This window comes from Crinia signifera, chromosome 7, assembly GCF_055691185.1.
Source record: "Crinia signifera chromosome 7, ASM5569118v1, whole genome shotgun sequence".
NCBI classification, from domain to species: Eukaryota; Metazoa; Chordata; class Amphibia; order Anura; family Myobatrachidae; genus Crinia; species Crinia signifera.
This window is the reverse complement of record NC_139223.1, coordinates 156801055-157350720: the sequence shown is the minus strand read 5'-3', so window position 1 is coordinate 157350720 and position 549666 is coordinate 156801055. Positions and strand designations below refer to the sequence as shown.

General features: G+C 44.0%; 1 protein-coding gene across 5 annotated transcripts; it reads right to left on the bottom strand.

The window, feature by feature from the left end:
- Positions 1-146966: 146966 nt before the first annotated feature.
- Positions 146967-438965, bottom strand: GALNT13 (polypeptide N-acetylgalactosaminyltransferase 13). 5 transcript variants are annotated; one of them, XM_083154067.1, is made up of 13 exons: positions 438296-438965; positions 301918-302086; positions 259932-260098; positions 257530-257737; positions 251132-251302; positions 250485-250602; positions 248828-249008; positions 213962-214101; positions 204484-204582; positions 180976-181110; positions 163183-163212; positions 153044-153241; positions 147621-147756 (listed from the first exon to the last, which is right to left on the bottom strand). In XM_083154067.1, the coding sequence occupies exons 1-12, from the start codon at positions 438435-438437 to the stop codon at positions 153056-153058; spliced, it is 1746 nt and encodes a 581-aa protein (XP_083010193.1). In that variant the 5' UTR covers positions 438438-438965; the 3' UTR covers positions 147621-147756; positions 153044-153055. The 5 variants fall into 5 exon arrangements, with proteins under 5 accessions (XP_083010195.1, XP_083010197.1, XP_083010196.1 ...); XM_083154069.1 differs by lacking the exon at positions 153044-153241 and having other exon boundaries at positions 146967-147756; positions 438296-438964; XM_083154068.1 differs by lacking the exon at positions 163183-163212.
- Between the last annotated feature and the right edge of the window lie 110701 nt (positions 438966-549666).

The following is a 549666-nucleotide window of genomic DNA, read 5'->3' as shown; positions in this document are numbered from 1 at the left end:
GGATCGGGGTTGGAGGTCGGACCTGCCTGCAAGTCCAATCTCCGACTCGGACCCCCTCCCAGAGACAGTAAGCAGATCACACGCAGGGGTGCCAACTGCTAAAATGAACAGGCATGGCTATCATGAGGTGCGTGGCTACCCAAAGGGGGTGTGGTCATGCCCATGAGAAAAAATTCTAATTTGTGTGGGCGGGCACAGTGGGGGTGAGGGTGTGACTGCTGCTTCTCTCTCCCCAGCTCAGTGCTGAGCAGCATCTGCTTGGCTAAGGAGGGAGGCTGTGCAGCCTGTCATCCCTCTCCCCACTGCCTGGCTCCCTGGAAGGGTGAATGGGGGAGTGGTGCCTGGGCCCATCGTTCTGACCCGGGCCCGGTTAAAAAGTACCCTGCCCCCTCGTTTTGGCGCCACTGGTCACATGCGATACATCACATGCAGAAGGAACACATGCAATGTGTCGCATGCAATCCTGCCACCTGGGAAGGTCCCCGGCAGCTTAAGGGGGATCGGATGGCCATACACTGCTGCGAGAAATAGCTTTTAAATCAGTTATGTGGTGAGGACCAAGATTGGCGGAACCATCTATGAATTTGCTTGAACTTTGAGCCCTCCGCTGTGGTATCAGTTCCAGACTTCAGGGATAACACACATTTACAGTCTTCTATACAGTAGTTCTTATGTAGGCCGTTAGGTAGAACGCACGCTGTGATTGCAATTGCGTTGTCAAATAGATTTATGATATTTAGGCAATTTGAGTTTACATTTTGATTTCTTTTCTGGATTTGATTGCAGAAATAAGAAGTATCACATTTATCACTGGGGATCTCATTAATTTGTTCCTTGGAATTCTTGCAAGTCAAAGTATTGTCCCAAAAATGTACTTTACTCTGGTATATTAGAATATGTTTAACCTGTTACTGTATCTCATATGCAGATTGTATCAGCTATTCGCACACAGACACAATGGATACAGTATGTAGTTGTACATACATATTTTCATGGTAACATTAGAAATCATTATTCATATAACACAGAATATCTGAAGACTTTGCAAAAAATTATATATTAAATTAATAAATGATAGACAGATAGTGCGCAAATGTCAGCTGATAATACACAAATCTCTTGTGGAACTACAAGTCCCAAATTAGTGAAATCTCAGGAGGCTGATTTGCACTCCGGACCCGGTGGCTGCCTTCCAAACCCACAGGTTCCTGTATCCACCAGCCAAATATTTCTAGAAATCAGAAACCGAGCACTCAATAATGCTTGTAACCGGTAAAAAACAATTTATTCAGACAATCACAGTAAAAGTGTGGTAAGAGGTCACATACAGCAAGAGGCGGTTTTAACACACAGCAATAAGACACCATATATTAAGGTGTGTCACACCACCACCTACAGTATGAGCCAGTTAACCACTTCTCCCATCTCAATCTGCAAGTTTCACATTAGGACACTCCCCTAGGAGTTTCGGCACCTGGACTTCCGGGTGGGGAAACGCCTAGGGGTGTGGCCGAGGGTAAAACTTGCAGACTGTGCTGTCCAACAGTAACTTACGACACACTGTAGCGGCTGAAGCTAGGGGCAGGGTGGTGAAGGGCCCTGGAGGCAGGCGGGGAAGGTCTATGGGGAGAGAGGCGGTGGCCCAGCTTGGAAAGGGTATTATCTGCTGAACCACTCCCTTGACCCCCCGTTCCAACGCTTATCAAGCACTACACTGTAACAGTTCACCTTAGAGTTCTAGCACCACTATAGCAGAGCGCTGTCTGGTCCTCTGATATCAGTAAAGATGGCAGAGCTGTAATGTACTTCTTATTGTGATTACAGTCAGGGCAGCCGAGAGGTATGCTGGGCCCCGGTAAAAGTTTGGGGGGTGTTGCTTAATCACGGGAGGCGTAGCCACTTTGTGCAATTAGGACACACCCACAAAACGTTTATGGGGTGAAAACACACTTTAAAGTCGAGGGAGGAGTATTGCTGTCGCCACCCCCCTCAGCATCAGCACATACCTACAGCATGTGCTGTGCCGACAGCAGGCTCAGCATGAGCTCTCACGCTGTCAGTGAGACACTCATGCTGAGCCTGGTGTCAGAACAGCACATGCTGTAGGCGTGTGCTGCCCGGGAGGGATGGAGGGGGAAGGGGGGGGGGGTCGGACCAGCAAGCCTGGGCCCGGGTAATTAGTACCCGCTCCCCCCCCTCTCGGCAGCCCTGATTACAGTAGGGTTTGTCTAACATTATTACTGTATTCATACAAGTCTGCTGTAGATTGGTGCTCACAGTGGCTATGACTGGGAGACACTGCGATAACACTTTATCAGTTTCATGTGACTTTTTAAGTAGATAAATGTATTTTGATGGTTATACTATCACTGTTTGGAAAAGATCAGTTTTCTGTGTCTTTTAGGCAAATAATTGCGTTAGCATTCATTAGGATGTCAGGTTTTATTACATGGGTAATTTCTTTTTTTATCTTGATGGGGTTGGAAATCCTAGGACATAATGCAATATTAATGCATTGCATTTAGCTGTGGATCTCCATAGCAGTGCAGTGTTCATGGATGAGAAACACTTCTCAGGGTAGGATGCAAACAGGACATGGGATACATCTGTTTCAGAGATTTAAAGCCCCGCTGCAGAGCTGAACCAAAATCTATGCACTTGCTTACTCTGTGTGTGTGTGTGTGTGTGTATGTGTGTGTGTGTGTGGAGACAAATACACATACTCACTCATGGGTGCCGGATGACGACCTGACAGTTGGGACTCTGACATCGGAATCCCGGCTGTTCAAATGCCTGACAGTCGGGATCCCAACTGGGTCGGGATCCCATAGAGGGAGAATAGAACCTGTACTGAGTGCAGCAAGCCAACAAGCCTGCACCGTGGGCTTCATTGTGCTTGCCCCCCTGTCTGAGTACCAGTGGCCGGTATACTGACCATCGGAATCCCGACTGTCGTCCTACACCACTTATCCATATGCTATAATTTCTGCACTTTGCCTCTTTATGGTTGATTTGCTACCAGTCTTTATCATCAGTAGGCAATTGCTTGTACCAAGCTATTCTAAATGTAAAATATCACATTAATCTCTGTATGGTCCGCAGTTCTATATGTTGGAACATGTGGTGAGTATATAGGCTTAAGATGGAGCAAAGTAAAGTAATACACCTGCTTCTATCCAATACTGTATGTCTCTGCCGACACCACTCTTTTTAAGCAGCAGCCTGCAAATGGACACTATCCCCCAGAGATATAACGAGACATATTGGTTCCCTTCGCCACAAAGAGAATAGATGCCCTAGCGAGGACAAGATGTGGTCATAGTGTTGATATGTATTTAGATGGATGTACAGTAAACTGACTTCAAGACAGATTGAATGTGGGCAACAAAGGACAGTTCAGAGACAATGATGACACCTAGGAAATGAGCTTGTAGGGCAGGATTGATTATCAATTTCTCAACAGTGATAGAGATATAAGGTTGGTCACTCCTATTGGTTAGTGTAAATATTACAGGGCCCATTTACTAATGATCATATTTACAATGTGATCTGGGCGGAATATTACCGCTCAGGATCGCATTGTAAAATGCGATCCTAACGGCAGGATGTATCATTCCCCACTGGCAAGGACAGGGCTCCGAAAGGAGCCCATGCCTGCAATGTGCTGAGCCGGACGCCGGGTAGTCTGTGCATGGGGGGTTAGCACTGACCCCCCGCCAACCCCGCTGACCGCACTGCCCCAACAGCTGTGCAGTGTGTAGCCCATAGGCTACAATGGGCTAACATGGAGAATGGCGGTAGCCCCGGGATGCGATGCTCTGCCTGTTGCCCAAATTTGAGCCCATATTGAAGCGGCCGGCGGTGGTGCGGGAGGGATCGCAGCAGTGCTGTGGTCCCTCCTGATAAATTCAGGGGATACTTAATATTTGTGGCAAACCCCCGAAAACTGGTGTTTAGAATAGAATAATAAATGGGCCCCTTAGTTTGAAGTGCTGAGATGACAACCAAGATGAAATGTCAGAAAGGGATTCAGTGACACAACCCAATAAATCTAGGCAGAATAGGTAGATCTGAGTATCATCCATGACCAGATAATACTGAAATCCAAAAGAGCTGATTAGTTTTCCAAGAGAAGTGGTATAGATTATGAAAAAGCAGAGGAGCCACGACTGAGTCTTGCAGTACACCAACTGACAGAGGTAGCGAAAAGGGTTGGATTCAAAACAATGTACACAGAAAGACCAATTAGATAGATAGATAGGATGAGAACCAAGAAAGGGCTGTGTCCTGAAGACCTAGGGATTGTAGTGTTTGTATGAGAAGAGCATGGTCAACAGTGTCAAAGGCAGCAGAGAGATCTAGAAGAATTAGAAGTGTGTACTGGCCTTTAGACTTCGCAGAGACCAGATCTTCACTACTTTTGTCAGTGCTCTTTTTTGTGGAGTGTTGGGAATGAAAGTCTAAAAAAGTTGGTTCAATAAGTTGTGTGAGTTAAGAAAGTGTGTGAGGCGAGTGTAGGAAAGTCTCTCTAGTAGCTTAGAGGGGCATGGGAGCTGACAGATGGGATGTAATTTGAAGAGAGTTAGGGTCGGAATTGTGTTTTTTCAGAATGGGAGAAATCGCTGCATACTGGAACAGTTAAGAAAAGATACCAGTAGAGAGAGAGATGAAAGTTTTTAGTTAAGGTTAGGATGAGCACAGGAGACAAAGCTTTAATTACTTGTGAGGATATTAGAAATATGTTTGTTTGGCAGTGTCCAGAGCATTATATAATAGGAGTGGTAGATTGTCCTATACATGAGGAAGTCTAGTGGTGTATTTATTTTTATACTTATCCTCCAGCGACGGACGCAGCAATGCTGTAGAAATCACTGGAGAAATTTCCAGAGGAGGATTCTGCACACAGGCCTTCTCCTCTCTTAGAACGCCCCCTGAGGAAGTCACTGAGTAAGACATACTTTATGTTTTTATGTATTTGACTGGTCTAATAGAACATGTACTACTAGTTATTTTTCTCACTCCTCTTTATGCTATTTTGTTTATTGGTTGACCCCAGTATATACCAAGTGGAGCGGCTGTTATTTCATTCAATCTCAGGTCATTTTAATAGTGTGCTGTACTCTTTGTTACGTGTGATTTCATGATATTCAAAATGCAGACTTTAAAAATACAGACAAGCATTGACAGACAGTCAAAATACCAGCATATTCAAAATGCCAAAATGGTCAAAATGCCAACACGGTCGAAATGCCGACATTTAAAATGTTGACATTGCAAAAAGTCAACAAAGGTTATTGCACCTGTTTTTTTTCTTTTGTTTTGTTTTTTTCACCGGAGAAGTTGTTTGCTATGAAATGATTTATAATACATGAAAAAAATGTCAGTGACGGATGGGGGAGCAGTAAACTGATGAAAGAGTAATTACAGCATTTTCTTAACCCTTTGAGTGCCAAGTGAATGTGTCAAAATTGGTGTGAAAATTGGCAAGCAAACATTTGTGCGCATCATGTTATATTAATATAAACTTACAATAAATGGTTGTGCCGGGGGAATCGGAAAGCTGTAGGCAAATGAGGAAGCTTTGGCATAACTGTACATGGGGCAGATGTATGAACGGTCGGTATGGGGGAGAAGGGGTATTAGCGCACGTTATGTGCACTGATACCGCTTCTCCCCCATGTATGAAGCAGGTGAGATGCGGTAAAGGACAGGGGCGCTATGCGCCCCTGTCCATATCGGCGCTGCTATCAAAATGATAGCAGGCCGAATGTATGAACGGTCAGCATCGCTGACCGTTCCGCACGAAGCCTGCTTTGGCTTCGCCAGCATCAGGCTGGCGAAGCCCTATCTAAACAGCAGGGACAGCGCTGTCCCTGCTGTCAGCTGTGGGCTGCGCTGGGGATCTCGCGTGAACAGCGAGATCCCGCGCATGCCCAGTGCGGCCGGCTGGGGGACAGGAGATAGCGCATCAGTATTAACTGATGCGCTATCTCCAGAAAGGGACATCGCCGGAGGGGGGAGTTAACGCTCCCCCGCTTCGGCAGACAAGATGTTAATACATCTTGTCGATGTCCCTTCCTGCTTCGCCTCGCTATTGAGGCGAAGCAGGAAGTATCATAGCGGCGCGATAAGCGCTGCTATGATACATCTGCCCCCATGTTTGTTATAATATTACATCTCACAAAAGACCCCTTTGCCATGTTATGTGCCAACTTTGTGAATTGGGACTTGCATTGTCAGAAAACAGAATTGTTGCTCTTTCCTACAATAGCCGAGAAGATCACATTGCTGTATGTGACTGCATAGTCTCCACAGCACCTTCTCTTCAAGCAGTTAAACATATAATACTACAACTCATTTATTTTGACGGACAGGCAACTACAGTACATTGAGAATGGTATGGTCTGCTTTTATGCTAAATGGGATCAGGGCTGCTGAGAGGGGGGGCAGGTACTAATTACCCGGGCCCAGGCTTGCTGGAGGGGCCCGTCAGGGGCCCAGGTACGACACCCCCCCCCCATACCTTCCACCTCTGTCTCTCCCAGGCAGCAGCACACACCTACAGCATGTGCTGTGCAGCATCAGTGTCTCACTGACAGCTTATGCTGAGCCTGCTGGGGGGGGGGGGGGGGGGGATGACTTAAGAGTGCACCCACCTTAAACATTTTGGGGGCGTGACCTAATCGTGGGAGGTGGCCACACCTCAGTTAATTAAGCCACGCCCCAAAATGTTACCGGGGCCCGGCATTCCTCTCGGCTGCCCTGAATGGGATATATACAGTATATTGACATCCTAGATATTGACGTCAAGATCCATATATTGAAGCTGTTTGGAATTACAAATTGGTTTCTCTATCAGAATATGGAGTGACTTATTTAGAATATTTATGCTGTATATTTGCATTCACATACAGTATCAATGTACAGGTGGAGCCGGGCTGGTCTTTGCAGGGGATGGCGGCAGAATTGCCAGCCGCCATCCCCCGCCAGCCGCCATCTGTATCTGCAAAAGGGGATGCGCGTGCGTCCCCTACCGACGGCGCTTCCCCTGGGTCCCCGCCGCTTCCCCCGGGTCCCCGCCGGCTTGTCGGCGGTCAACCGGGGTCCCCACCGCCTCCCCGCACCCCCCCCCCCCCCTAACCCTATCCATCTCCCTGAAGCGGAGACGGACAGGTTCCCGTTGCCCCGCCGCCCGGACACTTAGATGCGCATGCGTGTGAGACGCACGCGCGTCTCAGTCAGATGGATCGTCTCGCTGCTGGCAGATCGCCAGTGGGGACAGTCTGGCGATTTGCCAGCAAGAGGGAGCCCTGCTCCGTCTGTATGTCCTTATGTATTTTTTGAGGCAATACTGACATATCTCCATCATAAGGATGTCTGGGACTTTGGAACGGTCCTGCTGTGCAGAGATTTTTTTTTTTACTGCTTTGCATTTATTTTTTGTCTCTTCTTTTTCACTTTTCTTATTTTTGTTATAATTACTGTACTTCTTTGTCTGCATTATATTAATAGATACAAGAAATGTGATATTGTACAACTGTATTCTTTTCTAAGTTTGAATAAATTGTTTTGGAAAACAGGATCAAATAAAAGTGTTTTTTTGCTGTAATTTTTTGTGATGAATCCTCTTTGTGGAGTACCTAATAAACGTTAAGTAATTGTAGCAATAACTGTCATTTTTTATTTTGTATTTTTGTATCAAATGCATATACTGTACCAATGAATGTTTTATCTCCTGAATTATTATTAAAGCCCTTATTCTGGTTCACTCGCAAAGGCAAATTCCTTCTCAAATGGACAAAACCATGTGCACTGCAGGTGGGTCAGATGTAACGTGAGCAGAGAGATTTAGATTTGGGTGAGTTATTTTGTTTCTGTGCAGGGTAGATACTGATGACTTTATTTTTACACTGCAATATAGATCTCACTTTGAAGTAAAACCCAAATCTAATTCTCTCTGCACAAGTTACATCTGCCCCACCTGCAGTGTACATGGTTTTGTCCATTTGAGAAGGAATGTTCCTTTGCAAGTGAACCAGAATAAGGGCCTAAATCCATTCAATTGGAAGAAGTAGTATCTTGAAGCCTACAGCAGCAGTTTGTCCTCTATTCCCGCTGCCTGGCTCCAAGTAGTGGGGGAGGGGGACGTAGGACCCATCAGACCCGGGCCGGGGGGAAAAGTACCTGCTCCCCCCTCTTGACGGCCCTGGCAATGAGCATTAACCCATGGCAATGAGCATTAACCCTTGACAATGAGCATTAACCCTTGGCAATGTGTATTAACCCTTGACAATGAGTATTAACCCTCAGCAATGAGCACTGACCGCTTGGCTGTATGCAACAGTTGGGTTGTATGACGGATTGTGTGCACATTGTGAGCACATTGTGTGTTCAAAAACCACCAATTCTGCCGGGGAGTTGAAAGGAAATCTGAACACAATCATTATTGTCAGCAGGTCTTTCTGCTGTATGGCCAGCTTGAGACTACTTGTCATTTCACTAGGAAACATTGGAATCACTATAATTATAGGCCACCAGCTTGCTATTTCTTTCTCTATAGGAGGTATCCTATTAGCTGCGGTCATGTACCACAGCTAGTGGATCACTGAGCGGCTATCTTCTGAAACTGGTGATCACTGAGGCTTCAGGGAGACAAAACTCAATCCCTGATAGGTGTGCCTAGAGGCGGATTTAGATCTCATGGGGCTCTAGGCAAGATACCCGGTTTGGGGCCTTTGTCCCTTCAACAATCAGTAGCACTGGATTTTTGCTGCTGATTGCAGATGGCATCAATAGAGTACCTTGGCACATGCACAGTCTACCGATAAATGCTCAGATGCCTGAACAACGGCATTGCATACAAATCTGTATTGGCTGGTAATCAGGGCCAGATTAAGGTGTGTGGGGGCCCTGGACAAAAAGGTCTGTGCCCCCCCAGTAGGGTTAACACCCCCCCCCCACACACACACACGTGCAGCCGGTACCTCTGGGATGCTAGAGGAGGCCGCCGCCTCTAGCATCCTCAAAAACTGTCCTTCGTATGGGGGCAGCCATTTTCGGAATGTCACTTTTTTTTATAAGCAGCAGGAGCCGGGAGAGCCGGGACCCACAAGACAGTCGGGATTCGCAAGGCAGGAGGTACCGGCCGCAGTGGGTGTTAACCCTACTGGGGGGGGCGCATACTTATTAGTTACGCCACTGTCCCTGTGGCGTATGTGAAGTGAGCGGCGTAGTCCCTGCAGCAGATGGGAACTAGTAACTAGTTCCCATCTGCTGCAGGGACCCCACCCACCACTCACTTCACATATGCCGCAGGGATCCCCTGCCCGCCAGCGCTACCCACCCTGCGCTGCCAGCCCACGCTGCCTGCCGCCCGTGACCTGCCACCACAGCAGTGGGGTGGCGGGTGTGGGGGCCCCCAGATGTGTGGGGGCCCCCTGGCTAATCCATTTTGTGTGTTGAAACATTTTTTTGTATCCTATTCATGGGGACTTTTAGAGTATGGGGATGTCTATGTGATGTCATAACATCACGCTGTAGATGTTTTGGATGTCCAGGATATCTTTATGGTGCCTCTTGGGACATGCTGGCTCCATAAATAGCATATACTGTATGTGTACATGTCTACTTTGGCCTCTGACAGTGATTGACAATCGAGACATTTGCAAAAAATGTATAAATAAGAAAAGCTTGCAAGTAAAAAACGATGACACTGGTGGATAAAAGTGGTGGGTTAAAGAATGCAAGCTTTCTTGAAGCAAAATTCTATTTATATTGCTTTATCTTTCTAATCGTCAATAAGAATTACACAGAGCTCCCGGTAGGACAAAAAGAAAACAATTAGCAAAAAATAGAAAATGCTTCTTAATGAAAACCTAAAAATATTCTTAGAGAAAATCTAATCAGAATTCTTCACTTCTGACACATTTGTTCAATTGTATCATTAACTGATTCCAAAATATATTCCCAGTTAATTATGGCAAATATAGTACAATGATGCTCACGGAAAAAAAAAAAAAAAAATTAAGAAAGAAAAAAGTAACACATAGCGACAATAATAATACACAACGTTGCTATAAAACATGTGGACAAACAGAACCACATCGTGTTCCTCACTACATAACTGACCTTAAAGGTGCCCATACACTGAGCTGATTTGGGGCGATTCTGATGAATCGGGCCATGAAATCGGCAAATATTGGCTCAGTTTGATGTCCCCTCAGGTCCCATGTGCGGTCCCATGCGCATCGGACCTAAGCCATCTGACCACCCGACCTGGGACCTCCCTCCCCGTGCGGGGGGGGGGGCAGCTTTGTCCATGGGGTGGGCAGCTCCTAGTGGCGGGGGGGGGGGGGTGGGCAGCTCATAGTGGCAGGCAGTGGGGTCCGTCCGAGGAGTGGCCAGGGCGGCTTTGAGCTTGAAGCGCCATTTTTCCAGGTGGCGGGGTGCGGCTGCTGAATATTTTTAAATGACTGGCCGGAATCAGTGTCCGGCAAGAAGTTTCAAAATATTCAGCAGCTGCATCCTACCCCTCTGCCCGGCAAAATGCAGCTACAGTACAAGCTCCCAGCCACCGCCGCTGCTCGGGCGGACCCTGTTGTCCACAACTAGGATCTGCCTACCCCCCGCCACCACCAGCAGCCCAGGGTTAGAGCTGGGCTGCAGTAGGGTAGGTTTGGGTTAGGCACAGACGAGAGGGTTAGGGCTAGGCTGCGGGTGGGTAGGTTTTGGTTAGGCACTGAGGAGAGGGTTAGGGCTATGCCGTGAGAGAGGAGGTTTGGGTTAGGCACTGGTGACAGGGTAAGGGCTAGGCTGTGGGAGGGTAGTTTTGGCTGAGGCACTGGGGAGAGGGTTAAACTAGGCTCAGGCCCGGCAACAGGGGCAGGCAGTGGGGTCCGTCCGAGCTGTGGCCACGGCGACTGGGAGCTTAAAGCAGCATTTTGCCAGGTGGCAGGGCAGGATGAGGCTGCTGAATATTTTAAATGACTGGCCAGAAGTTGATTGGCTGAGAATTCTCTCAGCCAATCAGTGTCCGGCAAGTAGTTTCAAAATATTCAGCAGCCACCTCCTCCTGGCAAAATGCATCTACAAGCTCTCACAGTTGAAGTGTACCTATGATGGAAATTACAGACCTCTCTCGTCTTTTTAATTGGGTCAACTTGCACAATCGGTGGCTGTCCAACTTTTTTTGCCCCACTGTAGCTCATGTCGCTGTGTAGTAGCTGGCACTGCAGACATTCAGTCTCTGGAGGCAGCCCAGTGATGGGGTTGAGCTGCTAAACCCTTCCTGTGAAGCCATGTCTATTCCTTTGATACCATGCCTTTAAGCAGCTTGCATCAGGGGTGATTTAAGTTTCCAGCTCTGCGCTGCAGAGTATGAGCACTAGAGTGCCCAGGCCCTACTGCTCATGTGCAGATCTCTGGGGAAAAGTAATGGTGGCCATTTTCCTGGTGATTTCCACAGTATTGCTGCCATTGGCGAGGGCCCTGAAAGGGTAAGAATTAAGAAAAAGGGAGCATCATGTATGGTGTGGGCCCCCCTGGGACTCAGGGGCGCGTGTGGATTGCATAAACTGCACCTATTATAAATACGCCACTGGCTTTCATGGATTCTTCCACGCGCACCTGGTGTCACCAATGCTAGAGATACCCCTGCTCATAATTCCAGTAGGTAACCCTACAGAATATCAATAGATTACAGGAAATGCCAGCACTGTAAACATTGCACTGTACTTGTTTATACTTCTGTTTTCAGAATAATTCCCGGAAAGAACCATGAAAAACAAGTCTTATACACAGTATGGTCTGTCTCATTAAATAAAATGAAATAAGATGATCCCTCATTTCTTCTTGTTTATTTCATGCTTTGATGTACAAGAATATTTTAGATTCATTTTAGTGAAATTCTGTGTACAAAATGATGATACAATTTCACAAAAACCCTTCCCGTCTGGCGATCACTGCCGGCCTCATTTGAATTTCTAAGAAATTGTATTTTCTCACAAATCCCTTTATTTTCAATTAAATATAATGTGTCCCTGAGATTCTTTTAGCTTGCACTACAGTACTATAATTATCTCACCGAAAAGAGCCGTTCTTTATCTTTTCTCCCAATAATCTTTGCTGTTTAATACGGCTTTCATCTTTGCTAATTCCACTCCGCGCGCCTTTCATCAGTTCCTGCGATCTTTGATCTTCACTTTACATGCCCCGTCTCGGCTACATTCCTCGTACTAATGTCACGCTGATTCCTGCTCATAAGAACATGTGTCCTACTGACATTTTTGTGTCATGGACATATGGTTCGCTCCGTCAGAATTCAGATCTTTGTTACATCATGTAACAATACATAATGCAATACAATTTAACGAGGTAGATCGCAGAGTACAAAGAAAGAGGCATAAGGCAACAGACCATCGTGTCACAATCAAGGGGCAAGAGTTTAAAGCACACCCGCTTTAAATGCATAGTGGAGGCATAGTCAGATTAAGGGGGGGGGGGGGGTGCAGGGGATACTGTAACCCGGGACCCCCCTGTCAGAGGGGCGCGCTGGTCAGAGCACAGTGAGTAGAGCTATAAATAGTACCCAGACATTATTAAATTATTTTTTAAATGTAATATATACAATCCATACCTCCCAACATGCCCCATTCCATGAGGGACAAAATGCTCTCTATTTGGACTTCCCTCATAATTTATGATCACCTTTATTATAAATAGAATATTTCAACCCAGGTGACACCAATCATATAAAGAGGGAAGAACAGCACGAGAGCATTTTATCCCTTTTGAAATGGGTCATGTTGGGAGTTGTGCCCTATCTAATATACACACTTCCCCCTTTACCTAGGCCCCCCCCCCCAACGTGCCCTGGGTCTCCCTAACTCTTAATCTGTCCCTGAGTGGAGGCAGCCATTTTGTGGGTGGAACCAATGGAAAAAGATGCTGACTGTCTTTACTGAATTATAATTTATGGGGTAATTTCATCTATTTCCTACAGTGAAGTGGCTGGGAATCAATTAATTGTTTGTCTACCTCCAACTGCAAAGTTCTATGAATTGTGAATCTCTTTACAGCTTGAACTGAAAAGTGGTGTTAAGGAAATTGTGTTGTTGTCCATAACTATCCGTCAGATGTCGGCTTCATTTTATGGTCTACTGCAGTGAAACGCGATGGACATCATGTGGACAGTGATGCAATGTTGACATGTTAGAATGGACCAGTGGTACCTTCTCCTAGCAGCTGCAGAGGCTCCAATGGCATCTTCTGGGTTCCAGTGGTCAAGTGACATCCCTTCTGGGTCGGTCCTTCAGTCCTCCAGCAGGTAAATATTATTTAATATCTAAACTTTCATCTAGTGAACATTCCATGGATGGGTGAATATATGTTGCATGTCGCAATTTTTTAAAACGTCAACATAACTGCCGACATTGCCATGTTGATAATTCGAATGTGAACATTGTCTACAGTATGTCAACTTTTTGACCAAATTCCATGTAGAATTAATGCTATTGTACCATTTCTCTATGACAGAGAAATTTGCATTATCACCTAAAATTAAAAAATAAAATTGATATGCTTTGCCCTTTTTCTGCCAACTTATGGTATATAGCAGCACTATAGGGCCAATATAAACCATTCGTTAGGGTCTGAGTTCAGCCCCATCACCGATGTTCATGGTTTGCGCATTCGCTATTATGCACATGCGCAGATCCCGGGGGTTACAAGTTTCACACTGACGGAGCTGTTCACTCCAGGAAGGGAGGGCTAGGGGCGGGCAGGGGGTGGTCCCAGAGGCACACCCAGTGTTTCATGGGTGAGCCCACAAAAATGGTGGGTACGCCCATGAAAACTATGGTCGTACCCCTGAGAACGCAGGCGTGTCGATGCCTAGTCGGGGCGAGCACCTGATGTCACATGATGTCAGTGCCTCAAATTCAGCAGATAGTGGTCAGAATAAAAGTCAGTCTAGACTAACTTTTATTACCGAAGGGGAGAAAAATGATTCAATGGTGTGTAACCAGCGAACGATTTCTCTCCCGCTCGGCCACATGTGACCGGATGGGTATGCGAACGCATCCGCTCGGAAGCTAGGGAACGGATGCGGTCGGTGGATGGGGGGGCCACATTCTGTAGGCTGGTTGTGTTTTCATTTCATTGTGTCTGCTTAGACCAGTGATTTTCAACCTTTTTTACCTTGCGGCACACTAAATAAGATTTTAAAATTGCCAAGGCACACCATGAGATCCCCACAGGGCAAAACACATTGGCCCCAACGTGAAAAAAAAAGAAGAAACCTATTGGTCCCCAAATAAAAATAAATCACACTGGTCCCCACAGGTTACAGAAATAAAATACATTGGCTCTTTACATGAAGAGACCAGTAAATAACAGTTGAACTGGTGGTGGCTTTAAACTGGTTTGGGCATCTCTAGATCTGGGGGCACACTTGAGAACAGCTCAAGGCACTAGTTTGCCAGGGCACATTGGTTGAACAACACTGGCTTAGACTGCTGCTCTCTATAAAGAAACAGCTACGACTGAAGGAATTGATAAAGAAGTGTATCTGCTGTCACAGAAAGATTTTCCAGATAGAGGAAAGAAAATCATTTCTTTACTATTTATTTTATATTTAAGGGAATGTAATGATCTGTTTTAACCTCAGTCGCCGGAATAAGAAATCCATGCGGCACAAGATTTCCGTAATACTGCTTAGCCTAAATTATGTATATCTGTGCCACTTAGGTTCATGTTATTTACATTTTAGAACTAGATCTTGGGAATTATAATGGCAATTAACATATTTCCAATTTAACTTCATACTGCTGCCTGGTGTCAGATGGAGTTTTACCTCTGCACCCAGACAAGCCGTGAGATTTAACTCACGTCTGACTATTAGAAAGCCTCGCTGTGAAATCTAAACTTCCAATTTAGTTTTTGCTGCATTACCTAATGAAGTGTGAGCAGATGTTTTTTATGTAACGAGAACCTTTCACGTTTTAGCTAGCAGTGGTCTTACATTGCAGTTTTTCTCTGTTCGGGAGAGAGCATGATAAAGTGTTCCCTGGATGCTTTAATTGTGACAGTCGGTCTGATTTCCGCACTGTGCGTACTCCCAGTAGGCCATCTACGTATTTCACTGCTCCTGTGTTTCACTTGTGCAGGGAAGCTGAATAAAAGGCACCTGGAAGAAAGTATAGATCGAATGCAGGCTGTGTCTACCCAATGCCACCAAGGCAAGGGGCCACAGTTATCATGTTGTGAAAAGCCCTATCCCTGGCGAAAATGACTGTTTTAATTGGAGATAAGATATCTACATCTGTTAGAGGCTATCTCTTAGTATTTTCAGTCATACAGCATACCTCCCAACTAGGGTGGCCAATCCCGGGATCGGCGGGATCCCGGGATTTGGCCTCAAAAAGTCAGGGATTTCAATCCAGGGATTGGAGTATCAGACGCTGCCCGGCTGTTCCCGAATCTCTACCCCGGCGTGCGGCCTGCGTAGCGGGACAGTAGAGGTCACGCTGTGCAGGCCACACCATCATCACTCGCCGCCCACTCTTCTCTTCCGCCCGCCCACCTCTTCTCCTCCGTCCATCCGCCCGCCTGCTTCCGCCTGCTGTCTGCTGAGGAGGTGCACTTGCCGGGAGGCACCGTGCACCTCCAAACCCACTCCCGGCTGCCCGCTCGCTAATGTAAGTAATTGTGACCGGTGTGGGGATGTCTATGGGATTATGATCCCAGGTAGGGATGCCAATCCCAGGATCCCGGGAATCCCGGGATTGAGCATTTTTCAATTCCGGATCCCGGGATTGAAAAAATGCCCCGGGATTGGCATCCCTACTCCCAACATTGGTGGCAGAGGAGGTGGGACCCTTGTGAGCGCCAAAGGTGCGGGGATAAGCCCCATTTTCACCACTGTTGGGGGCATGGACATTGCTGTGATAGCTGTTGGCCATGCCCCCTGTCCCTCTCTTCAGTGAATATATGCTGTGCGCATGCGCACAGAATCAAATCCCTGCTGCTATGCTTAGCTGGGGGGCTCCTAACTGCTCCCCCATCGTGGGACACTGCCGGCCCCAGGTGAGAATGGGACAGTCCTGCGAAAACAGGACAGTTTGGAGGTATGCATACAGTAGCCATTATTGGAACAATAGCTGTGGTGGTACAAATAGATTGGGTGTAATTCAAACCTGATCGCAGGTGGTTTTTACAGGGGGCAAAACCATGTGCAGTGCAGGTGGGGCAAATGTAAAATGTGCAGAGAGAGTTAGATTTGCTTGAGTTTTGTTTCTGCGCAGGGTAAATATTGGCTGCTCTATTTTACACTGCACATTTCAGTTTCAACGCACCCCACTCAAATCTAACTCTAATTTTTGGAACAAATTTGCCCTGCGATCAAGAAAGAATTATGCCCATTGGGTACTTATGTATTATCTGGGCTGCCGATTTTTTGATTGTATGCCTTAACTTAAGGCATACAATCAGATGTGATGCGATATCGCATAGCATCGCATCGCATACGACCATATTGCATGCGATGCGATGCAATAACCCGATTTTTCCATAGGATTCAATGTTAAAATGGACTGAGTCCATTTTAACATGGAATTCAATGGGAAAAAGGGGTCCTTTTCATACCCCTACTATCCAAGTGGGCATGGAGTTGGATATAAACCTGTGGCGAGCGTAGCGAGCCACCGAGCCCGAAGCGTGGCGAGCGAAGCGAGCCCCGCGAGGGGACAGTATCCTGTGTCCCCTCGCGGGGCTCGCTACGCTCGCCACAGGTTTATATCCAACTCCATGCCCACTTGGATAGTAGGGGTATGAAAAGGACTCCTTTTCCCATTGAATTCCATGTTAAAATGGACTCAGTCCATTTTAACATTGAATCCTATGGAAAAATCGGGTCCATCGCATCGCATCGCATGCGATATGGTCGGATGCGATGCGATTCGATGGACCCGATTTCAAAATTGGCAGCCCAGTTAGTACATAAGTACCCAAACTTTAGCAAAAAAGCAATCAGTCGCAAAATAAATAAAGAACGCTCCAATAATTAGTTAATTGTACCAATAAGATCGATAAAATCATAATAAACCAATATGGATTTAAAAGACTATTATAGGCTGCTCCCAACAACAATCTGGCAATTGTATAAGACTACTGTATATACACAATTGAATTTATTATCAATAGTGTATATAAAACAGAGCGCCACATGATTAGATAGTTAATAATACAAAATTCGTCAATTTATTTGTATATGATATTTAAAAAAACATAAAAAACTTTTTTTAAACGAATAATATAAACAGTAATTAGTAAATAAACACACTCTTGTTAAATGAATATATTAATAATTATTCAGCATAATTGGTTTCAAAATTATAATTAATTAATAAATATTCATAAAAGAATTAACTTCAATTTTAGTGTCCTGTGTTAGGCTCTGGTAGAAGTCAATAAAGTCGGTAGCACTCTTGGTAGAAATTTGTGCTTAATGTGGATGGGACGGAGGACACAAAAAAGGGTATTTTATTGTATAAGACCCTAGGGTCTACTCCGGAGGACTTTTATATTTGTCCAGCAATAGTAGGAATTGAGTAGAATCCTCACTAGAAAGTTATCCGGCAGCAGTGGTAGTATAGAGCTCAAGCTTTGTCCACCCGGCAGCCGTCGCCTGTTGACGGACTTGCCGTGAATGTGTCTGGTGGTGAGCGAGCCGCCTCTCACCTGCTCAACAAGATAATCAGCCGGCAGCAGTGGTGGCAGAGAGGCAAGATGATATTCAAGCGGCTCAAGCTCTGCCCGCCCGGCAACTGTTGCCTGATGACAGATTTACCGTAGATGTGTCCAGCAGTGAGCGAGCCGCCTCTCTCCTGCTTAGCCAAGTATTCAGCCGGGATTGAGCTTTTTACCTGCTCAAAGGTAGCCGGGCAGGTGCATGTACTACAGTTGTGGATAGATAGCACTACGGCTATGATACCGCAATTCCCCAACAAAAGAAAATGTTCAGAGATCAAACAGGGGTGACGAATCCGATAAGCTGAATAAGGGGGGGAGGGGGGTATGAAAGTGGAACCCAAGAGCCCTTAACGCGTTTCTCCCCCTGTCTCTGCCTGTCACCCTCTGCTATGGTGCATATTGTGAACTTGGGTTGGGGTGGAGGAGGGGGGCTCAAATTATATTTTTGCTGGTTTCACCACCCACAAGGTCTGCCACTGATTGGGCCCATAGCAGAAGTGCCTAAGGTTGGTGGTCTAGGACCAATTAAAATAATTAATTATGGTCAATGTAATTGGCAAAACCAGTGCTGGTGGCAGCCGCCAATCATAACATATGTGGACAAACAGAACTAAACAATCAAAACCTTTTGGCCTAGGGGTGCGTGAATAAAATTATAGTGTGCCTTGATTCAAAAAAGTTTGGGAACCACTGGATTAGGGTGTATATAAAAAAAATAATTGTATTTTGTTTTTTAAGATTTGATAAGATTTTTTGGTTTGGGTTTGAATCTGTCCCTGCTGAATGGATGAATTTAAGGGGCATGAATGGCTCCACAAATAGTTTTATGGTGTCTCTGTATAATAAGTTCTTGGGGCTGCCAGATTTTAAGAAAGAGAAAAAAAATTCACAGAACTTTCTGCTGCTAGAACTATTTAATAATAACCCTTCCTGTTCTCCCGTTCCCTGTTTCGGTCCTAATACAGTAACTCCTCATTTTTTGTGTTTGGGTCTTATCATTTTTTCCATCCCTATCTTCCTTCTATTATTACTCTGGTATATAAAATTTGGGTACTTGTTTCCTAGCACGGCGCCCGTCGGGTCCCATCGCATACCATTACTTAAGGTATGCGATGGGACCAGATCTGACCCGATATAAGGGTTTTTACAGTTCATATACAATTTTAAAATCGCGTTGCATTGCATGCCATTACAATGGCATGCGATGCAACGCGATTTCCCATTGATTCCTATGGTAAATGCACCCCCAGACCCGATTTTTAATTGTACACCCACCCTGATGGGTAATTACTATGTGAAATGCCCCCCCATAGTTAACGCCACCCCAGTATCAACGCCAACCCAAAGCGTGGCGAACGCAGTGAGCCCGCGAGGGGCGGCGCTACACGTCCTCCGACCTTTTCATACCCCCACTATCCACGTCGGCGTGGAGTTGATTTTAAATAGTGTGGGGAGCGCAGCGAGCCACCGAGCCCGAAGCGTGGCGAGCGCAGTGAGCCCCGCGAGGGGACGCAGAATACGTGTGAAGTAAGTCGCGTCTTCTCGCGGGGCTCGCTGCGCTCACCTCGGTTCGGACTCGGTTGTTCGCTGCGCTCGCCACACTATATGAAATTGTGGACCCCCACGAGGGAGAATAGCCGTGGCTGTCAGGAACTAGGCTGTCAGTGTTTTAACAGTCGAGATCTCGACGTCGGGTAAATGACTGTCGGGATCCCGACTGTCGGGACCCCGTCCGGCACCCCTCTGGGAACATGGCGCCTTCTGTTTTTCAGTTATCATGAATACTCCCTCCCATTGTTACTGTCCAAAAGTACTTCCTATTATTATAAAGTTCAATATGTGTATAACACAGGGTTGCCTACTTTTAGGCTACCCTCTTATGTGAGCCTCCCGGCCTTTCAGGGAAGGTAGGCAAGAATGGTATAACATCATTAATGATCATATTACTGAAATAGAAAAAGATATTCTTAATAACAATCATTGTGAATCCACAATCTTTTTTTTATTTTTTTATTAAATCAAGTGATTTTTATTAAGTTTTTGCCATTTCCTTTTGTCAAAACAAGACAACATTACCATAAAACAAAATGAAAGCGATGCATCTTCTGGACATTGTTATAAATGTAATATTCAAGTTCACCGTTACAAATATCATTCAATTTTCAGTGGTAGGCCAGCACCTGGGGGCAGGGAGGTACCAGTGGCGTAACTATAAATTTTGCTCCCCCCTGCCAAAAAGTGTGTGGTCACCCCCCCCCCCCTCCAGTCTCCTCTCCAGCATGTTTCCCCAGCGTGTGATGTAATGACATCACACGCATAATGGAGAAGCTGAAGCAGGAGAGAGGAAGATGGAAGAGGGACCAGAAGACACTGCTGCTTCCCTCGGCTCTGATGCATCGCAGGCCGCACTAGCACGCCCATCCACCCACCCATTCTATGCAGATTAGCCTATAGCCGGCTCTGTGTACAGTCAATTGAATCAGTGGGAGAATCTGTCATCTCTGCCATGGCCCCACCCGTGCTGTGGCTGACTCGCCGCCGCTCAGTCAGTGGGCAGTGGCAAGCAGCAGCATGTCAGTGGGTTGAGCGGGTGCCGGCGCCCACACAGACCCCACTGTGGCTTGCTCCCCCAAGCGGCTGCTGGAGCTGCCTTACAGTAGTTACGCCACTGGAAGGTACCCAGTCGGGGCACCAATACACAATAAATATGCAAGGTCAGTCATCTTGCATATAAAACCGAGAATCCTGCCAGAAGCCCCAAAATTTGACATATTTACTTTCACAGCCACGACTCCACAATCTTTTATGCCAGATAATCTGTCCTTGTATTTTCTTCAGTGGAGAGAGGAGCAGTCAATCATCCTCACTTTTATTTGAGTAACATCATTTCGGGGAGATATTTTTAACTGGTCATTTCAGTGGACTCTCATGGCCTAAGTCTCATTAAACATATAAACCTTAGAGACACATTCACTGTCCTCTCCCTGTCAATCACGAGTCCTGCCACCTCAGTACAAGTTATAGCCTGCTACCTAATTGTAGAGTACAACTAAAATAATTCCTTTTCCCCTACTGAATATTGATACATCTAGTAAAAGTATATATGTATAATATAAAAGTACATTTTGACATTGACTACGTAATGCATCTATAATTCATATTCCTTAGTGTCAAATAAAGATTGGGATTTTAATGAATTCCTAAATTGCCCACGTACACTATAAAGCACAGGGGGTTGTAAACATACAGGGGCAAATCATAGTTAGCGGGGCCCCTGGTTAGCTAACTTGTGAAGCTCTTACCAATACAATTGTCGACATGGTACACTGACAATATTATTTAAAACAAGAGTGTAAAAAATGACAGTACACAAATAGGTTTAACACACTGATTATGGTATAAAGCATAGACTGACTCATGATAGACAGTCATACGGTCGAACACTAATGGTCAACAGTCACAAGGTGGACAGGGTCTAAGGTCGATAGTTAAAAGGTCAACAGGGTTTTTAATGTTTTTAGGGTGTCTATGTCGACATGCTTTGGGCTCGGTGCCTCACTGTGCTTGGCACACTATTTTATTCTCCCTCCAAGCCCTTGGGGATGGTAGGGCATGAAATACCGCCTGTCGGCACATGTCGACTCAAAATTATGAAGAAAAAAATTTATGTCTACCTTTTTCATGTCGACCTTTTCTATGTCGACCTTTAGACCCTGTTGACCTATTGTGTGTCGGCACATGTCGACTCAAAATTATGAAGAAAAAAATTTATGTCTACCTTTAAACCCTGTCAACCTTTTGACTGTCTACCTTTTGACCCTGTCGTCCTTTTGACTGTCGACCATTAGCAGTCGACCATATGACTGTCTAACATGAGTCAGTCTATACCTAACACACTACATATACAGTCTCCAGGTCACAGTATGAGACTAATAATCGCATCGTCTATTGATGTTAGCATAGTGCGCATGCTCAAAGAATGTACAGTACAAAGTATTGAAGAAAAAACTGAGGCCCTTTGGGTGACCATAGAAACAGGGGAGAAGGCGATTCTTCGTATAGGGGTGATCTACAGACCACCAGGTCAGGAAGAGGAGCTTGACAAGAGCCTATTGCAGGACATCAATAAAATGGCATTAAAAGGAGAGGTGATAATCATGGGAGACTTTAATCTACCTGATGTAAACTGGGAGCTGCCTGTTGCAAGTTCCACCAGAAGTAGGGACATGCTGAATTCCTTGCAAGGAGCGTCCCTCCAGCAATTGGTGAGGGAGCCCACTCGTAAGGACACAATATTAGACTTAATACGTACAAATGGTGACCGAATATCTAATGTAAATGTGGGTGAAAACCTGGGATCCAGTGACCATCAAGCAGTTCAAAATAAAGACAGAGACTGACTCATCGCACACAAAAAGATGCCGCGCCGCCCGCCGCCCTCCTTGCCACCATCGCCGGTCCCCACCGCCGCCCCAACCCCCCCTAACCCTGCCCGTCTCCGCCCAGTCGCCGAGAGACTGGGACGCACGTGCACTTGAGACGCACGCGTGTCCCAGTCTGATGGAGTCCCTCTCCATTGGTTCTCACCAGCGGGGAAGTTCTGCCGAGAGCCGAGCAAGAATGAGAGGGGCTTCATGTGTATATGTGCTCAGAAATGGACTTATAAGATTGTGTTTGTAAAATATCGTGTTCATTTTGTGAATTAATAAATGTTTCACATTAAAATACAGTACAATTTAATGTTGCTACAATTATAAAGTGTTAACTAATAACTTTTAAAAGACCTCATCTGCTTAATTGAATCTCCTCAGCCGATAAGTATTTTTTAATCCATGCTAAAGTTTAAAAAAAAGATTTTTGTAAGTTAATTTATTGCATTCATCTCACATTCCCAATTATTTACACATACAGTATAGGTAATGATTTTACTATCTTCATTTTTGTATAGGCAATGTTCATTTATGAACTCATTGTGAACCCATTCTGAATATAAAGTATGTGCAGGTGTAGCATGGAACCATGGTACCCCCCCCCCCCCCCCACATACACACACACACACACACACCTTTGAGTCATTTAAGCCCTGTCCCCACTCTATGGATCAGCGAATCGTTGTGTTTGTGGGACATGAGGGCAGGGCTTGGTGACACTACACCCCCCCCCCCCTCCCTCCATCCTAACCTGTTGCCTCTCTGGGCTTCTCCCAAAGAGGCAACAATAAAAGTAGGCAAGTATGACATGCTCTATCACACCCTAATGCGTGTGCTACTTAAACGTAGTAGATGGACACGGTATCAACCTGTGAAAAGTGCGGAGAAGTGGATCAGTGCAAATAGCAACCAACCCGCTTCTACCTAGCATTTTATAGACTGTATCTGTAGATGAATAATGCTATCTCAAAGCTTATTGGTTGCTTCTGTAAGTGAAACCGTTTCACTGCTCCATTTCACTGCTTGATACATCATCCTTACAATCATTATAACACAAAAAAGGAAGAAACAAATGAATTGGAAAACACAGGTACTGCGAATGATGTGGATGTTTATGCAAAACATCCATTTGCAGCCAGTGTGAACGTACGCGCCTTGCGAATGGTGGGCCGGTTGACTGGCAAGGATGCAAGTTCGCATTCAAGCGAATCCACCGGAATAACCCCCCTGGTTATATAATGATATTGCTACTACTAGTCAGCTGTCTATCACTCTATCCCCGTCATGCAGGCTGTAAATATTTTACAAGCTACATTTTTATTTAGAAGCATAACGTAGGCAATCGCTAAAAATCTGAGAACCTGGAGAATGATGCAGTTTTGAGGTCAAGGGTATAGAAAGCTGAAAAGTACCTGCATTAAGTGCTTTACAATAAATTTACTCCTAAAATCTAATTTAAAAACCATAAGGATAGGCGCCACTACTAAAGCAATTTTCACTCAGCTGTAAATTCCCTGACTCTATGAAGGCCTGGAAATATTCCATAAGCCAATGTTTCAGGCCAAATGCCGGGCCCATTATCACAACAGTTCCAAGATATTGAGACTGGCACAGACGCAAAACCTTTTCTGTAAAGGTCCTCATACACAAGGGCTATTCACATGCAATTTTGGCTCTTTTCATGTGTACATTGGTAAATTCTTAGATAAGTCAGTAAAATACATAAACTTTTATATGACCCTAGATCAGTGGTTACCAACCCTGGTCCTCAAGTACCCCCGAACAGTGCATATTTTCCAGGTCACCCGACAGGTGCACAGGTGCACTCATTATTCAGACACATTTTAAAAGATCCCGAGATGGAACTAATTATTTAACTTGTGACTCTGTGGAGACCAGGAAAATGTGCACTGTTGGAGGTATTCGAGGATCAGGACCGCCCTAGATGATCCTCACCAAAGTATTGTTTTATGTTTTGGTCATTGGAGCCATGATGTCTTTCAAGTGCAATTATAATTAAGATCTCGGAGCGCTCTATGATAGGACTTTTGGTAAGAAAAAAGTGGAAATAAAAACAAAAATAAATAAAAATAAAAATAAATAAAACAATAAAATAAGAAAAGTAAATAAATATGAAGGTAAAGAAAATAAAATTGAATAACGAGTGGACACCTGTGGAGAAATAAATGGGTTAAGAATTGGGTATCCCAATGTTTACACTCTTTAGTGGAAATGTGTGGATTTGCCCGTGAACCTAGCTCACCCTATCTAATCAGCCGGCGGTGCAGCACGGAGGCTGCGATGTATTGCCGCGGCTGAGTGTACCTTCTCCCGTATGGCAGCGGGGATGCAGCTGTCGGGTCCCGTTCTTCGCCGGCGTCCCGGCACGGCTTCCGATGTTCTTCTTGCTGGCTGCTAGGTGCTTCAGAAGGGGTGAGGCAGGTGGGCTCCAAGTCTGCTCCAACGCGTTTCATGCCGCAAGGGCACTTTGTCAAGGATGCAGTCTGTTAAAAAGTTCAGCTTTTTATTCTAAAACTTTATTGATAAAACAGGAAGTTGCTGGACAGGATGTCCTCATATTTTTGGTGGGAACCTCATGGGTTCTTGATCTTCGTGGTGCCACTCATATATTCATAGGGAAAAAATGGGCAAAAATTATGTGGGAAAAAAATTATAATAATGAAATAAAATAAGAGTGAAAATTATATGGGGAAAAAATAAAATAAAATAAGAGTAAAAATAAATAAAAATAAAAATAAATATAAAATGAAAAAATGCTGATGTGAAGTATCTGGAAATTGGTAATGTATATGGCAAAAATTGGAAAAGGGTGATTTTTGATCCAGAAAAAACTTTAATCCAGGAGAAAAGACTGTTTTAATATTTTGTTAGTCCAGAAAGGCATTTAATTCTATATCTATATTTAACCCTCGAGGGTGGAGGGTTTTTAGTTCGAAGATCCACCGCATTTCATTTTTTAATAGATCTTTAACGATGTCTCCTCCTCTCCAGTTTTTATGGATTTTTTGTATAACAGTGAATTTTAATTCTGTCGGGTCTTTATTGTGGTTCTCAAGGAAATGATTGGACACACTATGCGTGGTTAGACCTCTTTTTATATTATAGATATGCTCCAACCCTCCACCCTCGAGGGTTAAATATAGATATAGAATTAAATGCCTTTCTGGACTAACAAAATATTAAAACAGTCTTTTCTCCTGGATTAAAGTTTTTTCTGGATCAAAAATCACCCTTTTCCAATTTTTGCCATATACATTACCAATTTCCAGATACTTCACATCAGCATTTTTTCATTTTATATTTATTTTTATTTTTATTTTTATTTATTTTTACTCTTATTTTATTTTATTTTTTCCCCATATAATTTTCACTCTTATTTTATTTCATTATTATAATTTTTTTCCCACATAATTTTTGCCCATTTTTTCCCTATGAATATATGAGTGGCACCACGAAGATCAAGAACCCATGAGGTTCCCACCAAAAATATGAGGACATCCTGTCCAGCAACTTCCTGTTTTATCAATAAAGTTTTAGAATAAAAAGCTGAACTTTTTAACAGACTGCATCCTTGACAAAGTGCCCTTGCGGCATGAAACGCGTTGGAGCAGACTTGGAGCCCACCTGCCTCACCCCTTCTGAAGCACCTAGCAGCCAGCAAGAAGAACATCGGAAGCCGTGCCGGGACGCCGGCGAAGAACGGGACCCGACAGCTGCATCCCCGCTGCCATACGGGAGAAGGTACACTCAGCCGCGGCAATACATCGCAGCCTCCGTGCTGCACCGCCGGCTGATTAGATAGGGTGAGCTAGGTTCACGGGCAAATCCACACATTTCCACTAAAGAGTGTAAACATTGGGATACCCAATTCTTAACCCATTTATTTCTCCACAGGTGTCCACTCGTTGTTCAATTTTATTTTCTTTACCTTCATATTTATTTACTTTTCTTATTTTATTGTTTTATTTATTTTTATTTTTATTTTTATTTATTTTTGTTTTTATTTCCACTTTTTTCTTACCAAAAGTCCTATCATAGAGCGCTCCAATACCCCCATTTTCTTATACTAGTACTAAAACGGAGCTGCCACAAACAAACTGAGCGCGGTCCATACCATATCTATATAATTAAGATCTCATTCCAATCTGCATGTGTTGGAAGTGTAAGCCACTGTTGAGATCATGGGTGACATTCTATGGAATGAGAGTTGTGTTTTTTGGCGATTTTTACTCCAAAAAACGGCTAATTCGCATTTTTCCATGAATTCGCATATTTAATGTGATTCGAAAAGGTCCCTAAATCGCATATTTTTTGCGATAAGTCATGCGTACTGAAAGTGCGGTAAAAATTCGCACTTTTATCGCATCCAGATGTTTTCCAATAGAAAAGTATACAATTCGCTTATTTAACGGAATGGGATTTCGCAAATCGCACTTTTAAGGTGTCTAATAATCGCCATTTTTTCAGCCCAGGTTCTGTTGGGCGATTTGGGCCAGAACTCAATTTGGTCAAGTGCACACATGGTTAATGTCATCACAGGTGTCCTTAATTTTACTCACAAACACTCCTACATATACCCCCACATCATTAAGGACACCTGTGAGGGTTTGAAACATGGAGATTGTGCAGAGTGGATTTGAGTTGCTCATTTTGGATTTGGGCCATTTGGAGGAGCTGGGCAGGAGGGAGGAAGCTGCGCACCAGAACCAGGTACCACCCCAAATAGTGCATAACCCTCGTATGTATCGTGCTAGGCTGTACCTGGACTGAACAGGTTGTGGGGATGTTTAGGCTAAACCGCAATAACTTGTTGAACTTATATGAGCAGGTGAGAGATGATTTGGACCCTTTGGGGGGGGGGGGGGGGCGCAATTATGCAGTGTCTGGGCTGCAGAAATTAATGTGTACCCTCTACTATTTGGCCACTGGCTCCACTCAGTCCATGACCTCATGGTCCTTGGGGGTATCACAAGCCACTTTCTCAAAGCATTTTACTCAAGTGTTACTTGCTTTTAAGAAGTTGTGTCGGACATACATCAGATTCCCCAGTTCTGAGTCAGAGTGGCAGGACCACAAGGTTGCTTTCTATAGACTCTCCGCATTCCCTCATGTGCTGGGAGCTATAGACTGCACACACATTGGGATTAGGGCACCGCACGTGCGGGGCCATGTCTATGTCAATAGGCATGGGCGGCACTCCCTGAACGTGCAGGTTGTATGTGATGCTCATCTAAAAATCCTAAGTGTGGTTGCAGGCTTCCCTGGGAACTGCCATGACGCCTATATTCTGAGACACTCCGGCCTCTGGAACCGATTTACCCAACAACAAATGCTAGAGGGCTGTCTACTTGGTAAGTACATTTTTACATATTACCCCCCTCCATTCGTCTTTGTACCTGCTGAAATGTGTGTGTGTGTTTCAATTTTCACCAGCCTACTACTCTTGTCCAAGTAAATACTATTTGCCCACTGCACATACCTTACCATATAAGGCAATAACTTCCTTTCTTTGGTTTAGGTGACTCAGGATATGGGTGTCTTTCCTGGCTCATGACACCTTTGCGCACCTCCGATGGCCCTGCACAGCACCGGTATAATGAAGCCCATATTGCAACCCGCAATGTGGTGGAGCGTACGTTTGGAGTGTTGAAAAGTAGATTCCGATGTTTGGACCAGTCATCTGGTTTGCTGCTTTACCACCCTGCAAAAGTAGTGATGATCGTCCAGGCTTGCTGCATGTTACACAACATAGCCCTATACCAACCAGCCTATGTGGAGGAGGATCATGCAGCAGTCGTGCAGGAAGCCCAACCTACCACACCTCGGGTAGTGAGGGGTACGCAGAGGGGGAATCTGGTGTGTACAGACATCATCAGGCACTACTTTTCTGGTAAGCACATGTGCCCTCTATTCCTACATGTACCTTTGCTGGAAGTGAACTCACCTACATTACATTTATCACTAACATCTTTTTGCCCCCACATTTAGCCCAATAGACACAGTCCAAGGGTACAGTTGGTGGTGCAGACCTATCCCTTGCTGTAAAAAACCTTGGAAGTATATTCACAACATGTATGTGATTTTTGTGCAATCAACTATGGCTCACCTGTTGTTGTGGAACTACATGTCCCAGCATGCCCTGACACACTGTAAGCATGACACCTCAAAACATGACTGCCACAGCTTGCTGAAATATGTAGTTCCACAACCTCGGACGGGCCAGATTTGAGACAACAGCATCTTCCACCAATACCTTGCCCATATATCATTACATTATGGAACAGATCACACAACAAATGTTTGAAGAATAACACACGGACAAAATGGTATGCGTTGTGACATTTTTACTACAGTATATTATGTCATACATAACCTGCATTTGGCAGTCGCAAACAATAGAAATGTGTATTAATGTCACAAAAATGCAAGCATAGTACATGCATTATCAATTTATTTTATGTAAAATAATAATTTTTTCCCTCCATCAGGCCGTGCACTACCACCTCTTGACCCTGCGCACACGCCACCCCGGGTCCTAATACTCCGACGGGGTGGGGAAGTTGGTGAGACACTTACTGGTGTGCTAGATACACTACTAATTGTAGATGTAGTTGCACCTATGACACCTGACACCTCCATTTGATGGATTTGTGCCTGCATAGCGATCAACGCATTGGTCTGCGCAGTACACGATTGGCTAATTGAATGAATACTTTATGCAAGGCTGCCAATATGGATATTCTGCTCCCTTACAGCAGAACTAAGTTCAGCAAGACGGGTGTCTATGCTATTTGCCATACGCACCTGAGTGCCTACACCAACCCGTACACTCCTAGACAATTTTCTCAACTGTAGAAAGGTGTCACGCATGTACCCTTTAATGTTGCCCATTTCCAGACTTTGGGAGGCCATAAATTCTAGTTGTTTGTCCTTGAAATGTACCAAGAAGGTAGCTACTTGGGCAGCAGAAGCAGCTGTAGGGGGAGTATTTCTGGGTGGAGGTGGGTTAGGAGTCACCCCACTTGGTGGAAGATCACTCTGTGATGATGTGTTTATTTCCTCCTCAGCCGCAAACGTGTCCACTGGTTCCAGAATTATCTCTAGGTCATCCTCCGGCATATCAGAGGATTCTGTGGATTGTTGTCCTAGTTGTACAGTACCTGTGGATACAGAGGAAGAGGTAAGTACAGATGCATATATTGTCCTTTCTGTCATCAGTACTGTTTTGGAAAGGGTCTGAGATGGTAGACGCCCATACCTAGGGGTACTATGTACTTACAAATGGACCCCGATCCTGCATGAAACATTGACAATAATCTTCATTGACATGGCTAGGCCACATTACATTCATGTCCGTTGCAATGTAGCAGCTGGAGATGACTGTAATGTGATTTATTATTTGATGTGACATGGGTGTGTGTACTGTATGTGTAATGGCCTGCGGTTTGAACATTTACCTGCTTCCACAGATGCGGCACCATGGGAGCTTCTTCTCTTGGATGCTTGATCACTTCGGGATGGACAATCTGTGAAAGGAAAGATCGGCAGACTTTATGTACCGAGCAATGGAGATGCTTTTGTGCAAAATCATCAAATAAATTACAATAATGGACAAATTTACCTTTGGTTTAGGGCTATATTATTTACTATTCATATTTTTACATTGATGTTTTGCACCTGTAGTCAGGCAAAAAAAATAAAACACTGCTTGACACATTACAACTGTTGGCAAATCTGTGGTATGTAGTCGTGACTGCTAAACCACCAGTACACCAATGTTTTTGGGCCACATACATATGAAGCTGGTAGAAAAAATGTTACAGTGTGGAACAATAGATGTGCAGTTGTGGAACTACAAGGCCCAGCATTCTGATAATTTTTAAAGTAGGTGTAAACTATTGCCATTGACAGACCTTGCTGGGCTATGTAGTTCCACAGCACCACATTAATTAGTATAACAATACAAAATAACATTGCAGCTTAAATACATTGGCATGTATGTTTCATATTGCATGTGGTGACACTTACCAGCTCGGGGTGGGCTTGCCGGCCTATCGGTATCCGCAATGTGCATCCCAGGCAGGACCTCAGGGGGGATAATTCTTTGGAGCTTCACCTCATATGATGTGTAGGTTATTGTGGTGGGGCTTCCTCCGCCAGTCTTGGTGGCCTCCTCCATCTCCATGGCCATTTTCTTTTTCAGCTGCCGCTTGATGTCGTTAAAACGCTTTTTAACGTTTTTGCTTAGTCTCTTGCGGTGACTGACAGCGTTGACCGCCTGGGTGATGTCCTTCCACATACCACGTTTACGATGTGAGGTGGTCTTGTGCTGGTTTTTCCCCAGTAAGCGGTCATACAGGGGTATGATGGCCCGGACAAGCGCCACATTCTCCTCATAGCTGAATCAGACCTTTCTCCCACTTTTGGTGCGGCCAGCTTCACCCTCCTCCTCATCCTCTATATCTTCCACATGCATGTCAAAATCCTCCTCCATGCCAGTGTCTTCCTCCTCCTCCTCACCTCCATCTTCCTCCATCTCGTACATGTGGCCCTCCTGCAGCTGCTGTGGGGTATGGGCAAGGTCCTGGCTACAGGATAGGGATGCCAGTGGATCCACCACCTCCTCCTGCTGGGCCTGGTCCGCCAGGGCCTGGTCTGGGGCTGCCCTTGCAGTGGCCATTGTGGCTGCCACACTGCTGCCACTCCCTGTAATGGAGGTCGACCTCACCAGTCCTCTGCTGCCTCTCCCACTGGCTCCTCTTGCCTGGCTGCTGCCACTGCTCCCTCTGCCACTGGCCCCTCTTCCTCTGGTCACACTGCCACTGCTCCCTCTGCCACTGGCCCCTCTGCCACTCCTCACTCTGCCACCAACACCTCTTCCTCTTCTCACACTGCCACTGCTCCTCTCCATGCTCCTTACTTCCTATCAAAGAGTGAAATGGCGCCAATGCCCCTTTATATAGGGGGTGTGATGCATAATGGAGGGGACCTAGGTGGCCCAATAGGTTAGGGGGTTATTTGTCATGTGGAGACAGTCTTGTAAATCGCACTCCGGTTGGTCTAAAATGCGCACATGACTGGCGGAAGAAATCGCACTTTTTAGTGACATAATTTTGCATCAATTCGCCGCAAATCGCACTACATTGCACTTTTTATCCTCTAATGCGCATCCCATTAAATATGCGAATTATGACTAAAAAATGCGATTTCAGAAAGTGCGAAGAGCGGCGATGTGGAGTGCGAAAAATATATGCGCTTTTCACTCAGCCCATAGAATGTCACCCCTTGATTCTAATGTAATATGATCAAATACTGTATTATTTTATTACCAGTTATTTATATATCGCACACATATTCCGCAGCGCTGTACAGGGAATAGTTGAACATTCACATCTATGCCTGCCCTAGTGGAGCTTACAATCTATATTCCCTACCACATGTACACGCACACACATTATTTCTAGGGCTAATTTTATTGGCAGACACTTAACCTACCAGTATAATTTTGGATTGTGGGAGGAAACCGGAGTACCCGGAGGAAACCCACGCAAGCAAGGAGATAATATACAAACTCCGTACAGTTAGGCCCATGGTGGGAATGGAACCCATACCCTCATTGACGTGAAGCAGTTGTACTAACCGTTACACCATACATGTTGCCCCATTACACCACTTGTTTGGAGCCATTAATGAAAGCAGACCTCCCAGACAATTCTGTTAAATATTGTGTTGGGTAAAAAAAAAACTACGTACCTTGGCTACACTAGTAGAGGGGCAATTATGGCCAAGATAATATGGGGGTAACAGAATGGTACATTTCTTCCACTTCCAGTACAGCAAAATTTACAGTGCATCACATTTTAATGTCGCTGCATTGTTGGCAGTTTCGGACACTGGATATATATTTGCTACAAAATGCACCTAGTTTTGCATTTGATATAATTACCCCTTTAATCTCAGCAGCCAGAGCTGCAGCAGCTTTTAAAAAGTTCAACATAGTAAATTAAGCCCACAGATGAAGGAAATTAGAAAATCTAGCAGGTCCCCACGTTGATCAACCTTCAAATCCATTAGATACAATCAGTGGTTAAAGTGAGGGGGGACGAGGTGGAACTGAGTTCCACCAACTGTCATGGTAGGTGGAACTAATTTTACATCTACTATGGTCCTACACAGTAATTCCAACAGAAAAACAACACCCACGTCAATAGATAATGCAGCCATATACGAAATCCCCCTTCCTAAGTTTCTGGTGGCTCCATGGTTCTCTTCCACCTGCGGCCCAACCCTCTTGGTACACACATGAGTTCCACCACCTCTCCTGGACCACTTTAAACTCTGGATACAATCATGGCAGCTGGCTCATACTCCTGGCTTTCCAGAGGTGGGAGAGGCCGGAACTGTTCCGAGGTGCAATTGCTGTCTGGAATACAGTCACTGATTATTGTTTGGGTTACTGAGGACTAGAGCTGTCCAAGGTGCTGAACCAAACATATTTATGCTAAGTCTGCCTACTAACTCTGAAGTTGGTTTTACAGTATATGTTGGAAACAAACCAAATAAAACTGAGTTTTTAAATATATCAACTTTATTCCTAGCTTCTTTAGCACATGTCTACTAAAATGTATATAAAATATATTTATTGTTTGTTAGTAAGAAGACACTCAATAATTCAACACCAAAAGATCAACATGTACAATGCTGACATTGACGAAAGGGCAACACAACCAAAAAGTCAAGATAAAAAAGACCGACACATGAAAAGGTAAACATGAGCTATAACACACCTGCCATCTGTATAAATATACAATTCCAGATATATTCTCTTCTACAAAGAAAAAAATATATTAAAATGTTAATGGGTTAAACAGTTTATTCTAAGAATAATATATTATATTTGAATACTTCAGTATCTCCGTGATATTTATTACATTTTGTGGACATTTTCTTGTGTTGGGCAGAACACAAATGAGCCCGATCAATGGTTAAACACCCATTTTAGCCGGCAATTTGGTCTCTCATAAATCTACCTGTACGTTTTTACAGGCTTTTAATTACGCTTTGTCATCACATTCACCCCATCTACTGGCTAGCAGAGTCAGAATTATACTGTGCAACATGTACAAATGAAAACCGTCAATCAATTATTTTAAATGTGGTTTTACATTCTGTTGACCTTTATTGCAACTGTTTTGAATTATAAATAACTATTGACCGGACAGTTTCTTACGTTCTTTGACCACTAAGAATTTCATAAGAAGCCATATATCTCCCAGGGCTTTATAGATTTGTCTGTAAACCCCAGTGTAAATACGCTTAGAGGTATTCTAATATCCCACGGTTGATAAGTAAGTTAGCAAATCCCTTGAGATTGTCTTTACTGTGTGTACAAGTAGAGCTAAGATATGCCGGCTGCTATTGGTTTGATTTGTTGGCTGGGGAAAACACATACTGAGCTTATCCGCAGCAATAACAATATTTGATTACAAATTTTTATTAAAAAATATCAGTTGATGTTTTGTCTACTGTATATACATACACATACGGTATTTAATCCCGGACGATATTTCCACCGGGGGGAACACCGGCTATCGCCTATTCAATGCTGCTCTTTCTGACAGCATTGAAGGCAGTTTACGACAAAACAGATCCAACTTTGGTACTTGTTTCCTAGCCCCGCGAGGAGCCGTGGAATACATATAAACTAATACGCGTCCCCTCGCGGGGATTGCTGCACTCACCACGCTACGGGCTCGGTGGCTCACTGCGCTCGCCACACTATATAAAGTCAACTCCACGCCGACGTGGATAGTGGGGGTATGAAAAGGTCGGGAGACGCGTACCACCACCCCTTGCGGGCTCGCTGCGCTCGCCACGCTTCGGGTTGCCGTTGATAGTGGGGGGTGCATTTAACATTGTAAGCACCCATTAGGGTGCTTATACAATAAAAAATCGTATAGGGGGGCCATTTAACATTGAAAAAAACCATTAGGGTGCTTATACAATTTAAAATCGCATCACATCGCATGCGGGTATATGGCATGCGATGCGATACAATGCATAAGATGCCATACGACTGAATATCGTGGGCGCCGTGCTAGGAAACAAGTACCCCAACTTTAAAACAAGTCGGATCTGTTTTTTCGGAAACAGCCGTGGATTGTGACATTTTCGCCGACGCGCCCACTTTCTGACATTTTACAGCTGGTGCGTTGCAGTCAAGCTGAGCGAAAACAGCCCCAGATCCCGACTGTCGGGACGGTCCGACAGTCTGTATCATGGTTTGAATACAGCCCTATGTGGTGTATTACAAAAATAAAAAGTAACAGCGCTGATCACCGGATTCAAATGGTTAATACATTTTAATTTCAATAATGCAATTGCATAAATAAGATAGGATAAAAATGTGTAGCTACCACCCCTGGGATCCACTATTGCTGCTCTATTGTATCATCAGAGTCCAAACTGCATCCATTCTGTCAGTCCTCCACCAAACGAAGGATCACCATATACCCTCCCAGGGTTTAATCCTTTGAAGCAGCCACTTCCACAGCCAGAAATCCTCCATACAGACGTCGTCAGAGGTAGGGTCCACACAATGATACTGAGCGCTGATTGTATATTCGGTACTGCTGCTGAACCTGTAGGGGAATTACCAAAACCCCTTTTATGCACAGGACCAGAGAAAAAAAGAGATAGGAACAGCGCTGTACTGAATATAGGAAATATTTAATAAAATGTACACATTTAAAATACAATAATTTGGCCAATATAGACAAACAAGACACACAAACATATAACAAGAACTCCCCCCTTGGTGTTAGAACTGGTTAGTTTTGTTATGCATGCAGTTGCAGACTTTCATTGCTCATTAGCAGAGCCAGTTAGTAGGTTTAGACAGGTCAGAGTTCAAGTCCCCACAAAATGTGCACATTAGTATTGTGGTAATACTTATTGTAATCCAGGGGTATCAGTGGCTTGTGACTTCAGCGACGAATTTCTCTGACTGCCCACACTGCGGTCATATCCGAGACCAATCCGGTTGCTGGATAGAATATCAGCCTGAAAGTCCCCTCTCAACGCGTTTCTCCGCCTACGTCCCTCAGCGGCTTCTCCTGAGGAACCCGCTGAGGAACTTAGGCGGAGAACGTCAAAGAGACAATTTCTATCTGCTGTAGAATATAAAGGGCCTGATTTCAAAGGGGTGACAACTTCAATGGTGTAGCAACTGAGTGATTATTGGCAGACTGCATGCTTGGCGGCTGCAGCACTCATGCGCACAGGTACCTTTGCAATGAACCTTGCGTGTTGGAATCAGTCACAGAGTGAGTGAAGCAGTCAGAGAAGCCATTTGGGGAAGGTGTCTCCAATGTGACTGCGATTTTGTATGCATAAAACATGGCACAAGTGTCGCAGCTCTTGCGTCTGTTCACAGGTACTCAATGTTCCTTGCATCTGTGTTGCGATTGCGATGGAGTACCCAGTTGCTGCGCAAGTTGTGATGGCTTCTGTGGGTGCTACCGTTTACTTGCGGCTTCTACACTTGCGTTGCCTTGCAATTCCATTACTAAACAAGAATGCATCAGCATTGCAAACTCATTTGCAGGGGCGCCGATAGGTCGGCCGGGACCTGGAAAAATAGAGGGGTTATGGCCACTGGGCAGGGCCACTGGGAGGGAGGCGGGGCCATGTCCTTGTGAAAAAAAAACTATAAATGAGAGGGGGAGAGAGAGGACAGACTGGCGCTGCAGCATGTGCTGAGGGGATACAGTCACTAGGTCTACAAGCATTAGGTCGACACCACTGAAGGTCGACATGCAGGAAGGTCAACATAGGGTTAGGTCAATGGGGTCATTAGGTCGACATAGTCAAAATGTCAACATGGGGTCTTTCACTTTTTTGAGCTGACGCACAGGTGGTATATCATGCCCTACCATCCACTAGGGCGTGGTGGGAGAATAAAATAGTGTGCCGAGCAAGCCATGCGAGGGGATTCAGTGCTACTTTCAGTGTCCATGTTGACTGTGTCAACATTTGGGACAAAAAAAGTGAAAAACCCCATGTAGACCCTTTGACTGTTGACCTTTCTAATGACCTTCCTAATTGTCAACCTAATGACCCTGTTTACCTAACCCATGTTGAAATTCAGTCATGTCGACCCTCATGCATGTCGACATTCAGTCATGTCGACTTTCATGCATGTTGACCTAGTGGTGACGACCTAATGCTTGTTGACCTAGTTGGTGTCTATCTAATGATCCATACTCGTGCTGAGCTGTGGAGAGAGGCTGTGCAGTGGCGGCAGCCTGTCATCTCTCTCCCCACTGCCCGGCTCCCTGCAACGGGGGAGGGGGTTGGATCCAGGCCTCTCCAACAGATCCAGCCCCACCCCTCTCAATGCCAATCTTCATCTGCATCATGCCCTGATAGCGCTTCAATGTAATATTTTATTCATTCTGTGAGGCGGGATTTCTCTATCCATTCTGATCTTCTAGGGTTCTACATACACACATCATTACCATTGAGTCCTGTATTATCTACTTAATTCTGCATACATACTGTAGCATTATGGGTCTGAAGAAATGGAGCTGCATATAATGTGGGCACAACATACACATACGTCCCTGGTGGGATTGGGGACTGATCTATATAATTAATTATGGGCTGTGGTTGTTAATGGGGGAAGAAACAGAAAGTAATTCTTTAGCTTTAGGGACCCTTTAAATGATTAAATCTAAAGTGGAAGCTACATGTTTATCTCACACCTTGAGGGCAATTTAAAGCCACTCAAATATACATTAATTCATTTATTTAGATTATACTTCAACATACAAGCATCCTTTATGGGCTATGTATGCGTAAGTGAAAAGTGTATTTATTACAAGTAAGGAGAAAGTGACTGGTTGGGTTTTTCCCTTCAGAACTGTTACCTAGCAACATTACATGGGAAATGTTCGGCTTCTGAGAATCTTTGCCATATATTTAGTACCCCTGTAGATAGATGCTATTTCTTCTGATTATTATCTTCTTTTTAATACCCTTTGTGTGGGGCACATAAAACACTTAAAGGGCCACATCCATGTTACCTAATACTGGTCTGTAACACAAATAGTACACGTAGAATCATTGGGCATACCCCTGTGAACAAAGTCGTGCCCATGCCTCCTTGGAGCGGGCGGGGTCCGTCCCCAATTCAGCGGAAAGTGGTCCCCTGAAAAGTATGTATAGTTTTATTTAAGATTGAAGGCTCGAAAAACCAATCAATGCTGAGCAGCCATCAGTTTTATTTATTTATTAGCGCACACGTATTACAGAGAATATTTGAACAGTCACATCAGTCCCTGCCCCAGTGGAGCTTACAATCTATATTCCCTACCACATGTACATGCACACAGACATTATGGGGTTAATTTGTTGTGAGCCAATTAACCTACCAGTATATTTTTGGATCGTGGGAGGAAACCGGAGTACCCGGAGGGAACCCATGCAAGTACGGGGAGAATATACAAACTCCGCACAGTTAGTGCCATGGTGGGAATAGAACCCATGACCTCAGTGCTGTGAGGCAGTAATGCTAACCATTACACCATCCTTACTGCCTCAATTGATTTTTACCGCCATGCATCTACATGTTAGCGGATGTAAGTATACACGTCGCTCGCACGGTAGCATGAGGATTCGCTCGGCGGGGGGGGGGGGGGGGGGCATGCTTTTGGTGGGGTAGTAGCGTTTACTTGCTTATTTAAATACTGGGAGACTCTTGATAGGAGTATCAGTGGGCAAGGGCTGTTGGTGTGATGCTTTGATAGAGCATCACATCCCCATCATTGCTGTGCAGTGCATCAAGGGCAGGAGTGCAGCAATGACGTGCGGTGAGGCAGATTCTTTCCTGTCATGCAGTGTCTCTGACAGGTAAGTCATTGCCTCAACTGCCCACCTTGTCTGCAGTATATACAGTACTGCTGCACCTTTGTATAATGCCCACATGAACCCTTGGGCTTATATATTCTGTGCAAATCAGGTACTAGCCAGAGCTTCCTGAGCCACTTACCTCAGGAGATTGCAGGTGGGTCCATGATGATGCAAGTCCCATCCTTGCTGCTTGATCATGCACATCACGTTGTTGTGCAGAAGAGATGGGTCTGTAACTACCTATGGGCAAGCAGTGTGCCGCAGAGTTTTTGTGGGCGCACCTTCGCTTCTCCATTGCCAGTGCTTATGGCTTGCAGGGTGCATGGAACGGCATTCTGCAACCAGAAGTGCGGCAGTAGTTCCCAGGAATCATCCCTCAGTTGAAAGGTGGAAAAGATTGATGAAAATGGGGGAGCACTGTAAGGTCACGCCCCTTTACCATTAGGACACTCCCCTTCCTGGGAGCATTATAAGGGAGGTGGAGGTGTTACTATAATACAAGGGGTGTTTTTTACATATACACTAAGGGGGAAATTTACTAAGATGGGAATAAGACTTCACATACAGTATGAATGTGCAACCAATCAGAATCTACTTCTAATTTATTTAGCACCCTCTAGAACCTTGATGACTAACCTTGACACTATAGATGTTTTTAAACTACACATACCAGCATGCTCTGCTTCAGTTTTAATATTTTGGCCATGCTAAATCTGATGTAGAGCATGCTGGGATGTGTAGTTCAACAACAGCTGGAGTGTCACGGTTAGCCATCAAGGCTCTAGAAGATAGTAGACAGGATCTGATTGGTTGACCATAGCAACATCACATGTGAAGTTTTATTCTGATCCTTGTAAACTTTGCCCTAAATGTGTAGTGGAGTATAAGAGTACAGAAACTAGCTTTTTCTTATATGCCTTTTTGCCTGCATAGAATTTACATATAGGTTGTGGATAGAAAAAAAATAGATAAAAAAAAAGATGAAAAAAAAAAGGCACAATATATAAGCGAGGGTCTCATGTGTAACCATAATCAACACACACAATGTTGTCTAACAGTGTGCAAAATGTTGAAACTTGCAGCTTATATCAATTATTATAAAACATAATTTTATTTTTAAATAAATCATTTATTTTTACTGCATTACATATACTTCTTGCAGAACTATGCGCAGTTAGCAGGAGGGGTATATATTACTGGGGATCATATATGATATCACTGATCGCTGGTAGAGAGGGAGAGAATGGTTGCAGTGAGCCCATGCTGGTAAGCAATCCTGTAAAAGCCCCCATATACTTTGCTGATTTGTCCCAAGGTCAAGTTGGACCAGCTTGCCCAGAGCTCCCCCGGCAGCTCCCCGGGAGGCTCACATCCGATCTGGCACTTGATGTGCCATTTTTACATGCGATAAATCGCATGCGATTTATTGCATATAATACTCCTGGAGAGCTGCTGCGGTGGCGGGGGGCAGGTAGTGGGGTCCGACCAGCTGGTGGTGGTGGTGGCAGGGAGTGGGAAGCGGGGACCATCCGAGCGGCAGCGGTTGGGAGGCTGGAGCTTATAGCAGCATTTTGCCAGTCGGTGGGATGTGGCTGCTGAATATTTTGTAATGACTGGCCGGACGTTAATTTCCTGAGACTCTCAGCCAATTGACATCTGGTCAGCCATTCAAAATATTCAGCATCTGCATCCCACTGCCCGTCAAAATGCCGGTACAAGCTCCAGCCTCCCAGCCGCCGCTCGGATGCACCCCGCTGCCCCTCCCCCCCCCCCCACCACCAGCTGACCGGACCCCGCTGCCCAGCCCCTGGGGAAGGAGGTCCCAGGTTGGGTGATCGGACAGCCAGCAGGTCTGACCACGGCTCGGGTCTGATGCGCACTGGACCGCGCATCGGACCTAAGGGGACATCAAACTGAGCTGATTTAGGCCAACTTCAGCTCAGTGTATGGACACCTTTAGGATCAAACAACTGTCCTGGTGAGAAGGAAACTGGGTTGAGCCACTTGAGGAGGTAGAAGAGTCGGCCGCGTGGGCTGGGCCCAGCAGCTGTAGGAAGATTTCCTGCCATCCAGGGCCTGATTAAGGGTTCCATCCCCCATCCCCTTCCTCACCATCAATTTTTCACAGATAAAAATATGTTCGGGCCTCAGATCCATTTGGTTTGCCACTTACCGCCCTCATGAGACCTCGAGTGGCACCAACTCCAGCGATCTATTGTGCCGGAGCTGCGCCCCATCAGGCTCTATTGCTCCAGGTGGCAGCCTAATTAGCCTATTGGTTAATCAGGCCCTGCTTACATCAGCTTCTGGTGGAAGCCTGGACACGGCTGCATCAGATGCGACTGTACAAGAGAAAGCTCAGCTGGGTGTGGTTGCATCTAATGCCACATGTGAAGGGAAGTGATTAAGATTATAGCAAAAAAGAAAATTAACTTTGGAAACTAGTCTCAAAGAAATGACAGGTTTCACTGCCAAAACCAAGAAAAAACCTGCAAATATTGCAAAGATAAATGATGCAGGGACAATAGGCCGTTGCCTAATCTGTCTTTTTTGTAATCCGGTACTACCCTTAAATTTTACACAGTGTAATTTTAGAAGATCTGCGTTATCTTCTTAGAGTGTAATAGGTAGCCGGGACCGGGCGCATGTGCACAAGCAGCGACTTAGGTATCCATGCATAAACACCTGGCATCAAAGGGCTGCATCGGCTGCTGACCATAGAAGCCGGGGTACTCTTTACCTAGAAGGGCGCCAGCGATGTGAATCGCGGGCGTCGGGGGTAAAAATCGCGGTCATCGCGGGCATCGCGGGTAAATCGCGAGTACATAAAAATCTGCTGCCCGCGATGACCGCGATTTTCCCATAGGGAACAATGTTAAAAAGGCTGATTGACCGCGATTTTCATGTAAAATGCCTCAATGCCCGCGATTTGGCCATAGGAATCAATGTTAAATGGGCTACAGAGCCCAAATAGGCACAATTAACCCTTAAATGTCCCCCCAAATTTTTAACGCCACCCCACGATCCACGCCAACCCGAAGCGTGGCGAGCGCAGCGAGCCCGCGAGGGGCGGCGGTACGCGTCCTCCGACCTTTTCATGCCCTACTATCCACGTCGGCGTGGAGTTGAGAATAGAATAGTGTGGCGAGCGCAGCGAGCCACCGAGCCCGAAGCGTGGCGAGCGCAGCGAGCCCCGCGAGGGGACGCGGATACCTTCACAGGTAAACGCGTCCCTTCGCGGACTTCACAGGTGTCCGCGTGGCCACGGACACCTGTGAAGCCCGCGAGGGGACGCGTTTACCTGTGAAGGTATCCGCGTCCGCTCGCCACGCTTCGGGCTCGGTGGCTCGCTGCGCTCGCCACACTATTCTATTCTCAACTCCACGCCGACGTGGATAGTAGGGCATGAAAAGGTCGGAGGACGTGTACCGCCGCCCCTCGCGGGCTCGCTGCGCTCGCCACGCTTCGGGTTGACGTTGATCGTGGGGTGGCGGTAACAATTGGGGGGGCCATTTCCCAGTCAAGGTTGCCTATTTGGCCTCTGTGGCCCATTTAACATTGTTTCCTATGCCCACATCGGGTCCATTGAGGCATTTAACAGTAATTCCTATGGGAAATCGGGTGCATCGCGTCGCGGGCATCGCGGGTACATTTATGGCCGGCCGCGACGCGACCGACGCGATTTCCATGTTTAACATGGGTTTCAATGGGAAATCGCGGGCATCGCGTCGGTCGCGTCGCGGCCAGACATAAATGTATCCGCGATCACCACGACGGGCGCCCTTCTAGGTAAAGAGTACCCAAGCCGGTTATGGCTGTTGACCAAGCAGTGAGTGGCATTCCACAGAAAACCAGCTCCCTTCTTATTGCAGGAAAGCCTGGAAGTCCCGATGGAAGGGAACACCTCCCAATAGTACTGCCTGTCATACATGTGACTGGCAGGTCAGACTTCCAATAGCCAGTGCAGTTATGCTGACTCACTGAAGTGGCGGAATTTACTGGAGAGGGGGGGGGGGGGCATATGGAAAATCCGCCACTAGTTAGCATTACTTCCTTATAGCACCTAGGTCTTGGGTAATTCTCCCCATGGCCCTAACTGTGTTTATATTCTCCTTGATAAAGATCATAGTAATGATCGAAAACACGTTCGGAGGACATTGGTGTTCATTTGTGCAATCCTGAATTGGATCTGGACTTCTTTTACCGATTGCAGAGGACCTTGAATGACGGATCCGGACCATCATCCTTTGTATCTCAAGCTCTAGTGAGAACTGATTTATTTCAGATTCTCCATTCCATCCGGTAATTAGCCATTTTCTCTTCCAGTATTGTCACATCATTTGCTTGTTGTGTATCAATAAAAGTGGTATTGCACCATATATTTTTTTCTATATTTTTTGGGGGGTCTCATCTGGATTGAGATAAATTATTCATGGTTGTGTAGATTGGTGTTCCACTATCCAAATAAGCAGTCGACTTAGGAGAAGAGGAGACGCTATTGGGACAGGAGGAATGTATGGTTATATATATTTGTGTATGCTAGCCAGTACTCGGAGAAGAATTCACAAGGGCGCCGGTGGAGGGAACATCCTATTTTTTGTCACTTTTTCCACTGTTTCCTGGGGGTCAGGGTTACCCCTGTTGGATGTACTCACTATAGGCTGCCCAGGCGCACAGAACTTATTCTCTATTTTTTCTTTGTCTATGTTTATATTCCCCCTGTTCTTACGCAGGTATTCGCCCGGTTCTTCAGTTTGCTCCCATGCTCCAAATATGTAGTTTAATTGGCACCTGACAAACAATAACCCAAGTCAGGGCTAAAAGTGGTTTTGGAGAGGTGGGAGGAACTCATTTTCCCTGCCACCAACCCTCCATTAGGCACCCCTTGCAAACTACAAATTGTGCCCTACCACACATACTTTATAAAGGGACAGTAGTCTCACAAAAGAAGGGGTGAGGTCACACAATAGTATTTAGTAAATTATATCACACAGTAGCACAATCTTACACTACACATTAGTACCTCTTACATATGTTATGCCAGACAATAGTGTCATTAGCGGTATCTAGTTCCTCCTACCATTACAACCCATGACCCTGGTGTGTATGTATATACTGTATGGTAGGGAATATACTATAGATTGTAAGCTTGAATGGAACAGACACTAAACTGAATGGCCAAAAAGTCTCTGTACAGAGCTGCGGAATGTGTGTGTGCTATATATAAATAATCAGTGCAACAATAATTATTATACACAGACTCATGACAAAAGAAATATTAGCTGGAGGCATCTCTTTGTTCTGTAGACCACTAAGTCAAAAACAATGATTTATTCAGTGTAAATAATTTATTAGAGTTCTGCCATCTCATTGTTTTATATGTCCCAACAGGAGAACATTTTAATGAACAACACTATTGCAAAAAAAAGGAAAATAATTGCTAGATGGAGTCGGTAATTGCATGAAGGTCATATCTCGAAATGCCAAGGTGTACGGAAACAGTGAACAATAGAAAGAAACCTAGTGCGTACAATAATTGTGCATTCTAAATGACCAAATAAAGAGGAAAATGAATAAAAGGCTTATTAGTGTTATGTATTATAACCTAATCTTTGTGAAGGGAGGCCGGTGATTCCACCCAGGCAGAATAAACTTCTCTTAGTGAAACTATTAATGACTGTTGTTTGAAAGTTTGATCTGTGAGGACAACATGACGTAAAATAACAAAGGCAAAAAGTTGCTTGTATAACGCTGAATTGAGTGCCGATCTGTCTGATGACACCGTGTCGATGCCATAGGATCTATACTGACCAGGAGTAGATGCTTTGTTGCTGAAGTCTACACATAACAGAAGGTGCAAGTTTGTGGGCTCACGTTAGTTAGCTTATTAATAATAGTTTTTTAGGGAATTTATAGGCTCCAGGTACAAACTACACCCAATGACTTTTTCTTTGTCCTCTCTCCGGGAATGGCTTTGCATACTCATCGTACTGGCTCCAGCCCCTAGTCGGAGGCTCCTGAAAATTGGGTCTGTCTCCCAGCCCCTGAAATGGTGGGCAACTACATGCAATGCCTGCAGTCTACTGCAACTCCACCTCAGCGGAGGATCAATGTGTCCCCATCCCCTGCTGTGTAATGCCTGTAATACCAGCATTATGCAGCAGCGGGCATGGCCACGATGATGCAAAAGAAATGACCATTTCCCCAATGCACCTTCATTTGGGAAGCCCCATACCTGTCATGCCCCTTATAGTGTCATACACATTAGCCTAAAAGTTGGCAACCATGTGTAGCACTGCGAAATGATGCAGTGAAGCTGAGACTAGATGTCATCATGACCACATAGACTGGTGTTCAAAGTTGTAATTCACTACATTTTAAAACAGAAAAGGAGGATGGGAAGGGGATTGGGGTTGTTAGGGTTGTGCGATTCAATGCAAATTGTGTCTTCAAATAGCCCAATATTTCCAATATCCAAGGAAACTGAAACCACCCAAACTTCCAGGTTATGAGTAGAAATACTAAGCCGAGTCCCAACTTAGAAAATCCAACCAGACCTGGATCTGAAAATTAAGTAAAATGTCATCCTCCTGGTGTAGGATCTTGAATTTTATAAAGGTCCCTCCCTCGGGGTTCAAATGCCATTTTACACAAAGGGTAGTCACATACACACTGGGCTACAGTGTGTATGTGACTGTGACTAACAGCTTTAGGCTACTGTGCCAGATCCAGTGTTGTCATCATCATCATCATCATCATCATCATCATCATCATCATCATCATCATCATCATCATCATCAGTGTACTAGGCTGTTGACTGCAGAACAAATTGTAACTGTTTTAGTGTAAATGTCAGTAGGGGTGTAAGTTTGTCCCAGTTGCCCAGAGGCATGATAAATATTGGTGCCCCCTAAATAGCTCAATCAATAATGTGTCTGTCTACAGATAGACAGGTCATGGGTTCTAATACCGGGTATGACACTGGCAAAAATTATGTTAGGAGGAGGAGCCACAAAACCGATATTGACGGCTTTCAATTAACTGTTTCAAACTTGCACGGAAGGAGATGTGCCCCCTTGGGAGCAAGAGACCGGAGGCAGATGACTCCATTGCCTCCAAGGGTTACACCTCTGGCTGTCAGGAAAGATTAAGGGCTGTGGGATACTGTGTCAGTGTCATTGGTGAAGTGCAGTTTGACTGTTAGTGAAGATAAAGAGCTGTGGGCTACGGTGTTAGTGGCATCAGTGAAGGGCTGTGGGTTGCAGCACTGTACTGTCAGGCATATCATCAGAAAAATAAATAAAATGGGTGTGTTGTACAGGCACAGTTCTTAACAAATAACATTCAGTAAGTGCCACCATTTCTTACTGCAGTGTTAAAAAAAGACCTTTGTGTTGTTCAAGCACTGTACTTAAAAAATTACATTCAGTAAATGTCACTGTTGCTATCACAGATTGTGATTTTAATTTATTCTGAATTAATCAACTAAGATAATCAATAAATAAATCAGTTTCAAACTTTATAAGGAATCATTGGCTGTTAATATTGTCATTTTATTTAATTCTAAATTAATCAACTAAAATGAATCTATAAATTAATCCATTTCAACCCTTTTTCAGGAATCCTTGACTAATAAAATGGTACTCTTTTGTGGCCTTTTCTCTTCTCAGTGGCTGCAAAAACAGATTGTGATTTTATTTTATTCTAAATTAATCAAATAAATAAATAAATCAGTTTCAACCTTTGTCAGGAATCTTTTCTGTATTTTATAAAGTGCTGCCATATAAATAAAGGCTATTATTATTATTATTATTATTATTATTATTATTATTATTATTATTATTATTATTGTTATTTTTATTCCCCTTAGAGTAATACTGTATCTACAGGTTTGTGAAGGGACACACATTTTAACAAAAGTGTGATATGGTATTCTTTTGTGACCCTTGATTTTATTTATTCCATAGTTGTTGTTATTTTTTTTTGTGTACAAAAGAAAGTTATTGTAACATTATAATGTTTGACAGATCGGGTTACAACAATGATGACAGTAATTGACAGGATATACATTCAGTTTGCATGACGGTTTAGGGTGTTACATCACAATCACATATTAATCTTAAAGCTAACACTAGAACGGAGGATCATTAGACAATGATGAGAGGAGAAGCAGCGCAGTGATCTATATATTTTTCCTTGTATATCCTGTTTTTTTAGCATTTGTAGTTGCTATCATATAGATCTTTGCAGCAGCTTTGAAGTGAAGCGCCGGTTGGTTTACTACTTCTTTTTAATGTTTCGGTTAAATACCAGGTGGTGTCAGAGAAAGAGTTTCTTAGGGCTGTTTTCAGGGGTGGGGACAGGGTTTGTATATAGGGTAACCAAGTATTAAAGAACTTCATTGAGCGTTTTCCTTTTTGGATGGAAGTCTCTGTCCAGTCCATCATGAACAGATACATCATTCTAGGAAAGGCTAAGGACAAACAGGAGGGAGTTGGGGAAATCCACTCCGACAATATTGTTTTTTTAACTGTCGCAGCTAATTTCACCAGTAGTAACCTGACACCTGGTAAAAGGTTTACGGTCAGTGGCTGAGTATTGACCCCAAAAAACCCAGGCTTTCGAAATGACAAAATCAATGTTAAGTTTTGTTTTGATGTAGTCTTGAAATTTGGCCCAAATGGACTGTACCACGTCACATGCCCATATGCAAAGTCCAGACTACCACATTTGTAGCAGTTGGCGTTAGGGGCTCCCCCGGTGAGAAATTTAAGTTTCGGGGTAAAATATGATCTATGTAAAAGTTTCTGATGCATTTCCAGGGGTTGGAGTACTGGAGGCCTACGTTTTATTGCAAATTTTTTGAAAATAGACTCTTTGGTCTTCATGTCATACACAGACTTGAAAGACAAATACCCACGCCTGCAGATCTCACATTTCACATACATCCAGGTGAAATGCTATGCTCAGTCGGTATTACCACTATCCGACCTACCTTCCAAACTTTGCACTTTTGACAAACTAATCCACACACGGTTGGAGAAACCCCTACCTACATCGCATATTTATGACCTCTGTCGGAAATGTATTTCACTAGAACAACCCCCCGAGAGGTCTTTTGAAATGGCAAAATGATTTCCCTGAACTAACCATGAAGACAATGCTGACAGCATACCATAGTTGTTATTTTAAATTAAATATTTAACCCATCCTGTTTGGGTTATTTATTTTTTAAGCAAAAGTGTCCTATTGTATTATTTTATTTGGTGAGGAAGGGATCATAGTTAACCACCTCGTTACCTTAGGAGTTACAAAGATCGGAGCGGGCTGGCAACATCTGCAGTTGTCATATTTAGGTAGAGCTATTTTAATTAAATTAATCACTTTTCCAAAGCTCCTACATCCGCTCCAGGTTCTCCCACTTACTCTTACTCTATCTGACGGAAAAAAAATGACAGATCTTTTTAGAAATTTCATATGGTCCAAAAAAAGGCAGAGAACTAGCCTAAAAATACTACAAAGAACCAGAATATAGGGAGGGATTAACTTCCCTAACATTAAACTATATAATCAAGCAGCCATATGTAGATACATTAAAGATTGGATTCACCAGAAAGATCAATATGCTAATTATACAATGGAACAACAGCTCCTCCCTGCCCTCAATGAAGCATGCATTTTACACTTACCTAAGTATGAATTACCCACGCAAGTATTGGAAAATCCTCTCCTTATGTCTACATGGTCTACATAGCACACGATATGTAATAAAGCTAAATTACACACTCTATATTCTTTACATTTCCCTTTTTTGGGTAATAATCCTTTCCAACATGGATTGGCAACACAACCTTTTTAGTCATGGTGTTCCCATGACCGGCAACTTGCAAACCAAGTAACAAAAAAACCATCAACCTATGTGCAGGCAAAATCCTGTTATGACTTCCTAACACCTTGTAATCTAGCTTTTCTCCAGGCCCAACATTATACCAATAAGGTGATGACTTTTTTAAGTAATACTGATTGGGATAACCAACTTGATAAAGCTCTTTTGAATGTAAGCTACTCCAGAGCCATAACTTACTTTTATCAAATACTGAGGGAACCTTATTATACTGGTCAATTCCAAACAGGTATCACTAGGTGGCGGACACACTTCCCCAACCTAGAAGAAAAGACTATTTTAAAAACTCTGTTGTACTCTACTAAAACAATACAGATGTAGCGGGATTCATCTTTGCAGGTGATGGTGATGGCGTCGCCATCGCCATCCCCTGCCCCGCCGCCATCTGTATGCCGGAAGGGGACGCGCGCCCACGAGGTGCGTGCATGTCCCCTTCCGACGGTGCTGCCCTCGGTCGCCAGGTGCCCACACCGGGCGACCGCACCCCCCCCCCCGCAGTGCCTCGGGTCCCCCCCAGCACCCTCGAGCGGGAGGCGGACAGTATTGCGTCCGCCTCGCCGCCCCGCCGCCCGGATACTGAGACGCGCGTGCATGGGGGACGCACGTGCGTCTCAGTCAGATAGAGGCGCTGTGTTGCTGGCGGATCGCCAGCAGCATGCTGCTGTCGTTTCGCCAGCAACAACGAGGCAAGATTCATCTGTATGAGCCACGTCTTATAAAGATATGCTTTTTAAAACATTTTACAGAGGATATTTATCTCCCCATCGTTCTAGTTTAATGGGTTTCACCAATTCTTCAACATGTCCTAAATTTAATCATTCTGACGCAAACCTATACCATTGTTTATTGGAATGTACAATTATTCAAAGATTCTGGATAACAGTGAGACAATTTGCAGTGGATCACTTGGCAAATTATTTACTGCTAACACCAGAATGGGCTGTTTTGGGATTTTTGCCAGTTCTCCAAAAATATCAGTCGGTTGTAGAAAATTGTTGTTGTATATATCTTCAGTAGCAAGGAAGTGTATATTGCAGCAATGGATATCTGCCACACCTCCTTCATTTTCCATGTTTAGGGAGAAATTGTTTCAGATTTTACAACTCGAATGGACTGAAACAACTCTCCATAAGGGAGAAAGGGAAAGTTACATAGACACACTATCAACAGAAACTAAGCAACAAATACATAGGGCCTTATTCTAGTTCACTCTTAGAGGCAAATTCTTCTCTAATGGACAAAACCATGTGCGCTGCAGGTGGGGCAGATATAACATGCAGAGAGTTAGATATGGGTGAGGTTTTTCTTCAAAGTGAGATCTATATTACAGTGTATAACTCACTGAAATCTAATTCTATCTGCACCTGTTACATCTGCCCCCCTGCAGTGCACATGGTTTTGTCCATCTGAGAAGGAATTTGCTCTAAGAATGAACTAGAATAAGGCCCATAATTCCGCACAACCCTCTGGTATGAGACCAGAATACTTTAACAGGATCCACCAATTACTCATTAATGGCTTGAGGTGGATGGCTCTGACCCCTTTTTAAGTTTTACTTTATTTCATTTTTTGTTTTGTATTTATTTTATTTCCCTTTCATTTTCATGAAGAATGACATTGTATATACATTGACAAAAGATTACATTACTCTTATCTTCATAAAAAGCAAAAATAAACTATGGTTTCAATTGTTCTTTTTTATTGATGATTGTATATACAAAACTAACATTTACAAGAATTGGTCAATTTACTGTATAAATGACGAATTAACTCCTCATATGTCCAAAACTATAAATCTATTGTTAGTTGAAGTTCAGATTCATTCTAAATCTTCATTGTATAATCCTCAAATTCATAAATGTAATCGCTACAAAATGTAAAGAAAAATAAAATTGAAAATATTTGCAATACTGTTTAACGATGCTTTAGTGTTGCATTTCACATTTTGCAATAAAAACAACTTTGAAAGGAGTTACACGAGTCAACACTTGGTGGACTACCCTTCAATCAAGAAAGAAGACTTGGGTGTGGGACCCACTAAAAGACAACAGCACCGGTAACTAAAAACTTCCGCTTCCACCCTGCTCTCCTGGGCATTTCTGAGTACCTGTGGGTGTGGCCAATGTGTAGGAGGGTCAATATGAGGGTCGTTAAAGCGCAACCACAGACAATTTTACATGGTAATAGATTTATTTTGTAGGATTCTCAGAAATTCTCAAGCTTTAATTAAATATACCTTTCGATAATCTTTGCAGAACTATATCAAATATATTCCTAGATAAATGCAGTCCCTGGCACTAACTGTTTCAAGATGTTCTTTCACCATTTAACAAGTTAAGAATATTAATTTCCTTGCAAATCCTTGTGGATTTTTGGAACACAATTCAAAGGACTTTGATATTTTCATTACAAGTTTGTACACTGCTCTGCATAGCTTACTAAAGCTGTCACAATTAGATCCTAAGCAATTGGGGTTTTCTTGAGCGCTAGGGGCACGTGTGCTGTGTGGTACAGAATGCTGCCCTCTGGTATAGGGATGCCGCCCTAACAAGAGTGCTTACAAAGAAAAGAGAGCCAGTGGGCACCTTCTGTACACTAAAAAGATTTAATCGATATACACATAGATACAATACACAAAACACAGATTACATATGACGAATAGTATGCATGCATGCAAACAGAATAAAAATGTATATTCCGTATAGACATATTCTAAAAATTGAAAAAATAATAAAAATGAAAAAATGGAAAAAATGGATATAAAAAAGGTTTTATATCCATTTTTTCATTTTTATTATTTTTTCAATTTTTAGAATATCTCTATACGGAATATACATTTTTATTCTGTTTGCATGCATGCATACTATTCGTCATATGTAATCTGTGTTTTGTGTATTGTATCTATGTGTATATCGATTAAATCTTTTTAGTGTACAGAAGGCGCCCACTGGCTCTCTTTTCTTTGTAAGCACAATTAGATCCTAGCTAGGTAGTACTATATACCACATACTGTAAGTATGATTGATGTCTGTGGGGTGGGGGTGAGGACTTTATCCTGCAGCCAATCATCTGAAGTCATCCCAGGCAGAATGGCTCATGATTTTCAGCATTGATTCAAACCAGTGCTAAGAAATCAGGGTCAATGAAGGCTAATATGAAGATCTCGTGGAATATGTAATAAGAAGTACATATTTTATTTGCTGTCACTCACACCAACCAATTAAATATTAATTGGCCCATATACCAATGGCGTGTAGCTATTGAAAACGCATTGAATATGATAAATGGTGCTCCAGCCAATCAGCTTTCAAATACATGACAGCAAGGAGCTGATTGGCTGGAACATCATTTATCATACACAACGAGTTTTTAAATAGCTAAAGCTCATTGCTAAATGGCCTAAATTTATTTAGTATCCCTACCCACTTTTTACAGAAGGCAGGGTCATTCCTACTGACTACTATTACCACTGTCTGACTCTTAGCGATTATTATCGCAGCAAAAAGATCCCACGCGGATTGCGGGTGAGGAAGTCACCAACTATTGGCAGGAACGACCCTGCCTTCTGTAAAAAGTGGGTAGGGATACTAAATAAATGTTCGCTAGATCTCATTATATTAATTATAGAACAATCAACTAAAGAGATGAATGCCATTAAAAGCAAGATTGTGGAACTGGAATTAACCTGCAAGCCGCTGCTTGAGAATGACACCTCTGTGGACTGGTATGGAAAACTCACAAACCAAATCCAGACATATAAAAGAGAGCTAATTAAATTTAAAGCTGATAAAAAAGCTAAAGTGGACAGTGACTATACCAATTACACGGTGTATAGATGGACAGAACCGCAACATCAAGGAGATCGGAGAAAGCCATTCTTTAGACGCCGCAAGTATGTACCATGGAGATTGGACTCTTCCAATGAAAATACACCTAATACAAGTGACTCTGAACCGATACCATCTTCCAGCACACAGAGCGGCCCTTTAGGGACCGCGATCAGAGGCAGGATCCGAGGCAAAGGCAGAGGCGTCAACGCAGATTCACCGGCCGTAGCGGACAATGGCAAAGGAAGGGGCCGGTTGGGCAGACCACCGAAAAATTACAAGATTTAGTAATTAATCTATCTGATTATGAATTGAATGATACTGAACATAGGGTCTTACAAAAAAGGACTATCGTTTGTACCTTCTTACAAACAGGATGGCCTATTGTGGCAAGTAGAAAAACATCGATTGCATCGCCAGCTCAAATTGAATGAGTTCTTTTCCAAAACTCCGATACCTACCATCACTGAAAATATATTGCCACCCAAGGTCGCTAAAATAGCACCTAGGTCTACATTTGACCCTCTAACATCGAATGCATCGATAAAAACATTCACCCGGATGCTCAACCAACAGACCCGTGAAAGTATCAATCAATCTCCAGTACCACGTAATAACATGTCTAAAGATGAAACCATGGCCCTCAAAAACTTGTCTGGAAACAAAAATCTTATTTTCCGCCCAGCAGATAAGGGGGGAGCTCTGGTTATCCAGAACCTCCAAGATTATAAAGAAGAAATTTCCAAACAGCTGGATGACAAGGACACATACCGAAAACTGCCACAAGACCCCACAGCGAAGTTCAGCAAAGAACTAGCATCCCTGCTAAAATATGGCCTGGACAATGGATATATATCGGAGAAACTATCTAAAGTGCTACTACCAAAACATCCGGTTGTGCCGATATTATATACAACCCCAAAGGTCCATAAGTCCCTAATAAAACCTCCGGGAAGGCCGATCATTGCAGCTGTTAAATCTCTAATGCAACCAGTGGCCTTGTACTTGGACTCTATCCTGCAGCCACTTATTCAAGTTCACCCCCGATTCTTGCTGGACACTAACACTCTTTTGAAAAGACTGGCAGATCTCTCTCTGACTAGTGATGATATTACGTTATGTAGTATAGATGTCCAGAGTTTATACACTGTCATCCCCCAGGAGGGTGGGTTGGCAGCAGTGCGGAGACTCTTGACATCTTCAGGTACGTTCTCTGGTGACAAGCTTGATTTTCATATGCAACTGTTGGAGTTTCTCCTTGTTAATAATTACTTTCTTTATGACAAAGGGTTTTACCTCCAATGCCGTGGGTGTGCCATGGGATCTGCCATGGCACCAGCCTACTCGAATGTGTATATGTTCAATATTGAAAAAGTGATATTCTTTGATAACCCCGATATTGCATCCGATATTTTATACTACTGTCGATATATCGACAATCTGTTGTTGTTTTGGAAAGGACCAGCTGCTAAACTTGACCTGATTATCAATGAGCATAACTCTAGGGATCACCCCATCAAATTAACTCATTCCACTAGCTCAAATTCCACACAGTACTTAGATGTTAACATCTCTTTGAAAGAGGGTCTAATTAGCACATCATTATATACAAAAAGTACTGACAGGAATAACTTGTTGAGAAACGACAGCTTCCATCCAAGGCCACTGAAACGTGGCCTGCCCTACTCGCAACTATTGCGTATTAGGAGAGTTACATCTGACCCTATCCTTGCCAACAAAGAGATGGATGACATGATTGCAAAATTCACACATAGAGGTTATCATTGGAATGATCTACAGCTAGCCAAGGACAAAGTCCTTAGACTAGATAGAGATAAATTAATCAGGGAACCCACAAAACAGAAGGAAAAGGGAGATATGATGCCTTGGGTGTGTCAATATAACCCTAACAGTGAGAATATCAATAAAATATCTAAAGGTCTGTGGCCTATGGTACAGAGCGATGGGGATTTAGGTCTCCATAACACTAGGTTATTGTCATGGTACACCAGGGGAAAAAACCTCAGAGATATTCTAGTGAGAGCAGATATCTCTGAATTAAGTGGAAACACTAACCCTTATGCCAACACCCGTAAGGGGTGTATCAGATGTACCTGCACCACTTGTCAGTATATGATTGCTGGTGATACATTCTCACATCCATTATCAGGAAAATTGATGTTCATCAACCACCGTTTAAATTGTATGTCCACATATGTCATATATCAAATTCTGTGTCCCCGTGGGTTGTCATACATAGGAAAAACTGAATGTCAGTTCAAAGTGCGTATGACAGCCCACAGGTCAGCAATCAGGAATGCCATTGCAAAGGGGCATAGTGAACAGCCGGTAGCCCGGCACTTTTGTAACCACCCCCACCCTCTGACATCATTGAGATACCGGATGATAGATCACCTCCCCCCTTCTGTCAGGGGGGGTGATAGATCAAGGAAATTGCTTCAACTAGAGTCTAGGTGGATATTCCGCCTAGGCACCCTAGCCCCTAGGGGGTTAAATGAACATCTTGGGCTAGGTTCGTTCATTTAACTTGGCTGCAATGCAGTCTGCATTTGCCCTAATTGCATGACCGTTCTCGATTGCTGTACAAGTATGTTATCTCTAAATGACAGTTATCCTAAGCGGTGAGTACACTCATTCCTCTGCTTACTAATAGATGTATTATTGATGTCTATTTGAATGCCATTTTTTCTGTTTCCAGTGTTTATGTATTGTTTCCATGGTGATGGGTGCACGTTGGTCTCTTGCTGTGAGATCATCATTCTGCGCTGTTAGCCGGAGGCCGGTTACAGCCCCCAGGCTTGGCGTGCTCACTTGGTGTTTTTTCTATTTAAGGTAAAAGTGTTTATCCTATGCTTTTATACCTGATGAAAATGCCGCTATAATAAAGGCAATGAAACGTTGTAAATTACCCACGTTTGTGGTCTGAATTATTCTACTGAAAGCAAGCCGCCAGGAGTGCTATATCATCCTATGCTGCTATATATATATATATATATATATATATATATATATATATATATATATATATATATATATATATATATATATATATATATATACACACACACGTCTGAAGCGGCCTGGCACTCTCCTACCTTCTCAACTGCCCTGGTGCCTTCTGGAGGCGAAATGTAGTGTAGAATAGAACAAACAGCGGCACTCTCAGGGAACTTTTCAAATGTGTATTAAGTGAGAAAACCAATTCCAACGTTTTGGGGCATAAGTAGCCCCTTTGTCAAGGTGTGGGTAACAAGGTGCTGGTACCCACACCTTGACAAAGGGGCTACTTACTCCCAGAAACGTTGGAATTGGTTTTCTCGCTTTAATACACGTTTGAAAAGTTCCCTGAAAGTGCCGCTGTTTGTTCTATTCTACAATATATATATATGCACCATCTTATGCAAATTTGGTGATGGCTATGTGGGAGGAGTAGCTTATTTACCAGTCCGAATTTTACCCAAAAATAGGATTTTATCAGCGTTACATTGACGACCTACTATTGATCTGGCAGGGTGATCCATCAGAAATCGACAGCTTCATGGCTCACTTACACAACAACTTGTTTGGCTTTAAATTCACATTTAAGCTGAATAAAGAAACCATGGACTTCCTCGACTTGGTATTAATGGGCATACCAGGACAAAAAATCACCACAAAAACTTATTTCAAAGAGGTCGACGCGAACAGCTTTATTCCACAAACAAGCTGCCACCTACAAAGATGGAAGGAAGATGTTCCATACACCCAATTTCTTCGACTGAGAAAAAACTGCAGTAGTGACGCTGATTTTTGGAGTCAGTCTGAAACCCTTGAGAAAAGGTTCCTCGAAAGAGGATATAATCCTTTGAAACTGAAAGAAGCACAATGTAAAGCCTACAATCGGGAGAGAGAAGATCTGATAAGTAACACACGAGGCAAGAAAAACCCCTTTGACAACAAGGTCAGACCCTTTGTTACACAATTTAACAGAGAAAACATCCAAGTTAAAAAAGTGTTGGAAAAACATTGGGATATCCTATTAAAGGACCCAATACTGGGACCCACCCTCCCTAAGAAACCGCTGGTGACCTTCCGAAGAGCTACTAACCTAAAAAGCATTTTGGCTCCGAGCAAACTCAGAGATATAGCTCCAAAACCTCCAGAGAATCAGATCTTTTTAAGTACACTCAATCGCTGCATACCTTGCAATAAATGCATCTGCTGTAGATACATGGACAAAAAATCGTTTAGTCAGAAAACTAGCATGCATAAAAACTACAAATTGAATGCCAGCTGTACGTGCATAACCACCTATGTAGTTTACAAAATTGTCTGTGGATGTGGCCTTGTGTATATAGGCAAAACTAAAAGGCCATTAAAAATTCGCATACAGGAGCATATGCGGAATATTAAAAACAAATTCATGTTGCATAATCTATCAAGACACTTCCTTGATAAGCATGACTCCAAAATAGAAAAAGATAATTTCAGTTTCACAATAATTGAACATATCAAAATAGATCCAAGAGGTGGAGACCGAGAACTGAAACTAGCTAAACAGGAAAGTTATTGGATTTATGTGTTAGATTCGTTGATCCCAAAAGGACTCAACGAGAACATAGATATAGTCTCATTTTTGTAAAATATTGTGATAACACTTTTTAAAAAAATAAATAGGCCCTAAAAATTGTCCCACAATATTTAGAAATTAGAAATTAATAACATTATATCATACAGAGGGGTTATTTAGCCCACCCCCTTTTTATTTATTGTCAGTTCGATCTTTTTTTCTTTTTCTTTTCTTTTTTACATTTATATTGAAGGATTATGAATAATACATCCTGAGTTATCTATACAGTGTGTAATGTTATAATATTGTGTATTGAAATATTGTACAGTGGTAACACTGTGCCTTTAATTGTACATTCCAAAGATATGGCTCAACCGGTGTATTCACACTTAATTATTAATTCCCATCAAGTAAACTCACGGGAATATTAGAATAATATACCTCACCACACATTCACATTATAGCACCCTATATCAGGGGACCATTTAATCCCTATAAAACTAATAAAAGCACCCACTCTTAATCTTATATCATTATAAGACACATAATAATTTATATCTAAAATATAGACATAGTTAGGAACACTTATTATTCACTCACCCCTATAGCTGAGAATTGCGGGGTAGCATTTCACTGACACACACATTAACCATGCATAAAATATAAAAAAATAAAAATATATAGCGCTATTTTAATATATTTAGCTTAATTACTAACTTAACATATGGTGCACGCATTCTATATAATTATGAACGTGGTTATAGTGGTCCGCATTAGGAACTATAAAACAGGGAGTTGCGGGGAAGTAATTAATTATACACATATATTCACTCACATTCCACTAAGGGAACTTTATATTATAGTATAACGGGGAAGTATTTAAACCATGCACACATAAGTAAACCCTTTGAACACAGGGAACTTTATATTATAGTATAACGGGGAAGTATTTAAACCATGCACACATAGTAAACCCTTTGAACACATAGAAGCCTATTATCTATATTATTAATTATCAGTAGATCAGCTACTGATAGCGATCTAAGCACACAAACTGTTATGCGGATATCGCGTTATTACAGTGAACAAAAAACGAAAAAACGGGGACAGAGCTGTGAGCTGCGCCCGACCACATCCGCCTGAACAGGAAACAGACAGGTGGAACGCACGTGAGCTGGCGTGCGTTCCACCATCTTAAAGACAGTATTATGGATTATATTACATGTTTATACTATTTATTTACCGATCGGACATCATAATTAGAATTGATCTATTAACCTATAATCATTATCCCTTGAAAAAAAACCGACTATTAGCCGCTAAATGGTACTAATTAATACCGGAAGTCTATCTGGGTGTATTTCCCTATATATAGACATCAGTGTTCACTAGGCAAGTACTACCAGCCAGTGAAGGAGCTCTTGAAAATTGCTACATTGTGGTGAGTCTGTATCTTTGGAATCTTTGTGGTTACTTTGTTTAGTAACACCCTGTAACATTTTTATGATCTTATGTGCACATTCAAAGTGATGTAGTAGTGCAAACAAATGCATTGACTGATTTAAATCTGTTTTATGTAAATATTCACAAGAAATTGGCAATTTTTGATTGTACTGCCCCTCTGTTGTTTAGGAGCATATTTCAAATAATGTAAAAGTGCAAGCAAATGCATTGAAAAATTAACTATGAAAAAACATTGTCCTCCCCCTAATAAAATCCCATGGTTTAAGGTGAATTACCAATATGACCCATCCATTTCCTTAGTAGATTTTTTGCGAAATCAAGTGTTTCCATCTATCTGATTTCCCACTGGTGGTGAAATATTAATTCTACGTTGACACGGTATGTTATATTATGAATTTGCCCATTTTACTTGGAATAGTGGCTTATATTCGCATGGTAATCAATACATTCAAAATTCATTTATTTTTAGATTGAGTTTTTATCCCTGACAATCGTTGTATTTTATTCATATAAGGCTGGTGGAGCCTGTACCCATCTTATCCACCTTACTGGTACGTAATTATTTACATACCCCCCCCCCTCCCACCACCCCCCCCCCCCCTCTTTTTCTTCATTGAAATTCATTTATAAATTGTATCTAATTGTTATATAGGTATGGAGCAATCCCACCATTAAGGGCCATATTCACCGATACTCGACCAAAAAGAACTCTGCACGTTAATGCACCTTATATTGGGTATGATTCACATAATTGGTTGGTACATCTTTTAAACCGACCCATTAAATATAACTAATTGATATTATTTGTTTATACAGAACGACCTCCAAAACCACAAAAATTCTAAACCATCTACTGAATATATCCTGTATATATATATAACAGTCACCTACTACTGGTAGGTAAATTATGAACCATAGGACAATGTGTCCCTATTCTAATTCCATTATGTAATATTCCAAATTGATTAATTTACATATGTCATCTAGGATCACTTCTGGTGCCTTTAGCATCTACGGACCTGATTTCTACTAACTTTACGGAATTTTTTCCCCCTGAACAACCATAATAGGGGTATGTTAAAAATTAATTCATTTAAAAAAAAAAAATTAATTCATTTGAAGACCAATAATGGAGAAAATGAGTAAATGAATCTAATTAAATATTTTCAGACTTAACCATCCTTTATTATCCTTGGATCTACACCCACATCTTGATTACTAAACCAGATCTGGCCTAAACCCCACATAAGGGTATGTAGTCTGGCCTAAACGCCAGCCCCTCCTTTATTTTCCTCCTTTTTCCATCCTCTTGCTTGCTCTTCATGTTGTCTTGCCATCAATTGTAATTTGTGGTTATTTTAATGATTTTAGATTTTACCTTGTACGAGTACTAAAAGTTGATCAAACCACACACTTGAAAATCATTTTGGTATGTATCTTAAATTAAAAGATGTATCTGCCATGTGGCTATCGAGATGATGAATTTCATTATTGATTAGTACACCCTTTTTCCTTTCTGTACCACTTCTAGTTTTTTACCCCTGATGAAGTCATTCTGACGAAACGCGTTGGGTTTCGGATTTTAATAAAGAACTTTTATACCTTGAACAGATTGGCACTTCTCATTCGGGAAAGGGACATATATCAACTGTCACTACAAAAATTGTATCAGTGTCGTATATTGCATATAACTAAGTGGTACATCATTCAGCGCTCTCCGATAACCCCCCCCCTTTATATATATATATATATATATATATATATATATATATATATATATATATATATATATATATATATATATATATATCTACAACAAAGATAATATATTTTCAAAGTGTATATTTCAACTATAAGCCTATAATTAATATATAATATTTACCAATAAGGTACACAGATTGCTAGGCATAGCGCTAGCCAATCCAATCACATTCTCCCCACTATGTGTCTGTGGGTGGCAGCTCAGTTCCTAGAAATTCTGATAGGTGAATCAGCAAGCCAATCTATGAATATCAATATCAATATGAATATCAAAGCTAGAATAATTGTTACAATAATTTCCGACCCTTGTGGATATCAATAAAATAAAGTATTCTGCGTACCAGATATATCAGTATTTTTAGCATCAACGAGATTTAATTCCTCTCATGAGAAACCGTATGATCGCTGGTGGAAGGGAGCGGGATCACATGCTAAACATCGCATGCCGAAGAACTGGGAGGGTTCCGGGCGGCTCAATGGTAGCTGCCTATTCCAGGACATTGTATAGTCCAGGAGCACCATCCCTCTGGACTCCGGTCTTAATTACCAGACTGTCCGGAGTAATCCTGGACAGGTGGTAACCCTAACTGTGTGAAACTTGTGGTCTGGTCAATAAAATTCTGTCTCCTGTAATGATATGCTCATTAGTCATTAGAGAATATCACAGAATTGTTACTGCTATCAAATGACCCATTACCTCCAGCATTTGTCAGCAATAAAAAAAAGAAAGAAATAAAAAGAAAAAGTATTTTGTGTATTTCCACTGGTAATATTTGCATTGATCCTAAAAACAGCCAGACTATACTGTACCATTTGAAGTGATTAGGAAGACATTGACCATGTTTTTTTTTGTTTATAATAATAATTAAAGATGGGTGAACGGATTTAAATGAATTTTATCCATCAGTGATTTACAGTTAAGTCACTTTTATAAATGTACTGAGATGGGAATTAGCTCAACATCCTTCTCTAGCTGCGGTTCCCCCAATAGCCAGTCCCTCTGGGTTCTCTCTCTGTACCACAGAATCCTCCTGAGGTGTGTTTCAGGCTCTCAGTGAACAGCTGTCTGTGCCTCCTGCACGCCACACCACAGACCCTCTCTCAACAACAGCTCATCTTTGTGCTGTTTTCTCTGACCTCCTGAATTTTAAAGATACACAGTGGCTTCACATTGGGCCCCCTATTCAGCTACTTGGCCAGATGCACTAAGCTTCAAAAGTGATAAAATGGAGAGTGATAAACAGCCAGCCGATCAGCTCCTACCTGCTTTGTTACAGGCTGTGTTTGAAAAATGTCAGGCAGGAGCTGATCGGCTGGCTGTTTGTCACTCTCCATTTTGTCACTTTTGAAGCTTAGTGCATCTGGTGTGATGATCACACGGACCCTGTTCGTGATCACACCACAGAAAAACCTGGGTTTGAAAAGCTTTAACCCGGTAATTTGCGGGTGGTGTGAATTGGAGTCAGGCTGCACCCAGCAAAATGACCCGGCACTCAAAAATGCCAGGCTATTGCCAGGTGGCCGGTGTGAAAGGGGTATAACTGAGCTTTTTGAGATCTACAGAGAGGCAGCAAATTGGTATTTATTATGTAACTTTTAATACTGTTCAAGAAGATTCCAAAATCCTTGAATTGAGCAGGTGACAAACTAACTATAGGTTACCTTGTAACACTTTATTATGGGTAGTTTTGGTTGGGTAATAGTAAATGATCAAAACAAACACCTGCTTAGGACAGTTAAATAATGTGAATGAGGCATATTAAGCCGAGAGGCCTGGAGATTTGTGATTTATGACATTTGAAGTTGAATGGGTTAAAAACATTTTCATAATAGTTTATAGTGATGTTGTTGGCTAGGGAAGGTTAATTTATGGTGGGGCCAGTGGCAGATTGGTCCCCTGGGAGAATGGGACAGTTCCTGCTGGGCAGTGTTTCATACTCCCCTAAACTGCTTTCCACAACCACGTATCCATCCCCCACACTCTGCTGATTCACAGGTCCAGCAATACGGGCATTTACTGTGTCTGGTAAGCCCTGTAATTTGGTTTTCCCACATCTGCCACCAGAGACCGGTACCATAAAGTTTTTACAGTTTATTGCAATGCAATACACATGATGTCATGATGTCAAGTTGTACTGCACCGCTAAGAGGCAGAGGAACAGCAAGAAGACATGGAGGGGTAGATGTATTGTTAAAGTCGAGTTGCACACACGCCATATTAGGATAGTATGGCCGCCATTTTGGTTCACAGAGTTGCGCAAATAAAGTATACATACCCGAGTCTGTGTGACAAAGTGGACCAGAAGCGCAGCCATACTATTACACATAAATTCATAATGCCACTAACACTAAATAAAATATAGTTAATTAAAGGATTAGTGCACTACACATAGTTTAATTAGAAATACACGATTGTTTCTGTACATGTTTGGTATCATTATGTTCAGTGTCCCGTACGCAGCATTCCGGTCGCAGCCAAATATTCGCAAGTCCCATGGTCTGATAATTACGGACAAAATACCTATTATATGTACTTTTATCATGTGTCCTGTGTGAGACAAAGGAATGCAGTTGTAACTAGTTTGTGTTGCTGTTTACGACCCCCGACGACGATGCCAGCAAACAAAAGGACACCAAAGTACCCTTCCCCCCCTGCACTTCTCCAAGCCAGATGTAATACCTTGCCCAATCACTGAGGACTGGACATTCGAACCCTGACCAATAGGAATGGCCTTTGACCTCCCCCTTCTGACTCTATAAGATAGCCATCCCTGAGCTGGCTCTTTATTTTATTTGGAACTGCTGATTATCCCCTCACCATTAACTCGGGCTATAGTTCAATCTGAATATAGCGAGCTCCGACTGGACTGCGCTGTGCATATTTGAGACGGTAAACGGTTGCATTCCCTGTACTTTCTTTTATTGTATTGTTGGCTGATTGTATCCTGTGCCTGTTTTCTTTCCCTAGTAGAGTTTGAATTGTATATCTATTGTTAGACAATTGTATCAAGTGTTACCCTGTGTTTTCTTATTTCTGTAATCCCCTTTTGTCCATTAGGGACTAAATACACTATTTACGGAGAATCTATCTCCTCACTGTTATACTGTGGTCTCGTCTATTATTCACATCTAGCGATAAAGTGTATTACGGACATTGTCCTTAAGTGTATTCGCAGATTAGAGACAAAGTACTGCGAAGGGATCTCCTATTACTGCATTGATTCATCCGTGTATAATACACGGTAAAGGTACGCTACGCTTTGTTCGCATGTAGCTAGGAATAAAGGGTACGCAAGTTACGTAAGAAATACGTAACCTACGCAATTTCACTTATTGTTCTTTGGTCATATAAATATCGGTATTGATAGTATGAAGCAGTGATAAGGGAGCAGAAGTGAGCCAGAGGAGAAGTAGCCCATGGCAACCAATCAGCACTGACGTAATATCTATAATTTGCATAATATAAAATTATACAGAGCAGCTGATTGGTTGCCATGGGCCACTTCTCTGGCTCACTTCTCCTCCCTTATCACTGCTTCATACATCTATCCCAGAGTACGGTAATGGACTGTGGGATGAAGCCAGAGGATGTAAGGAACTGCAGAGACACTGGAGGGCTGACGAGACAAAAGGAGGCTCGTGGTTTGAATAGACAGAAGTGGGCTGGCCATACAACGAGTGAGCTGGAAAGACAGAAAGAGGCTGGAGATGGAAATACACAGGGGGAGGCAAAGGGCTGGAAAGACACTTAGGGGTTGGAGCTAGAGGTTACTGGAAAGACAGAAGGGGACTGGAGGCAGAAGAAAATGGGGAGTAGGTGAGACAGAAGGGGACTGGAGAATCACTGGCGTTAGATGTCTAGGGTACTGTATGTGATGGATGGAGTTTGTAGATATACTGTAGTTTCCCCAAGGTCGTCGCCATCCATATGGGTCAGAATATTTGAGAAAAAAGGACATTGCTGAATCTGAGGATATCCATTAAAAGACTTGACCATAACTAGTCAATTGTGGCCTTTCTATAAAATTGTATGGTTGGTAGTTATACCCAAGGTTTGTAGATTGGACTAGGTGTAAACAGATGGTGGTAACCTTGTCTAGCCATATGGATATGGCTAGGTATAAAGGGAATGCCTTTGTGGCAAGAGCAGTGAGATCAGTTGTGGGTGCAGTGGTTGCCTATCCCCTTATTAACCACTTTCATCTGACTTACAAAGACAGTTTTCTTAGAAGCCTTGTTTAGGCCATTGTGTTCGGTATGAAGGACATGTTATTATTTAGGGTATGATGGTATCATCTTCAGCTATAAGGTAGCAGTACTGTGGCCGTGTGGTTTGGCTGATGTTAATTTCAATGCTTTTAAAAGGTTTCGGGTGTGTCCTCCATTAGTTTGGTGATGTTATTGGCCCAGGATGGGCACAGTGACATTGTCCTATTGGCCATGTATGCCATAGATACTTCAAAGGAAAGATGGCTCACTAATGTTGTGTGTTTGGATTATTTTGTGGCCATCCTCACCGGTTGCCACCATGTCTTCTTATCCTCTCCCAATATTTTCCTGATTTTCGACAAAATAAATTGGATTTATTTTTATGTAAAATCTTTGTGTTGTTATTTAAGGCATTTATATATTTATGTTAAGTGTACAAGGTTAACCCTCAAGAGCTTCGGCTTGTTACTACTTACTGTCCCATTCTGCACATGTGATTGCACCTATTCAGAGGAACAGTGGCGTAAGTTCGCCCCAGTTGCCCAGAGGCAAGATAAATATTAGTGCGCCCCCCCCCCACACACACACAGCCCCTTATATAAATATATGTATGCATGTGTGTAAGTATGTATGTATGTTATGTTTAAAATAAAGAGAGTGTGATGTCTATGGTCCTACTAGGATGGGAAGTCAGCCACAGAAGTGATATTGAAGGCTTTCACTGAACTGATTTAAATTTGCAGGGAAGGAGAGGTGCCCCCTTGGGAGCAGGAGCCCGGCGGCAGATGACTCCATTGCCTCACAGAGTTTAGCCTCTGCAGAGGAAACCTTTGTACAAAATTTACACTTACACTGAAACAGGCCTTTGGTTTGGATTATAAGTATGAATGTAATATGTTTGTAACAGAGTGTTTATTAACCCTTTGACTGCCAACATTGCTGTGAGAGATCCTCAAAATATTTGCTAAAAATGCCAGCGACACTCACAGCGACTGTTCTGTTTTTGGGTGCAATATTTAACTAAACCTTAATTACTGTATTTCTATTAATCTATACTAATAGAACAGTCGCTGTGAGCGACACTGTCATTGTTTAGTGGATATTTTGAGGATCTCTCACAGCAACATTGGTACTCAAAGGGTCAAGATCAGTGGGCGCTCTCTGTGCCTGGCAGTGAAGCCTATTGGAAGTCTGACTTGCCAGTCATCCAAGGCCATCCCATTGGTAGGTGTTTCATTCCTCTTGGCTGACTCTGTCTGCTATAGGCTGCAACCGAAGCAGCCCATAGAACATGGGGTATGTGCATGCGCATCACCTAGGCCAATATTGAGAATGCGCCTGTCATGTTGCCTGTCATCTACATTGTACAGGTGCTAGGACCACGGAAGATTATAGGGCAAATGTACAGATGGAGCGCCTGTCCGCCTGGCGGACAGGAGCACCATCTGACGGGTTCGCGCGAGCGTCTCACAGGCTTGCGTGTACCAGTGATCATGGCGGTGGGGAGAGGATTCCCTGCTAATCTATGCTTCAGGAAGAGGGGCAGGGCAAGTGGGGGCTGGGGGGGGGCTATAGGGGAGATGGAGGAGCAGCGGGGAGCCGGCGGCGGGCTCTAACAGAACGGGGCACGCACCCTCCTATGAGACTATGTGGTATGTCATTCTTTTCAGCAATAATGTAAAACCTAATTACTGTACACATGTTAGAAGTGAACCCCTTTGCTGTTGTATATTCAAATGTTCTGTGCATTTTTTTTATTTATTTTTTATAAATGTTACTGTGTTGGTCCCAGTTATATTTTAATTAATCTGCTCATTTAAAAAAAAAAAAAAAATTGCTTTTATAGTTTAAACTTAGGATACAGCAAGTTTGTATGAAGTTGCTCCCATTTATACCTGTACCGTTCTTTATGCAGATATCAGTCTAGTATCGCTCTATGGCCTTTATAACTGACAAACCTTTCAAATCTATCTGCTTAATCGCAAGCTTACTGCACGTACAGTGTGCTTATATGTTTTACACTTAATCATCTCCCTGTGCCCAGTCATGTTTCTGATCCTCCAGTATCTATATACTATATTTCATATGGCTGTTCTTGTGGCATTTAGTTTGTAAACACTGTCAGGATATAGGGATAACCCCTGGTGGATATATTTACTGAAATGAATATGAATCAATCATACTGACTGCATCTCCCATAATTAGCTCATCTGCGGCACGGGAAGGAAGCTTTGGCCTATTGAGGTTTTCCTTGGGATTGGCTTGAGAATAATTTGTGAGTTGCTGATCCAAAAACAGGATTGCTACATAACCAGTAATGAACGTCTCTTGTGATGTCAGTGCTAGCAGTATCACCAATAATGTACGTCTCTTGTGATGTCAGTGCTAGCAGCGGGGATGTGCTCAGAAACTTACAGTACATAAAACACAGTAGTCCCATACATTTCTTGAGATCAGGGTGAGCCTGTTCAGCTAGCAGGAAATCCATACGTTGTCATAGTAATCTACAGAATTCGTTATTTTTATCGGAGGGTAAAGTGTGGCTGCGGGAAATTCAGTATGAAAGGACAATGGTTACATTCTATTTATATACCACAGTACATACATACCTCCCCACTTTCTCCATTCTCGTGGTGGGACATCTCCGCGTGCCTGAAATTTGTGGGTGTGGCCTGCCGGAAAGGGGCATGGTCTACCATTTGCTTCATTCCGCAAGGCCATTCCCCCATTTTGCCGCTGTGGGTGCATGGCCCAGGGGCTCTGTGAGCTTCTAGCCCTGCCCTCAGCTCCTCTGGCTGCGGGAATAGATGCTGTGTGCATGCATCTATTCACTGCTGCTCACCGGGTGACAGGGGTGTACTTCTTACTGCCCTCTCCCGCCCCAAGCCACAGGACAATGCCGGCCCTGTGTGGGTCACGGGAACGTCCCCAAGAAACAGGTGATATTCAATAGTTTTTCACCAGCATTTTAGCTTGCTATCCCCAGGGGGTGGTGAGCTGAAATTCCTCAATGCGCGGCTAAACATGACCATAATCAGCGCAATATTCCCAAAAACATATCGACCTATGATCTCCCATCACGTTAGATGGGAGATTGGGAGTGATATACTGTAACAATTGAATAGCACCCATAGAATGTATCTATACTAAAAGACAGGTCCCTGCCACTGCAAATATCACGTCGTGGGGATTGGATAATGTGTATGGGGCTGATCTGTGCAGATCCCAAACTTGGTCAAATTCACCCAGACCACAGGGGATACGGTCATTAGGTCTACACCAACTAGGTCGACAAGCATTGGGTCGACACCACTAGGTTGACAGGCAGCAAGGTCGACATGGGTCAAGGGCGACATGGATCTAGGTTGACATGTATCTAGGTCAACAGGTCAGACAAGCATTAGGTTGACACTAGCTAGGTCGACAGTCAAAAGGTTGACATGGGTTTTTCACTGTTTTTGAGCCAACATGTGCCGACAGGCGGTATTTCATGCCCTACCATCCACTAGGGTGTGGTGGGAGAATAAAATAGTGTGCCAAGCGTAGCGAGGGACCGTGCCCGAAGCACCGTGAGCGAAGCAAGCGATGCGAGGGGATGCGGTGCATTTCAAACTGTGTCCATGTCGACTATATTGACATTCGGGTCAAAAAACAGTGAAAAACCCCATTTCGACCTTTTGACTGTCGACCTTGCCGATGTCAACCTAATGCTTGTGTAGACCTAATGTCCTGTCGACCTAGACCCATGTCGACCTAGACACATGTTGACCTTGCTGCCTGTCGACCTAGTGGTGTCGACCCAATGCTTGTTGAACTACTTGGTGTAGACCTAACAACCCACACCCGACCACAGTCCCCATTGAGAATAATAGGGACTGTGGCCTCCATATCAGTTTGCATAACTGCATTAGCCATTTCCTAAATAACGCTGATACCTATACTGTGCCATTACCGTTACCCATAAGTTTAACTTTCAGAAATAGACCCCAGTTCTTTAAGTTAAATTATTAATAATAATGTACAATATTAATTAATTAGTTGTTGTAATGTGATTTTCTTTATTTCCCAATTTAGTACATATCTCAACCTAGTTGATGGTACAGGGTAAGAAGAATTGTCTAATTAAAAAATCATCATAAGAAATACTTAGCAGTAACTGAATTCCAAAAGGAATTTACAGTCTTTTTAGAAGAATAACTATTCATTTGAGATGCTGTCCAAAATATGAGATATGAAATTGTAAAAGAGTAGGTACAGTCCTGTATATTAGGGCAATGTCCTGCAGATCCCCAGAGAGCTTTGAGCGCTGATTAAACTGTATACAAGCTGTGATACAAGATTAGGGTGACATCCTGCATAAGAATTATGTTCCGGTAAACAAAAAATAATATCCTGTAGAGCAGTTTAGTGTATTGAAAACACACATTTCAGTCCTACGGCCAGAAAGAGATAACATTACTTCATTATTTATGGGACGCTGAATTTCTGTGTCTTCTAATCATTTACATTTATTGTATTAGATGGATACCCAAAATGCTTCCCATAAGGAACAATAAACCCTGCTTCCTTGAGGCTGGCAAACCAGGGAACGAAGAAGCAGATAGATACGAACCAGACCCCCACCACTCATGGCTATCTCTGTGTACAGATAAGGGAAAGCAGTGGGGGGGGGGGATAAGATAACGCTTCCTTCATATCTGGAACGGGCCTATTTATCGGGAAGTATTTGCCTGAAATCATGTGGACGCAGCTGTCTCTACATGAATAAGGCAAATATTAATTTCAGAGATAAGTTGCTAACTAACAATGGGGCAGATGTATTAAGCCTGGTGAAGAGATAAAGTGGAAGGTGACAACGTACCAATCAACTCCTAACTGACATTTTTCAAACATAGCTGATTGGCTAGTGTGTTATCACCTTCCACTTTACCTCCCCTTTATCTCTTCCCCTGGGTTAATACATCTGCCCCAATAAATTAAAAAGAGAGATAGCACAGATAGCAAATTACAGTTACTTACCTTCCAGATGAAAAGCAAATCCCCCAAATGAACACCATTTTATCTCATTGCTTCCCAGCAGCCTATAGCATATTGCATTTTATACTGCAGTCGGTATTATGCCACGAGAATAAATGTATTTACACCCATACTTATTAAAAAATAAAAAAACATAATAGAAATATAGAAACCATAAAAACAATCTACTATTATCATCTATATATAGGTCTAGTGTCCATTTGTGTGTCTTCAAAACACTGCCATCTGTTGGCAGCGAGTAAAACTACATCATTCAAGCTCTCATACATGCACAAACACAGAGGCAATCACAAGGTAGCAGACTAGCTTTCGAAGCATTTGCTCCGAGCGGGCTTACTAGCGCTATATATGGCTGTACATGGCCTTGTATGTGTGGCTAGGTTCCCAGTGCTGTCCTGGTAACATTATACTGCCAATATATGGAGTGTGATCCAGTTACTTTAAGGATTCACTCGGTATAACTCTACATGGTAATTTGTGAGTGCTCGGCGTTACCTGGACTTTATACAGCAAACATCACAGGTTATTATCTGTCATGTTTTCCTGCGTGGTGTATATAATCACTCCACAATGTTTCATTTTCACTCTATTTATTTTGCTTTGTACTTGTTCAATTGATTTAATGCAAGGACCAGCAATCTTGTATTTACTGATTATGCAGAGAATACACATGGTAATAGGCATTGAAACATTTAATTATTGTCAACTCTTGATTCAAGCTTGTTATGATCAAATGCAGATTAATTTGACAACGATCTCTGATGCAAAAAGCTTTCGCACCTGCTCCCAGTTGCATAGGTCACATCCAAATACAAAGAGAAGAGAAAAACGTTTTGAACCCTAATAACCTTGCCCCTGTAAGTATATGGCTACACTACTATAATGCTGTAACATTGGGGTACGTACAGTATACTTATCAGACAATGGGGCTGAAGTATTAAGCCTTAACAAGAGATAAATGCCCAGCCAATCACATCCTAACAACCATGTTACAGGCTGTGTTTGAAAAAAGTCAGTAAGGAGCTGATTGGCTGGACGTTTATCTCTCTTTATTACCCTGGCATTTATCTCTTGTTAAGGCTTAATACATCTGCCCCAGTATTTCATGATTTTGCCCTGTTAACATCTCTAATAACTGCTGTTTGTAGCAATAACAGATACTAATTCAGAGCAATTATCCAGAAATTCTTGCTGGGACATTGATAATACGGGGTTGTCTTGGAAATTTCATGCAAGTAGATGCTAATATTGACCAGGAAACTTTCCTGGGACCTGACGTGCCGAGAGAGGCCCTTTTTGGTGCGACTGATGTATGAGGACACATCGATAACTTGCAAATCTACTTCACAAAACATTCTGAACTTCCGCTCCTTTAAGCATGCCTCCATGGTGTTCCACATCAATGGTTCCCAATGGCTTAAATGAAGTGTCATCAGTCATTGCTTATGAGACAATTCAAGCCTCTACTGTATGTAGTAAAAGCATAATTTTCACAATCTTCCAAATGACAGAATTTCTCTACCAATTTCATACTTTGACAATTTTAAAATGTTTGAGTCTGATTTCCTGTATGTTTGCCTGACACGTTTTTTGGACCTTTGTGACACACAGATCTCTGTATTGTTGTGTTTTCTTACCTACCTACTTGTACCTGTTTTGTCTTCCCTTTCCAACAATAATAAAATTTTAAAACAATATTTTTGCCTGGCAACTCTTTTTTACTAAGCGATATTATAGGGAGATTTGTCTAACCTGGACAGAGATCTTTATTAACCTTCTAAGCAATTATGACTATGTAGTCAAAATCGCTCAGACGGATCGCTCCGTGTGTACACCCCTTTAGTATACTGTAACTTGCACTGACTATTTGAGAAGAATTTGCATAACTGTATGGAATGTTAGTACACAAAGATGTCTCCTCATTTACGTGATGCATTGTGTGTCATGGAAAGAGCCAGAGTGGCCATCTGGCACTTATGGCAAATGCCAGAAGGGCCGATGGTCTCATGGGTTAGTCTAGCTTAAAAGCCTGGCTGAACACCTCTGCTCATCTACCTGGCATACAGAGACATTGCCTGTAACCAAGCCTCCTTGTCTTGCAACATGCAGCGGCATGCACGGTCACTAGAATGCCCCAGGACTGTACTAGAGCCTCAGTCTTTCCTGGGTTATGGATGCTCCACAAAAACACATCATAAAGCGCTATGGCATTTTGAGACACCATATAATGTAAAAACAGCAGGTGGCGTATTTCTGAGACTATACCAGCTGGCAGTTCAGAATTGACCAATGCATTGTACATATTTTGATAAAAGAAAAATATTCTTGCCACGTAGAATATATTTAATAATAACATACCCATAGTAAATTGTATTATTTCTTCAACACGTGTTCTCACCTCACAGCATGTGCCCACATTCCCCAATCCCACCTGGCCGCTAGCTTCTCAGAATAGGCTGTAGTAGCGCTGACACCCGTGTTTTGGATTTGGATCCGGATTCACCTTCATGTTTTTGGATTTGGTTTTGATTTTACAATACCACCATTAAGCTTGGTTCGGGATTCAAATTTAAAATCTGTATCCTTGGTTCTGTATTTTGTAAGTGCATAAAAACATCTAAAATGAATTATGTTTTACAATCCATAACCCCAAATTTGGATTTAAAAATCCGAATTTCGATCTGATCCGGGACTCGGTTTAGTTCAGATTTCCTCAGGATATTAGAATCATGCACCTGTCATTATCAATGCACCTGTCTACAAGACAGCACAACAATATGGGGGGGGGTTGTATGAATGGTCAATAGCAATGAATGTTCCGACACCTGCAGAGATCGGTTTCAACAGCTGCAGGCCCATACACTGAAGCAGGGATAACGATGCTTAAGAGATCTCGCATGAGTAGAACCACACTGAACATCTTTAGTAGTCACATGACATATTAATGTCACAAGGAAAAATAGATAACAGTGGAGGAGAGGGCCATGATGCACCTGAAATTTGTGGCAATAAGCTGTAAAATGTTGTTCCGATGCCTAGCCCATCCTACCATAGTTCCTTCTCTGTGAAGAATCAGAACACTATGTAGGGATGAAGAAGGTGGGGTATAGAACTGAGGGGGAACACAGCGAAATGAAAATCATACTACATTCTCAGAGAATCTGTCTGGGCAAGAGCCTGGCAAACAGCAGGCATCCAGGATGGCAGAAAAATAAATATTCAATCAAGAATATTTTCAGATGCCTATGATGTGAGCTTGTTTCCAATAAGCTGCTGCTAGTAGGTAGGGGTAGTCAGTCTCTACAAAGAATACAAAATCACAGAATAGCAGCGCTGGTGATCCAATGACAAGCAAGTGGTGAATACAGTATATAAAAACTTTTTACTCATTTGTACACAATACATTAAATACAATTAAATGAAAATAAAAATAAAGGAGGGGGTAAATAGAATACAATAAATTGCCACAATCTCAGGACTGGATATGGTGGAGCATCCAGGAATGAAACAATGTTCAAATCACATGGACATTAAGGTAAGTGCACTTTACCTTACATGGCTTTAGATTGCTTCATCGCTGTAGGGGATGTTGTTCTCCAATAATAATTAGCCCAGTCCTCACTAGATGTACAGATTCCAAATGGTCCTCAGGAGGGATGGTTTGGATGCCTGACCTGCAGAACTGGAACCAAGCATCCTCTCATAAGGATGGCTGCAGATGAAATAGGCCACCGGAGGATAGCCAGGCTGGGGATCCCAATACTGGGCCAGGGGTTCGTAAAGAAGGCAGATAAATCCTTTTTGTAAATTGCGCAAAGATAGGTCGGCTCCACAAGGTAATCAATGGTTATGTCCTGACATTGAGGCAGTTGTAGCATACCAACACGTTTCACTACCTGCTTTAGCTTTCTCCAGGATGGCAGAACACCATGGGAATTTTGCAATAGGGTGTGAAAACCAGAAAGTGAGAGATTTTTGGAGAGTCTTCCCTTTTATTTTTTTATTTAAAGCGCCAATCATTTACAATGCAAAACCAGGTTGATTTTGCCATGTAATTGATTGCTGCTTTAAAAAAAATGGAAAAACTCTCCCAAAATCTCTCACTTTCTGGTTTTCACACTGTATTACATTTGACCCCACATTTCCCCTAGTTTGGGAACAGCAAGTTTAACTCTATAGTTAAAGGTCAAATTGAATTCTTCTATAACATCCAATTAGCCAACAGGAATGGACGTGCTCTCAGCAAGCATGTCACACTACAGACACGATAAACTCTTTTTTATGCTTTACTATCATTTAATTTTGTCATTTTAGCTCTGTTTAGTTGTAATGATAATGTAATGCAAAGACAAAACCTTAGGAAAAATTACCATGACATTAAATGAACAATTAAGAGGAAACAAAAAAAACAAGAAAATGCACTCTGATTACATCAATATGTAAGATGCAACAAATTAATCAATTAAAACACTTTGCAGTAACTAAATATGTTTGCAAAATGAAAGCTTTTCCCTAAGGTACTTAATTTGCTGTTTTCCTTCATCGGAATCGTTTCCGGGGCCTTATAGTCAATAGGAGGAGAAAATAAGATTCAGCTGTTTTTGTCTAATTAATTCCTGATAACTAATTGTACTGAGATTTAATGCGCATTATGGCTTCTTTATGAAATAGCTGTATGCCAGATTGAAAAAATGTCTTAAGCAAATATTTAACATTATAATAAAATTTGGAATGTTGTTTCATGTTTACAAGTTGTGTTTCCAGTCTTTCAGTGCCAATACATATAGGGGGTTATTCTGATTGATACAGTCCCCCATGTGTTCGCAGCAGGGGGCACAGCGCATGGCGTTACCATGAAAATGCTGGGCATTCACAGGGAAATCCGGCGATGACACAGGTGGGGGAGGGGGGGATAGCTGATGTCAGCAGATGCCAGCTGCCCGCCGGCTTCCCGCACAGGGTGCTTGTAGATCAGAAACACCATAGACGTGTCTCAGATCTGCGTGCGCTGGAGAAATCATTCAGTGGTCGCCAACCATCGACTGACCAGAATAAGGTCTATACTGTGAGCTTCTGCTGAGACTTGTAATGAGCAGTGTTGCGAGAGGACCAGAATAAGGTCTATACTGTGAGCTTCTGCTGAGACTTGTAATGAGCAGCGTTGCGAGAGGACCAGAATAAGGTCTATACTGTGAGCTTCTGCTGAGACTTGTAGTGAGCAGTGTTTGCGAGAGGACCAGAATAAGATCTATACTGTGAGCTTCTGCTGAGACTTCTAATGAGCAGCGTTGCGAGAGGACCAGAATAAGGTCTATACTGTGAGCTTCTGCTGAGACTTGTGATGAGCAGTGTTGTGTGAGGACCAGAATAAGGTCTATACTGTGAGCTTCTGCTGAGACTTGTAGTGAGCAGCGTTGCGAGAGGACCAGAATAAGGTCTATACTGTGAGCTTCTGCTGAGACTTGTAATGAGCAGCGTTGCGAGCGGACCAGAATAAGGTCTATAGTGTGAGCTTCTGCTGAGACTTGTAGTGAGCAGCGTTGCGAGAGGACCAGAATAAGGTCTATACTGTGAGCTTCTGCTGAGACTTGTAGTGAGCAGCGTTGCGAGAGGACCAGAATAAGGTCTATACTGTGAGCTTCTGCTGAGACTTGTAATGAGCAGCGTTGCGAGAGGACCAGAATAAGGTCTATACTGTGAGATTCTGCTGAGACTTGTAGTGAGCAGAGTTGCGAGAGGACCAGAATAAGGTCTATACTGTGAGCTTCTGCTGAGACTTGTAATGAGAAGTGTTGCTCTTTTTGGCTTATAGATTGTAATGTAGGTCATTTATGAAGGGCAGAAGGTCCCTGCAGCAGCACATTAACAGCTTTTGCTAGGACATATATAGTAGGTTTGTGGGGCTTAACGGTCTCACATACTCAGGGGCGGATTGGGGTCTGAAAGTGGCCCTGGAAATTTTCTGGAAGTGGCCTCATGTGGGCGGCAGCAAGTCATTAATGGGTGGAGCCAGCATAACAGTAGGCGGAGCCGCATCCAGCAGCACTGGAATTTATATTTACTGCAGGGTATGGGGAGAAAGAGGACACTGTGCAGTGTTGCCGCCGCTATACATGGCCTGGCAAGGGCGGATCCAGAACCAAATGACAGGGGCACCATAACATGGATTGGGGGGGCGGGGGGGTTGGGGTTGTGCATGTTCCCAAAACAGTTGACATGCCTCAAAACCAAAGCATATTCTCAAAGGGAATGACGAGGAGAGTCAGTGGGTAACAGTGAACAGGTGATAGGGTGATGTCTTGGAAAGCCTGAGTGACAGGAGAGAGAGAAAAATGGGGAGATAGTGCCACAGGGGAGAGGTAGATGGTGAAGCAGGGGGTGATTGGGAGAGACAGAGGTAGCTAGGGAAGGTGGACAGAGGGACGGGAGAGAGAGTAGGTGGGTGAGAGGTAGGGGAGTGAGTCAGTGAAGCACAGAGAGCGAGGGGAGAGTGAGATAGAGGGAGGTGACAGTGGAAGAGACAGGGGGATAGAGATGGGAAGAGTGATGGGCAGGGAGAGAGGGGACAGGGAGAGTGAGTAAGAGACAAAGAGAGGGGGCGAGAGTAAGAGACATGAAAATAATGGGGAGAGAGAGGGAAGACAGAGAATGTAGAAAGTGAGAGGGGGGGTGCATGAGATGGGTGAGTAAGTGAGCAGGGGTGAGAGAGAGGTAGCAAGAGAAAGAGAGGGTGGGGATAGTAGGGGAGGGGAAAGAGTGAGAAAGGAAAGAGAGAGAGGGAGAGTGTGTGAGAGGGAGAGGATGGTGAGTGACGGGGTAGGAAATTGGGGGGAAGAGATACTGGGTGATGGACACCGAAAGAGTGGAAGAGTGAGAGGGAAGGGAGATAGAGAGGGGGAGTGAAAGAGATGGAAGGGGGAGCAAGGGGATGAGAGTGGGGGTGAACGGGGGGAGAGTGAGTGAGTGTGAGAAATAGGTGGGGGACAGAGAGCATTGGTAAAGTGTGCATGGGAGCAGCATCAAGATCCACATTCACTGTCTTACCGGTAAGCAAGGGCATCCTACTTTGTGTCCCCGGTTCCTTGTAAAGATGGGTGTGCTCATGAGCGAGAGGGGTGAACTTGTTGTTAAGGGCTAGACTACCCAATGTCCCATGGAGGTACTGCGGCTCCTGGTGTGTCATTCAGCGGTGGAACTAGCAGGTTCAAACATATGCTTTGGACCCTCACCAACCGGCGTTCCCACTACCCCCACTAAAGAAAACAAGACTGTTAGTACGTTATTGCAATAAGTGCCCAGCATTTCTCCACATGCTGCCCAAATGTCTCACTAACATGCTCCCTTCACAGCAGCACGTTCCCCAATATACAGCCTCACTGCACTACGTCCCCCATTATATGCTGTATTACATTACATACTACGCCACTGCACTACAGTCCCCTTATACATTGCACTACATTACTACACTACATCCCTCTATACCCTGCACTAAGGGCCTTATTCTGGTTCACTCCTTCTGGCAAATTCCTTCTTAGATGGACAAAACCATGTGCACTGCAGGGGGGCAGATGTAACATGTGCAGAGAGAATTAGATATGGGTGAGTTATTTTGTTTCTGTGCAGGGTAAATACTGACTGGTTTATTTTTACACTGCAATATAGATCTCACTTTGAAGTAAAACCCCACCCAAATCGAATTCTCTCTGCACATGTTACATCTGCCTCACCTGCAGTGCACATGGTGGGCGTGCCCAACAAAATGCTGGGAGTGTCCAGGAAAATTCAGGAGAGCTTATGCCTGCTAGTGGTGGGCGAATGACGTTGTTGTCCGACCAGAAGCGGCTATTTTGCTCACAGCCGCTGAGTAAGTCCTGGGCTACATGGCGGCTGCGATGACCAGGGACCAGAAAAAAAAATCATCCAAAGGAGAGTGAAAAATCAAATGATTTTTCCTCTAGACGGCCACATGCGAATGGATGTGTACCTGTACACATCCATTCACAGACCCTGCAAACAGATTCGTAAGGTGGGCTTTCATGGGGCAGGGGGCGGCAGTTACCTGCTCGCATGGCGCCAAATACTCCAGCGATCAGGACTGACTCTCTCTAATCTCTCCACTGGTCATGCCCAAAGCACCATTCTGCCTGGTGGGGGTTCCACAGACTTCAGTGGGGTAGGGGCACCACCACTGGGTGCGTTAAGAGGGGAAGGATTGGGGCTGTTAGAGGGGAAGTCAGGGATGGGTCTAGTCCTTGGAATGGGAGGAGTCAAGCACATTAGGTGGGAAGGTGAGCTGCATTGTGGCAGAGTGAATGAAGACGGCAGGCTATTGTGCATGACCACTCACAAAGCATTGTGCATAGTTATACAGCACAGGGCTTATACTGTACACACGGCATAGGGAGCACTCATTAGCACAGTACAGTACAGTGTATGGAGGCAGAGCATTGGTGGCACAGCAAAGTGATCATGACCATTAGGCAGCAGCCCAGGATGTCACTGACTGGTGTTAGCTGTATGGTACTGGCCGCAGGTGCATCATGTAGCTCAAGTCTAGGTGCAGGGTGTCCAGCTTGGAGTCGGGGAGCACCCAGGGCATGCTGGAATGCCTAGCTCACCATCTGCATTCAGGCTCTCCCGGGCACCCTGTCCTCCTTCCTATGGTGCTGCTTGCTGTGCTTGCTCTCCTTGGAGGAGCAGGGCGCCTGCTTTCTGTCACCGCTGCTGGCTGTGGCTGCCCCGTTTCCTCCTGCAGCCCACCGCAGCCAGAGCCAGCCCTAGCCAATTTCATGCCCTTAGGCAAAATTTTGCCTGGTGCCCCCTAGCACTGCCGCTAGTTCCACCTCTGACCCAGCATCCATCACCCAGCAAGGCACCCATAACCCAGCAGCACAGATCCCAGCAGCAGCCAGCGACACTCACCATCCACTGGCGTATCTACATATAATACCTGTAGGTGCAAGGTGTGCAGTGCACATGGGCCCCTGGGTCCAGGGGGCCCCACACACACTGTACACCCTGCACCCATTTCATTCTACTCACCTCTCCCCCGGTCCAGCATCACAGCTGTAAAGATCACTGGGAATATGTCCGCTGTGGCCGCTTTGTGGTGATTCATGCATGCACAATAGAGGTGTCCTCAAGCAGTGTGGGCACCATGATCCTGGAGACAGGAATTCCAGGAGAATGAAATATGAATATGGGTCCCTATGTGCTGTTTAATGTAAATAAAGGTGACTACGTGCTGTGTAATACCATTATGGGTCACTACACGCTGTGACCCATATTAATTTTATTATTTATTAGCGCACACATATTCCGCAGCGCTTTACAGAGAATATTTGAACATTCACACCAGTCCCTGCCCCAGCGGAGCTTACAATCTATATTCCCTACGACATGTACATACATACAGACATTCTAGGGTTAATTTGTTGGGAACCAAAGTATTTTTTTGGATTGTGGGAGGAAACCGGAGTACCCAGTGGAACCCATGCAAGTACTGGGAGAATATACAAACGCCACGCAGTTAGGGCCATGGTGGAAAATGAATCCATGACCTCAGCGCTGTGAGGCAGTAATGCTAACCATTACACCATCCGTACTACCCAATATTCACATTACATAGCACGTAGTGGCCCATACTCGCATTACACAGAGCATAGTGTCCTGCAGTCACATGACACAGCGCATAGTGACCCATAGTCACATTACACAGTGCCTAGTTACCCATACTCACATTACACAGTGCGTAGTTACCCATATTGACATTACACAGCGCATGGTGTACCACAGTCACATGACACAGCGCATAGTGTCCCATATTCACATGTCACAGCGCATAGTGACCCATAGTCACATTACACAGCACGTACTGACCTATAGTCACATTACACAGCGTGTACTGACATATGGGCCCTTATTCTGGTCGGTGCGGATATATCCGCGTGCGTTCGGGCCGCCGATGTTTTGTATCTGCGCATGTGCAGAGGCGTCTCTGCGCATGTGCGAGCGGGGCGTACGGCCAAATCCCGCATGATATGTTAACACTCCGAACAGGGGGTGGAGAGGGGCGTGAAGGGCTATTTGGGCTCATTGCCATATGCATACGCCCCGCGTTTCATGGGCGTTCCCATGAAAACGCTGGGTGTACGTATGGTAATGCGGCCGTGACGCACGTGTAGGGGGCGGACATATGACATCGCCGGATGTCAGCTGCCCGCCCAGATCCCTGCTTTTGCACGGAAAAATGTCCCGTGTGGTCTGAGGTTGCGGGAGCTGGTGGAGCACTCGGCCTTGCATTCGATGGTCTGGGACCATCGAATGATGGGGGAGGTTCCCTTAGATGGAGGAGGCGTATTCCGTAAAAAATACACGTGCGGTCCGTTCGGCCAGCTTCTTACCGCGTACGGACGGAGTTGGCGATCCGTATGGAAGGCGGGGTTTCGCACGCACGGTCCTGGCCGCATAATCGGATCCGGCCGCACCGATCAGAATAAGGGCCATAGTCACATTACACAGCGCGTAGTGACCCATAGTCACATTACACAGTGCATAGTGACACATAGTCACATTACACAGCATGTAGTGACCCATAGTCACATTACACCGTCACAGTGTCCCACAGTCACATTACACAGCACATACTGACCCATATTAATATTACACAGCATGTGGTGTCCCATGTTTACATTACACAACGCTTAGTGGGGTGCCAGACAGGGTCCCGACAGGCATTTACCTGACGTCGGGATCCCGACTGTCAAAACACTGACAGCCGGGTTCCCGACGGCCGGCGGCTATTTTCCCTCGTGGGGGTCCACGACCCCCATAGAGGAAGAATAGAATAGGTGGCGAGCATAGCGAGCCACCGTGCCCACAGTGTGGCAAGCGCACCGAGCCCGCAAGGGGCTTAGTTGCGCTCACCATGCTGTCTGGGTCCGGCCAGTCGGGATCCCGACGTCGGGCTAATGACTGTCGGGATCCCAACTGTTGGACCCCTGTACCACACCCGCTTAGTGACCCATATTTAAACACACACACACACACACACTGTAAAACACAGACAACCAGTAAACATTACTGACATCCCCAGCAAAGCATTAATGACAACCCCCCTCAGCAAACATCATGTACTGACAACCCCCCTCCCATGAAACATTATTGACACCCCAGCAAATCATTAATGACAACCCCCCCTCAGCAAACATGTACTGACAACCCCCCTTCCATGAAACATTACTGACACCCCAGCAAAGCATTAATGACAACCCCCCAGCAAACATCATTTACTGAAGCCCCCCATAAAACATTACTGACACCCTACCCCCCAGTAAACATTGCTGCCACCCCCAGCAAAGCATTAATGACAACCCAACCCAACACCCCCCCCCCCCCAACAAACATTACTGGTATCCTCACCAGGACTTGCCTGAGCCCCTGTTGCCCGAGTGTGTGCTTCTGTAGTGTGGCTGCTGCTCTGAGTCTGCTGGGCTCCTCCATTGCACACGTGTGACTTCCTGTTCAGGAAGCCAGAGAGGTAGGGATGGACATCGATGGTCGATGTTTCAGAAACATCGATGTTTTTCTTTCGATAGTAGTGTTTTTACCATTTAATGGTGACCTTCCGATGTTTGTCACCATCGAATGCTAATCATTCGATGGTGTACCGATGGTGGCTTATTTTTTGTAATTCCCAAAAGCTATGCCTCCCCTGGCTGCTGTGTCTGTGTCAGGGAAACTTCCTAGGTTCGTTGGAGGCTGTCTGACTTTCTCTCTGCTTCCCTCCCTCTCCCTCTCTATGGTTGCTGTAGCTGCTAGGCAACAGGGCCCACTGCTAGTTCTGATTGGCTCTCACTGACTCAGAGAGCCAATCAGAGCACAAACCTCACCCTGCAGCATAAGTCACTCAAACAGCAGCAAATTTCACAGACACACTGAGCTCTGGAGGATTCAGAGAGGAGGAGAAGTCACTGAATGTTATACCAGCTCAGGCAAGCTACAATAATAATAAGTACACAATACAACTAGCTACAGACAGTTGTGAATGTCAGTCACATACAACACTCATTAATAAACTGCATTAGTATTACCAGGCAGCAACCACTATATGATCATCAGTGAAGTGTTGGTCAGAGATTGTCTGTTTCTGTCAATATAGTGAGATAGTGAGGAACAATATACACAGTCCTGGGGTACCAGTGGAATGAACCAAGATAAAGGTGCCCATACACTGCTGCGACGCCTCGCAGCAGTGTACGGACACAGGACAGCCTGCAGGCTGCAGGGACCTTCCCGGCGGCAGGAACGCATGCGATCCGTTGTGATAGATTGCATGCATCCCTGCTTCCCACCCGCCTCACCGCCAGGAGGAACGGGTGGCTGCCTGCCGGTCTGAGCACCTGGTCGGGTCCGATGCGCACGGGACCCAACAGCATGTCAGGGAGAGGCGATTTGGTCCGATTTAAGGGGTCGATTGGTCGCAATTGGCCACAATTGGACCAAATCGCCTCAGTGTAGGGGCACCTTAACTGTTTTTATATATAGTGAACTATTTTTTATATTACGTGACCTTGTCGCTAGCGATTGGTCGCTCAGTGACCGAATTGCTGGTTATCAGTATTTTACTGGGGACCAGTGATTCTAGCAAGTTCCTGCGACCAGCGACCGTCGCTGGGCTGTGGTGGGAGCGCACACACGGCGAAGGTCGCTAGGTATCACCGGCAATATGGTCACTGAGCGACCATATAGCTGACGATGGAAGCTAGAATCGCCTAGTGTGTAGCATTATAGTGGTGCCCCCACAGATCCTAGCACCCTAGGCAGCTGCCTAATGGTAGAGCCAGCCCTGCTCATTGCAATATTTATCTCACCATATAAATGATGTGATGACCACTGTACCATCATCTCCCTTATTTGTGTGTGTGTGTGGTTACACTTGCCTTAATAAATAGACATTTTCCTATCTGGAAAAATAGTGAAACCTAAAACGAGTTAGTTTACAATTTATCTAATTTTATTACATTTTGATTACTTGCTGTAAAAGTGTTAATAATGTGTACAAAATTATTATACTACTTCATCATTGGGCATTGTGTGAATATTATATATGTATATTATACACACAATGTCCAATGATAAAGTAATATGTTGCTCAGAGCCTGGGCCCTGCCACCAAACTCAATTACTACCTTACAAATGGCAATACAGGCTTTTGCGCATGCACTAGTCATATAACTAGTTTTCACCATCGAATACTTTTGATTCGATGGTTAGTTACCATCGCATCGAAAGTTTCAATGGTGGAAGCACTGCCATCATTTGATGGTTGGCTTCCGATGTCCATCCCTACAGAGAGGTCAGGTGGCATTGTGTTTTCACTGATGGGAGGGAGGAGGGGGAACCCGGAGACGCTGTCTCAGTAATATCTAGCTGTTAGCATGACAACAGGGCAGCGCGGAGGAGAGGGAAGGGGGAGCCTCCTTACACAGGAGATAACGCTGCCAGGCAGCGCTGCTGCTGCCTGTCATACAGTATGACAGGCTGGAGGCTGCAGCAGCAACACTTCCTCCACATCCCCGCTTCCTTCTTCCGACATGTCCTGCTTCCTCCTGCCTCCGGCGCCCACCACAGCGCAGCCCCACTTCCTCCTACCGACCTCTGCAGCGTAAAGCAGTCCTGCTTCCTCCTCCCCGGAGCTCTCGGCAGAGCGTGGCTACAGCAGCAGGGCTTATTATATGGAGAGCGGGTGGAAGGATTTGAGGCCACATCCAACAGCGGGGCACTGTGCAGCGCTGCTGCTGAATGAAACACGGGGGGAGGGCTGGCCAGGGAGGAGTCACTTTATCTTTTACTGTTATTCGGCCTCACTGATGTCGGCCTCCCGGGAAACTTCCCGGTAAATATAATGGCCAATCCGCCCCTGCACATACTGTACGAGGAACAGGCCTAAGGGGAGGAATTAGACCAGTCCTGGCCAACCTGTGGCTCTCCAGCTGTTGTTTAACTACAAATCTCAGCATGCCTTTCCACAGCTTTGTTGTTAGGGAATGCTAAAACTATTGCATGGTATTCTGGGATATGTAGTTTCACAACATCTGGAGAGGTGCAGGTTGACCATGCCTATTCTAGACAAAGAGAAGGCATCCCTATGGTAGTACTCAAGAAAATCACTAGTACACATGACTGTGCATCATAGTACAGAAAAGAGATTTACAGTAAATTGAGATTACTGCTACGAGATAGCTGGGCGGTCCCTTTCATGAATGCAAAGGACTTCACTTTTGCACCGGCTTAGATCTGTCAGAGATCAAATTTGTCTTATACAGTACATATATGCCTACCCCCCTGCATTCTGCAGAAGACTCCCTGAAATATTAGCAATCTCCCGGACTCCCTGGAGAGTCTATAAATCTTCCTGATTTTATCTAATTATTATTATGCAGCTGTCACTTTAAAAAAAGAAAGAAATAATCAGATATATATATATTCAAATGAAATCATCAGTGACATTTCCCTGCATTGGTTATAAGGTACCCCTTTATAATTATCCCTAAGGCTACATGCATTTTAAATAAGGTTTCTCACAGCCACTTATATAGAACCAGATGTAAAATACAATACATGAACAACCCTTACACGTATCAGTATATATATCAAATAATTTTCCACTATAACTAGGAGACCATAAATATCGGGTCCCCATACCGTGGTAAAAACTTGTCCCAGGCATGTCAGAAACATACCTTGTAAGTGATTGCCCCTTTAAATAAAGGTCCAAGTCTGGCCACCAACCTGCACTGCCGCCGAACTCAGGAGTCCTTACTTCCCACCAAAAATGCACATAAATTACTAAAATGAAATAAGTGGTCATGAGAATGTTAAACTTTACATTATTACATTACATACCATAGCGTTCTCAGGGAATCATTAGTGCGGCGGCTGAAAACGGAGATTCTTGGGGGATCTTTGCAGTCTATCTAAGTGGGATATGTCCTGGACTCATCACTGGGGGCCTTTCACACCTCCAGTGGTTTCCTACCACTCACTCAGATCATCTGCTCCTGAGACTCAAACCTCTCCTGTCACACTGCTAGTGTGCCCCATGAAGGTGGTGCTCCTCTTTGTTTCTTCCACTAATTACTCCTGCTGTTGCTGCTCTCACACTGCTCTCCCGGCAAGGGGCTGTGGAATATCATTGTTCCTGTTCTCCACAGCTCTAGCATTGGCTCTCATCCCTGCTACTAGCCTGTGCCTTACATTTTCACTCCTCAGCTCACACTGCACTACTCCTGTTCTGTGTCCTTTGTTCCCAAACTCCCCTCACTTCCTGCACTACCCCTCTACATGTGGCGGGATCTGGAAAAACTGGTCTGCAGCTCAACTAAAAGGATGCCACAGTATGCTATTGTCATTATTGGCCAAGAGGAGGTGGTTTCCGGGCCACTGGAAACCCTGCTGCATTTACCTGTAAAGGCTTCCACTATGAGTGTTACTCCTGCTGCATTCTGTTATACTCCATCTGCGACTTGGTAATTGTGTTATACCAATTCCTGTGCTCGAAACGTCACAGCCTGGTATCTCTAGTGCAAAGAGAGCAGATTTGTAGCGGTGATACATAAATATACTAGCTAGGTGACCTGCAATAAAGCACCTTAGTTCTGACAAACATGTCATACTGCATAGCTATAAGGCACTAGTTATAAGAGGTCATATCTTGGAATAACACTATACTTCATCGTTATATAAAAAAATACTTTACTACTAATACTGCCAAGGCAATTTATATCTCTAGAATATAAAATAGAGATATGAATTTAAGGGCTTGTTAAGGAACAGTTCATCCTATGTAGCAAGCTAAAGATCATTGCAATTAAACAGCGCCTCCTCATGTGTCTTATCTTTGCTTAGAGGACCTTATTTCCAGCTCACTGCATGGGACGAACTGTTCCTCATCAAGCAATGTACATTAGACTGCTGGAAAACACAGTACTGTAGCTAGGAATGTAACCTGTTGCCGGGTCATATAACAGAAGGTGCTTATGCTTGATCCAGACCATCTGTATTACTGTACACTTTGGTGCCGGAGCCCGCTTTTCTATCATATGAGCTGCACTTGTCTCTGATAAAAGTCCTTTCTATTTGACCTCAACATCTGGTTGTGATTGGGGAGCAGTTACAGCTCTAATACAGTCTATACATATATTTTGCTTTCTTTACTCTGTCCAGTGGCGTAAGAATAGCGCCGCAGTGGTGGGGAGGTGCTGAGTAAGTGTAGGCGCCTGGGGTCTGCGGGGGCTATTGTTATGCTGCCGCCTGCCGGGACCTGCTTTATCCAGCCAAAATCTACTAGTCTGCATCCTGACGCTCCTCTCCTGGCTCCTTATCAAATATGTTCCTCACAAAATGGCCGCCCCATTTTAGTGGTTAGTGTATAGGCTGTGGGGTGTGTGTATGGTTAGTGTATAGGCTGTGGGATGTGTGTGTATGGTTAGGCTTATAGGTACGGGATGTGTGTATGGTTAGTGTAATAGGCTCTGGGTCACCGCCGAGTCCCGGGGGGGGTGATGCGGCCACCGCCATCGCCAAGTCCGAGGGGGGGGGGGGGAGGGAATGCGGCCTCCACTGCCGAGTCCGAGGGGGGGGGGGGCGCTTACCTGCATCCAAGGGAGCTGCTCCAGAATGCCGCCCCCAGTGGCCGGCGCCCTAGGCACATGCCCTGAATGTACCATACATTTAAATGAACGGGCAATAAAATATTACATGCCACAAAAAAGGCATACAAATCAGACATTTCACATCATTTGTAGTGTCATATCTATAAATGAATAAACGAAAGGTGAATCTCTTAAATATACAAGTAACTTTCACCGATAGCGTGTTATGGTAAACGTAAGGGATAGCTTGTATTATGGTAATTAGTATATTGTATATTGTCTATCCTGGTGCTGCCTGCAGTTAACAACTTGCTGGTTGTATCCGTGGCGTAACTATAAATTTTGCTCCCCTCAGCCAAAATATTTTCTGGTGCCCCGCCACGTACTGCCCCTTATACATTATGCAATACATTTTAATGTCACTTACACTATACGATACACACTGTAATACCACTCACACTATACACCATTCCGTACCTTACACTATACAACATAATATACCTTAAACTATACATCCCACACCATAATGTACCTTACACTATGCACCACACACCAAAATGTACCCGACACTATGCACCACACAGTGCCACAGTGTGTGTGTGTGTGTGTGTGTATGGTTAGGATTATAGGTTTTGGGGTGTGTGTATGGTTAGGGTTAGGGGGGGTGTATAAATAGGGTTTAAGGCAGCAGTGGGATGTGTGTGTGATTAGGGTTATAGGCTGCGGGTTGTGTGTATGGTTAGGGTTATAGGCTGTGGTGTGTGTGTTGTGTGGTTAGTGTATAGGCTGCGGGGTGTGTGTATGGTTTGTGTATAGGCTGTGGGATGTGTGTGTATGGTTGGGGTTATAGGCTGTGGGGTGTGTGTGCCTGTGTATGATTAGGGTTATAGGCTGTGGGGTGTGTGTATGGTTAGGGTTATAGGCTGCAGGGTGTGTGTATGGTTAGGGTTATAGGCTGTGGGGTGTGTGTGGTTAAGGTTATAGGCTGCGAGGGGGGTGTATGGTTAGTGTTATAGGCTGCGAGGTATGTGTGTGTGTGTGTGTGTGTGTGTGTGTGTGGTTAGGGTTATAGGCTGCAGGGTGTGTGTGTATGGTTAGGGTTATAGGCTGCGAGGTATGTGTGTGTGTGGTTAGGGTTATAGGCTGCGGGGTGTGTATGGTTAGGGTTACAGGCTGCGGGGTGTGTGTGTGTATGGTTAGGGTTATAGGCTGCGAGGTATGTGTGTGTGGTTAGGGTTATAGGCTGTGGGGTGTGTGTATGGTTAGGGTTATAGGTTGTAGGGGGATGTATGGTTAGGGTTATAGGCTTTGGGGTGTGTGTATGGCTAGGGTTATAAGTTGTGGGTGTGTGTGTGTGTGTGTGTGTGGTTAGGGTTATAGGTTGCGAGGTATGTGTGTGTGTGTGTGTGTGTGTGTGTGTGGTTAGGGTTATAGGCTGTGGGATGTGTGTGGTTAGGCTGCAAGTGGGTGGTGAATGGTTGGGATGTGGGGGGATGTATAGTTAGGGTTAGGCTACAGGGAGTGTATAATTAAGGTTAGGCTATGGGGGTGTATAGTTAGAGTTAGGATTTTAAGCAGTACTCCAAATGCCAGGGGCGGAGGGCTATGGGCTCAATAGGGCCAGGTAGCAGAAGTGTCCTCAAAATGGTAGAGAAATCTGCCACCGCATCCCAGACCGCTTCCTCGGTTGTATGTAGTCCTGTGACGGGTCATGCAGAAGAGGGTGGACAGACAGGACCCATGTAAACATCTGCAAAAAAGCGGGCCAGCCTAGAGCAGGGTGGGGAAGGTTTCATACACAGGGGGGCTGCAGAGCCCTAGTTACGCCACTGGGTGATATTGATCAGTGTGTCTGCATTGCCTATAGATGCTTTGCGGTCTCCCTTCTCTCAATTTTCATATATAGAAAGACAGAGCCGACCCTAGGCATAGGCATACTAAGCAATTGCCTAGGGCATCAGCCTATGTCTAGTGGCGGCAGCCTCCTATGCCATTAGTGATCAGTGGGGGCCAGGGCTGCCGATAGTCAGTGCCGCCGCTGAAATGAAATTGCTCACACGGCAAATAGGAGAGGTGCTGTGTGCTGTATCAGTCCTGGGGTGCCCTGTCTGCTGTATCAGTCCTGGGGGGCTGCTAAGTCTGCTATATCAGTCCAGGGGTGCTAAGTCTGTCATATCAGTGCAAGAGTACTGTTAAGTTTGCCGTTAAAGTCCAGGGGTGCTAAGTGCGCTGTATCATTCCAGGGGTGCTGCAAAGTTTGCTGTATCAATCCAGGGGTGTTGCTAAGTACGACATATCAGTCCAAGGGTGCTGTTAATTGTGCTGTATCATTTCAGAGGTGCTGTAAAGTTTGACGTATCAGTCCAGGGGTGCCGCAAAGTTTGCCCTATCATTCCAAGGGTGCCGCATAGTTTGCCGTGTCAGTCCAGGGGTGCTGCGGAGTCTTGTGACTGAAATTATTGGTTTGTTAAAGTCATACTTGCTTACCCTCCCCCCGGGAATGGGGGCAAGTCTCCCGCATTTTCCCCACAGCCCCTGCTCCCCCCCTTCCACGCGGTATAAAACTACAAATTTTGCGGGTCCGCGGGGAGGGGGCGAGGCTAAAATGATGTGATTCGCTTCATTTGGCATCATTTTAGTCCCTCCCCCATCCAAGGACCCGAAAATTGATGCGGCGGTCTGTCATGGAGGCGGGGCTTGGTGACATCAGCCTCACCCCGCCCCCAAAACAAAGCCTCTTCCCGCCCCCCTTTCACTCCTCTCCGGGCTTCTCCTGGAGTGGAGTTTGCAAAAGTCAGCAGGTATGGTTAAAGTGTGCATGTCCTGTTTAATATATACAACATTAGGGTGGGTGGGAGGTCCTAAGGACATTATATAATGTATGTCACTGCAGTGCCACTCCTAGATGTGCCACGTGTTTGTGGCACCTACTACATAGCTTAGTCATCCTTGGAGCAACCTTTCAACCTAAACTGGATAAAAATAATATTGGCCCTTATTCTGATCGGTGCGTACTTTCCCGAATTCTTATGGTGCGGTCCGCACGCCACGCTGTGCGGTGGCGTACGGGCAACGTCCGTAGAAACGCCCACGTGTCCTCCGCATTCGGACGGACTCACTCTTTAAGAACAGGGCGTGTGTACGTACGACATACAAACCGTGCGTGTGCGGTGGACATGTACAGATTCTGCACGGTCTTCCCGCGTAAGCACGGTCTTACCGCGTTAAAACGGACGGGAAGCTGTCCGTACGCACCGATGCAGAGTCTTTACGCTAAATACCACACTTTTTTACTGAGTACACACAGCGATCACATGACCCACTTAGGCAATTAGGCAACCTCATTAAAAAGGGATTGTTATCTATTTCAATCAATTAAATCCTAATCTATACTGAACCACATTCCTACTATATTCATTACACACATTAACCCTTACAGCATGTGACCCTAACATACATCTATATACTGTACACTATTTACATTTGACTTATTTAAAAGATTGTAAACAAGTTACACATATACTTTTGCATGTTATAAAAAAACAAGGGCAACTTTGAACTGTCATTAAATATTTATTAATATAAACAAAAACTTTCAAAAAAATTATTAAACAAATAAATTAATTAGCCCCATCCAGGAGCCGGTAGAATTCGGCCATCATCTGGCGCATGTGGCCTCTCATTCGGAGGAGGGCCCCACGGAGACCCTCTTCTGCTTGGGCTGGCTCATCTGTGGACCAAATACAAATAGAAAAATTAATAATAATATTCATGCATACATTTAACATAGTCATACCTAAATTTTAAACATGCACAATGACAGGTGTGTGTGTATATGTATATATATATATATATATATATATATATATATATATATATATATATATATATATAGAGAGAGAGAGAGAGAGAGAGAGACATATATAACTATATATATGACACATACACCTATACATACATGCATACATACTACATGGAAAGCCTGATTTTTGCCCTATACCCTTTACTCTGTAGAACACCTCACAGTCATACTGCTCCTTCTCAATCCAAACCCACCCATGACTAAGCTCTGAGAAGCATGTCACACGCTGCACCAATCACAATTCTGCTAACAAAGTTCAGTGTCTGTTATATGATGGAGCCTGGCAGAGGAGTTACACAACTCTCAGGAATGCTCAGTACATTTGTGCAATCAAGCATGGCTTGCCTGCTGATGGTCTGCTCCAGAAATCATTGTCATAATGCCAGTTAGGGGAAGCTGCAGCACTAACCCACTCCCATGCTCAAAATCATTACTAAGACCAAATCAACACACAATTATGGTGCAAAACATACATGCAGACCGCAGGGGGTGGTTAGCTAGAGGAGGGCCCAGGGCCACTGACCACTTGTTACTCCAGTCTAAGCCACGCCTGTCCATACTCCATTTATGCCATACTTAATCTAGTTTGGAAAGATCAATCACCAGTAAACTCTACTCACCTATATGAGGCTACAGATTGTATGCTTGCAGCAGGGACATGTAACCCTTACATGAGCAAGTCATCCCTTTCTTCCAGGATACAGATTAACTACACAGGTTCAGTGGCACTTAAAATCGACATGAAAGCCATTATCACAACCTGTGTCATTAATATGTGTCCAGGATGAAAGGGATGGTTTGGCCACCCTATCTAACCTCAAAGTGTGTCTGTTGCTATTCCGTTTGTTTTATCACTTTATAGTATTGTAAAAATCTATTGAATCACCAGTGCTACATAGCAAATAGTATATGCCAAAAGGATAAATTAATCCTTATGTATACATACCAATTCCGGCCGCCTGGACGACCTCACAGGCCTCCACCTCCTCCTCAGGGGCCTCAAATTGTCCCACCTCGTCCTCTGCTTGGACGACCTCCTCCTCGGGTGGCAGCGCCTCCACAGCCCACCCCTCCTCATCCTCCACTTCTTGGGGCACCTCCTCCGGCCTCCCTTCCTGCGGAAGCTCCTCCAGGGCCACCTCTGCCTCCTCCTCTGCTTCTTCGGCCCCCTCCTCCGGCCTCCCTTCCTGAGGAAGGTCCTCCTGGCCCACCTCTGCCTCCTCCCGGGCCTGTCTTGCTCGATCACGTGCTGTGTATGGGGAAATTAAAAAAAGTGCCAATTAGTGGTAATTACTATTAAGCCTTATCAAGCTATAAATGCAAAGGTTATAAGTACAGATAATTGTACAGGCAAACAGCTCCTTAGTGGCCTTTACAAAACACAGCCTGTAACATGCCAGGTATGCTGTGACATTTGGGCCATTGTAAGCATCACAAGCATTAATCCTCCCCAATAACATATTGTATGACCATTACAGGGTGTCAAACAGGAAGTAGCACACATATAGTGTATGCCATGTTTAACTCATGATCAGGCTGGTGACCTTAGTGGCTTAAATAATGTCAGTTAAGCAATCATGTACAAATGGACATTTCATGTGGAAACACTCACATCTAGCAATACTGCCCCTGATTTGCTGGAGCAAATCCGGCTGCCGACGCCTCAGATCAGACCACCGCCGCTCCAGGTGAGCGATGGTCCGCCGCACCTGTGTGCGTGCGAATATGCGGCGGCGGGCCACCGCATACGCATTGCGCTTTTGGCGGTTGGTTATGAATGGGCCCGCCCGCCCCAGCCTGGTCTCCATAATGGAGACCAGTGTCCTGAGCTCCGCAGCTGAGATTGGTGCTGCTCTTCCATAAGCCGCCATCTTAGCAATGGCACAAATCAAGCAATCATGTGCTGTCATTGGTTGATCAGAGTGATATTTGGTATTAACTTTATTGTTCATTTTTACACTAACAGCATGTATGCGCCCTAACAGACGGCTAACCCATTGCATCGCACACCATCCTAAACAGACAGTGTCAAATAAGATGGGAACCCATTATGTAGAATCTATAACAATCACCAAACATGGGTATAAGCAACAGGTGAAATAGTCTGCATCACTAGACACTTACACCTAACTCAACAAGGTACTAAACAGCTATTTTATAATGAAAGCTATGCAGCAGAAACATAGCAAATAGTGCCAGACCTTTTCCCAAAATTAGGCCATGCTGCCATGTGTACACTTACCTTCTACTGGCCCATACTAGAGAGGTGGAATGAAAAGTAGCTAGCATCCAGGCTGAATTTGGAGTGCTTTCACATGTGATTTGGATGCTAGCACTGATTACTTGTGCCTAAGTGGTGGACTGGATTTACATATGGAATGGGTAGTGTCAGTTGTACTACATACCAAACAAGTGCACATTACAGATGTACATTCAAATATACATTTCATGTGTGACCTCAGTTTTATTTGGTCATTGGTGTTCACATCTGCATTTACCTACTAAATCAGACTTACTCAGTTTGCCAGGTTTTTTTAAAATATTTTTCCACAGCAAGGGGCGTGGCGTATGCGCCGCACGGTTGACGCTGCCGTAAGGAACGCGGCCGTACGGGACGCAGGTTGTAGCTGATTAACGCCAATTACAGAAATAGTATTTAAAGTTGTGCTAGAAAGGCAAACAGTTGTTGCAAACATGGCTGGCTCAGAGTCAGAGTAAGAACAGATGGTGCAGAACCTCTTGGCCCGCATGGAGTCCAACACCACCTATGTCCCCCTCAACCCAGAGCAGCCAGATGGGCCATCAACATCACGACAATCGGCAGCTGGCCCATCCTCAGCATCAGCAGAATCATTGGGAACACAGCAGGTGGCTTCCCAACAGAGTAGCCTGGCCAGCACTTCAAGTACAGCAACCGGTGTCCGTGGCCGTGGCGGTGCCAGTGGCAGTGGCGGTGCCAGTGGTCGTGCCCGTGGCCGCAATCGGGCAACAGAGGAACCAACCACCAGAAACATGGCATATGAACCGCAGGAGCTTGCCATCCTGGTGACCCGGGCACGGGATTTGATCGAGTGCCCACCGGTAAAGTTGACACACACAAGGAGATGGAAGATCTGGGAGGAGATAACGGCGGAGATTAATGCAGTGGCTCCACAAGTTCGTGAGGCGGAGCACGTTAAGAAGAGGCAAGTTCATGTGTGTTACATTTGAGCAGTACAAGTCCAGTAATGTTTACATTCGATATTAGATGGAGTTGGTCAATGGGTGGTCACGTTGCTTGGAGGCACAGACATGTTTGCCATGTCATTGAATTGATAGTTATTGTAGGGTGAGTGTGATTGGATCTTCGAAGGGTTGTGTTTCAAAATGAATATAATCTAAGTTTGGTGTCAGGAGGCACATGTTGTATTATGTTTCAGATTGCAATGGGTGCTACAGCAAACATGAGGAGTGACATGTATTAATATGTACACTTTGATTGCAGGTGGCACGACTTCAAAGGGAACCTCAAAAAGAAATTGACCCAGCGATGGGAACACAGCCACACCTCTGGGGCTGGCCCCATGCCATCAAAGCTGCAGCTCACCCCCCTGGAAGAGATGGCAGAGTGCTGCATTGCAGTGGAGGAGGTCCGGGGGGTGAGCACCATAGACAGCGAGTCCCCAGCGGAAGTGATGGCTTCTATGCTTGAAGGTAATTATTTGCCAGGCCATAAGTAGCTGGTTCTAATTTTGCATGGAATGTGTGGTAATTGGTATTTTCTCTTTCAACAGCATCCCCACCGCTTGGTCAACAATCTCTTGAGGAGGTTGTGGAGTCTGTGCCACCTGGCCCCAGTAGCAGGCCCGTGCAGCAGCAGGCGGCAATGTCCGCGGCTGAATTGGCCACGTGGGGGCATGTGCTTGAAAATATTGTGCAGCAGGGAGAGTCGGCATCAGAGCGGGTGCATAGGGCCGAGGAGGTGCTGCAGGGTTTGACCACCAGCCAGCAGAGTATTGCTGCGAGCCTGCAGGCTATTGCTGCTAGCCTGCAGGTGCTGTCTGATCAAGCCCTGCGGCAAAATGAACTCCTCCTCCGCCATAATGAACTTATGGTGGAGCTAGTTACCACCAATAGGGTCCTAATGTCACCCGTTTCTGGTGCATTACCACCATCATCACTCCCTGCTGCCAGAGGGGGAAGAACATCCACCCCCTCCCCAGCATGTGCTCCACGTGACCCACCATCTGACTGTTGCCGTGGCCGAGGCCGAAGAGCTGCTGCACGAGGCAAGGAGCCTGCCAGGGGCAAACGTGGCCGCAAATGAACTTGTGTCCCCATTAATCTCCACCCTTATGTCTTCCCAAATCTTCCATTGAGCTGTGTGTGTCAGCATCCTGTGTCAAATTCCGTGCCGAGATTTACCACATTTGCCCTCGGTTCAAATGTCATGTTTGGTTCCCCTGGTGCCCTGTTTCGGCTAGCATTACTGTGTGCTGTACTTGAAGTGCTGGTGCTCTACTTTTGTTGTGAAGCCACCTGATGTGTTCCTAATGATTCTGCTGTGGCTATGTATGTGTATAATACATGTATTTATTATATATTATTTACTTTTAGTCCTGCTATGGTACCATTTATTTTGTGATGGTTTCGAAATTAATTTCTAAGTTCATTTAATAAATGTTATTTTTGTCCCCCAAATGTCTGGATTAATTGATACATGCAGAAGTGACATGTGTATTTGTATTATTAATATTCAGTTGTGTTCATTATTTGCAGTGTAAAAGTGTGTGAAAACTGCAGCATATATGTGTGTGTTAAGTAATGGTCCATTTAAGGTGCAATGGTTTCAATTGAAGCAGTGAGAAGCGTGTAATTAACAAGTAATGAGTAAAGTAGGTGATTGTATTGTATTCAGCTGACATTGGTTGAGGTGCGTCCGTCCTGATTAGGCGTTCCGATTGCCTAGCGCATGACCGAGTGGTGTCCGCAAAGCAATACTTGCCTTTTGGACACCGCACATTTCTTCCCTTTTTGTTCGCGTGCATTCGGCGTGCTATCCGAATGCACGCCTACCAAAATAAGTGCACTCCCCCGTGTCCGCCCATGTTTCCGCCCAGTTTAGCCCACTTTGAAACTACGCCCCTGTGTCATTCCGAATGACGCCCATATCACGCCCATATTTCCCGAGTGATTGCGGTGCACATTTCTGTACGGTATTAGTGAGAACAAGTACGGAGACAATGCGTGGCACATGCGCACGGCGTTCCCCACGCATGCGCAGACGGCTAAAAAACGCTATCCAAAAGAATTCGGGAAAGTACGCACCGATCAGAATAAGGGCTATTGTGAGGTGTTCAGAATACACTGCATATACAGTAAGTGGAAATTAAAGGTATTGAGGTCAATAATATCAAAAACACCCCCAAATTCTGTTATTTTAGCAGTTTGTATGATTTAAAAAAAAAAACTAGATCCAAAACCAACACCTTCAAGTGTTTTTTTTGGCAAAACCAATCCAGATTCAAAACAGTACAAGTACAGTAGATCCAAAACCAAAACACAAAACTCGAAAAATGGCCCTGTGCTCACCCCTAATTATTGTTATATGTTACTAATTACCCTGTTTTAAACAGAAATGGCTGCTGTGTGTCTTGAATCGGGGTGTTAGAAACACTTTCCTACCTCTCAGGTGTCTCTCCAGGCTTGCTTTGCATTGTGCACCCAGGAGGGTGAATCCAGGTATACATGCTGCAGACAATCTGTTATCTCTTCAGCACATCTGCACTCCATAGCACTCTCTGCAATACTTTGGCGCTCTCTCCTGTCTCATCTGCGGCTGTCTCTCCCTGTGTTCTAGAGTACACTCATGTCTCCGCCATTACTGCAGGACGCAGCCACGCTGCATACAAACCAGAGTTCCCTCCATTCTCCAGGTATGGGCGCAACCATCTTGGCTTCAGTAACATGATTACTTTCAGCCAATCCTGTAACCACTGTTACTGACATCACAGGGTCTAGCCTATCACTTTGCAGCAGGCCCTATAAGTATATTGGGCTGAGACCTGGGAAATTGCCAGTTCAATGAAGTCTACAACCTAGCTGCTTCCTGTGCTACTTTGTGTGATTACCTCCTGCTGCACAGTCTGGCTCCTACCAGAGTTGTTGGTATTAACCCGTTGAGCTCCAGCTGATTCCAAGCAGTGTGTTTTATTTATTAACAGTTTCTTATATAGTGCACACATATTGCGCAGCGCTTTACAGAGAGAATATTTGAACATTCACATTAGTCCCTGCCCCAGTGGAGCTTACAATCTATATTCCCTACCACATGTACACGCACACACATATTCTAGGGTTAATTTTGTTGGAAGCAAATTGACCTACCAGTATGTTTTTGGATTGTGAGAGGAAACCGGAGTACCCGGAGTAAACCCACGCAAACACAGGAAGAATATACAAACTCCGCACAGTTAGGGCAATGGTGGGAATCGAACCTTAGCAGTAATGCTAATCATTACACCATCCGTGATGCCCATACCGTGTGGCTGGTTAACCCATTCATTTCCAGCAACTGATTCCAAATTCTTCTGACACCTGTGTGATGTCTTCAGTATAGCTGTGTGTCTCCACAGCTCCTGCAATATCCTGCTGTCTCTGTGAACTTCCATCATTCTCCCAGGAGTTTACACTGAGTTCCTACTGACTCTACTCGAGCAAACCAGAGTCCAAAGACTACTGTGTCTTTTTGATAAGTCTAAGACTTCCTTGCAGTAATTGTCTAAGTTACTCTTAATAACTAAAGAACAACTTGATTTTATTCATGTTTCCTCCATCATTGGTCATGCCTTCGGGTGGTAGGCTCTTAGCCTTCACCTGAGGTTTCTCAGGCGTATGTTCTAAGTTCCTAAGGGAATCCAGCTTCCATTGCATTCTGACTGACAAAGCGAACACAAACCTCAGGCGTGACACTGTGTGTTTGTGCCACTGCTCTGAAATAAATCATTGATTCAAAACCGCCGAGGGCAAATGTTGAAAAACCAAAACCATACATGAATTTAATACAAATCAAACAGCGCACGTCTCTAACTAGTACTAGTAACAAAGATACAAATGGGTGGTTTTTGTGTAGATGGATGGACCTTAGCTCATTGGTGTAATTAACTTAATATAGTGTGACAATGAAACTAATGGTTCTGGTACTGAGTAATTGTCCACATATTTATAAACATAACTACCTTTTATCAATGATAGAACCGCCACCTAGATGAGGAGCACTACATGACTTTTCACTATGCTGTAGACAGGGCTTAAAGTGGTGATGGAGAGGTGGGGAAACTCATTCACCTCTGCCACCTAATCACCCCCCCCCCCCCCCTTTTATCTCCCCCTATTAGGCAGTTCCAGGGAAAGTGGTAGGGTTTTTTAGCACGCACCTGCAAACTACAATGTTTTTATGAATTACTGTGCAGGTCCAAGGTGGATGTTGAATTAGTTTCTTCTCAGGATTAGAAGTGGCGGAATTCAGTTCCACCCCGTTCCCCCCACTTTAATCCTTGGTTATAGAACAGATATAATGATACACACTTAAGGGTTTGATGAGGGAATAGTGATCACAACATGGTAACATTTAATTGAAGATTAAATAAAATGTGATGTTAGATAGTCATAAAATCTGCTTTTAGAAGGGCAAAGTTTACACAGTTTAGAGACGTACTGACATCTGTAGGTCTCATTTGCGCCCACTTGCCCATATTTACTGGCATATTTATAATGGGTGCCGTGTGTGGGTTACACATGGATCCCTGAGTCCCAGAAGAGGCCACACCGCACAAACTGCATCCATTTTTTTAATACTCACCCCTCCCAGTCCCACAGTGGAGGCAGCAGCACAGCCAAAATCGCCAGCTAGATGGGCTACCGGTGGTGTGAGAGCGGCTTACCATTGCTTCAAACAACAAACGTCAGCCGCCTAGGCTTGGCTAATCATGCTAGCACTCCATATCTTGGTATTATTCTAGAATTTAGTAGCTCTCTCTCAGCCTGGCTTTCTACACTCTGCATCAAGAGTTAATTGGTCTCCAGTTATTGCTACTGTGTTGTGAGTCAGTGAATTATAGAATTATTGTGGTAATTCCAGAAACATTTGTCTGATTTCATTAGACTTGAATAACTATTAATCTTGTACTCTTTCTCCAGTGACCCAATATTATTCCACTTGACCTGCTCATGCAAGTTATTTCAAGAGCTGACTTCTTAGAAGAGATGAGCTCCGTTCTGTGTGGCAGGACATGCTGTTCTCATCATTGCCTGGATGTTAAAATTGTTGGATTACCTCCCTGTGTAAATTAGATAGGAGCTGGGCATCATTTAAAAAGTCGTTGTTGCCCTACATATGTACAAACTCCGAACAGTTCAGACCTCATTTACTATAGTTACTGATTTCATCATAGGATTACTTACAGCATGTGAAATACATTTACTCAGGAGGAAATAACAGACTAATATGAAGAGAATACAAACAAGGGCGTAACTACCATAGGTGCAAGGGGTGCAACTGCTATGGGGCCCAGAGCTGAAGGGGGCCCATTTTTGCTGTGTAAGTAATGTTTTACATACATTTATCACCATCAGTTGCTAAATAGGGGGCCCTTACAAACTTTTGCTATGGGGCCCACGAATGTCTAGTTACGCCTCTGAATACAAACCATCATGCACTGCTGTCATGTGGTACCAATATATGGAGAAGTAATATATGGAAGTAATAGCTCTACAAATACAGGTGGTAATTCAGACCCGAGCACTGTTGTGCGAATTCTTAAGCCTATCGATTATCGAAAGACTGCACGTGCGTCTGGATCGTAACTCGCTTGCAAGATACCAAACACAGACAAAAAAAAGTACTTTTTTCACAAACTGACCGCAGTTTGAGTGACAGGGAGTAGCTGTTAGGGGGTGGTAACCAGGCGTTAGCTGGGAGTGTCAAGAAAAACACAGGTGTGCCCAGGCGTTGTCAGGGAGGGTGTGTGACGACAGCTTTGGCCTTTATCAGCCTGTATCTGTCGCAGAGTTGGGGAAGGGTCAGAGTTTTACACTTGCATGACTGGGAAAATCCTTCCATGGGGCATGGGCAGATTAAAATGGGGTAGATGGAGATGCAGCTCCAGGCCACCTATTTAAAACAGGCCCATGATCATGGCAGCAGACAGACACCAACCTTCCAACTTGTAGTAAACTTAGATTCTATGACATTGCTGGGGGGTTTTTGTGAAAAGATTGGACATTTCATAAAATTCTGGCAATCGTGTTGTGTTGGGAATATCATTGACCTTTTTAGAAGTACACTGAATGGGAAGTAGTAATGCATTAGTGAGGGCATTTCTGCACCTTCTTAGGAGCATAGGAGGTCATTCTGATTGATTCGCAAAGCTGCAAAATTCGCAGCTTTGCAAGTCAACCAAACGTCACCCTAATGACCGCCCCCCCCCCCCCCTGCACGCTGAGTTTCCCCGCACGCATGCAAATGGCTGTTTTGCATAAACATCCATTCGCAGCTTGCATCAAATGATCTCTACAGCGCTTTTTCTACACCTCTCTGTTGTCTTACAACTGCGAGTGCCCTGTGCGGGAAGCGGACGGGCAGCTGACATCCGCTGACGTCAGCTGCCCACCCCTCCGCACACGCGTCATCGGCAAATCACCATAGGAACGCCCAGAATTTTCATGGGAATGCCCATGAAACGCTGGGCATTCCCATGGGCGCGATGATGGCACGCCACTCCACGCCTCACGTGATGTGTGCAAGTAGCCGGCGAATAAGCCATTCTCAGTGCCCGCTCGGATATAAATGTTTATTTGAAGGTGCAGTCGCAAAACATCACTCACAGTTGCAAATTTGCAATGGTGAGTAAGCACCAGAATGACCTCCATAAACGCATAGAAAGGTTCTTTATACACGATCCCTCTCCCCTATCTTAGCCACTGTCCATCACTGCACTATTACAATCTAGCTGGTACCATCTCCTTATTGTATTCATACTGTGCTGTTTGAAAACAATTTTTGTTCTTGAAAACAACATTCAGCATCAGAAATATGTGCACTACAAAAAGTCTAGTAATTGTTCTATAATAGAAAATGATTTACCTCTGCAGCACAGACAGCAGCACAGCTGAATTTATTATGGTCTAACAAAATAATGAAAACTGCCTGAAATTCTGCACTTGGCTGCAAGAAAACAAGAGCCGTGTCTGTATTAAGTATTGCTGAAGAATGAATAAAGTTGAATACAGTACCTCACTATTAGTATTACAAGCCATAATGAATGCAATATACTGTATGTCAGTATATGCCATGTAAGATATTGTGCAATTATTCACTTTCATTCTTATGTGCATCCTTTTCCTGGCTTATACAGTATCCTAATTACAGTATGTCTTAGTTTAAAAAAGCAGCTTACACCAGGGTTTGGCCATTCATATTATGCAGCAGATCACCTGATGTCTCGGGCTGGGCATGGTGACCTCTGATTCAACCACTTTGGCATGATACTGCTGCAATGAGCTATCACCAGGGCTGGATTTACCACTAGGCAACCTAGGTGCTCGTGTAGGACCCAGCGAGTCCGAATGGGTGCGTGGATGGGCCCCTGAAATCCATCCCTGATCGCGGTTGCTAGCGGCAAAGTTGAAATGTCGGGTTCCCGGGCTGCTGCACAAAAATATAGCAGCATGGTTGGGCTCAGGGGAGGAGTCTCCAAACAGCAGCGCCTGCAGGGGTTTTCCCCAGGTTCCTGCGATTTTCACAGTCTCTATGAGTGAGTGCGAGTGTGTGTGTGTGTGTTGTGAGTGTGTGTAAAGGTGCACATACACTGTACAATTATTGTATGCAATTTGGACTAGATCACATCGCATTAGATCTATGATATGTTTTGCAATGCGATGCAATGCAATCTAGTCCAAATTGCATACAATAAATACCGTTTCTGGGCACCTTAAGTAATATACGCAGTACCTGTGTGTGTGTGTGTGTGTGTGTGTGTGTCCATCTGGGATGGGGGGACGGTTGGAAAGTTTACCATTTGCCTGAAGAAATCGAAGAGCTACAGTACTGTATCTATTTTTAACTGGTCTCACAGATTAGGATCTTGATTTAGAAGAGGCATAAGGATATCCTTTCAAAAAACTAATGAGTATTGGTAGATAAGTAGGTACTCTTTACCTAGCACGGCGCCCACGATTTTGATCGTGGGCATCGCAGGTAAAAAAATCGCGGGCATCGCGGGCATTGAATGCACTAAAAATCGGGTGCGACGCGACCGACGCGATGCCCGCGATTTCCCATAGGGAACAATGTTAAATGTCTCAATTGACCCGATTTTCCTGTTCAATGCCTCAATTGACCCGATTTTTCCATAGGAAACAATGTTAAATGGCCCACAGAGGCCAAATAGCCACCCTGAAGTGTGAAATGGCCCCCACAATTGTTAACGCCACCCCACGATCAACGTGAACCCGAAGTGTGGCGAGCGCAGCGGTACGCGTCCTACGACCTTTTCATACCCCCACTATCCACGTCGGCGTGGAGTTGAGAATAGAATAGTGTGGCGAGCGCAGCGAGCCACCGAGCCCGAAGCATGGCGAGCGCACGCGGATACCTTCACAGGTAAACGCGTCTCTTCGCGGGCTTCACAGGTGTCTGCGTCCCCTCGCGGGGCACGCTGCGCTCGCCACGCTTCGGGCTCGGTGGCTCGCTGCGCTTGCCACACTATTCTATTCTCAACTCCACACCGATGTGGATAGTGGGGGTATGAAAAGGTCGTAGGACGCGTACCGCCGCCCCTCACGGGCTCGCTGCGCTCGCCACGCTTCGGGTTCACGTTGATCGTGGGGAAGCGTTAACAATTGGGGTGGCCATTTCACACTTCAGGGTGCCTATTTGGCCTCTGTGGGCCATTTAACATTGTTTCCTATGGAAAAATTGGGTCAATTGAGGCATTGAACAGGAAAATCGGGTCAATTGAGACATTTAACATTCTTCCCTATGGGAAATCGCGGGCATCGCGTTGGTCGCGTCGCACCCGATTTTTTAGTGCATTCAATGCCCGCGATGGCCGCGATGGGCGCCGTGCTAAGTAAAGAGTACCGATAAGTACTACTACAGTTATCTACCATGATGGAGTGTGAGTTTAGTATATTTACGGTAAAAAGAGACTGAAATAAGCAACTGAGGACCATCAGAACTTTTACCAAACAAAAATATGCCAAGCTACTTAGGGTATACACATAATGGGGCACTCAGACAGTGATTCCTCTAAGTACAACCCATACTACTGCCCTTGTACAGAACACCCAGCAATATGCCAAACAAGTCAATGAGCTCAAAGCTTTGCGTTTGTGCAGTGGTTGGATTGGGGCGTGATATTGCACTTACTCTATTGTACAGATGGAGCCATCCTCATCTAGCCCTTTAATAGTATTAAGTGAGACAGAGCTGTCGGACTTAATTCTATGCTAATCCCCTACTGTATTGTTCTATGGATCGTATTGCAGCTGAGAACAATAGACCTTGGCTCACCGTGGCTCACCATGGCTATCCAGAGAAGGCTGGCTGGGGACGGCACCATCTGTATATACAGTACATTTAAGCAGAAAGAAGCACCTGACTCCATGTATACAATGACATTTTCAAAAGTATTCCTAAAATTGAGGTCACTTGTCTTTCTGCAGCAAGACAAGCAACTTCAGCCATTGTTATTATTCACCTACCGTGGACTTCAGTCGTTCCCTTTGAGATAATGCCATATTTTATGACTGTGACAAATTTCTAATTCATCTCTTCCAGCACTTTTGGGAACATTTACCAACTCTCACACATGCCTTCTGAGCAGACAGACAAGCGCAGTTATTATGCTTCAGAATACGGACGTCTATTTCTATGGCTGCTGCCTGAAGGCAGTGTGGAAATTCAGAGCGGTTTGCTGTCAGAATCAACCTTGGAAATGCTATTCTTTTTACTTGTTGATCTTTAGTGTTCAGTAGGATACAATTGACAGCACCCTGCTCTTTGCTCTTCATCCAGGCATGCGGCATTAATATTTATCACATATTATGTTTATATCTTGTTTCAAAAAAGTACATAATATCAAGGCTAGGTGATTACTATTCCGGAAGCGTTCATGCATGACAGCAATATCTGTATCCTAAATTATACATAGTTGGCTTCAATCCTTTCAATGCGACCAACCAAATTTCCATATATGTTAAATGACTTGATGTGGAAGAGAATATTCTTGCTCTGCAGTTGTGAATTTTCATCTTGCACCATGATAGAATACGTTTTAATTTCTGGTTCACAGTTGGGAGTCAATACCGAAAACAGCGAGCTAATCAAGTCTTCCTGGAGAGTTATAAAGTGGACAAATTGGAAGAGTCTCCTGCATTCTGTGGAATGTCTACCCAAGTGCTTCTCTCAGATAGATTAAAGGGTTCATCAGGCCTAAATGTGACAAAGGTATTAGGCCTACTTCCAAAAGACCTAGAGCCTGATTTGGATTTGTACACAATGTCTTTGTTAATGCAGCTGAGCATTTATCAGTAGTCTGTGCAACGCCAAGGTACTCTATCGATGCCGCCTGCAACTTACCAGAAATAAATAGTGCTATGGCTTGTTTGAGGAGGGCCCCAAAGTGGTATCTTGCCTGAGGCCCCATGAGGTCTCAATCCACCTGTGGTGCCTCCCAGAGTGTCTTCCAGGCATGAATACTGCAGCCTTTACAGCCAATCAGAGCAGCCGTAGTGCTGCACTTCCTGGTGCTGGCAGCCATGTCCCCTCCGCATTATGTTATGTGTTCAGGGGCGGGACCGACACAGAATGCACTGTCGCCCTGTTATGGCACTGGCCAGATTTACTTACTTGGACTAGGGATTGCCTTTGGTGAGTTAAGCATATATGGATAACCTTGTTGGAGTAAAGCAGGGAAACCATCAAGAGTTTCAATCATCGATGGTCATCCCTGTTTTTCTGGACTTAAGAATACTGAGAGCCTGGGGGCAAAGCTTTGCAGGTGGTGGGCAGCAGAGGTATTCTCTGTGTTCCAGCAACTTGTAGGAAAAAATAAAACATTGGGTAGGTTTATATCACACATTAATGATATAGGAAGTGACAGTGAGTAAAATTGCAATATTTGCGGATGACATGAAATTGAGTAATGAAATTAACTCAAGAGACGATGTGGATATACTACAAAGTGACTTAAGTAAACTAGAAAAGTGGGCAGAAAGGTGGAAAAAGCAGTTTAATGTTGATAAATGTAAAGTAATTCATTATGGGAACAAAAATGCTAAATGAGCTAAATGGAGTTATTAAAGGGAATTCTGCTGTAGAGAAGGACTTGGGGGTCATCATAGATGATAAATTGGGTAAAAGTGCACACTGCTCAAGTGCAGCAGCAAAAGCAAACCGGACACTGGCATGCATTAAAAGGGGAATGGATTCAAGGGAGGCCAATGTGATAGTGCCTCATTACAAGGCATTGGTGAGACCACACTTGGGATACTGTGTTCAGTTCTGGGCACCGTACAGAGAAGGGCGGCGAATTTAGTAAAAGGTTTCAAATGACTAAATTACAAAGATAGGTTAACCAGACTGAATATGTTTTCACTGGAGAAACAGAGGTTGGGAGGTGATATGATTTGTATGTTCGAATACAGGATTGGCAATCATATGAAACTGGGAGATGATTTGTTCACTAACAGGCCTATACTTAGGACACGCGGGCATGTACTGAGGCTCGAGGAAAGGGAATTCCGTACTGAATTAAGAAGAGGATTCTTCACCAGCAGCAGCAGTAAAATTCTGGAACTCATTGCCGGTGGGCGTGATTATAGCAACTACTGTAAATTAAATCAAATCAAAACTGGATACATGTTTGGCCACTAAGGGAATCCTATAGCTATGACTAATAGGGCCTACACACATCCCGATTTTGGCCAGAGATATAGCATGCCAGATTTAGCATAGCAGATTTCCTTTGAGCACAAAATCATCTATATTGCTTAGAACGTGCAAAATGTGTCAGCGATATGCCTCAGCGATTCTGCTTAGCGATTTAAGCATGCCAGATTCTTCTCAAGCATGGGAAAAAGAAAAAAAAACTCATTTAAATAAAAATGGGCAGTTCAAAGGGCTGGGGGAGTTCTTGGGGAGTTTTAAGGGGAGAGAAGTTAGGAGAAGTGTTGCAAAGAGTACCTGTACATAATAGCACCTTACCAGAGTGTTTGCAGTACTTTCTCTTCACTCCTCACCCCTTGAAAAAGATTATTTTTCAAAGGGAGAGAAGTCAGGAGAAGTGTTGCAAAGAGTACCTGTACATAATAGCACCTTACCAGAGTGTTTGCAGTACTTTCTCTTCACTCCTCACCCCTTGAAAAAGATTATTTTTCAAGGGGAGAGAAGTCAGGAGAAGTGTTGCAAAGAGGAACCATACCTGTACATAATTGAACTTAAAATTAACAATAAATAACATTTTTAAATGAAATGACACCATACCGTGTTTTTTATAATTTATTGAAAATACTATTTTAAATATATTAAAAGTATAAAAGTGAACACCACTGGGTTCATCAACAATATCAGGCCGAGAAATGCCTCTGGCCCAAAGACTTTTCAAACAAACAAAGGGATCAGGCCAACAAACTCACAACAGTATACTAGAGCCAACAGAAGTGATGACTCACAAAATGTGCAAAGAAGAGATAGCAAAGGTAAGGACAGTCTTCAGTGAAGGACACACAACAGTGACTGATAACGCATCATTCTGGAGTCAGGGCCAAATGACGTATACAAGCAGACATTATAGTCTACACGGAATCGAAAAGGCATGGAAGAGCAATTTTTTCAACTTTTAAAATTTGGAATTTTTTTGGTTTTGAAAATTATAATGGATAATAAACAGCATCGTCCTGTCCTTGTGTACTCGAGAACGCTGAGTACATTCCACTGGACAGACTGCTGGTGGTGGCTGATGTGGGCGGGTTGGGTGAAGGGGCTCCCGTCGTGTTAGCTGGGGCAAGCTGCGGAGGATTTGCCGCCGGATTAATATAGGGTTGGTGGTAGGGATACTGTGGTGAGGGTCCGCCAGATGCGTAATGCATCGGGTCGCGCATTAATTTGAGGTCATCAGGAATGTTTTTATCCTGTGCCCGAATTATTGCGTCGTTCACGATGCATTTGAATTTCCGACGGGTGTCGTCATCCATAGAACGCATCTCCGAGTCTACAGTGTTTGAAAATTGCCTAATTGAATCAATAGGCTCATTAAGCCTTGCCTCCGCAAATTGAAAAAATTGCTCAGAGCTGCCGGCTACAGATCTTTTGGCTGTCTTCTTCCTCTGCCTGGGTGGTGGCGTTGGCAGGGGGGTAGAGGTCGAGGGTTCCACTTCCTCACACTCTAGATCTGTAGCCGCTGTAGTCTCGGACGTCTCCGCAAACAGCTCCGGAGTAGCATCCTGTAAAATAAAATACTTTAGGACCATGAATAATGATGACATGTCGCATAACTATATGTGTTCACACTTACCAGATCATGGCTCTCCTCCTCTTGCCTAATTGGAGGCACAGGATCCATGCTATTCTGTCCATGCGTCTTCGATTCTTTCTCCAGCAGGAAGTGCATCTGGTCGTAGTACCATAACGTTGGCTTGTATACGTCATCGGCACCGGCTCCAGAACTCTGCAACTCAGTCACTTTTGCGTGCTCCTTCACAAAGACGGTCCTCAAATTCGCTATCTTCTTCTTCACACATTCCATGGTGGCATCACTTCTGTTGGCTTTAGCATAGGCCAGCAAAGCATTGTAGGCCTGATCCCTTTTCTGTTTGTTTGAAAAGTCTTTGCTTGTAATTTGCCACAGGCATTCGTGGGCTCGATATATGTCGATGAACCCAGTGGTGAATTTCTTGGAACTATTCTGTTTTGCCATTTCTGTGTGAATAATATGGTATAAAATGTAAATACATAATTAACAAATATGCATCCACCATTATGTACATAAACAGTCCAAACTAGGTCAGCTTACAATCTATTGTCCCTACCACATGTACATGCGCACACATTCACTGTTTTTTTAGGGGGTCTGGTAAGACAATTTACCCCATCATAGACATGCAAGTAAACAACACATGACTAGCTTTTGCAATGTGCCAACACCCCAGAGCATGCATGTTAAAACCACATGACTAGCTTTTACAATGTGCCATCACCCCAGAGCATGCAAGCAAACACCACATGACTAGCTTTTACAATGTGCCATCACCCCAGAGCATGCAAGCAAACACCACATGACTAGCTTTTACAATGTGCCATCACCCCAGAGCATGCAAGCAAACACCACATGACTAGCTTTTACAATGTGCCATCACCCCAGAGCATGCAAGCAAACACCACATGGCTAGCTTTTACAATGTGCCAACACCCCAGAGCATGCAAGCAAAAACCACATGGCTAGCTTAGCAATGTGCCATCACCCCTCTCCAAACTTGCGCTGGGGGCAGCGGGCATCACATGACACCCTCACCCAGAAGCATGCTTTATTTTATAACATTGGTGGCACAGTGGGCGCCTCTCATCCCCCCAAACATCATTGTGCCCATATTCTTGCGCTGGGGGGGCAGCGCGCAGCGGGTGCAGCGCGCATCACGTGACACCCTCACCCATGCTTTATTTTATAACATTGGTGGCACAGTGGGCGCCTCTCATCCCCCCCAAACATCATTGTACCCATATTCTTGCGCTGGGGGGGCAGCGCGCAGCGGGTGCAGCGCGCATCACGTGACACCCTCACCCATGAAGTTTACATTGGTGGCAAAGTGGACCCCTCTCATTACCACCCCACCCCACCTGTGATCAGTGCGTTGGTGGTGCATAGTGGAGAGCATAGTACTTACCAGCTCCGGAGGGTTCACAGCGCGTGGTGTCTGACAGCAGCAGCATGTGCAGAATGGAGAGGAGGGCTCAGGGAGTGTCCAGATGAGCAAAATCGGTGGTCACTTGAGCACAAAAAAAAGACACCACACAGAAGGCGCCCGATATGCAGGGTCTTGCTAAACGATTTTGCTAGATTGATGGGACATGCTCATTCTTCATCTTAATGCGATTTAGACGCGCGGGGCCGCGCATCTATATAGGTTTAGCCCCCCCACACACACCGATGTATGCTTAGTTTCTAAGCGACCTTGCTAAATCGCTTAGAAAATGGCACAAAATCGGCATGTGTGTAGGCCCCATTACTCTTAGTAGTTACAAATCAGATAGGTTGAACTCGATGGACTAATGTCTTTTTCAGCCTTAATTACTATATTACTATGTTACTATGTAACTGGCCCATACCCTGTTGGAAATATGTGTCTACACACAGTGTTATAGCAGAGGTATTTACACACCCGTAGAAACTGTCTTGGCATGGTAACGGTCCTGTGGTTTAATAATACATATTCCTCGACTACGGCCCTGGCATTTTTAACTGATCTTTTTCACATTTCTCACAGCAATATTGGCCCTTCAAGGGTTGACTTTGTATATAACTTTTTTTTCACGTGTTTACGTAAAATGAACTTGCTTAAAAAATGCTCAATGTGTAATTCCACCGTGATGGGTATGTAGCCTAATACACAATCATAAGTGGTGCTGAGGAATTTTTAGTGTGTACCAAATACAAAGACTAAACAAAAACAAAACAGCCGCAGATGTGAAACAAAACTGATTGAATAAAAGACAGAAAACATTCATTAAATCTCTTCTTCAAGGTTTTCGCCCATTGCACAGATACAGAAAAATGCAGTAATTATGTTGGTTATAATAAAGAGTGTTGTTCTCTAGCTCTAGAACGCTACAGGTGGGACTGTGCTGTACACGCTAGCTGTGCTGTATTACAAGTTTAGAAGAAACCACGTAATAAACCAAGGACAATGCAGATATTTCATTTAAAAAAAGAGATTTAGGGTGGGCTGTAATGGCATCCAAGTTCGGCAGCCGTACAGGATGCCGGCCAAAATCGGACATATTGTTAAATCACTTACAAGGCATGCCCTGCAAGTTATTGCCTCTTTAAAAAACAGTCCATACTGTTTTTCTTTACCTTGGATTGCAGGTTGTGTAGGACATACAGTTGTACAAGAGTTCGGGAGCTATATTGTAACTAGAGGTGCTCAACACTTCTTGATCGTCAGATCGGCTTCAAGATTTCAGTTCTAAAATGATCAAGAAGAATTTCCTTAATATTAATATCACAATAGAATTTAATATCCCAGTTCTCTACCATTCTCTACTCTAGTCCCAATCTATAGATACTGTACATATCCAGAATGGCCTGCATTGTGCTATGGTGTGAACTGGGATTACATGATGTGTACAGCTCCTCTGAAGTACAAATATATTTTCTGTGCATGCAGTTTACTGTTTCAGAGCCACATATGATCGATTTCAATTCATCTCTGTGCTTGGATTGTGATGGGAATAGAATACATTAAGAAGTGTTCACCTGTGGTCTAGTGGAGATATGGGAGGCAGCCAAGTGTCTGAATGCTTTACTTCCTGTCCAGTGGCATTGCATAGGGGGATGAGATAGGGCATGATGTGGCAGAAGAGACTTTGAGTGAGGGTGTGGTCGGATGCTCACATCGGAGTAGCCAGGCCCCCTGCTGTACTATGCCGATGTGACTGGTATTGTAAAGTGAGGTCTGTGACTATGATGATGCAATTCATTGAGGATTGCGTATTAAGCCACCCAGTCCATCAATTTTCCTTGATAAGTGGGCAGGTGCCCAAGGAGACTAGCCCACTGTTCTGGGAGCCAGAAGTGCCACGTGATACTCAGGAGCCTCCCAGCAGTTCCGGGAGAGTTGGCAAGATTGTTACAGGTTTGGGCACCACTTTGAGAGAAGGAGATAGGATAACTAGAGAGGATATAAAGTTGTGTAACCCCAATAAAAAAAAGGAATGAAATGAAATACTTAAATGATATAAAAAAAATGTTTACAAAACATAGGGACAGATATGCCAGGTGTCATCTAGTGTGAAATACTACACAGTGGCCTATTTTTTTTTTCCTTTCATGCTTTGTTTTTATGCCTTCTTTTAACTCATGATACTGGTTTTTTTTTAAATGATTTCTATTTTACATTTTTATCATAAAACTATTTTTTTTTGTCCCTGAAAATTGTAGATGTATTGAACAGCTGTCTGTCAGGATTTCCAGGTTTTAGCCCCAGGAACCCTTCTCTGCATGCACAGAGCACCTTGGTGGCCACAGGGGTGCTGAGAGGGATCCCTCTCAGTAAGAAATGTAGAAAGATGCCCATAGACTTTAATAGAGTGACTCACAGCATCCAAAGTCTGCAAAGCAGGACATGAGCGTGTTTGGTACCAGTGGCGTAGCCACCGTGCAGCAAACCCCGCGGTGGTGGGGAGGCGCTGAGTGATGTGGGCGCCGGGATCTGCAGGAGATATGCCGCATTTGGGGCCGGGAGCCGGGACCTACTTTGTCTGCTCCTAGTCTCCTCCTAGCTCCTTATGACAAAATGTCCCTCAAAAAGTGTCCGCCCCCTTACAGCAGACAGTATTTAGAATGCTAGAGAGGGCAGCAGCGGCCTCCTCTAGCATCCTTCAAAATGGTCTGCCGTAAAGGGCGGACATTTTTTGAGGGACATTTTGTCATAAGGACTTAGACCCCGGAGGAGGCTAGGAGTGCAAAGTAGATCTGCGGTCCCAACTACCGGCCAGGAACGCAGACAGGTAAGACAGAGGTGACAGAGGTGAGAGAGGGGGGAGGGGGAGAGGGGGGGAAGGAGATGGACACGGATGGACGGATAAGGGGAGGACGCCAAAATTTGGCGCCACTGTTTGGTACATATGGTAAATTAATCCAAAGGACCAGATTCAACTTTGTTAGCAAAGCAAAAAAGCATTCAATGGACAAAACCATGCTGCACTGCAGGTGGAGCAGATGTAACATGTGCAGAGAGATTTAGATTAGGGTAGGGTGTGCTCAAGCTGAAATATAAATTGCAGTGTAAAAAATTAAGCTGTGGGCCACATGCAAAAGCAGAAAGTATTTACTCTAGAGAACCGATATAAATATATTTGCTCCCCTTGCAGTGAAACATGGTTTGTTCCAGACACAAAATAATTTGCTAATCTGGACCAAAATGTGAAAGATGATGGTTTCTAGTTTTTGTCCACATTTTTCCTTTAGTACATCCTACCCTTACTCACCCAGCATTGACACTACAGTAACGTATACAGTCCTACACTGCTTGGCTCCCTTATGTGGAGGATAAGGAACTAGTTCTGCATAGCTGAAGTACCGTAAATATCTTCAGATAGACAAGTACCCTCCTCTCCTGTTTCAGTGTTATCCTCTTTGGGTTTACTGCATACCCTCCAACTGTATAGATTTTGCCAGTACAGTACAGTTTTTTAACGGTCTGTAGCGGCCCAAAAAAAATAGTACCGATTGTACCAGTTTTTTTCGGGGTTCTCCTTCTTCTTGGCTTGACCGGCGATCTGGCCCTGGCGGGTACATAGACAACGCACCCATTCTCAGTGTTGCATTGCTTGTAACGGTCCCAGCCAGCATGTGTCATGTTATGATTTAATGCGGGTCTGGCACGGAAGCTCCTGTACCCAGGGGCTGCCAGTGTCTGTGCAAAGCCTTCTTGAGCGGCGACGCATACGCAGTTGACGTTTCAGTACCTGTGGAGCAGCGGCAGTAGCGGCGGGAGGTGATATATATATATCCAAAACTGGCCCTCCACGGCATGCGCTAGCAGGCCTAAATATCAAAAATATCAGCAGCGGCACTCGGTAACAAAAGTCGACACAACGCCATGTAGGCGTCTAAATGGCGTTGTGTCGACTTTTGTTACCGAGTGCCGCTGCTGATATTTCTGATATATATATATATATATATATATATATATATATATATACGGTTGAATCCTCACCTAACCCTGTTTGTGCAGGGGTACTTGAACCGTATATTTATTGCTGTAGAAGGCACCGCGGTCTATTGCTGTTATTATCCTGAGTGCCAATCACCTGTTGGACTATATATATATATATATATATATATATAGAATTTGTACAGAAGGACAGCACTCCACACTCTGGTTTACTGCGCCCCGGTGCCCTCAGATATGGACACAATGGTCCAGTCAATACAGCAGAAATAAGCGGCACTCAGAGTCTTGAAAAAACAGTCAGACGCAGGTAAGGCTGTGATCAAATGTTTTCGATGTAATTCAGAACATCGTCATCAGGACAGATGATGACAATGTTCTGAATTACATTGAAAACGTTTGATCACAGCCTTACCTGCGTCTGACTGTTTTTTCAAGACTCTGAGTGCCGCTTATTTCTGCTATATATATATATATATATATATATATATATATATATATATATATATATGTAGTAGATGCGGGCACTCCAAATGACCTCCGATGTACAGGGTAAATAACTAGTTAATAACGGTGCCCGCCAGTATGCAGTACTGAGACTGCTAGATATAGTGTCCAGGGGGATGGCGGCACTCGCATATAAATAAGACTCCACACTCGAGCAGGTAGTCACCAACGTTTCTGGGCAGTTATGCCCCTTTATCAAGGTGCAGGAAGAAAATTAGAACAATACAAACAACAAGCATAAATACCTTTACCAGTCGTTCACGCCGTCCGCCGTCTCCCGCTCCGGCGTCTGAAGAGATGACGTCACCACGCTGGTCGACGCTACGGGGAGCGTGAAGGACACACCAGTGCACAGAGATTGCTAAGCAACCAGCATCAACAATATGGCCGCCGGATCCCCGGAGACCAGACACTGTGAAAAAAGATAAACTCCATTAAGAAACAACATTAAAAATGTGAAAAGAATAGCGTTTAAAAAGACATTGAAAAAACGTCTAGTATATAGCAAATATAATGCAAATACCACATCCCGTGTAAGGGCTCAGAACAATCTTGATGTCGACATGCATGTCTTTCCAATAATGTCGACTATTGTGTATCTGCTATTAAAACAAGGCACCTTATTATTAGACTATAATAGTAAACTGACTAAGGTAGAAAAGGCTGTAAAACACAGCCGAAATCACCTATGATAAATATATTACAAGAAACAGGATAATCCTAAATGTTCGTTGAGCCCCTTAGGACTCAACGTATCTAGGGTAAAGATCCACCGGCTCTCCAATTGGAGAAGCCGGAGAGATCTGTCCCCTCCTCTTTTAAGGGGGGGAACATGATCAATGATCCTATACCGGAGCGTCGTGATGTTATGTCTAGCCTCTGCAAAGTGACGGGCCACAGGCTGTTCACTGTGGCCCGAAGCAATGGCTGCTTTAATTGCGGAACGGTGGGCAGCCGCTCTTTCTTTAAATGACCTTTCGGTCTTGCCCACATAATGACGTCCACATGGACAACTAATCATGTATACCACGAATTTTGTGTTGCAGCTGACTCTATGATGGATTTTAAACTTTTTACCGGAGAAGGGGTGGAAGAAATTTTCTCCTGGAATCATATAAGAACACGTAATGCACCCACAGCATCGGAAACAGCCAGTTTTGGCCTTACCCCAAAATGGTGTACTAGATTTGGGGGGAGGAAAAGAAACTTCACTCTTGACTACAAAGTCTCTGATGCTTTTACCTTTTTTATATGAGTGCATAAGCGACTTATTTTTCAGGGAATGCAGCATCGGGTCTGATGTGAGCAAGGGCCAATGTTTTTTGGCTATCTTGCTTAGTGCAGGGCTGGCAGGATGGTAAGTATTAACCCAAATAAGTTTATCTGCTGCTGACTTGGATGCTGACTTTGATTTTAAAGCTTCCTCTCTGGGAAGTCTAGACACCCTTTCTCTGGTATCTGTGAGGAGTTCTTGATCGTAACCCCTGTCACTAAACTTGGTTGCCATGGATGTTAGACTGTTTTCCAATTCTGCAGGTTGACTAATTATTCTCCGTGCCCGGAGCATTTGGGAAAAGGGGAGCCCCTTCTTGAGGGGAACTGGATGGAAGCTAGAACTTAACAAAATATTGTTCCTATCCGTGGGCTTACTGTATAGAGCTGTTTCAATCTGCCCCTCCACAATTTTGATGTTCACATCCAAATAATGAACAGAATATGTATCCATGACATAAGTAAACTTGACAGGGGAACAGGTGGAATTGTGCTCATCAATCAAGCGTTTTAGGCGATTGTTGTCGCCCACCCAGATCACCAGGAGATCGTCTATGTACCGTGTGTACAATAGCAACGACCCCCTGGTGACCGGGTTGTTGGTAAACAAAGCCCGTTCAACAATAATCATGTAAGAATTCGCAAACGACGGGGCCACTGAGGACCCCATCGCACATCCTCTGAGCTGGAGAAAGAACATGTTGTTAAGCATAAAATAATCCACAAAAATCCAGTGAAACCCCCGGGTAGACCAATTATATCTGCCCGGGGTTCACTTTATCAGACCATTTCTGTTTATTTGGATTTTTTCCTTCAACCCTGTGTACAAGGAGATATAAGTTATTTGCAGGACACTACAAGTCTACTGTCAAAATTAAAAGCCATTAGTACTGTTCCTCCCGACTGTACTTTGTGTACAGTAGATGTAACAAGCCTGTACACGTGTATTCCTCATGGTGCAGGCTTGGGAGCAGTAAGATCTCTGATTGTGGGAAATCCCTTGTACACGGGTCCAGATGTGGGGTTATTCTTACAACTGTTGGAATTGACGCTCAAGCGCAATTATTTTATGTTTAACAACATGTTCTTTCTCCAGCTCAGAGGATGTGCGATGGGGTCCTCAGTGGCCCCGTCGTTTGCGAATTCTTACATGATTATTGTTGAACGGGCTTTGTTTACCAACAACCCGGTCACCAGGGGGTCGTTGCTATTGTACACACGGTACATAGACGATCTCCTGGTGATCTGGGTGGGCGACAACAATCGCCTAAAACGCTTGATTAATGAGCACAATTCCACCTGTTCCCCTGTCAAGTTTACTTATGTCATGGATACATATTCTGTTCATTATTTGGATGTGAACATCAAAATTGTGGAGGGGCAGATTGAAACAGCTCTATACAGTAAGCCCACGGATAGGAACAATATTTTGTTAAGTTCTAGCTTCCATCCAGTTCCCCTCAAGAAGGGGCTCCCCTTTTCCCAAATGCTCCGGGCACGGAGAATAATTAGTCAACCTGCAGAATTGGAAAACAGTCTAACATCCATGGCAACCAAGTTTAGTGACAGGGGTTACGATCAAGAACTCCTCACAGATACCAGAGAAAGGGTGTCTAGACTTCCCAGAGAGGAAGCTTTAAAATCAAAGTCAGCATCCAAGTCAGCAGCAGATAAACTTATTTGGGTTAATACTTACCATCCTGCCAGCCCTGCACTAAGCAAGATAGCCAAAAAACATTGGCCCTTGCTCACATCAGACCCGATGCTGCATTCCCTGAAAAATAAGTCGCTTATGCACTCATATAAAAAAGGTAAAAGCATCAGAGACTTTGTAGTCAAGAGTGAAGTTTCTTTTCCTCCCCCCAAATCTAGTACACCATTTTGGGGTAAGGCCAAAACTGGCTGTTTCCGATGCTGTGGGTGCATTACGTGTTCTTATATGATTCCAGGAGAAAATTTCTTCCACCCCTTCTCCGGTAAAAAGTTTAAAATCCATCATAGAGTCAGCTGCAACACAAAATTCGTGGTATACATGATTAGTTGTCCATGTGGACGTCATTATGTGGGCAAGACCGAAAGGTCATTTAAAGAAAGAGCGGCTGCCCACCGTTCCGCAATTAAAGCAGCCATTGCTTCGGGCCACAGTGAACAGCCTGTGGCCCGTCACTTTGCAGAGGCTAGACATAACATCACGACGCTCCGGTATAGGATCATTGATCATGTTCCCCCCCTTAAAAGAGGAGGGGACAGATCTCTCCGGCTTCTCCAATTGGAGAGCCGGTGGATCTTTACCCTAGATACGTTGAGTCCTAAGGGGCTCAACGAACATTTAGGATTATCCTGTTTCTTGTAATATATTTATCATAGGTGATTTCGGCTGTGTTTTACAGCCTTTTCTACCTTAGTCAGTTTACTATTATAGTCTAATAATAAGGTGCCTTGTTTTAATAGCAGATACACAATAGTCGACATTATTGGGAAGACATGCATGTCGACATCAAGATTGTTCTGAGCCCTTACACGGGATGTGGTATTTGCATTATATTTGCTATATACTAGACGTTTTTTCAATGTCTTTTTAAACGCTATTCTTTTCACATTTTTAATGTTGTTTCTTAATGGAGTTTATCTTTTTTCACAGTGTCTGGTCTCCGGGGATCCGGCGGCCATATTGTTGATGCTGGTTGCTTAGCAATCTCTGTGCACTGGTGTGTCCTTCACGCTCCCCGTAGCGTCGACCAGCGTGGTGACGTCATCTCTTCAGACGCCGGAGCGGGAGACGGCGGGCGGCGTGAACGACTGGTAAAGGTATTTATGCTTGTTGTTTGTATTGTTCTAATGTTCTTCCTGCACCTTGATAAAGGGGCATAACTGCCCAGAAACGTTGGTGACTACCTGCTCGAGTGTGGAGTCTTATTTATATGCGAGTGCCGCCATCCCCCTGGACACTATATCTAGCAGTCTCAGTACTGCATACTGGCGGGCACCGTTATTAACTAGTTATTTACCCTGTACATCGGAGGTCATTTGGAGTGCCCGCATCTACTACATGGATTAAAGATTTGGCGACCGCAAGGACTCAAATCCGCAGTGGCACCCAGCTATACCCCGTATTTTTATATTGGACCCTTTCAAAGTCCTCAGGATTAACCAGTGCACTGTGTCTGAAATCCATTCAGACACTTCCTTTGGTGGTGGTACGTGCATTATTGTGCAAATTCCAGTCCGGGCCACGCAGCTTTAACAACACTGACACCTGATTATGGATGTACTATCTGTTGAACCACAAGCATCAGGTTCACAAACGAGGGTTGAGCTCACGGTGGGCTCAATCTTCAGCTATTCGGACTCAGACTATGAACGGGTCCTTTTTAAAGAGGACCAGGGGTCTACTAACACCACTCCAGACCAATTGCAGTTATACCATCAGTGGTTAAATTTGAAGCGTAAGGAGACAGACTACTATTTCCACGGGGTTACCCTGTCTGATTACGTACGGGATAGGAAGATACCCCGGGGCTTCCGTATTCGCAACGTACCAACTATTGGACGGTACAATATCCCGTTCTGCAAAGTCTGGACATCAATCCTGAACAAATGTTCGTTTGACTTAATGGTGGCGGTGGTGGAGGAGGTAAAACGTGAACTGGATGTCATTAGGTCTAAATTGGCTGCGTTTGAAGGGCTGCACAAGGAGTTCTTGTTACAAGATCAATCAACCAATTGGTTGGATAAAATGTCTACACAGCTAGACAAATATAAAAAGGACTTACAAGCCTTCAAACAAAATAAAAAAGAAAAGGTCAATTTGGACTATGATAAACATCAGGTGTACCCGTGGCTGACAGGTGGGGACCCCCCTACTAGATTCACTAAAAAGCGGTTTGGCTCCAGGCCCAATAGAAGAGTATGGGAGTCAGACACTTCAAGGGATGAAAATTCTTCCGCTAGTGAAGTCGAAGGCCAGGGCACTGACTCAGGTCGTCCCCCTTTGGGGTTACACCCAAAGGGTCCAGCTCAACACGGCGCAGGAGGTTCACGCGCCGGGGGGGGCAGAATAAGAGAGAGAGGCGTAAAAACCCGCACCCAACCTCCACGGATCCTAAAGAAATAATCTTTAATTTGTCATCCAGGACACTCTCGGAAGTTGAGTCTCAAGTGTTGGCAAAAGGGTTGAATTTTGTACCAACAACAAAGACTGACCCCTTTAACATCAAAGTGGAGCAGTTCAAGTTACATCGTCAACTGAAACTCCGGGAGTTTTTCCAGGATAAAGATGCGACAACACCATCTACTATGATTACACCTAAGTTCCCGAGAAAATTAAAGAAATCCTCCAAGTTTGACCCCCAATCTTTCAATCCGTCGATTAAGACTTACACTCGACTTTTGGAACAAGAAACAGCACGTAAGTTAAAACATCCTAGTCCTGTTATGAATAACTCTTCAAAGCAAGAATGGACAGCTCTTAAAAGCCTTGGTGATGATCCTTCAATCGTGATACGGGCAGCGGACAAGGGCGGCGGGATCGTTGTCCTTGACACTGCCGATTACGTGGCTGAAATTAATCAGCAATTGTCGGACACTGACACCTATTGTGCTTTACCACGTGACCCAACAGGGGGCTATAAGTCCGAATTGGACAATTTATTAAAATTGGCAGTCAGTAATGGACAGATTGATGTGGACACTAGAGTTGTATTATCTGTGGATTATCCAATCATTCCTGTTCTCTATTCAATACCAAAGATCCACAAAAATCCAGTGAAACCCCCGGGTAGACCAATTATATCTGCCCGGGGTTCACTTTATCAGACCATTTCTGTTTATTTGGATTTTTTCCTTCAACCCTGTGTACAAGGAGATATAAGTTATTTGCAGGACACTACAAGTCTACTGTCAAAATTAAAAGCCATTAGTACTGTTCCTCCCGACTGTACTTTGTGTACAGTAGATGTAACAAGCCTGTACACGTGTATTCCTCACGGTGCAGGCTTGGAAGCAGTAAGATCTCTGATTGTGGGAAATCCCTTGTACACGGGTCCAGATGTGGGGTTATTCTTACAACTGTTGGAATTGACGCTCAAGCGCAATTATTTTATGTTTAACAACATGTTCTTTCTCCAGCTCAGAGGATGTGCGATGGGGTCCTCAGTGGCCCCGTCGTTTGCGAATTCTTACATGATTATTGTTGAACGGGCTTTGTTTACCAACAACCCGGTCACCAGGGGGTCGTTGCTATTGTACACACGGTACATAGACGATCTCCTGGTGATCTGGGTGGGCGACAACAATCGCCTAAAACGCTTGATTGATGAGCACAATTCCACCTGTTCCCCTGTCAAGTTTACTTATGTCATGGATACATATTCTGTTCATTATTTGGATGTGAACATCAAAATTGTGGAGGGGCAGATTGAAACAGCTCTATACAGTAAGCCCACGGATAGGAACAATATTTTGTTAAGTTCTAGCTTCCATCCAGTTCCCCTCAAGAAGGGGCTCCCCTTTTCCCAAATGCTCCGGGCACGGAGAATAATTAGTCAACCTGCAGAATTGGAAAACAGTCTAACATCCATGGCAACCAAGTTTAGTGACAGGGGTTACGATCAAGAACTCCTCACAGATACCAGAGAAAGGGTGTCTAGACTTCCCAGAGAGGAAGCTTTAAAATCAAAGTCAGCATCCAAGTCAGCAGCAGATAAACTTATTTGGGTTAATACTTACCATCCTGCCAGCCCTGCACTAAGCAAGATAGCCAAAAAACATTGGCCCTTGCTCACATCAGACCCGATGCTGCATTCCCTGAAAAATAAGTCGCTTATGCACTCATATAAAAAAGGTAAAAGCATCAGAGACTTTGTAGTCAAGAGTGAAGTTTCTTTTCCTCCCCCCAAATCTAGTACACCATTTTGGGGTAAGGCCAAAACTGGCTGTTTCCGATGCTGTGGGTGCATTACGTGTTCTTATATGATTCCAGGAGAAAATTTCTTCCACCCCTTCTCCGGTAAAAAGTTTAAAATCCATCATAGAGTCAGCTGCAACACAAAATTCGTGGTATACATGATTAGTTGTCCATGTGGACGTCATTATGTGGGCAAGACCGAAAGGTCATTTAAAGAAAGAGCGGCTGCCCACCGTTCCGCAATTAAAGCAGCCATTGCTTCGGGCCACAGTGAACAGCCTGTGGCCCGTCACTTTGCAGAGGCTAGACATAACATCACGACGCTCCGGTATAGGATCATTGATCATGTTCCCCCCCTTAAAAGAGGAGGGGACAGATCTCTCCGGCTTCTCCAATTGGAGAGCCGGTGGATCTTTACCCTAGATACGTTGAGTCCTAAGGGGCTCAACGAACATTTAGGATTATCCTGTTTCTTGTAATATATTTATCATAGGTGATTTTGGCTGTGTTTTACAGCCTTTTCTACCTTAGTCAGTTTACTATTATAGTCTAATAATAAGGTGCCTTGTTTTAATAGCAGATACACAATAGTCGACATTATTGGGAAGACATGCATGTCGACATCAAGATTGTTCTGAACCCTTACACGGGATGTGGTATTTGCATTATATTTGCTATATACTAGACGTTTTTTCAATGTCTTTTTAAACGCTATTCTTTTCACATTTTTAATGTTGTTTCTTAATGGAGTTTATCTTTTTTCACAGTGTCTGGTCTCCGGGGATCCGGCGGCCATATTGTTGATGCTGGTTGCTTAGCAATCTCTGTGCACTGGTGTGTCCTTCACGCTCCCCGTAGCGTCGACCAGCGTGGTGACGTCATCTCTTCAGACGCCAGAGCGGGAGACGGCGGGCGGCGTGAACGACTGGTAAAGGTATTTATGCTTGTTGTTTGTATTGTTCTAATGTTCTTCCTGCACCTTGATAAAGGGGCATAACTGCCCAGAAACGTTGGTGACTACCTGCTCGAGTGTGGAGTCTTATTTATATGCGAGTGCCGCCATCCCCCTGGACACTATATATATATATATATATATATATATATATATATATATATATGAATATATATATATATATCTAAATATAATACAAAAAACATGAACGGAGCACATTCGGAAAGGCCACGTCCCCTTTCCGAATATGTACCAGGTTCTGCCCTCCAGATGTTGGAGAGTATGTTACTGTATGTTGGGATTCCTATATTTTCTCTTTAAGCCGCAGAGTTTGGGCACCCTTTGGCTTCTCCGTTACATTTATTTTCACACCCTGCAATATTTGCCTTCTCAAATCTGAAGGAGTTTTCTTGGTCACACAGGACAGCAATCATGTATCGCACCCACTTCTCTGGTGACATTGGGGCCTGAGGATCTGGTTTTCTGCATTATCATGGGACACACCATCGCCCCCTCTGCATTTATCACTTACACCTCCCTCCCTGACCTATTGGCTGTCAATCTAGAGTGACACTGGCGACTTATCATTCAGACACCACCCTCTTGTAGGGTAACAATGTAGAGCACAAGGCACATAATGGACACTGTGTGCATTGTAGATTTCTCCCACAGCATCATACAAATGCACAATTAGGATCCATAAATTCTTATTCAGATTTTAACACTTTTCTATTTAATAGGCATCTAAAAATAAAGAAGAGATCTGATCACATTTAGTTAATGGAGTTATTACTGTTAATTAATTGAAATTCTTAAGCTGATTTAATGGATACATTGTGATTTCCAAATTGGTTCCACACATTTTCCTAAAAAAAGTGCCATTAATTATCACTTATAATGGGCATGAAACCTCTCTCTCTCTCTCTGCAGTCGTATTGGAAACAGCGGCTTGTTATTTTCTTATAAACTCCAAGGAAAGTACAGCCACGCACTTCAGCTCTTATGACCGTGAAATACTGAAATCACCACAAAATGCTTTCCTTACAAGCCAACAGGTTATTTTATTTGAGATCAATGCAGTGAAGAATGTTCCACGCACAGGCAGTTGTTGGGATTGATTCCCTGCCGGAGAGTGTGGAAACTGTAATTCTCTCTGGATTAGCCACGCTCAACCTGTGGCCTTTCCGGTGCTGTCGGGCCATTAATCACAATATGCTCTACATACCTAGGACTCTTTTTATAGCTACAAGCTATATGCAAACTAACAGTAACTAGAGAATCTCCGTATCGGGGGGAACAAGCTAAGCCAAAGTTCATCTCTATGATGTTATATATTTCCAAGATGCGCGACAAGTCCTAAAAGCCTCTCACAATTGTACCTACTCTATAAACATGATTGGGTTTTGCAGTTACCCCTTCATGATGATGGACTCCTAGAAGCAGCTATGAATTTCTGTCCTACTTGAAGGAGGAACATGCAGGAGATGTCTCAAATGTAGAACATTGAGCTGCAGTCCCAGGACAGCTGGGATCCAACATTGAGACTGAAAACTGAACCCCTCCTCTCTTAGGACGTCTTTCAGGTGTGAGTGCATGGCTGCAAATTCGCAGGCTGGGAGAATATCGATATTCTGTGCATGCATACAGGCCGTAGTATGCATGCACCAGGCCATCCTGTTGTACAATCCTGCTACTTTTTTGATCGCTGCCATTCATAAGGTGATTGACAGAAAGCCAGAATTTGTGGGTGGTAACTGGGTGTTTTCTGGGAGTGTCAGGGAAAATGCAGGCATGGCCAGGCATTTTAAGGGAAGTCAGCTCCGGTCCTGAATGGCTTTGCAGCTAATCGTAGGCCTGCGATACTTTCGCAAGCCGCGCTAAACAATGCACAGGCTTGCACAGGGCGGGATTTCACTCTGGCTGGGCGGCATATACCTGTTCGCAGGGCTCCGAAAATTAGCAGCAGTGTGATCAGGTCTGAATTAGGCCCTTAAAACTATTATGAAAGTAGTCTTATTTACTATATTAATGTATTAACCACAGCAACCACTGAACTGGGTTTTATCTATTGACACAGCAATAGAAAAAAAATGATCCGCTTGGTTTCTATGGTTTAATGCAAATGTTGCACCGAAATGTTGTGAGTAATTGAACCCAAGACAGTGTAGTAATGATGTGATACTGCTGTAAAAGTGAAGAGAAGTGTTGGATCATCTAAACTAGGGAGCTGAAGCTTTCTAGTGTCCAAAATTAATCAAAGGTTTTGAAGTATGAACACGAGAACGAGTGCATAATCCACAAGAATTATGCAGGCTAGGCTTGACATAAAAGTTTAATCATTGCACAGCTGAGCTACCTAGCACGTCCCTCAAAGACTGCAATGTGACTTTATCTCTTTTAGACTTGTGGATGAGGTTTCCAAGAGGAAACATAAATAACGTGACAAGTGGCTTTGTATGTTGCTGATTTCCTGTGTTCTTTCTTATGCAAAAGAACTAATTAAAGTTTTCCATCCTTTTCAAAGTGTTTTATGTAGACTTCTGGGAATAGAATAGTTTTTGAAGGATTGAACCAGATACTGATACTTATTACAAATAGTTTTTGATCGTCTCTTGTCATTCACAAGGGCAAATATAAATTTAGTTCATTCCGTTCAGATGAACGTATGAAAGTGATTTATTTTTTGTTTTTAAACCAAATATTGAAAGAAAATTCAACCAACAGTAAAATGTAAAGAGCTGGAGTTAGTAACAGAATCGGTGATGTGTATACTGTAGATAAAAAATAAGGTATTCCAACAGACAGAAGTCACATGGGCAGGTAAAGGGTGACATGCCCCCCACATTGGAAAAAACGGGGCGTGGCATTGCAGGAATCCCTCTTTCACTGCTTTAAATGTTGGGAGGTATGCAAATTCAGTAAGAAACATGCCAAATTATAATGAGAAACATTTCAGCCTGCAGGCTAATATACACTAATAACCTGTCCATCAAAATCACGGAGGTACTGGGAACCAGGGTTGGACTGGCTCTCAGGGAAACAGGGAAACTCCCAGTGGGCCTCATAGCCTACATTTTTTATGATTGACTTCTGTCTTTGAATTAAAGGCAGCTCACAACCGGTGTAATTGACACCGGGTGGGTATTCTGCCAAAGACAGAGCAGGGGCCACTGTGTTCCTGTCTCCAGCAAGGTACATGCCCCCTGTTATCTGCACCGCGTAGGACATTGTACTTGTATCTGTCTCCCACTGTCTTCCCGTTACCCACTCTTTCTCCCTGTCATTCTCTGCCTCCCCCTGCCTTACGTTGTCACCATCTTTCTCTCCATGTCACCCACTGCCGTGTTGCATATTGTGAACTTAGATTGTGGTGGAAGAGGGGGGACTATATTATATTTTTGTACCTGGACCCACAACCCACAAGCTCAGCCACTGCACAGTAGACATACAGTACAAACACTACTTACTTACTGAAAATGCTGGGTACATTTATGTAAAAATTGTGATACAAACGCCAAACTCAAATTAGGGAAAAAACAAGCACTGCTCCCAATGTAACAAATGACTCCCATTGTGTAATTCTGGAGTATAAATTAGGTTGTAGTTTGGCTATGTTTTTCGATGAGCATTGCTAGAACATGTCATTCTGATTGAGAACTTACTATTCTGTACAATTTGACCGCCATACAGTAGACTGCATGCAGAGAATGCTCGTCATTTCCTTGCACTCAGCCAGAGAGTGGCGAGCAGGTACAGTAATTGCAACTTGTGCATTTATCAAGACTCAAGGGTTTATCTGAGACATTATTGTACATGTACTATGCTCAATAGCTCCATTATTCTGCGTATATATGCTATGCCATGGGGACATTTTAGCATATAGATCACATCATTCGATACTTGAAGGGTTTTACATTTTGAAAATTTCTACATTTTAATAAATTATGATGACGAGAACAAAGATGAACACTTTGAAAATGCCGTGCACACACCATAAACTGACAATCGGAGCAACTATAATAAATGCTGCAATTTAGCAATATAGTAAAAGTGAGATTCTCAGCATAATTTGTGACCAAAAAATATGAGCTCACCTACTACGACCAGGTGGTCTCAGCAGGTGGGTTCTAAATAATCCTAAAGTACAAGAAGAATCCACCTGATGAGATCACCTCGCCGTAGTACAGATATAGCCATGCTCATGACTGCCGCAATAATGCCTAATACATCTACCATACATAATTACAGGTGGTCCTGAACCACTAAGCCCGGGCACCCTTGCAAATGACTCTTATGGCACGTAGTGTCCCCACAGCTGGCGCCACCAGGAGGGGGTAGTAAAGTTTAGGTAAACTCTTGTACAGTAACAGGTGCTTTTAGCATTTGAAGGTGGTGTTGTAAGCAAGTCTCCAAACTCTCAATATAATCTACCCACTTGTGAACCCTGTCTCCCAAATGGCTTCACTTGACCTTATACAGTATTTAACATAATTGGGACTATAAATTGTTCCTCTATCTTTTCCCTGTTGGCGGTGTACCCATCAGAAATATAAAGGCACTAAATCAAAAGGCCTGATTCAGACATGATCACAGAATAAAAGGCCAGGTGATTATCGATAGACTGCACATGCGTACAGCCCTTAGAACACATGTGCGAGGCCTTACTGCGATGAAAGCCTGCTACTTTTGTGTTTGCTGGCCATTCCCAAGCGTTTAAGAGGAGGGTGTGACTCTCGTTAAGCTAAGTTACTTGTGGTCACACCTGTTGTACCAATGATGCCGTATAGAGCTTCTCAGGGTAGTTAGATAGGAGTCTGGCAACAGCCATAGGGTGCAACTGATGATGCACCAATCATTGTTACTGTGAGTATGAATGCTGAAAGAAGGCAGTCCTTGCACAATCAGAAGGACAGACGTACACAAGGCGAGAGCTTTAGTCCCATAAGGGTGACCATCAATAAACGTAGCTTCGGGTGGTTCTGTGGCCACCTCAAAATCATCAGCAAAAGTAGAGAAATGACCAAAGCAATCAGTTTGTAGCTGTCATTCTGCACAGCCTTTGACATGCCTTCAGCATTATGTATTCTTTATAATGATATAACACACAAGAGCAGTCGTGTCTCTAGAGGTGGGGCTACAGCGCCGTCCAAAAGCCATATCAACCGCCACCCCACACAAGGCCAAACATCACCAGACGGGACTCACTGGCAGTTGGTCTGGATCCACTATTTGAATTCTGGAACTCGCTGCAGCTCCGTCACAGATAGCAAATTATTTAAAATCTTGCCCGTTCCCTCCCCATAAGCTGCTGATTACTTCGATGTACAGTTCCACACATATAAGACCCTGTCCATAATTTTCGGGGTGGGCATTTCCATATATATATAATGATATATAGACAGGTTCAATAAGATGAGTTGTGATAAATTATCTTCATATAAGATTACGGAGGCAGTTGATTTACTGCAACCTAAATTGTTGGGGGCAGTAGAATAATAGCATAGTAAATATCAGACTGGATTAAGATAATGGTAGCAAGGCAGTTGCTTAAGTATATATAATTAGCAAGGAACTGTATGCTCTCTTGTCACTTTCAGAGCTATTTGGTGGACAAACTGATTATAGTTCAGCTCTAAATACATTAAATGTACCCAAATGGAAACCCGTCTGCTCCTCATATTGGAGTATATAATTATATACTGTAGCTTTGCTAAAACATCTCAGTGCACATGTTATCGTTTTGTATAAGACCGCAGATGCCGGAACACTGCATTCATTACGGAACGGTGTCTCAAGGTATTTCATTAATTTCCTTACTGCTTCCTCACAACAGAATTGGCAGCAATTGCTAGTGTAGCCGCTTAAAGCAAACAAGAGAGGCCTATGGTCAGAGTTTATCTCTGTTCCTCTGGATCATACGTAGAAATAAGAAAAAAATAAAAAACATTAAATGAATGAGATTTGCAGGTCTGGTTTTGGTGATAATGGGAGAATATAATAGTGGTAGCGGTGTAACGCTATGTAAAGTCCTGTGACGAAAGTTGCACACACAGCAAATTAATTTTTATGCTTTTGTTCATATCTGCCAGCTAATGCTGAGTTAGGCCTGTCTTATCTTCATACTTCAATTGTTCCTTTCATTTGCATACAAGGGAAACTAAGTAGTGATTAAACTGTCTGGACTATTACATTCTTATGAGGGTTATTATAGGGGATATGTTACAGCTGTGTCCTCATAATGGGAATCAAGGAATTAATAAAATGAATACAACTACTGTAATGTGTGAATAATTTATATATGTATATATCTGTGTACATATATATATATATATATATATATATATATATATATATATCTCCTGTGTGTCCGGCACTCCCCGCCTCTTGGTCTTAGCGTGCCCGGGTGCCTTTGTGGGTAAATGTCCACCAATATAGATCAGCAAATGACAGGGACTTTAAAGGTGAAATTTAATCATGTACGACTCCTCAGAGTCCAAAGTGCAAGACTTGCACTTTGGACTCTGAGGAGAACACAAGTACAGTATCACCACACCAGGAGCTACCAGTATTCCTGTTCAGATCCATAGGCATATTAAATGGCTACTTTGTCCTTTTAAGGACACATAGGAAAAATATTAACGTTTATTCCATCAGAATAAATTGAATGGATAAGGTTCACTCTATAACTGGACTACAGTGAAACACATCGTACGAATGGTCTAGAATTAAGATTTAAAAGAACTTGATAAGAAAGGGTTGTATATATTTTTTAGTTTCCTGGTTAGACAAAAATGAAGACAACACCAGTATAGTTGATCAAAAATATTTAATTACAGGAACTGGACTTATCCTTGTATGGTCCACTTCAAAGTTCAGAATTATTAAGGAGGTACTAAGAAGGTCCTCTTACAGTAGCTAACATCCTTTCTAACGAAGATTACTGTAAAAATGTTTTTACCGCTGATGAAGTCTTGTTAAAAGATGAAACGCGTTGGGTATCTGATTTCATCTGTAAAACCAAAGATTGTACTCCTATGACAAGAAGAACCTGTTTTAAGAAAATTATATGTATGGTTCTTTTGAAAAAACTTGAAAATAAGGAAAGACAGAAATCATCTTTAACCCCTTACCGACACAGCCTGTTTTTGCCTTCCTGACAGAGCCCTTTTTTTCAAATCTGACATGTATCACTTAAGTGGGGATAACTTTTTTTTGCTTTTACTTATCCCAATGATTTTGAGATTGTTTTCTCGTGACACATTGTACTTCAAGTTAGTGGTAAATTTTGGTCGATACAGTCTGTGTTTTTTTGTGAAAAATACCAAAATGTCGTAAAAAATTGAAAATTTTGCAATTTGCGAAATGTTAAATTTTCAGCTTGTGAGACAAATAATCATACCACTCAAAATAGTTAATAACTAACATAGACCATATGTCTACTTTATGTTTCCATCACTATTTCAACCTCCTTTTAATTTTTTTGGACACTAGGAGGCTTAAAATATGAATAGCAAATTCTTAAATTTTCAAGAAAATTTCAAACACTGATTTTTTTAGGGACCAGTTCAGTTCTGATGTGACTTTGAGGGACTTGTATGTGAGACACCCCCATAAATGATGCCATTTTCAAAAACTTCACCCCTCACATTATTCAAAACAGCATTTTGGAAGTTTGTTAACCCTTTAGGTGTTTCACAGGAATTAAAACAAAGTGTAGGTGAAATTTGAAAATTTCATTTTTTTTGCAGATTTTCAATTTTAATACATTTTTCTAAGGAACACAGTAGATTTTACTAGAGAAATGTGACTAAAAATTGATTCCCCCAATTCTTTTGTTTTCATAAATATCCTATATGTGGCCCTAGTGTGCACGTTGACCAAACCACAGGCTTCATAATAGAAGGAGCACCTACTTGATTTTGGAGCCTCCTTTTTATGAGATTATTTTTTAGGCACCATGTAGGTTTCTAGGCACCATAAGATGCTAAAAGTTAGGAACCCCCCCACAAGTGACCCCATTTTGCAATTATTTGGATTTTGCCGCACAGATTCTGGTGGAATGAATGGTCGGTGCTATGTCGCATTAGCAAGACCCCCGAAGCACCAATACAGTGGAACCCCCCCCCCACAAGTGACCCCATTTTGCAAACTACACCCCTCAGGGAATTCATCTAGGGATATAGTGTACATTTCAAACCCCCAGAGGTTTCACCAATTTTGGTACAACTGGGCTGTGAAAATGAAAAATTACATTTTTTTACACAAAAATGCAGTTCTGGCTCAAAATTTTTCATTTTCACAAGGAATGAAGGAGACAAAGCACCCCAAAATCTGTGCCCCAATTTCTCCCGAGTACGGCAATGCCTCATATGTGACCAAAAAATACCATTTGGGTGCATGGCAGGACTCAGAAGGGAAGGAGTGATATTTGGATTTTGCCGCACAGATTCTGGTGGAATGAATGGTGGGTGCTATGTCGCATTAGCAAGACCCCCGAAGCACCAATACAGTGGAACCCCCCCACAAGTGACCCCATTTTGCAAACTACACCCCTCAGGGAATTCATCTAGGGGTATAGTGTACATTTCAAACCCCCAGGGGTTTCACCAATTGTGGTACAACTGGGCTGTGAAAATGAAAAATTACATTTTTTACACAAAAATGCAGTTCTGGCTCAAAATTTTTCATTTTCACAAGGAATGAAGGAGACAAAGCACCCAAAAATCTGTGCCCCAATTTCTCCCGAGTACGGCAATGCCTCATATGTGACCAAAAAATACCATTTGGGTGCATGGCAGGACTCAGAAGGGAAGGAGTGATATTTGGATTTTGCCGCACAGATTCTGGTGGAATGAATGGTAGGTGCTATGTCACATTAGCAAGACCCCCGAAGCACCAATACAGTGGAACCCCCCACAAGTGACCCCATTTTGCAAACTACACCCCGCAGGGAATTCATCTAGGGGTATAGTGTACATTTCAAACCCCCAGGGGTTTCACCAATTGTGGTACAACTGGGCTGTGAAAATGAAAAATTAAATTTTTTTACTCAAAAATGCAGTTCTGGCTCAAAATTTTTCATTTTCACAAGGAATGAAGGAGACAAAGCACCCCAAAATCTGTGCCCCAATTTCTCCCGAGTACGGCAATGCCTCATATGTGACCACAAAATACCATTTGGGTGCATGGCAGGACTCAGAAGGGAAGGAGTGATATTTGGATTTTGCAGCACAGATTCTGGTGGAATGAATGGTGGGTGCTATGTCGCATTAGCAAGACCCCCGAAGCACCAATACAGTGGAACCCCCCCACAAGTGACCCCATTTTGCAAACTACACCCCTCAGGGAATTCATCTAGGGGTATAGTGTACATTTCAAACCCCCAGGGGTTTCACCAATTGTAGTACAACTGGGCTGTGAAAATGAAAAATTACATTTTTTACACAAAAATGCAGTTCTGGCTCAAAATTTTTCATTTTCACAAGGAATGAAGGAGACAAAGCACCCCAAAATCTGTGCCCCAATTTCTCCCGAGTACGGCAATGCCTCATATGTGACCAAAAAATGGCAGGACTCATAAGGGAAGGAGTGATATTTGGATTTTGCAGCACAGATTCTGGTGGAATGAATGGTGGGTGCTATGTCGCATTAGCAAGACCCCCGAAGCACCAATACAGTGTAACCCCCCACAAGTGACCCCATTTTGCAAACTACACCCCTCAGGGAATTCATCTAGGGGTATAGTGTACATTTCAAACCCCCAGGGGTTTCACCAATTGTGGTACAACTGGGCTGTGAAAATGAAAAATTACATTTTTTACACAAAAATGCAGTTCTGGCTCAAAATTTTTCATTTTCACAAGGAATGAAAGAGACAAAGCACCCCAAAATCTGTGCCCCAATTTCTCCCGAGTACGGCAATGCCTCATATGTGACCAAAAAATACCATTTGGGTGCATGGCAGGACTCAGAAGGGAAGGAGTGATATTTGGATTTTGCCGCACAGATTCTGGTGGAATGAATGGTGGGTGCTATGTCGCATTAGCAAGACCCCCGAAGCACCAATACAGTGGAACCCCCCACAAGTGACCCCATTTTGCAAACTACACCCCTCAGGGAATTCATCTAGGGGTATAGTGTACATTTCAAACCCCCAGGGGTTTCACCAATTGTGGTACAACTGGGCTGTAAAAATGAAAAATTACATTTTTTACACAAAAATGCAGTTCTGGCTCAAAATCTTTCATTTTCACAAGGAATGAAGGAGACAAAGCACCCCAAAATCTGTGCCCCAATTTCTCCTGAGTACGGCAATGCCTCATATGTGACCAAAAAATACCATTTGGGTGCATGGCAGGACTCAGAAGGGAAGGAGTGATATTTGGATTTTGCCGCACAGATTCTGGTGGAATGAATGGTGGGTGCTATGTCGCATTAGCAAGACCCCCGAAGCACCAATACAGTGGAACCCCCCCACAAGTGACCCCATTTTGCAAACTACACCCCGCAGGGAATTCATCTAGGGGTATAGTGTACATTTCAAACCCCCAGGGGTTTCACCAATTGTGGTACAACTGGGCTGTGAAAATGAAAAATTACATTTTTTTACTCAAAAATGCAGTTCTGGCTCAAAATTTTTCATTTTCACAAGGAATGAAGGAGACAAAGCACCCCAAAATCTGTGCCCCAATTTCTCCCGAGTACGGCAATGCCTCATATGTGACCACAAAATACCATTTGGGTGCATGGCAGGAATCAGAAGGGAAGGATTGATATTTGGATTTTGCAGCACAGATTCTGGTGGAATGAATGGTGGGTGCTATGTCGCATTAGCAAGACCCCCGAAGCACCAATACAGTGGAACCCCCCCACAAGTGACCCCATTTTGCAAACTACACCCCTCAGGGAATTCATCTAGGGGTATAGTGTACATTTCAAACCCCCAGGGGTTTCACCAATTTTGGTACAACTGGGCTGTGAAAATGAAAAATTACATTTTTTACACAAAAATGCAGTTCTGGCTCAAAATTTTTCATTTTCACAAGGAATGAAGGAGACAAAGCACCCCAAAATCTGTGCCCCAATTTCTCCCGAGTACGGCAATGCCTCATATGTGACCAAAAAATGGCAGGACTCAGAAGGGAAGGAGTGATATTTGGATTTTGCAGCACAGATTCTGGTGGAATGAATGGTGGGTGCTATGTCGCATTAGCAAGACCCCCGAAGCACCAATACAGTGGAACCCCCCCACAAGTGACCCCATTTTGCAAACTACACCCCTCAGGGAATTCATCTAGGGGTATAGTGTACATTTCAAACCCCCAGGGGTTTCACCAATTTTGGTACAACTGGGCTGTGAAAATGAAAAATTACATTTTTTACACAAAAATGCAGTTCTGGCTCAAAATTTTTCATTTTCACAAGGAATGAAGGAGACAAAGCACCCCAAAATCTGTGCCCCAATTTCTCCCGAGTACGGCAATGCCTCATATGTGACCAAAAAATGGCAGGACTCATAAGGGAAGGAGTGATATTTGGATTTTGCCGCACAGATTCTGGTGGAATGAATGGTGGGTGCTATGTCGCATTAGCAAGACCCCCGAAGCACCAATACAGTGGAACCCCCCCACAAGTGACCCCATTTTGCAAACTACACCCCTCAGGGAATTCATCTAGGGGTATAGTGTACATTTCAAACCCCCAGGGGTTTCACCAATTGTGGTACAACTGGGCTGTGAAAATGAAAAATTACATTTTTTACACAAAAATGCAGTTCTGGCTCAAAATTTTTCATTTTCACAAGGAATGAAGGAGACAAAGCACCCCAAAATCTGTGCCCTAATTTCTCCCGAGTACGGCAATGCCTCATATGTGACCAAAAAATACCATTTGGGTGCATGGCAGGACTCAGAAGGGAAGGAGTGATATTTGGATTTTGCCGCACAGATTCTGGTGGAATGAATGGTGGGTGCTATGTCGCATTAGCAAGACCCCCGAAGCACGGTGAAATGATGAACCTAATAATCCATAGATGTGTGGTATATTTTAAAGCACTCCTTCATACATAGGCCGGGTTTGTCGGGGCAAGTTTCACAGTGGAAAATAGTTTGCTTTCGTATTCCCTTTTTATAGCAAACTTTGCACCTTTTTTGTGTCCTGCCCTTTTTTCCAGTGGAGGGGATTTCGTTAGGAAAATGCTGCCCTGATACAATACGGGGGCCAGTACTCGAAGTACTGGGGCCAGTACTAGAAGTACTGGGGCCCTCTGCCTGCTGGTTCCCAAATATTAGGCCCTTTATGACTTCCTCTTGAAAGTGCATAAATGTCCCCGTCTGGCTGGTAGAACGGAATAGTACGTAAGCGTTATACAGTGCCATCTGGATGATATACACGGCCAGCTTCTTATACCAGATTTTTGTTTTCTGCAGGGCACTGTACGGCTTCAGTACCTGATCTGAAAGATCCACTCCGCCCATGTACTTATTGTAATCAAGGATACAAATAGGTTTTGAGGTGTGGGTACTGGTACCTCGTACAGGGACGGAGGTGGTACTGTCTCCGTGAATTGTTGTCAGTATAAGGACATCCCTCTTGTCCTTATATTTGACCAACAACATATTTTCGGTGCATATTCCCCTGCTTTCACCCTTTCTCAGTAATTGGGCAACGTGCGTTTTTGGGAGGCCTCTTTGGTTCTTGCGCACAGTACCGCAAGCTGCTGTACCTCTTGAACCAAGGGCCTTAAACAGGGGGATGCTGGTGTAAAAGTTATCCACATAGAGGTGATAACCCTTATCCAGGAAGGGGTGCACTAAATCCCAGACAATCTTTCCACTAACACCTACGAGGGAGGGGGGGCATTCTGGCGGTTCAATTCTTGTGTCCTTCCCTTCATATACCCTAAACCTGTGGGTGTACCCTGAGGTACTTTCGCACAGCTTATACATTTTTATGCCATACCTTGCCCTCTTATTGGGAAGGTACTGGCGGAATTTAACCCTTCCTTTAAAATGTATAATTGACTCGTCTACACAAATGAATTTTTGGGGGATGTACATCTCAGCAAATTTGGCGCTGAAATGATCAATGACCGGCCTGACTTTAAATAGCCGGTCAAAGGTGGGATCATCTCTGGGTGGGCACTGTGCATTATCGTTGTAATGCAAAAATTTAGGGATCGTCTCAAAACGAGTCTGGGTCATGGCCATACGATGAAGTGGGGTGCTGTACAGAACATCTGTACTCCAATATTGCCTAATTTCTGGCTTTTTAACTATGCCCATATGTAACACCAGACCCCAAAACGTCCTCATCTCTACTGCATCTACAGGGGTCCACCTAGCAAATGATGACGTGGGGTTTTGGGCAATAAACTGCTGGGCATATAAATTACTTTGGTCCACCATTAAATTTATAAAATCATCAGAGAAAAAGACTTTGAAAAAGTCAACTTCTTTGAGGCCTGTACTATCAAATTGGATTCCTGGGTTGGCCAAAAACTCAGGAACCTGGGGCTCAAAATTGTCTGGTGGTGGGGTCCATACGAGATCAATCATTGGGGGGGGTCTCAGCTGCTCTACGGGGGCGTCTTTGAGGGGGTCCCTCATCACTAGAGGAGGAAGAGGAGCTTAAGACAAATGCCAATTCATCTCTTACTTCACTGGCTGTGTCAGTGTCATAGGCAAGAAAGGCATATGCCTCCTCCGCTGAAAACAGTCTTTGCGATGATTGGGACATTTTTATTATTTTTTAGTGTAGTGTTTCAACACGTGTATAGTGTAGGGGGGGGTACAAACTTTATTTCAACACGGGGGGTATGTAGTGTGTATGTAGTGCTTTAACACGTGTAAGTTAAAAGAAAAAAAAAAAATCCTGAGCAAAAAATTGAGCACAGATGTTGGTCAGTAACGTCCGTCACTGATCAGTGCTCAGCGGGCACAGGACACCCACAAAAGCACTGTGGGTGTAAAAAAAATAAAAAAAAAAGACTCCACAGCACCCTCCAAAAAAAAAAAATGTAAAAAAACTTCTGATGAGTCAAAGACAACAGGAATTTGACCCAAAAAAAAAAAATTAGATCAAAAATGCTGATCAGTGATGTATGTCACTGATCAGCGCTCTGCGGCCACAGGACACCCACAAAATCACAGTGGGTGTAAAAAAAATTTAAAAAAAGACTCCACAGCACCGTCCCAAAAAAATAAATAAAAAAAAAATGCTGATGAGTCAAAGGCAACAGTAATTTGATAAAAAAAAAAAAAAATAGATCAACCCTGTGCCAAAAATGCTGATCAGTGATGTACGTCACTGATCAGCGCTCTGCGGCCACAGGACACCCACAAAATCACAGTGGGTGTAAAAAAAATTTAAAAAAAGACTCCACAGCACCGTCCCAAAAAAATAAATAAAAAAAAAATGCTGATGAGTCAAAGGCAACAGTAATTTGATAAAAAAAAAAAAAATAGATCAACCCTGTGCCAAAAATGCTGATCAGTGATGTACGTCACTGATCAGCGCTCTGCGGCCACAGGACACCCACAAAATCACAGTGGGTGTAAAAAATTTTTTAAAAAAAAACCCACAACACCCCCCCCCCAAAAAAAAACCTGCTGATCAGTGATGCAACTGATTAGCAGTGAGGGGCAGCAGGCACACAACTGTGGGTGAAACCTGACAGGGTATATATAAAAATAAAAAACCCTGCACCCCAAAAAAGGTGCTGATCAGTTAGTTTATACTGATCAGCACAAAAGGGGGGCAGCAGGGGGCAGCAGATACAAAATGATATCACACAATTTCAGACACAATGACGCTGCTGCAGCAGCAGCAGCAGCAGCAACACAAGCACCAGGAAGTCACAGGAGCTGGCACGGATGCCACCAACGCTGATCAGGTAAGTATAGGGCACAGATGGGCACGGAGACCGCTCTGCACGCTGTTCCTGACCGGAATGGCGGCTGCAGAGCTGTCTCTGGTATTTTCTATGTGGTGTAATGGCTGTGATTGGTCCGTCGTTCCGACGGACCAATCACAGCCTTTTGGGGGCAGGTGGGGTGACACCAGTGTCACCCTTACACTCGGTGGTGATTGGTGCTGTACTTAACAGCACCAATCACCAACGATCCCTGTGTCACCGGCGAACGTTATTCGCCGGTACACAGAAAACGCTGTAATTGGCTGTTCACATTGAACAGCCAATCACAGCGATCGCCAATGGCGGGGGGCATCGCTGCCCCCCCTGGGCAATGAGGGAAGATGTCTGCTGTCAGGGACAGCAGACATCGTCCCTCTGTCACCGCGTCTCTAGACGCGGTGACAGTTACAAGTCATGACGTACATTTATGCCATGTGTCGGGAAGTACATCCCGACCATGACGTAAATGTACGTCAAATGTCGGGAAGGGGTTAAAATAACTCTAGGGCGCCCAACAATAACACTATTGGGGTAATATATGGTATATATATATATATATATATATTAACTTGCTACTATTTTGTGTCAGTTTTTGCTTTATTACCGGTCTGGAGGAAATCTGAGACCTCCCAGAATTCCCCTCTACATCTGTGGCCCTTCAATGCCGGTTGTCACTTTTAGTTTATGTTAATTGTCCCATGTGGCATAACTGTAGCACCACAAACATCATATATTCACTTAACAGGTCTAAACTGTCTATAGTGCAACATATTGCAATATTATTTCAGCTTGAGAGTATGCATTGCTATTTATTAGGAGAGTGCCACTGAAATAAATGTTCTGTTGTCATCATCACAAGATCAGATCAATCCTTTATACCCCTCTTCTTCTTGTGACACATGCCGATTACTAAGTAACAGCATGAGAGGTTGGTTCTTCTGAGTCACACTGCTGAGACCGCTTTAGCATTTTTTACCATAGTCATGTCCGCAACTTTATGCTCATTCTTGTCCTTCCCCTGCTGTACAGGAGTGTGTCTCAGTGTGCCCGAGTGTGTAAGGACTGAGATAACTGCTTTGTGCATCTTTAGATGCAATTTCACTTGGTAAGTCCTTAGGCGCAAATATCGTCCACACCATCGAAACTCCCATCAGCCCCATGCTTGGTGCAAATTCTGCGTCAGAATACGACCACCAATGCAACACTCTTTAGGTCTTCCCAATGCATTTTAAAATTTATGTGCATTCCAAATTGTCCTGCATCCCGGTGTGTACGCACTGTGAGTCGCACGCGATATACTTGTGCAGTTAAAAAACACTGACTGTCAGAACCAGGGCCAAAGCTGAAATAAAGAATGACAATAAAAGCCTAAATTCTTTACAACCGAATTGGCTTAGTGTGAGTAGACATGTTTTCTGTTAAATGTTTGATAGATTCGGATACATAATTAATCTTCCCACAACTGGTCCCCTGATGATGTCTGTTTGTATTTTTTCTTTTTTCATCAGAGAAGATGGGCACTGCTGACTACTCAATAGTAAATGGAGATCATTGAAAACTAGTGACCATCGATGGTCTGATGGATGAATATCACGTCTTTCAGAATCAATGGGAGTCAACAGATGGTGAACATTTGACAGCTAATGCAAAACATACTTAGCCATATTCTGTGCATGTACAGCCGCAGTCAATGCGTGTACGGAGTTACAGTATAACATTGATGGCTTAATCTATAGTTTAAAACCATTGACAGTTAATGACAGCATCCTACATGGGCACACAAGGCAATGTATAGCACAAGGCAATGTATAGCACACAAGGCAATTTAGATCCCCCCTCATGCTTTTCTGTGATTAAGGACACAATGTACTAACGTTTAGAATTCCACCTTCAAGGGTGCTCCAAGAGATGCCAAATCAAGTGGGTTTAGTTCAGAGTCCATTTTTTATTTACCAAATAGTAAAACATTATCAAACTTTATTCAAGAGAGCATGGTGCAGCCAACGTTTTGGTCCGGCACAGGACCTTAATCATGGCAACCAGTATCCTCCACAAGCAACAGTGGACTAATCTAAATCCCCGTACACATGGGGCGACCCGGCATTTTGTGCTAAACCCCATGGTACTAAAAACTGCGTGTTATTAAGACTATTAACAAAATACTTTTGTCAACTAACTGCTGTGGATTAGTACCATGACTAATAACTATAAGTACAGATATTGATAGACTTTATTCTCATAACTTGAGAATAAATGAATTCTAATAATTTGAATTTTATGTGCTCTCCATTTAAATTGTTTTATTGATTAATACATTTTGTATAGAAAATATCTGTGCAGTTTTATTTTTTTTCCTATATTTTCCATATTGAGGCGGGGAGAAGACTGAGCAGAAAAATCCTTTTGTCTTTTGGTATCGATGAGTCAAGAAGGTTATTCAGGAGCCTAAGAACAGACGTCCAAATAGATTCAAGAACAGGACAGGTCCACTAGACATGCAAAGCAAACATTTTTATTCATCATAATGGGCTGTAATGTTTACCTTATATAGGAAATATAAAAAAATAATTGAATTTATATAACAAATGTGAGCAATGCTGGCAATTTTAGCTGATTGTTTGCACATCTCTCACAGAGATGTTGGCACTAAAAGGGTAAAGGCACAGACCTAGGGTGAAATTTAATAAGATGAGAGATTCAGAAAGTCAAAGATTTGGTAAGGAAACTCCATTTTTTTTTTATGCAGCAATCATTTACACTGCAAAATCAAACTGGTTTTGCAGTGTAAATGATTGCCGCTTTAAAAAACTGGAGATTTCTTACCAAATCTCTTATTTTCGGAATCTCTCATCCTATTAAAGGATTCAGTATTGAATCCCGGCGGTCGGGATCCCGGCGTTCAGAATCCCGACGCCGGAATCCCGACAGCCGAAATGCCGACAAGGGGGGGACGTGGATCGCCCCCCCCCTTGCGGGCTCGCTGCGCTCGCCACGCAGCGGGCCCGGTGCCTCGCTACGCTCGGCACGCTATTTTATTCTCCCTCCAGGGGTGTCGTGGACACCCCAGGAGGGAGAAAGTGTCGGCATTTCGGCGGTCGGGATTCCGGCGTCGGGATTCTGAACGCCGGGATCTTAACTGCATCCCCTATTAAATCCCCCCCCCATGTTTTGTTGAGATGACCCTACATTAGACACACACAGTAGGTCATGCCTCCTTTCCTATATTAATGAAGTAGTCTGCAGTCTGGATCATACCATTACTAAAAGGATTACAGGTAGATATTTTCATTGAATATATTTAAAAAATATTTAAAAACTAATATTTTCCTTTATTTATTTGTAATACTTTTTGCCCCAACCACCTGTATCCCAGGCAAGATAACCCATAAAACATATTCAAGAATTCAATTTGTTTAATAAACGTGGATATAGGTTTCTTTCTTTTAAGAGGTGTTTATTATAATGTTTGAAAAGTGCTTAATCTAGAATCCCATAGATTCCATGTACAGCTACTATTTTTTTTAGCTTACTAGGGTGTTTTTGTTGTATATCAAAGCATAGGCTCTGTAAGCCTCGGGCAATATTTACCCTAACATATTTCCAGAATTTAAAAAATGCTATGCACAGATGTTTTTAAAACTCTTTAAATTGCTTTTAGTCATTATAATTCCTACAGGAGCATTTTAGGGAAATGTATGTAAATCTGTTTGTTGGGAATTATTATGTAATTACTAAATTCTTGATAGCTGTGTCCCATTTGACTGTCTAATGCTTGCTAGTAATTTACATCGTACAAAAAAAAAATGTCACCATTCAAATTCCAAACACCTCTGGATATTGAGAGCTAATATTTCAACACTCTAAGACAGAATCCTCAGATATGCAAATGGTTTTACAATTAATCGTCTGGGGAGACTAGAAAATACAGGGAACAAAGAAACCTTTGTTTGAGTTCGAAATAAGCAGTGAGTTAAACAATAAAGATATTCTGTATGATAAAGTTTTATGTATAACTTTTCAAAGGAAACAGTAACTGCTAAGTTGATAATGATCATGGACCGCTCTTGTGAGTTTTATATAGGAAGAATTATAATGAGCACTCTCATCGTTGGGTGTAGGGAATTTGCATAGTCTTGTCTAATGGTCGAATTACGTCAAAATGTTCCTGTAATTTGTTCTGTTGACTTATGCGGGGTACACACCAGGACGACCCGCTCACGATGCACATCGTGAGCGGGTCGTCAGTGTCTCGTCCGACCCGCTCACGATGACGCGGGGGGGCACGACCCGCTCACGATGTGCACCGTGAGCGGGTCCGATCCGATGGCGACCCGCACCCGGCTGTATGGTCGTCATTGAGATCCTACCTGCAGCAGGTAGGATCTCAATAACGACCGACCGACCCGCGGGACCGCGCATCGGATCGGTATCGGTCCACACCAGGTCAGAAAAGGGCCCAATCACCACACAATCTACATCCAATTGGTCGGAATTGGATCTAGATTGTGGGGATCGGGCCCTAGTCGTCCTGGTGTGTACCCAGCATTAAATATTGCAAGATCATCATTTTATTTTTACATAAGTTCTTTGGTAGCAATATATTTAAACCTAGTGGTGATTCCACTGGATAATTAGGAAGATATAGACCTAAATCGCATTGCACAGAAAATTAGATAACTTACAATTTCGATGGAAGTCTTATTGTGATCTATAAGATTTTTATCAGAACTGGAACAATATGTGATTGGTTGATAACTGTCAACTCATCATGCTATACACAAATGGGTTGTTGAAGGGAGCTCAGTTCTTGCACCTCGGCCCACCACTCTATAGTTCCACCACTGAATACTACATATCTGGAGTACACTTAATTATTTGAATAATGATAGGTCAGAGAGCATTCAAAAACGTGTCCTGTAAGTGTGACAGCTCATGAAAAAATCATGTTGGTGGCAAAATTTGTGAATTAATAATGACTTTGTGATAATATGGTGAGTTCATCAATTTTAGTCAGGCAATGTAGTTGTGGTTTCATGTCAAAAACACGTCACACAGGTTCAAGTGAGATCTGCATTTGACAAAACTGCCCCCAATTGAAGTATTTTAGCAGAAGTTGTGGCAGAGTGTAGTAAATAAAATGGCCAACCTGGGCCATTATTTCAGTTCCAGTATTGAAAAATGGTCAATCCTGGTATTCCCAAAATCCTGGTATGGGCCAATCGATGACGCACAATGCTTTGAAGCAGTCCTTCCATGGGCAGCGGTGGGCAGGTGCAGCAGTGGCGCATGGCTGTGCAGCATGACCTCTAACATTACACTGCTACTGCTCATTACTGCCGGGCAAAAAGGGTTCAAATGTGCATGTGCATTTTGATCCAGAAATCCTGGGACTGGAGGATCCAGTCCAAGTCTGGTGGACCTGTCCTGGACAAAAATGCCCTAAATTCTTGGATCCTATCAATCCTGGTCCCAGAAATGGCATTCCTAGTAGTAAACTCTTACTTACAAGGTGTGAGGTTCAAAAATATTTCTCGTTTCCACTTTGGCTAAACATACAACAATGAAGCATGGAAGCTGGCATCATCATTGTCCCTTTTATGGCAGTCTACAGGTGGAGATTACATTTCAGGAATGCACTAAACAACAAAGAAATCTACAAACGGAACAAAAAACTGTTAGATCTTTATTTTTTTCTACAAAATTGTATAAATAGATAAATTTACAGCAAAGAGTACAATTACACAATCCGGTAACTACCACAACATGTAAAAGTCTCTTCTTTAGATCTCTGATTCTACAATAATTTCCTTTACAGTAAGAAAAGATTTAGGAAGCAAGATTCCTGTAAAGTCAATTAATTAGTACATATTAAACCTTATACAGTAAATATTACATAAACAAGGAAATTTTATAAGCGTGCTGGAACATAATTTTGAAAAACTTTTATTTAACCAAATTTTATATAACCAATAGCTTTCTTCTGTGACTACAATTAACTCTCATTCATGCTGATATGCAACTTTTAAATGCTCTCTCTATATATACTGTGTATATATAATGTATATACACCAATAAAAATATATTACTGTATGTTAATGGCACGGTAAGAGAAAAAAACAGCTTCTTTGCAATAATGTAGTACTGTAAGTGTAAATATAATGGAAAATATCTTAAGCATGTTTTGAAGTATGGAGTCATTTAAATGTTTCTTTCATGGTTATCATAGTTACTTATTTTTCATGTTTGGTGAGCCTTTTTTATTACCAGAGTCAGCAGGTCTAAAATATAAATTGCGGTTTCTGATTTTCTTCAGTTTCCTCTGTTTTCTATAAACTCACCATCGGGTATCCCCGGTCCACACTTTACCCATTGGGCACACTTAAACATAACTTTAACCTTAACTTAACTAACTTAACCTAAATAAAAACACGGACACAAGTGCTGGCGTTTCAAAAGGAATGTCAAATTTATTTTGACAACTAAACTACCGTATATACTCGAGTATAAGTCGACCCGAATATAAGCCGAGGCACCTAATTTTACAACAAAAAACTGGGAAAACCTATTGACTCAAGTGGGACCCTCACTCGAGTATAAGCCGAGGGGGGCTTTTTCAGCATAAAAAATATTCTGAAAAAGTAGGCTTATACTCGAGTATATATGGTATATGACTATAAATGGTGGCGGCACTAAAGAACGGTCACTAAAGGAAAGGTGGGGTTAAAGATCACTATGCATACACACAGTCGCTGGTGATCACTCTCCCTGGTCAGCCACCCGGCCTTGTGGTGTGGCCATCCCCCGTGCAGAAGCATGGCCCATGACAATCGATGTCAAGGGAGAGTGCACCCCACTATCTACACACACACAGAGTTCTTAAAGAATGACAGTTCTTTACCGCCGCCGAAGAAAGAAAAATAGGGAAGGATGGGTGGGGCTTTGTCGGACAGAGGGAGATCACTCTAGCATGTGATCCTTCCTACCCTGTCTAAAACCCTCCCCCTTGCACTGATAGGCCTTGTGCCCATCCTCAGTTTACATATCCCATACAGAAAAGTGCAACCAGCATTAACCCTCGGTGGTTTATGCCACTTCATGCTTAATCAGCCTTCTGTGTTTCTTTAGACAATAAGACAGTCTGGGGATTGTAAAAATGAAAACACACAGTATTTAACATTTTACGATACAGTATTTATTTTTCAAAACTAATTTCCTATTATTTGATTTTTCTTTACCATTAATTATATTAAATTTTACGTTTTCTCATTTAAACAGAGTTTATAATTGTCTGCTTATGTTGGATACTTTGTTATCGGTACCTTTCTCTAATGTTATGGATTATAAACTAGTCAGTTCTGCACCATTGGTGTTAAGTTATACTGTATTAAAAAATTTAAATGATTAACCAATAAAATAGTCTATCAATAAGAAGTATTACATTGTAAATGCTAATCAAGATTTTTGCTTTTCTTACATTTTTTATCTACAGTCAGAGCGTAAAAATTGTCTTTTAATGAATTAAAAAAATAAATTATGCATAAAATCCTATTGTGATAATTTAGTTTTGTCAATCATAAAATATTTCAAATACCGAAACAGGTGTTAGTAATATTTATACTATTACTTTTTACGGCTGTACACAAAACATAAGTGACACATAAGCCACATTACTACCTCTCAAGGACCATTATATAAAGAAAAATATCCTTCTGGCTACTCTAAAATATTAGCACCATAACATCCCCTGTTTGTAGCTCAGTAACCCTAATGCCCTCAACAGTATTTCCAATGCCAGACTCAGTAGCCCCAACATACATGACAACACTGTCCCAAAACAAACTGTAAAAGCCCCACCTACAGCAACGAGGACAGTTAGGAGGGGAGCCCAGTGCCCAGGAGAGAAGACTGAGAAAGCATCCTAGTATCTCCATGTAGAGCAGTACAGTACCTTCTGCCCAGTCTCAGAACTGTGAGTGCAGGACAATGGTTCCTAACTGGTTTAACATGTTCTATAAGCAGCCCAGTAGCAGCTGCTGTCATAATACCTGTTAGAAGCTGCAGGTGATTGGTGCGTGACAGATGCAAACGAACCAATTGGGTGCCACTCACACTACAATACTAAAACAAATACAAGAACCATGTGCTAGGATTCGGTAGGAACATGGGTAAGGTGGCAGTTTCCATAAGCACACACAGTAAGAGGCTGGGTGTTCACATAGATAACACTATACACACGAGATCCTTTGTAGAATCTTGGTTACACATATTACAGTAATACCACGAGGTAGGCAGAGCTGCCGTCTCTTGTGATAGCAGTTATTCATATACAGAGCACTAATGGCTCATTCCACAAAAATGTTGCCGACCGCTGTGGATACATACGGATGACTGGCGGTGACCGGACAGGCATCCAGCAAGTATAATTACCTTCCCCTGCCCACCCTTACCCCAACTCTCCCTGCAGACTAACATCAACCACAGCCTTGCCCTAACCCTCCCAGCTAGTGTCTTACCCTAAACACAGATACCTCACCCCATAAACATAACCCTGTGCCCCTCAGCCTAACCCTAACCGCCAAAATAACCCTAATCTTCCACCCCAACCCCCCCCCCCCCCCCCCACCTAACTGTAAAGGTCCATACACACTGGGCATTTTTGCCTAGTGTGTATGGCCAGTGATGATGTAAAAATCGGTGGCCAGAAAATCGATCGGGCCAGCGATTTTCACCGTCAGTGAACCACTTTCCACAATAGAAGTCGGCAGTCAGGGTTCTGACAACAGCATCCTCACCAACGTTGGCCTTCCACTAGTTGCAATCCAGCATTGTTATTGTGACAGACGTCATTCCATCCGCAGGGATGCTGAACGTATCCTTACGTTTATTTGATGCAATTATTATTTTTGTTTTTGTTAGCCACTACGAGTAGACGATGGCCCGCTAGAGTGCAATCCTACCTTGCGAATGTATGTGCTCGCCGTATGAATGGATGTGTATGGCTACAAATCTATTCGCAGCCGAGCAAATATGTCCAAAACCCATCGTAACAAGCTCACCCTCTAATGATTTTTACACTGGGCACAAGTCATCACAGGCTCAGAGTAGAAAGAGCCTTACGTGGTGGTGTGATGGAAAAAGGCATATCCAGCCTGAACCTTCCCCAAACATCTCAGGTATGCCTAGCATTTCCCTGAACATTCCCAGCATTTTTTCTGGCAGATCTTCGTTTTTCTAATTAAAATAACTCAGCTCAGCAATACAAAATCTTTTTCTCTGCTTGGTAAAATTCTCCAGGGCCCACGATGGACTATGTACTCCTACTCCATAATGTACATGTACTGCCTACACTTATCCTAGCTCCTCCCTCTACAACCGCTTCCCTTCCTCTGCAAACAAGACCACCTGGCAGAACCTTTACACACCATTTGTACTGTTAAATTAAATATGAAATTGTTTAGTTTAACAGTTTCAAAAGAAAAAAAATGCACTACAAGGGGCATACCTAAACCTGCCCAGGAATTTCACAGAAAAGCCCTGAGGGTGACGAACTGAAGTCAGCGAAAGTCACCCATTTCAGCGCTCAAACGGGACTTTTTGCAGTGTGCCCTCCAGATCACAGGAAAAAAAACCTATTTCATATTGCTCCACCATCTCCCATCGTTTTACAAGGGAGATTGGGCATAATATGACATTTGAATACGGCCCTAGGAGTCTGGTATGAAAGGAAAGTTCTTCTTGCCATACAGAAATTAGTGGCTTCATAGAATGACAATGGCATTTACATATCTCTCAACTGACTGACATTTCAACTTTTTGACCTGTATCAGATCCCACGAGTCCTATAAGGGGCAGATTTATTAAGCTTGGAGAAGAGATAAACTGGAGATAAAGCGGAGAAAAGGTAAAAGGATATAAAGCACAGCCAATCAGCTGTGTTTGAAAAAGACAGTTGGGAGTTGATTGGCTGGTACTTTATCTCCTTTTACCTTTTCTCCGCTTTATCTCCAGTTTATCTCTTCTCTAAGCTTAATAAATCTGTCCCTAAATGTTGAATCTGGCTTCTAAAATATTTAGGAATGCAGATTTAGTTTTATTGGACTGTCAGTATAACATTAAACAATGTATTTTACATTCATGCTGCTTAGTCAAGAATTTCAGTCTTGGGATTTTATGGTCATTTAGAGGTTGTTCTGGAAGAAATGAAATAATAGAAGAGAATATGTATCACTGATGCCTTGCGTAGGAGGACTGCAACAGATGAGCAAAACTTATTGTTCATTTTGTCTGAGATGTTGCAAAGACAACATCAAAGATTACTGATGAAGACATTTCAGTTCTAATCACATCAACATTAATTCTACCACACAATAGAAGCAATGAGGGAATTTAAAACTTGCGTATAGAGAAACTTACTTCTGTGACCCCCAAAGACAACTATTCACTCTCACAATTTTGTAATTCTGGTGGTAAACTCAAACAATCTCTTAATAAATTGACTCATGGTCCACTAACATTGTCGCCCTCACCATGAACCATACAACAATTTCCTCCCTCTCCCTGACCTGCTGTCTTGATGTCACACCTGACTTCCCCTGCCGTATTCCTCACATGCATTCTCTCTCCCATTACCCTCGCCATCAATATTGTCCGAGGTTGTCTACTGCAACCTTCTCCTATCTGCCAGTCCAGCACCCATTTATTTCAGCGTTAACCTGTCTTAAATGCCAAGGCAAGTCTATATGTCCCTGTTCTCTTTTACCTAAAAAAATAAATAACAAAAATCCACCACTTTAAAAATCTCAAATGTTATACAACTTACCATACTTACTGGCAATTAAGGTGGAGAGGCCATGATGGCACATATTTCCACAAATCATTCTATCAAGCATCCATGAATGTCTTGCGGGAAGCCACCCGATAAGAGTCACACTCTTTTCAATGTTCTTAGTGTAGACTGTGATGATCAGGCCCCTCACTGATTTGACTGTCTTAGTGTCTGTATTTATTTTCTCTTATGTGTTTTTTATGGGTTGGGATCATTTGGTCTATTGCATTATGGTCGAAAGTCATTAGGTCGAATCCATTAGGTCGACATGCTAAAAGGTCGACATGACTCTAGGTCGACATGGGAAAAGGTCGACATGATTCTAGGTCGAAAGGTCATTAGTTCGACAGGTCATTAGTTCGACAAGGTCATTAGTTCGACATTGTCTATGTCGACATTCACAAGGTCGACATGGGGTTTTTCACTGTTTTTTTACCTGAATGTCAACACAGTCGACATGGACACAGTTTAAAGTGCACTGCATCCCCTCGCATCGCTCGCTGCGCGTCGGGCACGGTGCCTCGCTACGCTCGGCACACTATTTTATTCTCCCACCACGCCCTAGTGGATGGTAGGGCATGAAATACCGCCTGTCGGCACATGTTGGCTCAAAAAACAGTGAAAAACTCCATGTCGACCTTGTGAATGTCGACATAGATAATGTCGAACTAATGACCTGTCGAACTAATGACCTTTCGAACTAGAATCATGTCAAACTTTTCCCATGTCGACCTAGAGTCATGTCGACCTTTTAGCATGTCGACCTAATGGATTCGACCTAATGACTGTCGACCATAATGCAGTAGACCAAATGACCGCATCCCGTTTTATATGTAATACTTGATGATCCACATCATATAGCTAAAACAAATAAAGCCTACAGGCTCTAGCTCCTTATCCACATATAGCCTCAGTGCTCATTTTATGCTATATGTTACTTTTGGTTATTATATGCATTGCAACTATGCTTACTAATACAGCATAGATTACCTCTGCCATCTCTGATGTGGTGTAGGATTACTAGACCTTATTACCAGAAGTACCTTAGTTCTAAACCAACTCCACCTTCGAGAATACTGGGAACACAAAGCCCCTGAAACATAGAAGAAAGAGTAAAATGCGTTGTTTCTTTACATTTTCTTTTTCACTTAGAGAGTTGTTGTAGTTCATGGATTTACACATCCATTTTTACTTGTATGCATCTTTAAATGACTGGTTTGTTTGTTCTGTTAATAAATCACACACATAAAAAAGCAAGGATAGACATTTTTGCCTGGTTTAATTCAAAACATTCTTGTTGGTCCAGAAAGCAAGCAAACATTACATCAGGTAGACGAAAGTGCTTTGGGAACGAAACTAGACTTTCAACTCAACACTCAACTGCCTCTATGTATACTGTACTTCGTTTCGACAATACATGTTATTGTATATGTTAGTGTCTCTTGAAAAGCCCCCAAACACTGTACAATACACGTTGTACTTCAGTTGTGTACATATTATTCACTGTTTACTATTGAACATACAATTTTGTGGTTCTATATTTTTATAATAAAATATTTTTGTTGCATTACAATATACCCAATCTTTTAAATGCAATATAATCTTTAACAAATATAGTTGCTTCCAGTGTTAGGTTATCTTTACAGCGTCCAGTATGCCATCTATTTTCTCTTGTAAGCAGGCACAATTTGCAGTTTGGCATGTACGGTCATGTATTGTTAACGGAAGAAAAATTAGAAAAAAGTTCTATTTATGTCCTCCCAGCTGGATTCAAAGAGGTTTCCAATTATTATATGTCAGTAGCAGTGACGAAACTGTTGTATTCCGTTCAAGTGTTCTTCTAGCTGCTAATTAAGGTCCACTGACTGCAAAGTATAGAGGAGCAATTTATTAACCATCGCCGTGCTCTATGCCCCCAACGTCATGTTACGTAACAGCCACTGTTGGGATCGACTTCCGTTACACTCTTTCATCGTAGGGACCATTTTGTCTTCATCTGTTGGTTCATCCAAGCACTGGTTGCTGTTTATATGTCTCAATAAAAAATGCTGCAAAAACATAACAATAATAAGTTAAATATCAAATGCCACTGAATACTAAGAAGCATTACCAACATTGATTAAAGTGGCTAATACACAGTTCTACTATTACCTATACCTTTTGTGTAATGTAGTGTTCAGTAAAGGCTTAGATTTCCTGCCGGAGAACTAGAGGATTCAACGGTGGGCCTTGGTGATTTATGACCACACCCTCTTTTTTCAGGTGGTGTGGCCTGATGCAAACTTTTCATAAGTTAATGCTTTCGGGCAGTCATTCGCTACTGACTGACCTGGCGGCTGCAAAATTACTTTTGTTATCACTGCCGGGTAGTCATTAGCTATTGACTAACACAGCATTGGCTGCAGGTTGGGAGGCTGATTTTGGCTCCATTCCCAGAGAAGCCATACGGGCTAAGTCACACCGCATCATGATGTCATGTTGCATCATGATGTCATGTCGTGTCATTATATGTCACAGCCTAGTGGGCCCTTAAGGTCCCAGTCCGACACTGGTTCAGAACTTATGTCATGTTTGTGTGTACATCTAAAGAAGGATTTTGTCTTCATCAACTGCAAGAAGGATGCCCCCATGCTGAACGGAAGCTGCTTCTTAGCTACTGAAAAGTAACAGAATCCAATTGAATCGATATCAGTATAAACTTCTAATTTACTTATAATTAAACTAGAACTTTCAAGAATGTTTCATTTTATGCACCACATCCAAATATGCTTTGACGATAATTAAGTTTACACACGGATAATTCCATATGGCAATAATTGAAAAAAAAAAAAAGATTTGATTTGCAGTTAACAACAAATAATAAGGGAAACTTGAGGAAGTTATAAAATATAAGAAGCAGAAATAGAACATACAGTATCCTGCACATTTTAGCATACATTTGTTAAAATCAATATCCAATAGTTTAGTACTGTTTGTTACAAAGCATAAAGGTGCCCGGTATATATCAGGACAAATGGCTGTGTTTACTTTTAAGAAGCAGCATTTTATAGGCTGAAAAAAAAATAATTTTATATATATATATATATATATATATATATATATATATAGATATATATACTGTAAGTATGGGGGTAGCAGGGCATGTCTTGATAAAAGGCTACCCGCCTGAAACGTTGATTCACACAGTTCTGTAAATTATTGATTAATTTACCTTGAAACTGCCGCCGTGCAGTGTTGAAAATCTTGCGAGTGCCCTCAGCATATTTATGTATACATTTCCTCTGTGGATTGGGGGTCACTCAAGTCTATGCAGATTCTGTTTGAGTGCCTGGACTACGAATATATATATATATATATATATATATATATATATATATATATATGGCAGGATCCGGGGACCTTGATGGGGTAACCCCAGGAAAGGAGGCGCCACTCTAAATGCCGCCTCCTTTCCTGGGGTTACCCCATCAAGGTCCCCGGATCCTGCCATATACTTCATCATACAGGAAGGCACCGGAACGCAGTTGTCCATTTTAAACAGGAGTGCCGAACAACCCACCGATTGTGTATATCAGGGCCGGATTATAATGGAGGCACAAGGGGTCAGTGCCCCTGGGCCCCCCTCTAGCTAGGGGCCCCCTGTAGTGGGCATGTATTATTCGAAAAACATTTTTTTTTTTTTAGCTAATGGTTTTGTGCATGGGAGTGGGGTAGTGCTGCAGCTTCACCTATTTGCCAATATGACAATGATTAATGGTGCTGAGCATTGGGAGCCAAGTGTGCAGTGCATTACTGGGAGTTGACTAAGTCCCATGACACTTTGCACCAGAGGGCAGAGGCTAAGACCTTTGTGCTGAGCTCTGATTGGTGGAGCTCATTACATGCTTCTCAGGCCCATAGATAACAGCAGCAGCAGCCTAGTCATGGGAGGGTTTTTAATCAGAGGCAGCACTGGAACTGTGAGGTCTCCTACAGAGTAAGGTGCAGAGAGACAAACACAGGCTTTTCATGTGGTATGTATGTATGTATGTATGTATGTGTGTGTGTGTGTGTGTGTGTATATATATATATATATATATCCCCTGAAGTTACCCATTGACCAAGTTTATACTGCCTTTACTCTGTGTTTTGACAGTGTAATATTCCCCCATGCAGTTTGCGGCCAGTAATGACAAGTGCAAGGAGGGCCCCCTGTCTAAAGTGCCCCGGGCCCCCCGAAGGCTTAATCTGGCACTGGTGTATATATATATGTGTATATATATATATATATATAAATTCCTGTGATTTCTGTATTGTGCATGTGAAAATCTCTATTAAAGTGTCAGTCGTGCCACTTTCCCAACGAGTGACACCTATGTGTGCGGTAAGTACACTAAAGGGTTATTAACTTAGGTGGAATGTTGTTACGGGCAACCAATAACATTATATCTATTATCTTCTGGAAGGTGCTAAATAATAAGAAGTAGATTCTGATTGGTTGCCCATAGCAACATCCAATGTTAACAGAACTTTATCTTAGTAAATAAACCTTTAAATGAGTGCAGAGTGTTAGCCCCTGGATCCCAAAGCTCTGCACTCTCTGCTCCCATAGGCCACTGCAGAAGCGGTATTTATTCTTTACAAAACGGTTTTGCATCATTAATAGATATTATATTCACAAAACAACTGCCTGAGTACTATGTCGTTAACAAATGGTTTTTACACCTTGGTTTTCACTCCATTTAGCCAAAAGAAAAATTCTATAATTGTTTTATGCACAACGCTGTTTACGTATATTTATTGTAATATATGGGCATATACTGTATAGTAGGGCATGGAGAGCTACTGTACCAGAAATGAGTATAAACGCAAGCAATAGGGCTTATTGATGGTAACACTATCACAAGTAATGGTCCACGTTGGTGATAAGTCACTGGGATTGCGCAGAAATACATTTCTTATGCACAGCACCAGGAAGCCTATATAATAAGGATCACAGGTCAGGATGTCAATAAAAGATAAACAATAAAAACATTCCTAAAAGGTTGTCTTCATCTGGATATTTGTAAAAAAAAGTAAAGGCCCAAATACACCAGTGCGATTTGGCCTGTTTTAAACCGATTCCTACGGATCAGTCCAAGAAATCAAATGAAAAGTGACCAAATCGCAAGTCTTTGTCATCTGATCAGATCTGATGCGCGTTCCTTTGAGCATTGAATCAGAGTCGGAAGTTGTATTTGCAGACAGGCCCATCAGAGGCACATCGCCGATTTGTTTTTAGCACCTGCAATGTATTACATTCAATTTCCATTGAACTCCCCCAGCGGCTCCCTGGAAGTGCCAAATCATATGGAAGCCCTCCCGGGAAGCTGCTGGGGGAGTTCAAGGGAAATTGTGTCCGACTTCAGACAAGTCAGACAAGTGTATGGGGTCTAAAGACCCTGAAACGGGCCTGGTAATGCAGTAAGTTCACTCTTGTGGCTCCAGCCACTATAATGGGAGATAGTTTAATGGTAAACTGTAGAAATAACATAGTTCCTATTCTTGCTATGGGTGGGATGTATTAAAATACATCACCGCCCTTCGCCGGCTGTCCGCCGCGATGCCAGCGCATATGTACTATCATATGCGGCTGGCATCGCGATGCAGTGACAGAGCCCCCCCGCTATACCTGTACTCTGGTGTGCGGGGGGTCTCCATCACCTCCCTGCCGCCTGGCTCTCCCCTCATGCCGGGGACAGCTAAACAGGCTGTCCCTGGTGCCTCCTCCTCCCCCCTGCAGCCGGAAGGATGTCCGTCTGCTTCACTAGGGGGAGGAGGGGTTTACCTTCCGGGGTCCAGGAGGACCCATCAGGAAGGTAAGCCAGAGGGGGGGGGGGGGGTCGGTGAGGCGGCGGGTTTGCATCGGAGGTGGCGAAAAGAAGCCCATAGGTTTCTACAGGGTATTGCCACCTAAAGATGGCCATACCCTTCAATGCGGTATCAATTTTGATACATTGGAAAATGCGGTTAAATCGGGGTTTGATACATCTCGCCCTATAGGTGGTGCTTCCCCCTATTGCCTCCTAAACAAGCCTAGTGACACAGAACACTTAACATTGGAACCAGGTTTTATATTATCTATGAACCTATTGTAAAATTGTAACATAATTCTGGAGAACTAAGCTCTTCCCATGTAATACTTATATATGCAGTTTAAAATTAGGACATTGCTGTAATGTTGAATAGCTCAGAATATCCCACTTATGTACCAGACCACACCTCCCAACAAACTGGGATCATTGTGCGGATGAAAAGTGGGGCATGGCCTTGACTGAATGGGGGCATAATACTGGATGGCGGTGTGGTCTCTCCCCAAGCACAAGCTCACAGTAAATTGTTTACTCATTTATAAGCCGCTGGAGAATACCTATAATTTCTGTATCTATATAGAAATAGCTTACACAACTGTTTAGAAAAGGTTTTTTTAACAGTAAAAATAATGGACCAAAAATTGGTAGCCTGTTTTAACCCTTTCAGGTCCAAGGTCTAGTCAGGCTCAACATCCCTAGCGCTAGTAGCAGATCCAATGGTGAGCCACTTTAAAATAAGAACATTAACATCTTTCAACATTCAATGTAGACCATTTTTAATTAAATAAATAAATAAATAAATACATTACAATTAATTTAAACCAGACTGTTTGAATTGCAAAATAAATTGGACTGCAAAGGGTTAAACCATTCATACTAAGGGGCATTCAATCCCGGACGCTTTTTGTAACTGGGGAAATAGCAACGACTGCTTATTCAATGCTGTCGCCGCTATTACCCCTGCATTAAAGAGGCAGATTGACAGAACGGGCCTGACTTTAAAAGCAGTCGGGCCCGTTTTGTCGATTTCGGCCATGAATTGTCGCGATTGTGGCCGAATATCAACAATCCATGGCCATTTATGTTGACATGCCCCCTTTTTGCCGATCGGCAGGCGTGACATTGAATCGCACCTGGTGACCTGCGGTCAAACAAAATGAAAACGGGCCAGGGTCGCGGCTGCCGGTACGGATCGACACTCGTGACCCGGGATTGAATACCCCCCTAAATGTAAGTACTATTCTTACTTATTATGGCCTTTAACTAAGGTAACTAATAATGGGCCAGATGTATCAAGCTTCAAAATGTGATATAGTGGAGAATAATAAACAACCAGCCAATCAGCTCCTAGCTGTCATTTTCAAACCCAGCCTGTAACATGACAGTTAGGAGCTGATTGGCTGGATGTTTATCACTCTCCATTTGATCACTTTTTGAAGCTTGATACATCCGATCCAATGACTCTTATAGACAGAATGTATTATGAATATTACAGAATACCAACCTCAGATAGTTTTCAGAGAAAATAGTCAGTGGGACTGTAAAAAATATTTCTAAAAACCTCCAGTCTGGTATAGTTTTTCAGAATCCACGATTGCCGGCTGTAGCCATTACAGTACTCCACAGTGGGGCCAAATGTGCCATCCTCTATTTGGCTTAAGGTCAAACATGATTGGGTTATGATATGGAGAAATGAATGAGTCTGTGCAACAGAAAATAAAACAAGTGAAAGCAAAAACTCAGCATGATTAATGAATGGTATATGGAAGAAGTCTTATACAGGAATAAGGACAAAGACATCACACAAACACATGGGCTGTTTCCATCCACGTCTGTTGCACGGACACACAATTATTACTAAATTAGGGTAGAGCTGTTATGGATCTGGATAGAGATGAAGCGTAATCTACTGTAGCATTTATTTCCCTTCTACCCCACTGTTGCCCAGCGAGAGAGAGTGCAGCTATTCAGCCAGACTAGAATGCTGTGTGTGATGACATCACTGCCAAATCTACTGTATATGGGTGAGACTGGGGCCTAGATCAGGGGAGTGGTGGAGAGTAACCGTTGAGTTTCATATTGGACACACAACCGGATGTTCCCTTTCCCAGTGGTTGACAGGTATTTTGATAGGAGAAAACATCTATCAGTTTCTAATACTGGGTCCACCGCTAGATACTGTACATACAGACATGTACTCAGTGCTGTAGCAATTATGGTCAACTTCATCTTCCCCGTCATGGCTACAATATGACATGAAGATTTGGCATTGGATAGTCTACAGAACGTCCTGTAGACTATCCAATGCCAAATCTTCATGTCATATTGTAGCCATGACGGGGAAGATGAAGTTGACCATAATTGCTACAGCACTGAGTACATGTCTGTATGTACAATATCTAGCGGTGGACCCAGCATCTATCTGGACGCTGGATACTAGTATTCCTCTACAGTTTATATTTGGTTCAAATGTCCCCACTTTTCTCCAACTACGCATGACACGCAATGCTATCCACACACCATCGCTAAACTTTCCCAATGCGAGACTGTCCCCTTACATCACAATGACTGAATGATGCAGATATGATGGGAATGTAATACAAAAGGAATTCAAGGTTGTGGAGAGCTCTGCTAGGCCTCTGTATTTGGGGGGGGTGGGCACTACCTCCTAGAGAAATATTTGTGGCCCTGCAAACGGAAAATGGGGGGGAGCCGTGAGCCCTCGAGCAAGGAGAAAATCCAGGGTGTGGGGTGATCAGTCTGATTGTTCCCCTCCCACTCCACAGGTGCATCAGCAGCCTCCACAGCCCCCTGCAGCCCTGAACAAACAAGCCTTTTGCCAGACCTGCAGGTACTGTACGTTCTGCAAGTTGGCACAAGCATCAGGCCCAAGCAGAATATGTCAGTGATTCCACTAGGCAGAAAGTTATAATCATTAATTACTGTATGGGTTTATTCTGTACCTACAATATGCTCAAACTGCTGGTTTTCAAACCAAACTTCATGCCAAAACCATTTGTTCTTAAAACATGGCATTGTATTGCACAACATCCAAGAGGCTCAACAAAAGGTGCCAGATTGTGACCTCAAATCATTTACAATTGGAAGTGATTGATGAAATGTACTGTAATAGGTACTATTATGGATGAGTATATGAATGTAACTTGTTAGTTGGTGGTGAGAATGAATGTAATGTAAAGTAATACACTTGGTAGATTAACCCTTTGCAGTCCAACTTATTTTTGCAATTTAAACAGTCGGGTTTAAATTTATTGTCTTTTTTTTTAATTCAAAAATGGTCTGCATCGAATGTTGAACGATGGTAATGTTCTTATTTTAAAGTGGCTCCCCATTGCATCTGCTTCTAGCGCTAGGGCTGTTGAGCCTGACTAGATGTTGGACCTGAAAGGGTTAATATCATTGTAGAGATTCATGGGCATGCTACAGTATATATAAATAAATGTATAATTCTAAAGTGACTATTTGTGGAGGGTATTAATATGATGGGCCTTATTCTGGTCGGTGCGGTTATATCCGCGTGCGTTCGGCCCGCCGATGTTTTGTGTCTGCGCATGTGCAGAGGCGTCTCTGCGCATGTGCGAGCGGGGCGTACGGCCAAATCCCGCATGATATGTGAACACTCCGAACAGGGGGTGGAGAGGGGCGTGAAGGGCTATTTGGGCTCATTACCATATGCATACGCCCCGCGTTTCATGGGCGTTCCCATGCAAACGCTGGGCGTACGTATGGTAATGCGGCCGTGACGCACGTGTAGGGGGCGGACATATGACATCGCCGGATGTCAGCTGCCCGCCCAGATCCCTGCTTTTGCACGGAGAAATGTCCATGTGGTCTGAGGTTGCGGGAGCTGGTGGAGCACTCGGTCCTGCATTCGATGGTCTGCGACCATCGAATGATGGGGGAGGTTCCCTGAGATGGAGTAGGCGTATTCCGTGAAAAATACACGTGCGGTCTGTTCGGCCAGCTTCTTACCGCGTACGGACGGAGTTGGCGATCCGTATGGAAGGTGGGGTTTTGCACGCACGGTCCTGGCCGCATATTCGGATCCGGCCGCACCGATCAGAATAAGGCCCAATGTGAGGGCTGTTAATGGATTGGGGCAGGAGGTAAAGAATGTTAATATGAAATGCGATCTTTGATTAAATGGGGGTTCTATACTTTTGAATGTTGAGTTGATTGGGGATATTCATATATTGTTTGAGATAATAATGCCATGTGTATTAAATGTGGGAGCTGCTGTAGTCATTGTTGGGTCTTGTTGTGTATAAGGTGTCTATTTAATAAATAGGTAGATGCTTTTGGTTTAACGTTGGGGCACAGTATATAATTCTCTCTGGGAGTGAATTCAACAAACTTGGAACTAGAGCCAGGAGCCTTATTCTAGTTCACTCTTTCTGACAAAATCCTTCTTAGATGGACAAAACCATGTGCACTGCAGGGGGCAGATGTAACTTGTGCAGAGAGAATTAGATTTGGTGAGTTATTTTGTTCCTGTGCAGGGTAAATACTGACTGCTTTAATTTTACACTGCAATATAGATCTCACTTTGAAGTAAAACCCCACCCAAATCTAATTCTCTCTGCACAAGTAACATCTGCCCCACCTGAAGTGCACATGGTTTTGTCCATCTAAGAAGGATTTTGTCAGAAAGAGTGAACTAGAATAAGGCCCCAGATTATGAATCACCTGGCACAAACAATACTAGAAGTTGAACCATACAGTTGGTAACAGTTGCAACAAATATGACATGACATGACATCGAGAACATGCTTAATTCCATCATTCACCACTTGCACATTGGTAAGATTAAAATCTATGTTTACTGGTATAATGGGCCCCATACATCAGCAATCACAATTTATGGATTTCCAGATATAGGGATTTTTTGACCAGATAAATGGATTTTACAATCTATCTGACTTTGCCCACACATTACAGATTTATTTCAGTGATCGGCAGATTTTTCCATCTAAAGATTGCATCTTCATATCTGGAAATTGCCCAATCGATTGCTGTTCATAATGTAAATAGATGAAGAAGATGAATTGGGAATGCCCACACATATAAAAAAGATCTGCAGATAATACCAGATTATTAAACATGTTTAAAAACCTGATTAAGCAATCGATTGGCGATTTTGATTGGGATAGCCAAAAGGGGGAGCCCACACATCTAAAATTAATTGTGGCAATTATCTCCATATCTTAAAATTGTCACAATTAATTGCTGATGTATGGGGCCCTTAAGTTTGGAATCTATACTGTAGCTCCAACACCATTATGTAGTCTAGTGAGCTTGTAGATTTGATGATATCATGACACTCTTAATCCCCGATCACACGGGGTGATGGGGCAGCCTGTGCTGAGCGACGGGCTAAAACACAACCGGTCAGCACACATCATGGTACATCAGCAATGCAGACCCTGATGTGTGCTGAGCGATATGTGCAGAGCGGGGCTTTGCCTATTGGTTATAGGCAAAGCCCTGTGATCTAGCAGGAAAGACAAAGCAAGCACTGTCTTTACCTGCGGGTGATGGCGATGCACAGGTCCGTCATCCGGGGCTATACACATGGAGCGATCCATGCTCCATTTCTAAGCGATCTTAGAAATGAGGTGAAAATCGCCCTGTGTGTATGCCCATTTACTTCTGGCTAGGGAAGAAGATATATAGATATAGATATAAGCAATTGTTCTTTAGGTTCATGTAAAGCTCCAGTTATGTGCCTAGAATATATAACTGTTATTATGTCTATCACACTGAAACAGAACTTGAAAAATCACCAATTTTTTTTGCATAGGGCACAAATGGCTTTGTAGAGCACTCAAACCTACATGTAAAAAAAAAAAAAGAGTAAAGTACCTTAGGTTTTTCTCTTCCAAATTCCTGCTGCCTGTAAAATTTATATATATATATATATATATATATATATATATATATATATATATATATATATATATATATTCCAATAGTAATAATGACACTCACCAGGGCTTCAATTTTTCCAGCAAGGGGTTTTAATCCATATAACAGGAAAAACTTTTTACAGGCATAAAGTCTGGTCGACGTTTCGGCCACGGAACGTGGCCTTAATCATGACCGCCTCGTTCAAAGACACACAGGTGAATGAGGCGGTCATGAGTAAGGCCACGTTCCGTGGCCGAAACGTCGACCAGACTTTATGCCTGTAAAAAGTTTTTCCTGTTATATGGATTAAAACCCCTTGCTGGAAAAATTGAAGCCCTGGTGAGTGCCATTATTACTATTGGACTGTGTTTGTGACCCTGTCAAAAAGGTATCACTGTTTTGCAACCCCAGGCGGATGTTTCTGTAACTGTGTGTGCCAGCCCTATCCAGGATATTTATATATATATATATATATATATATATATATATATATATATATATATATATATATATATATATATATCCTGGATATCCTGGATAGAGATGTGCTAGAGATGTGCAGGCTCTGATTTACTCTGGTATCAAAGCAGGATCTTATTGGCTATCCCAAATCACATGACAGCTGTTGACATTTGATAGCCAATAATATCCTGCTTTGAAAACAGAGTAAATCAGAGTAAATCAGAGCCTGCACATCTCTAATATAAACACACACGCTAACTACTGAGGGGTTTAGTTACTAAGATCAGAGTTCTATTGAACGTAGGATGTTGCAATGGGCGAACAAGATGCGGGAACGTCCCCAAAAACTGGGACGATCTTGTGGAAAGCGGGACAGTTGGGAGGTATGCTACAGTACTGTACCTTGCAGTGAACATAAACATCACATACACCATGGTCATGTACTGGTCATGCACTGGACATAATACAGACCATCTTGCAGATTTTGCAAGTGCATAGTTAGCAAAGAGAATTTATAAGTGACTATGCATGTAAACCCCAAATCCATTATTTCCACCTAAAGCCAGGGCAATTATTGGAGGAAATATGAAAATTATGCAGACTCTTAAATAACCAATTTTGTTTGATTGGATAACTACCGATAATTCGGCAATTTTATTCCCGCAGCAGCAATCATTAGGTTTTATGCAGCAAGGAAACTAGAGTGAAGAACGGTATTTGCTAGAAACCTCTGAAGCTGTTTACTGCATGTGTTCTGCATGTGTTCTGCATGTACTCTGCATGTGTTCTGCATGTGTTCTGCATGTGTTCTGCATGTGTTCGTGTGAACAGGGCATTGATGATGAAGAATAAATATGTATTGATTGCAGGAATAAAACCCATGCTGGTGATGATAAGGATCATACAATAGAATAAATATGAGGCTTTGGGTAGTGATAAAGTAACAGCCATGGCACAGAGGGCCGATTCCGATTTGTGCGCAAAAGCCTTCGTAGATTTTTCAGCCTTTGGACATGCAAAACAGCACAAGTGAGGCTTCTTCCCAGCAAAGAATAAAGACACCCACATGAGCCATCGCAAGGTCCTAAGCAACTGTGTGCACATACGTGGCATTGATGCAGAATTAAGGAACATTGGGGGAAATTTACTAAGATGTTTATTCTGCCTCACATGTGATGTTGCTATGGGCAACCAATCAGAATCTACTTATGATTTATTTAGCACCCTCTAGAAGATAGTAGACAGGATCTGATTGGTTGCCCACAGCAACATCACGTGTGAAGGAGAATACACACTTTAGTAAGTTTCCCCCATTGCCCCTTATTCTGGTTCACTCGCAAAGGCGAATTCCTTCTCAAATGGTCAAAACCAGCACTGCAGAGAGATGTAACTTGTGCAGAGAGAATTAGATTTGGTTGAATTATTTTGTTTCTGTGATTGCTTTATTTTTACACTGCAATATACATCTCACTTTAATGTAAAACCCCACCCAAATCTAATTCTCTCTGCACATGTTACATCTGCTCCCCTTCAGTGCACATGATTTTGTCCATTTGAGAAGGAATTTGCCTTTGCGAGTGAACCAGAATAAGGGCCATTTGGGTGCTCCTCTTTGAATCCCGGCATCTCCTAACAGTTCCTGTCTTCTTCTCCCACCATTTCTGTCACCATTACCTGTACAACATTCTTGAACTTAGACAATGCAAGCGCAATCTGCCTATCTCTGCAGGATATAGTGAAGCACCGGACCGCATCACCATCGCTATGAGACAAATACATGGAGTGATTTGTGCTTCGTTTCTAGGTTATCTAGTCAGATCGCTTAGAAATGGGGATTTAATTACCCCATGTGTATGCGCCAATACAGTAACGTGAGAGCCATTTGTTATTTAGTCACACTGTCAATGGCTACATTTCAAAATGCTGCAGACGCATTTTTTTTTCTTGGGGGGGGGGGGGGTGATCTAAGGAATTATTATTATTATTACCAGTTATTTATATAGCACACACATTCCGCAGTGCTGTACAGAAAATATTTGGACATTCACATCAGAATATAATACTCAATGTAACACTTTAATTGCATAAATGGAGGTGGGTATTGTGGACCAAGGAAACAGTCCAGAGAGTTTTAGTTTTGTGTCTAAACTGTCCTCATCATGTTGGGGAGTGACATACGCTGGCCTAGCAGAAGTACTGTATCCCTGGAAATTGTTTTCAAAATTTTGGCAAGTATGGAAGAACATGCAGATTGTCCCGTGGGACCGTGATGTGACACCAGCATATGGGACAAGTTAGATCAGAAAGGCTTTTTTTTTTTTTTACACTTTTTAAACATCAAAAGGTCAGCCTTGATATCGGGAAAGATTATTTTGGATTACAACAGCCAAATGTTCTAATGTGTCATGTCTAATACACATCATATATTCTGCTAGCTAAGTGTCTTAGAAAGGCTGTGGATACAGTAAGTGGTACAGACTTCAAGGTTTACAATAGTTTATAGTCTTGGCACATTAAGCTCAACGCAGAGCACTCTGAAATTACAAGGGCATTAATATTAGTCTCCTTGCAGCCTCATTGCAGGATTTAGTACACTTATTTTGATTTCAATATATAGTGGCCAAATGTAACATAGCAACATTCAGTTATTCAGCTGAACCTGGGGATTAATTGCTGGACATTTATCTTTCAGTCTGAAAACATTCGTCGCAGTCTACATTATTCAGGTCCATAATTTCCCTTATAGACTAGACCAGTGCAGGTTTATCAGTGCTCAATTACTCATATAGTGAAGCACAATGGCATATCTATAATGGGTGCAGAGTGTATGGTTAAATATGGGCCCCTGTGTCCAGTGGGGCCCCTGCCATACACCCAGTACCCCATTTTTTTCTATACTCATCTTTCCAGAATCTAATGTTTACAGCTGCGGCATTGCAGATTCACTGGGGAAATTATTATTAATATTGCGGTACTATAAGTCTGAGTATTGATGGCATGCATTTACTATATATATATATATATATATATATATATATATATATATATATATATATATATATTTATCAGTGATCCCAGACCATACACTGTCTAATAGTTAGCCAAGCCTCTATGGGGGCCATACCCTGTCTGCTGGCTGACTACACCCATAAGAATGGGCCCCAAACACTGCTTTCCACTGGACGGTTATTCATTCCTCCTTCCTACTCTTCCTTCCTACAGTACAGAGCGTTTGGTAGCAACATGTGGGACAGGGAGTAGAACACAACATGGAATGGGGAGCACAGTGCATAATGGGGAGCACGGGACAGTGTGGGGTGGAGAGCACAGCACAACATGGGATGGGGGAAAGGTGAGCATAGCAACATCAGGTCACACCCTTTATGTGTGGCCACAACCCTTTTTAAGAAAGCTTCTCTCTGTGCAATGGTTTTCATGTGGGGAGTGGGGGGGGGGGGGTTTAAGCACAAGAAAAAAATCTTACCTAGGGCACCAAATTAGGCTTTCTGAGCTACAAAGTGTCGTTCTAGGCTCCCTGCATGTTAACTGAAGGTGGCAGTGAAAATGGCCCACCTAGGTCCTGCATGCAATGTTATGAAATGGTTATGCTTTTGAGTGAAGGACTACTATATTTATCCAAAAAAGCTTTGTCCAAGAATGACTGAAAGGCAATAGTGACAGGGAATCCTTGTTTTATCATTGTATTAATTCTAGTAGTTTTATGTATTCCCAGTGGTGTCACAAAGTGGGAGCGTGCCACACCATAAGAGTGAGTGACACCAAAATCAAAATGCCAGCTCTTCTGCGGTAACAGGAATCAGGGGCAGAAGTGTGACATACTCCTGCACCACCCTGCTCTTGACATAGAGAAGCCGACAATGCAGCCACTAGCCTCCCAGGGCAGCTTGGCATCTAGCATTTCTCTCTAGATCAGTGGTTCTCAACCCTGGTCCTCAGGACCCCCACACAATTCATATTTTCCAGGTCACCTGTGCATTTTTTAAATGTGACAGTTGGTGATACAGAGGGCAGCTGCTGGTGACTTGGAAAACGTGCACTGTGTGCGGATCCAGAGCATAGGTGCCGATTCTGTGGGTGCTCAAGGGCCCGAGCACCCATGGAAATTGATGAGCACCCACGGGCCCGAGTCGCACTGCTGGGCCGCCATATTAACTTGCTAATTTGCAGCTGCAGCACCCGCATCGCCGGCCCTGCCGACTGGCAAACAGTATGCCGGGAAGAGTATATTCTGTCCGCTCTTTAGTGACCTGGCGGCTGCCGCATAATATATGCTGCCAAGCGCCATTAACTGAGCTGACAGAAGCATCTTCCCGGCATTCCTGTGCATGGGGGTACGTTATCATAGGGAAACAGCTGCACATCCACAAATTATGTGTAAAAAGGGGAACTCTGTTGAATATTGGAGACAACTGTGCTGCGTATTGGTATTATTTTGTGGCCACACCCCTTCCCCTTGAAGCCACTCCCCTTTATTTTTGGCTTGAGCACCCACCAGCAAAAAACATAAATTGGCACCTATGATCCGGAGGACTGAAGTTGAGAACCACTGCTCTAGATTATGCCCCCTTTTAGGAAGTTTAGCCGTTGGGTGCACAAGGAAGTATGTAGAGTGGGCATGGATTTCACCAGACCCGCTGATGCCTCTGTGTATTACTAACACTATTATAAGGATCCATGGTCATTTCTAGTTGGAGAACATGTTAATGTGTTGAGGACTTATAGGACATAGTGGAGATAAGGCCAAAACGAGGAAGAAAGAAAAATGTGGTGGTACAACAAAATTGGACCACTGGACATCCTATTTAAGTTTCAATGACATAACTGCGGCACATGTAGGAACATTTTTAGTGAATTTTGCATAAGCATTATTTAGTACATTTATATACTATCTACTGTTTAGAGCATCTCTACACTACGAAGCTTTCATAATAAATTCAACTTTAACTCAACAATTTATTTGCAATCTAATATTTACAATACAAGATTGTTCATATTATAGGGAACGGTTATTTTGAGTAATTGCAAGATTTGTACACAAAACATTTTTGGTTCATCATTAAATAATGGTGTAATTCATAATAAGATTGGAACTAAGTTTTAATTCAGATTCAATAATAAGCCAAACAGAAAAAAATCCAATAAAATTCTGATTATCTACAAACTACGGAAACATCTGAATAGGCTGCTTATGTATTTGTTTGGAACATTTATAAATGTTACATAATCTCTTACCTCAAAATTATATTCCCATTTACCTGCATACTGGCAAAAGGAAAAACATACAGAAATGAATCATAAAAAGGTTTAAAATAACATTTTGGTTACTAGACTACGGGACTACCACAAACCTCCAACTACACATACAGTATGTTAAATAGAAGAAAATAAATATTAGTCAAGAAAATGTAAAATGTTTTAAAAAGATCATGTAGGATTACGAATGAAGAGTGGCATGTACCAAAGTCTGTATAATGGACATGTTTAAAAACTCTTTAGGAGGCGGAGTTCCAGTATTTTGAATGGGGACGGAGAGGAAAGGCATTGCCGCTTTGGTTTGCATTCTCCTAGGCAACTGAAATGGTGAAATGGATACACAATGACATTTATTGCATGTCTGAAATAACAAGCAGTGCTTTATTAGGAGACTCTATACATGTTTTAACAAAAGTGAGTAGAAATGTATGAAAACCTGAATCATATTTCTAAATTATGTGGGGTATTCATTGTTTCTTGTTCTTTCTAATTTTAGCAAATAACAGGATTTAAGTACAGTATTTAATTACAGCCGTTTTTTTCCCCCGGAAACAGCTGGGATTCACGTCTGCAGATCCGGCTCTTTGAAAAGCCAAATCTGCTTTTGGAGAAACGGACGCTAAATTTTTGAATTAGTGTCCGTTTCCGCAGAATAACCCTATGGATCAAGTCATATTGTGGATATTTTTGATATGTCAAAGTACCTTTAGAATATTGGCAATACAGTTAATACTGTAGCATTATATTGGTGATTTTATAGCATGCAGAAGTTGGGTTGAATTTCCCGAAATGGTAAATAAAAAAACATCCAAAACACTCCAGATCCAAACCTATCCATCTCCCAAATCCAAAGCTACAGTAATTTACAGTATGTGCCTAATAAGGTTGCCAAATAGCCTTTAATAATTCCTGGAATGATTGCGTATAGTGGAGCAGCAGAAGTTCTAAACAATGGCTGTAGAGGGACTTCCTGCTCGGGTAGAGTGAATATCGTAAGCTGTTGGAACAGATTCAAAGCTCCCTACATCAGGGCTACAGGGCCGGTGCTATCACTAGGCAGCCCTAGGCAGCTGCCTAGGGCGCTGGCCGCTGGAGGGCGCCCTTTTTCAGCCCAACATTTAAATGCTATACTATAATGATTTACTTGTGGCAGCAGGTCCCTTGTGGTTTCCAGGGGTGGGGGATTGGGGACAAGCGCCCCAGCAGTCATCCAGCATCTGCCCGGCCCTCACCAGCGGTAGCGCTGACGGCGCTATGGAGCCTCCGGCAGCAGCAGCGCTTCACTGCTAGCAGCAGAATCAGGAAGCGCCGCTGCAACCATCCAGCATCCGCACAGCCCTCACCAGCAGTAGCGCTGACGGTGCTATGAAGCTGCCGGCAGCAGCAGCGCTTCACTGCTAGCAGCAGAATCAGGAAGCGCCGCTGCAGTCATCCAGCATCCGCCTCGGCCCTCACAGCGGTAGCGCTGTCGGCGCTATGGAGCTGCCGGCAGCAGCAGCAGCAGCGCTTCCCTGCTACCATCAGAATCAGGAAGCAGCGCTGCCACTTTCCCACCAGCAGAAGCAGCGGCAACCTGGCAGATGGCATCGGAGAAGGTGTCAGCAGTACTGCCAGCGGTAAGGCTACCTAAGTTGTAGGTATCACGATGTGCTGTTGGGGGTGGGGTTATGAAATTGCTAATAAGAGTGGCTTTAAAAGTATGTGGGCAGTACATGTATTGATGTATGTACTGTAAATATGTGTGTGTGTGTGTATGTATGGAGGTAGTGTATGTATGAGTGAGGGAGAGTGTGGATGAGGCAGTGTATGTATGAGGGAGGCAGAGTGTGGATGGATGTATTTATTTATGTACTGTATGTATATCATATTTGCAGTGTGACCAGCAGGTGAGGATGTCTGTGGTGCCCAAGCACAGCCACCTGCAGGGGCTGGACATTACATTGGTGCAGCTGTACCTGCCTGTCAGCAGATATCTTATTGGAGGGTTATTTAAAATTTCCTGGATGTCATTTTTGCGAATTGCTGTTTAGACAGTAGCAGGGTGTCAAGTGTGACTTATTATCCAGCTGCTGTTATTTACTAAATGTGCCTTTATTTCACTGTTACTGCATTAATTGAAATGGCTGTGATACGTGTGGTGATTGGCCCTTATTCAGATCTGATCGCAGTATACATTTGTTCTCAAAATGGGCAACACCATGTGCACATGTAACATGTGCAGAGAGAGTTAGATTTGTGTGAGTTATTTTGTTTTGTTTCTGTGCAGTATAAATACTGGCTGCATAATTTTTACACTGCAATTTAGATTTCAGTTTCAACACACCCCACCCAAATCTAACTCTCTCTGCACATGTTACATCTGCCCCACCTGCAGTGCACATGGTTTTGCCCATTTTGAGAACAAATTTGTACTGCGCCCAGATCTGAATAAGGGCCATTGTCTCTACTCCCTACCGTCCACGTCTCCTTAATCCCTCCCAGCAGCCCTGCGTCTCTGTCAAAGCCCTGCCACCCGGTATCTTATTTCCTCACTATGCCATCCCTACGCCCCATCTCTCTATATCCTCCCAATACCGCCCTGCTTCTCTCTATCCCGTCCCTAACGCCCAGCTCCTCTCTATCCCCTTAGTACCATCCTGCTCCTCTCTATCCCCTCAGTTCTGCCCTGCTCCTCTCTATCCCATACCTACCAGCCTGCCCCTTTCTATCCCCTCACTACCGCCCTGATCCTCTCTATCCCCTCACTACCGCCCTGATCCTCTCTATCCCCTCACTACTGCACTGCATCTCTCTATCCTTTCCCTACCAAACTGAATCTCTCTTTCCTTTCCCTACCAAACTGAATCTCTCTTTCCTTTCCCTACCAAACTGCATCTCTCTATTCCCTCCCTACCTTTCTGCATCTCTCCGTTCTGCATTTTCCTATCTACTTGCCCCTAAGTGGGAAAATGTGAGGGGGGGGGGGGGGGGTGGTTGGCAGAAGTTTTGCCTAGGGTGCCAAGAAACCTTGCACCGGCCCTGCAGGGCTAGGTTTCAGCCTCCCGGACTTTCTGCCCCCTCTACAGTGACAAAAAAGAGCCAAACATTGTTCTGAGAATTGTGCATTTTAAAAGTTTTTCATTTTATTGTAATTTTTTTTTTTTATGAATTCATTTAATTCAACCCCCCCCCTTCCTGCTCCTAGCCATTCTCCCCTTGTTTCCTAGTATAGACTATGGGGGTATTCAATTCTGGATGCTATTTCCGCCAGCTGAAATAGAGGCCGTCGCCTATTCAAGGCTACCGTTTCCTACAGCAATGAAGGCAGTTTCTAACAAAACAGATCCAACTTTAAAAGAAGTCGGATCTGTTTTGTCAGAAAGGGCTGCGGATTGTTGAATTCTCTGGCATTTTTGCCAATCTGTTTCTGTTTTCACCAATCCTCACACTTTCCCACACTCGGAACATTGGATTCCGACTTTTTTTAGTTGCAGTCGAGAGAAATGAAAATGGCCTAGGATTCGGGACAGTCGGAATCCCATATTGAATGCCCTCCCCTAAAAATGAAAAAAAAAAAGTAAATCCAAGTCTTCAATTTACAAAGTGCAAATCGAGAAATGAAGATAATCAACAGCCAATCAAGCAATATGAGGCTATGTGCACCATGGTGAATTCTGAGGTGCGCAATGACAAGTTTTGAAATGCGATGTCACTGTAACTAGCATGCATGAACTATGCAGTCATTTGATCGATGTTCACCTTGTCAACATTCATAATATCAACACCAGAATGATGAAATGGTAACATCATTGGCATTGTACATGTTGACACATGGAAACTGTTAACACCGACAAAATAAAAATGGTATGTTTAGGGTTATGGAAACTACAGAAACAGATTGGCAGCATTGTGACTACGTCAATATTATGAATGACAAAATGGTCGCTGTCGACCTACTCTATAGTTGATGACCTAATTTACCAAACCTTGAGGTAGATGTACTGTATGAAGCAGTGATAAGGGAGGAGAAGTGAGCCAGAGGAGAAGTGGCCCATGGCAACCAATCAGCTGCTCTGAATAATTTTATACTATGCAAATTATAGATGTTACTTCAGTGCTGATTGGCTGACATGGGTCACATCTCCTCTGGCTCACTTCTCCTCCCTTATCACTGCATCATACATCTACCTCACCGTTTAAAGGGCTGAGATACTAGGGCCCCAGCTAGCCATAGCCAATGTGCCATGAAGAGGACAGTAAACACATTTTTTCTTTGTATATTGAATGATACTAATGGTTTACCACTTTGAAGTCTGTATCACAAAATAATTGACTGTTGGTTAAAATAAAAAACATATCCTGTGTATAGCCGGATAAAGCACCACCGTTCTCTGCAGCCAAACTAACAGCTGAGGGCTTCAGAAAACATCCAATTAGGACAGGTAAAGAGAAGGAGAACTGGAGCTCGCTGCGTATATTTTTCTATCTCCATTTATCCCGGGTACTGTTTTTTTTTTGGCTGTAACATTGTTGATGAATGGACATTTCAGATGTCATGTCAGTTTTCACATCTCAATGCATACTGCTGAGTAAGAAGCCTCTGCAACTATATTTACCACGAGCAAGGAACGTTTTCCCAGGAATAATAAAACCTTTCTCAATGGCTCCATCTAATGGTCGGATTGATGTTAGCACAATCACACATCACAATTGTGAACTGGTATCATTATCACCACATTTAAAGTGAAGGGATAGAAGGAATTTCATATTATCTACAGAAGGCAGCAGTTATGTGTCCAACAGTCTTTGTACATAGGTCTGTGTCAGAAACCTGATTTATGTATGGAAAATATTATCTATCTATCAATCTATCTCTGTCTATAGCTATATCTATCGATTTATCTACGTGGGAAACTTACTAAGACAGATCTATTTCACATAGGATAGACCTAGACAATGTCGAACTAATGACCTGTCGAACTAATGACCTTTCAACCTAGAACCATGTTGACCTAGACCCATGTCGACCTTTTCCCATGTCAATCTAATGGTGTTGACCTAATGACTGTCAACCATAATGCTGTAGACCAAATGATCCCAACCCCTATCTGTATATCTATATCTATTTAGTGCTAAATCTATCTTTTTATCTATCGTTATCGTATTTATCTATTGTTATATCAAATGTATTTATAATTATATCTATCTATCGATCTATTGGTATATCTATATCTATCTGTATATCTATATCTATTTAGTGCTAAATCTATCTTTTTACCTATCGCTATCGTATTTATCTATTGTTATATCTATGTATTTATCATTCTATCTATCTATCTATCTATCTATCTATCTATCTATCTATTGGTATATCTATATCTATCTGTATATCTATATCTATTTAGTGCTAAATCTATCTTTTTACCTATCGCTATCGTATTTATCTATTGTTATATCTATGTATTTATCATTATATCTATCTATCTATCTATCTATCTATCTATCTATCTATCTATCTATATCTATCAGTATATCTATATCTATCTAGTGCTAAATCTATCTTGTTATCTATCTATCGCTATAGCTATCATCTATCTATCGCATTATCTATCTAATGATATATCCATCTATTCTTCTATCTATCTATGGCTACATCTACTTATCTATCTATATATCTATCTATCATTTATCACCATATCTATGGCTATATCTATCTATGTATCTATTGCTATATCTTTCTAACTATATATATATATATATATATATATGACGAAGTCATCCGTGACGAAACGCGTTGGGGCGTGTCTTCCCGACCTTGTTGATTTCTATACACATCTCCGTCTGGTGCTCCTGTTGATCCTGCAGCCGCGGTCGCTGTACCGCTGAATGGTCTCGCCTAAGACGCTCCCTGATAACACCTATCGTTGCTGAGCCGTGAGAACCGCTGATTCGATCTAAAAGCCTGTTTTGGTGATATGCTGATTTCAAGTTTCTAACATGTATGTGAGCTGCTTATTTTTTACTCAGTAAAAACTGACATTTATATTCACATGGTGCGCTCCTTCTTCTTTCTTTTGCATGCCTGTACCGTTGGAGGCTAGAGCAAGTCTCCCATGAAGTTGAGCGGCACCAACATCTATATAATTCTGGACGGAGCTATAAATATTTCAGACGGTTTGCGCAGTTGGTATTTTGTATGTATATATATATATATATATATATTTGTCTATCTATCTATCTATCTATCTATCTATCTATCTATGAACACTGATTTTGCTCATAAAAAATGTCAAATAAATAAACAGGTCAGTTAGTAAAATGAGAATTGGTCGGGCTCTGAGTACGTATACAAGGGCGAGCACAGTCTGTGCGTATTCTGAAAAAAATAATAAGTAAATTAAGATCTTGTCATCTGCAAATTTAGAATCTAATAAGGTGCTGATTTAATCTTCTTGAAAAACATCTGACCCACATTCTCTAAATCGATATCGATGAAGCTGCAACATAAGTAAGAGCAGGCATTGATTGGCCACTAATGAGTCATTTGGGAATTGTATTGTCCTGAACTTGTCCCCCGATGCTTCCTGCTGAAAAGGCCTCTGGGAAACGTCACTAGTGTGGCAGTACACGAGCAGGGAAAAGTCACGAAGTGTGACGTTATTATTTATATTACAGTATTTGTTACATATCGTTTATATTTCACTTACTGTAGCTGTCTGCTTAATCTAGATTTCTGTACAATAAACTGCTGTCTTTAATTACACTTCTCCAGTAAAAGCATTGAGGTCTTTGATTCAGCTTTTAATTTTGACTGTAACATACATCTGTGAACAGTGCATCATAATGGTTCTAGGGCAGATGTAGTTCTTGGCTCATATTTTATGCTTGCCGTCAGAACTACAGCCATTACTTATTCCTACTATTGATTTTCATCATTGATATTTAATCATTTTACTTACAGTACTTTTTTTTGTATCATGTTTTATATATTCTGTTCAAGGCTAAGGGATTACTGTTAAGGATATAAAGGATTGGCCATTTTGACTAAATGCCAGAGCGGAGACCCAAATGGCAGGGGCGGAGGCAAGAAAGAGGATGACATGATTAAGCCATGCCCCTTTTCCACAAAACACTGGCTTTCCTGGGAGGAGGCAGGGCCAAAATGATGTGAAATTACGTGATATGCGTCTTTTTTGTCCCGCCCCTGCCCAGACAGCCATATATTCCAGCATCTGTCTTGGCTGGGAAGGGGGTGCGGTGGCCCTGCAGAGCACATGCAAGAGACTTGGGCACCTTCCTAGGGGGGACGAAAGGAAGACTCTATTTTCGAGTGGAGTAGGCATGAACGCTTAATTTGGAATAAGTAATGTATTGTTTACCCCCTTTTGTAGCGGGCGTTTGCATGTCTGTGTATGTATCATAGAGAAGAAAGTGCAAAGGGGAAATAGATCATGTGTCATAATGCAAATATTAAATATCTAACTGTTTAGACAGTGATCCCAAAATAGGACTTATTGACACTAGAAGACAAATAATCATATTCTGTTGCAGTGTTGGGCATTAAAACTTTAATCCATCTAAAAGCTTTACAATCAATGGTGGATTTAGATCTCAAGGGGCCCAAGGCAAGATACTGGTTTGGGGGGAACAAATGTCAGAATTTGGCCACCATCCCACAGAGCCACATGCTTGTAGAGGCCAGGCATAGGAGTAGGGTTACCACCTCATCCCTTTAATTCTGGACGCATATTAATTACACAGGTTCTGTGGCTGGCTGACTTCAAGACTCCATTTCACCTGGTTTTCAGTACTCGATACAGTACAATTCAATTTTTACTGTTGCCATGGTTACTGTTAGTTTGTGAAATAATGTTGCTTCAATGCCATTTACCTTTTGTGCTGCAGAGCAGCTGTTAAAAAATGGCTGCAGAAAAATAAACATCATTGCAAATTATTATATTAGGCCAGGGGTGGCCAAACCTGTCCTCAAAAAATACCAACAGTGCATGTTCGACAGGTCACTTGTGGCTCTATAGTAGGAATGAATGGCGCATGTATGAAAATGTGACAGTTAGTAATGACCAGACCTCCCAACATGACCTGTTCCAAGAGGGACACACCGCTCTGTTTCTGGACTTCTCTCTTCATGTATGATTGCCATCACCTGTGTTGAAGCACCTTTCTAATCCATAAACCTGTTCAACACAGGTGATGATAATCATACATTAAGAGAGAAGTCCAGGAACAGAGCATTGTGCCTCTAATAAACATAAAAATATAGTAATGTCTTTGCTATCTGCCTATCTGAAATCCAACCTGTGCAAAATGAAGAATAAAGACCACATACTGTAGCCATCACATCAGACGTGCCCTGCTGTTTCACAGGGGAAATGCTTGGACAAAAGTGCTAACCTGTACAGGAGGGTTGTCATAGTAATTATAGGTGGGCCCACCAATCACATTGATAGATTCGAATTGCTCAATTAAAGCACCTCTCAGAATTCAAATGTTCTGTTAGCTGGGTTCTATTAACCATCGCTATTGTATCAATGTTGTGATGGTAATAGTTTCATCAGTGATGTACATTGCATTATCTCATGAAAAATGACACGTATGATATTGTCTCACAAGAGACTGCACATACAGTATTAACGGCTATGGGTCACTAAGTCGACAGTGTCTAAGTCGACAGTCAAAATGTCAATCACAATTGGTCGACAGTCAAAAGGTCAACACATGAAAAGATTGACATGCATTAGATTGACATGATCAAAAGGTTGACACAAGCAAAAGGTCGACATGGAAAAGTTTGGAGATAGGTCGACATGGATGCCGCAGAAGTGCACCATGTCCCCTTGCTTGTCTCACCCCACTCTACATGCTTCGGGCACGGTGCCTACCTGCGCTTGGCACACTATTATATTCTCCCTCTATGCCCACTGGTGATGGTAAAGTATGGAAATTTTGGTTTTAAAATAACCTCATGTCAACCTTTTTCCATGTCGACCCCTGTCATGTCAAAATGTTGCTTATGTCGACACTTTTGACTGTCAATTTAATGCATGTCAACCTTTTGGCTGTCGACCTAGACACTGTCAACCCAATGACCACATAATGTATTAACATAATAAGTAAATGATTAGAAAACGTGTGTGACATAGTATTACTGTGATTCCAATGTCATCATATTCAAATGATTCTCTATGAGAGCAGATTCTCATACTTCAGCATATTCTTTTAACATACTGTAGGGTCGGTTCCTCAAGGTGTCCTAACAGCTCAGGTTTAAATGGTATCCAAAACTCGCCCCAGCACTGATGTTATAATCAAATTGACTGATATACTAAATTAGTCACCTGTGCTTATACATAGATATCCTTTAAACCTGGACTTTTAGGGTACTTTGAGGAATGAGTTTGTGAATCACTGCCATAGGGTCAATAATCTACTATGTTCCCAACCATGGTCCTCAGGGTGCACTAAAGGCCCCATCCAACGGAGCAGGCTGAGATCGGGCTCAAATTGGATGTGTCTAACATCCAATCCAATGCACGGTTCGGCATCGAATCAGACCTGGAGATCATACGTGCTGCTCGTATAACCTCCATGTTGGGCCCCCTACTGGCAGCAGAGCTGAATAAATGTATTCCATGCGATCCTGCCACCCAGGAGGGTCCTGGGTGGCTGGAGGGGGGCGGGGGGCTTTGTGACGTCAGCCTGTTCCCCAGCCCCCCGATGTGCAGCATTGCATCTCCTCTCCGGGCTTCTCCCTTAGAGGCAACTTCAGAAGTCTGTAAGTATGGTGAGGGATAGGATTATTTTCGTGTCCAAATATTGTATGACTAGGAGTCGAAATCACTGGTTTTGCCTTGGACCTTCAATCTGAGGAACTCCAGGGTGCCATAGCACACAGTTTGGGAACCACAGTTTTGTTGGAGCACGTGATCTGGCAGACTCTTTCCTTACACACATACTGAAAACACACCTCCCAACTCTTGTATTTTTAAAATGTGGACCTGCGGCGCCGAGAAGGGGCATTGCTACATGCCAGATAGGCATGGCCCCATGTAGAGGGGCATAGCCTGGTGCTGCGCAAACCTTGATTTCGAGGTGTGCCCAGCCCACGGCTCCCTCCCTGCACTCCCACTCTCCCTGCACTGAAAAGATGCGCACAGCAACCAAGGTCCAACCAGGATTATCCCTTCTTTTAACATGGGCCAGAATGCCGGGTTGCTAGACCCGGGTATTTTTAGATGTCCCTTTCACACCAAATGTTGACCCAGGTCGACCAGGCAACAACCCGGGTCGGATTCGGGTTATTTTTTTGCGATGTCAAAGTTGTATAAGTGCAGCGGGTTTGGCATGTTCTGGTTTCACCTAATGTATGTAACATTCATATTTAATGGCATTTGCATTTTAAATATATTTAACAACACCCTAAAGTAAGACTACATAAAATACAAAACTGATGGTTATTTCTAACTGGTTAATAATATAATTATTTTGTCTGTTAGGAGCATCTGCAGTAAGACTACTGTAAATTCCTCAATGAGGACAACGAAGAAGGCCCAATATACACAGCGGTGTGACAGATGTGCTGTTCTTGACATTCATATAAGCTGGTTGTAGATGCAATCCTCAATGGGGCTAGTCACTGTGGACTCTATGGCATTTCTCTTCGGCTGGTTAGTGGTTTAGGTTCAGCACCATTTGTTATATGGTACAAGTATTGTATGAAGACAGAACAGCAGGCATTACATGCTTCTATTACAGTTATTGCTTGCTATCTGTTTTCTGTAGGAGGCTCAGATCCTCTGGGCAGATTGTATCATCAATCACTGCCCATCCTTTTGAATTAAACATTATATATTTTTTTTCTTTGTTCTGCTAATGTTGTTTGCTTGATTCGTATATATATATATCTTCAATTTCTGCATTTGATTTATGGATAGCTTAGGAGTTAGCATTTTATTTGTATTAACCTCTGGTCAATTTTATAAAGACATATGACATTTTTCTTATAATGGAATTCTATAATATTGGAGTACTATGTTCTGCTCCTAGAAAAAGAGGATATTATACCTGAAAACGTCGGTTTTACTTTCACCATTTGTTTATGGATAAAAGTATTTAATAGTTACCACGTCTCCGAGTGCTGCTTCTTCCACAAGCTGTATAATATATAAATATATATATACCTACATGTGTGTGTGTGTGTTTGTGCATCTTATTGTGGAAATGTTAACTTCACTTCTATATAACTAGACACATGGGAGTAAATGTAATAGGGTGCACGAATCTGGAGGTTCTGGAGATTGTCCATATTGACCATATTTTTAAAGCAGCAATCATTTACAAGGCAATACCAAGGTGGTAAATAATTGCTGTTTTAAAAAATATGCCCATTCTGGGAGAAACTACGACAACTTACAGCTTCTTGCACCCTATTATATTTACTTAGTGCTTAATTAAAATACTGGACTAATATACTTCCATATAAAGCTATTAACCACACTGCACCAGCATATATCTCTTTACTTATCACAAAATATCTCCCATCTCGACCACTCCGCTCTGCACAAGATTTGCGTCTCTCTTCTGCACGGATCACTAGCTCCCATTCGCTATTACAGGACTTTCATCGGGCTGCTCCCATCCTATGGAATCCCTTTCCACGCACAATAAGACTCTCCACTAGCCTCCAAACGTTCAAGTGTTCCCTGGAAACTCACCTCTTCAGGCAAGCCTGTCATATTTAAGTTCCACACGCATATTATATAGCTTCCCTTCTGGACTTGTAACTTGGTGGGACTGCTATGCTATTACTGGTGCCTGTCCTTGTGTTTCCCCCCTATATCCCTATAGATTGTAAGCTTTCAGCAGGGCCCTCCTACCTCCAAGTCTGTCTGTTCTTACCCAGTTTTTTTAATCTCTGTTTACAATTGTAAAGCGCACCGAAATCTGCTGCGCTATATAAGAAACTGTTTATAAATAAATATGCCAAACTGGTATGTGAAACAGTAACCGGTAATGTCAACAACCAAAGTATTGACACCAAAATGTCCGTAGTTAACATGGTTATAATGTTGACATCTTAAATGTTGACAGAAATATTCAATATGGGTAAAATGCCTACAGTACACGTGAAAGGTTGGCATTCCTAAAATTTCAACATTAGTATTAAGGTAAGGGTTACATTAAATGTAAGGGCTAGATGTGAGGTTACATATAGGATTTAGGGATAGAGATACCTGAAAATCAGAGTGCCAGAATTCATGGCTTGGTCAACATGTCATCGGACATTATGAAGATGTCGACATGTTAAAAGTCGACATTATGTCAACAATCTCATGTCCACACAACGGACAGCTCTTATTGCAAGAGCTGTCCGTTGCAGTACTAGTGCATATGCGATTAGTAAGAATGCAGTAGCTGGTGGAGGGGGGCGGTGGGTGATACAGCATTCCGCCCGTAGTTAGCATTGCTATAGCTACTGTAATGTTGTAATATGGTAATGCAGCCTGAGGCATGGGGTGGAAACATGGCGTGAAAACGCTTGCATGTCCAGGCATTTTTCGGTGGGTCTCTACTGTCAGCGATGACCACTTTCCTCCTGGTTCTTGAGCAGATTAGTGGAAACCATAGACTGGCACAGGCTGAAATAACTTTTTGATTGTTCAGTTTTGTAAATGGATCTGCGAGTACTAATACATCGCTGTTTACAATGCATTCACAATATTGAAAGAGATGTGTCTTCTCTGTCAGGGATATGGCTTTCTCTATGCGGTCTACTGATTAGCGATCCATGCGGAAATAGGCCTGTGTTTGGGTCCCTCCCAGTGGTGTAACAATGGCACTGCAGCCAAAGCGGTGGCTTGGGGGAGCTGGCGCTATGGGGGTGCATTCCACTGGCTTTGGCCATCCATATGGAATGTCCATCCAAAAATGTCCAGCGCCTTGAAGGAAACAGATTCTTGAGGTCCTACTGGAAAGATGGATTTCCCTACCCTAAAATTGCAGTAACTCCTGTCAATGAGTATGAAACCCTCTGCAATGAGCCTTTAGGTAAAAGACGGGGTGGTGCAAAACTTCTAGCTACGCCATTGGGCCCTCCTAAAAAACCTAAACCTAAAAAAAAATTAAGATGTTCCATGTTTTCCATGTCAAGAGTACAAATATGTAAATGTCCCTTTGTGCAAGAGATACTGTAAATTTTCTGTGCAATTTTTTTGTTGTTTATACAAGTACCTTGGTGTGCTTCCATTATACACTGTCAGAGCGATACAGGCTGTAGCAGCATTTCATATTGTATGTCACTTGCTCTACAGTTCTATTTCCATGGTACAGCCCTTGTCTTATTCAATGCTAACTAAAATACCATAAGGGGAGAGAGGATGACCTTATAGAAAGGTCAGCTCTAATCTTTTAAACCATGACAATAGAGAAAAGATACAGACAGGAAACACTTTCTGGTATGGGATCTAGGGATATTTGTGTGAGGCTTTCATTTTATATTAGTAATACAAATCATAACACTAGAATATGGTGTCTGTATTTAATACCTGGCACTGCATCTCAATGTCACTAGCAGTCACTTGAAGCAGTACATTTTTATACACGGTGCCTTTATTTTCCCACTGCACCTCATACGAACAATTACTAGCATAATCAATCAATCAATCAACTTTATTGGCCATGTGTGCTTGCGCACACTAGGAATTTTTTGTGGAATTACAGTGCAGCATCAGCAGGGATAAGGAGGGGGGGAGGCATTACATACATTACATTAAGACATTACATGCAGGGACGACATGCCCACCGAGCAGCACAGCGCCTAGGCGTGTGTGTGTTACTATATACATATATTTATATATACTAGCTAAGCCCGAAGAAGAGCAGCGTGATATGATATTTGTGGTCTGAGAGTGTGTCTGGTGCCAATATTTGTCAAAGACTTTGTGACAAAACACTTTCTTCATACTGTTCACAAAGAGGTATGTATGAATGGATAGAGAAGTTCGAAAAAAGGTTGCACAAGTGTCAGCCATGAAGAAGGAGCCGGGCACCCATCCGCGCCCATGACTGGTGAGAACATGAGCATGTACGTGAACTGATTCTGTTCGATAGCTATATACATATATACAGATATACATACACACAGTTGATTAGCATACCTCCCAATAGTCCCAGTTTAAGCAGGAATAACCATATTTTCTGAACCCAAAGGATGTTTGACCTATTAAATTGAGTGTTTAGTTTTGAATAACCTTTGCCATGGAAATCAGGGCTCTGGCATTGTCAAATTATGGGTGGAGCTTATTTGGTTACCATTTTGCTTTTTCAAGTGTTGTTAAGTATAGATACATATAGATAGATAGATAGATAGATATGAGATCAGTGTATGTTATGGAGGCAAGGCCAGTACTATTAATGAAAACAATCATCTGGAAAATACAATAGTTCCACCACAAATTCTACAACTACAGAAGACAGAGAGGGCAACAAAGGGAGATTTAAATTTGATCAAGGTTCCTACCTAGGTTGATACACATAGTAGCATATAATATGACAGCTCCTATTACTTAGACAAGATGCAACAAACAGGAGACCCAAGGGAGTCACCTTCCACCCCAGCCATTGTGTGTGACCTTAAGGATGTAGCAGCCATCCTAGTCTATAGGCCCCTGCCAAATGGGGTGCATCCAATAAAAAGTCTCTTTAAAACTAGGTTTTCTGGGGGAAAAAATTCTAAAGATGTTTGATCCATTTTGCATGTGCACCTTTGGCGGGAAGATCATAACATTTTCTATGTACCAAATTATGAGGGGTCATATGAAACCACCCAAAAATGAGCCCAATATCAAAGATCTGGAAAAAAGCTCCTATACTTACATGCTATAATATGTTATTTTAAAAGAAAGTTAAATCTTTGTCAGAAAATAACCAGGTCATATTCACAAAGGCGTTTATTTACTAAGATGAGGGTTCTAGTGAAGATGGGATGTTGCGATGGGCAACCAATCAGATTCTATTAGAAGGTGCTACATAAATAAAAAGTAGATTCTGATTGGTTACTATGGGCAATGTCCCATCTTCAATAGAACATTTTAGTAAATAAACCCCAAAGTGAGTCATCTGTTAAATACTGATTTTTAGACCAATTTTAAGAAATAAATATATACACGTCTTATGAATGAGAAAGTCTCTTTGTTTGTCTGCGATAAACTTGGAAACCACTGAGCTGATTGTGATGCATTTTTTAACGTTGTGCAAGTCATTTTCCCAGACAGGTTCTAAGCTATTCTTATAACAATCGGTCATTGGGTTGCTGTGGGCGTGGCCTCTGCACTGCTTTTGGCAAGTTGGCAGCACCAGAATTATGTGTCTCAATAGCAAATGACCAGAACATTAAAGCATGTGTGCACTATGTGCCATGCTGAACGTATTCGTAGGTAAGCATCATTACCCTCCACCCCACCCTATATAATGTATTACCAAAATCCCCAAAATAACTAGGTAAGACTTCCGTTATTGCCAACTTCTACCATCTAATATATATATATAAATATGTGCGTGTGTGTGTGCAACTACTGTAGGTAAATGATTTGATCTCAGAATATCTTAATGCTGAAGAAGTATTAAATTATGTGCAAGATTATTTTGATAACTAAATCTTATGACATACAGTAATATACATTAAATCCCAATGCACTGGCCCATTTGTCAAACACTCCATAGAGGGCATTCTGTAACAGATCTTTAGAAATACATTTCAGAAGGCGATGCTATTTTTAGTAATGCCTTTTTAGAATTGTATGTAATTGGAATATATGGTGAACCTGAAAAGATATGGAGGCTGCTGTACATTGCTCAGTAGAAGCCCGCGGGAGACATAATAGGAATATTCTGGGAAATCTCCGGACTGGTGCATGCTGAAGTGGCCCAACTCTGCTACTCACATCATGCGTAGGTTTAGCGTATGAACAACCAAACCTCAAATTATGCTCCAAATGGTCAGGCAGCGCAGGGTTAATTTCAGTGCAACCATTGGGAGAGATTGGTTGTAAGAAGAAGACTGCATGTAGCAAGGCTGCCCTCTATAGCATTGGAGGCCCTGAGCAAAGCAATGCATTGAGACTGCTACCCACCCATTCACTGGAATAAAGTCTAATAATAATAATAATAATAATAATAATAATAAAAAATCATTACTCATCCACTAAACCATCTTCCCTGCTTCTTTACAGCAAATGGCTGGCAGCTAGTGGTGGATTTTACCTATGGGCTACTGGACTGTAGCTACCCATTAAGTAGTGAGCCAAAGCAGTTCGTAGCTACCTTGGTTTTACTGTGACTGGCTGAGACTTCCTACTGGACAAACCCTACAAGCAGTCCCACTGGGACGAGTTTCCTCCCTCTGGGACTGCCAGTCTGGACTGCGATTAGCAGAGAGTTGGCTTCCTATAGGAAGCCACTCCCTGCCTTATCATCAGCCGAAGGAGGCATAAATGGGCTGCAGCCGATGCAGTCCATAGAAGCCGGGGTTTACACATGCATAGTCAAGCTTCCGCTTGTGTGTTTGTGTTGGACCCAGCACCTGTCAGCTTCATTATGCAAGTGCCAGGACCAGGCCAGCGTTGGCAGCAGAGGCTCTCCTCCTCCAGCGGACCAGGAAGCATGGCAGTGGCACCCCCCCCTACTCAACATAGGTAGGAGCCGCTGCTCCTACCTATGTTGATTGGGGCATAACTACTCCAGTCATCCACCAATCAGCATGCTGACAGCCGGCAACTGTCTGTCTGCAGGCTGGGGGGACAGATAGAGAATTATAGTATCCATGTGGAATTATCTACCTGTCTCCCAAAAACCTCTGGTGTACTAGTCCAGCCTGCCCCTATTCAAAGGACCCAAGAATTGTGGAGCTGTGGGCAACTGCCCAGTGTGCCATACACTAAGATGGCCCTGTCGGGAGGAAAGCTTTATTGGCAACAGCAATTGGTGCTAGTAGTATGACTTAAACAGCCTAAATACATAGGCAGTCATATTAATATTTAAAATGTTACCAAACCACTGCGGTTTGTGTATTATTGCTCACCTGCTCAGGGCCGGTGTGGGGGAAGGGGGGACGGGGGCGCTCCACGGGACGGGGGTTTGATGCGGCCACGATGGGGGGCGGGGGTGCTGTGCAATACGGCGTGGGCCGTGGCTGCTGCTGAACGGTCGCTCCACACGGGAAGGGGGGGGGTGTGTGCCGGGCAATGCGGGGCAGGACGCAGGAGTGTGCCGCTGTGTGCACTGCAGGATCGGGCACACAGCGTGAGGTGTGCGGGTGCTCCACGGGGGGGGGGGGTATGGGCGATGCGGCGTAGGTAGCTGCGAAGTTGCTCCACGGGGGGGGGAGGGGGGGAGTTACACCGCTCACCTCCATCCCATCCGGGGGGGGGGGGGGGGGGGGCATCTGCTCCAATTTCCGCCCTCCAGCTGCACAAACCAAAGCTACGTGAGGTCCGGGTGGTGCATCTTTTCGCAGTTGCGTACAAATTGCTGCACCAGTTTTGTCTGAGTCTGCTTAATGCTCCGGTGATGAGACTGATCAGAGTAATTAGATGCATTAACACAGCTGCTGACAGATGTGTGTGTGACATGTGCTTAGTAAATAGCCATAACAGATGCTGTAGTCACTGTTTGCAGAAGTAATTGGATAGAATAATAATTCTGCTTAAAATAGTACCTAAACAGATTAGTAAAGCCATTAGTTAAATGTTGTGCATGCACTTTCAGTAGCAAACATACCTCAGCATCATATTCCCACAGTTGATTACCTCTCATGTGGTGGCACTTGAGCATGATGACTGGGCCGTTCAGTCTAGAAACGTCCAGACATAAATCATCTGTACGAATCTCTTTGTCAGCGGTGTAAGAGAAAACCTGCAAAATAGAATTGTTTGAAAGGTTATAACTATAAAAAACAATAATGATAATTACAGTAACTGGTAATGTGCTTATCCACATATTTTATGATTGGCAGCCGCTAGCATAGGTTAACACATCCAAAAATATACTGGTAGGTTAACTGGCTCCCAACAAAAATTAACCCTCGAATGTCTGTGTGTGTACATGTTGTAGGGAATATAGATGGTAAGCTCCACTGGGGCAGGGACCGATGTGAATGTTCAACTATACTCTGTAAAGCGCTGCAGAATATGTGTGCGCTATATAAGAAACTGTTAATAAATATTAAGGTACTCTTTACTTAGAAGGGCGCCCACGATTTTGATCGTGGGCATCGTTAGTAAAAAATCTCGGGCATCTCGGGCATTGAATGCACTAAAAAATCGGGTGCGATCAACCGACGAGATGCCCGAGATTTCCCATAGGGAACAATGTTAAATGTCTCAATTGACCCAATTTTCCTGTTCAATGCCTCAATTGACCCGATTTTTCCATAGGAAACAATGTTAAATGGGCCACAGAGGCCAAATAGGCACCCTGAAGTGTATAATGGCCACCCGAATTGTTAACGCCACCCCACGATCAACGTCAACCTGATGCGTGGCGCGCGCAGCGAGCCCGCGAGGGGCGGCGGTACGCGTCCTACGACCTTTTCATACCCCCACTATCCACGTCGGCGTGGAGTTGAGAATAGAAAGTGTGGCGAGCGCAGCGAGCCACCGAGCCCGAAGCGTGGCGAGCGCAGCGGGCCCCGCGAGGGTACGCGGACAGCTGTGAAGCCCGCGAGGGGACGTGGATACCTGTGAAGGTATCCGCGTGCGCTCGCCACGCTTCGGGCTCGGTGGCTCGCTGCGCTCGCCACACTTTCTATTCTCAACTCCACGCCGACGTGGATAGTGGGGGTATGAAAAGGTCATAGGACGCGTACCGCCGCCCCTCGCGGGCTCGCTGCGCTCGCCACGCTTCGGGTTGACGTTGATCGTGGGGTGGCGTTAACAATTCGGGTGGCCATTATTCACTTCAGGGTGCCTATTTGGCCTCTGTGGCCCATTTAACATTGTTTCCTATGGAAAAATTGGGTCAATTGAGGCATTGAACAGGAAAATCGGGTCAATTAAGACATTTAACATTGTTCCCTATGGGAAATCTCGGGCATCTCGTCTGTCGCATCGCACCTGATTTTTTAGTGCATTCAATGCCCGAGATGGCCGAGATGGGCGCCCTTCTAAGTAAAGAGTACCAATAATAATAACTAGGTGATTCATCGCGCCCTACGGGCGCTCTTCACACCGGCGTAAGGGGCTACGCCCCTTAATTTGTGAACATTTGTATGTGAGAAATATGGTTAGAATTGTATGAAACATGCCCTGTATTGCAGCTTCTGGCAGTGGGTGAGGGTCCAGCGTGGCAGCACAGGAGTACAGGACGGTGGCCCTGAGTCAGTGTCTCCTCCTACTGGGTGGGAGTTAGGGTGCATGAGAGCAGGAGGCTGGGCTATGAGGCATGATAGGGGTATGTGGGCAACACAGCGTCAGCGATTACCCAGTGGTGGAAGTTACGGTTCAGGAGAGCAGGAAGCTGGGTAGTGATAGGGGTGTGTGGGCATACGGGGGACTAAAAAGGGTGGTGGACACTGTGGAGCTTCTGCCAGTGGGTGAGGGTGCAGCGTGGCAGCACAGAAATACAGAAATACAGGAGTCAGTGTCTCCTCCGACTGGGTGGGAGTTAGGGTGCATGAGAGCAGGAGGCTGGGCGGGGGGCGCTACGGGGGGTTCCGTGAATCGCGGGAGGGGGGGTCGTGGGGGGTTGCGAATCGCAGGAAGGGGGGTGTGGGGGGTGCCGTGAATTGCGTGAGGGGGGCATGAATCGCGGGAGGTGGGGTCCCCGAATGTGTGAATTAGGGGGCGGTGGCAAATCGCGAGAGGTGCCGAGGGGGCCCGCAAATCGCGGGAGGGGGGGCGCTACGGGGGGTTCCGTGAATCGCGGGAGGGGGCGGCGCGAATTGCGGGAGGGGGGGTCGCAAATCGCAGTAGGGGGGGGTGCCGTGAATCGTGGGAGGGGGGGTCGCGGGGGGCCCTTTTAATGCCGGGAGGGGGGGGGTCGCAGGGGTTCCGCGAATCGCAGGAGGGGAGGATGCAGGGGTCCTGCGAATCGCGGGAGGGAGGGGTCGCTGGGGTCCCGCGATTCACGGGAGGATCGCGGGGGTCCCGCGTTTTGCGGGAGGGGGTGGTTACGGAGGTCCAGCGAATCGCGGGAGGGGGTGGTCGCGGGGGGGCCCGCGAATCGCGGGAGGGGGTCCCGGGGGGCCCGAGAATCGCGGGAGGGGGGTCGCGGGGGTCCCGCGAATCACGGGAGGGGGGGTCACGGGGGGGGTCGCGGGGGTCCCGCGAATCGCGGGGGGGGTCGCGGGGGGCCCTTTTAATGCCGGGAGGGGGGGGGGGTCGCAGGGGTTCCGCGAATCGCAGGAGGGGAGGATGCAGGGGTCCTGCGAATCGCGGGAGGGAGGGGTCGCTGGGGTCCCGCGATTTGCGGGAGGGTCGCGGGGGTCCCGCGTTTTGCGGGAGGGGGTGGTCGCGGAGGTCCAGCGAATCGCGGGAGGGGGTGGTCGCTGGGGTCCCGCGAATCGCGGGAGGGGGTCGCGGGGGTCCCGCGAATCGCGGGAGGGGGGGGGTCGCGGGGGTCCCGCGAATCACGGGAGGGGGGGTCGCGGGTGGGGGGGAGCGGGGGTCCCGCGAATCGCGGGAGGGGGGGTGCGGGGTCCCGCGAATCGCGGGAGGGGGGGTCACGGGGGTTCCGCAAATCGCGGGAGGGGGGGGTCGCGGGGGTCCCGCGAATTGCGGGAGGGGGGGTCGCGGGGGTGGGGAAAGCGGGGGTCCCGCGAATCGCGGGAGGGGGGGTGCGGGGTCCCGCGAATCGCGGGAGGGGGGGTCACGGGGGTTCCGCAAATCACAGGAGGGGGGGTCGCGGGGGGTCCCGCGAATCGCGGGAGGGGGGTCGCGGGGGTCCTGGCAGAGGGTAGGGATGTGCAGGAGTAATGGTGGATGGTGGCTGTGGAGTAATGGTGGATGGTGGGCGTGTACTGTAGCCCTGGCTGGGCGGGGGGAGGTGATGTCAAGGGGGTGGAACGTCAGACACATGAAAGTGAAACTGTTCTACACAGGAACGTTCTCCACAGGGGTTGAGTGACAGATCTGGCTAAATATATAAGAGATAACACATTGACCATAGATAATTTCATTAGGTCCTTAATTGCCAACACATGGCACCCCTGTAAATGCCCAGGTTTGGTACAAAATCCCGGCGTTCAAAATCCCGACGCCGGAATCCCGATCGTCAAAATCCCGACAAGGGGGGACGTGGATCGCCCCCCCCCCCCTTATGGGCTCGCTGCGCTCGCCACGCAGTGGGCCCGGTGCCTCGCTACGCTTGGCACGCTAATTTATTCTTCCTCTATGGGTGTCGTGGACACCCATAGAGGGAGAAAGTGTCGGGATTTCGGCGGTCGGGATTCCAGCGTCGGGATTTTGAACGCCGGGATTCCGACCGCCGGGATCGTAACTGCATCCCAAATGCCCCATGTCACCAGCTTAGGAACCAATTTCCCATGTCATGTTGGTTTTTAGGGAAGATTTAAGGATCCTGTACACACGGGTGATGGCAGCCCGGGGGGGGTGCTGGCGGCGGAGCGTGTGTAATTGGGGGAGGGGTGCAGGGTTGTATGTAATGTGGGGATGCGGGGGGGAAGTGGCGGCCGCTGATGTAATGCGGGGGGGCGGGGCGGCGGTGTTTGTAATGCAGGACGGAGGGGCTCACCTGCTCCTCTCTGCTTATCTGCTGCCTCCGAGCTGGGAGCCCGCACTTGCAGGCCCATGGGAGGTGCTGTGCGCTATCGCGCAAGCGCAGCAGCCCTCCCGTGGCCATTTTGGATTTGGGCAATGTGCCCAGCCATACATACAGATAGTGGTAGATGCTCAAATTAGTTCAGTAAAACTTTTCAGGTGCATGCAAGGGTGGGGTTAATACTTAGTAAGTAACAAGACATTGGTTCCCCCGGCACACTGTATAGTTTTAGCAACCAATCTTGAACACTACATGATAATAGAATTCAGAGATATTGGTTACATATACCTGCGCAGGTGTATGACATTGCGCCCAGCCAGTCCAGAAGGGAGCGCGGCCAGCCCAAGTTTTGGGCCGGCCCTCGGGGAAATGGCCCAGTTTCCCGGTGGGCCAATCCGCCCCTGCCACATACATTGGATGAGACCATTTTGTGTCTTCAAATATTTTTCATCCACATCAAAGGGACTTAGGAACAGTGGGCATGTCCAGGTGATGTCATGGCATCACGCAGTAGTTGCGCAAAGCTCTAGGAATGTTTTGGATGGGCAGGATATCTTTATGGGGCCTTTGGGACCTGCTGGACCCTAGGCAGGCAGTTAGGTTGACTTGTGGAAAATCCGCATCTGGCCGACTTACATGCAATCTTGGAACTTTTCATTCGATTGCGGTGATCAGTTGCATGAAAAGTGCCCAACTTGCAGGTGATTGACAGCAGGTCCAATGCGTGGTCCCTTGCATCTGCTAGATTGCTTTCATGCCGGGCAGTCTTGGCTGGGATTGCATGTGATATATTGCATGCAAAAGGACCGCATGTGATTCTGCCCCCAGCTCAAAGGCAGTCGCCTAGTGTATGCCGAGCTTTAGACAAAAAACAAATGTCTTTATTGGTGCTAGAGCAAAACAGGAGTGAATTATTTGCTTGAAAAACTGGTACATGTATCATAGCCTGGATAGAGATATAGTACCAACCGTTCAGCTCCCATCTGCCTTGTTACAGACTGTGTTTGAAATATGTGAGTTAGGAGCTGATTGGTTGGCACTTTGATTCAGACCTGTTTGCTAGGCTGCATTTACTTGCACCGTAGCAATCAGGTCAGTGCCACCCACTGCCCCGCCAAATGACCACCCCCTGCCGTGAATGGATGTGTAAGAGAACACATCAAATTTAACTCTCTCTGCACATGTTACATCTGCCCCCCTGCAGTGCGCATGGTTTTATCCATTTGAGAAGGAATTTGCCTTTGCGAGTGAACCAGAATAAGGGCCATGCCATTTGTTACTGTTTAAAATGCATTTCTATCAGAGTCTAAACCTCCTCTTCTTCATTCTATTTCATTGTATTTATTATGTGTTAAAGTAATAAAACTACATTTTTATCTACGGTAAGTCTGATTGAATTTAGCTACAATATTACATATGACAGTGTGAGATTTATAGAGTATAATACAGCTGCCTGAGCCCAATGTATATTAGATCATCTGCTTATTACAAATGACTAGAATCAATACACAAATCATGCAGGGTCAAGGAGCATATACCACATTGAGTCCAAGGATAACTGGAATATCATCTGTATTTATGTGACGGCCTGGCACTGAGTCATTCTCAGACAGTGTTTATTGCAGACAGGAGAAAATAGGTGGCAATAAGTATTACGACTACTAAATCTGATAACAGTGCTGTGTTTTCTATTGCATTCAAACGGAGGCCATTCACCGCTGAAACACATTACAGCAAACCCAATACAAATGTGCTTATGTTTTATTTTTACTATTTTAAATGAAACGCATATTCTGAACAAAGAACTTGCTCCAAAATATATGTGCTTTCAGTGGTGTCTACCTTCAGACAATGGGCCTGATTCAGCTTGGCAAAAATCGCTGCTTAGCGAGCGCTGAAACACCACCCCGCTGAACACCCCCCCCCCCCCACACACACATGCCGCCGAAACCCCTCGGTACCACGAGAAGAGATGTTTTTGCTAACACATCCCCTCGCATGCATCCGCTAGCAGGAGAAATAATTTGATGGTTGCTGGCCAATCGAAATAGTTCTCCTGCCTTCGGAAATAAAAGTGTCTCAACCGACTTTTCTTTTCTTTTGGTGTCTGCCTAAGAAGGGGCGGGTGCTGATGTCCTGTGGAGTGAGCCGCCCACCCCCAATTCAGCAGATAGCAGCATAGGCAAACGCAGGGGGGTTTCTGGTTGCCCGGAAACCCCTCTCCTCTTGGCAAGTGCCAACAATAGCACCGGTATATAATCTGATCAATAGAGCTGCCACCACATCATGCAGTGTAAGGGACAGAGCAGAGCTGCTGCACATGCCCAGTGTACCAGCTTCTTCTACCACATTTACTGTATGTGTGGTTCTGAGCCCTCAAACATCGCAATGGACCAGAGAGTAGCTGCCAGGAGGAAGAGACAGGAGCCTTACCATGAAGTGAGAGCTTGTGAGCTTAGAAATTGCAGTACTGGTTCTATTATGTTTGTGTATTTATTTATAATGATATGTTTAACCTTTTCCTGACCGCTTATCTTATTTAAGATGTTTGAAACAGCCTATAGTATAGACCATCTGTTGTGTTACATATTAATGCTGTATTCCATTCTGTATACAGTGTATAAAAAGACCAATTTTCAGGGCAGTTAAAACTCCCCCAGACTCCCGAACTTACTCCAATTTTGGATTACATTTGGAAACCCCCTCTAAAAAAAAGGCTGGAAAGGAGGTGAGCGACCATCAAATAATTTATCATCCGTGCGTCCACATGCGAGCGGATGTGTAGATGTACACATATTCTGCTCACATGCTAGTGCGAGGATTCGGTTGGTGTGGGGGGATCACACTGGATCACACATGCACGTGGGAGGAGTCTACTCATGAGTCTACTCATCGCTGCTGTTTCCAACCAACCAACGGTTTGGTTTGCCTGTGTACCAGTTTCATCAAGTCAATTTCTTTCTGTGTGTATATATAGACTTGGCAATAAAGAGAATTCTGATTGTAATTCTGAAATCTGTCCACATCTGATTCGCCCACAATTCACATTCAATATAAAAATATAATTAGAAAACTAAAAATAGTCCCGATCTGTTTTAACCATCTCATAAGCGCACATACAGTATATTATACTAAATCATAGTTAAAATAATAGATAGTCTGAAAATAAAAGTATCTTGCGCCCTGTTCAGAGCCTTCCACATGCTCTGTCCAGTTGCCATGGTGATTAATGAAATCTGCATCTTAATAATGAGGAAACAGTTTTTATGCATAACTAGATTATATTTGGAAATAAAATACCAACAATGATTAAATCATTGAAGACTATTTTAAGATACAAACAATTAAAAGACCAAACATTTTGTATTTGGGCATTAAACGACCTATCATGGTTTAAGTCAATGTAAAGGGGGGAATTAAACTGTAAAATTCAAACCATCTACGTACATGCTGCACTGCAATAACTAAATGCTGCACAGCTGATCGAATACAGATGCATGGCATGAATTGGTCATTACAGGAAAAATGCCTGTAAAGTATAATAATGCATCAGTGAAGTGTAGGGGCCGGTACTGTAGGAGGAGACTGTCTGTCAGCCACCCGGCACCCTGCTGGAGACAGGGTAAGTGTACTGGTCTGATTGTTTAGTGCTTGATTTCTCTCCACTTTATCTCTCAATACTTTAATAAATACTTTGCGTGTTAGAGAATTGGCATATTTACAAAGAAAAGAAAAAAGAAACTCGGGTGGGGTGCACTCTAGGTCCCCCAAATAAAGCTATTCTGTTAAGTTATATTGTGTGCTATATTATTTTTAACATTTTTTTATATTTTTATCTGCTGTGCAGATAAAATTTGCATCGGGGTGGTCGTGTCGGAAAAATTGCGTCGATCGCATCGCATGCGACCAAATCGCATGCGATGCGACCGATGCGATCGACGCGATTTTTTAATTGAATCAAATGTGAATAGGGTCCCTGGGACCCGATTTTACATTGGACTCAATGTAAAAAAAACCCTACACCCCCAATTTTACACCCTCAACGCCACCCAACGATTGACGCCAACCCGAAGCGTGGCGAGCATAGCGAGCCCGCGAGGGGCGGCGGTGCGCATCCTCCGACCTTTTCATACCCCTACTATCCACGTCGGAGTGGAGTTGAGAATATAACTTTACAGGTATACGCGTCCCCTCGCGGGGATCGCTGCGCTCGCCATGTTTCGGGCTCGGTGGCTTGCTGCGCTCGCCACACTTTATATTCTCAACTCCACGCCGACGTGGATAGTGGGGGTATGAAAAGGTCGGAGGACGCGCACCGCCGCCCCTCGCTGGCTCGCTGCGCTCGCCACGCTTCGAATTGTGGGGTGACGACGGGGCCATATACAATGTGAAATGGGTCATATTGGCCCATTTCACATTGTTTCCTATGTAAAATGGACTTAATCAAGTCCATCTCATCTTGTGCCATTATAATGGCACAAGACCGACGCGATGCTCCCGATTTCAATGTTAAAAACTATTTTAACATTGAAGCCTATGGCAAAATCGCGGGCATCGCGTCGGTCGCGTCAGGGGCAATATTAATGGCCGCGACCGACGCGATGCCCGCGATTTTGCCTCTGCCGGCAAAATGGACCTGATTTCAAAGGAAATCGGGTCCATCGCGGGCATCGTGTACCTTAACTTTAAGGTACATGATGCCCGCGATTGTGGCCGTGCTAGGAAACAAGTACCATTATTTTTTATTTGTGATATATAATCTTTAAAATAATTTTTAGAAAGAATAGGGTTAAACACTTATAAGTGTCAATTGTGTTAGAGAATTGGGGCAGTCTCACCCTATTATTATTATTTTTTACTTAAACAAAATCTTTCAAAGTAATTTTTTATGATTTGTGGTCAATAAAGTTAACCCTGGTATCATTTGTGGGGGATTGTGAGTAGATAAATTGCTAATATGCTGTGTTCTGTCTCATCTCTGGTATGCAGCAATGGTATAGACTACCCAGAAAATGTTATGCGACTCCAGCACAATTGCATGAGACCCCTAGAGCCACGAGTGAGGGTGTTCCACCTATAACAGCCCGCCACTATTTCCTTACTATCTTATGTACACACTAGTACTTAGGATGCTACCAAGTCATAAACCTTAAGCAGTAGGAACTAATAAAATTGGCTTGAAAACACAAGATAATTGGCTCAAGAAAAGAATTTACTTGCAGGATGACTGGGTCTAGGATGAAGGTAGTGAGTAACACAGTGGAAGTAGTACAGCTGATCACAACAGTGAGGTGGTGCATAATTAGCTTGTAGGCAAAGCAGTACGCACACAGAGAAAGGCAGTAGAGACTAGCAAGCTAAGTTCACAAGGGCAAAGTCATAAGATGGTTCCAAACACAGCTGAAGTTTCACAAACGGTGACAATATATTTTAAATGATTTAAATTAGGCTGTCACTTCCTCTACTTTCTCAGTTGAACTGGAGTTCACCAGCAATCATGGGTCAGAAGTGCTTTGACTAGACAGCTACAGAAAATGAGAAATGAGAACCACAGCAAAAGCTATTCAATGGATATATAAAGTGTATGGAATAAGTTCTGATTTTGCTAATTGACAGCAATCACTATGCAAGATTGTGATTCCAAATAATGGGGCAGATGTATTAAGCCTTAACAAGAGATAAATCCAAGGGTGATCAGGAGAGATAAACATCCAGCCAATCACCTGCTAACTGCCATGTTACAGCCTGTGTTTGAAAAAAGTCAGTAAGGAGCTGATTGGCTGGAAGTTTATCTCTCCTTATCACCCTTGCATTTATCTCTTGTTAAGGCTTAATACATCTGCACCAATGGTCCTTATTCTGATGTGGGCGGTGCGCTAGCTTGTGTCGCAAAGGACCGATGTCTGTTACTTTGTGCATGCGCAGGACCCGTTCTGCACACGTGCTAACAAGTCCTCTGACACGGTCTGTTGAAAATCTGAAGAAAAAACCCTGTTAGTAATATGTTGCAGAGAATACCACTGTATTATATACACTGAAAGTTACTTACATGGAATAAAAATGTGGAGCCCATGTCTGAAGAAAAAACCCTGTTAGTAATATGTTGCAGAGAATACCACTGTATTATATACACTGAAAGTTACTTACATGGAATAAAAATGTGGAGCCCATGTCTTATATAATACAGTGGTATTCTCTGCAACATATTACTAACAGGGTTTTTTCTTCAGATTTTCATTTGCACACTTGTGTGTTTATAAATCTGAGCCCATACCTCACAAGCAATGGCTGCCTGTTCTAGTTATTTTTCTCATGCACTGCCGTTAGCGGTTTGCAAGATTAATGTGCACAGATTTGATAAAGCACATTAGATCACAGCAATGTCTAATGCATTACTATTATGTAGTATGTAAATCTCATGTGCTAGTCCTTTGCAGTGTGCTGGGGGAGATTGCTTTGTTTTTTCTCATTTATATTATTACCATTTATTTACATAGCGCCACCACAGTTATGCAGCACTTTCCTGACATATTAATAATTTATATTGGTCCCTCAACCCTAGAGCTTGATGTCTAAGTTCTATGCTGCACAAAAACATACACCAGGGTTGAGTTTCTCAGCAGCCAAGTAGTCTGATTTTGGACTGTGTTAAGAAACTAGTGGAGGATAACCACATACATAGATTTATGTTTTTGCTGGTGGGTGCTCAAGCCAAAAATATAGGGGAGTGGCTTCATGGGAAAGGGGCATGGCCACAAAATAATACTGATTTCTATTACGGAGCACAGTTGTCTCCAATACTCAAATTATGGCAACAGTGCCAAATACATAAATGCCCCCACAGTGCCAAATACATAAATGCCCCCACAGTACCTGTGCCAGTGACGATGGAGGGGGAGTGCAGTGGGACACGGGCGGGTGGGCCTCTGCTTAGCGGGTGGGTGCTCATCAATTTCCGTCGGTGCTAGGGCCCTCAAGCACACACAGAATCGGCACCTATGACCACATATGTACCGGGAGAACATACAAACTCCACATAAATATCTGCCCTGGTTGTATTGAAAATTAGTGTACAGGTCAAGTCTCCCTTATCTAAAATGCTTGGGAACACGAGCATTTTGGATAAGGGATTATTCCGGAATTTGGAATCATTTTTTACTCACCTGGTCTCCCGGTGTTCCCCCGACATCCACGACATCCCCCGGCATCCACAGCAGCCATTGGGTTCATCTTCAGAGGCAACCCTGGTCCCAAGGATGCATTGTGTGGTTGTGCGAGTGAAGTCATGACCGTGGACTGGGGATACCCGATGGCCGATGTGGATGTCGGGGGACCAAGTGATTATAAAAGATGGTGCAAGAGGGGGGGGGGGGACGTGGATGACAAAAGAACCCCGGAAATATTCCAAAGACTAGGCTCTCGGAATATTTCGGTTATCACATATCTGGATAACGGATACTCATCCTGTATTACTCTTTCAGTAACAATATCAACTTGAGGTGTCATTTAAAATCATCTGGTTGTAGGGGATGGATTTCCATTGATATTATATATAATTATGCATTACTTGTGAAAATACACTGCCTATTTGAATCTCATAGCCAGTCAAAACCCTGGATACATGGGGGAGGGGTGGTTCCCATGGCAATGGAACTGTAACACCAAACCATGTGACCAGTAGCAGAAAAAGGCCTCTGAAACCAATGGGACATTTTCATTGCCACAAAAAGTAAGGTATTCAATGCATTGTTTAGAACAATATTACTATACGGCTCAGAATCCTCAACAACCCTAAAAAAAACAACTTGACAAAGCTGGAACATATCCAAATAAGATGCTTATAAAACATACTACAAGTAAAACGAACAGATCATAGAAACATAGAAACATAGAATTTGACAGCAGACCATTTGGCCCATCTAGTCTGCCCCTCTTTTTACCCTTCAGGTAATCTCAACCCTTTTTAATCCTAACATCGAAGGAGAAATAAAAACATCTGAAAACTACGAAAAGACCAACCCACAATACAATCCCATATTAAAAGACAGTGCTTCAGGCATGTCTGCAGAATAGACCCTAAAAAATACCATACCAGTGTCCAAAGAACACAGGCCCAAATGGAAAACATGGCTAAATTACATTACTCAAGACCGTCAACCATTGCACTTCCAAATTTACATAGGCGGATTTAGACCCCATGATACCGGTTTGGGGCTCTCTTCGCTCCAACAATCCATAGTGCTATATTTTTACTACTGATTGCAGGCAGTATCGATACAGTGGGCGGGATGCTGTATCATCCGCGCCCCCTTACCGCCACACATCGCCGGCTACTGCACACCTAATTATCGCATATGCTGTAACATATGCGATAATTATGGCAAAGGACAGCTCTTGCGTTAAGAGCTGTCCTTTGCGATCTTGCCGGAGATGTGCTGCGGGTCCCGGCGGCTCCCCCCTCCCTCCATTACCCGGGGCTGCTGCTGCCGGGTGGCCTCTTCTCCTCCTCCCTGCACCCGGAAGAGGATACAGTGCAGGGAGGAGGTCACAGGTCCAGGCAGCACACTCTGTGCTGCCTGGACACAGCAGGTGAGGGGGGGGTTGTCGGCGTGAGGCAGTCCGTTTGGGGCGGCGTGGGTCGCGTTAAAAAGCCCATAGGCTTCTATGGGGTATCGCCAGCTTTTGCTTGCGATACCCCTCGCAGCGAAAACCCGCCGTGCAGGTTTTGCTGCATACCAAAATGCGGTAAAAACACCGATAACGGGCTTTACAGAATCTCCCTCAGTATCTTTGCGCACGCACAGTCTACTGATAAATGCTCAGCTGTATAAACATCGGCGTGGCGTAGAAAATCGGAATCAGGCTCTAGGTGTTTTGGAAGTAGGCTTATACCTATGTCACATTTAAAGTAAACTGCCCACATACAGTGGATGAAACCGCTTTGTGTGTCCAAACCTTTTTTCCCCCCTATCAAAGAACATCTAAGGGACTTTGGGAGTGTGGGCAGCTCCATTGCCATGACATCATGTGGTAGTTGCAAAATGCTCCTCTGGGAAGGTTTTGGATGACCAGGATATCAAAACCGATCCCAATGGCGTGTGGTTATGAGAGAATCCCTGCCTTTGTGGCTGTCACAGTGCCGGTACACAGCTGTCTAATCCATAAAGCAAGATGTAGAAAATTTGGCCAAAATAACATTGCAGAGATGAAGAATCATTTCCCGCACAAGTACTCATACCAAGGCTGATTTATTTTCAGAGACAAATTCGGAAGAGTTTGATCTCACAGGGAAAAAAAAGAACATTTGCTGAAATGCTGTAGCTATCTTTTACACAGCCGGGCAAATCTGATGTGATTAAACAGACCTTTCTTGTTCTACGGAGTATTATGTTGTCAGGATCTTCTGTAGAGAAAATGACAGAGCTATTTCTTTTAGTCTAGTCCCTGGGAATACCCGTCACCAAAGTCTTATACTGCTCTTCTAATTATGAAAGAAATGTCAAAGTGATTTCATTATCTGTCATGGCATTAATGTTGGATGTTATTATATGCTATAATAAAACAGAAGTTTTCCATCCTGGGTCCTGGCGGGTACCGACAGCACAGTCGCATACAGTGTAGTGCCAGTGGCTTCATCAGACCAGGTGTACACATGAACGGATGCCACACTGTCACTCACCTTTCCTCCACTGCAATACTTCTGCAGTCTGCGGCTTTCAGAGTGACACAAATGAACCCAGATAGATTACAATATTTTTTATGTTTTCCCAAAAGAATACGTAAGTACACAACTGTTTAGTAATGTCTAGTAAATACAATTCCATTACAGTTTAAAGAATGTCATTATCTTTAGTTAAAATTAATAGTTTTAGAGATGGGTCACCACAAAACAACATAGAAGTCACCAATTTTTTTACCATCCATAACAAAACATTGCACTTAAAACATTGATCACAGAACTTCAATGTTTTCTTGCAATGGGGCAGATGTATAAAGCCTGGTGAAGAGATAAAGTGGAGATAAAGTAGAAGGAGATAACGCTCCAGACAATCAACTCCCAACTGTTATTTTTCAAACACAGTTGATGGTTGGCTGGTGCTTTATCTCCTTCCACTTTATTTCCACTTTAACTCTTTGCCAGGCTTAATACATCTGCTCCAATGTCCCTTACCTAACACTAGCCTTCCTGGTGTGACAGACAGCCAATCAGTGCTTTCAGAGTCCGTCATTGTTACAATAAGTCTCCCAGAGTCGCTCTGGTGTGATTCAGTATAGGAGCAGCGAGCAGGCTAAGCTCTGTCACATCTGCTTGCCTCTATTTCCCACCAATGGCACCCATACTGTGGGAAGATCTACTGGGGGCGGGCCATGGCAGTCAATCCAAGCACCTGCTGCAGATTTACAGTGCACAGATACTATCAATACCAATCCATCGATGGTTCCGATGTAACCTCTTTCAAATTCTATCTTTACGTTGTAGTTGTTTGAAGTTTAGGCCTTCTTCACATGAATAAATAATTAGAGGTTATACTGTACAATAGCATTATTTTTAAAACAATTTTATTCATACTATAGCATACCTCCCAACTTTTGAAGTTCTGGAAGCGGGACGAAGCTCCTGCGCGCCGGAGGCGCGTTGAAATTTTCGGGGGTGGGGGTTTTGGCCTAATTTGGGGGCGTGGCCTATACTCGCGGCTCTTCCGCGAGGCCACGCCCCCATTTTGCCGCTATGGGGGCATGACCCAGAGGCTCTGTGAGCCTCTAGCCATGCCCCCAGTCCCCTGGCTGCGGGAATAGACGCTGTGCGCATGCGCACAGCGTTTATTCCCCGCTGCTTAGCAGCTGACAGGGGGGACTCCCAACAGCCCCCCCACACCGCGGGACACTGCCGCCCGCGGGTGGGACATCGGGACAGGCCCTGACAATCGGGACTGTCCCGATAAAATCGGGACTGTTGGGAGGTATGCTATATAACCATTGGTCTAAGTGGCTTATCCCTCACACAGCTCTCCCCCTCACCCAGCTTATCCCTCACAGAGCGCTCCCCCTCACACAGCTTATCCCTCACACAGCTCTCCCTCTCACAAAGCTTATCCCTCACACAGTTCTCCCCCTCACACAGCTTATCCCTCACACAGCTCTCCCCCTCACACAGCGTATCCCTCACACAGCGCTCCCCCTCACACAGCTTATCCCTCACACAGCTCTCCCTCTCACAAAGCTTATCCCTCACAAAGCTCTCCCCCTCACACAGCTCTCCCCCTCACACAGCTTATCCCTCACACAGCTCTCCCCCTCACACAGCTTATCCCTCACACAGCTCTCCCCCTCACACAGCTTATCCAGGGCCGGATTTGTCACTAGGCCCGTGAGGCACGGGCCTAGGGGCGGCACCTGTCAAGGGCGGCAGCTGGCAGGCATGTCGTCACTCTGTTTTACAGAGCGGCCGCTCGCCGCTGCTCGTTAGTGCAGGGAGGAGCTCTCTAGCCTCCCTGCATCCCCACAGCTGTGTGCCTGTGCGCTCAGCGCTGCTGTCGGCTGCCACTGTACCTTTCCTTGTCCCTCTCTGGACAGCAGCGCTGGCAGCCTGAAGTCCCGTCCGTTCCTGCCTCCCTCCTTTCGAGCAGAGCATACAGGCAACATGCCTGCCCTGCTCGCACACTGACAGCATCCAGCGCCCGTCCACACAAGCTGTCTAACACTACCCTGCAGTGCTCTCAGGTTACGGAGCCCTCCGTCCTCTCATGCTGCTGCTCACACAGTTCTCCCCACTCACATAGCTTATCCCTCACACAGCTCTCCCCCCTCACATACAGTAGCTTATCGCTCACACACTTCTTCCCCCTCACATACATATGGAGCCTGCCTCATTCAGCCGGGTGCTGGCGGACGGATCACCAACCGCCAGCCCCTGCCAGCCGCCGTAAGGGGATGCATGTGCACGAGACTGTCACGACTAAAGGGCTGGATGAAGTCGTGTGTTGCACAGGAGCCGGAGACGGACCAGGAGGAGATGGATTGAAACGTGCAGGTTTAATAACCGATTTCATAAATGATAAACTTCACTCAAATACTTCTTTAAGTGACAGTTGGGGAAAATTATAACTGAGTCCAGCACAATACTTGTAAAGGGCAGGCAATTCTGGAAACGTATACTTGGTGAACCAGAGTACAAAGAGGAAGATCCGGAAAGAGGTTGATTTGATGACAGAAGAAGTGGATCCGGATGATTGAAAGATGATGGAATGAATGAGTTGTATGAAGGAGGGCAGCGGAATGCTGTGCAGGGTAATTCTGGGACACAAGCAGGGACAAGCACTAGGTAGGACTAGCAGCATTGGTGTCAGGAGAAAACTTCCTTGTAGAAAGATGCAGGGAGCAAGGCACCAGAGTCAGGAGAGAAAGAGCCAGGATCCGGGAATCAGCTAGGAGTTGTGAATGACTTCAAAGACTCATTGCACTGACGCTGAGCAGCCTAGGCAGATCCCCTATATCCCCAGGGGGCGGCTGCCATTGGCTGCCAGCGCAGGACGAGGAGGGAACCTTCACTCTGGGCCAATCCGCCTCCTGCCCTAAACCAAGATGGCGACGCCGGCCTCCCGGCGCCGCCAGATGCAAGGACGCCGCTACCCGACGCTCCCCTGCTGCCGTCCCTACCCAGAGCTGCTGCTACCCGCGAACCGCAGACCGGAGCCTGCACACGCTAGCCGGCGCCGGGCGCGGACGGGTGAGTACTGTACCCGCCGCGCTCCGTCGCGGCTACGTGTGACACGAGACACTAGCGTGTCCCCTTCTGATGGAGCCTACCATCACCCTCCACCGCCTCCATACCGCTCCCCCGTTGGTGCCCACAGCCCCCCACACTCCCCCTACCCCAGCCCGTCTCCCTGAAAGGGGGCAAGGAGGAGGATTGATGTTGCTTCTAGCGGCTGCAGAAGGAGGAGTAGCTGCTGCTGGTCTCTCCCCTCACTCTCTGTGCTGCCACCCCCTTCCCCGCTAAGAGCCGACTGCTGCTACTTCCTGCCACCAGCATGTGATGCCGCGTCCCATCTCTGATCTGGGTATTTGTGGGTAAGTGGCTTAGAGATGGCTACTGGCTCGATGACTTGACTCAGTGACTCAAATCATTAGGATGAGTGAATGATTGGAGCCGGCCCCTGTTCACTGATTCGAGTCAGTCAGCAGCAGTGCCCCCCCCCCCCCGCTTCTCTCAGACTCGAGTCAGCAGGAGGGACTCGAGTCCAGAGGAGAGTCAGAGCACTGACATAGTGGGAGGCACCCAATGGGAGGGAGGCAAAGGAGGGAGCAGTCTGGATGAATCCCTGAGTTTGCCAGTGAGTCGAGACAGTTGTTCACTGTGCAGGCTCAGTGATTCAGTGATGGGGATCAGATTCATGCAGCAGCAGCATTGAGCCAACTCACTGGATGTGTTGTGTGCTGTCACTGCATGTGCACTGTCTCTACATTCCGAATGAGTCACGCAGGACTCATGAGCCGAGTCATGTATCTCAGTTCAGTGAATCACTTTCCCCTTCACTAGTTGTAGATTTGGGCAGGGCGCAGATAGCCGTGGGGGTAATCCATCTTCCAGGGGAAAGCGTGGGCTTCCTGCCAAGCAGAGCAGGATGGGGCCATGTGTGCACGGGAGGCAATGTGTTTAAAATGGGATGAGCCAAAAAGTAGGAGGGGTAATGAGAAGAGGGTATTTTCAAACTGCCCCCCACCTTGGATGTACAGTCTAGATCCGCCCCTGCTGGTATCTCATATTAGTGTCCACAGGGGGTCCTCCTGTCTCCTCTCATGGTGGTTTCTCTTTGTGCGGAAGGGGAGATGGCTGCACAATGATGGCACTACATTGTCTCATTCCAACTGGTAGGAATAGGAGTTAGTCTTCAATGAGAGAACTTGGTTTGTGCTGTCCGAACTAGAAATGGTAGTAATAAGAGTTAGTCTTGATTTGCACTGGCCAGACTGGACTCTGTAGGAATAGGAGTAAAGGGGAATACACAAGGGGCAACCCGGCTTTTGGGCTGAGCTCAGCACATAGCAAGACAGCCGCTCAGCACACTGCAATACCCAGCCGGCGATACCGATGAGCAGAACCGCACATCAGCATCACTGCAGGGCATACACACGGAGCGTTCCATGCTCCTTTTCTAAGTGATCTAATCAGATCGCTTAGAAAAGGGGCTGAAATCTCCCCATGTGTATGCCCCTTTAGTCTTCATTGATAGAACTTGGTTTGCACTGACTGGACCAGAACTGGTAGAAATAGAAGTTAGTCTTCACTGAGTGAACTTGGATTGCACTGGCCAGACTGGAACCAGGACAAACAGGAACAGGAGTTAGTCCTGACTGTCAGAACTTGGTTTGCACAGGCCGGATTGGAACCAGTACAAACAGGAACAGGAGTTAGTCCTGACTGGCAGAACTTGGTTTGTACTGGCCGGACTGGAACCAGTACAAACAGGAACAGGAGATAGTCCTGACTGTCAGAACTTGGTTTGCACAGGCCGGACTGGAACCAGTACAAACAGGAACATGAGTTAGTCCTGACTGTCAGAACTTGGTTTGCACAGGCCGGATTGGAACCAGTACAAACAGGAACAGGAGTTAGTCCTGACTGGCAGAACTTGGTTTGCACAGGCCGGATTGGAACCAGTACAAACAGGAACAGGAGTTAGTCCTGACTGGCAGAACTTGGTTTGTACTGGCCGGACTGGAACCAGTACAAACAGGAACAGGAGATAGTCCTGACTGTCAGAACTTGGTTTGCACAGGCCGGACTGGAACCAGTACAAACAGGAACAGGAGTTAGTCCTGACTGTCAGAACTTGTTTTGCACAGGCTAGACTGGAACAGGTGGAAGCAGGAAAAAGAGTCAGTCTTTACTGAAAGATAAAAAAAATGCTGCTGGGATGTTGGAAACAGCATTCAGATTAAGGTTTTACCATTTTGAGCTGAAAATCAACTAGTGTGTATGGGCGCTCCCGCATCATCGCTGGCCGCCGCCATCCGTCGACCTGTTTTACAGGCCGAGTGAAAAACTTTCCATAGTGTGAAAATCGGTTTATCGGCCAGAAATTTTCACATAATCGCTGAGCATATACACTGGGCAAAATGGTAGTGTATGCTTGTTTAGATTCATTAGTACAGCACATTGGGCCTGATTCAGATTTGTATGCAAATGCGATGGTTCTGTGTCTGTGCACCAGCAGATCCTGTTCTGTGCAAGTGCAGAATGGGTCTTCAGACATTGCTTGCATCCCCTTCTTAACCACAGCAAATTACATGCTGTGGGATTTGAAGAGGGGGGGAGGGGGGGGGTGACATCCGACAAGCCTGTTTTTTTGGTGTGCCAGCACAGGGTCTGTGTCGTTGGACATAGACTTCCTGTACCTGGCTGTATGAATATGATGGCCAGTCTGAGTATGCTTCAGTTTACACAGATTAATAACAGTCACACACTATCATAACAATCCATGGGCGATGCTTACGATTGTCACCATGGTATTCATATGCATTAAGACAGGCATTCCCAACCACGGTCCTCAAGGCACACCAACAGTGCAGGTTTTAGTGATATCCAGGCTTGAGCACAGGTGACTTAATTAGTATCTGAGTGATTCTGATTAAACCATCTGTGCTGAAGCCTGGATATCACTAAAACCTGCACTGTTGGTGTGCCTTGAGGACCGTGATTGGGAATGCCTGCATTAGGATGTCGCAGATGCATGCATCCATCTCCTACAGATGCCTCCTGCTGCACTCAGCACTTGCATTTTATCTGCACAGAGTTGCACAGATGCTTCCCTGCAGAGCTGCAATTCAATACAATTCACAATCAGGCCCATCGTGTGTAACTGCAAAGTCTCTGGAACTCAAACTGGATTAAACTGGAGAACAAATGACATTACTGTTTTGCTATAACTATAGACAAAGCTAAATGATAAAGATAGATGGTTTTTAAAAATGTAGTACAAATATAAATACTGTGTGTGTGAGGCGCACATGCTACAGCAACGGCAGCAGTCATCATTAGCAATTCCTCTAGAACCAATTTCCCTATGGAAAGGACAAGGAAGAGGAATAACATCTTTTACCTACAGAAGAAGTGTCTCTCCCCAGTGACTGGTGTAAACCACAAAGGCTGCAAGAGATCTATACATCAGCGATAGGGAATTCTCACTCAGTAAGGGGTGTATTTGCTAAAGGTCAATTTTCATTGATTTGTATCTGTCCTAAACCTATGAAAATCAATGTTGTGCTCCTGGGGCTAAAACACTCGTGTACTAACAATTCAATTTAATAGTTTTAAAAAAATCATCATACAGGTGTGTTATAGCCAGTTGCGTAACTATAATAGGTGCAATGTGCACAGTGCAAACTGGCCCCTGAGTCCAGGGGGGCCCAAACCGCGCACACTGCACTCATTGTTTACTATTTACCCCTCCGGAGTCCCGCAATGAAGGCAGCAGAACTGCCGGAATCGCTGTAAACATTGCCACGGAACCATTTTTTCAGAGTTCTGCACAAGTAGAGTCTGAGCCCTCTAGTGATCAGACTCTACTGCGCTGTGCAGAGTGCGGCGCTGCGATTGGGAGAGAGGAGGGGCTCCTACAGATGGGTTGCACATGGGCCTCCTCCTCTCTTAACCCTTTGAGTGCCAAATGAATTTGACAAAATAGGTGTGAAAATTGCCAAGAAAACCTTTTTATCCATCATAACGACCTGGAATATTTGCCTTATACAGGAAATATTATATTTTTTTACACAACATTTGTTATTTTAATTTATATAACAAATGTGAGCGGCGCTGGAATTTTTAGCGGATATTTTGCACATCTCTAACAGAGATGTTGCCATTCAAAGGGTTAAAGCATCTCTGGTTATAGCCCCTGAAGCGCCGTTTCAATTTAAGTTTGTTTATTTACAGTTTCTTATATAGCCCAGCGAATTCCGTTGCGCTTTGCAAATAAGTTGGTTTAAAGTCGTGAAAAGTCTATGAAAATCAACCGCTAATATACCCTAATAATTACATTGGGCTCAAAGTGACAATTTTGCGAAAACCTGCATCAGTGCTCCACATTGATTGGTCAGTAAACCAAACCTCCTAAATTACATTAATAGGCTATTAACCCTTTCAGTGCCAACATCTCTGTGAGAGATGCACAGTATATTAACTAAAAATGCCAACAACTCTGCGAGAGATGTGCAAAATATCAGCTAAAAATGCCAGAATCGCTCACTTTCGTTATATAAATTGAAATATAAAATGTTGTTTAAAAAAAAAAGATTATATTTCCTATATGAGGTAACATTACAGGTCATTATGATGAATGAAAATGTTTGCTTGGCAACTTTCGCACCAATTTTGATTTTTGACAAATTTACTTGGCGCTCAAAGGGTTAATCTGTAATTGTACGCTAGTAAACATTTCTCTTCATTTTACAGTGATTTTGTTAGCCACTTAACTGGTTAATCTGTTTACCAAAAACCAGAAAGTGTGGTACTTGTGTAATATTTGGGCGTCCGTTTTTTTCATTGTATTACATCGCATCGCATGCAATATGGTGGCATACAATTCATGCGATGCGATTTTTCATTGTAAAGACCCGATTTTTAATTGTATAGTCACCCATGGGTGATTTCATACCCCCACTATCCAACTACGCATGGAGGTGATTTTATATAGTGTGGCGAGCGTAGCGAGCCACCGAGCCCGAAGCGTGGCGAGAACACGCAGAATACATGTAAAGTAATCCGCGTCCCCTCGCAGGGCTCGCTGCGCTCGACGCGCTTTGGGCTCGCCACACTATATAATATCAACTCCATGCATAGTTGGATAGTGGGGGTATGAAATCACCCATGGGTGACTATACAATTAAAAATCGGGTCTTTACAATGAAAAATTGCATCGCATCGTATGCCTTAAGTAGTGGCATGAGATGAAAAAATCGGGCGCACAGATAATACACAAGTACCGAAAGTGTCAGTTATGCTTTCAATGATGTTTAGAACATATTGGGGCAGATGTATTAATCCTTAACAAGAGATAAATGCAAGGGTGAAAAGGAGAGATAAACGTCCAGCCAATCACCTGCTAACTGCCATGTTACAGGCTGTGTTTGGAAAAAGTTAGTAAGGAGCTGATTGGCTGGACGTTTATCTCTCTTTATCACACTTGAATTTATCTCTTGTTAAGGCACCCATTGGGTGAAATGTAATAGGGTGAGAGATTCAGAAAGTGAGAGGTTTGGTAAGAAATCTCCAGGTTTTTTTCAAACTGGTTTTGCAGTGTAAATGATTGCCGCTTTAAAAAAACCTGGAGATTTCTTACCAAATCTCTCACTTTCTGAATCTCTCATCCTATTACATTTCACCCCTTGTTTTTAAAAATGCATTTAAAACAAGTTAAAGAAAAAAAAGCTTGTCATGGACCTCTGAATCCACAGGCCCCAACTAGTGTGCATATGTCTCCACCTTTGTACACATGAACAGCGCATGCGCACGCTGCCTCTCCCGGCATGCAGAAGAGAAGGGAATAGCGGCGTGTGATGCCCCCTCTCTCCTGGACCTCAGAGAGAGCCGCCGGACCCACCGCAAGTCCAGCAGCTCTCTCTGTGCGCCGAACGGGAGGTGGAGCCTCCACCTTACAAAAGATATCATCCCACCTGGCCATCGGCCCCTCTGGCATTTGCCAGAAGTGCCAGATCACCAGTCCGGCCCTGTTAGTACAATGCCTTTGCTAGCACAAGAATGGGGTGAGCGTTCAAAATTCCTGTTCCTAATGACTTTGTGCCTAATTCATAATAGTACACTAATGTGGCACAGATGCGGTTTGTGATTCAGACTCACAACAAAGACACTTCCTGTCAATCATTTGCAAATAAGTTCTCATTGCAAATCAATTACTGCACGTGTGCATTGCAGCAGTAAGAAGGTTACCGATAATCACTCAATTGCATACTGCCATAGCGTACAATTCTGAATGAGGTAATTTATTAAGTTTATTAATATCCTACTGATCCATGCTTCTTTTTGTTAATAACATGTTATGGTCCAAACATACTCAAAGTAGTTCCTTGACACATGCTGTCTGGGTACATGTTATATTATAGCATATAAAACCATACCTCCCAAATGTCCCGATTTTTGCAAGACAGTCATTTTTTGGGGGACTGTCTCACATCCCACCCATGGCTAGCAGTGTCTCCTCTGCCTGTTGCTTGTGCACAGCATCTATTCCCGCAGACAGAGGGACAGGGGGTGTGGCCAACAGCTCACAGACGTTGACACAATCTTGGACTTTCCTGCAAAGCCATGCCCCCTTTCCATGAAGCCACACCCTTTTGGGGAGGCACAAACAGGAGACCCGGGCTCCGTATCTGAAAAGTTGGGAGGTATGTTATAGCCACCACACAGGACAACGTAAAGCTGCAGATGGAACAACACCTGGATGAAATGATCACACAATATGTAAGTAGTCACTGAGAACATGGACTCACCTGATTTCCTCCCATGCCATGACAATTGAATATGCCTACTTTTTCATTCTCCTTTCGGCCCATATTATCCAAACATTGGTTAGTTTCCACATTTCTTATCTAAAAAGTAAAAGGCACCTAGTTACACCTCTGCTTTACAGCAAATATAGAAAAGTCACAAGCGGATTCATTTTTCTTAGGTGTTAATGAAAAGTGCTTTGCTACAAAACGTCCTTCTGAACAAAATTATTTTTGAATGTCTGGAACCAAAACAAATTAAATTCAGAATGTTTTATGCTTTAGGTAGACAAGCATAGAGTTCAGAACCAGATTAAGGGCCGCATGGGCCTACGGCTGATCCACATCTCGCTGATGATAAGCATATATTTATGCGGATGCCTAGGGCTGTGCCTCCATCTGCCCTATTGTTAACCTGGTCCTGTGCCTATTGGGAAACAGAAATTCTCTTACTTTCAGAGTATTAATTTACCATGTAAAACAAGAACCCAAGGCACAATAAATATACTAGATATGTAAGAGATGCATTATTTACATATCTCTAGATCGTATTATGAAGTGGGGTGTACTCATTCAGAATATAAAGTACCCAGATTGCTCATAAATCATATAATACTGGGAAACAAAAAAAAAAGGATTTAGGATCGGTTTGCCAGTACTCACAAGATCTTTGTTGTAGCTGAATTGGCTCCAGTTTTCTTATCAATTCTATGATTTTCTAGTATCTTACTAGTCTAGGCCACTTTACTTAACAGAATCAGCTTAATTTTGCTGTTTTAACAACTACCTTCTTTCGACAATAACAAGAATTTATTTTTCTGTGTGATAACGTAGCTGGTAGTCATGTTTAAGACACATAACAGATTCATATCTCCTTATTAATGCATGGAGGAGGTGTGGCAGTGCATTAGGTATTAAAAAGTTAAAGGCATGAATTTTTGAAGGCCCGCAGATATGAAAACTGGTGAAGGATCCAAATATTACCTATGACAGAATCTGAATCTGAGGTATGTGTCTGTCATTCAAAAATTTAAAGACAATTACAAGGCAGACAACTATCAGGAATTAGTCCACAACATGCTAAAATGTTTCAATAAAGTAGAGTACGACTTGAGTATTAAAGTACATTTTTGCTCAGCCACTTAGATCACTTCCCATATAATCCAGGAGATTGAAGTGAAGAATAGGTAAACGGTTCCAGCAGGATATTCAGCTAATGGAAGAAAGATATCAAGGAAGGTGGGGTCGTCACATGATGGCCTATTACTGTTTCAATCTGTGGAGGGATTGCCCGCTACAAAAATGTAAAAGAAAATCCTACAAAAAACGGTTCTCATAGCTTCCTAACACTTAGGCTGGTTTCACACACTCCGGGTCCTGCCAGACGGCGAAAACCCGTACGGCCAGGAAGCCGTGTAGCACACACTAGTTTGTCATGGAGGGGATGGCCACAGCCCGGCAGCCGTCCCTTCCAGTGGTGGGATCCGGCTGCAGCCGTGCGGCCGGGCCGTGGCCGTCCCGTGTGAATGGACACAATAGTGTCCATTCACAACTAATGTGTGCGGCACGGCTCCCTGGCCGTGCGGGATTTCACCGTCCGGCAGGAGCCGGAGTGTGTGAAACCAGCCTTACTGTATGTATGTAATTATCCTGTGTATTTTTTCTAACCTTTTACTAATCAAATTTAATCAGAATCAAAAAAATATCTTTTAACTATTTTTAACATTGTTTAATTTAAATTTTCATAAATATAGTCATGCATATGTCAAAAACTAGAGCCAACTGAAAAATCAGCATGGTAGATTCATGATCAGGAGCACAAATCGTAATTGAATCTTAAATCCCTTGCAACAGATTTACTGTTCCCCAGTGTAATAGGTCTAATGACAGTTATACAAAATAATAGTGTCAATGGTACAAACCAATCTTAATGTCCAATGGAATTAGCTGTGAACTGCCACTGGAAGGTTAGTTCTCTAGCAGTATTCTGTTTGCAGCTCATGGGTTGCACAAGCCCTACCTTTCCACACTTCATTCAAGATGGCTCTTGATAGATACAGCAGGTGTATTACTAGGGGGGGGGGGGGGGGGGTCGGGCCACTCCCAAATGTGTCATCCTTCCAGGGGGTGAAATCCGCAGAGCATTTTTTTGGTTGCTAGAGGAGGTGGCCAGCTCCTCTAGCATCTTTCGTATGGGGGCAGCCATTTTCCGAATGTCACTTTTTATAAGCAGCAGGAGCCGGGAGAGCTGGGACCCGCAAGACAGAATTGCCGGCGGCAGGGGCAGACAGCAGTGGCTAGCAATAGCCCCACAGCTGGCTATAGTTACGCCACTGAACATACCGTTACTCTGCTGAAGAAGGCAAACAGTGGGAAATATGGAACAAAAGTCTGTTTTCCTTAGCGCAATAATCAGAAAGTTCTGTAGGCAGCTGTAAAAAGACACCTGGAGCCTCCACCAAAAACTCCAAACAAATTCACATGCAAAAGAAAGGGGTTGTGCTCTCAAATAGCGCCACCAGATGTTCACATCCACCAGAAATGTGTATATCACTTTCCTTTTCCCCTTTCAATAAAGGTTTTCAAAATATGATTCTTGAAGTTCATATGCTGGGTCTGAAAACTTCAAAAAATAATGATAGTGCAATAACGTCTATACACCATAGTTGTAATTGCTGGTTTTGATTTCACACTCACAATTTTGAATTTTTAAACTCGCATGTAGGTCCACCATATGTGGATATTGCAGAGTATCACTCCCTTCCGTATAGACTCTGTAAGATCTCAAAAAGACATATCCATAGTGCAATACTGCTGTATCATATAAAAATATTTTATTGGACAATTACACTCACATTTCATATATAAAAAAATCGCATATCACCATATATATGGTTAGAGCCCATCTGCGGAATTCACCAGTCAGGATGTTCAAGTGATGATATAAGGAGACAGCCTGGTTACAGTCCCGGTAACTTACAATCCAAGCTGCGACTCCTTACTTGTAGTCCTATCTGGAAACTCAGGTATGGGTCCAGTGACTTGTAGCCTTAGCGCTTTCGGACGTGTTGTCCTTCCTCAGAGGCATAAGTCACTAATGCCAAACTTGCTATTTATCCCCTCCTTAATCAAATAAATTACCCATCATTCATTTCCTAAATTCCCGCCCTCATGGTTGCCTGGGAGATCGCGTCTATACGCGACTCCCGGAAGTTGTACTCCGTCTCCTAGGAGATCGTGGCACTGCTGTACTCGTGGTGACGTATCCGACGAAAATGACGTTCCTTCGCTTTCTGTATAACTATAATAAACATGTCACATCCGGGTGAATTGCCAAGAGAACCGCAGCATAATACGAAGAAAGACGGAACGTCACTTCCGGCATAACATCAGAAAGCGAAGGAACGTCATTTCTGTCGGATACGTCACCACGAGTACAGCAGTGCCACGATCTCCTAGGAGACGGAGTACAACTTCCGGGAGTCGCGTATAGACGCGATCTCCCAGGCAACCATGAGGGCGGGAATTTAGGAAATGAATGATGGGTAATTTATTTGATTAAGGAGGGGATAAATAGCAAGTTTGGCATTAGTGACTTATGCCTCTGAGGAAGGACCACACGTCCGAAAGCGCTAAGGCTACAAGTCACTGGACCCATACCTGAGTTTCCAGATAGGACTACAAGTAAGGAGTCGCAGCTTGGATTGTAAGTTACCGGGACTGTAACCAGGCTGTCTCCTTATATCATCACTTGAACATCCTGACTGGTGAATTCCGCAGATGGGCTCTAACCATATATATGGTGATATGCGATTTTTTTATATATGAAATGTGAGTGTAATTGTCCAATAAAATATTTTTATATGATACAGCAGTATTGCACTATGGATATGTCTTTTTGAGATCTTACAGAGTCTATACGGAAGGGAGTGATACTCTGCAATATCCACATATGGTGGACCTACATGCGAGTTTAAAAATTCAAAATTGTGAGTGTGAAATCAAAACCAGCAATTACAACTATGGTGTATAGACGTTATTGCACTATCATTATTTTTTGAAGTTTTCAGACCCAGCATATGAACTTCAAGAATCATATTTTGAAAACCTTTATTGAAAGGGGAAAAGGAAAGTGATATACACATTTCTGGTGGATGTGAACATCTGGTGGCGCTATTTGAGAGCACAACCCCTTTCTTTTGAGTGGGAAATATGGGCCTGGCAGATTGGCACTGCAGACATGTATTATTACCGCCGGCCACATTAATAAAAAAAAGCATTTGGGTGCCACCTCCAGCAAGTGATGCAAGTACCAAATGAAATGTCATGGCACATGGCTAATATAATTCATTATATTAAGTAGGAAATTGCCAAATTAGGGTTTATAATATAATTCCCGTGGTAGTAATTGTAGCATATATAAATAAAGACTGGTGGAAGCTTTGCACCTGCAATCCCTCCCAGTGTCCCTGAACAAAATTATATATCTCCTATGAGCCAATGGGGAGTGCTGTCTCCTGTGCTTCTGCAGCCAGCAGGTCAGTAATATAGACAGCAGTAGGTGCTGATACCTGGCTAAGGCAGCCAGAGCCAGCACGTAGATTACATACCTCCCAACTGTCCCACTTTTGTGGGACCATCCCGGTTTTTGTGGATGGTCGCGCATCCCGCCCCTGGTTGGCAGTGTCCCATGGTGGGCGGTTGGCAGTTTTGCGTCCCCCCTGCCTGCTGCTGCCAGCGGGAATAGACGAGCATAGCGTCTATTCCATGGTTGCCTACCTGACCCTCTACTTCAGGGAGAAAATGCTCTGTTCCTGGACATCCCTGGTAATGTAGGATTGCCGTCACCTGTGGTGAAACACCTTTTTTATCAATGACCTAGCTTCCCACAGGTGATGGCAATCCTACATTACCAGGGAAGCCCAGAAACAGAGCATTTTCTCCCTCATGGAGAGGGTCAGGTAGGCAATACTGGTCTATTCAGAGAGGCAGAGGGAATGGGAGTATGACCAGCACTTACACAGCGCTGACAATGCCCCGGTAGTGAAGGAAAATGGGGGCATAGCCTGCAGTCGTGGCATCCCATAAGGCCACACACCCTTTGACACAGGCCACAACAATATTTTCAGGAGCCAATTTCAAAACTGCAAATGTTTGGATATATGAGATTCTGAGGGCAGGTGTGGTTTTTTTAGGGCCACTCACAGCCGACAGGTAATGGCGCTTAGTATTCGGGTATAATAATTTTTTTTTTTATAAATAATTGAAATATATTGTACCACCGCTGCTGCAGATGAAAAAAATGAGTTTAGCTGGAACTCAAGATGGGGGAAGAAAAAAACTTTAGGGAGTTTTTATCACCTTGCGCTGCCAGGTGGTTATATACTCTGAGAGAAATACCTCTGAACAAAATGAACACTGGACACACCTTATACAGTAGGTTGAAATATTTATATAGATTGCATAAAAAGAAAAAGGTTATTTAATAATTACAATAAACTAATAATAAATGTACATTGTACAGTATAACAATTCTAAAATCAACACATAAAAGCTTATCAAGCACTAGTAATGTATGACATCACGTATGGTATGGTAGTCTCCGTGAGTTGAGTAAATGAAATTTGGGGTGAGGGAGGGGGTGGGTTAGTAGCAGCCAGTAAGCAACTAGTGGGGGTAAGCTTGTTAGACCAAACCAATATGGGAGTCAGTGGAAGTCGCCAAGCGTATGCACAAAAGCCGTTTTTAGCATGTAAGCTGAACACGCATAGGAAAGTCAATGGCAGTAGCACAGTCTTATGGCAACAATAATCTCACCCTTTTTAAAGTTGGTTGTGGGTTTGTAGCATCCCCATTGAGACTTGCCTGTAATACTGGGCTGCCGCGCGGCCGAACCCAGAAGGAAAGGGTTAACCGGCGCGCGGGAAAAGAAGTAAGCAGGCTGACTGACAGCCTGAGAGGACGGAGAGGAAGCCGCCCGGATGGAGGGGAGGAGCGTGAGCCGGCGAGAGGTGTGACGCGTTGGGAGCACGAGGAGCAGCGTGAGCAGCGGAGAGGACAGCGGCGTGGAAGGAGGAGAAGACGGGACGGAGAGAGAGAGACCAGCCGGTGACCAGATGGGATCGGACAGAGACAGACCCGGGGAAAGCTGCGGCAGGAGCTGAAGACACCGACGCAGAAGATCATCAGCGTCCAGCATCACCGAGCAGGAGCGGCGTGTCTGAGTGTGGCAACGCTGCAATAGCAGCGCCCACACTAGAGTGCCCCTGCAGAAGGAGGAGAAGCCAACGTCAACCTGACAGGCGGCCAGAGACCGGGTCGAGACGGGCAGGAGCCTGCAACTTGATGCAGTAATCAGGTACCAGTCACAGGGTCACGTCCGGCCGGACCACTAGTCCCACTCCCTGGCACCAACGTAATCAGCCCTGCACTCCCCGGCACCCGCCCACAGCCATTACCCAGGCCAGGCTTCTCCGCAGCACTCCCTGTCACCAACGCATGTAACTTTATACTTAAAGACACAGTCCAAGTTGGACTCTGGGCTCACTCCCTGCCACCACCGTGGTTTGCTACCTAAAGAGAGGAAACCTCACCCCCCTATTTACACTCCCGGAATTTGTTCACCCCTGGTTCACCCTCTGAGCCCCTGTACCCCTGGTAGAGTTGTACCAGCCTCATCCCATTTGGAACATTATTCCCTCTGCGCAGGGGACTGCAGTCAGAAACTGCACGTGTTAGAAGAACTGTTACTCCCAGTATCTAGCTAGTTCAACTATGGAACACTGCCATCTTGTGTTTCAAGTGTTTATTACCGGAACCTGTTCACTTAGTGCCCGAACTGTATTCACCTGGCTCCTCAGGGACATTTCGCCAGGGCATGTGTGCCGTAAGGATCTTCATTTGTTGTTATATTGACTGTGATTATTTGTGTGTTATGCGATATGTTATGTTTTGCCTGTATTGCATTGAAGGTAGGGGAACCTGTTAGACCAAGGTATTAGGTTCACGTGCCATATCTTGGGTGTTCACTGGTCGAGTGGAAGGACGGCTGCCTACAAGGACCCAGTTGGCGGTTAGGGGGGCCAGTCCGTTCACTCCCCAGTATACTGGAGTTTTCGGGGAAGACTGTTCAGAGATAGCAGGTGACTTTCTTCACCCATTGTTGTTGGGTACACTTTGAGTATTTGTACCCTGTTTTTGCACTAAATAAATATTGCAGTTGTATCTGGCCGCACGTCTTGCTCTGGTTCTTACGGAGGCGTGGTCTTCCCATCTGGCGGAGAGAAGAACCTGCGGGAAGAAGAATCATCCGGCTGCCAGCAAAGGTAACCCACATATTACAGGTTTGGTTTTTGTGAGGCTGGGGAGCCAGATGATCCGATGGCTCAACCCTCCTGATAGTAGCGGAAACCCGAATGTGAAGCTCTGGGCATGCGGTATCAATGCGGCCGGAGGCTTGGTGACCCACTCGGTCAGTGTGTCCGCTGGTGGGGTTTACAGAGCTAAAGATTAGCCGGGCTTGCTGGATCCAATAGCAGGACGGGCAGGTGGCTGCGTCTCGGAGGCTGGGAAATACAGCCTACAGCTGATTATGCGGCAGCTGGGATCACGGAGATCAAGGACGTGATGTCACAAAAGCGGAAGTGACGGATGTCAACGCGTTTCGTTTCCAAGGTAACGAGAATCTTTTTCAAGACTTTTTCAAAATCAAATAGAACATCATATGTATGTGCTGCAATGTGTGGTCGGAACTGTAGCCCCACTGTCTACCCCGGGCACATTTATATAAAGTATATGGTTACCGTTCCTTTAACTCAATTCACCATACAAAGCTCTTTGGAAATCATGTAGACCGGTTTTCCTTCTGTGAATACTTCCTACAACTGTCAATGAATGTAAAAAATGCACATGCCATTTCTTAAGGAAACACTAATCACATCCTCTACCACCGACCTCTGTTACTAAATTAGGAACAACATTCAACATAATTAAACACCAGGGGCCTTGTTTGTGAAAGAACCGTGATGTCTGAGCTAGCACAAATTAGTTTGCAAGTGCTGTTCATTATCTACAATTGTGAAAGCTTCAAATAGCCTCACATACATAGTTTGGCAACTTCATGGGGTAAATCAAGTATTCAAAGGTATTTTAAAATCTCGGATAAACATTACATGCTAGCAGCCTTCAAGGCAATACCATCTAACTTGTATAATTTGCACACAGCACATATTCTATATTCAGTCATTCAAAAGCTGACTTTTTTTGCAATTTTTTTACCACAAAAATGTTTCATTTACAAGACTCATTCTTGTATAAAAAATATTAGTATAGGGTAATGCTGGGGGTTATTCCAGGGTTGCCTACCCTCCCGGAATGGCTGGGAGGGTCCCGGAAATTGGGTCAACCTCCTGGCCCCCCGGAAAAGTAGGCAAGCCTCCAGAATCCGTGCAGCCTCCCGTGACCCCCCCCCCCCCCTCTCATGGCGGGGGTTCCGTGGGAGAAATGCTGCAAATCTCGTCACTGTAACCCGGTAGAGGGCGGGGCCATGAAGACGCGATTGCATTGGCCAAGCCCCCACACTGGTGATCCATCCCCATCCTGCCCTGTCAGTGGCTCCGCCCACCCATGCTTCACTGAACTGGCTGCCCTAGCGGGGCTTAATAAGAATAGTGGCTGGATCGGCGATTAACTGCAAATCCATTTGCAAGCCGCTCACCATAGAATGATTTTTACAGTGTGTGCAGTCTTTGCGTAGCCCAGGAATTACTCAGCAGGTGCAACAGAAGCAGCTGGATTTGGGCCGAATCTGAAGTCACACGTCTTCCCCTCAAACGCCTGCATTTTCCTTGACACTGCCAGAAAATTCCCGGTTACCACTTTAAACGCTTGCTTATGGCTAGCGATTGAAAAATGTGCAGGATTTTATCGCAGGACAGTATCCCGCATACGAACTACTGGCTGTCTATCGGTAATCGCTTGGCCTGCAAATTCACAGCCGTGCTTTTATGTCTGAATAACCCCACTGTCCATTAGGGCAGCTCATCAGTTGACATCTGACAGAAAAGTAGTCAACATAATGTGTTAAAATCTATTGCAGGTGCCCCACTTGGGTCAGTGATGTGACACCGAGTGCACTGTACAGCGCCACCTCTGGCTGAGGTTTTGTTTTTTTTTTAGCTCCATTTTTTCCACCTGAAAATTTTCCAATTTTTGTGCGCACATAGGATCCTTGAAAAGTATCGGATCTATGTGTTTTCATAGCCGCGTTATGGAAAAGAAAATGCATGCCTACCACAGAGTCGGTAGTTGCCTGCCTGAGGCAGTAAAAAAATTTATCCCTGATAAGTGCCGGCATGAGGTTTAACCCGATAGTCCCAGGTCGGAGGTCATTAACCAATATAAATTGCTGTGGCTAATTGGATGCTGCTATAAATCTGCAAATCACTAACAACAAGCAAGATCAGGTGTAAAAAAATCATACCTCACCAAGTGAAAAATAGCGCCTAGGAATTTGGGAATCCGGATATATCATTTCTAGGTACCAAGAAAAGGGATGACACTTCAGCTTCTCTCTGAGACCTTTCCTCTCCGACACATCACCGTAATCAACCTTGACGACACCTGGAACATTGGAAGAGAAAACCTTGTCAGTATAAGCCTACGATGGTAAATCATCTCTTGCCCAAAAGAAATTTGACATCTGTCCAGAGTTTGACTGAACCAGAAGACTTATAGATTGTTCTGTACACAGATGAGATAATGTTTTCCATCAATAGATCATCACCGGACACCAGAATTTCCAATACAGTGTGATGTGGCGCTCATTGTGACAGTGAGGCAACAGTTGAAATTGACAGTTTGGATGCAGACCCTTTAAAATTATACAAAATAGACTGAAATTTGCAAAATCTCATTGCAACTTTGGTCATCTTTAATAAACAGTGACTCTTAGAACATGTGAGTTACACATAATTTTATGCACAAAATGAAATCTGTGGGAGAATCAATAAATAGAAGAAAAGTTGCAGTACAGAATGGCATAAAGTCATAAAACCTACCTTGATACAAACAACATCAGTGAATGTCAGGCCTCATTGCTCCTGTATTGTGTGTATGGAACTTAGTGGCCGATGCAGAATCGCTCGTTGTGATCTGAATTTAGCCCCAGTCCCAATGGTTGGGGTTTGCGCATACTGGGGATGCAGAATTTTTTTTTAATTATCCCATGTAAACAACCGTGGAGTTGCGGGGGCAGGAGAAATAACCTGGTGAGCGGCAGGGTGGCGGGTCCAGGCAGCAGCTGGGCGGGCAGTGGTGGGAAGCGCTGAGAGGCAGGTGCCTGGCGGCCAGCAAGCAGCAGAATTTAAAAAATAATTTTAAATACAGGCCAGCCATTGATTGGCTGAGCACTCTCAGCCAATCAACGGCCAGCCTGTCTATTGATTTTGTTTTCTTCTAAATTCTGCCACCACTGGCTGCCCGACACCTGCCACTCCGCTCTTCCCGGATCCTGCCATCCCTGCTCACTCTGGATGTAGCTGCACATAGGTGTGTGCCAGTGGTGCTTCACCACTGGCACACACCTACAGAATTGGGCAAAACATATGACGGGTGCTAAACAGCAACCGCGATGTGCCACTGATAGATCTGATCCGATAGATTTTATGTGCAGGACGCTCAATCTCTAGGGTCTGACACAATGTGCACGGGACCCGTCCGGGTTGGATGGGGTGTCAAACACATCCAATTTGGGACGATTTCTCGTCCCAATTAGTTGGGTTCAGCGGGGGATTATCCCAAATCGGATAAGTGTATGGGCACCTTAAGGCTTTACACATGTTATCCAATAAACACACGAAACGGATGCCTACAGGGTTGGACTGGCCTACAGGAGTACAGGAAAACCCCACTGTGGTCCCTCTCCTTTAGGGATAAAGTTCCAGACTTTGCTCTTGAATTACACATTATGCATCTGGTACATTATCATGCAGTCAAATTCAAATAGAGAGCTGGCCATAATATAAACGGAAACAAATAGACTGCAGAGACTGGGAACAGAACAAGCAGAAAGAGTGAGCTGACAGCTGAGGAGACAGGAGCGCAGGTTCTCCACCCTGACTTCTATAAAGGTAGCAAATACTCTCATCTCCATGTATTTATACCGATATGCCTGTTTGTGAGAAGAGTTTGGTAATGCAAATAACCCTGAAGAGTCTTGTGTTATTATACTGTTCAGTGCCATTTTTCATGTTGGCAAACTATGTAATGACACAGTACTGGGCTTATTTATTGGGAGGAAAATGCAAAAGTAGGTAGGTATGATTTGGGTGGGCTGTGTTCAAACTGAAATCTAAATTTGCGGTGTAAATATAAAGCAGCCAGTATTTGTGGGCTACATGCAAAAGCAGCAAAGCAGCCAGTATGTACCCTGTACAGAAAAAAATATAACGCACTCAAATCTAAATCTTTATGCATAGGTTACATATGCCCCACCTGCAGTGCACATGGCTTTGCCCAGGCCAGGGTCGTAACTAGAACTTCATGGGCCCCATAGCAAAATCCTGAAAGCCTTCACCCCCCCCCCCCCCCTTACTGTTACTAAAATGCCCCTGAGGGAAGCAAGATAGAGTGAGGGGAGTGAAGGACAGGGGGAGACAGCAAGAGAGAAAGAAAGAGAGAGGAGTGAAAAAGAGGGTTTCGTCGTAATAGAGGTATGGAGAGAGAGAGAGATGAACGAGAGAGAGAGTGGGTGTCAGGAAGAAAGAGAGGAGAGAAGCAAGAGAGATAGAAAGGGATGTAGGGTGTGAGTGGAAATGGGAGAGAGTACTGGGGAGGGTGTGAAAGAGGAAGATTGGAACAAGAGATGGTGAGAGAGAGTGTCAGGGATATGGAGGGCACCAGGGATAGCGAGAAAGACAATGACAGGGAGTAAGGCGGGAAAGAGACAATCAGGGGAAGGGGAGAGAGGGACAATGTCAGAGAGGGGGCAAGAGAGAGTGAGTGAGGAGGTTGGCGGAGAGAACTGTCAGGGAGAGAGAGAGAGAGAGAAACAGTGTCATAGAGAGAAAATATCAGGGAGAGAGAAAGAGATAGACAGTGTTAGGGAGAGAGAGAATAAAGCATGAGTGAGAGTGTCCATTAGAGAGAGTGAGAGAAAAGGGAGAGAGACAGTGGGAGAAGGGGAAGTGTGAGAGTATGTCAAGACAGAGATGGTGCCAGGGAGAAAGATGAGGGAATGAGAAAGTGTCAGAAAGAAGGAGGAGGGTTGGAGGGACAGTGTCAGAGAGAGAGACACAGTGTCAGGGAGAGAGAAATGGTTAAAAAAAAAATAGAGAGAAAGACAATCGGGGACAGAGTTTCAGGAGGAACAAGAGGGTATAAGTTCTGAATCCTAACAGCTTGCTATGGGGTCTTCTATACATGCTCAGCTTATCAGGCAGCAGAAAGCTAAGGTATACTCTTCAATGAGGGAACTGTACGGATGATGTAATGGTTAGCATTACTGCCTCACAGCACTGAGGTCATGGGATTGATTCCCACCATGGCTCTAACTGTGCGGAGTTTGCATATTCTCCCCGTGTTTGCGTGGGTTTCCTCCAGGTACTCCGGTTTCCTCCCACAATCCAAAAATATACTGGTAGGCCAAAAAATTAACCCTAGAATGTCTGTGTGCATGTGCATGTGGTTGGGAATATAGATTGTAAGCTAAACTGGGGCAGGGACTGATGTGAATGTTCAAATATTCTCTGTAAAGCGCTGTGGAATATGTGTGCGCTATATAACAAACATAATAAATAAATAATAAACTGCATAGAAGCTTCTCGGAATCCCATCCTATGAATCCCAGCTATGCGTATTGCATGCCCGCCTCTCTGTTAGCAGATAGCTAACTGGCGGGTCTTCTGCGTTGCTGCAATAAGTAGAGATACAGAACGCTCCCACTCAATGGTAAGTCAAGCTTAGACTTTCCAGCTGAATGCTCTGTAATGGCATGTCATACTCATCATACAGATAAAAACAGAAATTCTGTCCTTATTCTAGCAATAAATGTCTGCATGTCTATTCATTTTAATGATAACACATAATAAGACACAAAGAAGAGTTGCTACAATGCAGTTTGACAACTGTACTGCCAAATGAATAAGCAATAGTACAGGTAAGCTACTTACTATATGTCAGTCTATATTTAGCATAGCAAATACAAACTTGGGGAAATTAATTTTCCCTGCCGCTCAACCATTTCTGCCTGTTAATTAAAATTTAATATTCTCACCAATGTGTACAGTTTTATTAAACCATTGACAACGAAAGTTGAAGGAAAATTACTTTCGGTCCCTCATGCCCCAACTTAGAAACCCTTAGCAACTACATCAGCTTGTTGGCAGTCTACTATAAACACGATTAAAACTCAGCAGGAGGTCGGATTCACTGCCAGGGAAATAATCAATGTGAAAAATCTCTGTCTTATTATAACCTTGTTACTACTTCATTTTCTCCATGTATAAGCCGGGCCACCTTACAGGAGGTGTGAAACATATAATCAGGGGAAATATGAAATATGTTATCAAATAATCACCAGATGGATCAAGCTTCAAAAAGTGATAAAATGGAGATAAACGGCCAGCCAATCAGCTCCTACTTGACATGTTACAGGCTAGGTTTGAGAAATGACAGGTAGGAGCTGATTGGCTGGCTGTTTATCACTCTCCATTGTATCACTTTTTGAAGCTTGATACATCTGGTACTAAATGGGTAGACATGACATGATAAGGCTCTTACTGTAGGAAATTATGTGTGTGCAGATGTTGCATAGTTATATAGGCAAACACCAGTAGATGATTCCGATCTGCACAGTTAATTAAAAAGTGGTGTAGGTTTATTGATAACAGGTACAGCTGTACTCACTGTTACATGTACACTGGTGATAGAGTGGAGCTTGAGCTGAGTTGGGGTTTCATACCGCCCAATAGCTGATGAGTGTATGCTGCACTCACCGACTGTTAAGTAGGAGAAGTCTGTCTCTCACCATGTCGCTCTGACTCTACACAATAAAGAGAAGATGACCCTTCAGATGCTCAGTAACGATCTCATTGGCCATCTTGGAATAGTGCAGGGTTTGCCTACTTCCTGGCTGCCCTTTCCGGGAGAGGGCAGCCAGTTCAGTGAGGCACTGGGTCGGGGCCACGGACAGGGCAGGAAGGAGGCAGGGCAACCGGCGGTTGATCAGTGTGGGGGCGTGGCAAAATGTAATTGCATCCTAGTGGACGTGCCCATCGTTGTGCATTGCCGGTATTTCAGGCATTGCACAGCGGGGACAGGGTTACAAAGATGCAAATCGCATCATCTGCTCCCATGGATTCTGGGAGGCTTGCCTACCTTTCTGGTGGGTCAGGAGGTTGACACGATTTCCGGAACCCTCCCGGCCATTCCAGGAGCGTAGGCAACCCTGGAATAGAGCCTGAGGCCTCCCTGAAAAAGTATTGTACTACTCCTCTTTCAACAGTTTCATCCTGTATTGTAAAAGTAAAATGACACAAGAGCAACACACAACATATGCAAACACGTCTGTAAAATATTTTTGACAGAACGTCAGATGTTTGGCATTGTATACATTTGCCATGCATTACCTATGTCTCTCTGTAATCTCCTATATATTTGGCTACATCTGTCACTCAAAGTGGGTGTCTGTGTCTATAACGCTCTGTTCCTGGACTTTCCTCTTAATGTGTGATTGCCTTCATCTGTGCTGAACACCTTTCTGAGAAATTAACCTGTTTAAAACAGGTGATGGCAATCATACATTAAGGGGAAGTCTAGAAACAGAGCATTGTGTCCCTCCTGGAGAGGGTCATGTTGGGAGGTATGTGACAGAGAACCAGCCCAGTGAGCCCACAGACAGTGCCAGACACCCACTGCCTTCCCATGTTGCCCAGCACTGCTACTCCACAGCCACCAGGTAAGCGCCCCCCTCCCGCGATTTGCGGCAAAACTCCCCCCCCCCCGTGCGCCCCCCCCTCCCGCGATTCGCGGCAAAAACATCCGCTCCCCTGCGACCCCCCCTACCGTGATTCGCAGCAAAAACACCCCCGCGACCCCCCCTCCCGCGATTCGCTGCAAAAAGAACCCCCCCACGACCCCTCCCGCAATTCGCGGCATAACCACCACCCCGCGACCCCCCCCTCCCGCGAATCGCGGAAAACCCTCCCCCGTGACCCCCCCCCCCCGATTCGCGGAAAAAACACCCCCCGCCCCGCGACCTCCCTCCCGCGATTCGCGGCAAAAAGAACCCCCCCGCGACCCCCCCTTGCACGATTGGCGGCACCCCCCCTGCGACCCCCCTCCCGCGATTCGCGGCACACCACCCCCCCGCAATTCGCAGCACCCCCAGGATTAAATGGCACATGCAAAACACTGACATGGCTATGGTCGACAATGAAAAAGGTTGACATGAGTTTTTAAGATTTATTTTTAATTATTTTAATTTTTTCATATTCATTGTCATGTGTCGACATGGACACCAATGAAGTGGCACACTTATGTCAACATTTACATGTGTTGACCTTTCTGTGTTGATTTTTTCTTGTGGCGATTCGCGTCACACCCCCCCGCAACCCCCCCTCCCGCGATTCGCGGCACCCCCTGTGACCCCCCACCTCCCGCAATTCGCGGCAACCCCCCACCGGAACCCCTGTGAACCCCGCCCTCCCGCGATTCGCGGCACCCACCCCTGCGACCCCCCCTCCCGCAATTCGCGGCACCCCCCCGTGATTCGCGGCAGCTCCAGAATAAAATTGCACATGGAAAACACTGACATGGCTATGGTCGACAATGAAAAAGGTTGACATGAGTTTTTTAAGTTTTTTTGTCATTTTTTGAATATTTTCATATTCATTCTCATGTGTCGACATGGACACCAATGAAGTGCCACACTTATGTCAACATTTACATGTGTTGACCTTTCTGTGTTGATTTTTTTCTTGTGGCGATTCGCGTCACACCCCCCGCAACCCCCCCTCCGGCGATTCGCGGCACCCCCCTGCGACCCCCCCCCCTCCCGCAATTCGCGGCAACCCCCCACCGGAACCCCCATGAACCCCGCTCTCCCGCGATTCGCGGCACCCACCCCCCGCAACCCCCCCCTCCCGCAAATCGCGGCACCCCCCGCGATTCGCGGCAGCCCCAGGATTAAATGGCACATGCAAAACACTGGCACGGCTATGGTCGACAATGAAAAAGGTTGACATGAGTTTTTGAAGATTTATTTCATTTTTTGAATGTTTTCATATTCATTGTCATGTGTCAACATGGACACCAATGAAGTGGCACACTTATGTCAACATTTACATGTGTTGACCTTTCTGTGTTGATTTTTTCTTGTGGCGATTCGCGTCACACCCCCCCCGCAACCCCCCCCCCCCCCGCGATTCGCGGCACCCCCCGTGACCCCCCACCTCCCGCAATTCGCGGCAACCCCCCACCGGAACCCCTGTGAACCCCGCCCTCCCGCGATTCGCGGCACCCAACCCCGCGATCCCCCCCCCTCCCGCAATTCGCGGCACCCCCCCTGATTCGCGGCAGCTCCAGAATTAAATTGCACATGGAAAACACTGACATGGCTATGGTCGACAATTAAAAAGGTTGACATGAGTTTTTGAAGTTTTTTTTTCATTTTTTGAATTTTTTCATATTCATTCTCATGTGTCGACATGGACACCAATGAAGTGCCACACTTATGTCAACATTTACATGTGTTGACCTTTCTGTGTTGATTTTTTCTTGTGGCGATTTGCGTCACACCCCCCCCCACCCCCCACCCCCCCACTCCCGCGATTCACGGCACACACACACACACCTCCCCCGCGATTCTCGGCACCCCATCCCGTGACCCCCCTCCCGTGATTCACGGCACACCCCCGCTACCCCCCCTCCCATGATTCGCCGCAACCCCCGCCCCGTAACCCCCCCTCCCGCGATTCGCGGCACTCACCCCCGCGACCCCCCCTCCCGCAATTCGCGGCACCCCCCCGCGATTCGCGGCAGCTCCAGAATTAAATTGCACATGGAAAACACTGACATGGCTATGGTCGACAATGAAAAAGGTTGACATGAGTTTTTGAAGTTTTTTTTTTCATTTTTTGAATGTTTTCATATTCATTCTCATGTGTCGACATGGACACCAATGAAGTGCCACACTTATGTCAACATTTACATGTGTTGACCTTTCTGTGTTGATTTTTTCTTGTGGCGATTTGCGTCACACCCCCCCCCCACCCCCCACCCCCCCACTCCCGCGATTCACGGCACACACACACACACCTCCCCCGCGATTCTCGGCACCCCATCCCGTGACCCCCCCTCCCGTGATTCACGGCACACCCCCGTGACCCCCCCTCCCATGATTCGCCGCAACCCCCGCCCCGTAACCCCCCCTCCCGCGATTCGCGGCACCCACCCCCGCGACCCCCCCTCCCGCAATTCGCGGCACCCCCCCGCGATTCGCGGCAGCTCCAGAATTAAATTGCACATGGAAAACACTGACATGGCTATGGTCGACAATGAAAAAGGTTGACATGAGTTTTTGAAGTTTTTTTTTTCATTTTTTGATTGTTTTCATATTCATTCTCATGTGTCGACATGGACACCAATGAAGTGCCACACTTATGTCAACATTTACATGTGTTGACCTTTCTGTGTTGATTTTTTCTTGTGGCGATTCGCGTCACACCCCCCCACCCCCCCCCCCCCCCCGCAACCCCCACTCCCGCGATTCACGGCACACACACACCCCCCCGCGATACTCGGCACCCCACCCCGTGACCCCCCCTCCCGTGATTCACGGCACACCCCCGCGACCCCCCCTACCATGATTCGCCGCAACCCCCGCCCCCGTAACCCCCCTCCCGCGATTTGCGGCAACCCACCCCGCGACCCCCCTCCCGCGATTCTCTGCAATCCCTCCCCTCCCGCGATTCGCAGCATCCACCCCCCCACAACCCCCCCTCCTGCAATTCGCGGCACCCCCCGCGACCCCCCCCCCTCCTGCAATTCGCGGCACCCTCCGCGACCCCCCCTCCCGCGATTCGCGGACACCTAAGTTGCAATACAGGGCATCTTTCATACAATTCTAACCATATTTCTCATATACAAACGTTCACAAATGAAGGGGGCGCAGCCCCGTACGACGGTGTGAAGAGCGCCCGTAGGGCGCGATGAATCACCTAGTATTGTAATATAACCGCTAATGCCATCTGAAAATGGCTGGGTGTTAGAAGTCACATTCTAACACCCAGCCAGCCAGAGACTGTCAGTGGACAGGACAGTGATGCAGCTTCATACAAAAGACCTCCCTGAAGTGACAGCAGTCAGACAGGTTTGGGACCGGTGGCTATCTTCTTGCTCTGGACTGGAACCTCTAATCTTTATTGGAATCTGTGATATCTGGCTTGATCTCTTTAAATTATTTTGCCATTAATCTTTTTGCTGTTGACGTGGTGGCCTTTAGATGCACAGTACAGCAATCCAGTTTATATGGCTACACTGGTATGTTACCCAAATGGTATACGGAAGGAGTAATGACAGGCGAAAGTTTTATCGCACTGTAACCTCCCTTTTGTTTCAATACATTTTGGAAACTGAGTGGAATTTCTCCTCCTGTTTTTCCATACCATATACTGGTCGAGCTTCATGGAAGTGGACAGACTATTCATTTATTCCAAATAAAGATACCTTTATATGAAAGTTTCATCTCGCAACACTGTGAGAATTGTATGGTTCTACTATACTCTCCACTTGTGGTGGCTAGGGTGACAGAATTATCCTTCCTTCACTGCGAGAGGTGACCCCCACAAAGATACCTTTATATGTTTACCCACCACCTTCACAGTGTGAGTGAGGGTACGCTCCTGGTATTCAAAAGCTTGTCAAATTGTGACTTTGAATCCCCATTCATAGTAATCACTGCCTTCATTCTTTCTTTGATGCTTTTTTGAGCATCCATATATACACAGGATTGGCAGCAAAGTTACCGGTGGGTTACCAGACTTCCAGCGCCAGCGCCCTGATCACCATTATTTCTGTCTCGACTTGCCCTTGCGGTGGTCCTCAATTGAATGTTTGGCTGCAGGAAGTAATTATTTTGCTTTGGGAGTATTTCTTTTTTGTACAGAACAAGTTTTAATCTACCTTAATCTCATACTACCTTTGTCCAGTAGATGGAGCTGTTTCCATATTCTTGTAAGCACTTTGCAATGTTTACAGCTCACAAAATCTAATTTCTTTACTTGTCTCTGCTGTCAGTCAATCGCCTTCCTTAGTTAGATTTAGGGATTTTTTTTTTCACTATAGATTTTCCATTCCTTTGAAACCAGACTTGAATACAAGAATTACAAGGTCTAGGTTGGACAGGTGCCAGGGATGTGTATTCCAACTACAGCTAAAGCACACAACAGTGACAGATAGAAGAATGGTGAGATCAATTGCTGGAAAAAGTGTTTCTTCCCAGCTTTGTGTCTGGATTACTGGCTGTGTGTAATGTGATCAATTACTTTACTACCTTGCAGTCCTTTTTAAGTTCATTTTGTTGTCAAAATAATGCCACAGGTCTGTTGTCGTATACGCAATGAGAGTACGATCAGAGCTCAGTATTATGTCCAGGAAGAGTAGTGGAATTTCTGTATATGTATAATTGGTCCAGCACTTGCATACAAGACCCATACTTGCATACTTTTGAAAAAGCATTTGAGACAGGGGTTAAAGTGTGTGTGTGTGTGTGTGTGTGGGGGGGGGGGGTGGAACTCTAATGGCAAAATGGAACTAGTTCTGCTCTACTTTGGCCCTGGCACTGTAATTCTAGCAGAGAAGCATTATAGTTTGCATGGGGGTACCGAAAACACTGCCACTGGCCCTGGCTCTGCCTTGTGGGGGGAGGGGAGGTAATTAGGTGGCATATGGAAAGGAGTTCTCCCACCTCTTCAGGACCAATTTTAGCCCTGAGTTGAGGGCAAATTTGCCCACTATTTATCTCCTCTCCTGGAGACATTGAAGGGAGGGCACTGCTGGGCACTTCAGGGGGCAGGACTAGGCTCTGACATCATCCACTGCCACTTCGGCAAAAAGCCGCAATGCGCAGGTTCGTGGGGAGTGGGTGGAGCTAAAGTTATGTAATCTGCACCCCCCTCCTGCAGAGCTGCGATTGCCGATAATCTCTCCATCCTGTCCGCTTCAATAGGATGCGGGGAGGTTGCGGGAGATGTGCCTGCTCTTTCAGGGCGTGGGAGACTACATGGGAAATCAGGAGTCTCCCGCAACATCCACAAGAATAGGCCTATAAGTGCAGCATTAAAGTGGATGTGTGCTGCTCCACCCGAGCATTGTTGCATCGTTTCGCAGTAATGCCTACCTGATGAGAAAAAGGAAACACACTGATCTATTTCTCATGGAGAATGAATGATGCCTTGGCATGATGGGCCTGAAAAGCATTGCGCACAGCGTCTATTCACCGCTGCTCACAGGGCGGTTTCCAACTAACCCTACTCTCTGTCGCAATTTACTCCTCCCCTTTATAGACTATAAGGCTGGGTACACACCTGACTGACATGTCGGTGGACCCGCTGACGCATACATACTTACTGGTTGGCTGCTCAAAGTGCCAGTCAGGCCACCGAGCTGGACAGGCATTTGAATTGGCTTGCCCAGCTGCGACATGAGCAACCCCTTTCTCCCTTTCCCCTCCTACAATAAGTGTATGGGCAGTCAGCGGAGCACAGCCAGATGCACCATTATATGTTTCATAGACAACTCTGGGTACATGTCTGCCGATAGCCTCATAAAGGCTAACAATGCTCCTCAACTCTTTGGGGGGAATTCAAGTGTTTTGCGTGCCAGGTTCCACTAGATGGTGGCTGACAGAGCAATTCCAGTGTTGCTTCATTCAGCCAGCGCTGACATGAATGTTATGTTTTTCCATGATTTTGAAGGTCTGGGAACTAGTCGATATACAGTATAAATGATTTACTTTATCTCTGTACAGCAATGCAGACACATTTCAGTGCTATATAAATAAAAGGTAATAGCAATAATAATACTTTATATAGTCTCTATGTAAGTCACTGAGGATACTTTGTGGTGACTTAATAAAAGATTGGAATAAAAAATAGCCTATATAATGCTTAATCTGTTCAGCATCACCACCTGCTGGCCACAAGCTATATAGCAGCTGGCACTTTTATTCCATCATATACTGTACTATATTATGCACCACACTACTTTTATCAACAACCACAAGTTGCCTGAAAGCTAATTATTAACTAAAGTTGTGCCAAACACATCTGATAGATTACAGAGAAAAACACTAATCTCATTAATGTATTTACACTACACAACACTTAATGAAAGACCTTCATATGCCTTACAGTTTCATTGCCTTTGCCAATCTTTTAAGAATAAACCAGATTTAAATTCTTAAACTTTCAGGTTTACATCAGTATGCTTTGTTCACATGTAGATAATAACTGATAGAACCAGTAATCCGGAACAAAAAAGTACAAATAGAAACTTCTCTGCATATTGTTTTTAGGGATGTGCACCGGCCGCTTTTCGGGTTTTGGGTTCTGATTACCTTGAGGTTTTGGGTACTAATGGGTTTTGCCAAAACACCTCCTAAGTGTTTTGTGTTTGGATTTCTTGGGTTTTGGGTTCTGATTTTTTTGTTAAAAAAGCATAAAAACTTTTTTTTTTTGCTCCTACGCTATATTAACCTCAATAACATTTATTTCCACTCATTTCCAGTCTATTCTGAACACCTCACACTATTGTTTTTAGGGCAAAAGGTAGCTGGATAACTATGCTAAGACACACAAGTGTGCGGCACAAACACGTGGCTCATGTAAGAGTGGCACTGCAGCGGTAGATACGGCAGTACTAGGCACCAGACAGGTAGATAAGGTAGTACTAGACACAAGACAGGTAGGTACGTCAGCAATACTAGTATTGTGCACCAGCAGAATTTATAATAATTTTATTATTAGGTACTGCTTGGCAGTGGCACTCAGTGGCACACGTCAGTGCACCAGCAGCATGGAATTATTTTTTACAGTCCCACACAGCACAAGTATTATTTTTTAATTAAATGATATAGCATCCTAGTATGTACTAGGTAGGTACACTAGGTAGGCAGTAGCACTGCCAGTGGCAACAGTGGACTGAGTAACTAAATAATAATGGCAGATTCAGTGCAGGCAGCACCAGTGGACTATATATAATATAATTAATTATTCATATAATATATATTACAGCACAGCACCAGAGGTAGGCCCCAGCACAGAGGAGACAGTAGTACTACAAGTACACAGTTAGACTGTCCTCCTTGCTAGGGAGAGCCCACCCTAAGCAGAGAGGAGAACAGAGTACACAGCAGCACTGAGGGAGACAGCCCCAGCGAATAAAATAATTACAGCACAGCACACCAGAGGTAGACCGCACAGAGGAGACAGTAGTACTACAAGTAGCAGCACTGAGAGACAGCCCCAGCAAATAAAAAATATTGCGTTCAAGGTCAAGCTCAAGCTCAAGTTTAAGCCCCAGCAGCAGCACCAACACACCCTCTCCCAACCCACTACCAGACTGGAGTGAAGATGGTGGGCGCAGCAGCCGCTTTTAAAGCCTCGCGAAATCCGGCGCCGCGAGATGACGTTCTGACCCGAGTCAGGCGGGAATCTCCTAGCGCTGTTGAGAACCGGGCTCGGAATGATGACATTCGTGGGGGCTCGGATCTCTGGAATCCGAGTCTGCACATCTCTAATTGTTTTAATGGTCCCCATTTTATTTTAGTCTCTCTCTCTCTCTCTCTCTCTCTCTCTCTCTCTCCTGCCTGACATTTTTCAAACACAGTCTGTGACATAGCAGGTAGGAGTTGATTGGCTGAAGTGGAAATGGGCAGGGTTACCACTCTCCACCACCGAGTGACTGGGACGAGCGTGCGTGTGAGATGCTCGAACGTACCGGTCAGATGGAGCACCTCTCAGCCAGCGATCGCCAGAGGGGAATTCTGGCGATTCCCGGCACTGTATGAGAGGCGATTCATCTGTATGTAAACTTTATTTACTATAATGTAATTAACAAATGTGCATATTTGTTCAAAAATATTTATTTTGAATCAGGTTTCATTAGCTATTATTTTTTTTTAAATTGTGTAATCTTTAGTGATTTTTTTTTTATACAAAAAGAGAAAATTACATTTAACATTCAACACATATAAACGGATCATATTTACATAGACATATACACATTTATATACAGCCTATGCGTCAATAAAAAAGAGAGAAGAGAAAAAATAAAATAAAAATTAAAAAAAAATTAAAAAATGTACTTACATTATTTGATGTACATTGTTATACCTGTAGTTTTCACAATTGATCTAAAGTGCTTATAAAGTGCTTATTCTGTGTTTATTTTTATTTTTTTATTATTTAATATAGATATTTCAAAAATATGTATCTGTCGTACTGTGTCATTTGGTGTCCAGATGGCTGATCGTCAATAGGTCAACATACACAAAGTTGTCATTGACAAAAGTTTGAGATACGAGCAAATGGTCGACATGGATAATGTCAACGCAAAAAATTTTTTATTTATTTTTTTCTTTTTCTTTGCACTTTTCCATCCACATAGACTCAAATTATGAACGATAAAGTGTGACGAGTGAAACGGTAACTGGCCCGAAAGGGATGCGGCACAGGTGTCAACATTGGCCCAAAAAAAGGTGAAAAACTAATGTCGACCTTGTTATGTGTCGACATTTTCCACTCCGACCTTTTGCTTGGGTCGACCTTGTGCATGTTGAACTTTTGCTGTTGACCTAATGACTGTGGACCTAGACATTGTCTATAGCAGGGATGGAGAACCTTCAACCCTCCAGCTATTTTTGAACTACACATCCCAGCATGCCCTGCACCAGTTTTAGCAGGGCCAGATAGCAAAACGGTAGTTGTGAGTTATCCGGGCGTCCGATTTTTTGATTGTATGCCTTAAGTTAAGGCATACAATCAGATGCGATGCGATGCGATATCGCATCGCATCGCATGCGACCATCGGATGCGATGACCCGATTTTTCCATAGGAATCAATGTTAAAATGATTCCTATGGAAAAAGGGGTCCTTTTCATACCCCTACTATCCAAGTGGGCATGGAGTTGGATATAAACCTGTGGCGAGCGTAGCGAGCCACCGAGCCCGAAGCGTGGCGAGCGAAGCGAGCCCCGCGAGGGGACGGTATTCTGTGTCCCCTCGCGGGGCTCGCTACGCTCGCCACGCTTCGGGCTCGGTGGCTCGCTACGCTCGCCACAGGTTTATATCCAACTCCATGCCCACTTGGATAGTAGGGGTATGAAAAGGACCCTTTTTCCCATTGAATTCCATGTTAAAATGGACTCAGTCCATTTTAACATTGATTCCTATGGAAAAATCGGGTCATCGCATCGCATCGCATCGCATCCGATGGTCGCATGCGATGCGATGCGATGTCCCGATCCGACCCGATTTAAAAATCGGACGCCCGGATAACTCACAAGTACCAGCAAAACTGTAGCAGGGCATGCTGGGATGTGTAGTTCAACAACATCTGGACAGCCGAAGGTTCCCCATCACTGGTATATGGGCTGTACCACACCCTTGTCGGACAAGACAGAGTAATTACGCCACACAGTAATAGACCACTTAATTACATGTATTATTATTAATTGCTCATTTTTTACACCTTCATTTAAAACCGTGTTTTCAAATCTATTAAGACACGAACAATGCTAATTTTAAAGTTTGAACACAGAAACAATTACACAGGATAGTGCAGATTTAATTTCTATCGATTGGAGATAAACATTTGCTCTGTGCTCCTCCTGGCATTAATCAATACGCACTTAGCAGCAGAACGAGTGTAGTCATCAACAAACACAGAAAACATAAATCAGTATTTAATGTGTTTTTAATAACTCTCTAAAATATCTGCCAAGTGATCATTTTATTAAATAACCATGAGAGGTGCATAATTTAACTACTTGCTGCAATGTGGCTAATTGTAGATACAATAAGACCATATAATTTATTATTTATTTATTAACAGTTTCTTATATAGCGCACACAGATTCCGCAGCGCTTTACAGAGCATAGTTATAATCAAAAACTCATAACAAATTACAGTACAAGACAGTTTCGGACAAGTACATGGTTAATATGGATAGTTGCACCAGGGGACAGGACACTGAAGCAATTATCAGGGTGGCAAAGGTTTATATATTCTAAGAAAGGCACATAAGGAGAGAGGGCCCTGCTCGTGAGAGCTTACATTCTAAAGGGATATAAACACAATTCTTCACAATTATTAGGAAAACCCTGCCCTAAGGGGGAATTCAATTAGCCAGGGCGTTTCAATTAGTCCCCGAAGTCAGATCGCGAACTGCACATAACCGGGATTTCTCTTTGGGTCTAAACAGAAATGGAAAGAATTCCCTGATAAATAGCCTGTTTTTGGTCACCATGACCGTGTTAACATATAGGGCCAGGAATTTATACTGGATTCTGTGGGTTAACGCCCAAAAAACCCAGATTAATTTAATGGGCAAGCAAATGGAGCGCTAATTGAATAGCCCTGGGTGTTAAAGATCAAGGCCACACCCTCTTTCACCTCCATTAAATTAACAGGGCTAATTGAATTCCTTCCACAGCCGTAAAATGAATACAGTGCAGTATATTGCACACAATTCATGTAACAGGACTGCATGACCAGGGAAGAAATCAATATACTGTAGTCAATGCTGTGAATGGCTGCCACGGTAAGCTGGCTGGATGTGCTTCAACAGCTCTTTACTATTAGTATTCCTAGTAGGGGAGGTACCCCTAGGTGGGTGTTTTACATAAGAGTGGCTAAAGTTAAATGTTTGCTTGTTATTGGTGCTGACAATAATGAGAGGAAATAAATAGTTAAGGATTGGGGGGAGATTCTCTAAATGCTGTAAAAACCTCGTTATCTGGGTTTTTACCACATTTCTGTATGCTCTATGGTCCCTCCGCACTGGCATCGCTGCGGAGGGAATTGCCAGCACAAGCTGGCGATTACTTGTTGAAGCCTATGGGCTTCTTACCGCAGCGCTACGGTGAGGGATCCGTCACGGATCCCTCCCGGCATGCCCCCCGCCGTCACTCGGAAGTCCAGTGCCGGCACCGCATCGCAAGGGACAGCTCTTATCGCAAGAGCTGTTCCTTGCGTTAATGCCCGCATATATTACAGCATAGGCCGTTATTAACAATGCGGTGGCCGGCGAAGGCGGGGTGATAATGGTGAGCGGATGTTACAACATCCCGCCCTGGGGCTGGAGATGAGTGAATCTGTTGTTCAATCCAGAAGCCACTTGTTTGCTAAACAACTAATTGAACTTATAGCCTTATACACTTGCACAATGTTTTAGTAGTATATGTTGGGACCCTAGCATTACGATGGTGCGACCACCCATTTCGTACAGTATCATCTCTTCTGGGTGTGACCTATTCCACCTAGGATAATCCTATGTAGTGCTTCATCTTTTAGGCGGCTCCCTCACTTGGTACCTTCCATGCAGGGGTGTTTTAAGGGAAGAGGAAGCCTCATCCAGCCAGGCCCCCTCTTCTCTGTTGGAAGTAGCAGAGCACTGAGACCCTACTGCGCATGTGCAGATCTCCGGAAAAATGATGCGGAGGACATTTTTCCTGCCGATTTTTGCAGCGATGATGCTGCTGTACTCTAGAGGGTAAGTATTAAAAAAAACTAGGTGCAATGTGTGCGGTGTGTGCTCCCACGCACACTGCATCATTATAAATACACCCCTGCTTTCATGGGTGGAATATATATCCACGAGGAGTTATTACCCAAAATGTCTGTACCTGCTCTCTAGGTTTTGCTGTTATTATTTCTGTATGTTTTTCAGTTTGAAGTCTAATGTCTTTGTACTACAGTATGTGCCATGTTTTTGATGTGTGTAAAGCGACTTTGGGTACTATTCAATTGTTTTTCACAAGCATTTCAGCTGCTATCCCCTGGGGGTGGTGTGTGTGTGTGTGTGTGGGGGGGGGGGGGGGTTGAGCTTATATACGCGAATGCTTTGTTAAACTTGACCATAATTAGTGTGTTAAGCGCAAAAAATAGATCAATTGAATACAGTCCTACGATCTCCTGTTATTTTAGACAGGAGATCAGTTGCGATATAACAATTGAATACCCCCCTTTGAGTCCTTAGAAAAAAGCTCTATATACTGTAGTTACAATTATTTTTACGGACTAGTTATTTAGTGGATCCAAAGCAATTGTGTGCAGCGCTGTTGTGGGATTTTATTTCTCTCTCCAGCCCCCTCTCTTCTTACATTTCTTCTATATTTTCCATCTCTCTGTAATTCTCTTACCTACTGTAGTTTTGTTTCTGTGCTGCTTCCCCCTCCCCGGTCTCTTTGGCCCTTATTCTGATCGGTGCGGATTTCTCCGCATGCGGTCGTACCGCCGATGTTTTTGGACTGCGCATGTGCAGAGGTCACTCTGCGCATGTGCAAGCGGTTTCGCCGCACGTATTCTTTATACGCCGCACAGGGGGCGGAGAGGGGCGTGTAGGGCTACTTAGCCTCATTACCCTATGCATACGCCCCGCGTTTCATTGGCGTTCCCATGCAAACGCGGGGCGTATGTAGGGGGCGGGCATCTGACATCACCGGATGTCAGCTGCCCGCCCCCATACATGATTTCATACGGACAAGTGTCCGTGTGGTCTAGGGTGGCGGGAGCTGGTGGAGCGTGCGGCCCTGCATTCAATGTTCGGCGACCATCGAATGCAGGGGCTGCTCCCAAGATGGAGGAGGCGTATCCCCGTCCACTTTCATGCGGACCGCCACATATCCGGAGGTGGCGATCCGTATGGAAGGCGGGGATTCGCCTGCACGGTCCTGGCCGCATATTCTGATCGGGCCGCACCGATCAGAATAAGGGCCTTTGTCTCCTGCTCCTCTTTTTTCTCTCGCTGCCTCTTCATTTCTCTGGCCGGGCCCTATGTCTCTCCTCCTACCAACCCCCTACTCTGCCTCCTTAGTCCCCTTTTGCTGTCTTGGTTCCCCACTCTCCCTACTCTTAAGGCCCATACACACATAGCGATTTTGGCTATTGTCTAAGCAATTTTCTAGATGGCTTAGAAAGCAAGCACAGATCGCTCCATGAGTACAGTCCATAGCAGCGGCAATGCGTGGTGCAGCATTTCACTATCACCTGCCTTGATTGCATGCAGTCAAAATCTAGTCAAATCACCAGTGTTCTTACTAGAAAATAATGGCCAGCACAGATCGTTCAGCAGACATCGCTGGTGCATCGTATGTGTGTGTGTGTGCTGAGCGATCCGTGCTTAAGCGCATCGCTAAACACGGGGCTCCAGTCTCCCCATGTTTACAGGGCTAAGTTTCTATTCTCTCTCTTTTTTGTTGCATCATAGACCATCAGCACATGGGCACAATTGTCCGCAGTCTGGAACCTGCAGGACTGAGACAAATTCTCATTTAGTGCAGGAAGAGGTGGGGATGGCTTACTTTCATTACAGGGGCAGGCCTAAAATAACCCTGAATGTGGGTGGCATAAAGTGGGGCAGAGGCAGGCAGGGCTTATGCCTGTCTACAAGCGCTATGAGCTCTGAGGGGGAGGGACTCCACCAGTGGAGGCTCCAGAGGAGGGGCTACAGAACAGTTCAAATTTAAATAGGGTATAAAAACCAACTGCCATGAGCAGGGGCTGGCTGGCAACTTTTAGCCTGGGGGGCAAGTCCAGAGCACCGGCCCATAAGTAACAGCGTATCGTTAAATGGAGGTTTTTCGTATATGTATTAATAAAAAAAAAAACAATAATAGGACACCACAGGCTGCTCCCCTGTATAATATCAGGAGCCCCACAGGATGCTCTCCCTGGCTAGTTATGCCAGAACCAGTAGCATTACTAGCCACTTTGGTACCCTGTGCCAGAAAGGAAATTGGTGCTTGCCCCACCACTACACAAAAAATAGGAGAGTGCGCGCCGAAGGCGCGCGGCAAAATGTAGGAGCGATACTTCATGGGGAAGAGGCGTGGCCCTATAAAAGTACTAATAACATCGTAATGCCCATAACACATTATATCACACACAGTAATGCCCATTATGTATTATGCCACACAGCGTAATGCCCCTTACACAATATGCTGCACACCATAATGCCCATATGATATTACGACACACATTATGCTCCACGCAATGCCCCGAGTACACCTGCATATGACTACATAATGGCCCAGGGTTACCGACAGTAGTAGCGCTGTATGTATATATATATATATATATATATATATATATCGCACACAGTTACCGACAGTAGCAGCGCAACTTATATTGTACATAACGTCCACATCAGTTGCCGACAGTAGTAGTATCACAACTAATACATACTGCCCACACCAGTTGCTGACAGTAGTAGCGCTGCTTATACGTAACACCCACACCAGTTGCCGACAATAGTAGCGTTGCCTATACATAACAACCGCACCAGTTTCTGACAGTAGTAGTGCTGCTTATACGTAACACCCACACCGACACCAGACGCAACAGCAGTAGTGCTGCCTATACATATGCCCCCACCAGTTGCCGACACTAGTAACGCTGCCTGTACATATGTCCACACCAGTTGCCGACACTAGTAACGCTGCCTGTACATATGTCCACACCAGTTGCCGACACTAGTAGCGCTGCTTGTACAAATGCCCACACCAGTTGCCGACACTAGTAGCGCTGCTTGTACAAATACCCACACCAGTTGCCGACACTAGTAGCGCTGATTATACATATGCCACACCAGTTGCCGACGCTAGTAGCGCTGCATGTACATATGCCCACACGAGTTGCCAACACTAGTAGCGCTGCTTGTACACATGCCCACACCAGTTGCCGACACTAGTAGCGCTGATTATACATATGCCCACACCAGTTGCAGACACTAGTAACGCTGCCTGTACATATGTCCACACCAGTTGCCGACACTAGTAGCGCTGATTATACAAATGCCCACAGCAGTTGCCGACACTAGTAGTGCTGCTTGTACACATGCCCACACCAGTTGCCGACACTAGTAGCGCTGATTATACATATGCCCACAGCAGTTGCCGACACTAGTAGCGCTGCTTGTACATATGTCCACACCAGTTGCCGACACTAGTAGCGCTGATTATACATATGCTCACACCAGTTGCCGACACTAGTAACGCGCCTGTACATATGTCCACACCAGTTGCCGACACTAGTAGCGCTGCTTGTACATATGCCCACACCAGTTGCCGACACTAGTAGCGCTGCTTGTACACATGCCCACACCATTTGCCGACACTAGTATCGCTGCTTGTACATATGCCCACACCACTTGCCAACACTAGTAGCGCTGCTTGTACACATGCCCACACCAGATAAGTACACTCACATTTTACTTAACTGGTTCAGGGCACTTCAGGCTGACAGCTCATCATCTCCTTCACAGTGGTGTAGCTCCGCCCCCTCCGGACGTTAGCCCCGCCCCTTTTTCGATCCCTACAGGGACGCTGAGCAGGAGCAGGGAGGGATCCTCTGTGCTGTCCACGCTGCTGCCTGTAATGCAGTGTGATACAGGCGCAGCAGCTGCTGGCAGCCACAGAGGTCTGAGCTCCTCAGAGTCCACAGCCACTCTCTGTAGCGGCCTCCTGCACTAGACGTCCTCAGTGCAGGAGGCGGCGGCCATGTTTCCGAAGACCAGTCGGAGACTGGTTAGCCGTGGCTGCAGCAGCAGCCTCAGAAACAGACAGGCGGCCCGCACACAATAGATTGAGCGGCCCGGGGGGCACATGGCACCCTGCCCCCCGGCCCAGCCCGCCCCTGGCCATGAGTCAGTTTGGAATGGCAGTTGGTGGCAGGTGCTGTGCCTCCCCTATTTGAATTTTGAACTGTGCTGCAGTGCCCCCTCTGGAGCCTTCGCAGGACTCCAATTATCTCCATTGCGCAGGTGCTAGGCAGATATTAATTCCCTTACATAATACATGTTGTAATGTTTCTTCTTTGTACCTACATATTCCTGTTCCACTTTACAAAAAATGAAGAAAATTATTTCGAGTTCTCAAATTATTTTTTTCATTATGCAAAACATCTATTGGTCTGTACAAACTGTGCAAAAGTACAATTGTTATAAATAAATACGTAAATGGCACAAAGATTTGCTTGTTTGTATTTCTCCTGTACCTAGAACAAGATAGATTTTTTTTTAAATTGAGCTGAGCAGGGAAGAGAACCTAAAAATAATGTATACAGAACTGAGTATTATGTATTATAAATGATGTTAGTAATGATGGTAGGAATGATGTTAGTAAGTAGTTTTAAATAGCCCCCTCTTCCTTAAAACTAATTAATAAGGTATTTTTCTATCACCTACTTAAGATAGTTTAACCTGCAGTCATTAAAATGGCAATTACGTATAAAATTACGCAAAATTGGTCACAAATTGGCAGAAGATTACAAAATTCCTGCTTTGCAGTTCACTCTAATTCCACTGTAGGGAGCAGTGTATTCAACACAGAATCTAGTTTTTATGCACCTTGAAAGCGACCCCAGAGATAATGTTCCATCAGTGCATTACGTGCAATTATTCTGAGCAGTGTCAGCAGACTGCCATCAAAGTCATCATAGTCTAGAAGTGCATCTCTCTTTCCCATCTAATTAAAATAATTTACAGAACTACTAACGAGTTGCTATTCTGCGTATAGGAATAACAATTAAACGTAATTACTTGAACTTATTCTATAGAAGTTCCTGTGTGAAAAGTAAGGTTGTAATGATTTAATGACCAGTTTTCAAAGCTATTTTATATTTCAAATTACAGCTATGCCATACATGTAATCATACGCAACTGCAGTATAATCAAATAAACATCTATATTATGCATGTAGGCATATACTTTACAAATGTGATATAATCGCAATAAATATCTATACCATACGTAGACATACACAACCAGTGGCGGTTTTTACCTATGGACTGCAGGACTGCAGCCCCCGCAGTAAAATCACCATTTTGCTCAGCCATAGTGTAATCTGTGAGACCTCACTGGCTTCACTGTGACTAGCAGTGACTTCCTTTTGGAAGTCCTACCTGCCAGTCAACCGCAGTGAGGCATTTACTCCCTCCAGGACTGCCAGTCCGGAATGCGATAGGTATGGAGCTACAGATGGGTCTTGTCCCATCCTTGCTGGCGGGTCGCCATGGCGTCTGCGCTGGCGACCCGCCAGCAGCCACGCCAGCGAGGAGACTGAGACGCGCGTGCGTCTCACGCGCACGCGCGTCTCAGTCTCCGTCGCTGGCGCGACGGAAACCCTGTCCGTCTCCGCCTCAGGGAGACGGACAGGGTTAGGGGGGGGTTAGGGGGGGTGCGGGCAGTCGGCGGGGACCCCGGGTTACCGCCGGCAAGCCGGCGGGGACCCGGGGAAACGTATGGAAGCGCCGTCGGAAGGGGACGCGCGCGTCTCTCGTGCGCGCGCGTCCCCTTCTCACGATCGCCATGGCGCTGGCGGGGGATGGCGGCTGGCGACGCCAGCGCCATCCCCTGCCAAGATGGGAAAAGACCCATCTGTAGCTTCTTGTAAGAAGCCACTCCTTGTTTTTGCAGCGTTAGGCAGCTTCTATGGGATGCAGTTGATGCAGCCCATAGACATCTGGGGTAGGCGCATAAGCAGTACTGCCAGCGATATTGCACGTGCACCAGGCCCGGCACCTATTAACTGTATTATACGGGTTCCGGAACCCTGGACAGTGGCAGGGGGAACCAGCAGCGAAGCTGTGACAGTTAGTAATGACTACAGCTGTGCATCAGAGCTAGGGGATTTGGAAAACATGGACCGTTGGTAGATCTCGAGGACCGGTTTGGCCACCCTGATCTATACCATACATATAGGCATACACAACTATAAATCAAAATAAACACATACAATACAGTACATATAGGCACTGTAGTATAATCAAAATAAACAATCTACAGTATAGCATACATGTAGGCATACACAACTGCAATATAATCAAAATAAACATCTATATACAGATGGGGCAGGTCCCATCTTGGCAGGGGATCGCGATGGCGACGCCAGCCGCCATCCCCCACCGACGCCATCTGCATAGCGAGAAGGGGACGCGCGCGCCTCATGCGACGGCGCTTCCAGACGCTCCCCCGGGTCACCGCCGGCTTGTCGGCGGTAACCCGGGGTCCCCGCCGCCTGCCCGCACCCCCCCCCCTAACCCTGTCCGTCTCCCTGAGGCAGAGACGGACAGGGTTTCCGTCGCCCCGCCGACGGAGATTGAGACGCGCGCGTCTCAGTCAGATGGTTAGCGAGGCTGCTGGCGGATCGCCAGCGCTGACGTTCTGGCGATTCGCCAGCAAAGAAGAAGCCTGCCCCATCTGTACCAAACATGTAGACATGTACAACTGTAATATAATCATATAAACATGTATACTGTACATGTAGGCATACACAACTGTAATGATTCATATAAACATCTATAACATACAAATACGGTAGGCATATACAACTGTATAATGGGGTCCATGGAGAACTTTGTCTTCTATCGAATTTGAGACAAAGCAGTAGAGAGTTACTGTACTGATTTATTTGTTGCTTTTCCAGTAATGCCACAGTCCCCTTTAGTATTTTCAACCCCCATTTTATCCGAGACATGCAGTCACCCAACACAGACCTCGCAATTCAAAAACTGGAGCTATCCAAACTGTTATCTCCTGCTCCCACCCTACTACTGGTCCTCCTGGTTGTATTCCCTGTTATCCTGCTCCATTTGTCTCTTTAGCTCTGAGCCCTGTTTAATGCCCTACTGGTTGGCTACAGTCCTAAAATAGCCAAGGTGCTTTATACTTGCTGCATGACGCACACTTTGTGCTGACCAGGGGTCAACCCAAACTTACGGCCAATAAGAAGACTAGTGCTAGAGCCCACAATGGAACACTAAGCAGAACTAGATTAGTGGTGATGCCTTATTACTGCAGGCTACAACATAACATTGTGATTGTTTTAGATTAGTTCTGGACTAGTGAAGTCCTGGGATCTTTATTCATGCATTCGGAAGTTACCACAATGGCTGACTTTGCATATGTGCAGCTAATATGAAGTTTTGTAAAAAAAAAAAAATTTACCTCAGAATTTAAACATATATTTAACTGCAAAAAAAATGATCACTATGGTTGTAAAGGTTGCATAAAATAGCACTTTAGAATGATTCTCCGGACAATTTATTTAGGCTATACTGAGCTTTAAAAGTAATTTATAGTGTAAATGACCAATAATGTATTGAGTCCTCTTGTGTAATTTATTCATTAATTCACTGATAATGTCGTCCATCATATTTCCTATGCATACTATTAACACAATCGCTCTCTCAATACCAGATACTTTCATGGTTGCCAATTCTTCACCTCCAGTCTTACTAATCATCGCCAAGAAAGCATCCAATATATGATATATAGGCCATATATCGCTTAAATACAAACCAGAAATCACAGCTGTTAGAACATTTGTGAGGATTTAATGGATAACATGGTAATACCTGGCTGGTGGACTCACTCTATCAGGAAAGTCCTATAATTGGATGTCAAGAGGGGTGAGATTTGAGGCTTTGATTGCCGATAATGGTGGCTGAATACAGGAGTACATGGTTTATTATCATTTTACTAATATGGCACCACAAGGTTTCTGCAGCACCTAACAAAGGGGGTTATTCTGGCTTACTCGCAAAGGCAAATTCCTTCTCAAATGGACAAAACCATATGCACTGCAGGTGGGGCAGATGTAACATGTGCAGAGAGAATTAGATTTCGGTGTGTTATTTCGTTTCTGTGCAGGGAAAATACTGACTGCTTTATTTTTACACTGCAATATAGATCTCACTTTGAAGTAAAACCCCACCCAAATCTAATTCTCTCTGCACAGGTTACATCTGCCCCCACCTGCAGTGCACATGGTTTTGTCCATTTGAGAAGGAATTTGCCTCTGCGAGTGAACCAGAATAAGGGCCAAAGTACATAATGAGTGAAACAAGAAAACCTGGGTACACGCCCTGTGATTTTCTGGACAAATTATCATTATGACATGAATCAGAGGACATTGCAAGCATGGAATATAGCAAGTGTTAAAAGGGGTGTATATTCTGATAGGGAGAGGGAGAGAGTTCCAAAGGTAGGTAGAGGCATGGGCAAAATCTTGGAGGTGGGAGAAGAACAATGGAACTAGGCATGGGAAAAAAAAACAGCATTTGCTGCATTGTAGCGCTTTATATCCAGATTCGTAGACCTATATACAAGTGTCATATCAAATTTATCAGCACAACCTCCTGGTGCATCCTAGTCACCTCAAATTGTGACTAAGATGCATTTTCGGGTAAAAGATGCACTGGACCTGGTACTCTTGGAGGGGCTGTTTGGCACCACTGTGTTTATAAATATTTATTTATTAACAGTTTCTTATATAGTGCATACATATTCCGCAGCGTGAGGACACATCTTGAATATTAGTGAGAGACTAGTAATAGTTATGGAGTAAATTGATGGAATTGTGAGTAATGAAGAGGAAGATGTTAAGAATTCTTGTAATTTTGTTTTAATCTAAAACAGGGGTCCTCAAACTATTTTGCTCTGGGACCCCATCAGACAATAAAAATAATTATGGGACCCCAGCAAGTTACTGCAGAAGGTCATCACATCACATATGTAGTCAGCAGACAGCACATAGATGGAAGCATTGTGGAGGCAAAAAATGATGGGAGGAGTCTAAAATAACAGACTCCTTGAATCACTGACTGAGATTAAAAAAGTCATCAACCTGATGGTCAGCAACATGGAGTCGCGACCCCACAATGAGAAGGTCGGGACCCACTTTAGGGTCAGGACCCACAGTTTGAGAACCACTGATCTAAAATATTTGTAGAACTGCTAGTCCAATTACCAAATGCTATAAGATTTCCTGTAGCAATATGATTTACAGAACTGCACCTTAAACTTACCGCAGCAAATTATTCTACAACACAATTTGACATTTTATTGTGCAATATGAATACAGTTAGCACCAACGATGCACTGCCAGAATCCCTATATTTATTTCACAATCCAGTCACTCTGCCTATTCCTATCAGGCACCATGTGTCTCAAATAATCTACAAGAGTCTAGTAAGTCTGCCTCTAGCTGGAGATATGTTTGTAACATCTGCCAAGTGTCATTATAATTATGTGTGTAATTGCAATTCAGTTTTTTTTTTAAATTTGTCATTGCAAAAAAACCTGTATCATGTACTGTCATGTCCCACGAAGTATGTGTCTTTATATGCTGTTCAGTAACTGTCATGTTATTATTGCAAAGCTTTGCATTCTTGTGAAAATTGTCCTTCCTTGTTCCTGTAGGGCTCTGATGTCATTAGCCCTGCCTTCTTCCCATCTCTATCTCATTGTATGTCTGCCATCTTAACCTTCAGTTGATTCCTGTTGAGCTCTGGCAAATTATTATCTTTTCACCTACTATTTTTGTGCATTATTACAAGAATATCAGCTTGAAATAAAACCTCATCTGGATTCTTCACACATGCCTCTTCAGTTGAGTTGACACTGTCTGACAAAGTCTCCTGATGTAAGTACTGGTTCACTATGGACATACACAGATGAACTGTCTTAAAGGCCTTACATTTACAGCCTGGTTATTGAGTCAGAACAGTGAAAAGATAGTTTATAAACTGCCAGATATACCAGCAAGCCAGCTGCAGCTTCTGCAGATACAAAGAAAGTAACTAGTTTGCCTGCAGTGTGAAGAGAAATCATCAGTGTTTTGCAGCCACACAGACAGCTACATCACACAGATTCTTCTAGCAAGCTACTGTACAAACTTACTCCAGTGTTATTCAGCTAAATTCTTCCTGTCTGCTATCATGGCTGAAGGGAACGCTGTGCAGCCTGTTCAAGATCAACACTATCTACAATCAGAACAAGAAGAAGTTATGGATCTCAACTTACAGTCTAAACGCCCTGTTAAGCCTACATGGAAGGTTAAAGAGAATCTTGAAGGTAGGAAACATGAACTTTCTGCCCATATCCTAAACTTATGGCAAAAACTACAAAGTCACATGTCCACCATCTCTCAGCATGATTGTGATGTCTCACCACTAGAGGGAGCCCTAGGTCAGCTTTGTTCAGTATATGAACTTTACACAAAGAAATGTCAAGAATATGTACATGTTTTGAAAACGCTTAATACTCACGACGCATTAAAGGAATTGCAAGGCTTCAAACATCTCAATTTGGATCGAGATAGTTTAGTATGTGAAATTAAGTGTAAGACAGCAGCCAGAATCGCACAATTATTGGAAACATCATCACGCATTTCTGTGTCCACCAGGCATTCAAAGCGATCATCTAAGTCACGAAGTTCAAAATATTCCATGCTTAGTGAACAACTTTTAAAGGCACGTACAGAAGTTGAAACTGCTAAAATACAAGCCGACTTTGCAAAAAAAAGGGCTGAAATGCAAGCTGAAATGGAAGCCAGAGCAGCGCGGGAAAAGGCGGAAATAGAAGCTCTGGAGAAACAATGTGAACATGCCACAGCAATGGCACGTTTAAAGATTTTAGAACAAGCTGCCAGTATAAATGAAAGAGACAGCATCAATTTAAGTCAAGTGGATGCAGAGGATCCTGTTAAGCGCACTAGAGACTACGTCTTAAGCCAGAACAGTGAACCCCTGATTGCTGAAAACATTCCTAACAGGGCACAACAAAGGGACTCTGATCATTTTTCAACAAACCATGTCCAAGGTCAGTACAATACACACACCACAGTGCACCAAGGTCCAATGCCGCAAGAAGCTCCATATACAAATGTATGGTCGCAAACCAATATGCCAGTAAGTCACCAGATCCCTGGTAACCACACAGTTTCATATGCAGCAAGACCTATGGACTTTAAACCAGCTCCTAGGCTAAATGCCTATGCACCCCCATATCTCCCTATGTCTCTTACCCAGAACACTATAAACAATACGAACAACCAAACTCAGCAGCCAGCATTTTCTTGCCCAAAGTCAGAGAAAACAGACATGTCAGACTTCGCAAGATACATGGTTCGCCGTGAACTTATTAAGACTGGCCTCACTAAGTTTGATGATCAGCCTGAGAACTACAGAGGTTGGAAATGTGCCTTCAGGACCGCAATTAGTGACCTTGGCATTACTGCTGCTGAAGAACTAGATCTACTGGTCACATGGCTTGGCCCACAGTCCACAGAGCGTGTCAAGCGACTCAGATCCGTCCACATCGCTAATCCTGCGGCAGGCCTCATTGCTGCCTGGGAAAGGCTAGAAAGGAGCTTTGGAAGTCCTGAAGCCATAGAGAATGCTTTGTTCAAACGGCTGCAGAATTTCCCAAAAATATCCGGCAAGGACAATGAGAAATTTCAAGAGCTCAGTGACCTACTCTTTGAACTCCTGCTGGCCAAGGCTGATACTCACTTACCTGGCCTCAGTTACTTGGACACAGCTCATGGGGTAAACCCAATAGTTTCCAAGCTGCCATACGGTATTCAAGAAAGGTGGACTACACTTGGGTCAAGATACAAAAGGGAAAATCAAGTCTCCTTTCCCCCATTTTCCTACTTCTGCGAGTTTGTCAAGAACATTGCAGAATCCAAGAATGACCCAAGCTTCTTCTATAGTGAGCCAAATCATCCTGGTTCACTTTCCCCCAAGTATGATAGCCCACGTTCTAACTACAAGAACCATAGGGCGTCAGTGTCAGTGAATAAGACAGAAATCCTTTCCACACCAACATCAGCTCCTGACCAGAGCAACCAAGGTGACGTGATCGAAAACCCTAATCGTCTGTGTCCCATACATAAGAAGCCACACCCCCTCAAGAAATGCATTGGCTTCAGAAAGAAACCACTCCAGGAACGCCTGGAACTTCTAAAGAAGTTTGGGGTATGTTACAGATGTTGTGCTTCCACTGAACATTTTGCTAAGGACTGTAAAACTGCTATTAAATGCACAGAATGTGACTGTGACGACCACGTGCAGGCACTTCACCCATCTCAACTTAATCCTACACCACCCGCACATCTCCCTCCTATGCCAAGGCATGGCGGGGAGATTACAGATCAAACGGCAGGTCCCGCTACTATATCTTCTTCATGCACTAAAGTTTGTGGGGAAGGTCTTTGTGACAAATCTTGTGCAAAGATATGTCTAGTCAATGTATACCCCAAGGGACAGCCAGAGAAGACTCTAAAGGTTTACACCATCTTGGATGACCAGAGCAATCAGTCACTCGCAAGTCCAGAACTCTTTGATCTGTTAAAATTAGAAGGAGATATTTATCCTTACACTTTGGGTACCTGTAGTGGAATTACGGAGGAATCTGGAAGAAGAGCCAGTGGACTGGTTGTAGCATCTCTCAAAGACAATCTTGAGATACCCTTACCCACACTTGTCGAGTGTAACCAGATACCATCCAACAGAGAAGAGATTCCCACACCAGAGGTCGCTCTTCATCACATTCACCTAAGGCCTATATCCAATGAAATACCAAACCTCGACGAGAATGCAAAGATCTTACTTCTACTCGGTAGAGACATTCTCCAAGTACATAAGGTGCGTCAACATATAAATGGACCAAATAATGCTCCGTTTGCCCAACGCCTTGATCTAGGTTGGGTTATCATAGGCAATGTCTGTATGGACAAAATGAAGCCGCCTACCAAGATTTCCTCATTTAAGACAAACCTCTTGCCAAATGGTCGCAGCACTCACTTTCAGCCATGCCCACATCATTACTGGGCGAAAGAGAAGCTGGGTAGCAGTAAATTACAGCATGACCATCACAATAATACGAACATAGTCCTGTCTCGGGGTGACAGTCTTGGACTTACAGTTTTCAATTCAACAAGTGAGGATAACAAGTTAGCATATGCAAGAGAAGACAAAGAATTTCTCAAGATAATGGACAAAGATTTCACTCAAGATGATTCCAACAGCTGGGTAACACCTTTACCCTTCCGCCTGCCAAGAGTGAAACTACCAAACAATCTACAACAAACAGTTGCAGACCTTGAACATGCAGAGGAGTTTCTCATTCAGTGTGTACAACAAGAAGTATACTGCCAAGAAATTGATAAGATAACAAAGGGAGCCACCCTATCCGAGAACAGTGCACTCTTTGAACTGAACCCAGGAATGGATTGTCACAAATTGCTAAGAGTGGACGGTCGTATAGCAAAATCCAATAAGACTGGAGCTGCTTTAATTCCTTCTGAAATCTTAGACCACAATGACATCTACAGGCGCCAGTGGAAACAGGTTCAACACTTGTCCAATGTGTTTTGGTATCCCTGGAAGACAGAGTATCTACACATGCTTCAAAGTCGTCATAAATGGCAGATGTCAAAACCCAACCTCCAGATCGGTGACCTCGTTCTCTTAAAGGACAAAGAGGCCCATCGCAATGACTGGCCAATGGGACTTATCACCAAGGTTATCCCAAGCGACGATGGAAAGACTCGTAAAGTGGAAGTCAAAGTGACCAAAGGAGGTTCTGTCCGAGTTTTCTTCCGTCCAATTAGGGAATTAGTGCTTCTTCTCCCAAAGGAAGATGTCACATAAAGACGAACTTGGCTACTAGATTCAGCTAATCATAGGGAGAAATTTACTACAAACTTCCAGCTATCATACCATCGACACCTAATTATTCGGATTACAGTGTGGGTTGGTGGAAGTGTTTGCAAGTTGCGACTTCCCCAATCCGAAGATGGGTTTGACACTTGGGACTTCAGTCACAAGATTTAGACTAAATGTTTTCTTATAATTATCTGTTATTGTTGCAGGTTCTCTTTGTTTACAGGTCTCAAGATCAATTCTGCACTTCACCAAATGACTTTATTATGTTTGAATTATCGTGAAATCTAAAGATTTCAGACGGGGAGTGTCATGTCCCACGAAGTATGTGTCTTTATATGCTGTTCAGTAACTGTCATGTTATTATTGCAAAGCTTTGCATTCTTGTGAAAATTGTCCTTCCTTGTTCCTGTAGGGCTCTGATGTCATTAGCCCTGCCTTCTTCCCATCTCTATCTCATTGTATGTCTGCCATCTTAACCTTCAGTTGATTCCTGTTGAGCTCTGGCAAATTATTATCTTTTCACCTACTGTTTTTATGCATTATTACAAGAATATCAGCTTGAAATAAACCCTCATCTGGATTCTTCACACATGCCTCTTCAGTTGAGTTGACACTGTCTGACAAAGTCTCCTGATGTAAGTACTGGTTCACTATGGACATACACAGATGAACTGTCTTAAAGGCCTTACATTTACAGCCTGGTTATTGAGTCAGAACATGTACTGTGGCAAACCCAGTAACACATGACTGCTCACTCAGGTTAGCTGAACCAGCTTGCTGTATTTCATTCAGAAAAATGTCAGGATGGTACAGACAGCATTAGGTGGGGTTACAGAAATCACATCCATAAAGCTGGTCATCCCGCCCCCAACACAAGATGATCTACTTATACTCATACTTGCCGTAAATCGGGTCCCCCTCGTGGCCCCCCGGGAAGGTGGGCAAGTCGCCTGCATGCTCCCCAAATCACCTTGCCTCCCCCTGGACTCATTGAAATTAAATTCAGAATTTGTAGGTCTGCGGGTGAGACTAAAATGACACAAATCGAGTCATCTTAGCCACGCCCCCTTCCTTGCGGACCCGCGAATCACGGAGTTTGTGTGGATTGGGGGTGGAGCTTTGTGATGCCAGCCTTGTCCCCACCCCCCAAAGTACAGCTTTAAGTCTCCTCTCCAGGCTTCTCCAGGAGAGGCAACTGCAAAAGGCAGCAAGTATGCTTACACTGTACTTTCTGTCAGATGTGAACCTCATGTGTAGCTGTGCTGTGTGTGCTGTGATGTGTGAGGAATTAACCCTGTCTTTGTCGTTAGATTCTCACAGAAATCATGATTCTGTCTCATAAGAGACTGGGACAAAGAACCTTATTTGTCACTGTCAGGACCATTGAGAGGTATGCCAGGCCGTGGTAAAATTTTGGTGGAGTGGCCTAATCTTGGGAGGCGTGGCCACCTACCTCAATTAGACCACACCCCAAAAATGTTTAGGGGGGGTGAAAAAACAGTTTAAAGTTGAGGGGGGATTGTTGGTATTGTCTCCCCCCCTCAGCAGCACACACCTACAGCATGTGCTGTCAGTTAGATGCTCATGCTGAGCCTGCTGTCAGCAGAGCACATGCTGTAGGTGTATGCTGCTGCTGCCCGGGAGGGACGGAGGAGGGGGGGGGGTCGGATCAGTGCCCCGCTGTGCCCCTTTAGCAAGCCCGGGCCCCTGGTTACTGTACCCATGTCAAAATATAGCGACATTGCAAGACGTTTTCCAAAATTAAAATAAAATAAAAAAGAGGTAACGCAAAAAGATGAGTGATACTTAGTAGCAAATTATCATTCATATCTTATGCTTATTTAATAAATGCATATACTGTATAGAACCCATTGTGAGTATAATGACAGTCCAGACTATTCAATTACGACAATAGATCTCAATGTAATGTTACAGTTTCTAAACACAGAACCATTTTCTAGCAATGTACATTTGCATGGAAATCTTATTGCCAATTACTATGAACTAGCGTGCCAAGCAGGCATGAAGGAGCTGAATGAAAAACAAATCCATGCTGTGGAGCTGTTGGCTTTCTCTATTTCTAAGGGGAAGGGGGATATTAGCTGCAGCTACATACAGGAAATTCCTGAAATTATCTAGGACCATAGTATTTGCCTCCTGTATAGCAAGAAGCATAATTAATGGATAAGGTAATGACAATGTAGAGTAGCTATTGATGTAACAGAATAATTATGTTAGTGGGGTTGTGGTATAATAGGCCAACCGTGAAAAGATCAACATGCAGGAGGTCAATATTAACAAAATGTAGACACAATGAAAACATCGACATGGATATGACACCTGAAATGATCGACTTGAGTTTTTTATGCTTTTTTTGGTGCCAATTTGTAAATTGAGTCACCCACTAGGTATAGGACAGGCTAAAGGCAGCACAAGACATGGCTTGATTTCACCGAAAAACCTCAGATCTTTACTAATTGAGTCATGGCAATTTTTATTGGTACTTTGGGAGACCTAAAGATCACTTTTATGACCTTCGTGTCCAGCTTACCTAAAGATCACTTTTATGACCTCCATTTATAACTTCTGTAAAGATAACTTTTATGTCCTCATGTCCAACTTACGTAAATGCCACTTTTATTACCATATCCAACTTACCTAAAGATCACTTTTATGACCTCCATGTCCAACTTACCTAAAGATTACTTTTATGACCTCCATGTCCAACTTACCTAAAGATCACTTTTATGACCTCCATGTCCAACTTAAATAAAGATCACCTTATGACCATCATGCACAACTTACCTAAAGATCACTTTTATGACCTCCATGTCCAATTTACCTAAAGGTTGAGGTTGAACTGACCAAACTTTCAAAACACATGTTTCACAATATTTACTTTGAGGTGTTTTCTGGAGCAAAAGATATTAACTCAGAGGGTTGAAACAGTAGATGTTGACCTCGAATACCAAGTTTTGGGCACAAAGGCAAAGCTCCACCGTCACTTTCATGACAATATAATTATATGTCTTGCAGCAAGGCCCTCCTACCTCTAAGTCTGTCTGTTGTTACCCAGTTTGTTTTATCACTGTTTACTATTGTAAAGCGCAACGGAATCTGCTTCGCTATATAAGAAACTGTAAATAAATAAATAAATATGTTTTATGTACTAGTTAAATAATAAAAATATATTAAAATAGCATAGAAAATAAGAAAAATGTATCAATGTAAACACCAGGCAATATACTTACTAAAAAATAATAATAATAAATACCCTTTCTTAATACAACTTTATCTGGTACATTTGTTCAGTTCACTCTCTTAACATTATTTAATAACACAGTACAGCGTATCCCTACCTGGTGACTGTAGAGGGGGCAGTAGAGAAGATGTGACTTTGCATTGTGCTGCTATCGATTAGGCATCCACTCCAGCAAAGTCCCTACTTTTTCTAAACAATAAATTGGCGTCAATCGCTTCTGCTATTCTCTACGCAAATACTGTATGCCCTTCAAATTAGTTCATAGGATTACATACAAAAGAACTTAACTGCATCACTGTGTTTAGGTGACTGTGTTTATGGTAGGCTTTAAATTAAAAAAAAAAAATTACCTGGTGATATTATATAGAAGAAATCCTTAAAGTCGTCCATCCAGACTTCTGCTAATCTTCTGTTGTTCTTGTTGATCACATGACCTGTTCCTCCAGGGAAGGTATAAGGGGTGGCTTTTCGAAACACATGTCCAACATGAGAGCATGTTACAATTTCAAGTGATCCACCACACTGCCAAATCTATGGGTTTGCAAGTGGAATAAAATATATTAATGTCATCATTATTTTATTTTAAACTTAACATTAATGCTGTTTAATTATTTTATTTGTAGATTTAGGACAACATTACATAAACCAGTGTAGTCTACTCTGTGGAGAAACCTTATCAGGGCCGGACTGGCCTTCTGGCACTTCTGGACGATTTCTTCCTGCAAGGTGGAGGCCCTTCCCGATCAGCGAACAGAAAGAGCTACTGGACTTGCCGCTGAGGTCCAGGAGAGAGGGGGGTCATCACACTCCGCTATTCCTGCAAGCAGGGAGATGCACAGTGCATGTGTGTGTGTGTGTGTGTGTGCATGAGCGTGTCCGGTGTGTGTGTGTTCTAGTGGCCATGCACGGCATCGCACAACAAGGGTGTTTGGTCACCACTCTCAGGAGCATGGCCTCATGGGATGCCCCCATTTATCCACAGTATTTCTGTGTGCTGTGCATTTGAACAGACCTGCATGGCCAGACTTTTAGTCTGAACCAGTCCATAAGGCCGTCGACATTTACCAGCATTGCTAGATGGCCAGTCTAGCCTGTCCCCCATCTTGCTCATGTACTAAGCAGATATTTAGGCATACTTACCGGCATACTGTATGAATAAATCTAAATTTCCCTTAACCTCGGCCTAGTTGTGTTTCATTTATGACGTATAATCTATTTTTTTTTTTTTACTTTTTTCTTTATTTTAGTTTTTAGACCAACTCTGCAGCTGAATGGCAGATACACCACACAGGAAGATGGCGTATGGCTTGTAAATAGAGACGGATTACAAATAGAAGCAAAAAAATAAATAAAAATAAATGACAAAGCAACATAGCAGGGTGACTATCGTCTGCATTACCAAACAGCAAATCTAATTAGCATGTACTTGAATTACCCTTCACAGCTGCCTTCTCTAATTTTTTTAGCGTAATCCAATACAACATAGCAAAACCAATTTACCCTAACTACATTTCAGTGGAAAAGGTGAAATCTGTACCCATTTGTTACTCCTGGAAATATTGATCCACAGACTCATTGTAAAATGCTTCAACATTAAAGTAGCTATATCAAATGTACAATGTGAACACTATTACTGACCTCCCAACTGTCCTGATTTTCATGGGACCGTCCTGGTTTTTTTTAATGGTCCCACGTCCCACCTGGGGTTGGTAGTGTCCCGCGGTGGGGCAATTGGGAGTCCCCCATGCCCAACGCTGCTCTGCGATGAATAGATGCTGTGCGCATGTGCACAGCGTCTATTCCCGGAGACATAGGAGCTGGGGGCATGGCCATGCCTCCACAGTGGTAAAAATGGAGGCGTGGCCTTGTGGGAGCACTGCGAGTATAGGCCATGCCCCCTTGCTGATAGGCCACACCCACTTCCCCATCTATCACAAGTTAAAAGGTTAGAAATCTAATATCTATAAAGCAAACATAAAGTAAAATAATAATTAATAAAATACTTACTCTGAATGACATTTCCAGATTTTCTCCACCCCATATATCCATTCCTGAATCATATGTGCCTAGTTCTTCAAAATAATTCTTGTCAATGGAGAAAAGACCTCCAGCCATTGTAGGCGTTCTGGTGGAAATAAAAAATATATGCTTTGAAGTCTAATTAAAGTTGAACTGTCTATAACAATAGTGACTATTATAACACTTACTACAGAACTCACCTGACACTTTTTCAAGCAACCTACATAAGTTGTGAAAAGTTATTCTACACTTTGTACTGGCTGAATAATAAACAATGGAGGTTTCACCTATGGTAAACAGGAGCCTGTTTTTAAATAGCTGAAAAGCAACTTTCCTTATTGAAACCAGTGTTTATGAGAGGGGTTGTGACCATTTAGAAATGCAGAGTAGAAAACAAGCAGCTCAGCAGCATTTTTAGCCTCTAGTATAACCATTATTACTATTAGGATAACCATTATTAATATAATTATAGTAAAAGGCCCTAAATATGTAAAAAACATTATACCCTTTTTTCACCTTATTTCTCCATCTACTTCATCTATGTTCCCTCATACTGTGTATCTAGTCATGTAGTCCATATTGTGATCTGTACTGACTGCACAGTGTGCCATGTGTGTATAGAGTTGTCTGTTTACCTTACTGGTAATGTTCTGTCTCCTTTCCTTCTGTCCATTTCTCTCTGGGGAACAGGATACCAGCGGAAATTCAATTTCCAATTAAATCCACCGTAAGTCATGTCTGAGCCAGCCATGTACTCAAATGTGTCATCGCTTATTACATCGATTATTGGACAAACAACCGTTTTTCTGGAGACAGAAATATGAAACAGAGTGAAATAAATGAGTTTATCTCCCACACATATATTATTTCATGCCAAGTTCTGTGCACTGGAATTGTAATATATATCTGTAATTACGCCTTTATTTGTAGTCTTTTTATAACCCGCAGCCAGACTGTCACATAGACATAACCCTGTAATATCAATCCTGAACTCAAGGTATGTATATTTTATATCCATACTTACCTACAGGACTTTGTAAGTCTCCTGTCTGGGAGAAACTAGGAAAGGAGACACTGAAGGGCACTTTAGGGGGAAGGGCTGAGGGCAAGGTTGGACTGGCCACACCCACAGAAGTTCAGCGGAAACCCCTGTCCAACACAGTCCAACACTGGCTGAATGTTCTCCTCGTTAGGCACTGCCCCCTACATAGAGAAACACCTTGAATTTGCGGGATCGCTTTGAGGGGGTGGAGCTAATGATGCAAGCCAGTCATTTAGCTCCCATTCCCACATCTCATATAATTGCAGTTGTGTAACATACAGTACAATCATGTCCGCTTCACTAGGGAGCAGACATTATGGAGGATAGCTTCTTACTCTTCTGGGGATGCTGGGAAGCCTCCCGCAGTTTCCGGGATGATAGACAAATATGAATATATCTACAACAATATGGAGTATAGCACACACAAGCGCAAACAGTTACACACATTTACACACCTATATATGCATTATGCAGACACAAACCTGCACATCCCTATACATCTACAGGCATACATCTACACATACATAAATATTATATGTCATACGTCATGTAGTGTCATGTACCACCCATGAACAGACCTACTGCAGTTAATTGCCTACAAGTTTTTGAGAAAACTACAATGAAAACAACAAAGAATCTTCAGTTTCTGGAGGTTGGTAAATCTGAACAGCCCTCTATGGGGACTGCCGCTGGAAATGGAGAGACAGTGGTAGATATAAGGATAAGATTAGCCGAGGACTAGGCACGAGGCCATATAACAGCCCTATTTTTTGTGATTGGTTGTTAATGACAGTGCAGGTGCTAGGTAGTTTTGAGTGGTTTTGTTATTTGTTCATAGGTGGTTAGCCTGTCCTTTCAGGGAAGTGTGGATGTAAACTTTTAAATGGTATATATGGGCAGATCATGTGTTTCAGGCTTCCTCTTGCCATTTTGAAAGCCCCTATTGCCCTCCCTAAAGATTTTTCCATTTTTTGAATGCTAATTTTTAACTTAAGTAGTCGGCTATTAAAAGCCAGATGGGTGGTCGACGATTGCTATCAGCCAGCGGTCAACGATTGCTATCAGCCAGCGGTCAACGATTGCCTTTCTTTTGAAAGGACGAAAAATGTGTCTTTCTCCTGTGGGTGGACATCGGGCACTTCCCTGCGGGAGCGTCCATGCTTTGTCAGAGTAAGAGGCGGGAGGCTTGCACAATGCAGTTTATGCACTTAGGAGGCGGTTGTTCAGTTCCCTCCTCATTTTTTTGTTGTTATAAAATTTATTGACTAGAGCTAGTGTTTTTTAGCACCTTCTTTTGCCATCCTCCATAACCTAATTATAAAATCAGGTCCGCAAATTCAATTAAATTCCAGTTGACCTAGCAGTTGGTGTCCGTGTCTTTATTTTATAATGGTTAAGCTAGCTTAATTATAATGTAGAGGGTTATCGCAATAATATAATGGGCGCCTTTTAGTCAATTGAATTTTCAGGGGATACTTAATAAATGCGGGTATCCCATGTTTTTTGAGGAATATATCAAATGTTGGGGCAGATGTATTAAGCCTAACGAAGAGATAAACTGGAGATAAAGTGGAGATAAAGTGGAAGTAGAGAACGCATAAGCCAATCAACTCCCACTTGTCATATTTCAAACACAGCTGATTGGCTGGTCTGTTATCTCCTTCCACTTTATCTCCACTGTATCTCCAGTTTATCTCTTCGCCAGGCTTAATACCCACTATTTGATAAATAGGCCAGTTAGTATGTTAAATAGAGATAAAAAGAGAAAATGCAAGGAACCACTTTAAATGCTATGAACACTGACAATCAGAACAATTATAATTACTGCAATTTAACATGGTATAAAACTGAGGTTTTTACCATCATTTTGGGCCAAACAGGAGGACCCACCTACCACTGCCAGGTGGGTCCCTAAGGTCCAAGCACAGAGCTCTGTATTAGGCATGGGCTATGTAAGATTTTCCATGCTGTGAACAGTAAGTCTGTCTGACAACTGTTACTGGAGTGCCGTCTGAGAGGTAGATGTTTGAGTCATTTGGTCCAATGTGATTAATCATCAAAACTGTCATTTTTATTTAATTAAGCTAGTACAGTTTCTTTTTCAACCTTCTCAATCAAATATACCACAGGATTTGTCTAGAACTTTTTATATTACTTGCATTATTTTGGGCACCAGATGGCAGCGTTACTTTAATATATTTTACTAAGATCAATCCAATATCCCATTAATAAAGTTATATGAGATCTTCACTCAGGTAACCTTTATTTTATTTAAGTACAGATGGAGCAGGCCGACTCTTGCCAGTGGCGCACACGCACCAGACGCTCGCTCGCGCCCTGTGGCTACTCGCCGTCCCTCCTATCCCTGCCCGTCTTCTCTTCAGGGAACCATCCTGAAACTGGGACGCGCGTGCGTGTGAGACGCACGCGTGTCCCAGTCAGATGGAGCACCTCTGCGTCGTGATCGCCAGTGCAGGCATGCTGGCAATCCCCGGCCAAGATGAAGCATCTGTAGTAACAGTTTCTTATGCAGCATAAAAAAGTTCAGTTGCGCTTTACAATTGGAAATAGGGATAAAAAAAACTTGGTAGTTACAGACAGTCAAAATGGTAGGATGGCAATCTATAGGATTTGCTGATACCTAAAGTACTTTCTTTTTTTTCTGAATCATATTTTCATAATTTATTCTTATACTTTATTCTTATACTTATCAGTTTCTAAAAATCTACATTTTCATGGAGGTGATGATCACCTGTATACATTGTCTAGTCCTATATTTTTGATGTATGAAACATCAATTGTAGCTTTTCAAATGATCAACCGGAAGCATACATCTAGTTTTATGAAGTGGCTTAAAGACCCATACACACGATGGGCAAATCTGAGCTAATAGCAGCTAACTTTTGGTGTTTTGAGCTGCTTACAGCTGAAAACCGCGGAGAGTGTATGCCCCTACGATAAGCGTTAAGTCCTGATGAGCGCTCCCGCATCGCCCCTGGCCACCGCCGTTCATCTGTTGGTATTACCAGCCGAGTGGACGGCTTTCCATAGCATCCTGATATGGAAAGCCATTCACCCTTCTAAAAATCGCTGGGCCGGTTGAAAATCACTAGCCATACATGATGAGCAAAAACGCCCAGTGTGTATGGACCTTAATACTTATATAATTTAAAAATTAAAAATAGGTTGATTTTTGATTTTCTAGTTTTGTATTTATTATTTTTTTGAAAGATATGCAAGTCTTGTATATGCATATAACAAAATATTTTTTTTTCAACCTATAAATTATATTTATTGATTAGAGAACATTTTAAATGTTAAATAGTGTTTTGCCGAGTATTTTCTTTTTTTTCTTTTTTTGGGGAGGCGTTGGTTGGAAACTTCATGTTGATTATGGGCCTTATTCTGCTTGGAGCGTCCGGGCCGTACGCGTACGTCCCGGGGTTTTTTACGATCTGCGCATGTGCAGATACGCTAATGCGCCGGCGCGAACACTCCACAACGCTTACGGCCGGTGTCTCAACGTGCGAAAAAACCTGTACGCGAGCGTACGGGTAATGGGGCGGCATAGGGGCGTGTTGATGGGAGCGGCCGAAATAATGAGGGAAAATGGGCGTAAATATGGGCGTACACGGGGGTGTGCACCCAAAATGAGCGGTGCTACTACCGCACGATAGACTAAGGCACCGTTCGTTTCGGACACCAAACAGGCGGCCGCCAACCGCCAGCTAAAACCACCCCTACAGATACCGCATGCCAGCGTGCGCCTGAGTTGGCTAATTAACGCTGATTACTACTCAAACACATACACCTGAATGTAATAAGCAATGCTGCAGTCTATTAACTCCAAACCATGATTTCACTGCCTGCAAGCCACACATGCAGCACGCAAACACATTGGAAGCTTATGTTTCTATACTTCTCCACATTTAAAGGTTTGTTTAATTTAAGGTAAGATTCTTTTTATACGCTAAGGTAGGTATTTGCTAAACAGACACATTCACTATCTGCTTTCATAGACTTTACGCAGTAGCACACTCAATCTACACAAGTCGACATGTGTCAACGTTTTCACTCTAATACTAACATAGGTTTTGTATTTAGGATACAATAACATAAACCACATCTAACACCTACAAAGGATGTTTCAGCAATGTTTTAAGCCCATGCCCACTATTTTGCACACAATCTTCTATTGAGTTAATAGAAAACAATAATTGAATAACAAATAGATTAATTAATCAATTGTCAGATTAGTAGTTGAGAGGCAAGATTTGCAGGTCCATATATGTGAAGGGTATGCCAGCGTGCACGGACGTACGCTCACTCTCACGAGCGGTGACATAAGCTGAGTTTTCCATTGAAAACAATAGGGACCCGTCCGTGCAAACTGGCGTACGCTCAGATCTCCGCAAGAAGTCGGTGGAGAGACGGCCGTAGACGGCGCCGTACGCTCAGTTGTACGCCAGTTGTCGGAGTGTAAGGGCTGGGCCGGCCGCGTACGTTGCCGTACGCTCATTTGTACACCACTCCCCTTCTACGGTATTTCTGCCCGTACGTAAGCGGCTGATTTGTGGGTGGACTTAACCCCAACGGCCGCGTACGGCTAGCGTGCGGTAATGGCGAACGTACGCACGTTTGGCCGCTCCGATCAGAATAAGGCCCTATGTATGTTGATTAAATCGTATTTTTTTTTTTTATTAAATAGTTATTTTTTTTTTTTGTACATTGGGTACAAACACTGTAATGACTAGCTTTACTGCTAGCACCAATACATTGAGCTAAGGAAAAAGAGTTCATAGCTATGGTGAAAACAAAAGAACCCAAATCTCTATATCTATGCCATCAATTAGTATAACCAGTAGGGTCTTCTTCATGGTATCCAGGTGGCTGCTGGACAATGTCTACTGTAGGTCGATATGAAGAGGTTGACATGCACAAGGTTGACATTGACTATGGGTGGACACAAGTAAAATGTCAACATGAGTTTCTGAAACATGGTGAGCAAGAGTGGTACACTAATTGAGGATCCACGTACGTAATGTGTTGACATTTACACAAAAAAGTGAAAAACTTATGTCAACCTTTTCATGTGTCAACATTAACACAAAACATTAGGAAAAACTCCTGTCGACCTTTTGCTGTCTACCTAGTAACTGTCAACCTAGACATTGTCTATGAGCTATACCACACCCCTTGTCTGCACCATGGGAATGAAAATCTTAAGCTGTGTACTGTGCTGGCAATAAGGTCACTGAGCAACCATATTGCCAGTGATTTGTTTGTGCTGCAGCGATAAATCGCTGGGTGCAGCCTCCTAATGGTCACTGGTCGCAGGTCAGCTGTTTCCCTCTGCAACTCCCCCAGCTGAGTCTTCTGTTCATCAGAGACCATCTCTGGTCGCTGATGAAAAGGAGACACTAAGCAGTATATTGCACAGTGTGTACACAGCTTTAGTGTGATCCAAGACTCCAAACTTGCTGCAATTGAGGCTTGGCCCCCTCCAAGAGATTCTGGGCGAGAGGTCCAAGTGGCAAGGGGCATTGTGACACGATTTGTATCATCACATTAAGATGTTTTTTCCTTGCAGAAATCTGGAAGTCTCCTGAACACTAAGGAGACTATCCTATTAGTGCTGAAGGATGGGAGGTGCCATTCGGGTGCCGTTTAAATGCTGAAAACGGCACCTGAATTAAGCCAATCTTGCACCCTTGGTTGGGCCGATTTGGCTTAAAATTGCTCTCACCCCTATGAAGGTGCTAGCACTTTTAAGTGAATTCAGTTTGCCGTAAAGTGTGCCCGGTGCCGTGATGATTCGCGAGTGGAAATCATCCGCACCTAATAGTATTGTCTAAATTTGAGAAAATTTTAAATTTATAGATGGCTGATAGAGTAACTGAACTACAAAACAATTTCAATTTGGCAGCATCATTTTAGAAGGGAGTTTCACCTTAACCGCTGCATCACCCTACAAAGTTCTGGCAGGCTTACCGGTCTTCTTTTATTCTTGCCAGCAGAGGCTCCAACCACCCGATTGTACATTCACAGTGAGCATCTAGAAATGTTATCACTTGACCCTTTGAAACATTTGCTCCTCTAAGGCGTGCCCGAATCAGTCCAGACCTCTGCTCCATCCTCAAGATTTTTACTGGAACTTCCAAATGTCTAACATAGTTTTCTAATGGTATTTTCAGGAAATCTAAGAGATTTAAAGAAAGAAACAAAAAACATTGTAAAAATCCTAAATGAGAAAAAAAAATTGTAAGATTTTTTTTTTAATGCATGTAATTGTATTTATTTCTTGGCATAAACCCACTCTATGGATCAGATGTAGATATATTTCTACTATCATATTAATTGGCTCTATATTGATTACATTTGGGCAAAAATATTGTTATTAAAAATTTGGTGCATTTAAATGATACCCAATTTCTCGAAATGTACAAATATCTTGGGATAGGCATATTGATATCCTTACAAAAAAAATAAGGATCAAATATGGTTTGACGTAACATGTTTAAAAAAGTGGCAGACTAGATGGGCCAAGTGGTTCTTATCTGCCGTCAAATTCTATGTTTCTATAAGGAGCGGTTAGATAGGTAGGATGAGAACCAAGAGAGGGCTGTGTCATTTAGACCTAGACCTTAAGACATACCATCTGAAATAGGACTCCCACTTTAGTAAATAAACCCCTTAAATGCAGTACATTTTTTTTAATGAAGTTTTTTTTTTTTTTAGATTTTGTGGTATTATGACTAGTAGAACTACAGACAGCTCTGAATAGGCAAACTTTAATTAAGACCACAGTGCAGAACCCCCACTGAAGTAAAGTAACTATTGAAATCAATGGAACATTGAAAAGAATAGTTTCACCACCGAATTGCCCCCCCCCCCCCCACACACACACACACACACACGCACGCACACACACCCCTTATATATATAAATAAAATTAGTGTATATGAGGAATTAAGGCAGTGAGTACCTATATATGCCTGCACCACTAGCCAATAATAACAAGGTTGGTGTGACAAACCATTTGAGAATGGCTAAAGGGGAACCAAAGACACCCTTCTACGGCCATATAACAGTAGGCAACATTAGTGTTTGATTGCATTGATTTTGTTCCTCTGACACTGGACTCTATTTGGATTATAATGGAATAAAATATTTTGTTTTATAATGGTCTAGTGCAAATAAAAACAAAAAGGAATCATTTTTATCCCACTGGACCACCATGAATCAGGATGACGAAAAGAAGCATTTTTATTTTAGATTAAATAAACATATTATTTAAGGGTTTGGAAGACTGCATGTCATTGGGGTTGGTAGAGAGAGAGGAGTTATGGAAGAGAGTTCCTAATTATGTCATGGCACATTCATTGCAGTGGGGTTTCAATCATGTAAATACATTTAAAATAAAGGTAAAGCTCAGAGTTCAGTGTGTCAATTGTTTCATTGTATGAGGCAGAGATTTCCAAACTGGGTGCTGTGACACCCTGAGGTGCTGTACCACAGGGAATTTCATCAGTGATACTGGGGTAGGATATGTGCGGACCACCTCCGGTAGTCACCCTTCCAGAGAGCCAAACAAAAATACAAGTTTGTTACTTTGTTTTATCCCCGTTGTTTCCAAATGTAAAGTGTGTTGGAATATGCTGCGCTATATAAGAGACTGTAATTAAATAAATAAATTTTGTTGCATACCCCTTCACATAAGTTCTTGCTGGGGCATTCCAGGTGTCACTGACAATGGGTTGGTGGTCCAAGAGCTAATCAAATTATTAATGGTCTACAGGACAGGCAAAGCCAGTGCTTGTGGCTACCAATCAGAAATGTAAATGTACACAATATCTTCAATATTAACCCTATTGTGAGTGGTTTACGTCAAATTTCTCAATGAGCATCAAAAGGCCAGTCCTGCTCGTTAGGGAACCTGCAGTCTTTTACAACCATACCAAGGTAATAGACTGAGCGGTGGTTCATTAATTGTGCCTTGCTAACTGCAGATAAGCACATAGGGGGTTATTCTAGTCCATTCTTTCTGACAAAATCCTTCTTAGATGGACAAAACCATGTGCACTGCGGGTGGGGCAGATGTAACTTGTGCAGAGAGAATTAGATTTGGGTGGGGTTTTTCTTCAAAGTGAGATCTATATATATTTATAAGTGTAAAATCATGCAGTCAGTATTTTCCCTGCATAGAAACAAAATAACTCACCCAAATCTAATTCTCTCTGCACATGTTACATCTGCCCCCCTGCAGTGCACATGGTTTTGTCCATCTAAGAAGGATTTTGTCAGAAAGAATGAACTAGAATAAACCCCAATGTGACTTGTTGTTCCCCTTCAGAGGCACTGGAAAGTAAGCCATAGGACATTCTATACTGTACCTCTTTCACTTGCGTCATCAACCAAAATGATTTCAGATAATAGATGGTGCGGAGAGCGGTTGATGACGCTGAGGACAGTCCGTAGTAGTGTGCTCCAGGCTTCATTGTGAAACACTATTACTATACTTGTATTTGGTAGTTCATCTGGATAAACCTTTGTCTTACATCTGCAAAAAAAACAAAAATATCGAGAAAGATGAGAACAGTATTCTGTATTACATATGCTTAGCACAAGGTTCTGCAATCTAAGGGCAATAGTACAGCTACAGCTATAGAGAAATAATCTCAGGACCCCTAGGAACGATTATTATCCTGATCACCTTATTAGTTTAATGACCAAAACGTTATCAAGTAGAGATCTCTCCCACTCATCTGATCAGATTCTTCCACTTCTTCCCCAACACCTTCTGCTATCTGATCACCTTTCTCTCTCATCTGTTCTATTTGCTCCTTCCAACACAATCTCACAATCATTTCCAACCACCTTCTACAACTCCCATTTGTTCATGGTCATAGATTTCTTAACGATAACCTTGTGGATAAAATATTTTATGGGGACAAGTCCTACTGGTGTTGCCCTAGGTGGTTTGCAGTAGGCTCCCAGCAGAATGTCAAACAAAGTTTAGACCACATAGCACAATGAACATACTGTACGGTGGTGATGATATCAGCGGTATGACCCGTAGTAATAGCAATCAATAATTTTTACCCCTGAGAAGCTTTGTGCCCTGGGCACTGTGACACTAAACACAGGGGGTTGCACATGTGACATCATCCCACCAGGGTCACTATACTAAGGAGAAGAAGACAGTGAAGGTGCATGTACTCCTCTATAACATTTTAAACTGTAATATTATAATTATCTTGCTGATCTTTAGACTAGTATTGTCCACCAGATTACTAGTAGCCATACTTCTACTTTCTCCTAATTACTGTACCTTCTGCTTCCTTTTGGCGTCTATGGCAGGACCCTTTATCTTTGTTTAAGATCCCCTTCTTCTGATTGCAGCCACCTGAAGCTATAATACTGCACCGACTGGATGACCAGACGGCATCACCGGAAGATGCTATCTTCCCTACTGATCACCCCCTTCTCTTTAGTGTCCTTACAAAAAAATTCAACAGCTGCTAAATATTCATTCCAAAGGGGAATTTTTTTTTTTTTCATCTAAATGGTCTATCCTGGTATAATGCCCAAAGTGAAACAATTATGCAAATACAGAATATGGCAGAGTACTGTAGAATAATTACAGACATTTCTATGGATTCTGTCTATAGCAGCCAGGTATTTCATTGGTCAACTAAGAACAAATCAGGCACGCAATCAAGTGTTTAAATAATTCCCATATTCCTCTGTGTTTGGCAAGCTGGGGTATACATATTACTTTTGCACCAGACGTTCATTAGTTCAGACACTGCACTATTTTTTAGTTTCTTTTTTTTGCCCTCATTCCAAGATTTAACTTATTTTCTCTCCTAGTCCATAACTTGTTCTATTGCATCACACTAATAACAGCATCTACTTAATTACACACTTAGGAAGGAGAATGGATAATTTAATAACACTATACGTGAATGTACTATAAATCATATCAAGCAATTATAGATTTGCATTATTTAGCATAACTAGTATGGCCACAGAAGCTAATACGCGATTGGTTGCTATCTCGCATGCGATGAATATAATTTGTAGGCTATATTGTACAGATGTAAGCTAATGTTCAACAAGGGTACAGAGACCTAAAGACTGCCAATAATCAGGGCATGTTAGCAAGTGTGGAACATTTAGCATGTACAGATGGCTAATGACTTACTGGCAATGGGTTTCGTCCTCCAGTATTGCACTAACACAATGAATGGAAACTTTGTTAATATTACTTTGGCAATAAGTCAAGCCGACACACATTTTGTTTACCACTAAGGGATATACCATGCATCTGTTTTGTCTAATTATTATTTGGCTACTAAACAGTGTACAGTGTTTGCTGGAATTAAATGGTCATGAATATGTAAGCAGAACGTTTCCACATACACACAGCGAAAAACTCTTGCAGGCCGTCCCCAGACGTTACATTAGAAACCTCTAAAACGAACGTGACAAATTGATGTTATTATTAATTGTTCTACTGATAGATGTTTGTACAACTTAAACATGTTAACCCAGTGATGGCTAATCTTGACCTGCCAGCTGTTGAACTACACATTCCATCATGCCCTACATCATTTTTAGCATGGCCAAATAGCAAAACTGTAGAAGAGCATGCTGGGATGTGTAGCATAGTTGGCTAGCCTCCTGCATTCTGCAGGAGACTCCCTGAAATAGCAGCAATCTCCCTCTCTCCCTCATTAATCACGAATCCCTCATTAATATAACAATCTCCCTCTCTCCCTCATTAGTCTAGCAATCTCCCTCATTTCACCTAGCCCACATTACACTGTTACATTTTTGGGGAAAAAAGGAATGAGAGATAGACACATTTACATGGAATCATCAGCACCATTTCCCAGCACTCGCCATGCTTCGGGTTGGCATTGATAGTGGGGTGGCGTCAACAATGGGGGGCATTTAGCCATCAGGGTGGGTATACAATAAAAAATGGGGTCTGGGGGGCCATTTCACATATGAAACAGGCATCTGGGTGCCAGTACATATAAAAATCGCATCGCATCGCATTGCATGCAATATGATTGTATGCGATGTGATACAACGCGATTTTAAGGTGCGATGGGAAAAATCGGGACGCCCAGATAATACACAAGTACCGAATAAACAACCAGCGGGGAAGCGCATCGGATCAGAATCGGATCTAAAACATGCCCAATTTACATTCAATCGGTCCAGATTGTAACTAAATTGGGGAAATGAGGCCAAATCGTTCTGGTGTGTACCCAACAAAACTTGCTTTAGGCCAGTAAGAACTATTTGCTGATGAGATGCTAGGAGCTGCCATTCCTGTATGTGTTTGCATCGTATCAGTACATAACCCCCGCAGTCTTTTGTACTGTTGTAGTGAGGATACAGCAAGTACTGTATACTATTAATAAGTATTGTCACATAAAAAGCTGCCCTCCACTGCTGCTCTCAAGGACAATCTGCAGACCATTTATTTCAATTATTTAAGTGTTGGAAGATGCCTCCTACATCTGTCATTCCCGTCAGGCAGCAGGCATAGAAAATCTCGAGGCTATCTGTTTTTTATACTTTAATGTTTTGGTTCTGTGAAGCATGTTTTATGTGATAACATTTAAAAAGCAAGTAAACCAACTATCTGACATTATTATAGATCACAGAATGTAAATAACTTATCTAAATATTATATTACTCAAAATAGTGGCGGAATAAGGGGGGGTGGCACCGACCCCATCAAACAAGAATGATAGGGCACATTTATTAAAATTGATACACAAGATAAAAGTGCTATAACTCATGACTGGCAAATGTTTGCTTACATTTACTACTAACGAAAATTCAGAATGATGTTTGCTTTAGCCTGGGGCTAATTCAATTAGCTATGGAACTTACCACAGGGTTTGAGCTCTACTAGGATATGTGCCCGGATCTATGCAATTTCTGCCCGTGTTAAGGGCCAGATGCACTAAGCTTCGAAATTGATAAAATGGGGAGTGATAAACAACCAACCAATCAGATCCTGCCTGACACTTTTCAAACACAGTCTGTGACATGGCAGGTAGGAGCTGATTGGCTTGCTGTTTATCACTCTCCATTTTATCACTTTTGAAGCTTAGTGCATCTAGCCCTTTGACTAGCCGCAGAATCACTAGTTAACGCAACTTTCTGTTTGCACCTCCGGAAGGTGCAAGCAGAAATCAGTGTTAAGTACACCCCCAGGGCTCTAGTTGTAGGCCTACCTTGGGCAGTAGTTGAATAGTTCGGACCACTGTGCTAAACTCTGCCATACATTCCATGGCTAATTGAAATATCACACCTGAAATGTCCAAAAGACTCCCTCATTTTAAAGAGTTCAGTTGAAATGCAGGAGTACGTCAGTGTTCTAAATTCCACTTACTTCCCCAGTGAATTGGATGGTCTAGAACAGGCATGTTCAAACTGTGTCCCTCCAGCTGTTGGGAAACTACACATCCCAGCATGCCTTGCCATAGTTTTAGCGTTCCCTACTAGCAAAACTGTTGTATGGCATGATGGGACTTGTAGTTTCACAACAGCTGGAGGGCCATAGTATGGAAGCTTGATGATGTGATTGCTGGTGAAACAAGTCACTGAATAGAGCAGTCAGAAGCAGGTACTATATGTCTTCTACATACTGGATGAAAGTCTCCACTGCTGCTTCCAGACCCACAAAACTAATCCCACCCAGTGTGAGCTTGATTTAAGAGAACACTAAGAAGTTGCAGAGTCCAGGTCTGAACAGTACAGTGGATGACCAAGCTCCTGAATGCACTTAATAGTCCAGAAGGGCACAATGAACACATGTTCTTGGACAGCGCCTGGAAATAGCTTTCTGAACTTGCTTCAGGCATTGGTTGGAGTAACAGTCCCCAGTGATTTGTCTTGGTCACAAAAACAGCCACCATCTACTTGGTCAGGTTGTGCTCACATCTGAACTTCTGTGGCAGATTAACAAATAGGCAGATGGGGCAGTGGCAAATGGGGCCCACACTTTTTAGTACAAAAAAATTACAATCAAGCATTCTTAAAGATATAAAAAAAAAATCAACTCTAAGAAATCAAAACTATAGAGAGAATACTGTATTAGGAGATCATTTGCAGGGGGAGGGGGGGGCTAAGATTTTTGTGAGGGGGCTCCAAGATTTGCACTGCCTAGAGGCCCCCACCGGTATTAATCTGTCAATGAGTATATAACGCACGCAACCTTTACCAGACGCTAGCTTCAGCATATAATAAGAGGGCAATGTGCATTTACAGGTTTACTTCACCGTTAAATATGCAAAGAAAAACAGTAATTTATATCTGCAACCTTGAGAATTTATCATTTCCATTCTGTCTACAGAGAACCATAACAGCCATAAAACTGTAATGTAGTGTCTGACCGATCTTATAAATGATGATGCAGCCACTGCTGTTAGCGGTGCAAAGAGGTTACACAACTTCTTGACATGATATGTTTCAGAATGCCATGGCCGTGATTGGTATTTACTTCCAAATGTTCAGAACATAAAACCCTTTAAGATCCCAGTAATAGGTTTGAACGTGCTTTATTAAGGATGTATATGGCAGCGGATTGTCAGGACAAAAGGACATAAAATTAAAATTGTTCCACTACAATCTGGGAAAGACTATTGACATGTTTACGGTGTGTTCCGTTCAGCTACCGGAACAGTTGAATTAATTCATATTTACCAGAGTCTTTCAAGGCTGGTCTTACAAAGGGAAATTAAATGAACGCAACACAAATGTTAATCAAACTGACAACATAAACAGGGCAATAACCCAAATAAGCAAGTCGTTAGAACTTGTAATAAGAAAGGAAATGAATTAATGGTATTACATTTATTTCAATCATTATCCATTGACCAAAGTCTTCATTCTTTCAAATCCAATTTGTAAGGAGCAATTGCAATTGCGTAGGGACAGTAAGGAGACACAGGAACTGTCTATGGGGGTTATGCAGACCTGGCCGCTGCTGTGTGAAATTGCAGAGCACTGCAATCGGATACCGCTGCCCAGCCAGAGTGAAAGCCCGCCATGTGCAAGTCTGAGAATGGCTTGTGAAAATGTTGCCAATCGGCATAGAGCTGACAATCTATTCACAATTCGCTCACCATCTAAATAATTTTCCAATGTGTGGCGTCCGTGTGTAACCCTGACCCTTCCACAACTCTGCTACAGAAACAGGCTGATCAAGGCCGGAGCTGATGCCACATGACCTTCCTGAAACCGGCTGGGCACGCCTGCATTTTTCTTGACACGCCCAGATAACTGCCGGTTATCACCGACAAACAGCGACTTCCTGTCAAGGAAACAACAGGCTCCTGTTTGGCGTCACCTATTGATACTGTGATCCGAACGCATGCACAGTCATTCCATAATCGATGCAAATTTGCTATCATATTTGTTGGTTGCTATGGGAAACATCCCACCTTCAATAGAACTCCCATCTTAGTAAATAAACGACAGGAAGTAGGGATGGCCATCTGGTTCTCCCCCATTGGCCATGAATCATCGATGATCGATGGCCATCCCTAACAGGAAGTCACTATTCTGCATCAGGCTCCGGTGAGCATCACTATATAAATCTAGGTTGCTGATACATAAGTGTATTTTCACACCTCCTCTGAGTGCATAGGCGCTAGCATTAGCGTACTACTACGAATTAGGCCCTATTAGTGGACATTTAAGAAACATGTAGAAATTACAGTATCTGTGTACTGTATATATGTTTTCAAATACTGTGCTTAAAATACATAAGAGAAAGTGTAGCACAACGCTATTACGGTAGACTGTACTGTAGGTTATGGCTTATCTCAATTCTATAAAATGGTAATGATAGCAGCGACTGCAGACAACTGAGGCCTGAGCGGAGACAATGCTGTTCTTTCTGCTGACAGGGAGATCCCCTGCTGTCTAAAAGCTGCTTTCTTGTCTATCACTAATTCTCTAGGCGTGCTGATCTGCTATGTCTGGCTGTCAGCGTCACGCCTGCTCCAGAGAAGAGACATCTTTTCCATTTACATTAACCAATTCAATGCCAAGATGACAGCTCCTATGTGCTTCTTTGATTGGTATGGCACCACTAGGGTCCAGAACAATGGGAGAAAATGGAAAACATCAGGCAGGAGAGCAATATTCACAACAGAGCTTACAGACTAATTGGAAGAGGGCACAGTTGAGACAAGTGTGGCTCATGGGGAGATCTGGACAGGTTTCAAGATGCACTAGTGTTGGTAGTATAGATGGGAGTATGATAAGAGAGGTTGCACTAGAGTGGGTAGTATAGGTGGGAGTATGATAAGAGAGGGTGCACTAGTGTGGGCAGTATAGGTGGGAGTATGATAAGAGAGGGTGCACTAGTGTGGGCAGTATAGGTGGGAGTATGATAAGAGAGGGTGCACTAGAGTGGGTAGTATAGGTGGGAGTATGATAAGAGAGGGTGCAATACAGTGGGTAGTATAGGTGGGAGTATGATAAGAGAGGGTGCACTAGAGTGGGTAGTATAGGTGGGAGTATGATAAGAGAGGGTGCACTAGAGTGGGTAGTATAGGTGGGAGTATGATAAGAGAGGGTGCACTAGAGTGGGTAGTATAGGTGGGAGTATGATAAGAGAGGGTGCACTAGAGTGGGTAGACTAGGTGGGAGTATGATAAGAGAGGGTGCCCTAGAGTGGGTAGTATAGGTGGCAGTATGATAAGAGAGGGTGCAATAGAGTGGGTAGTATAGGTGGGAGTTTGAGAGGAGATAGGGTGCACTAGAGTGGATAGTATAGGTGGGAGTATGATAAGAGAGGGTGCACTAGTGTGGGTAGTATAGGTGGGAGTATGATAAGAGAGGGTGCACTAGTGTGGGTAGACTAGGTGCGAGTATGATAAGAGAGGGTGCACTAGTGTGGGTAGTATAGGTGGGAGTATGAGAGGAGATAGGGATGCACTAGAGTGGATAGTATAGGTGGGAGTATGAGAAGAGAGGGTGCACTAGTGTGGGTAGTCTAGGACGGAGTATGGTAGGAGTGAAGGTGCACTATAGAGAGTAGGATACTGTACTGTAGTATACTGTAATTGGGAGTAGGGTCGATGTCAATGATCATTAGTGTGGGTAGGATAGGTGGGAGTAGGGTAGGTGAAAGGGATCATTAGTGTGGGAAGTACAGGTGGGAGTAGGGGAAGTGTGCAGTAGTATGGGTCCTACAGGGGGGAGTAGAGGGAGGTGTCAATAGTCATTAGTGTGGGAAGTACAGGAGAGAGTAGGGTAGGTGTGAGTGTGCATTAGTGTGGGAAATACAGGAGAGAGTAGGGGAGGTGTGAGAGTGCATTCGTGTGGGAAATACAGGAGAGAGTAGGGGAGGTGTGAGAGTGCATTAGTGTGGGAAATACAGAAGAGAGTAGGGTAGGTGTGAGTGTGCATTAGTGTGGGAAATACAGGAGAGAGTTGGGTAGGTGTGAGTGTGCATTAGTGTGGGAAATACAGGAGAGAGTAGGGTAGGTGTGAGTGTGCATTAGTGTGGGAAATACAGGTGGGAGTAGGGGAGGTGTGAGAGTGCATTAGTATGGGTCATACACAGTGGTACAAGTAAGGGGGTATGGAGTGATATGCCTTACCTTTAAGAAATATGTTGCCGGTACGCCATACCACCCTGCATCCCCTGCTGCTCTTCTCCCACCCTTCTGGTGGCTGCCACCGCTGAGAGGTGAAGGAGAGCACAGAGCAGCGCTACAGGCTTCAACCCCTCCAGCACCTCCGCCGCTGCCACTGAGAGACTGGAAGAGTGGAGCACAGCACCGCAGGCTTCCCTCACCCCTCCGGCAGCTCTCAGCCATTTCAAACACGTTGCGGTTCCTGAGCCAATCAGAGCTCGTGTACAAGTAGCCACATGATTGACTGCGTGGCCACGAGCTCCGATTGGCTCACTAATCGGCGCAGTCTGGTGTCAGGCCCGAGAGTCACTGACAGATGACAGTGCTGCTGTGTGGGGAGAGGGGCATTAGCCAGCATGGTTGGAGGGAGCTCCCTGGACAATGAACATGTAATCCTCCCTTGGGCAACAAGCATGTAAACCCTTCCCATCCCCTTGGCAATGAGCATGAAATCACCCCATGGCAACAAGCATGTAATCCTCTCATGGCAACAAGCATGAAACCTCCTGTGCGAACAAGCACAAAAGTCCTGGCATCGAGCATACAACTCCTGGCAACTAGCATGTACGTAAGTGGCACATATGTGACATAAAGGGGGACATTTACTAAAGGAAATTTGTAAAAAAAATAGGTGTATTTGTATCCAGAAATACACTTATTTTTGACATTTACTATCCCGAAAATACGGCAATTCGTATTCGTATTGATGTGCTATCAATACGAATATGAATTGCCGTATTTTTGTGATGGTAAATGTCAAAAATAAGTGTATTTCTGTATACAAATACACCTATTTTTTACAAATTTCTTTTAGTAAATTTCCCCCAATATGTAAAAGGCATTATGGTGTGTGACATAATATGTAATGGGCATTATGGCATGTGGTATAATAAGTAATGGGTATTACGGTGTGGGGCATAATGTGAAGTGGGCATTACGACGTGGGATATAATGTGAAATGAGCATTACTGTATAGGGCTTAATGTGTAATGGGCATTACGGCGTGTGGTATAATGCGTAAGATTCATTACGGTGTGTGGCATAATGTGACCATGCCCCTATTGTCATGTAACCACTCATCTAGTCATGTATGCCCCCTAATGACACATGGCCATGCCCACTTTTGGCACATGCACCTACGGCACCCACTTATAGTACCACTAAGAAATTATTTCTGTTTGCGTCACTGGTCATACAGGTGGGAGTAGGGGAGGTGTGAGGGTGTATTAGTGTGGGTCATACAGGTGGGAGTAGGGGAGGTGTGAGGGTGCATTAGCATGGGTCATAGAGGTGGGAGTAGGGGAGGTGTGAGGGTGCATTAGTATGGGTCATAGAGGTGGGAGTAGGGGAGGTGTGTGGGTGCATTAGTATGGGTTATACAGGTGGGAGTAAGGGAGGTGTGAGGGTGCATTAGTATGGGTCATACAGGTTTGAGTAGGGGAGGTGTGAGGGGCATTAGTATGGGTCATACAAGTTTGAGTAGGGGAGGTGTGAGGGGCATTAGTATGGGTCATAGAGGTGGGAGTAGGGGAGGTGTGAGGGTGCATTAGTATGGGTCATAGAGGTGGGAGTAGGGGAGGTGTGTGGGTGCATTAGTATGGGTTATACAGGTGGGAGTAAGGGAGGTGTGAGGGTGCATTAGTATGGGTCATACAGGTTTGAGTAGGGGAGGTGTGAGGGGCATTAGTATGGGTCATACAAGTTTGAGTAGGGGAGGTGTGAGGGGCATTAGTATGGGTCATACAGGTGGGAGTAGTGGAGGTGTGAGGGTGTATTAGTATGGGTCATACAGGTGGGAGTGTGGGGGTGTGTGAGGGGCATTAGTATGGGTCATACAGGTGGGAGTAGGGGAGGTGTGAGGGTGCATTAGTATGGGTCATACAGGTTTGAGTAGGGGAGGTGGGAGGGGCATTAGTATGGGTCATACAGGTGGAAGTAGGGGAGGTGTGAGGGTGTATTAGTATGGGTCATACAGGTGGGAGTGTGGGGGGTGTGTGAGGGGGCATTAGTATGGGTCATACAGGTTTGAGTAGGGGAGGTGTGAGGGGCATTAGTATGGGTCATACAGGTGGGAGTAGGGGAGGTGTGGGGGTGCATTAGTATGGGTCAAACAGGTTTGAGTAGGGGAGGTGTGAGGGGCATTAGTATGGGTCATACAGGTGGGAGTAGGGGAGGTGTGGGGGTGCATTAGTATGGGTCATACAGGTGGGAGTAGGGGAGGTGTGAGGGTGCATTAGTATGGGTCATACAGGTGGGAGTAGGGGAGGTGTGAGGGTGCATTTACATGGGTCATACAGGTGGGAGTAAGGGAGGTGTGAGGGTGCATTAGTATGGGTCATACAGGTGGGAGTAGGGGAGGTGTGAGGGTGTATTAGTATGGGTCATACAGGTGGGAGTGTGGGGGGGTGTGAGGGGGCATTAGTATGGGTCATACAGGTGGAAGTAGGGGAGGTGTGAGGGTGCATTAGTATGGGTCATACAGGTGGAAGTAGGGGAGGTGTGAGGGTGCATTAGGATGGGTCATACAGGTGGAAGTAGGGGAGGTGTGAGGGTGCATTAGTATGGGTCATACAGGTGGGAGTAGGGGAGGTGTGAGGGTGTATCATTGTGGGTAGGATAGGTGGGAGTAGTGTATATGCAAGTGTGTATTAGTGAGTGTAGTACAGGTGACACGTGGGTTGGAGTGAGGGTGTTAGTGATGGCTGTATGGAGTGGAATATGGTAGGTGTTTTTTTTTTTTTTGGTATAGGTGGGTTTAAGACTGGTGTTAGACACAATAGTGTAGGTAGTATAGGTGAGAGTACAGTATATGTGATGGTGCAGTAATGGGAGCAGTATGGATGGGAGTAGGGTAAGTACTAATAAAAAGATGAGTTTTCAGAGAACCTTTAATAAATTAAATAAGATTGGGGAGTCTGATCAGGAACTCCATAAGTTGTACTGGAGGAGTTTTGTAGGTGGCAGAGAGGGGTTATCAGAAATGCGGTGAGAAGCAGGTCATACTGGTGACAGAAGGAAGTGTCCTTGAGTATCCATAATATTTTACAGGAATGAGTCCATTAATCCTTATAATTCACTGGTTTTCCTAAAATTGCAATACAAGAACGCAGTAACTACAAGCAATTACATTAGAACTCACCTTTTATACAGCTATTAGTTACAGAAGTGTAAAGCACATCTGAGCAATTACTCCTCCACCCCCCACCCCGCCATTAACCGTAGTGGCACAAAGCCTCCATTGGCTTAGACCCATGCATACGAATGGCACAAGGACGGAGATGCCCACTACCAACATCTGTAGGCGCTGTTATACCACCTGAGCATTTTTGAGAGGAACTAAAATGAAGTAAAAAGAATAAACGACCTAGCTTTTTCCTAAACGGCATCATCATTTCCTGATAATGGAGTACCCATCTCACAATGCCCTCTGGGTTGGAAAATGTGTGAACACACCATGCCGTTTCCAGTTCATTAGTTTCACTCTGCATATCTTCCTGATAAATGACAAGAATATATACAGTACAGTGTATCATACTGACACTTTCTAACAAACATGTGTACGATCTTCACGTTCTCCGTATGATACAATGACCCTATGTTAAACCCCAATAACGCTGAATTTACAAGACAATAAGCACAATAAAACACTGCATCATCATAACTAGATTAAATATGTGTATCTGCAATATAGAATACAATCAAGTATTCTGAAATAAAAGCTTTCAGTGAAGCTCTAGAGCACATCTACTTGTCTGCTCGAGAACTCAGCTGACCTGAATGAATCCATAGCCTTGGCATTTCCCCATTCCTCACTTACCAGTATTTCTGCTTTGTACACTACAACAGACCTTGGCAGTGCTGTCCAACCTGCTGAAATACTGGATTAGAGTAAACCAACCAGGTGAATTCAGTTGTACAGTTCTGGGCTCTCCGCTATAATAAGCTTTTTTAAAAAGCCTTTTGTTATCATTATTATCACCACTCGCATCTGCTAACATTTGAGGTGAACCAGCACATCATTTTTTAATGGGAAAATGTAATCTGTTTTGTATTCCCCACTCCATACCTTTCATGCATTGTGAAATTGTGCAAGCATCATCTATTAGCACTGTGTTAAAGTGGATTTGTACGATTGTGGCACATGCTCTTTCTGATGATACTCGCTCTGTTGAGTGAACATCGGCCATTGTGTACAAACATGAATTAGGACCATTGTGCCTTGTAACCAATGCAGGGATATAGCACTGATGATCCCGTTTATTTTTGTCAAGTACATAACATGTTTAATATGCAATCAAGGAGAATACTAGACTCTTCAGGGAATTAGGGAGATTGATACTAATTCAAGGAGTCTCCCTGGCATTCGGAGGGAGTTGGCAAGTGTGCCCTCTCTGAGCCTGATAGAACAGTGGGGATCCGTATCCAGGGACCCCCATCATTTTCTCCACCTAACCACTGCCATTGTTTAGCTTTAGCACAATGCAATGTATTAAAAAACTGTATGCGATTTTTATTCTCCAAAAATTAAGGCTCTATTAATGTTAAAATTTGCTCTTTTTAGAAAAAGGGGCAAAAAATAGGTCCTGGTGTTTGTGAACGGGAATAAAAATCTACTCCAATATTAACACAGCTGCAGTCCTCCAATGTCTCTGTGGACACACACCTAAAAGATCTGAGAATCCCCACAATGAGCTGACTCTCTTAAAGAAAGCCTCAAATGGAGCAAAACGCGCCAGTGTCTTCCAACAGCATGTCATACTACCAGCAGTCAAACCAATACGAAGATCTACAGCCTCACTTTTTAAAACTGATCTGTCATTCATATTTGCTGGGAGGAGAAGGAGGAGCCGACCAGTGCGGTGAGCTGACCACCATTTTAACTTATCACTCCAAGGCAGACACAAAATCTTTCACCTGCCACCCGATTGTGTAATTTTAAATACGTTTACTAAGCACAGTACCTGATTTAGAGATTATGGGGGAGATTCTCTAAGAATCTCCGCCCCCCTTCGCCGCCCATCGCAATTATAATTATCGCATACAGTATGTTCTAAAATATGCGATAATTATAGCAAAGGACAGCTCTTGCGTTAAGAGCTGTCCTTTGCGGTGAGAGTTGCAGGGTCCCAGCAGGTCCCGGCGGCTCCCCCCTCCCTCCCACACCCGGCGCTGCTGCTGCTGCGCCGGGCTCTCCTCCTCCCTGCACCCGGAAGAGGATCAGTGCAGGGAGGAGGTCACAGGTCCGGGCAGCACAGCTCTGTGCTGCCCGGACACAGGTGAGGGGGCGATGCGGGGGTCCGTGCAGGGCGGCGGTGGGTTTGCGTTAGAAGCCCATTGGCTTCTCTGGCTTCTTTGGGAAAAATGCAAGCGGAACCCAGGTGTTTGAAAGGAGGCCCTCTGATGTCAGCGCCATTGCGTATGGATAATCAATTATTTTGAAAGGCTTTGGCAGCAAAGGTGTAACTAACATAAATGCAGGGGGTGCAGCAGCTATGGTTGTCAAAGTATCATGTGCTGTATACATTTTTCAGATTTAGGTGATAAATAGGGGCCCTTACAAACTTTTGCTATGGGGCCCACATGTATCTAGTTACGCCACTGTTTGGCAGCCTTGTACAGGGACAGGATTACACTCTGGCGAGGCAGCAAAACAGCCCGTCGATAAGGTCTGAATTGCCCCCACAGTATCTATCTACCAAACTTTTTATTGTATCTTATATGCATGTGGAGCAATGTGACTCTAATTCTAATAAATTGCACTGTCACTGCCACTGCCACACGTACATCGTTCTTTCATTCACATTACAAGCGCAGACCCACCCCAACCGATGTATTCATTTTTTGCCAGTGTATGTGGTCTGTGTAACCCTAGGGTTGAGGGGCTACTGTCCAAATATATAATATTAATTTAGGTAGATAAAAAGGGGAACTATTCTGGTAAACCAGTTCACTTTGTAGCCCACCTCAATGCGGGATAGTTTCTATATTTACATTAAGGCGCTTACTCTGGCCCTTCAATCGCAAAGGCAAATTCCTTTAAAATGGACAAAACCATGTGCACTGCAGGTGGGGAAGGTGTAAACTGTGCAGAGAGAATTAGATTTGGGTGGGGTTTTATTTCAAAGTAAGATCTATATTGCAGTGTAAAAATAAAGCAGTCAGTATTTTCCCTGCACAGAAACAAAATAACTCACCCAAATCTAAATCCCTCTGCACAAGTTACATCTGCCCCCACCCCCCGCAGTGCACGCGTTTTTTTCCATTTCACAAGGAATTTGCCTTTGCAAGTGAACCAGAATAAGGGCCTAAATATGTTCTGCATTTTATCCGGTAAGATGTTTGTAAGCCAAACAATTTCCATATTTACTGATTTTCCATTGTAAATTCTTAGTAACTATCAAGGGATACCTCTACGATTACTATGATGATGACAATATTTTTACATAATTGTCTGCGGTTTACTAATTAAAGCCTAAGCCAGTAATGTGTTTTGTTTATGAAAGGCTGGCAGAGAAATTTTATTCGTCAATTAAAGTGCACCTGTCATCTATAGACTCATACACTTAGACTGATTAGTAAAGGTACCAGAAAATCTCTGGGGGGGGGGGGGGGGGGGGCGGTAAACCTCTGAATCCCTCCCCCTGTAAAAAGTTCCTTTAATTATACATGTACTTATAGGCACTGGAAGCAGCCAAAGCACTTGGCGCCGTTACACTAAAAATTAGGCCTATTTTGCCAAGGAAAATTGGCTACAATGAATCAATACAGAAATCACGCTGCCCGTCACGGCAACCTGTAAGAATAACACCCAGTAAATGCATATGATCACAACTGGGCAGGCCCGTCATCACCACTAGGCAGCTTTAGGCATTTGCCTAGGGTGCCGGCCACTGGAGGGCAGAAGTTAGGAGCAGGTGTCCCCCGTGAATGGGATGGAGGAGAGCGGCAACTTTCCCCCCACCCGTGGAGCGACTTCGTGGAGTGACTTGACGGCCCTTGCCGCATCACTCACACACACCCCCCCCCCCATGAAGCGACGCGGTGGCCAGATCAAAACCCCCCGCAGCGCGGGTGAGCACCCGGAGCGCTCCAGTGCCTTGCACCAGCACTGCAACTGGGCCATTGTTTGCAATGTCATACTGGGCCAGGGGCCAGGAATGTTTTAGGGTGCGAACACTAAAAAATGTGCTGCCCCCCCTCCCCACCGTTCAAATATGAAGCATTTGTGTATGATGTAGATGGCCACCAAAAAGGGCCTTGTTACAGGGGAATGGCCTTTCTGCAATGGGTGTGGCCTTGCAGGAAAACACCAACACAGTAATGCCCCTTATAAAATATGATTCCTCCCACAGTAATGTTGTTGAAACCATAGTATGCCTCATAAAGTAATACCCCTTGTACCATGTTATGCCACTCACAGTAATGCCCCTTACACCATACAGTATTATGCCCCCACACAGTAATGCCCCTAAGAATGATACCATACTACCTGCTCATTGGCAGGTGTTTCATATTGCCATCACCAACACCTCTCTAGCTGCAGTATCTGGGTTATGCGCATGTGCAGGCTCTCTTGGGAAACGGACTTGGCGACTTGCATAATTCGCAATGAGCAGTGCGGGGGGGGGGGGGGGGGGGGGGCAGGGGCCTGGGTCACGACAATGGGAACGCCCAGTGGCCATCCTTATGAAAACGTTGAGCATTCCCATGGGGTTGCGGGCTGGAGGAGGTATCCCGAAGGCGGGCGGCTGACATCACATGACAACCGCCCGCCCTGTCTTCGGCCAGAAGCCCGCAAGTATAAGTCTCCACTGCGTGCCCTGGAGAAATTATTTCTCCTTCTCCAGGAACATGTAGGGGATGTGTGACACATGGCAGGCCCTCTGGGACTCGGTAAGATGCGAGCTTTGAAGCTTACCGAGTGAACCAGAATCAGGGCCTGTGTTCAAATATATCACAACAACTGTCTTATTCAGTTCTAGTTTGCATCTTATTAAATCAAGAACACAAATTAAATTGGTTGGCACTAACGATCTTTCATGGTCGTATATTATTTTACATCTTAATGAACAGTATCCCTTAGAATTCCTGATGTCAACCGATGTCGGGCTTACAGGCTTCTGTGTTTCTCACTCTGACTCTGCCTGACCTACTTCTTAGAGACATTAATGATGAATTACGGAAAGATCCAGTTTTCTAATCCTCAACTGACCCAAGAAATACACACCTATTTAATTGACAAACAGGCCGCTGATGTTTCATTAGCCGCACAGTGGGGGCGCAGAAATGTAGTTTTAGAGTTGCTCTTGTTAAACTAGGTACAAGACGCAAAGGCACTAAAGTGCAGGAAATAACAGTCCTCGCAGCAGGCAGTCACTGTTTAGAGACACAAGTCTTTACACCTCAGATATAAGACCTTGCTGATGAGGTCAGTTAAGCTTTTACAGTTTGCAAACATTGCTATTACAAGCTGGCTAAGGAAGCTTTCAGACCGAGACTGCTCTTCACATATTCTATAATTACCATAGTTGATGGAGAACTTTACCCATACCTCCCAACTGTCCCGCTTTCCCTAGGAGCAGCCTGTGGTATCCTGTTATTATTAGTATACAGGGGGAGCAGGAGGGTTTCCCAGCCCCCACCTCACCACTGATAGAGCAAATGTTTGAAAATAGATTGTTTTTTGTCTAATCGCATGTTGCGATCGTAGCCCCACCCTCTTATGTAATTTGACTCTGCCCACTTTCCCCAGTTGAGGAAACGATGATGCATGAGGTGGCAACCCTACTCCCTAAAGAGTCTATCAATCTCCCTCATTGCACCTAACCAGTGGTGCAAGTAGAAAAAATGTTTTAGTGGTTCTGTGACGCGCACCAAAATGGGCGTGGTCGGGGCATGGACATATGACACTAGGGGGAGTGGCTACATGACAAAACTTTAGAACACGATGACATTTCTGTTTGGGCTTGTGCATTGCATCCTGCACACAAAATGTAGGAGCCAGGATCAACGTGTAGGAGCCAGACAAACTATAAATAGGCATATTGCACGCCGAAGGCGCACAGCAAAAATCTACACAGTACTGCCTGTTACATGTCACACACCCAATACATATTACCCATACCATAATGCCCATTGCACATTATGACACACATGGTAATGCCCATTACACATGCCACACACCGTAATACCTATTACATATAATACCACACACCGTAATGCCCACTACACGTTATATACCAAACACCATAATGCCCATTACACATTATGCCATGCACTGTAATGCCCATTACATATAATAACACACGCTGTAATGCTCATTACATAATATGCCACATAAGTGCCGCTTACTTACATGCTCGTTGCTATGGGTTTCATGCTCAATGCCAGGGGTTTCAATGTTTCATGCTCTCCACCAGGGGTTGCATGCTGTCCGCCAGGGGTTGCATGCTTTCTGCCAGGGGTTACATGCTCTGCCAGGGCCCAGGGGTTGCATGTTCTCTGCCAGGGGTTGCATTCTCTGTGCCAGGGGTTGCATGCTGTATGCCATTGCCCAGGGGTTGCATGCTCTCTGCCAAGGGTTACATGCTCTGCCAGGGCTTGCATGCAAATGCCAGATGAGGCATGACAGCAGCTTGTCGCTATAAGGAAGCTAGCTTAGGGACAGGCATCACTTACAGGACATGCTGGGATCTATAGTTCCACAGGGGACCCTAGGAGATTCCACATCCTGACAGCCTGTCAGGATGTGGAATCTCCTAGGGTCCCCTGTGGAACTACAGATCCCAGCATGTCCCATCTCTCTCTATAACCCCCCAAGCGACCGGGCCATTACCTGCTGCAGGGCCTTTCCAGCAGCAGCCGGTGCAGCAGGTCCCGGTCAGCTCCCCCCTCCAGCTTCCTCTGCATCCCTCCCTGGAGTGCTGGGTACAGGCTGCAATTTTAAAGTCCCGTGGATTGATGATTCCAGGCCGGGGACTCTAGTAGCTCCCGTAGCCCCCGCTGACCTCCGGGAGTGGCCGCGGCCGCAGACGTGTCCTGACGGTGGCCAGAAATCCTCCAGTCTGCTGCCGCTCATCTGCCTGGGACCCCCGCTGTTGGTGCAGCCTTCCGTGGACGGTGCAGACCCCTTGGATCCCTCCTTCCCCGACCCCGCACAGAGACTGCAGCCACTGGGGAACTGGACGGCTGTATGTGCATCCACAGTGAGTGTCGGGTCATTTGTTATGGTGGTACGGGGTACCGGCACCATATGTTTTAGCGGTACGCCGTACCACCCCGTACCGCCATACTTGCACCACTGCACCTAACCCACATTATGCGTCTATTGCACTTTTTTGGGGGGAAAAAATTTAAGAATGTGACAAGGAATCACATACAGTGGATAAGGTGAAATCTTGGTCTTTATTTTGTAGCAGATAAACAGCATACCAGGTAAACAGCATAGGCAAGCACTGTCACAGAATTGCAGCATACAGGTGTCACAGCATAGTACAAACTCCTCAGTATATTCCAGTGGTCTTTACCATAGCCCGCACCTATGGTAGGGTGTCCCTTATTTGGGGTACATTTTTAAATTTGAAGGTACGACGTGAGACACCCTCAACCACTTTTTTTCCTTTTGCTCTTCTGAGAGCCTATGGAAAATATGAAGTTAATCGGACATTTCTAACCCGTGCTCCAAAACGCTTACAAAAAACAAGAAAATTGCCTAAATTCTCAAGATTTTTATTACTTTTAAAAATTACAAATCACCTAAAGTTTGATTTGGGGTATTAGCCATCCAAACATAACATAAAGGACAAGGGTTGAAAATACATAGTCAGACTAGAACGATACGTTAGAACGATAGAAGGGAATCTTTTTGCAGCTTGGTCCCAAAGGTTACCGTCATCTGACTCTGATGGTGTTAGTCGCGTTATGCCTTTGGAGGCATTGTCAGAGGTGAAGGCTATTATGATTTCTCTGCAGTCTTTGTTCAGCACTGAGGAGATGCACATGGCGCAGTGTCAGTCACTGTGCAGGAGTCTTGCTAATACTCCGCCAATATGTATAAGAAGTATTTCACAGGAACAGTGCTTTATGGAAAGCATTGTCCCTGTAGAAATTTTTGTAAATAGTGTGTGTGACCAATTAAAAAAAGGATTATTCTCATTGAGATATTTACCTCAGCAGAAAAATTATGTGATGACCATTATACCATCAATTCCTTTATTTGTGGGTGTGTAGTTACATGTCCCTTCGGATTTTTTCGCCAAAAACATCCGAAATCGCACTTTTCCCCCTAATTCGCATATTTAAGAGATGCGAAAAACCGCAAAAACCTCCAATTTTGCAGTGAAATTGCACATTCTGAAAGTCGCGCCAGAACTCGCATCCAGATGTTTTCCCATTGAAAAGTATACAATTCGCATATTTAATGAGATGTGAAATCGGGAAAATGTGTCTAAAATACGCCACATATCTGACAGGCGAATTGGCCAGAACCCTGCACAGATCATTGAGATCTGTGCATGGTCCTGTCTTAAAAAATGTGTAAAAGTTTATTTATTTATTTCAACACAAATTCGCATATTTCCTCAAATTCGCACATTTTCATGCCTAAATATCGCACATTTTCATGACTAAAATTCGCACATTATCGCACTTATTTGCACTTTTTTACCCGGAATACGCACCTCATTAAATATGCGAATTCGCTGCAAAAAATGCGATTTTTAAAAGTGTGACAATAAGCAAATTTAAAAATGACTAAAAATCGCATCCTATTAAATGTCACCCTTAATATCTTATTCCCTGAAATAATTGTAAACTTTAGGTTTCTATCTGAAAAAATAATGAAACCTAAAGCGAGTAAGATTACAATTATTAAATTTTATTTATTTTTGATTACTTGCTGTTAAAGTTTTAATAATGTGTAAAAAATGAATATACTACTTTATCATTGCGCATTGTGTGTGTGTATTTTATATGTATATTATACACACAATGGGGGTTATTCTAATTTCCACGTGTACTTGCAGGGGAGCGATATTTCAACACTGCTCATGCGCATAGTCATTTATGTGCATGTGCAGCCGCTGTGTGCGAGCATCCACGGCAAATAGATTATTCGCCGGGGGTGCTCGCACACAAAAGTGCGGTTGAGGGGCATGGGGTGGCGGGCCAGGGGATGCGCCCATAGGAACGCCCAGCGTTTCATGGCCGTTCCCATGAAAACACTGGGTATTCTCACAGTAATTTCCTGATGACGCAGGTGTGGTGGTTGGCAGCTGACATGGATTCAGTATGAAATCCCGGCGGTCGGGATCCCGGCATTCAAAATCCCGACGCCGGAATCCCGACCGCCGGAATCCCGACAAGGGGGGGACGTGGATCGCCCCCCCCCCCCTTGCAGGCTCGCTGCGCTCGCCACGCAGCAGGCCCGGTGCCTCGCTACGCTCGGCACGCTAATTTATTCTCCCTCCAGGGGTGCCGTGGACACCCATGGAGGGAGAAACTGTCAGGATTTCGGCGGTCGGGATTCCGGCATCGGGATTCTGAACGCCGGGATCCCGACCGCCGGGATTTAAACTGCATCCCGCTGACATCAGCGGATGTCAGCTGCCCGCCCGCTTCCCACACAGGGCGCCCGAACCACAGAGATGTCTCAGATCTGCGAGCACTAGGAAAATCATTCGCTGGTCAGGGACCAAATGCAAAACTGCAAATGGATGTATATGCAAAACATTCATTCACATGCCTGCGGGGGGATCGCGGCGTGTGAGGGGGGGACATGCAGTGGACTTTGGTGGATGAGTCAACCAGAAAAAGGTCCAGTGATAAAGTGCCATGTTGCTCAGAGGCCCTGCCACTGATCCCAATTCCCACCTTTGCAACAAAAAAAAAGTGCACTCACTTAAAAAGCGTTTGAAGCTATTTTAAGAAAAGTCACCTCAAACGTAAAATTTAGTGTCGCTTGGGGCACGGGTTAACATTGTTAGATTAACTTAATATTTTGCATGGGCTCTCACAATAGCAAAAGGATAAAAAAAATAGAGGGTGTCCCATCGATTTTTCAGACCTTCGATTTTAAGGGACACCCTAGCCCACGGCCTATCACCAGGGAGGCTATTTCACCATCAGGTGAACAATGAACTCCTGCCCTGGAAACACTTATATAAGAAGCCACAGGTGCTGCTAATCAGCCCAATGCTGATCACATCAGTAAGGAAACCTGGACTGAATCTAATTTTCCTGCTGTTGCTGCTGCTTTAATACCTGGCCTGGATTTTCCCCATTATTTTCATGTGGAAATATGCTGTATCTGCCACACTCCTTCCCCCTTAGCTTCAACCACACTGGTGAAGCTAATAAATTTCCAGACGAGCTCTCAACCTCACCTACCTCTAGTTGTGTCATCCACCCACGCACACATCCTTCCACCGCTTTGCCACCACTCGCCCTCCCACTACCTTCACCATAGGGTTGCTTGGACGATCGGGACATACAAACTTCCTGGAAAGAGCATCCACATTGAAGTGCTGTTTCCCCAGACGATACCGCACCTCAAGCGTAAATTGCTGTAAAGCCAAAAACCAATGGATCACACAAGCATTCACCTTTTTTTCATGTGTATTTATTGCAAGGGAGCATGGTCTGCGACCAACAAAAATTGTTGTCCCAATAAATAGTATTTTAAGGACTCAGCTGCCCACTTAATTGCCAATCACTTCTGCTCTACAGTTGAATACTTGTGCTCTCTGGACAGTAATTTTCAGCTAAGGTAGAGAGTCGGCTTCTCTCCAACTATCTACTGGGAAAGGACTGCCCCTAATCCTATCCCAGAGGCATCCATCTGCAACACAAACTGTTTTTTTTTTTTTTTAAATCAGGAGCTTGTACATAAAGCTAAGTGGTTTCCACTGGTCTAGGCTACATTATTTTGTCTGCAGACTGTTTTTTTAAGACATTCTATTAGTGGAGCCACATCTGGGTTTAGACCAAGTGAGAACAGCTTTTACCTTACTAGGCTGGGGTTTAACATGTCATCTGCCCACAGCGTACCCCAAATACTTGGCTCCTACCATACCAATGGCACATTTCTCAGGGTTGGCGTTAACTCCGTGTGCACATAGATACATTAAGATGGCCTCTACCTTTGGTACTGTAGGTGTGATTCCCAGATAGAGCTGAAAATAACAATGTCGTCTAAATATGTGAGTCACATAAACGTATTCATAGCTCTCTGAAAGGATGCTAGAGCACCACGTAAATTAAATGGCAGCACGTTGTACAGAAATAAGCCCTCTGGGGTAGCAGCTCTGTCAAAGGAATCTGCCAATATCCTATTGTTAAATCAAGTGTGGTAAGATACTGACTCTTGGCTAAATTGTCTATCGACTCATCAACCCGGGGCATTGGGTACGAATCAAAGCGACAAACTTGATTTAATTTACGGATGTCATTGCAGACTCTTACAACAACCGAAGGCTTAGGTACTAAGACAATGGGGTTTTTTCTCTCGCTGCTTGATTCCCCTATGACCCCCAGGTGTAGCATCTCTTCTACTTCTTGCTTTACTGCTGCCTGCTTTCCTTCGGGTATGTTATATGGTCTTTGTTTATTGATCACCCCGGGTGGATTCACAACATCATGCTGGATGATCTGTGTCTTTCCTGGAATGGCAGAAAACACATCTTGGTTGTGGGTACCTAGCATTCTGGAACCTTTTTTGATAATAAATAGGGCTGACTGGCACTTCCCTTCCAAGGTTTTAACAGGTTTAGATGGTAAATTTGTGCCTCCCTCCTTCTACCCTCCTGTCGAACCTTGTCATTGACCGGTCCCACTGACTCTATGATCTCATAAGGGCTTCGCCAATGAGCATACATCTTACTTTCTGTAGTGGGCACAAGGACTAGCACCTTGTCTCCCAAGTTTAAAGGACCGGTTGACTGCAGTGGTGTCATAACTTTGTTTCTATTGCTGTTGAGCCTGTTCTAGTGTGTTGTGTGGGGCTGGAGGACCAGTGTATTGTGTGGGGCTCAAGGACCAGCATGTTGTGGGGGTCTTGGGGACCAGCCTGTTGTGGGGGCTTGGGGCAGGGCTGCCACTAGACATTTTTGAGGCACAGGACTGATTTCCAGTCTGGGCCCCTCCGTCCCCTTCCCCAGCTCACCCCCCCCCCCCTCCCTTCAGTTACCACCCGACTCCTGCCGCAGGTCCCGATGCACAGGCTTCTTCAATGCAGGATGCCGGCAGCCAATTAAAATGCAGCACCAGCTGGTGAGCAAATCAGAACTCATGGTCGCCGGCACCCTGCATTGAAGAAGCAGGCAGCACAGCGGAGCTGTCGGGGCCTTCCAGAGGCCTGCTAGCAAAGGACTCCTGATAATTTTTCCTTTGCTAGCTGCAAGGTGACTTACAGGATTTAGGCGCCTGGGGGTGGTAACCAGCAGTTTGGTGGGTGTGCTAAGAAAAACGCAGGCATAATAGAACAAATGCTAGGCGTGCCTAGGAAAATGCAGGCTTGCCAAAGCAAACCCCTGCGTTTGCAGCTGCAGAGCCGCTGCCATAGGAGCCCAGAGTCACTGCATTTGCCATAGAGCTGAGCAAGTGTCAATGGTATTAGCCATGGTGGAGACACCGGCAGCACTGCAGCAAGCAGAGGCTGAACAATAAATACAGAACCTGGTTCCTGTCCTTGTTTAGGAGCCATCACTGCAGCCAAGGCACTCTCCTGGGGCAGCCAGTATCTCCCGGGCCCCAGCAGTGACAATAACGGGGGTTTGAGTTTGTGAGGCCACGCCCCCAACCCGCAAGGCCACACTCCTAACTTGCAAAGGCCACACTCCTAACCTGCGAGGTTACGCCCCCTTTTCCCGGCACTCAGTTTCACCGTGCGGATTAAAGATACTATCACACCCGGTGTCCTAACAGGAAGGGTCACCACTGATACCAACTCACTTCATTAAGATACTGTATTGTAAAGCAAAGGATATAGGGAACACTAAGGGGGGAATTTACTAAGATGGGAGTTCTCTTTTACATGGGATGTTGCTATGGGCAACCAATCCGATATTATCTATTATCTTATATAATGTGCCAAATAAATAATAAGCAGATTCTAAATGGTTGCCCGTAGCAACATCCCATGTGAAATAGAATGCCTGTCTTAGTGAATTTTGGCCTAGGTGTGTGGGAAAATACCATTTAATAACTACTTTGTTTAATTTGAGTAATAAAACCCTCTATCCTTGGAGGTTGAAACGAGCAAGATATAAAGCAATTAATTATATCTATCACATTTCGCTTCCCTATTAATCTCACTGGCATTAGAGCGTGTCCTTTTATTGTTGCCTTCAAGATCTTTAAGTGTCTTTTATAGAGTTTATAGAGTTGCTTGGCCCCTGGGTTGTTCTTTTACCTAGCAATGCCTCGTCTGACTATAGTCAACAGAGACTGCAACAGGCAAGTGACGATACTTACTCATAGCTCCTCCGAATAAAGGTCATCTTTCTCTCTCTCTCTCTCTCTCTCTCTCTCTCTCTCTCTCTCTCTCTCTCTCTCTCTCTCTCTCTCTCTCTCTCTATATATATATATATATATATATAGATAGATAGATATATATATATATATATCTATCTATATATATATATATATATATTATCCTCCATCTGACAGAGCCTCATACATCAAAAATTCTTCCATATAGTTGACGCTCATGTTCCCGGTCAGCCAGCAGCTTATGGGTCACTTGACACTGTCAGAATGTTCTTTTATCACTTGATATTTTATTCCCACTCTGTACAACAACGTAGAGAACAAGACTATATACTGTGGTCTTTGTAACAAATAAATTAGGGTCAGGACTACCAGGACATCAGATTTATACTTCTGCTAAAGGATATTGCCCACTCCAGCATTTTCTTTTCTTAAAATACAGTATGTCCTAAATGATTTAAAATCATAAATCTTATTTCTTTTGACTTACAGTACGGGCAAAAAAAACTATTTTACAGAACTATGGGTACACTGTAGTTGGGATGCAGGGGGAGATACAGGGGGAGATGAGCTTTAAGATGGCCTAGGCCCCATAGCAACAGCACCCGCTGCACCCACGGTAGTTGCCCTTAGCAACCAATCTGATTCTATTTCTGGACCCACTTCAGTCAGGCTCTCAACACTCCACAGAGACAGTACTTACTAAAGTAGTAAATAATCTGGCCACTGCTAAATCTAAGGGTAATTTCTCACTTCTTATTCTTCTAGATCTCTTGGCTGCCTTCAACATGGTTGACCACTCTCTTCAAATACAAACACTTCAATCCCTAGGTCTTCAGAACACAGCCCTTTTTTGGTTCTCATCTGTACGCTGATGATACTCAAATCTATATATCCTCCCCTGAATTGTCACCATCTGTATGGTATTGCTCCATGTCTCTGAATGCCTTTCTGCCATTTCATCTTGGATGTCGTCTTGCTACCTCAAACTCAACAAAACAGAACTAATTATATTCCCACCAGCCAAGAGTAGTTACCAGAAAGAAGGGGAGGGTGTCAGTCACACTTATATTAATACCATCAAATATCAAAAAGGGGAAAGGGTTGTGCAACCCTAGGACATGAGAATGTGCACTAGAGAAATCACAAGAGAAAGAATGTCCTCTTCTTTGGTTGCACCTAATGAATAGCGTAAAAATTAACCTTTATTAATCACAATGATAACAACTTCGAAATATAAAATAAACAAGCACAGACAGTAGTTATAGTAGGAAAATACACATACCTGTAATAAAAAAAAGGTGGCAGGCAAATGGCACTCTCTATTTCACTACTGGTTTCCCAGTTAATGTACAGTATGTGTCAACTGGGCTGTATCTTTATTAGGGAGTGATGTGTGGTGTTTCACTGATCACCCTATTGTAACTGCCTTGTGTTAAAGATATAACACAGGTGCCGGAAAGGGTATATGCGCTCTATGAGCCCCTCATACCTGAGTCCAAGGCTGACCGAGTAATAATGATTAATTCCTTATATTAGGTTCCCACAGAGGGGGTAAATGATCTCAGTCAGTCTGAACACACAATGATGGTAGTGAGGAGTCACCCACTGCGAGCCTGCACGTGGGGATACGTAATCAGCTGTTAGAGCCACCGGCCGCCCGACAGTGACCTATGCTTCAATAGTTAGCATGGTGCCGTCCGGACGCAGTACTTTCATATTTCAAGGGATAACACCACAACGTACTAAGCCAACTACCCTTACAAGGGCTGTATGCTTGGGTCCACTCGTGAACACATAATCAAAATTACATCGTTATGAAAAATAATATGAGTGATGAGAGTGCTGAATCTGCCTGCGCACCGCTAGCCGGCACGCGATTCGCAGATCAGCTTCTTCTTCAGGGCCCTTTAGGAGAGGGAGGGCGCAAATATAGATTTTGCAGGAGGGTGCCGGACACCCTAGCACCGGCTCTGGTTACTACCCAGTTTGTTTTATTACTGGTTTCAATTGTAAAGAGCAACAGAATATGCTGCACTATATAAAAAACTGTAAAGAAATAATAAATAGTTATTTAGCACCATCTAAAAGATAAAATATTGCATCTGATTGGATTCTATGGGCTACATCCCATCTTCAAGACAACTACCATATCAGTGAATTTACCCCTTTGGCCCCTGTGGCTGGGACATGTGCTGGCCAATGGCCGCTCATGCACAGAAAGACTCACTGGTCATAAAATAAGAACTCTTTAAATTGCAATGTACAGCTCTTATTGGGGCAGATGTATTTAGCCTTAACAAGAGATACATGCAAGTGTGATAAGGAGAGATAAACGTCCAGCCAATCACCTGCCAACTGCTATGTTACAGGATGTGTTTGAAAAAAGTCAGTAAGGAGCTGATTGGCTGGACGTTTTTCTCTCCTTATCACACTTGAATTTATCTCTTGTTAAGGCTTAAAACATCTGCCCTAATGGGAGAGATGTCCTATTAGATTTTATTCACAGTTGTTCAAGAATTCAGCTATACTTGCAATCATTGTCGGCAGTGGCATAACTAGATACAGCACATGATACTTTGACAGGCAAAGTGGGCCCCTCTCAGCTCTGGGCCCCATAGCAGCTGCACCCCCTGCACCAAAGGTAGTTACGCCCTTGATTGTCGGGATCTAGCACATGCAAAATAATGCACCCATTATGAGGAATCCATAAAGATAAAACTGATCAGCATACTATATATATTTATTTATTTTTACAAGAAATTCTTGTTTCATGTCACAGAGAGAGGTTCATTATATAACTTGCTAGTCATCTTATAAAGTGGCCAATTTATCAACATCTGCATAATGCAGATGTTCTGTGATAGCATCGCTCCCAACTCTCAATGCAATAATTGACTACATTGCACAAATATATCGATGTTGGAATGCAGGGACAGAGCTATCTCATAAGTGCTGTCCCTGCATTCCAAAATAGCGATGGGTCTCCGCAGTACTATTGGGGTATTAATGTACAGTACTTTCTGTAGTGTACAGTATTTTCTGTAGTGTAGCAGATGTTCAGTGTTTTTCTGTAGTGTATAGTACTTTCTGTAGTGCACTGGATGTACAGTACTATTCTGTAGTGTACAGTACTTTCTGTATTGTAATGGATATACTGTACAGTACTTTTCTGTAGTGTAGTGGATGAAAAGTACTTTTCTGTAATGTAGCAGATGTACAGTACTTTTCTATAGTGTAGCGGATGTACAGTATACTTCTGTAGTGTAGCGTATGTACAGTACATTTCTGCAGTGTCGTGGATGTGTGATACGCCGCCGGTGGGGGTGTATGTTTTACCGTGAGTCGCTGGATACTCTTGGTTCCTCACTGGTTCTTCGTCGTGTCGACTGCGGAGAGCACGTTACCCCAGGAACTCAAGCAAGGCGTTCAGCGGATACAAATACTTAAAATTTATTTAGTGAGGGAAATGGATGAATACACGATCACCCTAACATTACATGACTGTAAACGACATAAACAGTTGATCTATGCAATGCTGGCTATACACCGCCTACGGGTGTTCCTATCAACATGAGTAGCAATACTCTACTACCGACATTACCCCTGCTAACAATCCGACACAGAAAATGTACCTATAAGACACTCTAGTACAGAACATACAACGTGACAGTACATATATCTTATGAATACCTCCCTAGGGAGAAGTCCGGAATACTGTCCTTGGAAAAGAAAGGTGAATAATGGTTCCTTCTGGTAGGTTAAACAAATACTTCTTGCCACTTGCACTTTAGCCACCAGGTGGCAGCGTTCCTTTAGTTAGACTATGGCAGTGACAGACAACCACGGTGTCCCTGTTCAAATGGGATTAATGTCCCCATGGTGCTGCAAGTGTTTTCCTAGTGGGGTGCTGGGGAATGGCATATATCAAAAGGTTCCCTAGCCAGTAGGGGCTAGAGGCGTTCTGGGTGGCGAGCAGGGTGGGTGCCCATTGGGAGTGTACGGAGTTGGTGGAGGGGAGTGGGCCCTTTGAGGCAATCCTGGGGCAACTGGCACGTGTGGTACCTGGTGTCAGCAGCAAGATGCGGGCTCCTGCCCGTCGCGATAGGGTCCCCCGTCGTCCGGTCCTCTTCTTGCAGGAAGGCTGCTAGTGTGGGCGCTGCTGCCGCAGCGTTGCCGCACTCAGCTGCGCACTCCTGCTCAGCTGGGCTCCTTGCTGTGCCTCTCCCCGCTGCCTTACACTCCACAGCGTCTTACTGCTGCTGCCTTGACTCCGTATGGCTGGCTACTGCTGGATCTCTTCTTCGGCCAGCTTCTGCCCAGCTCCTTCATCTGTCCAGCTGACGCTGCTGATCTCTGGGTCTCAGGGCTGCTCAGCGTCTTCCTCCACGCTGTCCTCCCTCAGCCTGCACGCTCAGTCTTCCTTATCTCCCTCGTGCTGCGACCCCCTGACCTCTTCCTCCACTGTCACGCCTCACTTCCCCTCTGCTCCCATACATCGTCCAGTGCTGTCAATCAGCCTGGGGACGTTTCCTGGCACCCTCACTGATCTGGGGATTAACCCCTGAGCTCCTGCTGCCGGGTTTTGTGCAAACAGGTACTGGGCTGCTTAGTAACTTTTTTAACCCTGTCCCCGCTGTGGGACAATGGCACAGGCTGGGGTGCCACATATCCTCCCACTTAAACAATGCCCGTCCTCGGCATTGATCAGGGCGATGTGTCCACTGTCCCTCCTGGAAGGGGCCCACACATATAAAATCACACAATTACAATTCGTAATGCAATATACACAGTACACAACATTTAAGCAAGACATTATGAGTTGAGGACCTACTGCCTGTACCGCAGAGGCAACATGCCTCTCGTGCTCCTGACTGAACACCTCGCTCCAGTCCCAGGGGGTGCAATCTCAATGGGTTCCGGAGCAGGTTCTTCGATCCTCGGACTGGTCTGCTGCGGTGCATCCGGAGGAAACGGCACCGACCATCCAACATTCGGCATCGGTTCAGACGGGTCTTGGGACCACCTTGTGACGGGACCTTCCTGGTCGGGGGTCTCTTCACTACTTGACCTGGACTCTACTGGAGTTTGACTCGGATACGGCTTGCCACGACGTTGATGGACCCATTGGGGGTGGGTGCCAACGTGCTGGGTGATGCGGTAGGCTGCTACTGTATCCCATGGTTCTTCTACAACGTAGGGGTCTGCTTCCCACTTCCCATCGAGCTTGCGCCTTGGGCGATGGTTCCTTTTGAACACTGGGGTTTCAGCAGGTATGCGTGCAGCTGGGGCGATCTGTTCATAGTTGGCCTTCTGGTGGTCCCCACTCTGCCCTAATTTCTGGTTTGCCAAGGCTCTTTCGTCAGCCAATTTGGACTGGTACTCTGGCACCCAGGCTGCGCATGATTTCCAGCGGGACGTTACTGGGCTGGTGAATGTTGGCATCTCGCTTTGCTCCCTGCTATCCTCCACCTCTCCTTCCGGGTGTAGCGGCAAGTGGAAGAGGGCAACGGCGTTGGCGTGGCAGCGCCCACTTCGACACCGGTAAAAACGCCTGCGGGAACGACGCCTGACGGAATCAAACCGGCTTCCTTTTACTGGTACCCCGCCTGGACCCGTCACGTCCACTGCTTTAGCACCCTTTTCTCCTACTACCACATCGAATTCCACTGTCTCGCCACCTTCGACACTGTGCAGGAACTTCTGCGTGTGGTTTCTTCTTATGGCCGTTCGATGGACGAAAACATCGTCTTTCGTGTCATTCCGTTTAATGAAGCCATATCCTCTTCGGACATTAAACCATTCGACAGTTCCTTGTGCCCGTGTGGCCAGCACTTCCTTCACCACCTGACTCCTCTGGACGCAGATGATGTGTTGCAGTGTTACCTCCTCAGCCTGATCCGGGTTAACCTGTTCTTGCTTTAGTGCCGCGATCAGCTCTTCGGGGCAATGCTTTAGGATGTTCATGCCCAGGATGATGGGGGAAACCTTTCCTTCCCCACAGGTGATCACCAAATACCCCTGTTTGGGTAAGTGCGTTTGTCCGATCTTCAGGTCAGCTTCCCAGTACCCGTTGCAGGTGACCTCTCGGCCATTGGCAGCGACTACTTTCACCTGCGTGGGGGGCGGTCTGAATGGAACTTCTTTCCCCCAATATTTTTGGAGGGTGGGTAACTGTATCATAGATACTTGCGACCCGGTGTCCATCATGGCCACCGTCTCTATCCCATTGATCAGCACTTTGATCCTCGGGCATTGTCCCACGTACTGGGCCCACCATTCCTCCGTGTCTGGGTCTACTCCCGGTGTTCTGGGTCGCTGGCGTATTTCCCTCTGCATATCCGCCATGCTGACAGTGAGGTTCTCAATTTGCTTTTGTAGAACCTTGAACTGGTCGTCCGGTAGGTTCTGTGTGGCCCGTATGGCTGTGTCTCTGTCCTCCTTTGCCCCATCATGGCTGATAGAGAAGGCTCTCCGTGAGTACGGCTGTTCGCGAACCCCTCGTAATTCAGGGTACTCCTCTTCTGCTTCATCCTGTGTCCCGACCACCACGATGGCCGCGTCCTTGAAGTCAGCGAAGGTCGCACCCGCCATCTGCCTTCGCAACAGCCTCAGTTGCGCCCTTATGCTCTCTCGCTCGGCCCCTTCGATCAGCTGAGCTATTAGTGTCTCGTCTGCATTCCTCAATTCTTCCGGGTCGATGGCTTGTATTGCCTTACTCAATTCTATTAGACTGAGGGCGTAATCTCGCAATGTCTCGCCCGCTCGTTGCTTCCTTCCGTATAATTTCAATTTTAATTCTGGGAGGCTTCGCGTCTCGAAGGTGGCGGATAGCTTCTTCAGTATTTGTGCTACCGTCGTCTTGTGTTCGGGTGCCCATGACATCACCTCGCGGAGAGCAGATCCTGTCAGTTGTCCTATCAGGATCTGAATCTTCTGGTGTTCTTGTATGGTGTACAATAGGCATGCTGCCTCTATTCCTCTCTTGAACTCTTCGAACGTGGTTCCTGGCGCCTTCTTCTTGTCTCCGCTGTAGCTGGGTAACCATGACGCCCCGAAGTAGTAAGGTAGCGTGATTTGGGTGGTTGGTGCAGTGGCGGCTTGTCCTTGTTGTTCACCCCAGGGTGCTGGTATCTCTCCACCTTGTGCTGGCGCAGCTGGTTGCTCCATCTTCCCTGCTTGGTTGTTCTCTCAGCCGACTCGTATCCTGTTCGGTCTGACGCCAAGTGTGATACGCCGCCGGTGGGGGTGTATGTTTTACCGTGAGTCGCTGGATACTCTTGGTTCCTCACTGGTTCTTCGTCGTGTCGACTGCGGAGAGCACGTTACCCCAGGAACTCAAGCAAGGCGTTCAGCGGATACAAATACTTAAAATTTATTTAGTGAGGGAAATGGATGAATACACGATCACCCTAACATTACATGACTGTAAACGACATAAACAGTTGATCTATGCAATGCTGGCTATACACCGCCTACGGGTGTTCCTATCAACATGAGTAGCAATACTCTACTACCGACATTACCCCTGCTAACAATCCGACACAGAAAATGTACCTATAAGACACTCTAGTACAGAACATACAACGTGACAGTACATATATCTTATGAATACCTCCCTAGGGAGAAGTCCGGAATACTGTCCTTGGAAAAGAAAGGTGAATAATGGTTCCTTCTGGTAGGTTAAACAAATACTTCTTGCCACTTGCACTTTAGCCACCAGGTGGCAGCGTTCCTTTAGTTAGACTATGGCAGTGACAGACAACCACGGTGTCCCTGTTCAAATGGGATTAATGTCCCCATGGTGCTGCAAGTGTTTTCCTAGTGGGGTGCTGGGGAATGGCATATATCAAAAGGTTCCCTAGCCAGTAGGGGCTAGAGGCGTTCTGGGTGGCGAGCAGGGTGGGTGCCCATTGGGAGTGTACGGAGTTGGTGGAGGGGAGTGGGCCCTTTGAGGCAATCCTGGGGCAACTGGCACGTGTGGTACCTGGTGTCAGCAGCAAGATGCGGGCTCCTGCCCGTCGCGATAGGGTCCCCCGTCGTCCGGTCCTCTTCTTGCAGGAAGGCTGCTAGTGTGGGCGCTGCTGCCGCAGCGTTGCCGCACTCAGCTGCGCACTCCTGCTCAGCTGGGCTCCTTGCTGTGCCTCTCCCCGCTGCCTTACACTCCACAGCGTCTTACTGCTGCTGCCTTGACTCCGTATGGCTGGCTACTGCTGGATCTCTTCTTCGGCCAGCTTCTGCCCAGCTCCTTCATCTGTCCAGCTGACGCTGCTGATCTCTGGGTCTCAGGGCTGCTCAGCGTCTTCCTCCACGCTGTCCTCCCTCAGCCTGCACGCTCAGTCTTCCTTATCTCCCTCGTGCTGCGACCCCCTGACCTCTTCCTCCACTGTCACGCCTCACTTCCCCTCTGCTCCCATACATCGTCCAGTGCTGTCAATCAGCCTGGGGACGTTTCCTGGCACCCTCACTGATCTGGGGATTAACCCCTGAGCTCCTGCTGCCGGGTTTTGTGCAAACAGGTACTGGGCTGCTTAGTAACTTTTTTAACCCTGTCCCCGCTGTGGGACAATGGCACAGGCTGGGGTGCCACAGATGTACAATACTTTTCTGTGGTGTAGCGAATGTACAGTACTCTTCTGTAGTGTGGCAGATGTACAGTACTTTTCTGTAGTATAGCGGATGTACAGTACATTTCTATAGCAGCTGATGTCAGCGTACGCACATCTAAGACCTCAAGACAGTATCTTAGATCTGCGAGCGCTTTAAAAATCACTCCATGGTCGCCAACACAAGTATTAGGTCGAAGGTCAATAGTCAAAAGGTCGACATGAGATGTTTACATTTTGTTTTAAAAAAACAGGTGGTATTTTATACTTTAGCATTTAGGATTCATATAATCCTGGGGCATTTTGTTCAATCCCGGATATCGAGATAGAAAAATGCTCAATCCGGGGATTCCTGGGAATCCTGGATTGGCCTCCCTAATGAAAAAAATGCTGGCCCCCACAAACTGGCCACCCTGCACATACTCATATGGTGCATCCTGGAGAAGGGGTGCGGACTGTGGGAGCGGTGGTTGTGGGAGGTATTCCGATCAGTGCGGCAGACAGAGGGTGTTCGTCGGTGAGGGCCCGGCATTGCTTCCTAAGGCAGGAGGCAGGGCCGGAGGTGCAAGCCCGGTGTTGCTGCCGGAAGCAGGCGGCTGCTGGGTGCAGGGGACCTCTGACCATGACCGTGATGGTCAGAGGTCCCCTGCACCCAGCAGCCACCTGCTTCCGGCAGCACACCGGGCTTGCACCTCCGGCCCTGCCTCCTGCCTTAGGAAGCAATGGAGCTACAGTGCGCACAGCTGTGGATCAGGGATAGCCAAGCAGCGTTTGAACGGGGGTGTGGGGGTCCTCATTAAAGAGGGCCAATCTGCAGCTGAAACATGAACCCCACTCTCTCCACTGTTGTTCCCTCCCCGCCACCATTGGCAAGTGTATGTTCGGGGCTTAATACTTACTGTATATTGAACAAGTTGTAGCATTTGTACGTTATTGCAGCTGATTGTAATACCCCATTAACACCAAAATCCCGAATCCGACCCGGTCTTTGGAACCTGGTTCCAAGTCAGGTCGGATCAGAGATTTTGGTCGACCCGCAGTGTAAACAAGGCCGGCGCTTGGAGATGACATCATCTCCAAGTGCCAGGAATGACAATTGCTGCTATGGGCCCCAGACCGCCGTGCTGTGGTTAAGCCTAACACCAAGGTAAGCTGCCAGGCTGCCCTCAGCCCCCGTGCACCCCCAGCCCCCATCCAAGAGGTGGATGGATGCCACACACAGACATCCATTCCCCTCCTCCCTGCCTCCGCTGCTGTCTGCACAGTACAGCAGACAGCAGCGGAGGCTGTGTGCGCCCAACATCCATGTTGACTGCAGGACGCTGCGGTCTAAAGGTTGGGCTTCCCCATTGCTGTAAATGGGAGCTGGGTTGGATGACCCGGCATACCAGTTTACACTGTCCACACCCCAGGTCCTGCCCGTGTTCTACACTGGTCAGGACCTTGGTAGAAGTCTCATGTAAAGGGACACAGGTTAACCCACTGACCCAGGTCCAGGAGGGAAAAACCCTGGATTTTGCGGCAGTGTAAAAGGGGTATAAATGAGCACCAGACTCCTGTGCTCAGGTATCAGCCTCACAATGCTGGGGAAGGGATGAATCAACTCTAGTTAAAGTGTTGTTTTCTACTCATCTGCTATTTAGTAGGTTGTAAAGTCAGAAGCTTGCAATAATCATCTCCTGAGCATTCCATAACTTATCAGCAGAAGGCGAACGCAATAGCCAAGAAAGTCAATTTCATACTAGACTAACCTTGAAGTCTTAAATCTGCTTTCACTTTGCAGGATGATGTATTACCATTGAGAAACACTAAAGATTATGTGATTCATTTGTTATCCAACAGAATGCCCTCAGCAAACCGAACAGTTGGAGTCAAAAGTGTAAATCTCAGGGAAGTCGTCGACTATTTTCTACCGTAAACCTTAAACTGTTATATACGATTGTTGTGGGCACCCACTGTGAAAGCACAGCTTAGACGTCCTGAAGCTGAACATACAGAGGCAGATGGAGATAGAATATTAGAGAGCCAAGTATACTACAGCCAGTGGAGCATAATCACATCACACCACTACAAAATAATGATGAAGAGGCAAGTCAAGGCTGGAGCCAGGCAGCCAAACCCAGCAAGTGAGAGAAATTCACAAGTACAGTACCGTAAGACAGCATCAGAGAGGAACCTGAGGACATACTGTAGACACAGGATCAGTGCAGGCACCGGTAGGCTCCAGATATTAAATACTGTACTCATTAAATCTGTATAACAACATAAGTGCAAAAAAAAAAGATGTCTACCTTTTGTGGCGCACTCTTAAAGAAGAAATAAAATTATATAATATTACTGAATAAAAGTTATATTTCAAATGCTGTAAGCACAATGTTGACATGTTAATTGTATCTTCAACGATGCATGCCAGCAGCGGGGGACAGGTGACTTGACTGAATTATATTGTTCACTGTGTATGTGTTATATCGTTCGCCAAGAGCTCTAAAGATATCGTTAACGATATTGTTCAAAGAGCTCATTGGCTACAGTTTAAGAATATGCCACAAAGGAAGTCTTCTTTCTTTGTTTTTGTTTAGTATCTAATACTGACTATGTGGCTCATCGCCGATGGGGTATATTCAGGAATTTGATCTTAATATTTCTTTGTAGAATGTTAGTCCTCTCTCTCTCATAAACTAACATTTCAAATTGTCTAGTTTATGGAAACCTCCTATGCTACCACCATATAAGAAGCAATGCACTTTAAAGTAACTCTGAGGAGGGGCTAAGAGGGAGGATTACCCAGTAGCATCAATCTTCATGATTGGCTCTCCTGCTCACACCAACATTTCATTTCATGGCATCAGACTTTATTTAAACATGGAGCCCTGGGAAAACCAGCTGCCTAGAGAAATGCCATGGGCTTAGGGGAGAATAAGGAACATATTGCCCATAAATCAGCCAATCTTACATTTTCAGGGAGAAGTGCATGCCAGAAGTATTATATTAATGTGATGTCAGGGAATAGGAGGAACCAGAGCCTGAATAAGGGTTTAAGCTGAACCAGACCACAGGACCCCAAGTTCTTGCATCGCCCCAATTGAATTATCCATCACAGGCCTTAGAACTCCCTCCAGGACAATGAATCTTCACTCCAGTAACTCATTGCTACAATTTGAGCCAATCCCCAGCGAGATCTGCGAATAGTGAATGACAGAGACTGTGCCAATTTGAGAGGAAAGATATAAGGTCAAGTGGTCAATTTAGGAACGGGATTGCACTATACCATCACCATTATCTATCGACGTGAGAGACTGCCTAATATCACACCAATTATCCATGGTTACTATCAAAGCTTATTTGTGTTTTCACTTATCACTTTTTAAATTTCTTCATTTTTATTAATTTAGTAATTTTTTGTCATTATTGTTTTAAATACATTAATTAAATATCATTTTTTTTTAAAGTTAATATCTCATGGACATTTAATCCTTCCTCAAAACAAGGGCAGTGTCTCGTTGTATCTTGTCTTAACTTATTTATTCATACGAAGAAAAACACATGGTGCAGATGCTCACTCCACATTATTAATCAACAATTGAGGTTCTTAGTATATTCATTAAATACAAAGATATTAATTATATGATGCGCAATGTGCAGCTGTAAACAAATTCACACAGCAGAAACACCATGAAACCACTGAGAAATGGAAACCAATAGCAAAAGATAGTGAATTTGAAGATACAGCGCTCAAAAGGTAACTATATCCCAATGTGAAATAAACCTTGAAAAATGATTTTTATACAAAACCAAAAGCAGCTTTTGATAGGATCACCAATGAATGGATGGTAAATTAAGATCCTTTTTATTCATACCTTCCCTTTCTCCCCTATTGAATAGACAGGGGAGACAAAGTAGAATACAACATAGTGCAGGTCAATAACGTTTTAAAAAATGTAATACATCCAGCACACTTACAATAAAATGACTTGGTAATGAGCATAAAACAAGTAATCCTTGGCAATTAGTGGAAAATAAATAGGTTTTTCACCTGTGTGCTGCCCTGGGGTGACTGGGGCTCGAGTAGCACCCCGTCCACCGGATCGAAATATTTTTTTACCAGTTTGGTCCAGGGTTGTCTACCCTCCCGGAATGACCGGGAGGCTCCCAAAAATTGCAACCCGCCTGGATAACCCCCCCCCCCCCCCCTTGCATCTCTCCCATGGCAGCGTTGATTTACCGTCTTTCGCGGCTTTTCGTGGGGTGAGGCAGCCCCCTCCTCGAATTGCAAGATTTGAAGTAATAGGGGGAAGGACTTGATGACGTCTATATCAGGCCCCGCCCCCCTGAAATGCTGCTGACAGTCCTCTTCTCTCAGAGAGGAGACTTTAAAAGTAGGCAACCCTGGTTTGATCCCTGGTTATCCACAGACTGCAAACTGAAGACACAATGAAGGTAAGATCTAAAAAAAATGTGCACGATTTGCGAGTCCTAGATATGGATTTGTGGCACATCTTCCATTGGTTTGGTGTGGCTGGTTCCACTAATACTAAGCTTTCTAGCACTGTCAGTTGTGTAACACTTTTTAACCCATAGCTTCTGCTTCCTTCATTTAAAGGCACTATATAAGGTGTCCATGTTAATGTACAATTACATAGACACCAAAAATCATAAAAAAATCCTGTCGACCTTTTGACTATGAACCATGCCTATGTTGACCATAAGCTTGCGTCGACATTTTTTGATGTATGTCGAGCCTTTTTCGGTGTTGACCAAGTAACTGTCAACCATTAGTGTCCAACCTATTGACGGTTGACCTAACCATATCATCTATACCGTAACCGGGATGCAGACCCGTCTATGATCCTGTTTTGCACCCATATTATTCTGATCAAGAAAGCCTGGAGTTTCTTAATGTATTCAATGCACATATGGTCTGCAGGGAAATGGTTTCATATCTAGATGTTTTTCATTTTCCTTATCCGCTAAAATGCTTTATAAATGATTTGCTATTGATAATTCCTACTAATCTAAGAAATCCATTAGTATATCCTAATTATAAATATTTACCGCTGCCTTCCTCCCAGGCTGAATTGCAGCAATTACATTAAGAAGTGGGAGCTAAAAATGAAATATATTTGTCGGCTTTTGCTAGAGGAGACTTTTCCACATTAGCTCAGATTCAACCTCAATTTTCTTTTCGTGAAAGAACCTAACTAGAACCCAGCTCTTGAGTTAAAGAAATCAGAGACATCATTCCAACTGCAGAGTTCAGTCTGATAAAAGTAGCACTGTGCCTTGCTGGCATTATATAACTGCCAAGGTTACGTAAAGGACACTAAACCGAGCAGCAGAAATAATACTTCTTGCTACTTACAAAGATGATGTTGGAACTCAAACTACTGCATAACCTATGACAGAGGTTCTTATCTGATGTTTCCAGACAAACAATTAGGAGTACATGTACTAAGGGGTGTGGTACAGGTGTCCGACAGTCAGGATCCCGACAGTCATTAGCCCGACATCGGGATCCCGACTGCGCTCGCCACGCTGTGGGCGCGGTGGCTCGCTACGCAAGCCACCTATTCTATTCTCCCTCTATGGGGTCATGGACCCCCACAAGGGAAAATAGCAGGTGGCCGTTAGGAACCCGGCTGTTGGTGTTTTGACAGTCAGGATCCCGACGTCGGGTAAATGCCTGTCGGGATCCTGACTGTCGGGACCCCATCCGGCACCCGTACTAAGATAGGAGTTCAATTGAAGATGGGTATGTTGCCCATATCAACCAATCAAATTCTTATTTATTTAGAACCTTCTAGAACATAATAGACAGAATTGATTGGTTCCCCATCCACTAATGCGAGGTATCACATGCGATACCCCGCCAACTCTCTCTTGGGCATACATATGCGATCCCAGCCATCGCTGCAGAATATGATAAATATTCATGGGAGCAATGATGTTCCAAGCAGCACGAGAATGCGACTCGGATCGGAGTCTTAGGAAACTGACGTGATATGGCCACTTTTCATCCAATCCCTCGTTCTGGAAGCTCGGAATCGGATGAATAGTGGCCATATTGCACTAGTGGATGTGGGCCTTTAGTAAATGTACCCCTATGACAATTAGGATGCATTCACTGACATTAATATTAACCCCGCAACAGCAGTTGTTCCTGCAGCGTAGCCTCTGTCTTGACATCCACAGGGTACAAGCACTAATCCTATTGGCTTTGTGCCCCATGTCATTTGGAAAGAGGTATAGTGGGGTATTTAGGCCGGTAGGAACCAATAATAAGCTGAACAGCACATACTGTACCACCAGTGCTGGCCGCATCACTACCAGCGCACAGGCAGAGGAGGAGAATGTGATGGCACAAACTGGGATAATACTACTGGCTATTATTATTACTACATACAGTACCGTAGCTTAGGCAGTACAGTATGTTATCAGGTTTAATGCTCGCATGTACTGGTAATACTGCTATTGCTGAGTATATTACACATCATTATATTGATGAAATGAATTGATAATTGCATATCACTTGACATTAGTACTGTTGTATATGAGGGATTTAATAATATATTATAATCAGCTGGGTAAGAACTAAGTATGCATAACTAGCCCCCATTACAACATTTAGGCAAGGGCCCATTGTTGCATGAGGCCCTCATCTGCTCTTATGAGCGGGGCCCAAGCATGTGATGGCCCCTGACAGAAGGCCCTTATTGTGGTAGATACACTATTGGTTGGTGGAGGGTGACTGTATGGATGGGGATGGGGACCTGCTGTACTGTATGGGATACTGGGGGGATGCAGTTAATATCCCGGCGGTCGGGATCCCGGCGTTCAGAATCCCGACGCCGGAATCCCGACCGCCGAAATGCCGACACATTCTCCCTCCTGGGGTGTCCACGACACCCCAGGAGGGAGAATAAATTAGTGTGCCGAGCGTAGCGAGGCACCGGGCCCGCTGCGTGGCGAGCGCAGCGAGCCCGCAAGGGGGGGCGATCCACGTCCCCCCCTTGTCGGCATTTCGGCTGTCGGGATTCCGGCGTCGGGATTCTGAACGCCGGGATCCCGACCGCCGGGATTCAATACTGAATCCGATACTGGGCAGTGAAGAACGGTTCAGGGTGTTATATATATTTTCATTATATATATATATATATATATATATATATATATATATATATATAGGTCATTGAGTTGACACATATTTGATCAACATGCATTGGGTCGACCACAGAAGGTTGACACAAGAAATAGGTAGACATGGCTCTGGTCGGCAGGGTTGGAAGGTCGACTCAAGCATTAAGTCAACAATGGCTAGGTCGACATTTAAAAGGTCGACATGAGTTTTTCATGGGGACCTTTATTTATTTATTAATAGTTTCTTATATAGCGCATACACATTCCGCAGCGCTGTACAGAGAGAATATTTGAACATTCACATCAGTCCCTGCCCCAGTGGAGCTTACAATCTATATTCCCTACCAGATACATGCACACACAGACATTCTAGGGTTAATTTGTTTGGAGCCAATTAACCTACCAGTATATTTTTGGATTGTGGGAGGAAACCGGAGTACCCGGAGGAAACCCACGCAGGCATGGGGAGAATATACAAACTCCGCACAGTTAGGGCCATGGTGGGAATCGATCCCATGACCTCAGTGCTGTGAGGCAGTAATGCTAACCATTACACCGTCCGTGCTGCCCTGCACACATACTCCACACAGTTATAGCCATGGTGGGAATCGGTCCCATGACCTCAGTGCTGTGAGGCAGTAACCATTACACTGTCCATGCTGCCCCACCTTTAAAGTGCCCACTCTATCTCATAGGGTAAGATATGTAAATGAGCCTCAGGGAGTAGAGTGCGTTCTGCAATGCGATTAATATATTTATGTGGGTGCCGCGCAGCGGCGCAGTCATAAGAAATGCCCGACTGCCCAATCTCCATCCAGCTCCTTCCATTGTAAGATGCAAGCAGGCACTTCTGCTGCCAGTAGACCCATTCCTGGCTGCAATATATGCTAATGTGCACCTTTATATTCTCTACTTACCGTATAAACCTTATTGTGTTTTTGAGCAGGAAATTGTAACACATCTTTCTTGATGTTAAACTACAGAACCCAGTATACTCTGTTCCCAGAAGTTGGTGCACTGCTATTTATCATTCCCATACTTTCTCAAGGCTTCCTCTTATCTACCATGTTACTTTAAAAAAAAATCTTCATTCTCATCTTTTAAGCATTACATTCACCATCACCTTCTTGTATTTCCTCTCTCATTTCTCAGTATATCGCTGGACAGATTTATCAGTGCTCCTTTACCTCCCTCCTTCCTACACCATTCATCCTCTACCTCTGCCAACTCATCTCTCTACCGCTGCATCTAAAACCGTCCTTGTCTAACTTCCATTCCAAATTGAAATCTTACCTCTTAAATCAGTCGGCACTGTTGGCACCTCTGCCTGTGCCTGCCTGTGTCACAAGTTAGAACCATCTCAACTACTGTACTCACTGCTCTTGCAAACTTTTATACTGACGATTAATTCATAGTACTTTGCATTTTACATTTACAGGCGGCCTGAGCCAGCTTTAGGCTGCAAAACTTACCCTTCCAGTCTGACATCTGGCAAACTTCTGTTTAAAGCGATTAAATCACTGGCCATAAGGTTAAACTGATTGATTTTGAATAATTCTTTCATTTTCTCTTGATCATCTTTAGGGATGAATACTGCCTTTCCCAGCTCTCCTGGTCCTTCTTGGTTTCTTGAAATGACAGCTGCAATTGGGAAAAAAGAGCTGAAATTATTCGTAATACAACTATTTTTAATTAATTTATTATTTTAGGAAATAATTTATATTGTAGCCTTTTTTACACCTTTCACACCAAAGTCATAGGTCTGACCTGGGGTTCGGAATAAGACAGACCCATTTTACACCAAAGTCATGGGTCTGACCTGGGATTTGGTATGACAGACCCCTTTCACACTGTGGTACTGACCTGGGTTATTCCAGAGTCAGTAACATTCGCAGAATTCTTCTGCTGGTGCTAGGAGATGACTACAAATCCCAGGGGAAACAGCTCTCCTTGCTGGAATTGTGACACAGATCGGATGACCTGGATCATACTGCCCTATAGCCTGGATTCTTCCCAGATCAACCCAGGTAGCTACCCGGGTTAGAATCCTGGGTCGCTGGATCCAGGTTACTTTTCAGGACACTAGATTATGTTATGTATAGTTTGCAAAATCAGCAAGTAAAATAATCATTAACATAATTAGAGTTTTAGAATTCAGACTTGATCGCAAAGCATCCTTTTTCTTAAATGAAAAAAAAAAACATGCTGCACTGCAGGTGGGGCAGATGTAACATGTGCAGAGAGAGAGTACGATTTGGGTGGGGTGTGTTCTGAAATATAAATTGCAGTGTAAGAATAAAGCAGACAGTATTTACCCAGCATGGAATCAAAATAACTCCCCCAAATCTAACTCTCTCTCTCTGCATGTTACATCTGCCCCACCTGCAGTGTTTTGTCCATTTGAGGAAAAAAAAGGTGCTTTGCGATCAGGTCTAAATTAGGCCCAACTTCAAGTAATAATGATAAGATTAATTTGTTTTTATTATGAAAAACTACAAAAGCAGAGAGGAAAAGGTAAACGTTACAATGAATGAAGGGAATGGTTCCTAAATTGCTGGTATGTGATGTAACATTTCTACTAGTTCCAACAAGTGAACCTTGCGTTGAATAAATTGATGGGCAAATCTAGATCATACGTTACTCTCCCAAATATCGATGAGGGGAACCACGTTAACGTGGCTGTAACTGCTGGTGCAAAGCTGCAGTATTTTGCAATGTGGAGAGGACACTGATGATGTGATTTATTATGCCACAACCCTGGTACCACCGCCTCGCCGAGAATTCCTCGTAGTCAGCTGCTATGCCCTATACTGTAAATACCATTTTTTACAAAGACTCAAAGAGGGACATTTACATTTGGGAGTTCTATTTCAGATGGGATTTTGATAAAGGCAACCAATCAGATACTGGGCAAGATGCACTAAGATTCCAAAGTGATAAAATGGAGAGTGATAAACAACCAACCAATCAGCTCCTGCCTGACTTTTTTCAAACACAGTCTGTGGAATGTCAGGTAGGAGCTGATTGGCTGGCTGTTTATCACTCTCCATTTTATCACTTTTGAAGCATAGTGCATCTGACCCATTATCTATTATCTACTAGAAGGTGCTAAATAAATAAGTGGATGCTGATTGGTTCCCCATAGCAACATCCCATGTGAAATAGAACTCCCATTTTAGTAAATTTCCCCCAAAGAGAGGGAGTGAGCAAGCACAATAAAGGCTTTTGGAATACATTTTGGTAAATAAAAGTCACACTTGTATTCCCTGCTCTCCCAGTAAAAAGCTAAATTGACTCTTTAATGACCAGGGCTATTTTTTACCATCAGAACGAAAATACATTTCACAATTTTGTAATTTCATGGTTAAATGAGAAACCATTTTCACCTGCATTGTATAGAGGATGCGGTGGACACATGACGAAGGTCAACATGCATAAAGTCAACATGGTCAAAAGGTTGACACAAACTATAGGTCAAATGGATAGGAAGGTGAGTATCGAAGACTCCAATTGGATGAATCCCACCACCAGCGCTAAACAGAGAATATCTACCACACGCCCCTTTGGGGTGATGGGCGTCTCCTCTTCTCCAAAATAGAATTCTTGATGTACAGTATATCACTCCAAATAGGATCCTCCCTCAGTGTGGATGGTGCATGTCATATAGTGGGAGGACCGGCATATGCAATTTGAGAAAAAAATGGCATATAGTATAATACCGTTTTTATTAGACAAAATATCATTAAAAAATATTAAAAATAGAACAATGGCGTCCCAATGGAAAAGGGGTAGAGTATACCGGATAAGTTGGAGAACCAGGTAAACAGGCTCTCGGTCAAACATGAAATAAGATGGTAACGTCTTGGGATGGTTCCACTTGAAATACGTGGCCACGCCCCCTCCATTTTACCAGGGCCTGGCGCCCCTGCAGAAAAGGCAGTGTGATCATGTGCTGCTGTCTCTCCTGTCAGCTACAGCAAATTACAGTGCTTACAGCAACTCCTTAGTGGCACCCCTGGCAGAATTTAAAGAATCTGGGAGAGTAGGGGGTCAATGCAGGGCAGCAGGAGATTTTTTACTGAAGCGGGAGCCTCCTGTGGGATCCGGGAGGGCAACTATGCATTCGGTATTGCTGTATGCAGGCTATATTTTCTGAATGTTTTGCAATAGAGGGATCTTTAAATCATTCCTGGGCAGCCTGTAATTGTACATGAACATGGCAGCACACTGGGCAGTAGGGAAGCAAAATCCCAAACTGACAATAAAGGGATGCAGTAGCATAATCTTTCATTTTACTTTGATTCTTTAGAATTCTGTTCTAGTGTCTAAAATGTGTTAACGCCTGCAGGAGGCGCCTGAAATGAAAAGACTCCTCGTGCCAGGTTCTCTAATCAGGTTCCTGGGGTCATGATGGCAGCAGCAGCGGCCGAGTATACTAGCAGAATGGCAACCTCCGGGCCACTTGCACAAGACCAGTAAATCTACATACGTGGATTCAGACACCGGCCTCGCCACTCGCAAAAAACTGGGCAGACAATCCCTCATTTTTTTTAGAAACGGAGCACAACTCTTCTCACTCCCTGTCATCATATGGCCACAGTGTGTCAATCATATTGTGGCTTGGGGACACTGTGTGAGACCTCTCTTGACCCGTTCTGCACATGTTCAGCCTCACCACCATCAGAGATCTGAATCACCCCATAGATGGTTCAGGAAAGCACACTACACTAGATGAATTTCACCTTTGGCTAAACCTCCAAAAAAAAATAGTTCCTTATGCTGAAAGCCTATATCGCCTGCGGCAGAATACGCCTCCAGGCCAAGAACACTTTATTAGTCCTGCCAGTACTAATGTACTTTTATAGTACTGAGCTGCTCAGCTTTCCTAACGAAAAATGTTTTAAGAAGCAATTATTTATAAACCGGAGAACTGGTTCCTTCATCCCAATGTACAAGTAGAAGCTTTCTATATCTGTAAATATGTGAATTTAAAAGAAATCAAAAGGCTCTAACATCCGGGGAATGTACTACTGTACTGTATATACTTATTCATATGTAATGGGGCCCACACAGTGATGAGCAGCGATGTGTTCTGAGTGTGTAGGGGCCATAGCGATAGCGATGCGCGGCCTCGCGTGTCGCTATCGCCCAACTAGATTTATACTGTATGCAGAATAAATGTAGTTAAATCGCCATTGTTCTCACCCGAGAACACTGGCCCTGCCAGATCGTTTAGCACACATCGCTGGGAATGGGATCATATGATAGACAGCAACTAGGTCTACAAGCATTAGGTCGACATCACTAGGTCGACATGCATGAGGGTCGACATGCAGGAAGGTCGACATGACTGAATGTTGACATGGGTTAGGTCGACAAGGTCATTAGGTCGACACAAGCATTAGGTCGACGTGAATGTCGACATTTAAAAGGTTGACGTGGGGTTTTTCATGTTTTTTTGTCCTGAATTTCGACACAGTTGACATAGACACTGAAACGTTGCACCGGGTTACCTCGCCGATATATTTGGCACACTATTTTATTCTCCCACCACGCCCTAGTGGATGGTAGGGCATGAAATTCCACCTGTCAGCACATGTCGGTTAAAAAAAACCTTGAAAAAACCCAAGTCGACCTTTTGACTGTCGAACTTCCCCATGTTGACCGAATGCTTATATTGACCTAATGACCCTGTCAACCTAATCCATGTCAACCTTCAGTCAAGTCGACCTGCCTGCATGTCAACCTTCAGTCATGTCGACCTTCATGTATGTTGACCTAATGGTTCCGACCTAATGCTGGTAGACCTGGTGACCGTATCCCCATCACGGATCATCTCAGTGTGCTAAGTGATCTTGCTGAGGGATCCGTGCGATGTATAGTTACATACATAGTTACATAGAAGGTAAGGCTGAAAAAAGACTTGCGTCCATCTAGTTCAACCTAGAATAGATTATCCATTGCTGATTTGCAGGGGTGGATCCAGGATAAAATGACAGGGGGGCAACATGATAAAAGAGGGTTTAGGTGGGGGAGGGGCGGTGTTAGTGGTGCCAGTGTACATGCTAAGAGAGCGGCAGAGAGAGGGTGGGAATGGGATTAAAAATAGGCCCTGGCATTTAAAGTATGCAGGCCCACCATGGCAACAAAAATGAAGGATGTAGTTGTGCGCGCGCCGAAGGCGCGCTCCGGAAAAGGGGGTGTGGTCACTCAACAGGGGGCGTGTCCTTGAGTGTAGTGTACAACAACATATACAACTTTTACACATTATGCAACAAAAGACCCCCTTACACATGATGCCAAATGGAATGAGCCAAAATTCACATAATGCCACATGGATTGTGTCAAAATTCACATAATGCCACATGGATTGTGTCAAAATTCACATAATGCAACAGGGATTGAGCCAAAATTCCCATAATGGCAAATGGATTGAGCCAAAATTCACATAATGCCACATGGATTGTGTCAAAATTCACATAATGCCACACAGATTGAGCCAAATTCACATAATGCCACATGAATTGAGCCAAAATTAGCATAATGCCACATAGATTGAGGCAAAATTCACATAATGCTACATGGATGGAGCCAAAATTCACATAATGCCACACGGATTGAGACAGAATTCACATAATGCCACACAGATTAAGCCAAAATTCACAATACGCTTCATAAACAGGGACATTGTCCACCAAAAGCACGCATTAAACATTTACACCATAATGTCCATTACACGTTAAGTTACACGCCATTATGTCCATTATGTATTTAACCGACTATATCTTCGGAACCAACTGACCCATTTACATGAGACAAGTATCATATTGAAGAACTTTTGAGTGGGCTTTGAATGATTTTGGTCCAGTGAAACTGGAACGTTTGGTTCCAGAGTAATCTGCCCTCAAAGAACATGAACAGCCATGAAACTACATTTCACAAATAAAAAAATCGGTTTACTCTGGAACCGATTGACCGATATGGACCAGCCTGGTATCATATTGAAGGCCCAGCGATTTGGAATTGAACAAGCTTCTGTGATGACTGGCAGTCATAGGAACCGGGTGGGGGTCTGAATTAACGGGTCCCATATTATCCTATGGGGAAAAACGTTACAGCTTTGCAAGGAGATATCTCCGGTTCCCAGGGGGCTAGAGACACGCGGCTGGGCTTGTTGGAAAGCCCTGCCCCCCCCCCCCCCCCCCCCTGAATCCAGCAATGCTGATTTGGTAGGTTCTGATATTTTACAGACAGATTATGGGCCTTATTCAGATTTCATCGGTACTGCGCGCATACGCAGCAGTACCGATGTTGTGCGTCTGCGCATGCACAGGCGTGTTTCTGCGCATGTGCAGGAGCATGGTGCACGCACCCATGGCAGCGAGGGGGGGGGGCGGAGATGGGCGGGGAGCGCCGGGCTTCCCCATCACCATATGGGAACGCCCAGCGTTCCATGGGCGTTTCCATGAGAACGCTCTGCGTTCTCATGGTAATGAGGCAGTGACGCAGGTGTGTGGGCCGGGTAGCTGACATCACCGGATGTCAGCTGCCCGCCCATATCACGCCAGCGTGCACGCTAAACTAAGTAACTCAAAAGTCACTTATATAAGCGTGCACGCTAAACATCATTCGATGGTCACCGACCATCGAATGATGTGGGCGGACACCCCAGCAAAGCGAATGGATGTTTATGCAAAACATCCATTTGCTGCTGTGTGGGCGAAGTCGCACTTTGCTGGGGCGGTGGGGGGAGCGTGGGCGGGGTTTGGTGGACTCGCAAGGCTGCGAATTCGCAGCCTTGCGAATCAACCTGAATAACCCCCCATATTTCTTATTTGGGTACTTATGTAATATCTGGGCTCCCGTTTTTCTTATGAGACCGCGTCCCCTCGCGGGGCTCGCTGCGCTCGCCACGCTTCGGGCACGGTGGCTCGCTGCGCTCGCCACACTATATAAAATCAACTCCATGTGTAGTTGGATAGTAGGGGTATGAAAAAATGGGGTGCATTTAACATGGGAGCCCAGATAATACATAAGTACCCTTATTTGTATCCATGGATGTTTTTCTCCAGTACATGTTTGTCCAACTTTGCCTTGAACGCATTTATTGAGCCAGCCGACACCACCTTTTCAGGAAGAGAGTTCCAGAGTTTGACTGTTCTGACCGTAAAGAAATTATTTCTACTAGTGGAACAAAATCTTTTTTCTACTAACCTGTACTCATGCCCTCGTGTCCTAGATTCCTTTCTAGTAGAAAAAAGGTTGTGTGACAGTTCCTTATATTGGCCCCTGATATACTTGTACATGTTGAGCATGTCCCCCCTTTCCAATGTAAATAGTCCCAAATTGCTTAATCTCTCCTCGTAGTTTAAAGTCTCCATTCCCCTAATAAGCTTTGTTGCATCGCTCAGATCACTGGCACACGTCGCTATGTGTGTAGGCCCCATTACACACCTGGCAGAATACATTTTAACATTGGTTATTTTATTGTGAATGCTTAGCACAGATTGCAAAAAGTAGCTGGATTGGTGATTAGCAAAAAATCGACTCACCAGCAAATGATTTCCCCAGCGTGTACAGTCTGTGTGTAGCTGAGGACTTACTCCGTGCCTGCGATAGAAGCAGGCTGATCGAGGCCGGAGCTGACGTCACACGCCTTTCCCTAAAACACCTGGGCATGCCCGCGTTTTCCCTGACACTCCTAGAAAACTTGCGGTTACCGCCCCCAAACGCCGGCTTTCTGTCAATCACCTTCTGTACGGACAGCGATCAAAAACAGTAGCAGGATTTTATCACAGGATGGCCTAGCGCAGGCATGTACAAACTGTGGCCCTCCAGCTGTTGTGAAACCACACATCCCAGCATGCCTTGCCATAGATTTAGAATTCCCTAATAGCAAAACTTTGGCAAGGCATGATGGGACTTGTAGTTTAACAACAGCTGGAGGGCCATAGTTTGGACATGCCTGACCTAGCGCATGCATACCATGGGCCGAACACATGTACAGTCTACCAAGAATCGCCCGGCCTGCTAATTTACAGCCATGCCATGGGCCAGCGATGGGTAAGAACAATATCAGTGAAGTCCGTATTTTTAGTACAGTTTTGGTTTCATGCCATTTATTTGAAGCTGGGTTTGAAAAATGACAGTTAGGGACCAATATCACTCTCCACTTTAATCGCCTCTTGAAGCTTAGTACATCTGGCCCTATGTGAGTAGCCAGGCCCTTGTGGTTTGCAAAAGAGACTGTCAAAAACTACCACCCGTTGAGTAGCAACCGAAAGGGATCATTTCTAAATACATACAACCAGGAAAGGATTGGAGGCAAGGATCTGCCTCTTTGTGAGGGCCGTGGATGTGTTAGAGGGTGTGGTTGCACATCGCTAATCCAGCATCACTTAGCATGCGACGAGTCATGAGTCATGGTTGCATTGGGAGATGGAGCTGCTCAGCCAGCCAGGCCTTCAGCTGGCCGGACCAGTACATGAAGCTATTGTTCTTTCTGGCCTTCACCAGAAGTGTCAGCTGGCTGTTTGGCCATGCACAAATCCATTAATAACAAGTGCAACAGATACGTTAGGCAAGCAACCTAGATGTGGATCCCATCTATGGACCGCCGAATAAGTGGAAGGTACAGTTTTATTTCAGTGACTTCAGAAAAAAATACAACTTTAAATCACTGATACAACAACAATGATAAATGGGCAAACTACTCAGTATTTTCCTGCCAAGCCATCTCACTTATGTCCACAGATTCCTTGCCAACTAATAACTCTTGCCAATGAGTACTTATAGCATGTTATAGATGATATAGCTTCTGCTGGAGGATATTTACTGTCACTCAGCTGCAACATTACTTCATTTTACTGCTGTTCTGATTAGCTATTTATAACGCACGTGAACTTTTCATTAGATAAATATCCAGAGTAGAGGTAAATGAATCAGCTGTAATTACTAAAATACGTCTTAATAGGAGCCCCCTATATGATTCATTTATTTACCTAATGATTTCATGGCTAATATACAAGTACTGCCATCAAGTAAAAATCTGCTCTCTTTTGGTGGGGCCTTCACTCAGGGCCAGCTCTGGGATAGGCAGCTACCTAGGGGGCACCAGCGAGTCTGCCTATCACAAAATTAAGCAGCGGCGTAGCTACGTTTTGGGCGCCCCCCCGCCGTTAGGGGGGGGGGCGCCCCCCGCCGCCCATGCAAACCCCCCTCCCAATCCCCCGCAGCCTTACCTTTCGCGCTGTTCCCGGCGGCTCCGTTCTTCTGCTGAGGACCACCACAAAATGGCCACCTCCATACAGCAGACAGTGGGGGCAGCCATTTTGTGGTGGTCCTCAGCAGAAGAACGGAGCCGCCGGGACCAGCGAAATAGGTAAGCCTGCGGGGGATTGGGGGAGGTGTAACTATAGCACCGCAGCCCCCAGCGCCCCCATATGCACAGCGCCCCCCCTCCGTGGTGGCGGGGGCTGCGGTGCTATAGTTACGCCACTGAAATTAAGGATATCTATGATGAAGATATCTTTGTTGTACTCAGGGGTGCAGACAGGTCGGCCAGGCCCGGTAAAATGGAGGGGGCATGGCCACCTGATGGGGGTGGGGCCTCCAGGAGGGGGCATGGCCACCCCTGTGAAAAAAAAAAAATAAGCGGGAGGGAGAGAACAGGCTGTCTCTCTTCTCAGCTCAACACACTGCACTGAGCAGCATGGGCTGAGCTGGCGAGAGAGGCTGTGCTGTGGTGGTAGACCGCTCATATTACCGTTTTAAAACAGTTAAAAAAACATCAAAATACCGGCTTATAAGTGCGGTCTGAATAGGGCATAACTGTTTTCTAGAAGATGTTGAGGGCAATTATGAAAAGAAGAGGTGGGAAATTTGTATGGTTGTGACTACATAACCATGTGCTTACAGTATTGACAAATCATTGGTCACTAAAGTAGGTATTAGCTTCAGGGTTCCAATTACATCATCATAGCACATACGGACACAGACGGGTGTCTAGTGGGTCTTCCTGACCTTCCTGAAGTGTACAGTAGGTGTGCTTTGGTATAAAATCCAGTAATAGATGTAAAGCCAGATGTTCACCACTAGGGGCATGGCTGTGTGTTCTGGCGGATCTGCCAGTTGCAGCCCCAGCAGAGCTGTTGACAAACAACCAAACTACGCAATGTGGAAGTCAAGTAAATAGAATTCCATTAACCTGCATGTATAATAAATTGTCCAATTGACACTTGTTGTAAAATCAATACAGAAATTGATACAGACATAAATAATTCAATGCCAAAGTTTAAAATAGCCACAGAGATGTTTTGCGATATGGATCTGAAATATCTTCATGTCCAATATAACATGGCTTTCTCTAGGTCTAGGCTGATGTGGAATAGGTTTGGTTTTATAAAGCTTTTTATGATGTACTGGACTGATTTGTATATTGTATCGGGACAAGTTTGTATACTGTATTTGGGTCTATTCTGTAGCATAAAAGTTATAATTACTCAAACCTTTAATACAAAAAGTGATTTTACAGATGTCTTAACATCATCACCATGATTTGTTTAATAGAGAATCGTGACAAATCAGGTGATTATTTATTACCAGTTATTTATATAGCGCACACATATTCTGCAGCGCTGTACAGAGAATATTTGAACATTCACATCAGTCCCTGCCCCAGTGGAGCTTACAATCTATATTCCCTTCCACATGTACACGCACACACAGTCGGACATTCTAAGGTATAACTGTTGGGAGCCAATGAACCTACCAGTATATTTTAGGATTGTGTGAGGAAACCGGAGTACCCGGAGGAAACCCATGCAAGTACGGGGAGAATATACAAACTCTGCACAGTTATGCCATGCCAACATATGATAATGTATACATTGCCTATAAAAGTATTCGCACCATTGGAATTTTTCGTACTTATGAGTTATCTGGGCGCCCGATTTTTTGATTGTATGCCTTAAGTTAAGGCATACAATCAGATGCAATGCGATGCGATATCGCATCGCATCGCATGCGACCATCGGATGCGATGACCCGATTTTTCCATAGGAATCAATGTTAAAATGGACGGAGTCCATTTTAACATGGAATTCAATGGGAAAAAGGGGTCCTTTTCTTACCCCTACTATCCAAGTGGGCATGGAGTTGGATATAAACCTGTGGCGAGCGTAGCGAGCCACCGAGCCCGAAGCGTGGCGAGCGAAGCGAGCCCCGCGAGGGGACGGTATTCTGTGTCCCCTCGCGGGGCTCGCTACGCTCGCCGCGCTTCGGGCTCGGTGGCTCGCTACGCTCGCCACAGGTTTATATCCAACTCCATGCCCACTTGGATAGTAGGGGTATGAAAAGGACCCCTTTTTCCCATTGAATTCCATGTTAAAATGGACTACGTCCATTTTAACATTGATTCCTATGGAAAAATCGGGTTATCGCATCGCATCGCATCCGATGGTCGCATGCGATGCGATGCAATGTGCCCGATCCGACCCGATTTAGAAATCGGGCGCCCAGATAACTCACAAGTACCGAATTTTTCATTTCATTTTTTCATATCCCACCATCATTTATTCTGATATTTTTCGGACTGATCCACCACAAAAACTCCAAGGTGAATGCAAAATATTTTTTTATAGCCACAATCAAATTTGAATGTTCAAATGTCCAACTAAATGCATCTGAATATTATTTTTCAGACATGTTCAAGTAACAATATGGAGCTGTTTCAGTGAAGTGCGAGTTTTTATTCTTTGTTACTCAGGTGAGCTGTGCTTGATAGCAACCCCAAGTACATCTGAATGACTCTCTACATGCAGACATCAGTTACTGATAAATGTGCAGGAAAATTAATTGAATCTGTCCCTAAAACAGGTTTATAATATTTAAATATTCTCATGCATGTTATGGGCTCATTTAAGACCAGACAAAACCACAAATATAAACCACAAATTACAAGTCGCAATTGTACCATAACACAGAAGTTGAATCTATACTTGCTCCATTTAAGTGTAAATAACACATGGATCATTAGGTCACCAACAAGTAGGTCGACAAGCATTAGGTCGACACCACTAGGTCAACATGGCTTAATGTTGACATGCAGAAAGGTCGACATGCAGAAAGGTCGACATGACTTTAGGTTGATATGGGTTAGGTCGACATGGTTATTAGGTTGACATGTGTAAGGTCGACTGGGTCATTAGGTCGACAAGGGTAAGGTTGACAGTAAAAATGTCGACATGTTTTTTTTTTTTTTTTTGTGGTATATATTAATGTTAAGTACAAACAACATGTAACCAATCATAGCACTTAAACCTTCCCTGGTCTACATCAATCTGCACCGAAGCATTTTACAGACTTGTAAATAGCCATAATTGCCATCTGTCTGTAAGGTAGTGTGGGCAAAACGCGTTGCTGTATAAATTGATCGTACACTTAACTATGTTTACATTATTTTACTTACAGTATGAGATGTTCCATTCTCTTGTGCACTAGTCTTCCCGACAAGTACATATTTGTGTAACACAATGTATCATTTGTATAATCAGTATCATTTGCTTGGTGACTCAGTTACCTTTGACTGTCAGGATAAAAGTCATCATAAACACGCTCGTCATGCTTCGGTCATGCTTCGGGCATGTTGCCTCACTACGCTCGGCACACTACTTTGTTCTCCCACCATGCCCTAGTGCAGGGGTGGCCAAACCTCAGTGGCGTAACTAGCTTTAGGGCGCCCCCCCCCCGCCGTTAAAGGGAGGGCGCCCACCCACGCACCCCGCCGCACCAACCCCCGCCCGCCTGCCCCACCGCACCAACCCTCGCCCGCCCCGCCAACCCCCGCCCGCCTGCCCCGCCGCACCAACCCCCGCCTCGCCGCCCATGCAATCCCCCCCATCCCCCGCAGTCTTACCTACGCTCAGTACGTGCTGGTCCCGGCTCCCTTCTTCTGCTATGAGGACCACCACAAAATGTCCGCCCCCATGCAGCACACAGTTTCAGAGAACTGTCTGCTAAATGGGGGCGGACATTTTGTTGTGGTCCTCACAGCAGAAGAAGGGAGCCGGGACCAGCGCGTACGGAAGAAGACACTGACAGGTAAAGACTGCAGGGGATGGCGGCGGGGTGTAATTATAGCACTGCAGCCCCCGGCGCAAGCACATGCACAGCGCCCCAGCGGGGGCTGCGGTGCTATAGTTACGCCCCTGCCAAACCTGTCCTCACGATCTACAAACGGTGCATGTTTTCCAGGCCACCTGTGGATCTATAGTAGGAATGAATGCAGCAGGTTTTAAAATGTGACAGTTAGTAATGACTGCAGCTGTGCACAGAGGCGTAGGGAGGGTGGAGCCACCGGAGCTCCTGCTCCGGGCGCCGATTGGTTGGCTGCCGCCCCCCCTCCGCAAAAGGTCCCTGCTGCTACTAGTAGTGTGGCACTGTGTCGGGTACGCGTACGCCCGGGGCGGGCAGCGCCTGCGGCTGCCCTGCCCGGCGCCTGCCTCCCCTCCTGCCCAGGCTGCTCGCCCGGTCCCCGCCGCCAAGCGTCACGGGCGGTGAGGCCGGGCGGCGGGCTGACAGTCACCACCACGGCTACCTGTGCATTGCTGCTGCTGCTGCTGCTCGGTCTGGCTTCCGGGCAGCGCAGGCAGCCAGCGTATCAGCACTAGTGTGTGTGTGACAACAATGTCACACTCCTCCCAGCGACTCCTACCCCCTCCCTCCTCCCTGGCTACAGCAGCGCGTCATCACCAGCCTTCCCAAGCGCTGGCTGTAGCCTGGAGGAGAAGGTGTGTTGCTGGCTGCCGCACGTGCGATATTCAATTATTTAAGGTGGATAGATTTTTTTTTTACAGCTAAACGTTATTAAAATAAACATAGTAAACTTGTTGTTTTGTTGGATAAGTGGAGCCCGGGAGGGGGGGGGGGGGTGGTTGTGGTGGGGTGGGGTGGGTGGTTGTGGTGTGGGGGGGGGGGGGGGGGTTAGTGAATCTCTGGCTTCTGCTGCTGCCCTGGCCTGCTGTGCTGTATATATCTTTATTTCTGCTGTATATATATTTAGCTATCTTTATTAATTTGTCTTTATTTACAGTGCAGCCAGGGCCGCCGAGAGGCAGGGGGGGCGGGTACATTTTACCTGGGCCCGGGCCTGCCAGGGGGGCCCGGGTCCCGACACACAAAAAAAAAAAAAAAAAAAAAAAAATCGGGTTTTTAAAAAAATGGGCGTGGCCACGGGTCCGCGATTAGGCCACGCCCCCGATTTTGCCTAAGCCCGGTCAGCGATGGCTGTCCTGCTCCTGCTCCCTGTTTCAAAAGGTAATGCCGCCCGCAATGCATGGCTATGGACAGGGGGAACAGACAAAAAGTGTGTGTGTGTGTGTGTGTGTGTGTGTGTGTGTGTGTGTGTGTGTGTGTGTGTGTGTGTGTGTATGTATGTAACAGGCTGTGTATGTATGGATATATGTGTGTGTAACAGGCTGTGTGTGTGTGTGTAACAGGCTGTGTGTGTAACAGGCTTTGTATATATGGATATATGGGTGTGTGTAACAGGCTGTGTATGTATATATGTGTGTGTGACAGGCTATGTGTGTGTAACAGGCTATGTATGTATGTCTATATATGTGTGTGTGTGTGTGTAACAGGCTATGTATGTGTGTGTGTGTGTGTGTGTGTGTGTGTGTGTGTGTGTGTGTGTAACAGGCTTTGTATGTATATATATATGTGTGTGTGTGTGTGTAAAAGGCTATGTGTGTGTGTGTAACAGGCTTTGTATGTATGTATATATGTGTGTGTAACAGGCGTAGGGCGGGATGTACTAAATTTCGCAATTTATTATTATTTTTTCGCCTACCTAACGTTTGTTGTACGCTGCGTTATGTTTGCCTGGTGCATCTTCGTCCGCCTCATGCTCTAAACTTCAGACTTCCCTGCTGGAGTTGCGGACAGTGCGTCCGTCATGGTGTGTTTTTTTTTGTACTGCGCATGCGCAGGTTTATTTCCTTGCCGTCATGCGCAGTGCGCACTTGTTGATGGTCACGGTACCTTAAGGGATTTGCAAAATGTCAAAGGGTTCTGTATAACCCAATATGAAAGAATACTTAATTACATCCTTACATACTCCTATCCATCCACCAAGTCCAGTGCTGGCAATATTACATATATATATATATATATTGTGGCGTTGATGCCCACTGCTTTAATCGCTTTTAGCAAACAGTGCAGCTGTTAGTGCATGTGAGCCGTGACAATTCTACTCAGCCGTCTATGAGGAGGAAGTCTCGTCGCGGGTGTCCCGCGATACTCCCCGACGGGCTACTAAAGAGCAGAACAAAACCACCGCTACTTTAGTGCATTCGAGAACGCAGGAACGCGGAGATAAAAGACAACTTCCGCGGCAGCAAGCATTAGTACATCCCGCCCTATGTGTGTGTGTGTGTGTGTGTAACAGGCTATGTATGTATGTATGTCTATATGTGTGTGTGTGTAACAGGCTATGTGTGTGTAACAGGCTTTGTGTATATATATATATGTGTGTGTGTGTGTGTGTGTGTGTAACACAGGCTATGTTCTGTATGTGTGAAGGAACAGGCTGTGTATGTATATATGTGTGTGTGTGTGTGTGTGTGTGTAACAGGCTATGTGTGTGTGTGTAACAGGCTATGTATGTATATGTGTGTGTGTGTGTGTGTAACAGGCTATGTACTGTATGTGTGAAGGAACAGGCTATGTGTGTGTGTAACAGGCTATGGCCCTCATTCAGGTTGGTTCGCTCCCCCGCACGGTCACACAGGGGAGCGATGTTGTGCATGTGCAGCCACTTTGTGTGAGCTAGCAAACCGATTATTTGCCGCCCAGATCCCATGCAGCAGTGTGGACGGAAGCGTGGGGTGGTGGTTATGGTTTGCGCCCATGGGAACTCCCATGACGTGGGTGCCGGGGGAGGGCAGCTGATGTCACCGGATGTCAGCTGCCCACCTCTTCTCGTACAGGAGCGCCACAGATCTAAGACAGCAGAGACTGACTTAGATCTGCGAGCGCTTGAGAAATCATTTGATGGTCGGCGACCGCACTGCCCTGCACACAAGCTGCAAATCGATGATGATGTAAAACATCCGTTCGCATGCGTGAAATCTGAGGTATTTAGATGACCCGCAAAGCTGCAAATTTTGCAGCTTTGTGGTCAATCAGAATGACCTCCAATGTGTGTGAAGGGAACAGGCTACATGGGGCCCATTTATGACGGATCATATATGAAATGCGATCTGGGTGGGACCATACTGCCCAGGATCACATGAGATTAAAGAGGTTTAATGGACACAATCCCCCCTCTCCCTCCAGGTGCACATACCGCTGGCCATCACAATGCAGCTGCTCTTGGCGCCGGATCTGTAGCTTTGGGGGACACAGCAGATACCGGCAGCTCAGCTCGGCGATACTGCAAGTAGTGACATCTGCTGCTTCTTGCCAGAACTGTTGCCGCTTTCCCTGCTGCGTGTGTGAGCTTGGGATCCTTATACTCCAGAGGCGGCGCTTCAAATGGGGATGATCGTGCCAGTCACAGATCTTGGGGAGAGGAGCCGTGGGCTGGCCACCCCTGCTGTATGGCATAGGGGTCTGGGCAGCGCAGGGGGGCAGAGGGTCCCTGTGACGGATGGGCAGACAGCAGTGGGGTCCTTGCGGAGGATGGGAGCTATTACCTAGTTCCCATCCTCCGTAGGGACCCTGCCGCTATCTGCCCATCCATGGCCACGACCCCTTACTCCCATGGGCGCAACCCATATCCACCACCCCACGCTTTTGTCCACACTGCTGCATACGAACGGGGCGGCAAGTAATCAATTTGAATTTTGTGTAGCATAATGTAAAGGGGCAAGTATAAGGGGTCTACTATTGTGTTGCATAAAGGGTATATGGTGTGGTACACACCCCTATATCCTTTAATGGCCACACCTCTTTTCTGTTGCTCGCCACTCCAGGGGGGCCCCGTGACGCTGTTGTACCGGGGCCCAGGATTTCTCTTGGCAGCCCTGAGTGCAGCAGCTTCCTTTACAGTGTCTTAGCGCAGCAGATTCCGTTACAGTGTCTTATACAGCGCAGCAGATTCCGTTACAGTGTCTTATACAGCGCAGCAGATTCCGTTACAGTGTCTTATACAGCGCAGCAGATTCCGTTACAGTGTCTTATACAGCGCAGCAGATTCCGTTACAGTGTCTTATACAGCGCAGCAGATTCCGTTACAGTGTCTTATACAGCGCAGCAGATTCCGTTACAGTGTCTTATACAGCGCAGCAGATTCCGTTACAGTGTCTTATACAGCGCAGCAGATTCCGTTACAGTGTCTTATACAGCGCAGCAGATTCCGTTACAGTGTCTTATACAGCGCAGCAGATTCCGTTACAGTGTCTTATACAGCGCAGCAGATTCCGTTACAGCGTCTTATACAGCGCAGCAGATTCCGTTACAGCGTCTTATATAGCGCAGCAGATTCCGTTACAGCGACTTATATAGCGCAGCAGATTCCGTTACAGCATCTTATATAGCGCAGCAGATTCCGTTACAGTGTCTTATACAGCGCAGCAGATTCCGTTACAGCGTCTTATACAGCGCAGCAGATTCCGTTACAGCGTCTTATACAGCGCAGCAGATTCCGTTACAGCGTCTTATACAGCGCAGCAGATTCCGTTACAGCGTCTTATATAGCGCAGCAGATTCCGTTACAGCGACTTATATAGCGCAGCAGATTCCGTTACAGTGTCTTATATAGCGCAGCAGATTCCGTTACAGTGTCTTATATAGCGCAGCAGATTCCGTTACAGCGTCTTATATAGCGCAGCAGTTTCCGTTACAGCGTCTTATATAGCGCAGCAGATTCCGTTACAGTGTCTTATATAGCGCAGCAGATTCCGTTACAGTGTCTTATACAGCGCAGCAGATTCCGTTACAGTGTCTTATACAGCGCAGCAGATTCCGTTACAGTGTCTTATACAGTGCAGCAGATTCCGTTACAGCGTCTTATACAGCGCAGCAGATTCCGTTGCACTTTACAATAGTAGACCGTGAAAAATAAACTGGGTAACAACATATATGTATGGATACAGGGAATCCGTACATCTGTCAGACCACACTTAGGTCTACAGTCATTAGGTCGACTGGCCCGTAAGGTCGACCTTGGGGCCAGTCGACCTTCAGGGGTCAACCTAATGACTGTCGACCTAAGTGTTTTCTGATAGATGACCGTTTCCCGGATACAGATAGGGCGGCAGCGTAACTCCAGAGGTCTTTTCATGGAACTTTTAATAGTACATTATTAGCCACAACACATAAGTCTTATGCGTTGTGGCTAATAATGTACTATTAAAAGTGACCTCTGGAGTCACGCTGCCGCCCTATCTGTATCCACCTGTTATTGCGGTAGGCACCCGATGCTATTGACTGTATATCACAGGGAGTGACGATTCATCTCTATCTGTATGTGTATAGTTTGCAAGTGTCCGGCACTCCAATTTAAACGATTGTTGATGCTGTGCCAGGTGCCTTCACAAGTGATTGTATATAGTGGAGGAAGATGTGGCACTCTCTGTCTTTTCAAATTAATACACTATACAAGTGCAGTAGTAATTTTTACTGCACTTGGATAGTGTATTCATTTGTAAAGATTGAGAGTGCCACATATTCCTCCACTATATATATATATATATATATATATATATATATATATATATACAGTGGTCGAAGTGGAAATTTTGAAGTGGGGGTATGGAAATTTTGAAGTGGGGGTATGGAAAAGTAAAGAGTGAATATAGTGCGCACCTTCGGACACCCCCCTGTCCATCAACGTCCCCTGCCAGACTGCCCCGTTGTACAGAGGTATTACAAAAGCACAATATGTGCTGCTGAGTGATCAGAGAGCATCCTGAGGGGGAAAATTTTTTTTTTTTTTTTATCTTCAGATTAAAGTGGGGGTATGCCATACCCCCGTATACCGCCCCACTTCGACCACTGTATATATATATATGCACCACGCACTCCGGACGAATGGATAGAACTGAGGTCCCTTCCTTCAAACTATGCAATAGACAGGAGACCTGGGGCTTATGGCAGGGCCCATAGGAATAAGGGGCACTCCACAGATTTAGTATAAGTCCAAAAGGTTTTTTATGTAAAATTCAATAAACACACTAAGTGCTTGTCTGTCAACTGAGGCCCAGGTGAAAATTGAATTTTACATAGAAACCCTTTTGGACTTATACTAAATCCGTGGAGTGCCGCCTTATTCCTATGGGCCCTGCCATAAGCCCTAGGCCTCCTGTGTGTGTGTATATATATATATATATATATATATATATATATATATTTACCAGACGGTCCATCACTCCACTACTTAGCAACTGCTCATGTGCATTCATAAAAAGGAAGCATAACTACGAAGCAAATGCTTCGCGGTGTACAAACCCTTCTTCAAAGTGTGATAACAAATATACTTGGTTCTGTGCTTACCTTATATCCCATAAAGTGTGGAATAGAGAAAACACCACATCCAATCATGCAGTGACGGCTTCCACTCCCTGGACAACGCCACGGCAGCACGAATGGAGGTGGTGTTTTCTCTATTCCACTCTCTATTACACCTTGAAGAAGGGGTTTGTGCACCCCGAAACGTCGGACTATGAGACCCACTTTTTGTGCTAAATACAATTATTTACACAGACTCCTAGTGCCGCATTTGCTTCGTAGTTATATATATATATATATATATATACTAGCTGACCCGCCCGGCGTTGCCCGGGAAACCCTTGGGGTTTCTTTATTTCCAAAATTGCTGAAAAATGTCATCTTACAATATGCTGTGCCAAAGACCTAAGATTGTAATTTGTTATAGATTCCACCATAATGTTAGAATGTGTTTGCATTGATACTCAATGACGGCAATGAAATCAGGTGTGGTGTTGTTGTTTGAAACACAACGCTCCTGAGTTGATTACTTGTATGTGTTGATGAATTCCACATCCACTCCTGAGATTTAGCACCTACTGTATGACATATCCTCCAACATCTGAGGGTCAGAAATCGGTACAAAATCAGAAAGGGACGTGGCCACACCTCCATTTCTATACTTTCAAATTGTACAGTTTCTAGGGTGTGTAATTACAGGCGCTGACTGCGAAGGGACCGGGGTGGGCGTTACTTACCCCGCCATAATAATTAAAAATTCACTGCTCCCTGCCACTGCCACTCCCCTCACCGAACCTGCAGCAGTCTCTGAGGTCTGGGGATCTGTAAAGCACATGCACCGGGCATCTCTACCAAACAGTGGGGCAGCCCCTGAGTGTGGGAGCAGGTCCACGGGCCTGGCCACATGATGTCATGACGCGACGCACGCTACCTGCACCACTGTAATGCCCCACTGGGAATGGGTGCAATGGGCCAAATTCTTCCCTACACCCGCCGAGCCAATCCACTGATCCAGCCATCACAATCATCAATGGGTGCATTGATAAGGTTTGAGTGTAAGAAGTTGAAGAATAAGACTGAGAAAAAGAATTGCCATGTTACAAAGTGTACAATTTACTCAATAAATCGTGAAAAAAATGTAAGTGTACATAGAAGTACAATCAAGAAATGAAAGTAGGATTAAAAAATAAGTTCTGATTCAAACTGATAATTGTTTGGATGTGGTGGGTTGTGAAACAAATCTCTAGGTGGGGGTATGGATATTGTGGGCATAATTGGTGTTTGTTACACCTACATGGGGCCCTCAATTGATGGGATTTTCACTACAGTGTCACATGTCACCATAGGGGGATTCCCAATTGGGGTCCAGGTGGTCTTTTAGGGACCCTTTACAATCCTGTAGGTCTCTTCTCCTTGAGCTTACGGTCTCCCTTAATGATAGTCAATCACTGAGGGAGACCATAGGCTCCAGGAGAAGAGACCAACAGAATTGTAAAGGGGTCCCTAAAAGACCACCTGAACCCCAATTGAAAAACCCCCTACGGTGACACTGTAGTGAAAATTTCTCATCATCTGGGTACCCCCTGTAGGTGTACCAAACACCAATTATGCCCACAATATCCATACCCCCTCCACCTATAGATTTGTTTTGCAACCCACCGCCATCCAAACAATTATCAGTTTGAATCATAATTTATTTTTTAATCCTACTTTCATTTCTTGATTGTACTTCTATGTACACATATTTTTTTCACGATTTATTGAGTAAATTGTACACTATAACATGACAAATCTTCATCTCAGTCTTGTTCTTCAACTTCTTACACTCATAACATTCAAACAAATGCATGCAGTGCTCATGCCCATCGACCAAACATTATCTATGAACCAAAAGAGTCTGGGAAACCCTTAAGGCAGAGCAGTGCCTGATATCCAACTGACTAACAGGGTGAGTGCAGTGTACCCACTTTGTATTGATCAATGGGTGCATTGGCCAGGACAAAGATTTCTCAGTGCAACTGGAGGACTGGAGAGAAGGATATGGGGAACAAAGTAGAAATGGTACATTAGGTACAGTTTTTATTTGCCGGTACAGACTGTTAAATAAACGGCAAATTATTTTTTATGTGTTTGTGTGTGTCGTACTGTTTTTGTGTGTGTGTTGTAATGTATGTGGTTTTGTGTATTATATTGTATGTATCTGTCCAATGCGTAAGTGTGTGAGGTGTGCTATGTATATACAGTATGTGTGTGTTGTGTCTTTGTGTATCTGTGCAAAGTTTAAATGTGTTTTGTGTGTGTTGTACTGTTTTTTGGGTGTGTGTGGTGAATGTGGGTGTGTGTTGTGCTGTTAGAGGTATGTTATGTGTAAGTATCTGTGCAATGTTTAAGTGTGTGTTCTGTGTATTGTACTGTTTTTGGGTGTGTGTTGTAGTGAATGTTGGTGTGTGTTGTACTGTGAGTTGTGTGTGTGTGTGTTGTGTTGTGTGTATATCTGCCGAATGTGTAAGTTTGTGAGGTGCGCTACGTATATATGTGTGTGTAGTGTGCTGTGCATATCCTGGCAATGTTTAAGTGTGTGTGTTCTCAGTGGCGTAGCTTGGTTTGGGGCGCACCCCCGCCATTAATGGGGGGCGCCTCCCCCCTCCCCGCCGGCCTCCCCACCCCCGCCGTTAATGGGGGGGCGCCTCCCCCCCTCCCCACCCCGGCCGGCGGTGACACCTTCCCCCCATCGCCGAAGCCTTACCTGTCTGTGCGTCCCGGCTCCCCTCCTGGCTTCAATTCATAATTCTATGCAGACGGACCACGATAAAATGGCCGCCCCCATACCGCAAACAGTTTCAGAGAACTGTCTGCTTTATGGGGCGGCCATTTTATCGTGGTCCGTCTCCATAGAATTGATTGAAGCCAGGAGTTGTGTGTTTGTTGTACTGTTTTTGGGTGTGTGTTGTAGTGTGTATGGATTTGTATTGTACTGCATGCGGTGTGTTTCCAGCGATTTCAGCCCCTATCTCCCCCGTGTGTACACAGCTTAAGTGTGTGAGGTGCTCTACGTATAAATGTGTGTGTTGTGTGCTATGTGTGCATATGTGGTGTACTGTGTGTGTGTGTGTGTGTGTGTGTGTGTACAATGTGTACGTGTGTGTGTGTTATGTGTGGTCTATGTGTATCCTCAATTATTTCCTAATTGTTTAAAGCCTTCATAATAATGTTAGAATGTGTCTGTCATACTCAATGACAGCAATGAAATCAGGTGTGGAGTTGTTCCTTCGTCCACGGTTTCCCAGATCGTCGATCTTTTCCCCAGATCATCAATGAAGGAAAATTAAAACTTGGTGTTTTTTTAAATTCTAAGTGAAATTTCCCAAAAACGGCTTCGAGGTGCACACCACCGGGTCCAGAGGTATCTTGTTGCCAAATTTGGTGTCTCTGAGTGCCACGGTGTGTCCGCAATGCGACGGACACGCACGCACACACACACGCACACAGACTCTTCAACTTATTATATAGATATATATATATATACATACACATTTTAAACTGACAGGTGTTGCCACGTTCATCATGGCTCTTGTTTATATATACAGTTGTTGAACTGCACATCCCAGCATGTCCTGCAAGAGCTTTGCTATTGGGCCATGCTAAAACTGTTGCAGGGCATGCTGGGATGTGTAGTTCAACAACAGCTGGAGGCCCAGAGGTTCCCCATCCCATATATATATATATATATATTATATATATATATATATAGTACACAGCTTTGCGACTGTTCTAGTTCATGGGGGCACCTGTGCAAGTTATTCTCAAGGTTGTTTGAAAACCGGATATAAAGTGTTTCTAGATAGATAGATAGATAGATAGATAGATAGATAGATAGATAGATAGATAGATAGGCAATACTTATTTTGCACGTGGCAAAAAATAGACGGCATGCCACGTTTAGTAATAAACAATTGCTGTTTTAGTTTTAATTATGCATTGATACATTACACGAGACGAAGTCTTCATCAACTTTTCATGGCCCAGTGGCCATTTCATCAGGATATAGTCTGTCAAAACATTTCAAAAGCCAATGTAGCCTGTCATATTTTCTTGTAAGTAAGGCCAAGTTCCACTGTCTCTGTTTGCTGTGTCGAACCCCATTTTGACACTATCAAAAAATACTAAGATTTAGTTTAGTTTAGTATGTAATCTATTATTTTTATCATGTCAGATATTCTAAAGATGTCCGGAAAGAAAAAATCGGGTTCTTATTACAGGAAAAAAACAAAAATACGAAAAGAGCAAGACAAAGTGATGTCTGGCTCAATGAATGAATGGTTTAGAAAAGCGAACCCTCCTGACAACCAGGATAGTGAAGGTATAGAAAATACTATAGTGAGTGAGGATGTGATGGTCCAGGCTTCAAGCAGCGGTGCCCCCTCACAGCATGCTGTGGCCAGTACAGCCAGTTTGCCTGCCAATGAAACATCTGTCTCTGATGAGCACATTGTGGCAAGTGAAGTGTGCCTACCTACCATGCCAGCTTCCATCTCTGAACACACTTTGGTCATGGAAGGTCACTTAGTCACTGATCAGGCTTCCGCATCCCCCATACAGGCTGCTCCTACTGATGATGTAGCGATCTCTGAAAATGTAGACTTTACAGTCATTCTAGCTGCTATTAGTCCATCTATTGATATAAAAGATCCAACAACATGGCCTAATCCGATTACAAATAAGTTGCGTGACATCTTGGTCCAGATTGGTCCACAACAGAACAAAAGTCTAGTGGCTATGAATAAGAGTAAGCATAGCGGGAGAGGATTTTGCAGCACTTGGTTTACCAAACAGTCAGCCAACGGTGAAATGTCGGAAAGGGCATGGCTTGTATATGGAAAAACAAATGCTATATTTTGTTTCCCGTGCCTTTTGTTTGGCAAGGTTGGCCTGCAGTCAGTTTCAGCGATGGCCAATTCCATGACAGGATACAAAGACTGGAGCCATGTTTCCAGGGGCATAAAGGAACATGAATGTTCCCCAACACACAAAATAAATATATGTAAATGGAGGGAGTTGGAGTACCGGATTACAAAAGCATCTGGAATTGATTGTGACTTGCAGAAATCTATTGCAAGTGAAGCACAAAAATGGAGAGAGTTTCTGAGAGTCATCCTTGATGCCATAATGTATTTGGCAGAGAATAATTTAGCTCTGCGTGGCCACAGAAAAGATGGTAACTTTCTTAGTTATGTGAAGCGGATATCCAAGCATGTGCCAATTGTAAAATTTCACTTAGAGAAACATCAGAAGAACCAAGTCAGTTATCTGTCTCCTGAGATACAAAATGAGTTCATCAACTTACTTGGAAGTGAAGTGAGGAACACAAATCTGAAGAAAATTAAAACAGCAAAATACTATGCAGTGCTATTTGACAGTACGCCGGATATATCTCACACTGACCAACTGTCTCAAATAATTCGTTATGTTCACTGTACTGAAGATGGCACCTGTGAAATTATTGAAAGCTTTATAGATTGCATAGCCACCACTGCGAAGACTGGGGAAGACCTTGCAGGAGAAATTTTTAAAAAAATTGAAAAAGATGGGCTGGACATCATGAACTGTCGTGGTCAGGGATACGACAATGGCAGCAACATGGCAGGAGCCTACAGGGGTGTGCAAGCAAGAATCAGAAACATAAATAACCTAGCTACCTTTGTTCCTTGCTCAGCTCACACATTAAACCTGGTTGGAACACATGCAGCGGCTGTTTCACCTATGATGTCAGATTTTTTTTGTACAGTGCAGAGGCTATTTGTGTTTTTTTCTTCCTCGTCTCCTAGATGGAGTCTGCTTAAAGAGCTTGTATCCATCACTGTTAAGGCTCAGAGCAATACAAGGTGGTCGAGTCGTGCCCAAGCTGTACATGCACTTTGCAAGGAGTTTAAGGGCATCATTGCTGCTTGTGAGGAAATCCGAAACAGCAATTCATTTTCTCCAGAAGCAACATCAGAGGCAAGAGGTCTTTCCAAACAAATTAAATCCATTAAATTTATTGTTCTGATGGTGGTGTGGAACAAAATATTGAATGCTATAGATAGGATAAATAAGGTGGTTCAAAGACAGGATATTTCGGTGGATGAGTGCTCATCACACTTGCATGGACTGACCGCTTCAATACAGGCAATGCGTGACGAAACTAGCATTGATGGATGGCTGGTTGAAGCAGAGAAGATCTGTGACCAAACTGGTCTGCCAGCCACATTTTCGAAGAAAAGACTCTACAAAAGAAAAAAACATTTTGATGAATCCTCATCAGAACAACAGGATGATCCAGAGCCTACTGAAAGGGAGTCTCTAAGAAGGTCAATTCTCGAAATCATGGATGCCATTTTAAGCCAGTTGGATTGGAGATTTTCAGGTATGCAGTCTGTGTCCAAGACATTTGCTTTTTTACATGGAGCCAAAATTGCTTCACTGACAAAAGAAGAGCTAAAACAGAAGGCACAACAGTTTTGTGAGAAGTATAAAGAGGATGTTGATTCTGAAGAGCTGTTAAGTGAACTAGAAGCGTTCCAGAGCTATGGAAAGGTTGTGTTTCCAAATCTCCACTCTTTAACTCCACTCCAGCTCCTTCAAAATATATATCAACACAAACTCCAGGATTCGTTCAACAATATCACTACTGCCATTCGTATATTTCTCACCTTACCTGTTACAGTAGCTACATGTGAGCGTTCTTTTAGCAAGTTAAAAATTATAAAGAACTATCTCCGAACAACCACTGCACAAGACCGCTTATCCAACTTAAGCATCCTCTCAATTGAACATGAGACTGCTGAAACAATAAACTTTGACTCAATAATCGATACATTTGCGGCTGCCAAAGCAAGAAAGATTAAGTTGACATAAATATGTATATCCATGTGTTGACCACTGTTTTAAGGGACTGGAGACTCGGAGTTTAGTTATTTAAAAAGTAATTTATTTTGAAAATAATATTTAAAAGATTAAGTGCATTTAATGTTAACGGGCCAACACACGTAGAGATTTTCATAACTTATTATATTACTGTATTTTGGAAAGATTTGGAGATTTTGCTTTTATGGGGTTCTTTGTGATTTAGCTTTTTATAAAAAATTTTATAAACAACTGTTCACACTTTGTTTTAAACCCATTTATACTACTACCTCACTGTTGTTATTGTATTTCTTGTTACTGCACCTCACTGTTTTATTGTATTTCTGCATAATAAAAAAGAATGGACCCTTTCATCCATTTAGATTTTTTTTACGTTTTTTTCTTTTCAAATGTAACATGCCAACCCATGTTAGCCACGCCCCCAATTAATTACCGGGGGGGGGGGGGGGCGTGAAATATGCCCCTGCTCCGGGCTCCATGGCATCTAGCTACACCACTGGCTGTGCATCAGCTAGGTGATCTGGAAAATGTGGACCGTTGGTAGATCTCGAGGACCGTTTTGGCCACCCCTGCCCTAGTGGATGGTAGGGCATGAAATACCGCCTGTCGGCTCAAAAGACAGTAAAACCCATGTCGACCTTTTGACTATAGACACTCCCCATGTTGACCTAATGGCCCTGTCGACCTAACCCATGTCAACCTAAAGTCATGTCGACATTCCTGCATGTCGACATAAAGTCATGTTGATCTAAAGTCATGTAGACCTACCTGCATGTCGACCTCGTGGTGTCGACCAAATGCTTATCGACCTACTTGGTGACTCAATGACCTTATCCCAACCATAGATATTGTTGCTGAGTGCAGAACGGCCCTGCTAGAACACTGCTGAGATTGTCAGACAGTGGGAGTGTCACCCATGGACCACTGCGCTTTGTATGGCTGCACATGTCGCACACCCCTAGTTACAGCCCACTCCGTAGCTGGGCACACTCTGCTCCAGAATAACCATTTTCCTAAACACAGAGTTCAGTTTACATCCCCTCTAACTGTACCTTTTTGGCAGGTACAGTACTGTTTTTTTGGGTCTCCAACTGCCCATTGTAAGTAAAGGAAAGGGGGCATGGCCAATATGTGCTTCAGAAAAGTGAGAAGCATCTGGAGTTATATGTCTATAAATAAACAAGGAAATCCCGGCTAGGTATGGCCATCGGTGCAGTCACCATCGATGGTGATTCTGCAACCAGACATCGATACTCATAAACTATGTGATGGATAACCATCGATATTTTTACCTATCTATTGTTATCAATTATCTTTGACTGAATGGACCGTGGGCCAATCAGAATATGGGGGTGGGGCTTCCGGGTGTCAGAGGCGGAGCTATGCTCCATGTCCCGACACATTGAAAACAAAAAAAAAACAACGGTTCTTCTTTGCCATCAATGTAGGAAAACCATCTGGTTCTCCCACATCGATGGCAAATGTATTTAACATCGGCCATAAACCATTTGATTGTCTATAGTTGCAATAAAAATAATAGAAAGTCATCACTAATGATTTTCAAGAAAACATAAAATTAGGCTATAGGAAATGATTATGCCAGAAAAGCCCTTTGATCAAACTCCAAAGCATCCGCAAAAGCCAATTTAATAATAGAGAATAAAAACATTAACAATCCAAATGTGATCTTTAGCGTGGAATAAAGCACCCCAATAGCCGCAATACATTTTTATTATTTTGAGGTCATTTAATATACAGGCAATGGGGCATATTCATGGCATCTACAGTCATCTTCCTTGATGGCCGTTTTAGAGCATCTGCACCTTTCTCAAAAGGTGCCCACAACACAGGAAGCAATTGTGGCCAACTTGGGGGGGGGGGGGGGGTATTCAATCCCAGGTCACAACTGTCGTTCCGTCCCCACAGCCGTGACTCTGGTCCGTTTTTGTTTTGCTCGACAGCATATTGCCAGGTGGGATTCAATGTCCCACTTGCCGATTGGCGAAAAGGGGGGCGTGTCCGCCTAAACGGCAATTGATTGCTGAGATTCGGGTGAGATTGCGACAATTCACAGGCCAAGACCGCATTGAATAGGCGCCCGTCGCTATTTCCCCCGTCGGAAATAGCAGCGGGGATTGAATAGCCCCCTTAACAGTCAATACTGCACCAGTCCTATAATGCACATTGGGGGAAATTTACTAAGATGAGAGTTCTAGTTCAGATCGGATGTTGCTATTGGCAACCAACCAGATTCTATCTATTATCTTGATATCTTCTAGAAAGTGCTAAATAAATAAGACGATTCTGATTGGTTGCCCATAGCAACATCCCATCTGGAATGGAACTCCAATCTTAGTAAATTTACCCCATAACGTACAGTGCAATAAAGTCTACTCCATCAGCACAAACTCTACAGATTTGTCCTTTTCTTGCACATCTGCACATTTTATGGCACTAGGCAGCTTTTAAACCACCTGCCACCGTTCTTTTCCCATTGCCATCTAGATACAAATCTGGAATGTACTTGAACTAAATGCAAGTACGGCGTCTTGTGTATCACAAGGAACAAAAAGCCCTGTCCTTTAGAATTGCATAAAAGAAGCTACAATAAAGCAATATTAGCTGTCATTTTCTAGCCAATAGCAACAGCGTCTTTGCACTAAAGCGGCTTCGGAATCTGCTCTCTTCTCACAAAGAGCCGTCTCTCTGACAGATGATGAGAAATGACTGGAGGCCAAGTGCATGAGCAATACTGTGTTTTTATATTTCCAGGTATCCTACCCGTCAGTTCTGTTATTCTTCTCTGCCTCTAACAGGTCACAGAGTAGATGAGATGATCATTTTTAGAAGCAAAACTTAACACGTTTGTAATGGCAAATTAATGTATTGTGTTGCCATGAATTTAAAATGATGTGACAAGTCCTTGGGAACCCAGTGAACTGACTCCAGTACCTAAGGGCCCATTATTATATATATATATATATATATATATATATATATATATATATATTTTTTTTTATATATATATATATATATATATATGTATACAGTATATGTGTATGTGTGTATATATATATATATATATATATATATATATATATATATATATATAGATGTCATTTTGCAGCCAGTCCACCAACAATGGTGCAGATGTATTAAGCCTGGTGATGAGAAAAATTGGTTATAAAGTGGGGGGCGGTAACGCACCAGCCAATCAGCTGTGTTTGAAAAATGACAGTTGGGAGTTGATTGGCTGGTGCATTATCACTTTCTACTATCTGCACTTCATCTCCACTTTATTCACCTGGCTTAATACATATGCCCCAGTGCAGTGGCGTAACAATAGCCCCACAGACCCCGTGGTAGCGGGGAGGTGCTGGGTAAGTGCGGGCGCAAAGGTCTGCGGGGCTACTGTAATGCCGTTGCAGGATCCGCAGATTTACCTGTCTCTGCAGCGGTCCTGGTTCCCCTCATGGCTTCTGCTGCTATGAAAATGGAAAGGGGTTGCCCAGATGGGTAAATCAGGTGCAGTTTTGCTTATTTATGCAAATGGATTATTTAGACAAAAATATATATAACTCCAATCCACAGCTTGAGTGCTGCTCCCAGAAGAAGACTAATAAGTCTTACTGGCGAAGCAAAATACAAAAATAAAGAGAGCGCACTGTGTTGATCTTTGTCATTAAATTTTTACTTAATAATTATTTTTTAATACAATAAGTACACATTAAAATACTAAATTATAAATACATACATATACACATTTAAAATTAAATAAATTATATATAATAATATTATTGACCAATCTCATCTACTATTTATTACTATTATTATTATATATATCTAGAATTGTGTCCTTTTAATAGGGATTTTTTATTCCATCTTAAAAGCTATCTCTATGAATATACAACTTTGAAATTAATATAATTGGTCGACGTATGCTATGTACTACTTTCTCTTGCACCCTGGTTCGTCCCTCTTTCTTGATATGCAATTTTTTCCTGCAATTTTTTCCTGTTACTCGCTTTCACCAAGAAGATCTATCGTTCTCTTCCACATAGAATTGAATTATGGATAAAATAATGACAATAGATAGATAAAAATATAGTGAATAAATAAGGGGGTCCGTATAGGGCACTCTTTGTTGGTTTATTATAATTTTTTCTATTTCTGAGGAAACAAAAACCTCAAAACCCAATTATAATTATAATTATATTGATACGGATTATTCTGAGGTCACAATATTAAGACTTATTTAATTATTTTTGGATAGATATATAGGAAAATATTCCTCAATGCTATGTATGGTATAGAAATTTAGCTGTTGTTCCATATATATATATAAAAAAGATGAATTCAACAAAGTTATTCTCTGTTAAATATTTAGAACTAAAGGATTATTATAAATAAAATGTTAAAATATATGTAAATTTTAGCTCCATGATGGGTCTCGAACTAGCCTATTCCCCAGATTGCTGTCCCAAGTCGGACGCGCTGCACTAGAGCCATAGGGGCTCTTGAGTCTCAATGATAGTTAGGACAGATATTTAAGGTTCTATGTTTTCTCCATAGAAATAAACAGAAAAACGTTCGCTGATGCCAAATAAAGAAATAACAACTAATAGGATAAAAACTGTATTAATGTGTATTTATAAATGGATTTATGTATGCTTTATGTTATAATTTGTAAAAAGACTGCATTCCACAGCGCCTGATATACAACAATATATGCTCTGAGTACCTGACCGCTGATCAATCAGGTGCGCACACAGGTGTTACTTAATTGATGCTTCTCACTGATTGGACAATTCACCTTTTTAAACCTGGTCAGGAGGACAGATAGACCATCTTCTGAGGAAACCGTCAGAATTAACAGACGGAGAAACGCGTCAAGTCTCTATCTTTATTATTATTCCGACTCCCACTATCAGGAACAGCAACAATTACAATTCAACTGCTGCCCAGTTTCCAACCGGCCGGACTGAATTATTCCACTGCTCAATTGATTGATCCACAGCGGCACACCAACGCCAAAGAGGTGCTTCTTCCACCGCAGAGACCAGGGTGTCCATACCTGTGTCAGCTCCCAGCACCGGCTCCTTCCATCTCGGGGCTACGCTGGTAGTGAGCAGACCAGATACTACCCGCCTTCAGCCGCTTGCTCCTGGAGAGGTATACCATCTACAACTGTGTCAGCTCCCAGCGCTGGCTCCCCCAACATCGGAGCCACGCTGGTTGTCAGCAGACCAGCCTTCACCTGCTTCAGGAGTGTCTGCTCCCGATACTGGCTCCCAGTCCATCGGAGCAACACCGGTGGCAGCGGACACGCAGCTGTCTGATCTCTGCCGCCCTCATCATTTAAACATCAGCCGGTAATATACATTTATACAAGCATTGTTTCCTAAATAAACCGGATAACTACAATAACTCTAAACTTGAAAGTGACACCTACTATACCAAATCCTATTTGGGAACAATTTATACGGTTGGCAGCTTAATATTAACATGGGCCAAAAGTGGTGTTAGTCGGAATATAATTTATTTAATTTTAAATGTGTATATGTATGTATTTATAATTTTGTATTTTAATGTGTACTTATTGTATTAAAAATAATTATTAAGTAAAAATTTAATAACAGAGATCAACACAGTGCGCTCTCTTTATTTTTGTTGTATTTTGCTATGAAAATGGACCATCATAAGATGTCCACCCCGTACAGCAGACTGTTCTCTGAAACTGTCTGCTGTATGGAGGCAGACATCTTGTGACAGTCCGTTTTCATTTCAGCAGAAGCCAGGAGGGGAGCAGGGACCACAGACAAGATCTACGGGTTCCTGGCACGGAAGCAGAGGGCAAGTCACAGGGGGCATGGGTGGCGAGGGGGTTTAACTTTACTGGGGGGGGGGGTGCTGCCAAAATTTCCGGCAAGGGGGGGGGGGAGTGGGGGGGCACAATTTTGATAGTCACGACACTGCCCCAATGTTTACAGTTGGAGAATCTGTGCATTATTTGAATTAGGGACCAAGCTATCTGTGGAGGTGGTTTACAACTGATTTGAAAGAAAAAGAAGAATTTGCACGATGAATGCACACCGAAAGAAATGATTTATATTTTCTTTAAAACTTAACCTTTATTGGTTTATTTATATAAAATGTATCGAGGGGACCCAGGTGTCTGCGTTCTTCATAATCTTATGGGACCGCAGGTCTTGGTCCACTCTGCTTTTGTGAAATAATTAGAGGTTAAAATAGGACATACATATCAAACATACATACAGTATAAAGTGAAGTGCTCATGTTCACTGGACATGTTAGTTGTTCCTGAATTTTGCTGTATGAGGACTGTAATAGGTTCTCGTTCTTGGGGGCAGGGGGCTGTATTGATGTTGGGTTTACCAGCTCTTCGCCCTTACTCCAAGAGGTTGTATCTAGATGGGAGACTGTTTGTTTTTTGTTTCCCATCTAAATACAACCTCTTGGAGTAAGGGCGAAGAGATGGTAAACCCAACATCAATACAGCCCCCTGCCCGCAATAACTTGCATGTCCCTGCAAGTGGTTTCACACGGAGGTATGCAACTTCTCACATAGGGGCCATACTCCGATGGAGAAACTGCACCTGCGTGATGGTCCTGTTTCGGAGGCAGGATAGACTCTGATGACATATAGCCTCACCCCCCAATTGGGTCAAATACCACCATTTATGTTATTTTAGCTCCGCCAAGGGTCGCCATCAGGGGGGTGCCATGGGTACAACTGTCTGGCCGCCCACCAGCACCCCCCTTCACTGCAGCCGCCCGCGCCCGCGGGTCATCTGGCCGCCATCCCACACTACACAGCGGCTGGTCCTCCACAGCCCACTGCACATAAACAGTTGCCAGGCCCGGTTGGATCCTCCTGCTGCCCGCTGCCCGGAATGCTGGGAGCCTGCACAGTAAGCCCCCACCGCACGGACATCACACAGCACGCACCAGATGGTGGAGGAGGAGGACAAGCCCGAGGAGCCAGCACCGCCGCCATCCTAAGGGGGCCTCTACTTTTTTAAAGGTATTAACTATTTATTATCATTTTAATACATGGGAGGGGCGGGGATCGGAAGGGGGGCCTGGTATTTTGTCAGTCCCGGGCCTCACAATTTGTGATGGTAGCCCTGGCTCCTCTCCTCCCCGAAGGGCCGTAAATCACTGTATTTGTATCTTTGGCCAAGAGGATTTCGGGGTGTGGGGGTCTTGGGTACTTGCCCGTCTTTGCGAGAGCTGGGAGGGCCACCTAATTTTTTGAAGCCTCCGGGCTATTCCGGGAGAATGTCCATGCACTGCAATGTTTGGTACTGCAAAACACCTTTTTTTTGGTTAATACTGTTATTTATGAACTTTGTAAGGTGCTGCGGATATCTTGTGATGCCATAGAAATGATACAAATACTAAAAATATAATGTGGTCAGTGCAGTTTGATCCCAGGCAGACAACATGGCAGAACCTAAGACCCTGTGATGCCCTAGGCAAGGCATTTGTTTAGACTCCTTTTCCCTCTTTTGTCTCTCAAAGAACATTGAGATCCATAAGTGCATGCAGTGCCCTAGGCAAGAGCTTAGGCTGCCTAATAGTTAAACATGCCACATGCACGGCACACAATATTACTGATGTCTCACAAAGCACTACAAGTTCATCCACTGCTTCCAAGCAAGCATTATCTCCATATGAGTAACTTACTATAGTGTGATACAATAGTAGCGTTAGACGTATAGCAGAGAGGTTACTGTGGGACATACAACACAACAACGACTACTTCAAAACAAATGATGACTATAGATAATGTTCACATTGACAAAAGTGTAGCTTCATCTGTTGGTCTAATTAACACAACATATTAGTTGCACAATTCCCAAATCATTTGACGTTCTGAATAAAGATATGCTGTATAACACTCCGATCAGCTCAGCAAGCAATGTAGGAGCCTCACAGTATTCTAAATATATCCATCCGTCTCACAAACCAAAATACTGTCTATTGTCTAACACTGTTAATTTAAATGTTGACTTTTAGGCTGTCATACGCTGAACTTTAATTGAGCTATCTTAACAGTAAAGTCTCCAGACAGAAACACAGTTTAATTTATCTCTAATTAATGGTAATAAGCAGTTTCCCTGAATCAGATGAGAAATCTGGACAGTTAATATCAATACAAAGAGCAATTAAAATTCAGTGCAGCATTGTGTTATCAGTAGGAATGTGACTCCCCACTGGCATTAGGACACTTACTGCTGACATTTCATAATCATGTTGATGCAGAAAAAATCATTTAAACCTGGCAGAAGGACTCTTCATGTGTGCTAAAGTCTAGTTTCTAAATATTATAAGTATGATCTATCTGGGTATTTGTCCCTGCCTATTGTATGAATGAGTCAAAATATATTTTATTATAAAAAAAAAAAAAAGGGTACTTATGTAATATCTGGGCTCCCATTTTTCTTATGAGACCGCGTCTCCTCGCGGGGCTCGCTGCGCTCGCCACGCTTCGGGCACGGTGGCTCGCTGCGCTCGCCACACTATATAAAGTCAACTCCACGCGTAGTTGGATAGTAGGGGTATGAAAAAATGGGGTGCATTTAACATGGGAGCCCAGATAATACATAAGTGCCAAAAAAAGAATTGTGGACATAATATAATACTCTACGTATTATATTATGTCCACAATTCTTGGGTTTTTTGTTTTTTTACATTTGTGTCCTGGGATACCGAAACGCGTTGAGTCTTTTGACATAATGCTGAGAAAGAACTTTTTTGGCATATCCAGTTTGTAAAGAACTGAGGACATATAAGATTTTTTTTCGTGCCTAAAAAAAGCAACAGGTTATGAAGGATCTATAAACCAGCTAATGATCAACCCGGAGGAACTTGTGTGTTCCGACAGACATCTCCTAATCATCTCCTGCAAGACACTGCAACACCTTCGGGATTACTGCATTTCGATTTCTGAAAGCAACACTGGTGAGACTCTACTACCAGTGAACTCATTATCCTGATGCACTGTACATATTCTTACCGCTTGTTCATCAGAAACTATTATAATTAGTTAGATACTGTAATCTCATTTTCATTTTGTCCATAGGATTAAGCCTCTGTATTTACAGTTACACGCTCGGTGTGAAATGAATGCATTGTATCTTATCTTGTTTTTATATTATTAAATAGTATTCTGTTTTTAGAATTAGAGGAAAATAGATAAGCGCTAAAAATGTATTTATTTATTTAATTCATTCTTATACGCTTGCTATGTCATTTGTTATCTATTTTTATATCCTGGCACTCCCTGTTAAGGGACAGTAAAATGCATAAGAAGCGCTAGAGGCTGCATTTCAAGCATGACCAAGGAACCCGAGGCCAAGAATGAAGAGAAGCATGAGGCAGAGGAAGGAGGCACAGACCTTACAAAGAAGGTCTTCTCCACAATCTTTCTTCTGAGTTTATAATCACAGCTTCACCCGCTGTTTTGTGAGTCAAGTCAAGGCTTTACGGGTGTGTTATATAAATGTAGAGTAGACATTAGGTCCACCCCATATGGTTGATATGCATTAGGTTGACAGGGTCAAAAAGTCATCTTGGAAAAGGTAGACAGTGGATAAGGTGAACTTTTTGTACCTAAAAAGCCAACATGGTCAAAATGGTAATGGGGTCAATGTTTTTATTATTTTTGGGTTTCATTTTGTAAGCTTAACCATTGGTGACCTCAATTAGTGGACATGTGTACCCTCCAGCCTTGCTGGTTTCTACTACTGTAATGCCAACTTTTTGAACCTGTTGACATTGATTTACTTATGTACCTTTCATCTTCATGCATGTCGACTATATGTGCTTGACCTATTGACCTTTACTGGGTATCCTAATTAAAAAGTGAATATATTTGTATCATAATTCTGCCAGGATATTGGTGCATTCTTTGTAGTGGAACACATAGTTTTGAGACCAGCCTATGAAGAACATCATGATCCAGTAGCTGTTGTAAGGATTTAATTATCAGAGACTCATCCATATAACAGAAGTGAATTATTTGAATCACATCCTTCTGGTTAGATACAGGTGCCATCTTGGCTCAGGGGCACTGTGCTGAATAAACAGTGCAATAACTAGACATTTTGATGTCCTGCGCAAGGAAGGGAATTTGTGCCCTCCCCATAAAATAGGGACGGTGCATGCCAAAAATGTAGGGGTGTGAATTCATCCTGTTCCTATGACAGCATCCCTCTCAGTGGAATTCATCTAGATTTTTAGTGGACGGGATGTTGGCAGTCAGAATAGTGAGGCTAGCATCCTGACAGGGGTCCAGTAAGTATACTTACGTTCCCTCAGCCCTCCTAACCCTCCCTTCCTACAGCCTAACCCTTCCTTCCCCCACCCCTGCAGTCTAACCCTAACCCTCCCCACTAGTGCCTAACCCTAACCCTCCCGCTCTAGTGCCTAACCCTCCCCTCTACTGCCAAACCATAACCCTCCCCTCTGGTGCTTAACCCTCCCATCTAGTACCTAAGCCTCCCCCTCTGGTGCCTAACCCTAACCTTCCCCTCTAGTGCCTTACCCTCACATCTAGTACCTAACCCTCCCCCTCTAGTGCCTTACCCTAACCATCCTCTCTAGTGCATTACCCTAACCCTCTCATCTAGTACCTAACCCTACCCCTCTAATGCCTTATCCTAACCCTCCCCTCTAGTGCTTAACCCTCCCCTCCAGTGCCTTACCCTAACCCTCCATTCTAGTACCTAACCCTCCCCCTCTAGTGCCTAACCCTAACCTCCCCCTCTAGTGCCTTACCCTAACCCTCCCATCTAGTACCTAACCCCTCCCCCTCTAGTGCCTGACCCTTACCTCCCCCTCTAGTGCCTTACCCTAACCCTCCCATCTAGTACCTAACCCTCCACCTCTAGTGCCTAACCCTAACCCTCCCCTCTTGTTCCTTACCCTAACCCTCCCCTCTAGTACCTTACCCTAACCCTCCCCTCTAGTGCCTTACACTAACCCTCCCCTCTAGTGCCTTACACTAAACCTGCCCTCTAGTGCTTAACCCTAACCCTCTCATCTAGTACCTAACCATCCCCCTCTAGTGCCTCACCCTAACCTTCCCCTCTAGTGCCTTACCCTAACCCCTCCCGCTCCCATAACAGCTGCACCCCCTGCACCTATGGTAGTTATGCCCTTGTTCGTAGGCCCCATAGCAAAAGTTTGTAAGGGCCCCCTATTTAGTAACTGATGGTGATAAATGCATGTAAAACATATTACTTAGACCGTAAAGATGGGCCCCCTTTAGCTCTGGGCCCCATAGCAGCTGCGCTCCTTGCACCTATGGTAGTTACGCCCTTGCCTGCCTCACTAAAACATTGCCAGATATTCTTTGCAAACACTAGTTATGATCCCTGAAAACAAGAAAAGTCTATATTTTATGTTTCTGAGCTGCAGCCCAATAACACAACAAGAATGACATGGTTCAGTTTATTAATAACTACAATGTGTTTTTTTTTTCTGTGTGCTGTAATGACCTAATTAAATTTCAGTCTAGAACGAAGGTGCAATTGCTCGTTTCCCATCTTGACAGTGACATAAAAAACATTTTCTTTAAAAAGCGCAGCTTGCTGTTTCTGCGACATTTTATCTAATTACGGTTTTATTTTATGACTAAACTTAAAATGTTTTAGCTTATGCTGCGCAAACATATCAATAAATGAATAATACAATGCAGTATAAACAGGGAGCAAACTGCAAATTACGTTTGAGCGATTTTTTTTTTAAGCAAGTTGAGCTACATTTTTGGAATTATGGTCTCTGCCAGAGGATGGCATTTCTGGTTGTTCTGTTTGACCCACAATTCCCAATGACTATTTTGTGTTCCAAGAATATTCGACTAACTGTGATGCTGGGTATACAATAGACAACACTGAAAATTTGCTTGAACTGGCTGTTTTGTCTGACAAACGATATGTGGAATTATTCAGACCTTATCGATGTTGTGCGAATTTGCAAGATGGACAATTATCAAAGGACTGTGCACGGAACAGCCAACATTGACAATAAACAGAGATTTTTTTTAATCGCAAGCTGGTCATTTGATTGACAGCAAGTTGCATTGTGTGGGTGGTAACAGTCCATTTTCTGGGAGTGTCAGGGAAAATGCAGGCTACCCTAATGTTTTCTGGGAGGGTGTGTAACATCAGCTCTGACCCGGATCAGCATAAGGCCTGATTCAGAGTAGAACGCAAATCCGATGGTTTGCATACTACTACGATGGAGAGTGGACTGTGCATGCATATAACCAGTTCTGTCATACTTGCCTACTTTTGAAAACTAGTTTCACGGAGATTATAGTCGGTAGCAGAATTTCACACAGCGCACCATTGAGGGGGCGTGTCATGCTCCACCCAAAGGGCGTGTCTAGTTCCAAATATGGAGAGATTGTGAAAAGAGATTGTGAATGTGGCTGTGTACTGCTACATCTGAGAGGAATCTTCTTAAAAGACTTATATGTAAATGTAGATGAGCCCAAAGCAGTTAGTAAGAGATACTATACTTGGTAAAGTGCTGGGAAATGGTGCTGATGGTTCAATGTAAATATATCTATCTCTCATTCCTTTTTTCCCCAAAAAATGTCACAATGTAATGTGGGCTAGGTGAAATGAGGGAGATTGCTAGACTAATGAGGGAGAGAGGGAGATTGCTGTTATTTCAGGGAGTCTCCTGCAGAATGCAGGAGGGTAGGCAACTATTGTTCTATGCATGTACAGAACGGATGTGCGTTGTTACTCGCAGTGTCCCTAAGCCACGGCACTGTTTTAGAGGCAGAGCGGGACCAGTCTATAAAGCATGGCCGATATGTCTCGCAGAGGGATCCGATGCTGCTCCCTTGGAGAGAACCACAGAAACCTGCAGATGTCTGTTTGCACAATATTTACTACATAAAACAATAGTGCCCTTTACTGTCACATAATGAGGTTCATTATATCACACCAAAATACATGTAACACATTATGGGGGTTATTCTGGTTGATTTGCAAGGCCTTGCGAGTCCACCAAACCCCGCCTGCGATTGCCCATCCCCCTCGCACCAACGTCACAGCCTCACAGCCATGAAATTCTGGGCGTTCCCATATGCTAATGGGGCTGCCCGACACCCTCTCCGCCCCCTACTGCTGTCCTGGGTGCGTGCACCCTGCGAACAGACTGTTTGCCGTGGGTGTACGCACCCTGCGTCTGCACATACACAGAAATGCGTCTGTGAACGCATGGGGGATGCGAATGGATTAGTATAACCCCCTATAGCCCCACAGTTGTAGAATACATGACCCATGTACCCCACAGCATGTCACATCATATGTGTCTGATCTTCCCGTGCAGTGCAGGCATTGTATGATCTGTGACTACATCTCATTAGGATTGGTTTGTCTGGAGAGCTGATCACAGTCCGTGAAGGACAATTGTATTTACTTCCAGTTTTCTCAGACAGATGTGGGATATCATTTTCCCATTACTTATAACATTAATCAGAACGTGCTATCCCAGAGGAGTCCAGAAAAAAAACAGAATCCAGCACTGGTTTGGGTCATTTATTACTATAGTGAGCAATGTAGACTACAGCGGGCCCATCTGGGGATGAAGACAAATGGACTGTAGCGGCAGGCCTGGAATGACAGCACTGGGGGTTATGATATACATGGTCATCAGTGTCTAGATTGACCACTATTGGTCGACAGTGTTTAATTCGACACCTGTGAATGGTCAACATACACTAGGTCGACATTGACAGAAGGTTGACACAAACAAAAGGTCAACAAAAACATGGTCGTCAAAGTTTTATTCACGGATTTTGGTGTCTATGTCGACATATGTGTACCGTGCCCCCTTGCATGGCACGCTGCACTTTGGACATGGGGACTCAATGTGCTGGGCACACCATTATATACTCCCTCTATTCCCATTGGGATGGTAAAGAATGAACACGTCAGTTAAATAAAAAATCTGGAAAATTCTGTGTTGACCATATTCATGCCGATGTTTTGCTTGTGTCGACCTTTGGTCAATGTCGACCTACAGTATATCAACCATTTTAGGTGTCGACATAATTACTGTCGACCAATAGTGGTGGACCTAGACACTGTCGACCTGTCGGATACCAGCACTGAGATAAGAAACATGAGATGCACAAACTGGGGTCTGAATGTTTAAAATAAAATGACCTCTCCTAGTATACAGAGATATGGCAGCAATGACGGGGGTAGGACGCTTAAGATCTGTTTCCGTCGGGTGACATTAAGTAACACTGGACATCTCTCCTCTACAGATTAACCTAGATCTGTTCTTGGGTGATTCAGTAACAACAACCAATTAAGAAAGATATATTTGGATGTAAAATAGATGGATGTAAAGTTACAGTAATGTTAAACCAGCTTTTGCATCCACCACCTACACAGCTTGCTTATCTTTCCTATGCATAGACTTGGTTCAAATTAAGCTGTGTACACACAGGGGAGATATATTGCTAGCAATATATTGCTTAGCAATATATTGCTCAGTGTACTTGCAATATATCTCAGCAATATATTACTCAGCAATATATTGCTCAGTGTACAGGTTTTCTGAGAGATCAGAGATTTTTCCTTTAAATTGCTAGCAATTCTGTATAGATTTTTTTTACCCTCTATTCAAAATTTTTTTTGATTGACATGCTATTGGTGTTGGGCAGCACGGTAATGCTCATGCTGCCCGCCGATGGTGCAAATCACCATCGATGGGCAGCATGAACATAATCATGCTGCCCAACACCAATGCCCTCTAAAGACAGCCTATGCACTTACTGGCTAGTGCGGCTGTGGGGCGCGCAGGAGGTGTGGGTGCTGGCACAGTGGGGGGGAGATTTGCGCAGCAGCTTCTGTGCTGTATGCACGGGCAGGGACGGAGGAGGAAGCAGGGGGGGCCGTGTGACACACTATGACGCGGCGGGTGGGCGGGTCCTGTCCGGCGCTGGAGGCTAGATATCGCTGGTAGCTGGTGCACAGTGCTTTGTGCACCAGCGACCAGGGAGTTTTAGCAAGAATCGGAGGTGCAAGCTCCTGCGACCAGCGACCATGAAGGGCTGGCCGCGGGAGCGCGCACCCAGCCATTTATCGCCGGCTGAACATGAAATCACTGGCAATATTGTCACTGAGCGACCATTTTGCCAGCGATTTCATACATAATTGCCCCCATGTGTACACAGCATTAGAATCATTGTTTAAAGTAGAAATGCTGTCGGCTTCCTGCCTTCTTGCAGTGCTACATCTCTTCCGGTTGCTTATGGTTGCTAGGTACAGTATATAAGAGACTTGTCACAATTCTCGGATGGATGATTGGACTTTTACCCAAACTTAGATGGACTAGACCTAGTTCAGAGGCACATAGGGGGAAATTTACTAAGATGTGTATTGTACTTCACATGTGATGTTGCTATGGGCAACCAATCAGAATCTATTTCTTATTTATTTAGCACCCTCTAGAAGATAGTAGACAGGATCTGATTGGTTGCCTATAGCAACATTACATGTGAAGTAGAATACACATCTTAGTTAATTTCCCCCATAGTGTTCACCAGGGACGGTCACAAGGAGGTGTGGACTTTGCTGTGCCCGAAAAACAGTTTGTAGGTTTCCTAGTATGGGTGCTGTAAGAATTGGATGATGGACTCGTAGGTTGAACTTGATGGACTTATGTCTTTTTTCTCTTCAACTATGACTGGGACTGGAGGACTGAATGGATGCTGGCCTGAAACTGAGTGCATAGGATACTGGACAGATCTTGGCTGGGAACTGCGGTATTGAGACAGCATATTGCTGGGTGCTATGGAGCAGGCAAAAATGGGCTTGGTTTATAAATGTGATAGCCCTATAGCACTGAGTCAGTGGTTTAGGTGCTGGTACCGAGGCAAGAAACTTTATTCAACCATAATATCATCATTTTAAAATCTGCAAACAACTTTTACTATCACTGTTAATGCTGTATTTGCACTGTCAGTTTTGAAAATGCCCAGCTGTACCTCTAATGACTTCACCACTCCTGCTCTTCCATTGATAGTAGGTGGCCCCCAACATTTTATTCTTGGCCCTCTTCTTCTCTATCTCAATACGTCCTCTCTGGGTGAGTTTATTTGCTCACTTAACTTCCATTATCACATCTATGCTGATAACAGTGAAATCTACCGCTCATTTCCTGATCTCTCGCCCTCTATCCTCACTCATTTCTTCAACTGTCTCTCTGCTGTCTACTCTTGGATGACCCAGCGCTTTTTTAGACTTAAAATATCAAAGACTAAGCTGACCTCTTCCCACCCTCCAGCATAAAACCCGACCAGCTCTCATCCTAACCTGTTTAAGCTCACTTCTTTGCCTTCTGTGTTACCCCTGTCTGTCTAACCCTCCCCTTTAGAATGTAAGCTCTCACGAGCAGGGCCCTCTTTCCTCGTGTGCCTTTCTTTGAATATATAAACCTCTGCCACCCTGATGATTGCTTCAGTGTCCTGTCCCCTGATGCAACTATCCGTATTACCCATGTACTTGTCCTAAATTGTCTTGTGCTGTAATTCATTATGTGTTTTTGCTCATAACTATGCTTTGCCCGTTCCCGAAATAGTGCTATTTCTTGATTACTACTTAGGAGGTAATTTCAGACCAGATCGCTAGGCTGCGGGATATCGGAGCCCAGCGATAAGGTAAACGCTGCCCCGCCACTGCACCGACCACCACACCCCCAGCCCCTGTCGCTGTGCACATAGGGGAGAAATTACTCACCAGAGAATGATTTCCCGCCTGCTCACAGCGCCGAGTTAGTCTTGACCTACACAGCGCTACGATGGCCGCTGGGAAAAGGAAGCTGCTGATGATGTCATATCACCACTTTGATAAAACCTCTGTGGAAAGAGGCAAAATGTGCAGGGTGTGGTATATAATGTTACCATTCAGAATGTCGATAGCATAATGAAGACACGGTATGTTTTAAATGCCAACATTCATGGTGTCGACATGTACACTGACATAATGTATTTATTGCCATATGTTGTCCTTGTGAATGTTGACAGCATGTTGACCAATGGGTTTCTTATTCACTGTTAATCTAAGCCTAATCCCAGCCTATCTCTAACCATAACTGCAGCCTAACCCTACACCTCATTAATACCTATCTGTAACCCTACACCTCATTAATACCTATCTGTAACCCTACACCTCATTAATACCTATCTGTAACCCTACACCTCATTAATACCTATCTGTAACCCTACACCTCATTGATACCTATCTGTAACCCTACACCTCATTAATACATATCTGTAACCCTACACCTCATTAATACCTATCTGTAACCCTACACCTCTTTAATACCTATCTGTAACCCTACACCTCATTAATACCTATCTGTAACCCTACACCTCTTTAATACCTATCTGTAACCCTACACCTCATTATTAATTATCTGTAACCCTACACCTCATTATTACCTATCTGTAACCCTACACCTCATTATTACCTATCTGTAACCCTACACCGCATTATTACCTATCTGTAACCCTACACCTCATTAATACCTATCTGTAACCCTACACCTCATTAATACCTATCTGTAACCCTACACCTCATTAATACCTATCTGTAACCCTACACCTCACTAATACCTATCTGTAACCCTACTCCATATTAATACCTATCTGTAACCCTACACCTCACTAATACCTATCTGCAACTCTACACCTCATTAATACCTATATGTAACCCTACACCTAAAATGTTGTCAAGTTTCTGTTGATATTCACAATGTCTGACCATGTTGGCATTATGACATTGATGACACATTGAATGTCGACATTAAAACAATGTCAATATTATGATTGTCAACCAATTTATTACATATTGTTGTTACTTTATGCCAGTGTTGATAATGTGATTTTCAACATATTATATGTCGATATTTTGTACATATTTAATCATCAATCTTAATATTCAGAGCATGTGGACATTCGAATAACGGAGTGCCGGCATAGGCATGTAGAGGGTTAAACATCCCTCAGCTGCGTGTCAGAGGGCATGTGACTCGGGGACCCTATGGGAAGGGGAGGTTTGGCCAGAGGAAGAAGGATCATAGGAGCAGGAAGGGGAGGAGGCTTCCTCTTCTTCCTGCAGAATTTCAAGGGATAGGTCGTGGGTTTCTGAGCTCCCAGCGTGTCAGGTCTAGCGGAGTCAGGTACCTTATTTCTAAACGCTGGCATGGCCTCTTCCGCCGCAGTTTCAAGGCCCCGGCGCTCTGCCCGCCGCCCTGCTCGTTTCTCAGGGGATGATGGCGGTGATGCTGGCGATGCTGCCCCCCTTTCCCCGCAGCCTCCGGCGCCGCCCGCTGCTCGTCGCGGGTCGCGGGGAGTGACGCGCACCGGTAGAGGCATTGCGCCTGATCCGGGTGCGCGGGCTTCGTCGCGGCCTGCTGGGGGACGGGCTGGCCGGGCGCAGCGTGGGGGGACCGCGTCATCGCGACGCGCCGGCCGGGGCTCCAGGTCCGGCGCGTCACGCGGGTCACAGAGGTATGGTGGCGCGGTCGGAGCCGGCGAGGACGCTGGGCGGACAGCATCGCTGTCCCCAGCGCCGAGCAGGGCTTCCGGCGCGCGCACACACCGCGGCAGGCCGCAGCGGGGGGGGAGGCATGCTCCGTCAGAAAGGCCTGACGATAGGGACTCAAACGGGAGTCACGCTGCTGCCAGCCAGAGGCGGCAAAGTGTTAGGCAGCGTGACTCATCCGGTCACGCTGGGCGGCTAGAGGATGAGGCTGATGTGGACAGTGGGACGCTGCGGGGTGGCCGGGCTGGGATGAGCAGGAGAGAGCTGGAGGTTGACGGGGGGGTCACGGCATGGTGGCAGGGGGATGCAGGCCGTGCCGGTCGCTCGGGCTCTGTGGAGGGCCCAGGTAGGGGCCGCACGCGGGCATCCCCTGCCGCTGCTTTTGATCCAGCCATGTTGTCCTCTGCCCTCACCTCCATGGCCAGCGCCCTGGGTCCCCTGGCCGATAGCCTCTCCTCCGGGAATAGGGAACCCAGGGTTAGGAGGGGTAGGGGACAAAGGCCACGGGCAAAGCCCTTACCAGGCTGCTCCCAGTTTATGCAGGCCGTCAGGGAAGTGGGGTCGGCAGTAGCGGCCATAGAGGGCCGGCCCTCTACATCTAGCCAGGCGCAGCGGGCCGCGGGACGCAGGAGGCCTGGTAGGCCAAGGCATAGCTCCCCTGAACCCTACCTTGACGACTTACCCTTGGAAGAAGAAGCTGACGCCATCAACACCAGTGATGACGCGGATGACGACGACACGTGGGCTGCACAGCCAGACTCCTCAGGTGAGGCCTCGTTTGAGGATGACGTAGGGTCTGCGCAGGGCACCTCCTCTAGCGGGTCTGGGAGCAACCATTCTTCCTCCTCCTCCTCCTCCTCAGCGGGTGGGTCTGATGTGGGGAGCTCAGCTAGGGCGCGCAAGCGTGCAGCTCGATACGCCAAGAAGGAGGCAGGGAAGAGGGCGCAGCAGTCTAAGCGCAGGAAGCTATCCGCCATATCCCGTAGAGAGAGGAAAAGAAGGAATTTGCCCGCAGTGGTGCACTGCGATTATACGGCAGTGTGCAGAGGTTTGCGGGAGAGTTGCAGAAAGAAAATTGAGAGGGGTGATTACGTTGACGTGTTCAGTCTGACTGAGGACTCTAAGAAAGCGTTCAAAGCAGCCAAAGACAAGGGCGGCATTGGCTCCGAGGCCTATAGGTCTTATGACAACTGGCTGGCGGGGTTTTGTGTGTTCGCAGCCTGTTACTTGGAGGATCGGCCAGACGAACACATGAACGTGATTAGGTATATACATATGGTACACGATATGCAGCGTACATACGGGGGCACGGCCTGGCGAACGTATGATAAACAGTTCCGGCGCAAGCAGGACTGTTTATTCATACTTGACCTAGGGTGCAAGGACGTAGAAATATGGATGGGGCTCACGCGCATGGGGTCGGGGGCAGTGGAGGCTGCCTCCTCAACCCCGGCGCCCGCCGCGGCCTCCTCAGCCTCGCAGCGACCGACGCAGGAGACCCTTCCGGCGCGCCGTTTCGTCGCAACAAATAGGCCCGCAGCAGTAGGCACATCAAAGGGGAAATGCTTTGCATTTAATAACTCCTCCTGTCAGATGGGCCAACGTTGTCGTTTTCGACACATATGCATCAACTGTTCGGGAAACCACCCAGCCTCCAACTGCTTTCGGGGCCCCCGCCCCAATAAAGGGGCGGCGGCCGCTACACCCAGAGCAGCGGCAGGCGGGAATCCTAGGTAAGGCGCGTTCGCCTGTGAATGTGGATGCCATGGCCGATTGGTTACAGCGCTACCCGGATAGGGAAGCTGCCTTGTTTCTGTTCGAAGGTTTTAAAGCAGGTTTTGTTTTGCCAGTTAAAAAGGAAGTTAAGGGCGGGTCATATCGTAACCTCCAATCCGCTCGTTCACTCCCAGAAGTTTTGAGGGAAAAAGTGGATAAGGAGATTCAGTTAGGGCGCATGGTAGGCCCCTTTTCACACCCCCCTTTAGATAACCTGGTTATTTCCCCAGTCGGTGTGGTCCCTAAAAAGGCCCCGGGGAAGTATCGCCTTATACAGCATCTGTCTTACCCAGCGGGTTTTTCTGTCAACGACGCCATCCCAGAGGAATATTGTTCGGTGACTTACCAGTCATTTGACGATGCCCTGGCAATGGTGCGGTCGTGTGGACAGGGGGCACTCATGGCTAAGATAGATGTTGAGTCGGCTTTTAGGCTTCTTCCCCTGCACCCCAGTTCATTTAGGTACATGGGCTTCCGCATAGGAGAAGAGTATTTCATCGACAGATGCTTGCCGATGGGGTGCTCCGTTTCTTGTGCATTTTTCGAGAAGTTCAGTACCTTTCTGCACTGGTGTGTTGAGAGTTCATCCGAGGGGGGCGGCCTCGCCTATTACTTGGATGACTTTCTGTGCATCGGGCCGGCCGGCTCCGATCACTGCGCCCGCACTTTGGTCAGGATTCAATCGATTTTCAGGCATTTCGGGGTCCCCATCACAGAGGACAAGACCGAGGGCCCCTGTACTTGTCTGTCATTTCTTGGTATCTTGATAGATACTGAAAAGGGATGCTGTAGCCTGCCGGCCGACAAGGTAGCCAGGCTCAGCGAGGCCATTTTACATTGCGAGAGTAGGTCTAAGATCCCTCTAAAGCAGGCGCAGTCAGTTTTGGGGCAGCTCAACTTCGCATGCAAGGTCATCCCCATGGGCAGGCTTTTTTGCAGGAAGCTCGAGAGGGCCACGGCCGGGGTGAGCAAACCGCACCATTTAGTCCGCTTGTCTGCCGAAATTCGGCGGGACTTGAAGGTATGGGCCTCATTCTTAGAAGATTTCAACGGGGTGCGGATTTGGCTGGCCCCGACCGTGGTAAACTCAGAGCTTCAGTTGTACACAGATGCAGCCGGAGCGGCTGGCTTTGGCTGTTTCTTGGATGGGCATTGGTGCGCAGAGATTTGGCCTCGGGGGTGGTCCGGCGAGGGCCTCACCCGGGACCTGCTGCTGCTAGAACTTTTCCCCATAATGGTTGCCATGGAGATCTGGGGACCGCGCCTGGCGAACAGGAGCCTGCTCTTCTGGTGCGACAATTTCAGCGCTGTTCACGCCATTAATCACCAGAAGGCCAAATCCCTGTTAGTGTTAAGAATCCTGGCGCAGCTTTCCCTCCAATGTCTGCGTCACAACATTATGTTTAGAGCCCAGCATGTTCCCGGCGTTGATAACGAGATAGCTGACGCGCTTTCGCGTTTTCAATGGCAGCGTTTCCGCGATCTTGCTCCTCACGCTGATTTGTTGGGCACACCCTGCCCCTCTTACGTTTGGCAGGTGATCGAGCCCGACTGGAGGGGCTAGCGGAGTCCTCATTGGCACCCAGTACTCTGCGAAGCTATCGGCAGGCATGGGCAGAATGGGAATCGTTTTCAGGAGGGGGCGTGCAGCCAGGTAGGCGGGGTCAGCAGCGGTTGCTATCTTTCATTTGGTTTTTATATAGCTCAGGAAAATCTAGGGCAGTGGCGGCTCGGTACTTGGCGGGCATATCTTTCTTTGCTAGGGTAAAAGGGCAGCCGGATTTTACTAAGGGTTTTCTAGTCACTAAGGCCATGAAGGGCTGGGCACGGAAGGTGCCAGCCCCTCCAGACTGTCGCCGGCCAATTAATGCCCCTCTTCTTCGTGATCTCCTGGAGAAGGTGGGGCATTGCGCTGGCTCTGCGTTCGAAGAGCTCCTGTTTAGGCTAGCTTTTTCCATGGCTTACCACGGCGCTTTTAGGGTATCCGAGCTAGTTGCCCCCTCGAAGACTAGGGACGCGACCCTCCTTCTGTCCGACATACGCTTAGAGCGGGGGGCATTATGGTTTAGGATTAGAAGGTCCAAGACAGACCAGTCGGCCAGAGGTAGGTGGTCCTCCATGGGCCCTGTCGTCCCTGAGTCGGTGTGCCCTGTGTCATTGGGCACATTGTATATGCAGGTGAGACCTTCCTCAGGGCGATCCTGGCTCCTGCACTATGATGGTTCGCCTCTGACATTGTACCAGTTCCGATGGATGCTGGGACGATGCCTGTCTCGATTGGGCCTGTCACCGCGAGATTTCAGGACACATTCCTTTAGAATAGGTGCCGCTACTGCGGCAGCTGAGGCCGGCTGGTCGGTTGAGGACATAAAATCCCTAGGGAGATGGCGCTCAGCGAGCTACAAAAAATATATTAGGCCACATCTGCTGTCATAAGTGTTGCTGAGTTGTCTGTTTGTGACTGTCGTGTTGATGGATGGTCATTTGTTTACCCTTCCCTATGTCCTCCCTACTCGGGGCTTAACTACGCTCTGCTATTGGGCCAGCGTCCGGAGTTTTCCCGCTTTTTGCCTGATCTGACGGACTGAATTTGGTGCTTATTAATTTGGCTATAGTCTAATTAAAAGTCCCTCAGCAGGTCTAGTCGTTTTTTCTCCGGCCGAGTACACCTTTCATCCCTTTCCTTTCCAAGACCCGGCCCTTCCCCCTGTTTGTCTCTTTCCTTTTGTGTCCTGGTATGGCTCCAATCGTGATTGGAGCATGTCTTAGGCACTGTTTGAATGTGCCTCGAATAGTCGTACCAAATTTGTTTTTTCTTTTTGGCAGATCCTCATAAATATGTAAAGGTGCTCCCAATTTAACAGTCCATTCTAACCCCCATTTCATTTCTCTTGCATCTCTTCCCTTAGGTCTGGGGATGGATAGACTCCAGGTGTGGGTAGTCGGTCATTCATTCGTCTATTGGGCTGCTAGGCTAGCTAGCACAGGTAAGGGTCCCCCCTCTGCCGCCATCGGATTAATTAGGTGGTTAGGGGTACGGGGTATGTCCTGGGGGGCCCTTAGGAATTCACTGTTGCATTACGCACGCAAGTACGGTTTACCATCGGTGCTAGTGCTTCACTTGGGAGGCAATGATCTAGGGAAAATACCTCAGTTAGAGCTGCGCAACTGGATTTTAGAAGATCTGGCTGCCATTAGATCGGCCTGGCCCACATGCACCATAGTGTGGTCATTTATCGTTCCCCGGCAATGTTGGAGGGGGGTTAATAATCCTAAGGCAATTGATGAATCCAGGAAGAAGCTTAATGCGGCTATAGCCCGATGGGTGGTAGCTTCCGGAGGGGCAGTGGTTGCTCATGATAGGATCAGGTTCGGGCATAAACACCTTTTCCGGCCTGATGGGGTTCATCTGGTAGATGAGGGAATCTTTATGTTCTTGGAGGATCTGTTGATAGGTATTGAGTCAGTAGTCTAGATGGTGGCGGTGCGGGGTTCCTTTGGTACCCTGCTTTGGCGGGAAAGAACGGCAGGTTTTGAATAAATTAGTTAGATATCAGTTATTGAGTTTACGTACATGGCTTGTTTTCGGTGCACTCACCTCTCATTGATTTAGGCCTGTTGCTGTAACACCCGTGTCGGGGTCAGCGACCTCACCCGGAGGGGTGGGTAGTAAAGGGGGCGAGGTTGAGTTGGATACCGCTTGTTATGAGTTAGGCCTGTTACGTGGGTAGTTGGGTGGAGTTTAGTTAGTAGCCGTTCTTTCTTGGCCACCATTAATTAATAAATTAATAAAATAATAAAAATAAATAATCAAAATCTACAAAAATAAATCAGTTAACAAGTTCTGCCAAACCTAAGTCTCCGAGTCATTATTTCAGGTATTATATTAAGGAAATGTTTATATGTTAAAGCGACACAAGCTGGAGAAGGACATGTAAGGTGATGGGATGTTTAGAATAACGGAGTGCCGGCATAGGCATGTAGAGGGTTAAACATCCCTCAGCTGCGTGTCAGAGGGCATGTGACTCGGGGACCCTATGGGAAGGGGAGGTTTGGCCAGAGGAAGAAGGATCATAGGAGCAGGAAGGGGAGGAGGCTTCCTCTTCTTCCTGCAGAATTTCCCGCCCGCCCTCCCTTTCTTTGGGTTTGGGTGGGGGATATTGGTTGTTTAATCGCGTTAGCTGATAGGCGGGAAAGAACGGCAGTTTTTGAATAAATTAGTTAGATATCAGTTATTGAGTTTACGTACATGGCTTGTTTTCGGTGCACTCACCTCTCATTGATTTAGGCCTGTTGCTGTAACACCCGTGTCGGGGTCAGCGACCTCACCCGGAGGGGTGGGTAGTAAAGGGGGCGAGGTTGAGTTGGATACCGCTTGTTATGAGTTAGGCCTGTTACGTGGGTAGTTGGGTGGAGTTTAGTTAGTAGCCGTTCTTTCTTGGCCACCATTAATTAATAAATTAATAAAATAATAAAAAAAAAAATCAAAATCTACAAAAATAAATCAGTTAACAAGTTCTGCCAAACCTAAGTCTCCGAGTCATTATTTCAGGTATTATATTAAGGAAATGTTTATATGTTAAAGCGACACAAGCTGGAGAAGGACATGTAAGGTGATGGGATGTTTATGGTGTCGACATTGTTAGTATCAACTTTGTGAATATTGACAAACTAACTACATAGTATGGACGTTACTATTGGGCATAACATCAACTAAGGCACTACTATGGCTCAGAATATGAACTTGGAAACTTTTATGGGGCATGAAATCAACAACTGCTATGGAGATATGTCTCTCTAGAAGCACTGGGATAAGTGCTCCTTCAAAATGTTGGTATGAAGCCCACAAAATTATGGCAAACGTATTTATCGTATGCGGTCCAGCCACCCGGGAAGTCCAGCGACTCCCCGGTGGGCAGTAGCCAAGGTATCGCATGTGAGGCTACTTGCATTACATCAACTTAGTGTATGGGAGGCTTAAGGGCGGGATGTATTAAAATACATTGCCGCCCTTTTCCGCCCGCCGCGATGCCAGCGCATATGTACTAACATATGCGGCTAGCATCGCGGTGCGGTGACGGAGACCCCCCGCGATACCTGTACTCTGGTGTGCGGGGGGTCTCCGTCATCTCCCTGCCGCCTGGTTCTCCCCTCATGCTGGGGACAGCTAAGCATGCTGTCCCCGGCGCCTCCTCCTCCCCCTGCAGCCGAAAGGATGCTTCACTAGGGGGAGGAGGGGTTTACCTTCCAGGGTCCAGGAGGACCCTTCAGGAAGGTAAGCTTGAGGGGGGATCGGTGAGGCGGCGGGTTTGCGTCGGAGGCAGCGAAAAGAAGCCAATAGGCTTCTATATGGTATCGCCACCCAAAGGTGGCAATACCCTTCAATGCGGTATCGGTGCAGCCGGGTTTTGATACATAGGAAAATGCGGTAAAACAGGGGTTTTACCGCATTTTCAGTTTAATACATCTCGCCCTAACACTGCTGTACGCCCATGAAATGTAACAATTTTAGGGGGGTATTTACTCTGGATTCCGATTGTCTGAACGTCCCAACAGCAGTTTTTGTCTGATTCGACAGTAACTCGACAGTCAGAATTCGAAGTTCAGACTGTCCAGAGTCAGAAAGTCCATGGATCGATGAAAAGGCCGTGAATTGTTGAAAGCCGGCAGTGAATTTCACAGTCCACAGTCGTTTCTGACAAAACAGATCCGATGGATCTGACAGCGTTCCCTGCTGTCGTTAACCACAACATTGAATAGACGAGTGCCAATACTTCCCCTGTCTGGAAATATTGCCACAAATTGAATACCCCCCTTTAAACTACTATGGAGTATGACTGTTGTCTCACCAAGGAAATCCCCTCAATGAACTACAGCAGTTGTGCTTCCATATGGCACTTAACTTGAAGCCAAACATTTTCTTAGTTACAGTTTTAATACATTGTACTTTATTGAAAGTGACATCTGTTTTTACAGTGGAAAGTATATAAAGTAATCTATTAGTAAGGAACTTTCTAAGAGTGAATCATCATAAATGTCACACTGGGTAGAAGGCATCTAGATAAAATCTAATGTAGCTTTCCTGCAGTGCTAGCAGCGATATACAAAGATGAACGGAGAGCTTTATACAGCATAATGGATGGGATTTCAGTGTATCTAAAGCGGACTATGAGGTTTTGTTCATTATGCCATCAATTTTGTTGAATGTGTTTTCCATTATAACTGTGGCTGTTTTCTTACCAGCTCTGTCAGGAGACATATGATATAATAGAAGAAGAGAAGGCCTTATGTGATCAGGGAAATGGAAGGAATGTTTTAGGATAACAGGATGAATGAATATTGGCCAAAAACATATATATATATATATATATATATATATATATATATATATATATATATATATATATTTCAAAATGCATGTGGGACAATATACTGCCTACAATGAGCTTCTGGATAGGATATAAATATATTAGGAGTCAACCGGTTCTGTGCCCGTATACACATCATGGTCATCAATGTCATATTATAGAGTTATATAGCACCAACAATTGGGAACTAATACAGGTAGGATGTTATCAGTGGTGTTTTAGGAGAAGGCCCGTGGGCCCCCTCCTCTTTACCGAGGCCGCGCAATGCTGCACTATACATTCTGCACAGGGGCGGCCATTTTTCTGGCATTTTTTGCATAGCTTTTGTTGTTGTTGTGGGAATTCGGAGAGGTAAATGATAAAAAAAAAAATGGGTGCAGCATGTGCACACCCGCTGGTATCAGGGGTCAGAGTGTACCACACACACTACACCCATTATAAATACGCCACTGGGTGTTTTCAAACAAAGAAGTACAAGGGCCCTACTCGCAAGCTAAAGTCTACAGTGAAATGGGAGTTTGATGAATGAGGCTACATGGCACATCCTGCATACTGATCCAGCCAAACTGCTGTGGGAAAGATAGATAAAAGGTTGATAGGAGATAAGTTCCACAGGTTCAAAGGGTTTATAGGGTGAAAAGGTCGATGTGACAATGGTCAATACAACATTGGTCAACACAAATTTGTGGGGATTTTTAGGCCACATCACAGTATATACCATGTTATGTGACCACCGTCAGTACTAATGTGTACCCTCATAGGCTCGCCTTGCTAATCTGTGCTAATGGGGGTGATAAAAGGCACAACACGAAGTCTCTCAGTTGTCAGGGAAGCGAGAGAGAGAGAGACAAACAGAGGACCTTATTCTAGTCGATGCGCACTGTTGCGGATTTGCAAGAGTGAGATATGTTTGGCGTCTGCGCATGCCAGGTGCGAACGGGCATGATGAACTGCAAATTCGCCGCCCCAATCGCACCTAACAGTACAGGGGGAGGGCGTGGGGCGATGGTAGATGGACGCGCCCATGGGAATGCCCAGTTCAGGTGTTCCCATGAAAACACTGGGCATTCCCATGGTAATGAGGCAGTGATTCCCATCGGATGTCAGCTGCCGCCCTGTCCATGCAGTGGATGCACGCAAAACTAAGGCATCTGAGAGAGAGTTTTAGCTTTGCATGCTCCTTCCACATCATTCAATGGTCGGCGACCATCAAGTGATGTGATCCACTCCCTATAGGCTGCAAATGGATGTTTATACAAAACATCCATTTGCAGCCTTTACGGGAATTGCAGCGTGCAAGGGGGGCGGGTATCCCTGCGGGTGGCGGACGGGCTTAAAAAGACATGCAGTGCTGTGAACTGTGCAGAACTGTGTGTCAACCAGAATAACCTCCAGAGACGCCATTACTACCTCAAGTGAGTGCTGTGTGGAACTGCTGTTTTGGGAGCTGGACACTAGGTTTCTCTCACACACAGAAATGGAAACCTTGTGTACAGTTTGTTTCCCGGACGGGCAAGGATTTCGGTTTATGATTTGTTTTTACATTTTCTGCAAATAAATATAGCTGCGGCTATTTGTACCAAATACTGTGGATAGTTGTTTTTTTGGAGCAGAGGAGGAGTTATAAGCAGGGGGAGGGCAGGAACACTGAGTGGGAGTTACAATGAGGCGAGGGCAGGAACACGGGGAGTTACAGTGAGGTGTGGGCAGGAACACTGAGGTTGAGTTACAATGAGGTGAGGGCAGGAACACTGAGTGGGAGTTACAGTGAGGTGAGGGGAGGAACACAGGGGGAGTTACAGTGAGGTGTGGGCAGAAACACTGAGGGGGAGTTACAATGAGGTGAAGGCAGGAACACTGAGTGGGAGTTACAATGAGGTAAGGGCAGGAACACTGAGGGGGAGTTACAATGAGGTAAGGGCAGGAACACAGAGGGGGAGTTACAGTGAGGTGAGGGCAGGAACACCTATGGGAAGTTACAATGAGGTGAGGGCAGGAACATGGAGGTGGAGTTACAGTGAGGTGAGGGCAGGAACACAGGGGGATTTACAGTGAGGTGTGAGTAGGAACACAGCAGGAACACAGGGGGAGTTACATTGAGGTTTGGGCAGGAACACTGATTGGGAGTTACAGGGAGGTAAGGGCAGGAACATGGAGGTGGAGTTACAGTGAGGTGAGGGCAGGAACACGGGGGGGGGGGCGTTATAGTGAGGTGAGGGCAGGAACACAGACGGGGAGTTACAGTGAGGTGAGGGCAGGAACACTGAGGGGGAGTTACAGTGAGGTGAGGGCAGGAACACAGGGGGAGTTACAGTGAGGTGTGGGCAGGAACACTGAGGGGGAGTTACAATGAGGTGAGGCAGGAACACTGAGTGGGAGTTACAGTGAGGTGACGGCAGGAACACAGAGAATTACATTGAGGTGAGGGCAGGAACATTGAGTGGGAGTTACAGTGAGGTGAGGGCAGGAACATGGAGGTGGAGTTACAGTGAGGTGTGAGCAGGAACACAGAGGGGGAGTTAAAGGGATGGTAAGGGGAAGAACACGAAGGAGGATGCAGGGAGGGTGAGAGTGGGGATATGGAGGGGGAGTTACAGGAAGAGCGGGGACACAGTGGGATTTATCATTGTAGTTCCTTCAGAATGTAGGGATCTGAGGTCCCTAAGTGACAGAAAATTGATTGCATTAAGGAGGTTGCATTTGTCATCTGAGATCATGTTTTTAAACAAAGAAAAATAGATGGAAACACAATTGCTTTTTTACTGAGTAGAATACGCATTAGATCAATTTCCACAGTACAGAACCTTAGGCTACAGAAAGCAAATGAGGGTGCATAAAACCACTGGAAACTATAATTTAATGCCAACTGCACCTAGTGCAAGAGGTGTCGCTAAGAAATCTATAGTTGGGGATACAACAATTAACTTAATTTCTCTATTTGCACATTACATATTATATTAAATTGTTTAATAATCTAAATCATTTGGAAAAAGTAGATTGCAATTTGCATGCAAATGTATGTAAAGTGTGAAGGCTGGAAAACAGCTTAATAGTAAGAATGTGATTAACTGTGACTCAGGTAATTCCCCTAAGCCAGAATGCCATATGGTCAGGATTTTTTCAGCTTCTACCTTGGGAAATTATACTAATAAAAAAGGATGAAGCAATCGTCAAACATCTTCAGGCCAACAGGTGTTGATGCCGTACCGGAAATACTTCTTCAAATGCAGATGTCACAATAACTTAGTCAAATTGGCAAGTTGCAGTCTCTGCCGGAGACGTCTGAATGCAGTTTACTGGGGGATTAATCCAGAGAAAAGTACATTGTAGGAGTACAGAGACAGAAACAAGCACTATTACCAAAATGGAGAAAAACATTTCCAAGCCTTAAGTAGCAGTAAATGTATTGTTGGGTTCAGTAGTAGTGTGTGGCATGCTCAATTCTAAGCATTAGTTTAACAAGGCAATATACTATGGAAACGTGAATGAATGCAAATGAAATAAAGGAAGGCTAAAGTATATAATTATACTTAGTATAAAGCTAAGTAATGCAGTAAAACAACACAAAAAAAATACTAGCAGGTTTCACTTCATAATCTGGAATTTAATTTTCTTTTAATCTGTTTAGCATTTATATTTCCAGCATTAAAACAACATTGTTTACATTTTTTTTGTGTACGTGCTTAACTGTAACCCATTTTAATACAAAGATTAATTGTATGGACTTCTCTCTACCGGCATTGTAGGCCCAGGGCGAAGGAATGCATTTGGTGTCCCCCGACACCCAATCACAGGAAAAAAAATCAGAACACGCCCCTCATGTGCCGTCTCTATACTTGCTTCCATTCAGTGATTGGTGGATAGCTCCAGCCATCTACCAATCAGCATGCTGACAGTCATTCACTGTTTGGCTACAGTTTGAACGCAGATAGAGAATGCTGAACTCTGGTGGATGGGGCTTAAAATCGACCTATGCAGCAGATATCTTCACACTTATAGTGCAGCCCAAATGATGTACTTAGTGGTGATGGGTAATATTATTCCACTAATATCAGGTTCCAGACAGTGCACTTAAATTATACAATATTACTCTATTGGAGGGTCAGATACAAGGTCAACATGCACACTGTAATGGTTAGTGAAGCCTCTGTAGTAAATGGCCAACCCTACATGGAGACTGGCCACCATCTTAAGCATGGGTACTTACCCATGCATCCCCCCCAGGTAAGCCCTTCATGTCCCAGTCCGACACTGCTCTTACCCCTCACCAAACAAATTCAGCCATATACTCCTACGTCACAAACTCTGGCTCTGCCACCTTCTTCATCCATCCCCACAGAGCAAGATCTCCATGTCACAGACAGGGTCCACTGACTCTCAAATTGGTCAGTGTTTTTGGTATGCTCCTGGGCTTTTACACTGCATAGCAGATATTGAGTTCTCTTCGTTCATTTTGCTACTTCCCTTGCTAATGGTGCGTACACATGGAAAGATTTGGAAAAAGATGTGGGCGTTCCCGACGGATTGAAATGACCAATCGCTCAAATCGTTCCGTGTGTATGAATGATATATCGGACAATGTGCGTACCCGGTAGAGGTCGCTGATCTTTCCTGCATGCAGAAAAATCAGCGACCAATCGTTAGCGATGTGTACCAATCGTTTCATGTGAATGCACGATGAACGATTTGGTAAGGCAGATTGGCTTGCTGCCTCTCCCTCCACCATCGTTAAAGATCAATCGTTCATGTGTAATCGTTTGCTCAATCGTTCATCATTTGACACCCAATCATTTGTGCAGGAGTTCAGAAGAAATTGTTAAAGACATTGAATCGTTGCCCAAATCTATCTGTGTGTACGCACCTTATCAGTGCATATCACATAGCAAGGGTCTAAGTAGAAGTAATTAACCAAGATTCCCATTTATTCTGATGTGTATGAGTGCAATCTGACTGTCAATGCAGTCTGTATGCAACGCTGCTGCTAATGGGCTCTGCGTGCCATCTGTGTGCTAATGGAGTGTCTGTGCAATGTGCTTAGTAATGTTTAGTAGCAAATTGCATTTAAGAAGAAAACAAAACATTACTATCTCATTTACAGTGTCTGCTTCCAAGAGACAACCCTTTACGTGCTTGTTCAGGGGCTTTTTTATCAGTATTGGGTTATATAATCTATCGCCGATTATCGCAGACGTAGAAAAACTTTTTCAGGTGAATTAACCAATAAAAGTATGCAAAGGCAACTGGGCAATGTGCATTTCCCTGCCAATACTGGCTGGTGGCGGCAAAAGGATAATTACTGCTTTGTCAGACAGTCCAAAGGGTTTATATACGAAGCATCGATTCGAGTGTTTGGTACTTATGTAATATCTGGGCTCCCGTTTTTCTTATGAGACCGTGTCCCCTCGCGGGGGCTCGCTGCGCTCGCCACGCTTCGGGCACGGTGGCTCGCTGCGCTCGCCACACTATATAAAATCATCTCCATGCGTAGTTGGATAGTAGGGGTATGAAAAAATGGGGTCTATTTAACATGGGAGCCCAGATAATACATAAGTACTGAGTGTTTATTTAAAAGGGCAAAGCTTTGCAACACTTAACCATGTAAAAGCATTGCCCTTTAAAATATTGTGCATAAAATGATCATAACTGCCTGGTTTTACAGCGTAATGGTTTGTATTCTCAGGTTTATTTACCCTCAGGTCTAACAATTCCAATTTACATATGTGTTTTGCACTGGGAGCCTAGACCTAGATTTTCAGGAGCAAATTTTATTACAAAATAAAAATAAATAATAATACTAATAATAAAAAGATATGTATGACTATAAATAAGGAAATGTTTTGATTTATTTAAAAAAAAAAAACTTTTTTCCTCTCTTGATGCCTGCTATCAACATCTTAACATGACTATAGGGATGAGAGGACAAAAGGGCTACTTCTTAAGCAGTCAGTCCCATAACAGGACAGAATGGCACCTTGCGCCGGACATGACCCCCGACCAGTGGTGTCACATAGGAGGAGGGGCCGTCAGTGTAAAGGACACAAACAGCATGGGGGTACCAGAGCTGGTAAGTGCAGAATTGCGCAGAGAGTCTCCAGAACGCTTTAGAGGGCTGCGGAGACGGCACAGTGTCTTTAGGTAGCATCTACAGGACATCACGGCCAGCACTGCTGTAGAGATGCTGGCTGAGGGGTGCCATTTTGGTGCACTCTGGTAGCCAGTACCAATGGTTCTGGCCATAGAGTCATGCACCCTGTGTGGCTCCTACCTGATTGTAGGAGCGGGGCTGCCACTGGCTGCAATGTGACTTGCCTACCAACCCGGAATGGGCAGCAAGCTTTTGAAAATTGGATAGTCATCCCAACCCCTGGGAAGGGAAGGTGGGCAAGTGTCCCGCATTCACCCCCCAATTAGCCGCTCACTAGCAGAGCACAAGTGGCTGGACCAAAGAGCACCTGGTGATGCATTTCACGCTGAATTACGTCACTGTAGCCATGCCACTCGCAATACAATGCCTGTTTATGGGTACAGTATAGCAGTGGCCAGTGCCATGATGATGCAATCTTGTCACCACACCCCCCACAAAGTGCATCTTCCCACTGGCCACACCCCCTGCACTGGCCAAGCTGACCTATACTGGAGGAGGGAGCAACAAAATCAGATAAATATGGTACTACCATGTGGCATGACGTGAATAAGGAGTACTGTGCTGCAGAGCCAAGACACTACGGAGTCTAAATCCTGGAAAGGCTTAATGAAATCGCTCATTTACTGCCCACTGCAATGTTTATTAGTAGTGGTACACCCGGCAGAGACAGAGCAGAAGACACCGATACTAATATACATGCAGAGGGTGCTAGGCATTTAGAGATAGCAATGACAGCGTTCTGTGAAGTGGAACTGGCTGCAACACCCTTGTTATGGCCTGGAGGCCACGATCACCGATGTCTACTGCTGGTGATACTCAACATTTGCCACTACTGCCAACAGCATTCAAGAATAAGGGCCAGATGTATCAAGCTTCAAAAGTGAAAAAATGGAGAGTGATAAACAACCAGCCAATTAGCTCCTATCTGTCATTTTTTAAACCCAGCCTATGACATGGTAGGTAGGAGCTGATTGGCTGGCTGTATATCACTCTCCATTTTAGAAAAAAAATTCTAGCAAAAATGTACACATTCACAAGAGAGGACTTTTCAACTATATTATGTCAAACACACGTACAATAGAAAACGCTATGCCTGGATGGCTGGGTCCATTTTCATTCTTATCTTTAACACAGACATTGATAAAAATGCATTTGTGCATCTTTCCACTGGCACACAATAGCTATACTTGATTCTATCTTAATTGCAACCCTCTAATCATTTTAGTCACTTACCCTGAGCATAATGCCTATGTCTCTGAAGACCTGATAATATCGGGGTTATTAAACTCATATGTTGAATGTCGTGTCATTATTTTCAGCAAAAAGCGGAGCAGCTGAATCCAAACATATATCTGAAATGTTTCATCCAAACTACTGCATCAATCCCCAGAGGAAACTGTTTTGTCTGGTTTATTGCAGTATAAGCTGATATAGGCTGACATCTGTTGTATTACTAACAGAAAGTTAATATGTCATTTTGAAAAACAATCTGTTCCCTGAGCCAGCGAAGAATGAGGTCATCGGTGAAAGTGCCTTGGTTGGTAAGGACTAGGTACAGGTGTACAATGGTTTCCAAATCGGAAACCACTATACTGTATGTAACCGGTTATCTTTTGTGGATGATCCCACTCATCAGCACACTGGAAAAATGACTCATCAACCATAGAAATAGTACAAGTTTCTCAAGTATTTGTGAAGCCGGGAATATGTGCCAGAGATATTGTATTTCAACAAGGCTCAATAGAGATACATGATTTTCAAATATGTATTGTCTGAGATAAAGAGAATAAACTTATACCAGAAAAAGATTTTACAAATAAGCAATATAAACCGAGGCCACTGTGGTACTCATTATTGTGTGTATATAGATATATCAGTATCTATCTATCTATCTATCTATCTATATATATATATATATATCCATTCATCATAGGTGGCACTCTGATGTCTTTCACAAAGAATAAAGACCACGCAGGTTTCTTCAAGATCTTTAGAGAGGGTACTTCATCAGGGAGAGGGTACAGAGGGAGAGGGTTATTTAAGCTAAGACACTAGCATTGCACCCTTGATTCACCATTGTACCTTGACAAAGGGGCGTCAGTGCCCCGAAACGTTGGTCACCTGTTTGAATACACAATTTTTTTTGCCAAAATCCTCTGATATAGATATATATTGGAATCGTGGGGGAACCTGTTGATGAACCCTTATACCAGCTAATTGGTTCTTCGCTGCCCTTCCCAAAATGTCTCCAGTTAGCGGGACAGAGAATATGGATGCCTTGTTATTGGATAATTAAATACAATTAAATGCACCCTTTTTGTTACTGGTTTAAAATACAGTGTATATTTATTTATATAAACAACCTAACAATTCATACTAAAATTACATTCAATATCAACAATTTTCTAAAACATTGAATTGGTATATGATGCTGTAATAAAAATCCTTTTGGATTACCATTCAAGCAGTTTCAGAATTCAATGACCATACGCGTTTTGTCTTAAAAAAGAACTTCATCAGGGTTTACCTTTTTATTACACAGGAGTCACTTATAGTTAGTGGTCATCCATGCAAATAATTAAAAAAAGAAGACCATAAAATGTTATCCATCCCTCTTTGAGAGAGAGAGGTGATCGCTTCTGTTAATAATACACCTTTAAAAAATGGTAACAAGATACACATTCAATTGTCATATACTGTATGCCTGCCCCCCGCATCATCGCCGGATTTCCCTGACACGCCCAGCAATTTCATGGGAGCCCCATGAAATGCTGGGCGTTCCCATGGGCTGTGCCTCCCGGCCGCCGCCCCTTGCCCCCCGCTCACACTGCTAGGTGCCACCAGGACGGCGAACATGTAGTTTGCCATGCCCGCTCGCACCTTGTGTCATCACGTGCACAGAAATACGTCTGCGCAGATGCAAAACATCGGTTCCCCCATGCGGACAAATCAGAATAAACCCCACTATGCAAGTGATGTTACGATTTGCCAATGATTGGCCGATTGGCCTGTTTTATTGTGTATTGTATACACACTCGAGTTGCACCATTTCACCAATACCATGAGCAAAGAAATGCTTCGCTTTCATTATCCGATTTGTCAGTCTTGACAAAATATACTGGTCAAAAGACCCCAATATTGTGAAATGAAAAGAGGTGATGTTGCCCATAGCAACCAATCAGATTCTATCATTTTCTAGGATGCAATAGAGATATTATAGGCAGAATCTGATTGGTTGCTATAGGCAACATCACCTATTTTAATTTTAGAAGCTTTAGTAAATTTACCCCTGAGTGGGCAATATTGATATTCTGGCCATATTTCCTATGGTTTATCCTGATTATCTAATTGTCCTTGAGGATGGGCACATGCAAAATTCTATTGTGTAATTTGGAGACAACAGGAGACTCAAGCAAATAGTAGAGCAACAGATTGGATGCAGCAAATTTTGTTGTACCCTATGCGTCTCTGAGGGCACCAGCTACCCTGATAATCACAGATTGCGGCTAGATCTAGATCTGTTGCTTGACTTTTCCCATCATGCACTGGGTCACCATATACCTGGAAGAGGAATATAAATCTAGGGCGAGTGAAGTGAGCCACAGTGTCTGAAGCGTGGTGAGCAAAGCGAGCCCCCGAGGGTACAATCCAGCTGAAATAAAAGAAAATAGCCTACACCTATGCAAATTACAGATATAATAAATAAAAAATGCTCACCGTCCTCACCTAATGTCACATCCTGGTCACAAAACAGAAGTGGATCTAGCCATAACTGATAATCACAAGGCCGTCTGACTTACTAGAGTATTCAACTGAACAAAATCCACAACGTTCTCCTGTGTCCCTTTGTACTTCGCTACTTCTCACCATAAGGTGTGCGATAGAATGCGCCTCTGTACGTTAGCTTATATTACACATTATAAAATATTACATTGTATTACACAAAGTGCTCTGTTCCTGTGAAACTCTTTACCAGTACATAAGGTTAATCTTTATGTCACTTGCAACTTACTGTGTTATTCTGCACTGATTATGTTTTATATAAGTTAATAAATACAGTAGCAGTAGAATAGGGCGGCACAGTAGAAAATATCCAACTGTGGAGCAAATTCTTTTCTAGATATGCCCCGTCCTTGCACCTTTTCATGTGCGGCGTCTCTCTTATGAAAAACCTGAGCATACTGTTATCCGAGCAGCTCTGAGCAGCTTTATACATCATTGTACAATACAAAGGTCCGTCTGACTGCAGCCATGTGATCGAAACATCTGTGCAAGTGAATTGTACGCACCACAGATACAATAGCGCCATATGGTTGCTTCACTATAAGGAAAATAAGAAAATGAGTCGTATTAACCATTGTTGACTGTACACATTCACAATAGGGTGACCGTTTTCATTTTTCGTCTTTCTCCCCGCAAGGCATTTGCACGTTTGGAAAAACTGCATTTGTAGACTAATTGTTGAATTACCCCCTAAGTCTATACAATAGTTTATTTGATGATATTTATGATTTTAATATTATTGGAAGATTATACTGTATGTTATAGGGTATGCTACTTTGATTCATTGATACTCCACCAAGGCTGCAGTCTTATTTACCCCACACATACAGTAATATATCCTTTGATCCCTACTTAAGCTGTGGATGTACAGTCGGATACTGTACCAGATTCAGATGTGGTTGGAGGAGCTATTACTGCTGCTTATAAGGAAGCAGCAGAGCTAACACTAAGGGCATGATTCAGGCTTGATTGCAAATGCAAAAACTTTCTGAAATGGGGTAGCGTAAGCCAGCCGCTGCAGATCCAACACAGAGGCTTGGAAAACTCAATCTTCCAATAGAGCTCTTGCCCTCGTCACTCCACCCAAAATTCAGGGATCATGTATTTGTTTTGAGAAACAGTGCCACTCACTCCCACCACGAAATGCAGACAATTTAATTTACGTATCAGTGCCTGTTCAGTTAAACTCTGCCCATCAAGAGATATATTAAAGAAAACCCCCTCATCCCCCTTTTTTCTGAATGGGAATCCCTGGGTACATCCAGTCTTGATTGACAGGTCCATCACTTTTTAACTTTGTTGAGCGTAGGTAGTAGCCACGCCATCTGACGAAGTCTTATGAGGAAATTATATATGGTATGATTATATATGGTATGAGCCCTTACTTTGTGTACCTTGTAGATATTTATATTAAATTTCTAACCATATGTAGCAGGGCCCAGGTGTAATAGCAGAGCATGTGTAACATAATGAACTGTAATAACATAAGGCTTGATGTTACTCCTAATGCAGCTCCCAAATAACGGTTTCCAATGGTTACACTTTAGATATAAGTTAAATGGTCATTTGTCTGTTTTATCGGACGATCACAGGTCACGTCACCTACAGGAGCATTTTGCTTTTAAAGACAAAGCCCCAAATACAAAGCAAGAAAGAAATGAACTAGTTCTATGTAGAGAATGTTCTATCACACTTGTTTAGCTAAGTCTGCATATAACAGAATGTGACAGCACATAGCCAAGCTCTCCTCCAGGGTGCATGACCCAATAATTTCCGTGCCAGTGTCTCTTCGTATAAGCGACAGTGTAGACAAGCTATTCCATGTTATATATTTACTTTACATAATTAAGCTCCCACCAGGATAATTGTTTGCATATTTTCACATCCAAAACAGTCACTGAAATGTTCATTGTACATTGCCACCTTTGGACAGCCCCATAATGTAACTACATCCGCAGGATATCGAATGATAGAGTATTATTCCCCCTGCCATGGAATCCTGCCTGTCACCTGCAGCTAGGACCTGGATCACATTACAACAACACAAAGGGCTGAGGAGCGGCACTGCAGCATACCACCTGTGGATGTGTGGAATGTGATGGCTAGGAATGAATGCAGCACGTGTTTGAAAATGTGACCGTTAATGACTGCACCTGTGCAGCAGCTAGGTTATCTGGAAAACCTGAACTGTTGGTATATCTCAAGGCTTGTGTTGGCCATCCCCTAATTTAAGTGATTTACTTGTAAAGAATATTTTCCATATGTTTATTTTCAACATTGTTATAAAAAATTAAAAACTGTAATTATATAATAAAGAATCCCTGCTCTTTAGAGAGATATAGGAAACTAACACATTATCCACATGGTTAGGTGTAAATTCAAGTGGGCTAAGGAACCTTGTCATGTGGCAGAGGAGGAGAGGGGGCGGAGAGTGGAGGAGCAAGGTCAGAAGAAGGGACCCAAATGGACCCTCGCTACGCTTGGAGCACTGTGGCTCACTCCGCTTAACTCGCCACTGGGTTAACTCGCCAAGGGACCCAAATGGACCCTCGCCCGAAGGGACCCAAGAAGAGGCCACTAGTTTTTAGCAACTACTGTACCTCTAGCAACAAAATCTCATAGTGTATGGGAGCCTCAAGGTTATGGTTATGTGATCGCAGGTGTTGCTTTGTACTTACAAACAGGTGTAGCTCTAGTAGATGCCAGGGGTGCAGCCTCTGGGGCCTGACCTTCCCCTGCACCCAGTTATGCTGCCAGCCACACTACTACTCAGTGTCAGGTGAGGGCTCACCTGAAAAGCCTTGTGGGCAGCTTCCGCTTCCTTTTAGTGTGTTGCTGGAGGAACGGCTGTCCTGGCTGGTTGCACTCATGATGGGAGAAGGCGTGGCTGTGCCTGGGGATGATGGGGATTTAATAGAGTTCATATAGATGGAGCCGCTGTCATTCAGTGGGGGTCTGGCGGTCGAATCGCCAACCGCCAGCCCCTGGAATGGGGAGCGCATGCTTGAGACACTCGCGCGTCCACTTATGACAGAGCTCCCCATCGGTCCCCACCACCTCCCCGTCACTGTCCGCCAGTCCCTGCCGCCTCCCCGCACACCTCCTAACCCTGCCCGTCTTCCTTAAAGTGGAGACGGGCAGGGTTCGCTTTCCCACACCACCCGAAAACTGGGACGTTTGCGTGTGAGACGCTCGTGCATCCCAGTCAGATGGAGCACCTCTCTACCAGCGATCGCCAGTGGGGGCATTCTGGCAAGCCCAGGCGCTAGCTGAAAGGTGCTCCATCTGTAACAAACCCACCAATTATTGCCTGCCTGTATGAATTACCCCCACGATACATAAAACCAAGACCTGGACAAATAACCATCAGTGCAAAATTGTATATTCTTGTTGTTCCATCCAATGCCTACATCGCTATGCCTCTGCATGGATTTGATGGATGATAGCCAGATTACACCAGTTTAATATGTATATCTTGTTGCAGGTATGTGCGCACTGATGCATCTAAATCAATAGTGTGAGATTCAATTCTTGACAATAAAAATTGAAATGAGCTACAAGGGACGCAGGGTGCTACAGGTCTAGGTTACTGCTAAATATGCCTTTATTTTAAAATCACCTAGGAAGTGGAATTATTAGCTACACACAAGGACTTTAGCTGGCTCAAACAAGTTGCAGAAGAGAAGAGTAATGCCCCTTTCAGACCGCACTTATTACCCGGTATTTTGCCTTTTTTTATTGTTTCAAAACGGTAATATGTGCGGTCTGAAAGGTCCAGAGTGAATTTACTGTTTTAAAATAACCGGTATTTTAAGACGGTAAAAAAACAGGGTCCTATCCATTTCAGACCTGTTTGGAGTCTGAATGGGTCTGAAACGGTATCCAGGCAGCAGTGAGCGCTATTGGTCCCGCTCCATGCATATTTAATGACCAGGGACCCAGAGCAGTGCATATTTAATGAGCAGGACCCGCTCATTACATATGTGCATGAGTAATGAGCGGGACCCGCTCATTAAATATGTACATATGTTATGAGCAGGACCTGCTCATTATATATGCACGGAGCGGGATAAGTGCATCAGGGAGCTGTAGTGAGCAGGGCCTGTAGACATGCCAGGGATGCTGATTCCTGCCTGCTGTATTCTATCATGCTCCTCTCAGCCTGACCTTGGTGACACCAGCAGCCTGTCTCATAGCTAGTGTGTCCTGTTCTCCAGCTGCTTTCACACCGGAAACCTGCTTGAGACACGGTATTTACGTGCGGTGTGAAAGGGGTTTTAACTTGCTCTGACCTGTTTTAAGAAACGTTTTAAATACCGGGTCTAAGCAGGTTTTGCGGTGTGAAAACAGCATAAGGTGTTAATGTACAGTATGTAATGTATATTAATATAATGTTTATTACAACTAGTATTTTGGATCTGTCATTAGTAGTGTTGCTAGCAAATTGTCTTCCCCCAACTTCCCGTCTCTGCTTCCCTCCTCCCATTTGTCTCTCTCTTTCACCTCAATCTCTAGAAACATAGAATTTGACGGCAGATAAGAACCACTTGGCCCATCTAGTCTGCCCCTTATTTTAAACATGTTACCTCAAACCATATTTGATCCTTATTTTTTGTAAGGATATCAATATGCTTATCCCAAGCATGTTTAAATTGTACTACTGTATTTGCATCTACCACCTCTGTTGGGAGGCTATTCCACTTATCTACTACTCTTTCTGTGAAGTAATTCTTCCTCACATTTCCCCTGAATCTTCCTCCCTCTAGTTTCAGTGAATGTCCTCGTGTTCTGTTGCTCCTCTTCCTGTGAAGAATGTCTCCCACCTGTACCTTGTTAAAACCCTTGATATATTTGAAAGTTTCTATCATGTCCCTCCTTTCCCTTCTCTGCTCTAAAGTATACATATTAAGATCTTTTAGTCTTTCCTGGTACGTTTTGTGATGTAGGCCATGCACCATTTTAGTTGCTCTTCTTTGTACAGTCTCTAATGTATTTATATCCTTCTGGAGATATGGCCTCCAGAACTGAACACAATACTCTAGATGAGGTCGTACCAATGACCTATACAGTGGCATTATTACTTCTTTCTTTCTACTGCTGATACCTCTCCCTATGCAACCAAGCATCTGACTTGCCTTCTTCATTGCTTTGTTACATTGCCTACCTGCTTTTAAGTCCCCTGAAATAGTGACACCTAGATCCCTCTCTCCCTCAGTAGTTTCCATTATAGTGCCATTTATACTGTCTGTTTCTCTCCCACCCCATATTTTCCTACTGTCTTAGAATGGCCAGGAGGCTCCTGAAAATTGAGGTGTGCTCCTAGTCAAATGAAATAAGAGGCAAGTATTCCATGGCCAGCAGCAGAAGTCCAGACATAACTTACTGAACCCTTATATATCTCTTCGGGATAATGCTTTCAGGCCAAAATCCAACCTGGATCCAATCTGGATGTGACCCAGGGGTATCCGGATGGCTCACAGACAATGTCTAGGTACACAATCAATAGGTGAAAACCAAAAGGTTGACACGCATAACATCAACATTGACAAAAGGACAATATGTACTAGGTCAACACACACAAAAGGTTTATGTGTCAACGGTCAACAATAGAAAAAGGTCGGTATGCAATTTTCCAGATTTTATTCCAGTTTTTTTTCTTTTTCATGATTTACCAAGCACATGGAATGGCAAAGGGGTCTTGCCCGAAGCATGGCGAGCGAAGGGGTTAGCCCCGGGCATGAGGAGGACATATGAAGCGGCATATAGGGATTGGCAGGCATTTCATACAGCCAAGGGTCAAATGGGTTAAAATGGGGTACACATGGCAGTGTGTCAGCAGCTTTAGCCGGCATATGTTACTTTGCAAGGCTTGAGCATGTCAAGATTTTGCCAATGTGGACCTAGTTTAAGTTGACTGTCTTAAGGCTTGCCTCAGGCCTTGACATCTCTGCCTGCTTACATCCTGCCATCAAGCCACCTCCTACCTGCTTGCACCTCATGTAATCTGTCTGTCTCCCCTTCCTACTAGATTGTAAGCTCTTCAGAGCAGGGCCCTCTTCCCTCCTGTTGTCAAAGCCCACTTCTCTTCACATTTCACTCACAGCTCTCCCATACTCAAACACTCAGGGACCATCTTTGTCCACATACTCATCTCCATCTTTGGCCACCAGCCTCTAATATTACGTGGAACTAGTCCTCACTACTTACATTTAAACTGTAATGTGTATTGAACTGTGTCACTCTTTACCTGTACTCTATTTTTGTTATTCATTTACTGTAATGTTAAGTCTTGTCTCCCTGTACTGTTCCTTTGTACGGTGCCGCAAAACACTTATAAATAAAATTATTATAATAATAATAGTATGTAGCGTAGTGAAGTACTGCAGCATATAAGAGTATGTGAGCTGTGAGTTGTTCAGAATAGACTGGAAATGAATGTTATTGATGTTAAAAATACTGCAGGAACAACAACAAAAAAGCCCAAATTCTGTGATTTTACCTGTATTTATGATTTTTTTTTTTCTAAAAATAAAATACAGATACAAACACAAAGCCCACAAGGATGATTTTGGCAAAACCACTCCAGATCCCAAACAAGGAGGAGATCCAGATCCACTGTGTATTCTACAATTTGATTGGTTTGTATGGGCAACGCCTCCTCTTGCAGTACTCTGTAGAAGGTTTGATGAATCCCCCCATAATCACTGCCTAGTGCAGTGATTTTAAACCTTTTTACCTTGCGGCACACTAAATAAGATTTTAAAACTGCCAAGGCACACTATGAGATCCCCACAGGGCAAAACAGATTGGCCCCCACAGGAAAAAACAAACAAACCTATTGCCCCCCCATATAAAAAACAATCACACTGGTCCCTACAGGTAACACAAATAAAATACATTGGCCCTTTAAATGAAAAGAAGAGACCAGTAAATAACAGTTGAACTGGTGGTGGCTGTAAACTGGTTTGGGCATCTCTAGATCTGGGGGCACACTTGAGAACAGTTTAAGGCACACTAGTGTGCCACGGCACAGTGGTTGAAAAAACTGGCCTAGTGTCTAGAGAATATCTGACATTTCTATATAAGGCGGAGAGTTGCTATATTTGACATTGCTTTGCTGAGATTCCCCTGCACTTTGAAGAGCAATAGAGAGAGTTGTTTTCTTCAATGATGTGTCAGTCATCACCTACTGCAGAAAATAGCAGCGTATAAACACATTGCAGTAAATGAAACATTATGTAAAGTAAATATATGAATGATTCATTCGGCATCTGAGTATAAAGGAAGCCGGAGAGTTTTTTTGTTCATGAGGGCCAATTATAAAAATTATCTGGAACAATTCCTGCATAATCCGTGTATTTCTTACAGAAATATCATACCAGATGATTAGTGACAAGCATCACTCTGCAATGTATTCAGGAGCAGAACTATAAAAAAGTCATGACATATTATTATTAGAGCTGGCATGTATCAAGCAGTCACTTATGTTATTTAAGGCACATCGACTAATGAAGAGTTAGCACTATGCCAGTAGGCACTGGATATGGAGGAGGCGACGGAGATTCTAATGCAGCCCCAGTACAGTAAGGGCATGAAACCACAGATGCAGACTTGCAGGAAACAGACTGGGATGACTTATACTTGCCTACTTTTGAAAACTACTTTCAGGGAAATTATAGTTGGTAATAGAATTTTGCAAAGCACCACATTGAGGGGGCGTGTCATGCTCCACCCAAAGGGCGTGTCTAGTTCTATATATGGAGAGATTGTGAAAAAAGATTGTGAATGTGGCATCCAGAAGCGTGGGTGTGTACTTCTACATCTGAGAGGAATCTTTTAAAATGACTTATATCCAAATGTAGATGAGCCCTAAATCAGTTAGTAAGAGATACTGTACTTGGTAAAGTGCTGGGAAATGGTGCAGATGATTAAGTGTAAATGTATCTGTCTATCATTCCTTTTTCCCCAAAAAAATGTGGGCTAGGTGACATGAGAGAGATTGCTAGACTAATGAGGGAGAGAGGGAGATTTCTGCTATTTCAGGGAGTCTCCTGCAGAATGCAGGAGGGTAGGCAACTATGGGAAGACTGTAGGTGTAGGGGAAACAGTTGTGAGTAACCCAGGCTGATGAAAATGGGTGCCGGACGGGGTCCCGACAGTCGGGATCCCAACAGGCATTCACCCGACGTTGGGATCCCGACTGTCAAAACATGAACAGCCGGGTTCCCGACGGCCACCTACTATTTTCCCTCGTGGGGGTCCACGACCCCCATAGAGGGAGAATAGAATAGGTGGCTCGCATAGCGAGCCACCGTGCCCACAGCGTGGCGAGTGTAGCGAGCCCGCAAGGGGCTTTGTTGCGCTCACCATGCTGTCTGGGTCCGGCCAGTCGGGATCCCGACGTCGGGATAATGACTGTCGGGGTCCCGACTGTCGGACCCCTATACCACACCCGATGAGAATATCCATTCTCATTATCTGCAGCATGAATATTTGCAGTGGTTGCTTGGGTTGTAAATAAATTGGTAGAAAAGAGCATGTGACCCCTAAAAGCACTGCTTGTAGGGCCGGTGCTAGGGTGTCCGGCGCCCTCCTGCAAACCATAAATTTTGCGCCCTTTCACATTGCCATTGCAACAAGCTGTAGCCCGATTGTGGGAGTGTATACAACATGCGATCCTATGGAGGATCTCGGGTACATGTACATGTATGCATACACCATCTCAGTGGTGTGTCCGCAAAATGTTGCAGGCACTAAAGGATCCCATACACACTGTGAGAATCGCATGTGCTAGATCGCATCGCACGGCATACATGCAATGTGTGTGCGATGCGATCCGAAAGCAGTACAAAAAGTATGTGCAGCACATACTTTTTGTACTGTGCGATGCGATGCCCGCGGGAGCGCACATCGCATAGCATGCTGCTATTGCAGCGTGTATGGCCACCTTTAGGCACATAACCCAGCCCATTATTTAAAAAGTTTCTAAATTAATATAAAAAAAAATCTACAATTATTTAAAAAATTGCTATAAACATGTATAATAAAAGAATCACTGTTCTTTTGCTGTTTAATTCTTGTGCAGTCCCTCCTCTTCTATCTGCGTAGGCAGGACGCTGAGGACGCCATTACATTCCTCTCGTGACTGAGGGGGACAGGAGGCGAGAGAAGGAGGAGATGGAAGAAGAGGGGAAGAGATAGAGGGGGCGGAGTGTTGAGGACTGGCAGTGGCACTGGCACAGCACACTTAGAAGAGGGAAGGAAGAGGAGGCAGCGCTGCTGCTTGTTCGTCATTTTATTGACAGCTGACAGGCGCAGGGAGCAATGGGTAGGGGGCGGATCTGGACATGACATGTCATCCAGGCATTCACAGACAGCGCTACATGCCTCAGCGCAAGTGTCCGTGAGTCAGGGGCGAATTTAGAGGTCAGGCCGCCCCTAGGCACAACATTTTTGGCCGCCCCCCCCCCCCTATTTTAATATAATCATTATTAAGGTATAAGTCTATCTATCAGTCTGGACTGCTAACTGTATGGAGGACCCGGACGGAGGGAGGGTGAATTAAATTTATGTGCAGTCTCAGTCAGTCTCTCTCACACTGACTGACTGCAGGGAGGTTCGCGCTGCTCAGCCTAGCTGCTTTCCCCGCCTGCGGCAGTGAGCCAGAGCAATTCAGCTCAGCTCACCTAGCGGCGGAGCCGGACGCGCAGGGGGACCGTCGGAGATAGCCGGTGATGTACTCTGCATGACAGAGCGGGTGGGCAGCGGTCGGTGACGAGCAGGGGGACCGTCGGAGATAGCCGGTGATGTACTCTGCATGGCAGAGCGGGTGGGCAGCGGTGGGTGACGAGCGGCACTGCCGCTGACATATGATGAATCATGTCGGTGGCGGCGCCGCTTGTCACTTGCCGCTGCCCACCTGCTCTGCCATGCTGCTATTTAAAAGAACGTCAGCCTGCTGTGCCGCCCTTGATTGGTGCCGCCCTGAGGCCGGTGCCTCACGGGCCTAGGCACAAATTCGGCCCTGCCGTGAGTGAGGAAGAGGGGGCAGGTCGCAGGAGGAGGACAGTGTGTGTGCGGTGCAGGGAGCTGCTCAGCCTCTCCATACTGCCTCCCGCTGTCAGACAGGCGCTGCAGGTGGCGTGTAAGAGGCAGTGACAGTGAGGGCTGAGGCAGCTTTAGCAGAGCATGGTGGGAGACAGCGCCTTTTCAGCATGGCGCCTACCTGCTTTGCAGGAGCTGCTGAGTGGGTAGCGCCGGCCCTGACTGCTTGCACTCACAGCCTACATCTAGTACCAGCAAATATCAGGGTGACAAATTGAGGTCCCCTGAAAATGATCTGCTACCAGTACAAAGACACTATAGCAGGGAACAGTAGCATAGCAGTGGCACAGTACTACTGTACCAGTACAAAGACACTATAGCAGGGAACAGTAGCATAGCAGTGGCACAGTACTACTGTACCAGTACAAAGACACTATAGCAGGGAACAGTAGCATAGCAGTGGCACAGTACTACTGTACCAGTACAAAGACACTATAGCAGGGAAGCAGTGGCATAGCAGTAGCATAGCAGTGGCACAGTACTACTGCACCAGTACAAAGACACTATAGCAGGGAAGCAGTGGCATAGCAGTAGCATAGAAGTGGCACAGTACTACTGCACCAGTACAAAGACACTATAGCAGGGAACAGTAGCATAGCAGTGGCACAGTACTACTGTACCTGTACAAAGACACTATAGCAGGGAACAGTAGCATAGCAGTGGCACAGTACTACTGTACCAGTACAAAGACACTATAGCAGGGAACAGTAGCAGAGGCAGAACTCTGGGAGGCAATGGAGTCATCTGCCGCCGGGCTACTGCTCCCAAGGGGGCACCTTTCCTCCCCCTGCAAGTATAAATCAGTTATTTAAAAGCCAACGATATTGCTTCTGTGGCTGAGTTCTGAGAGATATATGTGTTATCTATCTATATTTCTTAACAGAAATATATATTTTATATAAGGTTTTATTGGGTTGTGTTGTGTATGTGTGTGTGTTTGGGGGGGCACCAACATATATCTTGCCTCCGGGCAAATGGAACAAACTTACGCCACTGAACAGTAGCATAGCAGTGGCACAGTACTACTGTACCAGTACAAAGACACTATAGCAGGGAATAGTAGCATAGTAGTAGAATAGCAGTGGCGCACCCAATGGGGTAGGGTTTTGAGTACCCAGAACCTCTGATGAACTGAATTACTATCTCTGCATTGGCTTCTGGCCCGCGGTCTGTGATTGGAGCCCTGTCTCCTCATGTTGTAAAGCTGCGATTATATTTGGTCTAATTGCGCCGTGTCTAGGCTGCCTTCAGGCTGCGTACCGTGCACGGTTGTTCGATAATCCCTTGGCTTGTAAATTTGCAGCACAGCAAGTGGCTCTGAATCAGGCCCATTGGCTCAGTAATGACATCTTATGCCATAATTGTCATTTTATACAATTCAATGGTAAGTACATTTATATATTATGCAATTCCAATCACCAGCATACTGTATATCTCAATAACCAACATGTCACATTCCCAATGGTCTTTTTATAGAGTTACAATGGATACCATAGAGTAACCATTATATCACTTGCCTCAATGATCAACATATTATACAGCCCCTAATGACACCAGTAACCGTGCATACAATTGTTCCTGACAATTTTATTCAAACTTTATAGACAGAGCTCTACAATCATTTGGATCAGGGTCTATGATTGCACAAGGCATCACCTGCTGCACACCAAAGCTGAAACCTAAATGATAGCAAAAAGATTGTAAGTCCATTCATCTTGTTCATAGCATCTGTGATTGTTGGACCAGTCCGCTTTTGTCCAACTGCCCCTTTTCACTTTAGCCCCCAACAGCTTACTTCAAAATGAAATAAACATTCCTCCGTTTGTATTAGCCTTAAGGTTGTGTATGGGAATTATTGCCTAGATTTTGAGATGTCACCTTTAGTGGTTACACTCAAGGTAGTTCTGAATGTCTGATACAGGATGTATAAGAAGATGGGCAGTATTCAATGAGAATTTTCTCCTTGCATGGCGAGAGGTTTTTTTCTCTCGCCATGCACTCGCCGTGTTTTTACGGAGATTCTCCATGTTTGGAGATTCTCCGTCACGGGTCTTTATACACTATTCAATGTCGCAGGGGCTCGTTGCCCCTCGCGGCGAATCTTAACCCCTGCAGTGGACGAGCGTCCGCTGCAGGGAGCCGTGGGACGGTTGCAGGCAGGGAGACTGGAGATTGAAGGAGGGCTCCCCGGGACCCAGGCAGCACAGGCTGCCCCCCCCCAGAGCCAGCAGGGGACCAGGTATATTCACTGCTCCCGATCGTGCATATGTAATGATAGGGTGCAGTGAATATATGAATATCTAATGAGCGGCTCTTGGCTCCGGCCCCTTGCTGGCTGTTATGTGTAAAAAAAATTAAAAAAAGTAAAAAAAAATTAAATTAAATATATTTTCATGTGCTATAAGCACATGAATAAAAATAACATGCCCCTTCACAGAATAAAATTCCTGATTTTTTTACAACAAAATTAAAAAAAAAAACCTTTTCCACTTCTCCATGGAAAGATGGAGAATTGCTACATGGAGAGACACGGCGAAAATCACTTAGAAAGACGGCGAAAATATCACATTGAATAGGGTGGTTCACTTTTTGAGACCAAAATTTTCCGTCCAACGCGAAAAAAGCACAAATTCTCCATAAAACATGGAGAATTTTTCTCATTGAATACTGCCCGATAAAAAGGGAGGAAGCTCGTATACAGTAGGGCAACAAAGAGAAAGAGGTACTAGAGCAATAGAATAAGATCAAGTTGCACAATGGGTAGATATTGAATTGAACTCACTTTTATCACTTCCATCTCTATATCCTGACCTACCCTGGCTCCCAACTTCCCATTACCTCACCCTCAGTTGGGCCTGATGTTGACGTAGTTTACATTCTTAACCCCTTTTTTCATCATCCTCTTCCCCACATATGCCACTTATCCCTGGAAATCCTTCCCTGCAGAAATTTCACATTTGTCATTGGCACCACGGCCAATGGCTAATGGTTAGCATTATTGCGTCACAGCACTGAGGTCATGTGTTCTATTCCCACCATGGCCCAAACTGTGCCGCAGAGTTTTTATATTCTCCTGGTGCCTGAGTGGGTTTCCTCCCACAATCCAAAAATATACTTGTAGGTCAATTGACAACCAACAAAAATAACCCTAGAATGAATGTGTGTGCGTGTACATGTGGTAGGGAATATAGATTGTAAGCTCCATTGGGGCGGGGCCTTATATGAGTGTTCAAAATATTATCTGAACAGTGCTGCAGAATATGTGTGCGCTATATAAATAACTGGTTATAAATACATAAATTTGGGATGTTGCACCTTAGAGGTATAGTTAGGGTTAACCAGCTGTTAGACTCACATGGTATTCTGAGTTTTCCATTGTTCCAAACAAAATGGGATTTACCTAATAAGGAGTTATGGTAGTACCTGAAGATCAACACTTCATGATCAGCTTACAATCACTTGTGGATTGTAGGTGAACGACCACTTAGTTCGAGAACTTTTGCCTCTACCAATCCTTTCCATGTCACTCCCTTTTGGCCACTTATAAATTAAAATTGGACCAAGCGTTTTCCTCTAGACCTAAATTTATGGGAAGTTTCAAATCAGATTTAAGAGGTGTGATAGGAGAGGATGACTGGACTGAAATATAAAGAAATACGCTTTTTCCTCTTCAAGTTTATTAGTGGTGGAAATGTATCCCAGATTCACCAGTTGGAGATGTAAGGCCTTAAACTAAGGGCATGACCTTCCAACATGTGTCATGGACTCCCATGTAAATTTATATAATAGAAATATTACCACCACAGTTTAGCAATGTTACACTGTATTGGTATTATTTGTATGCTTCCATGATGCTATTCCTAACTGTATCCCAACAGTGTAAGGGCGGCCGGCTAAATGTGGGCGTCGGGCTGGGCATTGTGCTGTGGGCGGGGGCGGCGAGGCAGAGGGGGGTTAACTTACCCTGTCCTGGCGGCGGGGTGGTGGCGGGGAATCAGCGGCGGCCGGGCGGCGCCCAAACCTCTAGGCGGCAGGGAGCAATGGCGACGATTTAGCGTAGTCACCGCTGGGGGAGCATCACATGGTTTCCAAGCTCCCCCAGCAGTGACTACGATAGTAGCGTACATAGCTGCATGCCGGACTGCGGGGAGAGACAAGTGCCGGAGCCACCAGCATGGTGAGTATCATGCACACTACACACACACATACACACACTACACACACACACACACACACTACACACACACAACACGCACTTACACAATCATATGGCCACTATCCACGTCATAACCCCAGTGTCCACATGGGTGTGGAGTTAATTTTATAAAGTGTGGCGAGGACAGCGTATCTGTGTCCCCTCTCGGAGCTTGCTGCACTCGCCACCAGTCCATTGTTTTCAGCTGCATCTATTTCTATTGAGGGCTGAACATAGTCATTCAGTTGTTGCTTCAATCAGGCGCAAATAGTGGAGGACATATTCTGCTCGTCGCCTCCTATGGCACCCAGAAAACAGTTACATTTTCCCTCCAAAGAATTCAGACGTCAGATTTGTACTGTATGAAAATATTATATATTGGGTACCAGACTATCGAAATAATGGAACAACATAATAATAATAATGTCAGTGTGGGCGGTTGAGCACGGCTGGGTGGAGCAACACTTGAATTCCCCCCATAAAGGCGAGGAGCAGTGTTATCCTTTTAATATATAGGAGTGTGTGGATTATTAGATTATCAAAAGTCGTCCCTAAAAGGTCGACAGGGTCAAAAGATCAACAGGGTAAAAAAAGGTCAACACGGACCCCCAATTAGTGTAACACGTACCCTCCCATGCTTCAGGCTATTATATTCTCCATCTATGCCAACATGGATGGTGAAGTACGAACAAGCCAGATGTGTCCGCGTACACTGGGCATCTTTACGTCATTTCATCTTCAGTGGTTTCATTTCTTCAACTGCTTAGCATAGGATTTATCAATCTTTATTTTCAATTGTATTTATGCTCCATTCTGTATATGTATGGAGCAGATTTCTCATATATGATGAATACGGCTGTAATTGTTCAACCTTTCAGCTAAAACTGATCCATCCAGAGCACCACACTGGGATATGCTGTGGGTCTGATTCAGGTTGGCTTGCTAAGCAGCGTACTATCACCTTCACTGAGCTAATGGCTCCATTTGCATTACACATCCATTCACAAGCAGTTGTACAGGTGACATTTTTTTCGATGGTCACCAAGCATCGAATGATTTTTTTACCCGCTCACAAATAGAAGTCAGTCTGGACTGTCATTTATTTGCAATGGACATGGCCGAATTCATGGCAGGAGCTGCTGTCACGTGATGTCAGCTGCCCTCCCGAGCAGGCTTTAACATGCCTGTGTTGACATAGGGACCTGTCATGACATGACAGCACCGGCTGTTTTTGTGAGCACGCACAGGAAACGCTAGGCGTTCCCATGTGACAGTCCCTTATCCATGACTTTCCCTCCCGTCTGTGCAAATGTCTCCGCGAGTGTGATACTCGCCAAAAGGTGATCGCACGGCGTGTCTGCACATGCGTATTTTTGCCCATACACACGAGCAGACCCGCAATATCAGTCCCTGCAGGGCTGGCAACAGAAATCTTGGGGCCCTGTACAATTATATTTCTGGGGCCCCCACCTAATCCCATATCCACACAACCCTCTTCTGTACGAGCCTCATTTAACCTTTCGCTGCTCCAGATCCTGCTTTCAGGTGCAGACTTCTCTCATTCTCAGTCCTGTTGGCCTGGCTCCTGGCTGCTGCCTTCTGCTGGCCTGTCACTTTCACAAAAGAAACCCGAGCACTACAAGCAGGCACGGAACAGACGACCCGCGCATGTGCTATAAAGTACAGCAGACTTGCCTACCCTCCCGGTTTCAGCGGGAGGCTCCCGCTTTTTACCGGTTTCTCCCGCTGCCCCGCAAACCTTGGTGTTCCTCCCGGTTTTTGCAGGTACCCGGTAATGGCACAAAAATCCTGATTACGCATGCGCGAGTATGCAAGTGACGAGGGGCGTGGCCTATGCGGTACATGTGAAGTGACTAGAAGCCGGCCAGCCCCAGCGCGATGATCCACATTGATTGATCAGAGGCGAGCCGTCCTGCCTGGCTGACACCAGGCTGCTGGGGAGCTGTCAGCTGCTACTGCGCTGACAATGCCTTCCAGCGTCACTCCTGTGTATATATGATTGGCGGCTACCTGCCCTCCAGTGCCTCCAGGAAGAATTAATAGGCTGAGCAGGGTGACATCTTCCCCCCGGCAGTGGCGGGCTGAGCCGGAGGGCATAGATCTAGTCCATATAGCCCTACTTCTTCCTTCAGGCGTCCTGCTACTATGCATGCAATGCACGGAGCTCTGGCTCCGCCCCCAGCTCAGTCATTGGCTTGTTACTTTCTACCTGTGGACGGCCTCTCCCCTCTCACCACCAGTCACTGACTCTCCGAGTCCATAGCCAGCCAGAGCCAGTGTCTCTTTCTGCTGCTCCACTTCCTTCGATCCTCTCACCCCCTCCAAAATGTCCTCCCTGGGCCCCACCCCTATAATCTGGACTACTCCCAACACATACACAAAGTAAGTGCATGTATTTTCTAGTGCTTCATTCATATTAATTATACAGTAGTATTGCTGAAACTGTGATTCCAGCAACAGGAGCAAGACAGTTTTCACCCTGCTGCCACTGCAGACACACTCATTAGTAACCATAGTTACGCCCATAAGTGGAGTTAGACACGCCCCTTTGGGTTCAGTATGTCACGCCCTTTCTGCACAGCTAAAATCTCCCTGAAAATGGATGTCAAAAGTAGGCAAGTATGAAGTACAGGAGCCAGAGACTGAGGCTACAGTACCAGCGGCTGGTATGGCTGTGTACCTGCGGCCACAGGCCATGTGCACACACAGAGTAGATGGCTCTGAGCACCGAACGGCAGGGTGCACACACAGTAGACAGCAGTGGCACACAGTGTCAGTCAGACTCAGACACACACAGATGGTGCACAGGGTCAGACAGGCCAGCGGCCGTGATGGGGCATGGAAGCTCTGGGGCCCTTGAGATTGCTGGGGCCCGTCACACTTGTCCCCCTTGACCCCCCCTGTCGCCTGCCCAGAGTCCCTGCACCGAATTCGGAAAATAGCAATCCAATCTGAATCACCCCCAGTATACCCTCTTGTATTTATAAATATTGCCGCGCACCTGACCCAGGCAATTCTCTAGATGGATTTTTGGCAGATAATATTCCTCCATGTATTATTGGGTGACCCGGTTCGGGAGATTAGTTAATTTACATTTTACTGAACATCCAGAACCTGTCCCTACACAAATGGAAAAAATACAAAGTTAAATCTTGAACAGCCTTGTTGTTAATGCTCCAGTGATTAGCATTGGGATACCATATAACACTATGTCAGCATCTTACATTAATCTATAAGCTTGGCTCAAGGAAATTATTTTGTAAGCTAAGTAGATTTTTATTGAGTCTGGGTCTGGGCACTTTCGACTTCTGTCACCCACTTTATTAATGTGTGCTACGGGATCATGGTTGTACGCACATTAACAATTCACGCTGTGTTAGGTGTGATCACTTCTGGCAGCAGTGTCACAAGTGTTAATACTCTTATGTAGGGTACACACCACGACGACCCGCTAACGATGCACATCATGAGCGGGTCGTCAGTGTCTCGTCCAACCCGCTCACGGTGACGCGGGGGGGCACGACCCGCTCACGATGTGCACCGTGAGCGGGTCCGATCCGATGGCGACCCGCACCCGGCTGTATGGTCGTTCTTCAGATCCTACCTGCAGCCGGCCTGTAGGATCGCCAGATGTCCTGAGCTGGCACAGGCTGACGGACAGGAGCTCCATCTGATGGGGACGCACGAGTGTCTCACACGCTCATACCTACGTTCACTGGGGTCCGCCCAGCATTTTTTTCATTCACACCCATGAAACGTTGGGAGGACCCCAGCAACCGCCACTTGCCTGTCAATCATTTGTGAATTCCCCGGTGAGTAAAAATTTCTACAAAGGGGTTCGCTCCAGGGGTTTGCGCATGTGCATGAGTGACTATACACATGTGCACCCCCCCCCCGCCCACCATCGGAAACAAGGCCGAATCCACTGCTCAACGAGCAAGTACAGTAGCAGCCAATCGGCTCCTGTCATTTTACAAGCTGTATTTGAACAATAACATCAGCTGGGTCTATTGATAAAGTACCAGTCAATCAGCTCCTAACGCCCATGTTACATACAGGCTGTGACAGTTATCAGCTGGTTGGTTGGTACTTTTATCTCCATTCACTTTATCGCTCTCTAAAGGCCCATACACACTGGGTGATTTTGAGCTGAAAGCCGCTCAAACTTGGTGTTTTGAGCGGCTTGCAGCTCATACCAGCCCAGTGTGTATGGTCTGGCAATGAGCGTGAGCAGTGATGTACCCTCCCACATCATCGCCGGGAAAGCCGTTCATCTGTTTGTATTACCAGCAGATGAGCGGCTTTGCGAATGGCTTTCCATAGCGCTGTGCTATACAAAGCCGTCTGCCCCCCGGGGAAAGCCGCTCAGTGTGTATGTTCTGACACCCCCCCAACCGCGCGATGACAGCAATCATCGCTGTCCATACACGCTGGGCAAAATCGGCCAGTGTGTATGGCCCGGGGATGAGAGGTGGGTGGTGATGCGCGCTGACAGTGTGTCTGGACCTTAATGCTTAGCAAACAGACCCTATCAACTCTCCCCACTGTATTACTCTCCAGGGATTAGTTCTCCTGCTCCTATACAGTATGTCTTTAGATAAAGCATCAAAGTCCAATGTATGTGTATCCTCTGTAAAAGACAAAACCAGTAAGAGAACGGTCATGATAAAATAAATTCTCTAGTGATAAAGATAAGTGTCCTGTAATTACCGGCAGTTTGCTGTTCATATTGTGCTCCTTAAATGGATTGCTTTGAGTGATACACTGCGCTGTATGCAGCGTAATTAGATCTTTTCTTCAACTTGTCTGACTTTTATGATTGCGCTCATCAGTTCGCTATGTCATTACTGTTTCCAATGTAGGCGGTTGTTAATTCTTAACTCCCACACAAACCATTTGTGTACCTATTTAATAAAATTGGACACAGATGAAAGAGAGCGTTGTCGCTATAATGTATGCTGTCGTGTTTCTCTGATAGCATTCACATCCTCACAATTCTATGACAGCAATCTCTTTTACATAATGTCAGAAGGATATTGTGAAGAAATATATATATGCAAAATATATGGATTTTGTATAAGAATTATGGGCTCGCACAAACGGAACAATTTTGTATAGTGGAATGTAGAATTCGTTTGCAATAATGGGATCACTTGCGAGTACAATGAACATGAAATAATTATTTAATATAAGAAATGGTAAAATCCCGACGGTGAAAATCCCGACAGGGTCAAAATCCCAAATGAGTAAAAATACAGACAAGGACAAAATCCCGACAAGGTCAAAATCCAGACATTTAAAATCCCGTCAAGGTCAAAATACCGATAAAACAGGTAAAACAGTCAACATGACTTTCGGTTGACAGGTCGCGAGGTCGACATGGGTTTTTTCACTCTTTTTACGACTGTGACGACATTCGGGGAAAAAACCCAAGTTGCGACCTGTCTACCGAAAGTCATGTTGACTTTTTCACCTGTACATTCTATATGTTGGTATTTTGACCTTGTCGGGATTTTAAATGTCGGGATTTTGACCTTGTCGGGAATTTAAATGTTGGGATTTTGTCCTTGTCGGGAATTTGTCCTTGTCGGTATTTTGACCCATTCGGGATTTTGACCCTGTCGGGATTTTCACCGTTGGGATTTCATACCGAATCCAGCAGGGTTACTCCCCACTTCACTGTATAAAACACAATCCTACATTTAAACACAAGCTCATTTATACCCATTTCACACACCAACAAAATAAAACGGGTTATTGGCAGGGCAGCCTGGGGAGTGGCTCATGGTAAAAGAGCCCCCGAAAAAAACCAAAAAACAAATCCAACCTGAATAGTGATCTGAGTTAGATATGGGAATGACCTGTGTAACGTTTACAGCATAGGGCGGTATTCAATGCTCTGACAGCAAGCTATGATGGCGAGGAGTGCCGATAGCTCGCCGTCAGAGTGTTCAACTGTCTCCCCTTCACTCGCCGTTTCCACCTCACTGGTTCTTTTAAGCGAGGTGGGGACGGCGGGTATGCCCATTGAAACGGCGGGGCTCGCCACAAAATGTAGTGAATTCGCTGCATTTGCGACAAACCTCGCCGTTTAAGAGGATCCTTGCCAAACATTGAATGCGGTGAGGGGGTTTGGACGGCGAGGATAGCTTTTCCTCTACGACAATAAGCCATCCCCTGCCTTACAAACCCCCCCTCGCCGCTGCATTGAATACACCCCATAGAGTCAGGTCACCGGCACTCGGAGATGATGTCATCTCCAAGCACCAGAAGAACAGAAAAGACTGCATACATGTAGAGTGTAAATAGGAATAACCATGATGTGAATGGGGGTCTGTCTTAGGTTGGAACCATATTACAAATCCCAGGTCAGATGCAGAATCTTGGTAGAAAAGGGGTATTAAAAGTGGCAGAAGAGCCAACTAAATAGGAAGAGCCACTGGACTTTGATACTTTTTAATAGATCATGGGCAAAATGTAATTAGAGACGATTTTTGCGGCTCCATAAAAGTCGTTTCAATTTGGATGCTAGAATGTCTGACTTTTTCCCAGCACTCGACTAATTTATTAAGTTATTTATAATAATGTATTATGTAATTAATAATGTAATGGTGTGCAATTTTTACACTCAATATGCAAATCAGATGCAACTTCTGCCAATTTTGAGACCAGGAAGTGCACAAATTATTTAGACCAACTAGAATGCGACTTATAGTATAATGGTGTGTACACAAGGTGCGAGTACCGTGCGATGCGATCCCAACGTGATCATATAGCATTGGGATCGCATGCATGCGATCTGCATACAACTTTGACTATATAGTGCAGATCTGCACTATATTGTCAAGGCAACCAAGACTTTCTGCTTGCGATACGTGAACGTGCATCGGGATCGCAAGGGTTAAAAACCCATGCGATCTGCGTGCGATCCCAATGAGATTTTGGCTATATAGTCAAAATCTCATGCAGATTGTACCCGTGTGTACACACCATAACAGTTGCAGGCCAGGAAGCAATGGTACAGTAGCTGAGTTAGCACTCTGTAAAGTCAGACATAAATAGAGATGGTTTGTTTGAGTGAGTTATAATTGGCAATGATTAATTTAACTTACTAGTTAAAAATTGCACATTTGTAATTAAAAAATATATTTCTAACCTTAAAAATGAAAAATATATTTTGATTTGTTATAAAGGGGGTTATTTTTATTTCACTCCTTCCGGCAAATTCCTTCTTAGATGGACAAAATGATGTGCACTGCAGGTGGGGCAGATGTAACATGTGCAGAGAGAGTTAGATTTACTGTAGGTGGGGTTTTACTTCAAAGTGAGATCTATATTGCAGTCAAAGGCGTAACTACCATAGGTGCAAAGGGTGCAGCTGCTATGGGGCCCAGAGCTGAAGGGGGCCCATCTTTGCTGTCTAAGTAATATGATTTACATACCTTTATCACAATCAGTTGCTAAATAGGGGGCCCTTACAAACTTTTGCTATGGGGCCTACAAGTATCTAGTTACGCCCCTGATTGCAGTGTAAAAATAAAGCAGTCAGTATTTTCCCTGCACAGAAACAAAATAACTCACCCAAATCTAATTCTCTCTGCACATTTTACATCTGCCCCCCTGCAGTGAAAATGGTTTTGTCCATCTAAGAAGGAATTTGCCAGAAGGAGTGAACCAGAGTAAGGCCCAATAGCTCATGTACTGTACATATCATTATTCAGTTTTTCCGTAATTGCATGATTAAAAATGATATACAGTACAGCATGCCTACAGTATATACATATAGTGTATCATTGTTTGTCTAGGAAACACTGTATCTGAACATTATTTATGCAGATACAATTACACACAGTACAGTATATGGACATGCTATATATCATTTTGATCAGCAAAAGCTGCTACTGCATATAGTTAGCAACACAGTGTGCAATTAACAGGAGATAAATGGAAAAATGACATACTGTACTCAGTACATGAGCTGTTTTGGCAAATCAAAGTATACTGTAATTTTGCATAAGAAAATTTTTAGGTTAGAAATACTTTTTTATTTATTACAATATGGTCTAATTTTGCACTTGTAAGTTCATTTAAACATTGCTGATTCTTACAATCCCCAACAAACCTGCTCTATATATAACCTTTTTCAGTTTGAGTGAACTTGGACGTTATTACATTGTCCGATTTAAAAAAAAAAGTAATTTTTTTTTTAAGTAAAAGATCAGACATTTCACAAAATCGGACCAAAATCGTTTCTCATTGCCTTTTGCCCCATACCGTATATCTGAAGATAATGCACAGGGGGTAGAATTTATAGAATTATGGGGTATACTGTATTTAAGGCAATTCTCATTTTGGCTTTAAAAAAATAGATCTTGTATGCTAGCATTTTGCAGCATTGTATGTCAAATAATGCTTAAGGATTGTCTTTGTTATCAAAAAGTTATTTTCCCCTGTTCCCTTCCATCTCCAGACTTACTATGTGCTCCATCTTCTTTCTACTGACAAAAATCATTAGTAGAATAAATGAAAGTTGCAATAAGCCAGGAGCGGCAAGGGTTGTCACCTGTCATGTTCTTATCAGTAGGTAGTTTTGGGGATGTGGTGTGTTATGTTCTACAAAACTCAGGGATCACGACTCTTTTACTAAAGAAACATTAGCCACCCATCCTCCTGGTTTTCTTTGCGGGTGTAGTTGTTATCTTTTTTGGCGGGATAGTAAGGCTGATCATCAGCCAGGGAGCAGTTGGCTTATTCGGTGATTTTATTTTCATTGAGATTGTTTTAATTATCTGGACCAGTCCCACGGGAGGAGCAAATCTACCTTTCAGATGGAATTCCATGGTGGGATGTTGAGTTGGTTGTCTTCTCTTTTAAAGGCACCCACAGGATGGATACCGTCCACAATACAATTGGTGTTGTTGCGTTTTGTTACAGTTCTTGGCAAGGGCGTAACTACCATAGGTGCAAGGAGTGCAGGTGCTATGGGGCCCAGAGCTGAAGGGGGCCCATATTTACTGTCTAAGTAATATGTTTTACATAAATTTATCACCATCAGTTGCTAAATAGGGGGCCCTTACAAACTTTTGCTATGGGGCCTACGAATATCTAGTTACGGCACTGGTTCTTGGTATATTATCAATAAATAGCTGTAGTAGCAAGAGTAGATCAGAGGTTCCAAAATGTGGTACTTAAGGTATCTCAATGAAGCTCAGGACTTACTCTGCAGCTGCTATATTGATTGATCGGGCTTGAGCTGAAATGCCCAGGCACACCTGCGTTTTCCCTGACACTCCTACAAAACAGCTGGTTACCACCAACAAATGTTGGCTTTCTGTCAATCACCTTGAAGCAGAGACGGGCAGGGAGTTGCTGCCCAGCCGCCGTGATACTGGGACGCACGTGCGCGTGAGACGCACATGCGACCCAGTCCCTAGCGCAGGCGCTCGCCAGTGAAAGGGATCTGGTGGGCGCCGGGCAAAGATGTAGCCTGCTACATCTGTAGGTGCAGGGAATGCAGCTGCTATGGGGCCCAGAGATGAGAGAGGCTGCCTTCCCTGCCACAGTTATATGTGTTATATACTGTAAACATTGGGTGGTAAATAAGTGTATTTACAAACATTTGCCTTGTGAGCAACAATATATATATATATATATATATATATATATAGACAGGCGTGCGCAGCACATTTCATTAAGGGGTGTCTTACACGCCCATTGGGTGTGTCTAACACCACCAATCAGACGTGTCTACCATCGGCTATTCACACTCGATATAATATAAAAGTCTCTCAGCCGCACCATAATCTTCTGCCTATTTCAGTTTTAATCTTCTAATTACTCCGTGTAACAGTACATGCAAATACAGTCATAAACATATATGGATGACGCAGGTATGTAGTGATATGAAAATGGTCTAGTACAATTATCAATGCTAAACACACATAATTGATTGATGGGCGCTTGCTTTAATGGAATACCAGTTCTAAAAAGAAAAAGTATATAAGGACAGGCACAGCATTAGGGGGTGCCTGTGCACCCGTAACACTCTATGTGCACACGCCTATGTATATAGATATTATACTGGACCAGCTCATTGTTACTGTATTTGGCATAAAATAAACGGGATGGCATTATAATGTTACATACTGTAATATGAACTGGAGAACTATTAATGTGGCACAATATGAAGTGGAGGCACTCTAGTGTGGCATATGAACTTAATGGCAGCACTGTAATGTGACATCATTTGAACTAGGGTCACTGTATATCGTAATGTAATTTGGGCTACTGTGTTGTATAATGGGGGTAATTTCTGTGAATGTGCAGAAGCAAGGTGCGAAAGTTCTGTAACCCATGGCAACCACACTTTCCCATTTTGCAGCCTGATTGGTTACTGCACCTTCTATGTCTGTGGCTGTGCACCAGTTTCCATTCAGGTTCTTTAATCTTTTTTTATTTACAATCAGGCAGCAATATCAATGTGTATCTAATAATATGCCTATCTATCTATATCTATCTATCTATCTATCTATCTATCTATCTATATTTAACCTTTAATATATATATATATATTAGTACCTTTAACACGCCACAAGATATGAAATTGCTGATAGCCTCATTTAGCCTACTGTTACTGTATCTAGCTCATACTGTGCATTGACAGATAAACCTGTTGCCATGGAAATTATATAAATGAATGTCTCTTTATGTGCTAAAGCCAATCTTAACCCTACACACTGGTGTGATCACAGCCAACGGTTTCTCTGACTCCGAAGTCAATTGCTTTTAAAAATAGAAAGTGACTGTGCAATATTCTACTACTGCTATATACTCATTAGCAACTGTTATACTAATTGTCACGGTTTAATTGCAGATTTGTTTACATTTAAAGCACATTGTGACTTCTACATAACGGCATATCCTCCTGTATAAGCCACCTCTTCATATTTATTATATTCAAGTCTCTGTATCATAGAAATGCAAATGGTGCTACAATTTTAATAAGCAACGCAATGCACATAATTAATATGTGACATACATTTGCATGTCCTCCAACTGTACCTTTTTGGATGGTACAGTACTGGGTTTTTTTAGCATTTACTGGCCAAAAAGGCCTTTGTACTGGTTTTCCAGGGCTTTCTGGGTCTCTGACTCTCAATTGAAAGTATAGGAAAGGTTGTGTGGCTGCACCATGCCCCCTTACCAATTTTGTACCGGTTTCTGCCCTTCAGATGTTGAATGGTATTCATTTGGGGCACAGTAAGGATATAGAGAGCAGTTGTGGGCCTGGGTAAGTTCCGTGGGCATGGCATAATTACGGCATAATTACAGAAGACATAGTCACACCCCTTAGTATTGTTTCTGAACTGGGGGGTGTCATCAAGCCCGCAGCCAGGGGCAAACCAGTCGGGTGGTTGATGAATGTTGTGATTTCTCCCCCCACCCCCGGCACGCAAAGGTGATTGCTGCTACTCATTAGCAGCAGCTTTGACCTTAGCCGTGTTATACATCTGTAATTTAGTGTCAGGTGGGATAACATTTTTAGGGAATATCTGGATTGGCTGAGCAGGGTATATGTAACTATTGAATGTCTGGGCATTTACTTCCAGTATGCACCACCAAAATAACATATGAAACATAACAAGGTGCAGACATGCAGGAGGGAGCAAACAGGATGAACTCACATTGGACTGATGCAGAGCTTTATGTAAATCAGATAGCAGGGTATAACTTGTATACATTCACACTGCCAGGGACTCAACTAGGGATGTGTGATTGGTGCGGTCACCTATAGGCCAGGACTCTGCCAGCAGCAACGTCCTGGAACCACAGCACCTGCTTCTAGAATTGCTGCTTAGCTGGCATTCAAGGCAAAGATGAACATCGGAACGTGATGGTTTGAAACATCAATGTTTTATATGTAATGTTAGTGTTTTTACCATTCGATGACTGCATACCGATATTTGCCACCATTAAATGATAAACATTCAATGGTGTTTCCTATATTTAAACTGGATCAGTGCACATGCTTTGTTTTTTTGCACATGCGCAAATCAAATGCATTTATCTTTTCTATCAAATTCTTTTGATGCGTTGGTTAGTTACCATTGAATCAAACAATTTGATGGCAGTAGCCCAGCCATCATACACAGGGGCGGATTTAGGGATGAGGGCGCCCCTAGGCACAACAATAATGTTTACTAAGTAGGACAGTTTATAGGGGCAGTATCTGCATGTCCTATCCATTTACACTCTATTTAAGATGGAATATAGTACAGTACAGTGGATATTTTGCAGTTATTGGTACATTTTGGGCTGACAGTACTATCACAGGCATCCAAGTGCCGCCCCCAAACATGTGCCGCCCCTAGGCACGTGCCTTACGTGCCTAATGGGAAATTCGGCTCTGATCATACAGTGTGATGGTAAGCTTCCAATGTCCGTCTCTAATTCAGGGGATGTTCTGTGCAGTACTTTACTTCCTGCTGCACACATCCCCACCCCCTTCACATTGCATGTTTGGTGGGCATGGCTGGTACAGAGCCCATGGTTTGTGGGTTGATCTCATCTGTACTAGCGGCTGAAGAGGCGGAACTGGCCATTACAAGAATTTCTCATGTAGGGGCAACACTGCAACTATAGGCTTTGAGAAGTGAACGTCAGCTTGGTGGCATCTTAGTCCTAGTATATGACAGTGCCGGTGCGCACTAATGATAAGGGCACGTGGCACAGGCACGCACCATTTACACACATTTTATCAATATTTGCTCTTTCTGATATTGCTATAAACAGCATTTTATAGTTATGGTTGAACAGTCTGTCATGACTAAAGATTGTTCCTGTAACACAACTGGTCTGTATATATTATGTAAATTTACTAAGATGGGAGTTCTATTGAAGATGCCCATAGCAACCAATCAGAAGGTGCTAAATAAGAAGTAGAATCTGATTGGTTTCTATGAGTGACATCCCATTTTCAATAGAATTCCCATCTTAGTAAATTTACCCCTACATGTCACAAATTATTGACATCTCTTCCTATAACTCCCAGGTAATAAGGCATTGCTTCTTAAGGTGCATACACACTGTACAATTTTTTTGACCAATTTCGTTGAAAGACATTTCCCTTGAACCCAGTGTCCTCGATGAATGATGTTGACAAAAGATATTGACGGCAGACGAAAGATTCGAATCCCGGGCCGTTTTCATTTCATCTGACAGTAAAGGTGCACACACTGTACAATTTTTTTGACCAATTTTCTTGAAAGACATTGATGAACCTAGTGTCCTGGACGAAAGATGTCGATGAAAGATCTAACTACAGTTTATAGGCTCTTTTTGGAAAATATCCAAATTCATGCATGTACAGTTGATGAACACCCTTGATGAACAACTGGAGGGTATGCGCATCATCATTCACCATTCGTCGCATTCACGCTGAAAGATATTTTGACCAGTATCGTTCAGAATAACCGAAATAAACGAAATAGGTCAAAAAATTGGTCAAAAAAATTGTACAGTGAGTATGTATGCACCTTTACTCGACAGTCAGAATTCAATGTTTGATAATCTGTGGATCCGCGAAAACTAATTTGACAATGCACGGCCGTTTCCGACAAAAAAAATCTGACTTAAAAAAAAAAGTCAGATCTGAGACCTTTCGATGAGGTCATTAACGGCAGCATTGAATTAGGTGAGTGTCAGTATTTCCCCTCTCGGGAAATACCGGCACATATTGAATACCACCTATAGTCATCCATTGCACATACGACTCCAAAGATGGTTATCAGAAAGTGATCTTGATACAGGACGGACCATTCATTTAACAGATAAAAAAATGTTATGGCGAAGGAATAAATCTGATAACACTTTAAACATTGTCCTCTTCTCCTTTAAACCTTCCACAACCATATAATTTCCATCTAACTCAAAGATCAATATGTGTTGAACTTGTGTTCCTAAAAAAACAAAATTTATAATATGCTTGGACATAAAACATGTCACACTGTAGGGTTAGCCCGATATTTCCTTTTTGGCTTACCGGAATTAATAAGATGTTCTAACTGGCGTATTTGTAACACAAAATATATGACATAGTATAAATAAAATGAAACGCGTCTGGAGGTTTACAAAGAACATAAATTTAACTCCAGCTTGGAGTAAGAATGTTTTGTTCCAACATTCAATTACGTTGGTAGAAGATTAACAAAAAACTGACAATATTTAATATACAGTACAGGTTGAGTATCCCGTATCCAAAATGCTCGGGACCAGTAGAATTTTGGATAACGGATTATTCCGTATTTCGGAATATTTTAATATTTCAATGATGTATTTTGAAGTATCTTGTATTTATGCTGTATAAACACATCAAACACATGAAATGCACACAAATATATTTTATTTGTTCAAAAAACGAGGTTTCAAAACATGAAACAAAATTTGTGTATATCTCAGATATTGAATTTGAATGTCACGCAATCATTTTCTTGTACATATATAGTGCTAGTTTTATATACATGTCCTCAGCAGTGCTGCTACAAATGTCCCCAGTGAGTTTTTAGCAAAAACAATTTTTTTTTGCACTTTCTGGAATGTATGGTTTTCGGAATAATTTGGATAACGGATATTCGGATACGGGATACTCAACCTGTATTACCATAACTTGATAAACAAACATTGATCATAGAAGCATATGCTTGGTGGGTAGAAATAAGTGAAACTACAGCAAAATTACATGTACTGTAGACTGAGCTTTGTGGTATGCTGTTTTTTTTTCAGGGGTTTTAATTTTAGGTTTTCCAGTATTTTGTTGCCATCAAATCATTTTGTAAAGGACAAAATGGTCTTTTAAAAACGTTGGGCAAAATGTAATGAGCCCGAGTTCGGCGGCACTGCCAACGAACTCGGGCGGCATTAAATTCCGCCCTCCATCATGAACAAATATACAGTATATTTGAACAACTAATTCACATAAAGTACATGTTTTTAATCTTCTTAGGCCAGTATTCAATGCTCTTGATTCACAGCTTTTTTAAGTGAACTGGGCTGTTTTTCAGCGAAACAGTGAATTTTTTCTCCGAAAATGTTATTCACTGTAATCAATGTTTACTGTTCGCCAAAAGCGAACAGTGAATGCCAGACAGTTCTCCGTTTTATACTCACTGCAATTCGGTGGTGTATTTCAATGGGGTTTTGATTTTAATTCACCGAGAGTGTATTCAATGCTAGAATGGAGAACAGCTTTCTCCATGATTTTTGCCGATTTTCACCGCTTTACATTTGTCATCTTTTTTAGGTGAACTCGAATGTGTTCTTTTAAAATAAAGGTTTTCTTGTTTTCTTTTTTTTTTTTTGGTGTAAAAAAATCAGTAATTTTATTATTTGAAGGGTCTTGCTATTTGGATTTATAAACTTGCAGCACATCAATATAAATTTTAATTTTTCATTTATTTTTACAGATTACGTCAGCAGGGGGGCTCATAAATATTCATTGCGCTGGGTCCCACTAATTACATATGCACGGGTGGGACCAGCGCAGCGCTCCCTGCAACTACCTGCCTGCCCAGTCTCCTGGGGCTGCAACTTCTGCTGCCTGTGTCCCTGCCAGCCCTCCTTCTCCCCCCTGCTGCTGTGTGCAGCCTGCGGCGCAGGCAGGGAGGCTTCCATCTCCCTGCCTTCCACCGTCCTCCCGGCTCCATGCGGCATTCACCCGGGGGGTACAAATTCACCATCAGGGGCAGAGGGAGGGCTGGTTGCGAATCCTCCAGCCCAGAGAATGCCGGTGAATGTGCAGTGAATCCTAAACAGGATTCGCAGCACAGGGTGAAGCGTGGCATTGAATACTGCTGTTAGGGGGATATTGTTAGGGGCACTAAAGCTGTATCACATCCAATTCCCTTTGAACTCCCCCAGCAGCTCCCCGTGAGTTATTTTACATGCGATTGGATTTATCACATTATCACATGTTATAAATGGCACATAAAGTGCAAACTCACCCCCCCCCCCCCCCCAACCCATCACCCCAGGGAGCTACCAGGAAGTACAAAGGAAAACAGGTCTGACTTGTGCCTCAGACAAGTTAGACCTGTGTATGGGGACCTTTAGACTATAAGGGTTACATTTATTCTAAAGATTACTGGCCACATCGATGTGGATATTTTCACACAAATCTGGCAGTGAAATATAAGTGCAAATTCACTGTAAAATATATTTATAATATATATTCTGAATCATCGATTTAAGAAACTAGCATGGAATCCCCCTTTGTAGTTTAGGCATTTAGGTTTGCCTACAAATCAGTTGGAGGAAAATTACCGTCATTTTTCCCCCCAGTTTATTTCAATGGCCAATTAATTTTTTTAGAGTGCCCACAAGCCCACGAGCTGGAAATCCGATCAAAGAACAGGCCATAGAAGTGAATCAAAAAAGCTGATTACAACTAATAGCATTTGGATTTAAGCCAATACTTTCTTTTTGACTAGGCAGTCTAAATTCTCAAAGCAAACTAGGAATAGAAAACTATGGTATTTACCTCTCAGTTGATATATACTGTGTGCAAAGGGCATTTTTCAGAGCTGATTGCTGTTGTTGGAATTCGCAAGCCGGTCAGTTATCGAATCAGTGTGCATGAATGTGGATCGTAGGCCAAACGGCGACAAAAATCAGTGATTACCTTTTTGCACCTTGACTGACAGGAACCCGGCGTTTGGGGGAGGTAACCAAATGTTTTCTGGGAGTGTCAGGAATAAACGCAGACATGTCCAGGCATTTTAACCCCTTCCCGACATTTGACGTACATTTACGTCATGGTCGGGATGTACTTCCCGACGCATGGCATAAATGTACGTCATGCTTTTAAAGTGTCACCGCGTCTATAGACGCGGTGACAGAGGGGAGATGGCTGCTGTCCCTGACAGCAGACATCTTCCCTCATTGCCCAGGGGGGGCAGCGATGCCCCCCCCATCGGCGATCACTGCGATTGGCTGTTCAAATGTGAACAGCCAATTGCAGCGTTTTCTGTGTACCAGCGAATAACGGCGCTCAGTAACACAGGGATCGGTGGTGATTGGTGCTGTTAAGTACAGCACCAATCACCACCGGGTGTCACTGGTGGTCACCCCACCTCACCCCACCTGCCCCCAAGGCTGTGATTGGTCCGTCGGACCGACGGACCAATCACAGCCATTACACCTCAGAGAAAATAACGGAGACAGCCCTGCAGCCGCCATTCCGATCAGGAACAGCGTGCAGAGCAGTCTCCATGCCCATCTGTCCTCTTATACTGACCTGATTAGCGTTGGTGGTGTGGTGGCATCCGTGCTGCCTGCTGCTGGTGCTTCCTGGTGCTTCCTGGTTGTTGTGCTGCTGCTGCAGCGTCATTGTGTAATATAATTTTGTGCTGCTGCTGCTGTAGCAGCATTGTGTAATATAGTTTTGTCTCTGCTGCCCCCTGCTGCCCCCCTTTTGTGCTGATCAGTATAAATTAACTGATCAGCAACTTTTTTGGGGTGCAGGTTTTTTTTTTTATATATATACCCCGTCAGGTTGCACCAAAAGTTGTGCGCCTGCTGCCCCTCACTGCTAATCAGTGTTGCATCACTGATCAGCAGTTTTTTTTTTATTTTATTTTTTTGGAGGGTGCTGTGGGGTCTTTTCTTTTAATTTTTTTTACACCCACGGTGATTTTGTGGGTGTCCTGTGGCCGCTGAGCGCTGATCAGTGACGTACATCACTTATCAGCATTTTTGGCACAGGGTTGATCTAATTTTTTTTTTGGATCAAATTCCTGTTGCCTTTGACTGATCAGCAGTTTTTAAATTTTTTTTTTTTTGGAGGGTGCTGTGGGGTCTTTTTTTTTATTTTTTTTACACCCACAGTGATTTTGTGGGTGTCCTGTGGCCGCTGAGCGCTGATCAGTGACGGACGTTACTGACCAACATCTGTGCTCAATTTTTGGCGCAGGAGCTTTTTTTTTTTCTTTTAACCCCTTCAAGGTTGTACCAAAAGCTGCCTTGAAGCTGCTGCCCCTTAAGTGCACTTACACGTGTTAAAGCACTACATACACACTACATACCCCCCGTGTTGAAATAAAGTTTGTACCCCCCCTACACTATACACGTGTTAAAACACTATACTTACACAAACACAAAAATAATAAAAATGTCCCAATCATCCCAAAGACTGTTTTCAGCGGAGGAGGCATATGCCCTTATTGCCTCTGACACTGACACAGCCAGTGATGTAAGCGATGAATTTGCATTCGTCTTAAGCTCCTCTTCCTCCTCTAGTGATGAGGGACCCCCTCAAAGACGCCCCCGTAGAGCAGCTGAGACCCCCCCCCAAATGTTTGATCCCGTATGGACCCCACCACCAGACAATTTTGAGCCCCAGGTTCCTGAGTTTTTGGCCAACCCAGGAATCCAATTTGATACTACAGGCCTCAAAGAATTTGACTTTTTCAAAGTATTTTTCTCTGATGATTTTATAAATTTAATGGTGGACCAAAGTAATTTATATGCCCAGCAGTTTATTGCTCAAAACCCCACGTCCTCATTTGCTAGGTGGACCCCTGTAGATGCAGTAGAGATGATGACGTTTTGGGGTCTGGTGTTACATATGGGCATAGTTAAAAAGCCAGAAATTAGACAATATTGGAGTACAGATGTTCTGTACAGCACCCCACTTCATCGTATGGCCATGATCCGGACTCGTTTTGAGACGATCCTTAAATTTTTGCATTTCAACGATAATGCACAGTGCCCACCCAGAGATGATCCCACCTTTGACCGGCTATTCAAAGTCAGGCCGGTCATTGATCATTTCAGCGCCAAATTTGCAGAGATGTACATCCCCGAAAAATTCATTTGTGTAGACGAGTCACTTATACATTTTAAAGGAAGGGTTAAATTCCGCCAGTACCTTCCCAATAAGAGGGCAAGGTATGGCATAAAAATGTATAAGCTGTGCGAAAGTACCTCAGGGTACACCCACAGGTTTAGGGTATATGAAGGGAAGGACACAAGAATTGAACCTGGGATTGTCTGGGATTTAGTGCACCCCTTCCTGGATAAGGGTTATCACCTCTATGTGGATAACTTTTACACCAGCATCCCCCTGTTTAAGGCCCTTGGTTCAAGAGGTACAGCAGCTTGCGGTACTGTGCGCAAGAACCAAAGAGGCCTCCCAAAAACGCACGTTGCCCAATTACTGAGAAAGGGTGAAAGCAGGGCACAATCCACCGAAAATATGGACAAGAGGGATGTCCTTATACTGACAACAATTCACGGAGACAGTACCACCTCCGTCCCTGTACGAGGTACCAGTACCCACACCTCAAAACCTATTTGTATCCTAGATTACAATAAGTACATGGGCGGAGTGGATCTTTCAGATCAGGTACTGAAGCCGTACAGTGCCCTGCGGAAAACAAAAATATGGTATAAGAAGCTGGCCGTGTATATCATCCAGATGGCACTGTTTAACGCTTACGTACTATTCCGTTCTACCAGCCAGACGGGGACATTTATGCACTTTCAAGAGGAAGTCATAAAGGGCCTAATATTCGGGAACCAGCAGGCAGAGGGCCCCAGTACTTCTAGTACTGGCCCCCGTATTGTATCAGGGCAGCATTTTCCTAACGAAATCCCCTCCACTGGAAAAAAGGGCAGGACACAAAAAAGGTGCAAAGTTTGCTATAAAAAGGGAATAAGAAAGCAAACTATTTTCCACTGTGAAACTTGCCCCGACAAACCCGGCCTATGTATGAAGGAGTGTTTTAAAATATACCACACATCTATGGATTATTAGGTTCATCATTTCACCGTGCTTCGGGGGTCTTGCTAATGCGACATAGCACCCACCATTCATTCCACCAGAATCTGTGCTGCAAAATCCAAATATCACTCCTTCCCTTCTGAGTCCTGCCATGCACCCAAATGGTATTTTTTGGTCACATATGAGGCATTGCCGTACTCGGGAGAAATTGCGGCACAGATTTTGTGGTGCTTTGTCTCCTTCATTCCTTGTGAAAATGAAAAATTTTGAGCCAGAACTGCATTTTTGTGTAAAAAAATGTAATTTTTCATTTTCACAGCCCAGTTGTACCAAAATTGGTGAAACCCCTGGGGGTTTGAAATGTACACTATACCCCTAGATGAATTCCCTGAGGGGTGTAGTTTGCAAAATGGGGTCACTTGTTGGGGGGTTCCACTGTATTGGTGCTTCTGGGGTCTTGCTAATGCGACATAGCACCCACCATTCATTCCACCAGAATCTGTGCTGCAAAATCCAAATATCACTCCTTCCCTTCTGAGTCCTGCCATGCACCCAAATGGTATTTTTTGGTCACATATGAGGCATTGCCGTACTCGGGAGAAATTGCGGCACAGATTTTGGGGTGCTTTGTCTCCTTCATTCCTTGTGAAAATGAAAAATTTTGAGCCAGGACTGCATTTTTGTGTAAAAAAATGTAATTTTTCATTTTCACAGCCCAGTTGTACCAAAATTGGTGAAACCCCTGGGGGTTTGAAATGTACACTATACCCCTAGATGAATTCCCTGAGGGGTGTAGTTTGCAAAATGGGGTCACTTGTGGGGGGGGGTTCCTAACTTTTAGCATCTTATGGTGCCTAGAAACCTACATGGTGCCTAAAAAATAATCTCATAAAAAGGAGGCTCCAAAAATCAAGTAGGTGCTCCTTCTATTATGAAGCCTGTGGTTTGGTCAACGTGCACACTAGGGCCACATATAGGATATTTATGAAAACAAAAGAATTGGGGGAATCAATTTTTAGTCACATTTCTCTAGTAAAATCTACTGTGTTCCTTAGAAAAATGTATTAAAATTAAAAATCTGCAAAAAAAATGAAATTTTGAAATTTCACCTACACGTTGTTTTAATTCCTGTGAAACACCTAAAGGGTTAACAAACTTCCAAAATGCTGTTTTGAATACTGTGAGGGGTGCAGTTTTTGAAATGGCATCATTTATGGGGGTGTCTCACATACAAGTCCCTCAAAGTCACATCAGAACTGAATTGGTCCCTAAAAAAATCAGTGTTTGAAATTTTCTTGAAAATTTGAGAATTTGCTATTCATATTTTAAGCCTCCTAGTGTCCAAAAAAAATAAAGGGAGGTTGAAATAATGATGGCAACATAAAGTAGACATATGGTCTTTGTTAGTTATTAACTATTTTGAGTGGTATGATTATTTGTCTCACAAGCAGAAAATTTAACATTTTGCAAATTGCAAAATTTTCAATTTTTTTACGACATTTTGGTATTTTTCACAAAAAAACACAGACTGTATCGACCAAAATTTACCACTACCTTAAAGTACAATGTGTCACGAGAAAACAATCTCAAAATCACTGGGATAAGTAAAAGCAATAAAAAGTTATCCCCACATAAAGTGATACATGTCAGATTTGAAAAAAAGGGCTCTGTCAGGAAGGCAAAAACAGGCTGCGGCGGTAAGGGGTTAAAGGAGAGCCTTTGACGTCAGTTTTGGCCTCGACCAGCCTGTCTCTGTCACAGAGTTGTGTTAGGGTCAGAGTTACGCACAGACCAGAAAAATAGTCTTAAGATGATTTGCACAGGGCGGGTTTCAATCGGTCTGGGTGGCGACTATGTGATCACAAGCCTCTGCAAGTTTACACAGCAGCATACCTCCCAAATGTCCTGATTTCTTGGGATAGTGTTTTGTTTTTTTGGGGACTGTCACACGTCCCACCCGGTGCCAGCAGTGTCCCGCTGTGGGGTTGAGTGGGCAGTTGGGAGTCCCCCTGCCAGCCTCTGCTCTGCTTAGCAGAGCAGCAGTGAATAGACACTATTCACTGAGACAGAAGGGAGAGTGGTCATGACCAGCAGCTCTCAAAGCGCTGACCATACCCCCACAGCAGCAAAACGGGGGTGTGGCTTCATAACCACAGATATTGTGCTAAACACTGCCCCTTTTTCCAGAGGCCACACCCCTTTTCAGGACACGCGTGGCAGGAACGCGTACAGAGTCTCAATTTGGGCTCTAAAATGTTGTGAAGTATGCCCCACTGATCACGGGCCAGATGCACTAAGCTTCAAGTGATGAAATGGAGAGTGATAAACAGCCAGGCAATCAGCTCCTACCTGCAATGTCACAGACTGTGTTTGAAAAATGGCAGGTAGGAGCTGATTGGCTGGCTGTTTGTCACTCTCCATTTTATCACTTTTGAAACAGTGCATCTGTCTAAATCAGGCCTAAAGTTTGGTTCTTGCATCAGTGAGTGTTTAAGGCATAGACGAAAAATTTGGAGAACTGCAGCTATAATCAGACGGAAATGTTAACATGGCCCCCTTTGCTTGTAACAATGATTCCCTACATAACATGATCCAAGCAGCTGTATCTTATGTTGCCTCCGATGCAATTTAAACTGTAATTCTACCGCACTTCAGCCACTGTTTAAATGGACAATTATGAAGTCAGGGATTTTAGAGATTAAAAAAGAAAAATTAAAGTAGGGTTGTTAAAGCCTCTTGGCCATCTGCTCTGCGTGAGGGCACTTAATAAGTACATTAAAGTGGCTTTCCTGTGTATTTCCAGTCTGGATACTCATCCTGCTAATGATTGCTTAGAAGCATGGCAAAGGACATACGGGGCATATAGAGAATCTGTAAGAGGCGTAGAACGGTAATGTAGTTATAATGATTTTAATAAATCTAACAGCTGAAACGCACATGCAAAGTGAAGCAGGCAAACTTGAACTAAATACAAAACAATAAAGTTTAATTCACTGTACCCCCAAGGTTTTTTAGCCCGATCCAAAGCAATACTCGTAAATTTTACTGGTATCAGACATCTCATTTTCAAAAGTCTTTATTCGTCATAATTTGAGGTCATTAGAGGTCACTGTTTGTGATGTATAACTTGCAATAATGCAATAATGTATGGACAGCGATGACAGCTGTCATCGCTGGGGGGGGAAGCCGCTCAGTGCATACACACTCACCCGCTTTCCCCCTGCCTGGCGCCATCAGCGGGGGGGCAGACGGCTTTGCATAGCGAAGCGCTATGCAAAGCCGTCCACAAAGCCGCTCACCTGCTGGTAATACCAGCAGATGAACCTCTTTCCCGGCGATGATGTGGGATCGTGCAACACCACCCACCGCTCATCGCCGAGTCATACACACTGGGCGGCTTTGAGCTGAAAGCTGCTCAAACTTGGTGTTTTGAACGGCTTTCAGCTCAAAATCGTCCAGTGTGTATGGGCCTTAAGCATTTCACATGGAACATTCATTAGATGCATTCCAAAAAGTGCAAAGCACCAAGATGCCAAGAAAGCTGCAAGTGTGCAGATTCTATATTCCAGACCTGTTTACTGCAATGTACTTACATAAAAAAATAATATTTGCCCATTTCTATCATTAAGAGCAGGGAGGACAGGGCCTCATTACACAATTCTCTGGGACATTTCACTGGAATTTGTGAGTCACCGGGACATTTCGGAACAGGTAGAATAAAAATGGGCATGAAATTAATGCCAGTGGGCACAAGAGAGAAGAGTTTAACAGAAGTGGGCAATAATATTATTATTTGGGTGTCTTTATTAACACTGTGACATGTTCATCAGCAAAATAGATTTTACAGCAGACAAGAACCATTTGGCCCATCTAGTCTGGCCTCAACACATTCAATATCGGCGGCCACCATTGGCTGGCAGGGAGGGAAGGTGCGGGAGGGGGGGGGGGGGTTGTTGTGGGAGTGGGGCTCTTGTTACAATGAGCAGCACCTCCTTGCGATCTAGTAGAAATAGACTGTATTGCACAATCTACTTGCGATACAGACACCGTGTGGCAGCATTAGGTTAACTTATTTTGTTGGAAGCCAATCAGCCTACCAGTATATTTATGGATTGTGGAAGGAAACCCACGCAAGCATGGGGAGGATATACAAACTCCACACAGTTAGAACCATTCAGGTGATCAAAACCATGATCTCATTGTTGTGCGGCAGCAGAGCTAACCATTACACCATTCAAAATGAAAGTATCTATTGCCGTTTTTTAATACATTAGCCCCAACGGCTTTCTATCAGTAATAAAAAAAAAAAAGTATAAAAAAAAAACTAAAAAATGTTTTCTTTTTTTCTTAAGTTAAAATCTATTGGACATTAAAAAAAAAATATATTTAATCTAAGAATAAAGTATTATTTAGCTCATTTTACTCTGTTCCAAATGTCCTCAAATGGTGATGATAGAAGTTCTGCGGCGGTACCATCATGATCCTACTTAACTAGGATTATTCCTTCATGCTTTTGAGTTTGAAATAAACAGAACTGCCAGTATTCTTGTGATCGAATATCAGCTGCAGTCCAGGCTTGGGATAACAAGATCATCGAAGAAGAGGGGATACTCTACCTTTACAATAAATTCTGTCTTGAAAGTTTAAAAAAGTGTATAGAAATATGATATATTTATTTATTTACAGTTTCTTATATAGCACAGCAGATTCCTTTGCGCTTTACCATTTTAGATATACTACTATACTATCTCGTAGGTGGCAGCATGTCCATAGAGATGGACCAAATATGATTTAAAACAGAATTTATGGTGCTGTGTGCTTTACTGGGGGTCACATTTTGCACCCTAACCAGGAGTAGATCAGGAGAAGGGCGTAATCAGTGCGATCTCTACCTACACAGAGGAACCCACTGCTACGGCTTGGCGGCAGCAGCCACCTGGCAGTCACCAGCAGCCACTTTGCAGTCATGGGTGGGGGGGAAGGGGGGTATTGAGCAGTGGACCTGGACCACCAAATGTACTTCCCACTATATTGGCACCACTGGGAGGGGGGTGAGCAGGTGTATAGAGCAACTTTGTTCCTTTTTTTAACACTTCACACCTTCTTGGGTTTAGGCAGTACAGTCTTGATTCCAGGAGACAACCCACAAATTAAAATTTTGGGGGTTATTCTGGTTCACTCCTTCTGGCAAATTCCTTCTTAGATGGACAAAACCATGTGCACTGCAGGTGGGGTAGATGTTACTTGTGCAGAGAGAATTAGATTTGGGTGGGGTTTTACTTCAAAGTGAGATCTATATTGCAGTGTAAATATAAATTAGTCAGTATTTACCCTGCACAGAAACAAAATAACTCACCGAAATCTAATTCTATCTGCACATGTTACATCTGCCCCCCCTGCAGTGCACATGGTTTTGTCCATCTAAGAAGGAATTTGCCAGAAGGAGTGAACCAGAATAACCCCCTGTTTCTCCAAATTCCATGGTAGTTGGGAGATACAGGTAAGTCGCCCATACCACTGAGGAGACACACTGATGGGGTGTTTTTAGGGGGCGTTGAAGGGGCTAGTAGTAGTGGCACTGCTGGTTACACTCCCTTTCCCTGTACGTGGGGTCGCACCTGCTCTGCCCTGAATGCTAAATCATAGAAGCTCAACAGACTTTAACGTAAGCATGAACAACTTTTTATAATACAATTATCAGTGATAACCGCGGAGAATGCAAAAATTAACAATTAGAGCAGACAGATGGCACTGCGCAAATAAATATAAATAGTAATGTTCATAAAAACAATCAGTCTGTATTGTTCATGGAATTGCAGAAATAAAACCCGAAGATTAGAAATAGAAGTGTAGGCACTATATGAGAGAGCAGATAGACCGAGACGGTCTCATCACTAACCTTTCTCTAAGCATCATATCTCTGCCTAGAGGACAATCAGCCCCATGGCCTCTCTGTTACCATGGAGCTTCCCCTGCACTGTGCACTGTGAGGGACAATTAGGAAAAGTAGTGAAATTAGAAAAATAGTGGTGTTTCCCATAGCAATCAGTTAGATGTGGTTCATTTCCTAGACTGCACTAGAAAAAACCCAATATATTCATATCGGATTTTCTGTTTACAAGAACTTGGACACATCACAGGGCTATGCTAAGAAGAGGCATACTGTACCTCCCAAATGTACCTATTTACAAAGCTCAGAGGGCCAGATGCAGTAAACTTCAAAAGTGATAAAATGGAGAGTGATAACCAGCCAGCCAATCAGCTTCTACCTGCCATGTCACAGACTGTGTTTGAAAAATGTCAGGCAGGAGCTGATTGATTGGTTGTTTCATCACTCTCCATTTTATAACTTTTGAAGCTTAGTGCATCTGCCCACAATGAGAAGTGCATACACTAAAGTCACAGTTGCTTCATTAAAAATGTTTTAAATCAGGGTGGAAAATTACATCTTTCTAACGCAGCCCATACACGCTGCGATGCGGGCTGTCCCGATGTGTGCTTTGAGGTGCGCGCTCCCGTGGCACCTCATCGCACAGTACAAAAATTATGTATTTGCACATACTTTTTGTACTTAGTTCTCATCGCACAACGCATGCACAGGTAATAAAATGTGATGTGATCCGTGCAATTTAAGCCCACAACGCACGCCCGCATCGGGGCATGTATGGGCAGCATTAGAGCTAACCCTACTCTACCCAGGTGAAAGGGTTACCTCAACTTGTTCTCATTGTTTCAGCTGCAGGGTCATAATGAAGTGTGCCACTGCCCAGTGCACAAACCAATGAGACAGCACCATTGCTGTTCTGGTGGCACCTCTCTCTGAGCCAGATGTACTAAGCTGGAAAAGTGATAAACCACCAGCCAATCAGCTCCTCACTGCCATGAGGAGCTCATTGGCTCAAACAACAGGCTGTTGTTTGAAAAATGTCAGGTAGGAGATGATTGGTTGGTGGTTTTTCACTCTCCATTTTATCACTTGTCATGGCTTAGTACATCTCGCTTTATGACTTGTTAGTTGCTTAGGCTGTAGCCTATATGGATGTCCATTGACTGCTAACAACCATTAACATTTTACCAACCTGATTGATGGTTTTGCCAACAAAAGTGAAGAGCTAATGGTTTCCTACCATTGATTTTAAACTATGTAGGGGGATTTAAGATTAGCCCCAATTCACTTCTAAGCCCCACCCTCATCCTGACTGGCCTAATGTCCCCTGTGTATAGCAAGCAGAAATGTCCATCAATGGGTGAAACCTTTGATGGTCACCTTTTGGTGGTTTCAAATCCTCAATACTAAACATTGACTGCTCTCTGATGACCAGTCCTGAGCTCAGCTGCCTTCCTCCTCTTCTGTGACGCCATGATGTCACATCGGTGATCTTGTGGTTAGACTGTAAGATGTCCCAGGAATCGGGCATAAACAACTATTTATTTTCTTTTGTTTGCTTTTATTTTGTATACTTTGCACGTGTGTTTTTTTGTGAACTGTCTGCGCTGTTTTTATAATGAGAGAGTATAGAGGGCTGGCTTACTTTGTCTAGATGCCCACAGCCCACAGCATGTAAGCCTGGGGGCTGCCCAGGATCAAGTGGAGTGCTGGGCACACCCCCACAGTAATGAAACAGGGGATCCGCAAGGCCACAATCCCTTCAAAGCAAAACAATGACCTCCTTCCAGGGTTCCAAAACAACACAAAGTAATGTTGGAAGGTGTGGGTTATGTCTCGTTAAAATGTAATCAGCAGATTCTAGATCGGGATGTGGGTAGTGCAACATGGATAATAATCCCGAGGTTGCCCCATGCATATTGTGTATGCGCACTTAACACAGAATGGCCGGTATCCAATTATCTTTGATCGCTGATAATGGGTAAGTGGCTCGCCAGGGGCTAGCCAATTAAGTTCACAAAACCGTCGCGCATGCTGTGCCTTATCTGTGATTATGTTTCGCCTGTGTCAGGCAATGAAGATGGGGCTGAAGCAGATGAAAAAATGTGTCTTACATCAGGTGATCTAATTAGATAACCCAATTATGAACAGGAAAAATGAACCCCAATGTTTTATAAAGGGTAATTGAATACCCCTTTATGTTTATACTTCTATTTTAACTGTACACACAGGTAGCCAGCACTGCATTATCATACATTTACATGGTGGCTTTAATATTTTTTTTATCTTCTGTCAAATTTTTTGAATTAGGAGACATTCTTGCAAGTATCACATTTATAGATAGTTACATTAAATTCCGGAACGATACTGAAAATCATCTGCTTTAACATTTCCAAGTTAATTCTAAATTGAATATAAGTGTGTGTTAATGCTAATCTAGGCAGATCAGAGCAGAAAATCTATAATGATTAGGAGACAGGGAGGAAAGGGCCAGCTGTGAAAATTATTGTATGGGATACAAAGAGACAGAATAGAGGATAGCACAATATCAGAGAAATACAAACCGAAACAGCTCACATTTACCAAAACAAATGTGATCTGAAGAATAATGGAATATAGACTAACAATGGCTATCCTGAGGCATATTTTCAATCCAGGAATTCGGGATTGAAAAATGCCCAATCCCAAAATTGCAGGGATTGGCCACCCTAATAAAAAAAATCATCACCCAAAATAGGCGGGAACGGTGCGGCAGTGTGGCCGGGAGCGGAGGTGCGACACAGTGGGCTTCACATCGTGACTTCTGATGACATCATGCTGTGCAGCGCCGCATATCTGGAGACAGGAGCAGCCGGGCAGCATCTTATTGGGTGCTCAGATGCTGTCCGGCATTAGACTGCACATGCGCAGTCTAATCCCGTAATCCCAGGATTTGAAACTCCAATTTTAGGGCCAAATCCCGGGATCCTGCCGATCCCAATCCCTGCCAACCCAGTATAGACACTGGTATTTAACAGAGCTGCCATCAGGGACAGTACACCTATAAGGGGCGCAAAGATTACTGGGGCCCTGCATGTCATGTCCAGAATTCCAGGACCACACTCCCATGATCACGGCTGGCACTGCTCTGTATCCGTAACCTGTGCTGGGATCACAAGATTATGTCAGAAACAGTGGCCTCTGCAGTAACATGATGGGATACTAAAAACAGGGTACTCTTTACCTAGAACGGCGCCCACGATTGAAATCGCGGGCATCGCGGGTAAAATCGCGGTAATCGCGGGCATCGCGGGTAAATCGCGGGTAAATCGCGGGTACATCAAAATCGGGTACCCGCGATTACCGCGATTTTCCCATAGAGAACAATGTTAAAAAGCCTGATTGACCGCGATTTTAGCGTTAAATGCCTCAATGCCCGCGATTTTCCCATAGGAATCAATGTTAAATGGGCTACAGAGCCCAAATAGCCCCAATTAACCCTTAAATGTCCCCCCAATTTTTGTACGCCACCCCACGATCCACGCCAACCCGAAGCGTGGCGAGCGCAGCGAGCCCGCGAGGGGTGGCGGTACGCGTCCTACGACCTTTTCATGCCCTACTATCCACGTCGGCGTGGAGTTGAGAATAGAATAGTGTGGCGAGCGCAGCGAGCCACCGAGCCCGAAGCGTGGCGAGCGCAGCGAGCCCCGCGAGGGGACGCGGATACCTTCACAGGTAGACGCGTCCCCTCGCGGGCTTCACAGGTGTCCGGGTCGCCACGGACACCTGTGAAGCCCGCGAGGGGACGCGCTTACCTGTGAAGGTATCCGCGTCCCCTCGCGGGGCTCGCTGCGCTCGCCACGCTTCGGGCTCGGTGGCTCGCTGCGCTCGCCACACTATTCTATTCTCAACTCCACGCCGACGTGGATAGTAGGGCATGAAAAGGTCGTAGGACGCGTACCGCCGCCCCTCGCGGGCTCGCTGCGCTCGCCACGCTTCGGGTTGGCGTGGATCGTGGGGTGGCGTACAAAAATTGGGGGGACATTTAAGGGTTAATGGGCTCTGTGGCCCATTTAACATTGATTTCTATGGCCAAATCGGGTGGATTGAGGCATTTAACACTAAAATCGGGTCCATCGCGGCTTTTAACATTGCTTCCTATGGGAAATCGGGAGCATCGCGTCGCGGGCATCGCGGGTACGTTTATGGCCGGCCGCGACGCGACCGACGCGATTTTTCAGGTTTAACATGGTTTTCAATGGGAAAATCGCGGGCATCGCGTCGGTCGCGTCGCGGGCAGGCATAAATGTACCCGCGATGCCCGCGACGGGCGCCGTTCTAGGTAAAGAGTACCAAAAACAGTTCTGCGCAGAAGCGGGTGATCTGGTTCCAATGGAAGCTCAGTGAGTGACAGAGCAATACAATACAGCATTGGCAAGGTTAGTGTACTAGTGCAGCTGTCGCTATGCAGTGTGCCCTACATTGTACTATGCCCATCATGCTGGGCATTTCCTCTTCCATACATACAGATAGTGGTAGATGCTCAATTAGTTCAGTAATATTACTCAGGTGCATGACATCACCTCAAAGCTGTTCACTTTTATAGGGAACTGTTGTTGAGAGGACCATAAATGGCCAGTAAAGAATCCATGCGTACTCTCAAGGAATGTCTGGGGAGACTTATGAAAATCAAGTGGCTCTTCTAGGTGCATGGATAAGTCTCCAATGAATCTCATCATCTGTGTCTTGACCCCAGTTTCAAAATGCCAGTGACCACGTATACTTCTGCTGCACTGCATTGTGGGCAGTGCTGATATGGCTGATCCACCCTTGAGGAAGAATACAGTGGGTCAGTAAGTATGGTAAAGAGTTGAAATCATCAACCAACTGCACCTGTTTTGAGATTTCTAAGGCTCTGATCTTGCAACCAAGAACTGTTAACATTGTAGCACAAGAACCTAAATATTGTCTTACGCAACAAGTTCCCACAAATGATTGCTACAACTTATATCTAATTTAACCAGTTCTCATATAAACTTTATAAGACTTTTGTCTGATTACATCTTGTCCTTTCATTTGTGGCTACCAGATTGGCACTGTCTAGACCAATTCTGGTATTAATAGGGTGGTTATCGAATACCATCTTAGTGTAGGTCAGTGATTTTCAACCTTTTTCATGTCACGGCAAACCAAATAAGATTGCTAAAATTCCCAAGGCACACCATCAGACACCACAGGAAAATAAACAGGGCCATTGGCCACAATATGAAGAAAACAATAACGCTGGTCCCCACAGTTAACAAAAATATAATACATTTGCCCTCACATGAAGACAAAAGACCTGTGTATAGCAGTTGTACTGGTGGTGGTGGTTGTAAACTGGTGTGGACATCTCCAATTCTGGGGCACACACAGAGGCACAGTGTTTGAAAAACACTGGTGTAGGTTATGGGTGGGTAGATCTACTCAACCTCAGCCCTGGTCCCAATGATATCAACTCTGTGGAACTTCAGCCAGGAAAGCTATGTCTCTGTCATCATGGCTGCCGAGAGGGGGGTAGTGGGTACTAATTACCCGGGATCAGGCTTGCTGGGGGGCCCTGCTCCGACCCTCCCCCTTTCCCCTTCCGTCCCTCCTGGGTAGCAGCAGCAGAAGCACACACCTCTACAGCATGTGGTGTGCTGACAGCAGGCTCAGCATGAGTGTCTCACTGACAGCGTGAGAGCTCATGCTGCTGCTGAGGGGGGCAATAACACACACCCCCCCCCCTCAACTTTAGAGTGTTTTTTTCATCCCCTCTTACCATTCTGGGGAGTGGCCTAATTGTGGGAGATGGCCACACCTACCGCAATTAGGTCACCCCAAAAAAATTTTTTGCCGGGGCCTGGCATACCTCTTGGCTGCCCTGTCTGTCATCATCATGTCCATGGTTTAATATGAAACAATGAAACAATTTATTAATCTTACCAGGCTTTCTCAGTGGCTGCTTCCCTACAGTACCTGAGATAAGTCATTCTGGCCCCAGATGGGTAATACAATGTACAGTAGTTGTTTGATTGCTGCTGAAGATATCACCCTACACAGACAAACAGTAAATATGTACTAGATTTATTTGTCTGACAACAGAGCCGGCCCTAACCAATATGACGACCTAGACAATATTTTTGCTGGTGCCCCTAGCAACGCCTCTGACCCAGCACCCTTCTCCCAGCAAAGCACAATCACCCAGCAGAACACATCATCACTACACTATATACCCCCTATGCTCCGCACTACATCACTAAATTATATACCCCTATACTATATACCCCCTATACTCTGCACTACATTACTACAGTATATGCTCCTATACTCTGCACTCCATTGCTACACTCTATACCCCTATACTCCATACTACATCACTACACTATATACCCCTATACTCTGCACTACACTATATGCTCCTATACTCCGTGCTACATCACTACACTACATACCCCTACAGACACACGCTGCCCATATGCTGAGCTACAGTACGTTACTGCACTGTGACTGCACTACATTTCACAATAACATTAACAGATAGATAGATCATCACAGGTGTGTGTGCCACATGATCCTCCCATGATGTAGTCTTGTCTTCTATCTGTCCACCAGAGCAAGGACTGGCTAAGGGCTGGAAGTGGGTGGGGTCTGGAACTCACACCCTGGACAGAGTAGAAGGGAAGCAGGGACTGTCTGGCTGATTGGCAGAAGGGTGCAGGGCCTTGTCCTCTGGCCAGAGATGGGGAGGAGCAGGGAAGCAGGTAGTGGGACTTCCACCACTTAGGTGGAAGGGGGGCAAGGCCTGGACCTCCGGTATAGTAGAGGGGAAGCGGGGATTGGCTGGCTGAGGAAAAGAAGGGGGTGGGGACTAGTCCTCCTGTAGAACAGAGTGGGTTATAGGTGCAGGCTGGGAGTAAGGAGACTCCGCCCAGGGCTGAAAGGGGCTGGATGTGTTCTTCTAAGGACTGGAAGGGGACTTGCAGAGACAGAGAGAGGAAGAAAGGCCCTAGGCCAGTGGTTCCCAAACTGTGTGCCTAGGCACCCTGGGGTGCCTCAGGACACTTGCAGAGGTGCCTTGGGTTGGTGGACCAGGATCAATTCATATTATTTATGGTCAATGTATCAGGCAAAACCAGTGCTTGTGGCTGCCAATCATAATATATGTGGACAAACAGAAGCAAATCCTGTACCTCACCAGATAACTGTGACATATAAACACAATGCACTTAATTTAATATTTTTTTTTCTGAATTTTACGATAAGAAGCATTTGGCCTAGGGGTGCCTTGAAAATATTTTGATGCTCTAGGGTGCCGTGATTCAAAAAAGTTTGGGAACCACTGCCCTAGGCAATTGCCTAGCCTGCCTATGCCTAAGGCCGGCTCTGTCTGACAACCTGGATAATAGCCCTTTCAGACCGCACTCTAGACCCGGGTTATTGCTGTGTTCTTGTGGCCCCAACACGGGTCAAGGTGCGGTCTGAAAAGGCCACCACGGGTCGAGCAACACGGTGTTCAACCCTGGTAATGACCACGGTTGAACACGGCTATGACCCGTGTCAAGTGCAGTGTGAACGGGTGCCTGGGTCGAGCGACCCGTGTCCCGTTCACAGTATGGAGGAGGCAGCACTGTCAGCTCCAAGTACTGCCTCCTCCCGAGCCCCCGATGACGCGCCGCCGCCCAGCTCCGCCCCATGTGACGTCACCGACTCGGCAATATGCTGTGTCGGAACTTTCAGACCGCATTGCCGTGTTGCTCTGGGGATGGGACCCGTGTCCTAATCCCATGTGTGACACGGAATTTGCGGTCTGAAAGTAGTATAAGCAACTGCATGACTAGGAACTATTCATACTGATCCAGAACTGATGTACCAGGTTGAGTATCCCTTATTCAAAATGATCGGGACCAGAAGAATTTTGGATAACAGATTATTCCGTATTTCAGAATATTTTTTTATATTTCAACTATGTATCTTCTGGTATCTTGCCTTTATATTGTACAAACACATCAAACAAATTAAAAACATAAAACAAAGGTTGTGTACTATCTCAGATACTGAATTTGAAGCCAAGCAATCATTGTCTTGCACATCTTTTGTGCCAGTTATATACTGTATCATGTCCTCAGTAGTGCTGTTACAGATGTCCCCAGTAGTGCCAGTTATATATTATATCCCCAGTAGTGCTGTTACAGATGTCCCCAGTTGTGCCAGTTACATATTATATCCCCAGTAGTGCTGTTACAGATGTCCCCAGTAGTGCCAGTTACATATTATATCCCCAGTAGTGCTGTTACAGATGTCCCCAGTAGTGCTGTTACAGATGCCCCCAGTAGTGCCAGTTACATATTATATCCTCAGTAGTGCCAGTTACATATCATGTCCCCCGTAGTGCTGTTACAGATGCCCCCAGTAGTGCCAGTTACATATTATATCCCCAGTAGTGCTGTTACAGATGTCCCCAGTAGTGCCAGTTACATATTATATCCCCAGTAGTGCTGTTACAGATGTCCCCAGTAATGCCAGTTACATATTATATCCCCAGTAGTGCTGTTACAGATGTCCCCAGTAGTGTCAGTTACATATTATATCCTCAGTAGTGCCAGTTACATATCATGTCCCCAGTAGTGGTTTTAACACTTTCTGGAGTGTATGGTTTTTCTCAATAATTTAGATAATGTATATTTGGATAAGGGATACTCAACCTGCATTAAGGTGCCCATACACGTTGTGATTCTAGCATGCGTTTTGAAAAACTTGAAAGTTCAAACACATCGCATGTGGTTAGAATCGCACTGTGTACCTGCGGGGATGCGATGTGCGTTCCTGCAGGTACAATATTGTATAGCACAAAAAGTAGTTGCAGTAAGTACTTTTTGTGCTGCATCGCAATATTTTTTTTTTAAAGACTAAAATCGCATCACATCACATCGCACAGTACAGTACAGTACATCACATCGCATTGCATCGCATCCCATACAAGTGCCATACAATCGGCATCAATAAAGTACAAAACGCATAGCACACTGAAATCGGTACGTGTATGGGCACCTTTACACCTGCACTTCAGACTACCTATGGATATGTAGAATGCGTCAATTAGGAATGAATGCATTTAGTAACGTTGGTAATGGCTTACACCTGTGCATAAGCTAGGTGGTCTGGAAAACAGGAACCTTGAGTAAATCTTGAGGACAGGTTTGTCCACCCCTGTTCTACACAGAATTGCATTGATGGGATATTATTGTGGTATGTAACACCCAAAAACATCTAACACATTTAGGCTTAGGTTTTGCAGTACTCCAATTTCTTCTTACAAGCAATTATGCATATTCCATTCACCCTTAGTTCCTAGTTATCACAGTAAATAGCATTCACAAAGAGATGACACATGGTACAGTGCCAAACACGTTAACCTGTTGCATATAAATTTATATAGTACTTGTTTCCTAGCACGGCGCCTGCGATTTTAATTGTATCCATCGGGTCCAAAAAAATAGTGTCGATCGCATCGCATGCAACAAAATCACATGCGATGCGATCGATGCGATTTTTAAATTGGAACTAATGTAAAATGGTCCCTGAGACCCGATTTTACATTGGGCCCAATGTTAAATGCCCCCCAGACCCCAATTTTCATTGTATACCCACCCTGATGGGTCAAATGTCCCCCCATTGTTAACACCACCCCACATTGAACGCCAATCCGAAGCGTGCGCTTGCCACGCTTCGGGTTGGCGTTCATCGTGGGGTGGCGTTAACAATGGGGGGGCATTTTACATGTAAAATACCCATAAGGGTGGGTATACAATGAAAAATCGGGTCCATTGGCCCATTTAACATTGTTCCCTATATAAAATCGCGTCCATCGCCTCGGTCGCATCGCATACCTTAACTTAAGGCATGCGATGGATGAGATTTTTTAATTGTAGGGGAAAAAAAATAAATAGCCCTGAAATTGCGTCGGTCGCGTCCATTGCATACCTTAAGTTAAGGTATGCGATCACCTGCGACGGGCGCCGTGCTAGGAAACAAGTACCATTTATATTAATGGCAGAAAATGTCAATTAAGTGTCTTGGGTCACAGATAACAGTTGTTGGTGCAAGAAGAGAGTGCCAGGTGCAGCCAATGTAGCGGGATTGGGCGGGATAACTCTGCAAACACCCCAGAAGGTGGAAATGGTTGTCACTGGGATGGAGTGCATACTGTGCTCAGTGATACTGGTCAACACACCACCCCTGAATTACTGACGTCCATTACCACCATTCATGAATGGTTTAAAGTCACCTGACTTACACAGTATATGAAATAGGTACTTGTACTGAATGTCATAAGGCCTTTTTTTATAAGATGAAACAAACAGATAAATGCATCTTATAATTGATGGAGTGTCACTGCGAAGTGCCAGAGGATACTGAAATAGTGCATCCACCTCCAATGTTGTCTGACCTAGTGGTGATCAATAGGGGCGCCCGGAAGGCAACATGAAGAATGTCCTACTGACCGTGAAGTCACAGGTGAGAAGTAATAGGTGAGAATTATACTAAATAACATGTTGGTCTTGTAATAAGCTCAGTAGTCAGTCACAGGCTGATATTATGCACCAAGATCTGATGCTTTACAGGAAAACATGTTCTGCCCTTGTGCTACAAGGTCAACTTTTTATGTGTGTGAAATCCAAACCACCAAATGTCCAGTTTGCATTTTCAAACCTTCCCCCCTTTAATTTACTTGTTTCTGTTTATGAGTCACAAATATTTTTTGCTGTACATTCTGCATAGTTCTATAACATGGTCACAAGACCACCCATTTATGTAACATCGAGCACGAGATAACAAGAATATAATCCCCAAATATTCCACATTAAAAAGCTCTTGTATGTTGTGACAAGGATTTCATTGATTTTTACTGTTCCATCGAGAATGCAAACAACAGACGTAATCGAGTTAAATTAAAACCATCACTCAAAGCCTTGTCCATGGACTTGTTTTTTGCTGTTGTCTGTGAATGATAGTCTGTATGTGCCAGTCAAACAGCCCTTGGGTGTGATTCTATGAAACAGGTAATGGAAGAGGATACAGCAAAATCGGCACGCAGATGCATTTTGTACTAATATCTGGTACAAGCAGCCTGGTTAATATACAGCTTTTAAAATAACGGTCAAGACAGAAGCAATGTATGCACAATCTCTAGATGATGACCTCTTAAGGGCCTTGGAGGGTTAAGCTGATAAACAATTACAGAGATGTGAACCAATAGAACTATTGTATTGTATCACTGAACCCACGTTTCCAAGATGCCGGTTCCTGTCCTTTCAAATTCCAAGGTTCTCATATATTATATATCTATGGTAATGTATGAGAGCGTTGACTGATCTTTGCTTTCAACAAATGGTGATATTTCTCTAGACACATTAATATTAAGGGGTTAATTTACTAAGATGTGAGTTCTATTAAAGATAGGATGTTGCTATGGACAAACAAGCAGATTCTATCTATTATCCTCTAGAAGGTGCTAAATAATGAAGAAGTAGGTTCTGATCAGTTGCTATGGGCAACATCCCAGCTTCAATTTATTTATGTATTATTTATTTACAGTTTCTGATATAACGCAACATATTTTGTTGCGCTTTACAATTGGAAAAAACAGTGATTAAACAAACTGGGTAGAAACAAACCGAGTGGTACAGTATTTCAATAGAACTCCAATCTTAGTAAATAAACCCCTAAGAGTTTACTATGTCTGCAAGTCAGCCTTCAAGGGGTCAGTACAGAATATTCCAGGGTTGCCTACCCTCTCTGAATGGCCGGGAGGTTCCCGAAAATTGGTTTCCCTCCCGGTCCCCCGGAAAGGTGGGCAATCCTCCCGGATACCGGCAGCCACCGTATCTCCCCCGAGGCAGTGTTAATTTTACAGCAATTTGCTGCTTTTCGGGGGAAGGGGCAGGGCTAAAGATGCAAACGGAATCATTTAGCCCCGCCCCTTCCTCAAAGACCCACGAATTGCAAGATTTGTAGTACTGGGGTAGGGGCTTGATGACGTCTACATCAGGATCCCCCCCCCCCCCCCTGTGGTGCTGCTGACCGTCTCCTCTCTGGGCTTCTCCTGCAGAGGAGGACACTTTTAAAGTAGTCCACCCTGGTATATTCTAAAGAAGCAGTTCTTGCAGTTCTGGCATGAAGGGATGTATATACAGTATGGACAAACATCTTCAAAAATCTGTAATAACAATAAATTCAGTCAACTTATTTTCATGGTTTAAAAGCTGCTGAACCTGGTAACACGTATTGCCTGGTTTTCCAAACAATGCTTTTGATAAAAAACTGCTGTCATTTTGACCAGGGATGGTATACTGCTATCAGCCTGGTAGCACAGCTGTAGGCTTCAGTCGCCACAACAGCTGCGTTCACTGGAGGAATGGCCAGGCCCTGTTATTCTTTCAACCAAGGACAGGTGTAAGGAAGATGGCTCATATGCCAAGCACAGGCATGAGGGTGCCAAATAACCAAGCACCAGCCCTAGCATATATTTGAAAATAAATTCAGAATAGAAAATCTGTATAAAACACCCTCTGCTCACGCAGTACATTCACATGCAACAAATCTGATTATTGTATAGACATTACATTATGAAGGAATTTCTGCCAAGGTCATCTACAAAAACATCCTGCACAGATAAGAGTTGTACCATCACAATTGAGCCTAGCTATTGATGACAATTGGGGGTTTGATGAATGGGCTAGAATCCTTTTCATCCAGTTCCTGTCTGTCATTATTCCAGATTAGTCTACACTGTAGATAACCTTAGTACCATCAATCACCAATTGAAGTGACTCGATGGGAGCAACCTGGTGTATCTTTTGGCTGAAGAAATCTTTGTGGGTCTCAATCTGATGTTCCCTGTAAAATAATCTTCCAGGAGCCACCAATCTCAGAGGGACCTCCACCTACTCTGCGCCTATAGCTCCTCCCACATTGTAAGCCAATCACTGTTGATCACACCTCTTAGTCTCAGTGAATACTGGTATCTGGTCAGTAGGTCGACAGTCAATAGATCAATACCTTATGGTTGAAATGCATATGGTCGACATGGTCAAAAGGTCAACATGGTCGACACATGAAAAGGTCGCCGTGAGTTGCTTTTTTTTTTTTTTTTACTTTTTCATACTTTACCATCCATGTGGATTCTGACTGAGAACAGTAAAGTGTACCACGCGCATAGCGACATCCAGCCCAAAGTATGCAAGGTGATTTGGTACACTAATTTGAGGTTCATGTGCTAACATCTATAAAAAAAATGTAACAAAAAAAAACAACATTTTGCTTGTGTTGACATTGTCCATGTCGACCATTTAGGAATGGTCAGTAATGAAGTGACCAGTCCCTTCAGAATGCTTGACCAGCAGACATGATGATGGCAGTCACAAGATTCCTGAAGCCTAACCCTCACCCCGTAGTCCAGGGGTGGGGAACTTCAGGCCCGGGGGCCGTATGCGGCCCCTGTAGCCTGTCTGAGTGGCCCTCCCACCCGCCCGGCGGCTTTGCCGGGAGTCAAGTACAGGGGAATTCTCACAAGAGGTCGGTAGTTCTTGCGAGATTCCTCTTAATCAACAGTAGCCGGAGACTGTTAGTCCTATTCAGCGGAAGCCGCTGGAGCGTGGGACGGCTACAGCAGGACAATTTGTAAGAGAAATTTTTTCTTATTGCCCCCGAAGGATATTTTCCCCATACAAATGGCCCTTGGCACAAAAAAGGTTCGCCACCCCTGCCGTAGTCTAAACCTTACTCTCCCCATCAGTGTCTAAACCCCCCTCAGCAGAATTCTAACAAAAAATGAGCATTGGGCAGGCCTATTTGGGATCACTATGCCCTAAGCAGATGCCTAATTTACCTAATGGATGATCCAGCACTGCCAAAAACAGCTAAAAGTAAAGAAAATCATGTAAACTAATCAACTAAAATATAGGGCCTTATTCTGGTTGGTGCGTATATTTCCGATTTATTTCGGAGCGGTCCGCACGCCACGCTGTGCGGACATCGTACGAAGAAACGCCCACCGGTCCTCCGCATTCGGACGGACTCACACTTTAAGAAGAGGGCGTGTTTACGGACGACATCCAAACCTTTGCGTGTGCGGTGAACACACACATATTCTGCACGGTCTTACAGCGTATGCATGGTCTTACCGCGTCAGAACGGACAGGAACCAGCGGTGTATTTACGCAAAACTCACCACCATTATCTGAACACAGAAATCTGTTACATGACCCACTTATGCAATTAGGCAACCTCATTACAAAGGGATTGTTTTTAATGGTCATATATTTGTGTGTTTAGTAATGGTCCATTTAAGCTGCAATGGTTCCAATTGAAGCAATGCCAAGAGTGTAATTAATGAGTAATGAGTAAAGGAGTGGATTGTATTGTGTTGAGCTGTCATTGGTTGAGGTGCGCCCGTACTGATTGGGCGTTCCGAATGCCTAGCGCATGACCGAGTGGTGTCCGCAAAGCAATACTTGCTTATGAAGACCGCATGTTTCCTGCCTTTTTGTTCGCGTGCATTCGGTGTGCTGTCCGAATGTACGCGTACCAGAATTAGTGCACTCCCTCGTGTACGCCCATGTTTACGCCCAGTTTAGCCCACTTTGAAACTACGCCCCTGTGTACTTCCGAATGACGCCCATAATACGCCCATATTTCACGAGTGAATGCGGTGCACATTTCTGTACGTTATTGGTGAGAACAAGTATGGAGACCTTGCGTGGCACATGCGCATAGCGTTGCCCACGCATGCGCAGACGGCTAAAAAACGCCATCCGAAAGAGTGCGGGAAAGTACGCACCAACCAGAATAAGGCCCATAGTGAGGCTCATGGGATTCTAGAGGGAGAGGTGCAAGGAATAAGCATGGGGGGGGGGGGGAGGTGGCACTGTTAATTGTATCACCTTTCCTTTTTTTTCTCATCTACAGGAGAATGGTGCTACAATAACCCGATTTACAGTAAATGGCTTCAACACCACCATGCCTATTTCACGGCAAAAATTAAAGGAAATTAGAAGTGTTCCAGTCTTGCAATTTGAGAGTATATTGAACATCTCTGCAAAGAAGACATACAGTATATGATCTACTATAGCATCCATAACTGATGCAAATATACAGGAATTACCTGAATTTCTGCATAAATTGGTCATAAAATGTGTCCTGATCTTCATTTGGAAGCCTGCTCAAGGCTTGCCTGCCATCTGAGCCTGCATCGTAAGCATGTCAGCTGAAGCATGAGTTTGACTGGAGAGAAGATTTAAAACCATCTCCTCTCCTATTTTACAGGTACATGAATCCCATTTTGAACATCTGATGCTTTTCATTTAAAGAACAGTCTGCATTGTAAATTGTTTTGTTACTGGGAGCATGCATCTTCCCCCCACCATTAATTAGTTGCTGAGCAATTTGTCCAAACACCAGCCCCACCCCCTATACCAGCTGACCCAAACTTTCCTTTTAAATTGGAAATATTTGGAAGCCTGCTCAAGGCTTGCCTGCCATCTGAGCCTTCATCGTAAGCATGTCAGCTGAAGCATGAGTTTGGACTGGATTTGGACTTACACCCGCACATTGCATCATTTTATTTTTCACCAATTACCTCAATAGCCTCTAAGCTGATAAAAGCTATGTATTACTTTTTTTGTTTACTGTTTCTTTACCATGACTTGTACAATGTACATCCACCCCCACTGTATGCAAAGCCTGTATGCTGTACCATCCCCGGTTGCACACCCTGCCAGCAACAAGCTGGCAGGGTGTGCCAGCTATGGAAGAAAAGTGCTATATAAATAAAATTATTATTTTTACTGCTGCCTTTGAGCAGCATGATTAAGATGGCGCTGCAAATTGCGGCCTAGGAACTGTGCCACTCAGCCAAATGTACCCATGTGTCTCCCCTGTCTCACACTGCATAGCAACTTAAAACTGTACTGTCTCTGCTTATATTGTTACCTACCTGGCTGTTGCAATGACCAGTGGCGCCGCTGATGGCTGCCTAGGCACTGTGCAGCCCAGCGAATATATGTTCCCTGCATCTACAATCCCCAAGGGCACATCAAGTGTATACCTGTATGTGTTATGTATATCTGTACTGTCACTATTTAACTGTTACCTAAACAGCTGTTGCACAGCAATCCAAATCAAATTCCTAGTATACGCAAGTATACCTGGCCAATAAAGAATTTTGGACCATTCCTCTTTACAAAAATGTTTAAGGTCAGCAATATTCTTTGGATGTCTGGTTTGAATAGCTCTTTTGAGGTCATGCCACAGCATCTGAATCGGGTTGAGGGCAGGACTCTGACCGGGCCACTCCAGAAGGTGTATTTTATTGCGTTGAAGCCATTCTGTTGTTGATCTTCTTCTGTGCTTTGGGACATTGTTCTGTTGCATCACCCATCTTCTGTTGAGCTTCAATCGGTGGACAGATGGCCTTATGTTTTCCTACAAAATGTTGATAAACTTTGAAATTCATTTTTCCGTCAATGATAAAAATCTGTCCAGGCCCTGAGGCAGCAAAGAAGCCTCAAACAATGATGCACCTCCACCATACTTTACAGTTGTGATGAGGCTTTGATGTTGGTGTGCTGTGCTTTTCTTTCTCCATACATAGTGTTGTGTGTTCCTTCCAAACAACTCAACTTTGGTTTCATCCGTCCATAGAATATTTTGGCAGTAGTGCTGTGGAACATCCAGGTGCTCTTTTGCAAACTTCAAACATGCAGCAATATATTTTGTGGACAGCAGTAGCTTCCTCTGTGGTGTCCTCCCATGAACTCCATTCTCGTTTAGTGTTTTACGTTTCGTAGATTCGTCAACAGAGATGTAAGCATGTGCCAGAGATTTCTGCAAGTCTTTAGCTGACCCTCTAGGAATCTTCTTCACCTCATTGAGCATTCTGTGCTGTGCTCTTGCAGTCATCTTTACAGGATGGCAACTCCTAGGGAGAGTGGCAATAGAACTTTCTCCATTTATAGACAATTTGTCTTACCCTGGACTGTCTACTGAGAGCTCTTTTGTGCGAGGCATGGTTCACATCAGGCAATGCTTCTTGAGAATAAAAAACTCAAAACTGGTGTGTGTTTTTTATAGGGCAGGGCAGCTTTAACCAACACCTCCAATCTCGTCTCATTGATTGGACTCAAAGTTGACTGACTTCTGACTCCAATTAGCTCTTGGAGAAATCATTAGCTTAGGGATTCACACACTTTGTCAACCCTGCACTGTGAATTTTACATGGTGCGTTCTATAAAAACATGAGAATTTATAATTGTTTGTGTGGTATTAGTTTAAGCAGACTGTGTTGGTCTATTGTTGTGACTTAGATGAAGATCACGACACATTTGATGACCAATATATGCAGAAATCCAGGTAATTCCAAAGGGTTCACATACTTTTTCTTGGAACTTTATGTGATTATGAGAATTCTACTACATCAATATCAGCAATATTCATGTGGGAAATAAACAACAATAATACATATCATTTTTGTTAAATCAACTAGAGAAAAAAGACTATGGTAATAAACAAATGCCCAGGGCCCAACTGGATGGCTGGCAATCAGGGGAATTCCCGGGTGGGCCCCCGCCAACATTCATTGAGGGATCTTAGCGGACAAACTGGAAACTGAGTACAGTAATTAGTATTATCTGGTTCCTATGCGAAAAAACCAGCTGCCAGCACATGAACTGCAATGCCCAATTACTCCCTCTCCTCCCTTTGACCCAACAAGCTCACCTCTAGCCTACCTTGTTCATCTCCTCAACCACGTCTCTCTATTTGGCTGCTGCCTCTTATCCCTGTCTGTGACTCCTCCCCTTCACCTGAAGTCCCTGCCCTTCTCCTGTAGAGTCTATGTATATTATTTTCCTTTCCCATAGCAGCATTGAAAATGCAGGACCCTCTGGTTCAGGGACCAGTCAGATCCGCACTTTGGACAGGAAAGTGCCAGAGGAGGTGTTAAAATGTTTTATTATTATCAAGGGGGTGGTATATTTATACAATGAGTAGGGTGCATTTTTTCTGGGGGAGTTTTAATACTGTTTGTGGTGGTGGTGTGATAGTGTATTATATGGCATTCACTGCATTGTATTATATGGCAGCTCCCTGCCACATCCTTTCAATCCCCTGGCCCCACCTTTTCAGCTTTGCCTCAACTTTTTTCCAGTGGGCTCCTACCATTGCATTCCCACTGTGAGCCCTTCATGCTCAAGTCTGACATTGGGAATGCCTAGCCAACAGTATGATGATTATTAGTTGTAGACCCTTAGTGATCAAATACATTAAGGCAGGGCTGGACTGGCTATCTTGTACTTCTTGCAAATGCCAGAGGGGCAGGTGGGCTGATGGGCAGGTGGGCCGAATTCTACTTGCAAAGTGGAGGGGTCGCATCCCGATCCGCGCCCAGAGAGAGACGATGTGCTCGCAGCGGGTGCAGCGGCTCTCTCTGTGCCTCGCTGATGTCCAGGAGAGAGGGGGCATCACACGCTACTATTCCCCTCTTTCCTACAAGCCCGGAGAGGCAGCGCCCGCATGCACAAATGCCAGGGCCGATTCGGTGGCCCAGTCCATCGCTGCGTTGCAGAATAGTTGAATCTCCATCAGATCACTGATATAAGCTACTTTCTGAGTGGCTTCAAGAAAAAAAATATAATCTGCGTAATGTTGTTATTTAAATATTTAAATAGAAAGAGGAATTCACAGAGCTGGAAGACAAAATGACACATATGTTTAATTATCATTGACATCAAAACATTTATTTGGAGCGAGGAAACGTAATCTGTTTGGAAAATGCTTTTACAGCACTAAAGATATGTACAGACTCCAACAGGTTTTCCCTTATTTAGCTTAGGAATTTGGTATATCACTGAGGGTAGAAAGAAGCCCGGGAGGAACCTGAAAGGTTGAGATGTCATCCTACCACGGCCACAGGCATCATCATAGGCCGCAAGGGATGCAGTTCTGTAAACATGACAAGGCTGCGCATTAGCCTTAGCGTCAGTAATAAGGTCAAGCGGTACATTTCTAGCAATAAAAGAAGCCCCACTGCGTAATAACATAAATGGGTATTATTATGTAGAACAAGTGGTGGAAGCTATAACAAATACAAATGGCACATCACTTTGCCTCCTGGTATCTGTCAGCTTTTATAAGTTGGGCATAACATCATGAAATTGTCATTTAGGAAGCAGGAGACTCTTTTTTCAGGTACAATATTCCCTAGCCATGGTATAATGATTAATTGCCATATAATTTAAAAAAGAGAAAATAATAGAATATTGGTGCATAACAGGACCATACTAAAAAAAGCCTAAAGCTTAAATGACATACGTAAACAGGAATGATATGTCTACCCTGCAGAAAGACATTTGCTGTATGGAGTGGTATAAGGCGCACTGACACTGGACTGTGGAGCAGTGGAAACATGTTCTGTGGAGGGACCAATCACGCTTCTCTGTTACTGGGAGTATGTTACCTGTCTAACTGCATACCTCCCATCTGTCCCGTTTTCCGCGGGAACGTCCTGGCTTTTGGGGACATTCCAGCATCCCACCTGGGACCAGCAGTGGCCTCCGTGCTGGGGTTAGTTGGGAGTCTCCCCTGTCACCGGCTTAGCAGTGGTGAATAGATGCACAGCATCTATTCCTGCACCTAGAAGGGCTGGGGGAATGGCTAGAAGCTCACAGAGCCTCTGGGTCATGCCCCCTCAGGGCAAAATGGGGGTGTGGCCTCAAGGGATGTCGCGATTGTAGGCCATGCTCCCTTCTTAACAGGTCACGCCCCCAAAACCCAGACACTCTTTCACTATTGAGAAAGTTGCGAGGTATGTAACTGCATTATGCTAACTGTGAAGTTTGGTGAATGAGGGATACAAGCATGGGGCTGTTTTTCCAGTGAAGGGCAATCCTAATGCTTCAGCATACCAAGTCATTTTAAACAATGCTATTCTTCCAAATTCATGGTAACAGTTTGGGGAAGGTCCTTTTCTATTCCAAAATCACTTTGCCCCAGTACACAAAGCAAGGACTATAAAGACATGGTTTGATGAGTTTGTGGAAGAACTTGACCAGCCCACACAGAGCCCTGACCTCAACCCCATTAGGCACCTTTGGGATACACTCAGGGGCGGATCCAGGATAAAATGACAGGGGGGGCACCATGATAAAAGAGGGTTTAGGTGGGGGAGGGGCGGTGTTAGTGGTTCCAGTGTACATGCTAAGAGACCAGCAGAGAGAGGGTGGGAATGGGATTAAAAATAGGCCCTGTCTTTTAGTATGCAGGCCCACCATGGCGACAAAAGTGAAGGATGTAGTTGTGCGCGCGCCTAAGGCGCACTCTGGAAAAGGGTGTGTGGCCACTCAACAGGGGGGGTGTCCTTGAGTGTAGTGTATAACACCATATACAACTTCTACACATTATGCAACAAAATACTAGACCCTTACACATGATGCCAAATGGAATGAGCCAAAATTCACATAATGCCACATGGATTGTGTCAAAATTCACATAATGCCACACGGATTGAGCCAAAATTGACATAATAACACACGGATTGAGACAAAATTCACATAATGCCAAATGGATTGAGCCAAAATTCACATAATGCCACACGGATTGAGCCAAATTCATAAAATGACATGCAAATTGAGCCAAATTCATAAAATGACATACAAATTGAGCCAAAATTCACATAATGCCACATGGATTGAGCCAAAATTCACATAATGCCACACGGATTGAGCCAAATTCATAAAATGACATACAAATTGAGCCAAATTCATAAAATGACATACAAATTGAGCCAAAATTCACATAATGCCACATGGATTGAGTCAAAATTCACATAATGCCACACGGATTGAGCCAAAATTCACATAATGCCACACAAATTGAGACAAAATTCACATAATGCCACATGAATTGAGCCAAAATTCACATAATGCCACACGGATTGAGCCAGAATTCACATAATGCCACACAGTTTAAGCCAAAATTCACAATACGCTTCATAAACAGGGACATTGTCCACCAAAGGCGCGCATTAAACATTTACACCATAATGTCCATTACACGTTAAGTCACACGCCAATATGTCCATTATGTATTATGCCAAACACCATAATGCCTATTAAAAATGATGCTACATAAGTGCTTCTTATCTACATGCTCATTGCCAATGCTACATGCTACATGCTCTTTAAAAAAAAAAAATATTAAATGTTATTGAAGTTTACTATTGATGCTTTTGTTATTCATCGTCCTATGGATGGTAATTATGTGATCCCAAAAGGCTGGATAAGTTACTAAGGTATTAAAGCCTGACCCGGAAGTAAATCATGAGTATTAAATCATTGTCCTTTTTTCTATGTTAAATTGTACCAACAAATGTATTTAATTTAGATTAGTAGATTAGCTAGAGTGAATAATATGTCTGTCTCCATTATATTTTATTGATTTTATCTTATGTAGTGCATATCCATTGTCCAATTATGCAAATAGATGCAAGGGAGTCTGGGTATATATATGGGTGCCCAGACAAAGAGCAGTCACCTTGATAAAGCTGGAATTCAGTCCCAGCGAAACGCGTTGGTGCCCCCCCTGGTTTGGACCCTGAGTGTCACTTTGGACCACCTCCTGCTAATCCATCTGATTGCCGTTATTATACCAACTATACCCGACTTGGAAGCCACAGACCAGCACTGGAATTACTCTTCGCAACACTGGTTGAGGTTTAAGATTGGTCCTGCTTCAACATCCTTCAGGACCGATCCCTCCAGCGATATCCCGGATAATCCTTCCTTGGACTGTATTCCATCAGGACTCATTTCCACGGATCAGTGCAGGTTATATACTTTGGTCCCCCTCACCACTTGGTCCTACCAACACTTGCCCCATTGTCCCAATTATCATGTGGATATGCTTTTATTGATTTCTAATTGTGTAATAAATTGTTATTTTTAACTATTAAGTGTCCTCCACTGTCAGCGCTGCTTAAAAACCTCTCTCTTTGCATATTTTAAGGGTTGACCTCCCCTTATTCAAGCAGCTGCTTTTAAGGAAAACAACTTGGGTAATAGCGCTCTATCTTTCAACTTAGGTTGAACTTTTCTGTTTGTTTTTTGGTCTATTGAGCCGCCACCATGAGCTGTTTTCTTAATTTCAGTGATAGACACCTACGGAGACAGACATATTTTTCTAAATGGGATAAACTCATGGAGACAGAGGTAGCTAAAGAGGATGATACCCTAAAAAATGATTTTTATATGTTAGAAGATTTATTAAAATCAGAAACTAAACATTGGCTGGATGGTACAAACCTCCAAAAATACCTAGACAAAAAAATGATTCCTAGGGGCCTAAGGCTCTTCAAACCCTCAATATTTAACGGGGATAAGGAATTTCAAGGTAAATGGGATCAAATTTTAGACAAATGTTCATTTAATCTGTTGGAACTGGTTATTGATTTTAGGCTACAGAAGACAAAAGCTCTAGAACAACAAATTGAAACTCTTAAAAATAAATTAGAACCATATAACAAAACCAAGGAATACAAAGAAAGAGACACTATTATTATGGATAAAATCACTAAATTCGAACAAGATCTAATAGATAATAAATGTAAAAAATTCCAACGGGACATTAATTATTATGAAACTGGTGACATTAGATCATATCGGAATAAATTTAGAACCAATGACGATACTAATAAGACTCCATATAGAAAACCGTCTGAAAAAGTGAGAAATATGAGAGTATACGACACTAACACTAGATCTACCAACAATAGGAGACAACAATACAGACCTACTGAATACAGAAATTCCAATTATAGGGACAATTATGGTCGTCAATCAAGATATGATCAATATAGGGAAGTCCCATATACTAGCAATAGAAATAGAGAAGAACCCCCTAACAGAAATAACCATCCCTCAAATAATGATTTGGGGGCAAGACCTAAGACAAATGATCCCCATATGATTCACCAAAAACATACGGATAGAGACTCAGGCTCAACATCTTTTTTAGAGTCAAGACAGAGACGCAACTTCTTACCCGACAGGGACCAATTGAAAACAACCCCGAGGGAGAAGGGGAGGGAAGAAAATTCAACTAAAAAGAGCTAGAAAAAACCTAACTGACAACTCACCGGAAATTAAAACCATTTTTAATCTTTCCACTAGACAGTTGAGTGCAGAGGAGACCAAACTTTTAAGCAAGGGTCTTAAGTTCTCCCTCTCAACCCCTGCTAGCTAACCTTTTCACCTTATTCGTGGAATTGAATAGATTCATCCGCACTTTGTGCAGACAGAAATATTTTGCAAACAAATGCTCAAATACACTAAACAATACAGAGACCCTCATTCACCTTGATTCAGGGGATGATGAGACTCTGGACATACTGTCGGAACTTTTAATTGAAAACCAATCCCCCGTAAAGGTGATTTTTGATAAATCCTCAATAAAAAGAAAATCAGAATTTTTTCCAGATATAAGGTATTTATATCGAGAGTTTCTATAAAACCACTTTTGATGAGTTTAAAAATTTGTGTGCCAAACAAAACAAAAATAAAAATATGCGTGATAATTTGACCAGACAGGAAAAAAAATCTCTTGAATAAATTGATTAAGGACCCCTCACTTGTCTGTAAACAGGCGGACAAAGGGGGGGGGGGCTGGTACTTCAGAACAGGACTGATTATGTGCAGGAGGCCTTAAGACAATTGGGAGACACAAGTATTTATCTCCCTCTCGATTCGGACCCCACTCCTAAGTTCAATAAGGAGCTCAAATCACTACTGTATAATGCTCGAGAAGCGAATATAATTTCTAAAGAGGAATTTTATTTTCTTTACGTTGAACACTCCATCCCACCTGTATATTATCACCTCCCTAAAATTCACAAGTCCCTCACATCACCCCCAGGGCGTCCCATTATTTCTGGTGTAGGTGCACTTTCTTCTAATTTGTCCCATTACGTTGACACTTACCTTCAACCACGGGTGCCCTCACTGAGATCTCATGTAAAAGATACTACACATTTTTTAAATTTGATCAGTGAAATCGAATGGAAAGAAACTTACGCTTTCCTAACATTGGACGTCCAGAGTCTTTATTCTAAAATCCCGCACCATTTGGGTATTGCGGCAATTGAGAAGAGACTAATACAGGATGGAGATCTCAGTGAGGTTCATATTAAATTTCTTTTAGACTCCATTTCTTTCATCCTTAAACACAATTATTTTCAATTTTTAGGCCAGCACTATTTACAGGTGATGGGGACGGCCATGGGGACCAGATTCGCGCCCAGTTACGCTAACCTCTACATGGGGGAGGTCGAAGACCTCCTAGTGTGGGGGAGCAGCTGGAGCGCGAATCTGGTTCTCTATGGCCGTTATATTGACGATCTTTTTATTATTTGGGATGGGGACAGCACCTCAGCACATTCTTTTGTCACTCATTTGAATTCTAATTTATTCAATTTAAAATTCACTCACGTTTACAATGTTGAACGTATTGATTTTTTGGACATCAGCTTAATAATTGAAGAAGGTCAAATTCAGACCTCCAATTTTCGTAAAGAAGTGAATACCGACTCTTACCTCCATTATACTAGCGCACATCACCCGCCCTGGATCAGAAACATACCGAAGGGTTTAAATGTTAAGGTTAAGACGCAATTGTTCTAAAATAGAAACGTTCGAAGAACAAGCCAGAGGTTTGGGATACTCTTTTAAAGCTCGAGGATACCCAGATGGCCTAATAGAAGGTGCCATCAAAGAAGTCCGAGAGTGTGATAGAGCAGTACTATTAAAGGAAAAAAGGAAACCACATTCCTTGGCTCCATCTGATAGTGAAAATAAGAAACACCTTTCCTTAATTTTGACCTTTAATTCACAATATGTAGAGATCAAGAAGATTGTACAAAAGAATTTCCCCATTCTTAGACAGGACCCAACACTAAGGGATATTCTACCCTCACATCCGACCTTCATATTTAAGAAAAACAAATCTTTCAAAACTATGCTGGCTCCAAGTGTCCTCAGAGAGGAAACCAAGATCAATAAGATTGTACACTCAGGAGATCCGATCCCGCCCACCATGTGGCTAACACAAAGGGTATACGGCTGTTACAAATGTGGCAGAACTTCATGTATAACCTGTAAATTTATCCAAAATAGGACTACAATGTTTACGATTGAAGGGGAGAGCAAACCGATTGAAATTAGGGGTCTAATTAATTGCAACACAGACTTCGTAATCTACGTCCTATCCTGTAGTTGCAATCTTAAATATGTTGGGAGAACAACAAGAGCGCTAAGAACTCGTTTCTTAGAACATAGAAAAAATATTAAAAATAGAAACATGCTACATAGTGTATCAAGGCACTTTGCGGAACACCATAATGGTGTTTAAAAGTACTGGGAATAGAACATATTAATACCAGCAAACGAGGAGGAAATAGATATAAAATACTATGTAGACAAGAAATCTACTGGATTTTTAAATTTAATTCTTTGTTCCCCAAAGGCTTAAATGAGTCTCTGGAGTTAAACACCGTTCTTTAAGTATAGTTTCATTCATATATAATCCATATAGCAAAGAGTAACCTCTCGATATGTTTATGTCTTTTGATTATCGTCTGTATTTGCGTAGGATGATGTTTAGGAGTATTAATTTGAGAGTTATAAACAGGTATTATGAATTATCATTGATAATGAATCATTATTGGGGTATCATTGACCATGATCAAGTACTAATATCATTATTATATATATTGTATAGTGATGAATTTTATTCTGTGTATCTAATTAGCCAATTGAATATTTCACATTTTATTTTATTTATTAACTGATTTTTATTATTCGTTTTTATTTTTTTATTTTTATATTTATTTTCATTCTTTTTCATTTTTATTTTTATCATTTATTATGCATTTATTATTATTATTATTATTTTTTTTTACTTTTGAGAAAATTTCTGTTGCTTTATGTATGATATTTGTATTTGAATGAGGTATAAAAATTATGACTAAATGCTAACTTCCCATAGGAGAAAAATTAAATGGTGTCCATTAAAATAATTCCCCCATAATAAAACAAGTTGGAAATATATCACTTCCGGCTATCGGGTGATAAATTTAACAACAATATGATATAAGTACAAATGACGTAACATCACATCCGGTTTGATAACTATATCCTATACCCCTATACTTCCTCAAGCGGAAGTTTATGGGTTGTGCGCAGTTTACAACATGCCGATATGTCATTTCCGGTAGGAAGATGCAGATGCATGTAACACCACGCATTACATCCTGACCTCCGGGATATCCAGACACAATGCCGGTGACTGCAATACGTCACTTCCGGCAGAAGGGGCAAGGATGGATGTAACACTTTACATCACATCCGGTGGAACCTTGGACACGTGAGTGTGTTCCAACAGGCAGGAAGTAACACACGTTCACTCCTATTGGCCGAATATCGGCTTTATACATCCGGTCTCATATAATAAAAATTTCTTGATGTTATTTCATTGTTTCTTTTAAAAAAAATACGTATTAAATGTTATTGAAGTTTACTATTGATGCTTTTGTTATTCATCGTCCTATGGATGGTAATTATGTGATCCCAAAAGGCTGGATAAGTTACTAAGGTATTAAAGCCTGACCCGGAAGTAAATCATGAGTATTAAATCATTGTCCTTTTTTCTATGTTAAATTGTACCAACAAATGTATTTAATTTAGATTAGTAGATTAGCTAGAGTGAATAATATGTCTGTCTCCATTATATTTTATTGATTTTATCTTATGTAGTGCATATCCATTGTCCAATTATGCAAATAGATGCAAGGGAGTCTGGGTATATATATGGGTGCCCAGACAAAGAGCAGTCACCTTGATAAAGCTGGAATTCAGTCCCAAAGAAACGCGTTGGTGCCCCCCCTGGTTTGGACCCTGAGTGTCATTTTGGAACACCTCCTGCTAATCCATCTGATTGCCGTTATTATACCAACTATACCCGACTTGGAAGCCACAGACCAGCACTGGAATTACTCTTCGCAACACTGGTTGAGGTTTAAGATTGGTCCTGCTTCAACATCCTTCAGGACCGATCCCTCCAGCGATATCCCGGACAATCCTTCCTTGGACTGTATTCCATCGGGACTCATTTCCACGGATCAGTGCAGGTTATATACTTTGGTCCCCCTCACCACTTGGTCCTACCAACACTTGCCCCATTGTCCCAATTATCATGCGGATATGCTTTTATTGATTTTTAATTGTGTAATAAATTGTTATTTTTAACTTTTAAGTGTCCTCCACTGTCAGCGCTGCTTAAAAACCTCTCTCTTTGCACACAGAGCCCTGACCTCAACCCCATTGGGCACCTTTGGGATACACTCAGGGGCGGATCCAGGATAAAATGACAGGGGGGGCACCATGATAAAAGAGGGTTTAGGTGGGGGAGGGGCGGTGTTAGTGGTTCCAGTGTACATGCTAAGAGACCAGCAGAGAGAGGGTGGGAATGGGATTAAAAATAGGCCCTGTCATTTAGTATGCAGGACCACCATGGCGACAAAAGTGAAGGATGTAGTTGTGCGCGCGCCGAAGGCGCGCTCTGGAAAAGGGTGTGTGGCCACTCAACAGGGGGCATGTCCTTGAGTGTAGTGTACAACACCATATACAACTTCTACACATTATGCAACAAAATACTAGACCCTTACACATGATGCCAAATGGAATGAGCCAAAATTCACATAATGCCATATGGATTGTGTCAAAATTGACATAATGCCACACGGATTGAGCCAAAATTGACATAACACATGGATTGAGCCAAAATTCACACAATGCCAAATGGATTGAGCCAAAATTCACATAATGCCACATGGATTGTGTCAAAATTCACATAATGCCACACGGATTGAGCCAAAATTGACATAATAACACACGGATTGAGACAAAATTCACATAATGCCAAATGGATTGAGCCAAAATTCACATAATGCCACATGGATTGAGCCAAATTCATAAAATGACATACAAATTGAGCCAAATTCATAAAATGATATACAAATTGAGCCAAAATTCACATAATGCCACATGGATTGAGCCAAAATTCACATAATGCCACACGGATTGAGCCAAATTCATAAAATGACATACAAATTGAGCCAAATTCATAAAATTACATACAAATTGAGCCAAAATTCACATAATGCCACACGGATTGAGACAAAATTTACATAATGCCACACGGATTGAGCCAGAATTCACATAATGCCACAACGATTAAGCCAAAATTCACAATACGCTTCATAAACAGGGACATTGTCCACCAAAGGCGCGCATTAAACATTTACACCATAATGTCCATTACACGTTAAGTCACACGTCAATATGTCCATTATGTACTATGCCAAACACCATATTAATGCCTATTAAAAATTATGCTACATAAGTGCTTCTTATCTACATGCTCATTGCCAAGGGTTCCATGCTCATTGAGAGAGGTTACATGCTCGTTGCAATGTGGGATTACATGCTCATTGCCAAGGGGGAATACATGCTCACGGTAAATGGGGGACAGCCGCCGCCATTCAGAAGTGATAGCCACTGACAGTGGCAGAGCCTGGCTGTATTCAGAGCACTGCAGGTCCCGGCTATTTGAAATAATACCCCTTTCACACCAGAAAATGCATTCCCAGGTTGGCCCCTTTTACACCAGCCTAGTCCCTGCATTTTCTGGTGTGAGGGGGAGAGAAAACCACCCCTCCCCCCTTTAACCAGTTATCTCATTTAACCGGTTATATCTTCGGAACCAACTGACCCATTTACATGAGACAAGTATCATATTGAAGAACTTTTGAGTGGGCTTTGAATGATTTTGGTCCAGTGAAACTGGAACGTTTGGGTCCAGAGTAATCTGCCCTCAAAAAACATGAACAGCCATTACATTACATTTCAAAAATAAAAAAATCAGTTTACACACAATATCTCTGGAACCGATTGACCGATATGGACCAGCCTGGCATCATATTGAAGGCCCAGCGATTTGGAATTGAATAAGATCAACCGCAAGCTTTTGTGATGCCAGGGGGGAACTGTCAGCCGTCGGAACTGGGTGGGGGTCGGAATTGATGGGTCCCATATTATTTTATGGGGGAAAAAAACGTTACAGCTTTACCAGGCGATATCTCCGGTTTCCAGGGGGCTAGAGACACGGGGCTGGGCTTGTTGGAAAGCCCTGGTCCTCAGCTACAAAATGAAATGACAGGGGGGGCATGTGCCCGGGTGCCCCCCCCCCCTAAATCCGCCACTGGATACACTGGAACAGAACTTGTGAGCCAGCCTGACCTCATAAATGCTCTGCAGAATGACTGGGCAACGAGATCCCACAGAAACACTCCAAACAGTGGAAAGTCCTCCAAAAAGAGAGAAAGCTGTTATAGGTGCAAACAGTAGACCAGCACCATATTAGAATACATGCATTGAACACAAGTGGTCTAATTCAGACCTGATCACACAGCTGCAAATTCGCAGGCCGAGTGATTATAGATTGTCTGCGAATGCATATGACCCGTTGATTGACAGGAAGCCGGCACTCGAGGGTAGTACCGGGTCGTGTTCTGGCAGTTTCAGGTAAAACGCAGGTGTGCTGAGGGGTTTGAGGGGTAGGCGTGTGACGACAGCTCTGGCCACGATCAGCCTGTTGCTATTGCAGCCGCTGAGTAAGTCCTGCGCTACGTACAGACTGCACTCACTGGAAAAATATTTGATGGTAAGCGCCTGGGGACTGATATTGTTATAAAGCACATGCGCATTTCTGTGCATGTGCATACAATGGGTGCATGCACTCACGGCGAACACACTGTTCGCCGGGTGCACGCAACAAGGACAGTGGGCGGGGGGCAGAGAGGGGTGTGGGTCACCAATCGAAAGACATGGGTGGCTCCCCCTGGCCTGCGAATGGATGATACTGTGTAACATCCATTCACATGCCCTGCGTGCGAATCGCACTTGCGAATGGGTGGCAGCAGGTGACAATGTCATGAAATATGTTATGTACCTTTTAAGATAAGAGCTGCACAAACCACCGACAACCAGTTTATACAATGAGAACATCAGCACCAAAATGCACCTTGCTAACTAATTTTATTCCACAGTCTTTAAACTAAAGAGCATAAAACACAAGTGATACAGTCTGTCATGTGCACAAGTCCTGCTGGTGTTTATTCTAGTAATAGAAGCACCCCTCTAGAACACATGTATGACTTCTAACAGATCTTGCTAACCTGTTCAGCACAGAATCCCCTTTACCAAAGCCATAAAATAGATTTATTTGTATAATCTTCAATGGATGGTAATTATATAGTTATTACATTGTATATATACAAGTTTATCTGCTTTCACAGATGGCCCAGAGGGGCCGATTCTGAATCATAAGCAGTGATCCGAATTAGGCCCCTGGCCCGATGGTTGGAATTGCGCATGCACATTTCCCAACCCGGACAGCAAACAGCCAAGGAGGGAGGGACGGGGCGGTGGCAGCGCTGGCCATAGGAACTTTCAGCATGTTAGGGGCATCCCCATGAACACGCCGGGCCTTCCCATGGATATGTGGGCGGACTTATGCCTGCCAGGGTGGGCAGCTGACGTCACATGATGTCAGCCGCCCACCCAGTCTTCGACTCAGCGCCCGCAAATAAAAGTCTGTTCAGAATTACTTTTAATTTCGAAGGCAGGAAAATCATTTGATAGATGGCGACCATCCAATGATTTCTCCTGCTGCGGCGGCATGTGAGGTGTCTTCGTTACACATCCCCTCGCAACCAGAATCAGGCTCAAAATGTATTACTACTGAATATATATTGATATATATTGTTAACCATAATTTACACAGTACACACAGTATAACTTACACAGTACAGTATAACTTGCAGAGTACAGTGTAACTTACACAGTACAGTATAACTTGCAGAGTACAGTGTAAGTTACACAGTACAGTATAATTTGCAGATGACAGTATAACTGCCTGCCTGCCGTGCCCGGTTATACTGTACTGTGTAAATTACACTGTACTCTGCAAGTTATACTGTACTGTGTAAATTATACTGTCATCTGCAAATTATACTGTACTGTGTAAATTACACTGTACTCTGCAAGTTATACTGTACTGTCAGTGGCGTAACTATAGCTCTGCAGAGAAAGTTTGGGCGACGGGGGTCTGCCGCGCTATAGTTACCCGCTGCTGTCACTGCCGGTACCTGCCTGCCGTGTCCGGTCCCGTCACTTTCCTGTCTCTCCCAGCACTGGCTAGTGGCTCCTGCTGCTATAATGAAAAGTCTCTTAGAAAATGGCTGCCCCCATACTGCAGACAGAAAACTGTCTACAGTATGGGGGAAGCCATTTTCTAAGTGTCCGTTTTCATTATGGCAGCAGGAGCCACTAGCCAGCGCTGGGAGAGACGGGACCATGACAGGACCGGGCACGGCAGGCAGGTACCGGCAGAGACAGCAGTGGGTAACTATAGCCCTGCAGACCCCCGGTGCCCAAACTTTCTCTGCGCCTCCCCGCCACCGCGGGGGCTGCGGAGCTATAGTTACGCCACTGACAGTACAGTATAACTTGCAGGGTACAGTGTAAGTTACACAGTACAGTATAATTTGCAGATGCCAGTATAATTTACACAGTACAGTATAACTTGCAGAGTACAGTGTAATTTACATAGTACAGTATAATTTGCAGATGCCAGTATAATTTACACAGTACAGTATAACTTGCAGAGTACAGTGTAATTTACACAGTACAGTATAACTTGCAGAGTACAGTGTAATTTACACAGTACAGTATAACTTGCAGATTACAGTGTAATTTACACACTACAGTATAATTTGCACAGTACAGTATAACTTGCAGGGTACAGTGTAACTTACACAGTACATTATAACTTACAGTTGATAGTGTAACTTGCACAGTACAGTATAACTTGCAGAGTACAGTATAACTTGCAGATGACAGTGTAATTTACACAGTACAGTATAACTTGCAGAGTACAGTATAACTTGCAGAGTACAGTATAACTTGCAGAGTACAGTGTAACTTACACAGCGCAGTATAACTTGCAGGGTATAGTGTAATTTATACAGTACAGTATAACTTGCAGATTACAGTGTAATTTGCACACTACAGTATAATTTGCACAGTACAGTATAACTTGCAGGGTACAGTGTAACTTACACAGTACAGTATAACTTGCAGTTGATAGTGTAACTTGCACAGTACAGTATAACTTGCAGAGTACAGTATAACTTGCAGATGACAGTGTAATTTACACAGTACAGTATAACTTGCAGAGTACAGTATAACTTGCAGAGTACAGTATAACTTGCAGAGTACAGTGTAACTTACACAGCACAGTATAATTTGCAGGGTACAGTGTAATTTACACAGTACAGTATAACTTGCAGAGTACAATATATTTCAGATATCCGTGGCCAAGTAACAGGGTGTGAGAATCAGAAAGCGAGAGATTTTGGGAGAGCTTTCCCATTTGTTTTTAAAGCGGCAATCATTTACATGGCAAAATCAACCTGTTTTTTCCAGTGTAAATGATTGCCGCTTTAAAAAATGGGAAAACTCTACCCAAATTTCTCACTTTCTTATTCTCGCACACTATTACATTTGACTCCCAAACTGCATAGTGATTACACCTGTACTCCACACAGTTACGGTGCCCACACACAAATAGATATCAGATTTAATCCCCTATCTTTCCAATTTCCCATGAAATCAAGAACACCCCGGATCCCTGGCCATACAGAACCCCTCAGTGCAGGCAGCATGGTAGGATACAGGGTAGTAAAGTTTAAACTTAACCCTCAGTGCAGGCATCATGGTACCATACAGTATAGCCGGGTGTAGGCTTACCCCTCAGTGCAGGCAGCATGAAACCATACAGTGTAGCAGAGGTTAGACTTACCCCTCAGTGCAGGCAGCATGGTACCATACAGTGTAGCAGAGGTTAGACTTACCCCTCAGTGCAGGCAGCATGGTACCATACAGTGTAGCAGAGTTAGGACTTACCCCTCAGGGCAGGCAGCATGGTACCATACAGTGTAGCAGTGATTAGACTTAAAGGCAGCATGATACCATACAGTGTAGTAGAGGTTAGACTTACCCCTCAGTGCAGGCAGCATGGTACCATACAGTGTAGCAGAGGTTAGACTTACCCCTCAGTGCAGGCAGCATGGTACCATACAGTGTAGCAGAGTTAGGACTTACCCCTCAGGGCAGGCAGCATGGTACCATACAGTGTAGCAGTGATTAGACTTAAAGGCAGCATGATACCATACAGTGTAGTAGAGGTTAGACTTAACCCTCAGTGCAGGCAGCATGGTACCATACAGTGTAGCCGAGTGTAGGCTTACCCCTCAGTGCTGGCAGCATGGTACCATACAGTGGAGCAGAGTTAGGACTTACCCCTCAGGGCAGGCAGCATGTTACCATACAGTGTAGCAGTGATTAGACTTAAAGGCAGCATGGTACCATACAGTGTAGCAGAGGTTAGACTTACCCCTCAGTGCAGGCAGCATGGTACTATACAGTGTAGCAGAGGTTAGACTTACCCCTCAGTGCAGGCAGCATGGTACCATACAGTGTAGCAGAGGTTAGACTTACCCCTCAGTGCAGGCAGCATGGTACCATACAGTGTAGCAGAGTGTAGGCTTACCCCTCAGTGCAGGCAGCATGTTACCATACAGTGTAGCAGAGGTTAGACTTACCCCTCAGTGCAGGCAGTAGAGATCTGTCCCTTCTGTCATCACATTTGTTACATTCACTGAAGTAGAGGAGTAAGAAGGCATCCACAAGCACCCACACCAAAGATGTGGCCAAGACCACTTTGCAATAGATAAATCTTCTCATGTCCTTAATAAGCTTCCCCTTGTCACAGTACAGGAGAGGGAGCCACTGCTAAGAACAGTGCAAACCTCCCAGATATAATCCAGCATGAAAGCCCAGGAAAGGACATTCCAGTGTAATTAGCAGCAGAGAGACGACTGATGAACTTTTAAGTCTAATTTATGGCCTGGGGATTGTGAGGGATGCTAATTGCAATGCATTTGTCACGGCTGATGGGTCCAGCCTGGGCACCTTGATGCGCTTTTCCTGCAGCGGCTGGAGGTGACAGGGTGCAGGGAAGGAGAACTGGATAGAATTGCTGATGCTCTGTTGCCAGGTTACCTGAGAGAAGAGGGGCTTCTGTCTTTCCTATGGATATGAATTGCTCAGCCCCCTTTTCTCCAATTGTGCCTCGTCTTTCTGTGGTATTAGCATCTCTTCTGCATGCATCCGTGCAAATACACACAGCCAGGAGGGATGGAGCACACAGCCTCCTTACATGAGTGATTCCTCACCAAGGAAGAAGAAGCCTTGAGATATGAACCAGGATTCAGAATGTAAACCAGCTCCTGATTGGATATGCCTTCCAGACCCTGATTGGGTGCAACATATTCCCATTATGGAAGAGACGGAGATCATTTCGTTTATTGCTGCAGTTTGGGACACAGAAGGTTAAACAGGGGGAGGTAGGGGATGATGCTGGGCACCTTATGTGTCTGCAAATCAGTAGCATGTGGAGGTCAGGACCATGAGACTGGACAGCAGTCTGATAAACTAGGCACTATAGAGGTGACAAACTACTGTAGGCACACAGTATGATGAGGATCAGGGGAGAATGCAGGCACTGCATCTCGTACAATAACGTACCAGTGACTTCTGTGATTGACAGAACTATATTTAACCCCTTTATAACCAGAGAGGTATTTTGCACCACAATATCCAGAGCAATTTTTGCCATTCATGTCTAGTCCTTATTGTAGTTTCTATAATCTAAAAAAAATTTAATTTTTTTTTATGAGGTACTGTAACAAGCTTCTTAAATGTTACTGTATTTCTTGAAAAATAAAATACAAAAAAATATGGTGTAAATTGCACAAATCAGATCACCTCGGATATATACAAAGCAGCATTTGTGTTAATTCCTGGGTGGACTAAAGGACCCATTTATCACACTCTTCAGTCAAGATAATTTTCAGCGTCCATACAGCACCTCCAAACTGTCCTGATTTTTGTGGGATCGTCCTGTTTTTCTTTGGGCAGCCCCCCCCCCCCCCCCCCCCCCCCCCTGCTACCCAGACAGAAAAGACTGTGTCTAACTGTCTATCCACTGCAGCGAGGGGCATGGTCAGTCCAGCAGCTCTCACAGTGTGTGTGTGGGGGGGGGTTTAAAATGCTGGTTTTATTTCTTTTTGTTTTTAACATACAACAATAGTTTATTATCTTTAGAATAATTCTGGGCTTCCCGTTAAATCTAAGAGAGATAAGAAAGCCGATATCTGTGCGGAAAAAGAACTATTGGCCTGAGGCAACCTACCACTGCTCACTGCTGCCCATTGTTGCTAGGATGCTAAGCAACTCTCACTTGCCCAACGACTATTCTTTGGGAAAGTAGTCAATGAACATTTTCTAGCACTGCTGATCTTCAGTTTCAGGGTCTTACCCTAAACAGTAATGGGAGTTCTGTTGAAGATTGGATGTTTCCCATAGCAACCAATCAGATTCTACGTATTTATTTTGCACCTTATAAAATACTTCTACTTACATACAAAGCCATTACTCGGACTACACCGACTTATATCTCTTCGCTTATCTCAAAATATTTCCCCACCCGACCTCTCCGCTCTGCACAAGATCTGCGTCTCTCATCCAGTGGCGTAACAATAGCACCGCAGCCCCCGCGGTCGCGGGGAGGCGCAGTGTAAGTGCGGGCGCCGGGTGGCTGCGGTGCTATTGTAATGCCCCCCTCCATATGCACCGCAGCTTTACCTGTCAGCGGTGGTCCCGGCTCCCATCCTGGCTTCATTCTGAGCCTTTGGAGACGGACCATTATAAAATGTCCGCCCCCATATAGCAGACAGTTCTCTGAAACTGTCTGCTGTATGGGGGCAGACATTTTGTCATGGTCCGTTCTTCATATTATCAGAATGAAGCCAGGACGGGAACCGGGACCACTGCAGCGCTGACAGGCATTCCAGCTCCCACCCGCAACGATGACAGCCCGGCTCCCACACGCTGCCCGCATCGCTGACAGCCGGACTCCTAAGTATGTAAGTATGGTTGGTGGGCGAGCGGACGGGCGGGAGGGGGGGGCACCAGAAACTTTTGGCAGCGGGGGGGCTCAATATTTGAAGTTACGCCACTGCTCTCATCCACACTCATTACTCGCTCCCACTTACACTTGCAGGATTTTTTTCGGGCAGCACCCATCCCATGGAATGCCCTTACACGCACATTAAGACTCTCATCTAGCCTCCAAAATAGCAAGCGCTCCCTGAAAACTCACCTCTTCAGGCCAGCCTATCATATTCCAGAACCCCACATAACCTCCAGTAGCATTCATATCTAACTGCATCCCATCAGGACCATCTTGTAATCTGGTTGGACTGCCATGCTATGGAATACTATCCTTATGTATCCCTCCTATTATCCCTATAGATTGTAAGCTTGCGAGCAGGGCCCTCCTTCCTCCATGTCGGTTTGTATCTACCCAGTTTGTTTAATCACTGTTGTTTCCAATTGTAAAGCTCAACGGAATATGCTGCGCTATATAAGAAACTGTGGTACTTGTTTCCTAGAACGGCGCCCATCGCGGGCATCGCATGTACATCGCATGCCATTATAATGGCATGCGATGCGACCGATGCGATGTCCGCGATTTTACATAGAAATGCATGGTAAAATGTAAATCGCGTCGGTCGCATCGCATGCGGCCAAAAAATCGCATGCGATACGACCGACGCGATTACCGATTTTACATAGGGAACAATGTTAAATAGCCCAATTGACCCGATTTCACATAGGTAACAATGTTAAATGGCCCACAGACCCCAAATAGCCACCCTGAAGTGTGAAATGGCCCCCTCAATTGTTAACACCACCCCACGATCAACGTCAACCCGAAGCGTGGCGAGCGCAGCGAGCCCGCGAGGGGCGGCGGTACGCGTCCTCCGACCTTTTCATACCCCCACTATCCACGTCGGCGTGGAGTTGAGAATAGAAAGTGAGGTGAGCGCAGCGAGCCACTGAGCCTGAAGCGCGGCGAGCGCAGCGAGCCCCGCGAGGGGACGCGGATACTTGTGAAGCCCGCGAGGGGACGCGTATAGCTGTGAAGGTATCCGCGGCTTGCACACTTTCTATTCTCAACTCCACGCCGACGTGGATAGTGGGGGTATGAAAAGGTCGGAGGACGCGTACCGCCGCCCCTCGCGGGCTCACTGCGCTCGCCACGCTTCGGGTTGACGTTGATCGTGGGGTGGCGTTAACAATTGGGGGGGCCATTTCACACTTCAGGGTGGCTATTTGGGGTCTGTGGGCCATTTAACATTGTTCCCTATGTGAAATCGGGTCAATTGGGCCATTTAACATTGTAAAATCGCGGTAATCCCGTCAGTCGCATCGCATGCAATTTTTTGGCCGCATGCAATGCGACCATCGCGATTTTTTTCCTTGCGATGCCTAAGATCAAAATCGTGGGCGCCGTTCTAGGAAACAAGTACCGAAACTGTAAATAAATAAATAATAATAAATAAATAATAGATATAATCTGGTTGGTTGCTATGGGCAACTTGCCATTTTCCTAAATGTACCCCTTACTGTTTAATGGCTGGTAAAGAAAAGCACCAAACCAATGCATATGGTAGTTTAGTCTGAGCACCCTTCACTGATTGGTGAGTGCAAAGAGTGTTAACCCTTTGCAGTCCACATTTTTAGCGATTCAAACAGTCTGGTTTAAATTTTTAAATGAATTGTAATTTTTTTTTTTTTTAAATGGTCTACATTGATTGAATGTTGAACGATGGTAATGTTCTTATTTTAAAGTGGCTCCCCATTGGATCTGCTACTAGCGCTAGGGCCGTTGAGCCTGACTAGACGTTGGACCTGAAAGGGTTAATATGGATTACTGAACACATGAATTCCAAGCTTGTCCCACAGAAGAATGTTCATTGTAAACACTAAACAGAGACGGATGTATCACCATTAACATGGATAACATAAGTGCTATATTTCTAGTTTTCATCAAATATATATATATATAATTTTGGAATTTGACCATATAATCATTTTACTAAACCCCGATGGATCCAGTAGCTGCCCTGGTATAAATGCCTTTCTGTTCCCATTTAGGTGTTGCTAGCCACAGGTCCATCTTGTATCACACTGTTTTATCTCTTTCACAAGCCTCAGCTTCAGCAGTGATAAATGATTTAATGTGATGTGATAATCTATTAGCACTGTTCCATTATGGAGTGTGAAGAAAGGCACTGATTTACTGTCCGGATGGCTGGAAAATTGACCTTACGCTTGAACTTGCAGGTTCCAGAGAATAAATTAGGCAAAATCCAATTCATGTAGATGTTGAAACTTTTGCTGTGAATTTTAAGTGCGTTTATGTAAAAGTATTCTAACAGGGATATTTAACTGAAAGGAGAACTCTGCTCAATTGAATAGTTTAAATTCATAACCTCCAATTTATAATGAGATGCTCCTAAGACATTGTAATTCTTGATTTCTTCTTATCTGCTGAAGCTTTAACAGATACTGGGGAACTGATTGGGGAGATCGCCCCAAATTAGCAGGGTTTGGGTGCCTGCGTTAGCACATTATATACAAGTGTTTGGCAGACAAAATATAATTGCTGGGGAATGGGATCATTGCATAGGCAGTAACTAGGTCGACAAGCATTAGGTCAGCATCACTAGGTCAACATGCATGAAGGTTGACATGACTGAAGGTCGACATCCAGGAATGTCGACATGACTGAAGGTCAACATGGGTTAGGTCGACAGATCATTAGGTTAACACAAGCAATAGGCCGACATGGGGAATGTCATCAGTCAAAAGATCGACATGGGGTTTTTAACCTTTTTGTCCCGAATTTCGACACAGTCGACATGGACACTGAAACGACATGGACACTGAATTTCGACACAGTCGCTGTGCTCGCCATGCTTTGGGCACTATTTTATTCCGCGCCCTAGTGGATGGTAGGGCATGAAATACTGACTGTTGACCCATGTCGGCTCAAAAAAAGTGAAAAACCACATGTCGACCTTCCCCATATCAACCTAATGTTTGTGTCAACCTAATGACCTGTCGACCTAACCCATGTCGACCTTCATGCATGTTGACATAGTGGTGTCGACCTAATGCTTGTTACCTAGGTAACCTAGTTACTGGAGACCTAGTGACCAGTGGCAGTTTTTACCTATGGGCTGCAAAGCTTCAGCCTCCGAAGGTAAAATCCACCACTGTAGTGAAGCCAGATGTAGCCTGCGAGACTGCACTGGCTTCACTGTGACTGGCTGTGACTTCCTATTGGAAGTCCGACCTGCCAGTCACCAAGGCAGTCCCATTGGGAGGTGCTGCCTCCCTCAGGGACACCTCCATATTGGCTGCCCATAAAATCCAAAATCTGCTCATGCGCAGTACCCATGTCTACACTGTGCATGTGCTGGTCCCGGTTGCCGAAACAGCCCATAGAAGTTGGCCGCATGTGCAGTACAGAGGTCGGTACTGCGCATGCACAGCGCCCACGCGCTCCACGGGGCGGGCTTTGCGATACAGACGCTGCGCCACTACAGGGGTGGGTTGATGTGGTTGCCACGGTTGCTCCATAGGGGGGGGGGGGTTGTTGGGTTGCGGGGGCGATGCGGCCGCTGCTGCTGTGTCGCTCCACAGCAGCGTTGGGGTGGCGGGCGTTCGGGTGGGGGTGATGCCTCTAAGACATTCCAGGAGGGGGGGTGATGCGGCGGCACCCACCGAGGTTGCTGGCGGGGGGGAGTGACAGCCACTCACCTCCATCCAGGGAGGGGTCCCTGCTCCCAATGCTAGAGTCTGATGTTGGCTGCAGGAGTGGTTGCTGCTCCTGTCTACTTATAAGGACCATAGTCATAAGGTCATCCCTGATGTACTTGGGATGCTAATGCGGTAGTATTTTGATGTCATGCATTTCATGTTAGTAAGGCAGATGGGGGGGGGGGCTGCGGGGGAGCTGCAGCGTGTGGCGGAGGGCTCTGTTGGAATGGGGCATGTGAGCGTCTCCTGTGCATGAACCCCCTTCTGCCGGATGGCGGCGACTGGCAGTTGGCGATTCGATCACTGGGAGTAGCTCCGATGGGAGCTTCTTCATCTGTAAATATACGTTTGAATTGCACAAGAAAACAACTTTCTATATTCTAGGAGGAGCTTAAACAGAAATAGATTTGGCAAGACACCCACGCAGGTCAACAGCGTATTAACTGCTTATTAAGTGCAAGGTATTCAAAACTTACTTCAGGAGGTAAAATAAAGAGATCCCTACATTTTCCCCAGCTAGTTACCAGAGGGTCTATTTGAGGCATTCCCAACCTTGGTCTTCATTAAGGTACTAAGCAAGTCACCTGTGCTCAAGAATGGATATCACTAAAACCTGGACTTTTATTCCGGATACAACTGACCATCCATTCCCGTCTCTTGTTAACCCTCTTTGTACATTTTTGGGTACTTATGTATTATCTGGGCTCCCATGTTAAATGCACCCCATTTTGTCATACCCCTACTATCCAATTATGCATGGAGTTGATTTTATATAGTGCGGTCTCATAAGAAAAACGGGAGCCCAGATATTACATAAGTACCCATTTTTGTATATGTCAGTTTAAATGGGAACTGCAGTATTGTTCCCACATCCGTGATAAATAACAAATTATCTATAGACTCCTTTTTTCTCCTATTGGACAAAATTAAAAGTCAGAATACTTATTTTGCTTTAGAAAAATTTCACTTCAGAGGTATTTTTTTATGAAGTATTTTTAATGGGGCCCATACATCAGCAATAATTGGGCCAATTCTGTTTCTCACAGATGATTTAGTAAAAAAAAAAAATTGGCAATGTATGAGTTTCCCCGATTGCCAATTGATCAGAATCGGTAAATCAGGTTGTTCAACATGTAGGATTTCAACGATTAATCGGGGCTTTCGTTTTCTATTATATGTTAGCAATTTTCTTTTTTGCCAACTTTTACTAGTATTTTATGGGGGTGCCATGTTCACAGAGACTTCCGTATGCGCAGCAGACTCTGGAACAATGCCAGACTTTACCGTAGTGCGGAGAGGAGGTCACCCACGCAGAGTCTGCACATGGGTCCTCCTCTATTAAAACGCTGCTGTGTTATGTCATAGTCACAGGGCAGCTGCCTAGGGCGCCGGGATCTGGGGGGCACCGAGTCTGCCTATCAAAAAATTTAGAACATCTATGAGGATCTTTGTTGTACTTAATGTAGGTGGCGGCTGTGGAACTTCTAAGTCCTCACCCCCATACCTTCCCTTGAGGCATACTTTCCTACTTTGCTGCCATGTTGTGGGTGGCAAAGGGGAGGGTGCGGGGGTCCTCAAGTGAAAGCAGGGGACTTGCCCAACTCCCCAGGGGGGCTGGGAGGACCTCACAATTTTTTTTTGCCTCCCTGCCATTCCAGAATGTTAGGTATGCAGGTATGCCTCAAGGGGTTGGAAAGTGGGTATTGGTGGCAGTATGGGGGGGGGGGGGCAGTTGGTTGGAGTTTTGCCTAGGGTGCAGAGAAGCCTTACACTGGCCCTGCATAGTCATACTATATATTTTCTTTAGTATGTTACTCAGTTGCACTATGAATGTCAGATTTATCAAAACTTTACAGCAGGTCCAATTTAAACAAATAATTTGTTAGCGTCGAGCTCCATTACTATTCCATATGTTTTATCGTCTTTGTTCCATTTCAGCCCTTTGTCCTAGCAGACTGTCCTCCGGGAGGACTATGGCCTTTCTTCACAATATTGTGTATAATAGAACCACACACCGCCTCTGCATCACACAGCTAGTCCATTCAGTCAGATTTCCGAGTTCCCATCATTACCCCATTTTTATCATTTAAAATGTAACTAATGGCAGGTTCCTTCCACCCAGCTGTGACATTAACAATTCAGGATATTAACAAGGATTCATTACTTTCTAACTATAAATAAATAATTCTTATTGAATCTTCTAAAAGGAACACTGAGTCCATTCATCACATTGCAGCTTGCATAATTGAATTTTGTGCTATCTCACCTTTTACTTCCCTTAAAGTGAATCTATCAAATGTATTCTTAATAATAATAATAAAAAAAAAAAAACCTATTATTTATCTCCTAAGGTTTTTCTTCTATACAGGTATGGCAGTGCTTACCCGGTAGACAATTATAACAAAGTTCTGAAAAAAAAAAAGGGAAAAAAAACATGAGTCGTACAATTCAGTGATGACATCATAGTCATATTGGGTCTGATTCAGGCCTGTTGCAATTTTTGAAGATGGACGAAACCACTGAAGGTAAGGCGAATATAACATGTACAGAGAGTTAGATTTGGGGGAGTTATATTGTTTCTGGCAGGGTAAATATTGTCTGCTTTATTCTTACACTGCAATTTCAGTTTGAATGCAACCCCGCCCAAATCTAACTCTCTCTGCACATGTTACATCTGCCCCACCTGCAGTGCAGCATGATTTTGTCCATCTGCAAAAATTGCAGCCTTGTCTGAATCAGGCTCATTCTACCTTTACCTCTTCCTGCTGTCATTGGGCTCATGTTGCGCTTCACTGAATTTGTATACACATTTGAACATTTATTTTGAATGCGAAAACAGAGCATTAACTATTACGTTTATATTTAGTCGGATAGAACGCTCTCACTGTTGTATATAAATTAAAATACTAAAATAATCTCAAAGAGCCATTTAGCACATGCATGAGGAAAGTACCTATCAGCTGCAGCTGTGAATCCACAATCAGCCAATCAAATGTTACTGGGTAGCCTTGGCAACCACACCATAAGCTGTGTTTTATGCTCAGTCTTCAAATGTACAGTAGCTCGTCAGGTATATAATGTACAGTAGCTCGTCAGGTATATACCCAGTCAAGTAACTAATCATATCGAAATTAGAAATTCTGGCAAACTCGGGACATAAAGAGACAAACATGATTGCAATGCCCTATAAAAGTAACCTTCCTGTATTGCGTTTTACTTTACCAAACATCTTCTGTAGTTTTGGGTGGATTCATTGACATCACTAGGGTGGTGCAGATGCTCACAGGTGTTGACCTCTAATGAGCGGGAAAAAATGCTGTATTCTCCTCAGGGACAGGAGCCAGGCGCAGACGCTGCACTGTAATATTACGTGCAGCTCTCAGCTCCTGTAACAGTGAGGGAGCCAGCAGGGCAGCCAGTCATTCAATCTATTGGACCCCTGGAGTACTGAAAATGGGGGTCAGGTGATGAGGACACACCCTTCTTGCAAGGTCACGCCCTTCTTGCGAGGTTACACCCTTCGTGCCAGGCAACACTCCCTTTTGCCAGAGCAGGGAAGTTCAAGGTGCTTGGGTGTCACAGAGTATAAGGATACCCTTGGATGGATTTATCCTATAACTACTCTAAAGACTTTTAGACCCAGCTCCTACCTCTATGCGCTTTAGAAAAACTGAATATATGTATTGCTTGTGCCAACAATGCTTATTTGATTTTACATTTGACTTCTTTTCCATTACAAAGATTGATAATGAAGATCTTCCGTTTTATTAGTGACCGTTGTAACTTCACACTATCAGCGTTTAGTGATTATTAATGGGATGAGTTGCTGGCCCTACAGGATGCTTTTAATGAAAGATTTGCTAAACAGCAGCTTATCCTGAAAGCAGGTACTTCCAAAGACACTCTGGCACATAGAAGAAGTGGCAGATCAATCTGTGCAAGGATGCAAATCAATGCTTCAACAGCAACGCAATTATTGTTTGAATGTTCATTTTTCTGAAGAACTGTAATGATTAGGCTAGACTTAGAAGAGGCAATCTTATAGACTCACCAACCTGCAAGTTACTTATATCCGTGTTCATTAGCGGTTTCCCAGCCATTTAGCCCTGCAGTACCTAAAGGCCTGGAAAACCTTCAATTGTGTACAGCTTCAATTATTTCAAAATATATGACTCAGTCCCCGCTGTGAGTTGTGACCCCTGAAGGGGATCTTAGAGCATTAGCAGATTAATTGGTGAGACTGAGCCTTACGTTCCCTCCTATAGCACTAGTTTGGTCTGCTCTGTTATCTACAGTATATGGGCGTTTGGGTACCTCTGATCCCGTAATAATACTTTGCGATAGGCTAGCAGCCATCATCAAATAAAAAGTATAGCAGCGCTAATATTACAATGTAGAAAAATTTATTACACAGTTAAAAACAAGAATAAAATAAAATACATTAATGAACCAATTTGTGCAAAAACAATGACAAAGATGAATGGGACTGGACCCAGTTATAGTCACCAAAGTTGAGTGGTAATGAAACCTGCTCTGATCCAGAGAGATTGAGGGGCGTCCTTTACGGCCACTTGAATGGTATCCTGAAGCGGAGATGTTGATGGACTACAACCGATGGCAAGTGTAGAATTAGCCTAATCGGGAGTCCCGCTGATGTGGAAAGGTCAGGTATCCAGACAAGGAGTGTTGGCTTGAAGCTCTCAGGGAAGTCGGCTTTCGATCAGATGTTTTTAGCAGGTGGGGCAGTCCTTGGTGAAAAAGGAAGTTTTGAAGGTGAAGTGGGTACAGGCAGGGGTGACAGCCTCAAGCCAACACTCCTTGTCTGGATACCTGACCTTTCCACATCAGCGGGACTCCCGATTAGGCTAATTCTACACTTGCCATCGGTTGTAGTCCATCAACATCTCCGCTTCAGGATACCATTCAAGTGGCCGTAAAGGACTCCCCTCAATCTCTCTGGATCAGAGCAGGTTTCATTACCACTCAACTTTGGTGACTATAACTGGGTCCAGTCCCATTCATCTTTGTCATTGTTTTTGCACCAATTGGTTCATTAATGTATTTTATTTTATTCTTGTTTTTAACTGTGTAATAAATTTTTCTACATTGTAATATTAGCGCTGCTATACTTTTTATTTAATTTGCCTTTTTTTATTTGGGAGCTGACTACTCCCTTAAGCAGCAGCTACTTGATAAAAAACCACTCCTGGTAAGCGCTCCATACCAACCCTGGTTGGTTCCTCTTTCCTCCTAGCAGCCATCATCCCCTACCATTGAAAAAGGATTACCATTCTCACAGGTGCTGAGAACAGCCTGTATTTTAAGCAATAGAAACAAATGACCTGAACAATTGGATAGCATTTTATTAAAATGTCATATGTAACTGGCACTAAGTGTGTTCATAAAATTATTGCTTGGCATTCATATTCAGTGGAGGGAGAAACGTAGGGAAGGACCCGCACAGCTGAAATATTTATTTGATTTCCGTCAAGACAGATTTAGTTGGACCAACATAAGGGACCACATAGTCATAAATGATAATGGTTAAGTGGTTGGTGGTGCGCCCAGCGTTCAGTAACAATAACTGAGGGTGGGTTTGTTTTGTATTTGCAAAGGTGCAAAACAAAGGAAAGTAAACGCTTTTTGGGCGCACTCTTAGAAAATGTAATATGTATTTAGTTTAAAACATAGCTTTTATTGCGGACTTGTTAAAATAAAGTGGCATGAAGCATGAATGAAATAAACATTACTCTGAGTATAATTGTTTTTGTTGTGTGGTACTGATAAGTAATAATTAATAAGTCATATAACAAATTTTGAGTTTACCACACATATAATTTACCATTTGTTGCATGTAGTCATCAGAGGTATAATGACCAAAGTGACCGTAGGTAGCAAAAATGAGTTTGTTGTCCCAAACTGACAAGCAGATTGGGATTTGGTCACCCCACGTTACTGAATAGCTTTGTCCTATGAAATACAATAATTAATGCCAGTATTGGCGAGGGTTTAGAATCAAGCAGTAGGCGGCTCCTGTGCTGCTGGTCTGTTGACTGGGATACCTATCTATGATACCACACCTGGACTTCTCCAGGGGTCACCCACCTGGATACTGCCCTGGCCCTTCACTGCTTGGCTTTCAAGTTCGAAAAGGGTTTGGGCACTCCAGTGAGGTATGGTTGTATACTAGTTGCGGATTAAGTCACGACCAAGCAGCTCAGGTTAACTGCTAAATAATACCTGAGGTATTGGTTTGTAACCCAATTATTTTGGGGCAGAAATAATATATCCCAACAGTGGCCCTGTAACTGTGTGCATACAGTATTGAGGTTGGAATACTTGTTTTATAATGAGTATCAGGGTAACAGAGCAATTTCCTCGTGGTGATATAGATACAGAATATACTATGGTTTACTGGTGGATTAACAATGCGCTAGCTGTTGATAAAGCTTGAATAGCTATATAAATCACAATTGTGTTAGAAATACATTGACATTGATTCTGTTGCAATTTGTTGACATGTGACCAATTGTAACAGTGTGTCACAATCACAAAGTAGTTATACTGGCACCACTAGAGGCAATATAGATCTCTAGTATCCGTTAGCTCATTAATGATAATAATGGAGTCAGCCTGACAGTTCTTCAAAGAAAAATGCTGATGTAGCGATTTGAGGTGGTTATAACTGACACAACTTAGCGCAATATAGATACAGGATAGCGGTTGGCCCAGTATTGTAGTGACAGACTCAACTTGACAGTTATTAGAGCAAAGAAATGCTGAGGTTGCAGTTTGGAGTGTACCACAGCTGATGATTCAGACTGTGGCAACTCCTGTACCTGATCCTGTAGTGCTCTGGCAGGGGATGTTCAGTCCTGTACAGCCTCAGTGCTCCTGCGGTCTGAGCAGTACTTCGCCGGGATGCAGCTGGGGGAGTGACGCGGTCAGTCGCGGTGTTACCTTAGAGTTTCAGGCGGCTTGTGAAGTTGTCAGTCGCCGCAGTGCAGCGCGGCTGGCGTGAGGACGCAGTCTTCCGGATTCGAGCTCCACTATTTCGGCTGTATGCAAAGGGGGGTGTGAGAGAGCCCGGCTCCGGCTCGATTTAATGGGGGTAACGTGAGGCGCCTCTTAGGACCTCTGATGACTACATGCAACAAATGGTAAATTATATGTGTGGTAAACTCAAAATTTGTTATATGACTTATTAATTATTACTTATCAGTACCACACAACAAAAACAATTATACTCAGAGTAATGTTTATTTCATTCATGCTTCATGCCACTTTATTTTAACAAGTCCGCAATAAAAGCTATGTTTTAAACTAAATACATATTACATTTTCTAAGAGTGCGCCCAAAAAGCGTTTATTTTCCTTTGTTTTGCACCTTTGCAAATACAAAACAAACATATTCAGTGCCTGAGATAGTATACAAACTTGTTTTATGTTTTGGAACCTTGTTTCAGCACAAATAAAACTCTCTTTGTACATTTTACATCTGCCGTACCTGCAGCGCACATGGTTCTGCCCATGTCCCCTCGATCAGATCTGAATTAGACAATGATTATTGAATGAGTATTGTTCAGTTTAATGGGAACTGTAGATCTGTTTAATAGAGTGGACTCCCCAAAACAACTTTTGCAATAAACTTTCTTATTTCCGGCAAGGGATCTTTTTAGAGCCTTGATGGCTAACCTTGAAGCTCCAGCTGTTGTCGAACTACACATCCCAGCATGCTCTGCATCAGATTTAGCATGGCCAAAGTAGCAAAACTGAAGCAAAGCATGCTGGGATGTGTAGTTTAAAAACATCTGGAGTGTTAGCCATCAAGGTTTTAGAGAATTGCAGCCCATTTCCGAATTAAATAACTATTTCCCCAAAATACATTTTAATATATCAGTTGTATATACTTAGCTCAATATTGGTATATATAAGTTGTAATAAATAAATATATATATATATATATATATATATATATATATATATATATATATATATATATATATTACAACTTATATGATCCTTGCTCCTGAATGTACCTCTGTGTACAAGTTGTCTGGAAGGAAATCCTGTTGCTGAAAGGACAATAATAACTTGGGTAAACACTCATTATTCTGGTATTAGGAGCAATTCCTTCTATTTTTATGGCAGTATATGCCACACTTTGCTTTTAAAGACCATCACCTACCATTCCTGATTGTGAGAGAATACTATCTCCTTCTATAGTTCCGAATAGATTCCTATCACCCCTGATGAAGTCTGAGTTTGGACGAAACGCTTAGGGTGTTCTTCATGAATTGAAGTCAATCAGATGTCGGATCAGGTATCTCTGTAAGGGTGAGATGTATTAAAATACATCGCCGCCCTTCGCGCACCCCCCGCCGCGATGCCAGCGCATATGTACTAACATATGCGGCTGGCATCGCGGTGCGGTAACGGAGCCCCCCCGCCGCGATACCTGTACTTTGGTCTGCGGGGGGTCTCCGTTACCTCCCAGCCGGCTTCTGCAGCCTACACGCCGGGGACAGCTAAGCAGGCTGTCCCCGGCGCCTCCTCCTCCCCCCTGCAGCTGGAAGGACGTCCGGCTGCGTTGATAGGGGGAGGAAGGGCTTACCTTCCGGGGTCCAGGTGGACCTGCAAGAAGGTAAGCCCAAGGGAGGGGGGAAAGGGGGGGTCGGCGAGGCGCGGGGACGCGGCGGGCGGCAAAAAGAAGCCCATAGGCTTCTATAGGGTATCGCCACCCAAAGGTGGCGATACCCTGCCCTGCGATAATGGTGCGGCCGGGTAATAGTACGTAGGAAAATGCAGTAAAACGGGGGGTTTACCGCATTTTCCCTTTAGTACATCTCGCCCTAAATCTTAAAATTTTTATGAACTTGTTGAAAAATGGAATAAATTATTCTTTTACCTGTCTGTAGTTTTATGAAATATTCATTCTTTAGATTTTTTGTGAATTTACATATAGAGCGCACTTCTTTACTCTTTTGTTTTCTATCTACCTTTTGTTCCTCTATTAACAGTGAAGTCCTATAGAAGTGCTGCCATTTTAGCGCAATAAAAGGGTCACATCTTTTTGTACGATATATATATATATATATACATACTTACACACAGTGCCAGATTAAGGTCTAAATGGGCCTGGAGCTGAAAATTATCAAGGGCCGCAATAATAGGGGTTGTGACCAACACCTAATAATGTGGGGGGCGTGACCAGTGTTCTGGTTGGGTGGTCTGCTCATGGGTGTGTCTTTATTTGTGTAAATACTTTCAACTAATTATATATGCCTGGAAAAAGCAGGGGGCTGGCATAGGAAAAATGCAGGGAGATATATTGGCGGGTGCCCTCCTAAGGTGCACCCGCAGGATGTCGATGTCCTAAGATACTTGCAGGGTAAGACGGCACTCCAGTCATAAAAAAAATACTGAAATCCGAAACATTTCAGCGCCTTTTATGTGGTCACCTAAGTTTACCACACCATATACCCCTTATACAAATCATGCAACACAATAGTAACCCCCTTATACTGTACTTGCCTCTTACACATTATGCCTCATGGAATGAGCCAAAATTCACACGACTGAGCCAAAATTCCCACTATGGCACATGGATTGAGTCAAAATTCACACTTTGCCACATGGATTGAGCCAAAATACACACTATACCAAACAGAGGGGCAGATGTATTATAGCGGCACTTATGGTGCCGCTATAATACTTCCTGCTACACCTCATTAGCGAGACGAAGCAGGAGGGAAGACCGACAAGATGTATTAACATCTTGTCTGCCGAAGCGGGGGAGCGCTAACTCCCCCCTCCGGTGATGTCTCTTCCTGGAAATAACGCATCAGTTTACACTGATGCGCTGTCTTCTTTCCCCCCGCCGACTGGACTGGGCATGTGTGGGATCTCGCCCGCTACTCACGCGAGATCCCCAGCGCAGCCCAGAGCTAACAGCAGGGACAGCGCTGTCCCTGCTTTTTAGATAGGGCTTCGCCAGCCTGCTGCTGGCAAAGCCAAAACCAGCATCATGCGGATCGGTCAGCGATGCTGACCATTCATACATTCGGCCTGCTATCATTTAGACAGCAGCACCGATATGGACAGGGACGCCACTGTCCTTTACCGCACGCTGGCTCCATCAAACATGGGGGAGAAGCGGTATCAGTGCACATAATGAAGTACATTCCATCAGAACTTACACTCCTTTCTCGCTGCGTGTTGCAGCTATCTATCGCCCACCTGGGCAACCAACACAATTTCTGGAAGATTTTTCTGCCTGGCTCCCTCAATTCCTTTCCACTGACATCTCAACCATCATCATGGGTGACTTCAACATTGCTATTGATAGCCCAAAATCTGTTGCTCATGCCTCCAAACTACTCTCTCTAACCTCCTCTCTCGGCCTCTCCCAATGGACTGACTCCTCTACTCATCGGGATGGCCACTGTCTTGATCTGATATTCACTTAGTTGTGCTCAGTGTCTGAATTCACCAATTCTCCTTTCCCTCTCTCAGATCACAACCTTATCTCCTGCATGCTGTCCTCTAGTACTTCTAACTCAAAAACACAGAAATCCTTTAATCCACCTCAGGCCCGCAGAAATATTAATGATATTAATTTTCAAGTACTCCCCTCCTCACTGCAACAACAGCTTGCTCCTATTTCTGCATTCACTACTCCTGAGATGGCGGTATCACACCTAAACCTAACCCTCAAAACAGCCCTGGATGAAGTGGCTCCAGTTACCCACCACACTCCACGTAGGCCTAGACGCCAAATCTAAACTAAATTAATGAGACACCTACAAAATATCTCACGCAAAGCTGAGTGTAAATGGCGTAAATCTCACAGTCCAATGGATTTCTTTACATATAAGAATATCTACCAGTACTTGCCAAACAAACATATTTCCAAACTCTCATTTCTGCTCAAGCTTCTAACCCAAAACGTATTTTTAATACATTTAAATCCCTTCTCAACCCTCCCATACCCAAGCCACCAACCACTATCCATGCACAAGATCTTGCTTCCTACTTCAGGGATAAGATTGACAAGATCAGAGATGAATTGGTATCCTCCAACTCAGTTGGTGATATGCTCAATTCCATACCTGAGCCCTCTGAAGCATTTGCTTCATTTGATCCCACAAATGAAGATGAAGTATCTGCACTTTTCTCTGCCTCCCACTCTACTACCTCTCCTCTTGACCCTATACCCTCGCAAATAAGTAAATCTCTGTCTCCTGTGCTCATCCCAATCTTAACTAAAATCTGTACCCTCTCTTTCTCTACTGGTGTCTTTCCTTCATTGTTCAAACAAGCAGTTATTACTCCGATTCTGAAAAAACAGAATTCTGATCCAAGCTCTCTCTCAAACTACCGTCCCATTTCTCAACTTCCATGCACCTCCAAACTACTTGAAAGACTTGCCTATACTCGCCTCACACACTTTCTTAACTCGCACAACTTAATGGACCCACATCAGTCAGGCTTTCGTGCCCAACACTCCACAGAGACAGCACTGACTAAAGTTGTGAATGATCTGGTCACTGCTAAGTCTAAAGGCCATTACTCACTTCTAATTCTTCTAGATCTCTCGGCTGCTTTTGACACTGTTGACCACACACTTCTTATACAAACACTACAATCCATAGGTCTTAAAGACACAGCCCTCTCTTGGTTCTCATCCTACCTATCTAACCGATCCTTTAGTGTTCGTTTCTCTGATTCTACCTCCTCTTCGCTACCTCTTTCAGTTGGAGTACCTCAGGGTTCAGTTTTAGGTCCCCTGCTTTTCTCAATCTATACCTCATCTCTTGGCAAACTAATCAGCTCCTTTGGATTTCAGTATCATCTGTATGCGGATGATACTCAGCTCTACCTATCCTCCCCGGACCTGTCCCCATCTGTATTGAGCTGTGTCTCTGAATGCCTTTCTGCTGTTTCATCCTGGATGTCATCTCGCCAACTCAAACTTAATATCTCAAAAACAGAATTAATTATATTTCCGCCAATAAATAGTAGTTACCAACCTGATATCTCTATCGCTGTTGAGAAGATGACAATCACTCCTACCTCTCAAGCTCGCTGCCTAGGTGTTATCCTTGACTCAGAACTTTCCTTTGTACCCCACATTCAATCTGTCTCAAAATCATGCCACATGCACCTAAAAAACATATTTAAAATTTGCCCTTACCTTACACAAGACACTGCAATAACTCTAATCCATGCTCTCATCATCTCACGCATTGATTATTGCAATAGTCTCCTTATTGGCCTTCCCCAATACAGACTCTCACCACTACAGTCCATTATGAATGCAGCTGCAAGGCTAATCTTCCTAGCCAGACGTTCATCGTCTGCAAAGCTACTCTGTCAGTCACTTCATTGGTTACCTGTATTCTACCGTATTCAATACAAAATTCTTTTACTTACACACAAAGCCATAAACCAAACTACACCAACATACATATCTTCTCTTATCTCAAAATATCATCCAACACGACCTCTACGCTCCTCCCAAGATCTGTGTCTCTCATCCACACTCATTACTCGCTCCCATTCCCGACTGCAGGACTTTCTACGGGCTGCACCCACTCTGTGGAATGCCCTCCCAAGCACAATAAGACTCTCCTCCAGTCTCCAAACCTATAAGCGTTCCCTAAAAACTCATCTCTTCAGGCAAGCTTATCAAATTCCAGAACCAGTCATAGAACCTTGCATTCCGGTGGAATCGATGCAATAAAGAATACAGTATATATCCTTATGTATCAATGCCTATTTCCCTATAGATTGTAAGCTTGCGAGCAGGGCCCTCCTACATTTTGACTGTCTGTAAATACCATGTTTTGTTGTATCAATGTCCCCTTTGTAAAGCGCAACGGAATATGCTGCGCTATATAAGAAACTGTTAATAAATAAATAAATAATGTGCGCTGTTACCCCTTCTCCCCCATAACGAATGGTCATACATCTGCCCCAGATTGAGCAATAATGCACAATATGCCCCATAAACAGGGGTATTGCGCGCCAAAGGCGCACATTAAAAATTTACACCATAATGCCCATTACATGTTAAGCCACACACCATAATGTCCATTACGTATTATTCCAAACACCATTAAAAATTATTCTACATAACTGCTGCTTACCTTCATGCTAATTGCCAGGGGTTCCATGCTCATTGCCAGTGGTTCCATGCTCGTTGCCAAGTGGGATTACATGTCCATGCTCGCGGTAACTGGGGGACAGACGCCACCGGGCAGAAATGACAGCCATTGAAAGCCGGGCAGAGAGCAGGGGGCTGGATTCAGAGCACTGCAGGTCTCGGCTATTTGAAATAATACCCCTTTCACACCAGAAAATGCAGGGACTGGCCCCTTTGACACCAGCCTTGTCCCTGCATATTCTGGTGTGAGAGGGAGAAACCCCCCCTCCCTCCCTTTAAACAACCAGCAATATCTTCGGAACCAACTGACTTATTTACATGAAACCAGTATCATATTGAGGAACTTTTAAGTGGGCTCCCGTGAAACTGGGCTGTTTGGTTCCAGAGAAATCTGTCCTCAAACAACATGAACAGCCATGAAATTACATTTCAGAAATTAAAAAATCAGTTTACCCGGAATATCTCTAGAACCAATGAACCCATATCAGATTGAAGGCCCAGCGATTTGGATTCGACTAAGATCAACCTCGAGCTTCTGTGATGACAGAGGGGGAACTGGCAGCCGTTAGAACTGGGTGGGGGTCAGAATTAGCGGGTCCCATGTTATGGGGAAAACGTTTCAGTTTTGCCTGGTGGTATCTCTGGTTCCCAGGGGGCTAGCGATGCAGGGCCAGGCTCGATGGAAAGCCCTGACCCTCAGCTACAAAATGGGCCTATTTGTAGAGTGGGCCTGGAGCTGTAGCTCCATCAGGCCAATTGTTAATCTGGCCCTGCTTACACAATATATACATGCTGTCAGTCTACATCAGGGCTGGGCAATTGCGGCCCTCTAGATGTTGATGAACTACACATACCAGCATGCCTTGCTTCAGTTTCAGCATGGCCACATAGCAAAACTAATGCAAAGCATCCTGGGATGTGTAGTTCATCAACATCTGGAGGGCCGCAATTGCCCCAGCCCTGGTCTACATCATCAGTCAGCAGGAAAACTGTGACTCACCCAACCTGGTCGGCTGCAGTATTCACTGCAACAGGGCAGGGGAGACCGGATCATCATCAGCCTCTTCACCTGAGCTGGTTTGTGGTTTGGGGTGGAGCTTAGCACTGCCAGGGAGCAGGGTTGTGTTTGACTGTTTAGTCTTCCACTGGCACAGCTTCAAGTGGGCAGAAGTAGAGTTTAGTGTGGCAGGGCGGTGGAGCTTCAGAAGGCCCAGATGGTAAAAGCCAGTGCCAGACCTCCACAAGCCCTAGGCATTTGCTTAATACATAGGGCCGACTCTGAAGTCATCATAGAAAAATCCCCAACACATCATCGGGTCTCTACAACTTCATCTGTTCCTTTGCATTCTATCCTTTTTCTCTCATGATGCTGTTTCTTGCTCAACACAGTATGAAAATTTGCAGACCAGCATTCTTGCCACTTGGGAATTTAGGTCCACAAATTTCAGAAATTTTGCACCAGAATTCAAATGTAAAAAAGTCCTGTCTGGTGCAGGTGTAACCTGTTAAAATGTTGTCAGACGCTGTGCGCTGATTGTTCATACTCTTAAACGTGCGGTGTATGGAGCCGCCATCCTTTGTATGTGATCCATTGCCTTCTTGTGTTTTATATGATGCATTAAAAGTTTTAAGCGATATCTGCACTATGGAGCACCATTCTACAGATGGAGCGGGTCTCGCTCTTGCAGGGGATGGCGGAAGATTCGCCAGCCGCCATCCCCTGCCAGCCGCCGTAAGGGGACGCGCGCGCACGAGATGCGTGCGCGTCGCCTTACAACGGGGCTCCCCCGGGTCCCCGCCGCCTCGCCGAGGTTTGCCCGGGGTCCCCGCCGCCTTGCCGCCCCCCCCCCTAACCCTGTCTGTCTCCCTGAAGCGTGTCTCAGTCAGATGGGGTGCCTCTTCGCCAGATTTTGGCTCTGGCGCAGCGCCAGCAAAGAAGAGACCAGCTCCATCTGTAATTGTTTGTCTAGACCAATTTCACTATTAAACTCCTATGTACTGTATACAAATGGGATGAATAGGATGAATAAGTCTTACAAGGGGACAATGCCTAACTAAGATCTGAAACGTTAAAAGGCCCACATATTTTTTCAGTAGTAGATGCAATTTACAGACTCATATCCAGGCCTTGTGCATAAGGTACTGTATACTCCCATTAGTACTACGCTGTCTTCGATCAGAACTACCGAGGCACTGCTATACTTTTTGTCCACCTCTATACACTTTTTATTTGAAGATGATCAATGGTTTTACCTGATCCATCTTTCTCTTCCAGCAGCCAATCACAATTGCCTTGGTATGTGCCCTAAATCTGGGACAGGAAATAATATTTAAAAAAATTGTAAGGAAACGCTAAAGCTTACACCTTGGTCCATGATGAGAAGCCTGAGTGCAGTGGCGTAACTATAGCGCTGCAGCCCCTCCCCAGCAGCATCGCAGAGGAGGTGACAGGCCTGCAGGGAGAGCGGCGGAAGGAAGTGGCAAGAAGAGACAGGCGGTGCGGAGGTGCAGCATCAGCCAGAGCAATGGCACGTGTGCAGCGTCCTGCACTGGCTGTGAGAAAAGTGAAGGGGAGAGCGGAGCTAGGAGGACCTGGTGAGCAGCGAGCATCCACAGCCTCCCACCCACAGCAGCTCCGGCCCCAGCACACAGCGAGCACCTCTTCCCAGCAATGCACCATCCAGGTACCACCTCACCTCCCCTTCCTTAATCTGTCCCAGCTGCGGGGGGGTCTTAGGTCGGTGAAGGGTCGTGGGTGACCACTTAGTGCTATTGCAACGCTCATGCAAGAAAGACATGTACTAGAACTATTTTAAAAGGGCATAGTTATTTATTTCTTCATCATACACAAGAATGTAATTCAATACAATACCACATGACAAGACATCTTCCCATTCCAGCTCCCTCATCTCTGCTTCTCTCCTTGTGTGACACCCACGACCACCATACAACAACCTGAACCTGGGTGCAGTTGTGGCTAGGTGGGAGGGGGCGCCTGAAATTTTCCCGACGGGGGGTAGGGGGGGGGGGGACAACATTTGTTGTTACGCCACTGCCTGAGTGCTCTCTCCCAGCCCATCTGGACTCACTGCATTGGCTGCACAACCAAATCTCTTGCACAGCCTTGCTTCTTTCTATAGAAATTACCTCACTGCCCTGGTCAGTCACTCTTAATTGCTGATGTGATAGCTGTGCCCCCCCTCCTCCCCGATCGCCATCACTCTCCCTCACTATCACTGGCCACTCAAAGATGGTCTCCTTCTTCAAGACAGAGCACAAGAGAGAACAATTAAGGAAGAATTATCAAATATAAGAGAGAGAGAGAGAGAGAGAGAGAGAGAGAGAGAGAGAGAGAGATATGGCCTGATGTATCAAGCAGTGAAAAGAGTGGAGAAGTTGATCAATGGAGGAGTTGCCCAGAGCGACCAATCAACTTCTACCTCATTTTCATTTTATAGAATCTATTTGATAAATGCTGCCTCAAAATGTATTGGTTGTTATGGGTGACTTCTCCACTGCTCCACTATTTCACTCTTTTCACAGATTGATACATCAACCCCTTAATACCAACCCCTTTATATACACCACTTTACAAAATAGGGGACATACAGTATAAGGCATCCATTGGGGTGTTATTGTTAAGGTATTAACTGGGGGGGAAATAGGTTTAAAACATAATATTACATCTTTGAATCCTCTGCACACAGCTTGAGGTAAAACACCAACGGTTCCCTGAAGCTTTTAGCTCTTAAGGGACAGCTCAATAAAATATTCAAAGATAAGGCTGCTAATACTTTATTCTGGCTACATCGCACATTCTACAAGAGAGACAACACTGCGATCTTTATCCTGTTCTTGCAATAGAATAATCTTCATAAGAGATTCCGCCAACCATTCCAATTTATATGATCTGTGAAGTTGAGGCCCCTGCACTAAAGATCTAGAGTTTAGAACTAAGGATTACAATGTCTAGCTGACAGCCACCTTCCCTTGCTCTTGTAATCTCAATTAGCTTTTCTTAATGCAAAAGTCTCTACTAAAAAGCTTTGCTAAAATATGAAATCCCTAAATAACATTGCTCTGGCCGTGATGGCTTAATGGTCTACTCATTAAAAAATTAAGGCCTGGTTCTCTACTGTATCTCTCTTATTACTAAATGTATTTTATTACATCGTCCAGGTCAATAAATCAGTAGCACCATCATATTAGCAAATGTAGTGATCGTCGTGAAAAAAGGAAACGATTCCACTCAACTATCCATAAATCGAATGCGCTCCTTAATTTGGGTTTAAGTATTTTGGTCGGACTTTAGCCAATAGGCTGGCCTTGCTGATAACTACACTGGTCAATCAAGGCCAATAAGGCCTGGCCAAAAATAACAGACACAAAAATTGACAACAGAAAAGAACCATTTGGCCCACCTGGTCTGCCCTTTGATACCGCTTTCACACTGCCAAAACGTTTCAAATACCGTTTTTTTTTTAAACGGTATTTAAAACGGGTCTGAGCCTTCACATTGCAGTAGATTACCATTTTAAATACCCGCTTAATCCCCTGAACACGTTTCAAGGCAGAATGCAGGGGACACCCTATCACAGGTCTGTAATCTGTTGTTTTTACTAAATACCGTTTCAGAGCCATTCTCACTGCATAAAAAATGGCTCTGAAACATGTAGGACTCTGCTTTTTAAATGTTTTGAAATACCGGTAAATCAACTCTGGCGCTTTCCCACTGCAGCCTTAAACGTTTTGAAAGGGAAAAAAAATAACAATATACCATTTAACAAGTGCGGTGTGAAAGGGGTATGAGTGCGCTCGGGTTTAGGATTATTATTAATAATAATAATTGTATTTATATTGCGTACATCCTCTAATAGGACTTAAGGCACTTTACTGTAGGTTTAGAGATGGGGGATTGTGTTTTGGTATTGACCCACAGCTGAAAAACGCCATAAAACAGAGAATTTGGATGGGGAATTAAAACATGATTTTTGCAATAGGCAAATTAGCAGATAGTAGTAACCATTATTATCAGTGGAGTCTTCTGTAAGATTCCTAGTACCAAGCTCCAAAAAATTAAGCTCGTAAAGCTTTGTGGATTATACAGATGCCACGTAAATAAATGCTGAGAATAATTACTTGAATGCAATTAAATACAACTTACAGTATTTCCATGAGCTCATGTATCATGTAAACATTCGCAACATTTATTGTCGCCACATCATTGTAGCAGCAGCATGGTGTAATCAGACGTATGGCCCTGGGTCACAGAAGTAGAAGTAAGATATAATCAGCGATGTGGCCCAGGATTACAGAAGAAACAATATGGTGTAATCAGGGGATGGCCAAGGGCGAAAGAAGCAACAGTACAGTGTAATAAAGGGTGTGGCCCAAGGTGACAGAAGCATTGGTACAGTGTAATCAGGGGTGTGGCCATGGGTGACAGACGCAGCGGTACAGTGTAATCAGGGATGTGATTCTAAGTAACAAAAGCAGTGGTATAATGTAATCAGGGTGTCATGACATCACATGGACCTTTACCCCCCACAGCACATCGGAACGGGTGATTGCTAACAAGTATGGAATAATTAGGCCTTAATTTTATTCCTCGGCTGTCACCTACAAGGCGCCCCCCCCTCATTCAGGCTTGGCATCCTAGGCTGCAGCCTAATCAGCCTATTGGTTAATCAGACCCTGCTGACTATAATGAGGATGTTGATGATGAGGATGTTGTTTTGTCAAAGATATGTCAGCTGCCAGTAGCAGCAGTTCTAATCAGGATCTTGGCATAACACCAAAAGAGTTACCTAAACTGTGAAGGCATGTGTACAATTTGTGAGGCCAAAGTTATTAGAGGTATTATTAACCTACAAGCATTCCCTCCCTGTAATGTCATTTGCAGCAAGTTCATACAAGTTATTTATCAAAAATAATAATTTTCAAAATAATAACAAGCAGTTTAGTGTGAGCTACCAGAAATTTGGACCAACACATGCCACCACCCTCATAATCAACCACATGATAATGATTGGAGGCAGTCCTCCCCCCCCCCTCCATTTTTTTTGGGACCAAACAACTAAGCACTTCAGCCACAAAAGTGACTGTCCTTGTTGCTGAAGTGCTTGGTTTGCTAATCTGTGCATGTTTTATATTAATATAGAACATAAGGGTGGGTTCAACAATTCCATTTTACACCACTTGTGGACTAGATTTAGAAGGAAAACATGATATTATATACCTTATTCATAGATTCTGTATTATCTTTACACTGCAATTTAGATTTCATTTTCAACATACCCAACCCAAATGTAACTCTCTCTGCATGTGTTACATCTGCCCCACCTGCAGTGCACATATTTGCCTATTTGTACTGCGATCAGATATGAATAAGGGCCTTAGTTTGGCCAGCCAGCCTATGGCCTATCATTGTAAACAATATGGGGGGTTATTCTAGTTCACTCTTTCTGACAAAATCCTTCTTAGATGGACAAAACCATGTGCACTGCAGGTGGGGCAGATGTAACATGTGCAGAGAGAATTAGATTTGGGTGGGGTTTTACTTCAAAGTGAGATATTGCAGTGTAAAAATAAAGCAGTCAGTATTTTCCCTGCACAGAAACAAAATAACTCACCCAAATCTAATTCTCTCTGCACATTTTACATCTGCCCCCCTGCAGTGCATATGGTTTTGTCCATCTAAGAAGGATTTTTTCAGAAAGAGTGAAGTAGAATAAGGCCCATGGTGAGCTGTTAGGTGGTTGAAATTGACTGTAAATTAATGTTATTGAGGTAAATAATACTTTAAGCCCAAATTATATTATTTAAAAAAAATGCAAAATCTTTTTTTATTTTAATCATATTTTGAATTGATGGAATACATTTTCTTTGGACTGTATAACAGCAAAGTTAAAACAACATACTGTACACAGCCATTTTTCTAATCATCACATGTAACAGATTACCTTAATCTACAGATATACAAACTATATTTGTAAATGTTAAATGGTAAAAATAAAGTACATTTTAGCTGCAGTTTACCTACAGAATATATTTATTATAGCAATGAATATGAAATGATTACTTTAATACACCCAGCTACAGTGTGTCAAAGTTATTGTTAAGGAGATGCTTACTATTTATATGTGCATATTGATTAGTTATTTACAACGTCTATTGAATTCCCTGTGTGCTTGCTGGGAATGTATTGCTTTAATCCCTCACCCGTTGCCTGGTTACCTTCCATGGCATTTACAATTAATAAAGTCAATGTGTGCACTCCCACCTCAATTAAAACTGTCTGTATTGTTCTTACTGTGGTCTCTGCCTTTGTCTCCAGCTGTTGGGGTTTCTGTCCTCCTCAGAAACAGAGGATGGAATAGCAATGATATACGCATTTGTGTTAACACACTACATTTGCAAACACAAAAATATCTCCAATGGGGAAGGAGGAAGAGAACAAGGAATTAGCTGTGCAAAAAGTATACAATAAGGTGGGATCTTAAGTGCTCGTTCACAGTAGTGCAGTGTAAATGCACTTTTCATGTGTAAATTAACATCTAAAAATTGTCATTATTTGCATTGGTTTCAATGGTGCCTTTCACACCAAATGCCTATTAAAAGCCAGCTCTGCATTTAAGACTTTAAAACACTTTCCGAACTACTTTATGTCTGTGTATCCACTTTATAAGTGGATATATACATGCATGTAGGATCATATCAATGGTTTTTTAATCCAGTTTTGGTGCAATAATAATTCTGCAATATATGCAATCCTGTCGTCCATGAAGGTCCAGGGTAGCTCAAGGGGGATCGTCTGGCTCTACATTGCTCTGCGAAGTTCCAGCAGTGTATGGCCACCTTAAGTGTGTGTACGAACATGTGTTTATCACATGGTCCAACCACTGGTCCAATCACATGGTCCAACCACATGTGTTTACCACTTGGTCCAACCACTAGATGGACCAAGTGGTTCTTATCCGCCATAAAATTCTATATTCACCTTATATAGCGCAACACCTTACAGTTTTCTGTTTTTCCATCTCTGAGATGCCTGAGAGAGCTCTTAAAATTAGCAAAAGATGCTCCCCTGGATGGGCCCATTTTAAAACTAAGATGACTGGTATTTTACATTGCTATCAAATGCTAACATTTTATGGCCATAAACACATTCATCTTATGATTTTGAATACATTGCAATTTGATATAATACTAAAGGTGTAGGAGTATCGGGGTGAGGCTGTTGATATAGTGAAGATAATCTTTTAATGTCTATTCTGGGACTTCTCTCATAAATTCTAATGAAAGGGGCTGTTCAGATTGGCACAAATGGAAAGGTGGACATACATATCTAATGACCATTGACCATTTGCGTCGAAATGCTAGAAAACTGCCAAACTGTCATTTAGATTTTACCAGTTTTTCATTCCAACCAGCGAGATCTGACAATAAAATCTGTAGATGTATGGCCAGCTTCAGACGTTGGATTGCAGTTTATGGGGATAAAAAAAAGGAGCTTCCAACTTGCTTCAATAAGAGACTCAATGACAAACAAAATCTGTGGCACTGTCTTAGCACTATATATTTCTTATATAATAGCCCAGAACTGTCAATCTGTGAGTCTGTGTATAACCCTGGGCGGAGTCACTCTATGACTCCACCCAGCAACAGTCAAAGAGTGACAGATCTGGCCAGTGCACTTGCTTCCCCCAAACATTAGAGCAGGCATTCCCAACCACGGTCCTCAAGGCACACCAACAGTGCAGGTTTTAGTGATATCCAGGCTTCAGCACAGATGGTTTAATCAGAATCACTCAGGTACTAATTAAGTCACCTGTGCTCAAGCCTGGATATCACTAAAACCTGCACTGTTGGTGTGCCTTGAGGACCGTGCTTGGGAATGCCTGCATTAGAGAGTGGCTACCTGAAAAAGCAGAGGAGGGACGACCCCCTGCAGCTGCAGCAGCAAACTTGTAGTGTCCGGCAGGCACCAGGTGCACTGTAGGGAAGAAACAGAAAATAAACTACAATTCCCAGCGGCCCTTGCTGCAGTGAGCTGTGAAGTTTACTTTCAGTTTCCTTACTAAAGTGTGGTGCAGCCCAGGACCAGCGGAACAAAATGAAGACAGAGGGAATTGGGAGCAAGTAAGTTACCTCAGCCCACCCCCTGACAGGCTCCCAATTCCCTCTGTCTTCATTTAATTTTCAGTACCCCACAACCCAGCCAAACCAACACCATACCCACCCATCACCCATTTGCAGAACAAACGCACCCATACCTACCCCACCACACCACCATTGTTACAGCACCCAAAGCACCCCTCAACTGCCCCTCACTTAACCAGTGCACCCCACACCACCCACACGAGGCACCCCCACACCTGCAACTCCACCACCCACAGCATCCCTACACCCGCTATTACTCTACCCACACCACCCCCAATCAATCTCATCCACCCACGGCATCTTTGAACCCAACCCTCACCCATCCACTCCACCCACCAAAGCACCACCACATCCACCTGTCGAAACACCACACCTGCCCCTCCCGCACCCGCACTACTTCCCCACCCACCCCTCCCGCACAAACCATATTTCAAGCAATAAAGCCATTCACAGGGTAAGTGGGCACAGTATACCAAACCCGTCCCTCCCGCACAAACCATATTTCATGCAATAAAGATGTTCACAGGTTAAGGGGGCAGAGCCCCTTACGACAGTGTGAAGAGCGCCCATAGGGCGCTATGAATCACCTAGTACTATACATAATTAACTAAGAATGTAATGACTTAAATAGAACTTGTCTTTAATCCTTACAAAATAACTATATTTGTAAGAATGTTCCCAAGTATTTAGGTAGAATTAAATAACTGTATAAGTAATTGGTAGTTAATATCCCGATACACAGAATCTGAAAGGCAAGAATGCCGACAGTGGTACCCTGATGGTCAGAATGCTGAATTGTTAACTTTGGGATGCCGCTGTTAGCATTATTATTATGCGATTCTCTGCTCTTGCATATTGATACCAACCTGCCTCCTGATTCCTGCCTATTGTAAACCAAGGTACAGTTACGGTATATTCCTGAAGAAGTGGAGATGCTACTCCATGAAACGCTTGGCTTTGGGGCAGTCAGATTGTATAATTTTTAATCCTCTATAAATAATTTTTGTTTTAGGGTTTCATATTGTCTTATGCTCATATGCTTGCTGTCATCTTCCAATATACTCTATTGCCTTTTTATGGTATTTTTGGATTCATTTAATTAATGTTTATAATTGCATGTTCTGATACCAAATTTGAATTTATATTAATGCACATAGAAGTTCCTTACTATTTATTTATCTATTTATTACTGTACCTTGGTCCATAGGTGCCAATTCCATGGGTGTTTCTCGGCCCGAGCACCCAAGAAAAATTATGAGCACCCAGGGCTGGAGCTCATCTGCCGCCAGCTGGCTCCTTGCTGCCCACCGGTGCTGCTGAGTCTGACTCTGAGCTGCCAGAAGACAGCGGTTCCTGAGTCCCTCAGCTTGCCCTCCCAGTCCAAGAATTCTGCTCAATGGGTGCAGTTAATTCAAATTATGCTAGTGATACAGCAGTGTCATTTACCGACTAGAGTACTAGGGATGCTGACTGTTAGGGGACATCGCTGAGTACAGGCGGCCACCATTGTAGAGGGAGCACGGTGACTTGCTGCCAGTGAGTGAGAGCCTGTCATTGAGAGGAAGGGGGCTACCAAAACACAGTGCCGTTTCATTAAAACATATGCAGGTATTATATTATTTCACCTTAAATATTGCAAATGCTGGAGGATTCTAGTTATCTTTGTAAAACACAGCAGGTGCAGTGCACCAGGGCCCTTTAGTCCTCAGGGGCCCATTGCTGCCCCTTTCGCCCTCTTCCTATAACCCACTGTTTTTTCCTGTCACACTCTGCCTCCCCTGCATCTTCATGTCACCATCTGCCTCTCCCTGTCACCCACTGCCGTGTTGCATATTGTGAACTTGGGTTGGGGTGGAGGAGGGGGGGGGGCATTATATTTTTGCACCTGGGCTTACCACACACATGTTCCACCACTGGTTCCCTGGGATTGCATCTATACATTCCCCTGTACCCCTTGTGGGCCAATCTGACCCTGAGTAGATGTAATTACATGGCCACACCTCCTGACAAACCCATTTTCACGAGGCCACATCTCCTTTCAACCGGCTTGAGCACCCATTAGCAAACACATAAAATCAGCAACTGTGCCTTTCTCGACAATAGCCTGTATGGGATGTGTAGTTCCAGAGCAGCTGCAGAGGCAAAGGCTGCCTAGATCTGTACACCGTTCATAAAAGTAGAAAAAATAAATAATTTAGAATATCGGAAAAACATTTTCACAGACATTTTTGTTAGCATTTTGCCAATAAACATTATTTAAAATCAGTTTTTATTGTGTTTTAAAAATGAATTTGAATATACTGTGTATATATATATATATATATATATATATATATATATATATATATATATATATATATAGAAATATTGTAGGGCGGCACTCCAAGGATTTGACAAGAAAGACCACACACGGCCGATTAGATTGCCAACGTTTCAAATCGTTTACTTGATTTTTCGTCAGGGATAATCATACAATACATGAGCTTTATAAGGTAAGCTCATGTATTGTATGATTATGCCTGATGAAAAATCAAGTAAACGATTTGAAACGTTGGCAATCTAATCGGCCTTGTGTGGTCTTTCTTGTCAAATCCTTGGAGTGCCGCCCTACAATATTTCTGTGATTCAGCGACTGCGGGAGCTGAGGGAAGGCAACCAGGTACTTACCTGGATATTCTGAGTGCCGGTCCTCTGGACAAATATATATATATATTATTTTATGGAGTGATACGTCAGGAAGAAAACAGAAAGCTACCGCATAAAAAGCAGAATATCTCATCTTCTTTTTAAAATGTTTTTTTTTCTTTAAAGAGAGCGATCTGAAGATGAAGGAAACTCAGAATTACACTCTATGAACAAGATATCTATCAAATGGACATATTAAAGGGAATAGATACTGCATATTAAATGTGGGGGATGATTCACACAAAGACTACGGAGAACATAATGTAGAGTCCGATATCGATGAGAAAATAGATTCTAATGTATTTGAAGTTGTAGAAAAGAGCATTACTTCAGGAAATGATACATCCAATGTGTCTGTAATAGAAGCTAACAGTTCTGAAATATCTTAAAAAGCCATTTCTGACGTACTCCTGTTTAATCATATGGCATTCTAATTTACAATGTGACATGCTGTTAAAAAAGTTGACTAAAATATTCATCAGCTTTGAACTGAGATGGTTACTTGTGGATCATAAAGATTGAATTGCCGGATGACCTCCCGATAGTCATGATTCCGATGGTCAGTAGACCGACGTCGAAATCCCAACAGTCGGAATACTGACTTTCAGGGGCTAGTCTCCCTCATGGGGGTTCATGTTCCCATAGAGGGAATATATAACCAGTGACCAGTGCAGCGAGCCACCGAGCCCGCAACTTTGGTCTAATGACCATCAGAATCCTGACTGTCGGACCCCCATACCACACTCAGACTGCACACCCTATTGTGGAATATAAGGGATGCTACCGTGCCACCGAGCCGGCAACTTTGGTCTAATGACCATCAGAATCCTGACTATCGGACCCCCATACCACACTCAGACTGCACACCCTATTGTGGAATATAAGGGATGCTACCGTGCCACCGAGCCGGCAACTTTGGTCTAATGACCATCAGAATCCTGACTATCGGACCCCCATACCACACTCAGACTGCACACCCTATTGTGGAATATAAGGGATGCTACCGTGCTTCTAGTGCCATACAGGAAAAAGAAAAATGCAGGTGCACGTTCTAAGCACGAAGAACACTGATAGGCAAAATCATTTTGATAACATTTTACAATTAATATTGAGTACTGTATATGTGAAATTCTAAGCACAAATTGGCAAAATATTTGGGCCCATCCCTAGCATCCCTAATAATAACACATTATCTAAATTTATCAAGGTCTTACCTTTAAATACAGCCCATTCTAATATGAAGTCTGCAATGTATGGTATTCGGTCCCTGGGTCGACAATGTCTAGTTTGACAGTCACTAGGTCAACCACGAATGGTAGACAATGACTAGGTCAACACCTATAAATGGTTGATATTGACAAAAGGTCAACATTTACACTAAAAAGATCGACACAAGTATTTTGTGTTTTTTTTTTTTGTTTATGCCGACTCGGTTCGTACTTTACCATCCAAGTGGGCAGAGAGCCAGATTATAATAGTGTGCAGAGCGCAGCCAGGCGCGGTGCCTGAAGTATGGAATTTGCAGTGAGTCATGGGAGGGGACACATTACACTTATATAGTGTCTATGTTGACATATTTTGACATAGACACCAATAAACATGAAAAACTCGTCAATGTCCACCTTCTGTTACTGTCGACCTAGGGTATGTTGACCATTTATAGGTATCGATGTGGTCCCTGTCAACCATTAGTGACTGTCAACCTAAAAATTGTCGACCCACTATGCCAGAACCCAATGTATAAACCAGCACCAGTTAGAAAGGCCTAAGGGTAGATGGGAGGGTTGCCAATCCCAAAGTGAAGGAGCCTCACCTTCATGTGTACAATATATACAAAAACATATACAGTATGTGAAACAAATGTATACTGTATGCATTTGCAAAGTCAGTTGAATGTTCATCAGAGATTAAATTACATATGAGCAGGGGTGTAACTAGATATTCGTAGGCCCCATAGCAAAAGTTTGTATGGGCCTCCTCTTCAGCAACTGATGGTGATTAATGTACGTAAAACATATTACTTAGACAGTAAAGATGGGCCCCCTTCAGAAGAGGCATAGCTATGGTGGAGCCGGCGGAGCACATGCTCCGGGCGCCGGAATGTCCCCGGGCGCCGGAGCTATGCACTTTGCCGCCGGCGGCTCCCCCAGCACTCCCGCTCCCCGCAGTGCCTGCTCACTGCTGCCTCTGCAGTGCACAGCAGAGGCCACGGGACCTGGCAGCAGTAATACAGCAGCGGCTGTGTAAGCCGAGAAGAGGAATAAAGCCGGCAATTGATCTTCAGCAGCGGTGCGGGAGAGGGTCAGCTGGCAGGTATTAACTTCAGTAGCAGCAGGAGTCCTGGACAGTCAGAAGCAGGCACAGTGACAGGGGGAGTGTCACAGGGGACAGCCGTCCTGGGCAATGGCAAACTTACCAGTTTACCTGCCCAGCCGATTACCTCCCCTGCTCAGCCCTGCATTCAGCCCCCCGCATGTTCAGCTCCCTGGCCACACTGTACACAGCTAGCTGCTGGAGGCAGGAAGGAGATGACACAGAGGAGCCTGTCTGCCCGGCCACTCTGCACTCCAGCACAATCCGAGCAGCCACCCTAGGCTCCCCTCATTGACAGGCTGCCTGCTGTGTGTCGCTGCTGGGACTCGGAGGCTGAGCAAGAAGTCCTCCAGGAGCTACGTTAGGGAAAAGGAACTTTTGTGTGTGCTGTGGGTGAATATTGGAGGTCCAGGGAGAGTGCTTTTGGGGGGGGGGTCTTTGAATGGGGTGGTAAAGTGCTGTAGGGTGGACAGTGAGTGGGTTGAGGGGGGTGTTGTGTGTGAGTAGTTGAAGAGGAGATTTCATTAAATGTGTATGTATTTTTATGTGAGTCAGGGTTGTTTTTTTTTAACAGTCACTGTTTGTGTATAAATAAGTGACTTAAAAAGTACAGATACATACACGTTATATATACATAGTTATATACATTTATTTATATGGCTGGCCTTCTCTGGAGAGACCAGAAGTAACTTTGGAGATCCTATATATTTTTATCACCAGATGAATTTTATCCATATCATAGGTTCAGCTACTAAACCCCATATCAGAGGAGGCTAACTGAAATACCTGAACCAATTACATTTTAGGCAGCACACTGCTATCACTATATCATTATAAACAGTCATATTGGATAAACAGTTATATTGGACAAATGGGAAACAGAAATTTCACTGCACGTAAAACAGGGCTCGACAAACCCCGGTCGCCAGGTCGCCATGGCGACCAGAGTTTCCTCCCTGGCTACCAGATCCTGTGAGTGGTGTGGCCTGCCCCTTGCCGAGGAGACAGGACAGCGGCAGTGTGTCTCAGCTCGTGCCTATGCTTAGTTTAAGGAGGCCATATACTGTAGCTGCTGAATGCTTTTAATTTGAGTGACCCCCGCCCCCTGGCAGCATATCTGTCATCCGGACACCTGACCACCCGCGTCACAGTGAGAGATCCTTCTGCGCGTCCTCAGCAGTGTGACATCCGGGGCTCCCCTTGCACCAAGTCACTTGCTTTCTTCAGACAGCCGGCGCCGATCCCCCTTCACCCCTGCCGCATCCCGCACAGCGCCGTCTTGACCGGCCACTGAAAGCTGCGCAGCAGATGCGCGCTCCAGACCATACTGCCGGCGCCGCTTCCCCTTCACCTCGGCTGCAGAAGAGAGCAGCCGTCTGCTACCCTGCTCCGCCGCCACATCCCGCACAGCGCCGTCCGGCATGCCCACTCAAAGCTGCGCAGAAAAGGATCTGCAGCCACAGTGCACACACCTATATGCACAGGTATGTTCGGCAGGTTGAACACCGGGCGGCGGGGCGAGCAGCTGGGCAGAGTGCAGGGTGGTGCGGGCACAGGTAAGCGTTGTGGAACCTGGCGGGTAGCGGTGGGTGCCGGCAGAATTTGAAAAGGCTCTTTTAAAAGACTGGCCGGCCGCTGATTGGCTGAGAGAACTCTCACTCAACCAGCGGCTGGCCAGTCTTTTGAAAGTGTTTTTTCAATTTCTGCTGCTGGACACCCCACTGGAGAAGAGGAACGGACAGCCCAAGGTGAGTATATTTGTTTGTATGCATGTTTGTAAATAAAGTTGTACTTTTCAGGGTGTCTGGTTTTTTTTTCTACATTGGTTATGCTGTGGGACTACAAGTCCCAGCAGGCACTTTGTTCCCCTACATGCTGGGACCTGTAGTTCTCCAGCATAACCCTGTAGTATGTCCTTACAACTTATGTGTGTGTCTGCCCTTATGTGTGTGTGTATAGCTTGTACAAGTTTTCATTTTTATTTTTGGCCCCTACACTTTTGTCCTGGCTCCTAGATTTTAGAAAAATTTGTCAAGCCCTGACGTAAAAAGAGTGTGGAAGACGTGACCACTAAAAGAGAAGTTTTCAACTTTATTCACATATCACAACCATAACCGTAAGACTATTATGTCCCCCTGATGAAGTCTCTGTGAGACGAAACGCGTTGGAATTTCTCTACATGCGGTTTTCATTCTCAATAATCCTGTGAAGACTAATAAACAAATATCGGAAGATATCATTGTGTCGCTTCATTGGATGTGGACCATATAAACTGTATTTGGACATTTATATTCTAAAATCAGGCGCCATACCACTATTGGGTATAAACATATATATATATATATATATATATATATATATATATATATATATATAGGGGTCTTGAGGATCGGCACTTAGAACATCCAGTAAAAATAAATGGTAAGGTGCCTTCCACAAAAACGTCAGTATTCATTGTCTACAGTTTCGGAGCTGACGCCCCTTCCTCAGGACAACTGACAACTCAACATAACCAAGTTGAGTTGTCAGTTGTCCTGAGGAAGGGGCGTCAGCTCCGAAACTGTAGACAATGAATACTGACGTTTTTTGCAGTTAGGATTTAGCCCCTTCCCGACATTTGACGTATATATACGTCATGGCCGGGATGTACTTCCCGACACATGACGTATATATACGTCATGACTTCAAAGTGCCACTGTGTCTCGAGACGCAGTGACAGAGGGACGATGTCTGCTGTCCCTGACAGCAGACATGTCCCTGCATGCCCAGGGGGGGCGGCGATGCCGCCCCCCCGTCGGCGATCGCTGTGATTGGCTGTTCAATGTGAACAGCCATTCGCAGCGTTTTCCTGTGTTACCGGCGAATCAGACGCTCGGTAACACAGGTGTCAATCCCCGCCGGGTGTGAGGGGGCATGAGGGGGTCATCGGTGACGACGACACCTCACCCCACCTGCCCCCAAGGCTGTGATTGGTCCGTCGGACCGACGGACCAATCAGAGCCAAGGCGCGCCATTTAAACTAACGGTGACTGCGCTGCAGACGCCATTCCGGTCTGGAATTGCGTGCAGAGCGGTCACCGGCCACTCTGTCGTGATATACATACCTGAACCTTGCCTGATACTTACCTGATCACCGCTGATCACCGCTGGTAGCGTGCTGCCAGCAGTTGGATGCTTCCTGGATCTTGTGACTTCCTGTGTCCTGCTGCTGCAGTGTCATAGAGTCACAGATCGTGAGAGATAGTGACAGAGAGTGATAGAGAGTGATAGAGGGCCTTATTCTGCTTGGAGCGTCCGGGCCGTACGCGTACGTCCCGGGGTTTTTTACAATCTGCGCATGTGCAGATACGCTAATGCGCCGGCGCGAACACTCCACAACGCTTACGGCCGGGGTCTCAACGTGCGAAAAAACCTGTACGCGAGCGTACGGGTAATGGGGCGGCATAGGGGCGTGTTGATGGGAGCGGCCGAAATAATGAGGGAAAATGGGCGTAAATATGGGCGTACACGGGGGTGTGCACCCAAAATGAGCGGTGCTACTACCGCACGATCGACTAAGGCACCGTTCGTTTCGGACGCCAAACAGGCGGCCGCCAACCGCCAGCTAAAACCACCCCTACAGATACCGCATGCCAGCGTGCGCCTGAGTTGGCTAATTAACGCTGATTACTACTCAAACACATACACCTGAATGTAATAAGCAATGCTGCAGTCTATTAACTACAAACCATGATTTCACTGCCTGCAAGCCACACATGCAGCACGCAAACACATTGGAAGCTTATGTTTCTATACTTCTCCACATTTAAAGGTTTGTTTAATTTAAGGTAAGAATCTTTTTATACGCTAAGGTAGGTATTTGCTAAACAGACACATTCACTACCTGCTTTCATAGACTTTACGCAGTAGCACACTCAATCTACACAAGTCGACATGTGTCAACGTGTTCACTCTAATACTAACATAGGTTTTGTATTTAGGATACAATAACATAAACCACATCTAACACCTACAAACGATGTTTCAGCAATGTTTGAAGCCCATGACCACTATTTTCCACACAATCTTTGTATAGTACCCAAAATTATGACCTGTACCACTATCTCATCTGCTATGATTTGGATTTCACTACACTCTGGATGTAAGATGCCACCAATCACATTATTGCACTCTCATCTCTCTAACAAAGGATTCCTACATCTGATTATGACACTGTCAAATCATATATATTTTAAAAGTTATGCATGTTTGTTCACAAGCTAATTTATCATGTTTGGCCCATTCACACATCTTTTTTTAGGGAGGACACATCTGAATTCCTACACAAATGTACCTTTTCACCCTTGTTTGTCTGCCTCACCCACTCCATGAGGAAAGCATTGTTCTGGACCTACTTTTACCTACTACTGTAGGAGCTACCTCACCTGCACACAAACTGCTTTCTCACCTATTAAGTTGCTCTGCACATGTGCTGACACAAACTAATTAGCAGGGAAAAGTTGGATAGGAACATGGGAATGGCCATGGAGAGGGTTACACATGGGAAACTTCCACCACACTTCAACAAATGTTCAAAAATACCCTGGTCAGTAAGTACACATAAATCTAGTATTTGTTTCACACAAGAAATGACACATACCACAATTTAGATTTAATTTGTAAAATAAATTTATTTGCTGTTCAGCATCACAGCTTGACACTTTAATGTGAGAAATCAAAAAAACAAATAAAATAGACACACAAATAATAAAACAGCCAGAACAAGAGGTTGCATATCTCCAAACATGTGTTACCCTGCAAATGCAATGGTGAAAGAAATGGGGACACCAGAATACGTACTGCAACAACCAGGGTGAATACTAAGCAAGATACACACCACCAAAAAAAAATATCATGCATTTGTAGAGGTCAAAATACGAACTTTCATGCCCATGGCACGCAAATGGATCGATGGGCAACTCAGGAAGCGGATGTCCAGTGCAATTTAAACCTTTGGCCTCCAACCACAGAGGAAGTGAACCAGGTCTCATTTGGGCCCTTTTTTGCCCCTTTTAGATGGGGCCTTGGGGACAGGGGCCTTTGGGTCAGCTGGCTTTCGGCGTCTTCCCCTAGTCGCCACAGGTGGGTCAGCCGAGGTGGAAGGTTGGGGAGCAGCTTGGGGTGGGGCAGCAGATGGGGGATTGTCCCTTAGGGACCTGGCGGTGGACAGCTGCTCCGCAATAAGTTCATTCTGGCGGCTGAGGTGTTGGCCAATGCTTAGCATGCCAGCCGCCAGAGTTTCATTAATGCGGTTCAAGGCCTCAACCTGCAGCTGGTTTGTGGCCTTCCACTCCGCCAGAAAATCCGCCACCTGCTGCTGACGGATCGCAGCATCCACCCCTTGCTGCTCGATCCTGTCCAGCGTCACCAACAGGCTCTCACTCAATGTCTCCTGTGGCTGGGGCTGGGGGCGACGTCTTGCTGGAGGCTGGACCACCTGCTCCACCTGTGGCTCTGCAGAGGCCGATGCTGCCGGTACATCCTGACTTTCTGCTTCTGCTAGGATAAGAATTGAAAACAATGTCACCATCACATACGCAATAAAAAATATCTTTCTAAATACAATGCATTACTGTGACTTACCATCAAAAGCAGCAGCAAAGACCTCCACCGGGAGCTCACTGTCCATATTGGAGATCCCCCTGATCTCCCCCACATCGATGACGTCACAGGAGTACAGCTCCAGGGGGGTAAACTCCAAATGGTCAGGCATAGGACCGCTCCCGGTGGACATGCTGTGGTTGTACCGGTCAGTCATCTTCCTCTTCAGGGCACTTTTGAAGTCAGTCCACCTACAAGTTTAAAAATACAAATATCACCATGAGATATGTGCACCACTGTGCTACGTGTAGGGTTACCACCTAGTCCCTTTAATTCCGGACACATGTTACTTACACAGGTTCTGTGGCAGTTTAAAATTAGGTGAAGTGGAGTCTTGAAGTCAGCCAGCCACAGAACCTGTGTAATTAATATGTGTCCGGAATTAAAGGGACTAGGTGGTACCCCTAGCTACGTGACATTTCCTAGTGTGGGTGATCTTTTGTGCCATGTGTGGCCAAATATTTCTTTGATGGATAAAACCATGTGCACTGCAGGTGAGGCAGGTGTAAAACCCCACCCAAATCTGATTATCTCTGCACAAGTAACACCTGCCTCACCTGCAGTGCACATGGTTTTGTCCATCTAAGAAATATTTGGCCAGAAAGAGTGAACTACAATAAGGGCCTCAGTTCCTGCTGGAGACTGCTGAAAAATTGCCCTGACAAACACACTAACCTTTTCTTCACCGCGTCCCAAGTTCTGACCACTGGTGCCACCTGGTTCACTTCCTCTGTGATCTTGTCCCAAAGGTTTCTCCTTGCACTGGCACCCGGCTTCCTGGTTGCCAATTCAATCCATTCGCGTGCCCTGGGCACGAGAATTCGCATTTCGGCCTCTACAAATGCAGGGTTTCTCCTTCTGGTGGTGGTATCCTGCTCAGTCATCACCCTAGATGTTGCAGCACGTTTTCTGGTGGCCCCAGCTCTCTCACCATGCACCTGCTGGGTCACACCTGTTTGGAGAGATGCAACCTCTTGTTCTGGCTGGTTGCTTGGCCCTTGTGGAGCTGGTGGAGGTTCACCAGGGCCTGTTACTGAGGGGCCCGCTTGATCTTGCAGGCTACTCCTCTCTTGGGCCCTCCTTCTCCGCTCCTCTTCCCTCTTCTGTAATGCTTGAAGCAGGGATTCGGCTTGTGCTCTCTGCAGAGCGTCCTCTGCTGCTGAATCGTCAGAGTCAGACATGTTTGCAGCAATTGTGGGCTGCATCTGACTGAATATTTATATGTTAATCTCCCGCCACGAACAAGGGGGCGTATATATTTTCCCGCAAGGTAGATGCAAATTTACGCCGATATTTCCCGCCGATAATTGCCGCTTAAATTACGCAGGTCTCAATGCACCTGATCAATCACCCGTATATGTATATACACAGGTTGTGGAGCATTGTGGGCTACATCGTGAAATGTGTGCACCTGTCATTCCAATGATGAGTGTTGTCAGCTGGTATCTGTTGGAGTTTGTGTATGCTTTGTGAGTCACATTTCAAAACATCACGTTATCATGCTTGCCTTGCATATGTAATGTGTATGAAATTGTCATACAGCAACATGTTGCATTGTGGCCCTTTAGGCAGCGTAGTTATAAGTAGAGGGTTGCGTGTATTATTTTCCGCCTACTGTATATACAGTACTCCTCCCCATGCATATCGGTGTATCGTGCCCCCTTTAAGCAGCGTAGTTATAAGTAGAGGGTTGCGTTTATTATTTTCCGCCTACTGTATATACAGTACTCCTCCCCATGCATATCGGTGTATCGTGCCCCCTTTAAGCAGCGTAGTTATAAGTAGAGGGTTGCGTTTATTATTTTCCGCCTACTGTATATACAGTACTCCTCCCCATGCATATCGGTGTATCGTGCCCCCTTTAAGCAGCGTAGTTATAAGTAGAGGGTTGCGTTTATTATTTTCCGCACACTGTAAATACAGTACTTCTCTCTTCATTGAATGCATGCTGTTGGTTGTGGTGTGTGTATATCGGAACGGTCCGCGTAAGTTTCTATTCGCATCCAGTTTGTTAATGTAAGAGGGATTAATAAAGTTAATACCAAACAAACAATTTTTTCGACCAATCAGCAAGCACCAAAAGTGATATATGTACCTGCAATTAATAACTGCGCCATTGCCAATATGACTTGTACAAGAGCTAGGCCCTTTTCGACATCAGAGCTTTTGGCCCTGGTGGAAGTGATGGATCGTCACCTGGGGCCCAGGGGCCCATATGTTTCTAATGCGGACAAGCGGCGGGCGTATAATGCTGCCCGCCGCCTGATATTTTCCACAACCGGTGTCCGCAGAAGCCTGGGGCAGGTTGAGCGGCGCTGGTCCGACCTGCGCCGGCGGCAGCCGGTTCTACTCAGCAGCCTTCGCCGCCATATTGGCCGATGTAAGTTTTGATTACTAGTATGTCAGCGTTTTTTAGCAATGTTTTGTGTACTTTTTATAAATATGTTCCTGAGTATGGGGGTGTATATGGGTGTATAGGGGGTGTATATGGGTGTATAGGGGGTGTATATGGGGTGTATATGGGGGGTATATGGGGGGTATATGGGGGGTATATGGGTGTATATGGGTGTATATGGGGGGTATATGGGTGTATATGGGTGTATATGGGGGTATATGGGGGGTATATGGGGGGTATATGGGGTGTATATGGGTGTATATGGGGGGTATATGGGGGGTATATGGGTGTATATGGGTGTATATGGGGGGTATATGGGGGGTATATGGGTGTATATGGGTGTATATGGGGGGTATATGGGGGGTATATGGGGGGTATATGGGTGTATAGGGGGTGTATAGGGGGGGGGTTTAAGTAGTTGATCAGTTTTTGGGTGTAGGATATCAAATAGTTTGCATGATAAATGTCTGAAATTTCACAGCAATGATAATTTTGAAGGTTATGAGCATGACTAATGTGAATTTTTCTTTCCCCCTTTTTTATGAAACCCAATCTTCGATTTCTATGCCATCAACATGAACATTTCAGCACGGGCAAGGGCACGCATTCAAGCCCGGGAGCAGGCAGCCCGGGACCAGGCAGCCGAGGAGGAGGAGGAAGAGGAGGAGGAAGAAGAGGAAGAGGAAGAGGAGGAGGAGGAAGAGGAGGAGGAGGAGGAGGAGGAGGAGGAAGAGGAGGAGGAGGAAGAAGAGGAGGAGGAACAAGAGGAGACCCAGGGTGCAGTTTGGACCCACACCATTTCCCCATCCCCTTCCCCCTCCACAACCCCCACCCCCTCCACAACCCCCCCCCCCTCCCCAACCCCCACCCCCTCCACAACCCCCACCCCCTCCACAACCCCCCCCCCCCTCCCCACCCCATTTCCAACCCCCTTACACCTCTCCACCACCCACCCCCAAACCTCTCCACTCCCCAGTCACACCCACTACCTCGGTCCAAACACCAGGACCATCCTCCTTGCTCCTGCCCCCCCCAACCACTCCACAGCCAACCAGCGGCGCCCAGGATGGCTCAAGTAGCCGTAAGTAAATAATGTGTCTAATGTTGACCTACACATTTCTACACATAAACAATCACAACAACCACATATGTGTATCCAACATCAACATTAGTTGCAACATATCACTGCAGGCCGACCATGAGGTGTGTCCTGTCCTTCTCCAGGAACAAGGCTCCCCTTGGTGGTTTTTTTGAGTGTGGCCATGCCTCACCCCTTGAATAATTGACATAACAGTACATCCAATGAGATATCCGACATTAGTGGTGTGGTAGTTATGTGGCTCCAGGTGTTGGGTAACTCCAGTTCCCAGCATGATGTGCAACACAGGGCCAGATTATAATGGAGGCGCAAGGGGTCAGTGCCCCTGGGACCCCCTCTAGCTAGGGGCCCCCTGTGGTTGTCATTTTTTTTTTTTTAAAGAAAATGTTTAAGTTATGTGTTTTTTTTTTAGCTAAATGTTTTGTGCATGGGTGGGGTAGTGCTGCAGCTTCACCTATCTGCCAATGTGACAATGATTTATGGTGCTGAGCATCGGGAGGCAAGGCACACTGATTGCACAAGTGTGCAGTGCATTTCTGGGAGTTGACTAAGTCCCATGACACTTTGCACCAGAGGACAGAGGCTGAGAAGTTTGTGCTGAGCTCTGATTGGTGGAGCTCATTACATACTTCTCAGGTCCATGGAGAACAGCAGCAGCAGCTTAGTCATAGGAGGGTTTTTAATCAGAGGCAGCACTAGGACTGTGAGGTCTCCTCCAGAGTAAGGGGCAGAGGGACAAACACAGGCTTTTCATGTGGTGTGTGTATATATATATATATGGTGTCTATTATTATTCCGAGTGCCGCCAACCCCCTGTCTATATATATATATATATATATATATATATATATATCCCCTGCAGGTAACCATTGACCAAGTTTATTCTGCCTTTACTCTATGTTTTGACAGTATAATATTCGCCCATGCAGTGTGCGGCCAGTAATGACAAGTGCAAGGGGGCCCCCCGCTCTAAAGTACCCCGGGCCCCCCAAAGGCTTAATCTGCCACTGGTGCAACTTAAATGTAGAGATTGTTTTGGTAATAGTGTGTGAGGCCATGCGGATGCATGCTTTACAAACATAGCTGTAGGCCTATAATTTGTACAGCAATGTCCTAAATTTAAAATAGTAAGGAGTGCTTAAGCCACAACAATGTCATAACCCTTAAATAGCACCGGCTAATTGTGAGGTTAGAGGAGAGTCCCCCAAAACCAAAGTACCAATTGGGATACAGCATACATTCATTGATGAAGGAGTAATTGAATTAATGTTATTTACTATGTACAGTATGTGCGTGTTAACATATTTTTTTTTAGTACTGTGTTTACAGCAGACCCATCTTCAATGTAGTTTCTAAATGTATGTGGCCTTCACACATAACTCTGAACTTTTTATTATGTACAAATACAACAAACATTTGTGTATATTAATTTTTTGTTTTATCCCTTCATTACAGACACTGAACAGCAGCAGGAGGAGGTGGCAGCCCTCATGCGGGAAATAATGGTCACCCTGGTCTACCTGCAGCTACTTTTTGGCCTTCTGGAGGCCCGCCTTTAATTTTTTATTTATCCCCCCCCCCCCTTTTTATTTTTGTATCCAATAAAAGTTTGATGACAGTTCGAAATTGCCTGTGTTTTTAATAATAAATATGTTAGAGGGCGTGTAAGGGTAGGTACATACAGATGTGTACTGTAAGTTATACTTGTAATTTGAGGTGAGGGGTAATGATTGATGTGTGAATGTGTGTGTTTTGGAGTAAAATAACACATAGTGAAAATGCATGAATGTTTAATGTTGTTCGATTAAAACATCACACATAACATCAGGGTAGGTATACATGTTACACATTTTGGAAAAAGTAATTACGTACATAATTTAATACATATACAGAAACACCAACATAACTTGATTTAAAAGTAACAGCAATATGGGGACACATAGATAGTGATTAAAATGCCACATTAGAACATAACAAATATACATGTAATGTGGGTTAAAATGTAGTTTTATTAGGTCTTTATTAAGGTAGACAATTGAGTTAATAGAAAACAATAAGTGAATAACAAATAGATTAATTAATCAATTGTCAGATTAGTAGTTGAGAGGCAAGATTTGCAGGTCCATATATGTGAAGGGTATGCCAGCGTGCACGGACGTACGCTCACTCTCACGAGCGGTGACATAAGCTGAGTTTTCCATTGAAAACAATAGGGACCCGTCCGTGCAAACTGGCGTACGCTCAGATCTCCGCAAGAAGTCGGTGGGGAGACGGAGGAGAGACGGCCGTAGACGGCGCCGTACGCTCAGTCGTACGCCAGTTGTCGGAGTGTAAGGGCTGGGCCGGCCGCGTACGTTGCCGTACGCTCATTTGTACACCACTCCCCTTCTACGTTATTTCTGCCCGTACGTAAGCGGCTGATTTGTGGGTGGACTTAACCCTAACGGCCGCGTACGGCTAGCGTGCGGTAATTGTGAACGTACGCACGTTTGGCCGCTCCGATCAGAATAAGGCCCAGAGAGTGCTATATTTTGTGTCTGCTGCACCCCTTTTGTGCTGATCAGTATATCTGTGCTGATCAGCAACTTTTTGGGTTTTTTTTTTTTATATATATACCTGTCAGTTGCACCAAAGGTTGTGCTGCCTGTGCAACTGACTGCTGCCCCCCCTTTTGTGCTGATCAGTTTAAATTAATTAACTGATCAGCAATTTTTTGGGGGTCCAGGTTTTTTTTTAATATATATACCCTGTCAGGTTGCACCCACAGTTGTCTGCCTGCTGCCCCTCACTGCTAATCAGTGTCGCATCACTGCATCACTGATCTGCAGTTTTTTTTTTTGGGGGGGGGGGATTGCAGTGGGGTTTTGTTTTTACACCCACGTTGCTTTTGTGGGTGCTTTTGTGGGTGTCCTGTGGCCGCTGATCAGTGACCTACATCACTGAACAGCATTTTTGGCACAGGGTTGATATCATTTTTTTTCTGCAGTTTTTTTAAATTGGTTTTTTTTTGGGAGAGTGCTGTGGTATTTTTTTTTTTAAATTGTTTTTACACCTGTTGCCTTTGAGCGCTGTTCAGTGACGGACGTTACTGACCAACATCTGTGCTCAATTTTTGGCGCAGGACCTTTTTTTTTTTTTTTTTTTAACCCCTTCAATTTTTTTTTTTTATTGGGATCAAATTCCTGTATAAAGTATTTTTTTTCTGCACTACATACACACTACACACTACATACCCCCCGTGTTGAAATAAAGTTTGTACCCCCCAACACTATACACGTGTTGAAACATTACACTTACAGAAACACAAAAATAAAAATGGCATCCCAAATGTCATCCCAAATGTCATCCCAGTCATCCAGAAGAATGTATTCAGCGGAGGAGGCATATGCCATGCTTGCCTCTGACTCTGACACAGCCAGTGATGCAAGCGGGAAATTTGAAGGATTCGTCTTAAGCTCCTCTTCCTCCTCTAGTGATGAGGGACCCCCTCAAAGACGCCCCCGTAGAGCAGCTGAGACCCCCCCCCCCCCCCAATGATTGATCCCGTATGGACCCCACCACCAGACAATTTTGAGCCCCAGGTTCCTGAGTTTTTGGCCATCCCAGGAATCCAATTTGATTCAACAGGTCTCAGAGAAATTGACTTTTTCAAATTATTTTTCTCTGATGATTTTATAAATTTAATGGTGGACCAAAGTAATTTATATGCCCAGCAGTTTATTGCTCAAAACCCCACGTCATCATTTGCTAGGTGGACCCCTGTAGATGCAGTAGAGATGATGACGTTTTGGGGTCTGGTGTTACATATGGGCATAGTAAAAAAGCCAGAAATTAGGCAATATTGGAGTACAGATGTTCTGTACAGCACCCCACTTTACCGTATGGCCATGACTCGGACTCGTTTTGAGATAATCCTTAAATTTTTACATTACACCGATAATGCACAGTGCCCACCCAGAGATGATCCCACCTTTGACCGGCTATTCAAAGTCAGGCCGGTCATTGATCATTTCAGTGCCAAATTTGCAGAGATGTACATCCCTGAAAAATGTATTTGTATCGACGAGTCCCTTATACATTTTAAAGGAAGGGTTAAATTCCGCCAGTACCTTCCCAGTAAGAGGGCAAGGTATGGCATAAAAATGTATAAACTGTGTGAAAGCACCTCAGGGTACACCCACAGGTTTAGGGTATATGAAGGGAAGGATTCAAGAATTGAACCGCCAGAATGCCCCCCCCTCCCTCATAGGTGTTAGTGGAACAATTGTCTGGGATTTAGTGCACCCCTTCCTGGATAAAGGTTATCACCTCTATGTGGATAACTTTTACACTAGCATCCCCCTGTTTAAGGCCCTTGGTTCAAGAGGTACAGCAGCTTGCGGTACTGTGCGCAAGAACCAAAGAGGCCTCCCAAAAACGCACATTGCCCAAGTACTGAGAAGGGGTGAAAGCAGGGGAATATGCACCGAAAATATGTTGTTGGTCAAATATAAGGACAAGAGGGATGTCCTTATACTGACAACAATTCATGGAGACAGTACCACCTCCATCCCTGTACGAGGTACCAGTACCCACACCTCAAAACCTAATTGTATCCTAGATTACAATAAGTACATGGGCGGAGTGGATCTTTCAGATCAGGTACTGAAGCCGTACAGTCCCCTGCGGAAAACAAAAATCTGGTACAAGAAGCTGGCCGTGTATATCATCCAGATGGCACTGTATAACGCTTACGTGCTATTCCATTCTACCAGCCAGAGGGGGACATTTATGCACTTTCAAGAGGAAGTCATAAAGGGCCTAATATTTGGGAACCAGCAGGCAGAGGGCCCCAGTACTTCTAGTACTGGCCCCCGTATTGTACCAGGGCAGCATTTTCCTAACGAAATCCCCTCCAATGCAAGAAAGGGCAGGACACAAAAAAGGTGCAAAGTTTGCTATAAAAAGGGAATAAGAAAGGATACTATTTTCCACTGTGAAACTTGCCCCGACAAACCCGGCCTATGTATAAAGGAGTGTTTTAAAATATACCACACATCTATGGATTATTAGGTTCATCATTTCACCGTGCTTCGGGGGTCTTGCGCATTATCCTCAGCCAAAAAGCACAAGGATTATCCATTCAACGTGGAGTTTTGAGCTGTTCCGTCACCTGTTTCAATGCGTGTGTTCTGTGATTGTGTCGGATCGGTTTCTATTCCGGTTTTTATTTGTTTTATAGCACCCACCATTCATTCCACCAGAATCTGAGCTGCAAAATCCAAAAATCACTCCTTCCATTCTGAGTCCTGCCATGCACCCAACTGGTATTTTTTGGTCACATATGAGGCATTGCAATACTCGGGAGAAATTGGGGCACAGATTTTGGGGTGCTTTGTCTCCTTCATTCCTTGTGAAAATGAAAAATTTTGAGCCAGAACTGCATTTTTGTGTAAAAAATGTAATTTTTCATTTGCACAGCCCAGTTGTATCAAAATTGGTGAAACCCCTGGGGGTTTGAAATGTACACTATACCCCTAGATGAATTCCCTGAGGGGTGTAGTTTGCAAAATGGGGTCACTTGTGGGGGGGTTCCACTGTATTGGTGCTTCGGGGGTCTTGCTAATGCGACATAGCACCCACCAACATTCCACCAGAATCTGAGCTGCAAAATCCAAAAATCACTCCTTCCCTTCTGAGTCCTGCCATGCACCCAAATGGTATTTTTTGGTCACATGTGAGGCATTGCCGTACTCGGGAGAAATTGGGGCACAGATTTTGGGGTGCTTTGTCTCCTTCATTCCTTGTGAAAATGAAAAATTTGGAGCCAGAACTGCATTTTTGTGTAAAAAAATTAATTTTTCATTTTCACTGCCCAGTTGTACCACAATTGGTGAAACCCCTGGGGGTTTGAAATGTACACTATACCCCTAGATGAATTCCCTGAGGGGTGTAGTTTGCAAAATGGGGTCACTTGTGGGGGGGTTCCTAACTTTTAGCATCTTATGGTGCCTAGAAACCTACATGGGGCCTAAAAAATAATCTCATAAAAAGGAGGCTCCAAAATCAAGTAGGTGCTCCTTCTATTATGAAGCCTGTGGTTTGGTCAACGTGCACACTAGGGCCACATATAGGATATTTATGAAAACAAAAGAATTGGGGGAATCAATTTTTAGTCACATTTCTCTAGTAAAATCTACTGTGTTCTTTAGAAAATGTATTAAAATTGCAAATCTGCAAAAAAAATGAAATTTTGAAATTTCACCTACACTTTGTTTTAATTCCTGTGAAACACCAAAAGGGTTAACAAACTTCCAAAATGCTGTTTTGAATACTGTGAGGGGTGCAGTTTTTGAAATGGCATCATTTATGGGGGTGTCTCACATACAAGTCCCTCAAAGTCACATCAGAACTGAACTGGTCCCTAAAAAAATCAGTGTTTGAAATTTTCTTGAAAATTTGAGAATTTGCTATTCATATTTTAAGCCTCCTAGTGTCCAAAAAAATTAAAAGGATGTTGAAATAATGATGGAAACATAAAGTAGACATATGGTCTATGTTAGTTATTAACTATTTTGAGTGGTATGATTATTTGTCTCACAAGCAGAAAATTTAACATTTTGAAAATTGCTAAATTTTCCATTTTTTTACGACATTTTGGTATTTTTCACAAAAAAACACAGACTGTATCGACCCAAATTTACCACTAACTTGAAGTACAATGTGTCACGAGAAAACAATCTCAAAATCACTGGGATAAGTAAAAGCAAAAAAAAGTTATCCCCACTTAAGTGATACCTGTCAGATTTGGAAAAAAAGGGCTCTGTCAGGAAGGCAAAAACAGGCTGCGGCGGGAAGGGGTTAATACAGTTATTCACGGTTTTGTTGAGTGCCGCCTCCTGTTTTCATTTACTTGGAAATCGCAGCTATTAATATATATATATATATATATATATATATATATATATATATATATACAGTATCCAATAATATATATATATATATATATATATATATATATATATATATATATATATATATATATATATATATATATATATTAGTATCCAATAGACAAAGGCACTCAAACAAGTAGTTTATTTAATAAAGAGTGGCTTCTTCTATTGGATACTGTCTTGAATTTTTGAAGTGCATCTGACCCTGTTGCACCAGCAGTGGGAGTGCGGGTATATGATGGACACACTCACACGCACACACACACATATATATATATATATATATATATATATATATATATATATATATATATATACTGTATATAGCAGGTTTTTGCAGGTTAGGCACTCCTAAATGTTCAAGAAATAACTGAGCTGGTGCAGGGCACATAGGTACATGAACAAAAGCACTTACCCCCTCTGTGTAGAAGGAATTGAAGCCAGCATTCAGCGATGTACAGTAAGTGAGAAAACAAAAGAACTTTTATTGCAAACACATCATTGCAAAAAATGACAGCTGTAAAACACATCTTTTGCAAAATATATGTAACTAAGATCTCCGAATGACCCTCTATTATGTTGGTTTTTCAAATCTTATTACTAATGCCCTTTGGTGTGCTGGGGGTTAAATCCCCCTCCCTTGCAGCACCTGGGGGGCATTACTACTTTGATTGAGCAGCTCTCACCACTGTTTGTATATGCAAGAGGCATTTGTTGGGACCTGCATTTGGAGGGCATGCTGGTTCCTGTAGTGCCACAAGGAGGATTTAGGGCTAACTCCTGATAGGCTGGCTCTCAACTTAGATATATTGGTAAGTGCTGTTATCATGTAGCCTTACAATAGACAATTATATGGCCCAGAATGGGTGCTGTTTTTATGCAGTGTAGGACTTCCGGAATCAAAGAAGCCTTGATTAGAAACCCACATACATATACATATAGAAACCCCTCTTTCGAAATCCTGCATTTTCCCCTGGGTGTGTGGTGTAATGTTAAGCCATGCCCCCAGTTTGCTGCGCAAGAGCCCCGTCTACTACATGCTCCGGGCACCATGGCACCTAGCTACACCGCTGCCCTTCAGCTCTGGGCTCCATATTAGCTGCAACCCTTGCACCTATGGTAGTTACGCCCTTGCATATGAGTAATGGACAATGATATTGACTTAGGGGTTATTCAGAGTAGATCGTTGATGTGCAATACACTTGATTATTGAATGACTGTGCATACATCTGGGTCATAGTACAAATGTGCGAGCCAAACACAGGCATTCCCAGGCATTTTAAGGGAGCGTCTGTGACGCCAGAGCTGATCTCGATCAGCCTGTCTCTGTTGCAGAGTTTTGGGAGGGTCAGACTTACTCACATCTGCACAGACTGTAGAAATCATTCAATGGTTTATGAATTCTGTATGGGTGTGCGACATTTCCGCAATTCACTCCCAGATCTAAACAGGATGGGCTTTCTTTCTGTCTGGGCGGCAGCTATCTACCCGCAGCCCTCTGCAACATTGTGGAAGAGCGATCAGGTCTGAATCATGCACTGATACAGTGTTTATAATTTCCTCAAAGTAGCACTGTCCCCCCCCCCCCCCCTTTTTTACATATACGGGAGTAACTAACCCTATTACAACTGCTGTTTGAGAAGAGCAACTTCAGTCCCCCTTGGCAATAAGCAATTTGAGTCCCCCTTGGCAATGAGCAATTTGAGTCCCCCTTGGCAATGAGCAATTTCAGTCATCCTTGGCAATGAGCAATTTCAGTCCCCCTTGGCAACGAGCATGAAGCCCCTTGGCATCGAGCATGAATTCCTAGCAATGAGCATGTAGGTAAGTGGCGATTATGTGTCAAATGTGTTATGGGCATTACGGTTTGTTATATAGTATGTAATGGGCATCATGTGTGGCTTTATGTGGAATTGTCATTATGGCATGTGGCTTTATGTGTACAGTACTGGGTATTACAAAGTTCGCTAAAATGTGCAATGGGCATTACTGTGTAGTATAATGTTACCAATAGAAATGAAGTAGGCGGCGCTAAAGGACACTATAAACACATATAATTGTAATAAAAAAGTACAAATTTATTTAAACAATGATCACAATAATCAATCAATTTATAAAACTGAAAACACCGGCCGGTGATTTATATGGTTAAAAAACCTAATGGTGCATGAATACCAATTTCAAAGCATCTCTAGGTATGCTACATATGGTTTGCACAAAGAAAGGAGATTGTGCAGTACTTTTGCTATCCTATATGAGGCACATATATTTTTGCAAAGCTTTATCGGCAATCTGGGCATGCATAGGGTTAATTACTGGCAGTCCTTAATGCAAGGTTAATTACTGGCAGTCTTTAGTACAAGGCAGTGTTAGTCTGTTAATAGAGGCTCAGATAGCGTTTCAGACAGACATACTTTGTTTATGCACAGCCAAGGGTTAATTTCCAGCCAAACATTATAACTCAGTCATTAGAGCCACAGACAAGCTTGAAGATGTTAGAAAGCTTTGTTAGTAAATGGATGCAAAGAGGTATACTTATGCTCCGTTTGTAATCCACTGTTGGGGAGTTGATTCTTTTGCCCACGCCTGGAGAGGGTTCACGGCTGTTAGAGCTTGTCAGCCTTGTCTCGAACGCGCTGCTCCGGCTTCCGGGTCTCCCAGCGGTGTTTGCAGAGTATCAAATAGCAGATGGAGTTTCCTGTATGACGCGTTTCCCCGCCTCTTGGAGTGTCAGCGGCTTCCTCAGATGGCTTGTAAGTGCCCCTTTGCTCGTTTTTATCGGGGCAGGCGCCGCCCATATGGGCGTTTTAATTTCTTCCATCATCAATTAGATCTGTTTGGCACATGCGCAGTTGTATTGAGATCCAAGCCTCGATCTCATATACGTTTGTACTTCCTTATAGACTTTGCATATATGTGCAACCAAGCCTCGTTTTCCATATAATAGAACCTGCTGTTATATCTGCACCTTGTCAGTTTTCAACATAGTTAGAAAATATATACATCATTAAAACAACATTTAGAACAGGTTTATTGGATGCTTGCATTTATTCAATATGTCGCCATTATTCTTTAAAGAAAAACCATAAAAATAAAAAAACAATACATATGGATATATCTAGTCAGGCAAAATACCTGAAAATAATAAAAATACTAAAAGTACAAAAATAGAGATCGCTTCCTCAGGAGAGAGGTAAATTTCATGAGTATGCGCGCCTGTATATTTAATAGGTGGAGCATATGCACGAACAGGTGTATGTCCAATCTGATGACAGGTCAGGCTTTTCGCATATATACACATGATATACAATTGAAGAGGACTTTCACCCGTTAGGGAAAACTTATGAAACACAATATCATACTATATATACATACATCTAATCCAGTATGGTCACAGAGTTATTCTATATATTCAAATATATCGAGGAGTGGGTATTCAACAGTAGGGGCGTGCAAATGTAAATGATAATATCTACAATTTTTTATTTATTTTTTATTTTTATTTATTTATTACCAATTTTAGACTCTAGTAGACTTTTATTTATTCTTGCTTGTCACTAATCCGGTCTGCTTTAATAGTCTATATCGGTACATAATACATTAGACGATGTTCTTTACTGTCGGGTTGAACAGAAGGGGAGGGGGAAGAGGGAAATGGGGGCAGGGAAGGGGAAAGGCAAGGACTAGAGCAGGGCGAAGACAAAGGGGAGAGAGGTACAGTTAGTATATTATCACTGCTTTTCATCATCAAAAGGGGAATATTATTCAAGGGGTAACACTAGACAGAGGGGAGAGAGGTATGTTATCACTACTTTTTTTCATCAAAAGGGAATATTGTTCAAGGGGTAACACTCGACATAGGGATATTCTTAGCCATAGAGATATTTTTGGGGGACATAAGCATAAACATAAAAAATGCAGAATAGAACCTATAGAATTAGAGAGCTTACCTACAGATAGTGGTTCTATTGGCCTTTCTACATTCAAAAATTCAAATATTATTTAATTCAATGGAGTCGTTTAGACCATTGGGGACCATTGTCCCTAACTGGAATATCCAGTATGCTTCCCTTCTGCACAAACGCCCAAAGCGATCCCCCCCCCTTTCTGTCGGTTTAATGTGTTCTATTGCTCTAATGCGTACATTTTTAATAGATTGCTGTTGACAATACGATATATGTTTAGATAGGGGATGGGTTCTAATCCCTGCTATGATGTTCCGCCTATGTTCCATGTATCGAGTATGAAGACTCCTCGTAGTGCGGCCCACATACTGGAGGCCGCACCCGCAATCTATCAAATATATAACGTATGTGGTTTTACAACTCATAAAATCCTTTATTTTGTACATAGTTTGATTGGAAAAGGACGTGAATTCTGTACTTTTTTGATTTCCATACAGACATGTTTGGCACTTACTGTTCCCGCATTTATGAAACCCCACGGGAAGATTTGATAGCCAATTTTTATTTTCTATATCACTTGTCTGTGGATTTTTATTTTTATTTCCCTTTTTATTATTAAAATGACTTTTTACTAATTTTGATTTCAAATTTTCCCCTTTTCTAAAAATGACTTTATTTTTTGTCCCCAGCGCATCTTTTAGCAAATCATCCTGTTTCAAAATAAACATATTGTTTTTAATGATTTTTTGAATTTTGTGAGCACAGTTATTATACTGCGTTATAAACGCTATATTTCTGTCCTCTGTACCTGTTAGCTTTTGTTTCTTTTTAGAAGTCGTAATCTTGAGAAGATTCGTTCTTTCTATCTCTGTAACTTCTTTGTGAGCTCTATTGACTAAACTTTGTGGATAACCTTGGTCTATGAATGACTGCATTGTGTTTTTTGACTGTTTTTGAAAGGCTGCTTCTGATGAACAATTTCTTTTTATTCTGACTAGCTGGCTTTTTGGGATGTTTGTCTTCCAGCTTTTTGCATGTGCACTGTCAAATTTGAGATACCGATTTTGATCGACTGCTTTTATGTAGGTTTCTGTTTCTATCTTGTTATTCCGGATGGAGAGCGCAATATCCAAAAAGTTTATATTGGAAGTGCTGTGAGTGGAGGTGAAGTGAAGGCCAAAATTATTATTATTTAAATTATTAGTGAACTGATCAAGTGATTCTATATCCCCATCCCAAATAATAAACAAATCATCAATATACCTGCCATAGAGGACCAGGTTCCCCCCGAGCTCGTTCCCCCACACATGCTCCTCCTCGAAGGCACCCATGTATAGGTTCGCGAAGCTCGGGGCGAATCTAGTCCCCATGGCAGTCCCCCGTGTTTGTAAATAATAATGTGAATCAAACAGAAAATAATTGTGTTCTAAAATAAAGGTAATAGCTTGTGTAATAAGGTCACGTAGGGGGTCCGAGATCTCAACATCAGTTTCCAAGAGTTGTTTAATCACCTCCACCCCTTGTTTCTGGGGAATGTTTGAATAGAGGGCCTCGACATCGCATGTAAGTAGATGGTAACCATCTTTCCATTCGATATCTTTTATTTTGTTAAGAAAATGTTTAGTATCTCTGATGTATGATCTCAGGCCCTCCACGTGACCCTGTAAGTAGTGATCAACAAATTGTGATAAATTATTCGTGAGGGACCCTACACCGGAAATTATTGGACGGCCAGGAGGTGAAACAAGTGATTTGTGAATTTTTGGTAAATAATAGAATGTTGGAGTGATAGGATGGGTGTGAAAAAGAAAATTAAAAACCTCCTTGGATATTGCGCCCCCCACCAGGGCCAAGTCAAGCATGTCTCTCATTTCTTTCTGATATCCCACTGTGGGATTACCTTCTAGGCGTTTATAGAATTTTACGTCTTGTAATTGTCTATAGCATTCCTTGACATAGTCGTCAGTATTGAGCACAACTACGCCTCCGCCCTTGTCGGCCATTTTTATTGTAATTTGGTGATCGGTATACAGTAATTTGAGTGCTCTGCGTTCTTTAGGATTTAGATTATCTTGTATCCGTTTTGTTTCTGATTTTTTACACATGGTATTAAACTGTTCAAGTGTTGTTTTGTGGAAACTTTCTATGTATGGCCCTTTATATTGGAGTGGATAGAAGTCTGATTTTTTTCTAAACTTAGACAACCTTTCATAGTCATAGACCTTTACTGGTAAGGAAGATGAATCTTCCCGGTTTTGTTCCCGGCTAGATTCCCTTTCCAATGATTCAAGCATCTCAATGGCATTTCGATCTTCACTATCCAGAAGTATTGGGGTGGTATCCTGATCTTTACTTTTTAATGCCTTACTAGCAAAGTAACGTTTCCTACTTAATGTGCGAGTAAATCGGTTAAGGTCCACAAATAATTTGAACATGTTTGGCTTTGAAACAGGTGCAAAGTTTAGTCCTTTTTCTAGAATGGATTTTTCTTCATCTGTCAATTTTTTGCTTGACAGATTGAAGACTCCTTTATTATTAGATGTTACCTGATGCACTGGTTTTTTTGTTGTCTGTTTTCCTCCCCTAGTTCCCCGTCGTCTTTTGATCTTATTCTTTTTACTGGTAATATTTTGGGTCTTACGTCTTTGTGGCGCTGCTCTAAAAAATGATGGGGATTTTGTTGGGGTGATTGGTCCCAATCATCCTCATGTTCCGTTTGTGCACTATCTATTCTTTTTTGTCTCCCCATCAGTCTTTGACTGGGGGACTGATAGTCTTGCAGCACTTCATAGCGGTTTGTGCCCCTGAATTCATACCTTTCCGATCTATTGTATGTCTGATGGTTATTTCTATTTGTGTATGTCTGATAATCATTTCTATTTTGATAGTTATAATCTACCCTTTCTTTTTTATAATTATTGTATCTATTATTTCGTCTATTATTTGGAGTATGTCTCCCATACATATGGTCACCCCTATTTCTTTCAAAATCCCTGCCTCTATTTTGTTTCTGAGGTCTTTCATTTCTAGACCTATCTCTCTGTGTTGAATAATCTCTTTTGTTTTGGTTTCTATTGAAATTATGGACCTCGCCCTTTTCATAATCATTTAGGTCTCTGTCCATTTTTGACTCTTTTCTATATATCAAGTCCTCCTCAAATTTCTTAATATTTTGATTCACTTTATTGTCTCTCTCTCTATAATCCTGAGTTTTTTCAAAACCTTTTAGTTGTTCATAGACCTTCTCTATTTCTCCCTGCATCTCCAAGACCCGTTTTTCCCTTTGGCTAATTAACAGCCTCATAAGGTTTTTTGAGCAGGTGTCAAGATTTTCATTCCATTTTTTTGTAAACTCCTGATCATCCTGGAATGTGGATGATTTTAAAATTCTCAAGCCTCTTGGGATCAGATCACCGTCCAGATATTTCTGGAGGGTGATCTGGTCCCACCAGTGGCGGGTCTCGGACATGCAGAGGTTTTCCAGTTTATTAAATAGTTTATGCATATCAGGGCATTCCTTTATAGGGGCAGTTGCTCCCTTATTGGGATTTCCCTTTAAATAAGTATCTCTTCTAAGCATACGTTCCGACATGCATAATAATGGCGACATATTACAAAATCAATAAAATATATGTGTCTTTCCTGCAGCTCTGCTAATGAGTATTTTCCCCTAAAAAGGGGGAGTTAACAAAGCAAAAAAAGGGATAAATAGCAGAGCGCTGGAAAAGTGCTTTGTCCTTGCTGCCGTCTAGGGGGGATACTCAACCCCTCTTGAAAAAGGGTACCAATAGAAATGAAGTAGGCGGCGCTAAAGGACACTATAAACACATATAATTGTAATAAAAAAGTACAAATTTATTTAAACAATGATCACAATAATCAATCAATTTATAAAACTGAAAACACCGGCCGGTGATTTATATGGTTAAAAAACCTAATGGTGCATGAATACCAATTTCAAAGCATCTCTAGGTATGCTACATATGGTTTGCACAAAGAAAGGAGATTGTGCGGTACTTTTGCTATCCTATATGAGGCACATATATTTTTGCAAAGCTTTATCGGCAATCTGGGCATGCATAGGGTTAATTACTGGCAGTCCTTAATGCAAGGTTAATTACTGGCAGTCTTTAGTACAAGGCAGTGTTAGTCTGTTAATAGAGGCTCAGATAGCGTTTCAGACAGACATACTTTGTTTATGCACAGCCAAGGGTTAATTTCCAGCCAAACATTATAACTCAGTCATTAGAGCCACAGACAAGCTTGAAGATGTTAGAAAGCTTTGTTAGTAAATGGATGCAAAGAGGTATACTTATGCTCCGTTTGTAATCCACTGTTGGGGAGTTGATTCTTTTGCCCACGCCTGGAGAGGGTTCACGGCTGTTAGAGCTTGTCAGCCTTGTCTCGAACGCGCTGCTCCGGCTTCCGGGTCTCCCAGCGGTGTTTGCAGAGTATCAAATAGCAGATGGAGTTTCCTGTATGACGGGTTTCCCCGCCTCTTGGAGTGTCAGCGGCTTCCTCAGATGGCTTGTAAGTGCCCCTTTGCTCGTTTTTATCGGGGCAGGCGCCGCCCATATGGGCGTTTTAATTTCTTCCATCATCAATTAGATCTGTTTGGCACATGCGCAGTTGTATTGAGATCCAAGCCTCGATCTCATATACGTTTGTACTTCCTTATAGACTTTGCATATATGTGCAACCAAGCCTCGTTTTCCATATAATAGAACCTGCTGTTATATCTGCACCTTGTCAGTTTTCAACATAGTTAGAAAATATATACATCATTAAAACAACATTTAGAACAGGTTTATTGGATGCTTGCATTTATTCAATATGTCGCCATTATTCTTTAAAGAAAAACCATAAAAATAAAAAAACAATACATATGGATATATCTAGTCAGGCAAAATACCTGAAAATAATAAAAATACTAAAAGTACAAAAATAGAGATCGCTTCCTCAGGAGAGAGGTAAATTTCATGAGTATGCGCGCCTGTATATTTAATAGGTGGAGCATATGCACGAACAGGTGTATGTCCAATCTGATGACAGGTCAGGCTTTTCGCATATATACACATGATATACAATTGAAGAGGACTTTCACCCGTTAGGGAAAACTTATGAAACACAATTATTATACTTTATATACATACATCTAATCCAGTATGGTCACAGAGTTATTCTATATATTCAAATATATCGAGGAGTGGGTATTCAACAGTAGGGGCGTGCAAATGTAAATGATAATATCTACAATTTTTTATTTATTTTTTATTTTTATTTATTTATTACCAATTTTAGACTCTAGTAGACTTTTATTTATTCTTGCTTGTCACTAATCCGGTCTGCTTTAATAGTCTATATCGGTACATAATACATTAGACGATGTTCTTTACTGTCGGGTTGAACAGAAGGGGAGGGGGAAGAGGGAAATGGGGGCAGGGAAGGGGAAAGGCAAGGACTACAGATAGGACTACATCAGGTAACATCTAATAATAAAGGAGTCTTCAATCTGTCAAGCAAAAAATTGACAGATGAAGAAAAATCCATTCTAGAAAAAGGACTAAACTTTGCACCTGTTTCAAAGCCAAACATGTTCAAATTATTTGTGGACCTTAACCGATTTACTCGCACATTAAGTAGGAAACGTTACTTTGCTAGTAAGGCATTAAAAAGTAAAGATCAGGATACCACCCCAATACTTCTGGATAGTGAAGATCGAAATGCCATTGAGATGCTTGAATCATTGGAAAGGGAATCTAGCCGGGAACAAAACCGGGAAGATTCATCTTCCTTACCAGTAAAGGTCTATGACTATGAAAGGTTGTCTAAGTTTAGAAAAAAATCAGACTTCTATCCACTCCAATATAAAGGGCCATACATAGAAAGTTTCCACAAAACAACACTTGAACAGTTTAATACCATGTGTAAAAAATCAGAAACAAAACGGATACAAGATAATCTAAATCCTAAAGAACGCAGAGCACTCAAATTACTGTATACCGATCACCAAATTACAATAAAAATGGCCGACAAGGGCGGAGGCGTAGTTGTGCTCAATACTGACGACTATGTCAAGGAATGCTATAGACAATTACAAGACGTAAAATTCTATAAACGCCTAGAAGGTAATCCCACAGTGGGATATCAGAAAGAAATGAGAGACATGCTTGACTTGGCCCTGGTGGGGGGCGCAATATCCAAGGAGGTTTTTAATTTTCTTTTTCACACCCATCCTATCACTCCAACATTCTATTATTTACCAAAAATTCACAAATCACTTGTTTCACCTCCTGGCCGTCCAATAATTTCCGGTGTAGGGTCCCTCACGAATAATTTATCACAATTTGTTGATCACTACTTACAGGGTCACGTGGAGGGCCTGAGATCATACATCAGAGATACTAAACATTTTCTTAACAAAATAAAAGATATCGAATGGAAAGATGGTTACCATCTACTTACATGCGATGTCGAGGCCCTCTATTCAAACATTCCCCAGAAACAAGGGGTGGAGGTGATTAAACAACTCTTGGAAACTGATGTTGAGATCTCGGACCCCCTACGTGACCTTATTACACAAGCTATTACCTTTATTTTAGAACACAATTATTTTCTGTTTGATTCACATTATTATTTACAAACACGGGGGACTGCCATGGGGACTAGATTCGCCCCGAGCTTCGCGAACCTATACATGGGTGCCTTCGAGGAGGAGCATGTGTGGGGGAACGAGCTCGGGGGGAACCTGGTCCTCTATGGCAGGTATATTGATGATTTGTTTATTATTTGGGATGGGGATATAGAATCACTTGATCAGTTCACTAATAATTTAAATAATAATAATTTTGGCCTTCACTTCACCTCCACTCACAGCACTTCCAATATAAACTTTTTGGATATTGCGCTCTCCATCCGGAATAACAAGATAGAAACAGAAACCTACATAAAAGCAGTCGATCAAAATCGGTATCTCAAATTTGACAGTGCACATGCAAAAAGCTGGAAGACAAACATCCCAAAAAGCCAGCTAGTCAGAATAAAAAGAAATTGTTCATCAGAAGCAGCCTTTCAAAAACAGTCAAAAAACACAATGCAGTCATTCATAGACCAAGGTTATCCACAAAGTTTAGTCAATAGAGCTCACAAAGAAGTTACAGAGATAGAAAGAACGAATCTTCTCAAGATTACGACTTCTAAAAAGAAACAAAAGCTAACAGGTACAGAGGACAGAAATATAGCGTTTATAACGCAGTATAATAACTGTGCTCACAAAATTCAAAAAATCATTAATAACAATATGTTTATTTTGAAACAGGATGATTTGCTACAAGATGCGCTGGGGACAAAAAATAAAGTCATTTTTAGAAAAGGGGAAAATTTGAAATCAAAATTAGTAAAAAGTCATTTTAATAATAAAAAGGGAAATACAAATAAAAATCCACAGACAAGTGATATAGAAAATAAAAATTGGCTATCAAATCTTCCCGTGGGGTTTCATAAATGCGGGAACAGTAAGTGCCAAACATGTCTGTATGGAAATCAAAAAAGTACAGAATTCACGTCCTTTTCCAATCAAACTATGTACAAAATAAAGGATTTTATGAGTTGTAAAACCACATACGTTATATATTTGATAGATTGCGGGTGCGGCCTCCAGTATGTGGGCCGCACTACGAGGAGTCTTCATACTCGATACATGGAACATAGGCAGAACATCATAGCAGGGATTAGAACCCATCCCCTATCTAAACATATATCGTATTGTCAACAGCAATCTATTAAAAATGTACGCATTAGAGCAATAGAACACATTAAACCGACAGAAAGGGGGGGGGGATCGCTTTGGGCGTTTGTGCAGAAGGGAAGCATACTGGATATTCCAGTTAGGGACAATGGTCCCCAATGGTCTAAACGACTCCATTGAATTAAATAATATTTGAATTTTTGAATGTAGAAAGGCCAATAGAACCACTATCTGTAGGTAAGCTCTCTAATTCTATAGGTTCTATTCTGCATTTTTTATGTTTATGCTTATGTCCCCCAAAAATATCTCTATGGCTAAGAATATCCCTATGTCGAGTGTTACCCCTTGAACAATATTCCCTTTTGATGAAGAAAAGTAGTGATAACATACCTCTCTCCCCTCTGTCTAGTGTTACCCCTTGAATAATATTCCCCTTTTGATGATGAAAAGCAGTGATAATATACTAACTGTACCTCTCTCCCCTTTGTCTTCGCCCTGCTCTAGTCCTTGCCTTTCCCCTTCCCTGCCCCCATTTCCCTCTTCCCCCTCCCCTTCTGTTCAACCCGACAGTAAAGAACATGGTCTAATGTAATATGTACCGATATAGACTATTAAAGCAGACCGGATTAGTGACAAGCAAGAATAAATAAAAGTCTACTAGAGTCTAAAATTGGTAATAAATAAATAAAAATAAAAAATAAATAAAAAATTGTAGATATTATCATTTACATTTGCACGCCCCTACTGTTGAATACCCACTCCTCGATATATTTGAATATATAGAATAACTCTGTGACCATACTGGATTAGATGTATGTATATATAGTATGATATTGTGTTTCATAAGTTTTCCCTAACGGGTGAAAGTCCTCTTCAATTGTATATCATGTGTATATATGCGAAAAGCCTGACCTGTCATCAGATTGGACATACACCTGTTCGTGCATATGCTCCACCTATTAAATATACAGGCGCGCATACTCATGAAATTTACCTCTCTCCTGAGGAAGCGATCTCTATTTTTGTACTTTTAGTATTTTTATTATTTTCAGGTATTTTGCCTGACTAGATATATCCATATGTATTGTTTTTTTATTTTTATGGTTTTTCTTTAAAAAATAATGGCGACATATTGAATAAATGCAAGCATCCAATAAACCTGTTCTAAATGTTGTTTTAATGATGTATATATTTTCTAACTATGTTGAAAACTGACAAGGTGCAGATATAACAGCAGGTTCTATTATATGGAAAACGAGGCTTGGTTGCACATATATGCAAAGTCTATAAGGAAGTACAAACGTATATGAGATCGAGGCTTGGATCTCAATACAACTGCGCTTGTGCCAAACAGATCTAATTGATGATGGAAGAAATTAAAACGCCCATATGGGCGGCGCCTGCCCCGATAAAAACGAGCAAAGGGGCACTTACAAGCCATCTGAGGAAGCCGCTGACACTCCAAGAGGCGGGGAAACGCGTCATACAGGAAACTCCATCTGCTATTTGATACTCTGCAAACACCGCTGGGAGACCCGGAAGCCGGAGCAGCGCGTTCGAGACAAGGCTGACAAGCTCTAACAGCCGTGAACCCTCTCCAGGCGTGGGCAAAAGAATCAACTCCCCAACAGTGGATTACAAACGGAGCATAAGTATACCTCTTTGCATCCATTTACTAACAAAGCTTTCTAACATCTTCAAGCTTGTCTGTGGCTCTAATGACTGAGTTATAATGTTTGGCTGGAAATTAACCCTTGGCTGTGCATAAACAAAGTATGTCTGTCTGAAACGCTATCTGAGCCTCTATTAACAGACTAACACTGCCTTGTACTAAAGACTGCCAGTAATTAACCTTGCATTAAGGACTGCCAGTAATTAACCCTATGCATGCCCAGATTGCCGATAAAGCTTTGCAAAAATATATGTGCCTCATATAGGATAGCAAAAGTACTGCACAATCTCCTTTCTTTGTGCAAACCATATGTAGCATACCTAGAGATGCTTTGAAATTGGTATTCATGCACCATTAGGTTTTTTAACCATATAAATCACCGGCCGGTGTTTTCAGTTTTATAAATTGATTGATTATTGTGATCATTGTTTAAATAAATTTGTACTTTTTTATTACAATTATATGTGTTTATAGTGTCCTTTAGCGCCGCCTACTTCATTTCTATTGGTACCCTTTTTCAAGAGGGGTTGAGTATCCCCCCTAGACGGCAGCAAGGACAAAGCACTTTTCCAGCGCTCTGCTATTTATCCCTTTTTTTGCTTAGTATAATGTTAGGCCGTGCTCCCTTTTCGCCACACTAGAGCCCCGCCTACTACAAATCGGGGGGGGGGGGGGAAAAGACACATGCCCTTGCTCCGGGCACCGTGGCAACTAGCTACACCACTGGGCAGATGTAACGTGCAAAGAGATTCAGATTTGGGTGAGTTATTTTGTTTCTGTGTTGGGAAAATACTGACCGCTTTACTTTTACACTGCAATATAGATCTCACTATGAAGAAAAATCCCACCCAAATCTAATTCTATCTGCACAAGTCATCTGAAGCAGCTGCTCAGTCAGTGATTGGCTACATGAAAAGTATAATAAATTGGTGGCCCATAGAAATAGCTCCAGTCACTACAAACCATTTATAATTTGGAAAGAAAATGAGTGAAGTATAGTTTGTAAGACAGAAATTGATGCTGGAAGGGAAGTGCAAATTGAATTTGGAAAACACCATCTGCAGAATTTATTGGAATGAATGTTTGGCTGTATTATGTTTCTTATCCCTCACACAGAATTTTCCCTTATGTGGTTATGCAGAAAAAATACCAATGCTGTAATAAAGAAAGGGGGTAATTCAGGCCCGCTCACTACACAGCGGTCATTCGCTGCTTAACGAGCGGCTTAACGCCACATAGCCGATCCTCCGCAGCCCTGCCGCCAAAGCCCCTCGGTAACATACGAGGGGATGTAGGGCGGACACATCCCCTCATATGCGGACTAAGGGGAGAGAGATCATTCGATGATCTCTCTCCCCTTCGGAAAAATAGTCAGTCAAAACTGACTTTTGTTACAGTCGATGTCCAGCAAAGATGGGGCGGGAGCTAACGTCATGTGACTTGCCAAGTCTGAAACTTGCCAAAGCCGGGGTCTGCAAATGCGCAAATACAACCCCCCACCATCAGAATTGGCTAAATTCAGCCCCCTTCCTATCAATGTGGAATTAAGCCTAAAGCGAGGTACCAATCTCAGATCCAAAACTATTAACTAAATATTCACTTTTAGCCGTCTACTATCTGTTTTCTTCCAAAATTTATATATTAACTGATTTGCTTTCATAGTAACGTAGGTATTAATGTGTGAAGAAAATGACAGAATATTGCTCAAAACAATGCCTGACCTTGCAATTCAAGGGCATTTTGGATGGTGTACATGGATTTGCTTTATAAACGAGAAATACAAGTTACAGTATGGACAATTTCTGTGTTATTTTGAGAGACATACTAAAGCTGTGCATTAAAAATCATATGGTATCTGGCAGCCTATTTTCAGCCTATGGTTGATCTCTGAGATATGTTAATGGAAGTGTGGTGACGTGTGGTGACTTGTGTCCAACAAAGAATGTGTAATGAAAATCATAGAGCATTGCTTATCAGGGGTGACAACTACAATCTGAATTTGGCAGGAGGTCTTTTAGCCAAGCACCATTCACTTGATATAAAAATGTTCAATATTATTGACAGTATCTGAAGTTTCTTTCCTTCAACTCTTCTTTGGGAATTCTGAAATGTAAGTAAATGGTTATGGTTAAACACTAAAAGTTGTCTCTTAACTGAGTTGTTTATGACTCATCAGCCACAATAATATCACATGTCTGAGTGACCAGACTTAAAGGTCAGACTGTTTAGAGTGTAGGTGCATGCTGTTTACTTGGCTCTATAAAAGAGTCTTATTATGTCCAAGCCTGTCAATGTGTTATTAGAGTGTCACAGTGTATGTATATACAGCACTTAGCAAGGAGAGATTGATACCTTATCATATTGACTGCTGTTTTATCATCTGTATCCTGTTATCTTCACTAAAATGTACTCTGGTAAGCGGTCAAGTTGTGGACTAATATCATTGCTCACATCTGCTACTCACCTAAGGAAAACTGTACATTGGACAATAAAATATGTGTCTTAAACTTACAAGGGCACATACTGTGGAGAACATTCTTTATGGACTTCCTGAACTAGCGCGGTTGCTAAAAAAAAAAGTCGACAAATGAAATGAGTAGTTAGTGACTGTCATGGCATAATGTTCTTGGACAAATCGTCTCCAGAAATAGTTACAAGATCCACCCATAAACGTCAGAGATGCTAAAGCAAAATGTTAGTGATGGGGGAGCAGGGAAGGCTAGCAATTGAAGGCTTAAAAGACGATGACAATGACAAATGCTCAGAGAGACTCTATGAGACAAAGGCCTTTCGGCAGAGGAATAGATTTTGCATGTAATGAAGAGAGGTATTGATCTACAACAGAAATTAAAAACACTGAACTATTTACTGGTTTTAAAGATTTAAATTATAATGCTGGGTACAAACTAGGAAATATGTACCCTGTTAAGTCTGTAACTTATATTATATCAAACCTTCATGAAGGAGGACACAGGAAGTCCAGCATGCTTCTTTACTCATAAACTGCAGGGCAGGAACTACATACATTACAGGTATTCATACGCCAATTTACACACAAGAAAATAAGATCTGTTATATCCTTCCACGGGATACTTACACAGCAATAGGAACTATATACACCACACTCCTCCCAACTTAGATAAATGCAGACAAATTGTAAATGTAGCACTACACAAGGTATATGTTACCCCAGAAGGCTACAAATCAAGCCTTTGGGGTGCCTTACGAACTCTGTCTGGGAAACGATGTTTAAATTCCCTAGAGACAGTCTGTTCCACTGAAGTCACACCAGAAGGTTCAGGGTTAGTTGTTGTCACTAGGGGAACCTCTTGTTCAGGTGACTCCATTCTAGGCATAGGAGCAGTCTCTGTAGTCAACCCAGAGGGGTATACATTTTCCTCAGTGTCAGGAACAGTCTCTGTACCAGGCCCATGGGGGTAAACATAAACCCCTACATCACTAGCTTGGCTGTGCCAGATTTTGACTCACAAGTCATCTGCCTCCTGGCCTCAATTATTTGATCAATGTGTCGATGCCACAATTCCCCTCCAACTTCAATCACATACATCAGTGGGCCAGATTTTGAAGAAACTATGCCCAGTTGCCATTTGTCTCCTCTGTAGTCACGGACAAGCACCTCTTGGCCAATGTCGAAGGATCGTGTAGGTTTCTGTAAACAGTTTGAAACTGTTTGTTTTGTACCTTTCTTATCACATCTGGTTTTATCAAGTCCCATTGAGACCGCAAGTTTCGCTGCATAAACAGCACACTAGGCGGTTGACCAGTAGTAGAGTGCTCAGTTCTACGATATATGAAAAGGAAGTTGTCAATCTTATGTTGTAAAGGCAGATGTTCCTGGTGTGCGGACCTGATAGCCTTTTTGAATGTTTGTACAAATCTTTCAGCCAAACCATTAGTGGCTGGATGGTGTGGAGCTGATGTGAAATGTCTAATGCCATTATCTCGCATGAACTTTTTGAATTCATTCAACACGAATTGTGGTCCATTGTCGCTGCATACTTGCTCTGGTAGACCATTTCTGGCAAAGATGGTTCGCAGAACAGCAATTGTTTTCTCAGACGTAGTGGATGTCATATTTATTACCTCTGGCCATTTTGAATGAGCGTCCACTGCAATAAGAAACATACAATTCATGAATGGACCAGCAAAGTCGATATGTACCCGCTGCCATGGAGATGATGGCCATTCCCAGGGGTGCAGCGGGGCTGTGGATGGTGAATTTTGAACTCCTTGACACCCTTCACATCCTTTTGTCAATGTTTCGATTTGCCCATCGATTCTTGGCCACCACACAAAGCTTCTAGCAAGACTCTTCATTTTTACTGTGCCCAGGTGCCCCTCATGTAAATTTTCCAACACTCTTTTTTCTCAGTTTGGGCGGTATTACCACTCTGGAACCACACAACAGAGTTCCTTGACAGACAGAAAGTTGATCCCTCCTGGCTGAAAACCCGTAATATTGAGCATTGCCATGTTTAGGCCAACCTTTGAGAGTTAATTCCATTACTTTAGATAAGACTGGGTCTTTCCTTGTTTCCCGATTGATCATGTCATTGGTTATAGGTAGCTGTTCTATTAACATATTGTGATAAATGTCCAGGTCATCTTGGTCACTGGCTTCATTGCCTTGGGGCAAGGGAGAACGTGATAGACCATCAGCGTTGCCGAGTAGTTTTGTTCCTTTAAACTCAATGTCATATGAGTGTGCACCCAGGAATAATGACCAACGTTGAAGACGAGCAGCAGTCATGACTGGAACTCCCTTTTGGGGGTTAAAAATTGACACCAATGGTTGATGATCAGTTACTAATGTGAACCTTTGTCCGTACAAAAATTGATGAAATTTCTTCACTCCCCATACTAGACTTAAGGCCTCTCGATCAATTTGAGCATAATTCTTCTCTGCTGCAGTCAAGGACCTTGAGGCGAATGCAATTGGTTTCTCACTTCCATCTCTTAGTTGATGTGACAACACTGCTCCAATGCCATATGGTGAGGCATCGCATGCCAGTCTGATCGGCAGTGTTGGATCAAAATGAGTAAGGACTTTATCAGATGTAATCAATCTTTTTGTTTCTGCAAAAGCTTCCTCACAGTCTTTTGTCCACTTCCAACGAGCACTTTTCTGTAACAAGGCATTTAGTGGGTGTAGGACTGTGGAGATGTCTGGTAAGAACTTGTGATAATAATTGACTAGACCCAAGTAAGTTCTTAGCTGCAACACAGACTGGGGCCGGGGTGCTTGCAGTACTGCTTCAATTTTGTCAGCCGACTTGTGTAGACCCTCTCTATCGATTACATGTCCACAGTAGGACCACAGTAGAGTCCATACTTCTGTAGTCGATTTAATACTTTCTCCAAATTATTTAGATGGTCCACGTCATCTTTGCCTGTTACAATTATGTCATCCAGGTAACATTGTTTTCCTGGTATTCCTTGTAGGACTATATCCATTGATCTCTGCCATAGTGCTGGGGCTGAAGATAGTCCAAACACAAGACGTTATATTGTAATAAGCCTTTGTGTGTGTTGATGGTAAGATATTTCCTGGACGCTTCCTCAATTTCCATCTGTAAGTACGCTCGAGCTAGGTCAATTTTGGAAAAGCGGTCACCCCCTGAAAGAGATGCAAAGATGTCCTCTATTTTGGGCAAAGGATACTGTACGGTTCGTAGCATTGGATTTATTGTCATCTTGAAATCGCCACAAATTCAGATACTTCCCATTTTATCCTTCTTTAATACTGGAACTATAGGCGTAGCCCATTAACTCCATTCCACAGGGGAGAGTATACCAGTGTCTTCTAATCTCTGTAATTCCTTCTCAACCCTTGGTCGAATAGCATATGGTACTGTACGAGCTTTATGAAACTTTGGAACTGCCTGTGGATCCAACTCTATATTCGCCTTGATGCCCTTTAAATGTGCCTATTCCTTCTTGGAAAATGGATTGTACAGCATCCAACAGTTTTGAGAGCCCTTTAGTAGCTGCATCACTGCTAGATACATTGGAGGTGGTAGACTGTAACGTGTGAATGGAATGCCAGTCAAGTTGAATTTTCCTTATCCAATCACGACCCAATAGTGCCGGCGCACCCTGTGGAAGTACGTATAAATACAGTTCATGATTATTGCCTTTGTATTTCACAGAAACCTTTATTTTTCCCAGTGGAGACACCAGTTCGCCCGTGTATGTGCGGAGATTCACTGATGTTTTCTTTAAAGGAATTGTAGCAAATAAGTGTTTGTAATCCTTTGCATTTATCACTGACAGAGCAGCGCCTGTGTCTAATTCCATTTTTAAGTCAATACCTGCTACTTTTAAGGTGACCCACATCACTTGGCACTCTTTTGACGTTGCAGAGTGCACATCTAGGCTGCCTAAGCCTTTTTCTGTCCCAGTACTATCAGTAGAATCGGATTCATTGGGTGTTTTCCCCGACTGACATGTCCTTTCAATATGGCCTCTTTTCTTACAATTTCGACATACTTTGTCTTTAACCCCTTCCCGACATTTGACGTATATATACGTCATGGCCGGGATGTACTTCCCGACACATGACGTATATATACGTCATGACTTTAAACTGTCCCCGCGTCTATAGACGCGGTGACAGTTTAAACATGTCTGCTGTCCCTGACAGCAGATATATCCCTGCATGCCCAGGGGGGGTGGCGATGCCTCCCCCCCGTCGGCGATCGCTGTGATTGGCTGTTCAATGTGAACAGCCAGTCGCAGCGTTTTCCTGTGTTACCGGCGAATCAGACGCTCGGTAACACAGGTGTCAATCACCGCCGGGTGTGAGGGGGCATGAGGGGGTCACCGGTGATGACCACACCTCACCCCACCTCACCCCACCTGCCCCCAAGGCTGTGATTGGTCCGTCGGACCGACGGACCAATCACAGCCAAGGCGCGTCATTTAAACTAATGGTGACTGCGCTGCAGACGCCATTCCGGTCTGGAATTGCGTGCAGAGCGGTCACCGGCCACTCTGTCGTGCTATACATACCTGAACCTTGCCTGATACTTACCTGATCACCGCTGATCACCGCTGGTAGCGTGCTGCCAGCAGCTGGATGCTTCCTGGATCTTGTGACTTCCTGTGTGCTGCTGCTGCAGTGTCATAGAGTCACAGATAGTGAGAGATAGTGACAGATAGTGACAGAGAGTGATAGAGAGTGATAGAGAGTGCTATTTTTTGTGTCTGCTGCACCCCTTTTGTGCTGATCAGTATATCTGTGCTGATCAGCAACTTTTTTTTTTTTTTTTTTATATATATATACCTGTCAGTTGCACCAAAGGTTGTGCTGCCTGTGCAACTGACTGCTGCCCCCCCTGCTGCCCCCCCTTTTGTGCTGATCAGTTTAAATTAATTAACTGATCAGCAACTTTTTGGGGGTCCAGGGTTTTTTTATATATACCCTGTCAGGTTGCACCCACATTTGTGTGCCTGCTGCCCCTCACTGCTAATCAGTGTTGCATCACTGCATCACTGATCTGCAGTTTTTTTTTTTTTTTTTGAGAGTGCAGTGGGGTTTTGTTTTTACACCCACGTTGCTTTTGTGGGTGCTTTTGTGGGTGTCCTGCGGCCGCTGATCAGTGACGTACATCACTGAACAGCATTTTTGGCACAGGGTTGATATAATTTTTTTTCTGCAGTTTTTTTAAATTGTTTTTTTTTTGGAGAGTGCTGTGGTTTATTACACCCACGTTGCTTTTGTGGGTGTCCTGTGGCCGCTGATCAGTGACGTACATCACTGAACAGCATTTTTGGCACAGGGTTGATATAATTTTTTTTCTGCAGTTTTTTTAAATTGTTTTTTTTTTTGGAGAGTGCTGTGGTTTATTACACCCACGTTGCTTTTGTGGGTGTCCTGTGGCCGCTGATCAGTGACGTACATCACTGAACAGCATTTTTGGCACAGGGTTGATATAATTTTTTTTCTGCAGTTTTTTTAAATTGTTTTTTTTTTGGAGAGTGCTGTGGTATTTTTTTTTTAAATTGTTTTTACACCCACGTTGCTTTTGTGGGTGTCCTGTTGCCTTTGAGCGCTGTTCAGTGACGGACGTTACTGACCAACATCTGTGCTCAATTTTTGGCGCAGGACCTTTTTTTTTTTTTTTAACCCCTTCAATTTTTTTATTTTTTTTATTGGGATCAAATTCCTTTATAAAGTATTTTTTTTTCTGCACTACATACACACTACAAACTACATACCCCCCGTGTTGAAATAAAGTTTGTACCCCCCCTACACTATACACGTGTTGAAACATTACACTTACAGAAACACAAAAATAAAAATGGCATCCCAAATGTCATCCCAAATGTCATCCCAAATGTCATCCCAGTCATCCAGAAGAATGTATTCAGCGGAGGAGGCATATGCCATGCTTGCCTCTGACTCTGACACAGCCAGTGATGCAAGCAGGGAATTTGAAGGATTCGTCTTAAGCTCCTCTTCCTCCTCTAGTGATGAGGGACCCCCTCAAAGACGCCCCCGTAGAGCAGCTGAGACCCCCCCCCAAATGATTGATCCCGTATGGACCCCACCACCAGACAATTTTGAGCCCCAGGTTCCTGAGTTTTTGGCCATCCCAGGAATCCAATTTGATTCAACAGGTCTCAGAGAAATTGACTTTTTCAAATTATTTTTCTCTGATGATTTTATAAATTTAATGGTGGACCAAAGTAATTTATATGCCCAGCAGTTTATTGCTCAAAACCCCACGTCATCATTTGCTAGGTGGACCCCTGTAGATGCAGTAGAGATGATGACGTTTTGGGGTCTGGTGTTACATATGGGCATAGTTAAAAAGCCAGAAATTAGGCAATATTGGAGTACAGATGTTCTGTACAGCACCCCATTTTACCGTATGGCCATGACTCGGACTCGTTTTGAGACAATCCTTAAACTTTTACATTACACCGATAATGCACAGTGCCCACCCAGAGATGATCCCACCTTTGACCGGCTATTCAAAGCCAGGCCGGTCATTGATCATTTCAGTGCCAAATTTGCAGAGATGTACATCCCTGAAAAATTTATTTGTATCGACGAGTCCCTTATACATTTTAAAGGAAGGGTTAAATTCCGCCAGTACCTTCCCAGTAAGAGGGCAAGGTATGGCATAAAAATGTATAAACTGTGTGAAAGCACCTCAGGGTACACCCACAGGTTTAGGGTATATGAAGGGAAGGATTCAAGAATTGAACCGCCAGAATGCCCCCCCTCCCTCGTAGGTGTTAGTGGAAAAATTGTCTGGGATTTAGTGCACCCCTTCCTGGATAAAGGTTATCACCTCTATGTGGATAACTTTTACACTAGCATCCCCCTGTTTAAGGCCCTTGGTTCAAGAGGTACAGCAGCTTGCGGTACTGTGCGCAAGAACCAAAGAGGCCTCCCAAAAATGCACATTGCCCAAGTACTGAGAAGGGGTGAAAGCAGGGCACAATCCACCGAAAATATGTTGTTGGTCAAATATAAGGACAAGAGGGATGTCCTTATACTGACAACAATTCATGGAGACAGTACCACCTCCATCCCTGTACGAGGTACCAGTACCCACACCTCAAAACCTAATTGTATCCTAGATTACAATAAGTACATGGGCGGAGTGGATCTTTCAGATCAGGTACTGAAGCCGTACAGTCCCCTGCGGAAAACAAAAATCTGGTACAAGAAGCTGGCCGTGTATATCATCCAGATGGCACTGTATAACGCTTACGTGCTATTCCGTTCTACCAGCCAGAGGGGGACATTTATGCACTTTCAAGAGGAAGTCATAAAGGGCCTAATATTTGGGAACCAGCAGGCAGAGGGCCCCAGTACTTCTAGTACTGGCCCCCGTATTGTACCAGGGCAGCATTTTCCTAACGAAATCCCCTCCACTGCAAGAAAGGGCAGGACACAAAAAAGGTGCAAAGTTTGCTATAAAAAGGGAATAAGAAATTCCACTGTGAAACTTGCCCCGACAAACCCGGCCTATGTATAAAGGAGTGTTTTAAAATATACCACACATCTATGGATTATTAGGTTCATCATTTCACCGTGCTTCGGGGGTCTTGCTAATGCCACATAGCACCCACCATTCATTCCACCAGAATCTGAGCTGCAAAATCCAAAAATCACTCCTTCCCTTCTGAGTCCTGCCATGCACCCAAATGGTATTTTTTGGTCACATGTGAGGCATTGCCGTACTCGGGAGAAATTGGGGCACAGATTTTGGGGTGCTTTGTCTCCTTCATTCCTTGTGAAAATGAAAAATTTTGAGCCAGAACTGCATTTTTGTGTAAAAAAATTAATTTTTCATTTTCACTGCCCAGTTGTATTAAAATTGGTGAAACCCCTGGGGGTTTGAAATGTACACTATACCCCTAGATGAATTCCCTGAGGGGTGTAGTTTGCAAAATGGGGTCACTTGTGGGGGGGTTCCACTGTATTGGTGCTTCGGGGGCAGAGCCGGCCCTAGCCTAAATTACGCCCTAGGCAAGATTTTGACTGTTGCCCCCTAGCACCGCCACTAGTTCCGTCTCTGACCCTGCTCCCCTTTCCCAAGATCATCAACCCTCATCATAGCAGTCATCATTTTGGTGCTCCTACCCGCAATATTTTAAATAGAAACAGCGCACCCATTCGGTGCGGAGCCCAAACAGGGGTGTGTTCTTGCTGGGAAGGGGCATGGCCATACAATAGTACCCCCAATTCAAATTATGCCACACAGTAGTGCAACTTTATTCACATTATATCATGCGATGGTGTCCCTTATTCACATTACATCACACAGTAGTACCACTTTACCTTATGTACATTACTCCTCATATTATTCACATTATACCATTAGAAAAAAATCCTGAGAAAATATTGTATTTTAAGCACCTCCATGGCCATACTGCAACCCAGCATAAAGCAGGGTGTGCTGGGCAGAGGAGAAGAGCTGCAGCTGCTGCTGTCACTTAAGGGGACGGGGCCCGGGGCCCCCACTGGGCCCTTCCATCAGACTTTGGCCTGGGTAATTTGTACCCCCTACCCCTTTTTCTCGGCACCCCTGATAATACCACACTGTAATGCCCCTTACACATGACACACCTTATTAATGTCCTTATAACCATAATGCCCCTTACACATTATGCTAACCTTTATTAATGCCCTTCATACACATAATGACACACATAATGCCCCTTACAGATATGTCACACATTATTAATGCCCTTATACACATGACACACATTATGCCCCTTACACATATGTCACACATTATTAATGCATTTATACATGACACACATAATGCCCCTTACACATATGCCGAACACTATTGCACAACCAACCCACCCACAGACAGGACTCGCACAGCCGCTAACAGCCTCACTCACACACACACACAAAATAGGCATGCTGCATATCATTTTAATCAGCAGAAGCTGCTGATGCCCCTAGGCATTCCAAATGCCCTAGGCAATTGCCTAGTTGGCCTATGCCTAAGGCCGGCTCTGTTCGGGGGTCTTGCTAATGCGACATAGCACCCACCAACATTCCACCAGAATCTGAGCTGCAAAATCCAAAAATCACTCCTTCCCTTCTGAGTCCTGCCATGCACCCAAATGGTATTTTTTGGTCACATGTGAGGCATTGCCGTACTCGGGAGAAATTGGGGCACAGATTTTGGGGTGCTTTGTCTCCTTCATTCCTTGTGAAAATGAAAAATTTGGAGCCAGAACTGCATTTTTGTGTAAAAAAAAATAATTTTTCATTTTCACTGCCCAGTTGTACCACAATTGGTGAAACCCCTGGGGGTTTGAAATGTACACTATACCCCTAGATGAATTCCCTGAGGGGTGTAGTTTGCAAAATGGGGTCACTTGTGGGGGGGTTCCTAACTTTTAGCATCTTATGGTGCCTAGAAACCTACATGGTGCCTAAAAAATAATCTCATAAAAAAGAGGGCTCCAAAATCAAGTAGGTGCTCCTTCTATTATGAAGCCTGTGGTTTGGTCAACGTGCACACTAGGGCCACATATAGGATATTTATGAAAACAAAAGAATTGGGGGAATCAATTTTTAGTCACATTTCTCTAGTAAAATCTACTGTGTTCCTTAGAAAAATGTATTAAAATTGCAAATCTGCAAAAAAAAATGAAATTTTGAAATTTCACCTACACTTTGTTTTAATTCCTGTGAAACACCTAAAGGGTTAACAAACTTCCAAAATGCTGTTTTAAATACTGTGAGGGGTGCAGTTTTTGAAATGGCATCATTTATGGGGGTGTCTCACATACAAGTCCCTCAAAGTCACATCAGAACTGAACTGGTCCCTAAAAAAATCAGTGTTTGAAATTTTCTTGAAAATTTGAGAATTTGCTATTCATATTTTAAGCCTCCTAGTGTCCAAAAAAATTAAAAGGAGGCTTAAATAATAATGGAAACATAAAGTAGACATATGGTCTATGTTAGTTATTAACTATTTTGAGTGGTATGATTATTTGTCTCACAAGCAGAAAATTTAACATTTTGAAAATTGCTAAATTTTCCATTTTTTTACGACATTTTGGTATTTTTCACAAAAAAACACAGACTGTATCGACCCAAATTTACCACTAACTTGAAGTACAATGTGTCACGAGAAAACAATCTCAAAATCACTGGGATAAGTAAAAGCAAAAAAAAGTTATCCCCACTTAAGTGATACATGTCAGATTTGAAAAAAAGGGCTCTGTCAGGAAGGCAAAAACATGCTGCGTCAGGAAGGGGTTAAACCAGCACTGACTGGCTTCATGTGAGGACTTCCCACAGCAGGCACAGGGCTGTCTCTGATTCCAATGAATTGGAGTGGTAGAACATTCTGGAGCCTTCTGTTGCAATTCTGATGCATCTCTGGTTGCAGTCTCCATTAAAAAAGCTATGGATAGTGCACTCTCTAAGGTCAGTTTAGGCTCAGCCAGCAATTTCTTTTGTGTATTTGTACTATTCATCCCACAAACCAATCGGTCTCTTAAGGCATCTGATAACCCTGCTCCAAACTCACAGTGTTCAGATAACTTTCTTAATGCAGCAATGTACTCAGACACACTTTCTCTTTCACTTTGATTTCTTCTGTGAAACCTGAATCTTTCAGCAATCACTAATGGTTTAGGATTTAGATGCTTTTGTAAAATGTCCACGATGTCAGTGAATGACTTGGTGGCTGGCTTCTCACGTGTTACTAAACTCCTCAGTAAACTGTATGTTTTGGCCCCCATCACACTTGTAAGACTGCTACTTTCTTGTCAGCCTGCACACAGTTAGCACAGGGTTGCCGACTTTCTTATTCTCCTCTCCGGGAGAAGCCCGGAGAGAAGAATTTCAGTAGCCGCTCAGGGGGCGGGGCTTAATCGTGACATCACTAAGCCCCGCCACATGCTGGTAAACCAGCGAATTCAGGGATCTCCGTGGAGGGGGCGGTGCTAAAATGACGTTGTGTCGTTTTAGCTCCGCCCCCTCCTCTGAGACCCGAGAATTGCGGCATTTTAATGCCGCGATCCGGGGGACAGCAGGGGTCCTCCCTGAATCCGGGAGGGTTGCCCACCCTTCCGGGGGGCCGGAAGGGGGACCCGATTTTCGGGAGACTCTCGGAAATTCCTGGAGGGACGGCAACCCTGAGTTAGCATCATAGTACAATTCCACTCTCTCAATATATGTAGCCCAGTCCTTTATAGCACTATCAAAAGCAGCTATTGTGCCAATATATCCTGACATTTTGCCTTAATGTCCTCTTTCCTCTCTTCTGTATAGAAAGAATGATAGAACTCACGTGCTCCTGTATTCAGTGATGGCTGCAGGGCCGGTGTAAGGCTTCTCAGCACCCTAGGCAAAACTCCAGCCTACTGCCGCCCCCCCCCCCCACCCCCCACCCCCCCATAGTGCCACCAATAACCATTTTCCAATCCCTTGATGCATACTTGATTAACATTCTGGAATAGCAGGGAGCCTCACAAAATTGAGTGGTCCTCTCAGCCCCCCAGGTAGGTGGGCAAGACTCTTGCTTTCTCTGGAGGCCCCCAGCACCCTCCCCTTTGCCACCCACAACAGAGTAAAGGAAGAGAGGGAAGCAAAATAGGGAAGTATGCCTTAATGCCTCCCACCTGGCACTGTAGCATGTACATAAAGCAATGGGTCCATCAGTTACAATGCCACAGCCATCTTGGAATCAATTTAAGAACTTACCCCCCCCCCCACACACACACACACACACACACACAGATAGCTAACACAGATGGAATAAATTAGGCCTTCATTTTATACCTTGGCTGTCACCTGCATGGCGCCCCCCACAATCCTGGTGTCCTAGGCTGCAGCCTAATCAGCCTATTGGTTAAGCAGGCACTGAATGTATCAGCAGGCACGTTTCACTCATCTGATGACACACTGCCCACTTTTCTTACTATGATGCGTTGACGCAATTCATCACAGACTTACCAGCATTACGCGGCGATATTATGGCGCATATGAAATCACCACCACATCTCTTATTGTCACTTGGATCTATCCACAAAGAAACAGGCAAGCGTGGTATATTTTATCCTTCCTCTAACGTCCATTGAGCTGTATAAAAAGTTCAGGCTTCTGTGACATTGGAAAACTTCATAGATCTGTGCAGCAACAGAATTTCAGACAATATAAATAATCATCACTTGACAGAAAGCTAGCAGAGCGAATATTGGCTGACTACATGCATGGCAAGTGTACCTGTGCTTTGTGGCAGCTGTAACATTTCATAGATCAATCAATATAATTACTATAATTTATCATTTTCTTTTTCATTTACCTCTTGATAAAAACAAAGAAGAACCCGCACAATAAGCTTCAAGGCAATTTGCATGTCGTAGAGAAGCCGTTTAGCTACAGTACATAAAGCAGCGCAGCATGGAAAGTGTGATTTTGCCCTCTAGTGGCAGTTTCCATGTACTACAGTGACATTATATTTGATTCGTGAGATAAGTAAAATCTTAAGGGTAAATTTAGTAAAATGGGAGTTCTATCAAATAATGGATTTTGCCTTTAGCAACCAATAAGATTTTACTTCTTCTTTATTTAGCGCCTTCTAGAACAGGGATGGGGAACCTTCGGCCCTCCAGTGGTTGTTGAACTACACATCCCAGCATGCCCTGGTACAGTTTTGCTATTTGGCAATGCTGAAACTGTTTCAGGGCATTCTGGGATGTGTAGTCTAACAACATCTGGAGGGCCGAAGGTTCCCCATTCCTGTTCTATGGAATTGCTATGGGCAACATCCCATCTTCTATAGATCTCCCATCTTTGTAAATTTACCCCTCGGTAACCTATTTCATGCCGAGGTGCAAAGACTGGGCAAACCAATCTTTAAGTTCTACATGCACGTATTCCGCCATTCTGCATTGTATTGGTAATATGTTTGGTAACTAGATGGCTGAAAGTCAATGTCTAGGTCGACAATCAATTGTATGACAACACATGGAAAAAAACTGCTGACACGGTCAAATGGTCGACACAAGCATTAAGTCAACATGGCAATGGTAAACACATGAAAGGTCGACATGACTTTTTGGTGATTTATTTTTCTTCATTGTTACATATGTACATTTTACATACCATTCAGGTGGACTCTGATTGGGGACAGTAAAGTGTGCGAAGCGCAGCAGTAGAAGAGGGAGGCACCTGGCCCGCATTGCTCGCCAATAATGGGGGCACAGTACACCAATTGAGGGGTCCACATCCTCAAGTGTCAACATAAGCATGTGGCAGTAGGGGAATCCTTCAAATTCTTAGGCTCCAACATTGCCAGGGACCTGAAGTGGAGGGCCAACATCGATGGCATTGTGGGAAAAGCCCAACAGAGACACTGTTCTTCCTATGTCAACTCAGGAAGTTCAAACTGAAGCAGGAACTCCTAGTGCTCTTCTACTCTGCAATTATACAATCCGTGATCTGTACCTCAATCATAGTCTGGTAGGGCTCGGCCTCGGCTTATGACAGAAATAGATTACAGCGAATTGTAAGAGCAGCGGAAAAATATCATAGGATCGGTTCTCCCGGCGATTGAGGACATGTATAGGTCAATGGTTACAAAACACGCTGAAAGAATTATCAGTGACCACTCCCACCCTGCTCATGACTTGTCCAGAAGGCTGCCGTCTGGCAGGCGATACAGCTCTCAACTGGCGAGGACAGCCAGACACAGAAACAGTTTTTTTCTCCCAAGCAACTTCCATAATAAACTCAAACGTCAAAGGTCAGCGATTCCACCCCATTGCGCTAATCTCGGCACTTGCCACATGAATCTAAATACAACCCTGATGCCCTCCCCTTGAAATGATCCTGTTTAGCATTAGTCTGTTATGTATGTACACTGAGCCTTATTCTGGTCGATGCGTAAATTTTCGAATTCTTTCGGATGGCGTTTTTTAGCCGTCTGCGCATGCGTAGGCAATGCTATGCGCATGTGCCACGCAAGGTCTCCGTACTTGTTCTCACTAATACCGTACAGAAATGTGCACCGCATTCAATCGGGAGATATGGGCGTATTATGGGCGTCATTCGGAAGTACACAGGGGCGTAGTTTCAAAGTGGGCTAAACTGGGCGTAAACATGGGCGTACACGAGGGAGTGCACTAATTCTGGTAGGCGTGCATTCGGACTGAACACCGACTGCAAACGAACCAAAAGGCAAGAAATATGCGGTGTCCATAAGCAAGTATTTCTTTGCGGACACCACTCGGTCATGCGCTAGGCATTCGGATTGCCCAATTAATACTCCCGCACCTGAACCAATGTCACCTGAACACAATACAATCCACTCCTCTACTCATTACTCATTAATTACACTCTTTTTATTGCTTCAATTGGAAACCTTGCAGCTTAAATGGACCATTACTAAACACACAAATCTATGGTGAAAGCACGGCTGCATTTGTTACACACATTTACACTGCAAGCAATGGACAGAACTTGCTATCACTAATATAAATATACGGTACTTATGTATTATCTGGGCTCCCATGTTAAATGCACCCCATTTTTTCATACCCCTACTATCCAACTACGCATGGAGTTGATTTTATATAGTGTGGCGAGCGCAGCGAGCCATCGTGCCCGAAGCGTGGCGAGCACAGCGAGCCCCGCGAGGGGACGCGGTCTCATAAGAAAAACGGGAGCCCAGATATTACATAAGTACCAAATATACATGTCACTTTTACATTTACCAATAACAGCACACATTTGGGGATCAAAAGATAGTAGTCTGTTTTGCGGAAATACACCGCATCGGTGCGTACGGCCATGTTCCCGTCCGTTCTGACGCGGTAAGACCATGCAGAATATGTGTGTGTCCACCACACACGCAAGGTTTGGAAGTCGTCCGTAAACACGTCCTCTTCTTAAAGTGTGAGTCCGTCCGAATGCGGAGGACCGGTGGGCGTTTCTTCGTACCATGGCCCTTATTCTGATCGGTGCGTACTTTCCCGAATTCTTACGGTGCGGTCCGCACGCCACGCTGTGCGGTGGCGTACGGGCAACGTCCGTAGAAACGCCCACGTGTCCTCCGCATTCGGACGGACTCACTCTTTAAGAACAGGGCGTGTGTACGGACGACATACAAACCGTGCGTGTGCGGTGGACACGTACAGATTCTGCACGGTCTTCCCGCGTAAGCACGGTCTTACCGCGTTAAAACGGACGGGAAGCTGTCCGTACGCACCGATGCGGAGTCTTTACGCTAAATACCACACTTTTTTACTGAGTACACACAGCGATCACATGACCCGCTTAGGCAATTAGGCAACCTCATTAAAAAGGGATTGTTATCTATTTCAATCAAATAAATCCTAATCTATACTGAACCACATTCCTACTATATTCATTACACACATTAACCCTTACAGCATGTGACCCTAACATACATCTATATAATCAGGAAGGGAGGGGGTTTTGGGGTGATCGCACAGGACTGAAAAAATGAGAAGGACCCCTCTATACAAATGATCACAATGTAGATACGAGTAGGGGTGTGCTACCTTAGGACAAGATAAATGGACTAATGAAAAAGAAGAGAAGAATGTCCTTTTGTTAGGTGCACCTAATAGAAAGAATCTAAAATATAACTTTTATTTATTACATTTATAAAAGGCTGCGATACTTTAAAACCATATAACAGACAAGGGTGGGTAAACACACATAAAAATGGGGTGGCTGGCAGGTGCTTGCTGATAAGAGCTGGAATATACTGATTTGATTATATCTGCAAGGATGGCAGTGTATAGGGCAATATTCGACCAGTATTATCTCTGGTGCTTGATATAGCTCGGCTAATAAGTCTGGCTGGTTGCCCTATTAAATCGACAGATATGTGCTCAGTTATACTACCACAGTTGCCGTGTTTATGCTAATCACAGGCAATGATATAACACTGAACTGCAGCTAGGGTGATTAAAGCTCTTCCTGTATGTCTGCTATTATATCAGACAGACCTGGACACACATAGATCCGTGTGTAGTTGGAAGGTAGTGGGGGTATTGCTGTATTAAATAACGCCCAATCAGCAATAATACCCCTATGTACTAGAGTCCCAATGAAGGGTACCACTAGTATGAGCACAAGTGGACTGTAAGCCCTAACAAGGGCTATCGAGTCTGGACACTGCTACACATCAATCAAAATGCATTGTAAAGAAAATAATAAATCTATCAGCAAGACACTGCTGCCTGCACACCGTGTGCAGGCAGCAGTGTCTTGCTGATAGATTTATTATTTTCTTTACAATGCATTTTGATTGATGTGTAGCAGTGTCCAGACTCGATAGCCCTTGTTAGGGCTTACAGTCCACTTGTGCTCATACTAGTGGTACCCTTCATTGGGACTCTAGTACATAGGGGTATTATTGCTGATTGGGCGTTATTTAATACAGCAATACCCCCACTACCTTCCAACTACACACGGATCTATGTGTGTCCAGGTCTGTCTGATATAATGTAAAGGAGAAGAAGGAACGACTCTCTTTTTTGTTGGGGCACTCTTAGTAAATGATTTAAACTAGTAACCTATACAATTATGGTTACTAAACTGTATGAGATGAATATATAGATGGGATTAAGGGTACTAGCTCAGGGATGGGGAGTAAAGTGGATGAATGCTAGCCGCACATAATGTTAGAGGGTGGACTGTTCCACCCCAAGGTGAGTTCTGGGCGTTTTTTTTAAAAAATTAACTTTTATTGGGTATAAGATAAAATGATTTCTAGACAGACATTTACAGACATTGAACACAAAACATTTAGACAAATTAGGGTAACACCTAGGTATCTGTGCCCTAGGGGCACTTGGTCCTCCTGTGATACCTTCACTGAGGTCGATTTTAAACAAAATCTCGGGTGGAATTAGAAACCCCCTCTGAGGTGGGTGGCGTATAGGAGTCTCTGTCACTTGCCAATGTTGGCTATATCTCTATTTGAAAGGTCCCTCGTTTCCAGGGGGGACTTGATAATGATAGCGGGGTCAAAGGTTTAATGGGTACATTCGAGAAATAAACAACAATCACTTCGCATGCTTTATGTCTATCGAATGAGGTCAGAAATTACCAGCATAAACCATCAATCACACTGTTTAGCCCAGAGAAAAACCCCCTTAGGGTCTTTTCAATTTTCCCTGAAAGGAAATACAGTGCATACATTTCTGAATTAGATTACAGTGTTACATTTCTTTTAAAAATAATGTTCCACAGAGGATTGACCATTGTGCAGGAATTTACTACAATGTATGCAGTTATTTACAATTTGCTAAATGCAACAATACACCATTCTGAGACAGAGAGAATTGTTATTGACTCCATACGCCAAACAAATACTTTCAAAAGGTTTCGTGTTACTCATACAAGAGGACAAAAATTACTGGCCTGCTGTGGCCTGGTTACCAAAATATCCTTGGAAGGGTGAATATTTGGTTATTTAGCCTCCCCAACAGGCACACAATTTATCTCACTAAATCACGTGAGACCCGCACAGTGAAGAAACTCATGAAGTAAAGCTGCACTGTGTTTACATGTGATATTTGTGAGAAAAATGATACTTTCAATTTCCAAAAACAGCACATCTAAATAGCAGGAAAAAGGTAGCAGTATAAACTCACTTTATGATTTTCCCGCACTGGAATAGGGATGGGGTTAAAAGGAGGGGGAGGGAGGGTGGGTGCAGGAAAGGGGCAGATGGGGATGAAAGTGGGGTATGAGTTAGGATAGGGGTCCCGGTCAGCCCAATGGGTGTGGGTGGTCCCACCGACTTTATATACCCATAACAGAAGGGAGAGTCTGGTTCAGGTAGGAAAGTCTCCTTTTCCCTCTAGCAGGTGATCTGCTCCAACTGTCAGCTGCCACTTGGTAAAAGTGGGCTTTTTTGGGTATTGTGGGGGATGTTACCACCCTTGAAGGGTATCGGGTCAGAGGTGAACAGTGAAGACTGCTCTAGGTGATCCTCTATCGTAAGCGGCTGCTGCCCGGCCTTATATACCTGTGGGCTCAGGGTGGAATACTGTTCTATGGGAGAGGTCCCCCTTCTCTCACAGGACCTTCATACGCCCTGGGCCGGTTACCGTCAGTTTATCGGCGGACCTCCAAGGTATGGCGGGTGAGCGGGCTTACTTTGGCGCAACAGGAGGAGTGTGTCACCAGAGCAGTCAAGTGGGGAAACTGCTGTCAGGGCAGACCCCCGGATTCCCCTGCCTGGATAGTTTCCAATGCAGGGTGAGTCGTGGGTACCGTACCTGGATGAGTATTCCCCGAACAGGGAGTAATGCCCTGAGTAGTATATAGTCAGTGCTGTGACAGGTGTGCTTCGGTCCTCCCAATGTGAGACGTCACTGTTGAAGGAGTTTTAGGCAGCACCTATCATTGAGCCAGCTAATAAGAGGCAGTTTTGTCAGATAGACAAGAGGTTAAATGGAAATAAAGGAAAAGACAGAGGGAGAGGAAAAAGAGGCATAAGAGGGAACACAGGGGTGGGTGAGGCAGATTAGGAGGGATAGCGGGGGATGCGGGAGAAGGTGGTACCTGCCTGTGTACAGCGTACACACTTGTGGCATTAGGGACGTCCTCTGTGCGGGCTGGAGGCTGCGCGAGGTGGCGTCCTGTGTCTACACCTGTTCAATAGAGTAGCTGTGCGGGCTGCGTTGTGGGAGGCAGGAGGGTACTGGGGAGTCCCTCTTAAGCGCGGCTTCAGGTTAATCACTAACCGATGCTGCCGGACTTTCAAGCAGGCTTGGGTAGCTGCTGCGGGGGACACGCGGTGTCAGTGCTGCTTCCCCAGGGTTGCCAGGCGGTCAGATCCACGGGCGGTATCGTGTGGTCAGCGTCAGTGCTGCTGCTGCAGGAAGCGCTGAATGCTAGCGTCTGTCCCTCTGTTTCTCGCGTGAATGCGGCTGCTAAGGGAGGCGCTTGGTAGTAGCGTCACTCCCTCAAACCACCAACGATCGTTTCACCTGTGGGCTTCGTCAGGGTGTGAGAATCCATTCGTATTGTGGATAGCTGAATTATTTGCTCACATATTCATACATTATCTTTCAACCTGTGCACTGGTCCATCTCCCTCTCCCCCTTTCCCCCAAACGTCACTGTCTGATATAATAGCAGACATACAGGAAGAGCTTTAATCACCCTAGCTGCAGTTCAGTGTTATATCATTGCCTGTGATTAGCATAAACACGGCAACTGTGGTAGTATAACTGAGCACATATCTGTCGATTTAATAGGGCAACCAGCCAGACTTATTAGCCGAGCTATATCAAGCACCAGAGATAATACTGGTCGAATATTGCCCTATACACTGCCATCCTTGCAGATATAATCAAATCAGTATATTCCAGCTCTTATCAGCAAGCACCTGCCAGCCACCCCATTTTTATGTGTGTTTACCCACCCTTGTCTGTTATATGGTTTTAAAGTATCGCAGCCTTTTATAAATGTAATAAATAAAAGTTATATTTTAGATTCTTTCTATTAGGTGCACCTAACAAAAGGACATTCTTCTCTTCTTTTTCATTCATACATCTATATACACTATTTACATTTGGCTTATTTAAAAGATTGTAAACAAGTTACACATATACTTTTGCATGTTAGAAAAAAACACGGGCAACTTTGAACTGTCATTAACTATTTATTAATATAAACACAAACTTTCAAAAAAATTATTAAAAAAATAAATTAATTAGCCCCATCCAGGAGCCGGTCCAATTCGGCCATCATCTGGCGCATGTGGCCTCTCATTCGAAAGAGGGCCCCACGGAGACCCTCTTCTGCTTTGGCTGGCTCATCTGTGGACCAAATACAAATAGAAAAATTAATAATAATATTCATGCATACATTTAACATAGTCATACCTAAATTTTAAACATGCACCGTGACAGGTGTGTGTGTATATGTATATATATATATATATATATATATATATATATATATATATATATATAAAAAAATGCTCGTAGATAGGCACTCAAATGCTGGTGAGAATAAGCTGCTGTCGCGGTGCACTGTAAGCAGTGGACGTCCACTCAATATATATATATATATAGAGACAAATATATAACTATATATATGACACATACACCTATACATACATGCATACGTACATACTACATGGAAAGCCTGATTTTTGCCCTATACCCTTTACTCTGTAGAACACCTCACAGTCATACTGCTCCTTCTCAATCCAAACCCACCCATGACTAAGCTCTGAGAAGCATGTCACGCGCTGCACCAATCACAATTCTGCTAACAAAGTTTAGTGTCTGTTATATGATGGAGCCTGGCAGGGGAGTTACACAACTCTCAGGAATGCTCAGTACATTTGTGCAATCAAGCATGGCTTGCCTGCTGATGGTCTGCTCCAGAAATCATTGTCATAATGCCAGTTAGGGGAAGCTGCAGCACTAACCCACTCCCATGCTCAAAATCATTACTAAGACCAAATCAACACACAATTATGGTGCAAAACATACATGCAGACCGCAGGGGGTGGTTAGCTAAAGGAGGGCCCAGGGCCACTGACCACTTGTTACTCCAGTCTAAGCCACGCCTGTCCATACTCCATTTATGCCATACTTAATCTAGTTTGGAAAGATCAATCACCAGTAAACTCTACTCACCTATATGAGGCTACAGATTGTATGCTTGCAGCAGGGACATGTAACCCTTACATGAGCAAGTCATCCCTTTCTTCCAGGATACAGATTAACTACACAGGTTCAGTGGCACTTAAAATCGACATGAAAGCAATCCTCACAACCTGTGTCATTAATATGTGTCCAGGATGAAAGGGATGGTTTGGCCACCCTATCTAACCCCAAAGTGTGTCTGTTGCTATTCCGTTTGTTTTATCACTTTATAGTATTGTAAAAATCTATTGATTCACCAGTGCTACATAGCAAATAGTATATGCCAAAAGGATAAATTAATCCTTATGTATACATACCAATTCCGGCCGCCTGGACGACCTCACAGGCCTCCACCTCCTCCTCAGGGGCCTCCAATTGTCCCACCTCGTCCTCTGCTTGGACGACCTCCTCCTCGGGTGGCAGCGCCTCCACAGCCCACCCCTCCTCATCCTCCACTTCTTGGGGCACCTCCTCCGGCCTCCCTTCCTGCGTAAGCTCCTCCAGGGCCACCTCTGCCTCCTCCTCTGCTTCTTCGGCCCCCTCCTCCGGCCTCCCTTCCTGAGGAAGGTCCTTCTGGGCCACCTCTGCCTCCTCCCGGGCCTGTCTTGCTCGATCACGTGCTGTGTATGGGGAAATTCAAAAAGTGCCAATTAGTGGTAATTACTATTAAGCCGTATCAAGCTATAAATGCAAAGGTTATAAGTACAGATAATTGTACAGGCAAACAGCTCCTTAGTGGCCTTTACAAAACACAGCCTGTAACATGCTAGGTGATAATACAGAAAATCAACCAATCAATAAATCTATGCTTTTATTATATTCTGTTTTTCTGACTGCTGCTATTATTGCTGCAGATGACTTTAGCTTGTTGCACACTGTACTATTCACTGCGTATGAGGCCTTCCCTTTGCGCTAAACAGTTATAATATGTCAGAAACGGCAGCCATTTTGTTAAACCATGACTTGCATAATAATATTATAAAATGGGTGATCATTTAGAACAGAGCTGTAAAAGTGATTTCTTATAGAGAATTGTTTTTGGTTTTAGAAGCTTAAGAATGTGATGTTGACAGCATAATGGAGCAAGGACAGACACCTAGACTCCACAAACTGAATAATATGGGAACAAAGCCACACATGCGTAGACCCACAAGGCCACTGAAGTTGGGTGTTGGGTTAATTATGACATCATGATTGAAAGCAGAGCTTTCCAATAAGACTCAATGCTTATGAGTAATTAATTAATTAATGTGATTAAGGTTTAAATATTAGAGTGATAGAAGGAGGAAAAAGGCAGTTGAGGAAGAACCAGCAGGCACGGGGGGGCTGGAGGTAATTATGAAGGAGGTTTAATCATGGCTGATCACTGTCCTTGAAAGGTGTCCATTTTGATTTGATTTAGAATTACTGTTTAAGTATTAGCTAATCAATTTTATGTTTCTTGTGTTAGTCTGCATTTGCAAATACCTGTAATGAAGCTATTCTTTAAGTAAAGCATTGCCATACATTTTATAATAAGGTTGTGTGGGTGTGCAATCATTTCAGCGTTGCCGTTATATTTAAAGGTAATAAAGTAAATTTATTTGGTTTGGGTTATTAATCATATCTAATCTTATCAGATAAATATCTGCTTTATCAGTTGGAGGCCCCAGCGAGATTCACTGATTTGGTGTCCACATTTTATCAGTTATTAAGTCAAAGTTTGAATTTTTTTTTATTAGTTATTAAAAAAAAAAAAAAAAAATGTGTGTAGAAAAAATTGTAAAGTCGGTGCATTTTTGTACCCTTATCTGTTAAGTGTGGTAATCCAAAATCACTTGAAGCAACTTTGCTCTTTAATTATAAAACAAATAGATCGTAATTTAAGGCATGGAAAGACAACGCTGCATTTTGCAGACTGTCAGCTTGCTAAACCCCCCCCCCCCCGCATCGCCCATTTCTTCTCTGTGTCAGAGAATAGATAAGGAGAGCAGCGAGAAACTTGGCAGGAAGTTTTAAACAACCTTGCTTGTTCCTTTCGTTTATTTGCAAAGCATGCAGACTATAGCAAGCATATTGATATAAAGGTTATGCTGGCAATAATTTTCTACTTTTTAAAAAAAAAAAAGGTACTTATGTATTATCTGGACTCCCATGTTAAATGCACCCCATTTTTTCATACCCCTACTATCCAACTACGCATGGAGTTGATTTTATATAGTGTGGCGAGCGGAGCGAGCCACCGTGCCCGAAGCGTGGCGAGCGCAGCGAGCCCCGCGAGGGGACACGGTCTCATAAGAAAAACGGGAGCCCAGATATTACATAAGTACCAAAAAAAATTCTTTAAATGACAGTATTTTTTTGTTTGTTTTTATTTTTTGACCGCGGTAGGATTGTTTGGTGTATATTGTCTGCTGAGGATATTGCTGAAGTAACTAATCTGTAGCGGTTGTTTTGATAATTAGATTTTCTTTGTTCGTCCAATCTATAAATTTTAAAGAAGTTGCATATATTTGTTGTAGGTTTTCCCGTGCTTATAATTTGGTGATTAGAGATAGGAGGTTGTGTATTTACATTTCTTTCTGGTTGACTGGCCAGCAACATGTGGAAGAAATGGAATGCATGATTTATCCATAATCTGTATTGTTTGGAAACCCCCGGATTGTCTACTGTATATGGTTTATATAAGAAAATTTTAATAAATAATTAAGTATACGGTGCATTGTTAGAGCTAGCAAGCAGTCGGATTACAATAACAGTTTGAGCTAATTTCTTTATATCCATAGACAGAGGTCCGTTAAAATACAGAGTTTAAAGGAGTAGACGCTAATATTGTAATCCAAGTAACAGTTCATTTTTACCACCAGAATAAATAAAGTTAATTGGAACATTGTTTATAACAAAGAAAGTAAGATAGAGTTTATCTCATTGTAAAGTTTTTTTGATCTCTTGTCTTGTGGAGATGAAGTACGTAATGTAGGACTGATGTTTTTCTGCTATGGGTTTTTGATTTAATTTTTTTGGTTTATTAAACAAAGCAGCTGTGAGTTGGAAACTCTAAAGTGATGGATTCAGTTGATGTAATGCGAGATAAGGAGTTGTCCATGTTAGGTGAAGAAACAGGAAATGATCATGTGAATTCAATGTTTTTTTCATTTAATGAGTAATACATTTTGGATAAGAAAAGTGATATATATATTGATGAGATATAAGTCCAATATAACATCTATTCTTAAAGGTTCATATTGACATATTAGACCGTGTTTTCTGTTGGCAATTTCTATTGCTCATTTGCTTGATCTGGATACATATATTGAATCAGATAAATCCTGGGTTTATTTTTATTCTTATGAATGTAAGGTAATCAGTGATAACTGACTCAAGGCTGTGGGGTTTTCTTTAAGCCAATTTTTGTTTTGTTGTTGATTTGTGTTAATTTAATTTTGTTTGTTTTAAAAGGGGGAGGGTACTAAATTGATAGAGTATCTTAAGGGGTTAATACTGTGGCCACAGTAAGCTAAATAACCAGGGGAGATAGTGATCTAATCGTGTAATGATCACTTAGACAATGTGCAGATATGGTAACAAAGAATGACATATTGCATATAATTTTTTTCTGATTTGATGAGTTGATTTTTTCCTGTGAGAGTGCTGACCGGTAGCGAGATTCACAGGGGGTATCTGCCACCTACGTACAAGGTAGAATATATGGGGAAACATAATAAAAGAAGACAGGGTGGGGGTGGGACACGTGGAAGCGTAGGTGTGATAACATTGGGTGACACATAACGCAGCGTGGAAAGTGTAGGTGTGATAACATTGGGCGACACATAACGCAGCGTAGGTGTGATAACATTGGGCGACACATAACGCAAGGTTAGGTTTTTTGGGGACATATTTCATTTATTTTATTTACATTTTTGTCTTTGAAAGAGGTAACACTGTTTTAAGCATTTGTATGGAATCACAAAAAGCTCTCTGAGTATGTGACTAGTGTGAGCAAGTGAGAAGGAATAGAAAATACTATGCTGGTCATAGTTAGTTGGAATTGGCGATGATGATGCACCTGTGAGGTAATGATTATTCGATGAGAGTGAACGCGCAATGGTCTGGTGACAGGTGGTGAAAGCTTCAAGAATTGAGATAGTATATCCCACTAACCCACATATGTTTGGAAAGATTGTACTGTCCCACTGAGGGGTTAATTCTGTTCAGTGAGAAGTGAGGAGAGGTGATATTTCTTTTAGAGCCTTAGGGAGAAAAAAAAATGGGGAAAAAAAAGAATAATTTTGAAAAAAAAATTTTGTTTATTTTTGAAAAAGCAGAAGGGAATAAGTTTTTTTCAGTGATGAGGTGAGAGTAACATCAGAAATAACTCTGTAGGAGATTAAAGGCAGGAAATGGTTAATGAGATTGATAAGAGAGTAAAGTTTTATTCCTAAATGATGTGAAATATCCAAGGAGTGTTACAGAACTGTTTTCCATAACAAGGACACTAAAACAATTATGTGTTGAAAGATCTTAGAATTGAAGATATTGTTTACCCTTTTGATAAAGCACAATGAATAGATTAAAGTTATTGCAATGTTCTGTATGGGACAGTGATCAGCCATACCCAAGGATGACCTCCAGCCCCCTCCCCTCTGCTTCCCTCATGTGATAATGTTGTTTTGTCAACATCTGTTTAAAAACTGAAATTTTTTTTTTCCAAATGACAAATGCTAATATGATGTCTGAGCTTAATAATGCTATTGCTTTTGCTTGTTTTATTTAAATTAAATCCCAGCCAATAGAGGTGTGACCATTCCAGAGAAAAGATTAATTTACAAATTGATGCATTTCATTTTGCACAGAAAAAGCAAGTGTTTTAAAAAAAAAATATTATTATTATTACTGAGCCACTAGAAATTATTTAGAAAAAATATTGAGTCTGCAGGTACCTCTGCAGAATCCTTATCAAAGCCCTTATTGGGTACTGCTACTAGTAATCGCATTTGCTGCACAACTAATCATGATATTCTCTCAAATATTTGTAATGATTTAATAATTGTTTTTTCTCAGAGTGGTTTGGAAGAAATTGTGTATTATTAACAGGAATCCATGAGAGACTGCTGTCAGAAGGCACTAACCGATATGAGGACCCTCACGGGGTCAGAGGATACGAGTGATGCTCATAGAGCATTAAGCAATTAGTATTTTGATGAGTTTTTCATTACTAATCATGTCACAAGTTTCTGAACATCTATGGACCACTGACATGCAGGTTACATATATATTGAACCGAAATGAGATGCCCAAAACTTCCATGGATTCCACAATGCCCTCTAAAATCTGAGGCAGAAATAGTTTTTTTCAAATTTGACAACAACGCATATTATTTAATACCCATAGTATTTGCAACACTCTGTTATTGCAGGTTATCTGCCCAATGTGATTATTCTGATTATTTTTTTAGTGTAAATCAATTCACTTTAAAGTTATGGAAGTAATACAGTCATCTAATCATTGATTTATGATCTGCATAGTTCTTACAATCATATAGCAAATAGTCAGGACTTACTACATTTATTTACAGCACAGTCCAATATACGTGGACTTAATTAAGCCAAAGTTTTATGGACAGTCCCACTATGTCCCACAATGAGTTGCATGATTGCTACCACCATGCTGATTCAATATGTTTATTATCTAATGATGTCTTTAAATTCTTTACAGGATTCTCTTACTGACACCTTTTCTATTACTACTACTAAATCTAACTGACACAGAGCTGACAAAGTACAATATACTGACATCATTGCTTCATTTGAGGCTCTGATACACGCACTGACAGAAGCCACAGCACTGGATATATTAGATTTATCATATGTCTTTACTGTAATGAACAACAAGCAGCGGCCTTGGGAGTTTGAACACATATACATGGGGGTTCACATAGACCCATCAGGTTCTACAGTTGCACACTTGACCGAGTGGTATCTGCTTAACCAACATGTTTAAGGACTGTGGCGGCTGCTGCAGCCTTTGTATAGAAATTACAGAACACCGCACACTATGTGTCTCTAATGCTACATCTTTTCTAATGAATTCTTCACGGACAAGACACATTTCCAGTGCATGGTTCTCTCGTTGGGAACTTTTGCTCCCAGCGCCACATGACCTGACCATTGTCAGGTGTGGTACGCTAAATCCTGCTACTCTGCTACCTGGTGGGACCCGGGAGTCCCAGAGGATGGATGAGAGGCAGGATTTAGAACATGATTGTGAGGAATATTTAAAGCAAAATTTCTCCAATCAGACCTGATATCTCTGACACGCCACTGCCATCTACAAAGATTGTAGTTGTCACCAACAAGGAGACTCAGGATGGCCATATACGGGATATGCGGTAGTATTGGATTTAGAGATCCTCATTTTCCATCGTGATTTTGCTATGATATAATATGCTAATATCACAGCAAGTAAAGGAGCTCATTGAGGCTGTGCAACTCCCTGCAAAGGCAGTAGTTAAGTGTCAAGCTCACAGGTTATAAAGTGATCTTGTTGCACTTGGTAACAAAAATAAGATGGCCACTGTTGTGAAACACACCACTATACAATTTAATGTTTTTACAAATTGACCAGCAGAATCTCATAAGACATCAAGAGTTGTGTATTTAAAAGGAATGTGCCAATGGATGATGAATGGATACAGTCAAAAGGCTAATGGCCTATGTAAAGATGGTGGGGGCAGATCAGTAGCTCCCCAAACCCCTCCTCCTGGCATATGCGGAAGCTGCCCATGGGATGACCCATGTAAGGAGAGAGAGGGCATGTATGTTGATTTCATCTTATGCAGAGGCCCAAACGCATCTGCAGAAGAATGAACTCAGGAAAATTATTCCTATAGAACCATCAAACATTTCTCCTACCACTGGTCCATTCCTAAGGTTAAAAAATTTTTTTTTGGGAATTTACATGCATTTAAAATTGTTATTATATTTAAATGGTATCTGATATGTTATCTTGATTATAAGGAACATCCCAGCTGTCCCATGTACAGCATCCTTTACAGCAAAGAAATTTTTTGAGAAATTTGTGTTCAGATATGTTATCCCATAAGGTATATGGTATTAAAAAAAAAAATCATAGAGGTACATATTTTGACAGTAAAGGTATTCTAAGGAATAAGTCAATATATGGGTATTGAAGGTTGGTTGCACTCACCATTCACTAAAAGGTTTTAGTCAAAATTAAACATGTTAACAAATGCACATTGAGAACACATTATTTAGGGTGGGTGTGGAAATTACCATGAGTTGACTTGAAGTTTTGTCTTCGGTTTTGTATAACATTCACACTACTCCTCAGCAGCCACTGAACCTGTCCCCTTATAAGATCATTATATTAATTTATATATCCATTTTTTTATTTTTTGGGAGACCAGCAAACCCTATTCAACATCCAGCAGCAGACTTGTCACTCTAATTCTCACATCATCTAAATACTTTACCAGAAAAGCAAACAAGCTTATGAAGGGATGTTGTTATAAGGTCCAGCCTGGAGACTATGCAATAGTGAGAAAATTCTTACAATTAAATGTCTCATAGATCAAAGGCAAGACCCGTCCCTGTGAAACAAACCAATTGAATTAATGCGTCTCACTGCAAGAAGGTTTCCGACCTGGTGGTGATATCAGTTGAAAGAAAAAGAAACTGATGCAGATAAATATTGTGACTTTGATTTTAACTTAATAAACTTATTTGATGATGGGCCTGTCCAGGGCCCCCACACAGACCAAGACAAGGTCCACGGAATCGGGGGGCATCCTTAGTGGTGTCCCTGCGGGTTGTGGGCAAGAAGAGGTCCACAGAATCGGGGGATACCCTTAGTGGTGTCCCTGCGGGTTGTGGACAAGGTGTAAAACAATGATCCGCATGAGTGACCAAGTTTCCCATACACTCACTAACTGAAGAAGTCATTTTTGTTTTTTTAAGTTTTCATCTTTTTATAGTGAATGAGGGTTACCAGGGATTGGTTGCTGGCAAGGACAGTGTGTATAGTTATCAAAGAGGTATTACTAGAGTCATGGTGGTGTATTCTACTTCTGCTTTTAATTTTAATCCCACTATAATTATAACAGACACACATACAGATGGGTCTTGTCCCATCCTTGCTGGCGGGTCGCCATGGCATCTGCGCTGGCGACCCGCCAGCAGCCACGCCAGCGAATGCACTGAGACGTGCGTGCGTCTCACGCGCACGCGCGTCTCAGTCTCCGTCGCCAGCGCGACAGAAACCCTGTCCGTCTCCGCCTCAGGGAGACGGACAGGGTTAGGGGGGGTTAGGGAGGGATGCGGGCAGGCGGCGGGGACCCCGGGTTACCGCCGGCAAGCCGGCGGGGACCGGGGGGAACGGATGGAAGCGCCGTCGGAAGGGGACGCGCGCGCCTCTCGTGTGCGCGCGTCCCCTTCTCACCATCGCCATGGCGCTGGCGGGGGATGGCGGCTGGCGACGCCAGCGCCATCCCCTGCCAAGATGGGACAAGACCCATCTGTATACATCATACTACTGATGCTCCCAGGTTTCGGTATGCATCAGAGGATGGTAATAAAATACTGATAGCCAATATGTTAAACTAATTAGAAGGTTTAAAATAAATATATGAGTAATAACATAAAAGTAACTGAGACTGCCCACACCGGAACCATTGATAGAATACATCTAGTAAGGTATCAGTAAAGAAGAGGCATTCTAAGTAAGGATGGTAACAATGGTGCAAACATAATATCTATATGCAAACTGACACTTCTTCTTTAAGACGCTCATCATGAGCTGATAAAAATAACAATAAGGTAAACTGATTGTTGGTTATATTGTCATCTACGGTATCACTCCGGTAATGTTGGGTTAATGGCTACTTATATTTGCAGTCAAATCAAACAACACTTAATTTTCTATGTAGGATTTACACAAGTGAATCTTATAAGGTTACTGACTCTCCCTAGGTTTAAAATTGGTAAAGAGTGTAATAACAGGAGATATTTTGAAATACAACAAAACATGTAGTTATGTGACAGAGTTGGGTGTGCTAGTATAAAATCTAGATAAAAAGGGTACTCATTGAATTGTTTCTTATGATGTTTTCTGAAACATACTGTCTCTTAAGATATGGACATTACCACAAGGATTATATTATATTTACAAACTTAAGGTTTCTAAATGGTTACAAACAAGATCTATTGTAATAAAATTTTACTTTTACTAATTAATACAGTGGTGATTCAACATAAAGATTTGAAAGTAACACATGGTATATTAAAGAAACACACTTATTTACATTATCCCAAGTTTATAAAATTGTATTCGAATTTGTGAATATAAGTAAAATATGGTACAAGCATCACAAATACTAAACGGATGATGACGTTAAAAGGAAAGTTGAATGAAATTATTTGGGTTAAAAATTAGTTTATTGAACAGGTGTGAGTGATGTGATTCCCTACAGTTGGTTTATTTGGTTGAACCCCAATAACTGGTTCGCATAAGTCAATGTTATATATGCTTTAAGAAGTTTGATGTTTTTGCCAAGATAATATTATTGATTTTTCTGTATACTAGTAAAATGCTTCAAGAAGGTTTTCCGATGTATTAAGAGAGAAACAAATGATGCACAGTACGAGAGATATGAACTTTCTTCAGTGATATGAAAAAAGTTGAGGATGGATTGATAATACAGAAAATCAACGAATCAATAAATCTATGCTTTTATTATATTCTGTTTTTCTGACTGCTGCTATTATTGCTGCAGATGACTTTAGCTTGTTGCACACTGTACTATTCACTGCTTATGAGGCCTTCCCTTTGCGCTAAACAGTTATAATATGTCAGAAACGGCAGCCATTTTGTTGAACCATGACTTGCATAATAATATTATAAAATGGGTGATCATTTAGAACAGAGCTGTAAAAGTGATTTCTTATAGAGAATTGTTTTTGGTTTTAGAAGCTTAAGAATGTGATGTTGACAGTATAATGGAGCAAGGACAGACACCTAGACTCCACAAACTGAATAATATGGGAACAAAGCCACACATGCGTAGACCCACAAGGCCACTGAAGTTGGGTGTTGGGTTAATTATGACATCATGATTGAAAGCAGAGCTTTCCAATAAGACTCAATGCTTATGAGTAATTAATTAATTAATGTGATTAAGGTTTAAATATCAGAGTGATAGAAGGAGGAAAAAGGCAGTTGAGGAAGAACCAGCAGGCACGGGGGGGCTGGAGGTAATTATGAAGGAGGTTTAATCATGGCTGATCACTGTCCTTGAAAGGTGTCCATTTTGATTTGATTTAGAATTACTGTTTAAGTATTAGCTAATCAATTTTATGTTTCTTGTGTTAGTCTGCATTTGCAAATACCTGTAATGAAGCTATTCTTTAAGTAAAGCATTGCCATACATTTTATAATAAGGTTGTGTGGGTGTGCAATCATTTCAGCGTTGCCGTTATATTTAAAGGTAATAAAGTAAATATATTTGGTTTGGGTTATTAATCATATCTAATCTTATCAGATAAATATCTGCTTTATCACAGGTATGCTGTGACATTTGGGCCATTGTAAGCATCACAAGCATTAATCCTCCCCAATAACATATTGTATGACCATTACAGGGTGTCAAACAGGAAGTAGCACACATATAGTGTATGCCATGTTTAACTCATGATCAGGCTGGTGATCTTAGTGGCTTAAATAATGTCAGTTAAGCAATCATGTACAAATGGACATTTTAAGTGGAAACACTTACATCTAGCAATACTGCCCCTGATTTGCTGGAGCAAATCCGGCTGCCGACGCCTCAGGTCAGACCACCGCCGCTCCAGCTGAGCGATGGTCCGCCGCACCTGTGTGCGAATATGCGGCGGCGGGCCACCGCATACGCATTGCGCTTTTGGCGGTTGGTTATGAATGGGCCCGCCCGCCCCAGCCTGGTCTCCATAACGGAGACCAGTGTCCTGAGCTCCGCAGCTGAGAACGGTGCTGCTCTTCCATAAGCCGCCATCATAGCAATGGCACAAATCAAGCAATCATGTGCTGTCATTGGTTGATCAGAGTGATATTTGGTATTAACTTTATTGTTCATTTTTACACTAACAGCGTGTATGCGCCCGAACAGACGGCTAACCCATTGCATCGCACACCATCCTAAACAGACAGTGTCAAATAAGATGGGAACCCATTATATAGAATCTATAACAATCACCAAACATGGGTATAAGCAACAGGTGAAATAGTCTGCAGGACTAGACACTTACACCTAACTCAACAAGGTACTAAACAGCTATTTTATAATGAAAGCTATGCAGCAGAAACATAGCAAATAGTGGGAGACCTTTTCCCAAAATTAGGCCATGCTGCCATGTGTACACTTACCTTCTACTGGCCCATACTAGAGAGGTGGAATGAAAAGTAGCTAGCATCCAGGCTGAATTTGGAGTGCTTTCACATGTGATTTGGATGCTAGCACTGATTACTTGTGCCTAAGTGGTGGACTGGATTTACATATGGAATGGGTAGTGTCAGTTGTACTACATACCAAACAAGTGCACAGTACAGATGTACATTCAAATATACATTTCATGTGTGACCTCAGTTTTATTTGGTCATTGGTGTTCACATCTGCATCTACCTACTAAATCAGACTTACTCAGTTTGCTAGGTTTTTTTTAAATATTTTTCCACAGCAAGGGGCGTGGCGTATGCGCCGCACGGTTGACGCTGCCGTACGGAACGCGGCCGTACGGGACGCAGGTTGTAGCTGATTAACGCCAATTACAGAAATAGTATTTAAAGTTGTGCTAGAAAGGCAAACAGTTGTTGCAAACATGGCTGGCTCAGAGTCAGAGGAAGAACAGGTGGTGCAGAACCTCTTGGCCCGCATGGAGTCCAACACCACCTATGTCCCCCTCAACCCAGAGCAGCCAGATGGGCCATCAACATCACGACAATCGGCAGCTGGCCCATCCTCAGCATCAGCAGAATCATTGGGAACACAGTAGGTGGCTTCCCAACAGAGTAGCCTGGCCAGCACTTCAAGTACAGCAACCGGTGGCCGTGGCCGTGGCGGTGCCAGTGGCAGTGGCGGTGCCAGTGGCAGTGGCGGTGCCAGTGGTCGTGCCCGTGGCCGCAATCGGGCAACAGAGGAACCAACCACCAGAAACAAGGCATATGAACCGCAGGAGCTTGCCATCCTGGTGACCCGGGCACGGGATTTGATCAAGTGCCCACCGGTAAAGTTGACACACACAAGGAGATGGAAGATCTGGGAGGAGATAACGGCGGAGATTAATGCAGTGGCTCCACAAGTTCGTGAGGCGGAGCACGTTAAGAAGAGGCAAGTTCATGTGTGTTACATTTGAGCAGTACAAGTCCAGTAATGTTTACATTCGATATTAGATGGAGTTGGTCAATGGGTGGTCACGTTGCTTGGAGGCACAGACATGTTTGCCATGTCATTGAATTGATAGTTATTGTAGGGTGAGTGTGATTGTATCTTCTAAGGGTTGTGTTTCAAAATGAATATAATCTAAGTTTGGTGTCAGGAGGCACATGTTGTATTATGTTTCAGATTGCAATGGGTGCTACAGCAAACATGAGGAGTGACATGTATTAATATGTACACTTTGATTGCAGGTGGCACGACTTCAAAGGGAACCTCAAAAAGAAATTGACCCAGCGGTGGGAACACAGCCACACCTCTGGGGCTGGCCCCATGCCATCAAAGCTGCAGCTCACCCCCTGTAAGAGATGGCAGAGTGCTGCATTGCAGTGGAGGAGGTCCGGGGGTCGAGCACCATAGACAGCGAGTCCCCAGCGGAAGTGATGGCTTCTATGCTTGAAGGTAATTATTTGCCAGGCCATAAGTAGCTGGTTCTAATTTTGCATGGAATGTGTGGTAATTGTTATTTTCTCTTTCAACAGCATCCCCACCGCTTGGTCAACAATCTCTTGAGGAGGTTGTGGAGTCTGTGCCACCTGGCCCCAGTAGCAGGCCCGTGCAGCAGCAGGCGGCAATGTCCGCGGCTGAATTGGCCACGTGGGGGCATGTGCTTGAAAATATTGTGCAGCAGGGAGAGTCGGCATCAGAGCGGGTGCGTAGGGCCGAGGAGGTGCTGCAGGGTTTGACCACCAGCCAGCAGAGTATTGCTGCGAGCCTGCAGGCTATTGCTGCTAGCCTGCAGGTGCTGTCTGATCAAGCCCTGCGGCAAAATGAACTCCTCCTCCGCCATAATGAACTTATGGTGGAGCTAGTTACCACCAATAGGGTCCTAATGTCACCCGTTTCTGGTGCATTACCACCATCATCACTCCCTGCTGCCAGGGGGGGAAGAACATCCACCCCCTCCCCAGCATGTGCTCCAAGTGACCCACCATCTGACTGTGGCCGTGGCCGAGGCCGAAGAGCTGCTGCACGTGGCAAGGAGCCTGCCAGGGGCAAACGTGGCCGCAAATGAACTTGTGTCCCCATTAATCTCCACCCTTATGTATTCCCAAATCTTCCATTGAGCTGTGTGTGTCAGCATCCTGTGTCAAATTCCGTGCCGAGGGTCACCACATTTGCCCTCGGTTCAAATGTCATGTTTGGTTCCCCTGGTGCCCTGTTTCGGCTAGCATTATTGTGTGCTGTACTTGAAGTGTTGGTGCTCTACTTTTGTTGTGAAGCCACCTGATGTGTTCCTAATGATTCTGCTGTGGCTATGTATGTGTATAATACATGTATTTATTATATATTATTTACTTTTAGTCCTGCTATGGTACCAATTATTTTGTGATGGTTTCGAAATTAATTTCTAAGTTCATTTAATAAATGTTATTTTTGTCCCCCAAATGTCTGGATTAATTGATACATGCAGAAGTGACATGTGTATTTGTATTATTAATATTCAGTTGTGTTCATTATTTGCAGTGTAAAAGTGTGTGAAAACTGCAGCATATTTGTGTGTGTTTAGTAATGTTCCATTTAAGCTGCAATGGTTCCAATTGAAGCAGTGACAAGCGTGTAATTAACAAGTAATGAGTAAAGTAGGTGATTGTATTGTGTTCAGCTGACATTGGTTGAGGTGCGTCCGTCCTGATTAGGCGTTACGATTGCCTAGCGCATGACCGAGTGGTGTCCGCAAAGCAATACTTGCCTTTTGGACACCGCACATTTCTTCCCTTTTTGTTCGCGTGCATTCGGCGTGCTATCCGAATGCACGCCTACCAAAATAAGTGCACTCCCCCGTGTCCGCCCATGTTTCCGCCCAGTTTAGCCCACTTTGAAACTACGCCCCTGTGTCATTCCGAATGACGCCCATATCACGCCCATATTTCCCGAGTGATTGCGGTGCACATTTCTGTACGGTATTAGTGAGAACAAGTACGGAGACCATGCGTGGCACATGCGCATGGCGTTCCCCACGCATGCGCAGACGGCTAAGAAACGCTATCCGAAAGAATTCGGGAAAGTACGCACCGATCAGAATAAGGGCCCATGTCCGCACAGCGTAGCGTGCGGACCGCTCAGAAAGAATTTGGAAAATTACGCACCAACCAGAATAACCTCCACTGTGTGGGAGCAGTGGTTATCGGCAATAAAGTGATTCTGATAAAAAGTGAAACTTCACTTTGAATTTCATGTGTCAACGTTTTCAATGTTGACCTTTTCCTTGTGTCAGCCTTTTTCCAGTGTTGACCTTGTGCATTATGACCTTTAAGTCGATATGCTATTCCACACCCAACATGGTTTTCATAGAACTTGTTGTTACAAGCTGCAGCCGCAGCTTGTTTCTGATTTTCCTGCTTTTGTTGTTAGTACCCGCATGCCAGGCTTTTGGATGTTTTCATGTTGTGGAGAACCTGGTATCGGGGTACCTTGACCCCTCCTCAAGGGGGGGTACTGTCATGAGCCATTTATTATGGCTCGTTTCTGTTATGTCAGTTCTGTGGTTTTTTCCTGGTAATCGACTCTCTGGTGGCCTCCGTGGTGAGTCTGTGCCATTTCAGCTCAATCTTCTGTGAGCTGATTTATGTACAAGCCTGGGAGGTAATGACCTCGTTATCCCAGCTTGGGAGCAAGGCTGGATCTTTCACAGGTGTTTGATCACCTGAGCCCTTCTTTAGGCATTCTCCCCAGCCCTGCCGGTGATAGTTTCCTGTTTCTTTTGCAGGTTCCTGTTTCCTGCTGGTCACCTGTCAGGTCCTTGCTCAGTTAGGAGCTCACCAGCCGTCTGCTGTTCCCTTGTTTGTTCTAGCACAGTGTAGCTTTTTCTGGCCCGGTGCTGGTTCAGCCTGCTCCCATTCTGTTCCAGAATCCTGTCCATCTGCTCCAGTCTGTTCCAGCCTGGTCTTTATCATCCTGAGCTGCTGGACATCCCGTGGTCCTGCCGTGCCTGTTCCAGGTCACATCAGTGCTCCAGTGGAGCCTGGTTCCGTTCTTCCTTGATTTATATAGTTCTGGCAAGCTGCCATATTTCTTTGTTGTTCCCTGTTTGCAGAGGTACTTTGGTTCACTTCTCTCAAGTGTGGAGAGACTCTCCTTATTATTTGGATTCTTGTTTTCGGGTACCGATTATTACTGTTTGCTCCCTACCTTGGTCAGCGTTTGTTTTGTTGGAGGCACCCCGGTCCATCCGTACCTGGTTTCTGCTACTAGGTCGCACTCCCCGTCCTTGGCCTGGTGCCGTTAGCCAGGGTGTTTGTCCCAGGTAGTGCCGTTAAGTTAGATTTCCTTTTGACACTGCCTCTGAAGATCACTGTTATCTTGTCACCTCTCATGACCTGGTTGCATCGGGGTTGGAGCGGGCCTGACTCGCTCCTTCAACCGTGGCGACTAAAGGTGAAGCCTAGCTCCCAGCAGATTTCAGTCATCCTTCCGAGGAGGTCAATAGAGTCAGTGTAGGTTTCGCCGTGGCCGTTCTAAGCAGCAGTCCCGACTGTGTGTTCACACCCATCACTTACCCTAACACTTGTAGTGGAACAACTAGAGCTGGGATGACAAAGTCAATTCATTCTGCAGTGTGGTGTGGTTGGCTGTACAAAATATTAAGTGCTCTCTGTGGGGGAAATTTACTAAGATGGGAGTTCTTTTTCACATGGGATGTTGCTATGGGCAACCAATCAGAATCTACTTCTTATTTATTTAGCACCTCCTATAATATAATAGATGGGATCTGGTAATAGAATTCCCACCTTAGTAAATATCCAACATTATGTAGGTGACAGAAAGTATACACTACGGGCTGACACATATCCTTTATTGTGTAGAAAAAAGTTGTTTTGAAATCACAGACAGGTGCGCACCCAGGTGTGCAGCAATAGTATTGAAGATATCTAGGAGGTAATTCCACAACCCCTCCAAAACGGAATATAGTACAGTAAGGATGATATCTTCTACACTTATGCGCGCCACACTCTCATATGTGCCAAATACACCAAATTATTCCGAAATATCTTAGCTTTTGAAGCAGTTCATCCCAATCTGATCTCTTCTTCAAATTCTCTCCATTTTGTGTCATACAAGAGAGAATGGTGGAACAACCATAGCGTAAAACAGTTTAATAAAACATGTAACACATAGGGTTAAAACACATCAGACACGGTGCTGGTACAAATTGCAATTACCAGATAAAAGTGAGAACTATCAACAAGTTCTCTACATGAGCATAAAACACTTTTAAAAGATGGTCCGCCACGTCGCTTCAAACAGAAGAAAGAAAAGTCAACACAATTACCGGATCTTATTGAGAACCCAAGGTGTACTCGGTTCTCTGTATGGGTAGGATGTGCGGCAGTATGGCGCTCCTGGAACTCTGCAGAAGTCCTTCGGTAGCGTCCCTTTCCCTCTGTTCCTGCTCCAAATGGCGGGTCACCAGGGTCCTCTTTGAGCCGACGCGTTTCGACCACGTCCGTGGTCTTTTTCAAGGCAGTATAGGGCGAATGTCCGTTTGTGCTATAGTGCAGATTTTTAAAGCACAGGAGAGTCCCATATGTCCAATCACAGGCTTCTAAAATTAGACGCCCTTGTTGCGGCGTCACCGCCGTCACGTGACCGACGTCCGCGGGTCCGTCCGCCTATAGGTTGAGCTATGTGGGCACGTTTTGCCCTCCTCAAAGATGGCCGCTATGAAGCTTCCTGTTTCTTGCGTACTTTAGATGTTTCAGAATATTATCCGTGACGCCCGCAGGTGCAGGTCACATGACCGCGGCAACGTCTTCCATTCTCTCTGCTGCTTGTATAGTTTGGTTGTTATAGCAACCTCATATATCTGAAAAGAGTGTAAAAAAACGTAAATTTCACAAAACATAATGTCTTAGCAATTTACACATAGAGTGAATCAATCCAGGGTGACCAACATATAGAAACTCCACAAGGTTTATTGCAGAAACCACTTGAGTTCAAAGTCTAAATTTAGACCTTCAGGTGCCAGAGTGCCATATTCATATATATATATTGCATTTCTTTTTTTGCCAGCATTGATGCAATATTTTTGTACCTCATATTTTTCTTAATGATTTTAAGGCCTGCAAAACATTTGATGTGACTGGTACAGCAATTATGTTTTACTTTAAAATGATGAGATAATGAATGGGTTTCCAGACCCTTCTTAATATTCCTTAGGTGTTCCCCCAGGCGAGCTTTAAGTGGCCTGGAGGTTCTCCCTATGTACACCAAGTCACATGTACATTTTAGCATGTATATAATATTACTAGTATGGCATGTAATGAAGTCTCTGATAACTAACTCTTTTCCATTAATTTCAAATTTTTCTATTTTACTGTTACCATCACGGCATCCCAAACAAATGCCACACCGATGGAACCCTCTAGTTCTGATGTTACCCTCTCTCTGTTTAGGGAGGTGGGCACTACTAACCAGATTATCCTTTAAGTTTGGGGCCTTCCTATAGATAAATGCTGGTTTCTCAGGCAAAACACTTTTTAGTACAGGGTCTTTATGTAGGACCTTCCAATGTTTACGGAATGATTTCTCAATTTCTTTAAATTGAACATTGTAACCTGTAATGAAGGCCCATTCATATCTATTACTTGTAGGTGTTTCACTATTTCTTTTATGTAACAAGTCCCATCTGTCTATTCCTTCCACTTGAATTGTAGCTTTTTCAATGACATCCCTTCTATAACCACATTCTGAAAATTTTGTTACCAGATTCCCTGCTTGTTCTTGATAGGTCTCATTGTTAGTGCAGTTTCTCTTCATCCTTTTCAATTGGCCACTCGGAATCGAGTTAAGCCAATTAAGATGGTGACAGCTGTCATAATTAATATATGACCCGAAATCTGTAGGCTTGTGGAAAGTTTTTGTACATAACTTATTTCCTTCGGGAAATATAGTGAGATCCAAGAAATCAACACTCTTGGTAATTGGGATCAACTGCTTCAAAAGCTAAAATATTTCTGAATAATTTGGTGTATTTGGCACATATGAGAGTGTGGCGCGCATAAGTGTAGAAGATATCATCCTTACTGTACTACATATCCTTTATTGTTTTTTCAAAATACTGTAGTCTTGTATAAATATATCTAACACTCAAAGGGGCTAATTCAGTATGCCCTGCTGCTGAGCAAAAAAGTGCTATCCTGTGATTTTCGCACAACTGCAAATGCATGTCCGCGACAGCGCACATGTAAAATGCTCACCTTTCCTGGACGCAACGGCTGCCTGAGTGATGGTGGAGGAGGGGGGCAGTTACAGCCACACGGCATTGTATGGGCGTGGTCTGGACACAACTGCATGCCTCGCATTTTTAGGGAGGCTCGTGAGCTAAAAAATGGCAGCCCTGAGTATACTGTGCATTATATTAAATAAATGTATCTATAAATATTGCCCGCATGGATGATGCAAGACTCACTGTATAGGAAATAATTTATACTTTATATTCAGGTAATAATCAGACAATATAAAAGATCAATGACGACAATAAACATAAACATGAAATTAAACAGGGTTATTCAGAGCAGCATCTAGGTGCATTAGCATCCAGTAAATGAACTATAAAATATAAATGCTGGCGTCCCAGTTATAAGCAGAAAATACCTTTATAGCAGGTCTCCAGAGTTACAGACAGACTGTATCAATTATGAGCGGCAAGCAGATGGAAGCAGAATACTCTGTATTGTTAGTTGCTGCAGCCAATGTTAGTAAATATTGCACAAAACATGTGCCATGTACGATTTGGGGACTTTTCACCTGATTCCGAGCCAAAAAATCGGGTGAAAAATGCTAAAATCGTATGTGCCAAACCTCCGAATCCGATCCAATCCAGAGATCGCAAATTTATTTATTTATTAACAGTTTCTTATATAGCGCATACATATTCCGCAGCGCTTTACAGAGAGAATATTTGAACATTCACATCAGTCCCTGCCCCAGTGTAGCTTACAATCTATATTCCCTATCACATGTACACACAGACATTCTAGGGTTCATTTTTGTTAGGAGCCAAATAATCATCTTGTGCGTGTCCCCTTCGGGCGGCTGGTGGTTGGCGATCCGACACCCAGACCCCCGCTAGAAGAGAGGCACTCCATCTGTACCAGTGTATTTCTGGATTGTGGGAGGAAACTGGAGTATCCGGAGAAAACCCACGCAGGTACAGGGAGATTATACAAACTCCACACAGTTATGGCCATGGTGCGAATTGAACCCAACTAGAACTATGTGAGCCCCTTAGCAAAGTCTTCATTACCCCCCCCCCCCCCCCCCTTGTGGTTGTCAATACAATTAGCGGACAGGAGACAGGAGAGTGAGAGACAAAAGAGGGTGTTGGGGAGAGGAAACAGGGGGGTCAGGGGGAGAGAGGGTGACAGGGAGACAGGGGGTTAGTGACACCGGGTCATTCATTTTTGCAGTGACATGATATTGTTAACGATATTGGCGGTGCCGTATATCATTCCGTGTGTATGGACCTTTTTTTTATGTGTGGGGAGAACATAGGAGGAAGACAGAAATGCAAAGTGATAGGGACTGGGAGGAAGAGTGCAAACTGTCAGGGAGGGTCAGATGCCCATGCAGCAGAATGCAGGGGTGGCAGGCTCACTGTGGAGGTGGGGGTCGCTGGCAGACACAGCCCACACCCACATTTCACCTAGCCCACATTACACTGTTACATTTTTTGGGGGGAAGGAATGAGAGACAGATACATTGACTCATCAGTGCCATTTCCCAGCACTTTACCTCCAGTAGCTCTAACTCACGGCTTTGGGGCACATCTACATTTGCATATAAGTCATTTTAGATGACACACCCACGCTTCTAGATGCCACGTTCACAATCGCTCCATATATAGAACTAGACATCCCCTTTGGGTGGAGCATGACACCGCCCCCCCACCCCCTGCTCAATTGGGTGATTTGCAAAATTTTATTACCAACTATAATCTCCCTGAAACTAGTTTTCAAAAGTAGGCAAGTATGTTGTACACACAGAAAAATCAGTTAATGGTAAATGAGTTGCAAATGGTCTCCGACAATCCGCAATATTTTTGCAAGCCATACACACACCACCACAATCTGGTGGGGTGGTGGTTATCGGATCTCAGTTGCTGCAATTTCACACAGCAGTGATCAGGTCGGAAGTCTGAATAACCCCCCATGTGTATAATGGACACTACTACTGTCAGCATTATATGTATAACACTTCCACTGTGGGTATTATGGGGGAAATTTACTAAGATGGAATTTGGATTTCACGTGGGCTGTTGCTTTCGGCAACCAATCAGATACAATCTATTATATTATAAAAGGTGCTAAATAAATGAGAAATAGTTTGTGATTGGTTGCCCATAGCAACATCACATGTGAAATATAAATGTTCCCCTATGTGTATAAAGAGTAAGACCACTGCTTTGTTTCATTACACATATAATCTATGTAGTGTAACATGAATAAAGGGCACTACCATGTGGTGTAATATAAATCAAGGGGACTACTAATGTGAATAAGATTGTGCTACTGTGTGGCATAATTTGAAATGACCACACCCTGTATGCCACCTTGCACTTTACTCATACACACAAACTGTAGTGTGGGGATCCTAAAAGGATAAGGCAGCAGGAATCGCGTAATAGATTGGTGCAGGAATTTACACTATGCATTTGTGTTAACTAAATGACATGTTTCACATTTCTTCATTACATTCTAGGAGATATTTGCCTGCAAATTAACTGCAGTGCATCCCCGCATTGTGCCACTAGATGTCAGTATAACATATGTTTTACACCCAGCTGGTTACACTGTAATGCTGACGTATTAAACAGCATAATAAAACTTCAGTTTAAAAGAACTAAAATCATACATCTAAACACAATAAATATAATTGTGCAGGGGGTTCATGCTTGATGCCAAGGGGGACTAAATTGCCCATTGCCAAGGAGGACTGAAATTGCTCGCTGCCAAGGGGACTGAAATTGCTCGTTGCCAAGGGAGATTGAAATTACTCCTTGCCAAGGGAGACTGAAATTGCTCGCTGCCAAGGGGGACTGAAATTGCTTGTTGCCAAGGGGAGGGTTAAATCCTGCTGTGGCCCGCTCCAACAGCCGGGCAGAAAGAGCTGTATAGTTAAAGCAGGTCTGTCCGCCGATATTTTTCTCTCACTGGACTGAGAGCCAATAGGAACTCGCAGTCCAGCAGCCACCAATGCCGCTCCTGATTGGCTGCTGGACCGCAAGTGCCTATTGGCTCGTGGTCCAGCGGGAGACTTGAAAATAGTGGAGGTCAGACCTGCTTTGTGTCCTGACTCCTGCGCCGCCTGGCCGTGGCTCACACAGCTGATTTTGTGAGCCATGGCCGGGCGGCGCAGGAGTCAGGACACAGGAGACAGCGGCAGAGTTTGTGGTGCACGGCTGCGGTGCCCTGTGAACTTTCGGCGCCCGGAGCTCGTGCTCTGCCCTCGCTATGCCCCTGCTCCTCACAAAAGTCCCGTCATGCTGGGGATAGCCTCCAGAGCCTGTAACTCCCGACTAGAGGGCCTTATTCTGGTTCACTGGCAAAAGCAAATTCTCTCTCTAATTTATTTATTTATTATTTATTTACAGTTTCTTATATAGCGCAGCAGATTCCGTTGCGCTTTACAATTGTAGACAGTGATAAAACAAACTTGGTAACAACAGACAGACTTGGAGGTAGGAGAGCCCTGCTGCAAGCTAACAATCTAAAGATAGATAAAACCATGTGCACTGCAGGTGGGGCAGATGTAATGTGCAGAGAGAATTAGATTTGGGTGAGTTATTTTGTTTCTGTGCAGGGTAAATACTGTGTGCTTTATTTTAACACTGCAATATAGATATCAGTTTGATGTAAAACCCCACCCAAATCTAACTCTCTCTGCACATGTTACATCTGCCCCACCAGCAGTACAGTATGGTTTTAACCATTAAGCTGTGTACACACACGTCGTTTTGCTTTAGATTCGATGTTAGATTCGATTTTCTATTAGATCTGGCCAGGGCCGGTGCTAGGGTGTTCTGCGCCTCCCTGCAAACTATAAATTTGCGCCCTCCTATATTTAATAAAGGGATAGCGCACAATAAAGGAGTGTGGTCTCACAACCATCCAAATTCAAATTACTGAGCACATTAGCACAATGTCATTCACATTGCACCCACTTATTGTCCCTGTTGCATATAACACCATAGTAGTGTACCTTATTCACATTAAGACACAGAAGTGCCCATTACAAATACTTCCCCAATCCCTGGAGCTGGTCACACACACACATACAGCATGTGAGTCCAATCAGTGAGAACCCCAACATCACTCCTGTAGCAGTGTATGCTGGAAACAGTAAATGCACTTGCGGCACCAGGTATGTGTGAGACTGCATACAATCACTGTGGGTCCTCCCTGGTATTGCCCACCTGACATGCGACACTGCTGGAGCTTTTGCCTGTCATGCAGTTTGACAGTTGCATTTGCAGCCAACAGCAACAGTGGATGGCTGCAGAGTAGCTCAGCGTGGTGAGCATGGTGGCATGGTCAACTGGGGGAGGGGGTATTTCACTTTTTTGGTGAATAATTGTTAATGAGAGGCCAGGGTCAGAGAAAAAGGAAGGCATGCGGGAGAGAGCGAGACACCAATGCTAAATAGAGAGGCAGACATGAGAGAGAGAGAGAGAGAGAGAAACTGGTGTTAAAGAGAGAGGAAGACATGGGAGAAAGAGAGATTGGGTCAGGACATGGGAAGGGTGGAGAGAGGCTAGTGGAGGGAGATAAATAGCCACCAGGGACTAAGAGGGAGACATGAGAAACAGAGAGACCAGGGGCAGAGAGAGAGGGGGCATTTAAGAGATGGAGACGTCAGAGGAGAGAGACCAGGGACAGAGAGAGAGAGAAAGAGGGGTGGAGACATGGGATGGATGAATGGATGGAGAGAGACCAGGGGCAGAGATAAAGGGAGATATGGGAGAGAGAGGGGCAGAGAAAGAGGAAGACATGGGAAATATAGAGAGACCAGGGGCAGAGAGAGATGGAGACATGGGGAATACAGAAAGACCAGGAACAGAGAGGGAGACATGGGAGACAGAAAGACAGTATGGTATGAGAGAGATAGACGGAATGTCCAGGGGCAGAGAGAGATGTTACCAGATCACTAGTGGGTGAAAGAGTAGGCTCATTAAGTATTACAGATAGTTAGGGGTATTCAATGCTCTGGCGAGCGCAAGGTAGCGAATCCTGTTTTGGATTCGCTGTGCGCTCGCCAGGAAATATCGCTCCTCTTTCATTCGTGAGCCTCCCCCAGCCCACACTATTCAATGCGTCAGGGGCTCGCTGCCCCTGACGTCGAATATAGGCGAATACAAGTATATGCAGTGGCGAATCCCCGTGTCCCCCCCGCACAGCCCGCAGCAGCAGTCCTCCGGCAGCCCCAGCGCTGACATCACCGTGCTGTGGCTGCCGGAGCTAAAGGCCTGCTGCTGCTGCGTCCCTGTTCTGAGGCTGTGCGGGGGCTCCCTGCATGAGTGAGGGGGGCAGGTGGCAGGCGGCAGGCGAATATGACATGGCGGAGGGAGCCCGCGCACAGCCTGGGGACAGGTCCAGCAGCAGCTGTCCTCCGTCTCCAGCAGTCCCAGCGCTGACATCACCGTGCTGTGGCTGCCAGAGCCAAAGGTATACTGCTGCTGGGGTCCCTGTTCTGAGGCTGTGCGGGGGCTCCCTGCGACATCAGTGAGCCCCCCGCTGGAGAATCTCAGCAGCAGGGGGGAAAAGTGCCATGGCAAAGGGGGCGGGCGAATGTGGCATGGCGGAGGGAGAGCACTACAGTACGCACAGCTCCCCCGCCTCTGCTCACTGAAAGCAGCAGTGGCTGCTATCTGTAAAAGATTCGGGCTGCTGCTGCTGGTCCCGTCCCTGTCAGCTTGTCCCCCGCATATCTCTCCCCCCTCCCGTCCCGTCCCCTCACCTCCCTCACCTCACCCCCAGCAGAAGGGCTTGCAGGGTGCTGCTGGGGTCGGAGCCGCTGCACTTACTGGTCCCGATCATCGGGATCAGTGTGCAGTGAATATATGAATATTAATGAGCGGCTCCGGCTCCCGGCCCCCTGCTGGCGAATGTTTAAAAAAAAAAAATATATTGTTTAAAAATATATATATATATATTAAAAATATATTCATGTGCTGCAAGTATATGAATAAAAATAGCATGCCCCTTCATAGGAAAAATATTCTGATTTTTTAACACCAAAAAAAAAATTAAAAACGCTGGTACTTATGTAATATCTGGGCTCCCGTTTTTCTTATGAGACCGCGTCCCCTCGCGGGGCTCGCTGCGCTCGCCACGCTTCGGGCACGGTGGCTCGCTGCGCTCGCCACACTATATAAAATCAACTCCATGCGTAGTTGGATAGTAGGGGTATGAAAAAATGGGGTGCATTTAACATGGGAGCCCAGATAATACATAAGTACCAAAACGCTTTAGTTTAAAAGATCACATTACAGTTCACCTAAAAAAGATGACGAATGCTAAACGGAGAATCATGGCGAAAATCAATGGAGAAAGCAGTTCTCCATTTGAGCATTGAATACACTGTCTGCGAATTCCACTAAAAACCCCATTGAAAATCACAGGCGAATTGTGGAGAATAATTTACGGCGAATCGGCAGACATTCGCTGTTCATTTGTGGCGAATTGCCTCCATTGAATAGGGAGAATTGTTTTTTCTAACAGAAAATTCGCCGTAAACCCAGCGAATTGCCAGATTCACTGAAAAAAAACGGCGAATCTGAGGCATTGAATACTGGCCAATATATAGGCCCTTTTTTCACTTTTTCATTGTCAGAAACTTACTTCCCACTGTGGACTGCTAGCCTTGTATGGGATTCTCAGGGTGAGGC

Excerpts from the sequence above, each read along its gene's own strand:
- GALNT13 (XM_083154067.1), bottom strand. The coding sequence starts at position 438,437 with ATGAGAAGATTTATCTATTGCAAAGTGGTCTTGGCCACATCTTTGGTG. Across the intron at positions 250,603-251,131 it reads GACAGAACATTACCAGTAAG|AACGCCTACAATGGCTGGAG; the intron begins GTAAACAGACAA and ends TATTTCCACCAG. Across the intron at positions 249,009-250,484 it reads ATCTGGAAATGTCATTCAGA|ATTTGGCAGTGTGGTGGATC; the intron begins GTAAGTATTTTA and ends GCAAACCCATAG.